At 33.3% G+C, this 576,716-nt stretch overlaps 1 protein-coding gene, 2 long non-coding RNA genes and 1 pseudogene across 11 annotated transcripts; 3 read left to right on the top strand and 1 right to left on the bottom strand.

The window, feature by feature from the left end:
• Window positions 1–97,929: 97,929 nt before the first annotated feature.
• On the bottom strand, window positions 97,930–563,349 carry SEMA3A (semaphorin 3A). 8 transcript variants are annotated; one of them, XM_079151726.1, is made up of 22 exons: window positions 563,070–563,349; window positions 453,004–453,082; window positions 415,714–416,089; window positions 393,291–393,370; window positions 348,140–348,218; window positions 292,642–292,835; window positions 242,337–242,494; window positions 237,859–237,921; window positions 222,743–222,862; window positions 184,511–184,604; window positions 176,112–176,231; window positions 146,033–146,175; window positions 143,660–143,774; window positions 143,499–143,568; window positions 140,093–140,237; window positions 136,224–136,443; window positions 133,216–133,307; window positions 125,008–125,049; window positions 119,619–119,776; window positions 116,154–116,221; window positions 104,352–104,494; window positions 97,933–103,000 (listed from the first exon to the last, which is right to left on the bottom strand). In XM_079151726.1, exons 6-22 carry the CDS (start codon window positions 292,751–292,753, stop codon window positions 102,545–102,547), a joined length of 2,319 nt encoding a protein of 772 aa, XP_079007852.1. In that variant the 5' UTR covers window positions 292,754–292,835; window positions 348,140–348,218; window positions 393,291–393,370; window positions 415,714–416,089; window positions 453,004–453,082; window positions 563,070–563,349; the 3' UTR covers window positions 97,933–102,544. The 8 variants fall into 8 exon arrangements, with proteins under 8 accessions (XP_079007858.1, XP_079007852.1, XP_079007851.1 ...); XM_079151725.1 differs by lacking the exon at window positions 415,714–416,089; XM_079151728.1 differs by lacking the exons at window positions 348,140–348,218; window positions 415,714–416,089 and adding an exon at window positions 338,234–338,332 and having other exon boundaries at window positions 97,935–103,000.
• LOC306668406 lies at window positions 151,498–202,413 on the top strand. The gene is made up of 4 exons (XR_013765862.1): window positions 151,498–155,303; window positions 158,695–158,734; window positions 194,401–194,731; window positions 200,578–202,413. It is a non-coding gene; the product is annotated as an uncharacterized lncRNA (long non-coding RNA).
• Window positions 345,448–351,899, top strand: LOC306668408. The gene is made up of 3 exons (XR_013765863.1): window positions 345,448–345,552; window positions 348,769–349,009; window positions 351,755–351,899. It is a non-coding gene; the product is annotated as an uncharacterized lncRNA (long non-coding RNA).
• On the top strand, window positions 505,501–512,318 carry LOC306667439 (protein FAM204A-like; annotated as a pseudogene). Its single transcript has 2 exons — window positions 505,501–505,648; window positions 511,735–512,318. The product of its transcript is annotated as a protein FAM204A-like (transcript).
• Window positions 563,350–576,716: the final 13,367 nt, after the last annotated feature.

The raw sequence follows: 576,716 nt of genomic DNA, 5'->3' as shown, positions 1-576,716 counted from the left end.
GGAATTTGTGCCCACAAGGCTCTGTGGGTTCAGAGCAATTGGAGATGATCCCTATTCTCACCACTCAAACCATCTAGCAATGTCTGTAGACAGCTTTCGTTTTCCAAACTGGAGAGTGTTACTAGCTGTAATGGTTAGAGGCCAGGTATACTGCTAAACATCCTTCACAGATCAATAATCTCTACCACAAAGAATTACCTGGCTCCATGTTTCAATAGTGCCGAAGTGATAAAGACTGATCTAGAGGTCCTGGTTAAAGGAAAAAAATGAGTCAGTTTGATAAGGATATAGTAACCAGGAGCTCAGGTCTGGGTCACCACAATAGGTTCTGTCCAAAGGGATGGGAAGCTAAAGGAAGGAGATGTTGAGTTTTTAGATAAGTTGCATCAACAGAGTTTGTAATCTGTTCTATTAACTTTCAACTTTTAAGGGTTTTTTTGTTTCGTTTTGTTTTGTTTTTTAAAAAAGAGGCAAATCATAATCCTGGAAGTCATTTCCAAATGTGTTGAAATTATAACAAGCAAATGTACCTGAGCATTGAGATTGTCTAAATTGTCTAAACAGGACTAAAATACTTGTTCTTTCAACTGACAGAACTTTGTTCAGAGCTTCATCCCTCACCAGGAATTGCCTTCACCTATTAATTCGGGGGTGGGAGCACATGGTTGGGCACCCATTTCTCTACTTCAGACTATTCTCAAGGCAAACTGTGGATTGTTGAGGTCTCTTTTGTAATTGCATTGAAATTCAGTGTTTCCTCTGGCTATCCTGCTTTCTTCATACGTTCGAAAATATTGCTCCCACTTGCTCTCTTTAGCAAACCTCTGTATGAATGTTTCCATTTGAGTTCATTTTCAGGAACCTCTACTGAGTAAGAATCAAAGACTCTAGCATATTAAGGAAAGGAAATAATTGCCCCAGAAACACACAGAACACTCACATGAAAATATCATTTTCTAGATAAAATAGGAAAAAAAAAACATTTAGAATCTTTTTTCATTACAAATAAAATGAGAAAACAGACTAGATATAAAATTTCACAAAAAGCTGACAATAAGCATTCAGAATAAAAATAGAATGCAAACAAACTAAAAAGAAACAATAGCAGAATCTGTAATACCATTAATAACACAGAGCAAAATTCAACTACTCTACACTTATTTGGTTATATCAGTAACTAAAAGCAGAAGCTTTGGAAGAAAATGAAGGCAAAAAGGAAAAGATAAGGTTAAATGATTAAAGATACATGCACAGAAAGTGAACACTAACCTACAAACACCTAGTGATCACAGGGAGAAAACGAGTTAAGGAAAAAATTATGAGAAACTGGATTAGAGATTAGAAAAGGGAGTATCAAACGGAAAAGAAAAATGTGAGTCACAAGAGATGAAGAGAACATTCCATGGTATAGGCAAATAAAATAGCCTAAAGAAGCTTAGAGAATGAAGTGGAACGTGCCATAAGAGAAAGTTGAAGAATTTCAAAAGGGTTAGAATCAACAGGGCCAGAATATCATGCTAAGTGAAATAAGCCAATCCCAAAAAATCAGAGGCCAAATGTTTTCCCTGGTAAGTGGATGATGATATATAATGGAGGTGGAGGGGTGGGGAGTGAGAGAAGAATGGAGGAACTTTAGATTATGTAGAAGGAAATGAGAGGGAGTGGGGGTATGAAAAATGGTGAAATGAGACAGACATCATTACCTTATGTACATGTATGATTACATGAATGGTATGAATTTATATCGTGCACAACCATAGAAATGAAAATTTGTACCCCATTTGTGTACTATGAATCAAAATGCAGTCTGTAAAAATTAAAAAAAAAATAAAAAAGAATTAACAGGTCCACATAAGCCTAATTAAGTGGTTTAAAGATTATGAACAAGGGAGTTTCCATTATCTATAAGGAGGAGACAATTCTGAGTAGACTTATTAGAAATATTTTCAGAAAGATTTATGTATCTGTAGCAGGGCAACTATGGGTGCAGTGTTATCTTACATTTTTAGAAAAAAATTTTAAGCATATAAAAACTATGTTAGAATAATATAATGAAACTTTTTTTATCCTTCACCCAACTTCAGTAATTATCAATGCATAGCCAATTTTGTTTCATCTCTATTCCTAATCCTCAACACCACATATTATTATTTATTATTATTAGATAGTTTCCGATATTATTTCATCACTACTACTTCAGTATGTATTTCTAAAATAAAAGGACTTCATGAAAAAAAATCCTATTATTGACATCTAAAATTTAATAGTAATTATTTAAAGTATGATCACAATTTTATTTAAAAATATGCACATAAAATACTAGAAGACAATACACATAAATTATGAATCAAGTGGAGGGATTATACCTTTATTTGTTTTTCATTTTTAATACCGTTGCTTGATAAGATGATATGGAGTAATAGTGAACCTAAAATATTAGTTTTTTTCAAATTCAAATAGTACTTTGTATATAAGTAGATTAACAATATGAAGAAAAACAGTCTTGTATCACATGTTTTAATGAAATTAGCAAAACTCTAAGTAGAAAGGAAAAATGGAGAGATCTAATTAATACTGACTGGTGTAAAATATAGAAAGGAAATGATGGGTTCTTTCTACAATTTTGACACTTGTTAGCATTTTATGTTGACATATACTTGGAAGATAACTAGCTAGTAGTTCAGTTTTCATTCAGAAGCTGAACAGGTAACCCAGAACACAAAACAACTCTTCAAATTAGGAGGTAAGTACACAAGCAGGTAAGTATGTCCATTCTCTTACAGTGGGGATGGAAGCTTCAGCACTGTGGATCCACCCACCCAGGGAGGAGATGCCCCCAGTGCAGGATGGAGAAATCTACACACACAGTGAGTTGGCACAAGATAGGAACCAGTGGCAGGCTTGATTTTAGACATGCCTTTATCCTTGCCATTGCTCCAGATAGCTACATTTCTTAAAGGGAAATGAAAGTATCAATTTTAATGAACTACTCTTAAGAACTGGCAAAAAGATTTATGAAGAAAAAGTAACAGTGACAAAAGCATGATAGTGCAGGAAATTGCAAAGCATTTTCTTCATGCAAATTAGAAGTTAATATTGGTCCAAGGGATAGAGTGAACTAGAAAAGACTTTTGCATTAAATCTAACAGAATATGGTGAGTACCACCTATCTTAAAAGTTCTAACTTTGCTTTAACTGATAGTGAGACTTGGAGAAGTTGTTATGGTTTAGATATTAGGTGTCCTCCAAGAGCTCCTGTGTGAGACAATGCAGGAAAGTTTGGAGATGAAATGATTGGGTTATAAGGGTTTTAACCTAATCAGTGCATTAATCCACCAATGGGGATTAACTGATGGTAACTGTAGGTAGATAGGGTATGGCTAGAGGAGCTGGGTGGATGAGGATGTGCCCTTGGGGTTTATATTTTGTCATACATAGAGAACTCTCTCTTTCTCTGCTTACTGGTAGCTTTCCTCCATCTTACTTTTCTACCATGATGCCCTGCCTTAATTAGGCCCTGAGGAATAGGCTATCAATGGACTGAAACCTCTGAAATCATGAGTCCCAAATAAACTTTTCCTCCTCTAAAATTGTTCTTGTCAAGTCATTGGTCAGAGCAGTGAAAAAGCTAAAACAGCAGATATATTAGTTTGTCCAGTCTCTGTGCCCTTGTTTGTAGTACAGAGACAATAATAATATTTGAAGAGCAAATGAAATGAAAACTGTCAAGCTCTTGGCACAACCCCAGCTCATTTTTATTATTACTACTATTATTAAAGTGAATTAAACACAAAAATTTTAGTATATGAATACATTAAAGTATTAAAATAATTTTAAATGTGGAAATTTTCATAATTAATATACTCAAGTGTTGAATTTTGATGGAATAACAGAAATACAGTTTAAAACTCCATGTTTTTCCTGCCAACTAATGTATAGCAAGTTCAAAAACTGATGTCACAATTTAAATTGAGGACTCAATGTTGAAATGATGAAGGAAAAGAGACACTTGTAGTGTGTGTTTCTGCTAGAATTATAAGTTGGTGCAAGCTTCGTGTAATTCTATTTGAATATATGGTGACAAACTTGAAATAATTACATTGACTACTTCCTCTATTAAAACATACTGTAAGAAAAATAAGAAAAAGATGTATCTATAGAGGTATTTATTGCAGTCTGAATATCATATGTGGAAAATGGCACAAGTCAATACCCAGCATGAACTTTAGTGTTAATCAACTGGAAAGTCCCCTAGATGATGGACTACTAAAATTTTCATTTACATTAGAAATTGTGCATGATGAAATTGGCTGCCCCAGAAACAGTGACTCCATCCCAAGCTTGCTCTTCTTGCTAGGAGAACACAGTCACCATTAAGGGTATGAAAGAGTGTCTTCAGCCAGTTTTCTCACATCATAATGTTCTTGGGTTCTGGAGTCGAGCTCAGAGAAATAGCAGACTATAGGCTGGGATGAGGCTGAGGGAAAAGGTATTTCTTGATTGAAAACTGCATTCTCAAGCTGGCTCCTATTTTAAGAGCCTAACTCTGAGGAATGTTTAATTTGATGTGCTTCCCCAAGGTTTAGGAGGAAATAAGAAAATTGAACAGTTCATTAGTAATTGCGCCTTGTCTGTGACTGAACCTGTTGAGCTCCTTATACTGTGTTGCATGGTTCAAGGTTCCTCACTTTGCTCCTCATCAGAATTAATACATGAATTAAAGAATAATTAGATTTCTGTGGAGATTCTGACTTAGCAAATGAAGTGTGAAGCTCATGAATCTGGATTATAAGCCAGTTCACCTGTTCCTTTTTATTGTATAGCATGGTCTTTTGAAAAGCCACGTTGGTATCAGTGGGGAAACAGAATCACAGGTAAGACCCTCGATCATCTAATTAGAGTCTCCTTTACATTAAAATCATTAAGTATTTTGTACTAACATCAAAGCTGTGTAACATTGGTCTATTGAGTCTAATAAACACCCAGGTCTGCTAATCTGATGATAGAACATCAGGAAAGATTATTGTTTTCACAATTTGATTGTTTTTAATGTCAAACATATATGCTCAGTTAACTCTTTGTCAGGATGACCCATGCAGAATTAGGCTCAAAGAAATTTTTACTAATTAAAAAAATCTTAGCTGTAGAATAAATGTATGTCATAACCACAGAACCACACACAACAAAAATCAACTCGAAGTGGATCAAAGACCTTACATTAGTAAGACCTGAAAGTTTGAAGACACTGGAAGAAAGCATAGGGGAAACAATCTAAGATATAGGCACAAGCAATGATTTCCTAGTAAGGCCCAATAGCTGAGGGAAAAAAAGTAAGAATTGACAAGTGGGATAACATCAAATGAAAAAACTTCTTCACAGCAAAAGGAACTGTGGCGGGCAAAACCCGGGGCCCAGGGTTACGCCACGTGCATCTAAAGATGGCGACTGGCAGAGAGCAAACGGCATCCTGATTATGCCTGGAGAATGGCAGGAAGCATTTACAGTTGGCTGTATGATAATCAGTTCAGCCGCCTAGCACGTGGACAGATATACTTTACATGTATGCTCGAGTGAGTGATCACTTGACCTTTAACAGGATTGGATGGACATATCTGGTTACAATTGCTTATGCATGAGACGGCTTATATATTGAGGGTGTTATTTGAATAAAGGGGAAGCTGCTTCATGAACCTCTGAAGTGTACGTGTCTTCTGTCCCGCTGGTCGGGCCTTAAGCGCGAGAAGCAGGGCCGAGCTGCTTGGAGCAAGCCAGGCAAAGAAGCCGCGGTTTTCCATAAGCGGAGCCGCTTGGAGCAGCCCCGGTGGCAAGCAGCGGTTTTCCATAAGGAACAATGAGCAGAATGAAGAGAATCTACTAAATAGGAGAAAATCTTTGCCAACTATTCATCTGACAAAGGATTAATATTCAGAATATATAAAGAACACAAAAAACAAATAACCCAATAGAAATAGTAAAATGATATGAATAGACCCTTCTGAAAGAAATACAAATGGCCAATAGTTCTGTGAAAAGTACTCAATGTCTTTAGACATCAGAGAAATGCAAATCAAAACTACATTGAGGTTCCATCTCACCCCAGTTAGAATGGCTATTATCAAAAACAAAACAAAACAACAACAAAAGTGTTGGTGAGGGTATATAGAAAAAAGAACCCTTATACCCTGTTGATGGGAATGAAAACAATATGAAGACTCGACTCCTGGAGTTGGGTCCCAGCGCGCTGGAATAAACACCTCTTGCGGTTTGCATCAAGTGACGCCTCCTGCGGTTGATTGGGGTTGCCGTCCATCCATGGGACACAGTTGGGGTTTCCTTTTTGGGGGCCTTACATTTGGGGCTCGTCTGGGATAAGACGGCCCCCCCCCCCTCATCCGCAGAGTCGACCTGGGAGGTAAGAAGGGGTACCCCGAAGTTGTCTGTCTTTGTCTTGTGTTTTGTTAGTTGGTCTGGTTCTGTGAGCGCGCTTTCGGTTTCGGTTGCAGCCGTTCGGTGACTCGTGAGAGTGGCCGAACAGTGGCCGGTAGACGTGCCTGGGGGGCCACAGGTTGCAGCCCTGGGGGACACCCTAAGGGTGGAAGGAGAGCCAGGGACGCCTGGTAGTCTCTGTCGGTAAGGGCGCTGATGGGGTTCAATTGGTGAATCAGAGATTGGCGCCCGTCTGTATCTGGTTCTGTTGTGTGTTTGTGGCGGAGGTGGAGGAAGGGTTGGAACAATTGGGGGGTTCTCGGCCCGGGCTACTCTCGGGTGGACCCCAAAGGTTCCTTCTCTGGACTCCCCCTCCCGACAGCCCTGAAGGGTAACTTAGCAAAGTAGCTTCAGTCTCAAAAGTAATGAAAAATAAGGTCTCATAATTTTAACATCCAACCTGTCCGGATGAGATGGCTAAAATGCCTTAGACACAGAGTTTCTGTTAAAACCTGTTAGATCCTTCCAGATCTCAGTCAAGACTTACATTGAAATATAAATAAAAGAAGCCTAAAGGCTCAGTAGGAGACCAGTCTCAAACCCAGGGAAAGAAAAGGTAAAAAGAGTCTTTAAAACTCCAGCAAAGTAAATGCTATATTTTTAATTATATGTTTTTTTGAGCTCATGATTTTTTGATAAGTTCTATTTTTTATTCAACTAGAGTTTTTGAACATCTGTTACATTGCAATGGAGATTCACCTATAAAGTTACAAGGGCTTGATTTTGTGTTATTTGTATGTTGTGCTGTCTAATGTCATGTTTTGTCTGTATCAAAACTGAACGCTCCTAAAATTAAAATTTAAAAATGGATCCAGATACTTTTAATTCACGTGATTTAAAAAGGTTCAAATTGGGTAAACTAATAAAAGCAAAATGTCTTTGAAAATAACTTGCAAGTCTCTAGGTGGTCAAGCTAATAAAATATTGATGTTAATAAAATGTCTAATATCAATTATTTCTAGGACTTTTCTTCAACAGGTAAGAGACAGCAAATACTGTTCAGGACACTTGTCTGATATCTTGGTTTTTTACAGAATAAGTGAATTAGAGTTAACATGTATGGGATTACTCTAATGTGTTTGTAGAGATATCTGATTAATTTACAAAGTTAAAATGCTAATTGTTAAATAACATCAAGTACTTTTAACTCCTTAAATTCCATGGGGTATCATACTTAAACATTATTGGTGTTTTCATAGGTTGGTAAATAAAAGGGTTTAAACTTGCTTTGTGTCATCACTAAACTAAAAACAAGGTTACTAAGAGTTATGTCCTAACAAGTGCAATTCTATATACAAAGGGTCCCAAAAGTTTCAACTGTGTTTCAATTAGAGTACTATAAACAACAGACTATTTAATCTTATTAAAATAGAGTAATTTATCTGAATTCAGAAATTTCATAAGAGTTTCAGAATGTGAACAAAAAGGGGTCAACAAATAGGAAAGAGAAAATAAAAGATTCTGGATATGGAAATATATTTACTAAAAGGAAAAAGGAAATGTTTCTGGGTAAGAAAGTGCTTGTGTGATGAAATACATGAGGGTCTAAGTAAGTGCTAGGAAAGTCTGTGTAAGTAAAGGGCAAGTTTCAACAAGTTTGTATGTAACTAAGTTGGTTATATGTATGTGAGACAGCTAAAAATATTTAAGGTTTTTCCTAAGGTGAAATATTAATGTTCTGATATAAACCAAAGTTTAATCTATATGGTAGTATGACATGGTAAAATGACAAGGATTTGAAACACTAATTTACTCTTAACTTTGTGTCTATTAAGTTTTATTCTTTAGAACAATTAGTCTTAAAAATTGGGGTATATACAATTATGGTTAAACAACTATTATAGAGTATTGTACTTTGTTACAGAGTCTACATTTTTTCTTTAAAAACTAAATTTGGTAAGATAAAAGTGTCAAGGTAATTGTGAAATGGTCACTAGTTGTATATTAAATGTGTTCATATTTTTCAGGACCACAAGTTTTTAAAGCAAGGAATTTATTAAGCTCTGCTATCCTCCAGATTAAACTTGTCTGTAATGGTAATCTTAAACTTATAAAGAGTAAATTTTATTGGGGATTTATTTCTATCATTTAATGTTCTATTATAGGACCTGCTATCAATAGGGTATGTGTAAAATTTGTTACTTTTTACACTGGGATAAAGAATTTCAAATGTAAATGTATTTCTAAACATTAGAGTCTGATTTGTTTAAAGGTTAATATTGTGAAACATGAAAGAAACATGAAAACATTTTGCCATTTAATCAGAAAAGGAAAGTTAAAAGCTCTCTCAGCCTTTCTTTGATTCATGTTTTAGATACTATGTTAAATTGTGTTAATTATAAAGTTTATATAGACTCAGGAAACAGTATATGTAAACTACTTAATGGTATTTAAGGAAGAAGCAAAGATCAACATCAGAATTAGAACACTTAAGATCTGTAAAGAGCCCTGCCTTACCTGAGATAAGGCTCTGCCTCCCACCTTACTGCATGTTAGAGTGACTTCAAAATAAGTCAAACTTCAGCTTATTTAAAGTTATAGTCAAAAGATTGGTTCTTGTTGTAAAAGTACTGTGATCTCAAATAGGGGATAGAATGTAGTTCTCAATCAAAATTCAAGATAGCTATTATACAAACTGAATATATTTTTACTCTTGCTAATTTCATTTTGTAAAACTATTACCTGTTAATGTTTTGCAGAAGTAGCTGCTCCAAGAACACACAACCTAGGTAACTTATGATACTAAGCCATCACCTATAGAATAGATAGTGGTAACTTCCAGTACTAATGCAGACTCCAGTTAGGCTTTATGACTGGTGAGACTGGCTTGCAGGATAATTAAGATCAAACTTAGAAATCGGAGTTAAATACAGAGGTCAAGAAAAGTCCATATTTGGGTCTTGCCCTCAACGTCAGCCTGAACCCAGGGAATAAGAGAACTTCTCTAAGGAGCGTTACAACTCTGGGTCACACAACCTCCTGATCAAGGAGACTGTTGAGACTAGAGGATGAAAAATCACCCAGTGCATCTGCTGCAGAGGAGGGTCATGGAAAAAGGGAAACATCCCTTGCTAAAGGAAGTCACCTCATCAAGAGACTCTGCCTAATCAAAGTCACTGGTGGAGCTAAGGAGCCGCTCTTAAGTTCTGTATGAGTGACCCCTGTGGGAACTCAGCTGACTCTTTAACAAGACAGGAACCAGGTCAATTTGACCAGCTTGATCTTAGACACCCAGCAAAACAGTTAAAACCAAAGTATAGCCATTCTTGGGCATTTAAAGGAAATAATAGTTAAATGTAACTTAAGATGTACAGCTGTACTAGCCCACTAGAATAGACTGGAAGCTACAAATGAAAGAAAGATTCTTCAGCAAATGTGCCTGATAACTATCAAGAGAAACTGCCAGAGTCAGAAGTTTTTAGTCAGTTTAAGGCCTGCAGACCTTCCTAAGCTACACAGGTAGACTTAATCTATGTTTGCTAGTATGCTTATCTATTCCTAAGTAACAGAAGTATAGAGATCTCTACTAAACACAAGTGATACCAATAAAGGGATATTTTACAAAATCAGATGACAATAAGTAGCTTAAATATATTTTCTGAGGACATCCATGACATTAAGAGTTAAATGTTGTGTTTACATTCCTGATAACCTGGACAATGTTAAAGTCCCCAAATAAAGGCCTTGTCCTCTCCAGCCTTTGCTAGGCCTAGTTATGGGAACAATTTCTCAGTTCTTCCACGTCCTGGTGAGAGATTAACTTCTGTCATTTTCATGATACTCAGTGGCATGTTTCAGATGCTGTAACATTTACTTTGTACTAATCTCATTTCAGTACTCATGTCTTTTTGTTCTTCTATCATAGAAGCAGCCACCCCCAGATGACTTTACAACCTGCTCTTCCCCAACCAGGCTTCTTCCTGGGACCCCTCGATTGACCCGATTTTTTATAAAGAAGGAACTCCAAACTGCTTGCCCCTCGCTGCCCCCATTCAGCTTCGAAGCAGCCAGAACAACTGACGCCCCTTTTCATTTCCTTAACAAGCAGTTATGGGTTCCTAAAGCTAAAGGGGGGAATGAAGCCAGAATTGGGTCAGGTAGTTAGTGTAGAAATAGGGGATCGGGTCAATTCGAGCAAATGAAGCCATGAAGTCATCTGTCTCTGCAAGTTGGAGACTGCCCCTGGAAGAATGGAATGTCAAGGATCTCCAGAGGCCATTGATTACCAAATTTACCTGCCTTTATCAAGGATTGTTTATCAAGGACTGCAAACAAGGGGCTGCTAATTGGTGGCCCGCCCCCTCGGCTTTTGCCTGCCTGAAATCGCCTAGTCACATTCATCAGGGAAAGAATAAGTGCTGTACAGGTACTAATGCTCAGGCAACAATACCAGTCCCTCTGCCAAGGAAATAGCTTTGGAGAAGAGTATATAGAGACAGAAGTTCCATGATTAGAACTTACCAGAAAAGAAAATGGGGAAATGAAAGAATGGACATTTTTTTAAGCTGTCTGAGGTCACCCTCCCAGTTATCTCAACTCCCTAAGGTCTCCCTCCCATTGTCTCAACTCCCTAAGGTCACCCTCCCAGTAATGGGAACAAAGCCCTTAAAGCTTTCCAAGAAACAGCCCCAAACAGAGAATAAAAGGGTAAATTGAGCCAGATAGCCAGATAGTGCTCAAACAGTAGGATTACCAGAAACTATTGACCAGAATCTACACCCTGTTGTAAAACATTGTGAAACATGTTGTATGTTATCAGCAAACCCAGACCCCCTTTGAAATTTCCCGGCAGCTTTGTCCCCCTTTTCCCTTTCATGTGCGACCCCTCCCAATGTGTGGTCTCTGCCTTTGTAAACCTACAAGATTTTTTGCTCGGGACTCGACTCCTGGAGTTGGGTCCCAGCGCACTGGAATAAACACCTCTTGCGGCTTGCATCAAAAAAAAAAAAAAAAAAAACCAATATGAAGATTTCTCAAAAATCTAAAACTATAACTACCATATGATCCAGAGCTATGGTTTAGATATGTGGTATCCTCCAAAAGCTCATGTGTAAGAAAATATTAGAATGTTCCAAAGTGAAATGATTAGATTATGAGAGTTGTAACCTAATGGGTGGATTAATCTACTGATATAGATTAACTGTATGGTAACTATAGGTAGGTAAAGCATGCCTGAAAGAGATAGGTCACAAGGGGGTGTGCCTCTGGGGTTTAAACTTTGTCCCTGGTGAATGTAGCTCTTTCTTGCCTCTTGGTGCCATGTCCTGAGCTGCTTTCCTCTGTTATTCCTTTCTGCCATGATTTTCTGCCCCATCTTGGGCCAAAGCTTTGGAGTTGCCATTTATGGACTAAGACCTCTGAAACTGTGAGCCAAAAAAAAAAACAACAACAACAACAACAACAACAAAACCCTCTATTAGGTCTTTTGTTCACAGTGGTGAAAAACCTTACTTTATTTTTTAAATTTTTTTACCTCTTTTTTATTGATGTGATGAATTATGTTTATTGATTTCAGTATGTTGAACCAACCTTGCATGCCAGGGATGAAACACACTTGATCGTGGTGCACTATCTTTTTAATGTTTTTGTGTGTGATTTTTCCAGAAGTTTATTGAGGATTTTTACATCTGTGTTCATCTGGGATTTTGGTCTGAAGTTTTCTTTCCTTGGTGTGTCTTTGGTTTTGGTGTCGGAATGATACTAGTTTCATAGAATGAGCTTAAAAAGTTTCCCTTCTTTTCTATTTCATGGTATAATTTGAAAAGTATTAGTGTTAATTCTTCCTTGAAGGTCTTGTAAAACCTGGCTGAGAATCTGTCTGGTCCTGGGCTTTTCTTTGTCAATAGACTTTTGACGGCATCTTGTATTTCATTGCTTGAGATTGATCTGTTCAAATTGGGTATGTCCTCCTGGTTCAGTTTGGGTAGGTCATATGTCTCTAGAAATTTGTTGTGTCTTCAAGATATTCTATTTTACTGGAGTGCTCATTTTCAAAATAGATTCTTCTAATTTCAGTAGTGTCTGCTGTGATATTTTCTTTTTCATTATGAATTTTAGTAATTTGAACTTTCTCTCTTCATTAGTGTGTCTAAGGGTTTATCAATTTTATTTATTGTTTTCAAAGAACTAACGTTTGTCAATTTTTTGAATGTTGCTATTGTTTCAATTTTATTGATTTCAGCTCTTATTTTAATTATTTCCTGTCTTCCACTGCTTTTGGAGTTGATTTGTTCTTTTTCTAGGGCTTCAAGAGGTAATTTTAGGTCTCTTATTCATCGATTTTCTATTCTTTTAATGAATGAGTTCAAGGCAATGAACTTTTTTCTTAGCACTGCCTTCATTGTTGTCCCAGAGATTTTGATATTTTGTATTGCTATTCCTATTTATCTATACTTTTAATTTCATCCCTGATTTCTTCTGTTATCCATTCATCATTCAATAGTGTATTATTTAGTCTCCAGGTGTTAGAGTAGCTTCTATATTTTATTCTTTCATAGATTTTTAATTTTATTCTATTATGATCTGATAAGATGCAGGGTATTATCTCTTTTTTATATTTGCTAACAGGTGCTTTATGGCATAAGATATGGTCTATATAGAGAAGAATCCTTGTACTGCTGAGAAGAAAGGGCATTCACTCATTGATGAATGAAATATGTCTGTTAACTCTGAATTATTGATTGTATTATTTAGTTCTGTAATTTCTTTGTTTAATTTTTGTTTGGAAGATCTGCCCAGTAGTGAGAGAGGTGTGTTAAAATCTTCCTGTATTATTGTGTTGTGATCTCTTTGATTCTTCAAGTTGAGAAGGATTTGTTTGATGTATATAGATGCTCCATTGTTTGAGGCATAGATAGTTATGATTGCTGTCTTGTTGATGTATAATTCCCTTACGCAGTATGAAATGTCCTTATTTTTCCCTTCTGATTAACTTTGTTTTGAAGTCTACTTTATCTGATATGAGCATAGAAACCCCTCCTTGTGTACATGACCTTTTGAGTGATGTGTTTGTCCCATACTTTCATCTTCAGTCTGTGGGTGCCTATGAGGCAAGTCCCTTGGAGATAGCATATTGTTGAGTCTTGTTTTTTTAATCCAATCCGCCAGTCTATGTCTTTTTTTTTTTTTTTTTTAATATCACAGTTTTTCTTTATTAAACCAGGACAATATGCAATGAAAAGTCCCCTCCAGCTTCTCTTTTCTGCAATAGGAGTGAGTGCATTTGAGAATGTTTGTCTGCTAACTTCAGCTTTCCAGGGCCTAATGAACAGTTAATACTGATACAGGCTTCAGTTAATGTTATTCTTCTTTTTTTTTTTTTTTTTTTCTTTTTTATTTTCAGTCTATGTCTTTTGATTGATGAGTTTAGGTCATTAATATTTAAGGTTATTATTGAGATATGATTCCTGTTCTCAGTCAGTTTGGTTTATATCTACTTTTTAATTTGAGTGGAAATAGTCCTTTGGTTGACTATTCCTTTAGTTCCTCCCTTTGCTGGTTTTCACTTTTTTTTTTTTTTTTTTCATTTCATCTTCATGTAATATTTTGTTGAGAATATTCTGAAGTGCAGACTTTCTGCTTGTGAATTCTTTTAATTTTTGTTTATAATGGAAGGCTTTTAATTTCCTCTTCAACTCTGAAGTTTAATTTTGCTGGATATAGGATTCTTGGTTTCATTTTCTTTCAGAGCTTGGTATATGTTATCCCAGGACCTAGTTTTGAGGGTCTGGGTTGAGAAATCAGCTGAGATATGTATTGGTTTCCCCCATATGTAATCTGATATGTTTCTCTTGCAGTCTACAACATTCTATCTTTATTCTGTATGCTATGCGTTTTCATTATAATGTACCTTATGGGTCTATTGTAATTTTGCATATTTGGGGTCCTGTAAGCCTATTATATTTGATTTTTTATTTCATTCTTTAGATTTAGGAAATTTTCTGATAATATTTTGTTGAAGAGATTGTGCATTCCTTTGGTTTGTATCTCTGTGCCTTCATCTATTCCAATATATTTTAAATTTGGTCTTTTCATGTTATCCCATAGTTTTTGGAAGTTCTGTTCATGGCTTCTTAACATCTCTCCATGGTCAAATCTATTTTCAAGATTATATATTTTGTCTTCATCGTCTGAGGTTCTGCCTTCCAAGTGGGCTATATATTGATGATACTTTCTATTGATTTTTAAATTTGGTTTATTGTTTCCGTCTTTTCAAGGATTTCTGTTTGTTTTGTTTTGTTTTGTTTTGTTTTGTTTTCAGAATCTCTATATGTTGAAGTGATCTTTTGCTACCGGTATTTGCCCTGACATCATTCTTTACTTCACAGATCAGTTTAACTATGTACATTCTAAAAACTCTTTCCTAAAATTTCTTCCACTGTTGTTTTGATTGTTTTTGTTATTGGGGGTATCTTGATTTGCTTGGAGCAATTTGTTCCCTTGTATTTTCATGTTGTCTGTGTGTCTACCCATCTAACAGTATTGATCTGAGGTAGTAGAGTTTATACCCATGGACTTATAGTGCCCCTGAAGGTTTTCATACCTCACTCTTTAGGTGAAGAAAAACAATAACAACAACCAAAGAAAACAATTTATAGCATTAAACCAAATAGTTCTGATTATGATGTCTATGATGCTAATTATCACAATAAACAGAAATGATATGATCAGATATTGTCTATAATAAAAACAACAAGTTTGCAAAATGGTTTACATTTTCAAATGGTGGACAGGAAGAGAACAGAAGTGATATAGGATGTGATGATTATAAGGGAAGGGAAGAGACACAGAAGTAAAAGATTAAAAGAAGAGTAAAAGAGAGAACAAAAGAGATTGACCATTAGCAGAAGAAAAGAGAGAATCAAGAGAAACAGATAAGTAGGAGAAAAAGATATATACATAGCAAATTTAAAAAAAAAAATCAAAAACAAAAATAAAAGAAAACAAACTAAAATATACTAATCAAACATCCTAGTTTATAAAAAACTAATCCATGTAAAATAACTGACTTCAAAAATGCTGGAGATTAGGGGGGAAAAAAAAGAACCTGTATAAATGTCCATATTCCATTAAGGTCACAATTATTTAAAAAGAAAGAAAAGAAAAAAAATTGATGAAAAGTTAAAGAATTCTTTCCATTGGAGATAAAATATTTTCAGCTTCTCTTCTCAGCAGTTTCTCTTCTCAGCAGTGGGGCCTTCTGGAACGTGATGCTCCACCCTCTGGACTGCTGGAGTGAGAGAGGTGAAGGTGGATTTCCTGGAAGCAGGGTTTAGGTTTAGGTGGTCTTTAGGCTCTTCTCTGAATGCAAATTGATCTGGAGATTTTTAATCAACACACCTCCAGTGCCCAGTACTTGCTGGTCCCTGCTGGAAGACTTACCCTAGGGATCTCCCCTGGGTTCCACTCGTGTGGTGGGGGAGCCAATTTTTAGTCCCTTATGTTAGCTGCACATTCCAAGTTTCCTGGTCTCAGGTTCAGTCTCCAAACAACTTCTCTCATCCCTGACCTTCTGAGGTCCTGGCCAGAAGTGTCTCTCCCCACTGGTCCTGCAGACAGTTGGATTGGAGAGGGAGGGGTAGAGCCCGGTGGGTTTCCATGACCAGTTGTCCCCTGTGTAAATCTCTTTCCATGTTTGATTTTCTTCTGATCACTTAAGTACACTCTATGTCATGCAGAATATGTTTACTGGGCCTGTATTTCAGGCCAAAATTGGTTTTCCAGGAATTCTTCCTTAGTTGTTGACCCCCACACTGCAGCTACAAAATGGTTCCATCCTTTGTCCTCTGAACACTATCTGATGAGATGGCAGCTTCTTTCCCCACACAAGGATTTCATGCAGTGCATCCTTCAGGTTTATTGGGCAATGTCCTTGGTTTCTAGATGTTTTGTAGTCAGACACACCTTGGGCCTCCCAAAAATGCAGGTTCAGTGCAGGTTCACTTAATTCCCTTCTCCCTCTATTATGCTCCTGGCTTCTGTCTGGTCTGTGGCAGAGTTGTGCTGCTGGAGATTTTTATTTTATTATATCCAAACTCCTGTGTTCCTGGTCTGCTTTGAATGTTCAGTTTTAGGTTCCAGTAAAGTACTCCCCACAACTTTTTTTGTTCACCCACCTGGTGGAGAAGCTGCCTGTCTGCTTTCTTGGTTTAAACCATGAAGCAACCAGGAATACAACCTCCTCTATTCCATCATCTTGGATCTCCCCTAATCAAGGTTTTAATTACTGTTGTCATGTAATTTATTTACACTGAGGTACTTTAATATTTATTGAGTCTCCACTTCACATTGAAGAGTGGAACTACCATATGATCCACTTATATTATTCTGAAGGGTGACTCAAAGAACTAAAGTTAGCATACAATACAGATACAAGTATCCCTATGTTTGTGGTAGCACAAATCTTAATAGTCAAGTCATGGATCCAGCCTATGTATCCATCAACAGGTAAATGGATAAAGAAAATGTGGTGTATATACACAATGGAGTTTTATTTATCCACAGGGAAGAATAAAATTTTGTCATTTCCAGGAAAATTTATGGAACTGGAGACCTTCATGCTAAGTGAAATAAGCCAGACTCAGAAAGTCAAGGACTGTATGTTTTCTCTCATGTGTGGAAGCTAGAGAGAGAGAGAGAGAGAGAGAGAGAGAGAGAGAGAGAGGACCTCATGAAAACAGAATGAAGACTGGTAGGGTAGAAGAAGGGGATCAGAGGAAGGGAGGAAAGGAGAGAAAGGGGATATAGTGGGGAATAAAATTGATCAAATTGTGTTCTGTGCATACATGAATAGGCCACAATGAAACTCAATTTTCTGTATAATTACTACACACCAATAAAAAACTTTTTAAAAAGAACATATATTTCCCTAAGGGCAAAACCAAACCAAATCAAAACCAAACCAAACAAACAAACTAATAAGTGAGTTATGTGGTCCATTCTCTTACTGTTTTATGAGACCAAATTTATTTTAAGCTCTCAAAGAAGCTGCTTTCCTGTTTGGTTGATTTTGCAACCATCACTGCAAGAATTGGGAGAGTTTAGGGAGTCATTTTGCCAAAAACATGGAAGAAGAGGAGGAACAAAGAATCATAGAAAGTATTTTTTGAGAAATTGCTTCATAACCTAAAAGAAAAACTAAAAACAAATGCAACATGGTCAATTAAGGTATAGTGTCTAAATACTACTGGTATATATCACCCATTTTTGCATATCTCTTAACCATGTAAAATATAAGTCTAGTAAACAACATATTTGTTAAGAAATAGCAGCACTGATGTCTATTAGATAGTGAGGAAACAATAATAGAAATGATAGTAAAAGTAAAGCCTAACTCTTGAGAAGTTGGGCTGTTTCTTAATAGGAAACACTAGGGTAAAATACATAATCATAATTTTTTTTCTTTTTTGCAAAGCTGGGGATTGAACCCAGGGCCTTGTGCTTGCAAGCAAAGCACTCTACCCATTGAGCTATATCCCCAACCCTCATAATCATAATTTTAATGCAGAGACAATAACTTCTACTCAGATATTGCTATTGGATTTTAAGATTTTAACCATTGTAGAATTTAGCTATCTTTAAAGTGGATTCCTTTCTGTAGCAACACTAAACATAATTCTTATACTTAATTGCCACAGGTCACTGGTCCCAAATATATTTCCAGTCCCATAATCCCTACTGCCTTCAAATAATAACTCCATCATATATATGTATACATTTGTGTATGTACATAAACATAACATATTCTCAAGTAGATACTTGGCCCAGGAAAATGTCTAAGAGAATATAAAAAATATGCTGCTACAGGAGTTTCAATCTGGGATGCTCGAGCTGCATCAGTTGGGGAGCTTTAAAAATATCAATGATGATGCCCACTCACCTCAAACACGCTGACTTCACTGGTCTGGGACACAGTAGGAACTTCGGGATTTAAAAAATGCTTTCCAGGCAATTCAGCTATAGACTGAAAAAAAATTAACTATGATTAAGCTAAAATGATCACAATGGTATCTTGATTTTCCTTTCTTTGGACCAACACATCAACACCCTTTTCTGATTCCCAGTTCATTCCTTCTTGGTCTGAATTTTTGGAATTCTTTGATTGCAAACAAGAACTGAAAATACAGACAGATTATGCCATGCAAATTGTTCAATTAGAGCTCCTGAATTGCTGGTTGAGGACCATTCTTTCCTTACAGTCACTGCTTATGCCACCTCCTTAGCCCCTGGGTCCCATCCCTTCTGAAGTTCTAAGTGCTCAGCCCCAGAATCATCATCAACCAGAAGAAGGCAACAACAATGAACACTAACAAATGAACGAAGTGTTTGTATTTTTGAGATAATGCCTAAGGTTTCAAGTGTCAGATATGACTTAATTATATATATGAGTTTTTTTTAAAGAGTATATACATTTAATGTTTTATAAATCTGCTAAGTTGAATTTAGCAGTATATACCACGTTTTTTCAGTGAAGTTTTTGGCATTCTATTTTAACCATTATATACATTGATAAATTACAAAGTGTCTTAACTATAACCAAATTTTCAACAGTTGGTTATACTTAGAATGTAATCTGAAATTCTTTATGTGTCATGCAAAATTCTACCTTGTCACACACCGTGTTGCCTTCACAACTATCTTTTCTGTCTTATTTCTCTTTGCTCAGACTGTGTCAATAGTATAAGGTCACTTACTACTTTTTTTTTTATTGGTTCCTTTTACTTATATATGCCAGTAGAATCCATTTTTGCATAATTATACAAGCATGGGATATATCTCATTCTAATTCAGAACCCAATACCTTACCCTTCCCTTTCCACACTCCTTGCTCCCTTCCTTCTATTGATCTTTCCACCATTTACACATAGTTATTATTTTTTAATTAATTTCTTGTGGATGTACACAAAGGCAAGATTCACTGTGGTGTACTCCTATACGTACATAGGAAAGTTATGTCAGATTCATTCCACTGTCTTTCCTTTTCCTAACCCTCCTCCCCTTCCTTCATTCTCTTTATCTAATCCACTGAACTTCTTTTATTTATTTATTTTTTTAGGTGGTAGGTACCAGGGATTGAACTCAGGGACACTCAACCGCTGAACCCTATTTTGTATTTTAAAGACAGGTCTTACCAAGCTGCTTAGCTCCTTGCTTTTGCTGAGGCTGGATTTGAACTTGCAATCCTCCTGCCTCAGCCTCCCAAGCCATTGGTGTTACAGCTTATGCCCCCACACCCAACCTGAACTTCTTAATTATACCAAGCAGTGGTTGTTCTCAGGGCCTCTGCACTTGCTATTTACTCTTCCTGGAAATTTACTCTTAAATAACCAAAGAACTTATTTCATTCAAGTCTATTTTTCAAATAAAACCCCATCATGGAGACCTTTTCAAACCATTTTGTCTATATTAGCATCCCATCTTTATCACTCTGTACTTACTCCCTTACTTCTTTTATTACTTTCAACAATTTGACATCTTACATATCCACTTATTGACCCCTGCCACAACACACACACACACACACACACACACACACACACACACACACACAGGAATGCATTGTAAATCTTAACCTAAGGATTTTCTAAAATTTTGATATCCCATGCATTTATAATGTATAGTATGTACTAAAAAAATACTGGTTGCATGAACAAGCAATATAGCAATAGAAGATCACTACTGATGATTTTTTAACACTCTGGAGTTTTAGGTATCCATGTCTCTTGACATTCTAAATTCTTTTATAGTTGAAGAACTTTATGATAAGATTAATGAATATTGTGCAGCTGGCAGACTGAATACCTTGATTCCATTTTGTGTTTCCAGGTGGGTTTTTATCTAGATGATCAATTGTTTTTAATGCACATATAATGCATAGTTTTGTAAAAATTACATATATAAGTAACTGATTCTCATTTCTTGAGTTTTTGGTATTTGATTTATAAATTATAGTGTAAAATTATCAAACATGAGAAACATTTTAATTGTATAGTATCTTATTTGCATTATATATAATGTATATATTCCAATAGAGCAAGATATTTGCACAGAACTGAGTAATGTAAAGAGACTTAGTTAAATGCCTGACCTTTAGATATCTTAAAATAAATTTGCAGGGATCATATGTCTATAGGCCAAATAATTTAGCACATGATAGAGTGCTACAAACTAATGGTAGAGGAAGCAAATTCAACTCTGACCTGAAAAGACCCTGCAGTCAGATAAGATGTCATAGTAGACGGACAATAATGTGATAGTGTCTGTTGGCAATGAAGTATAAACATTTTCCTAAATTACTCAAATGAAAGCCAATTTAAGAAATTAATAGCTCATTAACTACCAAAACTTAAATTATTAGAAAAAGAATGAATGACAAGAATAAAACTCTAACCCAACCAGGAATGTATATAAAACTCTAGATAATTAATCAACTAACACAAAAGACGTGATAATTTCTATTTACTCTAGACCTATAAAGTTATGATTGCAAAGCTTCTCTTTTGAGGAGGAATATATTATCTTAATGTCTTAAATTCCTGGTGAGTTGACTATAACTAACAGGTATAACCCATGTTTGTCATTCTAATGAACCCAGAAAAGCAATGATATATCAGTATTAAGTGAACAAACAGCCCTTTTAATGCTTACAATAGTGAATAGGTATGAGCAATTCCCATTCTTGATTAAACTGAAAATAAACTAATCAAACACTGCCAGGACATCAGTATAATTTCAAATTTGATCCATATTTTTCAAAGATTCTGAAAGTCTGTTAGCACCAAGCCAGAGCACATTGTCTGTTACAGTAAAATCCCTAATGATAACAATAAGGCAGTTTTCTTTAGGAATCTTTTAAAAATAAAGTTATATCCACCTTAATCTATTTGCTGCATCATTTCTAGACATTTTTTTTAAACCTGTCATAAGTTAAAAGTATTTCTTTTCTCTCTTTCCACTTTCCTGCTCCAACCTTCCCTTGGTCCCAATCACATGCACATTCAAACACAAGTGCACATACATACAAACACTTAGCACAGCAAGAGATGAGCAAATGACTTTGTATTCCTTATCATTGATCTACCATAAGCCCCAATTTAACCCATGAGAATCAAATGTACTCAAAGTTTTACACTAAAATATGAACAAGCAAGAATGAAATTGTCAGGTGAAATACCTTTCTGTTCAATGCCCTTCAAGAAATATTTGTTTGCAACAGACTTCAAATGAATGATTTTTATACTTACATAGTGTTTTTCCCCACTTCTCCTTTTACTGTCTCTCATGTAATTCTTTACAAATCTGCCTGATAACACAGACCACAGAAAATTATAAACAATAAACAGGTTGGGTTTGGAGAGAGTAAAATGATAACAAGGAAATAGGAGATTAAATAAACAAAATTCTAAATAAAAGGAGAAAGGGAGAAATGTTTATTAGGTTTGTCACTCAAAATAGTAAATATCATGTATATGGGAAATTCAGTTTAATTAAATATGTTATTCCCTCCATAAATGATCCATTATTATATAGAAATTTTTATATTTCTTTGATAAAACTTTTCTGAATCTTATTATTATCCCTCAGACATAGCCTTACAAGCTGATTAAGAGTTTTATAACAGGTTATGAAACAAAAATTTGAAGGAAGGGTACATAAAATACTTTAATGAGGGAATTTTTTAAAAATAATAGATCTTTGTATTATTAACATAATACCAAACATTTTTTATTTGTTCTTATTATCTTATCATTATAATTAATCTTCATAAAAGAAAATGAAAATCCTGGGTGTTTTCCATACTTACTATAAAATTAGAGAACAGATGCACTGATAGAAGAACAATTTAAAAATTCATAATCATGAAAGTCTACTGCCTATATCTTTGTGATACGAGTTTCCTACTTTATCAAAGAAAGAGACTTAAAGTTAATTGATCTCATGCTGGGTGTGATGGTGCACACCTGTAATCCCAGTGGCTCTGGAGGCTGAAGCAGCAGGACCTGGAGTTCAAAACCAGCCTCAGCAAATTAGCAAGGCCCTTAGTAACTCAGAGAGACCCTGTCTATACATAAAACATAATGTAAGGTGCTGGGGATGCAGCTCAGTGGTTAAGCTCCCCTGGGTTCAATCTCTGATGTCATAATAATAATAATTATTATTATTATAATATCAATTACAATTATAACTATAATATAATCATAATTATAATATAATAATATGTAAACATAATATATAAATATATAATATAAAATAATGTATAAATACAAAAATATTTATAAATATAATAATATTATTATTAACTGATTTCATAGTTGGTTCTTTATAGTATGTACAAGTACTTAGACTTCCACATTAGAAAGCTTTAAGGTTATTCCAATGCATTTTTCACCAACAGTGAATGAATATTTATTTCTGATTTCTTGAGAAGACTTTGTTGAGATGCATAGGAAAAAGAAGTCTATTTCTATAGACACAGACGGAATTTGAAACTTTGGAGAAACAAAATTAATTTCCTTCAAATAGATACCACTGTGGTAATTCAGAAAGGATCTTTATTTCCTGCAAGGGGCAAGACACGTTGAGGCAAAATTTTAAATATAGAGTTAAAGATTAATTAAAGCTAAAATTTTTACAGTTAAAGATTTTATATGAACTCAAGACATTAAGATGTTATAATACTTATAGCACATGGTGTGTTAAGAACAACTTGCTCAAGCATTTTGATGCCCTGTTCCCCATGCTTTAAGACATTTCTCGGAACTCGGACAACTGGGAGCGCCGTAGAGGAGGCCGCTCGGCACAGCGCTGGGACTTGGAGCAACCACTGGGGCTCCGGAGGCTGCCTAGAGGAGGAGCGGTGAGGAGAGCTGTGTGGACTCAGGACACAGGGGCCTGCCCTGAGGAGGAGGAGGAGGAGGAGCGCGGCGGGGCATTTGGACTCCCAGTGACTACATTAGAGCTCCAGGCGGCTGCTCAGAGGACGAGGAGATTGGTGAGTTGTTTGGACTTAAAGCAACCGCTCCTGAACACAGGGGGGCTGCCTGGAGGAGAAGCGCGGTGGGTCGCTTGGTCTCCAGTGGCCGCACCAGAGCTCCGGGCGGTTGCCCAGAGGACGCGTGCAGCAGGTCACGTGGATTCAGAGCCATTCAGAGTGACCACTCCTGAACACCCGGGGGGTTACCTGGAGGAGGAGGAGGAACAGGGAGGGTCATTTCGACTTCAAGTGATTGATTGCCCCAGGGCTACGGGTGGTCGGTGGGAGGAGGAGGCACGCAGTGAGTTGCTTGGACTCCTAGTGACCGCACCGGAATACTGGGCGGCTGTCTGGAGGAAGAGGCATGTGGCGGGTCTCTGGGACTCAGAGCGATTGTACGGGGCCCCAGGTGGCTGCTCAGAGGAGGGGCCGCATAGCCAGGTGATTAGGTGCAGAGCAGGGTCCCAGGATCTAGGAGGTTTCTTGGTGGAAGAGCCGCACAGAGACAGGCTTAGGGGCAGAGCAAAGGTTCCAGGCCGGCAGGCAGATTCTCTGAGGAGGGGCAGCCTAAGGAGATTCATCTGCGAAGGGTGAGGCTCCCAGGGCCAGGAGGCAGGGCCGGGCCTCTGGGAACTTTGCAGAGGAAGGCAGCCCAGCCCAGGTGGTAGCTGTAAATTGAAGGGAACCTCTAGGAGGGAACTGGCCAGCAAGACCTCCCCACCGGGTGAGTCTTCCCTGCTAGGTGAGGTTTCCCCACAAGGACGGTAAAACCAGAGACACAGGCCCAAACAGGCCTTGCCTCAGCCCGCAGCCTAGTTCCAGTTTGGATGACCATTGGTCAACAAGTGGAGGCACCTCTGCCCACTAGCAGGGAATATACCCCACCTGAAGGCCACCACTCCTAGAGAGACAGATTCCTCGTGGAGCACCACATTATCAACTTCCTCCAAGACTTCAGCCTACTGAAGGCTAAGAGGGGATATATATAGAAATCTTCAGGGACATTGTAAGTCAATAAAGGAAATCTGCAATATCTCAGTGGTCCACTGATACCTGAACAATATGAGAAAACAAGGAAAGAAAATGCTGCAAACAAATCTAGATGTTACATCAATAAAACCCAATGACAGCATGGCAGAAGAAATGACAGAAAAGGAGTTCAGATTGTACATAATTAAAATGATCAGGGAAGCAAACGATGAGATGAAAGAGCAAAAGCAGGCATTGAATGATCACACCAATCGACAGTTAAAAGAGCAAATACAGGAAGCAAAAGATCATTTCAATAAAGAGTTAGAGATATTGAAAAAAAACCAAACAGAAATCCTTGACATGAAGGAAGCAATAAACCAAATTAAGAACTCCATAGAAAGCATATCCAGTAGGATAGAACACCTAGAAGACAGAACCTCAGACATTGAAGACAAAATATTTAACCTTGAAAACAAAGTTGAACAAACAGAGAAGATGGTAAGAAATCATGAACAGAATCTACAAGAACTATGGGATATCATGAAAAGGCCAAATTTAAGAATTATTGGGATTGAGGAAGGCTTAGAGAAACAAACCAAAGGAATGAACAATCTATTCAATGAAATAATATCAGAAAATTTCCCAAATCTGAAGAATGAAATGGAAAATCAAGTTCAAGAGGCTTATAGGACTCCAAATATACAAAATTACAACAGACCCACACCAAGGCACATTATAATGAAAATGCCTAACATACAAAATGAAGACAGAATTTTAAAGGCTGTGAGAGAAAAGAACCAAATTACATTCAGGGGGAAACCAATACGGATATCAGCAGATTTTTCAATCCAGACCCTAAAAGCTAGAAGGTCCTGGAACAACATTTTTCAAGCCCTGAAAGAAAATGGATGCCAACCAAGAATCTTATACCCAGCAAAACTTACCTTCAAATTTGACGATGAAATAAAATCCTTCCATGATAAGCAAAAGCTAAAAGAATTTACAAAAAGAAAGCCAGCATTACAGAACATTCTCAGCAAAATATTGCATGAGGAAGAGATGAAAACAAACAGGCAAATCAGCAAAGGGAGGAATTATCCTAAAGGAATTGTCAAATAAAGGAGGAGCCAAGTTGTGTCAAACAAATAAATAAATAAAATTTAAAAAATGAACCAAATGACCGGGAAACCAAATCATATCTCAATAATAACCCTGAATGTTAATGGCCTGAATTCATCAGTCAAAAGACATATAGACTGGCAGATTGGATTAAAAAGAAAGAATCAACAATATGTTGCCTGCAAGAGATTCACCTCATAGAAAAAGATACCCATAGACTAAAGGTGAAAGGATGGGGAAAAACATACCATGCACATGGACTCAGCAAAAAAGCTGGAGTATCCATCCTCATTTCCGATAATGTGGACTTCAAGCCAAAGTTAGTCAGAAGGGATAAAGAAGGTCATTTCATACTGCTTAAGGGAAGCATAAATCAGCAAGATATAACAATCATAAACATCTATGCCCCAAACAGTGGCTCATCCGTGTATGTCAAACAAATCCTTCTCAATTTCAGAAACCAAATAGACCATAACACGATAATACGAGGTGATTTTAACACGCCTCTCTCACCACTGGACAGATCTTCCAGTCAAAAATTGAATAAAGAAACCATAGATCTCAATAACACAATCAATAATTTAGACTTAACGGACATTTATAGAATATACCATCCAACCAAGAGTGAATACACTTTCTTCTCAGCAGCACATGGATCCTTCTCTAAAATAGACCATATATTATGCCACAAAGCTAATGTTAGCAAATACAAGAAGATAGAGACACTAGCATGTATTCTATCAGATCATAATGGATTGAAGTTAGAAATAAATGAAAGAGTAAAACACAGAAACTATTCCAACATCTGGAGATTAAACAATATGCTATTATATGATGAATGGATAACAGAAGATATTAGGAAGGAAATTAAAAAATTCTTAGAGGTAAATGAGAACAAAGAAACATCATATCAAAATCTCTGGGACACTATGAAAGCAGTACTTAGAGGGAAATTTATTTCATGGAGCGCATTTAATAAAAGAAGTAAAACTCAACAAATAAACGACCTAACACTACAGCTCAAAGCCCTAGAAAAAGAACAACAGACCAGCACCAAAAGTAGTAGAAGACAGGAAATAGTTAAACTCAGAGCTGAAATCAATGAAATTGAAACAAAAGAAACAATACAAAAAATTGACAAAATAAATAGTTGGTTCTTTGAAAAAATAAACAAAATTGACAAACCTTTAGCCACACTAACAAAGAGAAGACGAGAGAAAACCCAAATCACTAAAATTCAGAATGAACAAGGAAATATCACAAGAGACAGGATTGAAATACAAAATATAATTAGAAACTATTTTGAAAATCTATACTCCAACAAATCAGAAAACCTTGAAGACATCAACAGATTTCTAGAGACATATGAATTGCCTAAACTGAATGAGGAAGACATACACAATTTAAATAGACCAATTTCAAGTACTGAAATAGAAGAAGTCATCAAAAACCTACCAACAAAGAAAAGTCCGGGACCGGATGGGTTCTCAGCCGAGTTCTACAAAACCTTTAAAGAAGAGCTCATTCCAATACTTCTCAAAGTATTCCATAAAATAGAAGAGGAGGGAACCCTCCCAAACTCATTCTATGAAGCCAATATCACACTGATACCTAAACCAGACAGAGGCTCATCAAGGAAAGAAAATTTCAGACCAATATCCTTAATGAACATCGACGCAAAAATTCTCAACAAAATTTTAGCAAATCTCATACAAAAACATATTAAAAAGATAGTGCACCATGATCAAGTGGTTTCATTCCCAGGAACGCAAGGTTGGTTCAACATCCGGAAATCAATAAATGTCATTCACCATATCAATAGACTTAAAGTCAAGAATCACATGATTATTTCAATAGATGCAGAAAAAGCATTTGATAAAAAACAGCACCCCTTCATGCTCAAAACACTAGAAAAAATAGGGATAGTGGGAACATTCCTTAACATTGTAAAGGCCATTTATGCTAAGCCCATGGCTAATATCATTCTAAATGGTGAAAAACTGAAAGCATTCCCCCTAAAAACGGGAACAAGGCAGGGATGCCCTCTTTCACCACTTCTATTCAACATCGTTCTTGAGACTCTGGCCAGAGCAATTAGACAAACCAAAGAAATTAAAGAGATACGAATTGGAAAAGAAGAACTCAAACTATCCCTGTTCGCTGATGACATGATTATATATTTAGAGGAACCTGGAAATTCCACCAGAAAACTCTTAGAACTCATAAGTGAATTCAGTAAAGTAGCAGGTTACAAGATCAATGCTCATAAATCCAATGCATTTTTATACATAAGTGATGAATTTTCAGAAAGAGAAATTAGGAAAACTACCCCATTCACAATAGCCTCGAAAGAAATAAAATACTTGGGAATCAATCTCACAAAAGAGGTGAAAGACCTCTACAATGAGAACTATACAACACTAAAGAAAGAAATTAAAGAACACCTTAGAAGATGGAAAGATCTTCCATGTTCTTGGATAGGCAGAATTAATATTGTCAAAATGGCCATACTACCTAAAGTGCTATACAAATTCAATGCAATTCCAATTAAAATCCCAATGATGTACCTTACAGAAATAGAGCAAGCAATTATGAAATTCATCTGGAAGAATAAGAAACCAAGAATAGCTAAAGCAATCCTTAGCAGGAAGATTGAAATAGGGGGTATTGCAATACCAGATCTTCAACTCTACTACAAAGCAATAGTAACAAAAACAGCATGGTATTGGTACCAAAATAGAAAGGTAGATCAATGGTACAGAATAGAGGACATGGACACAAACCCAAATAAATAGAATTTTCTCATACTAGACAAAGGGGCCAAAAATATGCAATGGAGAAAAGATAGCCTCTTCAACAAATGGTGCTGGAAGAATTGGAAATCCATATGCAACAGAATGAAACTAAACCCATATCTCTCACCATGCATGAAACTAAACTCAAAATGGATTAAGGACCTCGGAATCAGACCAGAGACCCTGCAGATTATAGAAGAAAAAGTAGGTCCAGATCTTCAACATGTCGGCTTAGGACCAGACTTCCTTAACCAGACTCCCATCGCACAAGATATAAAAGCAAGAATCAATAACTGGAATAGATTCAAACTAAAAAGCTTTCTCTCAGCAAAGGAAACTATCAGTAATGTGAAGAGAGAGCCTACAGAGTGGGAGAATATCTTTGCCAATCATACTTCAGATACAGCACTAATCTCCAGAATCTATAAAGAACTCAAAGAACTCTACTCCAAGAATTCAAATAATCCAGCGGACAAATGTGCTAAGGAAATGAATAGACACTTCACAGAAGAAGATCTACAAGCAATCAACAAACATATGGAAAAATGTTCAACATCTCTAGTAATAAGAGAAATGCAAATCAAAACCACCCTAAGATTCCATCTCACCCCAATTAGAATGGCGATTATCAAGAATACGAGCAACAACAAGTGTTGGCGAGGATGTGGGGAGAAAGGTACACTCATACATTGCTGGTGGGACTGCAAATTAGTGCAGCCCCTCTGGAAAGCAGTGTGGAGATTCCTTAGAAAACTTGGAATGGACCCTCCATTTGACCCAGCTATCCCACTCCTTGGTCTATACCCAAAGTACTTAAAATCAGCATACTACAGAGATACAGCTACATCAATGTTCATAGCTGCTCATTTCACAATAGCCAGATTGTGGAACCAACCTAGATGCCCTTCAATTGATGAGTGGATAAAGAAGCTGTGGTATATATGTACAATGGAATATTACTCAGCCATAAAGAATGATAAAATTATGGCATTTGCAGGCAAATGGATGAAATTGGAGAATATCATGCTAAGTGAGATAAGCCAATCTCAAAAAGCCAAAGGAAGAATGATATCGCTAATAAGTGGATGATGACACATAATGGGGGGAGGGAAGGGTTAGTGTTAGGGTTAGGGAGGGGGGCAAGTATGGAGGAAGGAAGGACTTTATAGAGGGAAAAGAGGGGTGGGAGGGGTGGGGGAAAGGGAAAAAATAACAGAATGAATCAAACAACATTACTCTATGTAAATTTATGATTACACAAATGGTATGCCTTTACGCCATGTACAAACAGAGAAACAACATGTATCCCATTTGTTTACAATAAAATTTAAAAAAAATAAAAAAAAAATAAAGATCTTATATGAAGCTTTAAAAAAAAAAAAAAAAAAGAAGAGGTCACAGACTTTGGGTTGTCGATTTTGGTTTTTGCAATAATAGGACTCAACCCAAGGGCACTTTACACTGAAGCAAATTCCCACTCCTTTCTAATGTTTTAGACAGGGTCTCATGAATTTGCTTAGGCTGGCTTCAGTATCAGAGGCACACACCACCACACCTGGCTTTAGTTTTTATGTTTCACTTGCTGTGATTGAACCCAGAGCTTCAACTTCAGCGACTTTAAGGCAGGGTTTTCTTGCAGTAGTGGAAATTTGTATTTATCTTTGTATATGTGGTCATAATGACTTATGAATTATATATGTACATGTGTTTCATGAATGGAAATGATATAATGGAAATTAGTTTAAATTCCAAATAATGTCTCTGATTTCTGGTCTTATGGGAATGCTGCGGTTGTTTATTTGGGGGGCCGGGTGCGGCACCCAGGGAGTGGTCAGAGGGATGCTAAACCACTAAGCCACATCCCCAATTCATTTTATATTTTATTTCGAGACAAGCTGTCAGCTAAGTTGCCTAGGACCTTGCTCAGTTGCTGAGACTGACTTTGAACTTGCAATTCTCCTACCTCAGTAACCAAGTGACTGGAATTACAGGAGTGCATCACCAGAGAGGTCTCCTGTGTCAATCTTTCCAGTCACTGAGAGAGCAGGCACACCCCACCACACCTGGCTATTATTTCTTTGTGTGTTTCAGTTTTGAGTTGCTAAGAATTGAACCCAGAGCTTCAGACTGCAGCTATTTTAATGTTGGGTTTCCTTGCAGTAGTAGGATTTAGACTACCCAGGATGGTAATTGCATTTAATTTTGATTATAAGGCCATATTAATTTATTGTGTGTTATTCATGAATAAAATTTTCTGAAATTACTTTAAAAAAAAAAAAAAGACATTTCTCAAAGATGTTTCTGGAACTCCCACTGGAACTGGTGGTGGGTGGAAGTAGCAGTAAGAAGGACTTTGCTTCAGTCAGGAGAGACCCATTCTGTGAATTCATATTGGATTTTCCTGCTGAGTTTCATTCAAAGAAAAAAATATGTGTCTCTTTTGGACCTTTACAATGTAGATATTTCTCTGTAATTTGTGGAATAAAATATTGACCGTGGGAAATACCTGGAAAAGATAAGGGTAAGAAGGAGAGGGAATAAGTGGATGGTCATAATCTGAGCTCTCAGAGAAACAGATGCCCAATAAGCTATACATATGAAGATTTTATACTAGAAGTACCTGGTGAAAGGAAATAGGAGGCTGGAGTTGACTGGGATAGTCATCAAACCATGATGGAAGTCCTTTTTCAAGGAAAAGAGGGTTGAATGGCAGCATCTCTGATAGCTGTCCAATCTAATAGAGGGCCATCAAGATCTTTTGGGGAGTTCTTAAGCTAAAATGAAACTTCAGAGAAATTCCATATCTGCCAAGAATGATGCTGTCTTGTGTCCCTGCTAGACTCAGGCATAGGCGTAAAGCATCCTGTGGAAAGCATAGTCTCAGTACAAACCAGACAGTGGATGTCAGAGCAGGGCAAATGCCCTACTGGTCACTTCTCCCTGAATTTGGAGGTCTGAAAGGTGCATTTTCTTGGCTTCCACACAGGTATGCTCCATGCCACAATGTTGATCTGATACCTGTTAAGAAAGAGAGGAAAGAAACAATGATCAAATGGGAGAAAACTCAAACTCTCACCCGGCTCTGAGGAAGAACCACCAGGCTGACAGTGAGTCTCAGAGGAATGATTGCTCAATAGAGGAAATACACTATATCAGGCCAAAATGGCACAGTTTAATAGTTAAGTGAAACTTCTTTCCAAAATCACATCATTAGTTATTTGTCACACAACCTAGACTAAAAACAAATATCTTTACCCCAAACCAAAAGTATTTCTACCACACTTCTGTGCTTTTCCAGTACTCAGTTACACAATATGACAAATTTGGTTTCTGTCTTGTATGTCCCACCAGCAAAGTCGTCAAATAATTACAGGATGAACAAAAATTGCATACAAATGTATCATTTCTTTTCTTTTTCTTTTTCTTTCTTTCTTTCTTTTTTTTTATTTCAAATTTTGAAATTTTTACTGAAATTCTCACTCAGAGAGACTTATGGTCAAAAGTTAAAAATGACATGGTTGATTGCTGGATTGATTTCAAAACAGTTTGAATACTTAGAAATACTTATGGTAGGATGTGACTTCTTGGAGCAATAATGGACTAAAAAGAACACTCACCTGGACTAATAGGATAGTCTCATTAACTCTGTGAGAGTGAGACCAGGTCACTCTCACAGCTAAAACAGTCCTTAGATGTATTCCCCAGACTTCTGTGTCTACTACTTTAAAAAATATTCTTCATAAAATATAAGTTGCCTACCATAAAATTTACCTACTTAAAGTGCGTAATTCAATGGTTCTAGTATATTCATGCAATTGTGAAACCATTACCAAAGTCTGTTCAGAATATTCATCACCCCAAATAGAACTCTTGTACAGATTCCAGCCTGTTTGATTTATTTTTATTTATTTATTTTTTTTGCACAAACTTCTGTTGATTTGCACATGAACAAAACCATGATCAGAATTATACTGCCTGGCCTGCCTGAACAGTGAGAGTCTATGCAGGATTGTCTAACTCATCTCAGTCAGACAGCATCAAAGGAAGCTTCTCCTTTCTTGGGATATGGTTATCTTCATCTATTTGAAGATGCTTCTGTTGACAAGATTCTATTGTTAGCAAGAAGAAAGTCATAAAAATCACTCATCTACATTCCATTATCTGGTATGTACTCTACAAGCTTTGCTTCTGGAATTTGAAGTTATGACTTTGTGGGAATACTTTACAGTATTTTCTTTTACACACTTGAGAAAAAATAATGCAATTTGTGTCAGACTTTGCATAAGTTAATTCGAGAAATAAAATTTCATTTAAAAGGTGAACATTAATGCTGTTATTATTTTGATACTGGGTCTCTCCAAGAAGCTATAGAATTAGTCTTTGTCTATATTTTAATTTTTCCTCTTTTTTTTTAGCTTGTTGAATAATATACTTGTTATTTATTTCTTAAGATGATTTTATTTTTGTGCATTGCAGGATCATGTTCACAATTTATTGCCCCAAAATGAAAATATTCTCCCTTCTCTATGAGGACTTCTCTGATTGTAGGCACAGTGTTGCCTTTTTTCCTTATTGTTTTCAGAAAAAAAATAGAATAAAACAAGCCAACAATATTATATTGATTTCACATTAGATGAATCAAAAATCTAATTGTATAGAAGGATGTATGTATAATATATTTTTGTATGTCACTTTTGACTTAAAAATCAGATCATAAAAAGTAAATTATTGGAAGTTGTGCTGTACATTATTGTTTTAAAAAAGAAATTTAGGCTCTTCTTTTGCTTTCATAAAGAATTACTAGCATCTCAGATCTAATGTGAACTTAGAGTTCATCTAATCCATATTTCCCCTGTGCACCCTTGTGAAAATATCTAGTGGATTAGCAACCAATTGAATCAGGAGTAACTTATTGTTAGAGAATATCTTCATTGTGTAGGGTATGCCCATATCACCTACTGGTTTTACTTATTCTTTGGGAAGCAACTCGAAATTAGTTTAATCCCTTTCCCTCATGGCATACCACTTTAAAATCAAACACAACTCTCATGTCTCTACATAGACATGCAACTTCAGCTAAATACATGCTAATATAACTTGCTCTTAAAATTAAATATTTCACAACTGTGGATTTCAATACAGCCTGGATACACTAAGAGTCTTGCTTGAAGAAAGCACATTTATTATAGAGTGAGTTGGAGTTTTTATTTCCTTGACTGCTTTACCAACCAAGATTCTGATGAGAAGCAAAGGGAGGGAATTTCTTCTAATCCTTTAGACATCAAGGTGCAACCTCTGGGGAAATTGCAGTAGAAAAGACAGAGAAGGTTGAGTTTTAAAAATAACAGAATCTGATAATTAGATTTAATTGGGTCACCTCCTTACTATCATCACAGTCTACTCTCTCCTTTAGTGTTATTACACACCCCAGGTGAAATTAAGAACAATTTTGTAGTGAACAAACTGAAAATCTGTTAAAAAGTGAGAAATTTAAGCAAATAGAAAAGGTGTTTATAGCTTTTTCAAAAATTAATTTATATCTTTGCATGAATGCATCTTAGTTCTCATTATGTAAAGATTAGAATGAATTACGTACATAAAACTAAAAATGGTAAATGAAATTTTATAATTCTAAATGGTAGTTATAACCAGAACTGGGGTTTATTCTCTTCAAATTTTTGTATAAGCTTTTAATAAGAGTCAGATCTAAATCCTGCAGAAATTAAATTTATACTAGCATATATGAAATCTTCTAAAATCTAAGGTTCACTTTTGGCTAGGTTCTCAATATCCCTTTACTAATTGATTGTTGAAAATCAACTTCTAGGGAAGAGAATGTTAGTTTCAGTGCACAGAAATTAGCAGTGAAATTAGATACATCATTTGCAAATGTCTTCATGCTCAAAGGAATTAATGTGATATTTTGTCAAAGTGTATACTGTACAAACTGCTTCTGGTGTTTTAAAATTATATATTATTTCTTGATGATTTTTTTTGAATCTGCTTTGGTGACAGTATAGCAATTTAGTACTTCATTCTACTTAATTCTTAGAGTTACAATAAGAGTGAAAGATTTGCTGTTATTCTAGAGGTAGTATGGATAAATATAAATCTTACAAATATCTCAGAACAGCAAAAAGAAATAAATGGTTAGGTAAAGCAAAAATATTTACAATGCTCTATCTTCTTGTTTATATGTGCAAAATTATCCTATTCAAATAATGAAGTTGGTGTAAAATGGATAAAATAAAAAGTTTACAAAGTGGGGATTGAAAATTCCTAATTATTTTTATTCACTAAAAATAAAAGTTCATTTTTATAGCTTCTGCTTTTGTTTTGCTCTATTCCCTCTCCATTTCTTCTGGACACAGCACTCAGACTTACATAGAAAGGACCATTCCCTGTGCATGTGCTTTAATGGGGTTCCCAATCATTGAATTGTATCCACAGTTTTAAAAGGATGAACTTAACTCAGGTTTGACCAATAAAAAAGTACCTTATCCTTCAAGCTACTGGCATAAGCATCAGATAAAATCTTGAAATCTGTACCAAAACATTGAAGAGTAGAAAACATCTGTACTTCAGAATGAGAATCTGGGCTGATTGAAACTCGGATCAATCAGAAGCCATGTGCTACCTGGACATGAAGTAAGTCTTTCTGCAGAAGCAAGAATGAGGTCAATTTATAAGAAGTCTACCAGAGAGATAGATGGATGAGAATCTGAAGGCACCAAACTTTAAACTTCAGGATCCTAGATAAAAGTACCAGCGAATCCCTTTTTTCTCGCTTAAGCTAGATTGACTTGATTTTTCATTTCACAACTGACAGAAACCCTAACTAACACAATGGAAAAATAGCCTGAAAAAGAAAAGCAATGTATAGTAACTTATCATACTAGAAATGAAAGGGAAAAATTACAATGAATAAAGTGGTAAAGCATGACATGCTCATTAAAAAATTCACGAGGTGAACCACTGAAACAGAAGATACTGTATTGAAAGGGCCTATGTGTGTGTTAACTCTGTACTATTTATAGTTAACTTGTTGTGTGTGTGTGCGTGTGTGTGTGTGCATGCCTGGTGGGGCTTGGGAAATAATAATAGGGAATCATTTTAATGTTAACCAAATAGTGCTAAGTTATGTACTTATAAAGAAACCAAGTCATACTCTTATAACATACCACCCATGTGTATGTTTATATAATAAATGTGTATTTTCATGCTAAATTTACAAGCTGAAAGTTACAATAAAAAAGGAAAAAATGGATACAATATAGGTTAATGTTACTGCCTCCAGAGATAGCGGACATATTATCCTGAAAAATAATGAAAATAACCAAAATACCATGCATTTCACATACTAATGTTAAAATATTCTCTAAATCTGAAAACTAAAAAAAAAAATGCAAAGCAAAAATAATAAACTTTACTAAACCAGGGAAAAGACAAAGAAACTCGAGTAATAACTGTACAGTGTTCAGTGTTAAATAAATGTTAAATAAATGTTCAGTGTTACCAGTAATCAGAAAATGTGAATCAAATTTAAAAAAACAAGAGAAATATGTACTGTGATTGTTATAAGATGGCAAAGCAAGCACACCACCACACTTACAGTAAAAGCTTGACCTTACATTCGTTCTTCAAGAAATTTTGCCAGTTGCAATGAAACTTCTTACATTTATGATCTTTTTAATTGCACTTCTAGGAGTCCTCCCAAAGCAAATACTCCCATAATTGTTTTTTACATATTAATTAAAATAATAAAACACATGAATAATTTTTACTTTAATGTAGTCAATCCAATTATTCTGCTTTCACACAAAGATTTGAAAGTCGATTAGTTTTTTTAAAACAGTGATGAATGCGATATACTAAAAGAGAAGGAAACAAAACTTTGGGATATTGTTCTTTTGTAAAAGAAAGAAGGAAAATAAGAAAGGAAAAGAAAGGAAGGCAGTGGAGGTAGGGGAGGGTTGTCCAGAAGTAAAATTGAAAGACCAGTTTTAGGTTTGAGAGATTATTATTATACATTTACAATAAAATTATAATACTTTGGGGAAATTCCCTTAGAAGACTTTTAATAATAAATAATTTTAAATAATTAATAAATAATTTCATAACATTTCTTTTTAAATTTTTAAGACAGAATTATAGTATCTTGTTTGTCTAAGGGCCTGCAGCATTCTCAAATATTCTTAGCTATTATTGAAAAGGTAGGATTTAAACTTTTTATAGGACTATTTTAATTTCAACTTCGATTTACCTACATAAGAAATAAACCTGGGTGGGCAGGAACTGTATACAATCTGTGACCATTTGTTTGTTTTGGTTTAAACATTTGGAATAAAACAACCTAACTCCCACCCCCCCCACACACACAAAGAAGCCTAACATTTTATTAAAATTAGAATTTAAAAATAATAAGCGATAGTGGTTGTGAATTAACAAATTACATTACTATTTATAAAAGAGAAAAGAAACTCTCCAACTCCCAAATCACCAAAACAGCAAATTTTCAAAACTTTAAAGAAATAGTGGCAAAGAGAAAACATGTCTAAATAATTTAGTCATATTCTTAACAAACTTAACATAAATTCAATGTCTATTAAAGTTCCAGATAATATGGTTTGGGAAAAATAATTGATAAAATCTAAAATCACAAGTTATCTGCTAAAAATTTTAGAATCTTTGTCCTCAGCATAAAACAATACCTGGAAAATTATAGACAAACACAAGTTATGCTATACGAGGTCACCTCAAAAAGGCCCCTAAATGATTCACATTTTCTGTAATACATGCCCTTTAGGTAACTGCTTCTAACCAATAGAATATGGCCATGATGAGGTGGTGGTCCTTCTGTGATTAGGTTTCAAAAGATTGTGACTTCCTTCTTGCTGGCTGACTCTATTTTCATGGTTTGTACACTTGATAATGTAACTTGCCATACTGAAGACACCCACATTGCAAAGAATGGAGTGGCTTCCAGCCAATACCCCGGAAGGACTAAGGCCCTCAGTCCTATTACCTGAAAGGAACTAAATGTTGCCTGCAACCAGAAAGAACACAAAAATTGAGCCTTCAGATAAGACTCCTGGCTCTGAGTTTGCATTTCAATTTTAACTTCTTTTTTACCTATAAGAGAAATAGGAAACAGAGGACCCAGTTAGGCTCTGCTCTATTCGCCAACCCCAAAAACTATGAGATAATAAATATGTTGTCTTAGGCTACTAAATTTTGGGGTAATTTATTTTGTAACAGTAAATAACACATAAATTTAGTTTGTTCAAATACACAAATAGTGGAGTTATTACATTTATAGCACAAAGGTACCAGGTTTCCAATAATATTGAATTTCAGTTGCTTCTAAATAATTCACCTGGAAGAAATTCTCTAATGTAGTTCATAAAAGTATCTTTTACAGTTTTGCATTACTAGTGAACTTGAAGAGGAAGAGGAAGGAAATTAGAGAGCAATACCATCTAGGGAATATATTCATTATTTCATTTTCCTTAAACAGTTATTGAATATACTTTATTTATGAGAAACTTTCATGTAAACACAGAGGCAGGCAATGTGTTCAATACTACTTAGATTCAGCCACAGTTTCAAGGTTATACACCAATGCCAAACTTAGATACTGCTTCCCTAAATCCACATCTATCTCCATGACACTGACTATGTAGCCAGTGAGATTTGAAGCTTAATGCCTTAGGGTTGAATTTCTTACTAAAACGGAGTTAGATATACTTACATGATCCTCTTTTCATTCTATTTATCCATAATATTTGTCATAAGTAAGATCTGTTTATAATAAATATTTCTGCAATTGAAAGAGAGATATATGCACACTTTATTTCACAGTTGATAATATAAAAAGGGTCTGATTTTTCTGAAGCACAAAATTCAGATATATTATTTATTATATATGTTTAAAGGAGGATTATACAGTTGTTGTTTGAATGAAATCTAGGCTGTGAGTTTTGAATGAGTTCTGGAATTAATTCTGCAGACGGAGCACAAGTTTTTGTCATTTTTCACACATATAAAGTTTCCTCATTACAAGTGTGCTATCTACTGTCATTGCAAATAACATCGTTTTTCCTTTTTCCTTTTATTATGTGAAGTAAGTGTAAGCATGCAGAAAAGATCTTGCATTAGGCATCACTTTTGGCATATGAAGGCTACTGTTAATAATAGAGGTTGAATAAATCCCCATTTCTTCAACTTCGTGATACACACAGTCAACATAAAATCCTGATATAATTATATTGAAGAGAGATGGGTTGATGAGAGAGTGTAGAAGTTAAGCATAAAAACAATTCTGGATGGTAACTTTTTTTCTTTTTTTCTTTTTTTTGAAGAGAGGCAGAGAAAATGGGCCTGTGGGAAATGAATTTTTAAGATGTCCTATCTTTTGATATATTTATATTTTATGGGAAAGATATTGTAGGAATAAAATAATGATTTTTGTATGAGAGGGTTCATGATTCCAAGAACTCAGTTTTAGTATGCTAGAGGAGATGGGATACAGTGCACAGGTAGAGTGAATGCCTTTCACAACTGCAGAGAGAAAACATCCTTTGAAGGAAGAGAGAAGGTAGAGTTCCTTCTAGCATCAAGTCTAGAGCTCCTTCTAGTGTCAAGTCTAGAATCCTGAAGACAAGGAGAAGGCATCAGTCAACACATCTGAGTTATTCAACCCCTACATGGGAACTGTTATCTGAAAAAAAAAAAAATGTTTGAATCTATTTTTATTTTCTTGGTTTCAACATGCAATTATTGATATGACTATGGCAGTCCCTTACCAACTATTGAGATTTATGCAGGCAATTCAATATGCAGAAGACAAATTCCCTCTCTCTCTCTCTCTCTCTCTCTCTGGTCATACATAATCTTATTTTTTCAAAACTAGAAATTTCCAAAGCAATGAACTCTCCAACCAAATACAGACAAAATGTTTAGTTGTCTAGGATTTTAGTTTTAGGTCTCTACTTCCTACCTTAAAATAAGGTTGAGATTGTTATATCAAGAAAAAGGCTTTCTAGAATCTCCAAATAATCTGTCAAACAATCTCAGTGACACTGAAAAACACTGTCCTGAGTAACCATTGAGAAAATGGTACATGAAAGTGATTCATTACTGAAACAATATTAATTCAGAAAAACCTTGAAACTGATAAGTATAATGTAGCAACAGCACCACCATAGTTACATTTACAAATAAGATTATGTATGACCATTTCTAAGACTACAAAGCCAAATATTTGGATATGGTTGCCTTATACCTAAAATATATAACCTCCCTTTCCTAAAATTTACTGTTAAAATTTTCCTGTTGCTTCTCCTTTTCAAATAATTCTTTAGAATTTGTATTATTGCTGCTCTATTACTGTCATTCTTATTCTACTAATAGATAACATTTATTGATTTTTTTCTGTTTTAAATCTTGTACACACAGAGCATTGATTTCTTATAGTTTTATCAAAGTAGTAAAATGAAGATCTCCCTTTTTGCAGACAGTAAAATTGACAGACAAAAAAATTGATTTGATATGACACATATCTCCTAAGTGGTGAAGCCAAGATTTGGATGAAGCCATTCTTGTCCTTCGAAAATAACCAATACTTCATCCAAGTATTAAAAGCACCAAAACTTTCTGGTGAAACCAGGGGAAGCAATATACTGTGACTGATGTCAAATATCATTTTCAGAGACACCACTTATCTCTTAGTATCATGTAAGTCCATTATATATCGATTCTCCTGGTAAAATGTCTACAACTTCCTTAATATCAGTTCTCAACAGTGCTGGCTTTGATGATCATAAAAAATATTCAGTGAAGTAAGGAATTCCAGTGCTAAGTGTTTTACAGTACTCGTAAAACTAAAATATATTTGTAAATATAAATGTCAATTTGATATTAGCAGACACATATATATTCTACTAAATAAATGTGTTTATAGAAAGAGAAAATTTTAAATATGTGGTTACTTTCCATGTAAATAATGTCTATCACATGTGAGAAAGTCAATTTTGTCCTTGTAAGTTTTATACTTGGTGATTTATGCTGCTCTGGCTAGAGTTGATCATGCCATCTGGTGTACACAGTGAGTGCAACTATGAACAGTGGGAAAAAAACTCATGAAACAAGACAACCACAACCTCAGAATTCAGTAAATTTCATGCATTACATTTTCTGAGATTAAAAGTCATGAAATATTATTAAGTTTTTTTTCAGACCAGAAGTTTGCATCTCTCTCTAATAATGAAGGCATAGGTAATTATGGCCATAATATTAGGCATTAATCCTTTCCTCCTTCCTTCTACCCCATTTCACCCCAGCATTATCATCTCAAAACCTTATCCACTGATAAGAGTCTCCAGTTATTTATTCAAATGACCAGTGAGAAATATATGAAATAAAATTCTAGACACTGTAAGAATAAATTAAACAAAAAACACTTGATCTGTTTAAGAGAAAAGTCATAAAAACAACTAAACATAAAAGAAAGCAGATTAACATTGAAAACTTCTTATAAGCTAGGGGAGAAAGCAGAAATATAAATACCTGATGACAATTTCATTAATATGTGTAATAAATAAAACATAAAGTGATATTACAAAGCATAATGGACATAATTACATTAACCTCAGTCTGAATTCAAATCTATGTTTCACCTTTTGTTATATCCTTAAAACTCATTTTCACCTCATTAAATGAAGGTAACTGTAGCACTCATCTCTGGGGATCATTTGAGGATTTCATTATGTCACAGTCACAAAAGAGGAAGGATAGTTTTAAACACCCACTAAGGATGCCAATGTCTAATACTGAAAAATTATAAGAAACTGATACACTTGCGGAGAATGACAACTCCATCCAGTTTTCTGTGATTCAGTCTTTCACCAGCTGTAGAGTCTAATTTGTTGCCTGCTAATTTCTGTAGTCACAATAAGCTTCAAGGAAGAATGGGAAAGGTAACCACAGTTTTGTTGCAAAAAGTAAAAGAAGAATTGCACAGCTAGGTGACTGTCAATCTCTGATGCAAAAGTGTTGCTATTAAAGTCCGAATTTGAACTAAACATTTTGACCATTAATAATAATATACTAATTATTCAGCTACATTTGGACTCTTGATAAATAATGACCAACTGCAGCACCCTGAAACATTCTCCTAAAAGTATTCTGCCTGGATCATTACTTAATACAAACAATGTCAATATCCATTAGTTTTTAACCACAACACACACATGTAGTCTGCCCTATCCTCTGAAAAACAGCTGGGAGACACCCATTAATTAAACAAGATTTAACATATAGAAAGTCAATAAATTCACTTCCCAAGTACAGAAAATCTATAAATTTCTTTCAGCACTCTATAAATGTATCAAGCATCATTCTATAAGACTAATCTTTGTCCTTGGGTTGCAGCAAGTGTGTCTTTCTCTATAAATACTTCTGCTTAGGGAGACTTTAAAAGCCTAACAAAATACTTAAGATCTTTAGTTAGGATGAAAGAAATTGAAAAAGAGGGCATGAAATAAAAGTCACGGTGAGGGACAGGGAGAGAATATAGAGAAGAAAGGAGCTGGAGTGTAGATGAAGGAGCACATTTTCCTGTTTCTTAGGTCTGCCTTGGAGTAGCTGAGCAGTTTAAGAAGGCATCACAGGCTTTTTAAGCCCTGTGTGACAAAGTAGAGCCACATCTTGAATACTGGCTCTGAGCAGCTCCTTTGCTTTTAGAGCTTCCAAAGCTTTATCTGTGTCCTTTTATGTCCTGCAAAATTGAATTTCTCCACATTCTCTATGTGGTAAAATTATTAATTCTTTGAATCATTGTTCAAATTTTGCAGTTGTCCACTCCTCTTTCTATATCATAAAGCACACACATATATCCTTGTGACCCAGTGTGGTTGCAGTCTATCAGTTGCTTGCAGCATTGCCTGGAAGCTTCTTAGAAATGCACATGACTCAGATATACCAAGTCAGAATCACATTTTACAAGATCAGCAGACAATTTTTATCTGTAAGTGTTTAAGAATTATTAGCAGATGTCACTATATTTTAAAGATCTACATACATAGAATCCCCTCAATTATACTGTGTGCAACTTAGGTAAAATATTGTGATCTATTTATATTTGAATCAGTACTTCCCAACATTATATTTGTTCAATAAATATTTTTATACTTAAATAAAAATAACTTGCAAAAAATAAAAAAGAGAAGCAGAAATTAGTACAAAAATGAATATGATCCCAAAATATAAATAAGCTCATGTTATAAGTATTTTCTTCTCAAATGCAAATTTGATTACTAAATAAACTTGTGAAAAACTACCGGAAAAAACAGAATACAATTTAGTGATAATCAAACTGGAAATCCCAAAGCTTTCCCTTCTTTAGCCTCGTAGATATCAAGAAGAAATTGTCTTCTCAAGAATGGAAAAGGAAATGAATTAAATTCTGAAAAATCACTAACTTTGTTGGGAGAGAGGACTTTTAAGTTTTGAGATGGAAAATTTTTTTTTTTCTTTTCAGCATGTACTAAATTATATTGTCTTTAACAATTAGTATTTTTTTCCTTTCGGAAAGCATGTGTGTACATTTGTGCGTGCACATGTGTATCTGTGTGTGTTTTGTTCAAAAACTACACTCAAGATGGTTGCAGTAATAAAGAAATGTGCCTGCATTTCCTATTGGAGGAGGAAGTTGGAGAGCCCAAGCATTCAATGGACTTTACGAAAAGGCCAAACGCAGCCATTTACCGAATATTTTGACATTGCACTTTTTGAAGATTATTGCTCACATCTTCCAGCTCTGGTGTTTCATTGAATTCATATTCATTCATATTTCCCTGCCCCTTTCTGTCTTAATGGTACTGGGAATTGAACTCAAGACCTCACACATGCTAGGCAAACTACCACAGTGCTATTTCCCCAATCCTGATATTAGTCAAAGGAATGTCTCAGATTTGGGGAAATGACTATTCATGAAAAAAAAAAGGACTAAGGGATGCAGGGAGTAAGGTTAATTCCTCTGGGTAGGAGCTTCTAAAAAAAATAGATGACAACGAGAACACCAGAGGGTAGGAATATGAGGCCTGTGGGATTGTGTCTGCAGTGAGACTGCTCATTAAAGAGTTTAACTTGCTCATAAAACAGGCACTGCCAAGTTAACTGCTTCCAAAGTGATGCAGGCAACAAACTGAATAAAGCTGCCCTAGGCAAGTTTGTCTGAATGTTCATTGTGAGTGGCAGCAAAATGGAAAAGCACATTCTTGGTTTAAGGAGGTGTTGTGGTCTATTTAAGGTACTACAGCAAAATGCCAAGACTGTGGCTTAAACAACAGAAGTTTATTTCTCATAGTTCTGAAATCTGAGAAGTTCAAGATCAAGGTGCTGACAGATGAGGACCTGGTGAGGGCCGCTCCTTGGCTTGTAGCTGGCAGTCTTCTTGCAGTGTCCTCACTGGAGAAGGGAAGAGAGAGAGAAGTCTGTCTTCCTGTTCTTCTAAGGTCACTAATTCCACCATGCAGCTCCCACCTTCATGATCTCATCTAAACCTAATTAGCTCCCAAGGTCTTCACCTCCAAATACCATTGCTTGAGAAGCTAGAGTTTTGAAATATGAGTTTTGGGGCATAAGTGTTCAGCCCATAGCAGGAGGCATCTGTCATTTAGTTCTGGTCAAATGTTGCAACTCAGATGCATTTATGCTCAGGACTCCCTAAGAGTCTGATCTTAGAAATGAATTTAGAAATCTGGATTTTAAAGTGAACCCTATCAATTTGCTTTTACACACTTTATGGCTTTTAAAGTGAACCCTATCAATTTGCTTTTAAACACTTTATAAGTCAATCCTTCAAACAACAACACAACTTCTTTGGAGTATGCAAAACATCAAGTATTTTTATGTGTCAGTTTCAAGTGTTCTCACTTTATGGTAATTTTCTTTGAACAAAAAAAGCAAAATTGAGAAAAGTGAGCATGAGGGAAATAGAGTGGTTCACTATTGCTTGGCCTCCCATTCTCTGCAGAAGAGCCAACATTTTATTAGATTGGTTGCACCCAGGAGCTTCAGGACCTGGCACCACCATGGCTGGAGGAATATCAAAAAACCTGTGACTTAATAGCTAAACTACCGAGCCAAACTGGGTGCCCTTCAACAGATGAATGGAAAGAAAATGTGATACATGTACACAATGATATATTACTCGGTTATAAAGAAGAATAAAATTATGGCATTTGCCAGTAAATGGATGGAACTGGAGGCTATCATGCTAAGTGAAATAAGCCAATTCCAAAAAACCAAAGGCCAGATGTTCTCTCTGATATGCAGGTGCTAACACATAATAAGGGGAGGGAGTGATAGAAGTTTATTGGTTTAGACAAAGGGGAATGAAGGGAAGGGAGGGGTGATAGGAATAGGAAAGAGAGTAGAATGAATCAGACATTACTTTCCTATGTTCATATGTGAATACACAACCAGTGTAACTCCACATCATGTGAAACCACAAGAATGGTTAGAATCCTTTATAATTAGAATAAGTTATACTCCATGTATATTTAATATATCAAAATACCTTCTACTGTCATGTGTATCGAAAAAGAACAAATCAAAAATGACAAAAAAGTGTAAATAATCCAAATGTCCATCAATCGATGAATTAAAAATTTGTAGTATATCTACAGAGTGTTGTTCAAACACTCTGATTTGTTCAAACAGTACTGATTGTTCAAACAGTACTGATTCATGCTACATTGGGTGAACCTTGCAAACATTATGTGCTGATACTGGAAGATTCTCAGGATATGTGGAGATGTTATGTTGAAAAATACCAGTGTATGCAGCACTCTGATCTCATTTGTGTTAAATACAAAGGTCAATGGAAAAAATTAAAAGCTGGTTGTTAGGTTGCCAGCTTAGCCTGCATACAAGGACTTTACCCCTTATTTAGGGAGTAGTTGCACAGCACTGATCCTGGAAACAGACTTGGATTAGAATTCCAGTCCTGTGTGAATTTGGGCAAGTTGCCTAGCTCCTTTGAGCAATTTTTTTTTTCAGATATAAATGGGGCTAAAATTTTTCTGTAAAGTCATAAAGAAAATTATACAATCAATATACATATGCATTTTAGAAGTCTTTAAAAAATTGTCATGCATAACATTATTCTTTGAATGTAAATAAAATAGTTCTCAGAGAATAATAAAAAAAGGTCTGTGTCTTGACAAATGATGTTAAAGAGGTTTCTCAAAGAGAAGTAAAAAGTTCTCTTTCCCCTTCAGTAAGAACTAGAGGAAAGTAGGCTTATGGCAGGGGTGGAATATGGAGGAGATAGAGGGCAGCATGATATATCTAAGCTGTGAAGATCTGCATTATGAAAGGGATTTGCAGCAGCCAAATGTTAAATTACTACTCTAAGAAGATTTTATTTGCTTCCTGTTGTTAACATTTTTTAAAAATTCTTCCAGGAAATATGAATGGGGCTTTAATGTTAGGGTGGGGGGAATATCTCAAACTAGTAGTTATAAAAGTGGAGACAATTTATTTTCATTCACAAATCACTGACCCTTAGAATTGTCCCCTGTTAGATCAATGGTACAGAATAGAGGACACGGACACAAACCCAAATAAATACAACTTTCTAATACTAGACAAAGGCGCCAAAAATATGCAATGGAGAAAAGATAGCCTCTTCAACAAATGATGCTGGGAGAATTGGAAATCCATATGCAACAGAATGAAACTAAACCCATATCTCTCACCCTGCACAAAACTCAACTCAAAATGGATTAAGGACCTTGGAATCAGACCAGAGACTCTGCAGATTATAGAAGAAAAAGTAGGTCCCAATCTTCAACATGTCGGCCTAGGATCAGACTTCCTCAACAGGACTCCCATAGCACAAGAAATAAAAGCAAGAATCAATAACTGGGATAGATTCAAACTAAAAAGCTTTCTCTCAGCAAAGGAAACTATCAGTAATGTGAAGAAAGAGCCTACAGAGTGGGAGAATATCTTTGCCAATCATACTTCAGATAGAGCACTAATCTCCAGAATCTATAAAGAACTCAAAAAACTCTACACCAACAATACAAATAATCCAGTCGACAAATGGGCTAAGGAAATGAACAGACACTTCACAGAAGAAGATGTACAAGCAATCAACAAACATATGAAAAAATGTTCAAGATCTCTAGTAATAAGAGAAATGCAAATCAAAACCACCCTAAGATTCCATCTCACCACAATTAGAATGGCGATTATCAAAAATACAAGCAACAAGTGTTGGCGAGGATGTGGGGAGAAAGGTACACTCATACATTGCTGGTGGGGCTGCAAATTAGTGCAGCCACTCTGGAAAGCAGTGTGGAGATTCCTTAGAAAACTTGGAATGGAACCACCATTTGACCCAGCTATCCCACTCCTTGGTCTATACCCAAAGGACCTAAAATCAGCATACTACAGAGATACAGCCACATCAATGTTCATAGCTGCTCAATTCACAGTAGCCAGATTGTGGAACCAACCTAGATGTCCTTCAATTGATGAGTGGATAAAGAAACTGTGGTATATATATACAATGGAACATTACTCTGCCATAAAGAACGACAAAATTATGGCAGTTACAGGCAAATGGATGAAATTGGAGACCATCATGCTAAGTGAGATAAGCCAATATCAAAAAATTAAAGGACGAATGATCTCGCTGATAAGTGGATGATGACACATAAGGGGGTGGGTGGGGGAAGTTAGTGTTAGGGTTAGGGTTAGGGTTAGAGTTAGGGAGGGGGACAAGAATGGAGGAAGAAAGGACTGTTTAGAGGGAAAAGAAGGGTGGGGGGGGAAGGGAAAAAATAATAGAATGAATCAAACAACATTATCATATGTAAATTTATGACTATACAAATGGTATGCCTTTAACCCATGTACAAACAGACAAACAACATGTATCCCATTTGTTTACAATAAATAAAAAAAGAAAAAAAAAAAAAAGAATTGTCCCCTGTATTTGGTAATTTCAGTTAAAAAATCCTTTCAAGCCTATGGAAATTTTCCAAATGGAAATTTTCCTAAAGGTGTATGGAAATAATTTATTTCTCAAAAATTTTTAGAAGGAACATTTAATTTTGGTTAGTAATTTCTGTGTTAATGGTTTTTAAGTTATTTTCTTATTAAAAGTTAGTTACTTCAGGGCTGGGGATATAGCTCGGTTGGTAGAGTACTTGCCTTGCAAGCACAAGACACTGGGTTAAAATACCCAGCACCGCAAAAAAAAAAAAAAAAAAAAAAAAAAAAAAGGTAGTTACTTCAATAACATAAAATGTCCAAGAAATAAAAAATCTTAAATATCTGTTTTTGCTATTTATAATTTCAGAAAATATATCATTTTACTGAATTGATTTTTTCTGAGAATTCATTTTACTATAAGGTTTCAAATAAAATAACAGAAGTTTGAAGAAAACTAATAGAAGTTTATAATTGAATAATAATTTATTCAAATGCAATTTAGATGTTGGATCATAAACAAAACATTTTCAGGGACTGAAGTTGTAGCTCAGTAGTAGAGTGCTGCCTAGCACGTGTGAGGCACTGGGTTCAAGCCTCAGCACCACATAAAAATAAATAAATAAAATAAAGGATACAAATAAATACAATTAAAAAAATTAAAATCATTGTGTCCATCTACAACTAAAAATAAAAAATAAAAATTTTCAGATTGATTTTAGGAAGATTAGGAAATATTAGGTTAAAAGGAAGCTTATTTATCTCAGCAGAATTTCTTTACATACCATAATTTGATTTTTTTAAATGTATCTGTGAGTGTATGTGTGTGTGTGTTTGTGTATAAAAGTGATACAAGCAACAACAGGTGTTGGCGAGGATGTGGGGAGAAAGGTACACTCTTACATTGCTGGTGGGGCTGCAAATTAGTGCAGCCACTCTGGAAAGCAGTGTGGAGATTCCTTAGAAAACTCGGAATGGACCCTCCATTTGACCCAGCTATCCCACTCCTTGGCCTATACCCAAAGGACTTAAAATCAGCATACTACAGAGTTACAGCCACATCAATGTTCATAGCTGCTCAATTCACAATAGCCAGACTGTGGAACCAACCTAGATGCCCTTCAATTGATGAGTGGATAAAGAAACTGTGGTATATATATACAATGGAATATTACTCAGCCATAAAGAATGATAAAATTATGGCATTTGCAGGCAAATGGATGAAATTGGAGAATATCATGCTAAGTGAGATAAGCCAATCTCAAAAAGCCAAGGGACGAATGATATCGCTAATAAGTGGAGGATGACACATAATGGGGGGGAGGGAAGGGTTAGTGTTAGGGTTAGAGTTAGGGTTAGGGAGGGGGGGCAAGTATGGAGGAAGGAAGGACTGTATAGAGGTTAAAGAGGGGTGGGAGGGGTGGGGGGAAGGGAAAAAAATAACAGAATGAATCAAACAACATTACTCTATGTAAATTTATGATTACACAAATGGTATGCCTTTGTGCCATGTACAAACAGAGAAACAACATGTATCCCATTTGTTTACAATAAAAAAATAAAATAAAATTAAAAAAAAAAAAAGTGATAGCTTAAACCACTTATCAAAACATAAACTTGAGATAAAAAGAGGAAATTTTTTGTTCTACTCTTTTACATCATAAGTTAATCACACTTAAACACAGATCTAAATATAGACATTGAAAGATCAACGAATTTTTCATTTTAAGCCTCAGCAGCCGCAACCATGATTTTGTGATTTGATTTACTTATCTTGAAAATAACCATTTATAATTTTTAAATGTGTTCAATATAACTGAAACATGTGGGTCTTATACATATAAGTGAAACCAACTACTGGCAAGATTAAAACAAAATTTGATTTAAAGCAGGAATAGCATGGTCTGATTCTATTTACCCACATGGTGTGTGTGCGTTGTACGCCTGTGAGTGCACGTGCCTATTCACGTGTGCATGTGTGGACCTGCTTGGGTCTCACTATAGACCATTTATTTCCTCTGGGATTCTGACCATCCCAGGCTTCTCTGTGTTTTTGACACATGTTTACATACAAAGGTAATGTGTAGAAATTGCTGGGGATGTCTCTGTTTACTCTGAAAAGAAAATAAGCTCAAAACTGAGCCAACAATTAAAAGAGTAAGTCTGGTAAGTACTGAAAATTCTTTTAATGTCACTATTAAAAAGAAATTCCCAAACCTTTAGTCACCAAATATTTCAAAATTATTATCAGTTTTTATTTCATTTAATTTAATGTATTGCTTGCTTACTTGTTGTAAGTTCGAAATTTACTAAAAAATTAGAGTGATTAGAAATTTTAGAATTTTAGTTATTAATAGTCACATCACACATAAATATTTTTGTGGCCAAAAAATAGATGTGGAAAGATTTTGATTTACTTTTAAAATGTGCTTCCAAAAGGAGGGAGTAAACTTTTGGAAATAAAATTAATTGATACATTAAAATTGCTTCTAACTTTTGGTTTCATATCTCTCATTATAATGATTATCAAATTCCCAGAAATGTGTCAAGCTCAGTAATTCACTGAGTTAATCATTATAATGTAATGGAATAAATTATATATATTTTATAGATAATAGTTTATTGTGCTTATGTGAACTTTGCCCTGATATCTAGCATCTCCACCATGATCTCACAATTTGAAAAATTTCAGTCCTTTATCATACTTGTCAGATCCACTGCTGAGCATGACAGCATCAATGCATTCGCTTTACACTCCTTTATTCTCTACTTTTACTCCCTTCAACTTGCAGGGATCAAGTTTACAGGTGTAGAAACAGATCCACAAAAGTTCTAATAACTGTTGTTAATAATTTATAGTCCAAATGTTAATGCCTGAGACTTCTGCAAAGTCCCGGCTTTGTTTTCCATGGAAAAGAAATGTGAACTATGTAACATTCTGAGATGGAGCAAAAAATAGGAAAATACTTTAAAATATCTAAAATATCTTATCAAAATAACATGAAGATTTTATTTTTACTAGTAGCAAAACATTGATCAAATAATCTGAGATTTTAAGTGATGTGTAGATTTCAATTAAAATTCTTACATTTTTATTCAATTTTTAATGTATTCCTCTATATAAATTATTTAAATATCATGATTCAAGTTTTACTGTCATATAGCAGTACGGTGTATGTGTGTGGGAGTGTGTGCATAGGAAGGATATATATGTAATGTTATATAGTGTTTATTATAGGATTTTAGGATGTTTATGGGCTACTATTAAGTTTCCTGTGTTTTTCATATTGTGGTATTAAAATAAAAAACACTTCAAAAATGGTGGCAGTTTCTACAATCCAAATAAAAGTTAAAGTTTGTTCCTCGTGAAGTGTGGTGCTTATTTTACCATCCAAATTTGTGAAAAATACCTATCATTTTTGATGACTAATCCAAATGTGTATGCTTATGCTTAAATTGAAAGGTCATTTGATTAATAGGAATAATGGAGATTTTTATATTGTTTGTTTTACATGTTGTTGTATGTACCCTTTTCCAAAGGGCACTTTTAGTATCTTACGTAAGTGATCATTTGTCTACCACAAAGCCTTAGCCTCTGTTTTCTTCAAGAATGTTTTAATTTTCACATTTTAAATATGGCTTGAATTATAGGTCACATTTCATTTTCTATTTTTCATGACTAACCCATTGTTTTAGTGCTATTTCTTGAAAAAAAATTAATCTTTTTCTACAAATTACAATGGTGACTTTGTCATATACAAAGTGCCCAACCTTGCATAAATACTCATTTATTTGAATTATTGCAGCTTTACTATGTATTAAAATCTGGCCAAGTTCTCCAACTTTTTCTTTTTTCTTCTTTTTAAAGTTTGCTTTGCCTGATTTAGGTCCTTTATATTCCTACATGGTTTTAGAGAAAACAATCTCTTCATTTTCATGAGAATAAAGCTCACTGGGATTTGAATTGCTATTGCATTTAAGCTTCAGATCAATTTGGGAGATCAATTTAGGAGAACAATTTGAGTTTTTCAATTCATGAGCACAAAAATATCTCTGTCTTTAAAAAATTCCCTCAGCAACAACCTAGTATGTTTCTCTAGGAAAAACATCTAATGCTGGTCACACTGATGCACACCTGAGATCCTCTGGAGGCTAAGACAGGACTGCAAGTTCAAGGCCAGCCTCAGTAACTTAGAGAGCCCCTCAGCAACTTAGTGAAACCCTGTCTCAAAATAAAAAAAGTAAGAAGGGCTGGGCATATGGCTCAGTGGTAAAGTACCCCTGAGTTAGAGCCCCAGGACCAAAAACAAACAAACAGAAAAAAATCTAACACACTTGTCTTTTTGATGATATTGTAAATAGCATTTTAAAAACTTCTAATTGTTGATCAGTGCTTTAAAAAAAAAAAAACTCATTAATTATAATGTTTTTGTAGATTGTTTTAGTCTTCTAAATATATTTATGTTATTAATAGTAAAAATAATTTCACTTCTTCCTACAAATTTCTATAGGCTTAATTACTTCTTCTTTCATTGTATTGGCAAAAAATCGAGAAGTGGTTAGAGTATATATCCTTGTTTTGTAACCTTAAAGAAGAGGCTTTCATATTTTGCCTTTGATTGTGATGTTAGCCATATGTTTTTTTGGAAATGCCCTTTAGGAGATTAAGAAAAATCCCTGCTAATCCTCCTTTTTTGAGGATGGTTAATGAATCGTTAATTTATCAAGTGTTTTTTCTGCTTTTGGAGATGGTCATAGATTTTTCCACCCTTATTGTTAATATGATACATTACACTTGTGTTGTCTTTGGCATGATAACTAATTTCAAATTGATGATAAAACTTCCTCTAGAACTTGGTGAAATATATATATATATATATATATATATATAGTTTTTATTTGTGTAGATATGTAAGAAATGTTATAATTTTCTTATAAAGTTCATATCATGCATTGTTATGATGATGCTGAAGGCAAGAATGAACAGGGAAATATTTCCTTCATTTTTATTATACAGTTTGTATAAAATTGTCATTTATTCCTTAAATATTTAGAGAAAATTATCAGTGAAGATACATGGACTGCACTTTTCTTTGTGTGAAGGTTATAAATTATGATTTTAATATTCTTTAAATTATTTCCTAGATTGTCACTTTTATGTTTTATCCTTAAGTGTTACTCAGGTTTGGAGCAGTGCAGAGTTAGGGCTGACAAGTGAAGCTTGTCCATGTTAGAATGTCATGCACATAGAAAGACTCTTCAGGAAATTTGGGAAGTCTATCACTTCCTATAGATTATCTAGTTACCCATGAGAGAAAATATGGAAGAATGATGTGGGAATATGTATGTTCCACTTAGAACAAACTTGAATTACATTTATAATTTCAAAGCAGTACATATTTGTAAGAAACAGAAAGCATTGTGAAATGTCAATGGATTTTAGTTTAAGGACATTGCTGACTTATTTTGTCTGATTATTTCTATATCTGAATTCACCTGTGCTGAAACCTATCACTGGTATTTATGAATTTCCTCTCCCACCTCTCCTGACCTACATCAACAGCCTGAATATTCAGAAAGTAGAATGAATATTTTTGCATTTGCTTTTTATTATGTCCCCAGATTGGCTCATCTCTGTCTGGAGACTAAGGATTTACCTTTTGAAATAATTTCAACAATTCACTTGATAAAAAGGTATCTACCATACATTGCCTGATTTTTCTTTGAAAGTATTCATGCCTTTCTAATTTAAGTTGGTATGAGAGAGAGAGAAAAGCATATTTATTCTTTACTTATTGAATTCAGAATTTTTACCAGGGTCATGCATGAAATAGTTCCATATGCTACTGCACAAAATGGTATGTTCATATTAGATTACCTGGTTCTTTGTTGGTGATGATACTATATTAAACCATCCATTTCCTAAAGCAGAGGAAAGCAGTAAAAGACAAAAGATAGTGATTATTACATTGGTGTCACTTTCCCAAATATATAATTAGTCCTTAAGAATATAAGAACTTTAATGGGATTAAAAATGATAATAATAAATTTGAAAAGAAAACTTTTCTACTTTATATGTTATCAGTGTAGGGAACAGGTTTCAGAAGGCTTACACTTGAGTTACTTATTCATTTAACAACCTCTGTGAAGCACTTAGTTAAGTGTCACTGAATAAGGATTGATAAATGTCTAATTAGTTGTTTGCATGTGCTAAAGTCATACTAGATGTGATCTTCACACAATATGATCTGTTACTGAGTAAAGAAGCAAAGAAGTAAATTATATTTCACAATGTAATCTGTAAGAAGCTATAGGGAGAATAATGTGTTAAATGTTTTTGTTTGGTGGCAGGATTTTTATGAAAATTGAACTTAATATTTTATTAACCACCTGATTAAATCATCACATTTGTGTTTGATTAAATGTTCACTGGTTAGTATATTTCACAAAGTTTTAATATAGTTTCATCATCCCCGTTTAGAAGATAACATTTTACATCTTGCTTAAAACTCTTAACCTAATTTTGACTACAGCATAATCCTTAGCAAATGTTAACAAGTTATTATTGAGTTATCACTTAAATGTTTAATACAATTTACATTGAGAATGTACCTTATTTTCTTTTGAACTTCAAGGAGAGATTCAATAAATGTTAATTGAGCAAGTCAAAAAGTGTGATGATATAATTTCTTCTCTGGAAATGAATGACAAAAATAACATTTTTTGTAATAGAGGTGTCAATAAGTTAAAATCATCAATCTAAAATCCTATTAAATGTTGGAAAAAATAGTGGGACATACTGCAAATGAACAAAATAACATTATGGATGATTTTTATTTAATTTCAGTGTAAACTTCACTATTGAGAACACTGAAAATCTCTCACTTATCTCATCCTTTATTTTCTATTCATTCTTTTAATTGGAAGTCCTAGGTCATGCTGTGACCCTGCCCAGACATTATGTTCTAAACTGGAAGATCTCATATTAGGGAACTTCTCAGTAGAGTTAGAAATGAAGAGAGCCAGTTTTCCCTAAGTTTGCTCATTCATAAGAAAACACTTTTACCACGAGTAAGACTTTCCATTTCTTACTCTTCCTTACTTCCATCTAAACAAGTTCAATCATCTTTTTTCTTTTCTTTTTGAGGTGATGGGAATGGAACCCAGTGCCCTGTGCATGCCAGGCAAAATTCAATCATCTTATTAGAAAACAGAGATTACCACATTATTCACATTTGTTCTAGCCAAGACAATTTTAATTACAGGGTTTCATGACTCACTTAAGTAAAGACCAAAGGGTTTTTAGTTTAGAAATCCAGAATCAGAGATTTTAGAAATGAATATAATACTGGTCTCACAGAATGGACAGCTGTCAGGAACTGACTTTAATCTACATTGCTCAGAGTTTACACATTGCTTATTTCTCTTTCTGCTTTTTTCTTCCCTACATTTTCCTGTGACTGTCAAAAAGAATGGCTTCTTCTGCTTATTTATCACCCTCAAATAGCTAAAAGTTTGTAGCTTTAACCCCCAAATTTATCACTGCCTGATTATTTTCTGTGTTTCTGAAATCAGTATGTGAAATAAGCAGATTGGTTCAGTTTGGACTGTGGATGCCTTTTCCACTGTGTGTTGTGTGTCTATCCTAAAGTAACCACCAATATTCAGGGCTATGAATTTATGTAATCCCTGGGTACCAAATCCAGAAACTCTAAAAAGGGATAGAAGCTCATTAGATGTTGTGGTTGACTGAGGCAGGCCACTACACAACCATGACTGGTATAGCACTGGATTAATTTAAAGACAGCAGTTGCCTGTGTTCAAGGCTTAATGGATTGTGAACCTGTTTCCTGTGTTTTTCTATCTTCTTTTATTGTTCTATGTTTAGTAGATTTTTAAGATGTTGGCAAATTTAACACAACATTTGAATGATTTGGAAATAGTAAAACTACTTTTGTTCCTGCTGTCTGACTAGACTTCTTTTTCATTATTCATACTTTACTGCACTTTCAAATACCTAACAATCTACATAATATTGATGTGAAAAAACAATTCTTAAAACATATTTTAAATAGTGACACTTCTAAGAATTTAATTTACATCTTATCTATATCTCATCTCCCCTGAGATGGTAGTGATTATACCAATGGAGGTACTATAGCTTCGTGACCAACATGAAGTTAAACCATTTAGTTGCTCATTCTAGCTCTACCTTATACTAGCTTTAATATTTTGGATAATATGCTTAATACATTTAGTTTACTGTATATCAAAAGTATAAATAGTTGCTTATTAAGTGTGAACTTTTCCTATTAATACTACTACTAGTAGTCTTACTAATAACTATTATCATTACTATTGGAACAGCTACTACTATTACCATTAGTCAATTATCTTTAAAGTTTATTATTTCCCTAGAGTTCACATATCAAAGAAACATATTCAATTATACTCCTATAGCTTTTCTGAGAACGATATTTAAAAATTTTAACTAGAACCTCATTAAAGTCACTGTTGACTTTATTGAACATTTGTCCACTGGGAAAACTCTGCCTCCTAAATTGAGATCTATCTAAAAATTTTAGCACTGATTATCATAAGAAATTTTCACTTTCAGGGCTTATCATTGCATGTACTCATCTAAAACTTTCCTTTGTCCTGTTTCATTCTAATCTTGACTGACAGTTTAGAATCTACTAAATATTTTTAAGGTAAGGAATTAAATTATATAGCATTTACATTTATAGCTTTTTAAAATTTAAGTCATATTTCTAAATTATTTTACATAATAACAATGATCAAATATATAACATCACATTTGAATGAAAATTATAAGCTTTTAATGGTTAAATGTTTATTGTTCTTAGGAAAATGAAACGTCATGATGGGCAAGCTTCCACTGTGAATTTTGCTATCACAGGTTCTACATTTCTTAATGTAGAGCAAGACTTTCCATTTCTTATCCTTCCTTACATCTAAACCAACTTCAATCATCTTTTTGTGTATGTGTGTGACTGCTATATTATTGAGGAAAGAATCAGGAGACACTGGACAATTTTTAAAAAGAAAAAGTACACATCAGTTTCTTTACAAACTCTTAGTTGCCTTATTTATAAAAACAGTATACATGAGCAAACTATGACTCAAACATGCACATAAATTATAAAGGCAGAACACCCTTTTCTGTTGAGATAATTCACAATGTGGCAATCCTTGTTATTTCAAATCTTGCTGCTATGTAAATATTTATATCATAAGTGCAAATCAAGAAGAAGGTCTTTTTTAGATTAGTGTTAAGTTTGAGAATAGATGGCAGATCAATTTCTGGAAAAAGAACATTCTCTGGTGCCTCCAATCTGATTTCCGAGAATGGCAATCTTCATGTATGCTCTCTGAACTCTTTCCAGGAAGGGCTCCTTGAGTTGGGCAGCTGGTTAAAAGCTGGCAAGACATTTACATTCTTTGGGCTGGCCATCCTTGGGAGGAGGATTATTAAACAGATGTATAGGAAACCTTATATTTACATTTGCTGATGGTAATTCATATGGGATGGTAGAGATTAGGCTTTTCTTTCACCTTTATAAAAGCCTAATCTTATTTAACTGAAACAATTCTACATTGTTTCAAAGAGATAAAACACAATTATACCATTATAAATAATTGAAACCAAATAGATACTTTCTAAAACCCCAGCTAAATTATCTTGTATGGGTCTCTCTGTGTGTCTTTTTATTTCTTCCACCAATGAGATTTGTACTCTAAGAAGCAAACTTATGGAATGTTTTGTTGAGCTCACTGAATCAAGTGTTTGGACCAAAAATACCCCCAAACAAAAACTCCAAACCTGTGTTTTTCTTTTAATTTCTGCAATAGAAACTATGTTTTTGAATGCAATTGAATGACTTAGAAACAACTAATTCATTATTTTTAAAAATTTTATTTTCTAGTTGTAGATGGACAGCATGCCTTTATTTTATGTGTTTATTTTTGTGTAGTTCTTAGGATTGAAACCAGTGCTTCACAGATGCTAAGCAAGCGCTCTGCCGCTGAGCTACAGCCCCAGCCTCCGCCCCTAATTCATTATCTTGATGCCTCTGGTTCTTTATAAAATATTTTCTTCTGGCAGGAGTATGCTAGTTAATAATTTAAAGAAAAATTATAGTTATGTAAATCTGCTATGTGCTGTAAAAGTACAGTTAAACAGAATGTAATGCAGCTACGTTCCCATGACCTTCAACTTACCTTCTAAGAAAAGGACAACATTGTATTAGTGTTTGCAGTGCCACACCTGATAGCACATTTCAGACACTAATCTGTTGAGTAGTTAAGTGCCAGAGCCTATGTTATTGGATAGGAGCTGACATTTAAGTTGAGACTCACAGGATAAGAAATGTATGGCTAAGAGGTATTTCCAGAAAAGGAACATCAAGTTACATATTCATTAATTAATTTATTCAATGTCTCTTTGCAAAACATCATACTAACGTCCTAATGGGTATTGGGATGTAAAAAAGGGAAGTAAAATGATTTGTTTTCCTTTAAGTCATTTGAAATATAAAGAAGGATGTTACAGTCAGCTTTTTCACTGCTGTGACTAAAAGGATCTGACCAGCACAATTGTAGAGGAGAAAAGGTTTATTTGAGGGCTCAAGGTTTCAGAGATCTTAATCCATAGAAGTCTGACTCCTGGTGAGGCAGAACATCATGGTGAAAGAGTATAGCAGAGGGAAGCAGCTTACATGATGATTAGGAAGCAGAGAGATTCTCCACTCTCCAGATACAAAATATATACCCCAAAGCCATGCCCCAATTTACACCTCCTCCAGCCATAACCTGCCACTTCAATTAATCCCATCAGGGATTAATTCATAGATTGGGTTAAGACTCTTACAACCTAATCATTTCTCCTCAGAACCTTCCTGCATTGTCTCACATGTGAGCTTTTGGGGAACACCTCACATCCAAACCATAACAAAGGGAATGTTTATTTGCATAATTAACATAACACTTATTAATATAATATTAATGCAAAAAAAAGAGAAGTATACAGAGTTGAGGTGTGAGAAACATTTTGAGTAAGGAAATGAGCCAAAAAGTGACAGTCTCACGGTCCCACATTGTTATGGTACGAACATCTTTGAAATCTCATCTCAGGAGCAGGGCTAGAGAGAATGCCAGATGGTGAGGACACTTTTAATACCCCTCTCAGGGTCAAAGTTGATGACCAGATGTAATAGATTCGGGAGAAGAAGGTTAAGCTGGATGGAAAGATCATTTCTAATATACAAACACATTCTCTATTTTAGAATAGCTAGAATTTTGTTGTTTCTTCAATAAATCATGACCATTGTGTCTATTTTCCAAGCATAAAGTTTAAAAATTAAAAGTGTTAATAATGAGAGAACTTATATTGAAAAGAATTATGAAACATGATTTGTATTTAAAGCACTCTAATATACTAACTTGATTAATCAAGTGGTAGTAACAAAAATTCTTGATATGTTAGTATTAATGACCTTGAATCAAAATCTGTTATAAAATAGAAGACTTTTCTTCTAAATCCTCATCTCTTCTGGCCTGTTCTAAGGCAGTCATCCTTGAGTCAGCCTACCTTTCTCAAGTAGACCTTTAGATCTATTCTTATTCAAGTCAAAATCCTCTGTAAAATCTGTTACCCTGCTGCGTGTGTTCTAGATCCTTGAGGATCATAAATCAAGGACAATGCACATACTTTAATTCATTATTGTGCTCATAAGAGAGTTCGAGAATTTTCAAAGATAAAACAAAATGATCAACAAAACAACAAAAATAGTGATATAAAATCAAATGATCAAAGACATAGTCAACTAAGGATTTACATCAATCCATCTGCAATAAGGAATTTTAATCAGCTATACTGAAGGAAGTTAAAAAATGACCTGAGGAGAACTGACACAAGAAGGAATAAGAAGCAAAGAAAAAAATAGACATGTAAGTAAATTGCAATATATATTGTCTGTATAGGTAATAATATAGTATGGTCTAACTTTTAGGTTTAAGAGAAAGGAAAAAATATTAATAATTTAGATAATATTTATATAATTTATAAAATTGAGACAGTAAATTTTTTAAATGATAGTTAATATATAAGTAATAAAATTTCAAAGTATTTTTATTCAAAGGGAAAAGATTAACAAGTTAAAAAGTTATGTCAAAAAAGTAAAATATGAGAAAAATAAAATATAGAAACAGTGACACATTGAGAATGTCAAATAAAAATGGTAGTAATAATTCCAGTGGTAGTAGTAAGGAAGTAGGTCAAACTTGACAGTTAGAGGTTGCAGGTGGAACAATGATATGGAATTAGTAATGTTTATATTATACAGACAATATGGAGATGCACAAACTTTCAATGAAAAAATATGAAGAAATTAGCCAAAATGATATTCTAAAAACTACTGTGCACCAATCCATGGCATGAAAGTGTTGGTGAAGTTAAAGAGGGAGGGATCATTTCAAGATTAAAATCAAGATTAAGTTATGCCTTAAGTTATGTATAAAAATGAATGAAATACTCACACCTTGTTTCAAATTGGATTTAAATAAGTTAACTCTAAGAAAAACCAGACATATCTTAGAAAATAAGGAGAAATTTGAACAGGATAAAAGAAGTGAAATCAGTAAAAGTTAGACAAGCTGCATTTTGAGAACTGCATTACTGAAAGTTTAAGAATTGTTTCAGAAATTGAAAGTATCCATTCAGAGTGCATAGGTGGATGCAAACATGGCAAAGTCATAGACTGAATCTTCAATGATGGATAAAGGAATCATAACCCAAGAGGCCAATAACTTCATGTAAATAGTGTATGCATATGAAACATTTTATTTCTTTCTTTGGCCCATATGTTTATTTGACATACATCAATCAGATTATAAGAAAGTTATGTATTTTTTTCCTAAACTATATTATGAACCTCCCTGTAGAGATAGCTTTAAAGTACTTTAATTAGACTCTGATGATAAATCATTCTTTTAAATACTCACTGTTTAATTCTATATGAACTTTTGAATCAACATAATCTATTCATTTAATGTAAAAATTATAATATTGTTTGCTATTATATATAAATTGGCTATATATATGTATATTGGCTATATATGTTGGCTATATATATATTGGATATATATATATATATGTATATATATATATATAAAATCTTCCAACTTAGAGCTATTTAATGTTATATAATATAAATGGAAAGACTACATTTTGTAAAGTAAAACTCTAACACGGACGTGTTGTATCCTTAAGGGCTTGCTCTCTCTTTATCCACAGAATAAGTCCCCGACATTCATTACAAATTTCCTAACTATTATGGTTTGAATATGAGGAATTCCCCCAAAGCTCCTATGTTAATGCAGGAATAATTAGAATATGAGAGCTGTAACCCAATCAGTCCATACTAGTTTGAATGGAATAAATGGAATGGTAACTGTAGGCAGGTGGGGCATGGATGGAGGAGGTGAGTCTCTGGGGGTGTGCCCTGGAAGGGTTCGTTTTCCCTTTGATCTTCGTTGTCTGCTTCCCGGCCACCGGGAGCTAAGTAGTTTTTCTTCCACCATGGCTTTCCATCATGATGTTCTGCTTCACCTTGGGACCAGAGCATTGAAGCAGGCCAACCACAGACTAAATATCTGAAACCATGAACCAAATAGACTTTCCTCCTCTAAGTTATTCTAATCAGTTTTTGTTTTGCTTTCGTCTTTTTTTTTTTTTTTTTTGTCACAGTAACAAAAACCTAACTGAAAAACAAGCCAACCTGAATTCAGGGTATATTTCCAGGCTAAATTCCAGCATCCAGTTTATTCCTCTGTATCTTTGTCCATGATGCATCCTATGTCTGAAAGCCTTCCATTTTGTCTGGACTATTTCAGGTGACACATACATTTGTGTCCAAGTAGTACTTAATGTTGGGTCTCTCTTACAACACATTGTCATCATTTGCTCTATCTCCCACTGAATTGGAAACCTCTTATGCATCTTAGTTTTCTTAATGTCTGTTATGGACTCAACATTTATTGTGCCCTCAGTAAATATTTATGGAAAGTATGAATGAATAAAAGACAGACTAAATAATAGTGTTTTTGCAGTTTATAACAATCAATATATAGTTTGTTTGTTTTTTAAATTGTGCTGCCCTGACTTAGTTTAGAGGCCCTGACTGGAGGCCATTCAGTTTGTATTTTTTTTTTAATCATATTTTTTTTATTTTATTTTATTGTAAACAAATGGGATACATGTTGTTTCTCTGTACATGGCGTAAAGGCATACCATTTGTGTAAGTTTGTATTTTTGAGCAAGTGAGTAAGATCATGTACTCAACCAATTTCCATGTTATGCTCTCACTCTCTGGGCCAATGTGTACCAGCCATGATCATCCAGGGCCAGATACTAGACCATCGAGGAATCCTGCATGCCACATAACTCACAAGATCTTTTAACTTAGCCAATGTGATGGAGCTGGAGAAAGCTAGTTAAACCCATCCTGCCTTGTACATAAGCTGCCTATTACATCTCCAGTTTACCGTTATCCTGTCCCAGGTGCAACTCCCCATGAGACCCTGCTGGCAGCCTTCTTTGGAACTGCAAATTAGAAAATGCTCTTTCATTTAATGGAGGTTGACTGTGTCATATCCTGCCATCAAAAGAATCTTGAAACCTTACAAAACATATAACAACCCTCCCCTAAAACATATGAGCATCATGCAAAAATAATTAACTTTATATTCAGGACTCCAAAGAAGAAGGGTACTTCAGGAATTTCAAACAAAAGAGATTCATAATAAAAAAAATTTTGAAATGGTTGCCATGGAGTGGACAAAGAAAATGTAGACAGTTACCATGTTTAACTAGCTTTTGAACTTATTAAAAGAAGCAATTATGTCTTAATTCTCACATAATGCCTATCACAGACCTATGATCATAATAGGAACCAAAGAGCAATTAAATTGATTGAGTTCAGGACATATGACAATTCTGCTTTTTTAGATCAGTCTTTCCAAGAAAACAGTTCTTAATGTCTCATTCATTGTGTGTGAACAATTTAATACAATATAATTACATTAACTTAAGGTGGACTTAAAAAACCCTGAAATTAAATAACATAGATTGCAATGGTAATCAAATTAAGGCATAAATAGTATTTCATTGTTTTAAACTAAGCTGACTGCAGCTAGTCTTCTTTTCTGCAATTTCTAGCATCTGCTGAATTTACTCTGTAGGTTGTATTGTCCTTATATTTTGGCAGAAACATAAGAGAGCATATTTTCTTTACTGCCCCTCACACTCTTTGATTGGAAGGTTCCACTACTTTATTTGGACATTTTCCATTATACTTCTTATAGCATCCATATGCTAGCTTTTTATGCCTATTAATGTTTTCTTTACTCTGGGCACCCTTCCAAACACACTACTTTGAAATATGGAACTCCTTATTTAGTTATATAGCCAATATCTAAAAACTTCAACCAAGAAAAGGTTTTCACCAGAATTTTTGAAGGTGCTGTTTAGATCAATCAATGCAGCCATTCAATGACTTCAGAAAAGAGTCTTATATCAGCTCAGGAAACCCACCCCATAAAGCCTCTACCAAGAACATATCAGAAGACAGAAAATACAAACCACCATGAGGGAAAACTATAGCCAAACTCAGCGGCAACAGATGTAGAATAAATGCACTTATTGACTAACTTCCTTGTGAAACTATATTTATGTTTCTACTTACTGGGTGCAGATTCTACTTTCCTGCCAATGTTAAATGCAATTGATTTAATGCATGTGTCAGCTCTATACCACATTGTAGCCCTGTTAAATATAGGGATGGAATAGAAACATTGACTTCTTTTTCTCAGATAGAGAAGGTAACCCATAGAATGCATGAGCCCTTTTGATCAAGAAAGGCTTGTGGCTAAGAGGAAGTTGTATATTATCTTTTGGGAAAAAGTATAGACATGAAGCAAAAATACATTTTGGATGGGGATACACAATACCACTTCTTTTCCAGATGTCTACCTAATTTCCTTGCCAGAAAATTCAAAGATTTATATAAAAAATTTCTCAAAAATATGCTTACCAATGTTCTGTGAAAGAAAAAGCAAGGCACATAATGGCTTCATCATCTCAGAGTGAATCATAATGAACCAGATTCTGCATCATTAGTGAGAAAATGAATTCAGAGAAATCAGAGATCAGGGCTCTGGCCATTGGCAGAGCCATGCTGGCTAACACAAGCAGAAGCCTTTGATCTGATTGTATATTTGTTCCTTTGTGATGATGACATTCCATCTCCAGCATTTAGGATATAAACATTTTAAAGTAACTGGTTATGTCACTTAGAAATCAAATTCCAGAGGTACTGGCTGGAAGCCAAGGAATTACCCTGAGATGCATAAGAAAGTGGCTGCAGCACATAATTAGGTTAATGCTGGACTATACTCTGTTTTTGATGAGTTGGCAGCTCTCAGACCTACTTTGCTTTAAGTGGGCTATGGCTTGGGAGGAAAACATACCTGTGGGACCTAAAAGGAGACAAGCACCAGAAAGCAAACAAAGGTCTGCGGTTTCACAAACTTTTCCAAAAAATGGAATCATCTGACAAAAAGGTCATCTGTTTGAGTTCCTGACACTACCTGGGTTTTAAGACTGAAGGATAAAATGTGGTCTTTTCCTTTATGTCTCTATAAAAAAGACTCCACCTTGTTCTTTGGTGAAGGTTTAAAGCTATATTGAAAGTTCTTCCATACGACACTTTAAACTCTCTTTGTTGTAGTTAGATCCAGTGAACTTTTTTCTCATAATCTCTTTTCATATATGCATCATGATATTTCATATTAACTGCTGCAATATCTGTACATTTTTACTCTTATAGTCACTTTTCAAAGTTTCAAAAATTAATCATAATTCCATTTTTTAAAAAAAGATTTGATCCAATTATGTTTTGTCAAGTGTTATACTCTAATTCATGGATTTTCTACTGAAGTTCTAGTCACTTGTAAAAAATAATGTTCTGTATTCTTTGGTACTTTGTTTAAGGGAAAGAGACACTATAAAGTGCACCTCCTGTACAGTTTGCCCAATGTCAGATGGTTGTTAGTTAAAATCAAATTTGTCTGAAAGTGAGAATGTAAACAAAATCAACAAGTAAAAAGAGTTTCTTACATATAGAGAAATTCTGATTTTTAGATAAGATAAAATAAAATTTTTATTTAATTTTATTATTAAATATAAAATTTTGCATCATGTTTTTACATTTTAGTGTTGGAATATAAAATTTTCAAAAACTTTAATCACAGTAAAATGCTTGAGTTGCATGTTAATACTGAAAAATTAAAAAGATAATAATTTTTAAAAATTTAATAAGCACATTGAAAATTTTTGTGCACTGTGAAATGTCAGGAAAATGCTTTCCAGTAGCATGTTTTCCAGAAGGAATTTCAGATGAAAGACACTTACTTAAGAAAAATCTCAAGAATATATTGACCTGAAAATTTGAAAATGATTGACAAACTATAGCAATCATTTTGACCAGTTTTCTGTAAAAAGTATTAGTCTCCATAGACAGGAGATTATGAGAAATTCCTCTCTTCAGTAATTTTTGTGATTACATTATTTTGAGTTTTGTTGAGAAAGAGCAAAAATGTTGTAGGTAAATTTTTTCTTATGCTTTCTTTGTTACTTTAAACATTAGATTCTTTATCCTGTTTGGATCCAAGTTGCTTTATCAAAGATTTTTAGATACATGACTTTAGAGTTTTCCTCCTATTGAATTTTTATGGCTATGGTGACATTCTACTTTTAAATTATTAGGAAACTTACTAAGTAGGTTAATTTTTTTTCTTAAAATAGTTATGGCCTAAATGAAGTGATATAACAAAATATTAAGAACTTACTAAAATTAAATACTGTTTGATTAATGCCATAAATTTTAAAATACAAGGCAATTTTATAAAGACTAAAACTAATCTATATAGTCAGCCCTTAGTTCATAGGGGATTGGTTCCAAGACACTAATCTGCCTTGGATACCCAAATCTAGATGATCAAGTCCCTTATATAAGATGCTATAATACTTGCATATAACCTAAGCATCCTCCCATGTACTTTAAGTCATCTCTACATGATGATATTAAATACAATGTAAATGCTATGTAAATGATAAGGAAAAGGTCCACACATGTTCAGTATGAATGAAAGACCCAATCATCAAAGACCCAATTACACAGGTGAATGGCATGTTCTAAAATTGATTGTGAAATCGATCTGGGGTTTATTGAATTCCTCTATGTGGAACCCATAGATACAGAAAGTCAACTATAATTACTTTCTACAGTTTTTTAATAAAAATGTATATTTAATAAATATGTTTTTGTAATAACAAATTATCACCTTAAAAAAGGGTATATTTTTCCTAAAATGGCCAAGCTGATGCATTCCACCTTTTAAATTTTCATGGTATATTTCAATTTGAAGCCTGACTTTTGTTTATGCATGTTAATATCTTTCATGGTCATAATAAATTATGGCAGCATTTCATTATTATAAATTTGTGCCCATGTGTGTGTATATGTCCAAAGAAACATTTATTTCTTTAAAAAAGTTCTTCTCCAATTCTAGCTATCATTTTGGTTTGTTTGTTTTTGTGGTACTGGAGATAGAATCCAGGGCCTCACTCGTGCTAGGCAAGCTTGAGTTACATCCCCAAGCCTCTAGCCCTGTTTTAATGGACCTCCCAAGGACTATACTAGATTTCACTCATTTTCTGGAGTAGTCTAGGCACACCAACTGCAGCATCTATGTCTTTATGATTTCCCCCCCTTTGGTTCCTTCCTTCATTTCTTTCTTTCAACTTCTTTAAGATACTTTTCATCCATTTAAATAATCCAATTAATTCATTTAATCTCTATAATGCAATGGAGTTTAGTGTATTTAGGGTTATATATCTATTTCACAATCAATTTTAGAACATGCCATCCACTCAAACTATCCTTCATATACCTTGGCAGTTTCCCTATTTCCTCCCAACCATCCCAGCCCTGGGCTAATCTACTATTTCTTTCTACAGATTTGCCTATTCTAGATATTTCATATAAATGTAATTACACAATATGTGGTGTTTTGTGACTGACTTCTTTCACTAAGTACAATGTTTTCAGGGCTTATCCATAATGTGGCATGTTTTAATACTTTACCTGTGTTTTGCTAAATGACATTTCATTGTAAGGATATAACATTATTTACTCGGTCATCGGTTGGTGGTTATTTGTGTTGTTTCCACTCTTCAGCTGTTATGAATAACACTGCTATGAGATTTCATGTAAAAGTTTTCATGTGGACACGTGGACACATTTCTCTTAGGTTTATACCTAGAAGAGGCATTGCTGGGCTATATGGAAACTCTATGCTTAACATTTTGAATAACTGCTAGACTATTTTACAAAGCACTGTACCACTTCACACTCCCAGTAGCAGTGTATGAGGTCCAGTTTTTCCACTTCTTAACCAACACTAATTATTGATCATTTTGTTGTAGCCATCACAGTGTGTTAAGTGGTATCTCACTCTGGTTTTATTTGGTATTTTCTAGTTAATCAATGAACAATAATTTGAGGTATATTATATGCTTGGTAGTCATTGATGTATCTTCTTTGAAGAAATGTCTAAATATATCCTTTGTTCTTTTTTTTTATTGCTACTGAATTATAAGAATTCTTTTGATACATGCTATATGAAGGTCCTTACCAAATATATGCTTCGTAAGCATTTTCTGCTATTCTTTGGCTTATCTTTTCACTTTCTTGGTAATGTTCTTTGTTGCACAAAAATAAATTTATTACTTTTTTTCACTTGGTTTATGTCTTATGTAAGGTTTTGCCTAACCCAAAGTCACAAAATATATGCATATATTTTCGCCTCAGAGCTTTATAGTTTTAGCTCTTATATTTAGGTCTGTGTACCATATTAATTTAATTTTTGTGTATGGTATAAAGAAAATGTTCCACTGATTATTTAATGTCCAAGCACCATTTTTTGAAAGGACTTTTCTCTCCCTGTTGAATTGTCTTCACGCCCTTGTCATAGATTAATTGACCACAAATGGAATGGTTTACTTCTGGGTTCTGTATTATATGCCATAGTTCTATATTTAGCTTTATGCCAGTATCATACTAATTACTACCAACTACTTAGTAAGTAAGCTTTGGGATTGGAAAGTGTGACTCAATACTTTGTCCTCTTTTCCATAATGTTTTGGCTTCTGGCTCCCTTGCAATTTTATATGAATTTTAGGATAGACATCAATTTGTATGAAGAAAGAAGCTGGGATTCTGAATATGCATTGCTTACTCAGGAGGTTCAAGAGAACACAGCTTTCGTCACAACTTTGAGGAATAAACTTGGTAGGGGAGCCCAGCATCCTTGAAGAGCTCAGCGGTCACTTTTCTTTGTAAGTCAGAAATTACAGCAGGACATGCTGCCTCTAACGTGAGATTTTTTAAGTGAAAAGTGTATAACTGGATTCAGGATGGCAGGGGCTAGGTGGTGTCACCTAATTGCCAAGGATAAAGTGGTTGTTGTTTCTATAATGGACAGCTGAGTCCCCTCCTTTAAGTGAAATAGATGAGCATGTTTTTTTTAAATTCTTACTTGATCTGTAGAAGTAGAATTCTAAGTCAAGAATAAGTGTTTAATTGCAATCATAAAAACAAACACAGCACCTCAATCAATTCTGAGACTGGGTAGTTTAGGGTTCATTTCTCCTCAAATGAATGGGAAGCCAGTTCCCCTTGAAGAAAGAAATACTACATTATATAAAAAATATGTAAAGAAATATTTATACCATCAATCTTTTCCTATCTTTCTCCATTGGACCTATGGATTTTAAACATGATGTCCTACATATGGGGAAAAAGAAATAATCAAAAAAAAAAAAAAAAAAAAGAAATAATCAGATTTTTGAGGGATTATTAGAGAATGACTCAGAATTCATACTTATTCCAAATGACCCAAAATGTAACTAGGGTCCCTAGTATTAGTATGAGCTTATGAAAGTTAGGAGATCAATAGAATTTTAGCACAGATGTGTCTCACAGTGGATCCAGTAAGTCTGTGAACCCCTCTTCAGCTCATTTCTCTAGTAGAAGGCATACTGGGAATAAACATATTCAAAAATTGACAGATTCAACACATTTGTTTTCTGACTTGTGGAGTAAGAGTTATTATGGTAGGAAAGGCGGAGTGGAAGCCACTAGAACTGTCCATATCTAGGAAAATAGCAAACCAAAAGCAATATTACATTTCTGGAGGAATTGCAGAAACTAGCGTCATTATCAGGTATTTGATAAGTGCAGGGGTGGTGATTCTCAACACTTCGCTTTCAACTCAACTATGTAGCCTGTACACAGAAGACAGGTGAATCATGAAGAATGACAGTGGATTAATTTTAACAAAGTAGTGACTCCAACTGCAACTTTTGTACCAGATATGATTTCATTGCTTGAGAAAACTATCTTCGAGTATCTGGCATGCAGCTCTTGATCTGGCAATGGCTTTGTTTAAAATATCTGCTAAAAAAGAATAACAGAGCAGCTTGAATTCCATTGGCAAGGCTAGCAATACACCTTTACTGTCCTACATGAAGGGTTGATTAATTATCTAGCCCTAAATCATGGGGATCCTCATCACCTTTTACTCCCACAAAGTATTACACTTTGATAACATTATGCTGATTGAACCTGGTGAACGAGAAGTAGTATCTAACTCTAGACTTATTGATAAGACATGTGCATATCAGAGGGTGGGAAGTAATTCCAACAAAAATTGAGAGGTTTCCTCCCTCAGTGAAATTTCTTGGAATCCACTGGTGTGGGCCATATTAATATTCCTACTAAGGCTATTGCATTAGCCCCTCTTACAATTAAAAAAAAATGAGGTGCAATGTCTAGATGATCTCAATGGATTTTAGAGGCAAGATATTCCTCATTCAGATGTGATACTGTAGTCCACTTATGAACAGCATAAAAGTTGGTAGTTTCAAGGGAAACAGAATAAGAGAAGGATCTACAACAGATCCAGGCTGCTATGCAAACTGTTCTACTACTTGGGCCACATAATCCAGCAGATCCAGTGGTGACTGAGGCATGAATGGGAGCTAGGGATGTTGTTTGGAAACTGTAACAGTACTTTTGTGTGTGTGTATGAATCACAACATAGACTCATAGGATTTTGGATCAATGCCTGCCATTCCTTATAGATGACTCTTCTCCTTTTGACAAACTTTTTGACCTGCTATTTTTCTTTAGAAGAAACCAGTACCACAAGAAAACTCTGGGTGTGTTTCTGTGGGGATGTGTTTGCACATGAACATGGGCACATACCAAGGAACTTCAGCCCTAGAGGCTCCAGGGACCTCAAGGAGACTACATTTTCTTAACTGCAAAGTAGCTCAAATAAGAAGTCACTGGACCAACTTGTTAAAGAATACAAATGAAAGACCATTTGGTTCTATTTTGAAACAATGAAAAACATTTCATTTATATATTTTTAGGCAAAATACGTTTATTTGCTTTCCGTGGGCAAGATGAAAGTGATGCTCTTCAAGTAATAGAAATTTCATGAGTTATTGAATGAATTGCTGAACATGATTCATTCATTTTTTTCCACAAATACTTGGAAAACATCAAAATGAGAAAATTTATATCTGAAAATTTCTTAAGTTTAATTGAAGTGGTGAATAATGTAAAGGATAATGATAAATAATTCAGAAATCAGTTATATCTTAGATGTTGATTTTACTTCATGCAATAAATGCCAGTTATTGCCTATAACTCTGTCTTACTGTTACAATGGAAAGCCCTCTGCGTAATGTTTTCAAAATATTTTATCAATAGGAAATCAGTTATATATGACTTTATCTAACACACTATGACTGTAACCTACTTTCAAATCATCTTCACAGTCTTCACAAATGCATGATAACGCTACATTTAAAGCTGGAAACATGTCCTAAAAACAACAATAAATACCCAACCTCTGTGCCACCAGCAGGTCTTAACCTTAATGTCATTAAGGAAAAGCTACTGCAATGGTTCCAAAAATACTGCTTTGCTATTTTGTCACAAATACCAGTTTTCTTTTTAGGTAATCTTAAAAATTTTTATTGATGCATTATAATTATACATGATAGTGGACTTCATTGTTACATATTCATACATGCAACCAATAGAACAACATAATTTAGTCAATTTCATTCCTCAGGATGTCCCTTCTCCTCACCACCTCCCCCTCTCCCCAGTTCTCTTCTTCTATCTAAATCTCCATTCTACATCCATGAGATCCCTCCCTTTCTTTTTCATTTTTCTTTCTAGTTTCCACATATGAGAAAATAATCATATGACCCTTGACTTTGAGAATTTGGCTTATTTTGCTTAACATAATGCACTCAAGTTCCATCCATATTCCTGCATATATCTTAAACACACTTGACAATTTGGACTTTTCTCTAAAAAGCAAGTTTACTGTCTTTTTTAGAGCTGTAAAATATTTTCAAAAGTTTGACAGTCAATTCAGAACATAAACAAAATGTAAAAATGCATTTAAAATTGATAAAGCTTACGTGTGCTATTTTAACTGCACATAAGGAAGATGACTAGGAATGTTTACTAAAATAAGGGAGAAACCATGACTGGGGAATGTTGGAAAGATATCTTCTTTTGTTATTTCGAAATTTATTTATTAAAAAACTAATTTCAGATAAAGAATGGAATATTAAAAGATCACAAACAATAATATTAGTAGGAAGTATTCTAAAATTCAGATGTGAATTTTAATGAATAATTTAGATCAATAACAAAAGCAGTACTTTAAGGGGAAGAGATAATTTTTAAGCATAAATAATGAATGGACTTTTTGAGGTGTGTTGATCAGGTTATTTGAAAATCTGTTGCTATAAATAACACAAAGCCCAGGAAACACTGCTACAATGAAAATATGGAATATTTAAAAAGCTCTGATAGTCCCTGAAATACTGTGGCTTACCTAGAGAGGAAACTTGAAAGATTCTTCCCCAATTTGGCAGCAATCCTGACAACTTACATAATATTAACTGATAGTTATAAAGGTGAAATGTGATCTAAGCTGTTAATAAAGGGAAGGTATTTTTCTATTATCTCTATAGTAAATGCTATTAAGAATTTTTGCTAAACTAAGAGGCAATCAAAAGTATTTAGTTGAATATGTAAGAAAAAAGTGTTACTGAAGTGTGCCAGTTGATTAATAAAACTTAATATTTGTTTACTAGTTCATCAGGTTCTGTACTTCCCAACGTTTTTTACCCTGATCTATTACAAAGAACTCTGTGTATTATTTATTTACCTGTCTGAACACCAGATTACTCTACTTTCCTAATTATTTTGTAAACTAAACAATTCCGAGTTACCTAACATCATTTGTGAACCATTAAAAAATTGATGCCCTCATTCATAGCATATGGGAAAAGAGAATACTTAATAAGAAATGTGCACAAATACACAACGTTGGACAAAATATGCCCCAAAAAGTAAAGATAATCAATTGCTCTTTTGTTGTAATAATAAATCTTTCCACATTCATTTTCATGATTCATCAGTTATGTGTTATTTACTAACTTCTCAGTCTGGATTCTGGGTCATTCACTGGGCTAGGCACTGAGAATATATTTTTGAGAAATATACAATCAGGGTTTATGAAGTATACCTTGATCAGAGGCATCCCAAGCCGTTCATATGCAGTCTGAATACAGCACAGGCTACAGACATTTCAAAATGATATGCTTTTTTTTAAACGTATCTGTGGGTGGACGTGTCTTCTTTCTTTTTACTAACAGTATAGTCTCTGACCAATAGCATAGGCATCAGTTGGAAGTCTGATAGAAATTCAGAATCCCAGATTCCATACTGGACCTTTCTAATCAGGATATACATTCTAAAAAATCCACAAATGATTTTCACGTACATTAAAATGGAGAAGCACTGAACTGATTCTCTATGATGTTCTATCTCTTCAGAGAATCTTATTTGTCTAGTCCATGTGTATCTGATGTATCTGACTTCCCAGTCAGACAGTAATGGATTTGGTGAAGCCATCACTTCACAGAGAAGCTAGATTCCTTGAGATGTTTTCATTGAACTGAGGAAAGATGGGAAACATAAAGAAAGACACTCCAATATTGTGAGAGCATTTAGAAGGGAATATTCATTCTTTGGTGGCAGAAAGAGTTGGAGATGCTTTCAGGAAATGTTATTTGAGCTAGAATTGTAAGAATAAAGAGAGCCATAGAAGCATTTCCTGGACAAGATCTGAGAAACACTTCAAATCATGATGTATTTGGGAGATCAGCAGTTATTACAACAAGAGTGGATCTTAACCTGCACAAAAGGCTGAGTGGGATGGAGTAGCCAGAGATAAAACTGAAGGGAACATATAGAATCATATCAATGTACACCAACCTATGGAGAAGGTGATAGGAAAAAATTGCAAATCTAGCACTTTTGGTTTTGACTTTAACTTAAATGCATGGAAGAAGAAATACTATTTCTGTGACTGATTAATGTTGTGCAAGGTATAACCAACATCCTGAATACTCAAATGGCATTGAAAACTCTTCTTCTTAGAAAAGATACACATAAACAAAGTACAAAGTCTGGTTTATTCTGAAAGGTGTGTTGTTAGTCCACAGTTCCAGTATCCAGGACAGTCTCCCCCATTGTTGAATATTCAGCATGAGTGAGGACCCAGGATTCCTTGTGTCCAGTTTTAATATTTTAACATGTCTTATTTCTCTATGAGCAAGGCATCCACCTATTTAGATGCAGCAGATTTCAACTAGTATCCTATTTGCCTAACCTCAAGTGTGGAACCCCCAAATTCAATCAGTATTTTGCATTAAAGGTATATATACAAAATCTCGTCCTAAAAACATAACTGTGGTAAAACAGAGAGATAACACAGTAGTCTTAGTTAATAATCCCAGAATCTAATTATTTATCAAGCTATTTTTTATTCACTAAGAATTTTGGAGAGAAAGTTTTATCAAATTCATTTCTATGTTTCAGGAAAATGAGAATTGTTGGTCCACAGGTGTGGCATGGAATGACTTCTGACTACAGGATGGGAGTGTAAATGATACAAGTGACTTCTGCAGGCAGTACATAACTTCTTACTGATTTCCATTTGTATTTCCCATTTGCCAGCTGAACTTTGAGGCCCAGATTCATCTGAGAGAGCAGGAACCGAAGGTGGTAGAACTTACATCAGCCAGGACCCCATCCCACTTTTATGCAACACTTCTGTACTCTCCCACTGCTCATGGGAAGTACCTGAATGGACTTTGTGTGGACAAATAGCAAACCAGCACCCTTCTGTTATATCATGCCACTGAAATACCAGGAGTTATCTCCTACAGCTACCATCAGTACCCTGACTTGAACTACTTACAAAAAGACTAGAGGTGACAAAGTGTTGGAAAGATTAAATATGGAGATTAAATATGTCATGGAACTATTTAAAAGCAAGAGGTCGAATCTCTTCTTGGAGCTAAAATTAAAAAAATTTGAAAGAGGCCAAAGAACGCTGATGATGGAGGCAATGGGATCTTGTAGGCTCTTTAAGAAGTTTGTTTTTCTTTTGCCTGATGCTGAGAGGATTGTCTGAGAGGATTATGGGGATTTCCCTGAGCTATTTGTTTCCTTATAGTAATGAGAGATTATGTTCTTGTGGTGAGAGGAAAGCTCTGAATTATTATGTACTTGTGAATCGCTCCTACTTGCAATACAATGAGTTTCTTCTTTGTCATTTTGCAAAATCTCAAAAATTGTTGTAGACAATTTTCCATCGATTGTGTGTATGAATTAGTTTTCCAACATACCTGTGGGCAAGCGATTGAATTTTGATCTTCTTTTGGACTTGGGATTCTAGTTTCATACACTTTCATACTTCAAATGTTGAAAACAAAATTACAGTGGCAACCACCCTTAGTCCAAAAAATAAAAGGTAAAAGATAGACATTTCCTAGAAATACAGGAATAATGAAAGCAATAATTAAAGCAAGTTTCTCCTCACTGATCTCTATCTCAGAATCCTGTTTTCTTCACCTTATCCACTAACGATGACATTATATTCTTTATTGAACTTCTCTCTCAGTATAATGCACATTAGAAGAAGTCTTGCACCCTTTTTTATTCTATTCAATTGTATTTTGGGTCTAGCACAGCATCCAGACCATAGTAGGCACTGAAGTATTTCTTAAACAAGTTAATGAGTTTAATGGTTCTGAGATAATGAAAATTGATTTTATTAAAATATTTACCACTAGAGGGCATTTTCCTTCCACCTTAAAATCCTAGTTGTCTTTTTTTTTTTTTTTTTTTCCTTTTTAAACTGGAAGTATTGAGTAACAGTACATTAACATGAAAAGAAAAATATATCAGATTAGTAAATCATCTAAAATTATTAAGAGCATATATTCTGTATGACACATATGACCCTAAAATACACATTTGAGGCATCCGAATTCTATAGTTATACCAGCTACCAGCTAGAACTTAAAACACTGATTTCAATAAAACATTCAGGCTTCTGAAAGTACATTTTTCATTTTATAAGAGATAAAAACATTTGATGAAGTTTAAAAATATCTAATATCATAGAGGAAGACAAAGGAAAATGAAGTGGTCAGGACAATGCTGACCTACAGTTTGATTTGCTGATTGGGTTCTTCTGGAACCAGCCCCTGAGGTGGAGTTGTGCAAGATGTTCCTCAGAGAGAGACCATGTCACCAGCATCAACAGGTAGGAGGGAATGTTTTATTGAAATCAGTGTTTTAAATTCTAGGTAGGAGGGAAAGGAAGGAAGCAGACTTGGACAAGACAAAGACTAAATGAAAGCTGTCGAAGTTGACAGAAGTTGGTCTTCATGGTTCTGCTTCCACCAGTTTTGGATGTGGGTCTCTGGGGAGCTGAGCAGCCTTGGGAGAGCCAGCATGCTGCAGTGGAGGACTCCCTGAGGACCATGGCAGCAGAAGGATGGGGCAAGACAGCCTTGGAGGGAGGTCTGAGAAGTGCCTAGCTCCTGTCTATCACAGCTTAATTTTATGGAAAATTCATGTAAACCACTAGTTAAGTGGAGGTTCTAGAATTAGTAGGTGTGCTTAGGAACACAGTGCATATTGTAGATTAAGTAGACTTGTTTCAACTTAATGATTTTTTTAAAAAATTAATGCATAAATGATTAAAGTATGTTATTTATATTACAGATCAGAATTGAGAAAAAAGTGTTATTACTTTGAATAAGTGAGTGGCTGTTTAAATGGAACAAAGAAGTTATAAAAATAATGTAACATTATAATCTGTTAAACTTTGTTATATTTTTGATATATACTTCCTCTAATTTAAATGTTGATATTAATGTCTTTGAGTAGAGAATGTTGTTTTAACCAGCGATAATTGCCACACTGTTTAACAGCTGATTAACCTGAAAAAAACTTAAAAGGAAATATAAATAACTAGGTAGAAAAGGGGAAAATATCTCTCTAACTTGTAAAATGAGAACTTCATTCTTTGTCAAAATGTCTTCCTTGTTCTCCTTTGTTCCACTCCATTCCATTCCACTTCTTAGAGTGAATTTTACTTAATTTTGTGCAATCGTGGAGTAAGATCCACTTAGATACTTTGAACAATTCTGTAATTCAGCTTCAAAGGAAGGAAAACCCTCTAGGTAATAATTTCCTTCCCTACAAAGTTCAAGGAAAACCCTCTACATGTTCTTCACCTCACTGACCAGCAGATGGCACTCTTGCTCCTCAGCAATGAACCTAGCAAATGAGAAACTTGTCAAGATTATCAGTCAAATATCTCTGTTTGAAAGAAGAATAATAAAGAAGGTGCCTTTAGCCCATGTATGGAAACCAGTTGAAATTCTTTATGTGCAGGTGCAACTAATCCTTTCAAGATGTAATGAAGCTCAATAAATCCTCCTCCTGCAATATCTTCACTGGTCTTTGAGGCCGATTTCGTTTTTTTTTTTTTTTTTTTTTTGAGAGACAGAAAGTTCAAAATGGCTCAGCACAAAGGTATATGTTTAAGCAATAAGGAGAATGACTGCCCCATTGTCTCGTTTTGAGGTGGTTGGGATGCAATTTCCTTTTTCCCGTTCCCAAAATTAGCTGATGAGAACAAGTTTCCCAGGTGAGCATAAGTTCTCCAGATTTTTTTCCCCTTATGGTAGATGACCAAAAGACCATGCCTTCACTAGCTGTTTCTCCTCACTTTATGTGCTGGGAAATTCACTTCAGCATGACATACTGTCCTTTATGTCTTCATCATTGCTTCTGATTTGTAGACCAAAGTACTTACCACCTGCTATCAATTTCCTTTCAATGATGACATAAATACTAATGCTCTCCATTTTAAATTTTCAAAATTATTATAATTAGGATTGATAGTATGCAAGTTTTTTATGCAGCTATCTATTTATTTATTTGTAAAACAGAAAGTAGCTCACCCATAGGGCAAGCTGTCTAATCCCAATCATTTCAAGATTGCATTTTTCAGTCGTTTGTTAGGAAATCTCAAATTCTCAGATATAGTTAAGAATATTACTGCTAATTATGTTTTTCTGAGAAATAATGTAAATAGAAAAGTCCCATAAGTTTTCTAAATTATTCTTTAAAAAAAGTCACAGTAATGTCAATTGATGAACCATCTTAGCTCTTCAGCACACTTTCAGTCTAGAAAACCAGTAGGTGCTGGGAAGAGAAGATAAAGCAAATGCAGTAGAGGTCTGCCACCCCTAACAGTTACTTGGAGATGACTCTTCCTCCTTTTATAGCCTTCCATTTTCCTTTTGCCATTTCATTAATTAAAAGACCTGCTAGGACTAAGAATTAGGTCCAGAAATGGCAATGTGGTACCTACCCCAAGTCATTCCTCTACGACCATATACTAGTTGTTTAAGGACCAACCACACAAAATACATTCTCCCCACAGCAACCGAAGGCAACATCTAAAATCCTAAACGGCATCGAGTCTATTTTCTGCTTATTTTAAAATTTTTCCTATGTTTTCAAATTGCACTGAAAATTGAAGTCTATATCAATTCCTATGTTACATGCACCTTATATTCCTCTTTAATGTATCATCTACCTTTCTGCCCTCAGTCCATTGAGCTCTAACCTGATTTTCATTCCTAAAATAAACCACACTTGTTACAGTCTTAGAATCTTTGCTGTTGCCATTTCTTCTATTTTTTGACATTCATTCTGCTTATCTTTTTGTGGCTGACTCTTTCAATTAAAATGCCAAGGTGGACATCATTCATTACTCTCCATCATACCAATTCTCTTAATTCTTTGCTACGATCAGTTTCTGCTGCATTAGTTCCTAGGGCGGCTGTGACAAATCACCACAAACTAGGTGGCTTACAACAACAGAAATTGATTCTCTAGTAGTTCTAGAAGGCAGAAGTGTGAAACTAAGTTGCTGATAGGCAAGGCTCAGGAGTAAGGCTCTAGGGAAGTCCTTTCTTGCCTCTTCCAGCTTCTGGTGGCTCCTGGCATTCCTTGCTTTGTGGAAGCATAGCTCCAAAGTATGCTTCTTTCCATCCTCACATAGACTCTGTGTCTGTCTCTCTGTCTTATAACAAGCGCTAGATTTAGGGGGCATCCCAATCCAACACGTCCTCTACAAAATCCCTATTTTCAATTCTGAGGTTCTGGGTAAACATGGACTTTAGAAGGACACTCTTCAACATGCGTATTCACTTTTTGATATTTTTCTTAATTTATGAATCGATTGATTTATTGTCTTCCTCTCTCTGTGCCCACCATGACTATGTTGGCTCCTTGAGACAAGAAACATTACCTACATGCTTATGTGCTATGCAAACACATAATAAAAACTCAATAAATCCTTTTTACTTGGAATAAATGAATGAAGAGCTGGTGCTTCAAATAATCATAGTCGAGACCCTTCAAACATTTCAGTCATATGACATATTGCTTTTGTTCTGATTCCATGTTAAAGGCCTCCCCTATAGGTTTTTCTATCTCATTCAAAGTAGTATTTTTTTCCTAAATTAATAAATTGCTCTTCTGCTTTTTATATTGTATTTTGTAAGCTGGAGTCAGCACATTCCTGAGTACTCAGCTTTAGAAATCTGGAATATCAACTTTCTAATATTGGGCCTTGTTGAGTACAAAAAGGTAATTCCACTTTGTGTGGCCTTTGTTCGATTAATCTTTAGGATATCCCCTGGAGATACCCTAAACTCACCAGATCTCTCTTTATTAAAACCTCTCTTTTCCTCCAACAGGGGAAAACCAGCAGAGGATAAGATAATAACACAAATTCTAGAGGGCTCTTTGAATATATTCTAGGCATCACCAACTCAATCTCATCCTTAACTCCATGAGGGTGTGTATGTGTTTTGAATTCTTGTTATTCACACCCTATCACAGAGGATTTCATACTTGGCTACACATTAATATCACTTCAGGAACTTGAAAATATTCTTATCCCAGGCAGCACTCTGGACAAATTATATCATAATATCTAAGGTGGGACTAAGGCCCCAACATGTTTTTTTTTTTTTTTTCCCTTCTTAAAATACTTCATAAATGCAACTTATATGTATTAAGGGTGTACAACTTGCTGATTGGATATGTGTAGCCATTGTGCACTGATTACCACAATCAAATTGATTAAAACATCCATCCTCACATATGGTTTCCTTTGTAAAAAGATCCCAGTACACTAGTGGTTGATGATTACCATTCTTTCTTACTTTCAGTTCTTCTCATTATTATTTGTGTGTGTGTGTGTGTGTGTGTGTGTGTGTGTGTGTGTGTGGTACTGGTCTTCTAAGGTATGATGAGATTCTTTCGAAAGGTCCTTATTTGTAGTTCAACTTCTCATTCAGGCATTAGGAGGGTATTTACCTTATTAAGTCTGGGACAGAACAGAAACTACACATATTTTAAGTTCTTTTACTACCCACCTTTTCAGTGATTCGGGTAGAAGAGTAAGGTTGCTTTAGATAGAGGTGTGAGCTCTTTTCTTTTGTGTCTCTTTCTTTTTCCATCTTTGTCTAGCATTTACCAGATGTCTAGAGCATTGTCATTTGTCTCCATACTCTGGAGGTCTGCCGGAAGCACACACAAAAGCTTCAGATTGAATTGGTAGAGAGGGATGTGTGGTGTGTGATGGCAGAGGAACAGGAAATGGGCTTGGGCCAACACACATTTATTCCTTTTGTGGTCTCTCAATTAATCCTATGTGGTTGGACCAGCTCCCCCCACTCTAGGCATCTGTCCTAAAATTTCTGTGACTTTGCTCCTGTGAAGTTTTAAAAATCATACTCCAGCAGTGTGTTCAGGTGATATTTTTGTCTTCTTTCTGTCTCTCAGGCATAACTCAATTTTGATCTTCTGAATTTTTTTTCCTATTTCTAACATGGCTCTACATTTATGCAATTTCTAAAAAATATATATCGCCTTAGTGAATGCAATATATATATCATGTGGGGGAAGAAGAAGTGTATGCTCAGTATGTCTCTTTGTCCAATGCTGCAGCATAATATCAAATTGTATACACATGATTACACATAAGCACACGCAAGCACACTGTGTCATTATCTCAAATATGAATAAAAATTGACATGTTTATTATAGCACTTTCACTACAAATCAATAAACTAACAACTCCTTGAGTGCTTACTCTATGTGTTTAGAACTATGCTAGTAGTTTCAGATTTAATGATAAATAAATATGCTTTTGTTCTCTTTGAAAGCTACCCTCTGGTTAAGGTGCAAGTCAAATTAAAATATACAGAATGTATTATATAGATATTTAGTATATGATGATATATACTCTATAAAAGTGCTAGAAGAGAGATTCATAGAAAGTTTTCTTGAAGGAGTAAGAGACAAAGGAGTATGCCTTTGATGGATCAAGATTTAACATTTTCAATCACTTTTTTGGCTTATGGTCATTGTGGATTTCTTGTCTTCATCAGCTGAACTTAGGGAAACTCTACTGGGAGGAGAGCAGTGCTTTGGTTAAATTCTCAGCGTTTGAGTCACATGACTTCATGTGGACACAGTTATCTGAGTGCACAGAAGGCCTTCTCTGCTTTCCACTCTTTATACACTTTGACTTTGCCTTTGTCTTGTGAACTATTTGAAATCTTGGCTTAAAATGTGTCACTCCATCTTAGCTCATCCTAGTGTCAGCCTGACCTGCCTGCTGCCCTTGGTCCACTGGAGATGGATCTGTGTGTCAAATTCATTTCCTCAGTGATATTATTGTGTTCCTTTCTGCCAGGGGGTCACTGCATTTGATTTTAGAAATTATCCTATGACTGCTATTCTTTATATACACTTGACCCAAAGTAGCTTGAGTAAACTTTCCAACTTGATAGAATTAAAGTGACTTTTTCTCAGAGATATTTGACTATAGAAACTTGTTTGTGTTTTCCCATGTGTTTGCTTGAAGAAGAAAAATACCTTTTAAAGTGTTGTTACCACTTTATTATGTGATGGTATTAAAATACAGTTTTAATATATTAGTTAACTTGGGATAGTGCATCAAACTGGTAATAAATAAAAATGAAAATTATTCTACATAACATCCTTGTTGATTGATGCTTTGATAACATTTTGCATGTATTTCCAAAAATTTTAGGTGATAAACAGAAATCCTTCTGAAATTGCTTTGTGCATATGTTTGTATACATGGTCAATATTCCTATTTTCCTGTTATTTAATTTTACTTAATGTGCTATAAATAAGAATCAAGATAATAAAACCTACTGAATTTAATTAAAAAGTACTGATAAAATTGAGAGACAATCGAGAAATTGTGAGTTAAAATATTTACATATCTAGTTTGTAGGATCAGCTTTTGCCTAAGTATTTCAGTAGTGAATATCTTTATTAGGTAGCTATCTGCAGATACATAATCAACCAACTTTAGGAACTGAGTTACCATTGAGAAAGAAGCTTGCTCTACTTTAATGCAACAAGGTTTAAATACTTTGGAGAAAATTTCAGCACACTTATAAAACAGTTTTATTTTATCCAATGAGTAAGTTTCTCTTTTTTGATTTTATTCTTTTTAAAATTACTTCTCTGTTTTAAAGTATTAGGTGCTATCATAATATGTAACTAAGATTAATAATCTCATTTAAAAAGTAGAAGAATTGAAATTATTTTTTAAATATACCTCATTTGAAACCACAGTGATTTGGAGAATGTATAGAGTATCAGTTTTCTCAATTAACAAGGAATTTGGGGAAATCAATCTAAATAAGAAAACATAATATCACTCCTCTGAGATTTCAGAGTTAAGAGATAGTGGCAGAAAAGAACAGTTGTTAAGATAATGTTCCTGAATAAGTAGATTGCATTTCTCCACATTAATCTTTCCAACTTATTCATTTGATTTTATATTATTTCCGTTTCCCTATCCAACTAGATTTTACTCTATAGCTTGTGAGCTAGTTAGGAAAGTAAAGTATACTTTCTCATAGTATTGTTTCTAATAAGCAAGGCCTTAGAACGCTGCTGAAATACTATTTGAGTGAAGGTTTATTTCTCAGTATTTGCAGGTATACTCATTCATCTGCTTATTTTGGTTCTCCAACAGTAAAGATTTATAATTTTGTGATTTATAGCACCTACTTTCCTTTTAATAAAAATAGGTGAATTTAGAAAATGCACTCAATTTGTGGATGGAATCTGCACATGTCAAACACTTTGACTCTATTCATGTAATTACAACCTCAAATAGTTCAGTTCTGTCAACTGACACTGATGGAAACTATCATAGATTTACAATGTGTCAATTTTTTTTATCCTGGAGGTTTTTCATTTGAAGACGGGCAGATGTTGAGATTCAAACTGAATGGGCCCAGTTCTTCATTAAGTGGTTTCCACTTGATCCTATGTTCACGACATAAAATTTGCACGTGAACAACAGGAAGCAATTTTAATGGAAAGGTTTTAAGGGTTAGTTAACTCAGAATGTGTAGTATGATAACATACGGAGGTGTTTGTCTCATATTAAAGAATTTCTAGTATGCCAGTTTAAGACATTCACACATTTTTCTGGATAATTAGAGGTACTCCATATTTGTTGGATTAATGAATCAAGGTAAATATTATAATAAAATATTTATCAATCATGATACAAGGGAAGAGTTATAACACAAATAGTAAAACTATCAAATAATATAATCATCAGTTTCAGTAACTCTAACACATTTTATACTCCTATTTGGTATACCAGTCATCGTGAGTATTTTTGCCACTTTCATTTATATATGGAAGCCACATGGAAAAGACTTAATTTTCAGCCACAGCTGCAGAACTGTTTGGCTAACTATTTTAGCCTTCACAACCATACTAACCTATTACCCATTTTATAGAGCTATTACTATCACTTGTCAGACTGATTCTGATAATTAGCTGAAATCTCTCTTACTCTTTGATACTTTCTGATTCCAATTGCAAATTGTCAGACACCATCCTCGAAAGTGAAGAAAGAATAACATGCATTTATTTCATCCTTCATGATTCCTTCAAGTGCAGCCACCCTATTAGCTGTCTCTAACCAACCAGAGCATGACCAACTCCTTGCTTTCATTTTACAGAACATTTACAATGTGCTGTTCATAATTTTGTGCTGAAGTGAACTGACAAGTTCCACCATTTTCTACATGCTAAGTACTGTGATTTACAAATTAATTGTATGATATTTTTAAACCTTTGCAGAAACCTTGGAGATAACAATTTTTATTCTTATTTGTCAAGAATGGTAAGTAGCTTGTAAGCAAATAGCAAATCCATACTAAAACTTTCATTCAACTAATAGTTATTAAGCACTTACTATGTACAGATCTCTTCCCTTTGTGTTAAGGAAAATTGTGGGCAAAACAAATATAATAGATATTGACTTGCTTAATATTTTCCTCTGTGTATTACACTTTGATATATGAGACTTCAGTGCAGAAATTTTGTCCTTTTTTTTCACCACCAATTCCTTAGTACTTAGACTCATTCTTGGCATAGACAGTAGTGTTCATAAAATATTTACTAATGAATGAATGAATGAATGGTCCTTTTGAAATGATGATGTATGGGCCAGAGATCTAGAGGGGGATCATATACAGAAACAGTTCCTTACCCAAGATTGTAAGTGCAATCTAAAAAGAAGAGCTAATAATGTCAAAGTAGTAATTTCTATGTGCAGTTATTTAAGCTTACCAATTGGAATTTGTTGAAAATATTATATTAATTTAAAATTCTTTCACATTTTTGCCCAAATCTATAAAAACTTTTGCTTTGTGCAAGGAAATAATGTAAGAATAGGTCTCCAGGGAAGATGGCAGGTGCAGGTTGGCTAAAATCAGGGAGACTCTGCTAAGTGTCTACACTCATCTGGACTCATGTAATGGTACATTCTTCAAGATAATGATATGTTAACAAGTTTTGAATTGAAAAATAAAATGTCAAAAACAAAAATTGCCAAATAATTCAGACAGGCATTTTATGATGTGAAAATAGCTTTCACAAAATCCCTAGGTACTTATATCCTGAGAGGTTTTCACTTGAAAAGTTGACAGCCTGTTGATGTTTTCCCCAGTGCAAATTCATTCTCAAGAGTGACCTCTTCCTGGGGTACATGTTAGAAACTAATGTATTTAGCTAAATATAATTGTGCATAATGTCAGTTATGTGAGAGAAATGAGTAATTTGAACTAGTAGAAAATTTCTACACAAAATAATTATCAAGAAAGGATCAATAGGTATGAAGCCATAGAAGCTACTACTAAGGAAATGGAAAAAGCAAGAAAGTTAACATTATGAAATATTTGTTCTTGAAATAAAAAAATATTTACACAAAATCATCTTGTAAGAGTGAATTTGTGTAAATATCTCAATTATGATGGACAAATATTTATTTTAGCTTCTTTTTTATTAAAGAAGCTATTTTTCATTCTTTTTTAGAGATAACAACACACATACAAGTGAATTTTATCAAAATACAGCACATTTCTTCTACTATATCCATAAAAATCAATTCCTATGTAAAGAGTACTGAAAATCAACTAAAATGAGTTAAAATTTACAAAGAGTTGTAAAGGGTTTCAATCAAAATTATTAAAGCTTCACAGGTACAATAATCAATTGATAACATCTTAAAGAAGTGCAATGTTTGAGTCACATATTTTTAAAAGTGCTGCCTACTTGACTAGAAAGAATGGAAGGTGAGTCCAACTCATTTTCAATGTAGGTTGGTATTTAATTAGTTCTATAAGTCTTCATTAAATCAAGGTTGAAGAAAAAAGCATAATACATTAAAAATTCCCAAATTACATTTCTTAAACATAAAAAATGAATGCAAGAAACCGAATGAATATTGCTCTAATAAAGGTTACAGAGTAGCCTCAACTAAAAACAGTTATTGGTCTTCTATGGCACTTTTTTCTGGTCCAAATAACCATGCATTGTTACCATTGCATGTTATTCAAATTTTATTTGATTACATAGAACAAAACAAAAAATTAATGGTTTGGATAAACAAAAATTAATAAACCTCTATGATCAAATATGTATTACAGTAACTAGGAATGAAGGCAGTTGGTGGCAAAACACTATTACACTGATGCACTTCGAAACCCTTTAAAGACTCTGAAGCATTGAGTTCACATTTAATTTCACCTGTATGAACAGCCCTTTATTGAACACCTCTATACACTGGCAGGTCTCAAGGACCCCTTTGCTCAACAACTCTCCACAGCAATTCTCTATCACTGTGCCAGTTTCACAAACTTGCTTTGGTTTCCTAGCTCCATGCATACTCCATGTTTCCTTTTACTTTACCAAGGCAATGCAAGGCCAAACAAATATCAAGAGACTTTTCCAAACCGTCTTACATTTTGTAGTGTTACAGGCAACTCGATTTTAAAACTTAGCTTCTTATATCATAGAGACAGTGATATTTGCTATGAAAAGCACTCTATGAGGAGCTGTGAATCCTGTATTAGAACCTTCCACCAAGGGTCCATTTCTTTGGATAAGGTGCCTACAAAGACAGGATCTATCTGAGAGAGGGAACAGTTCCTGAATTACTTCCGAGGCTCTTTTCTAACCACATAAAATGTGACTCATCATATCCTGTAAACCTCTTCTTAAGATGCTTACAACTTTCTATTATATAATTCAATGGCCATCATTTTATCTCAACTAATAGCTTGTGACTTCATGGAAGTCAAGATTATATTTCCTGTTCCAAGTGTATTGTAAGGAGTTGATAATTTTTATTTAGTGAATAAATGAGATATGTAGATCTCTTTAGTCTTCCTAATCTTACTGGAGGTAATTCTGTAATGCATATATTATTTTTACATATTCTAAACATGTGACAGATGATTATCTGCAATATTCATCTGTTTCTGATTAATACAGCTCAAAATTAACAGTCATAGTACAGTGATGCTATGGTTGTATTATAAGGGATAGGATGGTATTGTTTTAAAAAGTGGACTCAGATTATCATCATAGTACAAACCCATATCGACAATCTGAGCAGACATGAATCTGCTCATAGGAGAGACTAAAGGTGTGGTGAGATTTGCTGGCAGGTAGATGAGGTAGTAATCCGGATGATAAGATTTAGGAAAGATCCTTCCTGATCCCAAATTACTTCACTCTTAATACTTTATATTGTCCTTAAGATTTTCTGAAATTCCCTTACAGCAATTATTCAATGTATATTAATGTAAAAATTCTGGAAGTTCGGTAGAATGACATTTTAAATCTGTTTGGAACACTCCTGTGATATTTATAGCATTTCTTAAGAGTTTGCTTGGTTTGTCTTCTTTCCTTTGGAATCTGTGGAAGAGTTTGCAGAAAGACTTGGGGGTGTGTTTTTAGTTTCTCCCCGCATTTTGGGAGAGAATTAGAGTAATTGCACTTAGGTAGTCTTGCCAGAGGCAGAAACGTCTTTAACACACACCTTTATCTTGCCTAAGGCCTCTTTAGGTCAGGTTTCATATGAATACTTTAAAAAGATTGTTAACAAAAAACACTCAAATTGTGAGTAGACTTATTGCTACTATCATCCAATTCCATGGAACAAAGCAGGAACTAGAACAAGTCCGGAGTAGTGAAGTTGGGATAGGAGAAGAATTAGGATGGCACCAAGTTGTTGATTTCCTGGAATAGGTGTTTGGTGCCCATGTGTGAGTACCCGTGGAGATGGATACTAAGGAGTCCAGGTAATAGTGCCAGAGTCAGCTGCGAATGAATGCAGATATACAGCCACAGGTGTCAGGCGATGGTTGGATCTAGAAATGCTACAGGGCCTGATGGTGGGCTGCAGGGGTCAACAGGCAGAATTTGAAGGTCACAATTTGGAGAAGGATTCTACAACTGTGAGGTTTCATATGGCATTTTATTGTTCTAAGTGAATTACCCCCGAATTTGGTGGGAAAGATAGGACTTGTGGCTTTTTCCCCATTGAAGTGTACATTCCTAGACCAAGGAGTTATGATCCATCCTATAAGCCAGCATTCTATAAGCTAGTACAGGTTGATAGGTACTTGACCCATAAAGACTGTGATTCCCACAGGCAATTGTAGCTTTGAAATTAAGTATGCTACAATTACCTGTTGTAAGCAATGAACAGAGAAAGGGTTATCAGGGCCAAACATGTTTGAATTAGTTCACACACACACACACACACACACACACACACGTACATACATTCACACTCATACACAAACTCATATAACTTTCTTAATACTTAGAAAAAACTATCCAAAATTTGAGAATCTGTGTTTCCTGCTAAATAGCTACTCCCAAACCAAACCCTTAAACATTGTCCTTTTTCAGATTCTCCCAAGTTCTAAGATTATCTTTCTTCTAGCATCACTGTAACACTTATTTTGAAATTCTGATTTCAATAGAAAGCAAAGTCAGCTCCTCTTCTTCGTCTCCTGACTACTTTCCCAATGTCACTTTTTGGTCATTCCTCTGACCCCTGACCATTTGCAGCTTTTGTGCCTTAATTTGGGGATATTTCTTCCTCTCTAGAAGTGACCAGAGTTCTCTGCCCCTGTCTTCTGACCTTTTTGTATACTGTGAGGTCCTCTCTTCAGCCCTGAAGTGGAAAGATGAGAAGTCTCCTGGAAAGTGTAGTTCTTCTGCTTCGTTGAACAATTATCTAGCATATCTGACTAGTTAAAGCCCAGCCCACTTTAAAGGACTTTTTTTTTTGGTACTGGAATTTGAACCCAGGGGCACTTAACCACTGAGCCACACCACCAGTCCTTTTATTTTATATTTTATTTTGAGCAACCTGCTAAGTTACTGAGGCTGGCTTTGAACTTGGGATTCTCCTGCCTCAGCCTCCCAAGCCACAGGGATTACAGGCATGCACCACTGTATCAGGCTACTTTACATAACTTTTATAAGTCATCAGGTAATGTCCACAACTTTAAAGTGGTCAGCAAGGATTTGAACAGTAAGGGAATGTGGATACTTCACTACACCGGGGCAAGGGAACCTTAAGGTCCTTCAAACCTCAAAGAAACTGTCAAAAATGTGCTTCAGGATGACACATTTACAAAGGCAGAATGTGCTTTCGTTGGAAATTTGGATTTAAAAATTCTGTATCATTGAATTTATGTCTAATGATAGAACTGTTGATGTTATATAAGACTTTTATCTAAGGTTTACCTTTTTATGTTAAAATAAAGAAGTAACTTATGAAATCATATTTAAACAGGACTCTTTAGTGATATAAATGAAATGCTTATATTTCATGATCCAAAGATAGTAAACTAGCACCTCTATGTTACGGACTTCCCTCTAACAACTGCGCAATCAGTGTATCTGCTTAGTAAACATTCCTGTACCTCTATTTGCCCCCCGGATCCCCATTCCCATTGCTCCCAATTTATTCTTTCCCCCAACAAAAATTTAAGAGTCTGTGTTACACATTACCTAATCAGCAGTATTTTAAGATGATTTACAGAGGGCTTAAGATAAAACTGCATTTTTCAAACTGCATGACTGGAAACTCCCTTGAGCTTTAATTTAAAGTCCCCGTTTCCTGAAATCTCATTGACATAAAACATCCAGTACTTCATTTCTTTTTTTTTTTTTTTGAAGTGATATTTAATAGGCACATGAGGTTGCTGCTAGTCAATAAACTATTTTCATACAAACAATAGTGTATGGTGTATGGACCCCCCTCCATATTTAGGACAGATATTCTGTTTGATGAGGGTATTCAGATCTGTTGACAATTGGTAATCCAACAAGAAGTGCACAGGCTACTTTAAACAGATAGTGTCTGTTGCTTTGACATGCAACAGTGAGTGCAGCATAAATAAATAATTTTATTCTTCACAGTCATACTTGAATTTGCCAAGAAAGATTATTGGGGCGAATTCAACATTATGAAAACACTTGTGATTGTACAACTAATGGTAGACATGGGTGCTTTTTGCTGCCAGTGAACTGGCAATCTTGCTGAAACCTTTGTAAATATTGTCTGGTACTTGAACAATGCACACATGGATTTTATTTATGATGCTTTTCAAGAACCCTGAACTTGGGATCAGCTGGTTATAGCAGTAGTAGACCACCCAGAATGACTCAAGAAATAAATGAAGTCTTAGAAATATATGACATGTGCACATCATACATTGCTAATGTTGGTTGCATGCTGAACTGTACATACATTATTAGGTGTTAATGGCACCAAGATATTCTAAGGAAATAGCCTTGATGAATGTTGCATATTTAAATGTAAAACATCTTTCCGATGGTAATCCAAGTATTTCTATTTAGAGGAAGTATTTAAATTACTGTATTTATTTCACAGAAAAAATATAATAAAATTGTCGAAAAAATTGTTGAGAAATTTAAAAAGCAATTCTCATGCTTATGCCAAACTTCAGGAAACCTAATACTGGAATGATCCAGAGAACTGTACTTTTATTATCCTAGGAAATATAAAGAAAATAAGAAGACAGTGTTAGATAAAAACTATACCCTTCCATTTCATTGCATCACCTAAGAATGTTGCTTGTAAACTAGATAAAATCATTCCTATAGGTGAGTTTTTCATATTCTGAATTTTAATGCAAAATAAACAAAAAGAAAATATCACTCCTAATTGCCAGATTAGAAATATCTTCTAAGGGAAATTATACCTCTAATCTAACTTGTATTATTGCTGGGTAAATATTATTAAAATCAAATAATTTTCTATAGATTTCTGTCATAATATTTCTCAAAAATAAGTAACAGCTTCTCTTTACCAATAGACCAAGTAACTAGCCTAACGCCCTGGGGCCTTACTTCTTGGTGTTTTATTATCTGATCTCCACCATTAGGGCCAGTAGACCTAGGAGGTAGGAGAGACTTCTTAGGTCTCAGACAGGAGAAAGCCTGTGTGGTGCCATTGGAACTTAAACAATCAATCATCAGATACAGTAAGAATGATCCAAATCTGTGCACTTTAGTAAGAATTGGATCCAAGCCTATACAAATGAGTCATTTAGAGCACTGCTATTCAAACATGATTGTGTACACAAATCACCTGGGAACTGACGTTCTGATTCAGGACGTCTAGGGTGGTTATTGTGTACGTGCATACTCATAAGCTCCCAGGTGATGCCTCATCTGCAGTCCACACATTGGGCACATGTTTTTTAGTAGCCAGGACTTTAGTGGATATCTCAAGGTAGGCAAGACAGAGAGATCAATGGCACATAAGAGTGGGTTCTCTAGAAGAGTAAAAAGAGGAATGAGACGGAAGCCAACCATTTGCACTGCTAATGAAAAAAAAAAAAAAAAACAGTATCTCTTCATTTTATGCTTCACTTCCTTTGAAGATCAATGCACATTCTTTCCTTTCCTTTCTTGATCGGCCTTCACCTTTTCTTCCTGCTCTCACAAAATTTGGTATTTTTCTCCTCACTATGCTCTTAACATTTCCAATTTTGAGGAATCTCTAATCCCTTAATGCTCTGTTAAATACTTTATGTCATCATGTTGCTAATAAGTGAAAGTTGGGTATACAAAGTGAACTGTGTTACATTCTGTGCAAGAAATTTAAGCACAGGACTGATCACGCTGAGAAAGGGAGCCGAGAACTAGATAACCAGAGGACACATCCATACTTAAGAAAGCCCCCTTCAAATATTCCATGAAAAATATTTTCAATGTTACCTACTATGAATATGTAGACTGCCTATTGAGTTTTAAACTGAATACTCCTTTCAGTTATGGATAGTATGTTTGTGTTTTGTCTTTACTCTTTCCCACTCTCCCAGATTATCTAATACACACAATAGTTCTTCCTGGGGACCAGCCCAAATGGTCTCTTAAAGTTCCTACGACCAGAATGATTGCACTTCAAAGCCTACATTGTTGTTTCATCTCTTTATGCTGCTTTTTATCAATTTCCAAGATAGTTAAAGCTGAAAGACGAAAATACTTCAAACAAAAAGCAATTATTTAAAAAGAATTACCAAATAATTGAAGCCGATCAGTGTTCACACTGTTGGAACTTTTATCCTTTCCTACCAGACCTTGAAGTCTGTCAGATTTTGCTGAGACATTCATATTAGTGAACATCTGGATCATGTCATAGTTGGGTCTGATTTTTGCCTAACAGTTTCTTTGTGGATTTGCCTCCCACAACACATATGGTTTATTTCTTGTGTTTATCCTTAGCTTGGCAGGGTTTTGAGGTGTCATGCCTCTTTTCATCTTTACTTTTTAAAGGGAATGATTTTGCATAAATTATTGTCTTTCTACGTGTGAATTATAATAGTGCTCTTTTTCATGAGTTCTTTAGAGACTATGAATAAATGCCTGTTCTTACATTTTCTTCTTGTGAATTAACATATTACAAGATATATAATTTCTTATATATTATATATTTTTTCAAGTTTGAGTCTACTTTTGAAAGCTCTTCATCAGCATTTGCAATTGCTTAGACTATATCCCAAGCTTTTTCACTAAAGTACACTTAATACAATACAGTTTTTATTGAACTTATATATAATTATTTTGAATTTTGCAAGGTAGTTTATAAAATAAGGTTAGAAAAATGCCTTCATATCATGCTTGAAAACACTAACTTCAAAAATTGAAAATTAAAAATACACAAATTATTTCTTAGCACAAACCAATTGACTAATTTACTTTTTACAATATATCCCTGGGGGTGATAATGGCAGATATAGCCCCAAAATTAGGAATTAAAAGATAGTATGGTTGGAAATGAACATATAACTGTTGGTATCTTGATTAAGTGGAATTTTGACAGGAAGGGTACAAACATATTATTTTTAAATTTTTAATTGGAATTCTTGTAGAATTTCTTTTTAAAAGTTTAAAAGGCAAAAAATAGACAAATGTTCAACAGAATGGCAAGGGGAAGGGAAATTATTGCTATTGTTATAATTATTAATCTAGAATGGGAAGAGGAAGGAATTATAGGCATAAGAGACTGAGCAAGCAGTCTAGGAAGTGTGGCAGTAGATGTAATCAAGAGCATTTTCTTTGGAAAAAAGGAGTAGCATCTTTTTATCAGGAGTGAGTACAGATTAGCATTATTTGTAAGCAACTTTATGGATTAGTTCTTTGTCATTTCTTTTTTACATGTGAAGAACTGAAAATACTATATACGTGGGAGAACTTAGGCCAAGGAGTATTAAAAACAAAACGCCCAAAAATATTACCAACTAACGGGGTAGAGCTGCCATCACACCTGGTTCGCTGGCCTCTAGAGCCCCTCTCTCAACTGCTCTGTGGATTTGCACTTGGTATTTCCCCAGTCTGGGTGAGGGAGGCACTCCCCTTGTTTTAGTCAGCTTTTTCCCTGTTGTGACTAAAAGACTTGACCACAGCAATTGCAGAAGGGGAAGAGTTTATTTGGGGGGCTCGTGGTTTCAGAGGTCTCAGTCCATACACGGCAGGCTCCATTCCTTGGGGCTCCAGGTGAGGCAGAACATCATGGTTGGAAAAGTGTGACCTAGTGAATAGGCTCATGTGAGATTAGGAAGCAGAACCAGACTCCACTTGCCAGATATCAAATATATATACACGAAAGGCATGCCCCCAATGACCCACTTCTTCTAGCCACACCCTACCCACCTTCAGTTACCACTCAGTTAATCCCATGAGGCTCTCACAACACAATCATTTCTCCTCTAAACCATCTTGCATTGTCTCACACATGAGCTTTTGAGGACATCTCACATCTAAACCATAACACCCCTCTTCCTAAGTTCAACTAAAAGCATGCCCTCTCTCATCTTTCAAAATTTTTCAACATTCCTTACCACTTTTTCCATACAGCATAGTTCTCTAAATTACATTAATGATAACCATTTACCTCTTTAGGAACACAGATAATCAAGAATCACACTAGGGCTAGTGTGATTTCTACCACTTTTGTTTGTGTGAATTCAGTATTTATTTATTTAACCAGTCTCTACCTAATCTTTTTTTAACTGCTAAAACTGGGAGTTTGGGAGCTTCTGTAATGATAAAGTAATAAAAGTGAATAGCTTGGTAAGGAAAATGGTATGCTGTGCCCACTTCATATTACCACTACTCTTCATAGCACCACTATTACTACCACAACTATTTATTATTATATTTTATTATGACTTAATGCTAAAGTTTGTGTTTTTCTCTCTCTTCAGAAGATTGTGAGTTTCTTGGAGACTAATTCTAACTCCTCTTCAATGTTATTCTGAGGACTTAGGATATGCTCAATACATGTAACATCAATGGTCTGAGGACTGGAGGTCTACTTCTAGACACTAAGTTCTACCCCTATGACTCTGATGATACTTATACTTTTTATTTCTATGTGGGAATAAAACTTTCTTGATCTCTGAAATTGCTTCTGTGGATCCTAGTCATAGCGACTCTTGTCCATTTTACTCCACCATAAAATAGTGTTGGACTAGGGATGGGAAAATTAGGGGGAGGGTTCCACAATAGGAAATAGGAAAGGGGAAATGGAAGATAAAGAATTTATGGGTAGGAAATTCAGGATATTGATTTCCCTGGAGGATAAAAATAAAAAATATGATTAAGAAGAAATACTATGTGCAGTTTTATGGGCATTTCAAAGAACAGAATGGCCACATTTTCAAACGAAGTAGAGAATAAAGAATACATGGTGCCTATTTCATTTATCAATACATGGCTTTATATCATGGTTTTATTTATGATAAGTTTCACAATACATCTTAGAGCTTGAAATCATCATTTGAACTAGAATAGTTGAAAATGAGTCCAAATCATTGCCATTCTGTCTGATAACAACAGGTAGATTGGAGAAATAGGTCAACTGAAACTGTAGAATCAAGATGTTACTTAGGTCATTGGTGAGGCAGTTGAATTTTAGGAGATAGTTTGCTCCCTGGAATGAAATAGGTGCTAAAACTTCCAAAATAGAAATGAATTAGGGGAACTAGCCTTATCATTTTAGTAACAATAAGAAAGGAAAGTAATAGAATGGCCAGATCTTCAAAAAACACAATTTTTTTTCCTTTCAAGTTATGATTTTAGTACAAAGTTTCTGAAATGACAGTCTTGGGGGGCAATGAGGCAACTTTTTCTCACTGAAGAATATTTCTCCAGAGAAATGTTCTGTTTGTAACAACGTGGAAGCATCTTTCAGGGCTTTACCATGTTAAAGCAATTTTTAAAAGACACTAATTTAATAATATTCAGTTGAATGCTATCTAGTAAGGTAAAGTGATACCATAGTGCATTAGGAAGTGAAAGAGACATCCACATGAAATTGACAACCCTAATCTATGTTTAATACTAAATTTTGGATTTCAAGATAATCTTAGAAATATTTCATATGTCCTAATAAATAAGAACAACTGCCCTCTGAGGTGTCATTTTTGATTGGGAGTGGACTAAAACTTGGTGTTTAACTCCAGGGAAGTTATCACTCCTGATTTCACTTCTACTGGGCTAGTCTGTTGACCAAGGACCACTCTGCTAGAAGGTGGGACTGAGGAACTTCACAATCCAGTGGCAGACTGGAGAACTTGGAATTTCAACAAAATGTTCTCAGTATCTTTTATAATTTCTAAAACTTTCTGTTATAACCCATCAATTAGAAATTTATAAACTTAATCATGCACTAAGTAAAAAAAATTATTTCACAAGTTACACATATTGGGACCGAATAAATACACATGGGAAGATTCTAATTACTGGTGCTGAAGAATGAGAACTTACATGGGATTGCCTTCTGAAATCTGTGGATGTAGATATTGACATTTGTAATATCCTAGGAAGCAACAATTTAATGACAAGCCTTTTTATAGTTGCTGTAGCCACATATTTAGTATTGAATGCAAACAATTTTTAAACTTTGTGAAATGTCTTTGATATGTTGAACTTTTATGCAAGATTATATTTCTCACAAAAGTAGTATTTTGAATTATTTTTAAATAGATATATTTTAACAAAATTATTTACAAAAGTAGATGGCAAATATGCATTTAAATGACAGCTTTTTCTTAGGTTTATACCTATTGTTTTGTCTATTTTGTATCAATTCAAAAACATTCTCTTGTTACATTTAAACAATTTCCCCCAAGAAAGATTCAGAAAGAAACCATTATCTTTCTTTGACTTTCTAGCACAAATAAATTATAGACACCAGTTAAGCATTTTATAACTGGACATGACCAACTTTTCATTGATTTATTCATTTTTTGTATTGTTGCAAAGTACCTACACCAATAAATTATTTTCTTAAATGTGCTTTGTGTTTGGGTGATCTAAACTAAAATGATTTTTATTGTAGTAGTCATTTATTAAAACCCTGTGATACAATATGGTGATAAAAAGTTCTGTTCCAATTGGATCAAGTGAGACCAAATAACAAGATTGTAATTTCAGTTTTTAAAACTTGCTAACTGTAGCCAGACTCAATGAGTCAAGCCTGAAATCTCTGTGACTTGGGAGGCTGAGGCAAGAGGATTACAAATTCAAAGCCAGTGGCAGCAATTTAGGGAGGCCCTAAGCAAATTAGTGAAAGCCTATCTCAAAACAAAAAATAAAAAAGGCTTGGGATGCGGCTCAGTGGTTAAGCACCCCTGGGCTCAATCTCCAGTACAAAAATAAAAACAAAAACCAAACAACAACAATGGTAACAAAACAAAACTAAAACTAAAACAAAACCAAGAACTTGCTAAATGTTGAATCTAAGTAAGACATGTATTAATTTTTGTCATGTAAAGTTGGGTTAATAAAATTGTCCTGGGTCTAGGGATGTAGTTCATTGATTTAGCACTTGCTTAGCATGCATGAGGTCCTGGGTTTGATCCCCAATACTGCAAAAAACAAAGAACAAAAAATGAAAGATAATTAGAACAAAAAGATCCATAGAAATTTGTCCTACTCTGTATGAGAAGCCTTAAAGGATATAATGAAAATATCTTGAGCATAATAAAGAGATATAAAAAGTACAAAGTTACCATCACCAGGCAGTAACTTTAGTACAGGATGTATTAAAGCTTCTCTGCCTCTGATTATGTTGTTTATTTCATATTATAATATTAAATAATAAAAAATACAATCTCCTATAATTTCTGCTCTAAACTTCAATATATATTGTTAATCAGATAATTTTGTATTAGATATTTCATTTTAAAAACATATAGATACTTCTCAGTAATGAATAAGAGCTACCCAATATGACATAATTTCAATAAACATGAAGACACAAAGAAGCTTAGAAAGAAATCAGTTTAGAAACAAGTGCAAATTACATTCGTGTCTCCACAGAAGGCAAGCAGATAGGCTACTTTTAAAGATAAGGATTTTGAAATCTTCAGTGTGTATTGTTTGGTTTTTGAATTCTGGAGGAGTTAGGTAAAGGAGAAAATAAATTGCAGGTTTCTAAATTTGATTAGTAGACAATTGCTTTATGCAAAATAAATAACCCTAGGATAATAATGTGCCTATGCTCTAGAGTGAATAAATTTCATACTTGTAAGAATTCAATTCAATATACTCATTGACGGTATATTTCTGCATATAAATAAATGGACTTTTTTTCTGTTGCTATTTAATAGTCATTAGATAATAAATTATCCCATTTTTCAAACCACATAAATTATAGGTAGTTTCAACTGACATGCAACTCAGGTCAATAATAATGCAAAGAAGAAAATGAGCAATGTTTCTGAAACTGGTATAGGGTAGCAATACCAATGTGCATAAATGCACCCTGATAAGTCAGTGGAATTTATTAAAAGGTGTAGACACCTAGATTTAAACTCATCTGTTCATATTTACCAGCAATTAAAAACACTGTATGAATAAAATTAAAGTATTTGAGACCTAGTAAAACTGTTATTCTTATTTGAGATGCAAGGAAGTAAACCCCCAGAAAATTGAAGTGCTTTAAAAAAAATATGCAATCTAAAGTGGAAAGAAAAAGTGTTTGATTTTAGACACAAACTTTGCATAAAGAGCTTAAACCTCTCTGGATTTAGCTATCAACAAAATAAACAAAACATTAAGAACTGGGTTACACAAATGGAATGGATTTAAAAAATGTATTTACTTGAGGTCTAATGCTCCAGTGAGATATACAAAGAGAAGATGGAAGTTGAGACTTCAAAATTACCCAAGTTGTGATGACTTGAACACATTTATGAGAACTTTTGCTTAGGTACTATATAAATAAACATTGTATCTACAAGTATATTGTTTAGATTAAGAGAAATAAAATACATTCCTTTGTTATATGAGAAAATACTTGACAGTTTAATGTAATGGTGGTGTGCAGTTGATGGATTCAAGACAAAGTTAGGTTCATCTCTTTTGTTTTCACTTAAAAAAATAGGAAACTTCACCAGTCAATTGTGTGTGCTAATGTCACCTATAACATTGTTTAGCCACGAGTTACTCCATCTATGGTATCCTTTGAATAAATATATGCTTCATGTGTTAATACTTTTTTCAGAAGCTTCCTTGCTAATTGGCAAGGCAACGTTGGAACAGCAGGATGAGTACTCTAACACTAGATGAAGGAGGTAAGTGAAATGTATCAGAAGCTTCTGTTTAAACTGTGTTTAAGCACCGAGGGGTCAACAGGTAAGCCAGCATCTTGAAGCCATTCATCTGTTATTCCAAACTCCAGCTAAGTATGGTGGGTTGAACTAGAGGAAAAATTGTGGCAGAAAGACTAGATGGAAGATGACTGTAGGAACACCACCCAGTGTTATGGCTCCAGCTGAGTAAAGGTAAGTGAGGTCAACATGAAGAGGGAGGATAAGGAGAGTGTGGGTGGGATAGGAGGTAGAATGTATGACACATGATATACCTGCCTGGGATGAGAATATGGACTACAAGTAAAAGGTAATAAACCACAATCCAGGAAAAAACAAATGAGTGCATCATTTTGGCTCAAAGTAGTGGGTTGTTTTCTTTTTGAATGCTGGGCTCTATTTATTTAGAATACTAATTTCCATATTTTTTTAAAGCACTTTTCACACCTCTCCTCCATTCTCCCATTTCCTCTACCTAGACTGCCCTTCTTTCTTTTTCTTCATCTAGGCAAATCTGACTCATGTCTCAATTCACAGTTTAGATATCACCTTTTGTCTGAAGTGCTCCATGATCTCTCCTCCCACGCTAATTTCTCCCTCTTTGAACTCACAGCATGCTTATTGTGAACTTCAAGTTGTCACCTACCACCTTGTAACACGTTTCTTTCCAACAGAGGCACACTAATCTCCTTCCTGTATTTGCATCATGCGAGGCTCTGGGGCAGAACTGAACTGGAAACAAACCCTGTTCTCAAGGATCTCACAGTCTGGAAAGGGATTCCAGAATGTGAACAAGAAAACCACACTTATGTGATAAGTGAGTCAATAGAAGGTACATACAAGGCACAGATTTAGCACAGAGAAGGTGGTTGGTGTGATCTAGGGACAGGCAGATCAGAAAAGGCTTGCCGAATATGATGGTGGTAACTCACCTCACTGCTTCCCTCATCTCACAGTGAGCTCTTAGAGGATAGGGTTCCTGACTTATGCAGCACCCTCATCTCTTAGCAAGCCACCAGCTCAGAATTGGTAGTCAATCTCTCAGAGGCACTTGAGCAGGTAGGAATCTGGTTTTAAAGGGCAAAGTGTCTAGAAATTCATTTTCTTTACACTCAAATTCATCTTTTTTTGGTACCATTTGATCAAATTTGGTACCTTTCCCTCTGACTGTGCTGTGCCTGCATGTTTGAAATGATGTTGTCTTTGGTTGGGTTGATTATGAAAATGGTCTTACTATCTGAATCCCATTTTTACAGCTTCCTTCTCTATTTCACTTGGGGGTCGTCTTAACCTACTAACTTAAAAATATATATTTATTTAATTAACTAGTATAAGAATATTGTTAGAAATCAAACAAACTAATAGGATTTTGCAAGTGTTTTGAAACATAATGTTTTCTTCTTTATGGAAACATGTATTTTGTAAACATTGACATTAATTTTAAATAATTATTACAGACAAATTTAAAATAAAAAGCACAGTGTCTTTGGCATTAGGCCAGTTTATATCTAATATGTTATTATACAAAAAAGTGATGCTGAATCCTACTTATTAGTGAGTGTGTCTTTGAAGTCATGAAACCTGATAGATGTCAACTAAATGGAAATTGTGTTTCAACATGAATTTGTAAGAAAGATATTCAAATGTTATACTGATTCCTTCCATACTAATAAAATGCTTGCCCATGACTTTCAGAATAGGCAATATCAATAATAATTACCTGCCATCTTTATAGAGCTGGAATGAAACCAAACTGATGATGGTAATGACACATTATAGAATTTCATTCCATTTTTTTTAAGCATGACATCAAAAAGAACAATATTTAATTTAAAGGTCATAAAAGTTCACATCTTCATCATAAATATAGAATCTAGTTTACAGATGACTACAATGAAGAAATCTGTTAGCTAATTATGTAGCAACCTGATTCTGGTTTTCAAAATTTCCTAAGCTTATGTTCCTTAACACCATATGTTACAGGGAACAGTAAAGACATCTGAATTCAAATATTTTGAAGAAATGTGTATTTAGCAACTGAATACATGCTAAAAGGAATAATTTACAGCAGCAATTTCATTACATTTTTTTTCTCTCCAGTTTTCTAGTTCCCATCTGAAATGCAATGATAAATACAGATATGGAACATATTTACTACCTGGCAAAAAAGCATGCTTGTTGAATGGGCACACACCTTCTGCCCTTAAATAGTACATAAATCACCTTGTCACCTGTGTGGGAAAATTTTGCATTTTAGGGTGATGTTCAACACGTTGAAATGGAGTACCTATAGAAAGTTGTATCTTACACTGCTCTTCCTCATTGAAATTATTTACATCTCTTTTGCCTAATGTGTAGGTAGCAAAAATATTAAACACATACCATTAAAATCACTAAATAATACATAAAAAGAAGCAATATGTGTGCATTTACATGCATTTACACTTTACATTTGATTTCAATGGGGCCTTAATTTCTCTGCTGTGATGCATCTTTTTTATACTGTAAGATTGCTGTTATAATTTCCCTAAGGTCACATAAGTCTCTTAACCAAGTTTCATCTCTGATGATACATGCATATGCCAAAGTCTATTAAAACTGAATTATTAAATGGGACATTAATTCTATTTCGTGCAAACTGCCCCCTCTCAATACACATGGCAGAAAATGATGACTGTAATAAGAGTTAATTATCTGCAAGTTATATCTATAATTTTATTCAAAAATTTAGACCTGATGGTTTATAAAGTCATGCCAGTAGATTTATTTTTGATGCTTTTAATTGAGGTCTAGACTTTTTTCTATTGATATTTCATAATGCTAACCAGAATGCATTCAGATTTTGGAAGGCATCCATGAAGTTACCATACAACATCCATCCCTTCAAATCCTTTATTTTTAAACACTAAGAAGAAATAAGATACTTTTGTTATTGTGAATAAATTTGTTTCAGCTGCAAATTTAGAACAAAATGCTACAACTGAATTTTAGTACCATTAAGCTACTCTACCAAAAAATGACCTATTTTTGGAGCACTCTTTGTTCCTTGACTTATATTTCATACACTATTTTCTGTACAGGAGTCTGTTCTTCAAACAGTTTAACAATCCAGCTTCCAATTGAGGAGGCACATCCAAAAGCAACACCATATTAGTCAATGGAGCCTGAAATTGGATGTAGAATACTTTTAGGCTTTTATTTGAACAAGTGTCAACAAATTATTTATTCAAATAATCATTAAAACTGAAACATGAGCTTCCATCTGGGAAATATTTCAGCTGACGGGAGTAACAATGCGCTGCAGACTGAGGTGAGAAATTAGTGCTGTTAATTAGAATCCCAAGACAACTGGAGTTAAAACTTCAATGTCACTTCATTAATTAGCAATACAATGTTTTCTTTGCATTTTTGTGCATGACAAGGACCTAGGGAGAAATTCCTGCAAAGGGGAGTGAGGTGCTAAAGAACAGTATTATAATGCTGAAAATATCGGGCATCTTGAAGTCCACGATTCTCAAGAAATCATCTTGGGACAAAGTAGGCAAATCCTTAATTAAAAATTGTTTACCTTATTTTGTGAGTTGTTACAGGAAACAAAGAGTTTCACATTTTGTAAGTGTGGTTTGTGTTCTGGAAAATAGTTTTTAAGTCATTCCCATTGACCTGAGAAGAATGATGTGTTCTTTATACAGATAACTGTATTAAACAAGGTAAGGTAAGAGACAGCTGATTTCGACCAAAACAGATGGGAATTTGTCGTTAGAAGGTTATTCTGGATAGTATTGACCTCTTTTTTCACAAATCATTAAGTGGTGATATAATTCCGAGTGGAATCATGAGAGAAATTTTATGCCTAAAATATGTTGAGATTCCAGCATAGAATTAAGAGCATTTTCTATTAACACTATATTAAGAAAAAGCTTGTTTTCATGAACTGTACAGCTCATTTTCTCCTCATTGATCCTTTGGATATAATAAAATGCATTTAACAAATCAAGTTGTTTTTGCCCTTTGTTTTGGCTGGTTAAATGCTCTGTTTTGCGTAGAACATTATGCAAATTAGAGTTAATTTAAATAATACTTTAAAAAGGGGAGGTGTTAACAACTTCCATTTGTTTGATTTCCTCTGAGAAATAAGGCATAATTTACATCCTGTTTTGGAGATTACCAGTTAATGATGTATATATGTTTCTAGAGTAACATCAGCTATCCCTCCTACAGAACTCAAAACAAAATGTTGGGAAAAAAAGCAGCACACAATTGGAATTTTAAAAAGAAACTATATAGCATAATAATTGTAAGACAAAAACCTACTCTAGCTTAGAAAACAGCTAATTTTTACTGCATATTTGTCATGGTACATTTAAATTATAGTTTTAATAAAATACATCTTTAGATCAAAGCTGAAAGAAGACATCAGTAGTAGATCAGTGTATTCCATTTTTCTTCTGGATGATGGATGGCTTATGTTTCTTATATTTCCACAGAACATTTCATTCAGTATCATTTTACTTATTTCACTCCTCCAGTACATACAAACACGAGTGCTGGTAGACAAAAAGTATCCTTGAATCCAACCACATTTTGGAATATTCATCAGCTTAGTAAATCCATGCAGTTTATTTTATACTTTTAGTTCAATAAAATGGCTTTGCTGATGCAGTTTTTCTCCGTTAGATGGCAATATGGCAAATGACATTTTTATTTTTCAGGCAAGGAAGAAAGCGAAACCTGTACAATGAAATCTCATAGGAAACATAAAGTCTGCTAAAGTGAACATCTGTGCTCACCTGTGATCTCTATTAGGTGTTGGTATTAGGAAGAAAGCCTGTTAGGAAAGTTATTCATGGACTTAATTTATAATTGGTGGAACTCAGTTGAATTTTCCACCATTGTAAACATCCACATAATGCCATGAAAAAAGTTCATGTATATTGCATTTTTTTCCAGTTATTGTCTAGGCAAGTTTCTACTTGAGGTTTCTAGAGGTAATGCAGCTCAGACACTCCTGGGTGCCCTCTCAAATTCGTGGGTCCTCCTGTTTCTACCTTTCTTATTTTCTTGTAAGTGCTTCCATTTGTTATTGTTCCCTTGAGTATGTCCTGGCCTTTGCCGACGTTGTTTTCGGTCCCTTTTCCAAACTTGTTCACAGAATTCATCCATTGTGTTCAGGTTGGGGTGGTTGATGAGCTGCATGAAGTCTCTGTACCAGACCTTCTGGCTAGGTGTCATGCTGTGAGATATTTCTTTGGTCTTAGAGCCATCTCCATCATCATCTTTATGAAGAAGTTCTTCCAGATGCTCTGTGTCAATGACTTCCAGGGTCACTTTAAGGAGGGTTTGAATGAATCCATGTTCCACAGCATGACACAGGTAATTTCCAGAATCCTTCCTCTGCAGACTACGTAGCAGAAGTCCTTGTTCTGTCCTGATGATGTGATCATCCACTCTGATCTAGGAGAGAAAAAGGGTATAATGAAATAATTATATATGTATATGAAATATAAGATATAAAACTATGCCAGTAAAAATTTATATTGTTTGTTGAGACACAATTTCGCATTTAGGAAAATTTCAAATTTAAGGAAAATGATAGAATTCTCCCATTAGGGAAAAGAGTTATATCCATCAATTGTTTTTAACCTGCTTTGTGTCACTGTTTAAATAGAATTTCTCATCATAGCAATTTAATATTTTAAAAAGACTACAGGAAAGAAGAAAAATACATCTTATTCTATAAAGTTGAAAGTAAGTGTATACATATAACTCAAACTTTAGATTGAATACTGAAATTGGAACTACACAACCATGAAACTAATACACAATAGGGTGTTATATGATTTGAAAAAATGAAATAAAAAAATCAGCAGTTTTGTAAGCAGAAGAAATAAATTTGAGATTTCAAGTTTAGTAATTATTTATTCAACTCAATAGATCTTGGTTATGAAATAAAATTTGAGGATATGCTGTTGAATATAATCTAACTTCACTTATATTTTGAACACAGTTTACAATAGATATATCAAAAAGCCTAATGTGGCAAGGAATAAGCTCAACTGACATTTGCACAATGTAATTCTATAGTTTGAAGTCTGCTTAAAGTGTCAATAAGAAAAGGGAGTAATCTTACCTATATATATTCATATTATGTTTGTAAATTTATTTAGATATAAGGTTTACAAATCAACTGAAGAGTCTGGTTTCCCCTTTTTAATGCTTTTAAAGAATTTTAAAGGTCCAGAGTATTCACTGAGATTTTTGGTATTATTCTTTCTTTTCATAAAGGAAAAAAAAAACTGATCTATTGAGGAAGATCTGCTTGAGACTACCTCAATAGTTTGTCAGGAGACCTCGGACCCCTTGTCATAAATCTACTATTCCCTTCTCTCAACTTTCCCCATTTGAAAAGAAAGTTGTGGAGAAAGGAAAACACGTTTGGATAGCAGAATTAATTGAAGAAAAGTTAAAATTTACAGGAAGACTTGAATTTTGTTTTGATGAACAAATATAAATAACAATTGCTTTGTAGATAACCATGGTAAGAAATAAGGAGACTTGCAAATATATTCCAAAACTGCTTCTGGGGCAGAAACTCTTACCAGGTCACATTTGTTTCACCAACTTCTAGCACAAAGCCTGTCATATAATCAGCCTACAATAATACTTAGTGAATGAGCTCTCGGTCAGTTAAGAAAAGGATAAAGTGTGCAGAGGTGTACTTTTTTGTCCTTTATTAAAAAAAAATCTGGGGTCACTTAACACTATGTATGAGATAGAAATAATCATGCCAATTGTGGCCCTGTACCTCTTCTTTTCGTTCTTCATTTCGTCTTTGGAATTGCCAATATACCAGTGCTCGCTGTGACTTTGGACTGCATTCCAGAAATGTGCTACTATTTTCTACTCCATAAATGATTCTCTCTTCAAGGCTGTGGACATGATGATTATCTGGCCAGTGACAAGAAAATGAAATGAGACAATATTAGAAAAGTAATCTCAACTTTCCAAGATATTTATCTGGAAATTCACAAGATAAGTTGTTGCCATGTTGGAAGCTGTTTTCAGATTGATTCAAGATGGCAGAAATGTAAAGGCTGTAAGGGTTTAAGAATCCAAATGCCTACCTAATAGACTAATCATATGGTTATGGGTTGTACAAAGCATATGCAGAGATTTGTCTACCTGCAAATAACATTAGCAAAATCAGTCATATGTGTAGTATAACTAAACATTTTTATATGACATGACAATACTCTATAAGAAATTATTTTCACTATAAAACTCTTCTATGACAAAATGGAGTCAGTTTGTATTATACTATTATCTAGCAGAAAAATTACTGAACTGGGCTTTTGGAAAGAAAAATCTGTGACTTAGAAATTATTTTTGCCTCTTTGTGTTTTCATCTGTAAAATTAAATTCACCAACCAATAATATTTATCTAGTATTTTACTAAAGATAGAGATCAGGAAGTTTATACTCCCTACCAATAACTCTTAAATAATCCACAAGGTTGTCCTGGAGATCAATTGGTGTGAAATGTTTGGGATGGCTCAGAAGAAAGATGCATAATTATAATGCAATGTGGTTTCAATTGTCCTTGTTTTAAAATGACACATCTTTTATTATTTTCAAGAATTAGGCTGTGGAATATGGCAAGAGCATGTAATAAAATGCAGCAATATGGAAACTTGTTTCCTGATTAAGTTTCTATTATTTTACCCTTAATGTAACCTCTTTCAATGTGGTAACTGAAACATAGCTCAGATCAAAAGTACGACACAGAGAATCTAGGTAAAACTCATTTAGAGAACAAAACTCCATATTATCTTATATAATCCTGTTTCCATTATGACATCCTGTACAATCTGGAACTCATTAAATTAATTTAGAAAATAATAAATGTATTTTCACATTCTAGAAGGTTGACAGTGTAGACAGATGAAACACTTTTGCTCTCTACTTCAAACTCAGCTAGGTTTTTAATTTAAAAATTATTTCCTCCCTGCTTTTTGGCATCACTTTGACAGTTTTACTCTTGTCATAACCAGTTGAGTATTTTTGTCTGTCATAATTGATATGGCTTGCTTTCACTAGATTTCAGAATTTCCCGAACGCTTCTTCTATTCACTCCCTGTGTATGGCCTATATTCCTCGTCTCCTATCTCACCCTGATGCAGTTGACCTTGTACCTCTACTTGCTATCTCCAGGGACATCAGTCTCAGTGCCTGTTTCTCAATTGCCCTGGGTGTGAAACAAAACTCTCCTCATACTGGGGAGTATCTGTCCCTTCTTATTGAAAAGATCCATCCACTGGAAACAAAATAGAATGAGAAATGACTCAAATGTAAAGAAACAATATTTAACTGATTCCAAGTCACGCATTTTTCCACATTGAAGTTGTATATCCTTGCATGTAATTTCTACAATGAATATGGCATGCTTTTTTTCCCTCTGAAATTATTAGTGCATCTCAAATTAAAGAAATATGGTACATGTTACTATGCTAGTTTATAAGACATCTGTTCCCTGGATAGAGGTGAATTGAATTGCTACATCCAACAGGGGCTGGGATATCTGTGGTTCAGGAACTATCACCAATACTGATAATGCCTTGTCACTGAGAATAGTTTTTTTCTACTATTTTTTTTTTGCAGTGTAAACATATTTAATCCAGAAATCTTTTTACTCTTAGAAGGAACCTTTCATTTAATCTCTGTCTGTGAATGAGTCATAATATATTTGGCTTGATAATACATAAAACAAACCACTGATTTAGGTTTTAGGAAAAATTTTAGGAAAAATCATGTGAAAAGCCATTGTCTTCTCTCTTAAAAGAATGCAGGTGGGGATGGGAAGGATGGTAGATTGAGATAGACATTGTTACCCTATATACATGTTTGAAAAGCATTTTAAAAAATATTTATCACTGCCAAAAAAAAGTTCATGAAAATAAATAATAAATAAAAGTTAAAAAATAAGGACCACCCCCTAGGAATAACTTATTTATTTCTTGCCCATTCTGTTTAATTACTATCAAAATCTATCAAAGACTAAGGCATAAGTTATTGCTCTTAAACATAGAATTCTGTTTCAATCCCTCAATATATTAGTTGACACAGAGAAGAGCAATGTGACCCTTGTAATGGTGCAATTAATTAATTTTTTTGTTTTTGCTGTGCTGTTGATGGACCCAGGCCCTCAAGCATGCTGGGCAAGTGCTCTAAAATGGTGCTATACCCTCAGTCCTATAACTTACACAATATGAAAGAAAGTGCTTTGCTATAAATACATGCAATATCTTCAAAATACTGAACTGTCTTCTTTTCAGTTAATCTATTTATTCTAGTTTGTTAACTTTTCTGGTAGCCCTAGGAAGCCTGTTTGGCTTTTATTTTCTTTTCAAGATCTTTTCCAATGGCAGCAAACTGCTCTCAATGTACCAGGAAAAAAAAAAAAAAAAAAGCTAAAAATAAATCATCTTAATAGTAAATGCTTTCTTACATTTAAAATAATTCATCTTATCTGCTACTTCCCTATAGTTAAATCTGGTAGAAGATGATTTGTGGTTTAACAAAAGATTTATAGCAAGTTGTTTTTAGTTTAATGTAGTAATATTTTATGACTTTTGCAAAATCATGACATTCAGGTTCTTTCTCACCTTGATAAGATAACTACAATTGGTTATTTTGGTCCATTGGCTTGGTGCCTTCTGTTAGTCTGCTTTGATAACTGCTCTTGCCAATAACTTAAAGTCTCACTCTTCCTTAAGTCAACCCCTCTTTCTCCCCTTTCTGCAAGCAAAAATAAAGAGAAGCATCTTCTAGCTAATAACCAATGAAGCTGAATGTCCTGTCGTAATAACTATGAGTCATAGACAGTACGCAGACCTTATATTTTGTTAGGTTCTGCTGCCATCAGCCATAATTTAAAAAGTAAATTTCCATTGCATACCATTGTTATGTTAATTTTATCTAATAGAATGTTTCAATCATCAGCAACTTCTAATTTAAGATGAGAACTTTCATTTATTGTGGTCTCAGCTCAGCACCCCAGTACTTGGGTGCACAGATATAACCATTAGTAAATTATAATCTATTAATTTCCCTTCATTTGGTAAGTTATAAACAGAAATGTAAGAAATATTTAAAAATTAATTATTATAAGGCACTCAAAAATATCCATTCTGTTTTTTAACTCTTCTAATGTAACAACTTGCACAAGTTTGTACAAGGTAGGAAACATTAAAGACCCAATGACAAAGTGTTCTCTCTCATTTCTTTCTCTGTCTGTCCCCTCCCTCCCTCTTTCCCTCTCTCTAGGAAGACTTATAAGCAAGAGAAATATTGTAATTCTTGTCTTCTATCCTTATTAGATTTTTAACTTTTTCTTGGGACATCTTACTGTCCAGCTTGATTGTTTGTTAAGGCAAACAGCTCCATATATTAATGGCAGCATAGTGAAGCTGTACTCTCTGTACTTTTCAGAGAAGATATTGACTTCATAGTTAACCAATACAAATCAAAAGCTCAATAGTGTTGAGTAAAGATTTCCTGAGGATATGGAATCTTGCATATTCAGGTTAAATGTAAGTTAATCTCTCTCTGGATTAAATTAGTTGACCTGTGAGCAGTTGACATATAACACACTGTGTTAATGGATCATGGACTTTATTGAGTTGTTTGGTGGTGTGTCCCCTGGCTTCTGTCAGGGGAGCCCAAGGTCAGCACTTTGAGGTTACTTACTGTCTTTCTGTCACAGTATTGTTAAATATGGTGTTTGTTGCATTTTGGTGCTTTGGGAGATTTTTTTCTGATCTAGTTTTTTAGGAATCATTAAGATTTTCTTGATCAATCGATTTTTAAAAGATGAATTTTGTGATCATATTCCCACTCTACATTGACTGAAAATAAGACTTTAGACAAGTTGATGTCATATCCTTCTAACTTTTGGTAAATATGTTCTTGCTGCATGACTGTTTTTGTTCTCTGTCAGCGTACCTGCTTTGCCTGTGAGATAGTCATTATTGCTATCTTTTTTTTGAATCAAACAATTACAAACCATTAGGTTATTTAGCAATGATAGATGGTGTAAAGTTTTAAATATATTTTTTGTTATGATCAAAATATGCCTATGTAAAATATTAGAACAATGTCTGGGCACCTAAAGTGGTACTTATATTAAGTGACATTATCGTTATTGCTCTTGTAATAGCTTAAACTGCCAATACAAAACTTAAAATCCTTTTCTGAGAACCTTCACTAAGCCAAATTATGGATTCTTTTCCCACATCAATCCTATTCCCACACAAGTATCAAAGAAAATATTCCTCTTCAATAGTTCCCCAAAATTTCTTTTCACATCTCTTTAGTGCCCATGTAGTCTTGTTACAATTATACTGAAAATACTGTGTGCTCCATGCCTGGCAGAATGGCAATCTAGAATGCTTAGAGGATATTTGCTGAACAGCAAATCTAGGCAACTACACTGAACTTAAAAGCTAAAATTTCAGGTAACTTTGACATCCTCATGACAAAAAGTTACCATGATTTTGTAAAAGAAATGATTAAAAATTTCATCAATCAAAAAGGCATAGGGATTGTAACTCTGATTATGATAGAATACTTCATTAAACTGCTGGTGGATATAAGCCTAGCAAATTTTTTAAGTTTAATAAGTTATAAAGGTTGATTTGAGATATGCTGGAAGCAGTGATGCCTAATCAGGTGTATCCCAATATCAACAATTCTAAATAACAAGAAGACAATGTGATTTAAGAACTCCTATGAACACATTTTCACGTCTCCAAGGAGACCTATACCACTGAAAACCCATGGGTAATTTTGTAGACTTCCAGAAAGAAAGCAATCTCACTGAAAACTGTTTTTAAATACATCTCACACTTAGAAGCAACTGTTTTAAATACAAACTTTTGTCATGAAAATTACAGTAGACAAGAAGAGCAGAGTTTTAAATTGGCATAATAGATTCTCATGGGTTCAATAATCTGAATAGTAGAACAAAATAATTGAAAACAACAAAACATTAAAATTACTTTAAAAGCACCATAGTGTGTTTGGATAACACAATGTTACAATATGTTGCAGCTGTTAATGACAAGAAATAATGTTTTTAAGGAAGCAATCTTCAATTAATCATTTCCTCTTTTAGTGGGATAATTTATGGAAATGAAATGAGGCTAATAAACCAGAAAGAATGGGGGGAAAGAAAGAAGTTAAATAAATTGCTTCCTTTTGTAACAACAAAAAGTCATGATATCCATCATTTGGCCAGAAATATCATGTTGCTAAAATCCTTATTTAGCATTTGATTCTTTTCCAATATAGCAGAAACAGAAGGCATCACGTTTCAGCTTTCCATTTATTTCACTCTCCATTTTAACCCCATAAATGTCTCCCAAGATTGAAATGTGAATAATGTAACAATCTTAGGAAATTTGATGTCATGTAGAAGAGACAGAGATGAATGAGGTGGGGAACCATATATTAATTCACTCTTTGATTTCTGACATTAATTTTGATGTTCTCCCTTTTTATTAAAAGTTGAATTTCATAAATAATAAATATAAAATAAAACTTTGGAGAGAGGCAAATGGATGCAAATTATTTTATGTGTTTAGGTTATTTAGCAAATAAAGTTCATTACTAGACTACATAAAAATCAAATTCCAGTTATTTTCATCACAGTGTATTTTTCATATTTTTCTCACTAGTATTCACTAAGGTCAAGCAAAGGAGGAAAGGAAATGTTGCCCATGTACCCTTGCGACAATGTACTAATTAGGTGCAAATTATCATTACTTAAGTTTTCTTTGCTGGATTCTAGACAATTTTCTCTAGAAAAGATTTGTTTGACTTCAATGACTGAAAAACATCTCTTTAACTAGCAGTACCACAAAAGTCATTTGAAGGATGAAATAGGTCTTAATAGATCTCTTGGGAATATATAAAATATTTAAAATTTGTAAAAATGAAGAAAATCATTTCATTCATCTTTAATATTCTTGCATATTTCAGATCTGCACAACTGATTCAAAAATTTCATACATTATAGCACACTTTAAAAACTCTAACATATATATTATTAAAAACTCTAATATATATACATATATTAAAGTATATAATAGGGATCATGCTTGTTTATTAATCAAGATAATGCACAGTACTGTTTGTGCAGTGTTTAGTATGGCAATTATACCAACCAGATTATCTACAAATGTTTGTTGGATATGTTTTTCATGCATCCCTACACCAATAAATGTATGCTTGATTCTGCATTAAAGTATATTCATGTGTGTTTAATCTAGCTACTAAATTATGATTGATATTTATAAAGTTAGAGAATGAAACTTGTCAAAAACAAGTATGAGTTATTTTGGAACAAGTATAAAAAGGCTCAACTAATTAAACCGTATAGAAAATTTAAACTTGTAATTTATCAACTTGTTAAAATCAATTTAAATTAAACTACATTGTCTTATGCACCAAATTAATATCTTTCTTGATTTTCTTGGTGCTGGGAAGTAATTTTCAACCAGGATCTATCATTTAGAATGTTAAAAGTCAGATAGTTTCCAATCTACCTAGATTCCTTGGATTGCTGTGGATTTGTTCTTAAAATGCGCTAGTATGAATACAGATTGGCAGATGGATAGGCAGATAGGAAATTTTAACTTTTGTACATAGGTGATTATTTTAATGGGGAGAATCACTAGTATGTTATTTTTAGAGATTATTATTTTTAAAATATGATAATGAAATTGATGTAGTATGAAGTAAAATATGAATCCATTTTAATAGTTTCACACTGTACCTGATAACTTATGATGACATAGGCTGCAATGCTTCTTAGTATAGAGCAAGTTGAAACTCCATTACTCAAAAAGCAATACCAATATGAAGATACCTACTATAATATTTGTTTAGTCTACACGGAACATCTGGTATGTTTTATTTTCATGATTTTATAGCAAATTCATTCCCAGAGAAAGCACAAATAATCTACATGCCAGAGCAAAATTACCATAGAAACATTTACTTTAAAAAATCAGGAAACATGAAATTTAATGTTTCACTTACTTTTCCCAAGAGATACGATGGGAGATAGAAAACGCCCTTTTCCTGAAGCAGAAATCTTCCATAAACAATAATGAAAATACCATATCATATTTAATGATATACCAACCTTATAACTTTTGGAATTAAAGAAAAATACATCAAGCTTTAAACCCCTTGTTTATAACAGTTAAACTTTAGTTGTATTACAGGTAATCTTTCCTGACATGCTCAAAGACTTTAATAAGAAACAAAGATAACAGGTAATATTTCAAACTTCTTCTTGTCTTGTTTCATGTACTGTGCCTCACATACATCTAATGTGCATAATTGAATTGCTTGCCCAAGGTAACATTAGAAGACAACTATTACTACTTATCAGCAGTGACATAGTTTCCAAAGGGTTTATAAAAAGCTTAGAACACTATAATGATTTGATTTTGGGATGCATACTCATTTACATTTTAACATCTCTGATAACATACTGTGTTTCATAGTTGCTCTTCATCTGGGTTAAAGTAACTTTCCTCCAGGAAGAATTCTTTCTTATGTCTGCCAGACATATGGGACGCCACTAACCTGATACTTTTTAAAATTAAAGCTTCTACCTGAGGAGTTGGGTCTACCTGCCAATGCGAATTCAGAGAATAAACCTTCATTAGTACCACCTTGAGGTTCAAGGAGTGCTTTTGCTCCTTTTCCCACAGCCATGATTATGATCAAAACAGTCCATTTCCTTGCTATCTTCATTCGCATAGAGTTTATTTCTCATTTAGATTACTTCTGAGTCACTCTGTGTCCCTGTTCCACGCTGGAATTCTTTATTAGATTACCCACTTTGGGCAGTTTTTCTTTCTTAGCAGCACATAAATAGTGCTGTATTTTATATTCAGTGTCATCTTAGACTTGATGAAATTTAGTTATTTATTAAAGTTGGGAATTTCTTAATGCTGACATCAGCTCATCTATCAAATCTTAAGGCTCTTCTTTGGGCTAAATGCTCAGATTCACAGTTGGAAGAGGCTAAGGAACAGACCATAATAGCACTGCTGCAAACTTCTAAATTTATGGCTCTGTAGACCATAAAGATGGCATTGCCAAAGATACTTTATGAAATTTGGGAATGATTTTGATGCCAACCAAGACATAAATTGAGATGGGCTAGCTGTGGAGATAATTTAGAAGATTAAATTCTGTGGATGTTTTACTGCAAGATGCTAAAAAGGAAATGTATATATGCAGAACAGCCAAGAAAACTATTAGGGAGTGAAATTCAATGATGGCATTAAAATACAAGATACAGCATAAAATATTTCAAAGATCCAGAAATCTAAGATGATGTTATGATTTTTAAAAAAGTACTGGTACTTATGGTGTATCTTTTTCCATTCTGGACACATAAATCATAATAAGGCTCATTTTGGTTTCTAAGGAAGGAGGAATGGGAGCTGGTTTAGAGGTAAATTGACTTGGCCAGTCATTTTCTTGACAGTCAAGTTGGACAAGTTCCAACTCTTTGCATAGCAATTATTTTAGGGAAGAAAACAGACTGGAAACAACCTGAGACTTCTCTCAAGCATCCTGTTCAAGGTGTGACTGGGAAGACAAGATCTGCCAGCACAAATGTATTTTTAGGGTTTGATATTGAGAGCTTTCTAGGTTAACAGCCAGAAGTGATGGAGAAGAGTGTGTTGGGATTAGGGGAAGTGGAGCTGGATTTTTCCATTTCACAGGGCCTTTTCACCACTACTGCTACTTTGTGTGAAAGGGAACAGACTGCCAAATGAGTGTTAAAGATTTCATCTAAAGTGAAATTTCTTTCACCTTAATTCTGAGTTATTTCATATATAGTTTTTCTATTAAGAACCTCAGGATATGTAAAATATAGAGTGTTACAGAATGTTTACCATTACAGCTGGAAATGATCACACTGAAGTGTATAATTTGGCTTCATGTTGCTTAGCAGCTTTCTGTGAAAACATCTCATATCTTTATATGTTTCCACATGAGCACATATATTTTATTGAATGTGAGAAGTGACATTAGCAAGACAACATGCATGATTTAACAGGGTTGGGTTCTGGAATTTTGCCCATTTTACTCTCAAATATTGACATTAACTCTTCCAAGGTAATTCACTGATTCCTAATGGTAAGACAGCCTGGCCAAGTAGGAAGGCCTGACTTAATTGCCAAACATTTGAAATTCACTGCAATCTATTGTTTATGTTTTATTTTTGCTCAATTAGTAACATAAGCTGATAAGAAATAAAAAGAATAAAGAGGCCTTCATAAAAGGAATAGTTTATGGCTGCAAAGCTTCTTGGGCTATTTTATCCTTTCCTCCCACATATCATGAATATCCAAGTAGAGTTATTTACCACAAAAAAGAAAAGAAAAACATCCTGTAACGTAAACTACAGAAATTCCTTTTTTCTCATATAGAATGTATTCTGATTGAAGAGCTAGGAGATAAATTCATTTATATTTTCTTTACTTGCTATATATGCACTTTTCACAAACTCTACCCACTCTAATTTCACAAAACACATCTTTAAAATCTGAAGTACCGTCCAAAGCCCATTCAATGATTAACAATATTTATTTATCCACAGTCTCATTTTTTTAAAACAAAATCTCTTTGGTTGATTTTTCCTTTTATACATAACAGAAACTCATAACTCCAGCATAAATATTATTTTCAAACACTAATTGGTCCAATAAAGATATTGGACTGCTAAACACAAGAATGTATCTGTAAAACTATGTATACATATAATTTCTATACATGTACATGTATACATATAATTTCACAATGCTCTGAACATGATGGTGTATAATCATTAATTGGATCATATGGTGTTTCTTAAAAGATTTTATTTATGAATATGGTGGCATAAATGATAACAATGCATGACTTAGAACATGTTTCAATATAAATAGTAGATGCTGTTTAATTCAAATCTCTTACTGGAAAAAAAATGATAAGTACCTTTATTATAACTTGAAGACTTAAAAAAATTCATTCATCCAAAAATTACTTACAGAATACCTACAATAACCATGATACTCTCTCTGTGGTAGCACTAGAGATATATGTTCAAGAGCATAATAACAAAATTTGTATTGATATGAAGATTAAAGTCTGATTGGAAATGAGTTCTAATTATATCCTTTTCCTTTAGTTCCAATTACTATAACTAACTCTCTGAATTTAAGCAAATAGATTATTTATTTAATAAATTAATATTTTATAATTCCTCCTCAATTGAATGATGCTGATCATAATTCAATATTCTCCTATGGGAAATTAGTGAATATTATGTTGTCTGGTGGATCTATGACATTTGAAAAATCTCAGGAAGGTATGTCAATAAGCCATTATACTCATGCAGGGACATTCATGACATCTACTTCAATTTAGTGGTCTCTTTTTGTTTATAATGAGGACAATAATAGACAGGAAAGTCCTTGGCAAGAAAAGTTTGTAAGCAAAGTGGGTTCAAAATATTGGCTCCATTAGTGGTCACTCTGCCCAAGTATTTTCATCTCCCAAACAACCCTGCATGGACTCATACATCCAGACTGTGCAAGACAGGCACCTGCATTTCAGGAAAGGAACTAGATTTCGGCAGGCTAGGTGCAATTTGTGTGTGTGTGTGTGTGTGTGTGTGTGTGTGTGTGTGTGTATGTGTGTGTGTTTTAACATTCATTAAACAAGAATACTCTATACACCATTAGAAAGTCAATTCAAAGTTAATGGGAGTAATGCAAAAGGCACCAAAACAGTTTATTATGTTCAGTTAGGGTCATATTTTGCATGTTAGCTATTTTTTACTATGAATTGCTCATTAGTGAGGTCATTGATAGGTTTCCCCAGCAGAGGGAAGCATAACTTCATTATTATTTTCATAAATGGTTGAGTTGCGGGGAGTGAGTTAGATGTTTATAAGAAGAATGGTTGATGTTTCAACATTAAATAGGAAACTTTGACATTAAATAGGTCTTGACATCTTTTAGGAAGTCTAAAAAGAATTTGGTCCAAAATGCCCAGTTCAAGGGAATATTCAGCTATTAATTCAGTGTTGGAGACAGCCATATCATTACTTATTTAAGTAGAACACTCAAGAATGCATTGGTTCTATATCACCAATATATAAATGAATAATTTGCACTACTTATTTTAAGACTATATTTCCTTCTTCAATATATTTTAATGAAATTTTTTGTCCTGTTCAGGTAGCTTCTATATATCAACGTATAAACTTAAAATCACTTCTTTTTGTTAATATAAGAAAGCTAAGCTTTAAATCTCATAAGGGTCTAAAATATTGATTTTATCATACCTGCGATCATAAAATATAGTTCAATGTTTGTGTTATTCAATATTTTCTTTCTGCTAGATTTTCTTGCCCTTCAGTTGCAGTTTTAAAAAAAATATATTTTGGAAGACGAGTACACTGCATGGGTGTGTGTGAATATGCATTTTTAGCCTGGTATTTGCAGGTTTAACGTTGAAATATATGACTTACCATGGTGTTGTAAGTCTGAACAGTGAGTCAGTGGGTCTCCATTTCTTATATCTTGTCGTCTTGTGCGTCTAGAACAATTACATTTAAAATGCATTATTGCATTTCTACTTTCCCACTTAAGGTATTTGTCACAAGAATGAAGAAGAATCGAAACTTGTATCAAAGACTCCAGGAACTTATAGGAAGAGATGTATTTACATCCAAACAAAATTTTTAAAAAGCAGTTCAGTATACCTATAAAGAACAGTCTCCAAGGCAAGAGACTTCAAAATGGGAACAAGTATACAAATGTACTAATGTGGTATTAGATATCTTTTGAACTATCTACAACAGAGAATTTATGGCTCTTTGCTACCAGGTGTTAATAACAGTTAAATATCTAGAAAATCTAAGGGGAAAAAGAACTCCACAAAATTTGGAATTGCAATCTACTATTTCAGGAAACAGAATGAAACTTTTCTGATCATTAATGTAGGAGTGAGGTTGAAAATTAAAATTCACCTGAATGCTATCTTTTTCTTAAGGCTTATTAAAAATTCCTTAAGTAGACATTTGTTGAAATTTTAAAATATTAAGTCTAGGAATTATTTTTGAAGTTAGTTTTTCTTCTTTGTTAACATTTAAAAAACTATTTCTTTATATTATGGTTATGATTACAAACCTATTTACCAGTGACATGAATAAAAGGAGAAAAGCAACATTAAATGTTGAACTTAAGGCAATACCTCCCTTTGCAGAGGAAGTGAGAGAGATGAACTGATTTCTAAGGGGGGAAAAAAAAAAAACAAAATTGTTTATAAACTTCAAAATTAATTTCTTACATGTTCTATGGCTCGAATTGCATTTTAGGTTCTGTGCAGTCTGGGCCTCCTTTCTGGAAAGAAGGAAGGGCCTCTAGCTATTATGATAGAAAAAAGATGGGGAGCTTGAGGAAGAGGCTAAGTATGGAGAACAGCAGTGGGGAAAAGACTGGAAAGATTGGGCACACTTGACTGTTTTCTGCAGCTATTTTAATGGGTTTTGTCTTGCTGCAAATTAGTTATTATCCCTGAAAAGAGCTTTCACAAAGGCCATTGAGAATTGCAAATATGGAATTTGTTACTGTATTCATAAATTTAGAAGTCTAAAGTATTTATAGATTTCTATTTGTAGAATTAGTGAGACTATCAAACAGATGTTGAACATTTCAAAATTGAGCCAAGAGAACTTGTGAAACATGAACCACAAAGCATTTGGGAAGGCATTTTTCACTGCCATTTAACCTTTTGAAAAATGCCATCATAAGGAATATATATAAGTTGTAAGGTCTCTAAACATCCTTTTCAAAGACATGTAGTGTCAGACACATGAAATTGGATTAAGTAAAATCTGTAAGGCATAACAAAATCATGTTAATGAGAATTCCTTCGATCCTGAAGTATAAGTATAAAATAAACACTTCAAAATATATAATGCAGAGGTTTTAACTTATTCTAGAGATGCTTATGATTTTCTTTTTATCCCCTTCCTTAAGAAAAGCTTAAACTTCAAATGGATTATTACTAATTAAGCAATGTTATTCATTTTCACCTGGAAAAGAAACAATATTCATTTTTAGTTCAAACATGAATTCCACATTTTTTAACATAAAGTCCCCTAGAGCTTAATGTTTTTAAGGGAAAAAAATCATTTTAATTTTAAATAATTTAATCTTATTACTGTAAAGACAGCATGTTGCTATTTATTTTAATTATCTCTGGTATGTTCTATCAACATATATTATCTTTACCCTGAGCTTTCTTTTTATTTAAAATCCCAACAAAATCAATACATATATTAATGTAATACAAATATATCATCATTTCAATTTTGAATATCGAGGGTTTAAGAAATTTGTATTTTTTATCTGGTCTGAATTTTACCATATTTGCTTATAGTGTTAACATGATACTGTGTTCTAATCCATACAAGATAGACTAAGGTTGTAGATGATTTAACATCAGTCAGTGTGATCTAAAATTTGTAATTAAAAAATTTAAGCAGCATGAGGGCCTTTTCTTTCCCCTAACATTTTTTTCCACACATTTAAAATGAGTCAAAGGTTGCAAAACATATCTCACTAGCTAGGAAAAACTCTATGTTCATAGCTTATTTGAAAACTATAGGTATAATTTAAAAATAAAACAAATTATATTGCTCCTAAAATGCAGCAGCTTGGTGACAATGGTTGCTGTTTTATGTTTCAATAGTTCAATGTGCCATTAATCATTAGGGCCATATTAACAAGCTGCTGTATATTACTTTCATCTATCATTGTTTGTTTCATAAGCACTAGATATCAATAGAGAAAGGTAGCCATCAGTGAATTGCAGAGGATGAATCGAGATGGCTATTTTATCAAATGAAGCAAGTGTTTTATTTTTTAAAATATAAGTAAACCAATTTGTCAACAACTTCTAGGATTTGTCTATGAGTTCTCTGTGGTAAAATTGCATTTCCTGGAAATAAAATGTTATTTAAAGATCAAGTGTCTGTTCCTAATACATTCAATCTTATATACAGTAACTCACAGTTATGGATCATCTCATTGCGGTATAACTCTTTAGGTATACCTTAATAATGTTAGTTCAAGCACACCCCCCTCAAATACTTCCAAGTATCATTAAGAAAATATTTACAATATATGTGTACTGCACATATACAGACAGATAGATGATTATTTTATTACAGTTATATTTCAAGTTTAAACTCTGTAAACACAACATGGTATAGTAATAATACAGAGGTATTTAAATTTTCTTGAGTTAAATAGAGTTAAATACATTCTGGGTGCTAGTAAATTCAACACTCATTAACCACATACAAAAATGAGATATTTTTAAAACTAGAAAAAAATTATTCTTGATTTTTTTTTTTTTTTAATGGTTGAGTCCTTATGTACTCCCTAGGACTTCAAAGGTAAATAAATTACTTTCTGTAAGAATTTTGTCCATCCAAGAACATAAATTACCTTATTAAAATGTAAAAACGGAATAGAATGTTTGTTTCTAGGGAAAAAAAAGAAATATTGTTGAACAAAAAAGCATCTTGGTCAAAGACACAAGGCCTGATCTAGCTTTTGTTCACAACTGTCTGTGAATCTGACCCTAAATTTCCTACTACATAAAATGAAATGACAAAACTATAATTTCCAACTGTAAAAATTCAGGGATAGAATTGTACTGTTCTAAACTTCCCTCAGGCATTTAAAAAAAAGTCATTTGTTCCATTGCATTTAGTACCCAACTTTCCTAGCACACATTTTTCTGGATATTTTTACTATTTTGAGGAAAGGGGAAAAAAATCAAAAACAAAAAGAACCAACCCTCACTTCCAGTCCAAACCTCTTTATTCATCAGAAGAGGATGGTATAATTATTTCAAGAAAGTTCTTCTAGAAATGGGATCAAACAAGGATACCAGGAAACATTTTATTTTTAATTCCTACCTCTTTGCAGTAGGAAAATAGCGAGAGCATGAGGAGCCATCCCAGGCACAGTACGGGTCTCGGGCCAGACAGCACTCCGCACAAGCTTTCCCATAAATATCACATCGGTGCAGAGGGAGTTGGGCCACCCCAGCAGTGGAACCAACGTATAGCTGTTGCTGTGGAAAGAGTTTATCATTATGACAAAAACTACTTTGATTTTCAAATATCCTTTCTCTTAATAAAAAGTTTATTTATTGACATTTACATCGACACTTAACAACAGTAAATGATATTTGTGGGTTTGAAAACAAACCACATTGTTAAAGAGTTTCTTTAAAGGCCTGGCAGATAACAGGAGAGTTTTAAATGGAGCAAGAGCAAATTCTAAGTATTTAATTGAAACAGGTGTTTTTAGAAGTATAAAATAAAAGGAAGATAAATTTATCTCTAGACTAAGCAACCTAATGTTTAATCCTTCAACTTTTATCCTTAACAAGTTTTTTTTTTTTTTTTTTTTTTCTCCTACAGTTTATAGTTTTGTTTGACCAAAGTATCTCCACAGCTCTGTGCTCCAGATGAGCTGGAGGCAGACATATCTGATTCTGGCTCCTGGGTGCCCTATTACATCCTCTGAGATGGACCACACCCTCCTATGAGAAGGGAAAGGGAGATGTCTGGGTACTTACATTTGAAAGAACTTTTAACCTCAACTGTCTTGCTTTTGCACTGTCTCCAGGGAGATTATTTTAAACAACACTACTATTTCACTTTCCACTCAAAAGATCATCAAAGGGGAAGAGAGTACACCTACAAAACTAATAGCTGTACTGTTATAGAAAAAGCACTGAACTGGGCATTGAAGAGTCTGGGTGTTTTGTCCAACCCTGTTAACTTGCTGTGTGATCATGGGACATTCACATAATTTTTGTTGGAATTAACTTCCTTAACTATAAAATGAGCATGCTTCAAAGATCTTTAAAGTGAGCATCCAGATGACATTCCACAACACCATCATCCTCAACAAAAATGGATTTACTGAATGAGGCTGAATAGGGATGAGTAAAACAAAAACCAAAAAACAAAACCCAAAGTTCTAGCAGTTACTATTTCAAGATTTCAATACGACTTAAACATGCATTGAAAAAAATTGTGAATGTAACATATCAGCTGCAAACTTATATAAACACAAAATGAAATAAAAATAAAATTATTTTGTTATCTATCCAATATGTACTGTAATTGGTACCATAGCTCCTTTTTCCTTGAACTAGAGGATTGATTGATTGTAGGAAACCTTGAATAAAAGTTACCTAATTACTGAAACATGTAGAAATACACAGGTGAAAGACTTCAAAATTTTATCTTAATTTCTCCATTATGGAGATAAACAAAATATTTCAGAAAATCCACACTCTGAACAATAATGTTCTCTTTTAACATTACAAAGTATCTAATAGTCAGAAATGGACATAATTAAAACTGCATTTCCAAGGATTTTCATTTATGAACTGTATATATACATAAACAAATAAGTTGAATATAAAATGAATACTAGTAGAATTTGAGAAATCAGTAAAATTACAAAGAATGTTTATGTAGAAAGCAGGTGCTAAAATCCAACCAACATACTTGTATCTTGAGATAAGAAAGGAAAATGAGAGAGGAAAAGTAATACAACACAATGTCTCCCATTGGAGACATTGGATCCAATGCTAGATCCAGATTGGATCCAGGCTAGATCCAGACATGGATCTGGAATGTCTCCCAAAGCCTCATGTGTTGGAAGGTTTAGTCCCCAATGTAGCATGTTCAGAGTTCGGGCTTTAGGAAGGTGATTAGGGCCATGATGGCTCTGACCTCATAAGCAGCTTAATCCTCTGACAGATTCATAAGTTGATGGCATTAGTGGAGGTGGTAGAAACTGAAGGAGGTGGGTCTTGTTGGAGGAAGTAGGTTATTTGGGGTCATGCTTAGGAAGGGTATATCTTGGTCTCGGTTCCTTCTCCCCACCACCCCCACACTGTGTGTGTGTGTGTGTGTGTGTGTGTGTGTGTGTGTGTGTGTGTCTGACACTCTCTCTGCCATTATGTTCTGCCTCACCACAAGACCTCAGTGATGAGAACCAGGTATTGTGGACCGAAACCTCTGAAACTGAGGAAATAAATATCTCCTCTTGTAAGCATTTTTCTCAGGTATTTTGTCCCAGTGATGAAATGCTGACTAACACACAACTGTGGAAGCACTTATTCTGATAAATATTGCTATTTGATTCCACTAAATAGAAAAAATAAAGATATCATATATATCACTCGATGCTCAACTTTGTACTATAATTCAGCTTTATTCTTACATTCAATTTTAGTATTATATTGAATGATGCTGGAACCCAGGACAAATTAAATGATGATTAAATCCCTGGGAGGAAAAGACAAATAGTGTCTTTACCCTCCTACCCTTGTTTTGTTTTTCCAGTAGCCTCCTTTTCTTTTTAAAATGAATTTAGACTTAATAGAATGGAATGAATTTAAATGTGACTTAAAAATAAAACAAATGAATATTTAAGAAACAATGGAATTATTTAGAATGTTGTAGCAAAGTCCAGCAGAATCATGGTTAGCAATAGTCTATACAGCCAAGCTAATTCATATATTGTGATTATAACTATTTTAAAAAGCTACTAACCAAACCGATCATACAATCAAAAGATCTCTATATTTGTTCAATAACTTTTAAAAAACATATGCAAAATAAACACATATAGATGTACAACATTTGAGTAGGAAAAGAATTATCTAAACAAAACATCTAAATGTTATATCCCGTTAGGAGAAAAACAGAAAAAATGGATGGGAAGAATACATTGTAGTATAGTCCCATGTAATAAATGTGACTACTGAAATTATTGTGATGAAAATCTAAAGTGTGATAAAAAGCAAAAAATTAAATGCAACTGTCATTTTAATTTTGTCATAATGCTTCAAGATTATTAATGATGTACTAAAATAATTACGATATCCAAATGAAATATAGGGGATGCCTGCAGGCATCACTGAGCACAATCCAGTCACTAGCAAGGAACCTGATATGCTTTTTCTGCCCAATTTAACATCTCCACAGGAGTTTCACTATCCTCCTTAACAAGTTGTGGGCCACGAGCAGGATGTGAGCCCATTTATCCAGAAAATTAGTGATAACACTCTTTGTCCCTCTTGAAACAACTGCCTTATTTTAAGAATGCCGGTAAGAATATATGAAATCAAATCAGAGCTAAATGAAATTAAACTTCCTTCTAGAAATGAAAAATGTAGGTTAGGGACACTTTCTTCTCTCATGATATTTTATTTTTTTTAATTTTTTTTTAATTTTTAATTTTAATTAAAAATCATAAATTTACATAGGGCAATGTTGTTTGATTCATTTTGTTATTTTTTCCCCTTCCCCCCTCCCCTCTCACCCTCTTTTCCCTCTATACATTCCTTTCTTCCTCATTCTTACCACCCTCCTTATCCCTAACCCTAAACCTAACCCTAACCCTAACACTAACCCCTCCTACCCCCCACCCCCGTATGTCCTCATCCGCTTATCAGCCAGATCATGCGTCCTTTAGTTTTTTGAATTGGCTTATCTCACTTAGCATGATACCCTCCAATTTCATCCATTTGCCTGCGAATGCCATAATTTTGTCATTCCTCATGGCGGAGTAATATTCCATTGTATATATATGCCACCGTTTCTTTATCCGTTCATCAAATTGATAGTTTTTGTTTGTTGGTGAAATATTGCATTGGCAGGCAATGTTTTAGGTAGTGTTAACAAATTTAAAACAAAAAGGAGTGTTTTACAAAACAAGATGTTGAGGTAATGAAGTTAGGTTGGTCGCAATAAAGAAATAATTAAAAAAAATCATTACAGGAAAGAGGATCCCAGTCTAGCTTCCATCCTGGAAATCCCCAGATTTCCTTGCCAACATGTGACAATTTTTAGATTATAAGAACAGGTGAACACATATTTATGAAGTGTAAGATAACAGTATCAGGTCAATAATATCTGTACTCTGGGTTGTTCTAAATACCTTGGAGATTATCAATCTGTTTTGATACATCTATGTGGAAAGGATGTACACTGAATTTCATTGGCTCAATAATTTAGTGTTTTATTCAAGGGATGAAGCATGGTCATAGACAAGGTATGTAAAAGACTTAGGAGTAAGATTAGGCAAGGAAGGGAAGAGGGACAGGATAAGAGAGAAACAATGGAATGAATCTGATCTAACTTTTCTTTGTAGATATATGAATATAGTACAATGAATCTCACCATTTTGTATATCCACAAGACACTGATTAAAAAAAAAAGTAAGTAAATAGAAGAAAGATTTGCAGAGTAGAGAAAAGGGAACAGGGGGAGGGAACAGGGAATGAATAAGGGTTAGTACTGGGGGCTGAAGTGGAGCAAATCATATTCCATGTATTTATATTATATTAACCAAGTGGTCTTTTAAAATTTTTTTTTTTTCTGAGTGATTCTTATATTTTACATTTTCATGCATGTTTTTACTACAGTAAGGGGATTCCTATTTCACTCTGGCTTTTTCTGCTTAGTTATTTAATAATTAATTTCAACTCAGTATCTCAGCCTTCCTTATTTTAAATTCATCATTAATATACTGGTACCATTTATGGAGAGAAAATAATTAGAAGTTCAAACTATACTTGTGTGGCACATATCATTTAGTATTTAGAAGTCATTTGCTTTTCTTAAGTGTCTTGCCGGAGCATTGATTTGATATGAGTGGAAACACTATTAACATGCTGCCCTTAACCTTTTACTTCATGAAGTTTTAGAACTTATCATTTGGTAGTGACAATTTTCTGTTATGCTTAGCTAAATTTAAAGTCACATTTTGTTTTCTTGAGCACATAATACTACTAAAAAGGTGAAAGATCCACCAAACATATATAGTCAGTGCTTAATTTTGTTAGCCTATAAAGTGCATTTTGTTTGTATTTTCAAAATAAAATTAAGTTGTAAACTTAGTTTTGTCCTGAACTAATCTACTCATGTTAAAGTACATATATATTTATAAAAATGAAAATAATTATTCAATGTTATATAAATTATATCAAAATGATAAAGAAGAATTGGTATAAGTAAATATTTACAGCAAATAATGATCCAGAAAATACATTTTAAGACCCAGAGGAGGTGGGTTCAAAACATAAGGATAATGAAAACAACCTTTAATTTTCATTCTACTGACTTATTTTAGGGATGGTATTTCTTTTATTTTGGCTCCTTTTCTTGTAAAATTGTTAATCTATAAAATTTGATGGACAATAGAGAGATCTAATAACTTTGAAATACAAACTTAACAAAATACAATGTTGATCATAGTACATAATGACAATACCTGCTTAGTGGAAAGTTCCATTGCTGAAATAGTAGTTGGTTCCTAAAGAAGAGAAAATTTGAAATGGTCAATTAGAAAAGTCAGTCATTAATTAATTAACACAAGGCACCAATATAAGGTTTCAGAGAGATAACTTCAGTTCTCACAAGCAGCAATGGAAGTGGGAAATAAGACCCATGAAAGAAACTGCATAGATAAATGTCAAATATATGGAGTAGACAATAAAATTACATTAATATCATACAGTCCAGTCAAAGGCCATGAGCAATGTACCTGCAGTTGACCAAGTTGGATTTACTGTTCCTTGTAGCAAAAGAGAAAATTACAGCCCAGCAAGAGGGTGTTGGAAGGGACTTCCTATACCAGTTTGTGCTAGGTGATTGGGGAAGGGCTTTAAAAATAGGGCTTTGCTTGGTGTCAGACACTGTCAAAAGTGGTGGTAATTCTATGATTAGGTATATTCATAAGTCATTTAGAAGAAGGGAAGAACAGAACAAGGCTAAAGTTATTACTGGTTTACTCATATTAGGCAAGATGAGAGATATTTTGGTCATTTTTGTGGTTTGGACGATGTTCATGTCTGTCTGCAGACATGAGTAAAGAAAGGCCTTACTTTTATCTTAATTCATCACCTCAGAATGGCCCTTTCTGACAATAGTCTTCTGTGAAAATTTTATGTTCAACTGGAGAACAGTACGGCATGGCTGAACGTGCTAGATTGACTTCTAATAGCATCAATGAGAGCTGACAATATTAGGCAGGGTTCCAACTGTCAAGGACTATAAGAGCTCAGTTCAAGTGCAATGACATTATTATTCTTAAAATGACTGTTTTATGTGCAAAGACCTATACTTCAGGTCTTTGCCACAGAATATAATCTCCTTAATGTCTATCAACAGGCTAACATTGAGCAACATAAGTAATAACTAGGGAACTAATAATTATCAATGCACTTTTTTAAGTGTTCTAAGTGGAGTTTATTGTGAATGTGTATAGACATGTACAAACAAGGCCTGTTTCTTGATGCACGTAGACCACCAAAATGTTGCACACCTGAACACATAGGCTTATGTCTTTCTAGATTCACTCTAGTTAAACACACTTTCTATCACATTCTATTCAAAGACCAACACAATGAGAAGAGGAACATTGCTTCTGGGTTTCAGAGGGGACTGATGAGAAAGAGACTTAGGTGGGAAGAATGATCTTTAAAGTCCTCATTGTGTTAGGTAACTGAAGTTAATCCCAGAAGAAAATATATATAGTTGGACACTGAAACAAAACAGCATGGACTCAAGTTGTGACTCATGCCTGACTAGAAGTGTGATGTTAGACCAGAAATGTAAATTCTTTGTAATTTTCTGTTTTCTCCTCTGAAAAATGAGAATGGTGGTATCTTCCTCATAGGGTTCTTGAAGAGATTAATAAGTGACCACATGTAAAGGACTTCATAAATGCATTTGGTGCACAATGTTTTGCCAATTCTATTCTCTTCTCTGTCTGTCTCTCTCTGTCTTTCTCTCTGTGTCTCTGTCTCTGTCTCTCTCTCTCTCTCTCTCACACACATACACTCACCACCACCACCACTTCCTTATCTTGTTTTCTCCCTAGTGCTTATCACTGTCTGTACATATGTGTATACACATGTGTGTGTGTATCTTCCTGTGGATTCTCAATTCCTCCTTCTTGATCTTACCTCATACTCTGCTTTGGAGTGTGGTAGAGAAACTCACAATTTCATTCCACCCTAAAGCCAAGTCTGTGTAAGAGTAAGAGCGTGGGGCTGAGGATTGACGGGAAGATGTAAAAGTCAATGAAGTGTTGTGTTATAGAAATTACCATTGAGAGAAAATCTGAGGATTATAGATGAAGATTCACAATATTGTCCATTGACATTTGTTCCAAGAAAGGTACTTTTCATTCCATTACTTATTGGAGGTTTCCAGAGGTGTAAAATCTCCTATGCCCCCAGGTGTAAATCTTGCTTACATTTTTGTCATTCTGTCAGAGAATTCCTGCAGCAGGAAGTGAAAGACTCACAGCAGGAATTAGAGTCAAGGCTGACAGGATATGAGGAGGGCAGTAGAGCCATCCTCTATGACTTGTTAATTGTCCTCCTCAACCTGAGACAGGGATTTTGGCTCCTTTCCTCACTGTCATACCCCTAGAACTGAAAATTGCACCTGATATTTATAGTTTTAAATAAATATTTGTTGAATGAATGAATGAATGAATGAATGATTCTCTATTTCCCCTTTCTCTTCTATTTCTTCAACTTACTCCTCTATATTCTTTCCATTCTGATTGCGTGTAAGATAAAGGTAGCCATCTTATAAAATGTCTTTGATCCTTCTACCTTAGCTTGAGTTTCTCTGAAAATAATCTAAGTAGTGTATACTTGCTGTCTTTACTAGTTCTTCGGTCATGCACCTATCAGCCTTCTGAATCTATTCTTCCTCTAGAGAAGCAATCTCCTGTCCCCAGAAGCAGAAATCACCAATGAACCCTGCATTGCTGAAGGGATACTCTTCTGACTGCATTGTTATTATTGGAATTTTTTATTTGATAAGTACTATTGATAATTTTTATCAACTACTTCTTCTTAATTCCATTATGCCTTGGGATTCTTCATTGGCTATTTCTATTAGCCTTTGTCTTTATCCTGTCCCACAACTATCTCCACCATGATTGCCCTCTGTTGTCCACTCCTTTCTTTTCTACCTTTTTCCTTCTTTCTTCTATTACCTTCTTTTCCTTAAGGTCATCCAACCTAATGGTGCTGATTCAAACCTGATGACTAAGCTGAGAACAAGATTTTCTTAACAAATTTAGGACAAATTGCCTAAGATGCAAATGAGAAAAATGAGTTAGAATGTTCATTAATTTAATAGGATAATTTAGAGATTTCCACTAGATTTCTATTTCTATGGCTTAAATGAATAATATTAAATATGATAATTTTCTTTAGAAATTATCAATCATTCCTACCAATTTTATCAATGTGGAGATATGATTTTAGCAATCAGTAACATCATATCACAAAATATGAGAAAATTTTATCATCAATTCTCTGATTTAAAAGATGAAGTTGAAGATATTATTTAGGTTTGTACCAATTGGAATAAATTAACCAAAATAGAAAACTTAGAAGAAGGAAAACTTTCCATAGCAATTCCTTCCATTCCAACAGTTTCACATGGAAAACAGTTTTGTGGATATATAAATAGTTGACTTCATCCAAGTTTTCATGAAAGAAATTTTACAGTCAAGGTGCAAAGAAAATGCTGCTTAGGCAGAGAAAAATTAATGGTAGTGTAACTAAAGTGAAAGTTAGCCATGTCTACATTCTTTTTTAAAATGAATCTGATTAATATTCATGTTTCATGTTCATTGGCAAATATCTATAAGGCAGATGAAAATGAATTATTTCAAGTATAAATTGTGAAACATGAAACAAATCCTAACCCACCAGACACTATCATGCCATATTATTATTTCAGCATTCTTAAAATAAGATCCTAGAATCCCTTAATTAATAGAACCTTATTTATTATTTAGACCAGGAAACAAATTATAGTTTGGAACAATATGTGTTATATATTGCTTGTGGTTGAATTTTAATAGACAATATATTAAGAAGATATCCATTTAAATAAGCTATTTTTTTCTGAGAAATAGCTGTTGGTGAATATTACTTCCATTTAAAACAGATGTAGCTTCATAAGCATTTTTTCATGAAACTGGTTTCAATTGCAAATTTAATTGGTGTTCAAGTAAAAATGAAATTAAAAACTTAGCATCATTTCAAGATTTTCTATGCCTCCAATTTACCATATTTTTTCCAGATATTTTAATCTAGTTCCTATTAAACTTTTGCACTTGCAAAGCTTTTCAACCTGCTGATCCCAGGAGATTCTGACATAGCTCACTGGATGCTAAGCACGTGGATGGTCTTTTAGAATGAGTTAATAGACTAGGTTTTGGAAAGCATCAATTATGTTTTACATTTGAATGAAAATTAAACTCTTTCATTTGTTTGCTCAGCTGTTCACGGAATATTGCATAAATTCGGCTTAAAATGCATGTGTTATTGGTGTAACCGCCTTGCAATCCTTTGCAGTCAATAAGACTATAAATAAAGTCCATTGTCCTATGTGCTCTGCAACTCCATGTGACACTTCACTGTCTCAAAAATAAGACCCTCTTGGTCTGGATTAGAAAGAAAATCCACACTGAAAAATAAATAAAATTCATCATATGTCTGGCTTTTGTATCTACTGAACATTTTTTTTTAAAAATAAGGTATAGATAAGAAAATTTCAAGAATTTTACAACAGATGTATACCTAGTTCACAATAGCTAAAATTTACTACTAAGCTTAATTTAAAATATTGTTTTGTAATCACAGTATTCATTATGAGAGGAAATTGAGACTCTATTCAATTTAACTAGCTTTTTCAGAATGAGTAGTAAATATCATTCAAATTCAGATTTATCATGGCAAATTATATTTAGAATAAGGTGGTGTCTTACTACATTAATACTATTTTGAATATTTGTGAATCAGTAATTTCTTGACTCATGTACCAATGCCAATTTAATTTCACCTCTTATTACCTATTAAAGTTTTTACTCTAAAATGGAAACTTTTATTACCAAGGATTATTTTTCTTTCTAGAGTCCGATTGGGATTTGATTCCACCCAGAATTTTGGATGTAATATAAACCACTGGAATGTTCTGTGATTAATTGGGGTGTTTTCCTAAAACCAGTCTCAAGATGTCAATGGGCATGGTACTGGTTTTAATCCAAGAATTTATATGAGGTTTGGTTGTTCAGTCTAGTAAGCATACATAATGAACATGTTCTCATGGAAAGGATAATATGGTAAAATTAACTGGTTGGTTAACATTAAATGTGTGTAGGTTCAAGTCCAAGTATATCAGGCACAAACATGACCCTGACTCTGTACCTTGTCTATTTATCTTATCATTCTATCATAATGCTCACATTGACCTTCTTTCACTGCATTTTATTTTAAATGGAATGACACAAGACTCAAATGAAACATAAAATCTGTGACATTTCTCTGCTTGTTTCACTGTACATGCCTATCCCTTTAATGTGTTGTGTTTTTTTTTTCTGCACTGCAAAATTAAACAAAGTTTGACAGTGAAATATTCCAATTGCTAGACCACAATATATGTATGAACTTTGCCTGATAGAATAGAATGTTGAAAGTAAATATTTCTCTAAACTCTGCCCAAATATGTTTTGTCTACTTGCGTGCCAAAGAAATAATAATGACAATATGCATAGCAGAGAATATGGAAGAAAATTAGAATATTTTCTGTGGAAGGAGATGTGTTCCTGGTTGCAAACAAACTTTAAAAAATTGTGGATAGCTAAACAACCATTTCTATAGCAGTATGTATATATGTTCAATTAATAGAACATAGTTCAAATATAGAACTGTTCTCAAGATATCTGCTAAACAAATAACATGCCATTATCACAGATATAAGGTGATTGTGGATTTCTCTGGAAACAAGAAAATTCTAACAATTGGTTATTTAATACTTGTATTTGCAAGAACATTGGCTTCTAACATCTCATGATTTTGTTTAAAATCATTTTAACAGTTAGGTTTAAATGAAAATATTTTTAAATTGAAAATTTTATTAATATAGAAAATAATGTAGGTAATATAGGAAATAGAAACTTAAAATCCCAGAGATATGAAGAACAAAAATTAGCCTGAATACAGTATTAGTGTAAAAGTATGCATGTTTTGATTCATATAATCCCAGAAAATAATAAATGATAGGAATAAAGAATAGTATTTTTAAATAAATAGTATTTTTAAAGTCATGATATCACTTGAGACAATGCTCCAAAATAAAATCTAGATTAAAAAATCAGTCACTGAAACTAAGAGGTATAAAATTTAAGAGCCGGTGAACTGCATGAGCTCAGGGACCATGTTATGCTAGGATCAGGGTGGCTAACAATAAATATTTATTTGCTGTTGAATTAATTTAAAAAACCTTACTTTAAGGATGTAAGACTACTAAAGGGGAATGTGAAAAGAAACTATGACTGACTAATACAAGTAAAGGATTCTGGAAATAATTAAGAAATTTTTAATATATTTTAGTGCCTCCTATAACTTTATTTGCAACTGTGGTATCAATATAAATCTCTAAATACATAAAATTGGTTAAGTTTCCTTTATCAGATAATAATATGGGACCAGATAACCAGGATGATTTTTTTCTGTTTTTAATTTAACTTTCTTTGACTCTGGAACCTCACTTTAAGGATGGTCTCCTTTAGGAAGGCCCTTAAAATCTTTCATTTTTCATATATCATTTTTGCATCAATACAGCTTCATTCATTCATTTAGAAACATTGATTGAAAATATGTTTCAGGCTCTGGAGACATAACAATGAATACAACATAGCAGTTTATAATTCCACCCCTTAATATGCATAATTTATTTGCTAAATCTCAATGAACTCTGCAGTGGAAACACAGTCCATTTGGATAATTGTATATTTTAAATTTATGGGCTAAAGTATCAATGTGTTTGTTCACTGAGGTAACTTATCTGACATGGTAAATGATAAGTCAACACTTTATATCTAACATATAAAAGTTAGTCCAAAGTACTTGATTTTAAAAATCAAAATTTTGATGATTTTATTATTTTGAAGATTACATGGATTAGTAGAAAAATCTATTGGAAATGTGGCTTATTTTCAGTTAGCTCAATGAAAACAATAAAACAATATTAACAATCGCATTTTGTCCATAGTGCTGAAACTGTCCTTGGTGCTTTAAGTATGCCGTCTCTAATTCTTCTACTCTCCTGGTGAAGTGAGTGTGGCTCTCATTCTTTTATTGATAGGGAAGCTCAGTGGGATTGTTTTAGTGTTCCCAAAAGAGTCATCATGTAGACATGACTGAGAGGCCTAAACTCTTCCACTACAACGTTGTTAGTCCAGTACTGAAAAATGTTTATGTCACAATTTATAAAGCACATGTTTCGGTGCTAACAATAATTTTAATTGACTTAACTCATAAAATACTTGCCATGTTTTATTTCATTCTCTCTTCGAAATATTACTGAATGATAAGGTAAAGCCTATTGAGTGAGTACACTAGTAAAAAATTACTAGGCTAAAAGAGTGTTGGGGATAATTTGCTTTCCATTGAATATTGAATCAAATGGAAATTTTATCCCAGCACCTTTATTTTATAGATAAACCATCTGTACCATCTGGAGTCTAAATGAGATCACTCAAATTGTCCAATGTTTTGTCATTTTTCTGTCCCCAATTTCTTCCAGTTCAAGCTTATTTTGCATTTATAAATGTCTTGACACATGTGTCTTCTATTCTTATTAAACAACTGAAATACCATCTTGCATAAGAATCTACTTTTCATATATCATAAATAATTCTATTAGAGTATACTGGATTTAAACTGTTCCTATCCTATCAGCTAACTTTCCATAAAGAACTGCACATATAACATACATACTATACTACCTCAGTCTTCCTCTTTCCCTTCACCCCACATCCTGCAGCTTCAACCTCAAGTTTCCCAACCCTATGACAAAATTACCTGGACAACTGTGACTCAGGACAAAGGGACAAATATTTGTACATTCCTTAAGTATGTAGATGAGAAATCTATAATAAATTTGTCACTAGTGATATGAAAATCTCACACTTCCTTTAGTTAACAAATTCCTTTAAGAAAATCTGATAAAACAATTCATGAAAAAGCTAACAGTAATTGATAGATGACTTTATAACTGTCATCCTGAATGTGTTTCTCCTGGTGCATTCATGGAAGTCACATACCACCCCTGTTATAGCACAAAGTGTGAAAGAAGAGACTTTAAGAAGGGGAGGAGTTTGTTCATTGAGGTAACTTATATAAATAATATAAAACGTAAATCATATATTTTATCATTGAGAAAACAAGATATGAGCCAAGAATATATTTCTTTACCTCTTTAGATTTAACTAGCCCTGAAAGTTTCAAGGTTTATTTTGACTAGTGTCTGGCTTTCTAATTGACAAGCTAATTAGAAGGGTATGCTGGACTAGTTGTCCTTACCAAGTTCAGTGTGCAGCTGTCCTGAGGGAAAGACGTACAACTGAACTTGTTGACACTTGAAATTAAGCAGCACTCACCCGAAAAACTGTCATTTCTTCCAGCAGAACTTCTTCTAAATCATGCCAAGTCTCCTTAGGAATCGAGACTACTTTAAGAACAGTCCCAACATCTTTGAAAGAAAAGAAGGGAGTAGACCTCAATTTAAATAGAACTAAGTGGAGTTTAGTACTAATGGAGACAATCAGGATTTTTCCAAAAAGGAACATTTTGACCACAATATCCCTTTTAATATTTTTGAAACCTTAGTAAATTACACATTCAAATGTATATCACAAAATTATAAAGACTATAATCCATAAAGATAGTCTTGGAGTATAAAAAATTGGGTTTTTAGAACTATATTAATCTTTGAAGATTTTTCCCCAAACTGCATAATTTTTAAAAGTCCCTACAGAAATCGGTTAAGTTGGATTAATCAGTTTATTTTTTTAAAACAATTACATTGTCAGGAGTCTCAGAAAAAAATAAAAACAATACCAGTTTGACATGACAGGTTTTCCTACATTTATTATGAAATGTGGGTACTACTATGAAGACTGAAGGTAGATATAAGACATAAGGAATGCTATCAAGCCACAGAGGTAGTGAGAGCCTCAGAGTTCTGGCTTCTCCTGTCACCTGAGATCCATTAGTACTCAGAGGCCCTTGAAAGGGCTCAGTGATCATGAAGTTATGAATGGCAGTAACATGGCTTCTCAAAATAAACACTTAGGTATGTATGATTGTCGAAATGAATCTCAATATTGTGTATAACTATAATGCAATAATAAAAACATTAAAAATAAAAACAGAAATTCTTATTACAGTTTTCCAATAATGCACACATTAGTTAATCCATTTTAGAACTTAAAGAAAATTAAAATTCAGAATTACAAGTAATTATAAGCAGTTAAACCAAATACATTTTGTAGAGATTTCACACCTTATTTTTTAATTTCATTATCAAAAGAGGAAAGTTGTTTTAATGACAAGTGCCATCACTTTTAATTGAAATTGGGTTAAATGATATTAATTTTCCAACATTATGGATATGTTCCTATTCCTTGATAAAATATAGAAACATGTCATCCTAAATTTAAAAAATTGACTCTTGGACATTACAGTTCTGGCTAAAATTGATTGATTCTTTTAGCTTTACTTGGTCTATTTTAATCAAGTTTAAAAGACTATTTTATGAAGAAAACATGACCAGTAAAAATAAGATATACCAGAAAACAATTAAATGTATTCATGCTATTGATAACCATTTTCAGAGGACCAACATGATGCATTATGTATGATCAAGAAAGGCTGCTAGCTATCCCTTACAAAGTTAAAAAAGAAAAAAGATCTCTTTAAAGAGAATCTTTTTATGTTTACAGGACCTTAGATGACTTGTAACACTGAAGATTAAAGGGAAATTAGGTTAATCTACTCACTGCCTCTGATCAGGTCTCCAGTACCCAAACACAACTTTATCTGTGATCCAGATCAAGTTTTACTGAGCAGTATTTCAAACAATTTCACACAAATTGAATCAGATTACTCAACTAGGATCAATACACAATGATGTGCAACTTAGTTAAAAGATACAATTACTGTAATCAATTTACTTTGCTGACAGATGACCCTGGTCTGTACTGACCTATAACCGTCCACGTCATCAGACATTCAACATTCTCATGAAATTGGTGCCTTAAAGACGGTTTGTGTCCAAGAGGAATTAAAAGTCCACAACTGGGTTTCTTTAGTCAAATGCCCAGAAGCTTCCTTGCTTTGACAGTGAGTGAGGGACTTACCAAAAGTTTAAGCCAGAGGTAAAGAAAAAGGCAAGTGTGACATTACTGAGCCAATTTAATTACTTTGTGGAGCGATTCAAATACAATTTGACTTTAAATGATAAACTAATATCTACCGAAAAAAATCCTATTATCTTAGGCTTTCTAAAGACATTTACAATCTGAAATTGGTACCCACAATTTCATTGACTTTTATGGAAATCTGAATTTCATTGGAATTCTTTTTATTTGATAGAGAAATTTTTTCCCATAAAAGTAGACTTTAGCATATTGCTTAGAACCTGACACTCCTACATGTGATAACACAAGTATTTCATAATTTCCATATAAAACTTTAAGTCTTTAAAGCAATTACTGCACAGTTGCCATTCTGCAGGAGTAGTTAATGTGATTTTTTTTTTCTGTTTCTCACCAAGGGAAAATAAATGTTATTATACAAGGTTTCAGTGGAGCACTCACTCTGTTTTCCATTGATTTATGTCCGTTAACAACATTAATGGAAACTACAAATTTATGACCTTGGAATTTGACCCTAAGTAGCAAGTTTCAGATTTGTAACTGGTACTTTCAAAATAGTATTACTAATAAAAAGAAGAGTGGAAAATATAATAATGTCATAATAATAATGGAATTAATTCTGAAAATATTTCTGTGAACTTTTTGTTTCTGATAATAAAATTAGTAAAAAGCTGTTGTTAAATTTCTGTGGTAAGATATTTGCTGATTTACTGGATCAGTTGGGGTTTTCTTATGAAGTTCTCTTTTTCTCTTTTCATTATATAGCAGAAACAATGAATAAAGTTTGATACTAGCATTTTATTTGCTGGAAGCTTTTCACTGTATAGTAGCTTTAAAGTTCAGTTAATTTTGTATTAATATGTTCTGGAACCATTGCTGAATGTCCTGGGAATTTCAGGCATGGTTTGGAAAATATATCTTTGTTATAAAAAGCTACTGACTAGAAAAGAGTTATGATTCAATTAGGAGCATTGATTATTTACCTAATCATTAGCTTTACCTGATTACATTTATCAACTTTTTATTGACAAGGAAATCTCTTTTAAATTAATATGTCTCAACTTGTTAAAAAGATAATATCTTTGTAATGGTAGAACATTCGAGGTTTTATTTATTCACTAGAGGTGAAATATACCTTAAAAGTGATGATAAACCTGCCTTCAGTTCTTCATATTTAATCAGTTAAATGAATTGTTTTGAAAGAAAATGTATGAAGAGAAAAAATTTACCTGTTCCAATAAACATGACATCATACTGGCCGTCTTCTGCATCCACTCGATCTACTACAATTTGTGTAAACTGGTAATTCACATCTGTCTTGATCATTATCGGACGGTTATTAATAGGAAACACTGGATTGTACATGGCTGGATGACTTCTTGCAAAGGTTATAACATCATCAGGAAGGTCCTTTGTAGAGTCAAACCCACCAAATGTTTTACTGGGACACTATTAGGATAAAGAGAAGAAAGTATTTTGATTAAAATCTGATGATAAGATTATAAATTATATAATACACATTGCCTTAATGATCTAGGACTCTAAGACTGTGATAATTGTTTGAAGTCAGTTACTTATTTTTAATTTTTACACTAACAAACTAAATGAGTAATAATTAGTTGTTACCAATTATCATCTACTCAAATGAACAGATATAATACACTAATTTAAATGCAATGTATATTTTCTAAATATAGTCTTAATTCTCAGTAGGAGTTATGCTATCATTTTTTACCAAATACTGCAAATTCATCTGATGTGTACAGGAGGTATCTAATACCTCTATTAGTTGCACTACCACATGCTTTATTTATATGATGGATATTTGATACAACTAATGTAATTAATGATATGATTCTAGAAAGTCAATGATTTTCTTGAATACATTTCATTTCTTTTACTATAGTGTCATTCTAAAACATAATTCTTCTTAAACTAAAAGTTATATAAATAATTATTGCTTTTATTTATTTCATAACCCTGAAAAGCTATCATCTATGACTTTAATAAATACAATTTTCTAGGAATAGGAGAGGTATTAAAGTGCTTAGTAACCTTCATGGCACAGAAACTGCCCACTCAGAAAGACATCATGACCAAGCAAACAGATGTTGACCCAGAAGTCATAAAGAAAGCATCATTGTGTGCTGGCATAGTGCCACCTCCAGCTAGAAATTCTGTAAATAAGGTGATAAAACAAATGAGAGAATGAAGATTTTTCTATGTCTCTTTTCATTGTATTTAATTATGTAGCACAAGTGTTCCTAGAGTACAATATCTCCAGTCTCAAGTGTTCCTAGAGTACAATATCTCCAGTCTCATACTTTTTGTTTTAGCTTCAATAATTTCTGCCTTTAATATAAAAGCTTGGGAGATGTAATATAATTAAGAACAAATCCTGATCTTACAAGAAGCTTACTATGAGAAATCTATTGTCTTTTCTATTACCTTGGAGAAACCATTAATAATTCATGAGAAATGAAATAAATCTACTTTAAAATGAGAAGATACATATATGCATATTTTTGTATGTATATGTATGTATACAGATATAAATAGTATAATAATGACTTTAAGAATTTACTCCTTGTTTTTTAAGTAAATTATAAAAGTATTTAATTAATGTTATAGAAATATCAAATATCTATATTAAAAATCTGGAAGAAACAATAAAAATATTTTTATGATATTGAAAATTATTTGAGTGCTTCTCTACTACCATGTAAAAAGTTTGCAAAAATGCAAAAATGTGGAAATGTGTGATTTAAAATGAATGCAAGGGATTTATTTATTTTAGTCTTTCTTATGATTTGCCTTATTCTTTTGTCTTACTGTTCTTTTATTTAGTATCTGATGCAACTTAGTTTATAAGCTTGTTTAAAAGTGAAAGAAAATATTCTGGTACTGACATATGAAAGTTATTTAATGTTTTGTATCAGTAGTGTTGGTAGAATGATATATTCTCAGCCAGCACCTTTTGGGATGAATACACTCAGTAAGTGAACTTCATTCACAGAGCTAAGTGTCACCTCCAGCTCCTAGATCAGGCAATGCTTCCTGCTTTTGTCTCTAACACTTAGAGCACACTGCTTGCTGATTTATGACCATCCATGAATAGTGGGTAAGAACTTAGCTGCCTAGACTGAGTACTGGCTCCATTACATTTCTTGCTTCATAGTTCTCATCGATGAAATGTGAACAAAAATTTGCTATTAAGATCCATATCTATATACACATATAGGAGTTACGGCTATCTATGCATAAAATCTCCCTTAGAATAGGGTTCAGAGTACATTAATTTCTGTCTTTGTTTTAATTGCTCTTTTTTATTAATCCCAAATATATTGTACACATATTCAGATAGGAAAACCCAGTTCACCTTTGTAGCTCAAAATAATAGCATAGTATCTAACTTATAGTAGTGCCATCATCCCAGTGGCTTGGAAGACTGAGGCAGGAAGATTTCGAGTTCAAAGCCAGCCTCAGCAACTTAGCAAGGTCCTGTCTCTAAATAAATTATTTAAAAAGGGAGGAGAGGATGAGGATATGACTCAGTGGTTAAGTGCTCCTGGGTTCAATACCTGGTATCAAAAAAAAAAAAAATTTAGTTGCAGTGAAGCTGAAAGATTTGATTTGTATTTAAAAGACACATATAAATTAGCCATGAAAACATAAAACTATCACCAACAAGTAAAAACAAATTATCATTAAAATAGACAGTAAACAGCTTGTGTTTTTGATAAAACCCATTTGACCTGCTATAATCAATCGATATTCCATTTTAGTCATTTATTATTCTGAAGTCCTAGTTCAGAATTCTACAAATTCATCAACTAGACTATTTGCAAAATGTAAAGTTTTTTATTTTCTCACAAATAATTTATCGACACAGAGAACACAAGAATATTAAAAGTTTTCTACATTTAATAAAAAAATTTTGAAAGCATAATTTATTTGAATTCAACAGAATATTAAAACATGAAAGTGAAAGTAAAACCTACACTTCAAATACATGTATTTTTCATTACATAAAATTATTTATTTAAAGATACATCAGCATACAGGGTGCAGTGGTGCTTTCCTATAATCACAGTGGCTTGGGAGGCTGAAGCTGGAGGATTTCATGTTCAAAGTCAATCTCAGAAATTTAGTGAGGCCCTAAGCAACTTAGTGAGACCCTGTCTTTAAATAAAATATCAAAAAAGGGCTGGAGATGTGACTGGTGGTTGAGTGCCCCTGGGTTCAATCCCTGGTACAAAAGAAAAAAAATTCACTAGTATTAGAAAAAGTTATACTCATGAATGGTTCTGTCCAGTTATTCTATTACTTCTGACATCATACAGATGTCACATTCACTGTTTTTTACCTTACCAATGTGGTTCTTTACTTGCCTAGCCCCCACTTTCAGTTGAATATTGAAAGCTGATTTTATTTTGGTTTCTATCCAATTTTCCTTTTAGGTCTAAGTGTGCCCAGTGTTATGAAGAGAAAAGGGAGAGGCTGACACTTGGATATTTAGCTGTGCTCTTTTTTGATATATTTTCTTTTGTATCTCTTCTTTACCTACTTTATTCATTCTCATGGAATGATAATATCAGTTTTAATACTTTTTCTCCAATTTACTGTACAAATGGAGTCTTCCCTACAACCTGGCAAAACAAGCCCAAATATATCCAATTAGTTTCAATCTGGCAAGAAGGTCATTTCCATTATATCCTATTCAGAAAAAATATATATATATTATATATATGTACCTATATATATATATATATATATGTTTTTATTTTTTCAAAGGTTCAAATTAAACAGTTGGGGAATGTAGGTCAGTGATAGAGTGCCCCCGGGTTTTTAATATCCAGGACAAAAAACAGAACAAAACAAATTATGGATATTAAATGGTGAGCACTGAACTTAAGATTGACATCTGCAATGATTGTAGAATTCTATTGGAATCACACAAAACCCTGTCCATGCTTTCATTTTTAATCTTTGAATCTTTGTTCTATATTATATGTTCTTAGTGTTTGTAGCTGCATTTGTTTCTTTACTTTTGGGAGAAATAAACTTATTTCACATGTTAAAAATTTAAGCCACTTACAGTTCCTGGCCGAGGATAGGGAACTCTTCCTTGATAGGGCACCCACTGGTAGTTGGGACCATCCCTGTGGGCATATGGACCAAGGAACACCCTTCTCACATCGCTCATACTGTACATACATACAGCTGATCCCTTGAAGATGTTACTGAAAAAAATAAAAGAGAGAATAACAAGTAATGTTCATCTTTATAAAAAGTCAAGTCAACCTGAGAAAGATTACTAAATTTCAGATACTAATTATTTAACCTTGAATATAAATTTTTAGCAACAATAAATATTATGTTTGGGATATTTTAGTCACATGTATGTATTTTAACAATGTGTAAGAGAACAAATTATGATTTCTCAAAAACAGCACAATGAAACCGTTTTTAGTATTCACAGAATATATGCATTCATATCAAACATAGACTATTAATTTAGGAAAAATATACAGAAAATCTGTTCTAATGAGTATTTAACTTTTCTTCATTTAGAAATAAAAATGTAAACCATGTTTAAACCTCAAGCATCGTTACTGAAAGCACAAAACTTTTAAATAATGTTTAAGAATTTATAAGTTGAAACTAGAGCAGAAAATGAATAGTTAATGGAAAATGATGTGTATATATATGGATATATCATGAATACACACACACACACACACACACACACACACACACATGCTATGCATGGTTCTTTTCTTTTTCTTTCTTTCTTTCTTTCTTTATTTTTTATTTATTTTTTTTTTTTTGAGATAGAATCTCACTAAGTTGCCCAGGCTGACCTTGAACTTGTGACCCTCCTATTTCAATCTGTTCAGTAGCTGGGATAACAGCATGCACCACCAGGCCTGGTTTACATTAGGTTGATTTTTACACCCAAAACCCAAAGCTATTAGATCTAGTAACAGAGTTTGATATTTGTAAAAACATTTAAAATCATCTATTTCTAACACAGAAAGTAGTTTTAAGTAGTAGCTATTTTTCCCAAATTAAAGTCAAGAATTAAACAATTATTTCCATCATTTTTCTAAACAAAAATCAGGTAACTGAAGTAAAATGGAGATTTGCCACTGAGCTACCACAATTTTCCTTTTTATTTTGCTTATATAAATATGACTTGCAGAATGTCATTATACAAAGATATAAAACGGTTGTACACTTTTACATTAAAAAAATATTTATCATTTAGTTGGTCTCAACTCACAGAAAATGACATATAAATCAGATCAATGAAAACCTTGTGTTCCTACTGATTTATTTTTGGAGACTGCAAGCTTCATGAGGGAAAGACCCTGCTAGCTTCTTTCCTGCCATTATCAATGACTTACCACATGGTGCTTTACTCAGGGTAAACCTCAATGTGTATTTATGGAATTTAATATCTTTGTGATAGAATAAATAGCAAATTAACATGTGTGATGCATCAGAGTTGGTAATGTAGTTTATGTTGTATACCCTTTTCCATGGCTACATGTTTTCTTACTTATTCATGAAATCAGTCAGCATTGAAAATTTTGATGGATATGATTTTCAGCTGTCAAGACTCACTTCCATACAAATAATCATCTCATTGAAATAGAGGTGAAATTATATTACTCATTAAACTACTGGCAAAGTGAGGTCCCTAGACCAACACTGGCATCACCTGGGAACTTGTCAGAAATGCTCCATCCCATTCCTATTGACTCAGGAACTCTGGGAATGGGGCCCAGCATTCTCAATTTTTATTATTTGTTATTTATTTTTTTTCTAAATTGAAACTCATTTCTTTAACTGGTCATAAAAAACAGTAACCCAAATTTTAGCAGATTCTTTAGTTGATTCTAACACATTACGTCTGAGAACTGCTATACTTAGCAATAAGGAAGCAGAAGAAAGGGATTAATTTTTGGTTGACTTGAGTCTCCTATAATCTTCACTTTAGTTGTCCTGTTTTTATAACAAAGGGGAGAAATATGTTGGTACAGAAGCTTATATACAAATTTAGTAATGTAGGTTTCTTCTTTGTTCATGTAATGTTAAGTAAATGTGTCCAAGCAGTGTGTAATAGTTTTGCTATTTACAGAATAAGCCAGTGTTGGACTTTGCAGTTAAACTTTCTCTTATGCTATCATGATCGCTCACAGAGCTTTTCCTGACTTTTGATTTTAAATTATTTTTCTTTTATTTTACCCATATCCCAATATATATATCCCTATTTGTTTTTAATGTAAATATATATGGATTTCTTGCAACAACACTAGGTGATGTGAACTTTATGCTGAATGTAACAATGGGGAGATAATTGTTGCTAAATTTACAGCAAGAGCCTCAGAAAGGATGAGAAATGGAGAGAAGAGAAGGTTGAGGAAAGAAAAAGAAAGATGGAAGAAAGGAGGACAGAAAGAGGTGAGAGGTGGAGTGGAAGGGAAAAGAGAAGGGGAAAGGAGGAAATGAAGTTTGAATTTTATATTGTATATAAAACAGAACATAGGTTTAAACCCAATATTAATTTAGTGTTCAGATTTTGTTGTTTGATTTTATTAGTTTATTGTATGATTATTTTTAAATAATCTGTATTACAGGGTGGCCAATAGCAAATTAAGTAGAATCTCAGAGAGACAGAGTGGGGGTGGATTTTAAAAATGAGAATCTATTCACTTAAAAGTCTTTAAAATATAAATAACTAAAGTTTTACTAATGCTTTTTAAAACACCCAAGAGCAATTTAGTAATTTCATTTGTGAGTGTTCAGCTTTCCCTAAACCTGTAAATTACTGCTTTAATTCCAGAGGCATATAAAAATATTTAGTGAAGACTCCATAGGTGGAGAAGAGCGTAATGGAAGGACCATGGGTACTCTGGCATTTTTAGATGTGTTTTCCTCTCAGATTTCATGTCAACCATCTGATCAGAGAAATAATTCTCATCTCAGTGGATTTGCTGGTACCAAAGAATATCTGGGCTTTTGTTTTACCTAATTTAATTAGCAATTGATGAAAAAGACAAAGATGGATTTTAAATACATATCATATTTATGAATATGTAAGTACAAAATAAAGTTTATATATGTATAAATTCATAAGTTATTAATTAAGTGTCTTCACCATAAGTTTATATTGCTCCACGTTTTTGCCCAAACTCAGATATCATTTTGATAATATTCTAGACTTCATTCAAATGTTTAAACTCAAAGCTACATCTCGAATATGACACAAACTGTTTTACCATTCTATATACCATGATAATATTCTTTACTAAAACTTGTTTTTAAAAACAACTACTTTGGTCATAACTTATTTAAGCTACTCAAGGATGTACAATAGCTCAAAGATTAAAGCAACATTTTTCTTTTAAAAAGTATATTTTCAATAGTTAAGGACACTCAAAAAATATTAAAGGACAAGAGTTTTCTTGTATAAAATGGAAATAAAAATTATTTACCTGGATGTTGTAAACACTCCATATACAATTGGGTTTTTAGGATCTTTAGAGTTCATTAGGAATACATCCTCTGTTTGAAAACAAAATTGGGGAAAGTTGCATTTTTTATGGTTACGGAAAAGACTGAACAAATGTCCTCTGCATGAATACAAATCACTTACGCAGTTCATCAAAATGGGTGTCAATGCCATTTGGACCTGGCACTGAGCAAATCAGACGAGCTTTGAGGAATGTTGTCCATTTATTCACCAGACTTCTGTGTCCTCCAAAGTCATTCTAAAAGGAGAGCAGGTCAGTTTTATTCGCCATGCATGCAAATCATAATATGAAATATTAATTTTTTATGTTAAGATCGATACAAAAATTCCTCATTTTTCCATTACAAAAACCCAAAATAGTTCTTTATTTGCAACCATGGGAGTTCCCAATTCTTCATTTTCCAAAATTTCCATATGCATTGTAATATGCATTGACCAGACAAAAGTAAATATCACTTTTTATTAAATCTTGGTCAAATCATTGACTCAAATTTTATTCAAAAAACTCACAATAAATGTCCAATGGTGACAGTAAATAATAAAAAGTACTGTATTCTTTAAAAATTAAGTAAGTAGATTTTAAGTATTCCCACTACAAAGAATCTTAAGTATGTGAGGTAATATATATGTTAATTTGCTTGATTTAGCCACAATGTAGGCACAATTTATAGCATCATGTCTTACATGAAAAATACATTCAATTGTTTTTGAGATTATGAAACAATTAATTAATCTTTAAAAAATCACTTCACTTTTCCATCCTGTTACCTCTATGCCATGGATGAACGGTTATTTGCTCTTGTGTTAGTTTTGTTTTACTGAGGTCTCTTGCTCCTAATTACTGTGGGGCATTTTTTTTTTAAATGCTAGATCACAGTCAGTACTTAGTATACAATAGGGGCATAGTGAGTATTTATTGAATTAATGATAAATGTATGCCTTATAATCTATGCTGAAAATAAATTCCCTAATAAAACAAGCTAGCATCAACTATTTTAAAAGCATGAGGTGTTGAAACAATTTATACTTTACAAATAGCAAACTGAGAAAATATTTGCATAAACCTTAATAAAGGAAACTGATTCCAGAGAAAATATTTTGAAAGTGTACCCTCACTACAAGTAAAACTGAGTTGTAATTTAAATGTAGCAATAAATTCTATTACAATATTAAATATTTACTAGTCTTTTAAAATAATATTTATGTTCATACATTGAAGGAACATATAGTTTCCTTCCAAAATGGTGCATTATTTTATATTTTGTTTATATGATTTTTCTATACATGTTTAAACCCTTGTAAGTAATACTTCAAAAATTATCTATATTTTCTGTAGAAATGAGTCTCATTTAATCATATTTTGTTTGTACATTCCCAGATAGTTCTAGTAACTGAGCATCCTAGAGGCAAAGAATTAGACTATTATTGGGGTAGAAAAGAGACCACAAAAAATATTTTTAATGTTTTTAAAGTTTCATTATTCTTTCCCAAAAAGGAAGGATTCAATTTGAAGATTCATTGGATCTGTTTTTGTGATTTTCTTTTTGAAAGATGCTTTGATATGTACTAGCTGCTGACTTTTTTTCACATTGTATATATACTACCCTGTATACTGCAGAGGAAGAGAGCAGTACTGTAATCATGTCTTGTCCTTGCTGGTACTAAGAAACCTGTGAGTATTTGGTGAGCAATTTTATTCTATGCATCTAATATTATAATGTAATCTTAAACCCAATATTATGCCCCACAATAAATGAAACATCAAGGAAAGATAAAGCTCAGAGCTTCCAAGTTACATTTGTGTCTGTTTGTACATGTACATGTACATAGGATGTCATAATCAATTTATAAAAATCAACTTTAATGATTTTCTCTCCTTAATACTTTATATTAAGTATTAAGTGAGTATTTGGTGAGCAATTTTATTCTATGCATCTAATATTATAATGTAATCTTAAACCCAATATTATGCCCCACAATAAATGAAACATCAAGGAAAGATAAAGCTCAGAGCTTCCAAGTTACATTTGTGTCTGTTTGTACATGTACATGTACATAGGATGTCATAATCAATTTATAAAAATCAGCTTTAATGATTTTCTCTCCTTAATACTTTATATACATTCCAACAAAAAAAATTCTTTCAAAATTTACTAGTAGTAGGAAACTGTGATAAATAGGAAAATATCAAAATTCTCCTTGGTAATAATTCCTATCTCTACATTCATGAAAAATTTACATTTCTAGAACTTCAAATCAAGGTCATTTAATGTAATTATGAAATAATGCCAGTTACTCACAATCTCTATTTGCATGTTTGACTGTGAAGAGTTACTCAAAAGCAATTCTAATGTATTTCCAAACACTATCATTTAAATATTTGTTGTGATAAGACACATTTTGTGACATTTTCTATTGAATTTGCAATGAAAATGGAAAATAAAAAGAAATGAAACATGACTGTGACATTATCTTCAGTTTTTTTCTTTACCTCACCTTACATATCTGACCTATTCTAGCATGAGTGGCTTTTCCAGAATGTTCTCCATCTATTGCATTTTCACGGAAGAAAAAATATACTTTGTCATCTTCAGGGTTGTCACTCTCTGGGATGAGGTGAGCACTAATGAACCGTGGATCTGAGAGACAAATTACAGTATATATATTAATTCACAGTTTAATAAAAATATGATTAAGCTCATTTAGCTTACTCTCAACTCCTTTTTTTATATATTTCAAGAAATTAATATTTCTTTAGCTCACTGTTTAGTACCTGTGATCTGTTCTTTATGCATTCCAAAGTATATTACCAATCACATCATATTTCCAGAAAATTTTAATTCATTTTGTTCAAGTTAGGAGTAGGTACAGAAATAATCATTGTGACCATAAGCAATGCAAATCAATTAATGGGTATCCAAATACTTTGCAGATTTTAAAGTGGTATTTCCATTGCTATTCTTCCTTTCAGGCAGAAAATAATGATGAATTGTTATATTCTGTTTCCAGCAAAGAATGGGTGGGAAGAGAAAGGTGAGTTCTATACAGTAAATGTCAATGTCATTGTACTCAATACCAAGGCCAAAAACCTTGGCATCACTCTTGAGTTTTCACTTGCTCTCATGCCCTGCATTCTATCACCATACCCTATTCATAACGATTTCTAACCATCCTTTCCCAAATCATTATTGTCAACTTGTTTGAAATAGATTCCGAACTAGTCTCTGTTTCTACCTTACCAACCTCCATCTCTTTCTCCATACAACAGTCAATGAAGCTCTGACAGATCACTTCCCTCCCCTAACTCTCCAGTATCTTTCCAACTCACTTATAATAAAATGCAAACTTCTCCCAACAACAAGTTTATACTCTTGTCCCTGTTATCTGTCACACTTTTTCCCCCCTACCTACTCCTCCTTCTGTATGTAGTCCTAGAGAGCAATGTCAACTCCCTTCCTGGTCCTTAAACATGTTAAGTTACTTTTATCTTGCCCCAGAGTCAGCCTCCCTGTGTAACCCTTTGCCCCTGTACATCAGGGCTGGATTCTTTCTTTTACTCGTGTCTTTCTTCAAATATTACATTATTAGAGTGACTTTATTGACTACTCTATCAAAAGCAATGAAATCCTTGCTCCTGGTCATTCTCTATTTCTTTTCCTGTATGATGTTTTCCCTTCAACACCATTCACTATCTGATATGATCTCTCTTTCTTTCTCTCTCCTTCCATTCATCTATCAAATCTTCATTTGTTAATTGCCTATCACTTTCCACCTCAATGGAATAAAAATTACTGAGTGCAAAACTTGGTATATTTTGACAATGTGACCATAGAGCTTTAAACACAGTGAAAAGTCAATGAATATCTGTAAGGATGAAAGAGAAGAAGGAGGAAGAGAAGAAGGAGGAAAAGAAGAAGGAGAAGGAGAAGGAGAAGAAGAAGAAGCTAGCAACAAACAACAACAACAAAACCCCACATGTCTGCTTATATTAGGGAGAACATACATCAGCAATGTTCAGAACCCCACTTCAAAAAATACTCTGTAAATAACAGGATTAATATGGTTGTGACTCAGATAAACTATATAAAAATATGAAATGGCTTCAAGACTTTACCATGTAATGTGCTAAAAAGCTGAAAGCACTTAGGACATTTTAGACATTTAAATTCATACAATGATCTACCTTTACTCCATGGTGTATTACATTCTTAGGGTAACAATGAAACATATACACGCACAGGTCAGCATCATTCTTAAGAGACCAGGAAAGAGATCAGAACCCTGAAACTAAATTTATCTGTGTATAGTCAAGATGTTTAATACTGATCTTCACCTGTAAATAATCATCACTATCATGTATTCTATGCTTATAACTTCCTTTTAATGTTTGCTATGGGATGATGAACTGAGTATAATTCATAGGGCTAAATTTCACTCCTTTTCAGGAAAATTATTCAAATTCTCTAAGTAATATAAAACATATGAAAGATTACCTATTCATATTGAAAATTCAGTGTGCCAGTGAATAAGAATAACAGAATAATGATTTTAAAGTAAACTCAGTACCAGAAGTTTTAAAGATGCGTAAAACAAAACCTGGTTCTTAATAATTAATGTGAAGCAAATTTTTTCTTAAATTTATACTAGTTCATATGTATACATATATCTATATACACATATTTGTCTCATCTGGAATGGCAAGAAGAACAATTAAAAGACATAGTTGGGATCCTTGTTAAAAACCAAAGAATTTCTATTGGACTGATAAAGTTAGTTTCCTAGAAATGCATGTGTATGTATACATCTTATGTATTTGTGCACGTGTCTAATGCAAGTATGTGTACACATGTCTAATGCATATGTGTGCGTGTGCACATCTCCAGCACAAATATTTATGTGCAAGAACTCAGCTCAGTCACATCACTTTTGTGAACTTGGGCAAGCCTTTTCCCTCTTAGAAGTCTAATCTTCAAATTCGTTTTATTTCAAATTGAGTTATTTCAAATTGGGTTCTACTCACCCTGTCTGTCATAAATAATTCATATAAAAACAAATATTTTATAAGCCATGTAAAACAACTGTGTAAAATGTTAACAGATGTATTGTTTTCATTGTGATGATACTAAAAGGAAGCCTCCATCATGTGTTAAGCTTAGGAATCTCATTATAATGCAGCTGTAGACTTAAACTAAGAAATCATACATTCTCCTGCTTTACCACTGGAGCAATGGAGAAAGAAGCTGGTCTAATGTGACCTCCCAAATTGGAGCAGTTGTTCATGCAAATACTTAAATAAAAAAGAATTCCAAGTAACTAAATCCAACTACCTTTGATTAGATGGCAAATATATACAAGACACTGTACAGAAACTTATCCAAGGAATTTGGGTTATATCTTAGATTTGGTAAAATATTTATTCCCATTTCAAAATAAAATAACTCTTATTTTAGTGCATCTCCTAAGAATTTTAAGGGAGGTATTCATTTTCTAATATTTCAAACCTAGAAAAATCTGTTCTTTAGTCAAAAACCTCTAGTCACTACACATTTTCCCCTGTTCAATCTCACACATTCAGTCTTTCCTTTCCTTTACAGTTTGTCTTGTCATATGCTATGCTCTCAGTCAGTTTCTTCACTGATCAAGCCCTTCTTCATTCAATCTGAACATTCTATTGGTCATTCCAAATGTCCTCCCTATGATCTTAGACCCTTAGACTCCTGAAGTTGCCCTGTACCTTCCTTATGAAACCCTAGAACTTTTCTTCCCCACTCTATCCCTCTTCCTAAACAAGGACAAGAAAAACGATATAATGATATTAAATGGATCTGCTAAAAAATCAAGCTGTTTTTCCTAAACTAAACAAGAACCCATGTCGCTAAGGAAATTTTTATTTGCTTTTAGTCCCTCAATATAGATTTATTATCAGCAACTATTTAAAAGCAGCCTGATTTTCTTCAAATCTGTTAATGTATCATCTATTATTTTACTCTTCAAAAATGGCCTTGTTCTTTACTGTAGTGATAAAAAGGCCACATAGTATGTACAAACTTTTCTTTTCCTTTCTTTTCTGTGGAAGAATATTCTCCTCCTTTCTAAATCTAAGGCCCCCATCTATATCCTCTCAATCTAATATTCATATAACTTTATTTTTCATGTATTCTCTTACCATTTATATTTTCATTTATCAATGTTTGCTAAGGGCCTACTCTGTATACTGGATTGTGGAAGATTACAGGATAATATAGTGAAATGCTTTCAGTCCTAATAGTGATTAATGTCAGCAAGAAAATTCCAAAAATTAAATGGACCAATTCTTAGTTGGGCTTGTTGTTGTTGTTGTTTAGGGTTTTTTTTTTTTTTTTGTACCAGGGATTGAACACAGGGGCACTTAACCACTAAGCCACAACCCCAGTTCTTTTTCATTTTTAAATGTATTTTTGTTGTTTTCTTTGAGACAGGGTCTCCTCCCTAAGTTGCTTACAGCCTTGCTGAGTTTCTGAGGCTGACTTTGAACTGGGATCCTCCTGCCTCAGCCTCCCCAGTCACTGGGATTACACGCATGCACCATTGTGTCTGGCCCAATTCTTAAACTTTACTCAAAAGAACAAGAGTTTGAAAGAATGCAGTGGGAAATACAAGGGGCAATTGATCTTGTCTTGAAGAAATTAGTGTCATTTCTTAGACGATATGACATACACTTCAAGACCTGAAGAATGACCAGGGTGTCTCAGGTAGAAGGAGCACCATATACAAGTTTCCAGAAATGACAGAGTGGTCCCACAGTGTAGTCAGTGGAGAAGGAGGTGTTCTGTGAACTCAGTTCAGTGTGTCCAACAGTGAGAGCTCTGTGATGCCATCCCACAGATCATGGATAAGAACTCAGGACGAGAGCTGAAGTCATTTGAAATTGAGCTGATAGAGTGATTAGGAAGATATAGAGTAAAAGGAAAAAGAGACCCTAATGACCTGAGAAAAGTGAAGAAACTAGCAAGTGGGGAGTTGTAGTAAGAAAGGAAAATAGGAATTTCCAGAATTTTTAGTCTTTCACTATTTTTTCAGTGTCTTTATTCTGTAAAAGAAAAATACAGAGAAGTTCCCCAGACACCATCCTATAGAACCTCCCAGTTTCTTGTATTCACTAAACCACTGGACCATGGGACAGGTCCCTTGTTCCACATGCTCTTTACTATTTAGCCTTTTGCATCCTTTGCTACTATTTCACAGACAAGCAAGAGAAGCTTTCAAATCATCCTCCTTGGGTTGTCTTCAGCCATTGGCACAATAAGTTATTTAGGTCTTTCTAACTTCACGTGGCTTTCATGACCCTGAATTTGAACTGTCAGCTCTCTAACTTTCGCTATTTCATCTATGACTCCCATTTCCCTTTCTTAAATCCCTAAATCTATAAACTTTCTAAATTTTTCTTAGGGTACTTGTTATTTTCTCCCAATCCTATTAAGGAAGTCACTCAGTTATCATGAAACAATGCACTTCTTCTTCTTGTATCCAATTTTGCATTTCAAAATTATGATTAAAATTCTTTTCCTAGATAATTCACTGCAACTTTAATTCATTTTGCCTTAGTAAGGAACTCATCAACTTTTCTTTCAAACCCACCTCTGCTCCTACCTTTCTCATTTTGGTTAATGCCATCATTAAGGCCTATAAATAAATTGCTATTTTACCTTAAATGTTCTCCTCCTGTAGTCCATTTTGCACTGTAAGTTTATCAAATGTTTTTTCCCATTATTATTTTCATAGCCTTTTTTGACAGTATTATTCATGTTCTTACTATTATACATAACTATTTTTAGAATAATCTAACTTGTCTTCAACATGTATTATCTATTTTCTCTAAGCCATTTATATATTCCTATAGAAATATATGCATTTGTAGCATGCATTTTTCAGAACAAATTTCAGGTATCATAGATATGACAAAGTAGTATAAATTAGCTGAGGCAAGCAAAGAAGACAAGAAGATTGATGTTACTCTGTGCCTGTAATAAGGCTGAAAGTACATATCACATTGATCAATGCATGTACTTGAGCTGGGTCACTATTTTGGCTCCACATATTCTAGCACAAGAGGAAATTGGGAAAGTTTGTCAGTTTCATTATTCACAGTGAGTTCAATACAGAAAATAAACTAAGGGCAATGAGTGTCATCCACAAACTAACCCTGACATATCTTACCAGGGGAACTGACTACAGTTTCCCTTCTTTAATTCTTCAGTGAATCTGCTTGCCGTTCTAGAACATACCTACCATCTTCATCAGAATATTGTTCACATATTGAATAGAAGTTTCTGTTCACTTATTAAACAGAAAATTTCTAGTATTGAAAGAAAACTTCTTTTTTCTTTGATAATATTCAATTCTTTTATATTATCCTCATTTTCATACTTGTCTTATGACAACTACCTATCCTATACCTCTCCCTCTCTCTCCTTCAGTGTCTATCTGTAACAAAGTTTCCCCCTAAGCTTATTTTGCATCTTTTCCACTGCAACAATCCAAATATATAATCTTATCTTTTCTCTCCTGAATATGAAAACATATTCAATGTTTTCCCTGCCCCTAGCCTCACCTTCTCCCAACCATATTGTTCTATCACCTTTCACAAATCATTCACCAGCACCTGTGCATATACTACAATTAGAATCTATTAAACTCTATTTTAATCACTTGTTTTCTTTTTTCTGTATTTTTGTTAGCTAATCTCACTATTTTTTCCTTCTACTCTAAGTATAGTTTCAAAAACAGTATACAGTTCCAAAATAAATGAATGGCTCTGTGAATGAATGAATGAATCTCCAGAAGTAAAATGCATAGTTTTTTGTTTGTTTTTGAAGGAAGGAATCACATTTTCTTGCTTTTTAAAGTGGTTTATTAAAGTTTGTTTGGATGAGTCAAGTTCCTCATAGATTAAAAAATATTTAGGGTCCTGGTTAAAGAAATGCTTAGATGTTGCTTCTTTAAATTAAAAGTATTCCTAAAAGTTACAACACAATAGCAAGTGTTCAAAATGTTTTCTGAAAGTTTATGAATGTCATTTGAAGCTAGAAGAAGCTTTTCTTTTCTTTGATCTTATCCTTTTACATTATATAATTAATGTAGTAAATTAATTTTCTCTTTGCAATTTTTCAAAATTAGATTTCATCAATATGATTAAAATAACAGAAAACATGTCTCTCCATTTTATGTAGCTAAAAACAACGCGTATGTTGGAAGTCAGAGATTACCATTGTTCCGAGAAACTACAAGCAATTCAATAACTTGTCATCAAAAATTCCTCATGGAAAAAGTTTACCAAAATTCATTTATTGACCTACTTTATTAATCCTCCATAGAAAGCTAAGAAAGTTCATGGCATTCACAAAGAAAGCTATTCTATGCCCAGTTATTCCCTCAAATGGGAAGCAGAAATGAAAAATCCAAACACACTAGTTTTTTTTAAAAAATCTGTGTTCTATAAACTACCAAAGGAGAAAATGCCTATTTCCAGGCACCAGATATGAAATTCTTGATTTTTATGTGACCAAGTCCATTGAAAGTAATATACCCAATTAAATAGTCCTTTTAATACTGTACACAGGTACAGTACCCTGAGACCCCTTTCCACATGGAAGTGTTCTCTGTGAAGTTTGCAAAATCCAAGGTGACAATGATTTAACAAAATCTGTGAGCTCACACAATTTGAAAAGATTTCTTGCAATGTGAAGCAGGAAGTTGATGATGTGTATTAAAAGCTAAACATCAAAAGAAAGTGGCCAGATCCATTTAAACAAGATCAAAGTGCATTAATCTCACCAGCATAAAAGTGCAATGTAAACACTATGAAAGGTAAATAGAGTTGGAAAGGAGTCTCTCATCTGGATAACTTAAATGGTATGCCTTTGGGGAAGAGACTTTGTCTTTACAGACACTGGTACTTTTGCAATGCCCTGAGCACATGGTGGAAGCTAAACAAATAATCCCATTTAATAATCTTGGTCCAATGCTATCATGTGAAGCATGGAATCTTTAGTCATGATAATGGCGATAAACGCTGAGTAAATACACCATTCTTTTCTCGTCCCCTTTATCTCCTTTACCGCCCCCTTGACATTCTTCCACACCTCATCCTGCAGATGGCATTTCTTGCAAAATTCATGTTTGGCACCACCTGCCACTTGTAACAGTACCACTCTGTTGAAATATTTTTAGCAGCTGCAAATTAAACTGTCCTTCAGGTGCAATCTCACACTTAATGAAAATGACACCTTGGCACAGGACATGCGGCTGCCTTTATGATTCACTTGGCAGCTTAAGCATATTTAAATAATGAACACATTTTGCTGCTCTCAGCATCAGAATCGATCTGAATCTCTACTATAGCAACAGTATTTGACTGGACCTATCCCTTCTACCAACAAGCTCCTAAAGGACAAGAATTAGAATTATTTTTCTAAAAATGAATTAAATTTATAGGATGATTAATTAAGGCTTTTGGAATATCTGTAAGTTTAAGTTAGGATAGGCATTGGTTTCTTAGGACATAAATTATACATAGGTCATTTGTAAAAGAGAATGGAATTAAGAATTTAATCTCTCTTGCACAAGTGCCACAAGGTGTAGAGGGTTTCATGCACTACTCTTGTAAAATATGTTAGAGGTTCCAGAGCAGAGTAAGAGGAAATTAATTCCACTGCAGAAAAACAACACGAATTACCAATCTCTCTGAACCAAAGGTGACACCATCTCGAAAGGTAAAAAGAAGGCTTGAGGATATAGAGAGTACACAAATAAAAAACACACTCTTATTTTCTTCACACTTAAAATGTGATCCCACTGACATTATGACAGGTGGTGTTAGACAACCCTTGAAAAGACAATAAAGAGGCAAGCTCTTCCTTCATTGAGCATGTGTAAAAATTATTCTGTGATAGAAGTCAGAGGAAATGAGTGGAAACCAGTCTTCTCCCACTCACTAGATTTATAATGTCAAAAAATCAATTAATGTCAACTAACCTCAGTTTCCTTGTCTCTTAGAAAGTGCATATCTCTGAGAGTGTTAGAAGAGTTAGGAAATAATCTACATCTATTTTCAACATAACATAGGCTTTCAAAATTACTAGCATTATGATTTTATAACATTGTTCATAAAACTTGGTGAAATATCCTACAAAAAGTATATATGTTTAAAAGTTAATGGTAATGTAAACTTTTACAGCTAGTGAAACCATGTTGAATCAGATGCCTGCTGATAAAGGAGAACAAAGACTAATTGTAAATTATGAAAATGTCAAAATGCTATTTATAACCCAATATCAGGGCTCAGGCTTCAAAATACTTACAAGGTAAACTGTCTGGGAAATTGATAACAGGAAAAAATCATCACCAGATGAGGGCCATTGCACCAGGATGGCAGCCCCAGGGATGGATTCTTCCCTTTCAGCTTTTCCATAGCATAAGGGAAAACAAAAGCTCCAAAGAATCAATAGACCATGATGAGAACTTCCAGCACATTAAGAATGTAAGGAATGCAGTATAAGGTCATCTCACATTCTTAGCCAACAGCTTAAGCAGAGTAGATGTATCATTTTTGGCTGTGGAATAGAAAAACCTATGGCTGCCAGGGAACGGGCCTGGAAAAACTTCTGATGTTTAACTGGCTGGGAAGCTGCAAACAGTCCTTGGAACAGTTTAACCCCAAGAAAGGTTCAGGAGGAATTGCATCAAGATGGAGAAGAGGACTGATTAGAATAGAAGATAAACACAAAAGGTAAATGAAAATAAGAGCAACTATTTCCTGTGCTGCTTCCTTTTACTTTATATGCGTTATTTAATCCACACTCAGTCTGGAAGAAACCCTGAGATTAAGATGGAGAGACTGCTCAAAGTACAAACTAGTAACTGAGAAAGCCAGGACAAGAGCAAAGGTTGAGTTCTTGCTACTAGAATGAGTTGCGACAAGGGTCTGCAAACCTGTTTTACAGTGTCTCTATGTTGCACGTACTTACACATTATTTGCTTACTTGGTTTATGAGGTTAATGAAGAGATTTGTTCTTGACATTAATAAAACAATAGTGGAAAAGTTTACTGCTTTCTACCCAAGTAAAATAAGGCTATTTGAATTAAATGGTCATATCCAAGCAAATGTCCACAGCATTCCTCAACCGAAGGCATATTACTGAAGAGGAAGTGAAAGCCTTTGGGATATTGGACTTATAAGCATAAACATATGAAGTTATCACAAACATCACTGTGCAGTGTAATGCCTTCAACTCTCTATGTCAAATCAAATTAATCACCTTATTTCTCTGATCAACCCTGTCACTGACAGAAAACAGTTTTCCATTCTCATCATTCCAGTTTCATCCCCTTTATCTGGGAACTGATGGCAATCCTACCAATTCTTTCTTGATATACTTTAGGATTTATTTTTCCCTTAATTCTGTTGTCTTATTTACAAGCTCTTCTTCTCTCTCCTTAAGTATTGATCTGTCCTCTTCAAGACCACAGCTTCAAGTTGTTCTTCTTCCCCATCCACACTTTACAATGTTGTCAGTGTGTATTTCTAACACAGACTTAGCTATTTGATGGTTTTCCATTGACTGGACAATTCGATTCAAACTCCTTCATGAGGTATTCAAGATCTCTGTTTTCTGGACTCTATATATAATTCTAGGGCTTATGTCCTTTGAACTTGTCCCTGAACCCTCGTGTCTCATTACTCAAAATTCCCTAACATTTCATTCTTAAAATATTTATGTAAATCCCTCTAACAAGATCCTTATCAAAAATCTTTCCAAAATACTTCTTTAAATTCTTTAGATAAAAATTCTTCTATATTTCAATAATATTTCACTTCAATTGAGTCACACCTGCATGACTGCCCTAAATTATCCTTTACAATGATTATGCTTCTTAAGTTTTTTGAGGAAGGGTTTACCATTCCTTTTTGAATCTTCTCTAGCATTTAGGATATTTAAAGATACTTGCTAACTTGAATTACAGGGACACTATTTTATACAATTGATTTGCAATTTGTGAAGTGCCTTCACTGGGATAATAGTGTAACCTCATGGCCATAGAGGAACTGTCAGAGTATCCAGCCTAGCTCCATCATTTACTAACTATGGGACCCGGTAAGAGTCATTTGGTATCTTTATCTCAAGGTCTCATTTCTAAAGTGAGTATGTGGAAATGTTTGATCAGATGATGTCACAGAGTTCACACAAATGGACTTAAAATGACATGTTATTATGAAATACGAACCATTCTTGACTTACAGTTACTTCTTTTTCATTATTCAATCATGTGCTTTTTACCAGAAATGATTTTGGAAGAGTATCAGTGAAGTCAACAAATGCAAGCATCCTTTTTGAAAAGAGAAGTGGAAGACTGACCTCAGGTGACCATAATGGAAGAGAATATAAAAAAGACTCAAACCAGGAAGAGCAGCAGCAACATTGTTCTCTGTGCTTAGACAATGACACCAAGATTACAAAAATCAGAAGATTAAGTTTTACTCTAAATGCTGAGTCTTGAATAGCTGTTAGTGAGGCAAAACTAAGTGTGCTATAATAATTATAGGTGTTTCTTCACATTCTTTAATCAACATATTAGTTTATTAAGTCTATTCATCAATCATTATCCTTGCACTATTTAAATTCTTTTTAATTACACTGTGTATAAGCAATATTGTATGGATATGTATGACCACTATGAAGTAATAAAATAATTTTGGGATTAAATAAAAGAATATAAGAAAGTTGAAAAATAAAATATTCATTTGAAAAAATACTATGTAATGATAGAATTGTTGCTTCGTTCTCTTTGCCATAAACACTTTTGGTTATTTTAATTCTAATCCATAATTTCTAAGCTATTTTATGATTAATCGAAAATTTTGACTGACTTTTAACCATGTTCATGATGTAGATTGCATGTTTCCTTGTTCAAAAATGACTCACTATCTCCATCTTCTTCCCATCTACTTCTCTTGGATAACTCATCTTGCTCAATGCCGACAAATGTATTGGAGCTCAGAAGCCTGGGATTAGTCTTGAATTTTCTTGTCATTGACATCTTATCAATCATCAAGCTTAATTTCCATTTCCCTCTTAAACATCTTTCATATCTGCCTTATCCTTAATGTCCTCATTTAAATACTTAAATTTTTCCACTTTTTCAATAACTTTTGACTATGTTTTTCTCCTCAGTCTTACCTTCCCACATTCTTCCATATTGATACCAAGAGGGACTTTATCAATTTTCAAAAATTTTAATGTCAATCCAGTATTCAATATCTTTCTTCATACATTTCTTTGCGGGGGATATACTATTGCCTAGAGATATTTTATGAAAACAAATATATACCTGACCTGTGATCCACTTATTCCATTTTTAGCTGTTTAATCAAGAAACATGAAATGCTATGTCCACAACAAAACTTGGACAAGATGTGTTAGCAAGGTTATTAAACAGGTTACTCTTGATGGATGAACAGGGAACACACTGTAGTATTTCTATACAACTGATCACTACTTGGCAATAAAAAAAGAACTGTTAATACATGTGATGATGTAAATGAATTTCAATAGCATTAGAACAAGAGTACATATTATATAGTTACATTTACATGAACTTCTAGAGTAGGCAAAAAGAACCTATTGTGGAAAAACAGCACAATTGGTTTATTCTAGGGGTCAGGGTTCAGGGATCCACTGATAAGAAGCACACACGAATTTTCTTGAGTGAATCATTCTTTGATATGGGTTTGTATTAGAGAAGCGTATCATTTGTCAAAACTCCTTGTATAGTATACTTAAGGTTTGGACACCTCAGTATATGTAAATTTTAACTCTGAAAAAATACATAAAAATAATTGGAGACATACTATTGTTAATCATTATGAAAAAGATGTTCTAATGTTTTAAAGTACTTTGATTTCATAAAAATGATTGGTAAATGGAGAGAGGAGTGGATGGATAGATGGATGGATGGATATGTGATACATTATAAGTTATTAATTTGTAGAGTTTAGATGAAGGACAAACTCGTATCCCTGTAAAATCATTTTATCTTTCCTTTATTTGAAAAATTTCATTTCAAAGTATTAGAAAAAGAATTCCTACGTATGACAAAAAGTAACATATTTTCTTTTTAGTTTGCAGAATAGGTGAACTCAAGACCATATGTGGATTAAGGTAAAAATAAGAAAATGAAATATGAAAATATAATTATTATTATTAGTGGTGAAATGATGTAATTTGCTTTCTTTTACCAATACTTATATTTATGTTCAGTCTTAAACTACAGCAAAATTAACAAATTTAAACAATATAACTGAGACTAAACTCCAATCATTAGTAGAGATTTTCAGAAATGCGAATTTGGTATGGTAAAATCTACATGTGTAATTTGTTTTCTATGTCTAGATAGCAAAAAATGTTCTTTCTACTTACATATCATGGCCTTTAATATCTTCTATTTAACAGGAACTTTTATTGTTGTTTTTGTTTGGTACTGGGGATTGAATGCAGGGTTTTGTGTATGATAAGAATGTGTTCTACCTCTGAGCTAACAACCCAGCCCTCAAAAAATGAGGAAATTTTTATGGAAATGTTCCATAATGAAATTGTCCATAGGTGATAGAATTGTTTTGGAAAAAAATTAGTAATAAAGTTTTTTTTTTATAACTAACATCTGTTATGTTTTGCTTTTATTGTCTGTTTCATTGATTAATTTGTGTCTATTATCACTTTAAGATGATTTTTCTATCATGGTGAATAAGTCAAATTTCAGGAACATAGTGCTGAGCATGAGATAGGTTTGTAGGAGACTGGTTGGCTATAAAACAAGCAATACTTTTATATTTAAAAATGGAAATGATATAAGTATGCATCTTATTCTCTATATTTTAGAGTGACTTTTTCCATTACAAATTGTGGGAGAGGTATATGGTATCTTGTTATTTACAACTACACTGTGTATAATGATTTAGAAGTCTGTGTCTTGTAATGCTAACTGTGGGTTAGAAATATTTTGATGTCCTTAGATTTAATTCATTTACCTAAACTATAATGTTTGTAGATATTTGTATAATTTTTGTTATTTATTCTATCTTATCTGCAGGAAACTGCCATAATTATAGATGTTTCCTTGTATAAAGATCTTCAGTAAATAAACTCATATTGTGAATATATTCAGCCATAATTTTCAACTGCCTTCCATTATTTATATTATAATGCTTGTGAGTGTGCTAAGTATAAAGTGGTGTGTGATTAAAAAAGATTATTGTTGCCATTTGAGAAAATCAGATAGAATTTCATGCAGTAAATAATCTCCAGGAAGAATATTTTATTTAATTATCTTGCAATGGTTTTATACACACACATGCACATATTCTCTTTTGATATTATTTTGATTTCATATGAAGACATCAAAGACTTAAGCCAATTGCTTTTCGCAAAAAATTTCTATAGAATAGAAAGGGTTTGGAGGAAAAGTGCTCATATTTCTATGTTTTGTCACTATGGTCATTGTCAACCTGAAGGGAAGTCATATGGTAGATGAATTAAAGGAACTGTTCTTAGCAAACAAAATCATGGTGTCAATGGAGTCCGTGTTTACAAAATAATTACAATATTTTTCATAAAATTCAATTAGAAATAACTTTTAAATGAAGAAAACCAAGTCAGTAAGCCTTCCTTTACTATATTTGAAGAAAATAGTATCTTTTATTTAGAAAAACTGTTGCCCTGGGTAACAAATATTTATATAATTTTAATTAATCAATGACCTCACACTGAAACCTTCTCCTAAAAGGGAAAATGGGTAGAGTTTCAAGAAACAAGGCATTTCCTAAACCACCTCATTTTAAATTAGGGCATGTTTTTCTTCCCTTTGCCAGAAAGTTCATCGAATTTTTAGACAATGTGCATACTCTGCTTTATTAAATGAGATGAAACAAATGCATTTAAGTGTGTGTGATTTATTTTTTAAAAGTTTCAGTGCTTAATCAAAGAGCTCAAAAAAAAAGAAAAAAAAATCAACCCTCCAAATAGATACAGTACAGGCATGATTTAAATCTCTCTGAGAAGGAAGAAAAACATAGGAGTACTTCTTTTCAACTTTCTCAAGTCCAGTCATATCTCACTCATTGGCAATGTTTAAATAATAACTGGATAAGTTTAAGATGCATCTCATGTAAATTTATGTCTCTCTAAAATAAATGTGATAGCATATTACTTGAATTGATAATGTCCTTATTTGCATTAATACTTTTATTTGGGATTGAATTATTTCTTTATCATGTTGAGAATATTTTGTTCTACTACTAGCGAAAATGATTTAAATTGGTCAGAAGAAAACGTTCAATTTTATCTTATTTTAACATTGAAAGCATGTATTTTATTTTTTAAATATTAAGATAATGAATTGATTTAATAGAGTTCCTGTTACAGAATCACCCTTGTAATATTGGAATTGATTTCATAATATTATTTAGAATTTAAATATTTATATATTCATTTCTAGTTTCTCTTTTTGTCCAATACTGTTATTGTTGTATTATAGCACCATATAACTTGAATAACTTAAAAATCTTTTCTATCTTTGCCTATGCTCTGAAACATTCCCTAAAGGTAGTGTACAATTTTCTTGCTCACATATTTTATATATAATTCAAAATTAAGTTTATTAACAGAGTAAAATTGGGATACAAAACCACTAAGCAACACAAAAGCAAAACAATTTTGAAATACTTTCTTTTTTCATTAAATTTTTTTATTAAATTCCTTGAAAATATAAGTATATTCCTAATTTCTGCCTTTTTAAAAAACTCAGAATCTATAGGGAACTATATTTATATTCACAAAACTAGTATTTGTGAATTCCAGTAGCAGTTTTATTCAGAAAAAAATAATCATCATATAATCATAAAAACTCCATTGCTAACAAATTTCCTGAATACACAATCACAAAAATACTTTACTCTGTGAAAATGTAAAGTGGATCTTATGAGGAATGGAGAATGTTTATTTTTGATGTCTGTCCATTTCCTCAGGTATAGTAATAGTTCCAGCTCAGTAGTGTGACATGGGCAGGGGAGGTTGTCCTTTGAGTTGAACTGATTAGGCCCTTGGGTTCTAGTAAAAGGGTGGTACTGTAAGAATGTGGCCTGATTCCCAAAATAAAATATTGGGTTTAGGGACCAGGAAAGATTTAGGTCAATTTTTATTGGGCACAGACCTTGGCAACATCTTAATAATGTGAGTATTATTATAGATGGAACTTAATTATCCTGATTACAACACTAGAGACATGTTCAGCAGTTCTATCATTCTCTGGCCAGAAAATGTTCTCAAAAATACAGGAAATTTAGAATCTCTTCAAAGAAGAAAAACATGTTTAACTGCGATATAATTAGCAGTTTCTATGGCTTTTGTTCTTAAGAGACAATAATAGTTTTGATTCTTGACGATGTCTAATTATATGGGGAAGGAAATTCAAGCAAGAAAAGGAGACAATTTATAGCATAATTTTCAAAGTAATTTGATTTTGTTGAAAACAATTCTTATTGCATACCCTGTTTAATCTGCAAGAACTTATTATCCCTCAAGAGATAATAAGTCAAATTTCACATCAAGTTACACTGTTTTTTTGTACTTTCCCAATCTTAATATTGAAATTAAAATATTATTATAATTTTGTTTTTGTAAGGATCATGTCTGTTTAAACTAGGAAGTTGTTATAATTACGAAATTTAGAGAGTGTTTAATATTGGAATAACTGGTGTGTGTGTGTGTGTGTGTGTGTGTGTATAATCATACCACATACCTATAATTTGAAATTTTAAGATTGCAACATAAAATTTAATGTTGCAACATAAGATGTATAACTTGTGATTTGATATTTGGGGTTTATTCTGTTTTATTTTGCACTAAAAATGTACCTTGTTTTTCTTTACAGAGAGTTTGGAAAATAAGATATTTAAATGGAAATTTCTGACAAATACACACATTTTATATACTATGTCACTATTATATCACCCAATTTATCATTTAAAATAAAATATTAGTCCTAGTCTAACTTTATTTACTGTTGCTTGAAAATCCATCTTCCCTGTTCAAAGGATACACTTCTATATTTATATTCCCATTTTAAATGAATAGAAGTTAATAATTTAAGAAGACCAATATTAGAATGCAGAGTTTCAATTAGATCCTAGAATGAGCAAACTGAATCTAAGTAATGACTTCTCTCTCTCTCTCTCTCTCTCTCTCTCTCTCTCTCTCTCTCTCTCTCTCTCTCTCTCTCTTACACACACACACACACACACACACACATTTTGGGTGCTATAAATTCACACATAAGATCATTTACTGAGGCACAATGGCATAAAAGCCATTGTATCTCTATGTCTCTTCTTTAATAAAAATAAGATGTCATGTAGCTGGGTAGTTTAGACCTTCTCAAACTTTAATAGAGAATCTTAATACAGTACAGATTCTGACTTAGTAGATGCGAATGGTTCCTGAAATTCTGCATTTTGAGCAAACTCCCAAGGGAAGGCAAGTTGCTAATTAGTTCAAGGGTCTCACATTTTGTAGTAAGAGTTTATACAAGATCAGTTTTCAGTGATTTAAGCTATGCATGAATAACATAATTCTTTGTTTTGTGAACCACAGTAGGATAGAATCCTTTGAATTCATCAGATCTTTGCTGTTTAATACCTATGTTCCTTTACTTTATCTTTCAATAATCTATGTACAACTTGATAAATGTTTCTTACATGAATGATATTTGTAACTAGCAGAAATAAGCAATTTTTAAAAATTTTAAATAGAATGAATATGCTAGAAAAATAATTCAGTGGATATGGATTTATCTTAGTTTTCACTCCATCACTGGATGCTACTAGTCCTAAATATTAGTACTTGCAGTTTCCCATTTCACAGAGTTAGGAGAGGATGAAGAGATCATATAGGAAGCACCTTGAAGATGACAAAATATTATACTGCCAGTATAGGATTTCTGTTCATCTTTTTCAATTATTTGTAGTGATGCAATTTTTTTCAAATAATTTCACTAAATATTACAGTTTTTGAATAAGCAATGCTATAGCACTAACTGTAATAGTGCCTTCAATTTGGTGGAGGTAATTCACAATTGCTGCTGATAGCTATAATCAGTTTTTGGTCTTTGTTCAGGGCAAACCCTGTATCAACCCTATTTCCTCCTTCTTCCTCTCCTCCTGCTCCTCTTCCTCCTCATTCTCCTCTTTTTCTCCTCCTCCTTTCCCTTTTTCTTCTTCTCCCCCCACTTTCTTCAGTGCTAATATAGAATTGTTTTCATAGATACCTGATCTTCACTAATGAATGTGGTTTGTAAACCAAATTAATACTTCCAACTTGATTTGAATAGAAACTAGTTTCTCTCATTCTGCTTTAATAGCACTAAGACACAGTGTCTAATACCTATAACATAGTTTAAATTTAAGTGTGGTTTACATTCTAGTGAATCTACAATTTCTGTATTCGTTCATGAAATAAGTATTAGAAAATATCTAGAATTATTATCTTTGAGCAATACTCTACTGAGTTTTATATAATTATATATTAAGTAGAATATATTTCTTAGACTATATGACAAGAAATGCAACATATACATTTATTCCAAAGAAAAGTAAATTTTGAAATAATATTCTTCAGCATTTTGAGATCATGAAAAATGCAGATTAAATATTATATGTAAATGAAAAAGCAGTTCAAACTGTAACAACAAATGCAACTTATAAATTTGTATGACAAAACCACAGAGAAACTGATAAATGACTACATTTTTTGTTTTTTTAATGAAAGAAAGTAAAGACAGAATAATTATTGGGATGTAAAAATTTCATAGCAAATAATTGTGCTTAGTCTAGTAAGATGGGAAAAGTTACTTTAAGCAATCTGTTTGGAATAGGTTTTTAAGTTTCTATTCGGCCATTGCTTTAAATAATCAAACTAAAACTTAAAATCTTACAACAAAATAAAACCCTTATACACCTAGAAAAATCTTTGCATTAAGAGCCAAGAACATTGCTAATAATTAATTTGTTATTGTGTGTGAATTTTAAAGCTCAGACTATTTATAATGGTCCAAGTCATCAATTATCAAACTTCTACTGAAGAGAAAATAATGTTGTTTCTAGTTCTTCCCAATTCCTTGACTATTTCTTTCTAACCACCAAACTCCTTTTCATTTTGTTATTTTTGCTGATTTTCCTTTAGAATTTTCTTATAGTTATAAATGTATGTCACTGAAATAACACAATTTTTTAAAAACTATAATCATAATATCTACAAATAACAGTTTTTCTGATTCCAACTGATTCCTACCTTCCATCCTCAAAATTTAAACAGGAAGAAAGTTTCCATTTTCTTGTCTTTCTGAACTCTCTTCTATGTATATTCACTAAGAAAGAACTGCATTTATTTAGACAAAAGATAGTTTGTCTCATAATTGCTATATCTTGCTATTATTTACACAAACTATAAAATTTGCAGTTTGTGTTTAGTATGAAAGCCTGAAACTCCAATGGAACAAAAAATTAGTATTTCATTAAAAGGGAGATGGATAGCAACTTGCTCCCTTACTTTATGAGTTAAATAATGTTTTGAGATATAAAGACATGTTGGAAATATGAGCATATGATCTCATAGATGTGCTAAGGTTTCCAGGGTTTTCCATTTCATAAAAAAGTATTATCTTGGAGGCCTGAGATCTCTCTGTTCAGCTTTGCTCCTTACAACAGTCTTGTTAACTAGTGAGTGCTCATTGCTTATAGAAAATAGAAGTTGCCTGGGATAAGATGATGGTAGCTAGCAAACGTGGCTTATTATCAGTGATGCTGGAAGGACTTAGAGCAACAGGGAGAGGAAGGGAGAATAACAGTTTATATACATAATTGTGTTGCATGATAAACCTCAATTACATACAGATAAATAGAAACACTGGATGAGAGGAAAAGAGACTAGACTTGGGGAAAATTGAAAATACCCATTAAAAATAAAGCAAAAAAAAAAATTAAGCAAATGGATAAACAGCAATTGAAATGGGTTGTTTAATCTTGTCAAAAAATCTACTTTTAACTTCCATTAATAATGTAGCTATTTTACCTCTATAATATCATATTACATACCATCTTAATTGTTATTAATGCCATCCATATGGTCAGATATAAAATGACAATCTGAGTATTCTCAGCAATTATTATTTGTTCCAATAACATTTTGAAATGCTCTAAATCTGTGAAAAAATTCTTAAATATGCATCACATCTAACTTATATTACAAATTTCAGGGTTAAACCTTTAAAGAGAAGACTTTATGGTGTAGTTTGTGAATATTTATGTCAAATCGTGATGTTATAAATTTTACTATGTCAAGGTATATTGTTTATTATAGTTGAGTGATGGCAGCATAAATCTAATCAGGATGTTACTATTATGCATTAGAAATTATTCTATTATTTTTTCCTCTTCTCCTTCCCTCCCTTCATTTCTTTGCAGATTCCTTCTAAATAGCTGGATTACCTATTTCTTAAAAACTATTTTTCCTCTTTATGATTTCTTATGTTTTCCATTCTAGGGAATTTTTAATATTTCCATATCTGTCAATTAGAATGATGATGACTTACTCAGTTTCTTCAGTTACACTAACGAGTTAGAGGAAGTTTTCTTTTGCTCTTACTATCAGAATGTTCTTTAATGGTACACTAGTAGCATCTTTTGCTTGTAAAATATGATCATTTTGAAGAACAAATGACTTGTGAATTCATAAGTAGCTTACAACCAGTATAGATAAATGGAGTTGCAGCACATTCACCAAGGCAAAATGACAAAGTTGACTCACAAATGATAACCTTGATGGAGATTTTGCAAATGTGACATGGCAACTTTACTCTCTGGTGCTTCCTCTTTTGTGTCACCACCAAATGACATCTGTGTCAGGCAGCATCCAAGAGTGGACCTGCTGACTGTCCAAAACCATATATTTCTATTTCCTTTTGCCATGGTCCCAGCTCCAGATAATCTTTCATTTTGCCTTCTGCCTGTTACTCTCATTCAGGAATGAGGAATGAAATAAAGCAGACTCAGTTAAGGGAAAAAGAATGTAAAATTACTTCAGACTGTGTGAGTCATCAACACATGATATCTCAAGTTTTCTCAAATGTAGTTTGATTATAATGTTATTATATGGGTGCTGAGTTTTGATCAAAGTTACCTCTATTTACCTTGATATTATTTGTGAAGAAAGTGAGATTTCTTTCTTTTGATTTTAAAAGGAAATAAGGAGAAATAACACTTCAGGATTGTCAATTATTGATGCCTTCTTATGGCACTCAGAACTATCCCACTATTTTAATAGTTTCTCTTTAGTCAAAATGTTTGATATGGTTACTGTGAGCACTTAATTAATTGATCAAAGATGTTAAGTGACTTTTGATCCACCGTAGGCCTGTAAAATATTCTATTATTTGAATTGTTTTTATGACTAAATTTTCCTTTAATTCATTCAAAATGAGTAAGGTAATTCTCATTGTGATAATCCATGTCTATCAATTTATATCTTCAGAGTTCATTTTTTGATGTATAAGATTTTGTTCCTTCTATAGCATTTGTTTCCATTCATAAATGCATTTTGAAAACATTTGACAAATAAATACTGGTTCTATGAGTATTAAGCAATTAAAGAACAGTCATTAGGTAGATATAAGCCTTGATGTTACTTAACGTTTAGGATCAATGAGATTAAAGTTCACTGAAGTATAAATATAACATTTTATAATGTAAGACTAAAACAGAACTGTGTAATTTAAATCCTATTGTATGGTAAGCTGAAAAGGCTGTGTGGATCCCAAGAGAAAACCAAGTCTGCTGTCACCAATTTCCTGTACATATTCTTATTAGAATTTTATAAATGTATAGATAGAATAGCTCTCTGGTATTGAAGGTCTGGCATCTTTTCCTCATTTTTAAATGAGCAAAGAGATTATTTGGATTCATATGAATTTAGACACATTTATAAGCATATTGAAGAGACACATTTTGATGGGTCCCTTATGCAATCAGCCTACATTAAATCCAAAACAGTTATAATTTAACAAATCATCAAGTAAAATAAAACAAACTATACTTACAGTTTTGTTAAGCTGCATTATTTTATTTACAAAATTACTATCAATAAATAATAATTCAGTTTAAAATAATATATTTATTTTGAAACTAATACATTTTTAAATAATCATGATATCATGTGTATTAGTATACAGTCTAAGATGCACAGTGTATGTATGATTCAAATACCATGGGAAATAGATACATTGCTGAGAGCCAGGGGAAGTAGGCAGGCTCAGAGTAAAGGGGTTTTGATTTTCTCTTGTCTAGTTTCTTAAAGTGACCAAAACATTCTTACCTTGAATACTTTCCTTTTAAGTGCATCTACATATACTTGAATCTGTCTTACTAACATTATGGTTGTATTTTACAATTTGTATCTAGTTGGTATGTGAAGTTAAGAACCTTTTCAATGTTCCTTTTTTATCATATATAATTTAGCTGTAAATATGTCACTAACCTTAGAAAGATTCTTTTTCTTTATAGGAAGGAGAAAGAGTAGTAGATCTGTTTTCATCAAAATGAGCAGACATCATTAAGCAAGAAATCCTGTACACACAGCCAGAGTTCAGGGATAGGGCATGGGTCACTATCACTTCATCTGCTGTTGTTTTCCTCAAGCCACTTTCATTGCTTTCCTAGAAATATGTGGCTGCTCCATTGTGAGATTGTGCAGTTTACTACATTTTAAGTGACTCATATATTTGTTTTCATTGTCCTAATCTGAAATTCTCACATAATATGAAACCAGCTAATATCAACTTGAGGTTATAATTTATTTTTTGTTAATAGTAGTCACTTTTCCAAATGCATTACATGTATTCACTCATCATGATGCTTCTAACAACAAAATGAGGAAGAAACTACTTTTATTTCTGTTTGGGGAAAAGGAGAGCTTGAGCACAGAGAGTTTATGCCAACTGACTACACTTGCCCACCCACACAGTAGGGCTCCAGAAACTCTACACAGTGAACCACCATCCCAAGGGTTACAGATATCTCCTCATGAAAAAAAGCTTAAAGTTAAACTGAATTATGACAGAAGAGATGATTTTTGTAGAATCATAATCACAATTTCTTCCTAACCATTATATCAAAAAAAAATTTTAACAAGTATTAACCTAATGGTTTCTTTACTTAAATGGTAAGTATTATACTTACTAGAGCTAAATTAACACAGAAACACATTTACTTGAATTTTAGCCTTAATTACTGTTCATCATGTTATTGTTTCTTCCACTAATTTTGTTAAACACAATATGATAAGCAATATTTTATGTATTATTTTAATACTAAAGATAAATATTTTATATCTTCCTCAGGTACTACAGATCTCATATAGCGGTAGTTATCAATTGAATAAAACAAAGAAAACAAAATAGTTTGAGAGCAGATTAAAAAAAGGAAGCATGATTGAGATTGGTTCATTGCATTAATTTTCCAAATGTGCATTACGTACTATCATGCAGGTAGTCTACATAGGACAGCACCGACATTGTTGTAACACCTTCAGTATTTCCCATAATGTCAGACACTGTTCTAATTACTCTACGTAGTCTGTCTTATGCATCCCCAGAAAAACCATATGAGCCATTGGTATTAACCTTTTTACACAAAGCATAAATACATGGTGAATACAAATGAAGTAAACGACTTCCTAAGTCACATAAGAAATTGATGGTAGACCTGGTATACACATTGAAGCAGTTTAACCTCAGGGCCTATGAAGCAGAGTCATAAAAGAGTTTCTTATTTCAAACATCCTGAAGCATGAAGCAGGGTGTTAGGCCATACAAACAAGCTTCTATTCTCAGGATTTGAAGAGGGGAATACTCAAAATCCATTGGGAAAATAGTAAGGTTAAATAAAAGATAACACATTTGAGGACCGCTGACTCTACTTGAATTGCTTATGGTATTGTTTAATATTGGAGAGGTCACTAAGAATTAGATGATAAAGGACTTGATAAGCAATGAAATCTGGATTCAATTTACTTTGAAATGGAGACATAATGATTTTTGAATGGAAAATATTGTGATAGCCATTAGTGCAGTATTTAGAGAAACATCTATCAGTTGTATCCAGAAAGGAAGAGACATCTATTTAGTTGCATCTAAAAAGGACAAGTGATATGGCTTAAAGTACTATGTAATCTTACAAAATTAAGCATAATCAATAACTTTTGAATTAAAATCTATTTAAATCATCAAATACTGCCATCTAGAATTCTTTGTCCTAAAGTTGAAGACAATTTTTTTTTTAGGTATAATTGTATTAAATGAATTGTGTAAAAATAAATGGCAGAATATTTTTTCTCATGAGTCAACATTTCTCTTTGACTCAGGATTAATTTTATGGGACATCTGAAGTTTATACCTTATACATTAGTGAGGTAAATATAAAAACATTTTATCAACATGAAAAACAGGTTACTTTATAACTTTTTCATTTCAATATCATCAAGTTACCTTTTGGGAGATTATAATTAATACCTTCCATTTTGAAAGTTTATGAAATTTTCCATTTTAGAAGCATTTATGTCAAGCCTACCTTGAATATTTAATTGAATATTGCAAACCTATCCCCTACACTCAGAATGATTAAAACATAACAAGTGGCATTTTTCCCCCCTTTGGGTCAAAACTATCCATGTCATTAAAATTCAATGGCATTGCTTTCCGTCATTCAGCTTTATCTGGCTAAAATCCTTTAATTCCCCAGCCCCTGCTGTTGGGGATCTCCAGGCTCATCATACTTAACCTCTGCCTAGGCTTCTCAGAATAGAATTTGTTTCACTTCATTCATAGCTTCAATAGTTGAGCAAGCCACACGCAAGTGCACAGTGGTCTTTTACCCTGAGCACACTAATCTGATTGTTTTTCCACTCTACAAACTCTGGGTCAACAATCAAGCTGCCGCCAGAAACTAATTAATTTGCAAACAGGCTTCTGTTTTCACAGAGGGAAAGCTTTTGAGAGCCATGTCAGGGAGGCCAGTCACACCATGGTTACACGCATTGTCATGGTATCCACTTCTCTGGGTAAATCTCTTGCTTGATGTCAGTGCACACAGGAACCCAGATTACCCAGTCAGCAGTAAATCCCTATTGAGGCCCACTGAGCTCTGAATGTAGTGACTCTGGAAGAGGAAATTGGTATAGACAGGCTCTGTATTCATTAAACTGATGGTGAGACAAGAGAGAGAAAAATGTTAAAAACAAGAGGGAAAAGGAGCTGGCTTCACTTTAAAGAATTTCCCAAGCAAGTCTCCCATCTTTATGTTTTGACCAATTTTAATTTAAAAAGTAGGCCTACCTTAAGTAAATATAAGACTTACGTTTTTTTCTCCTCTCACCATTTAATTCTTAAATTAAGTGTTGAGACCGATATGCCACATCTGAGAATGATACTTTTTAGTTCATCAATCAAAAATATTAAATGGCATATCATAACAATTTTATTCAGAGACATTTTTGTAGAGGCATGAAAAGATCAGCTTTCAAGCATATTTCTACTAACAAGTTTATTTTTACTCCAAGGCTTTATTCACTATTCCTCATTTATGCAATGTAATTTCAAATAAAACAAGTTAAAAGTGATGTTTCCTGGACAAAAGTGAACAGAAAAAGTAGGTCCTTGAAAAGTAGATCAAGTGACAGTATACTTTGGTGACTATTAGCTCTTTATGGAAAATACAGGCATATTTAATGATTTTACTAACCATTTAGAGGATAGAATAATGTCATGGTACATATTTATTTATTGAAAAGATTTTACTCTGATGGGGAGTGCATTCTTTATTAGGATGAAAATTCTACGTAATAGATTTTGTGAGAAAACAGAATGATGACTGCTAAGTTGGTAATATAGATATAAATACTTATTTTAAAGTATTGCCTTTTCAGGTTTTAGCACAATTTCAGGAAAAAGTAACTGTAAATATTTCCTTTTTGTTTTTGGTGGTGGTGGTACTGGGGATTCTAGGCAAACTACTACCTCCACTCCCAGCCCAATATTGTCACTTTTATTTGTGAGATTTTATAAACTGATACTCCAGAATGGACAATAATGAGTACAGCCGGAATTCATAGATGTAATTAAAAGTTAAAAATACTACATCCTTGGTATTTCATTCATAATCTTCAAAGACCAAAAGAGCCCTTGTTGTTTCTCTTTTAACTGAATCATTGCTCAACTTCTGTAAGATTTATCTACTCATATAACCATAAAGCAAGGTTTTCAGGGGGCTTTTTCTCCAAATATCAGAAAAATCTTACTAATTTACTTAAGCTAGAGAAATGACATCATTAAAAAGCCTGACATGAAAAACTGGATGATATATTTCACTTATTAAAGAACAATAAGTACCTTCCAACTTGGTTGAATTAAAATAGCTTATTAAAAGAGTTGTACGAGTGATTTGAGATGGTATCTGATACCACATAATATTAATTTGTACACTCACAGTTTATCTGCAGTCATGTTTTTTGGTTCTATTTTTCTAAAAACAAATTTTGTTGAGAAATTTGAATCTTAAGAGAACATGCAATATCCTAGTACGTGACCACAGAGGAAATGGTGCTGATTCCTGTGAGGGCAGACCATCATGTATGAATGTTACAAGGGAGAGGAAGTAGAACCCTGGCTCACATACCATTCCAATTACAGAAAAAAACAAGTGGGTTGGTCTATCCACAGGCATGATCCTTTTAGGAAATTCCATTAAAAGAAAACAGGTCTTCCTGAAACAAGTGGGAAGGCCTCACACTCCGGGCACTGTAATTAGTTCTGTTTGTGTTCACCAGTCCTTAGCTCTCTCAGGCATCCATGTGGTTTCATATATTAGGCCCAACTCTGTCTGCCCTTTCACCCTGACTCAACTATAATCACTCACAGAATGAGTCTGACAAAGCTTCCCAAGCATGCTTCACCCAGTGGAAGAGGAATAAAGGATATAGAGATAATTAACATTTATGAAGTGCTTACTAAATGCCAAGCAGTTGCTCAGTCCTTTTTTTATGTTGTTATGTGGTCATGTTTTTTTAAAAAATGATCATGGAATGTAGGTAGTATTATCTTTTCCTTACATATAAGGGCCAAAGTCAAGAGGAAACTTTCTCACCTTAAAGACATAGTCATTCTTTCAAATTATATGGCATCCCAACATTATTCCAAGATAAACAATATTGGAAAACAGTCTTCATCAAGTCAAAAAATAAATGAGGACTAGTCCTTCATCTCCTCTAATGAATGGGCAATGAGCTCAGTAATTACAGTAGTATTTGCAGACTTAATGTTAAGCAATTCTATCAGCAACATAAATTTATTTGTTTATATTGCTTATTTTACTATGACATACACAAAAAATTACTTTATTCCAAATTAATAGTAAGGTGAAATTGTAACTGAAGTTAAAAATCATATTATATTAAATGCATGCATTTATATAGCACAAGAAAAACAAAGTGAATTTTGGTATATCATGTCAAACTAACACACTAGTACATTTTGTGAAATCAAAAGTTGTTCTAACCACTTGTGAACCTAAAACAGGGTTTAGTGTACATGATGAGGATTTTAAAAATGCTATTATATATTAATATGTAAGAAATAGATTATTCATCTCTTTTAAATGCCTTTAATTCCTTCCCATTTCTTCTTGTTAAAACTGAACTGAAACTTTATTGGTATTGTTATAAAAATGCTAAATAAATAGTAATTATGAAAGTGGTAAAATTCCACTATTAAAAAATTAAGATATGCCAGGCTTCAATTCTAGATAATTTGGGGGGGGGTTGTTTGTTTAGTTTAGTTTAGTTTTTTTCTCTCTTGAGCAGGAAAAAAAAAAATTAAGAGCCATCTAAAATAGGTGAACTAATTCTTCCAAAAGAGTTGAACCTATTTCAGAAAAGTTTAAAGTAAAGCATATGCCAAAATTAATTTAATAGCTCCAAAGACCCCTGGAAAAAATATCTTACAAGGCAATTTATTCCTTCTGGCAACACAGATGATTGTGTAGTCTGTGCTGATTCCTCAAAGCTCATTTATTTTATGCATGAGTGTGTAAACACCGTGTTTCCAATTTCATTCTGAGATGGTATTCGATTTCTCAAGGCCCTCGGTTCCATCTCACAGCAGCCTGGTTTCTGCACCCTGTCACATGGAACCTCTGTGCTAATTTGGAGAAATCAGTTCTCACGTTTAGTGCTGAGAGACTGATAACTGAATTCTCAAATGAACTACACATTTTCAGAGATGAAGTACAGAGCTGCGGACAATGACTGTGTTTTCCCACAGTGTAAATTCTTCAGACTCAGCTGTCAACATGCAAGCGTGCAGCATAAAAGCAGCTTTAACTTGATGACTTTTTTTCCTCCAAGGCCATAAAAATGAAATGGATACTACACTCTGCTTTATGCTATTCCATCTTCTAATGAGATTTTGTTTCTCACGGACAGCGAAAGCCTGTACACCCCTTAGAGTCCTTAGTAGATCAAAGTCACCTTCTTGTGAATAAAAAACAAACATTCTTCCTTTCATACAAATATTTCCGTTTGAGAATAGACCAGATAGGTTTTTTTTTTTATTTTTTTATTTTTTTATTTTTTCCTGACTCATTTTGTCTCCACACACATTCCAAGTTTAATAATTGATGGTAGATATTCCACAATTGTCCTCTGGCTCTTGGAGTTTTTACAAATACCCTTGTTTTCAACTTGGGTTTTTTTTTTTTTTTTTTTTTTTTTTTTGGTGAGACTTTCAGTTCCTCAGCACTTCACCTCCTCTACTCCAAGGAGGAGAAATTTGGCTACATACCCAATGGCTACCACAGTGTTGGTACTCAGTCAGGAATGGTCTTAGGCACCATCTGCATTTAAAACAACAAAACAACAGTGTGGAACCGAAGCCATGTTTAGAGGAAACAGGAGCAATAAGGGAATCTATTATAAGAGACTGTGGAGAATGGGCTAGTTAGCAGTGCTGTAGGAAAGGTTGTCTAAATGGAGATTGATAAAAAGTTAGACAAAGTCATAGTGACCTTTGGAAGAAGAGTGGCTCAGGGATAGACTATTAGATGAAATTCATATTGAAAGTGACTGAAGGAAGTGAAAATATTGAGGAAATAAATTCTAACTAGGCTGTATGAACATAAACACGTAGGGACATTGTGGCATACCCTGATTAAAAGAAGGGTTTTCCCATAAGATAGGGGTGTAAGATTTCAGATCATTGGAAGAATATAGTACAAAAAAGAGATGAGAACAAAAGAAATTTATTGGGTTAATTTATGAAGAATACCAATACAATTATGAGCAAAGGCAGAAGAGACAGATGAGGCATATAAGAGTCATATCTTTGTCCCTAATGCATGAAAAATAACAGGACAATCAGAAACATTGCCATAGGAGGAAAGAGATGCTGACTGAGGTAACTTGAGGTCTGATTTATGTTTTGAATAGTCACTTTGAAGCACAGGATAAATCAGAACAAAGATTGTCACACACAACTCATGGTCCTCTGAAGTATCGCTGAGGTGTAGAGGCCAACTTGTGGTTTTTCTATAACAGATCAATGAAGGACAAAAGTGACAAAATAAATTTGGGGGTTCCCAGAAGTAAGGGCAGGGAAAACAAGTGTGGCTGACATTCCCGCTACATAGAAGCATATATAAGGATCATTTAGTTAAAAACCTGAATGAAAACATTTATTTATTTCAAGCATATGCATTTTATACATTTTGCTATGTTAAACTAAGGTAAAAAAATTAAAGAGTAATTAACAACAACAAAAAATCTACATGTTCAAGTAATTAAGACTGTGTCTAAAGTTCAGATTCCTGTTACAAATCTTTGACTATTGGGTTAGATACCATATTGATCTAAATTTTCTCACCTATAAATGTGAGAGGGAATTTTTGGGAGGATTAGAGGTGAAATCATGTGAAATAATGATATGAAACTCCTTCGAAATTTTGAAAACAGTGTCAGTATAATGTTATTAGCACTGAAAAAACGTTTTTGATGTTCAGTATCTTATATTATGTTCTCAAGGCAATAAAGGGAGATGTGGAAGGGGAAAAAATGCTATGTTGTGAGATTCATTGTGGTGTCCCTGTACGACAGAATTGGTAAACCATCTTATCTTTTTCCATTGCCTCCCTTCCGTAGCTCTATCCCAGATCTCTTTCCACAGCTAACTACTGAGAAACTTCACATTTGGCACAAAACATGTACTTCCTGAAATTTTAATCTCTCTTTTCTCTTTTTGCCCAACTTTCTCACACCCAGTCATGAGGTCACTACCATTAGCATTAACAACACACTAAATCTTAAGTCAAGTTATATATACTATAAAGGGAAAGTTCTTCAATGACCTAATGTACAGGTTACATGCCTGAGTTCTTGCACGTACACCTACCATTGAGCCACCTGGAATCATGCTGCTCTGTCCTGATTGGGTGGTGGTGCCCCAGAGTACGGAATATAGCAAAGTCTCGCCCCATGAAGTCAGCTGCAGTGCCAGAGTATAATTCTCCATCTGTGGAATGGCAAAATGAAATCACATAGGTATTATTTAATTCAATTAAGGCAAGACAAACAAAAGATAATACAAGTTTCATGTTATCACACTGGAGACAGAAATGCTACAATTATCATTATGCAAATCTACTTAGGTTTCATCCTGTGTTTTTTGAAAGAGCGCTTTACCAAATGATCATTCACATATTAAGTTACTGACTATTCAGTTAATACTCAGAAAATTTGAGTAAAAACTGATTCTGTGAACATTGCTAATATATAAAATTTTACTATTTTCCCACTAAAACCAGTGACTAAATTTACAAAAGGCAAAAATACAAACTGTACTCATCACGTTGTTTTTTTGTAAATGTGTGTAAAACTACTATGTCTCTAATAACCTTATTTAGTGGGGTAAGAGATCATTGTAAAATCTTGCTTATTGCTTATTTTAATGGCAATTAAAATGTTTATGTACCTTTTTCTAGTAGGATCTGAATTAGTGAAGTTTTATTGTAATTCTGAAAGGACCCATATTTTCTTTGCCAGTTTTTTTCCTGCTTTTTATTTTTTTAATATATCTGGTGGGACAAATGTTCTAAGTTGGTGCAAGCTATTATATAGGCCCAAAATAAGTGCACCATAAGTCCTCAGATTTAACAAAAATATATTTGAAGAGGAGGAAATTTTGGCAAACTCAGATCATAATCTTACTGTTAAATATTTCACTGCTTTTTGACTTTCTACTACTAAATTGAATTAAATCTCAGTAGGAGTTTAATAACGGAGAGATCATAACCAGAAGGTAAAGAACAAAAGGGAAAGGAAGAAAAGCAGGAGAAAGAGCAGTTCGATTCGTTGAATACTGCTCTGTGCTTGGCAGGCAGTCAGGCTTTGGTTTGACACTTTCAAATTATCTCACTTTAGTTCTGTCAACATCCCCATGACGTAAATAATGTTGTCCCTATTTTATAGTTCAAGAAATCCAGGACTGCTCAGCTAATGCCTAGGCAAGTCGAGCTGAAGGTTCAAACGCAGGCCTGTTTAATTCCAAGCCTTTTACATTAAACCATATCACCTTTGGAAACTCAAGTTTGTAAAAATTGGGTTTTCTGTGTCTGAATCAGAAAGTGTCTCTATTATTTCTTCCACTTAACACATAATCACCTACCTACTTACACTGAATTAATGTTTTTGCAAAATGAAACAACAAAAATGATAAAAATTTCTTCAAACAATCCACAATAATTACAGTAAATCAATATTATTTTGTTGATAACTACTATGCTAATTGTTTTTGCTTTATTGAGTTAGAAAATATTCAGAAAGTAAATAGGGCATAGATAAATTATAACTTAAACATTTGTTTAGTGTTATTATTTTCCAGGTAGTCTCATGGTAGATAAAAGGAAAACAATCAGTGAATCTTTATATATAAATGAATTTGGGTAAATCTTATTAGTCTGATTCCTTATATAATGTTCTTTGTTTACATCTTCCTTTTTCACTCCTAAACAAGAGCTTTGTAATGTAAAATAGATACTCTCAGTGGTCCCACCCGAAGCAACTTCTTATTATATCATTTAGCTCACTGATATGTGTTTAATGGGCTTGATTTTGAAGAATCTGCAGAATAATGGAAAATATCTACAAGAGAAAAATCACTGAACAAGAAGTTACTGCTTTAAACTTGCATGTAAGTAAATACCTTATCCTGAAAACTGTGCAAAAAATTGTTCTCTTATTTTGGATTGTTGTGACTGAAGATAAACACACATTGTTTAGATAATATATTAAGTTCAGATTATTAGGTAAATAAAGAGTATTCATATATCATCCTAAATTGTCAGAGCAAGGTGTCCTTGAGTTTCAAAAGCACATTGCGTTCTCTTCACTTAATTAAATTTCAAGTGCAAATGTGACTTGCCCACATTGAAATATGATGATAACGTTTTACCTGACTACAGGTAAAGAAATACCCTTTTCTAAAGATCAAAAATGCTATGAATCAGGTACCTATAAATTTCAAAGGCCCTTTGAAACATTTAAAGGCCTATTGTCTCTTTATTGTTAACCCCTATTTAGTCACTGTAACGTTTTTATAAAAGTTAATGTTTTATCTTTTTACAAAGAATTGATACATAAATGCAATGTAATTTTAAACATCAGGTGAATGATTTTTTGTGTGTGTGCAAATAAGAGGATGTTAGGTAAAAATGTCTTGTGAAACACCTACCAACTTTAAACATTTTCAGGTTGGAACATGTGTGGGAGGAAGCATTGGCTCTTCTTAACCTTGAAAAATCAAAAGCTGTTGAGCCTCATTGCCCATGAACCACACTAGGTGGTGAAAATCAGGGTGAGTGAAAGCAAAATGACAAAAAGGTGAAGACAGCAATTTAACATCAGACAGGCCTTGCTCAACAGGGGATTTACCCGGAAATGGTGGAGTCAAAAATGCCACTGATTAATCATTCTGTCAGTTAAAAAAATGAAATTCATAACTACGGTTGTTATTACACACAAACTCTATTCAAGAGGTAGTTGAAATAGCAACAGCAAAACTGTTATTTGGATGTAAAACACCATCCTGATGCATTTTTTTTGAGATATTCTATTATCACAAAAAATGTGATATATTATATTGCTTGCTTTCATATGAGGATGGCAAAAATCAATAGAAACGAAGGCAAAGGTAGTGAGACTGATTTTATTATTCTTTTCAGAGCAGATAGAAAACTTGTTCAAATTAGAAAAGGTGTTCAGTAGAAAAGCTATTAACTCAATATTCCTAAAAGAGAGTTAAATTAAGATATTGTCTTATAAAGGAAAGGAAGGTTGCAGGTTAGGCACCAGTTGTCTCCAGTCATAGGAAATTACCTCCCACCCACATATTGTTTTTAACAAGAGCCAGGTTTTCTTGAGCTGGAGGAGACCAGATGATTAGGTGGCCATGAGGGCACCTTCTCTTACTGTCCATACTCAATGTCAGTTACTGTTTCTTTGTACCAGGCCTTAGATTAGATTTCCTGTTGAGATTGCTGGTGAGATTTCTATAGGGGTTCTCACCAGGGCTGATTGTTCCAAATAAATATGATGTCTTTATTGCTTTTGCCCAAAAATATAGGTGGTAAAATATCCTCCTCTTTCTTACTTATGAAACAGAAATACAATATCAATTAGTGGACTTGAACATTTTCACTGTGCAGTAAAGAAATGTTCTTATCTGTGGCTATTTGAAATGATCTAAAGATGCTTGACTATAAAAAATTTAGAAGGGCTGGAGTTGGAGCTCAGGGGTGGAGGGCTTGCCTGGCATGTGCCAGGCCCTGGGTTTGTTACTTAGCACCACATATAAATAAATAAATTAAAAGATCCATTGATAACTAAAAATATGTATTTAAAATAATTTAGTAGACTTCAATTTTGACTTACTTTAGGATAACAGATATGTCTAAAATGAAAACCTACTAGCCAAACATCTTTTGTAGATTCTAGGTCATTTATAAAATTATCAAATTATATGTTGATTCTGGAGCATAGTGTTGACAATTTTCTGACCCTAAATATAAGTTTTCTTGAAAATATGAAGTAGGTAAATGTTTTTCTGCAGTGATTCAAATGGCATTACATTTGTGATACACTTTTTGAGTTTTCCACATATACTGAGTCACTAGTGAAAGGAAATATGATAGTTGTCCAATTTTATTAAATTGATGATAAGGAATTGCTTTATTTATCTATACATAATGCAATTATATATAACACAAATACAAACACATATATGGTTTTGTATACTCTGTCTTTAAATGTCTACAAAAAACTACCACCTGGGTATTTTGATGTCTCAACAATATTAGATTAAGGTTAAATTAGTGTTGATAGATGTAACCAACCATCTAAAAACTGTCAAAGATGAAAATGGCTATTTGAGTATACCACCATTCTTTCCTAAATTTTTAAAATTGTCTTTAAGGAAAGTATTTTCTAATGAGAAGAAAAGAAACTTTTGTGATCTATGTTTCCATCATGGTTGAGTTACCTGAGAAGCATGTATTTTAAAAACAAATGTTTATACGTACTCTAGACTTTCTATTCATAGCCAAAATGAAGACGAAAATGTGGCTTAGATCAGTTAATGTATCAGATTACCATTCCTAAGAAGGGTGTGGTGAAGAGAAACAGAAAGAAAAAACAAAAACAAAAACAAAAACTATTTCCTGATGGAATTGCAGCATTACTAACACAGGTGAAAAGCGTAACATGGATGTGAGCAAAAATCAAACAGACCTAAAGACCAAGACTTTAGGTTGTTAACACCTTAAGTAAACTCCACTCACAGGCTAGGCTAGTAGAGTAATTAGAAACAGAAGGGAAAAAAGAAAGTTTCTCTCTCTCTCTCTCTCTCTCTCTCTCTCTCTCTCTCTCTCTCACACACACACACACACACACACACACACACACAACACACACACAGAGAGCACAGTTAAAATTAATTCCTTGGAATGGAAAGATGTGGGGACAATGTTACATTTTTTACATTTATTAAGCACCTTCCTTCTCTATGCCAATAAATACCATATGCTGGTTTTGTTACTTCTGTTCTTTTAAAACTAACATTTTCTGAGTAGTAAAATGTGCATATGGTACAGAATTAAAAACATAAAATTTATAATGCACCTAATCTGCTTTCCAGCTACCCACAGGGTGCTACTGCTACTAGGTTTGTTGTTGTTGTTATTGTTTGCTTTTACTTCACATATATTCCAGAAATATGCAAATACACAAAATGGTAGCATGCCATTACACTGTCTTATTTCTCACAACAAGCTAGTAGAATTGGTATGGCACATCATTTTACATGCAAAGAAATTAAGGTTCAGAGAGGTTCAAACAATTTTCTCAATTTCATTTAATTAATTTAGGGAGGAGCTTACTTATCCTAACACCCACTGAGACCATTTTCTGATGTTAAATTAGATTCTTTCCTGAATCAAGGCAAAATTCTAGCTTAAAGATATAAACCTTAAATGAAAGTCCCAGACCTTTGAAATAGACTTCAATAATATCTCTTAGTGATGAAATATTTCTAAATTATTAGTGCCGCATTGCCTGGAAAATATTTCAATAAGGAAATAAAATTGCTCTTAAGTTGACTATTCCTTTCACATCATGAAAATGTGAGATGGTACTTAATTAGTGTGGAAAATACTAGGTTTTATTCTTGTGATGTGTTCACACCTGGCATTTATTCTGAGCAAGGGAGCAACTGCTATCTTTAATAAAGCAATTTCAAACAAAGACATAAAAAATATTTGCAGGTGGAAGGAATCAGAAATATTTTAAAAATAAATTCTGGAGCAATTTCATATTGACAAGATCATTATTAAAGAAGATTGGCAAAATTACCTTTAATAAGGTGATTGGAAAAACTTAGGACATGTTATAGGATTTGTGGACTTAATTCAGTTACTATGCATCACTTAGATGAGAAATCACATTTTCTATGGTTATCAGTTTAAAAATCCATGACTTTTTGGAAAGAGGTTATACCAAATCTTGATAGTTTTTATAAACTAAATCTTTCAGCTGTCATCTGGTTTTAAAGTACACTACTAGTTGAAACTGTTGTATACTGGGATTGGTGGTTTAAAAAATATCTGCTACAAAAATCCATCTGGTCAGCTTATAGATGGTTTGAGCCAAACCTGGAGTTTTATTTCCCAGTATTGGGGGAAGGAAGCAGCCTGGAACCATCTAAAAATGTCTATCTTATGTGCTGAAATGGGGGAAACTTCTCTGGATTATGTGGGCAGATAGACTTTCCTAATGACCATTTTCTAATATACAAAGTGTAACCTGTGTATTTCAGAGGCAGCTGTTACCCCATTTGTAAAAGAATTTGGGAAGTGTTGTATAAAATATTTATGCTAAAAACCTCTATTAAACTAGAAAGCATTCTTTATAAAGCAGCATAAGAAAATGCCAAGAAAATCTCAACAAGGGGAATTAAATATACTGTAAGAAGAATTAATAACATAGTTATGAAGGAAATAAACAAGCCCCATAAAGAGAGTTACAGGTCTTGAATTCAAATGGTTTTGTGGATATTTTGAGTGATTTTTATCAGATCTAGGAGGACTTGCTCCTTTTTCTGCATCTTTCTGTTTACCTGGTTCAGAAATGAATTGTTCTGACCTTGTCAATAAGCATTTTCTACCTCTGAAAGTTACTTGGTCATTTTTCCATATTGGGTATGCGAGGACTGGAATTCTGTGTCAAGGTTGTTCTTCTGAAAGGTCTATTGTTCTTTCTCAACCACACATCCTCTCTTTGACTTGCTGACCTTCCATCATTCTCTTCCTTTTCATAAAATCTATGCATCTTTTTCAAAGAAATTCTAATATAAAATCAAAATTGTGAAGTCTTATATTCTTTGTGAATATTGCATGGTTGCATACCATAGGAGCTATGTAATATCTACCTGTCATCATCCTTTCGCAATGGAATATTAAAATAATCAAGCAAAACCCTACTGAGAAGCATACCATAAACTAAGGCTGCTCCATGCTGCAGCCTTAGGAAGGCTTCTGCATGCTGCTTTTTGAGGAAATACATATTTTCTCAGTGTGCAAATTTGAATAAGTATTGGCTTGCAAGTCAGAACAAGGTACAGCTCCTCCTATTTTTTAATATGTATTTTTTTAAAAAAATTATTCTTTTTAGTTATACATGACAGTTGGATCCTCCTATTTTTTGAGATGGGTTTCAGATTTCAGCACATACTCTTGAGGAGGGCATTCACATATAATCACTAAGCTACCTGAGAATAGGAAAATTATAAGTGTGCTACATTCCTCCATGTCTGAAACTGTTGTTAAAGTACTGCATAAATGGATCAAATGGAATAAAATTGTCTAGATCTGAAAAGCAATGAGATGATTTATGCTGAAGAGGTTTTATTCTTCATAGAATAGGGATTAGTGATAAAGTAAACACCATGCAATAGTGGAAAAATTTATCTTCATAGTTAATGCAGTAGGCTACATGACTAGCATTTTATTTTCTCAAGTATAAAAGGAGTTATTTGTAAAAGGAAAATGATGAAAAGGTTTATGAATTTATGACATATCAGGTAATAAGTTATTTTTTAAATTTAGATTTATTATTCAAAATTCAACTAGCAATTTTATATTAGAAACTTTTCACTATTATTTTGGTTGTTATCAAATAATTATGTTCTATATTTTATAGAAAAAGGGCAAAAGTACATCATTTCTACATCACTATGCAGAATCACAACAGAATATTTCATGTGTTATGTTGTTGGTAGCCTCAAAAAATAAAGAAATACAAAGCAAAATAAAAAGAAGGAAGGAAATACTACTTTATAATTAACCACTGTTTGTGTAATTATCTAACCCCAGCATGGAGAGGGTTAAAAGGATATGCAAAATATTCTCTCTTTCAGTACACACTATTGTTTTCTCCTACTTCTACCTCCTGCTTCTGCCCTTCTGAAGTACAGCTGAACACCCCACCCCCCAGCTGCAACCTTGAAGTAAAAGAGGAAAAAGGAAAGCTTGAATAAAACATGGTGAGAAGAAAGATAGAGGAAATCACAAAATGCCTTGGCCTATTTTTAAAAAGGCCTAAGGTCACAAAAGCAGACAAGCAACAGCTTCCTTAGAATGTCCTAGTATACAAGATAAAGGTTGAGAAAACTTGAGCAACACTGGAGGGCTTTGCCAACAGTGCTGCCATTTACACTGATTTTGTGGGACAAGGTGTCCAAATGTTGAGGCAGTTATGGATCTTGACTATATTTAGCAGGATAGAATGAATGGCATTGTTTCTTAAGAATTTCTTGATATTCTTTAAGCAACTTTTTCATGAGATGAAAATCAAAAAACATTTCTTATCAAATTAATACTGAAGTTCAAGTGGGGAGGTACATTGATTAAACAGGCCTTTTTCATTTCTTCTTTTTTAATTTTCTTCACTACTGGGGATTGAACCCAGGGCCTCACACATCTAGGCTAGCACTAAGTCACACTTTTTTTAAAAGATGGTACTAAATCATTACAACCAAGAACCAGATTTGATAGTGCAAGTACCAAAAGAGCATTTAGTGTTTTTCTTCATTTTCAAAATACTGAACCATATCACAACTGATGTTCTCCTGCTAATTTTTTTTTTTTATGACTAATAGTGAAATACTTGGTAGGTAAAAAGTAAACAAGCAACATGGTTATTTTTATGAGAGATTTGCTGTTTAATTGATCCTTTACTACATACCTATTAAAAGAGATGCCGTCAGCAGCTTAGGATCATAAGGACTCTTCCCACGGCCATTTTCAAAATGGGAGTCCTCCAGTTTAAAAATGTTGTCCTGTAGGTTAAAACAAGAGAAGGGCTTCATTCAGAAGGGTTTCATTTCATTTATAAGACAAAGTGTTTTGAACATGTCCGTTAATCATACAGGTTGAAGATTCACGTCCAAAAACAAGGAATGTTTTTATTTGGGTAAACTTCAGAGATGAGAAAACAAATTAAGTGGATTAAAAGAGCTATTATTAGCTAAATATCTATTTAGTTTGATTTTTAATAGCAGTTAGCATGTCCCAAGTAACAACGTGTAAACAAACTCTAAAGAACAGAATGTGGCATGACAGGAAAAGAAAGATCATTTCCTCACATAGGTACATTAAGATCTATCCTAATGGCTCTTGAAGAAAGACTTTTAAATATAAATAAAGTTTAAGTTTCTTCCTGGATAGAGAATAAAAGTAACAATCCACTACATTAGCTGTCTAGAATAAATTTGTAGAGCTTGGATGACAAAGTGCTAAATAACCAGAGCCATCATTTCCTCACTCTGTTCTTTGTAAACTTTGGTGCATACATTCTCCTGTATTTTAAACTTATATATGCAGCAGGGAAGGTACCTGAAACTATTGCTATCTACCTCTGAGAGGGAAACATCAAATTGAATATTAGGCACAGTGAGACTGGAAATGATGTCTTTAAAACAATAAGGACATTTTTATCGCAAGGAAGTCTGCTCAAGTGGGGCCCAGGTACCCAGAGACAGGAATGAACTTTTGACTACATAAAATATGCTCATGTCCTGAGGTAGAATGTGTGTGGGAAAGCATGATGACAAAAACCTTGATACAGAGGTGACTAATGTATGCCTGAGACCTGCTGTCAGATGTGTCTAGCTACTGCAACCTATATGTGACAGTGGAGGAAATTTGGAAACATTTCTGAGCACTCTTTCAGACCCAGGTGCCCTGGGAATTAATTAGGTCAGAATATGTATGCTTTTTCCAGTAGAACATTAACTTGTCCATAGACCGAAATAAAATAGCTTTTTTGGCAATTTCTCTACTATTCACATAAAAGTATTTTCTATCTCAGAATAGTAAATGGTGTTCATTTTATGATCAGTAAGGATCACTTTATTTAATGTTTAATATTTCTGATGGAGCTAATGGCAAGAATTCAAATTATGACTCTTAAAACTCATTTGAATTAAAGAGGAAAATAAGAGGAAGCAAACCAAAAGTGTTCTTTGGTGTTATTACTGAGTGAGAATTATCTATTCTTTCCTTGCATCAATTCTGTATTTGAAAATTAGCTGTCCCTTTGCAATGATATTTCTTCAGCTTAGTTCTATAATTTATATTGTGCAGTAATTTATAGGTTTTATCAGAATTGTGCCAAGTTGTAGTGAGAAGGGTAGTGAGCCAGGCACCAGGCCCAGATAGTCAATAACTGGGTTTGGATCTTGGGTCACCATTCCATATCTCCGAGTTTCTCGTCCCCAAAAATCAATTTGGATAAAGATACTTAGCCTCACAAACTTTTTAGATAAATGTAAAAATTTATATAAAACATTTTAAACCATAAAGATAAAAATGCCATTTAATTTCACTATTACTACTGCTCATATTGCCACTTTAACAAAATAATATGAAAGTTTAACATAAGTTGTTACCCTTATTGTCAAAATCCTAAAGTAATGTAACAGAGTTATTAAAGATAGTTCCTTAAGTCACCAAATACTAAACTTGTTCACAAATATAATTTGTCATGGGCACTTAAATATTAGTATTACAACCTGGAATTAATTGATATATTTTAATGAAAACATTAAAGAACCTTTAAAAATATTTAGATGCACACATATTTTGATTATAAATTAGGAAATAATAAAATAGACACTCCAGGAAAAGATCTAAATTCTATTGCCACAGATCATAGAAAATGTTATTAAAATTTATGCATAAGATTATTAATTATATAAGATTATTAATTATAGGTTAAAGGAAGTAGCAGGGAGAAGTGGTATGGTGGGCAATATTACAAATACTGTGATAGTTTCTTTTACTCATGGTGTTTTACAATAGTGACAAACACAGGGGAGATATCCTCTCAAAGTATGAGGCGTTTAATGTTTGGGATCATATGTCCAAATAGATCAGACAATGCCAAGGTAGATGAGAAATACTTCCAATCTCATGTAATACTTGATTTATAAGGTGGAGGATTAAACTTCACAGGAAGAGAGGTTAAGCACATCAGTTATGGTTCAAGAGAAGATGAAATTCTCTCCTTCGTCATGGTGTCAGGTAATCTGCACAAACCTTTTCTCCTTTTTATTCAACTCCATAAATAAATACTAAGTTGATCACCTCCTTTACTAATACACAATATCTTTCTTGTAGATGTAATTTTTACCCACATTTCTGAGTGTCTACCATGTAAATCTCCTATATTCTTATATGGTACTATAAAGGGGCAGAATAAATTGAATTTCCTTTCCAGTTCAGTGAGATGGGGGCTTGGAATAAATGTAATTTGATTTCTGGATAAGGGAGCAAAATGACATTTCTTGCATATAAATGTTTGTAGTATAAAATTCATGCCCATTACATGTAGTAATGTTGAAATGGGACAGAGCTGGGTGTTATCCCTGGCTCTGCCATTTATTAGCTCTGGGCCTCAGGCGAGTCCCTAAACCCTCCTAAAACTCAGATTCCTCATCCGTAATAGGATAAGAAAATCTCATAGTTGATGTGAAGATGCATTGTAATGTCCTATAAAATATACTTACTATGCCTTCAAAAATAGTTTTCTTTTCCATTATTTACAGTTGCTACAGTAAAATCATTCTGTCTCATGCTGATCAGTCTCTTATACTACAATAGAAATGCCTGCCTATGTTTTCATCAGTAAAACTTAAGACAGCCTCAAGAACTGTTATTTCCTATAGCTGAACAAAGAATCATTCAAATTAGAAAAGAGTAGTAATTTTTTAAATATGTAATTGTATTTCAAAATGAACATAACTGCCAATCTTTAAAATAATTTATTGGAAATTTCTAAGATTATGTTATTTAATGGAATTTGCACAAAATATTTAATTAAAAAGGACAACCCTATTTATCATGTCTGATAAATTTAATATCATTGATATGAACAGACACCAATATTGCTGTTCTATTTTCTAATGAGCAAGACCTATTAGATGTCTAAAGATATTGACTCAGTGTGAAGGAACACTGTTTAATATAATTTTATGTTAACATCCTATGTTGTTATGTATAATATACCACATAGTTCATTGTCTGGCTGTACCTGTAAAACCTTTTGAAATCTGAGTACTATCTAGTGATTTTCTATTCTTGAAGAATATGAAGTAAATCCCACATCAAATAATAAGACTAAATATCCCAAGACCCATGTACACAATTTAACTGTACAGCCTATATGACTTACTTGGGTTGAAACAGTTTTTATGTTTGGTAATACATGAACAAGGAACTAGCTGCATGGACTCTAATTGCTTTAGCAGATACTATGAGCAAATCATGTAAGTTATTGTGCCATATTTTATTACATGATTGCATCAGTTTTCAACGACTATTTTTAGCTTTCAAGACTACTCTTTCCCCTTTGTCTTTTGGATTTCCTGAATGTTATTAGACTGTGGTGAGGTAAGGCATTAGAGGAAATAATAACTGTGCTAATGTCTAATCCAAAGTCTTATAAATTATAAACCATTGGTGACATCATGGTAATAAATTTCTTAAATCTCAATCTTGTCCAAGTAATAAATTTTGGCAATAATGTTGCAATTTTAGTTATTTTATTTAATGATTAAAACATAAATGATGTTTTAAGATGGAAAGAAAATAAAACTCTACATATATGTGATAGAATGAACATTTTTGTGGAAAATTACATAAAATAATGTAAAAAACAGTTCTTGGGACACTTTAAAAAATGTATATTTTTTATATTTTTCTAAAATTCTATTTTTCCTCCTGCTTCTCACAAAAACGTCTTGTGGGCAAATTATTATGAATTATCCAGAATTCCCTAAAGACATCTTGTTGCAAGTTATTCTGAACTATCCAGTATTTCCTGATCATGTCATACTTTTCTCATCTTTGCCTGAAACATCTTCCTTAGCCTTCAAGCCCAGGATAACCTTTCTTTCTTGTAAAATTAAGTTGAAAAGTCACTTTCTAGGAGAAGTCTTCAGATTCCTGCAGATAAAATTTATTAGTTTTCTTTTGTGTATATCTGAATTAACAATATTATATGGGCAATGATTATACAGGGCAAAACTACTGGTTTCAGCAAAGAAAGAATGTAATAAGATCTCACAGGAATTATTGTGCATACTGCACTTTGACCATAGCAGATCCTTTTGTGGATCAAATTCACCGGAATTTACTTTTCCCAAAAGGGTGACTCAGGTTTGCACTGTGCAATACTGTATAATCGTGAGTCACATCTCTTTATTTAATTAAACTTAATTAAAATGGAAAAATCCCATTCCTCAGTTGCATTAGTCACATTTCAAATGGTCAATAGTAAGTCACATGTGGCTTGGGGCGACAATACTGCATAGAGGCAAATACAGAGCACCTCAAATGTCACAGAAGTTCCTTCCCTTGGACAGCATGGTTCTAAATCCTGAATCCTTTCTGCTCAGCAGCACAGAGCAGAGAGTTGGCAATCAATGGATCTCTAAGACATAAAATTGGACACCAGACCATAATCACAGAGGAAAAATCTTCCTGACATCTATAAGGAGAGACCATACTAAAAATATTAGTTAAGCTCATTTTATTTTTTGTTTTATGGCAGGAGTTATACTAGGTAATATTTAATGGCAGTACAAACAATGAACAATCTATGTTTTCTTGTAAGTCATTCTACTTAGAATCACTTTTTCCTTAATCTATTTAGGAACATATTTTATTTAAAATTTAAGCCATGATACATTTTCCATTGTATATTTATTGATTTTCCCCAACAAAGGAGAGTGTTTTTTTTCCTGAAAATTGCATACCAATCTATTTGCAACTCTCTTTTGTCATTTTTTACCTTCAACCTTGGTAGTCAATGGTATGTGAATTATTTTTTCTTATTAAATTCTTTGGAGCTGATGGACAAATATTACTGTAGTTGTTTCAAATAATAAGATAAATTTTACACTGGGCTAAAGCTCAATAAAATAATGAATAAATGAGTGAATAAATCAATGACAGTGACTGAATTGGAAAGACTCTATGGGAAAATTGCATCCAAATAATTACAACCCAAGGAAATATCCCTGATCTGAAGGGCATAATAATTTAAGAATATGACACAGACATGAGAATAAGGTGTAATAGATGCTAACCTACAAAATTCAAATATTAAACCAATTTATAAGGTAAGTAATTTTCATTGGGCCTTATAATTGTTCACTTACTTATATTAAGCTTATCAATAAATATTACCTTTCTCTAAAGAGTCAGCTTATGAAGGGCTAAAATCATCAGATTACTCTTTTGCTGAATTTACAAGTCTTTCTGTCCAACATAACATTTCTTCTGTATCCCATATTTCAATAAAGGTATTTTACCTGATTATTTTCACTCAGTAGAATGATTCCAGCACATATCTGGGATATAGGTAAGTAGTACAACACACTGAAGAAGCTGTTTGAATTTGCCAAATTTAATTTTATGTTTATGGTAAATACAAAGTGTTTTACTAGATTTTCATATATATATTTATCTTAGAGACTGTATTAATTTAGATACATTTTTGAAACATTAATATAATTATTAATTAATGAAGTAAACACATATTGAACTGTTACTATGCAAGATTTGTATTTGGTATGTGTAAACAATAGGTCTATTTGTTAAAGGTGAGTACACAAGACATACAGCAAAGCTATGCAACCATAGTAAATGACTCGCACCATTTCATTTTCATTTAATGCATATCTAATGAAACAGTGTCTTAAGATTTCATGTATATTTTTCACTTAATTTCAAAACTACCCTACTATTATTATACCTATTAAAAATATGATAAAATTTGAGAGCATTATAAATAATACTCAATTCACAAAGCTAATAAATCATGCAGAATTTGATGAGATGTTTCCAAATACGTGTTTTAACACAGAAAGTCAAAATGGGGAAAGAATTTTTTCAGTTTTAAAAGGTGAAGAAAGGCTTTATTAGATTTACTCCTTGAAAAGTCTATTTTGGAGGAGCTATAAGGGTGTGGGTGTGTGTATGTCTGGGTGTGTGTAAGTCTGTGTACATGCGCTGGGCATGGATGCCGAGGTTCGGAGAAGTCCATAGACAGAAGAGAGGGTTGGGGCAAATGGAAGGCAGATTATCCTATCTAGAGGAAACAGCATGAGAACAATCCTCAAAGGAAATAAATATAATTCATATTTGAGTGAAGACACAAAGCCAAGTTTAGATAATGAAGCATATATACATATACTAAGAGATAAAAACTGAAAACTAAATTTGGGGGCCACATTGTGGAAAGATTTTTGTGCCAGAATAAGCAATTTTGTTTCTAGAGAGAAGGTGTCAGTGGTCATTTTAGCTGTAGAACAATAGCATCAAAGAGGCACAATACTATGATGAACCTGGCAGCGATGTGTGGGAGGACTCAGAGACATCTGAGCCTGGTGGCAGGTAAAGAATGACTGCTATTATTTTTTTTTAATAACAGAATAAATCAAAAAGTATTATCCTAGGTAAATGTATGATCACAAAAACAGTATGCCTCTACTTCATGTACAAACAGAGAAACAAGATGTATCCCATTTGTTTACAATAAAAATGAATAAAAAAAAAAAAAAAAAGAATGACTGTTAGATCCTGGAGAGGGAAGATTCAGGTCTTGTCACACATTATGACAGCTTAAAGGAATTCTGTATGTACATGGTGACTTGGTCAAGTCACTGAGCCTCTTTGTAGTGGTGTTTCTTAACCTTTGTTGCTTCAGAATTCTCTGTTTTCCAGTGAAGCTATAGAAGTAAAGCATACATACATTTTGTAAGTAATCTTAACTACATTTTTTGTAAGTAATCTTAAACTACATTTTTTCTCTCTGTTGTTCTTTGTCCTAGTTCTTTCACATAAATACAGGGATTGTGTAGATTTAAAGAAAATCGATTTTCCTCTTCATTCTTCACTGACTATTATTTGGAATTCACTTATTTTTATAAATTCATCTATTGAACTTCAGCCCCCATCCCTCTTACTAATCAGGTAGTTCAAACTTGGTTTCCTGGCCTCTATGAAATCTCCTTATTTTCCATAGTTATTTCAAAATTGAGAGCTATTAAGAGTCCTTGGCTCTTCAAAAGCACATAAGAGCAATTACTAATAATAAGCTTCATAAAAATTAGTCTGTCAGAAATAGTTATTTAACAGTATACATTGTAGGAAGATAAAAAGAAATGTAACCCTGGTCTCTGTAATCAAGTGCTGAGAAATTTAAATAGTAATGCTATGTGAATAAAGCAGGTATAATTTTCTGCCCTGATTATAATGTATTAATCTTATGTTAGATTTAACTGATTTACAGCCATATCACATTTGAATTTCTGTTTTCTCCATAATAAAGCAAGTAAAAAAATATTTCCAATAAATGACTTGTTAATTGAAAAAAGAACCTCAGTGAAAGATAAGTTCAAGAAAAGGTATACCTATTAGGATTTCTAGGTATGAGCATTCTAACTACTTTTCATATTAATTAATAGTTTTGAGTAGTTTTAGATGTATAATAATTATAACATTGTTTTAAATCACAAATGTATTTTTGAAGCTAAAATATGTTAAATCAATAATTATAATTATTATATAAGATTAATAATTGCCACTATTGTTTCAGAAAGTACACACCTTATTTTTTGCTAAGGAAAATACCTTTTGTATAGCTTCAAAGCCTGCTATGACAATTGTTTGGACAAAATGCATTCTAACTATTAAATAATAAGAATAGTCATGCTATATAAACAAAGATATTATCCAACTAAATATTCATGGATATATGATCAATCTCTAATTTATTTAAACATTATTGAGTACAACTTTTGCTTTGGAGAATTCCTACTAGGATCTAAAATGGAAGGATAATTTTTATTATAGGGTAGACAACATTTCTGAACCTAATAGGGATGGTTTGCCCCTGACCTCCTTAACTTCAGTTCCTACTGTGTCTGTTCAACTGCTGCTTTGCTATAACAGAAATCATAACCCTGACATTGGATTCCAGACATTAGACTTTCTTGTTATTTGGATTTTAAGGTATATGTAGTAAAAATGTCATTGTTTATAGATTGCAAAATCTAGGTTCTATGTTTCATTGGGTTGATTATTAATTGTAAGATCCAGAACAAGATTTTAAAATCTCTTTGAGGTACCAATATTCTTATCTATGAAATGGAAATAATCTGCAGAATTGCTTTAAAGGTTATATAACGTGTATTAACAAGGAAGTATATTTAAATCATACATAAATTTAGCAAATTATGATTTTATTTGTCATAGATACATTACTAGTGGTTTATATTTGCTATGATAGCAAGAAAACTCATTGTGGTACTAATAACTATATATGTTAAGCAACTATTAGCCAAGCATACTTTCCTAAGTGCTTTATAGGTATTTACTTTTTATCCTCACAATAACCTTTGAAATATGTAGTATGATTATTATTCTTTTTATAGATGGAATTAGAGACAGAAAAAAAGTAACTTGCCTAAAGGCACACAGTTAGTATGTAGCAAAGCCAAGTAACCTGTATCCAGAATTAGTTATAAATGGAGTGACTATAAAAACCTGATGCTTTTTACTTGATTTGCTCTATTATGATTTTATTAATATACATTATAAAGTACTGTTACATATATCTCTTATAACTTTGTAGTTCCTGTAGTTCATACATGTTCTTAACTAAATTGAACATGATATATATCAGTTTTTAATACAGTCTTCATATTATGCTAGTACGATAATAAAAGCAAGTAAAAGGAATTAACATATTTTCTACTTCATTTGCAGAGAATGTATGAAGTCACCGTTTCCAAGGTTGTGAAAAGTTAACATCACTCTATTCATTCCCCTCCTAATAACAATACCTACATGCATACAGTCTTATAGCTGGATTAAATAGGATTTGCCCTCTTAAATTTAAGGGACCTGAATTTATCTGGGTTCCCCACACAAACATCAGGGTCCTAATTCATCTGCTTTTTGTCATCATTAAAATTAATGATATAAACCAAAGAAAACAAAAAACATATGTGTTCATACTTCATGCAGATTATGCTTTTAATAGGAGCTTAATTTGAGTTTATGCAGATATTGCATGCTTGTCATGGTATAATTATTCAACTATGAATGCCTGTTAATTCCCAAGGTATATAACAATGAAAAGGAAAATTCTATCTTGGCTAGAATGAGAAATTCCAGAACATGAACAATTTACTCTACACTATTTTGCTCCATCGAGACCTGGTAAAGTAAGCTCAGTCAAAAAGCAAATCAATGGTCCACAAAAGTGAAAGAGGGAAACACATATCTTTCCACATGTGCATTTTAAGTCTTCCATCTTCAAAACATGGTTACTTTTTCTTTGTGATCTTAGCATTCCATAAAGCATCGGTGTTTTATTATAAATATGAAAGCACTGCTATTAGTTTTTACAACTTCATTTTATAAATGTATTCATGCTTTAGACACCACAGGGAAATTTTATCAACTTAAATGTAAATATGTTAATGGAAAAGAGCCATATGTACTAGAAGAAGAATTGGAATCTACTCTTATGATTTCATTAAGTTTCCTTTATTTTCATAGTTGCCATCTGGGAAGGGGAAGTGATGAGGCTAAAAGGATGAAGATTTTATTTATACCAAGCTTGGTTTCAGTAAAGACTTGTCATTCAAGTGTTGTCATAATGATATGATGTAACTATGACTTGCTTTTCATCAAATTAGCAAAGACTTCAAGAATAATTATTATTTTGGCAAAGTTACTGTAGGAAATAGACAATTCTGTCAATTTGTGGTGAAAATACAAATTTTGGAGGAAAGTTTGGGAGCTAAAAATATCCCTAAAATATTCAAACACTTGATCATTTCACGTCTGGAAATAAATTCTAATAAAAAGAAAAAAGAAACCATGGTGAGTATTTCAGTATTCACAAAAATACTGAAAAAAAAATTAATACCAATAAGATAGAAAGAATAAGTATGGTATAGCTATACACTTGATAATGATACAGGTGTTAAAATAGATGTTTATATTAAATGTTCTAACGTCTAGATTTCATACTTCCATTATTTTATTTTTTAAGTATTATGGAATAATGCAGAAATACATAAGATGCATGAGAATTTCCTTGAAAGAAATGTGTTAAATTATTGGGTCGCTATCTTATGAGATTTGAGTATTTTTTTTTATTTATACTATTTTATTCTATTTTTAATATTTTGTACAATGATAATGCAAGATTTATATTTTAAAAATCTGGGTTTCTAGGGGCTGGGTTGTGGCTTAGTGGTAGAGTGCTCACCTAGCACATGTAAGACTCTGGGTTCAATCCTCAGCACCACATAAAAATAAAATAAAGGTATTGTGTCCACCTATAACTAAATATATATATATATATATATATATATATATATAAAATCTGGGTTTCTATATCCTATATCTAAATAAAATATCAAACTAGCATTGCATGGATTGAATCCAGCCCAGAGACATGCTTTATTCACCAGACATAGGATTTAAAAATCTTGAATTTGAATGATTTTTATTGGGACTTAGGACTTTTCATGGGCACTTGGATGTTCCAATTATTCTCTATTTCCTTCTTTCCCATTTTTATGTCACCTGCACAGTCTTTGTGGGTATTTGAGCTTGCAAACCCTATAAAGCATTGTGACTCACTTGATCACCAAAACTACACTGTATTTATCATCTAAATTGTCCCCATTCTTCCGGTTTACTTTAAATAACAAAGTCCATAGAAGGACTGTGGTCATGCTCTCATATCTCATCATTTAGGTACTACATGGTTTAGTAATTAATTGTGGTTGAACACTGAAGTTAATGAGAACTTTAAAGGGATTCAAAACTCTAATTGTCACAATGTCATAAATCTCCATAGCTTTTCTATCATTCCTCTTTATAAAAATCAGTCTTCATGTACACTGCTATTTAACATGTCTCTGTTTTACCTAGAAAAAAACTTGACTTTCAAAATATCTATGAATATTTTGACTGCTCAAAATATATTAATTTATGTCTAAATTAATCATCCAGAATTTTTAAGCTTTGAACTGGGTTGTGTGATTGACCATGGCAAAATACAGGCAGAATAGTACTTATATAAGTATTCAGATATTATTGGGTGATTGCTTTTGCTATGAAATTAGTAACTGGAGCATAAATAACATCATACTTAGTGTATTCATGGCAATTTATAATTCTTTTTTTTTTTTTTTTTTTTTGCGGTGCTGGGGATTTGAACCCAGGGCCTTGTGCTTGCAAGGTAAGCACTCTACCAACTGAGCTATATCCCCAACCCCAATTTATAATTCTTTAAAAAAGTAAATTAATTGTTTTTATTAAGAACTTTAAATTTTCATATGTGAAGATAATATTAACATAGATACAGATTTAGAAGAAGGGCCTAATCTGAATAATAGACTGAGGTTCAGAAAACAAAAATATAGCAAAAAATATAGCAAAATCTGTTTCTTGACTGTCTAGACATTGTTGAATTAAAAATGTTAATATTTTCCTGGTTGTGTATTTCAGCGATGACCTAATTATAGTCAGAAAAACCTTAAGCAAATATGTATGCAATTATATAAACTGGAAGGGAAAGTGTAGATATAAAAAAAGTTAAGTTAGACTACTGATTATGTGTATATGTGTGTATGTGTATATATATGTACATATGCCCTCCAAAATGTGTATACACACACACACACACACACACACACATACACACACACACACACACATATATATAGACACACACACACGTATTCACATACACTCTGCACATTTGATGTCAGGTATATTACATATGACATTAAAATGTGAGTTCTTAATATATATTTTAAAGTATTTTTAAGTATGCTATTTTATTGATAGTTATTTAAGTATACATATATACATACAGAAATATGTGTATATATACACAAATTATAATTCATATCTTAAAAGTTAAGTAAAAAGAAATATAAAACATAATTATCAGGTTTACTAAAGATTTTCTACTTTAATTACTACCTCTTTCCCACTTTGATTTTTCTTTGTGACACCACTGGTTATAAGACTAAGGTGGCTTGCCCTGTGGCATTAGGTTAAAAAAAAAAAAAAAAAAAAAAGACTTAAACACAGCTTCTACCTGTTGTGTTCTGTCTGCCTCATAGTTTTGCCTTAATGCTGTTTCCTTCAATATTGTTTTACCTTTGTCTTGGTGATACTTTTATACTGCTATGTGTCTGTACACAGAGAGATGAGGTATATAATTCTGAAAGAGCACAATATTATATATGTTTGCTTCATTTTCAAATTGTGAATTATTTAGATGAGCTATGTTCTAGCTACAAAGCTCCATAATAAGGATGAACAGTAAGAGGTGAAAAGTGGAAAATGTTCAATTTGCTATTATTAACAGATCATAACCAAGGAGTATAAAATATAACAAAAAGGTATAAGTATCTGTTATATTACAGATTAGTAAATCCTAGAGAATTTAGATAACTTCTAATATTATTGTTGCAGACATGCTTTATTACTAAATAAAGCAATGACCAATTTGAAAAATAAATGCATGATCTTTACGTCATCTTTATTTGTAATCTTACATAAATATGGTGATCCGTAAATCAAAAAGAAAAGTTATACTTTGAAAAACTAGTAAAAATGTATGTCCTCATAAAGTCGTGATTAAGAAAATATAGGTGTACCTTGCACATATAAAAAATCTACAGGTGAAGTCAATAATTTTATTAGTTTTCAAGACCAAGAAATTTCTACAAATTACTATTCTACTACTTCAAGCTCAAAGAAATTCAAGTCATCATATATCATAATCTCAGAGGCATTATCTTCACCTTAAAAAAGTATATATTCAAATTGTGTCTGGTTTTCTTGGGATCATTTAAATGAGACAAAATGCTGATTGCTAATAATATCCATACCATACCATTTTAATTAAAAAAGAAGTTTCATCATCACAATTTTATGTTAGAATTTGAGCATGTAAATGTTTCTCTTCACAGAAATATTTATGAATGTAAACATATTGTAAAATACAAATCATTAAAATTTGATTGAGAACTGATTACTTACAATTATATTGGTAAATAAATCATAAAAGATAATATTTTTATCTTTAAACTTATCTTAAAAGATTTTAAATTATGGGAACTTAGCTTCATATGTACATATAAGTATGTTCATATATATTTACTGTTACTAAATTAAATAATAATTTGAAGTCATATTTCTTTTACAACGTGCAGTGCAGTTGTATAAAACTATAAATAAAACCAAAATGATGACTGAATCAAGTAATAACCATAACTTCTGGGTAGTTTAGACTTATTAATTTTACTATTATATGTAATCCATCAACATATATAAAAATGCTGAGGTTCAGATATATTGACTGCTCAGTATCTCAGCTTTAGAATCTTTTCCATTAATAATCCTGACTCCTTGCTAACTTGTATTGCTGTTATATTTAATATACAGGCTTAGCTAATTATATTAAAGGCATTATTCTATATAAAATACAAGCTATATTCCAAGTATCTTTACTAATTATAATTATCTCATGTCTATTTTTGCTGACCACTTTCAATTCCAGGTTTCTGCTTGGCTGAGCACCATGATCATACACGTGGTGGGTGTGTAGTAAGCTCAGAAACACCAACCATTTTAACACCATTTCAGCTGATCTGATGTGTTTAGGGCCTTTTGATTTTTGGATTTGCTTGAATTTTATGGAATCACAATTTTGCTATGATTTTCTCTTTCTTTGTTTAAATCTCTAAAAATTATTCATTTATGTTATTTATATAATAATGGTCATAAAAATTACATAATGACTACCTGGCTATTATTTCTACAGTCTTTGAAAGTATTGTACACGTTTTGAATAGATGATCAAATAACGATTAGACAAAATGGTATTTATACTTTATTTTAAATTATAAAATTAGCCTAGGTAATGAAAATTTCCCCATAACAAAACTATGTTCAACTAATAAATTATAACTTGGTAGATATCGCTTTATAAACTTTCACTTAGAAACATTTGAAAACATGAAGGAGTACAGTGAACTGAGAATAAACAAAAATTTAGGTGAAGTCACTTACAGCATGATCTGATTTCCATTTCTCCACAACATAAAATAATTCCCTAGGCCAATTTCGTTTAAAATTCCTTGGAGCTTTTTTGGAATAGCAAGTATTTGGGAGAAAAATCCATTTAGTATGTTAAAAGACTACTAATATAAATGCTGATGCTCTATGTGGTTCTCACAGTCTTCTTCAAAGAGGCAAAACACTTTAGAGCTGCTTGTTTTGTGGTTTTCAAAAATCAAAAGAACATTTTTGGAATTTGAGCCTAGTCTCCCGACATTTAAATTTATGCTTCTGGATATGGAGGTATTAGAAAGCTAGTTCCTCTTTACTTAAAAGACAAATTTTGCTAAGCTAGTCCATGTAAGGGAAAAAATGGAAAATTTAGACCATTTTACAGTTATTGAATAAATAGGGCATAACAACACCTATTTGCTCTGATACTCTGGTACTCAAGTCAAAATTCCTGACCTTGAGTCAAATGGGGGGATGTGGTCACTACAGTAGGTGTATCATTTTTGTCTTTATAGATATGGTTAGAAAGGGATTCCTCTCAGACCATCCAGTATTCTGAAAAATTATGTGTAATGTGCTATACGCTGTTATACACTGTCAAAGCTAAAGGCATTGGGGGGGGGAAAGTTACAGAGAGTTGAAACCTGAAAATGCCTATGTAATGGATACTGTACCTACTTATGTGGGTTTCTCAAGGGATGTTAATAATAAAGGATAAGGATGTGTCAATATTAGTGAGGGAGGATGCTACATTTGGAATGAGATATTTTTTGGCTAACTGCATCAATGGGTTGCATTGAAGTTTAGGAGAAGCAAAGGGAGGATAAGAGGGGGTGTCATAGGAAATGAGAACATAGATGTAGGAGGATATCATGTTACCCAGAGCTTTGAAACTGACCATAAAATCTTAGACACTGCTCTGGGAGAAAAAAAGTAACTGGTGGGCTGAGATGAGGGCAGTGAGTGAACACAGATGGAAATGAAAAACTGCCACAAGACCAGGAATGGAGAAAATATGATAGAAAGTAAGTTGAGGAATATCCTGAATTGTGTGTCAAACTTTAACTGTGGCACCAATGTGAATTCTGAAATTTAGAATATTAATTGCAGGCAAAATGTTCATTAGCCTTGAATGGGGAATAAACAATTAGAAAATATGGAATAAATTTGTTGAACTATTTATATGATAAAATTCATTTTAAGCACCTCTCACTTTCCTCTAATTTTTTGTATCCTCCTTAACCTTTCGTAGTACATGAAGGTGTCATTCTCTGTTAATGCTTTGTATCCTCTTGCCCTTTTTAAAAATGAAGGAGGCAAAGTGGAAAAGATGCACATGGATGGATTGTCAGGGAGAAAAGACTCGTTGTTAGAAGCTTAGACAAGTCTACTCTTTAGAAAGAGGAATGTACAACTGAGCCATAAATGTGTGGTCAACCCTAACTGCTTACCTTCCATATAGATTTTGTTTTTGCTGTTGTTGGCATATTACCATTATTTTAGCTCGCAAAGATATGCAACCACAAGGGCTTAGGGAAGGGGCCAGACTGTTTTTTTTTTTTTTTTTCTGCTTTCCCTACCCCTCCAGCTATTATGAACTCTCTGTGGTTGTATGTGATAATTTTGCAGAAGCAGAAAATGCACATGGAAGGCATGACGGCTGCTGCTGTTGACGTGGCCACCACAATCACTACTCCTGCTATCAACCTTTGCCAGCATGTTCCCCAGTGCTCACATTAAATCAAGGCAATGTCAACAGAACAGGGGAAAGTGCCAGGTCTGTGCTGAACAAGATTATAGTCTGTGAATCAGCTCACCTCTGCTGGAGTCCAGGATCTGTTGCTTTGGAGGTTTGAGGTGGATGACTTTAACCTCCCTAGCACCAAAGGGTGTTTTCTTCTACGTGATAACAATATGCTTACTCTTTTATTTTATTTTATTTTATCTTATTTTATTTTATTCTTGTTCTTTTTCCTATTGCATCTATTAGCCTCACAAAATGATCTAGGAGGCAGATATGATTTTCTTCATTTTACAGTGAAGGTATCTGCTTATGCCTCAGGAGGTACAACTGGTAATTAACAGATCTGGAATTCACAATAATTATATACATAGCCAAGGTATTATAATAGAAGACAGTGGGCTTAACTATTCAAGTTGCTTCTACATGAAACGTGTGATTTTTTAAATTCATGGCAAAAATAAAGATGTGGTTTGTGTTCTCAGGAAATATTCTGGGAACAAGGACCTATTATTTCTAATCTTACCGTGCCACAAATTGTCTTAACTTGTTTCTTCATATGCTCAAAATGATAACCAGGGGCCTATGTAACAAATGATAGACTTGAGAAGCAAAGATAAGTCTTGGTGTCTTAGAGGGATTAATTGAGAAAGATATTTCAGACATGTAAAGATAAATTTAGAAGGTTGCACACTTTGTTTTTCCTGCTGAACTACATTCCCTAGAATTTGGTTCCTTTCACAGCCAGATTTCACATGTAAATTGTTCTGTGTTTGCCCCTTTACCTCAATTATGCCTTCCACAGGAACATTTTATTTTGAATTCCATTTCCACTTTTCGACTTAAAGGGTGGTACAGGAAAACACCAATGGTTTTCTTCCTTCAACCTCCCTGGAGTTTTTCCAAGGCTTTTTTTGGTTGTTATTTTCATTGAATATGGAAATTCTGAATGCCTATTGCTAGGTATTGTGTTCTGTTTTCACTTATTTGTTCTTCCCATCTCTATTTTATTTTCTCCATTTCCTTTAATACCCCTTCCTTTTCCTCCATTGGTCCTCCCCTTGCTTCAATAAAAGTACCTTTACTAATGTTAAGTCTGGCTCTCTATCATTTTATTTCCTTTTAAGTGTTGAAATTCTTACTCAGAAGTGAAGTCACAACTCTCATTCACACCACTACTCCTCCTTTTTCCCTTTTTAGCTAAAGTTTTACCTAACTCCCACCTTGCCTGCAGGTCCCTTCTCCATCTTGACCTCAACAGAGTAGAATCCAAGCACCAACCTCTTGCTTTGCAAGGCAGGGATCCTATTACCAAGATAGTTCTGGCAAGGATGCTCCAAATCCTATCATAAAATCACATTATTTGGCACCATCATGTCTAAAACATGCCTTTAGCTTTTCTGCTTCATTTATTCTTTACTATCAATTATCAAATAAATCTTTGTAGTCCTTCTGCAAAGCAATTCTGCTGTTTGTTTGTTTTTCATCTACCTTTACCATTCAGGTATATGCTGTGATTATATAGACTAGATTTTTGCTTAACTTCCTAACCAATCTCTTTCATTCTTTATTCCTTTTCACCCAGTCACTTTATCACATACTCCAGCCCCCCCCCCCCCGCCCTTTTTTTTTCCGTACTGGGGAATGAGTTCAAAGGTTTGGGCATGTGAGGCAAGAGTGCTACCACTGAACTACATCCTTTAATTGTTATTATTTTGAGGCAGGGTCTTGTTAAGTTGCCAAGACTGGCCTTGAACTTGCAATCCTCTGCTTCAGCCTTCAGCATAGCTGGGATTATAGGTGTATACCATCATGCCTGGTATCTCTTTTTCCATATACAAAAATTTCTTTTCAGATTCTTCATAATTCAAATTCTTTTCTTCCATTTACAGTAGACAAAATGTATAATTTAGAAGAATTTCTTTACTAAGCAAAAAGCGAGTAGATTTACTGTTAATTTCATGTCTTTGTTTTTCTAAGTTTTTAAAGAAAAATATTTATTTTATTCTAACCATTCGGCCAAACACTTCCCAGTCATTATCCAAGTTTATTTTCAGTAGCTTAACATAGTTATTGTAATAAGAGGTTAGTAATTAAAAAGACCTGAGTTTAAATCATGACTTTATGATTTTGTAGATGTGATTTTGTGTTATTTAACATTTCAATTCCCAGTTTTCTCATCTATAAACTGCCAAACTCTTATCTGCCCATTTAGAATGTTTTAAAAATTCATGATGTAGGAAATAAGATAACTTAGTTGGCATAGTATTTGGATATGTATTCATTCATTTCTGTAGTAGTTTTTGTGATTCTACCTCACACCAGGGAGCAGAGTCATGCAGTTGAATCACAAAGTTAGAGTATTAGTTCTCTGCCACTTACAGCATGGTAGGAGAGACACATTAAACAAATGCTTTTGACACATTCATATAGTTTTAATGTATATTTCTTAAGCAACAATGTCATATGATGACTTAACTTAGCTTGGGATTGGGAATAAGGGAGTCAGGAAGAGCGTCCCTAAGAGAATATAAGGGAAAGGTAAATGGAAGTTATGTAGAAAAGTGTTCAGGAGTAACATCATAGTAGTATTTTGTTGTTTTATTGGTGTTTTTGTTACCTGAACACCATTCCGTGAACCTCTGTTCTCTGAAAATCTATTGTACAGTACTACGTTATTTTATTCTGATTGGTCTTCATGTTTGTTTTTGCATTTTGATTTACTCCCATTCCTCTGTGCCTTGAAGTGTTCTTTTTTTCCATTTTCTGGATTGACTCTACTCTTGTGTTAACCTTCTTTAAAACTAGCGCAAATACTCCTAGGCAAAATTGAACATCATCATTTTGGGGTTTCCATGGCATTTTGTATAGAACTATATTATACTAATGCCTTTTATATTATGTATATGTTTAAATCTAAGCACTCATGCAATTTTAAAGGCAAAAAACATTTCAAGTTTATTATTCTTCTATAAATCCATATTGTTGGTTTCATCCCAAAATCACTATAAAAAAGTTGTCAATAAGGTTTTTATTGCCAGTTTTGTCTTTAAGAAACTCTAAGGATTTCTGTCTCATACAATCCAATTTTATTACCACTATTTTAATGTGGCACAAATGGTATTCTTTGTGTATGTATGCTGATAGATTGTGAATACCTTTTTGACACATATTTAAAGACCATAAGAAATTGTCATTTGATTATAAAATTGGACATACGTAGAAAAATGATGTGAAATGTACAATCCTATTCTTTTTATTTTTCTACATTCCAGGCTAACAAGATAAAAACCATTAAAATATGAAATATTCATTTGGGAATTCAAAAATATAGGGTGCAATTTGATCTAGTTGACACTGAAGTCACTCAGCATAGTTAATACATGAAATTATCCTTCACTAGAGGACACGTTTTTACTCTGAATCTTCTTTCATGTTAACATTTTTTTCCTCAGAATTTTAAATAGGGGAGGGCATTTATTTTTTTCCAAAAAGTAAAGTTATTTTTTCAACTTTTTAGAGCTTAGGTTTGGATAAGAGCAAAAAACACATTGAAGTATTAAGCCTCCTAAGACTCAGGGATGAGACAATTTAGAGCTGTTAGGAAAAAGAATTCCATTCAGTAAAAAGAAAAGTATATGTTAAGCATTCATCTCAAGCACCGCTTTGCAGACCGTTTTCAGAGAATCAGTATAAAATACTTCTCTTTAGTTATGAAGGAAATCTCAAGATGTCAGTTCAGCATCATGTTCTGTTTGGCATTCCACTTACAGGGGAAAATATGCTTTAACATATATTATGCATGTTGATATTAATTATAAGTAGTACACAATTTGCCATTTTTAAAAATTAAATGCAGTTTTTCAATAGGAGTAAGTTTTTCAGCTTCGTGGGTACAAATCTATAAAATTTGTCAATTTTTCATATTTTGACAAATACCATATTGCAAATATTACTTCACAGATTTAAAAAGACAATGTTGAAAGTATGGATTATAATGCAATTTTAGGTTTGAATATACTATTTAACAGTCTGTAGACTTTAATTACTTGACTAAAATGATATATATCTAAACCACATATAGTTATAATCTGATTTTTAAATTGCATAAACAACTAATAAAAATGTACTCCCCTTAAAGTGGTTGTTGTCATTTCTTTTGGAAAATTCATTTTAGGGTTCTTTTTGCAAATTGAGTTTTTTCATAATTATACAATTCAAAGGGATGTGTGCACATATATACATATTTGAATACATTTGGCTTATATATGCATGTATTTATACACACATACACAAATAATTCATAGATTTTATGTAGTGTATTTTTAGACACCTTGATTTGTTAACTGTAAATGAAAACTGTGTAATCAAACTAAATTTTAAAGGCTGTGAAATGTGTTGATGATATAATATTCATTTTTGAACTTGAAATATTAAATATATATGTAGAGAATAAAGTAAGACATTATGAAAATTCATTCTTAGGAAAATATATTTGAAAACAGCATTATTAAACCATGAAAGAATCAAAGTTAGTCTGTCCTTTTATCAAACAAAAACTAGAAATTATATTTGAGAACATTTGAAAGTCTGAAGTTCAATGCCATGGATTCTCTGAATAACAAAATATTATGCAAGATTATTTTCATATTTTATACTGCAGTAGAGGAAGAAGTGCATGTGGCTCCTGGATTTGAAGTTAGTTTGGAAAAATGTTGATAAGAACTTTAAAAGGAAAACCATGCAATTCAGGGACTAGGTTAAGTCAGTTTGAATATTTCATAGGATAGATCAAGATGTGTTTTTAATAAAAATATAAGAATTTAAGAATCAGAGAACTAATACTGTTTGAATGATGAAATACCCTCCTTTCCATTTCTAAAATGATATCCTTCATCATTTTTCTTTAAAGAATAGAGAGGGAAAACAATGTTTGCAGTTGATTTGCCTAAATATCTGTGGCAACAACCTGTAACCTGGCAGTAGCATGTTCTGCAAGGAGGAAAGATTCAGCTCAAATGCAAAGAAAAAAAAAAGCCCATGACACAAAGCTGAATCAACAATGCAAGATGGAATCAAAGCTCATACCTAGAAACAAGGAAAACAAGTTCAAGTGGGATGAAATGAATGCTTTTAACTATTTTTTTCTCTTAAAAACAAAATTAGTTTCTTAAAACTGATATTTTTAAAGTTGTAATAACTATACTGATATGGGTGATTACATTAATTTACTTAAGTTAAAAATATTTTCAAGAGTCTAAACTGTATAAGACACCATTCTGAAGAAAATGGTTTGGATTGGTAGAATATACCTTTACACGGAATATTTTATATTTCATCTATCTAGCCTAAAAAGAAAACTCCAGACTAAAATAGCATATGCCTTATCAGTAAGAGAGCTGGGGTGGGAATGTGAGGGAGAAATTAGAATAATAAATCTCAGTGTCACAATTCAGAATCTATTCAGCAGAGTGCTTTACTGGATTATACGCATTTGATTACAATATCCCTTTGAGGTAAAATGATATAATTAAATCTCAATCTAATACTGTGGTTAATCCAAAGTGGTTTCTTGAAACTCAGTCAGGCTTAGATAAAACTGCTTTACTTTCCCTCCATTTGTTTAGGCAATGACTTCTTACTCTTCTAAATATGAACATTCAGAAAGGTAATGACTTATTAAGAAGTAGTGAGTGATGAGCTTAAACAGAGACATTTTGATTGTTTGTTTTTCCAACTGGCTAAGCACTATAGAATGCTAAGATGCTTTATTTAGAATCTAAAGCAATAAGTCATGAACAAATAGAGTTCTTCAATATTAGAGCATCTTACTTTTTCTAATGGACATACAGGTTGCATTTTTTCATTACTCTGTACACTCTGCTCAGTTTTAAACTCTAGTTAGCTCACAATCTGCTCTCTAAGAGTATTAGTGAATTGATGTTTTCTACATGCCAAATACATGTTGTTCATATACAGACCAAAAAAAAAAGGGGGTGGGGTGGCAGTGGCATTTAAAGAGAGTCAAGGGAAACTTGCTTCCTCTCAAATTGAAATACCTGATTGTTAAATGGATTGTGTCATCTCATGCCAGTTGGATTGCTGATGGGGGAAGATAAAAGGCAATTCTTTGACCAAAATAAAAATTTCCTTTATCCTCAGAGAGCTTTAATTTGAAACTCAAACAATGGAGCACAGTTTTCTTGTACCGCTGCCTTCGGTTATTACCTGTTGAATATTGGTTTGTACATGTCAACCCCTTTGCCTTCTGCTTGCCTCCTTTGCCCTCTCACCTTAAAACTCCCACTTTTCCAAGCTTCAAAAAATTTACTGCTAAACATCACATCACCTTTGTAATGTAGTGCTTCCTATGTGTCAGTTTTCAGGAATAAAATGTACATTTTACTCAAAACATTCTGCATTTTCTTTATTGCAGTAAATGAGTGAGAAGATCCCCCAAATCTTTATGTCCTACCTTATTCAGAATACTGAAGTCTAAGAAGAAAGAGCCTTCCTATTGGAACAAAGAACCCAGAATAAGAATCAAGAGATACAATTATGATGTGATAAAGTCCATTGTTAGCCATGTCAGTTACCAAAATGGATTCTGACATATGTTCCTTCTTCCTTTTCTTCTTTCCCTTTTTTCTTCTTTCTTTTTTAAAATTATAAGTGTGTATATATTCTCCACTTCTTTTCTGTCTTGCTACATAAGGACAGCAAGATAATTTTTAATTGCACATCCGTGTAAATGTTGCTTCCAAAAGAATTATTTAAATCTGTTCTCTCTTTAGGTTATATGCATATGAGAGATAATGCAATTATGCTAACCCAAAAAAATTAGCATTTTAGCATTTTTATTTGTTAATAATCATAAATTATTCCTGACATAAAAGTCACGATATACGTCAAATATAGAAAATCACTTGTATTGCAATATAGAGGTCTCATGATTTTTTTTGAGAAAGATTTGCTAGTATTTACCTAGGAGTTCAAACTAAACAGGACTTTTATTTCATGTCTCATTTTAATTTTCACCTTGTAGCTTTTTGCACAAGAAAAAAAAAAATCCAAGAGGAATAAACTCTTGAGAAACAAAGAAATGATTCTCAATAGTTCAGGGAGTTTATGTGATGTGAATCCTACCCACAAATATACAACCTATTTCAGACATTCTCTCTAAATTTTATTATAGCACTTAGCAGAATATATGTGTCTATTGTTGACCTCCACATTTGTGTTGCTAATAGAGTATGTATAATAATGGCATTATCTACAATATAAAAAGAAGTCAAAGAAACTTTCTCTGAGGAAGTAATGCATGAGTCAAGATCAGAAGGATAAGATGGATTTATTAAAGAAAACATGTGAGGAAAGATATTCCTAGGTAACAGAAATAATAAGTTCAAGGACCTACAAGAAGAGAGGCTGAGAATTCGAGGGAACCTAAAGAAGAGAAAGAGCTCCCAGATGTCAGGAGAGGGAAGGGAGTGGTCCATACAAAGATGCAGAGGTAGGAGGAACCAAGACAAAAAGGAAGATTTCTTTAATTGCTAGAATAAAAAGGAGGCAAAGGAATGGCCTTAGACAAGGTAATAGTCTGCCCTTTGTTTTTTGAGATGATAGCTCTGGCTTGGGTGTGGAGACCTGACTGCATAGAGCCAGTGGAAGCAGGGAGGGATGAAGGAGTGGAGGGAGTGAGATGTGATTTAGAAGTATTTTTTCATCAAGTTAAACCATATGTTTTTGTAACCTTTAAACCTCTGGTCTGGTACCTAGTAGAAGAGTCCAGTTAGTCAATTGCAGGCAGGCACCATCTCAGAGGCAAAGGTCCTTCTTTTCACATTTCCCAAGTATTTTCCCACTACATCTGAGATCACAGATTCTTGCCATTTCTTGCCTATGTTGCACTGTCTCTGACCTTAAACATGGCCTGCTTTTCTGAACTTAAGTAGCTTTCTTTTTATCTTACTATTATTTTTAAAGAAATTATGGCCAATTCAAGGTTAAGTCTTTAATGTCATTAATTTTCCCATTTGCATTCCAGAACACCTTACATATAATGGTGGTCTTGTGCCCATTAAAAATGCCACATGCACACACACATCATCCACCAGACAGAAGACTGGGAATTGCTGCTCTCACATTCAGTATCCTAGAAATATTAAATTACATGATAGTGGAATCTATACTTTAACAGTATAACATGACATCAATTCTAAAAATAAAAAACACCATCAGCAACAACACACTTTAGGATACCAAAACTTGCAAACTTGAAATTACTATGAAATTTATAAAGTATCCACGAAATATTTTTGCTTTGAGTATTGCAATAGTTGAAAAATATATCTGTATATATACACACATAATGCACTATATAATACATAGATATATAATATAATCACAATGAAAACATTTGTAGAAAACCTTCTATAGGTTTTTAAGTACATTAAATATAAATCAAACTGCATTTATTTTAATTTCTTCTTCCTAAGTCAAACATTTTCTCTTTGGACTATTATGATATGTGACAATAAATAATTTTGTATCTGCATTTTATCTTTCTTTTCTTTTCTCTTGCTCTATGTCAACACTCAACTAGTCTCCGCCCTGTTCATTAAATCTTTTTACTAACAGATGTTACTTTCTTTTTTCCCCCCTTTTCCTCTTTCATGTTATCCACAGAAGATCGAAGCATTTAGTCATTCCTGTCCATTGTATGCAGAGGTGTGGGGGTTAAATTTTGTATGATTCTTGTGTTCCGGTTGCTTCCCTAATGTTTTCAGTTATTTTCTTTGATAATATTTGATATATGCTGACTGCTTCACCAAATAGAAATCATCTTAAATCCAGCTACTTTTGTGAGAATAAAAATAAATAGTAAGTACTGAAACAGATCTTATCGATTTTGTAGGGGCAGTCAACTCATTTCCAATAAGTAAACATTATTTTTGTGAAATAATCATGAAAACGTTCCCCTGAAATTACATGATATGACTTGTAATCACAAAATATGTGCCTGGAGAAACAAAGGTAAAAAAACAATTATACAATTATAAAATAATTATCTAATGTTACTCACAGAAATTTATTTTATTTAAAAAAATCATAAGTAGCTTGAGGCATACAGATAATTGTGACTTTCCTTTTATATATTTGGCAGTGAAAGCAAAGCAATGAACTATAATGATAAGGATGCTGAGTTAGCTGTTGAGAGAAATGAGCTTAAATTCAGCTTTACCACTAAGCACCCATGGATTTCAGAACTTTAATCAAACTGAGTTTAAAATTTCTTTATTCTGAAGTGAAGAGTGGGAAAAACAGTGAATTAGAGGAACTTTATGGTAGCTATTAGCTATAGTATCTTTTAAAAATATTTTTAAGCAAGAATTTCTTGGCAGTTATAGTCACAGTTTATCATATAATTTTTTGAAAGGAAGATATCAGACATATAGTTTTTTAAAAGGAAAATATCAGATATTGCTGAGCTTTATTTTCAATATAGTAATGGACTTAAAAAGTGGCAGTATATAAAATTTCCCACTTAATTTTCATATTAAAATATTCAAGATTAAAATATATTTTTAACAGTATAGTTAAAAGTGCTTTTCTTTTTTGTCTTAGGAGATTATTAAAATTTCAGACTTTGATAGAAGGTAGAACAGTAAATGGGAAGAAATTTGTTATAATTTTTGTGGCAAATATATCATGTAATGTTGTCTTTTTACCTCCTATGAAATTTTTTTGTAATCATGAGGTTGAAAAACCAGAGATTGTGCCTGATAAACTTTATAAACAGGGTTTTTCATCTCACTTCTAGTTCGCCAGGTGTTTGTATGTTAGAAATGACAATATCTTTCTTACTACCCACATAATCTTTTCCTATTCCTCTGTCCGATAGTTTTTATATCTTTCTAGAAAAGAGCTTTACATATGTCTAAGATCCTATGAAATTTTAGCATTAATTTAAAAATGTTTCCACATTACTGATAGTGTAACTATGACTGCTGACAAGGTGGTAACATCACTGTCTAGCATAACATTATACCAAGAGTGAGTATTCCTTCTTCAAATCTTACATTTGTCCCCAAGATTTAGGCCAACAGAGGGCAAGTAAATGTGGGACACTAAATATTTATCCTTTTCAGGTTAAGCAATTTAAATATGAGGTAAGCTAACTACTAAATGCCAACAAAGTATAAATCAAAAGAAGAAGAAAATGTCAGGGAGTTTGAACCCTGGCACATGTACAAAACCCCATCTGCAACACTACAGAGATTCAGACTTTTAGCCTTTGTATAATGCTCTGTGAGAATCTCAAGTGAGGTAACTGACTGGAATAGAAAAAAGGTAAACTGTACTTCTTCATCAGTAACCTATCTTCTTAAGTATACAAGCTTAGTGTGCATCAGATAAGTGTTTTTTAGCAAGAGACAAATACTAAGGGATGAAAATGTTGAGGAGACCAATTTAACGTCATTTTAGTGGCAGTAAAAGTCACACAATGAATCAATGGCAGACCTGTGAATTGATTTTAGATCCCATTAGACTTCCATTTTAGCCACTCAGCAATTCCTAAGATTGCTTTCAGTGACCAGAGATGCACAATTGAATTAGAATGGCAGAATGGAAAATAAAAATAAAATAAAAATGGAAAGTAGTCATTATATATGGTTTGATTTCTGACAATTTGAAATGGTGTTATTTGCTGCCCGTAAATGTACAGATTTCAAAGCTATGCTCAGGTAGTAGTACCAACTTTTCTATCACTTATTTTGAAAGGATGTTAAATGACCACATATAACAGCAAAATATGTAAAGATAAAAAATATTTGTGTTAAATGAAAGATAAAGATGTATGGCACTCAATTTTGTAGACAATAATTAAAGGATCATCTCACCCTTTACATAAATATATTTCTCAAAATACATTTGTTCTACCTGGAATTTTTAAAGATTCATGAATAGAAATTTGAAATTGAATGAAATGTAGCTTTGTTTTCCAAACATGGTAATATTTCAACATCTTTTTTGGTAGAAATAGCTAGATAAGTTCATTTACATTGAGGACAATGGAATAATGAATATGCCTATTATTATGTAATAATACAGATGCCATATGAAATTCAGTATTTTCTGTTTTTAAAACAATCTAGAATTTATTAATTTATAGCAATATTCCTAGCATCTACTGTTGCAAAGATTTTTCTGTCATTGAAAAATGACATGATCAAAATATTAGGAGAAAAACAAGTGCATTATTGTTAAACTTAATTGAACAAGTGTTGGAAAATCTTTTTCGTTTTGGTAATTTAAGGACTCTATATGTTAAGTATACTTTTATTAATACTGCAAATTCTAGATTTTCCCTCTTTGGTAAAATAATAATTATAATTCATTTTATAAAGACTATTACCATTCACCAAGTATCTGAATGGAAGTTAAGAGTAGGTTAACTGGGTTTTGGTGATTTTTGGTTATCTTTTTATGGAAAGAATTAGTAGTAACAGATGGAGCTGTTTCTGTGGGCTATCCTAGCAGTTATTTTATTGAAACAATATTTACTCATTATATTATTATCACAACATTTTAAAGGACACTGTTGTCAATGCCATCGAATTTCACCAAGTTGACAAGTACTGTCACATTTTCAACACAAAAAATTAAATTCTACTTTCAGGAAGGTTCTTTATTATGCAAGTTGTGAACATTTAATTTAAAATTCAATGTTTTGAGATTGTTTAGACTTGAATATTGATAAACACATGGTACAACATAATCCCAGTGGAGTATAATATTGTTGTTATTAGAAAGGCCATATGTTATCATGATGAGACAGATTTACTAGCTTTGTAATGATAGGTAACTTCTTGAACCTCTCAGAAACTGTCATTTCTGCAAATGAAAAGTTAAGATAATGTTTAGATCACAGAGCTATCAGAAAAAAAATGATAAAATGTTGAGAAAGTCATCAAATATGCCAATAGCCACTATTACTAATAAACATAATAACCACTATGATAAGAAGTAGTCACAGCAAAACTATGATAAAAAGTAGTCACAGTGAAGGAGCAATTGGAAAGAATAAGGATAAATTATGAATATAATTTTCATAATATATAACATAATTAATAGAAGTTTAAATGCATTACAAATAGCATAGCTTAGTGTTTTTTTTTTTTTTTCCCCAGGGGACGGACATACTAGGGGTTGAATTAAGGGGTACCGGACTACTGAACCACATCTGCAGCCCTATTTTGTATTTTATTTAGAGATAGGGTCTCCCTGAGTTGCTTAGCACCATGCTTTCGCTGAGGCTGGCTTTGAACTTGGAATCCTCCTGCCTCAGCTTCCTAAGCTGCTATGATTACAGGTGTATGTACCACTGTGCCCAGCTAGCTTAGTGGTTTTTGACAGTAAAATCACTGTAAACAGTGTATATTAAACTTCATTATTTTCTGTTTAGTGTTTCTTGTTTGGGAAAATGTTTTTTTAAACAAAGTGCATTTGAATTGCTTTCTCATTTGATTTATACAAAATATCTTTCTCTGGATTTACAATTTTGGAGAAACTATCTTTTGTTCCATAGTATGGGTGAGAAATTCACATAACTTTACACATAATAACTTTGTGTTTTATGTACAAAATAAATACTGCTTGTTTGTAGGCTCAGGAGTGCAAATTGAATGTGTTTGAACCACAACCCACTACAAAACATGTTGGCCTAATTATCACAAAAGAATTGGAAGCCCATATTTTCCACTGGAAAGTTCAAACTGTTTCATTTGTTATAGTTCATTTAATAGTTATGAAATCTGAATGTAACTTTGATTTCTAGTTGGTTTCCTTTTTTAAAAATTAGCATTTTACTCTAATCTTTCACTCAATCTAGAATATCATGGTGCCACTACCAAATTCAGCCACAGTCTCAAGTAGACTGTACCTATATACTTATTTGTTTCTTCCCATAGTTACACCAGAAATCTGTTTCAAAACTAATCATGGTAATAGTGGTAGTCTCTTGCTAAAAATTTACATAGCTCTTGACTAACTTCCTAAACTCAGCTTGTTCTCAAACTTTGAGGCCTCAGCTCTTTGCAAACCATCATACTGAATGCACACTGGATTATCTTCATTTGCTCATTGGATTATGGTCTTTGTCCTATTTGTTGCTCCCACAGCCTTATGTGTCTTCTACATCCATCAATTCCTCATTAATTTTTTTAAATCCAATTGAATGGGACAGCTTTTATTTCCTCCAAGAGATTCTTTACTTCCTCTCATCACCTCATTCACTCTAGGTATGTAACTGGGCACAGTGGCACACACCTGTAATCCCATTGGCTCTGGAGGCTGAAGCATGAGGTTCAAGGCCAGTCTTAGCAATTTAGTGAGACTCTAAGCAACTTAGTGAGAGCCTGTTTCAAAATGAAAGATGAAAGAGGTAGGGATGTGGTTCAGTGGCAAAAGCATCCCTGGGTTCAATTCTTAGTACCAAATAAATAAATAAATAAAACTAGGTATGTGTTAAGTATATTTGAGATACAATACAGGAAAAATCCTTGACTGAATCTCTTAAATCAGAATTCATCATTTTATTTTTTCTTTCCTACTGTAGGCTGTTAGTGCTGCCTTTGAAGTTGTAGGTTCTGGACTTCAATGTTAACTTTTGAATAAAATGATCACCGCAGGTCCATTTCAGATGACCCTGGAAACATTAGTCTTCTTATTAGTAAAATGAAATGCTTCATCATATTTTATGACAATTCAGTGAAATAATGCATTCAAAGCAGATACTATAGGACATACATTAATTGCTCAATAAATATTACTTGTTGGAACCACAATTCTTATGATTGTTGATGCTTGAACTTAGATTTTTATGTGCTATGTGAACTCTTTGAGGGCAGACATTTGCATTTGTTTTCCTCGCCATTAATCTTAGGATATTGCTTAGAAAAAAAAAGCCTCTGTTTTTATTAAAGGCAATTTTATTGTTTTTGAATCATTTATTTGAATACAAATTACTTTCAAGGTCACTTGGATATTGATTATAGCACTTGAGCATAATTGTAGCTTCAAATTTGAAGAAACCTAGATATAAATGTTATTTCCCAGTACTCTGTCAAATCTATTTAATAAATAAAACATCTATTCCAGTAGGTCTGCTTTGCTCATTATGTCCTTCCTTTTACCTCACTGCTATTCTCATTTCTACATGCTGATTTTCCTCCCCAGACTCTGCTATTTCTTCTTCCTCAGCTCTCCTGCTGTCCAAGCTGACTCACAGTGCAATGCTGAGATTTAGTCTCACCTCTTCTTCAAGGTTACACTGATTAATCTTACTGTTATTCCAAGGCATTCCATGATCTCTTTTTTGTCCCTATATTCCTGTTGCATCTATAGTCAATGCAGTCAAATGCACCTTATTTACTTAGACAATGCTATATCTTTATGACCTGCTACAAGTACATGCATTTGCTTTCATGACAAGGTTATTAGATCCACAAGGTTATGTCCTTTCTATAAGAAGCATGAGGGCTTTCATGAGCTCTCATGAAGAAAAAGCAGGGGAGCAGAGCTATTTCATGCAAAGTTATGACACCATACAATATTCTAGACAAATAGTGATTTCTTCCCTTTTCCCCTGGAAATAAGGGCCCTTTCCACATATTTGTATACTGGGGAATAGCAACTGAAAGCCTACAGTTTGGAACTTTTACCATAAAATTCTCTGAAAAATTATTACCATTTCAAAATCATTGCAACCATAGATATGGTTTTCTCTCCTCACCCTCTTGAAGTTCAAGTGTGCAATATGTTGGACTACACTTCAGTTATTTCTAACTGCTAAAGCTCATTAAGTTTTTGAGACAATGATGTTTAATATAGGGTAAATGCAAAATAGTTAAAATTAGTTAATAATAGTTAAAATGACAAGCAAAAATATTGGATTTAAACTTTAAGATATTACATTTCTTACACAAATGCTAAGGTAGACATGATGACCACCAATCATTCTGCACTGTAGCCTACCTTTACCTTCTTAGACCACGTTTTTTTCTATACAGCAGCCACTAGACACATGAGGCTATTGAGCTCCTGCAATTACTAGTCCTGTAGAACTAAATTGAACTACAAGTAAATTATATATTCTGAATTTCAAAAACAGTACAAAGTAAAGGGTAGTAACAGCACACTGAAAAGATAATTCAAATATATTAAATCAAGTGAAATATATTACTAAAATTAATTTAATCTGCTTACTTATTAGAAAAATAAAAATTATCTCTTGCATTATATTACTATTAGATAGAAGTGTTCCAGAAAACCCTAATTTACAGTATAGAGGAAGCAACATGAAGTGAAAATCCTTCAAACAAAGGTGTTAGTCCAAGCCCTAGCACTAATAAAATATGTGACTTTGTGTTAGTGAAGTCAACTCATATGACTTAAAGATGCTGGCATAGGGTAAGAGTATCTTTGTGTGACTATTAGGGTTAGCTTCTCTATTTGTCTACCCTGAAAGAGTTTATTAACCTATTTCTATAAATTGGGGTAGGATAATGCTTCCATCACTAAATATATGTCTATTTATTTTTACAAACCCCCTGGCTAACTGGCTCTAGCTTTGGAAGACAATGATTGATGTATTGTAAGCGGATGAGACATTTCCAGAGAAAGAGCAGTGTTAAAATCATGCAAACCACATGTGCCCAGTCTGAAGCAGCTGACAGCCATGAGGACCCATGGACCAGAGGCTATTAAACTAGGACAAGGGCAGTGTCCTCCATTAGGAACATAAGGAAGGAGTTTACACTATCTTAAAAACCACAGCAAAGTGACTTCCTGGTGTGTTGTCAGGGTAACCTTACTTTGTGTATTTTCTAACAGAAAATTTGTAGAACTACAAAGCTAAGTTATGCTCTTCATGCTTAAAATTAAGCACCAACAAAATTAGAAAACAATGCAATTAAAATTAGCAATACTAACGGCATGTGACGATATTGCTATGTATCCTGAAAAGTAAACGTATATTTGCAATGTCAACATGGTCCTTGTGCAAAAAAACTAGTCAGAGGGACTGTCACCTCTACCCTAATCTGTGACCTGGGATAATTGAATTCTCTCACTTTTTTCTCTCTTTCAACTACAGCAAAATCTCCTTCATAAGTTACACTCTGACCTTATTTTGTCCTTTTCATGGTGGAAGATATTATTTGCATATTAAGTCACCCTTTGTTTTTCATTAGCCCAAGAAAATTAAAGGCGTATTGCTGGTATTCACATGACCAGAAGTCTCAAGCAAATGAAGGCACTAAAATTTTAAGATTTATCATGATTATAAGGTAGTCTTTCTTTTAATAAGTGATTGATAATGTCATTGTTGCATCAGTATAAATTTAAGAAAACTTTAATTTTCTCCAGACATTTTTTCTGGCAATTGGTGAACCATAGAGCTAAAACATAAAACAAAATATTCTACAAGTTAAGAATTGAATGCTAACATTTCTATTTTTAACTGCCACTGTTCTTAGACATAAAAACTTGTGAAATACTGGGAGAAAAGTTCTCTACAATTAAACCAAATAAGTGATGGAGGGCAAAAGAATGTTAATCTCGTAACTATTATGCTTAGGTAACAAATGTTCCAATTAGTCAAGGTAAATGCTAAATAATTTGAAATTTTTTAAATAACAGGGTGAGGGATACTGGTTTGGAATTTAAAATCTTCCACTTTTTGACTTTATTAATGAATTTATTTTTACCACATTTGAATTCCTTTTTAAAATCTAGCCTTATTTCTAATCATAATTTAAGCCCCCTTACTTCTTGACAACTTGTTTTATTAATTTTAATAAATATTCTTACTGATAATATCCAGAGGTCAGCATTCTAATAGTTCATGGGAAGAAAATTGTTGAGCTACATTCTCTTAGAATTTATGAACTGTGGAGCTTTGTCTCAAATACAAACTGCAGGTCATTTAAAAATATAATTTGAAATACGAATGATAGCATTGTTTACTATGCATTGAAACTTATGCAGGTCAATCTCCGAACATTATTCAAGTATTTAAAAGATTAGAAAAGAAAACCTAGACACCACAGCAAAATTAACTTTCATTGTATTTGGCCACTAGTGCAAATGAGATATGCCTTGCCTCTGGTGGAGATGATGAGTAGCTGAGAAGGAATTTCCCAGGAGTCCTGACATTTCTCATCCAAGTTAGCTTTCTATTTTTGGTAAAAAAAGAAATATATAGCCCGACACATTGGCACATGCCTGTAAACCCAGAGGCTTGCAAGGCTGAGGCAGGAGGATCTCGAGTTCAAAGTGAGCCTCAGGAAAAGTGAGGTACTAAGCAACTCAATAAGACCCTTTCTCTAAATCAAATACAAAATAGAGTTGGGGACGTGACTCAGAGATCCAGTGTCCCTGAGATCAATCCCTAGTATCCCCCCACAACAACAACAACAACCAAAGTAAATAGAGACACCAATGTATGACCTAAGACAGTTATAAATGTTCCCAAAGCAATTTGTCAATATTTTATGAATGAATCTGAATTTTTCAATGTTAGTATCTCTTCTTGAAATAAATTTCTCCTCTACTCAACTGACTAACATAATAAATTGAGAAAGGCAATTTATGCAGAAGGGGTTAGACTATGTGCATCAATTAGTTGACAGAGCACTCCCTACTATTTAAACAGCATGATGGCCTAAGGGATTGTTGCTAAGAGCATTTGATTCAAAGTTTTGCATAAGAACAAATACCTATTTTTGGTAAAAAAAGAAACCAGACATACTATTTCAGTTTATATATAGATATATTGGTTGTCATTGTAGAAATGACCTTAGAGATAGCCATTAAGCCTCATTGCATTTCTTAATGTCCCTTTGGTTCTATCATAAATTGAGATCATGACATTATGAGAGTATTTATAGAGTTAATACTTTCCAGCTCTCATCTGGGTCCATCTTTCTTTAGATTTCCTGCCAGTATATAGAAGAGGCCCATTTGGAATTTGAGAAAACATCCAGAGACTTCTTCGGAAAGCTATACTCTTCTTAAATTCATGCTTTTTTTATTAACAGATGTAAATTTGAAGGGAAATACCATATACTATAAGCCTTTTGGGAATAGTCTGCCTCTTAAGGATGACTTACAATTTTCATTTGAATGGCATAGATGCTGAGAGCTTCAACTCAAAACTCATCTGTGCTCTAGTTCTGAATTATTCCTTCCGTGAACTCTGTATGCATTTTATGATAAACACACACATGTGTACGAAGTATGTGACCTCATTGACAGTTATCTGCAATGTCAAGTGCTATTGGCAGATACCCAAGAATTGATTGACACATATCTTACAGAACTGGAGTTAATTAATATGTCTACCAACTCCCAAATGTACCACAGGAAACAGAAAATCTGTTTAATACAGCAATCAATGACATACTGCGTGTGGTCAAAAGGCATTCACTATACAAGGCAAATTTTGGAATACACTTTAAGAGTGTACCTATTGCTCTTAAACTGCTAGAAAGAGTAAAAGAGAACTATTTTCATAACTAGAAGACTAAACTTGGAGGTATTTTGTAATTGTTTATCATTATTAAAACACAAATATTAATTTTCTCCTATAAGACCCAAACCTATTCAATGATATCTGAAATCTTGATTTGTTTCAAAATGATATCTTCCCTTATGTAGCATTCTGCCATTCAGAATGTTAAGTCCATAGTGTTATTTTCTAACAAAGAGGTTTCAAGTAGCTCGGTTGCTCAGTGTAAGACAGTGTTATTTTAAAGGAAGAATATTGCAAAGAAAAAAGTTGAATGTTAAAATGTTAATGAAAGTCTTGATAAGAGCAAAACCAAAATGTCTTTTTCTCCTAAGATACAATTGTTTGAATTATATAAAGAATGGACCAAAATTTTAAAAGGAAATCATATTTCATTATTTCATATGGCATGGGGCAGATATCAGCAGAGTACACATACCATTTTAAAATTAGAATGTAGAAGAAAGGCAAGTTCTTTTTTCTGAGAAATCCCTTTTGTAAATAAAAGTTCAGATATTCAGACTTCATGAGCATTGATGAACTCTCTTCCAACAATCCCAGCTTTGCTCCTGATGGCTATTTTATATCTTACTTTTGCAAGCCTTCCATTACTGTCATTCTTTTTCTAAGTGTAATATATACATTGTATCTTTTTCTCAACTTCAAAAACAGCATAACTGTTTAAAGTCAAGGGTAGTATTTTAAGTACTTGTATAGATCAATTTAAAGCAGATTGTCTCATAAGGCAGCTTAAGCAATGAAAATTGAATTTGATGTAGTCTAGACAAGCTATCTTGATAATATCTTTTCCAGAATTTCCTAGATTGCCTGTCTAGACTGCTCCAAATTCCCCAGGTAATTGCATAATCATCTTCCTACTGACCTCCTAAGCAGTCTGGAACAGTATTTCCCATTTTATAGGTTTCATGCAAATCAAAATCACTGTGCTTCTGAAGCGGGATCTTTCTCAAAAGCTCTGGTTTTTAAAGTTTTGGGAAAATACTTGAACTCCAATCTCCCACCTCAGAGGAACTCAGATGTAGGCTTTATTTACTCATTGTTTTCAGTGAAGGAGAGGTCAGGCAAATGGTCTGTACCTCTTCATTTACCCACTAGCCCACCCATAAGGCATCAATGGGCAGTCAAGGAATTGAAAAGGAAATATGCTGTTAATGCCATTAAATAGCAACTTAAGAAAAACAAACATTATGGGAAAAATGATAAAAATGCTGGGACACTGTATGAGATTTTATTGTAAATAATCATTGAGACTGTGTAAGCCTCAAATTTTAAAGAGGGGGAAATTAAAACAAGTGCAGAATCACCCAGCAATAAGAAGAGCATGGTGCCATAAATTACAACCCAAGAATGTGAGGGACATTTAAGAGGTAAGATGACAATTATTAGCAAGAAAAACAGCAATAGCTTTCAGCCTGAGATGCAGATTTATATTTTCTGATATTCACGGCCCCTTTTCCACAGCCACTAACTACTGAACAATGTTTAACTTTCACAACTGTGGAGGCCATTTTGAATGATGGCTTTAGATGAAAAACATAAATGCAAAGAAAGGAAACATCTTGCAGCAGATCAAGCAGTTAGTACTGAATTCAGGATGCACAAAAGCCCTGCAGTCTGAGGCCAGAGGACATGCTTTCAACAATGAGGGGATTAGAACCCTTGAGTTTTCTCTAACAGAAAAAGTCAATGAGTCACACTCTGCTAGGAGGGTCAGAAGGCAGTTAGTGGCCATAAGTCCACTTCTCATTTAAAATACAAGGACACTAAGGATCAAAAAAGGTTTTCTTTAATTTAATCTTGTATGTCGTGAGCCAGAGTTTTGAAGAAATTAAATGATATCTTCAGTGCTTCATAGCTAGTAAGTCAGAAAGCAAGAGCTGAAGCCTGATGTGACCCCAGAATCCAAGTCTTTTCCAATACTCTGTGCAAGAAACTTAGAATTCCTGATTCCATTGCCAATTAGGCACTTCACAATTCCTGACAGGTGTTCAAAAAAAAAGAAAGAAAAGAAAAAAAGAAAATGTAATTTAATGTGAAGGGAGTTCTATAGAGCTATCGCCACAATACAGAAAAGTGGGACAATCACCTTGGGCCCAAATTTTAGGACACCTGAATGATTACTATAGGAAATAGCTTAGAAGGTAGCAAAGAGAGAGCGATTTAATCAGAAGGTGTAAAAAAAATTAAGTGTATAAAGTCTCCAGGGCCATGTTCCTGAACCTATTGCTAATTTCATCAACATGAAACAAGCAAGTTAAATAGAACTTCCTTTCATTAAAAATTACTTTTTATTTAAAATTCTTAGATCTGTCAGCAAAGGCATGAAGAAGTGGGGAAAGATGCAGTGGAAAATAGGCTGATTGAGGGCCATGGCCTACACTGGTGAATACCTGGGAAAGTGTCTTATTCTTCCCAGACTCACTGGGAAAATACAAATACTCAATTGTGGTTAGCCCAGAAAACACAGTCTGAAGTCTTATACATTAAAAAAATAATAATAACAATAAAAACTAACAATTTCTAATTTTTTTGGAAGAGAAGAGCACATTCATATTCACTTGTGAAGACACCTTAAGATAATTTAGAAAGGAGGACCAGTGTTTAAGTTAAAATGAAATATAAACTAGATCTCAGGTTTGGGATTCTGGAAATATTCTCTGAACAATCCTTTATTGGTTGAGTTTTTCTGAATTCCAGTTTGGAAGAAAATTCTTTCAAAAACGATTATCTCACCACATGAACACTTTTGTTCTTCTTAAGAATTAGTGCCAAAAATTATTACAAGGTTTATAATTGAGGGTCATTAACAGGTTCAAGTCATAAAACTGCTTTCCACTTTAGGGATGTTTTGTCAATTTTGACTTTTACTTATGCTTTTACCTATGCTTTCCTCAATACATTTTTCCAAACATCTTTTAGAAGCAGTGGACAGAGAAACTTTCTTTTCTTTTTCATACCAAAATAATAACCAAAAATATAAAAACAAAATTTAGTTGAGCAAGAAAGAATACTAGTGTGAATAATTGGGGCCAAATATGAAATCAGACCATTGTGCACATGTATGGCATCCTTTCTTAATCCCTGAACAGAAGAAAACAACTGGGTGGCAGACACTTCTGGCTGATAATGGAAATGGAGGGGAAAGTTGGCATATACAAAGGAAGGAGAAAGCAGTGCATATTCAACCTGCTGACATCTGCAGCACATGCAAGATGGATTGAACTCTGTAATCCAGGGCAAAAACAAATGCTTTCTTTCTTCCTTCCTCTCGAGTTATTGTTGAGTGATGGTCTCATTCTTTTTGTATTCACAGATTAAAATTAGTAACAGCATCTTAATTTGAAATAGGTACCACTAAATAGTGAACCAGAAGCTAATTAAGCTGAAGAAATTTGTGATGAACCTTTTAAATAGGAAAGGGTCACAGACTAACACCATTTTGTAAAAGCCAGTTTTACCTCAGGATGATGTCCAATTTCAATATAGGTGCAAATTGGATGAAAAGCCCCTGTTCCACAGGCATACAAGTGAGTCTGATTATAAGCCTTAAGGACCTTGATGAAATTAGCACATTCTTTCTGCAAGACAAAAGGAAAACCAGTGAGTTCTAGCAGTCGGCATGCCTGAGGTATTCTCCAGAGTGCTAGGCATGCTAGAACAAAATTTTTTCTGCATTCATTTCACAAACCTTTTTATGGATTACTTATTATTCAGTTGTTTTGCTCATATTATTACATGCATTGAAAATATAGAATTTCTTTCTTTTTGTGGGGATGATTATGGTCTTCCATAACTCTTTCATTAAAACTATTTATAATTTATTTATACTAAAGTAGAATGGTAACCAGTAATCACAGGTAACTTTTCCATAAGCAAGAATAGCAAATTATTTAAATAATAGATTACATAAATACAGTGATGGTAAAAATTTCCTTGCAAAAATTAACTTTGATTTTAGAAAAAAAAAAAGGAAGATAAAATGTCCTATTAAATATGGAGTATAAACATCACTACTAACACCATTTAAAAATTTCCAAAAGAGTATTCATATGTTAAATAATAAAAGCTACATTGAAAAAAGTTTCTTTTCATTGATCATTTATCATTTCCTAGGTTTGGATATGAGGTATACCCCCAAACCCCAAAGTAAATATTCAGAGATGAATGATTAGAATATGAGTGCTGTAATCTGATCAGTCCATCCTAGTTTGAATGAACTAACTGGGTGGTAACTGCAGCAGATGGAGTGTGGCTGGGGGAGGTGGGTCACTGAAGCATGCCTGACAGGTGCATCTACCTTGCAGCTCCCCCACCTCCATCCTACTTCCTGGCCACATGAACTGAGCAGCTTCCCTCTGCTGCACACTTCAGCCAGAATGCTCCACCTCACCTCTGGTCCAGAACAGTAGAACTGGAGAGGATGGACTGAACCTTGGAAATTGTGAGCCAAAATAAATATTTCTTGCTCTAAGTTGTTCTTGTCAGATATTTTTGTCACAGTAATGAAAAGTTGACTAATGCAATTGGAAACTTTCTTAGTTTTGCCTATAAACATTTGAAATTAAGAAGCAAATATGTGACTATAAATGCAGATAATGATTCCAAGCAGATGACGGTATAAACAAGGCTGGTGAGCATAATAAAGCACTGGATTTGTCCTTTCATTTCTAAATATATCTTACTTCCAAAGTCATTCTATGTGACCCATGACTTTTCAAGTACAAGCTCAGAGGGCTTTTGAACTTAGTTGAGATTTATAAGAGAGGTGTTATAATAATTTGAGTACATTTTCATGTGCTATTTGTATTCTATATTTGCAGGTGATGATTGGTCTTAATTCCTTTGGCCCCACAAAATAAGGAGCAGACAGCCAAACTTGAGCACAATAATGAACGTATAAATTTAGGGAATTGTAGTCCATTGCTGACTTTTCAATCATGAGATGATGGCCTTTGAATAGATTCCTAGATATGAATTGTGGATTTAAAGTAAAATATCAGAAGTCCAAGCTATGACTCCTTGTATTTTCTTAACATTGATGACAAGTTTGGGGTTAACTAAAATAAACATACAGCTTCTTCCACTGTTTTTTAAATAGATTGCTGAATCTTCCTTTTGTTTGGTAATGCATTATAACATACAACATTATGTTCTGAAATCAGCTGATTTTGCAAGTTGTTCTGTAACAGGAAAAATTCCCTAGCTTAAAGGATTTCAGTATCTCCTTTATTCACTTTGAACAGGGTACTTCCTAGGTAAAACTGTGAAACAAATAAAACCTAACTTCTGCTACTCTTGGCAACAAACTCTTCATTCTGTAATGTTTTTTCCTCCTTCCCCAAAAAGGACAGGGCATGAATGCTTGGGCAGAGGAAGGAGCTTTTGGAAGGGAAAAATCTGATAAACTCATTTACAAATGAGGCTTTCATGAGTCTTACCCAAAGGATGTATTTGTACTCTAAAATATTCAGTCATTTGCAAAGAAGCCATTTTCAGGCAGATTTTAATTTGGAATGTGTAGGTGGCCACACATTCTGCTCTTACATATAGACAATCATCCTTTCCTGTGGGCTCAATATTACAGTATTTAAGATGATAAATAATGAGTTCCAGCACCATATGTTGAAACCAAGATATTGACTGTGTAGATGTTGGTAAGCAAATGGAACTTCTAATAAATAATAGTGGCAGGTCCAGATGGATGTCTTGTTCTTTTTAGAAAAAACAAAAACAAACAAACAAAAAACCCCCAGGACTTCAGTTTTACTACTATACCTGTAAACATATGGATGCAATTTTATTCACAAACCCAAAGAATCAGTTTTCATCAGTAACCCCTAAGTGCCTCCTACAAATTTAAAAATAAATCTTAAGTTCTTTATAATAAAAAGGGGGAAAGTTCTTTGCACAAATGCTAGTGAACACAAGGGAAGACTTGTGCCACCTTTGCTACTGTTAAAAATGGGAATGTCATAGATTTTGTGGGCTTTTTATTTCTTATAGATGAAATAGCTAATTAGCAATTTATTAGTGACTAAGATTGTCTTTCCAAGGAAACTAGCAGATTATAATTAAAGCAAAAAAACCCTCCCAGTTCTTGAAAGCCACAGAATTGGACCACACTGACTATCAAAATTCCAGTTTGTTCTCTATTAACTGTTAAAAAAGAACCACTACACTATGACAACTCTTCTTCTATAGAGTTTCTGGAATGAAATCAGTCATGGGACTATAGCTGTGAAACCTGGCAAAGCATTCTACTGAGAATGCTGATAACCACAGTCTATCCGTGTTACAAAGCAACTAGACCCACCCTGTTGGCCTAAGGCCTGGAGTGATTTCCTTCATTTCCCCACTGACCTCTCCCATTGGCAGCAAGTTGTAAGGTTGCCATGCCTGGGGGCAAGCTCGGTATTAATTTGAAAGTGAAGGTTGATGCAAATAGAATGGGGTGAAATATTTTTGGGCTTGGGGGGAAAAGATGATTGAAAGGAAACAAAGGAATGGAAGGAAATACTTTCAAAATTGGTTAAATATAGCCAAGAAAAGAACCATCAGCAACAACAGAGGAGAAAAGTGAATTACAAGAACTGAACAGAGAAAAACGGAAAAACTTGAAAGAGACATGTTAGTAAGGATCTGTTCTTAACAGAAAGTCTATATAAAAGAGTATCAATCCTGTCATTCATTTGCTTTCATTCTCTAGTTTGTTGCTGCCAAGGTTTTTGAGTGTTCCAAAACAGGATATTCATTTTATTTGGAAGTGGCTTGGACATTCCGCTAAAAAAGAAGGAAGCGTGGCAGAAAAAGGAAACACACTTCACACATTTCTGCTCTGGGGAGACAGAAGAAGAGTGTTTTTGACCTTTTCTTGAACCATGACGTTTCTTAAAACGCAGAATGTAATGTACTTTTTGGCATTAAACTACTCCACTGCTTTGCTCAGCACCAGCGGATTTACAGCGTAATAAAGACAGTGTAATCAGTTCAAAATGAATCCATTTTTCAATTCTTGATACTTTTTGGAATTTATTTTGATACACACAGAAAAGTTTAGCAACAAGTTGGCTTCAAGGGTCAGGCAACCAGATTGACCTCTTATTTTACTGAAATTTACTCCAGATCAACAGTATTATAAAGTATTAGTTTAGAAATAAAAGCAAAGGCAGTTAAAACCAGTAAAATCCAAGGCCACACCTGAGGAGCAATGATTTATCATCCTTAGTGACAAGCCATTTACTCTTATTTTTAGAAGGTTTCTAGACTTTTCAGATCAAATGCATACAGGAATTATGCATGTAAATATTAGCTTCAAAAATACATTTAAAGAAAATATCTATTGCCAGAAAAAGATATAGGAGCCAAATGCACAGTGATTCAAAAACAAACATTGTAGATATGTAGCACTGATTAGACTGTGTTACACAGACTTTTCCTGGACGGTTACAAAAATAAAGTCCATCCATCTGTCAAAACAACTGCTCCATGCATGAAAATTGAAACAGAATTGAGGTGTTTTTAACTAACTTCTGATAATTATGCTTTCTACAAAAGAATATAATTTACCTCCAATTCCAATTACCTCCTTGCATTTTCTTAAATTATGGATGGAACAGTGAAATTTTATTCTAAATAAGGAAGGGGGAAAAAAGGAAAGAATACTGTGAACATGAGCAGTCTCTCTTCAAATATATTCAGTTCATAATTAAATCAAACAACTTGTTCTGGTTCAAATATAAATCTGTTCAAAACGAATGGGTATAGAATAGTATGGCCCCAGGGTCAGTGTGAATTCATCTAAAAAGAAAAAAACGAAGTCTCTATCTTACTAGTATTTTATGTAGAAATAGTTTAATGTTAAATCTAGCAGCTGGGAAAGCAAAGGAAACCTTTTCTATCATGATGGGTGGAGACATTTCTGCATGAAAATCCATTAATAAGCTTAATTCCTGAAGTTAATCTGTTGACTCTCTTTTTCTCTGGTCAATTTATTTGGCAAGCTAGCTGAATACTCCAATCTTCGTGCCAAAGCAGTAATCCATGAGATTGTTCCTGTCACTCACTTTATCCTTCCCTCTATTTAAGTTGTTCCATCCTTATCTGACAATAATGTTTTTTCCTTTTCTCTCTTTACATTGTGCTGTTACAGCTGTGATCCGATTATCCATAATCATGTCTTCTTAATACTTCAGCATTCACTAAAAATATTAGAGCTTTCTGCTTCTAAGAGGCAGATCCAATAAAACCAACATAAAAACATGTTCTAATAATCATATTACCCATCATATTTTAAGTTTGTGACCTGGAATTTTTTTAATATCCAGCTTTTAAAACAATGAATAGTTTTTGTTCTGTCTATTTTGGAGACATTTTTGCCTTCATTATTTAAAAGGATAAAAGAATGATGGCATAATCAAATGAATTGACCTTTCTGCCTTAATGCTCTTTTTATGAATTTCAGATTTTAAGAAATGCTCATTCAACTAAGATTACCAAGTTAGTGTTATTTCATAGCTAATTATTTAAGTATGTAAGCATATTCACATCGACTTAACTATAGCAACATTAAATCTATGGCAATTAAAAAATAAATTTGAAAGTGGCTTTAATGATGTGATAAATAAAGACTCTGTACAAGGTTCTCAAGTTACAGGTATACTCATTTCAGTTAGGTGCTCAAATTTGATTTATTTTTCCCTCTGGATTGAGTATTTATTTTGAAGTTCTAGAAATGTTACTTAAGATTCTATAAACATTTTTCTTTCAAATTACTTGAAACTTTCAAATTTGGTCAAAAGACCTATAGTCATTGGCACTATAGACATGATATTAGCAAAAGCTGACCAAAATCATTTTCTTCTAATATGTGAAGGAACTCTGAACAATTTTGCTTTGAAATTTCATATGGACCAGAGTAGTTTATAATATTTATACGCAGATTGTGACTTTTTTGTTGTACCATTAGTCATCACATGAGTATCTTTCATTGCTATGTGATTGTCATACATTATGCATACCTAGTGTAAGCTTTCTTTATCTTATATTCCAATGAATGCAGACAAGTATAAAAACATTATGTGGAATCTACCTAAATATGTGTTCTGTGATGCCAGCAAGCTTTCGAGTCATCATAATTCTTATTCTGATTCAAAGTGATATTCTTGTGGTTTCCAATTTTACACAAGGTACTGAGTACTTAGTGTTCATACCTTAAAGCCAGAAAGTCATTGATACAAGTGGGAAGTTACAGGGAAAACATTAATTGTGGACAGGATGGTTTTGAATATTTAGTTCAAACATACAGGCCTTTATCATAACAGCATTCATCACCCAAAGAAGGGAGATGAATTGCATCTTTAATCACATAAGGGAAGGGAGGGTAAGAAACAAAGCTCAGATTTGAGAGGAAGGTTTGATGTCACTTGTGAACACCTCCCTTCTTACTATCTGCATTGTTTAATACCAAAATTAAAAATGTATTTTGGTTGGTATCCTTAATGTCCAAAATACTAAAGGACATTATATAGTAAATACTAAAAAGTATTCTCATCACATATTTTCTCATAAATGAAAATCTAGCCAGGTTTAGCACTTGTGCCATAGATATGGATATATCAGACTTACTGAAATATAAGTGCCTACAGCATATTTCACACATTTACTCTTTTTTTCACTGTTATGAGCTGAATTACTTCCTCTCATAATTCATATGGGGAAGCCCTAATGTCTAGTACCCCAAAATGTGACTGTATTTGGAGATGGGACCTTGAAGAAGTGACTAAGTTAAAATTAGGCCCTTAGGGTGGACCTTACTCCAATATGCCTGGAACTCTTAGAGGAAGAAATTTGCACACACAAGGAGACCGACAGGAAAGCATAGAGGGATGGCCACATGAAGAGGCAGAAGAGCCTCTCCAAGCCAAGGAGAGGAGCCTCAGAGGACACCAACCTTGTTGATACAGCGATCTCTTACTTCTAGCTTCCATAACTGAGAAAAAATAAGTTTTTGTTGTTTAAATTGCTGAGTCTGGATCTTCGCTATGGCAACCCAAGAAAAATAATCTGAACATCAACGAAAGGGCACATGCTACTTTGCTAATTGTTGCTTAAAACATCGTTTTGTCCAAACAGAACATATATGGTATCATAATTTTATTGCCAGTTTGCCAAGTTGTAGCCTTCTGCTTTGTATAGAATTAGACACTAAAGAGGAAATTTCACACATTTAATTTGTTCTGGCATATTTTACCAAATATTCCTTCAAATGCTATCTTTATATTAATTTTCCCAAATATAGGCATACACACACACACATACACATATATGCATATGTGTATGCATATATGTGTTTGTATATGCAAATATATGCATATAAATATATTAACTTATAGAAATATTTTCTGAATACAATTAAAATATAGAACCTTGGAGATTTAAGTTTTACAAAATTTATTAATATTGGGTAAAAATGTTAGTCTTAAGTATTTACATGTGAAGTATATTCTCATTCTCATTCAGTGTAAGGAAGGGTTATAGTTTCTTCTTTAGACCACCCAAACTGAAGCAAAGGAGGTTGGAGGCTAGAGGTAGTAGACGACACATACTGGTTCTAGTTTGTCCTTGTATTCCCACTCCATGTCCAGCTTTTCTTCCCTAATGCCAATTCTTGTTACTATCGCAGCTTCAGGTCCACTACCTGTGTCAGAAGAAATAGCCTTCCATAGACTTCTTCATCATCGTCCACAACTATACAAAGTCTAATCTTTATAATGAACAATTTCTGGTCTTTGATCCAACCTTAACTGATGGGTATATCTTACTACAATAGAATTACTCATTATAATACGTGGTATAGGGGAATATGGACTTAGCCTATTTTAAACACACAGACACACACACACATACATATACACAGATATATGCTATACTTAATATCATGTGTAGCATATAGTATAGTAGAAGTGTTATTTAGTATTTTTAGCACAGATTTTTAACACAGTAATGAGAAAATTTAAGAATATTCTGCTCTTAGCGAGGTGTGGTGGCCCACACCTATAATCCCATCCACTAGAGAGACTGGAGCAGGAGGATTGCAAGTTCAAGATCAGCTTCAGAAAATTACTGAGGCCCTAAGGACTTGTCTCAAAATAAAACATTAAAAAAGAGCTGGGGATGTGGCTCAGTAGTTAAGTGACCCTGGGTTTAATCCCCAGTACAAAACAAAACAAAAACAAAAACAAAGAATATTCTTCTCTTAAAACACAAAAATTAAAATGAACTTAATATTCTTAGTCTCTGGAAACATTGTCAAGTTTTTAGAGACACCATAATGTTTGCACTCTATTTTCCTTACTACCTCTAAAAAAGCAGTAAGTAGATATATATTAAGACTAAAGGATTAAAAACAGGACTGTTTCATGATGATTTGGGAACATAAGGGTGATGATAGTAGCTGTAAAGGCTACTCTTTTGAATCAAATTAAAGAAGAACAGTGAAAAGTTGACCACAGTCATAGTCATCTTGAGACCAGGGTATCAACTCTAAGGTGAATATTCCCAGAGTTCAGGTTATATCTATGATCGAATGTTCAGTGTACCCTCAGAAATAGGTAGAAATCCATGCATGAAGATTATCAAGCACGTAAAGAAGAATAAGAATGGTGGTTTTAGAAGCTACACATCAGCAGAACTTAGAAGCACTTGTTTTCTATGAAGTTGGAGACATTAGCCAAAATCCTTTTCCCAGAGGAACTGTCCAAATCATACTAGAGAGCCTCACAGATATAAAATGCTTACTATACTCTGAAAGTATGTACCCTGATGATGGGTGAATTATGGTATCCAATCAAGTCCAAATAACTTGCTAACCAATGCCAAATATTTGACCTTCATTTCAGCCATTTAAGAGGGCAATTGAAATTTCTAATAAAAAGGAAACACAACTCAAAATCTTCAAGCCCTCTTGAAATCTTTGTAAAACATCTCTATTTCAAATGCTAGCCTTATTTTTCAAGTAAAGAATTAAAGTATTTTTAAATTGTCATTGTGAACAAAAAATAATTTAAAATGTTAAGTTCATGTAACTGAGATAATAATTACATCTATTTTGCATTAGTAAAACATTGTTTCAAAATAGGACTAAAATATAGTTTTTAAAATAAGTTCAATGGCAAAGTTTCTTTTGCCATGCATCTTCTGCCTAACACTCAAAACTGGTTCAATTACTTATTTTGAAAAAAAGTATGTATCTATAATCAAATATTAGTCATCTAAACCAGGTTATAGAGGAAAATGCATTTAGATCAATATCAGGTATGTAATAAACTCTCAGTGTTAGCCATTATAATTATTACCTCTGAATACTGAATTTAAACTGTAAACACCTGATATTTACCCCCAAGGAGAAATGCACATACACAGGCATAGGAATATAAAAATTATTTTTTTTTTATTATTCACAGAATATTATTTCTGTGACAAATAAGACAAAGTTTCGCTGGCTATCATCAAAAGTCAGTTGTCTGTATAATTTAAGTAGCATCGAATTTCATTAAGGAATCACTTAAAAATGAATAAACTGACCATAACCTTTCATTTGTGATATCACGTAGAATGCCCACAAAAATTATAAAATCAATACTGTCAAGAACTGTAAAGGGTCTGTAATTTTAAATTATTTGAAAGATAACAGGGTTAGTCTGCCATGGTTTCACAGATACTGGCAAAAGATAGGTGACTCCTGAGCCAAAGAGAAAGGACTTCATTACTCACAGAAATAGCAGTAGCCAGGATATCAGCATTTGTTGTGCAATTCCCAATGGGCACTGAGGAGAGGGCCAGATGACATCTGCATATGCAGTGAGCTGCATTATAGAAGAGGAACCATGGTTGAGCAAACCTGATTATTTAAAAATGGGAATGGCATGCTGGCTTTTAGATGTTCTCTGTACTGGACAGTAAGCATACCGGCCCTTTGCTCCTGAGGAAGACACTATCTTTACTTCCCAAGATGGTTTGCAGAGGAGCCTTTTGCTTCAGAGGGATACACTGTTTTCCAATATTCTTAATAGTATAATCCTCCTTAAAAAACAGTCTGTCACAAAGGCAGTCAATGACACGTCTCATAAGATGTGAGGAAGTGTGAGACAACTATACATAAGGATTTAGAGATTTAAGGAAACTTTAGGATTTTTGCAGACTCCCAGATTAGAAGGCAGTTCTACTAGCCATTTTACCTAAATTTTGATTATGACTTAAGTTGCCTAAAATATAGTAAAAACTAAAAGTTGATGTTAACTTTGACCTTTAAAAAAGTAATTGAAATTCAAGGGTTGGCATGTGCAGTTTGGAATGTACTGCAATTTAAGATGCATGTGCGGCTTCAAATTCTCAATTGCATTACTTGGCAAATATTAGGGCTGCTGAGGTCCTGTAATTTGATCCGTGATAAACTTGATAGACATATTACAATATATCATAGCATCAAAAAATGAATAACGGCTAAGGAAAAAATATAAATCCCTTGGAATTTCCAAAAAAGTCCTAAGTTCAGGTGCATGATACTACACTTTGAAATGTATCCAGGAATAGGAATGTTATGAGAATCTGCTTTTTTTTTGTTCCTCTCAGATGGTTGAAATTTTGATTTCCAATGATGTTCAAAATATTTCTAGCAGTCATACGGTTGCCATTTGGTTTTATTGAAACTTAGTGCAAAGAGAGATGGTTTAGTAGGATAAACAAAGAGGATTTAGAGAGCTATTGATTCAAAACAGATTCTTTTACTAGCTTAGCACGAATTCAGTTTTCATTTGCAAAACAGGGTCAAGGAAGTTAATCCATCAATAGAAATGTTATTGTGAATAACAAAGTGGATTTTATGCCCTAGGAACATATCAAACATGAGAGTAAAGGTGGAAAGCAGCAGTCAGAATTAAATATCTGGGTTGCATTTATCTCATTATTCTGGATTTCTTTCTAAGAGTATTACATATTATATATTTTTAAAAACTCTTAAGAAACAGCAATGGAAAAGTTCATGAGTATTTTATTCTTCTAATAATAGAAATGTTACAGTAATATTAATGCTTAGAACATACAACACCAAGAAAATAAAGGCATATTAATAGTATGTTTTCTATCCTGTATATTTACTTTACAAGAGAAAAATGTATTTAGATTAATGTTGTAAAATATGTCATTACCAGCACACACACACACATACACACACACACACACACCCAGGCACACCTCTGAATATATATGTGAATATATGTATACACACATATATAAATACATGTATTCACACACATACATTTACATATATAATAAGAATCAATGAATGTCATTTGCTATTTACTTTGTGCATTCCTCTGTGTGTGCACCATATATACATGTCTCAGGACGCAGATTCCTTTGTCACCACAAAGTTCATTCTCTGTGAATAGTTGCTCCCTTTCCAACTGGGACTTAAAGCAAAACTGAGCAAAGTGAGGATGGGTTGGTTGGACCTTCCCAGCTGGACTGAGGAATGGGGAGAGGGCACACTTTTACATATGATACTGTGTGCAGTGACACAGGGACTGTGTAATTTCAGTCCAGTGACTTGTCCCCACTTCTCCATGACTGTGCAATCCTAGTATGCGAATGAAGCTTTCCCTCAACCAAATGTAAGAAAAAACTCATTATTCCCATGGTGTATAAAATTAGCTGGTGTCTTTGCCCAACTTCTCCTTTTTTACCCTTGATCTGAATTGAATGCTGAGAAGATAGCACTTTCCCCAGGATGATTTATTTAAAGACATTATATTCCCAAAGGAGTTTTTGAAGAAAACAGCAGGGAAGTGATAAACCCATATTCTAGAAACCGGAGAGAGCACACAAGGAGGTTGTTAGTTTACTTTTCTATGAATGTTCAGGTCGGTTCTTATTTTGATTACAATTCTATTTTGGAGTCTCACTGGCTGAAAAACCCACTCAAGCCTCATTCTTGTGGTTTCCAGCATCACAAGGGCTATTTGAAAGGAATTATTATCCATAAATCCCAGCTGACTACTATTTATTCAAGATACATTGCAGAATTCCCATCAAACTACTCATCTGTCACTTCACAAATCAGGTGTTGAATGAAAAATTCTTTCCCCATAATCTTTATTTCAAATTGTTTATATAAATTATTGTTAAAAAATTAGTGATATTTTACTTCTATGTTTATCAAAGACAAATTCTGTAAATCCCAGGAAGTCATCTAATGGTAAAATCATTTGTAAAGAAAGAAAATGTGTCTGTAAATAAAAGTCCAAGAGCAACCAAAGAATGCCATGCATCTTATTTTTAATGCAATGACTATGTAAATTGAGATAATACTTAAAAGAGGTTGCCTGGTAAGTAAAATGAACTTCCATCAAATGTGTTTTAATGCAGAAAATATATATTCAATAATATGGCTATGGAAAGCAATATTAAAGGAACAAAGTGAGTTAAGAAAAAAATAGTATGAAATATACTTAAATGTTAAGTAGATCTAGATGAAAATATATTTTTTTCTTGAAAGGAAATACATCAAAACTATTTTGTTTTTATTTCATTAAATAAACATTATGAAGAGAGTTCAAAATCCACAATTGAATTTATTTAATATAGAATGTATAAGAATAACAAAGCACACATATTTTATAATGCTACATTAGTTTACACTTGAAAAGACTAGTTAGGCTAATTATATCATTGAATATTTAAAAAATTATATCTCTCAAAGCACTTATCTCTACTATAATGTATGCCATATGATCTGTACATTTTCAGAATCTTTGTTACAAGATGCTATGACATGATCAAGTGCCATTTATATAATATATCAGATTTACCAAATTCTACATGTCTTAGTTCCTTTTGATTTAGTTCCCTAAAATCCATAGGCATTTTCAATAAGCCTAGAAAATACAGTAAAGTATTGCCCTTCTTAAAGAAGATACCTCTGACCTCAGAATTATGTTAACTGTGAGATTAAGACATAGTTGCAGCTGCTGAAATTTTATCAACAATGTTTTTACTTCAACTTTGTCCACATTACTCTATATCAATGATAATTGTTAGTAATTTATCATTGATATTATTAATAGCTAATATTATAATCTTGAAATAATTTCACTTGTCTTTCTTTGGACTTTACAAGAATTCTGAGAGCTGGTTATTATTAATCTCATACTCTTGATGATCCAGAAAGGACAAGATATCTGTTCAGTTCTGTATTATATATCATGTAATGGACACACTCAAATTTAAATATTCCAGTTGACAATAAAAACAACACAGTGACACAGGAATTTTTATCCTAACTTCTACCATAATACTGAAAATGTTACAAAATTTTTGATAAAAATAATTTGAATGATGATTTTGAATTATTTCTCAATCAAGAATATGGGGGTAAGTATACGCACCTCAAAAACTGTTGTCAAAATGACATTTACAAAATCTTTTGTAGTGCTTGGTACCAGAAAGCTTCTTAATTTTCTCAGTAAGTTTCTTTTCATCTTTTATACATTAATAAAAATCTGTAAGTTTGCATTTTTTAAAGTAACAACTATATACAGATAAGATAATCATTTATATTCATCCTCAGTTATTGCAATGAAAAATTTCAATGTAATTTATTAATGGTAAGTGTGGCATTTTAATGCTAGTAAATTTTTATTTATGGAGCTATGCTTTTTGACCTTACATTTGTGAAGTGTTTTTGTTTCCAATAATTTGTACATCTATTAAACTTGTTTCTCATAGTCATATAATATATCTTGTTAAATTTAATGGATGGGAAATTAAAGCCCAAAGAAAGTTAAAATGCTTTCTTAGGACATTTACTGCGTCAGTAAGGGTATTACAATAAAATTCTCAGCATTTCTGGACTCCTACTTCTTTTTTTTTTTTTTTTTTTTTTTTACTTATTTCTTTCCAAAAGTCTCAACATCTGTATCAGTTTTGGAGAATATATAATTTGAAAGAATTTTTTTTTGTCTGCATATTTATAGTACGATCAAGGTATAGAGTGACTTACATTGACTCTCTTCTGACCTTACTCTAGTCAGGCGCCCCTGAACTGTCTTCACAGGGTTTCTGAATTCATCTCTGCTTAGTTTGATTTTGATTTTAGCAAGAATTCTGCTGGTCTATTTAGAAAAAATCCCCCTCCCTTGATATCTGATCACATTTACCCTTGTCATTGTCCAACCCAGTCTGCATTCAGCAATAATCTTGTCAGATCAGTTTAGCCAGAATTCCCCTTACTCCTGATGTTTCAGTGATTTTCCACCCACTGACCCCATCCTGCTCCATGACTATATATCTCTGCCTATCTTTGTATTCAGATTGGAGCTCAATTTCTCTGCCAACCTACAAAATTCCATTATAGAAGTCTTGAAAAAAGTCTGCTTCACCATTTTTAATTAATATCATGAATCATTTAACATAATACCTATATTATATAATTTTCAAGGGTGAATTTCCCATATTTGTTCATATTTAGGTGGATCAAGGATGGGGACTACCTATGCTTTGTGCTCTTTAATCTACCTTCTGTCACCAATGGCCAACATTGCTAATAATTGAGGCCTTCTTTTCCCATAAACTCAGATCCTCCCTCTACATCCTCCTAAATCTAAATATGATTTTAGGCAGTTGCTATAAATCAGTCAAGTTGTCTCTTGGTAATAATAGTGTATCTATACAAAACAAAGGTCGGCATGTCTTTAGGCAACTCAAAGGGAAAGTTCCTTCCAAATGTCAATACTTTAAAACAGAGAAAACTTTTAAATTTATTTCTCTGTGTTTTAGACATTCCAAAAGATTGATAAAAATAAAATAATAAAATTATATGTTTCCAATCCTGTAATTCATTTTAATCCATTGAAGTGATTATAACTACTTTCCATGAATTGTGCAGACACTTGGCTAATAGCTCAGGTCAGTGCCCATTTAATTTTACTAACCAAGCTTATCTTAGGAAAAATGACCCCTATCTTTTCATAATGGTAAAACCAGTGTAGAGGTTGCATGTTATTCACCTTTGGCTCCAGGGTGCCCAGGACAAGGCCAATTATATAGTTATATCTCAATCAATATTTATTTATAAATCAATATTTATTGTAAAAATGAGAGGAAGGAAGGAAATGAATGGAACACAAAGAAAGAAAAAGGGGTAACTAAAACATGATAATTTAGAAGTGGAAACAATATAATGTAAGAGAAATTAAAGAATAATTAACATATGTAAATTAACCTGCAGAAAGAAGTTAACTTATTTAATACAAGTGTATCTACTAAAATTGCATTTTTCTAGTTATCCTTTGCATATATAAATCACCAAAGAGATAGTAGTTTGCTTTACTGAGGAATGTTATTATTGTGACTCATTTTCTTTCATAAAAATATCAGTGCTTCCAAAATTAAATAGTATTATTTTATTCCTTGAGAGTGATTAGGTCCAAAAGTACAGTATGATGTTTAATAGAACACAGAACAAAACTAGAGTAATACATTACTTTAAAAATTAATAATTTAGTAGATTAATGCTTACCAGGATGTCTTTCCCAGCCCACTTGCATTCATCTCTTCGGGTATAAGATACTGGCCACACAATCTAAGGACAGAGAAGAAACAATAATTTGTGCCAATTAAGTTCTCTGAGAGATCCAACATTATATAATATTTTGGATGAGGTTGGGGGAGTTAAGGTAAAGAAATTTCCATAAAGCATTATGTGACAGGAACTTTTAAGTTTAGACTTTTTAATAACATAAGTTAATTGGTGTGGACTAAATCATTCTCCATCTACCCATTATCTTTTGCTATTCATGAAGTTGAATAAGACAAATTAATGTAGTCAATAGATTTGAATAGTACAAGGTGGAAAGAACAAGCTCCCAGATTGGGAGAGAAAGAACATCCCGGGGATATGAGAATCTAAAGAAGAGGTGAAAAATCAACACAGAATATGGCACATACTCTTCTAAATTAGTATTTATGAGGAAGTAGTGATTTTTGAAATATTAACACAGTGGTGCTGTGATTCATTTCTTTGGTTCAAATCTCAGGATGACAGGCTGGAATGAGAATTCAAAGTGTGTGAAATTTCAGTTTACAAAGGAATCTTTTTTTTTTTTTTTCTTTTTTGGAGAGAGAAAATGTTTAAGAGTAGCACTGTATATTTTTGGATTATGAAGTTGGAAATGAAGAAGCAAAAAAAAAAAAAAAAATCACCCTCCCACTATGGGCTAAACTTAGACTAGATGAGGAATAATTGTGTTTTCATCTGTAATATTTGCTCTTTATCCTTTCAAAGGGTTACATATTTTGTGAATATGGTCACAGTGGTAGATGAGCCAAGATGTTACTGGTGACCTCTTGGACAGTTGAATATATTTTTCTCCATAATAATAATCCACATACACTCATTTAAATTTTAATACAGAATTTTCCAGATCCTCTGAGCAATTTCAATGAATCTATCTGTATTGGGCAGAACAACTCATTGTTCTTTTTTCCCAGTAATTTTAGTGAATTTCAAAAGAAAAAAAAATGTTATATGTAAAAGAAAAATTCGGAGACAGTGGCAGTTAATCATTCATGTCTGCTGGAAAGGCTTTTAGCCTCAAAATGAAAGATTACCATTCATTTGGAAACCTCCAGATAATTCAATATATATGGTCACACATTGGGCAAAGGTTGTGATAGTCAATCTGGGGAATTAAAAACCAAAATACAACACATTTATAAGCAAGAATTTGGGGCATGTTGAAACAGCACATGAAGACTTAATAAATGCATTTCAAGTTCATGTCATAACTACAAAAGACCCAGAAATTATTGAGTATGCATTCATTTTTATCATTAAGCTCTTAATTTGCATATTCTTTTTATGTACTTTTCACATATGTCTGCATGTCTAAATTAAAACTGTCATCTGACTTGTTCTACAAGCTTTTACAAAGTAGTCATAATAAGAATATTCAGGAACAGTAAATGTATCATCCTTACAATTAGCATTTTTCTGACTCCTGAAATTCTTAAGTGTTGGCTGTACAGTCCCATTCCACAGTTCTAATATTCACATTGGCTCTACAGAGGTCAGATGATCTCTTCTTAAAGTTTACATGGAGGAGATAAAATATAAATTTCTCTAGGGTACAAAAGTAATAATATATAGCAGAGCTGTCTTTTGACAGTCAGATTTACTTCCCAGAAAAATTATGCTAAAATCACAGATTATTAAACATGTATATGTTTATATATGCAAATATATGTATTTATTTCAAAAGACAATCTGTGTTCTCATAGTTCTTAGCTCTTGATTGTTGGTTATTGAGATAATATGGGCATTCTTTTGTGATTTCACTGTTATGTCAAATATTAATAAAAATAATTTTCATATTCGTGCTATGTTCTTTTTGTTCCTTTGTCCCCAAACTTTTCATTTAACTAAAATTGTCTAAATTTCTTACCCTCCTATTCAAAATATTTTATGACATATTTTGCAGTTGTTCTTTTTTTATGATTCCATGCTTCTATTCATGTCAATTTTTACTCATTTTTTTTTTTTTTCAGTGTTTGGGATTGATTCCAGGGTCTCATGCATGCCAAGCAAGTGTTCTGCCACCAAGCCCCACCCTCTGCCCCCTTACTTATGATCTTTAATAAATATGTATGCCTTAAAGAGACTGTACTTTTCACTAAGGTAAATAACTTTCATGGCTCCTCTAAACTTAAGAATGTGTTTTTGCCTCTAAGAAGAGGAATTGGCCCAACATTTATCTTTATGCTCACACATTTTATCTTTACTATTACCTTGTGAAATTATCAAGAAGAATTATTTATGACATGAAATAGCACCTCTTATAAAGATTATCATGAGAGTGATATATACATATAGGTTTTAAAAAGTATTAAAACATACCAAATATAAATAAACAGATATAAATCCTTAAGTAAATTGGGTTCATCCTTTTAAACAAAATATTATATAATTAAAATTAATATTCTGTTTTTAATGAACGTTTCAAAACTGGAAAAATGTCTTCTATTATTAGAATGATAATTTTAAACTCAAAGGTAAAAACTATAACAAGAATACTGTAACAATGGGCAAGTCATTTAACTTTGAATTAATTCATTAACACACATATATTTATTACAATTCCAGGTGGTATATGATACTATAATAATATGACATTATATATAATATTTGTATAAGCATGCTAGGTATACAAGTGATTCTAGGATTTGTTTCAGTTATAAAATTATACATTTTTATAAGATAACTTGGTCCCTTTCAGTTTAGAAACAATTTAACATAGCCAAATTCAGAATATTTATCCAAATAAAAATGTTAAATACATTAAATACATAGTGTGAGGTGATCTGTGCTTATATACCATCCATCCATGTATACATTTACGTATATATGCGTTTTACAAAATGGTAGAAAGAATACTGACAAGTTTAACTGTTATAATTTCCTAAAATTAAAATGTCAGATTTTTGTTAATCATCTTAGGTTTTGATTTCATTTTATGAAGAGCAATTTCCTGTTGATAAAACAATAAAAAAATCTCTTTTGTGAGCTTTTTGAAAGACTAATACAAATATTTTTATCATTTTAGAAAAACAAATGAACAGCAATTTTCTTAGTTTGAAATATGTATTGTTATCATATAAGGAGGTTTAGAAATCAATCAACTGGAAAAATCAGAAAAATTAATACCCTGAGTGATTTTTAAATGCCATATTATATACCACACACACATGTATGTGTGTGTGTGTGTGTGTGTGTGTGTGTGTGTGTGTGTGTTGCCTTTTATATGACTATATATAATGAATCTAATCTCTTTAGGAAGAAAATGGAACAGTCACGTTTAAGGCTATTTATTAATGATAGTCATCTAACTTCTAATGAATTTCAAACTAAATTCAGATTTGAATATAAGCCTTTGCTTTGTCCCTAAAACAACATTCTCCAATGAGAACATAAAGTTTTTACAATTTAGGAACTTTTTGGAAGCTACCATCCAATCTGTTATAGTTTCTGAGTAATCAAGGGACACAACTTTAAAGCCCTCAGTGTTAAGAAACAAAAGCAGCACACATTGATGCTGCCATGTATATATTCCAAAAAGCATGTTGTATTATGATTCTCTGAAAAGTATTTCATAAAGACCTATATTCCTAAGGGAAATAAGATTGGAAGGATTGACTACCTAAAAATGGTTAATTTAGGGTGGCACATGGAAATTTAATAGCCTAATTTCTACTAGATTGTCAATCCATGTTTATTTTTCAAACTATAAGCTTATTAATAAGACAAAACACTATAAGGAATAAGGATAAACTGGCATCTTACTTATGTCTAAATGTCCACATTGGCAAAAATCTGACGTCCTGAAGATTGATCTTTTATTTATTCATTTTTTGAAGACCGATCTAAATCAGGGTTAGCAAATTTTTTGTTTAAAATGCCAGATAGTTAATATCTTAGACTTTGTGGATCAGATTATCTCTGTCTCTGTCTCTTACTCAACTCTGCTATTGTAGCATGAAAGCAAACATAGAACATATGAAAATTAATGAGAATCCCTGTCTTCTAATAAAACTTTATTTACAAACATGGGTGGCACATAAGATTAGGCATGTGAGTAATTCCTTGATGAATCTTACATTTGCTGGCAATATAGAAAGATGTATAAACACACATACATATACTTAATGAATGAAATTCGTGATGATGTATTTCTAATCAGTTCAGCTATTTAATCTATTGCAGAAAAATTATATAATTATTGTAGGATAAGCTAAAGTTAGTATTTCTTATAATGATCTATGTTTTCTTCCTTGATGTTACTACATCATTGATTTGTTATTGTCATTATTTTTTTGCATTTAAAAAGATAAAATATTCATTTAAAACAGTTTTCTATAAGCTATCACTTTAATAGCTAGAAAATCCTATATATCTTATTATGTTTCACAAGAACTATAGTGCATATATTAAAATGAAGATACCTTTTGAAAATCCTTGATATTAACCAGGTTGAATGAAAATATGTGATCCTTTGCTCCAACATACAGCCTACTCCGTTCCTCATCCAAAAGAAAGGTATGATAACTGGAGCTGTTGGCCAAGCCATTGAAAGTGATCACATTGTTGGATTCCAACATTTCTGCAAGGTAACAAAGCAAAACATTGGGTGTTAATGTGAGATCCTACAGGAGCAGAGGCTATTGGTACATGGTAATCTGACTACTCACTGCTGTCATGATCAATCAGTGGTTATTCTTCAGGGTACTAAGAAATACACAGGAATTAAACTTTTTACATTTCATTGAAATGGGATTATCTCATTTAGTTTGCTGATTTTGTATTCAATATGACGCACTGTTAGTACAAAGGGAGTCTTTGTACTAACAGTGCAAAGACAAATCAATTCACAGGTAGTAATGGAGTAGAATGGCCAATACTGTATATAAACTTCCACAATTTTATGAAGATTTGCTTAAGCAGTTTTATTTGTCCCAAACCAATAGATTGAAGGGTATGTATAGGAGCCAACAGGACAGAGGGAATGTGTGGAAAACATAAAACTTAATCTCCTAGGTTGTTTGAAGTCTCTTTTTATTGAGATATTTTAATATATCTTTTGGATCAGTATGTCTTTTGGATCATTATGTCATTAACTTCACCATCTATATTTTTCAAAACTGTTTCCTGAATTAATGCTTCAGGTTTTTCCAGTACATAGTAGGAATATTTATCAGAATTCACAAACTGCAGAATTGCTTTCAGGGAGAAAGCAGCAATATAGACCCTTCCACTGTCCTAGTCCTACTCCCAGAAAACATGTGATACATGAATGTACATGTGGTACATTGCCTTGCTTTATCCATCTCTCTTAATGCCTTTCATCTTGTTATCAAAAATATGATTTCAATAGAGGTTAAAGTTCAATAGAGGTTAAAGTTCCTTAGCTTAGACCTTATCCCAGTGCTTCTTAGCTCATGTCCTTTGTCATGCAGGAAAGCATGCTGTGTAGTTGTCCAAGTTTTGGCCTTTGTGCCATTACTCTTGACTTCTACAATTACATGACACCTTGACAAGATAGCCTCCACTCTTAAAAGCCAGTTCAAATGTTACCTACAAGAAATTTTTATAGGACTTCTTGGTACAGCATGCTTGATTTACTCTTATAACTTCACACATCATCAGTTACTGGAACTATTCATATAAATGACCTATCTACCAGAATTAACATTCCTCATGTCAGGAAATATTTCATCATTTACAACTTATTTGCTTCTCTTTTCATATTATCAGATCAAAGAACATTAAATTGAATGTATGTCTTTCTATCTATCTAACTTACAGGCAAAATTGCAAAAACTGTAAACAAATTGTTTAAAGGTTCATTTCTGATTTCTTCATGAGATTTCTTTAATTGAGATAATTGTTGAGCTGGCCTCACTGTCCTGTACCCTTCTCCCCACAATAAAAGAATAAAAAAAGAAGGAAAGAAAGAAAGAAAGAAAGAAAGAAAGAAAGAAAGAAAGAAAGAAAGAAAGAAAGAAAGAAGGAAAGAAAGAGAGTTTTATTTGTGTGAGTCATGGCTAAAATGAATGAGAGCTATTAGTCTCCAGAGAGAGAGAGAGAGAGAGAGAGAGAGAGAGAGAGAGAGAGAATGAATATACTACTTGATATTTGAATTTAAATGATATTCTTTTCACTAGCATCCAAATAATTTGCAAAAGATCAATACTACTCAGAGTCAATATGACTGAAATTTCAAGACGGTGTACAGATGGAAAGGTACTGTGCTAGAGGCAGGAGCTACATAATATATTCAGGCATTGACTGACCACTTAAGATGATATATTTATCAAACAGATGCCCTTCACTCTTCTTCAAATTCTAAAACCTATAATCAATTCTTGTACTGGGGAAGCAAAACAATAGGTAGCTAGGTAAACATAAAAAAAAAAAAAGTCAGTCACAGCTAAATCAAAATATTTTCATAAAGATATTAAGAAATGGAAGGGGCAACCAAAAGACACACAAGTGGATTTTAACAGGAATCACAACGAAACCACATGTGAGAGCTGTAATCATCAAGCAGAAGTTAAATATGAATAACTAGTATTGAGACAGATTTGGGAGTCATCTTTCTATAAGCCAGAACAGGAGCATCACCACAGTACTTGTGCCCTTGATGTGCACACCTTAAATGCTAGAGTCTCTGTTTCTAGAAAATGAGATTAATAATATATTCTTAATACATCTTCCATGAGATAATGTGAAGGTGACATGTGAAAGCACATTGGATAGTTTGCACAGTATGCACTCAAAGGCTACCAGTTTAAACAGTAGAAGGTAAACATGAATATGTTTGATCTTCTTGACCAGATAGGAAGTTGGGGTCTAAGTGGAGTAGACTCAATACAATATCTTTTACCTACTTTATCAAAGGTTTATCATGCTAAAATGATAACAACAGTAATGTATAGTAAAAGGATAAATAAAAATGGAGAGAGCTGGGGTTGTAGCTCAGTAGTAGAGTACTTGCCTTGCATGTTTGAGACACTGGGTTTGATCCTCAGCACCACATAAAAATAAATAAATAAAATAAAGGTCTATCAACAACTCAAAAACAATGGAGATGTATTGTTTGATTTACATCAATTCTGTAATGACATATATTAATACTAAATATAAATGTAATATGCTGACTGTAATGAAGTATTCTTTTTGTTTGTTACTTTGTACAACTTCAATTCTAAACAAAAAGAATCATTTTCTATAGTATAATTTCAAACACTGAAAATACCTTTCCAATTGAAAACTATGTTACAGGCTGAATTTTGTAAGATTGGCAGAATTATTGGTTTCTGTATATAGACAAATTAAAGTTTGGATGGTTTAGGTATGAAATCACTGTGAAAACAAACTACACATTTTAAAATGTTACTGCTGAACTATTCCATTAAAAAAAAACCAGACGATACTTTCTGGTTAACAGCTATTTTCCATTGCTTTCAAAATGTACTTCTTTTTGTCTCTTCATTCCTTTCATTCTAATTTCAATCTAATCACAGGGACTTTCTGCAAAGCTTTATAACTGAGACAGGAGTCTTTCTGAGACCCTCATGGCAATGAGCAAGGTAAATTCTGGATCACCTCAATTATCCTACCACTTTCTTAGGCAAAAATGCTTGAGTTGAACTCAGACACTTTCTCTCTAAATCTAGTTCTCAGATTACTCATTATTCTCTTTTCCTTATTTAAATTTGTGATTTTGTTTTTCCTACGTGTTGACACATGCAGCTGCAACTGATATTAAATGACTTCAAGTTTGAAATGATTCCTTCAGAATTTTAGGTGTTTATTTTTTAGGTTATTTTATTTAAACCTCTTATAATGACATAAATTTGTGTTGAAACTAAAATAAATATTCAGTAATGTGAGATGCTGGTTAACATTTCTATACCTTCTCACAATTGCCTGTGCTCATATTCAGTCGCAGAACAACAAAATGCTATTTTGAAGAACAATACAAATTTCCATGGAGTTCTTTCATCTATGGTGAATCTGAAAAGACCAAAGCTTTTGTAAAAGTATGAAATTCTCTATATAATACAACTTTTTTCCTTTTTTTCTGGTTGAGACATTACATCAATTTCTATCTGCTGTGTCAATTGTAAAGAGAAGTAAATGTAGAATTATAATCAAATGCCATTTTAGAATAAGGACTCTTTAATGAATAATATGTTCTTAAATTTAAAAAAGTAATTCAAGAAGTATTCTCTTTATTCTAGATTTACCAAATAATGTAGTAGCATTATACTTTGTTCAAAAACAAAATGGAAGATAATCTGATTGTAAACCCAGGCAAGCAATTGGTACTCAATAAGTATCAACTATTACCACTATATGGTTTTGGTATAATATAAAACAATATAGATAATAAGAACAAGTTATGGTTGGTTTGGCAGAAAAAAAACCAATTCATATAATCCCAAATAAAAGTGTCATCAAAAAAACAAAGTGTCATCAATTCCATGTAGGGCACCCTCTCTTGTGATAGAGTTAAAAAAAAGTCTCCTGAAATTTGTAACTTTTTAAATTATATTGGTTTCTATTTAATCTAATAACAAAAAGAAAAATAAATTATAACTGATGTGTCCTATAATGAAAATGTTACCAAATTATCATGGGAGAAAAGTCATAATTTTTATAATGAGTCAATTCTAATTTTATTCTATTTATTTATTTATAAATGTGCAGGTTTGCCCTTTTTCCCTGAATTCGTCATGATCTTTAATGTATATTAATTTTGGGGTAAAAAAAGGCAAAGAAGGTTATTAGCAGCAATTTCTTCAGTATTCAGATATTGAAAATTATTTTATAAACTAATGTCCTTAGACATTTATTCTAATACATGGAAAAAAGGTAGGGAAATGTACATCAAAACCACACATGATGATTTACCTCTACATAATAAAATTTTATAGTTCCTGTGGTGTTCTGATTGTGTTTAGGATAAACAGAGATTTTCACAAATGATTACAATGACAGGCTCATATTCTAGAAAAGACAGTGAAATGAATATTGATTTCTAAAATAGTCAAGACTGCCCAGATCTAGACTTTTTATAGTAGGATGGAGAACTCCTGTATTCTTGACCTTCAAATCCAAAAAATGGTCACCCTGTTCCTTATTTTTCTGATTTCTGATACCTCTCTCTCTCTCTCATCTCTATCTCTATCTCTATCTCTTTTCTTCCTCCAAGTTTTATAGCCAGAACAGTAATAGGACCTCACCAGTTGCTGGATTCAAATGAATTGTGTGTATTCATTGGTGTGTGTCAGCTTATGTTCTTTTTCCATGACTTGAACTTTGTCCTTTTCATAGAACAGTCAAACATTCCATTTAAAATTTTCAAAGCTAGGTCTATAAGATGCCAAAACATTTTGGCTAAATGATAACCACATCTAGATATTTGTAAATATTGGAAAGTTCAGTAAAGTCCAAAAATCTTGGATCCTGTATTTTAGTGCTTCCTTGACCTTTTTAAAATTTTCCCAAACCAAAAAAAATTCCAAAAATATAACACAGGCAGAATCACAACTTTTTTTTGCATTGTAAGAACAAGACAACAAAATCAAGGGCTACCTACTCTTGTTACCAGTTTATACAAAAAAGAGAAGGTATTTTATTTTACTAGCAAAATGAACAGAGAGGACAAAAAGCAAAAGATAATCTTCACAGATGAATGAGTTAAACAAGGGGAAAAGTCACAATATCTTCATTTTATTTTTCTTACTTCACCAAGTACTAATTATAAAAACTTTACTGTGCCATTAGAAACTTTCCACTACTGATGTTTGGCAAGTACTACCCTAATATAAACTGTGCAAATGACAAATTACACTCTTACCAATTTTGGCCAATGGATCTTGTCATAGCATTGATGGAACCAATACCAGTGTTTGTCTATATGCTTTTACTTATTTAGTGATGCTGAGAATATTCTCTCAATTTACAAATTTTGGTAAGTATTGCTTGAATGTATTTAGAAAAATTTATCTTTTGATTCCAGTAAAATTAAGCCCTCAAAATATGCATAAAGTTTACTTATTCTTGACTGATGCTAACTAACTTATCTCATTGCATTTGCTGGTTGTCGTATGTTTAATGTCTCTATTCAATCAATTTTATGCCAGGATTCTCATCCACCAAATTATTTTTATTTATAGTTGATGTAAATAATCAACTTTTTGACTTAGACTCTCTAATGAAGGCACAAGGTGCCCACTCTTGAGCTTTGACTGAATACAGGTCTATTCCCAGCCAAAGCACAGTTTTTCCACTTCTAGACTCCATACAATACTCAAGTGTCCTAAAACACTTTGTCAGGGAGAGAAATTCACTCTCCCTCAGATATTCTCATAAAGCATTAAGAGCAAGACTACCAGTGATATGAATCTATTCTCCATTCTTTATAATGAGAAAAATACATACAGAAAATAATTTGTTCACCAGTTAATCTGATGAAATTGATTTTTATCATTTAATGGTCATTCCACAAACACATATTAATTCCTTATTATGTGTAACACGTATACTTTGGATAAGAAGTATGTGGAGTATGAAGAAGAATAGAACCTTGATAGAAAGATAGACCAATGTTCTTGGAGAAACAAAAATGAAATCAACAACAATAAAAAGAAGATAACTAGAGCTATGGAAACCAATAGAAGGAAAAAAATAATGCCATACTGAGAAGCAAATAATACTTGGAGAAGGAGCTAGGGAATTAAACCTGGCCTTAAAAAAATGAACAGGATTTTTATCAGAAGAAAGAGGTATGGCAGAGCTTCCCATTCACAAGAATGAGTAAAGACCAGATGATTCAAATAAGGAAGAACACAAGAGAAGCACATTGTAAGTGCCTATTTTGTGACAGAAACTGGAGTGATATACATGAATATTCATTTATGTTTCACAACTCTGTGAGGTAGGAATTCTCCTTCCCCATTATTTTTCTCATAAGGAAATTGATTGCGATAGGCTATTGGAAATACCCTAGGTCATAGAGCAAATATGCTGGAAAGTCAAGATAGCCATTTCTATCTGAAATCTGAGGTCAGACTCTTCTTACTTTTCTTCACAGTATCTTTAAAAAGAGTACAATTTGGATAATATTAAGTTCTTATTGTCAAGAACTTTGGTTATCTCTTACTCTCGTGTTACCTAAATTAACAATGTCTTAAATATTTATATTATTTTATTTACTTCCCACTTGGTCTTTTTACACAATAATAACTCTGTGGGCAATCTTATCTACAATTGGAGCTTTCACCACTAACAGTATTTTGACATGTCTCAAATATATGTCTTCTAAGACATATTTCCCTCTAAAGGCCAAACAAAGGCTTACTAGAAACCTCTATTTAGATGTTGCACAAACATCTCAGCGTCCACATGACTTACATAGAGTTCACTCCGTTTTTTTCTTTCCATTACTGACATCACCAGCTTTCTGCATGTTTTAAGTTGCTTACAAGTATCACTCATCCAAAGATTCATGCAAGCCAGAGCCTTTCATCATCCACAGAGCCAATCTATCCCTCCAGTTTTGCTCACCACAACAATTTGTCTTATGTTTTCTTTTGCTTACATACTCACTGCCAATAGTTTAACTCCCCATATCTTTCCTGAATTATTGTAACTATCTTCTAACTGAACTTCCTCTCTAGGTTTATACTAACAAGCCACATGAGGCCCTGCCTCCAGATGAACCTTTGTACAAAAGAAACACACTTTCTACTGGTGAAAGATGATGGAGGAAAGGCATTTTTCTTCCATCTACTTCCTTTGAATCTCAGGGGGGAAAAAAGAGAACAAGAACAAAGAGGAAAATATACATGTTAACTGAAAAAAGCAAAAACACTAATGGAATGTCAAGTATTAAAATAATATATCAGAGCGGAGCTTGAAACATTTTGATATAGGATGCTGTAATCTGGAACATTTCTCCATATATTCTAGGTATGACAGAATTAGTAAACAATCAAAGCTGATAACACTATAATATTGTTGGAAAATATCCATAAAGAGTGCATCTGGAGCTAAAGTGTAAAACCATTATCATCATCCTTAACACATGCACATCAGGGACTGTTCTGATCACACGTATACACACACACACACACACACACACACACACACCCCACATTCATTGTGTGTGTTATTTGCCTACTAAAGGATAGCACACAGGTAAAGTGGAGTGAAGGCAGGAGTGAACCCAGATGACATCAGAGGGTAACTCTAACACAGCTTAATGAGAAACATACCAATCATCAAAATATGGGGAAAATGGAGTGTGTTTCCACAAGAAAATACATTAAAGACTTTGGAGTGTATTTTCACATGGAAACACTCACAGGCTTTGAAGTCTTCCATCTCACTCCCTCACTGTGATAAAGAAGAAAATAGTTCACCAAAATGTGAATAGGAAAGAGGAGGATTGATTCTGGTTAGCAAAATTTCAAACTAAGTACTAATAAAATCAAATTTTATTTGAAAGTGATATTGAGATAAAATGAAGAATAGCTTATAGACATTAAGCTTAAAATACACTTGAATCTACAGATTAAAGCATGGTAACATCTTCTAGTAAAATCAAATCTTACAAAAGGAATTATTATGGAATTGACTAAATCAAGATAGAATACATTTGGAATCCAAGCAGAAAATTTGAGTCATATAGAGAAGGGAAGAAATCGGGTAGAACTCCTATTTCTTTAAAACAAAATTGCTTCAATCCTAAAATTATGCCGAGAGATTTATCTATGTAATTTCAGTTCTGTATGTTTTCCACACTTGTTTTGTTCTCATTTACCAACAAAGTAGGTATAAGTGTTTGTGTGAATGTCTGTTTGCCTATATGTACAACAATATACAAATATATTTACACACAAATGTATTATATTTACACATTGGATTATTACCAATTCACTCAATAATATATCACTTATAGTCCACAGATTAGAGAGTTCTTTGACCCTCTGAACTCTGATTCTTCCATCCTCACTTGCTTGGTAAGAAGATTCATTGTTAGTGTTCAGGGTTCACCTCTATTGGGCACTTTGTGACCTTCCAAGAGACAGTGCATCCTGTTTTCTTTGTGAAACAGTGCCCTATATATATGTAGATTGTTCACTGCATTATCTCCTAAGCTTTCCTTCTGAAGTTAAAATATGTTCGTTTTAGTTATTTTTGTAGGTCTAGCCTACAAATGGTTGGTTCCCGGCATATACATAGTCCTGGCACATAAAAGCATGAATCTCAATAAATATTATTTGAAACACATTGTTCTTCTTAAAAATGCAACAAAAAACCTCAGAGAAATATATGCAATATTAAACACTGAAGAAAAACAGAGAATATACATATATTCATACAATATACATTATATATCAGGCAATGTACTAGCTTTTCCAATTAGCTATACATTAAGTTCAATTGACCCATTAGATTATTTCAAAATTCTAAAATTTTTATAAACTAATTATAGAAATTACAATAATATGGCTAATTTTAATTTCACATGTGAAGCACTGTTATGTTGTTTTACATATAGCAATCACATTAGCAGACTTTTTTGAGTTCTGTTTTGCCAGCAGGGTTGAACACGGACACTATTTTGACAGCAACTCATCTGGTCCTCTATCCGTATTTTCTTTCAACTTTAGTATACTCTTCATCACCATATACATTAACCAGAATATATATTAAAACAAAACACAGCATATGTACCCACTACCTTTACCTTAGCACTATCTGAAAAAAGCTGCCATCCTTAATCTTTCCTAGCTACCTTATTTTATCCTGGTTTCTATAAATTTCCACAATCCAAACAGCCAGTTAGCTCTTTTGTAACCCTTGTCTGCCCCTCCTGCTTCCGGTTTATTTTCCTTATTCTTTCTTGTGCTTCAAAGTTCAGTTAGAAGCCACCTCTCATGGAAGGCTTGAGAGTTAGCAGGTATTACTCTCCCCTTTGATGCCCCACTGTGATTTAATAAAGACACACAGAAGTGAATAAATTGCATGCCAGTCTATCAGGGTACATACCCTCAGATTCAAAGGTTAACACAGGGCCATATCAAATTATGCAGAAGAAATAGTTAACTTGATAATTAATCATTGAACTGGAGATCGAGAAGGATCTTTAAACTGACCAAAAGTCTGACCACTTACATATAAGACAGCATAAGTAACTCTACCACTAACAGTTGCAGAAGTCAGATTTAAATACAATGCTCTTTCTAAATAAAATTTTGAAAAATTTTGGCTTTATTTTTCTCCTTGGTTTTTGCTGCCTGATCACTGTTATTGGTAGTGGTTTGTGGAACGGGTACATAAACAAAAAATGATAGTTGTGAAGAACTTACAAAATAAATTAGGCACCATATTAATTTTTACTTCTCCTTGGAAGAATAAAAATAGCTTAAATGGAATTACATAAGGCAAATAAGTATTTTAGTGTGGATTAAAATTGCTAATTCAATATGAATTGCTATTGATCACTCATTTCTGTGTAAGATGGTTAGTCTGTAAAAAATTAATATCAAAGCATTAGGTACTTCTTTAAAATTTGTGTTTTTAGTGTTTTGCATTATGGCTAGTAATCCAGAGATCAAAACTTTGTTTTTGATTCTATGTCTTCATTTTATTTATGACACTCCTTAATAGGAAAGTCTCTACTATCAGTCCACCATCAAGTGTTTATTAAATAACAATGAATGGTGATCATTAGCAAGAGAAAAAGAGGAGGCTGTCTGTTTCATACAGTAAAAAAAATCTAACATATAGCACAGCATATGGTTTAGTGTGGTCTCTATATAACTACATTTCCTATAGCTGAAAGCAGATTTTCTGACATTTACTAATTGTATAATAATATTTTTCAATAGTAAAACTGTAGAAAATAATTAACATATAGAGAATTAAATAGGGAGAAACCATCATCACCCATTATCTGTTGCATATGTCTACTAAGAATTTTCTTAAAAAACTGCTTAAGAATAATGTATTTGAATTGTTCTAAAACTGAGAAAAATGAGTTTTTATTGAAGAAAAAGATTGAATACTTCATCCAGGATATTTCCATTATTTCCATTTCAGCACATGTTTGTGTTAAGAAGGAAGGTTTCCTTATTCACTGATAAAAACTGTTCTCCAGTATGTTTAAATGCAAATATACTGGAGAACATGTTCATTTCAGTGTTCATGGATGTCTTTTTTTGATTTGATATAAACTCCCAGTTAATTCCTAGGGTGAGAAGGGAGACTTGGTCACAGGAAAACCCAGGAGAGCACATGGACCATATTTCAGGATCAATCAAGTAACCAAATCAGAAGGGCACAGTTGTGTGGTTGTTTCCTTCCTTCCTTTATTTGGTGGTGGTGGTGGACCAGGGCGAGTGTGGTTTAAGGGATTGTAGAGAATGGTCATGTGGCATTCCTAGCTTGTCCTACTTCTTTAACTAGAATAGACAATTTCATCATGAAGGCTTCTGGCTTATTGATAAAAGCATTTTGTTAGGGTTAGAATTCTCTGCAGAAGGATGAGAAGAAGATGGGAGATGAGTATGTTGAAAACCAATGAATTCAAGAATTCCTAGAAGATATATGCAATGTATTCTGGGGACACTAATCTTACTGACAGTGACATTCTATATAAGATGGCATATTATACATTTTTCTTTAATAATAGCATGTTTTAATTTGGAATGGAGACACTTCACAATTTTTTTTAACAACTCTGAATCAGATTCCCTAATAAAATTTGTTCACAGCAATCTATTGACATTTTATAATTTGTCCCTATCTACAAATAACAGGAGGAAACAGGAAATTGTCACATAGATAATTTGGTAGGAGAAAGCTTTCCTATAATTTTTGACAAAATTTTGACAAAATTTATCTGATAGGATTTATTCTAGATTTATTTTGATGGTACAGGAAAAAATTAAAAGAGAAATTTAAGCATTTTTCTCTTATGTAGCAAATGAGACATGTTTAGTTTGTTCCATTTATTTTCCAAGTATTTTCTGCCATAAATACAATATTCTAAAATTAGATCACAGTTAGAAATGTTCTGGGATTGAAGTTAAATATAATGTGAGCCAGGTTTGGTTTAAGACCCCTAAGGACAACTCATGATTCCCCAGAATAAAGCAAAAAATCCAGCTAGTTTACTGAAAATCCCTGCTCTCCCAGGGCCCATTAAATCAAGCACACCTCTGGGCTAGACAGGACAATAGACAGTAAAGATTCACTAGACCCTTGCAGGACACACAGACATTTATTTCCACAAGACAAAAGCCTAATTCAGAACCAGATTTACTACTTCTTCAAAATTGGGGGCATAAGCTAATTTCTCATCAAACTTCCTCCTATACTTCATAAAAATGTGATTGTGTCCCTTTTATAAAAACAAAACATTAATAACAATGTTAGAATTATAAGTAATAAACATTGTTTAGCATGAAATATGATCTGCTTTAAATCCCTGCTCGTCACTACACTCATTCAAAATGAGACTCCCATTAGTCTGAAAGTGGAGAATAACGGGGATGATTTTCCCTCACATGTGAGGAAGAGCAAATGTGTTCATGCTAGTAAGTTCTAATAAACCCTCCAAGTGTTTGAATGTGAGAAACTGAAAGAATCATATAACTTTATCTAATGTCACAGATGTCTTAATTATTTCATTTCCTTAGTACTTATTAATTTTGCATGTAAAAAATGAAAATAAGTGTATCTCTGAAAATTCACTTCTTTATATTATAGTTTATTAATAAACTTTGGGTTAAATTATTGAAAATAATTTTAGATATTTAAAATTGAAACATTTCTTTGAGGACACCTGGTAGATATTATTTTTAACTTCTCCATCAAATTATAAATTGTTATGAAAATAACAATCTATGTACCTCTCTCTCAAAACCTGCTTTAAAAGCTGTTGTGTGTTTAGTGCGTCCCTAAATGGCAATATATTTTTATAACATTTCCAAGATTTAAAAATTTTGTTTTATTATGTTTTCCTATAAAATTATTTAAAACAGGCATTTGGTTCTTATTAGGCTAAATGTCACTACTGATAAAAGTCAAAAAGTTGTAGAAACTAGTAGAATTGGAGAACTGAGGGGGTAAAAAAAAGTCTATCGTTCCCAATTATAATTTCGTCGTTTTATCATTTCCAAGTATTCAAGGTAGAGAAGTCACTTCAACTTAAAAATCTAGAAATTAGTTTAAAAGTTCACAGTTGAGTTTGTTAGATGAAGGTAATGACTTCCACCTCATTTAGTAATTCAGAATCTTCAAAAAATGCCGCACCCACCCTTTCGGTATGCTCTGGAGTTTATCAGTCTTGCTTTGCCACTTCATTAGCTGTCAAGAAGCAGTAAGTGATATTGCTATGAAAGTCTTGATTCAGGTAGTTGAAAATGCTCTTGTTGGGAAAGTACCAATTATCAACAGAGTCCAGCAAAGTGAGCTTGTCAGGGAAGGCACACCATCCACATGCACACAGTCACTAATCATTTTTGTAGACATCAAAGAAAGAGGGAGCATCTGAGCTATGTGTAGTTGTAACCTTCAGAGAAAAACACATGTCAGTTCTATATACCCTGCAGAGAGGTTATCATTCACCATAGTATTCTTATAATTGTGTGATACAAACAAAATAAGAATAGAAAATAGGTATTTTCTTCCCAAAGGAAGAAAAATTTTAAAATATTACATTATTCTCTATATTTAAATGGATACTTAAACTTAACTTTAAACTACTTTTGTGGTCATTTTTCCCCCTAAATGTTTGTTGTTATCATTAAAACAATTCTACCATTAATTTCCCCTTAGGTAAAGGCATATTAATTGAGGTTCAAAATGTTACTTTATTGAATTTGAATTATACAGCCTTTTGTTTCCTCTCTACCTTCTACCTTACTTCTAAGTTTATTAAACAGACAACTAAACAGGCAAAGCATTTTGACAAAAATCTGACATATCCCAAGTACAAGTTAGAAACTATTTTCTGGGTAACTTATATGACAGTTTACATATATATGTAAATACATAATTTTAAAAAAAGTTGACCCTGTTTCTTTGCTTGCTGAAAACAAGCATGCATATTAATGAATAAACAATTCTTTACTGGTATGTTCCATCAAACATCAGTTTCCTTGGATGCTGCATAAATGGTATAAAACTGAATTTATGGAAGTAATAGATATTTCATGATAGCATATTAGCATAATATTAGCAGACTAATAATATTATTATTAATTATAATCATTAATATTATTAGCATAAAATTAAAGACTTTGGAAGGTCTAGCCATACACATTTTGTTAAAAAATCCTACTTAAATCCAGTGTGTTCCAACTATGTAGGACATAAAAGCCCCCCTTTTTCTCCTATAAGAGAACTCATATTTTCAAGGAATGTTTCGGGAGATAGCATTGTATTAATGTCAAACTTTGATTGTTAAAAACATGATGGAATTTATGAAAAAGTATTTAGATGTTAAATGTTTGGGGGAAAACACTTCGGTGTAAATTATTTTAGAAATGTGGATATTGCCTAATATAATTATCTTGAGAAATGAAGACAAACCAATTTCTTTCTTTGAACTCTAGTGTCTGCTATTATTGTTTTTTTGGAGGGTAACAGTACTATAAGAACAAGGCCCTACATTTTCAATATGTTCCTTGGTATGAATTTAGTTTTTTTAATTATAAATTTATAAATTAAAGACTAAGTAATAAATAGAAGACTGAGAAAGGTGATGAAACAAATGCAATAAATATTTAATCTCTAATTTAGTCAAAACTGGTTAATTCACAATGTCTGAATTTAAATTTTGGATGGTTTCCTAGAATTTCAGTCCTATGACTACAACTGAAAATAAAATATAAACCACTATGAGACAATATTTTTTAAAAATTCCATATCAATATATTTCTGGTCAAGTCTTTCTGTTACTGATTTATTTCAAGGAAAATTATATTTTTGTGCTGAAGCAGCATGTCTGAAATGCTTGAGTCCAAACGTCCTCTCTTTGAGAGTTGTGGAATCCTTAAAATGACAGTAGCTAGTTTAATTCCATTTGTGTGCAAGACATTACATTTTACAAAAGCAGCTGTTTTTCATGGAATAAGTCCAGGTTTTCTCCTCAGGATATAAACCAGTGACCTCATCCTTCCAATTCAAGACCTATCTATCAACACTCTTTCCCATGCAAGATTTTCATTATGCAGGATTCTTCATATGGTTGGATCAGCATATCCAGGATCACATAAAATAGAGTCTCTTTTAATTAGATTCAAATGTGTTTAACTCCCATTAGATTTTTATGGCTATTTTTTATTTACTCCATACATTCTGGGAGAATGGGGATGAATTTTAGCTTTCATCGAACTCTATACCTTACTATTCCACAGCTTCCACATTTTAAGAAGTTGCTGGGCTTTGGGCAGGTGTGTTTTGTTCTTCCCAAACAACTCAACAAAAACATTTGACCTCAAATAGGTCATCTTTTGCACTTTGGGGATTTCTGTTGGTTGGATACTAAATTGTGTCAGATTACATCAAGCATTATCTCAGGGGTTACAGAATGTAGACTCCTCAGCCTGCATTATTTGTTTCCTCATTTACATCACTACCTTATTTTAATCTCATGAGGAAGGATAAGGAAGGTCAAAGTCAGATATTTTAATATATTTCTATTCTAAATTTTCTAATAAAATACTTTTTAAAGTATGCATTCTATTATTTGCTAATGAAATCTGCTTAGATGTTAAAATTATGTTAATAAACTTTTTTCTTGTGGTTAAATCAATGTGTTAAGCATTTTGCTTTCAAATACATTTAGTTTAGCTACAGGGATAAGAAAGATTCAGGAAACTCCATTTTTGCTCTGAACATTGTATTTAACTCTACAACTGATTTATGATGGCTACTGGCAAGATCCTTACCTCTTTCTCTCCTCTATCAAACCACATACCTGCCCCTAAATATTTCTCAGGCAAACTTAAAAAGAAAAAGAATGATGTAATGTCTGAACTTTTTAAGACCTTTTTTCCCTTGAAGATGTTATAATGATTCCAATTTTTCAGATTAAAACAACTTTCTAATTTGGAGTTTGCAAATTATAACAAGACATTATTTTTTCTTTCTTTCATATCATCCTCTAGAAGAAAAGCTGAGTTGTTTTTATAATGATGCATTGGGAAAAAACAGAGAACAAAAGTAAGAAATATTAGAACCTACATGTTATGACTTGTGGGGGTATATATCTGACCAAATTACGGCATTTTTTGGTCTTGCTTTGATAACTACTTGCTTATTTTTGACTCAGTTTGAAATCTTCCCTGAGAAGCCTTATATCACAACATTCGTTTTTCAAAAGTTTACCCATGGCAGGTAACCATGAATCTCTGAAAGTGTGACACTTAATAAAATGCTATTGTTCAAGCTATGATAGCATCTTTGACTATCGTATGACTTGAGTACATCTTCATAGTATCCCATAAGAAAAAAAAATAGATTATTGTTGCATAATCAAGTAGTTCACAAAAAAGAAAGTTTTCTTACTTAGTATTTAACTGGATGGTGTATGAAGGAATTATTTATAAAATGTACAGTCCTACGTACGTACGTGGCATGCTTCTGTGGGAAAGTTTGTATGTATGTAAGTCTGTATACATTGAAGATACACATGTCAAAAAGACATGAAATACATGTGGGAAGATTATGTTTTTTAGCAGCTGTGTGTTCTAGAAGTAGGATTTTTTTTCCTCCATATGTTTATTTGAATAGAAGTCATAGTCCTTCAACCTGCCCCATCAAATGTTAATCCTTTCAAGAGCATTTCAATTTCTTTTATTAAAGGAACTCTATATAACATTATCACAAAGCTGGCTTAACAATACATTATTATCAGATTCTCACTAGTAACTAACCTTTTCACCTACAGTATTATGGCCAGACTTGAAATGTCTATTATTCACACCAGCACTTACTTAAACTACATGTATATGATCTTTTATTTTTGTTTGAATTCCTGAAAAATCAGCAATCATCATTATGATTTTGAAGCTTGGTATATTTGGATCAAGTGTTTGAATGCTTTCAATTACAATTTTAACATTACCCCGAATGTATTCATCGGTAAAAACTATTCTTTTGAATGGCAATAGAAACAAAGTAGATCACTAAAATTCCTTCAATTGTTAAAATTTACTAATTTTCTACTTGTCCAAAATTCTTGTAATACTTTACAATGTTTATATTTTAAATGCAAGGATAACTGCTAGCTATGAAACATTTTCCATGTTATAAAATGTCACCATTTGAAATACCATTTTTCATTGTTCAGATAAATAATATCTGCAAAGATCTCAAACACTTTGAGTTCAGAGTGCTGTTGAATACTAACTTGAGAATTCCCATGCAAGGATTTGTTGATATTGTTGATGACTACACACTAATAACTATAAAGATTAAGGGAAATCTGGAGAGCAGATGTTATGGAAAAATTAAAAGGTTAATTCTGCATTCTTCCTTTTTAATTGATTTTATGTGTGTATGAAAATAGCACTAGCAGTCTTTTCTGAAGACCTAGAGCATATAGTTAGTTCAAAAAATTTTAATATTTCAAGATATGCTTGAGATTTTAACTATTAGGGAAATTGATAGAAAAGTGCATAGTTCTTGCAATTATCTAAATTTGGAAATGATAGTTATTTCTACACTCACATCACAAACCTACACACATCTTTCAATTGCTAACCACTACCATGTTAGTTCAAGACATTCTTCTCTCTTACCTATACTAATGCAACAGAATTCTAAAGAGGTCTGCTGTTCTGACTCCACCATTCAATGCATTCAACACAGAAGATTCAGGGGTCCACTTAAACTGCGGGTCACATAATGAAACTGCTTTGCTCAAAGTTCATAAGTGTTTCCCATTTAACACAGGAGAAAAGAAATCTAACATTTTACCTGTCCTCAAGTCCCTGTGACAATATGGCTAATATCATATTAATTACTCCCTGAACACAGAGATATAGTACTTCTCTGTCTCAGGTTTTTGGCAGGTACAATAACATTGGTCTGGAAACTTCTAGTCTTCCCCCCCTTTCACTTTGTTAACTTGAACTTTATGCTTATTTAAATGGCACTTTTTCAATAACATCTTTTCTGATGTTACAACTTTAAAAAGTTCCACTGCTAGACTTTCTTATGAAGTCCATTTGCTTCAGAAGATTTCTGATATGTTAAATCTAGATGTTTATTCCTGCTGTGTTTTGCTTACTATGCCTCTCCCCAGCTATATCATAAGTGTTATTTTAGTAATACCATATATGTTTCTGCCTCCTTGTACCTCCTGTAGCTAATGTAGTACCTAGCACACTTGAAGAGGCTCAAAAAATGATTGAATGAACTATGAATTTTAAAAAACTGAAAAACTTTTAATTGGTAATTGTTCTTTCCTTGATTATTACACATGGTCATTATGCCCTGAATTCTATTTTTCTCCTAGAATTTTTTACATTACATTTTCTATAGAATATAAATAATTCTACACAATGATAGCAAAGAAGAACAATGTACATATTAGATCTGTCAATAAATTTGTCCCAAATTTGTATAATTAAACCTAAGTTTTTTAACTAAGTTTTAAAGTTATCCTCTGTGAAAGTAAGTGATAAAAAGAAAGGTCTCTTTTGAGTTGGGGGACATAGTAATTAATGACTATCATAAATCCATAATGTTACTTTTTTCAATTATTTTTTGAAGAAATGGATTTTATTTTTTGCCCAGTTTCATATCTTTACAGATGCACATCAGAACAATCAGTAACCAAAAATAGTGAACAACCACTTCAAATTGTTTACCAAGGTGCTAAATATGCAATATTTGTAAAATTCTAAATATTTTAGTGTTTGATACAGTTATGATAATACTAAAGTATTATTTCAACACCTATACAAATAGTTCATCCCAAACTACTACATTTTACAAGAACAGTATTTTTTGAAAGTTCTTTTTCAGTGCCATTTTTTTTTATTTTAAAATAATTTGAAAGAAGTGTGGTGAGATTTTTGTAAGCACAGATATTTACAAATGTATTTCTCCACAGGAAATATTACACATAAATCCTGTTAAATAGTAAAACACTTTAGATGCATAACTCCTACATAAAGCTCTGTCAGTCTACTCTTGCCTTATTTCCAAGGAAGCTGACATAGTAATTGTGGCGGAAATAAAATTAGAATACCACCTCTTCACACCAGTTAGAGAAAAGCATTCCAACATTAAGGCAATTTGCAGTTGGAAAAGTGCGTTACTTAATGATACTATAATTCAATCACAGAATAAAGTGTCAAAAAATATGGTTAGGATCTTTTACCTCTTGATGCAATCTAAGCATTAATGCTTCCAATAATTTGAGGACTAGAAAGACCCAATTTTGCCATTAGCTTTAGATAATGACTTACTTGCTAGCTGGGTATGAACAATGGTGTTCTAATGGGCCTAATAATGTAAGTTTCATAATTTGGATATTTTTCTGTTAGATAGCTGGAGGGGGTCCCTGAAACCAGTGTGTAGAAGTTCCACATGGGAAAGCATCAATTTTTGCACTAGAAAGAATAAAAGAGGCATAAAGATCATAAGTTGATCCTTAAAATCTGATCGATTTGTGGTTCAATTTTATTTCAGAAACAATGTGACTTTTTTAAGCCTTAGGAGGTAACTATGAGGTTTTGAAATCTGAGGTACTGCACACTTAGAGAGTGAATATATACTCTTAAAGATTACAGTGATTCCATGTTTATTCTCTTTGCCAAAATTGAACAAATATTTGTATTTACATGTTTAACTGTAGACCATTTCACAGGATAAATTAAAAGTTAGTATTTATTTAGTTCTTCCCTATTCTCTTTATACATTATTCTTAAGATAACTTCATGAGATAGTATATAGTATTAGTATATTATATAATAGTATACTATACCTATGTAGTAAATAGTAGATGGTATAGTAGATAATATTATCCTGATTTTACTACTGGCAACACTGATGTTCAAAGATGTAAAGAGCATGGCAAAGACCTCAGATATCCAGTGTCAAGGCTATCTGAATTCAAAGTCCCCAACTGTTTTTCCTGCTTGCTCCAACAGAATTAGTTACCAGATTTAGGACAGAACATTGTTCTTTTGCATGAGTAAAAGTGGGGAATGCTTTTTCTATTGAAGTATTTTAAAATTTAGTCCAGAAATTGAAATGTGAAAACACAATTTTAAGACTACAAACACTGTCTACAGCACAAATCATCCCAAGCACACTCATGGGACATCAGGAGTCCTGGCTCCTCCACCTTAGGAAAACCAGTGTGAGAAGGTTTGTACTCTACCACACTTTAAAAGTAGTTGGCAAGCCAATGAAATATGTGTCTTGAAGTGATGTGTGAAATGATTTCATTGTACAGTGTATATACTGCTCTGCTTTGGAGATTATAGAAATACTTTGATTTATGAAGGGAATTGCTGCTAGATCTCCATGGCCTAATTTTGGAGCTGGTACAGAGCACACACAGGACAGATATACTCATTCAGGTGTGCAATACTTCAGCCATCTAGACTGTACTAAAGATCAAAACAGATGGATGTTTAAAATGTTTATAAACCAACTATCAAGAGAGAAAATACAAATATATTCTATTTTTAAATACTCTAGAAGAACTAATATTTGAATTCATGTAATGATATTATTGTTTCCTTTTTCTAGAACATTGATAAGAGTTTATCAGTAAAAACAACAACAATACATCAGAAAACTGTTTGGCTCAGTGGTAATTTTAATCCAGACCCTAATTCCCAGTCCTGAAGTTTAACCAGCTTAAATATACAGTATGTAACATAGGGTCTTATTGGATTTAGTAGGAATAAAATATTTACATTTTGATGTTAATGTTACTGAGCAAGAATATGCAGTTTCACGTAATAAGCTGTTGAATACTATTAAGTATAGGGTTTTAATAATTTATAAATGTATTGGTGTGCAGAAACTCTTGCACGTTTGGAATTTGTTCCAAAATGTCATTTTCTTTCTATTTTTCTCTAATAAAAGGGAGTCACTATAGAAACAATTGGAGTCTGTTATGATTTGTTCATAACTAGCAGAGCCGATGCCACATGTAGACTATAGTAGGATTTTACTACTGTAGATACCAAGAAAGGGAGAGAAGCAGACACACAACTGGAGCCAAACCTGTGTCTAGACTTGGCTAAATTCCAGGAATTAGAGCTGGGGAACACTCACTTGCTTTGGGGCCTGGGAAGAGGAAGACAACAGAGAGAAATTTCATAACAATTCTTAGGAATAATAATTTAGGGATGATTTTAAGAACAGCAAATTTGTCATTTGATATGTTTTGGGGGATTTTATTTGTTTGGGCTCACGACATTTTGAATTGGCATTTTTTGTAGAAAAAATAAAAATTGGGAAACATTCATTCTAAAACACTTTTCAAACATCAGACTTATTCCAACTGTACAATGTTGGACAGAAGACTATTTCTACCTATCAACAGCCAAGGAGCCTGGGCACTTCAAGGTTTTAGAGGTGATGCCTCACTGAGAGTTTCCAGAAAAGGTGTCAGTACCTAATGGTGCAACATATATATACCCTACGCTGCAAGCCCAAGGAAGGAGAGATGCACAGTAAGCAGCAGCAATACCTGGCCAGTAGCTCAAGCTCCTGGATTAGATTTGTCATTGAAAATTCACATGGCAGGTACTAGGGACTCCTAAAAACTTAAGAAGGGTTGTTTGAAGGAGGATGGGATATAGCATTAGGAGCTAAGGATATATAAGTTGTTAATCAGATCAATTGCTAATAAGCCCCTTAGAAACCTAGGTTCTGAGTACTCTGCAAGATAATGACCACTAAAATTTAATTTGTAGGTTAGCATAAAAAGGGTTAAAGGTGGTTAAAGTAACTTCTCAAAATCCATACGAGTTATTTATTCCAAAATTTAAGCTCTTTCCAGTATTTGTATGCTTGAAGGAATATTATCCTAGTTTCTACAATTTGTGCTTAGAGGTATAAATGTGTAATTTCAAGTGATATGTTTCACTGACATGTATATCAAGGGTAAATATATACCAAGAGATCAACCTAGATGGTCTTCAACAGTTGAATGTATAAAGAAACTGGTATATATACACAATGGAATAGTGTTCAGTCATAAAGAAGAATAATGTTATGGTATTTGCAAATAAATGAATGGAATTGAAGAATATCATGCTAAGTAAAATAAGCCAATCCCCCAAAACCAAAGGCCAAATGTTTACCCTGATAAGTGGAGGATGATATATAATGGGGGTGGGGGTATGGAGAGTGAGAGAAGAATGGAAGAACTTTAGATTATGTAGAAGGAAATGAAAGGGAGAGGGGGTATGTAAATCGTGGAATGAAACAGACATCATTACCCTACGTACATGTATGATTACACTAATGGTATGAATCTACATCGTGTACAACCATAGAAATGAAATGATGTATCCCATTTGTGTACAACGAATCAAAATGCAGTCTGTAAAAAAATAAATAAATAAAATAAATTTTAAAAAATTACAGTAAAAAAATCAACAGTCCTTATGTGAATGAGTATTGTTTTTGTGTGAATGAGCATAATTTTCAGGTATAGCAAAATTAAAAAGATGAGCTCTGATAACTCAAAATTCAGCTTAAATAATATGGACATTTTGATATCAAAATGCATGGAAATATTTTGAACAAAATGCTTTCATAAAATATGATAGTGGAAGAAGCAATACTGTTCAGTTACTATATTATTTTACATATACATTTCATGAATAATCCAATTAATAAAACTAATAGTACAAAGGCATTTTTCAATATACCTAAATTTTATACATTCAGGTTGACCAGTATTTGGAAGAAACCTTACTTATAAATAAATAATCCTCTTTTAATCAAACAATTTTTTCTTAATGTCCTATATTTATACTTTTGAAGGAAATAATTTTTATGTGGGGAAATGAAACTAATTTCACATAATACTATTTTTAATAGAGATGTCTAATTATAAAGCCAAAGGTGAACATTTTTAAAAGAAAGTGATCAACGAGTACTAAGTTATAAAGGACCAAGATTTGGTGTGTTGTTGCATAGTAGGGTAACTTTAGCTAGCAATTATGTATCATGTATTTCAAAAAGTTAAAATAAAGGAATTTGATACTTTCAACATAAATAAATGATAAATGTTTGAGGAGATAAATATGTTCAACCTAATTTAAATATTATTTGTATATATATTACACATTCAATATGCATATATATATACAATCACATGGTACCCCACTAATAAGTATAATTTTATGTTTTTATATTTTAGTTAAAAATGAACTATACAAGATGTTTCTGTAGCTGCAAACAATACCAAATGATCAACATAAATGTTCAAAAACTAACATGTCAATGTAAACCAGGATAAAAATGTCTTAAACATACAGATTTTTCTTGTTGGGCAAAGACTTGTGATGTGACTTTTTTTTATGTTAGACTATAAGTTTTTAAACAAAATTAAATTATATTTTATTTAACAAAAAAACAAGAAAAGCATTATATAATGTACATATATATTGAAATGTCCCATGGTACCTTACAAATATGTATAATTTACATATTTTTATGTATTATTAAAAAGAAATTTAAATTAAAAGAATAAAACATACAAGTTAAGAAAAAAATAAAAAATAATACTTGAATGAAGCTTGGGAAACATTTTTTTAAATTCTCCTTATAATTTAATACATCAATAAATGTATTGCCTTTTTGTAGTCTGAATCACAATTAAATAGAGAATTTTCCAATAAAATACTTTTAGTAAATTTGAATTTTCATCCCCCAAAGAATTACATAACCATAAAAATTTGATTGAATTGAAATAATACACGGTGGCCAAGAAAACATTTGTCTTCTGTGCTTTAGGTTTCTATCTATACCCAAGAACTGATAATCTTATATACCTGCTGATAACAACAACTGCTTCAACTTACATTCTGTTTATGTAGGCCACGTACACCTTCATTAGCACATGTAGTCCTACTAATAATTCTATGAGGTAGATACTACTAGTAATCCCAACTTACAGTGAGAAAATTTACATGATAGTTAACTAGTACATAGTAAATAACTTGTAAACAGAACATGGACTACTTGAATTGACAGTACTTTTATTAATCATACAATTACTACCTTTTTGCCCTGAAACAATAGAACCAGAAAATGATTATTAATTCTTAACATATTTCTTATTACCAGGGTATTAGTCCAACGAGGCAGTAAATCTGCATTTTAATATACTTTTAACACACATTCATCCTGAAAGTCCACCAGGGAAAATTATTAAAATATGTAACATACTCCTGCGAAAGCCTGTGCTATGACAAAACACAAGAACATCTCATCTAGAAATGCTCCCCCCTCATTCTCTCTTAAAATTCAACATTCTATTTTCAGACAGAAAGCTAGGTAAAAGTTAAAAGAAAAATAATAATTTGTGCTCATATGGGCAGTTAGGTAACGACCGATACCAATGAGTTCAACAAACCTAAAGATTGATTGAGTTATTAATACATTGGAGAGAAAACCTTTCCTGTTTTAGTGTAAAAAGAAGTATTAAATATGGCAGGCAGTTGAGTTCACTTGTGGCATAATTGGTTACATAACAATAACTTCTTAATGAGTTACTTTTGCACTTACAATTTATACAAAGAAAGAAGGTTATAAGAAGAATTCATGATAGTAAACATCATGAAAAGCAGAAATTATGACGTAGAATATAATACAGAAGGATTTTTAGTAGCGTTAGAATAAGAGAGAAAGGACAATTATCTGCTGTAGATTTTTCTGTCATCCAGATACACAGTTTGAGAATTTTTAGTGTCCTCATTTCCTATTCAAAATTTAATATCATTCCAAGAGAATATGATAAAAATTACTATAATGATCCTTCTCAAACACAAATGGAAGAACCAACCAATGACCATAAATATTGACACTATTTATTGAAATGGCTTAATTTTGAAATGCATTGTAGTTATTATGTCAATGTTCTGAAACTGAAAATAAATGAAATATAGATGTATACTTTAGGCTAAAACAAAGTTCAGTCATTTGTTTGGCTATATTTACTATGTGCATTCCCATAGATTATATGACCATATCTCACTCTGTAAGTGAGTATTGCCTAAGAATATATAAAGATGGCATCATTTTAGGTCTAAGATAAGTGGAACAAAATTCTGAATTTCCATATTCCAGGCTGATATTCAATTAGAAAATACTATTTCTGGAAAAGAACAATGAAAAATAAACGAAGATGTAGCAAGACAAAACAATGTGTCTCTTAGGCTATTGTTATGTCCTTTTTAGTTTTTTTACAAAAATCAAACTAAACCTATGGGTGTATTCTGTTCCTTTTTACTCATATAGATTATGATGTGTTTACAAACTTTTTGGGTTTGTTTATAGCCTACAAGCTGATATGTTTTCAATTGTTTTCACTTTTAACACTTTAATATTTTAGATATGCCAAAAGGTAAATGTACCCAGGTTTTTTAATAATAAAATAGCTAAAGTTCCTCCATTCTTCTCTCACCCTGCACCCCCCCATTATTTATCATCATCCACTTGAAATGATGTACCCCATTTGTGTACAATGAATTTAAATGCTGTCTGTAAGAATAAAAAATAATAAATTTAAAAAATAAAAACTATAACTGGAAAAAAATAGCTAAACTTCTGTAATGTTGTTTGCTTACCTAAATAAAAATAACAGCAATATTACATATCTATATAGAAGTATCAAAAAAAGAAGAAAATTTCTAACATTTTAACTTGTAAAAGAAATGTGTGCTTCTAATAAAAATATTGCATTTTTTCAATCTAGAGTGAAATGAATGATGACTAATTATGAAAATTATTAACTTTATTTTAATCAATTTATGTAATATTATAAGTAAATTAGATGATTAATAGATGGAATTATATTTCAGCATCTGATGAGAACAAGTTGGGATACCTAATAAAATACCTAGTAGTTCAGAATATAAATGAGCTTCTCTGTCATTTGTGTTAATATTTTAATCTGAAGATTATCTTAATTATGAGATTAATGGCTTACATTTTATTTTCTTGAGGATTAAGTTGATATTGCCTCATATACTACAAGAATAGCTATTGCAACCATGAATGCCACCTGACAAGCTTCAAAGATGTTGAGGCTAATATAGCAGATTCTGCAGTAAGATCAGATTTTTAAAACCTGAGATTCATAATGTTAAGACAGAAGGATTTTCCCAGCAGCTATTTCTTAGCTTTAAAAAAAAAATCATGTCCCTGGAATACACTACAATTAATCAATCACAAAATAATGACACTTTCTTTGAAAGTATGATTAAATAATGCAATCAGGAAGCACAATGACATTAATTTTAATTCACATAATAAAGATGAGATCGATTTTTAAAAATAAGATACTATTTATTACAAATGACCATAACTGGTAACAATTCCTTTGTATAAATATTTTAAGGTTCTCAGTATAGAAAACACCACTCTTCTTAGCAAAGAGTTTCATATTTAACAAATTTTAAGATCTAAAGCTCTGAGTTTTTTTCCGGTCCTACCTTGATATAAAAATAAAGTGCCCTTGATAAATGAGAGTTCCAGAAAGAAAAGAAAAAATGAAAAGAAAGAAAATGATAAATATAAGTGTCACAAGCACACTGCAATTTCAGTTTTCAGGCTGAAAAGATGAATGAGGCTTCAGGTGAAAACAGCTTGGTTAGCACAGCCCTGATCTAACTTACGGAAGATGAACACTGCTTGGCTCTCAGTTACAATGACTCACTCTCTTGTAATGATAAAGCATTTTTAGATATGCATTGATTTACATTGTGCCCATCTTCTTTCTATTTATAAGGGCCTTGACATTACATTTAAGAAATCAAAGTGATTTTTATACTTTATAAAACACACAGAATTAAAATGCTTATACAGTGCAGCTACTCAATTTTTTAAGGTGCTTAAGGACACATTTCAGTGACTTTCAAAATGAATTTGGGGAATATTTTCTTGTCATTTTTTTTATGCTAATAAGCTGCACAATGGTAAATATGCTGACTGTGGATTATTTAGAAAAGGTCATTGTACATTTTTTCTGCTATTTGCTGAATTGGATATATGTGCAAAAATCTTGTTTTTGAATGTAATAAAACAATTAAAAATATTAGAGGATATTTTCAATAATGTAATTAACTTGATTTCATATACATGCTTATCTGCATATTAAAATCTCAGAATATTATCAGACTTTCCATGTATTTAAAATTAAATTATTGGATCTCCTGACTGTGCACAATTGATCCTCATGAATTGCTCTTGCTGCATAAAGGGATTTCCAAGCTGGAAACAGACAGTGTGTGGCTTTATGTTTGCCAAGTGTTGCCATCTTAAAATCTTGACTGTTGAAACAATAACATTTTGGCTGCTTTTATAACACTCATTTAATGTTTACAGTTTAGTAAATGTGCATTTTTATAAACAGAGGGCTTACCTAATTAAACTGGACCAGTGTAAGAACTAGGTCAATGTATTGTGAACAAAATAATCCCAATATGGTTGGGTTATGGAACAGCTCAATTTTGCTCATTGAGTTCTATCGATTTTTGGCAGAGAGAAAAGAAAGAAAGAACAGATGGTGAAAGAAAGAAATTGAGCTGCCGGTGATGGAATACACTATCACACTGAATTATAAAGAATGGTGCTCCAATCCCCTGAATAGTTATTTCAATTAGAGTACAAAATCAACATACTGCTAATTTTTGAAGTAACAAAATGTTTTCAACAAAATGAATAAGATTCAACTTCAAGTCATGACATCACAGGAAGGAGAAAGACTGCTTTCTGCAGTTGGCTTAATAACTCAGATAATGTATTTATTTCCGTGTTTGGTGGAGAATAGAGAGAGATTTGTACTTCATCATTGGCATTTCATGTGTTCAAATCTGATGGATTTATGATACTTAGAAATGGGTGTTTTATGAATAAATTAATCTCTCTGCTCTGACAGATATTACAGAGGATTCTATCTTCAAGTAAACAAAATCATTAGAAAATAATCATTCTTTAAAAAATAATAATATAAAGATCTCCATTTAGAATAATACAGCAAAATAATTTTATGCAAATATTGGTATCTATTCTATGATTTTTTTCATACAATGCCTGATAAAATCTTGAATAGCTAAACAATAGTTGTATGTGAGATTTATAAATATATGAAACCAAATTATAAATAAAGGCAATACAAGTTTTACACTTTGTTTCTATAAGAAAAAAGTATCAAACTAATAGAACAAAAATTTTAATGCTAAATATTTTAAAGATTTTTTTAGCCAAGCATTATATTTTACTCAGCAAAAGTAATAGCATAATCCGTTATTGGGATTTTTTCTTTATTTGCCAAATCATGAGAATAACAATTCAAGCCACATCAAATTGCTTCACATAAGAGTTATAACAACAACAATAAACAAACAAAACCCCAAAACTACAGTCACTAATTTTGTGCTCATTGGGAAAGAAAGAGAACTAAATGATCAAAGGCAAGAGTTTATTATACTTTTCAAATCTAACACCCACTCTTTTCAAATTTTAAACCAGAATTTGTTTTGTGAGTTCACCAAACAATATATTAATCTTTATATATAATTTTTATATATTGTTAATCATTGGGCTTAAAATGATCTTCAGTGTTTAAAGATTAAAATGAGTAGCTCTAACATTTCTGAGTTTCATTTAGTCCAGCCATCTGCAAAATTTCCAAATAATTTTGACAATACAAGCCAAGAAGCATCATTGTTTATATTGTGTAGGCATGTATATAATAAGAGAGAATGCATTTCTACTTCATCAGCCAACAAAATTCAAAATTGTATCTAAGGAACTAAAGTTTGAATTTCATATAATGATTATGATTATTCCTCTTTTGATTTTGCTTTTAATCATTTAAATAAGTGAAAATTATTCTTAGCTGGCAGGTCATGCAAAAACAGGCAGTAGACTGGATTCAGTGCACAGAATGATTTGCTAACCTCTGACTTGATCTATTATTTTATTTTGTTTTGGAAAGTATCAAAAGAAACATCAATTTCTTCAACAAAGAAAATAAAAGCCTCCTAAATTGAGATTTTCATTTCTGACCCTGGAAAAGTTTTGGGGAACTATTAATCATTTCAATGACTGGGTTTTGAATCTAGTCTGTCCTCATCTAAAAAGAGTAAGTTTGTACTTCTCCCAGTACTTTATGGCTATGTTGTCAAAGGAAGAGCCCAGTGAGAGCAATTACATCTTTGAACAAAATAATAGTTATTATTTAATATTTTAACTACCTGGTGCACCCTGAGTTGCCCTTTTTGACCTATTTTCATCATATTGTCTTTGAAAGTATCAAACCCCATAATCAAAAGGAGGAAAATAAAGTGAGAATCTTCCATTGAACCCTCTGAACTACCTTTAAAAGCTCTTTGGAAAGATGTAATCAAATACATTTCCACCTAATGGAGAAACCCAGCGTGACCAGTTCCTCTACTAAACCACACAGATGATGGCCCTACACTAAGTATCAAAGGGCAAGAGAAGGGGTCTGAGAGACAAAAGGACCTAATGAACTCAAGTCAGCATGAATTCAAGTTTGTATATCCAGAAAGAAAGACCTAAGGTACAGTTAGTATTTCTGAAATTCACTGGCCAAAACCAAATCCCAAAGTTCAGCAACATTGGGATCACGCATAACTTCTCCTCTAATAGTTCCTTGCTAATATTCTAGGCTCGTTCTTATCAAGGTGAAAGCTTTAACATTTACAATTAAGTATTCCAATTGCTCATTTTGTCAACATGAAAATGTAATCTTTAAGTGAAAGAGTAAAAAAAAAAAAAAAAAAAACCAGAAATTTAATCTGTAGTTTTCAGAGTTGTCAGATGTCTTATCTTGAAAGAGAACCCATCACTTACTGTAAAACTAGAGCATCAACGTTATCTGAACAGTTTTTCTCTTTCTTCTTAAAACACTGATGAACTTCACATTTCAAAACGACTGCCCATTTCATTTATGCTGAGTATTAATTCCTCCAATAAAATATCTGAAATAGAATGCCTCAATTGTCTTTCATCTCTGATTCCCTTAATTTGTCAAAGAGTTTTCCAAACTTAGAAACATTTACATGAACCAGGTCCAAGTTGCCAGCAATACTGGAGTAGTATTTGGATGTTAGGAAGGAATTTATGGTTTAGAGAGTAAATTGTGTGGAACATAAAGGTTTTTGCATTATTTCAGCCTTAACCAGCCATAATATAGAAGTTCCCTTGACTTTTACATAAAATGTTCTTGAAGTCTCTAATAATGACAAGATGTCAAAATAATTTAAGCATCAACAAAAAAAGGGCTAGAACTATTTGCTTTTATAAAAACTACTTTGTATATTACCTTTGCTGTTTTAGTAAGTTTTGTTATGTAATAATATGATCAGCTGTGCAGTACTGGTAAACTACACACTATAATTTATTTCAAAAAACATAGTTTTTGTGGAAATTCTTATCATATTTTAAATAGAATGAATGAAGCTCTAGATTATATTAGTCTTATTACATAATCATAATTGTTCATTTTAATATGTAGTCCATGTGTTTAGAAAAGATTTCATTTTTACAAAAAATTTTAGGTATTTGTATTATAGGTGAGCAAAAGATAATCTCTAGATAACTTTTAGGAAAGGTATTATATAAAATATTTATTATATTAAATATAAAGAGCAGTAATTTAGACAAAGAAATTTTAAGACTCATTTAATAATTTTTTGAAAAGCAATTTTTCTACTGTACTGTTTATGCATAATTACACATTTGCAGTCTCTGAACTATGATCTCTCCTGATCATGTGAAATTAGATCTTCAATCAGAGCAGTGTCCAAAAGTACTCAACAGACATGAAAACTCTAACTTTTTTGCCCACTATTTATTCATATTTGGACTTGTTTCCTTATCAGCAACATCATGGAAAATAATGCCCACTGTCTGGTGTTGCTGCAACAATTACATGGGGTAATCTAGTCAATATAAAACTCTTAGAACTGCTTCTGGAAAATAGTAACTACTCATTAAATGATGATTACTGATATTATTTTTAACATCACCAGTATTTACTATAATAGAAGCATATAAGTTATTTATTTTTTAAGTATCATTTTTAAAGACAATTATTTTAGAACTTTATTTTAAGCTTCAGAATGGATCAATAGTAGGGAATTCCAATCTTCCTCAGTAAAAAAGAATAATAAGTAACATTGGTCTTTAGTGGATACTTCACTTTTTACCCAGTCCAGTTGGGCATCCCAACTGCCAGCTTTCCCTTGCTTTGAGGGCAGAAATGTCCATCACTAGAAAGTGAACAGGCAGCGTTAGTAAGCTGTAGACTGTGTTACTTGGTACACTGGTTCTACAGGTAAAAACTGGACTTTTCTTGTGAACACATTCCATTGCCTTTTTGGAGAATCACCTGGATATATTAAGGCAAACAGATAAATCATTTTGGTTATCTAAATGATAACTGACTTTCAGCTGGAAGTTTACAGAAACATTTTCTTTTCTCTTTATATCATTACACCCATTCGGTTGAACAAAACAATCTGAAAAACACTGCATCAGGTGGATATGTACTATTAAAAGCTTAATATGTGAAATCTAAATGTCTGGAAGTAGGCACAGGAGCAAACTCTAGTTGAACCTTGCCTACCCCATGAAAGAATGCTCTGAAGTTTTATAGTAGTTTTTATTTATGGTCACAGTGATTCACCAACACTAACAAGCATTAAATTTTCACAGCACTCCTATCACTTTATTTGGCATGGTACATGGTAAATATACTATAGCTTAAATGCGATTCTGAAACTCCCAATATTTTTGTTCTCTAAAAACATTTTTTGTGTGTACCTCTTCCATTTTTAAATAATACAATATATTGTTTCTTGGATTTTAGAAATTACTCAGTATGCTGTCCTTATATTTCAGTAGATACAAATCCTGGTACAAAATGCACATTAAGAGGTTGTTCTGTGGTATGTTGTAAATTGTTGGGATAATTTAAATAAAGGTCCCAATTAGTGCAAATAGTAGGATCTTTGAAGAAAAGGACCAGCCAAGTCAAAAAAATATTATCCAGACTGAAATAAAGATCAGAGGGGTGTAAATATGTTTTCTATTGGGATTTCTACCACAAATGGTTCTCTCTTCCTGTACTTAATGGAAAACATATTATAAGTTTGATGTATACCTATCAAAAAGAAAAAAAAAGTCATTTATTATCTACCAAGATATATGAGTACAGAATATTTTTTTTTTTTTTATGAAAGATGGCATGGGAAACCATTAGGATCCCAGAGTAATGCCTGTAAGAGTTGAATAGTGGCATAAAAGTGGCTTTAAGATTCCCCCAAAATCAATGGTAAAAAAATCAGTACTTGTAGACTAAGTAAACATCTTAAAATCTAAGACGTAAGAGTAATTTGTAAGCAGTTTAAAATATTCCTCTAAATATTTAACAAAACTTTCAGACCTGATGGGGAGCAATTCCAGCACCCTCAGTTCGCTCACATTTCCAAACCACTCTGACGATGTCAGTTTATGAATTGGGAGCAAGGACTTTTATTAAAAAAAAAAAAATCAGAAAGTTCAGTCTGGAGTTATTTATCCTACTAGCTTGCATGGAGTTTAGTGTGGGCAACATTCAATTTTAGTAGTAAAAGTAAGTGACTCTGGAAATTAAGAGAATGGTGTAATCTAAGCCTTCTTTCATTGTTGCATAATAATGTCTAGCCTTAGACATTAAAATTGGAGTACTTTATTGGTACTCTCAAGTTTCTTGGAAATATTTTTAGAATCATCTTCTATTATTAGGAACACCTAGGGAAAAAGTTGAGAAAAAAGTAAAAAGGACACGATAAAGCATGTTCATTCAAATGAAGTTCATTTTGCTGCATGAGTCACTTAAGTGAAAGTAGTTGAACAATCAGACCTATAATCCAAGGGAATACCTTTAGAACTGTGATATCTGAAAACAAAATGAAGGGAGCACCACTGTAGAACTTCATGAAGCATACTTTGATTCATTGCATATCAGAAGATACATGATAATAAATCAATGTAGACATGAACTAGCTGTGTTTGGTTTCCATAAATTGGCCATGTATTTTATTCTCCTAAATGATTGTGATATAAAGTTACCATCTCAGTCCTTTAGCTATAGCATCTGCCTTTTGTTGTCACCTAAACACTCTTTCCATTCTTTTTCTGAACTAAAAGAAACCACATATTGTTAAGCACAATTTTAATAAAACATGGAATTTAATGAGATAATGTAAACAGGTTATCATTCAGTATTGATGATAATTTTATAATAAAAGTTTTGATCTATGCATGATATATACACTATAGTAGCTTTTATGAAGTACATTCAGAAAAGATCCCATTTAGTTATCGTTATTCAACAATTTTATATTCTCTACAAAAGCTTAAATAATTTTGCAGTTTAGATTTTTTCCAACCTCAAATGAATAAGAGACATAAGAAAAGATAATTTATTTTCTATTTGCATTGAGGATTAATGTTAAAGTTGAGTTTAGATCTCCCTGCTTAATAAAACCATGTTCCTGACTACAAGACTCTACTGTTTTCAATTAGATCGTGATTCCAAACTTGGTGCCTTGCACCTAAAATGTACTCAAACATGTATGTTAAAGTAACTATGAGGACAATTTTTTTGAATCATTTAATCATTTCCATCAGGAGTGACCGGTGAAAGAGGAGACAGTTATGAAGTGCCTCTTCTGTGTCATACATTATAAGTTCCAAGAAGTCAAGTTGCTTGCCCATGGTTGTTCAATTAACACTTAAACTAATCTGACACAATTTTGTTCAATATGCCTACACAAAGAAAAATATTAAATATTTCATGAAATGTTCTTGACACTTTCTCTCCTGCTTTTTATTGATTCCTTCACCTATAATGTTCTCCATCTTCGAATCCCCTCCATGCCTGCCAAAATATTCTTTGATGCCCGACCTCAAATGCTTCATCTCACATAGCACTTTCTTGATCCCTTTTTCTACTATGATGTCTCAGTGTTTTGAATTCTCACAGTTCTTTTTTGGGATACATCACTCTTGGCACATTTCCCCAATAATGTATGTTTCTACATACTTTCCTTCTTCCTCACTGAATGTTAAGCTCTTTTGAAGATACGCCTTACTTATCTGTGCATGGTCCATAACTTATACTGCACTGTGCTGCAACTGTATTAGTACTTATTAGAGGAATGTTCAACTATGATACAGTTATTGATCATTAACATACTCAGATTTCCATAATGGTCTTCCATTGCTTTATGGTCTGCTGCTCTTTTCTATATAGAGTAAAAATAATTTTCTGTTTCTCAGATATGCTATACACATTAATGCCTCATGGCTTTAGACAGTGAGATTCTACTAGAAAGCCCTTCTCAATTCCATTTTCAAGGAATTTTGAAAATGTTTCATGTCTTTATAGGCCCAGGGCAATTTTCACTCCTGGTAAAACCTGTTTTCCTCATGCTCAACAGCATACCACAGCATGGTTAAGAAATCAGCGTAACCTCTGATCATAACCTTTTGTTTTATATTTACCTGATGGACCAATTTGCTCTACCATATTCCCATGACACGTTGTGGAGTTCTTAAGAACAAGGACCAATTCCATGTGCTTTTTGATTCCTGGTAATCATTAGCATGATTGATGCATAATCATACTTAGTAAATCTTTGTTAACTTAAAATAGATTTTAAAGTGTTTATAAAAAATTCCTAGATGATCAAAAGAATAACATGAAGCAAGAGTGCAGTGATAGGGAGATATATAGCAAGAGTAAGCAAAGGAACACTAAGACCCTAGCATAACTGCTAAATAACACACTCACCTGAGCTGAATGACTTTTTCCTCTTCTTCTTCTTTTTTTAAGAGTAATTTCATTTTGTGGTAGTGAAGATCAAGTCCAGGGTCTCCCACATACTAGACAAGTGCTCTACCACTGAGCTACCTCCCCAACCCTCTAGCACTTCACACATGTATAGTTTTCTCATTCTCACCTACTCCTTTCTTCCTGACCATTCTTTGCCATCACTGTAGGAAATAAGCTCCAAACCAAAGCTGGCATCTGTCTAATAGACTATGAAATTTAATTCTATTTTTAAAAATATTATATCTTTTTTGAAAAATTAGCCTAATGACACTTGAAACCCTAAATTGTCTAGACTGACACTGAAGATTAAGACCCTTCTACACAGGGACTACATCTTTTGTCTCTGTGCCAGTTTCTCACAGATCCTGGACCAGAATCTGAGAAAAAAGGCATGTCCAACCAAAATTTGGATGCTATTTATTTTATTTATATACTGGCAAATTTTATTTAGATACTTATAATGACTCACTTCTTTATTTCCTTAAGCAAATATGTTGGAATGAGTGAGTCTATGTTTTATACCCACAGATTTTTGATAAGCAAATTGGCAATACAACGGATTCTAGTTCAATTTAACAAAACATGACCTTGTGCCTTTTCTTCATAGAAAAAAATGGTGCTATACAGCTTAAAAATTCACCTTTTATTTTGACTATTTTATTTCCCTCCTCAAATGTGTGTGTGCCTGCGTTTGTGTGGGTATGTCCAGTAACACCACTCTGAATTTGTGTCATTTTAATATCCGGCTTTACATATGGCAGCTGATAAAAGGTATTTTAAAAGAGGCATGGCACCATCATATTGAGACCAAAAGTTTCATTATTATGAATTTAAAGAAAGGAAAACATTTATTTTTATTATATCTATTTCCTTTTCAAGGAGAATTGATTCAGGGTAATATGTTCAAAATTTATGAAATGTTATGAAACATATATTTAGAGACATTCACATATATATATGTAGAAAAGGTGTATTATAGGCAAAACCCCTAATTTATATCATGCTAAAAAAAAAAGGAGGGAATCATTTATTTCAATAAATGATAAGTACAACCACTCTAAAACACCACCCTTGGTGAAAGCAGTTTTTCAGAGATAGACTGACGTAATTATGTCTAACTTCAGCTACTTACATTTTAGCAATTACTTAAAGAAAAAAATATTTGCTTTTGAATATTGTGTCCTAAAAATGTAACAGCACAAAGTAGCACTATATTTTACATTTATTGGACTTTACTAAGAAAACACTAGTAGTTTTATGAATTCATCGCTGATTATTTTTACATTTAAGTTACTATTAAAAGGAAAGTTGCTCTTTGTGATGTGGTTATAATTTATAACCACAGACAGTCTAAGTTTTTAAGCTAAAACTGTACCTCACCTTCACATATCATTTACATACACTGATTGCTTCCACATGTCTGGCATAAGGTGAAATAGTTTATGAGCATTGTAATACAGCTAAAGCCACAATGAAATAAAATTCATCTTTGTCTAAAGTACTTCAGAAACTTATTCATGCTGGTGCATAAGTGTTTTTAAAAAGAATTCTGTCTTCCAGAAAAATCCTTTAAAAGCCGCCTGTAGTTAGTGTCACCTCTTTTCCTAACGACGTCTAGATTTCCCAGTCTGGTTTCCAAGTGTCTTCTGTTAGACAAAAGCCCCTTTAAGTTACCCTCAACATGTTCTTCATTCTATTTACTAGCTTCAGACTGCAAGTTTATTTTCTTGAGTGACTGAATATCCTCTTTCCTGCAAATGGGTTATTTGCAATCACAGGTGGTTCATAGAATTGGTCAGAAAAACTCAGACTTTGTATCTACAATGTTTCATTCAGACTCAGGGACATATTAAAAGGAATATTGTGTTAATACCTATGTGGATTCAATACTCCTTAAGTTGTCATGAAGGCTGTTGGGTCTTCATGGACCAAGTCATAACAAAATAATATTCAAGCAACCATTACACCATTGGAGAGGATATGTTGTAAGTACAGGAGCAAATAAAACTAGTCATTTCCTGGTTATTTTTACTAAATATTAAATGACTGACTTTAGTTCATGTTGAAAACATAAATTGGAACTTACAGTCTGTGAGATGCAACCAATGCTTTCCTTAAAAAACAGGTGCTTCCTTGCTCCACCTGGTTCCAAAAGTATTCCCAGCCAGAAGACCTAAAAATTAGGTCTCCTTTCATCCAATCTTTAGCTTTAAAGTACACAAATTCTATTGAAGTTACACTTACAAGTGTCTAAAGCAAGAGGCCTGTAATCAGGACACTTAGCTTCACCTAAGTGTAGATGAGGGACTAAAAGCCTAATGCTAGACTCAACTATTTTTTTTCACCAGTTACCTACTTGAAACACTATCTTTTTACAAAGTTTTCTCATATCTTCACTTACTAGCTAATGTTGACGAACTTCATGTTTTTAAACATTTGTGCTGCTATGCCACATCTTTGAAAGTAGCAAATATATGTTCTGATATTCTCTGTATTATCTCTATTAATCTAATTCACAAAAGAAGTAGCTAGAGGATACATACATGCAAATATACCCAGAAGAACAAAACACTGAAATCCATAACTTTTGCAATTTAATTTATGCATAATGTATTAATCTGCCTCACAGAATTGATAATTATTAATTATTTTCTATGCATCATCACTGATTGGGTACCTTACCCATGCCTCATTATTATAGCTATAACAGCTTCCAGTAGGTAGCTATTCTGTAGTATAGAATAAGGACCAAAGGTTGAATAAAATGGTATCAATCCAAAGTCCTCACACCTAGGAAGTGCCAGAGACAGTTCAGTGCTTTTAGCCCTATGCTAAGACTGCTCTTATCCTTGTAAAATTTTTGTTTCAATTGTTGAATTTTAAAACTGTCTTAATTTTCAAAAGGCTAACAATTCAATAATGATAAATAACAATAGTGTACTTTATCAAATAATGTATATTGAAGTTGAATACAGGCACTATCAAAGAATGTGCAATTTTATTATCTTGGAAATATGAAAAGGTAATGAATCTGGTCCACTAGAAAAATCCAGCTAGTACCTCCATCTATATAGAAAAAAGTAAATTATATTTAAAAATACACTGGGTTTTGAACAATGAAGTCTTCATCCATAGTGTATATTCTATATGTACACTCAATATTTAGGCTGAGATCTGCCCTAAAGGAACAAATTACTCTAGCATCACTAATTTCATTTCCTTATATGGAATCTACTTAAAATAGACTACACAGACTCTTTTGAAGTTAATGTCCTGATGTTTATACAGTTGTGAACAGAACTGTCATAGAGTAGATAGTTTGCTCCAATTTGACAGCTAAAGAGAAAAGCCAATAAGATAAGTGTTAATCTTGGTAAGATGAATCGAGAATGGACAAAACAGACATTGTCTCTCACTTGCTAAGTACTTCATGGGTGCCAGAAAAAAAGAAAATCTTTTCTTTTAATTATTTGCTCTCATTTTGTTATATTGAAATGTTTCTCAAGTAGTTGAATGAGGAGGTTAAAGGACAGAGAGAGAGGATGCCTCTGTGTTAGAGTGTGCAAGGAAAATCTTAATTCTGTGCTGAATAGGCACCTTGGGAAACAAAAGTCAGAGATTCTATTGAACATGAAGATCACACAGGGAAAGTAAGAGATTCCATGGCTCTGGGCCAGTGTGTGAAAGCCTAATAGGGAATTGGAATGTAGGAGTATTTGCTTTGTTTAAGCACAGCTTCCAATTACCTCTAGTTAGAATCCAGCACTAAGGAGCAAATCTCTGCATACCAGCCCAGGAGAAGAAAAATATCCATCAAAAGAATTATGAACCCAAACTGTATAGTTAGTCAACATGAAAAAAATAGTCACTCACAGTGCCTTGTTTTCCTAAAATAGAAATATCTTGATAAATGACAGTATGTGTAGGATTCCTGAACAAAAACTCCAAATGTATGCTCTGCCATGAACTTAAGAAAATTTGAAGGAATTAATGTGATATAGAATATTTTTAGATAGGCAGCTATATACTAAATGTCAATCTTTTGTTGAAGTTTAAAATTTTTAGCTAAAGCATAAAACTCTTGGGTTTTTAAACTATTATTTGCTTTTCTCTAAACTCATGATAATATAAGTTTTATGTACATAAAAACAAGCTACATGTCCACATATGAAGTCACTATATTCCTGAAGAACAGGTCATTATCTGAGGCCTCCATCCGATCTGTGGTCATTTGTTTCCGAATCTTACTTCAGCGTCTCAGATGACTCAATAACTCATATAACTCAATGCCTGAAGGCAGACTCCCAGGTCTCTGAATTCCAAAAGCCTTGTTTTGCTCATTCAATTTAAAAAGTTACTATCATCTATTTGCTTAAGTTTAAATATCATAATCTCTACTTAAAAATTCTCTACCATTTATCCATATCTATACTGATTTTTCAGTCTTAAATGATATTTATCCTAATTAAATATTTGATTAATCTATTTTATAAACCTTCAAGTGAATCTGGGTTGTGCCATGTACTTAATTAAGTTCATCATATATATGATCTCACCTGCACTTCTCAGTCCTCTGACCTGGAATGATTATCCACCACCTTTACTCACTTATTACCTAAGCTGCTACATTCAAGAAATATTTAATGAGGGCCTATCATACACAAGACTCTCTAGTTAACTTGACTAGAAATATAAAATGGATACAGAATAATTGAAATGTTCAAAATCTGTGTCTTTTTCTCTCCTAGATGCGAAGTTTCTTCAGGAGAGTTGCCAGACCATGTCTCCTACCCACTGCTTCTTGGAAAGCCTAACCAGAGGAGATACTCAAGTAATGCTTATTGGAGCTGGGGACATTGGTAAACCACCAAAAGGTTGGTAAATGTGTCATTTCATGGAAGTGTTCCCAGGAAGGAAAGGCTGTGGAGAAGAAAGTGCTGTTGTGGGCAGGATTGGGGCTACAAGGTGAAGAAATCCTCATTTTTTCAGTTATTGTCAATCATTGTCTCATACTCCTGGTTGCAGAAATTTCAAACCTGATTGTTCTTTAATTCTCTGAGTCCTCATCTGTGTTTAATCTGTTATCTACCCAAACTAATGTGTCTATATTTTCAACGTGTCTCATCTTCAGCCTTTCTTCCCCATTTCTATTGTCCTTATCCTTATTCAGACCTTTCCTTCCTTATATATGAACAACTTCATGGCCTCCAACAATGCCCTATACCACCTAGACTCAGGTTAATCACTTTAATAGGTCACACAAAGGAGTTTGGGCTTTAATCAGTAGGAATTTTAAATAAGAGAACAGCATAATTAAATTTTGAATTTCAGAAAAAAATTGTAGCTAGAAATAATAGAAAGAAGAAGTAATGATTATAGGTTGCTATTGCAGTAAAGGTCAAGGGCCTGTTCTCACTTGAAAGAACAGGGAAAATTTGAGTGATAAACTCAAGAGGTAGAATCTGTAGGACATTGAGACTAGTTAAATATGGGGTGGACTAGTCAGGAATAAAGGGACAAATAAATGAAATTAAAGTGCCAGGATAACCTCATTAAGAAATTGTCTTATTTTGCTCTACTATAGATTGATCTGTCAAAAATGAAATGAAAAGTTCCTAACTTTCTCTCAAGAGGCACATAAAGGTTTGTTTGTTTGTTTGCTTGTTTGTTTAATTTGGGGGCCTAAAACCTTTTCTCATTCCTCCAGGGAAGAATTAAAAGGATTGTTTTTTCTGAAAGGGTAGCATTAAATGGGAGTTATTTTCAATAGACCAAGAAAATATAGATTGAAGATTAGTAGAGAAGGAAGGGTAGCAGACTCTTTTTTTTTTTTTTTTTTTTAAGGTAATATATTTGAAACCTTGAAAGTAATTGAATTGGGAAATAGGTTCTGATCACACCTTGCACCCTGGAGGAGGAAGAGCCTGAGAGTGGAAACCTACATGTATGCCTGTGGAGGCAAGACCCTAAGTGCTAGGACCTGAAGCCAAGTGATGAGGATTCTCAGTGGAAGGAGCTTGAAAGGTACTCTGGCAACCTCCCAATGTAGCCATACCTGAGAAAGAGCAAGAGAACGAGCTGACAGCAGCAGTAGGCACAGAAGGTGCTCTGGGAAGGTCCACCATAAAGGACAGAACATAATAGTCCTTCTGAACAGCTGGAGACCTGACATCAAGCAAAGGGAGAACCCCTCCCAAGACCTTTGTCACAATCCTGTGATCTGATGGGTGGTATTCCATGTTCCATAATTCAAAATTAAATGTAATATGATTTAGAAAATAGTAATGGTTTTTCTTGTATTTGAGTATTATGGATACACATAATCATACATATATACTAAATATAAACCCACCAAATATGTGTTTCATCATCTAAACACAATTCTGTAAGTACGAGGAATTCTGGAAGTGACTTTTTTTTTTTTTTTCATTTTGTGTTGCAAGATACAATGAATCTACAACTTTGTCTAATATAAATAAGAGATGTTCTAAGATTATATCTGCCTGTTTGTTCTGAAACTAATGTTTTTGTAAGTGAGCCAGAGAAACATACTGAATGATGAAGTACTAAGTAGGTTAAAATATATGCAGTATATAATTTTATATTTAAAGATAGGAAGCATATAACAGGAACACACAATTAAAGGGGCTTTTTATTTCCAGATGCCCATTGTATGAATGTTATAGGTATATTCAAATTAAAAGCAAACATTTTTGTAAAATCAGAACTTCTCTTTTCACAACTTACTAGTGAATTAACAAATTAATGAAATAAAGCAGAATAAATACGAATTAACTAGGAAAACAAGACACCAGCATTCTAAATCACTGTATTTTATAATCTCAAAGAATTACAGTAGTGACACTTTCTACATTGAATAACCAAAATACTTTTCTTTTTTCATTTGATTAGAAATAAGTCCTATTCCTGTATTTTGTAGATATCCAAAGAAGAGGCAGATAAACCCAAATATGACTTTGTGACCTATGTGGAAAAATCCTTAAAAGTATGTGTCACCTGTACCTCTTAACTTCATTTTTAGGCAAATTTAGACAACCACATATTAATTATGAAGTTGTTAGTCTTCTGTGCTGCAGTTTTAAGCCATATTAATTATATAAACTATATTTTTCTGTGAAAATCAAATCACAAAGAAAGTTTTTGGTCATGGCAATCCCCACTTTGCTCTACTTTTGCCTCCTTGCCTCTTTCTTTTCATTCAAGGCCCACCTTCTCTGTCCCCTATTTTAAATTTGTCATAAACTCTTGGTAAATATGATACCATCTTCCTCTGAAGTCCTTCTTATTTATATTATTTATCCAAAAATCTATTCATTTATGAAGAAATGTGATAAATAACTTATGTGACTTGTCTTATACATAGCATATACATAGGAAATACATAATAACTGATTTTTGTAAATAATGTCTGCAGAGTTGGTAAAATGTAGTTTCATTTAATCTACGTCTTGAAGGATATAGTTTATTCTCTTGAGATTTCAAATTTGAAGGGAAAACAAAGCTTCTGACACATATCAGAAAGGTCCTAAATATATACAGCTTGGACTTTACCTAAGGTATAAACAACTTTATTTTTATTTTTCTTGAATATATTGCTTAAGGATTAGGACTTGGCCTACATAATTTTTATAATCATTTAATAGCTATGATCAGTATATAACAGTGAAATTGATAGCTGTTCTATGGTTCTTTCCTGATATTTCTACCTTGTGACCAGAATAACAAATATTTGTAAGAACTTTCTATTCAAATTTGTAAATTTCCTTATTATACAAATGTCAGTCTACAGCCCTATAAGTAGCTTACGGGAATTAGCCTATTATCCTCTCCCACCCTCTCAATTATTTGAGATCAGACTCTTAAACATAGAGTTCAACCTGTATTTTGTATATTCACACTTCAGTCAAATATTCCCTTGGCTATTTCCCATCACATTTACTTTTCTAAGAAAGATATCTGAGGACCAAAAGGCTAAGGAGGGAAATGGGAGATGCTACCAGGCTGTGGGGCAGGAAGACAAGGGAAGAAAGAAACTGAGTTGGAGATGAGGCAGCAGGCGCAGTGAGCAACTGTTGCCCTGGGTAAATGTGAGAGAGGTGGCAAGGGAGGCTCTGAAATGCTGCATCTTAGCAAGCTGTCAGAGAGCAAAGCCAGGATTCTCCCAGAAGTGGGGAAAATGAAAAATAATCACCTGAGCTCCTTCAACAATTATATGTTTAACTTCATTTTGGAGGACTGATTTTTCTATACAAACGTTCAAGTGTTAAGTGTAGGGTTAAGCCAATTTTCTTTGTCTTTCGCCACTATCTGGTTTTAGAATAGTTCTCTCTTTTCGGTATTTGTGTACTGCAACGTAGGAGAAAAGGAAAATCAAATGTGTCCAAAGATAGGAAGTAATTGCTCACCTTGTACCTAGAATCTTCCTGCATATATGTATTATATATTTCACATTTCTGAGGTGTAGGCAAGAAAAGACCCAGATATTTTCTGATTCAGTCTTGGAATAACCTTAGTTCAAAATGAGATGTTGCATGGGGGAGATTCCACTGTTCTCACATTCCTTGTGCATCCTGAGTATCATTGACATATAGCCCCTACCCTTGCAACTAGCAACACTTCACTTTTTATACAGTGCTATAATGTACAATTCACTTAGAATGAATTGATTTATTATAAATTTGCATTCTTCTTGTATCCAAAAGGAATTACGTTCTTTAAAAGGCATATTTTAGATTCAAAAAATTAGATGCATCAACTAAATCACAAAATCAGTTAACAAATAAGTGACTGTGCTAGCCTTTGAGATTATAAAGGTAAAAAATAATACATATCCAGCTTCATGAACCTCACAATCTGGCACCACAAAGATGATTCACAAAGTAGTTTCAGAGACTTAAAGAAGTCATTTGATGTAGTCAATAGAATGGTTTCATTTACTCTTCTGATCAAAAGCCAAGTGGGCGATGTTTTGTTTTACCTAAAGACACATTTATGATTGTGGCAACACATTAATTTCTATAAGTTTTGGTCAACATGGTTTCCTATGCCACATCTTTCCAAGCAAGGGAAGCCTAGAAATGCAGGTTTAATGGCTTATTCAAAAGATGACAAGACCTCCTAAATTTGTGGTCCTTCTAAGTTTTAGCCTAAGCTTGCAGAAAATACTAAGACCAAATCATTCTTATTTTATCAACAGAATTTTATTTTTGCTTATCTTCATTCCCTAGTTCAAGTATAAATTGTATATTTTCTTATCCTGGGTTTGACAGAGTCCAGCTTTGTTACTGTTTGGAAATAGTGTGAGAATTCTCTATTTATACTGATGTTTATGTCTTGGCAATAGAAGGAGATAGTAGCTGGAGACATTCAGACTTATTTATGTCAGATGGGATTTATTGATTCTTCCATATGTTTAATTATGATGATAATTTTAAACAAGTTAAAAATTTAAAAAGTCATTGTTTGAAAATACAACTTCCTAAACATTTTGTCTTATCTTCTCAGCTAGGTACTCTCTAATTACAAATGATAGTAATAATGTGCCACAGGCAGGCTCACTCCTTCCTATAAGCACATGTTATGATTCAGAAAATAAAAATACATGCAACTTATTACACACCTGTATTTGTAATTAGTTTATATACATGCAAAACTGTTCTTCCATCATTCTAATTGTTGGGTACCACTATTTCACTAATTAATTTATTTTCTATTGTTTCTTATTTGTAATGATTTACTTCTTTGGAGTCAAAATGTACCAATAAGTACATGCAAGGAACACATCAAATTCTTTAGCAAATTTCACTTAAGTAATGCATCAGTTTTGTGCATGTCACATCTCATGACTCTTATGCCAGTTTTTCCAAGCACAGATTCTACACATTAATCCATGGGTACGTATCCTAGCAGTCTCTCCATTTCCAAACCAATGAAAAAGCTGTCACAAACGGCTAGTGCCACCTATTAGTGGAAACATAGAACTGCAAATCATGATAATTCCTTTAGATAGCACCTTAGAAATCACAAAAATGTAGAGCCATCCCAATCCTAATTTATGTTTACAACTGCTGGTCTTTATAAAAAAGTTCTAACTCTAACTTTGTTTGGAGGTTGTATGTACAACTTTACTGCAATGGATCATTTTATTATAAACTAATTCATAGTGTTTTGATAGGAGTAATGTTTTATTAGTTTAATATGCAACTTGCCAAATTATAGTATGAGGACTTTGTAAATAAAAATGGTTACATGAAAAAATGAAATGTACTTCAAGTGAAATAGGTGTCTGGAAAAGTCATTCATTTATCCTCTCAATTATCCCATTGAACACTGGTTACATAATTATTGATCCAAACTTTATTTTAATATTGGTAATTTTGGAAGATTTTAGAAAAATTCAAGTATAAATTCTATTTAAGATTTTAGACTTAAAATTTGTTCAAAAGGTATGAGGCTGGGACATTTTGACCTTTTGACCCCAAAGATGTGCAGATGAAGTTTAAATGAGAAAATTTGAGATTATAATTTAAACCACAAAATTTCTTACAGACACTTAAAAGTTGATGATGAATTTAAAATACAAGTTTCTTAAAGCACACATCTGAAAATGTGATGCAAAATTTAATCCAGAATGCAATTGTGTATTCACACTAAGGATAATATCATTTGTAATCAATAGCTTTGTATTTATTTTTGTCAATATGGAGATATATAATCATATTAATTAATCTAATTAAATTTCTTTCTGAAAGATTCTTAAATCAATTCTTTGAAAAAAATTTTTTAGCTGTCAATGGATCTTTTATTTTATTTATTTATATGTGGTGCTGAGTATCAAACCCAGGCCCGCACTCATGCCAGGCAAGTGTATACCACTGAGCCACAACTCCAGCCCTTTAAATTAATTCTTGAGTACAGAATTTAAATATAATTGACCCCAAATTATAATACATTTGTTAATTATGTTTATGTGTGATAATTAAAAATCAAAAACCAAAGCGAGATTAGATATCACAATGTATACATCTATTTATTGGGCTAAATATCTAGGTATTTCACATCATTTATAGTAGTAGACTGCTAATTAACATGAACAGAAAATAAAACATAAAAATTAGAATTAGGGAAATTGTCTATTTAATATTCAGATTTATTTAAAGTAATAAAGACGAATGTCATTATTAAAAGTTAATAGTTTAGAGGCTAATTTTGTGGTCTCAATTAGTTTCCTAGATGCTAAAGTTGACACTGTATAAATTATTATTTCAAAGTCCAATCTGTTTGGCAGCTTTACCAGAACAGCTACAAATTGAGACTTCACTAGCCATCATTTTATCTGACCAAAATTGAATTGAATCATGTTATTTTATGTTCATTTTTCATTATTTTGCCAGAATATACTCATTGATTAGACAAATAAAAAGTTCTAGTGTTCTCTGTGTTTACATTGAAGATTTTAGAATCAAAATCTGATTTTAAAGTTAATAAAATTTGAAAAGGAAAGATCAAGTTAATAAAAATAAGCTAGTTAAATACCAGGTGCCAAATGAATAGTGACTATTTGAGAGAAGAAATTGCAAAGAATTTATGACTTTGTTGCTCTGTGCACACATGTGTGTATGCATGTGTGTGTGTGGTGGTGATCTTGTGTGTGTCATTCCCTCCCCCTACCTTTCCTAGAAAGGTCAATTTAAATGTGAATATCTAAATTTTTAGTGTAAGACACATTCCATTTTTTACTATTATGTGAATAGTTAAGATTTTATCAAAAATTTTCATAGGACTTAAAAGGTCACCCCCAGCTTATTATATATATTTTATATATATATAAGATAAAATATAATTGTCATTTTAAACTAATACATTCATTTGTGAAGACTTTTTACCATAATTCACATCCCGCAGATGCTGAAATTCCTTTTCTCAATTATAAATATAAACATGACAATCTGTATTTTAAATATAATAAAATATATGTAGGTATACATAACTGTACACATATTCATATCTTTATATATGTAGTATATATGAATAAACACTATTTATATAGAAAATACTATACATATAGTGTATATAATTAAACAATGTTTTGATAAAGGTTAAAAAATTTCAGAATAGAAGTCAAGTTTAGTAAATCATTATTCATATTAATCAGCTTTTTTATAAACAATCATAATTTGTTAAGGAATAGATAAAGAAGAAAAAAACTTTTGAAAATTTTACTTTAGAGTTTTTAATTATATAAAATTGTCTTCTAATATCAGAAAACTATACATGAGAATTCTGATTTAATTGGTAATTTCATTCTCACAAGAATTAAACAAGACTCGGTGGGGGGAAATGTCATCAAATGTGAAAAGAAAGCCTGTAAAATGTCTACCCTTTATTTCAGTGTTATTTACCAAATCCTCCCTATGAAGGTAAGGTTAAAATCATTGGTTTAACCTTTGGATTCACAGGATCACCATCACATTGAGACCTGCATTTGTCTTTGATTTCTACTAAAACTGAAGCACACAATGTCATGGGAAAACCCATTATATTGAATGATGGAATATCTGTCATTTGTTTAAAACCCAAAACATATTCATTCTTGTGATTTACATAGATTTTACTGAAACTTCATTGTACCACATATCCCAAATGAAAAATTAAATGATTCTCTACTATTTCATAAGAAAAGTGAAATTGGCTCAGTTTTGTAGAGGAATAAACAGTTATGGGCCAGTTTTTAAAAGAAACAGCTTAACTTTTAGCTTCATTGCATACATTTAAGGAAGGCAAAAGTATCTCTGAGTGAGTGTTTCTTGAGGATAATTTCTATGTGACTGCTGAGATTTATGGAGTTCTCACATTTTCTTCCCCCACAAGGATTCTAAATCAGATTGGTTCAGAGGAAAAGCCAGCATACCCCATTTTTCTAATATTATCACTTCTCCAGATGGTCCTGAGCACATCTATTCAAGTCCTTTTTCCTAGAAAGTAAAGAGGTATCTTATTAGATATGGGTGTACATTCCCTACAAAGGCTGCCTTCTTGTTTTTACTTCTTTTTCTTTCTCATTTAATGTATCAAATCTCTTTCATCTCCTACCAGATAAGATGACCAGGCGAGTAGAAAGTAAGTTCAGTGATTGCCTGAAACTTCATCTTGGCCACCTGAGCAATGAGAGGGTTAATGGTGAATCTTTGAAAACAAGTGACCATGGGAAATGAAGGTTGGCAGGGATTTAACTCTTCATGAGTCCTGCTGGAATATTTTTAAGGGCAATGCAGTTGATGTTTTAACTATGTTTGACATCTCATTAAGGAGGAAAAATAAGTAGCTAAAAAAAAAAAAAAAAAAAAAAAAACCTCTATTATAGTTTAGAAGCAAAGTACTGACAATTGGCTACCAGGTGTTTGCTTTGGCAAAACAAGCTACATGCAGAGACAAAAAGGTAATGACAGACCAATAAAACGACACAAGAAAAACTGCTTGGACCATTCTTTTTATTTTTCTTGTTGTCCATTTCACAGTTTATTTTACCAAACTGCCAAGCTTTTGGTGTATCAGTAGAATTGTTATATAGCTGTGGGACTGTTTTGATTTTTAAAAAAGCACACTAATTCTGATGAATGCCACTGATTTAAAAAAAAAAAAAAAGGCTTATCATGAAAGTGTCCAATATATACATCTTGTCAATGTATGGGCCTGCTTCATCAGACAAGGTTAAAGCCTATGTGCACAAGAAAGGAATAGTTTCATTAAATGCTATCTACCTGACTTGAATGTATAGACAAAACAGGTACTGCTTCTATCATGGAGAATAAAAATCTATTACTATGGAAATAAGATTATTTCAAAATAAGAAAGTGTGATAATTGAATTTTATTTGATTTTAAAATTGATTTTGCAGTTGGACAACTATCTCTTAATTTTATATTTAGAATGTATTTCATTTTTTCAAATTTATTGGTCTAAAATTATAGCATGTAGCCATTCACATCTTTGAGAACTAAAGTTGCATGTAAACTTATACTGAATATAAACTTGAATAAAGTCAACTATTGACTTAAGACTTATTTGATGGCATCTTCTCAAGGAGAGAAAAGATGCCATAACATTATAGGCTATTGAAACAATTTAAAGACAGTTATTAAATAGAAACATAATATATAGATTGAGTTAAGTATTTAATGGATGGTATGCTTTACTTGTATAATAAAAAAATTGCAATTTTTGTTGATGCTTAAAATCTATTCTTCATTGGACACCCAAAACTTATTATACCAAAAATATTTTCCAATTCTCACAGTAAGTATTAAATCCAAATAAACACATTTAATACGTGTTTAATTTCTAATCCAGAGTGTGAAAATTACATCTCTCTTTCCTACTTGAGATCCTCATTCACACTAGAGCATTCAGAAGGAGATGTTACCCATCATGTGAAAATTAAAGATTATATATTCTGGCATAGAGCAGTGTACAGTAGATAGACATCACCACAGATATCCAATAGTTTTCTTTTACCCTATAGGCTAAAATTTTAGCATAATTGAAGCTTCTCACTGCCCCACCCCCAATTCTAGAAATCTAAGAATCATAAGAAATCAGCACCTTAGGGAGCAGAATTACTTGACTGAAAACAGTTTAATCTTCAACTTCATTTCATAATACCAGATTTATATAAATATTTTCTGATATTAAAAAGTATTATCTTGGAAGCATTTTACCATTACTTTGTACCTCAATCTATACAATCTGTCTAAACAAATTTTCTAATGAATATTTTCTTCTAAAGCCTCAATTAAAAACAAGCACATGCATGAAACTGTAACCAAATAAACCTGGGTGTTTGTCTTTCTTCAATTTACACTTTTTTGAAAAGAAGTTCACATAAGTAGCTATGCAACTGCAGAGTAATAGCTCTTCAATTTTCACTGAAGTACATATGGAATTAAATAACATTATATTTGAAAGGCTAGCTTTGCACCAATTAGTCAAATACAGTCTTTTGTACAATCATAACACACTGTGGAAAAACTAGTCTGTTCTCCAGTTTATATTCTCTTGGCAAACCGTGATCTACTGCTTATGTTAAGCATCTGATTGTCAGATTTGAACAAACTGAATATTCATGATGATGATTAACCATTTAATGTCTAAAACTAAGAAAATATAATTCATCATAACATTTATTGTAGGTGAGACATGCACATCTATAAAGAGACATTTTTACATTAGTATTTTTAAAAAATTTTAAGAGAAGTAAAGTCAGAAAAATTAACAGAAGATATGATCATAAGATATACAGATCAGCATGTACCAGGCATGCAGCTCTTCTCTGCAAATGTGATTAAATGTTCTTTGTTTGCATTTAAATTGTCACATATCAAACAGAAGACTTGCTTTTAAAAAAAAGTGTTCAAATCATCTCAGAAAGATACACATAATCACATAGGTTTCCCAGGTTAAACTAAAGGTTTGATGGTTTGGGTTGGGAGGGAGTTCAAGGAACAAAGTGTGTGTGTGTTGATGTGGGGGGGGTATTGAGACAAAGCTAGCCAAATAAAAGAAAAATAAAGATTTACCTTTGTAGGATAATTTCAGCCTTGGCACATTGTTCTTCCCATTTTGATAGTTTGCTCTTGCTGTAAGTAATACTCCCCAGAAAAGACAGACAATCCCAGTGAACCAGCCCATGCTGCAGACGCTGTAGGTCCCTGTGCTGCTTCAGTCTTCCTTCCTGTATTGTGCGGCCAGAGAAGTTCAAACAATCTGGAAACTGGAGGTAACAGGTGATTTAGGTCAGTTTCATTCATAAATGCAGACAATCAAGACCTCATGGCAACACTAACACCTCTTCTTCTGTAGCAGTCACTGAAGCACAGAAACTTCAAACCCTCAAAAAAAAAAAAAAAAAAAAAAAAAAAAAAAAAAATTCGAGCCAGGCACCGGATAATGAGGCACAACTGTTGTGTGGAAAGAGAGAGAGAGAAAAAAAAAATTAACAAGGGCTGCGGCAGTGGTGCTTAAGAAGCAGTTCCTTTTATCTACGTTCCTCTGATAGCCGGTGGCCGACTCTAATCCTGCTCCCTGCTTCATTCGGCTCCGGGGGAAGCAGAATGAAAGGGAAACAGAGAAAGAGAGAGAGAGAGAGAATGAGAGAGAGAGAGAGAGAGAGAGAGAGGAGAGGGGGGAACCGTGAGCAGGAGCAGCGCGGACTTTTCCTGTACACATGTAGGGAGAGATGACACAAGATCCCACAGACAGGTTTTCCCAACACTCACTAGACTGGCTGACAATGGGAGAACAGGCGAGCTCAACCCACTCCCCTTCCCTCCTGTCACACAACACATGCAAAAAACATCTCACAGAGATTAGAGCCGGGAGCAGAACCCTCCAGCGTGCCTGTGAAAGGCATGTAGCTATAAATTTACTTCCCAAGGCAAGCGTTGTTTTATAGCCATTTTTGGGTGCAATTTTGATTAAAAAAATCTGAATTCTGTTACCTACATAATTTACAATTCATGCTCATTATACAATCCTGCTGAACTTGTATATTTTGTGTGTGTGTGTGTGTGTGTGTGTGTGTGTGTGTGTGTGTGTGTGTTGGAGAGAGAAACCTTCTCATCAATATAACTTTAACCACTGAAGGTTTTAAAGCCTTGTTAGAGATCATTCCCTCCTCCCAACAAACCCCTTAGGCTCAACCACCCCCTTCTTCTGCCCCACTGCAATTTCAGTGAAGAAATTCCTAGTAAAGCCCATTTCAACAATCAGTTCAAGACAAATATAGGTCCACTGAGAATTATAAATTACAACAGGGGATTCTCAAAAGGATACTCAAAATTTAAAAACATCCATGGCTTTCCAGCTTCTGGAATGCTCTGGCTAACATTTTTAATGCATCACATCTCATTAATTAAAGCTACATCCCTAGTTTTAGTTTAAAGGGCAGAGGAGGATGACAAAGTTCAAGAAAGTCCCTGCTGAGTGTCAAGGACCAAAATAAAACGAATATTTCTATCTCTTCATGAGCTGGTGAAGGGTCACTAAATTTTCTGGGGGGCACATGTACATGTATTCAGGAAATCATCCAAACACCATAAGTTCTTTACAAAGCAGGCATGTGGTCTGTGGTGTCTCAATTTCCTCTATTTTCTTTCAGTCCTCCTCAAAGCTGATATCCTTACAGGATTTGGGGTTTGCACAAAAGTTAAGAGGAGAGAACTTTTCTTTCGTTAGTACCCAACTTTCTCTACTCTTTCTTTCCTGCCACTGACACCCCCACTCCCAACACTTGATAAACAGGAGAACTGAACTTCAATATTATGGAAATTTCTTGGCCAGAAAGAGAGGGTGAGTCTCACAATTAAAAACACAAACACTTAGCTGCAAGCAGTTTAGAATCCTTACAAAAAATGATCTAAGCATTGTCACGACAGCTTTCATTACTGAACGACTACAGACCAATAGAGAAAAAGCAGTCGGTGTGTGCTCACCCATCCACCTCCCTCTCCTTCCCTCCCTCCCTCCCTCCCTCCCTCTCTTTCCCTCTCTCTTCCATCTCTCTCTCTCTCTCTTTCTCTCTCTCTCTCACACACACACACACACAAAGTCTCTTTCAAAATGTGTTTGTGAGTGTAGGTGGAAGAGGATAGAAAGGGGGAGGGGTGAGGAGAGGCGGGATTCTTCTTTCACTTCACTGAATTGATTTGTCAACCAGATCCTATTGTATTTGTCAGTTTCCACAAGCCTATTGATCAGTTAGTATTGTTAAGAAAATAAAATCCAAAAATAATGTTGATTTTACTGATTCTCACACTTGTTATCCTTAGCACTTTTCACGCTCTGGGCAATGGATTAGGGCTGCAGATGACAAGAGGCCTGTCTGTCTTCCATGGATTACCCTCTACAGACACTCATTCTGCACAGGAATTCATGTCACTTTGGGATTATTTAGAGGAACAGACCAATGAATTATTCTATTGAAATCTCACACATGAATACTTCAGATATTTTAGTTTCCCTGTTTTCATCAAACAGGGAATATGTATATTTTAAATGTCTTAAAGCATTTTTTTTTAAACTATAGTCTTTGTTACTAAAGGAGCATTAGGGTTTTTTGTTTTTGTTTTTGTTTTGTTTTTTGTCAAAACTAAACTGGATAAAGAAAATTTAAAAGTGTATACATTTCACTCATGTAATGTCTAATCTTGGAATATTTTGATGTGTTCCAGGAAAAAGGAAAATTGCAGGTAAATTCAGATAAAAGAGGGTGAGAACTGACTCCCCAAGGGAAAAAGACATTCAATCTGGGTTCTGAACCACAAAATCAGGACAGAGTGATTTCATTTTTGTAAAACAAATCTATAAACTAATGTCAATGCCTGGGATTTGATAGCTCACACATCCCCATATTTACAAACACCTTTTTAAAAATTTGATTTATTTGCATGTGGTATTTTCCAGATCCTTTACATTTTTATCAGCTTTGTATTTTTTCAAGATGCTTGAAAGTCAAATAAATTAATGTTTACGTTTTCTTTTTGTGCAAATTTGTTTTAATTTTAAAATGTAAAAATGGTAAATCCTTCAGGAAAAAGTAAGTGTTCTCACCTGAATAAATTATAAAGTAGTAGAAAAGTTCAGCTACAAAAATAGGTATTTACCTATGATTATAAAAAATGAAGAAAGAAAAAAACTATATACCTGAAAAATACTTACAAAAACATTTGGAATTTTATAGTATTATTGCTTTCTCATTTGACTGATAAGGTTAGCTAAAGTTGTTCTCTAACCTTAAAATAGGAATATTTTTAAATATTCCTCCAAGCACTGGAGAAGTAATTAATCTTAAAATTTTTTTCTCAACTCAGGTAGAAACAAAGTAGGGGTGGATCCAGATGAATGTTTTTCAGAACATACCAGAACATGGCTGCAGCTGTGAAACATGGATTTGATTTGCTCCTCTAGTTTTTTTCTTCTTATTTTGAGAATCTGTGACCTATGTTTAGAAATGATAAGCCCTGCTATATATGCCACCATAACCACTGATTTTCCTGCATCATTTGCTATTTAAAATTCAGAATATTTTACTGATCTTTTAACATTGACTTTTACTTAAAGCATGAGTGAAGCATTCATTCTTCTTCCTAAAAGTATTCTATTTTGAATTATTTTTCTAAGCCACAATCTACATCATGTAATATAATTTATTCTATCTGTAACTGAGTTCCTAATGTCTTCTAACATTTCACATTTTTAAATGTGATTAACTTCTGCCACAGTGTCAAATTTGAGCAGGTGTTTAATATGATGATCAGGCTGTTGTATATATTTCTGTCAAATAAATCAGTAGTTTTCAGCATCACCACACTCCATATTGAGATGGATTACTAAGAGTGGCATTTTCTGGGTGCTGTGTTTGAATATCCAAAGCACTTCCAACTTCACAACAGGTTAGCTAACCTGTTGGTTTTTTCAATAAAGACCCGTATAGTCATAGGAGATCTGTATTTCTCCATTGGAATAGTGTTTCTGAACTTTTTTTAATATTGGATAAAACCAATGTGTATATTTTTAAAATGCCTACCCTATGTCTTACTGTTATAAAAGAATTTGGAATGGCAATAAATATTGTAACTTAAGAGCAGAAATAGTTCTAATTTGTGAAATGATATTCCAGGTACTTCTCTAGGTTAGAAATACCCTGAATCATCTTGTGAGTAGAAGGTAAAAACACTTGGCTATAATTGAGCATAGAAGAATATAAGGAGAAGTTATGTTTTAGATGTATTTAAAAAGATTTTATGGATAAAATATACTTCAAGCTATGGTGCTCTTGATTAAACCGAATTATCTCTTCCTGTATCCCCATTTTATTGTGACTAGAGAACTTCCCAAGAGTGTGTGCAGCTCACAGAACTATGTGACTTGTATAGAGGAAATGACTAAGTCATGAGTGTTAAAATAAGTTGGTTAATCGGTTCTCCTAAGAAATAACACCAAGAAGGAAATCAATACTAGAAACAAATTTCAGTGATCTTCCCAAGGTGTTTTGTGATTGAGTCATGTAAAAAACCATGTATTAGTTTCTATCCAACATCCGTTATTTCCTGCTAGTTCTTTCTTCAAGGGAATCCTTCCTTAGTATTTGAGAGAGGCCTATGATCAACAGAACTTTAGCAAAGATCATAGTCGAACATTGCCCTTGCTCTGATTCTCATGTTGAAGTTCATTTTTAATGAGGGTTTTTTCTGGTACAGGGAATTTGAACTCTTTTTTTTTTTTTTTTTTTTTTGGTCACAAAAAAGAATTGTGTGGGTGAAAAAATTCTTTAGAAGATCAAAAGACAACCTAGTAATTGGAAAAGCTAAATACTTGATGTAGTATTTGTTCTAGCCAAAAATGATAGTTATTTAAGAACTACTGGAGTCATGGATGGGAACTGGGAATGGCAGATTAAAAGCAAGGTTTCAGAAATTAAGTTACACTTTTCATATCTGACCCTTATGAATGCTTTTAGTAGAAGCAACATGTGAAAGCATGACTTTAGAAAAGCAATTGGTAAAATGCAAAGGGAATTCAATCTCTGCAGAAGCATTAACTCCTCCTTAGATCCACACCCCTCCCCAACCCCATGAATAGAGATTTCAGTAAAACAAGCTCATCTTTTCTCTGGACTAAATTTGTAACATTTTGCAGTTTTGTGTTTTCCTTGCAACACCGAGACTTCTTGTTTTTCAAACAAATCAAAGTGATAAATATTAAATCAATGTGGAAAGAGACAAGAAGCTGGACAAAGAATTACATTATTTGTGGCTGTGCATTTTATGACAAACCTAGATAATTAAGGATCTCAGAAACTACAAGGAACGTTATACCTTTTCTTAAGATTTTGATTAGTGAAGTGAGTAGATGCATATTATTTGGTTAGTACATCTGAGTGGGGGATGGAAGAAGGAGACTGGAGAAGTGATGCATAAGTTACAGTTAGTATCCAAGTTGTCAACAGTGGCTAAAATCCAGTTCTTAGGAACATGATTTATAACTTCTGCAGTCTCTTTTTTATTTTGTCTTCTTCAATCCATCTCATATATCAACATTTCAAAAATGTTTAAAAATGTCATTTTCTTTTGGTCATTGCTATGTGTTTAACAAACTTGTCACTCCTACAGCTTCTTTATTAGATTACCTGATAAATGAATGCAGGTTCCTGAATATTGATATATTAAAAAACAACAGAACACCGAAAATACCTGTTGCCGTTTTCAAGTGAATGTCTCCACCTCCACTCAATTGGAACAAGAAAGTTTTCAAGGGAGACAAAAATCCCATTGTTAACACTGATCAGTACAGGCCAGGCAGTGAGGAGGAAAAGTGAGGCATCCATGGAATACAAATGAATTGAGCAGGTTGGCTGCTCAGTGTTTCAGGATATGAAGTTATTAGTCATCTGCTTTCAGTGAAGACATATCACATACCTTCTCACCAAATAAATAAATAAGCAGATCTATACTAAATAAACAAAGTGAACAAACTAGCAATATTGTGTAAGGATTGTTTTACATCTGACTCAGGCAAACAGATGCATAGAGTTACCCTTTGTTATCCACTGAAAAAAGTATTGCACCTCAGATGGAAGTTTATTACAGTCTCTATGCTCTAAGCAAAACACTCCCTTTTTCTTCTGTTTTTGAAATGTTTTAAGGACTTTGATAATGGTAGGGGACAAAAATACTGAACCCTAGAATTAAATCTTCTTACATGAGTATACCATAATGGCAAAACCAACAGAGTGGCAGAGGAATTCAAAACTCCAGTGCAGTACCAATTTCTCCAAATAGCAAGAGTTGTAAAGAATGAAACTTCAATTATTCTGTTCTAATCTATATTGCCTCAAATTTAAAACATCATTGGATCTAGTCAATGCCCCTCCCCATTTTTTCTTCTGTGGTGTTGGGGTAGATTATGTTCTGGGTTTCATTTCACTGCCTGGGCTACAAAAGCATCTGTCACCTTATAGGGGAGATTAGGAATTGCCTTGTTTATTAGTTAACTTTTTTTTTTTATCATTAACAATGATTTCTGAAGAAAATTCAATTTACCATTTTTCCTTAGAGTATATCCATAGAATTAATCTCTTTGAAAAATCAATCAACATAAATTCATTTTCTTTTCCCTGCTGTATCAAAGAGAAGAGAAATAGTATGCAATGTGTCTAGCTCTGCATCTTCTTAAATTACAGATCTGAGTTGAAAAGGTTTGAGTTGAAGACTTAAATGACAATGCGATTACTCCATTTTTTTTTTAAGGTGATGCATGACTTTGGTGAATTCAAACACTTTAAAAATCTCCAACATGTAATTGAATTTTATAATCCTCCTGGAGACAAAAATAACATCCACTATATCCATTGTGCTCTCACACAGTTTTTAACTGTATTATCTCAATTAAGCTTTAACAATGAATTAACACAATATGTTAATCAATATGAGGAAAAAATTAGTTCATCTTTGAATGGGAGATTTCAAAAAATGAGCATAGTTCATATGGTATAATTTTTAGAAGTGGTATTTGATATTTTTGATAGAATTGTGCAACTTGATGACTATGATTACTAATATGCAGTACTTTGAAAAATGCTAAGTGAATGGATATAAAGTACTCTCACCCCCCAAGTGATAACTATATGAGATAACGTTCATGCTAACTAGTTTGATTTTATCATTTCACATTGTATGCATTCTTCAGAACATAATATTGTACACAGTAAACACATATAATTTTACCTGATAATTAAAAAAAATAATTAGTCACTTCGGAGGTCTCTTTTTGACTTATAAAATAATCACTGTAGATTTTATGATGCTATGGTACCTATTTCAACTCTATTAAGCCAAAATGATAAAAACTTAGAGAAATAAGAAAACTAACACTGAATGAATGAAGCTAAATATAGTGGTACATTTCTCAGGCTGTCAATAAATACTTGCCACAGTGTTCCATCCAGAACATCAAATTTGATTTCCAAGACACAATTTTAAATACTTTCTTTACTCTCAAACCCAAAAACCTTTGACAATATTTTACTTGTCAAATTCCTTCCATTGTTTCCTTTATATGTATTCATTCATTCAACAATATTTTGAGATTTTTCCTTCACGCCAGTCATTTTGACTTGTAAAACAAACTATATGTTGTTTGAGAATAGTGATATATATTCCCAATAATGAGTGCCCTAATGTCAATTTTCTTCTACTACAAGTCACATGAACCATTTATAAATCTTTCCATATCTATTCTGGCTAGTTTCTTGAAAATTTTTGTACTCCCTACTGTTATACTCTTTAAACCAATTCTTGTATCTGCTTTCATCCCTTTTAGTAATGTCTTTTCTATTATTGTGGAAGAATCTAGTGGATGACAGATTGCCCATATATTTTGTAGGACTTCTCATGATTACATGTTACTCTATTTCCCTAAAGCAAATATGCCCTATATTGGGATTTTGCATTAGGAATTCAGGATATAAGTGTACATATGTGTGTGTGTGTGTGTGTGTGTGTGTGTGTGTGTGTGTGTGTAAACGAGTATATCTATCTATCCTTGTGCAATTTCTCACAATTCTTTGTAAGTATTCTGGGAGTTTCCCTTTTCCTGTATTTCTATGGTGCACTATATATCTATGATATAAGCCTATTATAACTATTATATTAGTAAAATATCCTATCATAACTCTTATTACTTTATATTATATTAAATTTTCTTGATAGACTGTAATTTCAAAGAGAACAGGAACTCTTTGTTCTCATTATTTTGTTTGCAGTGTTCAGGACAGCATCTGGCACAGAGTAAAGCTTAACCTATTAATTAATGGGTTAATAAATTAATTAAAGAATCTGGGGAAGACTATGATAATTAATGAATGTATTGTGCCCTAGAAATCTCCCAATTTTAATAAATAATTTTATTCTTTGGAGCTATAATTACATTAGCTTTTTATGCTCTTATATAAGAGCATGTATTAGAATGTAGAACAGAATGTTAGAGTTCTAATTTGTTCCTTTAAAATGCTGCTAAAGTAACAATTATAGTGTCCATAAAACAAAATATGCTTGGTCTCTCCTTCCAAGGATAGAAACTTTCGTTGTTGCTATTATTACTTTTGATCAATGCTATATTTCTCTAGAAATGAAAGACGGCTCCATCTACTACAGATTGTAAAGAGATATTAGATTGTTACTATAGATTGTAAAGTGTCATAGTATGTTGCTAATAAAGATATTATATGGGAGATAGGACAGCTGAATTTAAATCACAAGAACATGATTCATAACAGTACACATTTAATTTCTTTGTCTAGAAATGGTGTTGATCATCTCCCTCCTCCATCATGGTTGTCAAATTGCTTATATTTGTCATTGCCAAATGCGAGAACATTCAGAGCGCTAGTGTCACTAGGCAGTTTCTGCCTTCACATGTTGTGGAGTTGGACTCTGCAGTCCCAGGGCGTGGCCAAGCCTCTGGGCATCAGAATGGAACATAGGGATGAGGCTACCATGTAGATCTTGGGGAGAAAAAACAAACAAACAAACAAACAAACAAACAAACAAAACATGGCTCTGAAATGCTCTTCTGGAGAAAAAGGAGACCCATTCTTAGAATCCCTGTAGAAGGCACCACAAATGCTTAATGAAAAAGAATAAAGGAGAATCTTGATGTGAATGTTATGTTTTGAAAAGTTGTTCTTTAATTATTGCTTGTTAGATTTTAAGTACACTAAATTTACATACTGAGTCCTGTAGATTTGACCGTAAAGTATAAGATTATCTAAATTAAAATTTGAGGAGTCAAGAGTGTAGTGGTGAGCAAATAAACCATGACTTAGCCTAACAAGCATGAGGTTGCCTTTGCTAATCAGCCCTGCAACTGCAGGCAGCTGCAAATTGAAGGAGAGCAGTATTTTACCACTTTACAAATTGCTGGTGACTCACTTGGCCAGATGTGTTTTTGAGATCCTCCACCTTTACAGTCTGCACAGTCTAGAAAGAATAGTATCTTATATGGTAAATCAAGCCTTAAATTATTCGAAGACCCATTACTAGTACTAAATCCTCAACATGTGAGTGGGTTTTAATAACCTAAGTTGCAAGCTTTGTGAGTTAGTGAGTATTTATGTTTCAGAGCAAATTATTTTCCCAGATAAGTGTCATACTTAACTTTAGGAAGCAGAGAAGTTAAGGTCAACAGGTGAAACACCTGTACAGTTATTATGGGAATATCTCCTACTACTATTTATATTTTAAGTCATTACGTCTCATAGGTCAATGGCACTCTTTAGTATTTTAACTGTTCAACAAGTTTTGTTTCATGCTGTTTTTCAGAACACTAGGGAATCTTGATTGGCTGGTAAATAAGTTAATTTTCCATCCTGGTGATATTTGTACTATAATAGTTTCAACAGGAACATTTCCTTTTACCTTTAGGATCACTGTTTAAACACACTGGCAAGAACGTGACAATAATTAATATTGCACAACTGTCAGCTTCTCATGTTTACAAATGGATACCCACACATATCGTTTAGACTCATGATACAAATTGTTATAGACACTTAATTTACACAATAATTCATGTTTGTATTTTTCATAATTTCCCAAAGTCCTAAAACAGTATGAAATTATGAAGATATGATTGCTTTAATCTGAATAGAAGAATAATTTCTATGCCTAAGAGTCATAGCAAAACTTTCTAACTGTATTGGCCAAAAGTAGTGGGATTAAGTAGATTTTTAAAGAAGGAATCATGTGTTATAACCTTATAGAGAATTTTTAAGAGTTCATCCTGTTACACTTCCTTAAAAATGCTGGGTTTCAAATACTTTCAACAGCATTTTCAAATGTGAATTCAATAAATGTGGAAAGCCACTTAGTCTGTATCTAAATTGACTTTATCAGAAAGTAGTTCAAATGTCACTAATTATTTTATAGGAATAATTATGTTGTAGCTTTAAACAAACGTAAGCTTTAGCCTACTTTAAGACTGGAGTGCAAGGATGAAAATCAAGACCCTTCTGCTGAAATAGAGATGATTGAGTTACATTTAACAAGATGCAGGATGTGGCACTTCAGCTATCTAACAGTGGTGGGCTGTTTGCCACCCCAGAAGCAAGATCATGTTTCCTCTGTCTCATGCAATTTCAGAAAACTTCTTAAAAATTACATGATTGACACTGTGGCATTCTTCCCATTATCTTTTACTTAAATGTTAATATCTCTACAATAAGTGTATACTTTTACAGTATTAGAAAAGCAAAAATAAACCAACCTCTTACTTTTATGAGTTTGTAAAAGCTCAGTTTATTGTACAAAATAGGATCATCTTTAATTTTCTCTAAAGGTGTTTCCCTAACTGTTGTGTTTTCTCTAACTTCTGTGTTTCCAGCCTATAGACCTTTCTTTCAACTATAAAAAATGAGTCTCTGGATACAGTAAAGAGATCTTAGCTTGTATTTTTCTATGTGTAACATAGTAAATGTAATATTATAGTAAACAGATCCTTCTATCTTTAATTTGATTATCTATTTATTTAGTTCTTTGTGGTTTTGCAAAATCTTTTATCCTAACTGCTGGCACCCCAATACTCACTAGGTGCTATGAGTTAAATTTCTATACACATACACTCTGTTTGGGGTATATTTATATGTGTTGACTCCATTACTAAAGTGTTTATTTCATGACTATATTTGTCCTGTGGCACCACTTTAATGACAGAACCCCTTCAGTGTTGAGGATTATACAGACTAATTCCTGTGAGGTTCCTAGCACAATTCCTTTCACACAATGGTCCTCAATAAATGCAACTGAATAACTTCCTGACTGTTATCAGGAACTTCCTGGGAGATGTAGGATGGGTTTGCATCAAGACACAAAGCTGGCTATCAAAACTGTTATAGTCAGATGAACAGAAAAAAACAGGGCTTGAAAGAAATTCTGGAGATTTCCAGAAAATTTCTATCCATTCTGTTAACACCTGGTTCAAAGTAGTCTATGTATTCCTGAAATTACTAAGACCAACTTAAAAAACAAATCACAGAATTCCAAAATCTGGTCAATGATCATTTGCTTACTTAAAAAAAAGAAAAAGGCTATGTTTCAAAACTATGTTCAACTGAAGAAATTACTATGTTCTATTTTGGCATGAATAGAAAAGTGGTTTTTAGTAGGGTGATGAAATGTCCTTAAATAACAGAATTTCATTAGGAATAGTTTGACATAAATGACTTTCATCTTGCCCAGTGCTCTGAACCATAAGCTAAAAATCAGGTGTTATAAACTTTAAGAGGTAAGTCCCTTCCTGTCTAAGTAGGTGTGGGGAAAATGTGCCTCCCATTTCCCAGGAGGTCAGTGGGGCTATTGGTATAGGAAGCAGGTTCCTTCTGTTTTCTTTACCAAAAAGAACACTGCTAGGCAAGAATAGGCTATGTATGTAACATGGACCTTAAAACACTGCAATAGTAAGGAGATTGTAGTTACCTGAATATTTTTACTCCTGGGATTATAAAAAATTTTACTCTTACATATTTTATATGTGTATGTATGCTAATATACATATATGTACATATACATGTAAGCCTGCATATTTATATATGCATATATGCTCTTGTGTATATATATATTGTAAACATACTTGCAAACATTATATACCCACAAATGTATACACAAAATCCAATCCAAAAAGTTATTGTTGAGCTTTCATCAAGTACAAAATAGATAACAGACAATTACTGTGCTAAAACTGTAAGAATTCAAAGACAAATGAATACATTCCCTGCCATTAAGGATTTTCAATTGAATTGGAGAAGCAAAGTAAGATTAGACTTTTAGAAGTACACAGCAACAATCTTTTAATACCATTCAACTATAAACTTTAAAACATAGACGATAGATAATTACTCTTGTCTTTTTGAAGTATTTAGGTAAGCTGAGGTAGTTTCCAATACCACAATATTTCTCTCCTCCCACAAATGATACGAATCCACACATGATTTTTGGCATCTTAAATACAAGTAGAACAGTTGGCTTTGACCCGTTTCCTTATTCTGAAGAATTACTCTCAGATTTCAGACTTGAAAAAGTGATAAAGGCTATTTCCAGAAATTGGACTCTCAGGATATAGAAAACTGCAGGTTTCTGATTACTGCACTGTAAATGTACGTAGAAGTGAACACCATCATCTGAGTCATTACGAGAAATAGATATTGTATATTTTAATGTTCTAAAAATAATATAAATATCTAAAGAGTATGTAATATTACAGCTAATGGGCTAGTAGCCTATTTATGAATTTGTTCACTTTTAAGTGTCAAGAAAATCTGTGACTAACATTTGCATTTAAAATTTTTGTTTTCCTTCATCTGTTTTATTTCATTTCTACTGGAGATCACACCACTTTTCAGACCCCATTTTGTTACATATGACTCAATAGAATCTGGAATGAAATTGCAAAATGGAGAAGAACATTCTGTAGCAACTTTTTAATGATTTACTAATTTTTGAGATGAGCCTTCAACACTCAGTGGTCCACATAAGAGCATCAACATCAAAAGGATTATACTATTTAACTAGTCCATGTTGTGGGATGTGTTTGTTTGTGTGTGTGTGTTCAGGTTCATGTTTAACCCAAGTGTATGGACTACATTATTAAATAACCAATAAAGAACCATACAATGAGAGAAACCCAACCTGACTGCTATTTGCAGCTTGTCTGTTAATCAGTTATATGCTATTAAATATTGAATTTCTTGGAGTCTCAATATTCTTCTCTGTAGATAATTGAACCATATGAACTTTAACCTTGATTCCTTCTAGTGCTGAAAACACTATATATTCTAATACATATTTCCAAGCCATGCTATAAACTTATCACTTAAAATATTAGCAATATATTTAATATCTTTTGTTAGGAGTAATATTCACACCATTCCATTAAAACTAATTTCAGTTGTAGAACAAAATATATCTCTTTTATAATACTATGCACTCAATATATTTAATACTATCTATGACAGCTCTAACATCAAAATATCAATTTGTTAAATAAAAATATTTATAATATGCATTCTATACTAGACTCTGAAGTAGGAACCTGGGATAAAAGTGAATTACATGGTTCTGACATTGAAAGTAACTGGTATTACACAGAGGAATTTGGGTGAAGTTGAGATTTCTAATTGTGTTTACCATCCCTGTCATTTTGGGAAGAGTTAAGTTTCTTCTTCTGAGACAGTTAATAGATAATGCATATTTTCAGTTTACAATTTTCATTTGATTACATTAAAATATGCATTTGGTGGCAAGAGAAACAAATATTGATAATAATTCAGCTTACTACAGTGACTATTATTTTCAGATACTGGAGTTATATTGAAATACTGAGCTAATTACTGTGGGAAGGAAATAAATGAATAAAATGGATTATTGCCCTTGAGAGGAAGAGTTAAATAAGAAGAAAATAAAGCACTCCAGTTGTTTAGATAACATAGATGATAGGCATTCAGCCCAACTGGGGTTTTACAGGAGGCTTCCTGTGGGAGATGGTGCCTAAGCTGGGTCTTAAATGATGAGTAGGAGCAGGTGAAGAAAGATGAGCAGGTCATACCAAGGCTTCAACCAAAGTACAAAGCCAGAAAATAAGAGAGTGTGTGTGAGTGCAGGAAATGGGAGCAATCTTGTCAATAAAAGGGTGTAAATTGCAAAGAGAAGAAAGAAAGGAGAGATCAGCAGGGGCCAAATCATAAAGCATCTATGTGGTCATGCTTGTAATTCTAATACAGGTGATGAAACACCACGGAAGGATTTTAAAGACGTGAATGGAACAGGAAGATCTGCTTTTTCAATAAATGAGTCCTGTTACAGTGTGGAGGGATGCATTTACTAGGAAAAAGCATGGAGCTTAGGGAGGCCAGTCAGGGTTTATTTTAGTGATGTGGAACAGAGATAAGTAAAGCCCCAATCATAGTAATGAAATAAGAAAAGACATATTTGAGAAGTATAAAAGAGGCAAAATCTACCAGTTTGGTGGAAAGGTTGGATAAAGAGAAGAATGGAAAAGTAGGATTTTGTAGCATTTCTCCCATGATCATGGCACAGATGAATAGATTTATTAACTGATGCCAGTAAGAGAAGATGAGTAGCAGACATGCCTGAGGAGAGAGGAAGGAGTTCAATTTTGAACATGTTTATTTTAAAAGATTACCAAGTAGTATTTTGGGTACACGTAAGCAGTTAGGTAAATGGGTTTAAAGCTCAAATGCCAGAGGCAGAAATAGGAATGTATGTGGGAGTTAAGATTAATAGAGAAAAGTAGGCTGAGGAGAGAACTCTGGATTGCAGTGAGGAACAGGGAGAAGAAAAGAAACCAAAGAGGAAGATGAGGCAAGCCAGGTAAGGACTGGAGGAAATAACATCATGGACAAAGGGGTAGAAACTGTCTGTCAAATTGGAAGAAACTGGCACTGCATGTACAATTTGAAATAGGAGGAAAAAAATCATCTGTGCTCTGTGTAAGACAGAACGTTTTGTGAGAAGAGAAGCCAAATTGCCGTGGGTTAGGGAGATCACATACATGATAAAAAATTAACTAATAATTAGCTGATCTTGGTTAATCAGTTCTATTTTATTCTCAAATATGAAATGAGAATGGTAATTAAAATTATTTTTCATCTTAGACATTTGAATTACAGGAAAAATTGAGGCATTTACTCTAAAAATGGTAACCATCTACAACATATAACAGTTTATATTTATCATTACCACATTAGAGAAATTATCTTTTCCAAATGATTGGATTTAATTTATTTCTGTTTTTCTCCAAGTGTTTCTAAGACTCCTTGCAAAAATTGATTCACTGATCACAATGCAATGTAGTATTATGCCCTTAGCTTTTATAGTAGGTTGATGTAATAAATGACCTTGTGAAAAATATTCAAAACATCTGCAAAACTACTATTCGTTATACTACTCAACATCTCAAATAATGATACACATGGTGAATTCCTCACCGAATTTAGTGCCAGGAAAGGTTTTCTGTAATATTGAACTGATAAACTATATTTTATCAGTTAATGGAAGTGCATTTCCTTTTTAACCTTGGCAGAGGAGAAATTTAAAGTGAAATTTAATGCTCATGTGTGGAAAACACCTTTATAAATTTTCTAGTTTGTGCCTACCAATTATATTTCCCTTTCTTGTATGAGTTTTCTCATTCTACAATATTTTCCTTGTGGGTGTATGCTCAGGTGCATGTATGTTTACCAAAGTAATCATCAAATTCCATTAAGAATATGAAGTTCAATTAACAGTAGCAATAAAAAAAATAGTAATAAAGTGCTTGATCAGTATTGTATTTCACTTTCTCCCCATTACTTTTGAAGCTCTCTTTTCCCTCCCACGCAAACCTAATCATGTACTGTTTGGGGGGAAAAAAGTGATAATCTCTGTGGAATAACTTTAAAGATATTTTTTTTCTATATTTGAATTTTCTTACCAGCTATTTTCTTCTTTTTCTACACCTTTATTTCCAAGGAAAGAAATTCAGAATTTAATTTAACTTGAAAAACCTTGTGTATCAACTTATTATGTTAATCTTAATATTTAATTATAATTCTGAGTCTAGTACCAATTAATGTATACATTGGTGATATTTTTTAATAGAACATTTAGCTGACTTGAGTACCACTTAAGATTGTATCCTAATTCAACAGATTCTATGATATGATATTCTCTTTTAATAACATGCTTTTTGTGTGTGTTGCCTTTAATGCCTCATATTCCCTAAACAGAAATTCTGAAGAGCAATGTGAAAAGTGGCAGGTGCAAATAAAGGATTACAAATTACATCCAAAGTAACGGAAAGTTTACAGTTGAGTACAGATATAACAATTATAGAAGTGATTTGATTTGGGGAACTAACAAAACCTGCTTCTTCTCACAAGAATCCCAAGATATTCTTCTGAAATAAATTCCTTCCCATCTTTCTTGACTCATCTCAAATATCACCTTTTCTTTGAATCCTTCCCCCAAACTCTAGGCAGTTTTCTATGTCCCTTTCTGGATTCCTGATCACCAGTGTTTAGCAATTATAATGCAATCTCAAAATATATTGCAATGAGTGTTTGAAGATCAGCTTCTTTCCTCTTTACACCAGGAGAAATTGTGCCTTCTTTGCCTTTTTTAATGTAAGGAATAAGCAGAACACTACATTCAATATAGTCTTTTTTTTTTGAAAGCTGAAATATGAATAAATGAATAAATGAAAGAAACATGTTTGGGGAAAGCTGCAGGATAATAGTGATAATGGGGCATTGCTCTGGATTTTAGATATTTCACTTTCTAAATATTCAAGATGATTATAAAATTGGCAGTGACATTTCTAATGATGGCTTGAGGTAGCAAGAAAGATTCCTAGCAAAAATCTAAAAAATTGAGAAGTTAAACTGGTACAAACTTGACATTAAATCAACTGCTCTGGAGTAGTAATATCAAATCCCTCCAGTAGATCAAATTTATCCCAGAAGAAAAAGTCTTGAACTGAATTTGCCTGACTGTATTAACACAGGGAACATAAATATGTGTAAATCATAAGGAGATAGTGCAGATAGTGCAGCCATGGTGGCACCAAGAGAAGAGACCTAGAGTCAGCTCTTGGCAAGACATAGCCCCTAGACCTCTCCCTGATTTTCATTTCTCAAATGGGGAGGAGTTCCAATGCCATGAAAGAAATAGGGGCATTAGGCTGTATGCTTCAACATGATGCTATTCAACATCCAATGATATTACTAACTTACACTGTTTCGGCTCCAAGTGGTTTGCTTAGAATGTATTGTCATGAAAATAGGCACATTATGGGATCTCTGACATTTAAGTTTTACATTGCACCTTAATAATAAACATTCCAATTCATTATAGAATAATAATAGTTTCAGTGCCCACTGTAAACCAGACACTAGACCAGGTACTCTTTCATACAATTACTTTGATCCTCACAGTACTTTACAAACAAGAATGTTTCCCTCAATTTTACCAATAGAGAAACTAAGACCTGAGCAACTTAAGTAATTTTATATTTGCTGATAAAGCTCATATTGCATTTCTAACCTTTCCTCTATATTTTTACAGCTTGATTGGACTTACCTTGGTACATACAGTCAGATAACATGGTGTGAATATTAGAGAGATACATAGGATATGTTTTAAAAAATTCAATCTCATTGTGAAACTGGGTCAAATATGCCACCAGCACTGTCATTCTTCCAAACACATTTACTAAATAAAACTATAGTTACTTACAAAACTCAAATGGTGAGAGAACATTTTGTTCAAATGGAATAGCTGAACATATTTCCTCTTCACACCTTGGAATTATTCCTGGATAGAAATTCTAAGCCCCATATACTCGGACTTTAATAATCAAAGGCCAAGAGTTGATGTTCCTCCTGTGTGACCTGTTTTGCCCCAGAGAGCTCCTATTGCTCATTGTCTTAGCTCCTTTATGAATCTACCCAAAGGTTGAATGAGGTTACATTCCTACTACTTGCCCAATTTAAAACTGTATCCCTTATTTTTGTTCTTTAACTGTATTTTTCCTCACAGTCTTTGTTACCACAGGCCATATCATACATCTTATTTATGTGGGATCTCTTTTCCCCCATTAGAAAGTATTCCCTATATGTACTCTGCTTTATTTTGTATCACCAGTACTTGGAATTGTGCCAAGTGCATAGGAGGCATCACTAAATATTTATCAAATGAATGAATTAATAACGTAAGAGAGGTACAACTGGAAAATTAATGGACTCTGAAACAAATAGTATTTTTATAATGTCATGTAGGACACATGCAATCTTTTTAATAGGGCCAAGACCAGACTGTAGTACCCACAGATACACAGCTGAACAATTAAATATCAAATATAAATTCATTAAAAGAATATTTATTAGTGATGATCCTTTTTGACCTTTATTTACAAGTAACTCATCTGGTAGTGAAACAAAAATAAATTCAACCTTGAGATTTTTTTTCTAGATATTAGAACAGTTGGAAAAATAGTTCTTTGCTTTAAGTGTCAAGAATCTGTAGGAAATATATTTTTAGAGTATTGTTTCAAAGCCTGATATTTCCCAACTGGAATTATACTGACATGTTTTTGTTGTTGTTGCTGTTGTTGTTTAGACAAAGCAGCACAACAGGAGACTAACTGCAAGTTATGCCACTGAGAATGAGAAAGAAACTGTGCAGCAATCAGGCCCCTGAGTCACGCTAGGCAGAATGACAAATGGACGATGATGTACGTAATGACATGGGAGTCTCTGGCTTTGCACAGAGGTCCATAAATATTTTGCACATGCTTGGAATACATGGACATCCAGTTGACAGACTCTCCAAGAAAATTCTAAAATTAGATGCCGGATCTAAATTGGTATGAGGAATTTAATGAAAAGGGATGTCCTCTGAGGCTTTTAGGTCATCACACAAAGTGGTCTTCATTGCGTTTTATTTAGCAGTGACTAGAAAGCCATTTTGGAAAAATAATGTACGAAGAACTAAACATTAAGACATTGATTCACTTTCCCCCATATTGCAATCAGTTTGAATAACAGCGGATATGCGATTCATGCTAATTGTGCCAAAACAGCAGCAGCATGAATGCTAAATTATTCATCATGTTCACAAACTGTCAAATGGGGCAAATAGCCAACTATTCAAAATAATTGCAAAAAGATTGGCACAGCTGTAATGTGTTTTCAGAGTGTATTCCATATCCTTCTGAAACCAATGTTCAATGCAAAAAGGAAAGCCTCTCTTAGATAGACTCAGAGGGGGAATTTAGAATTCATTCATAAGTATTTCAAGCAAAAACTAATTAATTCATTTGTACTATAATTTCCCTCTCCAATAAATTAAAAATATCAAAATATTTCCAGATTAGGAGAAATTACTAATACAAATGAATGCTCAAATGTATGTTGATGATGTGTTGAGATGTGCTTTGCAAAGTCATTTCTAAATTGCAGTCCTGCCTATTTTTAAACTAATGAACATACTTGACCTTATATAAAACACCCAGTTTCCATACTAAATTTTGTTATAGTATGGCTTGCTAAATCTACCATGTGCTAGGGTTTAAATGGGCTACATTTTAGAAGATGAGGGAGAGAGGAGAGTGATAAAAGGAGGGAAACACAGAAGAGAAGGAGGGAGGAAATAAAGAAGTCAACTGAAGGTTGAAAATCTTTTTAAAAATATCTTTCCCTGGGAGATTACATGTATCTTTTAACCTTTTAAAGCACCCGTTCTTCTTTAGTAAGAATAGAATTATGAATAAATTTGTACCTAGTTTTATAATTTAAAACAAACTTTTAAAAGCTGTAATTCTTTCATAGAAATAACTTCAAAATATTTCTCATTCATTTGTGCTATGCAAATAGTTTTCATTACAAATACTCAATATATTTTTTTAAAATTAGCCATATAAATATCTTTTGAAAATTTTTGAAGATTTCATAGATGAATAAAGGAGTATTTAAATAATGATAACAAAAACCAAGAAAATATAATGTATAAAATGTTATATAGTATGTTGATACATCACAAAAAGAAATTTAAGTTTAAAATTAGAAATATGTTAATGATGAAGTATGATAATTTTGTATAAACAGAACAGAGAGTTTGTTTACAGGCAAATTTTGCCCTCAGCCAAACTTGAGGTACTTGGGTGTTTTTAATGAAGGTTGTGCTTCCAATCATTATTATTAAAGAAACTTTTTCAATGCTCTGATAATAATTGTACATTTTCCAGTAGCAATATATCAGGTTGCTATTTTATCTTGGTGTTAATATACTAAGATAAGGACAGTTCATAATTAAAATAAGTTTAGATAGTTGTACATATGCTCATGAAGTGGGGAAATAGGCAATGTTTTTACTATATCAAGTTAGGCAAAACATTTTTCTGATAGAATATTGTCTTTTATTTGTATTTCAAGATGTCCAGGTGTTTTGTTTTATTTGTTCTAATTAGTTATACATGGCAGTAGAATGCATTTTGACACATCATACATAAATGGAGTATAAGTTCTTATTTTTCTGGTTGTATTTGACAAAAATTTTACTTGAGAGTAAAAACTTCTGAAATGTTGAACTTCTGTGCTAGAATTTCGGATGAAATGGATATTATATCATTTCTAAAATCCTTACATTTAAAATTCTTATAATTTGAAAAATATCTGATACAATTCCATGATCTGCAAGTAACATCTTTAGTCTGTATTGAGGAGTTTTTAATAAAAAAAGATGAATACTAAATTTAATATGTTTATCCCAACAACTAAATTATATCTATTACTTCAATCTAGAAAGTTATGTGAAGAGAATTAGAATTCTTATGGGAAAATTCATGTAAGATTATATAATCAAACTTCATACAGAATTATATGATCATAACTTCTGTATTCAGATAAGCTAAGAATTATTATTAAGAAATTGCTAGTTTCCCTTCTCTAATACAAAATTATGTAGACAAGAGATAACATCAGGAAAATTGCACAACTTTTAAGGTGAGAAAGTCATTTAACACTTTATAAATTTGAGACTATATAATTTCTAGATATTTTTAGAAGCATCAAATGAATACTGAAAACTCCAAATCTGTTAATTATTTTGTGGTCGTAATGATATTAAATTTAAATGTATGCTATTCAGTTGAACTTCATTTAATAATAAGTGTATTTTTTAATAGAGAAATAGGGCATTGATGATGTGTATGGGAAACTCAACAGTATATGGAATAGAAATGCCACATTTAGCTGGGCTTTCCTTCCTATGACTTGGACCTCTAATTTTTCATTAGAGCACCCAATTGTATTCTTAAGTGGTCAAGACAAATTTCATATTTCACCTCAATATAACATTGCTTTGTGACCATATATCTTCAGTTATATTAAGGTCATACTTATCTGCCTTAGTCAGGATCCCCATAGGAAATTGAACTTAATCTTAACCAAAATAGACTAATTTAAATAGGATTTACTTACATAGTAAATATTTACAAAAAATATTGATATGGAGGACCTAAAAAACACTCATTTTCCCTCTCAAGGAGACTAAATCTAAAGAATTTCTTCCCTTTAAGATTCTAATAATGATTCCACATCACTAATAGAAGACTAATCATGAAGTGAGAGTAATATCTGATTAAAATCATCTTCAATAGAAATGTAAAGCACCTTTTCTAAAAACATTTAAATCATTATTTGTTGCCTCTAAGAATTCTATATTCTTACTTCACTTCCAAATAAAATGACTGTGTGAAGGCTATCAGAGGTGGAATATTTTTAGGGGTGTCTGACACAGGTGCCCAAAGCTACTTCTCAGTATAGTATATGGAGGGGGAACTTATTTAAATGAATAAGAGTTATATAGATACTCTTAAAACTCTAAGCATTATAATCATAGCACCCACAATAGCCCTTGTGGAACCAACCTTGAATTTCCTGTAGAAATTATATGTATCAATATTTATCAGTGCCATAAAGCTCTACCTTCATGTTATAATTCTCTGTAGTATTACTCACTAATGCAATCCAGTCATTGCTATCAAAATTCACTTTTATACCTCCGAGAAACTATCAAGATACCAAGACTTACAGAAAAATGAACTTTATGTTATCATTGATTTTTATGCTATGCAGTGATAATTGATGATAAAGTAATCAAACAATAATTAAAGTTTATAAATGGAGATCATTCTCAAGTTTTATACTTGTGACACTAACCTATAAATATCACATCTTATCTTCAGATTTTCTTACCCCTATGGAAAATAAGGGCATAGACATCAACAATAAATACCTAGATGGATATCAGGTTACCAAGACATTTCTTTTATACACCAAAGTAAAGGTGTGGAGAATAGGACAAAGAACAGATCAAAGTATGTCAATACATAGTAGTAAGACAATGAGCAAATAAGATCAGAACTTAAAAAAAAACTACAAACGGGGTTTTTCAAGATGGCGGCCTAGAGGGTGGCTGCATTACGTGTTGCTCCAGAACTCAGGATTCAAGAGAGGAGATATTGAGATGCTTGGGACCAACTCAAAGTAGCCGGGTGACTCTCACCCCCTGGGGGGGCATCCCGGATGGGACGGGGATCCCGGAACGCAGGAAACTTTGTGAAGTAGAACTGCCGGCGAGACGCCCCTCCCCCCGCTGGAGCGCCGTAGAGGAGGCCGCTCGGCACAGCGCTGGGACTCGGAGCAGCCACTGGGGCTCCGGCGGCTGCCCGGGGGAGGAGTGGCGGGGAGAACTGTATGGACTCAGGACACCGGGGCCTGCCCTGAGGAGGAGGAGAGGAGCGTGGCCACTTGGATTCGGAGAGACTGCGCCAGAGCTGCAGGCGGTTGCCAGAGGAGAAGCCGCGCGGCGAGCTGTTTGGAATCAGAACGACGCTTCTGAACCCCGGGGCCTGCCCTGAGGACAAGGAGGAAGAGGAGCGGCCGCTTGGATTCGGGTGACTATACGTGAACTACAGGCGGTTGCCAGAGAAGGGGCTGCGTGGCGAGCTGTTTGGACTCTGACCACTTCTGAACCCCGGGGCCTGCCCGGAGGAGTAGGAGAAGGAGGAGAAGGAGCGCGGCGGGTCCTTTGGACTCGCAGTGACTGCATTAGCGCTCCAGGCGGCTGCTCAGAGGAGAAGGCGAGTGGTGAGTTGTTTGGTCTTAAAGTGACTGCTCCTGAACACAGGGGGGCTGCCTGGAGGAGAAGCGTGGTGGGACGCTTGGTCTTGAGGGGCCACACCAGAGCTCCGGGCGGTTGCCCAGAGGACCCGTGCAGCGGGTCACGTGGATTCAGAGCCACTCAGAGGGACTGCTCCTGAACACCCGGGGGGTTATCTGGAGAAGGAGGAGGAAAGGGCAGGGTCACTTCGACTCGGAGTGATTGATTGCCCCGGGCTACAGGTGGTTGGTGGGAGGAGGAGGCACGAAGTGAGTTTCTTGGACTCCTAGTGACCGCACCGGCATACTGGGCGGCTGTCTGGAGGAAGAGGCCTGTGGCGGGTCTCTGGGACTCAGAGCGATTGTTCGGGGCCACAGGTGGCTGCTCAGAGGAGGGGCCACGCAGCCAGGCGATTAGGTGCAGAACAGGGTCCCAGGATCTAGGAGGCTTCTGGGTGGAAGAGCCGCACAGAGACAGGCTTAGGGCGGAGCGAAGGTTCCAGGCCTATGGGCAAATTCTCTGAGGAGGGGCAGCCTAAGGAGATTCATCTGCGAAGGGTGAGGCTCCCAGGCCCAGGAGGTAGGGCTGGGCCCCTGGAAACTTTGCAGAGGAAGGCAGCCCAGCCCAGGCAGTAGCTGTAAATTGAGGGGAACCTCTAGGAGGAAACTGACCAGCGAGACCTCCCCACCGGGTGAGTCTTCCCTGCTGGGTGAGGTTTCCCACAAGGACGGTAAAACCAGAGACTCAGGCCCAAACAGGCCTTGCCTCAGCCCACAGCCTAGGTCCCCTTTGGATGACCATTGGTTAACAAGTGGAGGCACCTCTGCCCACTAGCAGGGAATATACCCCACCTGAAGGCCACCACTCCTAGAGAGGCAGCTTCCTTGTGGAGCACCGCATTATCAACCTCCTCCAAGACTTCAGCCTACTGAAGGCTAAGAGGGGATATATATAGAAATCTTCAGGGTCATTGTAAATCAACAGAGGAAATCTGCAATATCTCAGCAGTCCACTGATATCTGAACAACATGAGAAAACAAGGAAAGAAAATGCTGCAAACAAATCTAGATGTTACATCAATAAAACCCAATGACAGCATGGCAGAAGAAATGACAGAAAAGGAGTTCAGAATGTACATAATTAAAATGATCAGAGAAGCAAACGATGAGATGAAAGAGCAAATGCAAGCATTGAATGATGAGATGAAAGAGCAAATGCAAGCATTGATTGATCGCACCAATCGACAGTTAAAAGAGCAAATACAGGAAGCAAAAGATCATTTCAGTAAAGAGTTAGAGATATTGAAAAAAAACCAAACAGAAATCCTTGACATGAAGGAAACAATACACCAAATTAAGAACTCCATAGAAAGCATATCCAATAGGATAGAACACCTGGAAGACAGAACCTCAGACATTGAAGACAAAATATTTAACCTTGAAAACAAAGCTGAACAAATAGAGAAGATGGTAAGAAATCATGAACAGAATCTACAAGAACTATGGGATATCATGAAAAGGCCAAATTTAAGAATTATTGGGATTGAGGAAGGCCTAGAGAAACAAGCCAAAGGAATGAACAATTTATTCAATGAAATAATATCAGAAAATTTCCCAAATCTGAAGAATGAAATGGAAAATCAAGTTCAAGAGGCTTACAGGACTCCAAATACACAAAATTACAACAGACCCACACCAAGGCACATTATAATGAAAATACCTAACATACAAAATAAAGACAGAATTTTAAAGGCTGTGAGAGAAAAGAACCAAATTACATTCAGGGGGAAACCAATACGCATATCAGCAGATTTTTCAATCCAGACCCTAAAAGCTAGAAGGTCCTGGAACAACATTTTTCAAGCCCTGAAAGAAAATGGATGCCAACCCAGAATCTTATACCCAGCAAAACTGACCTTCAAATTTGACGATGAAATAAAATCCTTCCATGATAAACAAAAGCTAAAAGAATTTACAAAAAGAAAGCCAGCATTACAGAACATTCTCAACAAAATATTCCATGAGGAAGAGATGAAAAACAAAGAAGCAAATCAGCAAAGGGAGGAATTATCCTAAAGGAATTGTCAAATAAAGGAGGAAACAAGTTGTGTCAAACAAATAAATAAACAAAATTTTAAAAATGAACCAAATGACCGGGAAACCAAATCATTTCTCTATAATAACCCTGAATGTTAATGGCCTGAATTCATCAATCAAAAGACATAGACTGGCAGACTGGATTAAAAAGAAAGATCCAACAATATGTTGCCTGCAAGAGACTCACCTCATAGAAAAAGATACCCATAGATTAAAGGTGAAAGGATGGGGAAAAACATACCATGCACATGGACTCAGCAAAAAAGCTGGAGTATCCATCCTCATTTCCGATAATGTGGACTTCAAGCCAAAGTTAGTCAGAAGGGATAAAGAAGGTCATTTCATACTGCTTAAGGGAAGCATAAATCAGCAAGATATAACAATCATAAACATCTATGCCCCAAACAGTGGCTCATCTATGTATGTCAAACAAATCCTTCTCAATTTCAGAAACCAAATAGACCACAACACAATAATACTAGGTGATTTTAACACGCCGCTCTCACCACTGGACAGATCTTCCAGACAAAAATTGAGCAAAGAAACCATAGATCTCAACAACACAATCAATAATTTAGACTTAACGGACATTTATAGAATATTCCATCCAACCAAGAGTGAATACACTTTCTTCTCAGCAGCACATGGATCCTTCTCTAAAATAGACCATATATTATGCCACAAAGCTAATGTTAGCAAATACAAGAAGATAGAGACACTAGCATGTATTCTATCAGATCATAATGGATTGAAGTTAGAAATAAATGAAAGAGTAAAACACAGAAACTATTCCAACATCTGGAGATTAAACAATATGCTATTATATGATGAATGGATAACAGAAGATATTAGGAAGGAAATTAAAAAATTCTTAGAGGTAAATGAGAACAAAGAAACATCATATCAAAATCTCTGGGACACTATGAAAGCAGTACTTAGTTGGAAATTTATTTCATGGAGCGCATTTAATAAAAGAAGTAAAACTCAACAAATAAACAACCTAACACTACAGCTCAAAGCCTTAGAAAAAGAAGAACAGAACAGCACCAAAAGTAGTAGAAGACAGGAAATTGTTAAACTCAGAGCTGAAATCAATGAAATTGAAACAAAAGAAACAATACAAAAAATTGACAAAATAAATAGTTGGTTCTTCGAAAAAATAAACAAAATTGATAAACCTTTAGCCACACTAACAAAGAGAAGACGAGAGAAAACCCAAATCACTAAAATTCGGAATGAACAAGGAAATATCACAACAGACAGGATGGAAATACAAAACATAATTAGAAGCTATTTTGAAAATCTATACTCCAACAAAATAGAAAATTTCGAAGACATCAACAGGTTTCTAGAGACATATGAATTGCCTAAACTGAATGAGGAGGACATAAACAATTTAAATAGACCAATTTCAAGTACTGAAATAGAAGAAGTCATCAAAAGCCTACCAACAAAGAAAAGTCCGGGACCAGATGGGTTCTCAGCCGAGTTCTACAAAACCTTTAAGGAAGAGCTCATTCCAATACTTCTCAAAGTATTCCATAAAATAGAAGAGGAGGGAACCCTCCCAAACTCATTCTATGAAGCCAATATCACACTGATACCTAAACCAGACAGAGACTCATCAAGGAAAGAAAATTTCAGACCAATATCCTTAATGAACATCGACGCAAAAATTCTCAACAAAATTTTAGCAAATCTCATACAAAAACATATTAAAAAGATAGTGCACCATGATCAAGTGGGTTTCATCCCAGGGATGCAAGGTTGGTTCAACATCAGGAAATCAATAAACGTAATTCACCATATTAATAGACTTAAAGTCAAGAATCACATGATTATTTCAATAGATGCAGAAAAAGCATTTGATAAAATACAGCACCCCTTCATGCTCAAAACACTAGAAAAAATAGGGATAGTGGGAACATTCCTTAATATTGTAAAGGCCATTTATGCTAAGCCCATGGCTAATATCATTCTAAATGGTGAAAAACTGAAAGCATTCCCCCTAAAAACTGGAACAAGGCAGGGATGCCCTCTTTCACCACTTCTATTCAACATCATTCTTGAGACTCTGGCCAGAGCAATTAGACAAACCAAAGAAATTAAAGGGATACGAATTGGAAAAGAAGAACTCAAACTATCCCTGTTCGCTGATGACATGATTATATATTTAGAGGAACCTGGAAATTCCACCAGAAAACTCTTAGAACTCATAAGTGATTTCAGTAAAGTAGCAGGTTACAAGATCAATGCCCATAAATCCAACGCATTTTTATACATAAGTGATGAATCTTCAGAAAGAGAAATTAGGAAAACTACCCCATTCCCAATAGCCTCGAAAAAAATAAAATACTTGGGAATCAATCTCACAAAAGAGGTGAAAGACCTCTACAATGAGAACTATACAACACTAAAGAAAGAAATTAAAGAACACCTTAGAAGATGGAAAGATCTTCCATGTTCTTGGATAGGAAGAATTAATATTGTCAAAATGGCCATACTACCTAAAGTGCTATACAAATTCAATGCAATTCCAATTAAAATCCCAATGACGTACCTTACAGAAATAGAGCAGGCAATTATGAAATTCATCTGGAAGAATAAGAAACCCAGAATAGCTAAAGCAATCCTTAGCAGGAAGAGTGAAACAGGGGGTATTGCAATACCAGATCTTCAACTCTACTACAAAGCAATAGTAACAAAAACGGCATGGTATTGGTACCAAAATAGAAAGGTAGATCAATGGTACAGAATAGAGGACACGGACACAAACCCAAATAAATACAATTTTCTCATACTAGACAAAGGGGCCAAAAATATGCAATGGAGAAAAGATAGCCTCTTCAACAAATGGTGCTGGGAGAATTGGAAATCCATATGCAACAGAATGAAACTAAACCCATATCTCTCACCATGCACGAAAATAAACTCAAAATGGATTAAGGACCTCGGAATCAGACCAGAGACCCTGCAGATTATAGAAGAAAAAGTAGGTCCAAATCTTCACCTTGTTGGTCTAGGACCAGACTTCCTTAACAGGACTCCCATAGCACAAGAAATAAAAGCTAGAATCAACCACTGGGATAGATTCAAACTAAAAAGCTTTCTCTCAGCAAAGGAAACTATCAGCAATGCGAAGAAAGAGCCTACAGAGTGGGAGAATATCTTTGCCAATCATACTTCAGATAGAGCACTAATCTCCAGAATCTATAAAGAACTCAAAAAACTCTACTCCAAGAATTCAAACAGTCCAGTCAACAAATGGGCTAAGGAAATGAATAGACACTTCACAGAAGAAGATCTACAAGCAATCAACAAACATATGGAAAAATGTTCAACATCTCTAGTAATAAGAGAAATGCAAATCAAAACCACCCTAAGATTCCATCTCACCCCAATTAGAATGGCGATTATCAAGAATACGAGCAACAACAGGTGTTGGCGAGGATGTGGGGAGAAAGGTACACTCATACACTGCTGGTGGGGCTGCAAATTAGTGCAGCCACTATGGAAAGCAGTGTGGAGATTCCTTAGAAAACTTGGAATGGAACCACCATTTGACCCAGCTATCCCACTCCTTGGCCTATACCCAAAGGACTTAAAATCTGCATACTACAGAAATACAGCCACATCAATGTTCATAGCTGCTCAATTCACAATAGCCAGACTGTGGAACCAACCTAGATGCCCTTCAATTGATGAGTGGATAAAGAAACTGTGGTATATATATATACTATGGAATATTACTCAGCCATAAAGAATGATAAAATTATGACATTTGCAGGCAAATGGATGAAATTGGAGAATATCATGCTAAGTGAGATAAGCCAATCTCAAAAAGCCAAAGGACGAATGATATCGCTAATAAGTGGAGGTTGACACATAATGGGGGGGAGGGAAGGGTTAGAGTTAGGGTTAGGGAGGGGGGCAAGTATGGAGGAAGGAACTACTGTATAGAGGGTAAAGAGGGGTGGGAGGGGTGGGGGGAAGGGAAAAAAATAACAGAATGAATCAAACAACATTGCTCTATGTAAATTTATGATTACACAAATGGTATGCCTTTACGCCATGTACAAACAGAGAAACAACATGTATCCCATTTGTTTACAATAAAAAAAAAAAAAAAAAAAGGCAAAAAAAAAAAAAAAAAAAAAAAAAAAAAAAAAAACTACAAACAACATTTATAGTTCTATATTGACTTGGGTAAATTTGGCATAATGGGGAGGGATATGGAAATCACAGTTGCTGACAAAGAATCTTAAGGAATTAGTTATATACTTTGCTTTAAAACTTAATATTAACTATGAGTGTAGTATAGATTTTCCAAAATAATAATGTATAAGTTTCATATAAGCAATAGTGAATTTTAAGTGTGTTATATTTTGTTTCAGAATAAGCAGATTTGTTGATCCTAAATAAAAATTGTGATTTATTCATTTGCCCACGTCTGCCACATGCGACACCTGTGGTAGAGCGATAGTTCTCAAAATTGGTGGTGTTAGTGTCACTGGGGAAGCTTATTCAAAATACAAATATATAGAAATTACTCCAAATTTTCTGATTCAGGATTCAAAGATGTGGGACACAATATCATTGTCTGCAGTAAGTTCCTCAGATAATTTTTATGCAAGAGACACACATTAAGTCAATTAAGAATACTTCTGACTGTATCTCCTTATTATAACAAAATGACTTCTAAACACATTATAAAACAAGTTTTTATACAAGAGCATGTTGTGTGCCTGTATATATGTTAGTTGATTGCTTTTTGTTCTACTTGCCCATATAACACAGGCTTTTTGAAGGCTAATACTTTATAAGTATGTAAAAAACGAAGGCTTCAACATATGAAACCAATAATAGGGCTAAAGGTAATAAAATTAACATGCCATCTAGGGAATTTCAGCTATCACGAACTTTAGGAAAGATAAGATGATATGAGAGTCTAGAAATAAAATATAAATCTTATCTTAACTGAACCCAGTTGCAGTCTCACCAGCAAAAAACGGCGAGAGTTTTATTACATACTCCAAATTGAAATAAAAATCCAGGTATACATAAGGCTAATTACAAAAGTGAAATTTTGCCAAAAGCAAGGACCAATATATGTGTATAAAAGTATATGATAAAAAATCTTTAAAAAGTGTTGGCATGAATATATTAAAAATGAAATGAGATATAGAATAATCTCAAAATATACATTGTTCAGATGTTAAGGAGAAACAAAATGAATTACCATTTTCTCCACATATTTCTCCCCATCTTTACTTCAATCATTAACTCGGCATTTATTTTTCATTCTTTATATTCTGTTTGACAATTTTAAAGAGACAAATTTATACTAAATATACTTTTACAATTATTATTAAATTTATATTAAAATAGGGGATTATAAACTTGATCTATGTATTAGGTCCCTAAATCAGATATTTCTATCTTTTTAAAAATTCTGATGGCTTAACTCAAAAGACATGGATTATATATAAAATTAATTTATAGAAAAAAATAAGAAAAATTTAAATGTTGCAGTACTCATTTTGTCCTATGACAGAAAGGAATTTCACAACTCTTCAAGTTCTCTGGATTTAGTTATTTGTAAAACATCATATGGTAAATATACCAAAGTGTAAGAAGTCAGTTAATCTTTGCTCTATTGAGGTTTTAAAAAATAAACAACACCATGATGAATGAGCATTGACACAGAGCTAAAACATTTCCATGAAAATATACATTATGAACTATACACAGTCTCTTAAAAAAGACCAAGTCCTTTCCCCCCAGATATTGAGGGCACCTTGAGTACACTTTCAAATACCACTAATGAAATAAATAATGCTATTGTCACCTTACCCACTGAGAGTTGGGTGTAACTTCAGGCATCTTCATTTGTCACTCTCCAATTGAATAACGCTCCTTTAGTACACAGACCATTTCCCCACAGCTGGTAGCTAGGCTTCTAGAACTTAATTGAGACACTGATTTCCCCTTGAACCTATGAGTGTTTGGGATTGTGTACCATCAACACTGTACATAAGGTGACAGACCAACTTCATTATGAAAATAAGTTGAACCTGCTTTCTAATCTACTTACCCATTTGTAATGGAACTCTAATTTTTTAAAAGGAACAAGATTGGGGGAAAAAATGAATCACATAAAATAGAGTGAGAACAAATTTCTTGTAGGCTGAATAGGAAACACTTTAAAACAGTACACATTGTGCTTCAAAGAGAAGTTTAAGTTAAATTTTCTGATTTATAATCACTGATTTACAGTCAAGGACTTCTAACTCTATCTTATGATTCTCAGTTTCAGATTTAATATAATTCTAGAAACTCTTTGTACATATTTTGAGGAGAGATTGACAGTGATCAAGAGATCTGAGTTTGGGGTCATAGTCCCGCACAATAGAAACAGTATGTGATTAAGTGGTTGAACATCTTACCATTTCACACGTCTTGTGTCACCTTGGGATGCCCCAGGTTTTTCTTAGGATAATGCATTCAGAGTTGTGGAAGGAAACTAAACATCCCCAAACAACCTGTATCTATTTGGAGACAGCAAGGTTATTCCTTCTGAGTGACCCATAAGAAAGCAACGAAGATGGTCTTGAAGGTTTGTTGTTCAATGATTAGTAGATGATTCCCTTCACAATCAAAAAAGAATGAAGGCAGAAGAGATACCAGAGCTTCCACAAAAAGTCAGGAGGGCTCTGTTTATCAACAAAGTGGTTGCTTTTAATGTGCTAGAGCTCTTGCATTGTACCCAGTGTGCTTAACTGCTTCAAACACACACCTCACCATCTAAACAGAACCCTGAGTGCTGGGGTAAACTCCCTGGATGCAGAGTGACACTTGGGCAGTGTGTAGGCTCCACTGTGTGAAGAGCTGAGACACTTCTTGTAGTACACAGACATAATAGTGTAGACAACTTCTAGGCAGCTGGAGTGGGATGATAGAAAAAAGTGGGAAGAATAAGATAACCTGCTGTCTACTTTACAAGCAGTTGCATGAAGATTAATGGGCTAATTTCTGAGAAGCACTTAAATAGTCATGGATGCCAAGTTTAAACATTATTATTTATTAGTTAGCTATATGGTAAATTTCCCCTGAGAGCATGACTGAAAGTCATATAAAAATGTATCTTCTTATTCAATTTCAATATGCATATTGTACATAAGGTAGATTTTAATTGTGTGAGAATATTTGAAAAGATAGTAAATCATCTCGAAGTTAACCTAACGGAAAAAATATGTATCTCCAAATATTGAAGAGTGTTCAGCATTCAAAGGATAAAGAACCAGAAATTAACCAATAAATGAGACATTCTGACAGAGTTGTCTCTGTCCCTAGAGTACAAGATTCAGGAGAGGGAACATAAATTCAGAATGGTGCTGTTGGGAACAGAAAAGGTGTCAGAAATCACACATTTTTCCATGGACTCCCCTATAAGAAAGTCTTTAAAGAAAATGACTTTAAATGTACAAGCAGAGACCATAAAAGTTTTACAAAAAACAGAGGTTAGAAGAACCCAGACTTGCAAACTTCTATAGAAATTTTGAAGCACTTTAAAAATTTGTCTACAATAAAGTTACAAGGCATAGCACATGCAGATATGTGTTTATATAGTAAAAATCACATCTATAACTTTTTGCAATGGAGTCTTTTGTGTGCTAAAGGCCAAGACTTTTTAATATTTTTATTATTTAAAATAAATGCAATTTTTGAAATGTCATACAGTAGTTGGGCAAAGATTTACAGCCAATACTGTGGGGGTAATACCATGTTCAAAAAAAAAAAAAAAAAAAAAAAACCAAAAAACAGAAAATCAAGAGCCAAACATTTAAAATCATCCTGCATAATGTATACATAGGTATGTTCTATGATGAACAGCTAATGCCTGCTCTTTAATAACCAATATTTGAAGCTAAAAGAAAGCAAGATGGTATGGGCATAGGTTTTTAAAAACATCCACTACAAATTAATTATCATTCTATTCCTAATGGCTGTGTCATTTAGGAAATGAAAATTTATAGTCAGATACCATTGTCTATAATTGTAGAGATGCCATTAAAATCCCTCTTTGCATTAAGCATGTCTCACCGATTCAACCCTTGTTATTTGTTTAATGCTTGAGGTTTATTCTTTGTCAGATAGAGGGACAATGGAAATGAGAGCAGCTATCCTGTACAAGGTTAATTTGAGAATGATAAATGAGTGCTTTAGAATGATCTGCACAGGCTACAATTTAAACAAGTTTTGGCTGAAGATCAGTTTTCTCTGTTCAGTTGGGATTTTATATAAAAAGGAAAGGAGAAGATGCAACAGCACAGGAGAAAGTATCAGTGATTACAAAGTCTTTTTCACAAGAACCTGCAGAGTTTTTCAGGATTATATTCAGTTGTAGAGCACTCAGGATTTGTGATACTAACTTGGACCCAATAAGCATTTATTTGCTCCCTCATTTCTTGAAACAACAGCAGAACCCCAAATACATTTTTTTTTTTTTTTTGCTTTAAGTAAGTCTTGTATGATGGTTGAAAAAATGAAATGCGCTTCAGTGAAATAGATGCCTGGAAAAGTCATTCATTCATCCTCTCAATTTATCCCACTGAATTCTGGTAAATCAAGGCTACTTCACTATTAAATTATTTTAATCCTTAAAAGCAGGACTTCTAAAGTCACAATTGTTTTTCCAATAACTCTAAGAAAACATCCTCATGCGCATTCTATTTAAAGGCAGTAGTCCTGATGCCTGGTGGATGGTGGTGAGGCATCTTTTTTTACTGCATAGGACCACCTGTGTGATGTGATTTGAATGGAATCCAAAGACCCCGCTTATGCAAATAATTCTACCACCAGACTGCCATAGAAATTTGCCCTCTTTTTCAGCTTGATGTTCTTGTCACTGCAATTTTTATCTTTTTGCTAGTGTGGGCTGGTGTTTGTGTGTGTTGGGGGTTCTCTTTGCATATGGGGGGTAGTTGAAAGCTTCAATGGGGTTGGCAAAAAAAAAAAAAAAAAGAAACAGATATTGAGAGGTAAGAAAAACTCAGATAAAATATAAAAGTTGTCTTTATTGCTTTGATAAGATTTTCTACTTATAGGGCAAGATACGGTATGTCTGGATGCAGAGATAACCTGTGTGTGCTCTGAAATAGGGCAGAGAATGGTGGTCTAGTATGAATTTGATGAACCTGGAATAAATGGAAGCTCAAATTATGGGCAGATTGGGAAATGTAAAGTGATAAGAAAATGGAAATAATTCTAACCATCATTGGACCAAAAGTTGGAGACCTTAAGGAGACTCAACTACCACATACCATTTGATTTATATTGTTTATTATTTATTGGTTATAACTACTAAGAAACTGAATTCGTTTTCTGAAAATGCTACACCACTGCTTACATTAAAATAAACTATGTGCTGGGGATTTTCTGTTTGCCCCTCCAAATCTTCTCTCCATCTTGTCTACACTTCTTTGTACCCATATCCAGACTCTTGTGTCCCCTGGCTTCTATTTGGGATGTGTTAATGGGGATTAACAGCAGGAAATCAGAGCAGGTGAAAAAAGGAGGATTTCATGGGCTGACTGCATTCTTTTTGTCTCATTTTCTAAGTTCCGTAAACAATTCCTCTCTTTCACCCATTTATGTCCTATGGTTAGTAATGGTATCTTTTAGTAAAGACCTAAAATTCAGTACTGTCTCTTGTAGTTTCCCTACTGTGTGCCCCACTTTTGTAAAGAGTCTCTCTAGTGAATCTTCATCAAGGTACTCATTGTAAGTGTGCCAGCTGTTTACCTCCCAGACCTTAACTCTTAGGATATAATGTATGTACTGTAGGTATACTTTTGTACTCACAGGATATATTCCCTTTCGTATCAATTTTTTAAATGTCATTTTTAACTAGCAGCATAGGCACTCATACTAAGTGGTGGATCAAATGTGGATTTAGTTACCAAAGTTGCTTTAAGATTCTGGATTAAATTTGGCCAAAAAACAAAAAGTTTTATATTTTTCTCAAGTTTCCTTTTGAGCAGTCTTATTTTCACTAGATGATAAAGGCCAAAAAAATTAAGCCATTTATTAGCCACAAATAATTGTAAATCATTTTAAAAGTTTAATATTACTAAAATCACAAAGGAAGAAATTCATACATAGGATTTCCTCTTGGTAATTTTTTTTTTCATTCATGGAGTTAGTAAAACAGTAGTTAATAACATCTCATAGATTAATGCATTCTTTTTTCCAGTTTATTTATCAATCCAATTTAATCTTGGATTATTGATAAATAATAAAATGTCATATACCATAATATGATTTCTCAGATGAACTCTCCTTAAAACATTTTACTCTCTGAGACTACCATAATGGAATCTGTGTCTTTAATAATTTTTCAGTGTCTTCTAGTCTTATATTTCTGTGTCAATGTTAGTTCTTAGATGAAGGTTTCCTGCGGAATGGAAATAACTACAAAATTTTGCCTTGAGTTTTAGAATATAAAATTATCAGTTTCTGGCCCCTATAATATATATACATAAAAACCCTCCTTAATTTTTTTTCTCTATCTCTGGTATATCTCTTGGTTCTTTTCTTTTGAATCAAACACCTGTCCAATTTCCCAATTTTAAGGAAAGATAAAGAAAGACAAACTCAGTGAAAAAACATTTTCCTTGCCCTCATGAATCCCCCTTTTTTTTTATGAAGCAGTCTGTTTCCCTTAAAGAAGGAATTCACTGGAATTCTCTCCAATCTCATCCTAACTTACTGTTTTACTCAGTCTAGGCAATCAACAGAATAATCCAAGTAGATCATTAAGTTCTCCTCATTTTTTTCATTTGTCATCTTATTTAAAATCCCTGGCATTTGACATTCATGGCCAATAGAAATTTCTACTTGGAGTTTCCCCTTTGTGTTACAGCCTGCAACTCCAAGGATACTCTCTACTTCACAGGTTGATACCTTACAGCTTGGTTAACTGTCATTTTTTTCTTAAATAGTCTTTCTTTATCAAGGGCTTATCCCTTGTTCTCTTCTCCTTTTAGCTTACCATTAAAGAAAATTCACCTCATTTTCATAGCTTTGACTATTAAATATATTCTGATATTTTTCATATCAATATCTCTGGCCTGTAATTATCCTTCAACCTCCCACCTTTTTTGCAGTCATATCTTTATAAACACCCTCTGTGGAACTCAAATCTAACAGGGGCAAAGTTAGTCATTATTATTCCAAATGAAGTATTCCTCTTTCATTTGTACTTGTTACCAATGACATAATAATCCTGAAATCTCAATCATTTTCTTTCATTTATTTTCCTTCATGCATCTCCTAGTTTTACTTGCTTATTTGTTGTTGATTTTGTTTTTTGCCTAATCAATTACCATATTTTTCTGATTCCACTGTCTACCCATGAATTATCTAGTCCTGTTCCTATTCCTGCTGGCATGAACTTGGTTTGGTGTCTTCATTTTTCTAGATTACATTTTTGCAATAATCTCTCAAAACTTATAACCTTGATTACACAGTGACCTAATTAAAATGAAAACTACCCATGTCATTCTATTACTCAGCCCTTCAATGTCTTCCTTGACGTTGCAAAACGACTTTCAATAATATAGTTCCTGTGTTTTGGAATTTATCATCTAGCACCTCCCAGTTAGCAGTATCTTTCAGTTATTCCAACATTTCCAATTTATCCAAAATCTTACAACATTTGTAAGCAATCAAATCATTTTGCTGAAATGTTGTGCCATTCTGTTTCTGAGAAGCCCTAATCATCATGCGTCAAAAGTCTCTTTAGCTGACCCTGCTTCCCTGAAGTCATTCCTGAGTCTCACAAACATAGTGAATAACACCAACTTTGGTGCATCACATACAGTTTTTTCCAAATACCTCATTATAGCAAAATGGTTCATTTGCACATCTGTGTTTTAAATTATCCTATGGCCTTCTTAACCACAGGGAATGTGCCTTAGTTGCCCTAATTCCTTGGTTCCTAGCACAGTGTCTGAATCATACGGAGCGGTCAATAAATATATGTGTCCACCCACAGGGAATGAGCCTTGGAGAGAGAAAGTGCTAGATGACAGTCTCATAATAGCACACCATGTAGGCCAGGAATAAGAATCCATGAGGCTAAACAGACAGAGAAGAGACTGAGTCACCACTGAAAGGAAAAAGATCAGAAGGAAAGGAAGGAGCTCTTTGAAGATAAATATTCTGCAAATAGAAGCTATAAACAAGATGGTAACCATATCTTGAAACTCCAAAGTAAAGTGAGACTGCACTGCCCCATTTAATTTTTTAAAAGAGACCTATCACACCATTAAAGAGACAATTAACATGGTACACCAGATATTCTGGGGAAGGCTCTGAGGTGGAACAGCTATAGGTTTTTCTGTCTTGGGAAGTCCTTAAAGATGACTGGAAAGCATGAATCCTGTGCAATAGGTTAGCGCACCTTGAGGACATCCATCCATTGATGCTTGCTCAGTAGGAACATATTTTAATAATGGGATATAAGTGGATAGGAGACAAAGTCAAGAACTATGTCAGGTCACGTAGAAAACCACCTCAAAGCTTGGAAAGTGACTCTTTCACTTAGAGAAATGGAAAAAAAAATACCCTCTCCTCACAGGGTACAATGGAATTCTTGGCGTTAGTTCTTTGGTTCTTAAACTTAGTTCTTAGTAGAGTAGAGAGAGAGAGAGAAAGACAGAATAACTGAAAGAATGTAAACAAAGGACATAAATAACTATACATATAAATAAATAAACATATCAATATACAGACAAGATAATCACTAAATAATAACTCAAGAAAACTCCACAGAGCTTTATGACAAAATTGTCTTTAAGTTAAAATGTACTGCTTAAGAGGCTCATCAAATATGACAAATATTTAGTTCAGTAGACATATTTTAAAACTTGCCTGTAACTACAAACATCTTTTGAAATATACAAAACAAACATGTACAGTTTTCCAAACATAAATTGAAAAATCTATGAGATTTTAAACCATTTCTCAGTGATAAATTATTCAATCACATACACCCCAGTGAAGCTATAGGATATTTGCTCAACAAAAGTAACAAGCTAGTACTCAACAACCAAAGAACTCAACTATCCTTTTGTAAATAAAAGCGATGCTATCCTTTTGTTCTTAACTGTGTTTCTTTTGATATGATCTTTTCTTCATTCTAAACCAGCACCTAAATAAACACTGTATTCAACCTCAAAGAACTTTGACTTGTTCCTACTAATTTTCTTACAGAACTAACTTGGCATGTCTATTTTCATCAATTTCTTTGAAATGCCTCCAAGTTTTATTTAAATGCAAAAGAATGCTTTACACAAACAGATTCCTATTACACTGATATTCAGGCATCTTCACTCTTCTAGGTGCTTTCCCTTCTTAGCATTTTGGGCAGCTTTTTCATTGTGGCAACCAAAAGACCCCATGAGAACGACTTAAGAGAAAAAGGATATTTGTGGGCTCATGGTTTCAGAGATTTCAATCCATAGACAGTGAAGTCCATTCCTCAGGTTCTGAGATGAGGTAGAACATCGGGGAAAAAAAGTGTGTGGTGGAGGAAAGCAGCTCAGGACGCCACACCAGGAAGCAAAGAGAGTGCTTCACTCTCCAGGATCAAAATATAAACCCCAAAGACACACCCCCAATGACCTACCTCCTCTAGCTACACCCTACCTGCCTAAAGTTACCACTCAGTTAATCCCTATCAGAAGGTTAAGGAACTGACTGGGTTAAGCTTCTCATAACCCAATTATTTCACCTCCACCTCTCTTACATTGCCTCACATGTGAGTGTGGGAGGACACTTAATATCTAAACAATAATAGAGCACCACCTCATGGATTCTTTCTACCAGTCCAGCCAAGTGTCAGTTCTTTTGTAGTGAACAGACTATGTGGCATTTGGTGTTATCAAGGCCATTCTTCATTGGTACTGAGAAACAAATGATTAATTTAATAAAGAACTTCATTTTAACCTTGGGAAAAGGACAAGTGATTAAAGTGGAATTGGTCTTTGGAGCTGCTCTATTTTTTTTTCAGCTCTTTCAGTGACCTTGTAGGTTTTCCATATCCCATTTTCGGAGAGGAATATTATAACCAAAGATAATAGTCAGTGTGACTTGGAATTTCTCAATCATGCTGTATTTCTTTCTATTATTTTTTTTTTGTCATACTAATATATTCATTGGCCAAAACCAAATATCTTCTTGAATATTTAATTATCTTGGGTAGAATGTACATTCTGATAAATATTCTTACAAGAAGAAACACTTAACCCCAAGTCCACAACCTGGCTAGTTTTGATCTGACTACTTTTTTAACCTCTCCATTCTTCACTTTTTCATCCCCCAAACAAAGACCAAACCAAACAAAGAAAATGGTATTTACTTCATAGTGTTGTTGAGGAGATTAAAAGCATGTAGACTATGTACCAAAAATATTCTGTGTGAAAAAATTTCATGACAAATTCATAAAAATGCTGTTTTTTGCACATAAAGATAAATAAAACTATTTTTATCAATGAATATAAATGAATAGAGTTTTTTTATTTAAAAGTTCTAAAAAAGTTAACCAAAAACATCTAAAAAAAAAAAAAAGCCTTGAGAAAGATATCAATAAGAGAACAATGTATTCAGTAACACATAATACTGTCTCACTCCCTGAACACTAAGAGCAAACTCAGTATTTTCTTTGTATTTTTCTCTGAGAGTCACTTATATTATACTAAATCAAAAGACAAAGTACTTTAAAAATAAAATTTTTGCTGTATTTACTATGTGTCCAGACAGTATTTCTACCAAATTCTGCCAATGCAAAGATGACTGTGTATTTAATGAAGCCCAGATCCCTGGTTGGAACTAAACATTAAGTGGTTATTCATATGCACGAGATATATTGAATTAATCTTGAGTTTAAAATATTGTAACTATTGTGCTTTAGATATGAGGTGTCCCCAAAAAGCTCATGTGTGAGACAACGAAAGAAAGTTCAGAGGTGAAACTATCAGGTAATAACAACCTTAACCTAATCAATGCATTGATTCACTTTAAAATGTGTATTCTTTGAAACAGGAATCATAATATTAGGCAATTTATTCAAAGATAATTAGTACACAAGTGTACGAGCATACATATTTTTAGTAAATAATATTAATAAGTAAATAATAATAATAAATAAATTTTTGTAAATAATGAATTTTTTACATAAATTATATAAATATAGAGGACTAGCATGCAGGAACAAATTGTATATATTGATTAATATTGTAAGACTATATTACTGGGTGAAATGAAAGATAATAAACTGTCATAATACATTCAATTATATAAATATGAGTATATATATGATATTATATGCAGCATTTATATGTATTCTGTGTTGTAGGTAAGTAACTGCATGTATTTTGTAATCTGGAAAATGTTCACTAAATTATTATTTAGTGATTTCTGATATTGAATTTTTGAATAATTTTTAAAATTTTCTATCTTTTTCAGTTTTTTATGTTTTTATTAGTGCATATAGTTACACTAATGTAATACACTAATAGTGGGGGTCATGTTCATAAATTTATACATGCATAGAATATAATTTACTCCAATCAATTCCTAGTATTTCCACCTTCTCTCCCATCTACTCTCCCCCAATCCCCTTCCTCTACTCTATTGATTTTTCTTCTATTAATTTATTGTTTTTTTTTTTAAATCAGTGTATTATTGATATACATAAAGAGTTCATTGTGATATCTTAATACACATACATAGCATAGTTGGACAACACTATTCTGCAGTTCCCTTCCTTTCCCAACCCACCTCCCTGTCCTTACTTTCCTTCCTACTCTTCTATTCTCCCTTCTATTTACATGGAATTCCCCTTAAAAAAAAAAAAAAAAATCCTTTCTCTCTAGCTTCCACATATGAAAGTAAATATTCAACTCTTGATTTTCTGAGTGACTTATTTAACTTAGCATGATGTTCTTCAGATCCATCCATTTAGCAGCAAATGACATAAATTCATTCTTCCTTATGGCTAAATAAAACTCCATTGTGTGTATATACTAAATATATACCACATTTTCCTTACCCATTCATCTGTTGATGTGCATCTGAATTGGTTCCATAAAACTTTGCTATTATGAATTGCTCTGCTATAAACATTGATATTCCTGTATCACTATAGTATGCTGAGTTTACCTATTTCAGATAAATACTGAGGAGTGGAATAGCTGGGTTTTATGGTGGTTCCATTTCTAAACTTTTGAGAAATCTCCATACTGCCTTCCATTGTGGTTGTACTAACTTTCATTCTCACCAAAAATATACGAGTGTACCTTTTCCCCTACATCCTCACCAGCATTTATTATTGTTTGTATTCTTGGTGACTGCCCTTCTAACTAGAGTGAGATGAGATCTCAGTGCAGTTTTGACTTGCATTTCCCTGATTCCCAAAGGTATTGGACATTTTTCCATGTATATTTTTGCCACTTAAATATTGAGAAGCATCTGTTTAGTTCATTTGACCATTTATTTATTGGATCGGGTGGTGATTGTTGTTATTTTGGTATTACATTTTTTAAGTTCTTTAAATATTCTGCATGTTAATCCCCTGTCAAAGATTTCCTCCTATTCAGTAGGCTGTATATTCATGTGCTTCACTGTTTTCTTTGCTGTGTGTAAGCTTTTTAATTTGAAATCACATCATTTATTGATTCTTGTTTTTATTTCTTGAGCTTTGGAAGTCATATTAAGGAAGTCAGTGTCTGTACTGATATTTTGAAGTGTTGACACCATGCTTTCTTCTAGACATTTTAGTGTTTTTGGTCTAAGTCTTTGATCTACTCTGAGTTGATTTTTGTGCAGGCTGAGAGATCTAGTTTCATTCTTCTACATTTCCCAGCACCATTTGTTAGAAAGGTTATTTTTTTCCCTAACGTGTATTTTTAGCACTTTGTCAAGGATCAAACAACTGTCTACGTGGATTTGTCCCTGTGTCTGACATTCTATTCCATTGGTCTTCATGTCTTTTTTTTTTTTTTACGTCAATACCATGCTGTTTTTGTTACCATAGCTCTGTAGTATAATTTGAGATCAAGAATTGTGATGATTCCAGCAACACTCTTATTGTTCTATAATTTTCAATATAAATTGAAGTATCTGCATGAACATATATTATTGCAATAAGAAAAATAATAGAATTAAATTATATTAATTTTGAGGAAAATAACAATTTAGATATTATTGTTTTACTTTCTATTTTCCATTTTGTATCTAAATAAATTGAACTCTTATTCTACTTATCAGAAAGATCCATTATCAATAGCTTTTTATCAAATCCAAGGACAGGATAGCTCTGAGGAATGGATGTGGCCAAATATACTTTCAGTATTAAAACAAGACTACTTTCAACTATATTTTATACTACTGCATGTGAAGCTCCATCACTAGTTTATTTTCCTTATTCGTCCTCCAAGTACTACCATTTTCTAAGGTCTCACGTTCAGCATATATTCTATCTCACTCTACACATTCTTCAATAATCTACTTCCCTCCCACAACTTCAAATATCACCCTTTCTGGATGATTCCCAAACTATTAACTCAACATCAAAGGTACACACCAAACATACTGCACAAAGAATCCTGAAGTCCACTCGAACTTTGTTGGTGCAAATAAGAGTTCATTAGATTCTCCTGCAGACATTCTTTCTCCTATGCCTTCAATTTTAAGTGTGCCACTATCCTGTCCTTTACTTGGATTTAAAACACAGACTTCTTGAACTTCCTCCCTAGCGCCTGATAACTAGTCACCACATCTCTATTGATGATGTGCCTATCACATATCTGTCAGTGACCAAACTAACTGAAGCCTGGATGAGGTGTTATTTCCTTTCTGTTCCCAGTTGTACTGACCTAATTTGGACATTAATCACCTATATCCTAGATATCCAAAATAGTTTCCTAGTACAGCTTTGTAACCCTCTTTGCTTTTAGTACCAGAGTCATAAGCATTAAATTGCTAAGGTCTTGATTATGGATAGTCTATATTTGCAAGAGAAAAAACTTATTACTAAGACATTAGCATTATGTTTCACATCTGTATTCAACTTGTTATTTCAAGCTTTCTTTGAAACTGCATACACAATTTATCTTCATCTCCAAAATACCCTATTGGTTGCAAATAACTAAGCTCATTCTCCGAAAATTTCCATCCATACAGTTCATTTGACCTAAAGAAATAGATTGCAATTCACTTGGCATATAGGTAATTATTGATTTTGCCCTATTCTCTTGATTGTCTTACTCAGCCTATCAAAACAGAACTATGCTCTTTTTCCTCTACCTGCAAAGAATTTCTTTACTTTTACCTCTCTCTCTCTTCTCTTCTCTCTCTCTCTCTCTCTCTCTCTCTCTCTCTCTCTCTCTTTATAATGGAGTACATGCCAGAGTTGCTGTGTATTTCAATTCATTCCATAAGTCAATCATACTCACATGACTTTGAACTTCTTTGAAGCAGAGACCTCTTAAAAAGGATAGAGTTTATTAATTACCTTCAAGAAATGCATTAACATATGCTTAAAGCTATATATATATAATATATATTTAGAATTATACATTATATATAGTTTAAAATTAATGTTACAGTGTTAGAAGGACAGACAAGGAAAATGAATTTAGGTACTTAAATTTATAGAAGCAAGATAAATAAATTAGGTAAAGCAATAACCAGTAATGAGATCAAAGTTTTAAAGTAATTAACACCTGAATGACAGTAGCTAAATGTATGAAGAAACCGATTAGGCTAAAGACAAAAGTGCCCACTTTATTTCAGATTTAAGAAAAAGACAAACGTGCAAAGATAGGGACAACTGAATTTCTGAGCAACTGATGCCAAATTAAGGGATTCATGACCAAGATTTGAGGTAGACTATAACAACTGGTGAAGTTCCTTGACACTCAAATTAACCATTCATTCTCTCACTGAAATTTATTGCTTTAATATACATGGCATTTTATTAGGGGAAAAATATCTTCAAGAAGTTCATAATCATGAAACACGGAGGATGAGCAGAAGAAGGAGAGAAGATGGCAGGAAAAGAAGAAGAAAAAGAAGAGGTAGAGAGGAGGGAATAAAGGGAGGAAGAGGAGAAATGAAAGAAGAGGGAGAGGAGGAGAGGCAAATGAAAGAAGAAGAGAGGAAGTTTACTTCATACATAAGCTCCAATGCCTACAACCTACCATTTATTTTTCTAAGTGGTTTATATTTAACAACTCTTACAATCCTGGCAAGGAAGCCATTCTAATTATCTATATTATATAGGTAAGAGAACTGAAACAGAACATGGTCAGACAACTTCTTATCAAGATCACTGAACAAGAAAGACTCTGAACTGGGCTTCAGTCCAAGAAGATGCACCATGTATCCAAAGTCGATACCTTTAGTCACTATAGTATACTCTTGTTAACATGCTGCACTGATACTCAAGTACAACCATTCAATAGAGACATATTTCAGGAATGTTTTAAAAATGTCTATGAGAATACATGTGAGAGTGGGAATCACTGCTGACTGACAGGTCATTCCAAAATTCAACCTCACGAAGAAGACAGAAACATTACAGGTCACCATCTAGATAAAGAAAGGGACAGGTCATATGGAAAGTACTCAGGAATCCATAGGAGGGCATGGTAAATTCTGGACAAGAGCTCCTGACAGGACCATTGATTCCATTATGAACTGAACTTGATTCTAGCACAGTAGATAATCTGTAACAGGAATAGTGAAGATCTATATCATTTAATTTTTACTTCTGTGTTTAAATCAATTGCCTTCAATCTTTTGGTATGGCAAAAGGAATAAATTACTGGAAATCACTCATTGATAATATTAAATAACTTAATTTTATAGAAATAAATATAGAGATGCAAAGCCTTTGTGCACTAGTTCTGTTTCCAAAATCAATTTTGATTAGTTCCCTTCATGTATAAAACCTTTTTGGAAAAATGCTTAATCTTTTATCTATAAAAATTAATCTAAAGCCAACTGTCTAATCCAAGAGCTTTAAGAATATAGACCAAGTGGATTATAATGGTAATACCAAAATAATTTTTTTTTCTCAATTTCAATGATAGTTTAAGATATCTCAGAGTAATCTGCAAGATTCCATGATTGTACAACTTTGCATATTTAGGATAAAGAATTTTTAAAACTAATAGTTTATTAAGTATCTATTTCATTAAAAGCTTAATTTTGCTGGGCATGGTGGTACATACCTGTAATCCCAGCTGCTCAGCAGGCTGAGGCAGGAGGATCCTAAGTTCAAAGTCAGCTTCAGCAATGGCAAGGTGCTAAGCAACTCAGTGAGACCCTGTCTATAAATAAAATACAAAATAGGGCTGGGGATGTGGCTCAGTGATTGAGTGCCCCTGAGTTCAAATCCCAATATCAAAAAAAAGTTTAATTATGAAAACATTTCTCTTCAGAAAATTATTGGACATTTTATCTAAAAAACTGAAGCCATTTTTTTTTTTTGAAAATAAATCAAATTCATTGCTTATAGGCAATTGGACCCAACATATACTTTGTAAGTAATCAATTTTATGTAACTTGTGATATATTCATTTTGCATCCAAATATCAAAGAGAATTTTAAGACATGGGTAATAAATTATACTTCTAAAATATTGGAACTCTTATAAAAATGAATGATTACAGAATAATTTTTGAGAATCTTAACATAATACATTCATTTTAAAAAGGCATCTGCTTATTTTTTGACTGAAAATACAGTACCAATTCTATTTTATCGGTAGTCATTTTACTTTATAGCTTTAAAATTGGGTCATAAAAACAACTGGACTTAGAAGTTGTTTTTACATATTTTAAATAATATAATAAGATCGGAAGCTAAATCAGAGAACTTTGTATTAAAGATATAACCATATTATTGACTTTTGTTATCATTAGAGGCTATCGTTGGATGCTTTTATGAATGATGTATGTATTCACAACCATTAATTCCATTATTGTGAGTATAGTTAGTGAACATTATAAAAAAGAGCAATTGCAAAAATTTACCTTCTCCTAATAAATAGCAAATTTTGATACAGTGCCTTAGATGAATTTTTCCTATAATTTCATAGGCAAAAAACTTGCATTTTTTCTACTCTTCTTAGTCTGAATGATTTTAGCTGGGTGTTTTAGCTAAGCTAATAGTAAGCAATATATGTAGTTATAATAGAACAATATCACACAGATTCTCAGGTGCTTCAAATCACTTCTTTATACCCAAAATGATTAAGTCAATCTCCAGGATCCCAAAGTAAGTAGTAATACTTCCTATAAACATTACAAAATAAACACCAAAACTAGCCTAGATATAGCAGATTCATATGGTGAGATAGAATAAGAGGTGTTAAAATATAGAAATGAATATTTAAATTATAAATGGGTTTTAAAAGAAAATTTCATAAATTGAATAATAGTTCCCAATGCCCGAAGTATGTGAACGTAACTTCAAGAGCTCTAGTTTTTGCAGGTGTGATTAAGTTAAGGCTCCTAAGGAGACTCCTTGAGTTATCCCAGGGGAACCCTAAATGACATTAAAAGTATCTTTAGAAGAGGGAGGTAGAGGGGGGATGAGACACATTCCCACAAGAATCGGAAAAGTGGTAAAGATATTACACTACTGACCGAAGATGGAAAAGTGTGCCATGAGCTAGAGAATATAACGAGAAGAACCTCAGAAAGGAATGTATTCCTGCCATTTATTTTGAACCGGTGATACTAATGTTAGACTTCTGGCTTCCAAAACAGTGAGAAAATAATGTTTCGTTGTTTTAAATCACCATGCTTGTGGTAATGTGTTACCACAGACTTAGGAAATTAATAACAAGAATTTCCAAGCACAAAGGCAGTGGATAAATGATTGAAAAAACAAAAAAAGAATTTAATAACATAAAATCTTAAACTCATATATGCTAAAAATAAAATTCAAGAAAATATAAACTACTAAATCATTTAGCTACAAGTATAAAAAAGCACTAATACTTTTCATGCATAAACAAATTACTAATACTAAGACACAACTCATTGAAAGACAACGTCTGGAATAAGAAAATCAAGAAGCAATAATATATACATTATCTCTTTTACATAAAAACTGAAAAGCAGTCAAATAAATGCAAATAAAATAAACTAATTTTTTTTTGACTCCTAAATTGGTATAACATCAAACTCTAATTCTTCTGTTTGGTTTAGGATATGATGAATTAAGCTCTAGCATCTTCTTCTCACAGGAGGACAAATCGAAACCTCTTAGAGAAGAATTTGATACCAATATATGCAAAAAGGATGACAACTTGGTATGTATTTAACTCTAAGATTGAACTTCTAAAAATTAGTCTTAACAAAGTTATCAGTATGCTTTCTACAAGGTTATTTTTCCAAGTGCCATTTATTGTACTAAGTACTTAAAAACAACAAAAGATTAAAATAAATGATAATAGAATTTATAATTATTGTAAAAGATGTAATAAAAAAGATATGACTATAAATCATGTTTTTAATTTTAAGTTATAACATCAGAAGTACTTTTGATGGTAAAATTTAGTGAAATATAAAGGTTACAAAAAAGTAAAACATCAAATTTTTGGCTTGTGAAAAATTAGTGAAAAGTAAAACCATCCATTTAAAATTTATGAGACTGAACATTAAAAATTAAGCATATGAAGACTTACTCTCAAATTTTGATAGTAGTTAATTCTCAGTGGTAACTATATAGGTGAGTTTTCATTTTTAATATCTAAGGTTCTGTTAGAGATTTATTAGGTCTTATTAGCTGACAAATTAAAATATAAGTATCTAAACCTTACAAATAATACTGTAGCTTTCCCCATATATTATTCAGCATCAAGATTAACATATTGTCATATTTGCTTCTGATCTATCAGATTTTCTAGATTTTATACAATGGAAAAAGTAAAAATATAAAAAAGTAGCCCCACTTCATTTTCCTATTTCTGTAGTTAACAGATCAAAAAATTGGCATGGATAACATTTGTAATTAGAAAACAAGACATTATATATTCGAAGCACAATAAAATAAAACCTTTGGTTAAATAATGAGGTAAGTCAATAAATAGTGGTCAATATTTCTGATATTTACAACAAAATATTTCGACTGACCAATCAACAGAGGAAGAAGGAAAGAACATTATCTGCAAGATGGATAACAAATAGCTGTTTCTGCTTCTGAAACTCTTTGAATAAACTCAATGAGCCACCAAGAATCTGTGAATCACACAACTCAGGATTACCTCCCCATTACCCCATTCCCACAGGTAGACTGTCCAGAGAGAGTACTGCTGTGCAGGAACAGTTTTAGAAGAACTTAGGAACTGCAGATGTGATGGCTCAGTGTTCACAAGGTAACATGTGTTACTTTTAAATTCCATCTTGAAGATCCTTTAGACATGATTTACTTTGGGCATTGCATGGAATGAACTGACTGCCTAAGCTCTTTTATAGTGTCAGGGAGAGGGTACTTAGGCACCAAACTATTTTCTGCTTTGTGTTGGACAGTATGAAGTAATAATTTTCTTGTTACCATCAAATAAGTAAATAAATAAGTAAATACCAACTATTCGTATTATCTACCTATTTCACTTTATTACTTCAAGAAGAAAACATGGCATTTGTGATCTATTTTCTGGTACATGACTTACATAGTGAATACTTAATAAATACAGATAATCTAATTTTTCCATGTTCATGTTTTCCCTTCAATTCTCTGTTTTCTCTTCAAATAACTTCTAGTCTTTCCTTTAAAATAACTGTTATTATTTCCTCTGAGGAAAAAATTATTAAAATGGAATTTAAAAGTACTTCAAATGCTTGACCACACCATTCTGACAAACAAAAAACCACAAGTACTGTCTGCGCCCCTTGTATGTCATGTCAAATGCCCCAGCAAGCAAATACTTCAGAGCAAAAGGCAACCATGGGAAGAGTAGCTTTTTCCTTGGAGGTTGTGGCATGTGGTCAAGCAAATAAGTTCACATGAACTACCCACTTGTCTTTTGTGAGAGTCAGCAGATGTACGTTTAGCTTCCACTAGAATATTTCTCTACTTATTCTGCGCAACAATAAATAGCTGCATTCTTTAGCCCAGTTATCTGTAAGTGTTAAAATATTTTTTCAGACATGTGTTTCAATAAACAGCATGCCAATGATTGTTTATAGTGCTAAAAGGTTTTCTCTAAGCATTCCACCTAGGAAAAAATCTCCACTCTTTGATGTCTCTCTTTTAATTACACACTGTGTTTTGGGAAGGTCTCCACCTAGAATAGACTACAAAAAGTTCCTTAAGACCTTTAATAGCCCAGTGTTCCCACTAGAAGAGAATGTAAGACTTTAAGGGGGAAAAAAAAAGAAAACCTGTTTCTCAGAGTGACTGGTTCTTCCCTTGTGGCATGATCTGGGTCAGTGAAAGGCCATATTTGGCTGGACATCTGTGATACAAGCTCTAACCTCATATGGAATAGGAGACGTGCTTGTGTCCTTGACAAACCACGTGCAATATTTTATGGGGTTCAGTTTGAAATGCAGTGATTCTCTGCACCTTGTGAATGCCAGTCCTCTGACCCCTCATGGGGACCATGTTCCTACCACAGCTACCGTATCTGAACATGGCATAGAATATAAAGCGTCTCTGAAGGGGCCAGTCTTCAACTCCGCCCTTCCTCTTTTATTGACCTGCTTGTACAAAAATCTTAGATTAACTTCAGGCTGGGATTGTTTATTCTTTGAATAGTTACTAAGACCAAAATAGAAAAGAAGGATCTTGAGTTGGTCATAGTCCAATATATGTAACTTCTTTTCACCAGTACATGTAGGTGCAATACACTTCCAGGTATCCTATTGTCCATGGTGATGAGTTATTTTATTTTTAGATGCACAAGATTCAGTTAACAGTACTTTTGCTTATATATGTGCTAAAAAGTTATTCTTTAAAGACTACCACTTAATATATTGATTAGAGATAAACTAAAAATCCGATGACATTGGAAAAAAGATAATTCCAGATCTTTATTCATATAATGTGGTAGAATTGGCACAGAAATCAAGTCTGGCTCCAGCTCTTATTAAGTATGTCCTCTTGGGCAAGTAAAATAATCTCTTGATTTCTCCTTATCCCCAAACTTGTTTCCCTCTCCTTTATGTAATTATTTTAGGAAATAAGTGAGATAATATGTGATATTTATTTGTATAAAATATATTATGCTTGCACATTGCTATAAGGAAGGAAGAATAGTGATCTCTAGGTCTTCTGATTCTGTGATTGGTTTTCTTTGTAATTGACTTTAATCAAACAGAAGTAATGTTGTTATACCATTTCAACAAGCCTAATTCCTTTTCTACTTAATAAAAAATATATAGACTTCAGAAGTCCTCAGACATCCTATTACAAAGAGATAAATTTTATAGTTAGTTACTGGTTGGAGACATACACACTATTCTTGTGTGATTGTTATTGAAAAAATAGGATACTGTAACATATAATTAAGCATAAAAGTTAATTTCCTATGAATCACTTTGTTACTTAGAGGTATAAAAAATTTAAATTTTGGTTATGTTAATACTTTATTCTTTTTTGGTCTCTGGATTAAAACAAGAAAAGCAACATCATTTAACTGTTTAATTGCTTCCATTTTGTTTGGGAAACTTAACCTCAATTTAACCTCTGTGGCTACTGTGTAAGTCAAAATCAAATGACTTTGACGATCTCAGTCTCAGAATAATAAACTCTTTGGGGGCTTTAAGGCTCTTTACCTTTAACAGGGGGAACTGAGCAGTCTTCAACTTGTTTGTGTTCGTTGATTGATAATGAGCAGTTTCTCTGTCTGCATCTGTGTGGGACTATGTGAGGTCTGCTTTAGCCTGCTGGGAGTTGAGAGGAGGGAGAGGCAATCACAGTGGGTTTAAAAAATTGTTCTAAAGATGACATTTGGGAGGAAAATATTTTGGCCATAGGCCAACTTTTTTTTTTTTTCTTTTTTTTTTTTTTTTTTTTTTAATGCTAAAACAAGCTTGGCACTTTACATTTTCATTTTAATCTGTTTTCAAAATTCAATGTAAGTTGACAGTTCAGTATGTCTAAGGTAATAGAAAGTGTCTCCAAATGGTTACTTCTATCAATAAGAAATTTTTAAAAAATACATAATGCTGGAAAAATTTCAGAGTTAAAAAATTTTATTTTGATTTCGTCATTTCCTACAAAATCTAGTAGGAATCAACTCTTACTTTTTCATTATAGAATATCAGATCCCTACATTTGTTGTCAATTTAGTTTGAAAAAACAAGGCCCATTTCCAAGATGCTAATAATTTCCTGAGGAATGAAATAATTCTTAATAAATGTAGAACACATAGTAGTGATAAAATTCATGGAGTTTACTCTTTTTTCTAAAAGTGTAAGTAAGTTCACAGTGTGAATAAGTTCAAATATAACCTGTATCCTAGTCGCTTATGTAGCAAAAGAAATGTGTGTTAGATTTCAACTTGTCTAGGCTTTAATAACATTATTGACTTCTTCATTCTGTGCTACTGGTTATCTTTAATTCTACCAATATTGTGTGGGTTCTCGGGAGAAATGTCATTTGCTGATCCAAGGTGCTGTGCTTTGGAAATGATTAGAAGAGCAGCTGGGCTGGACTTTCTGACTGAGAAACAGCAGGTTAGAAGCCAGGAGAGGCTGGTTTACATGACTGGAGCCAAGAGCCTGCTTCCAAGTGGACAGGAGGACTTAAAGCTAGTACACATGGTCAGAAGAACCGACTCCAGCATGAGCAGTGTGCTCTCATTTATCCTTAAGTAAAGACATCTATGCTAAGTGAAGACAGGGATACTGTCATTGAGCCAGAAAGCTGACTCAAGAAAACTGTATTTCTTTATTACTTGAAAGTCTACCCATGGAGAGGATGTCCCACAGAAACCATGCTGACATTCTGTGACCGCCCAGCACTCTTTACGCAAAACTTATTATTATGTGACTCATCCAACTTCACCACATACTGGTCTTCCCCTGAGCAGCAAAAGTGGTTTGTTTTGTCTTCAGAGTAACTTATAGGATTTCCTAGGTCATTGAACCTATAGGATTCTCTCAAGAATTAGGAGCTCCTTCCTATTAAGCCAAGAACAACAGGCAAATCCAGACCTTCTTTTCCCAGTCTTGTGAGCTGCTGATTAGACAAGGAGAATTAATACAATCAAGAATGGGATTCAGAGTCCATAAAATAAAAATAAATCAATTGCAAAGAATGTATTTTTATTCAGACTGGATAAGTTTTTAATTAGGGTCCTGAGAACTTTGATGCCAGGTAACCATGATAAATGCATAACATAATAAGGTAACTTTTAAACTAATTTTCTATAATTCAAAAAGTACTTCTATTAAAAGTCAAAATGATATGCAACTCTGAATATTCAGCTGAATACAGCAAGAGACTTGTGAGGATCTGCTAGCATGAATGAAAAGGAAACGCTCCAAGTAATCCTCTGCACTCAATGTTACTGTTCCCTGGGGAGATATTGGTAAGTATTGAGTAGGAGGAGTAAGATCCACATTAGACCACTTGACTGATCCTTGATGGGCAGTCATTTTCTGGTGTTGCTGAAGAGTAGCTTCATATACTTTGTCCAGCCATGGGAGAAAAGATTGATAATCACTTATCAAAGTCATCACTTATCATTTATCAAAGAAAAATAATTCATATCTAGAATTCATATCTTCTATCTAGGGGAGTACTAATCTCCATATAAAGGTAAACCACAACATAACAAGGAGGAATGAGACTTATTTCCAGATGTGATATTGGTTCTGCAATAACACATATACTGCAATGGGCTATACAGATAAGATACATTATTGAAAGTGAAGTTTAGTTACAAATCTGCCAGAAAAATTACTGCTTACTCAAGATATTTTTCTAGTGTTTGAAGGACATTTTTTGTTCATTGAGAACCAAAGCTTCCCATTTATATAAATTATGAAAACAAGTTCTCACCTAAAGAGTAATTTAGAATGACACACAAATATGAAGAGCATCTAATAAACAGTAAAGAATCAAAATATATTGTATGATATAACATAAAATACATAACTTACTCTCCCATCCATTTACAAAATTGCATTACATAATATCACAAGTTAAATAGTTAGAAGTGTGACTTTAAATTAAATTGAGAGAATTGGACTCGAAAAGTTTTAGAGTTTTTTCTTTGTGCTTCAGTAACTCAGAGTTATACTTTATACAAAAGCAAATGCTCTTATAAATTTAAATTCTAATAAAATGTTATATGAATTTTTAGAACATTAAGTCACAGAAAATATTGACTGAGTACCTACTAAAATGGCATTAGAAATACAAGAGTAATGAGACAGATCTAGTTCTAGCCCTTACAGAGTCTCTATTGTGGCAGAAAGAGAGTTGAAATGAACAAAAAGTATGACAAGGGTCACAATATGCCTATTAGATTAAGTGACCTAGTTATTGGTTACATGCAACTTTAGTGGTCGGTTTTGTAGAGATAATGTGTGTGTGAGATATACATGTATATATGTAGATATATAAGACTTATGTAATGTATATATAAATACATATACAATAAATAAAACATCACCTATATATGTTTATACAGGACACATTTAATTAGATATAGATGTACAATATATGTATGTTTATATTATATATGCATTATAGAAGATACATGTATGTATATATCTGTACATAATATATAAATATTTCACTGTTTATGAAAGAAAGCAAAAGGTGAGTAGTGGTTAAAGGGAGAGGTAGGTTAGAAGCTTTAGATAAAAATTGTCATAAGATGACAATAAGGATTACCTACTATAGAAAAAAGAGTTAAAGAAACAGGAGGGAAGAAACATAAGATTGTATAAAATCTCCAAGAAAGGATGAGAGAAGGAAGTTCAGAACACAAATTGAACAGGAGGACTAAAACATCCTCTGTTGTACAGAGAAGGAATTTTAACAACAAGTAATGAAACTGTTATATTTATCCATCTGCTGGCAGAATATTGGGACAGTTTTCATTTAAGTGTTATTATTTTCTTCATTGCCATAGGAAGCTAAAAAATCTTTGAGAGGGAGGGATGGAGGTAGCTGTATGTGCAAATGATAAAGACATTTCAAATGAGTGCTGTGGATAACTACAGAGAGAATTGGAAAACACTAAGAACCACCAGGCAGGATCAAGACTGGTCAATGCTGGTCATCATAAATGGGCGTGTTACCAACTTTCATTGTTTTGTAATTCTCTCTAGCAGCTCTAGTGGGAGAATGGAGATGATTGGTTAGTTTAAATGATCCAAGATTGGGGTTTGGCAAACATATGCAAAGGAAGTCCAGCTGAGGTGGAGAAATGAGAAAGTAACAGGATAGTAATTTGTAAGCTAAATAAGGAACATGATAAAGAAATGAGAAAAAAGCTAACAGTTGAGAAAATACATCAAGTTCCTAAAGTATGTGAATGAGACAAAGAACTGAACTACTCTATTCATAATGGAATTAAAGAGCTGGAAGGAAGGAGACTGCCATAGATTTGAACATCTCAATCTTGGATGCAAAACCCTTCACAGCAATGACAAGGCCCAGGTGTAACTATGGGATATGAGGTTGAGGCGTAGGGAGACCAGACCAAGAACTGAAAGGGCAAGATGTCATTTGTGCAAGAACAAAGATGCTACATTTTCCCAAAAGAGCAATAGGAATTCCGCCCCCCATAGGACTTTGATGAGGAAAAAAAAAGAAAGAAAGAAACATAAGACTTGAGTTGGGTGCTAAAGTCTTCAGTAAAATATGGAAAATTATTTGAATATGAGCAAAATTAAGCAGGAAGAATAATAAAGGGTGATAGAGCTGAGTGTCACAGCCTAAAAGTATATAAATATGTAATTAAGAAGAGGTACAGAGGTTTAGAGGCTTCCCTGAAATTTGAAATCAAAGGGCAAATGACCCATAATATTCCAATGTGAATTCTAAAAAATATACACTTCATGAAATCCTTAATTCTAGGTAACTACTTAATTATCATATGGTAATTATAAAGTACAAACACTGTAAGTGCCAGTTGACAAATCCTTACAAAATATACATACCATGTAACTGCCACCCAGTCAAGATGGCAAAGATCACCAGGACCCCAGAAGCTTGCTTCCTCCTTCTCCCAGTCATTACCTGCCCATGTAAACAGGTAATTACTAATCTGACTTCTTAATCAGGGATTAGTTCTGTCTATTTTTGCATGCTTCCATAAATAGTTTGACCCCATTGTCGGCCTATGCGTACGTACCAAAAGACACTTAGGAAAGGTTCATGACAGCATTATTTTTAATAGCCACTTTCAAATTTTAACCAAGTCAAGCTTGGCAGGCATTTCATCTAGAAATCATGTGTGTTCTGTCAAGTTCAATGTTTGAATGAAGTCCCAATGAAAGGTAGAAAGAATTAAGATGAGGCTCTGAAGCTTTAACCCTAAACACAGATCATCAACATGGAGCAAAATACTTGGGAACATTTAGTATCTGGTTATATCTCTGAGTCCTTGTCCATGGGTGGGCCTTGACTCAAAGATGAATTAATCAACAATAACACAACAAATAGAAATAAAGTTAATTTTAGGCACCCATCACAATAAAGGCATTCTTTTAATGACTGCATAAATATTATCTCCATTATCTTTGCACTCATTCTGTAAGTTTGCTATTATTCTACCACCATTTTATAGGTGCCCAAACTGAGTCATAAAGAAGTACCATTGTGGAAAACAGACTCCTATCTCCACCTAGGATTCGAGCCAGAATCTCTGCCCCAATGGCAAAGTTTCTGATAGACTCCTTCCACACCAAACCTTAACCTCCTTGCAAAGATTGTAGGATTCCAACTACAAATGCACAGGAACACATCTGCCACTCTAAAGCAATGCAGAAGAAATTTGAAACCTGAACTATTCAAATTTATAGTCTTTGGTGAGTATCTCTGAGGTCCACATTTTCCCTTCTCCTTGGTTAATCTAGAAAATTTCAGAGGTTCATCTTCACTATGTCCTTGTCTTATTTCCAGTGACTGCACAACTGATACGATTTTTATCCTAAACTTACATTCATCACCAGTTTTATTACAAGAGTTGATGCTGCTAATGAGTGAAGGAAAGATGGTGTATAGATTAGTAGCCATACCAAAACCACTTCCAAAAATAAAAACAGAAACCCTGTAACATTGCATTGATGTTTTCTATCCTTTAAACAATTGCCAGCTGGTAAAATAGGCAAGACTTTTAAAATTTTAATGTCCCCTTTATGGTGATGGCAGATGAAACAATCTTGCTTGTATCACTTCTTAATTCAGATTTATTGGGTATCTAGAGATTTATATTCCTTTCCCATAGTACAAGAATAAAATGTAATATGCAATTAGCATTTGAAATCTTTTGAAGATGATGTGGTTGGTGGGGATGACAAAGATGTTATGATAGCAATAACCCTCAAGTTTCTGTATGCTTATGCACACTTGAAGCTTCTATATTTGCTTAAATGAATACAAAATGTGGAGAAAAATATGAACGTGGTATTCTTTTATACGAAATGACATGTTACAGTAGGTGGAAGAATATGACATTACTGTTTAATACTCAATAAGTAGCATGTGAATTTGTGAAGAGAAGGTAGATGCATTGTGTCTTATAACCAGTAAAAGATACATCATTATCCAAAAGTAATGATTTTTCTCTAATTCATTTATCTTCGAGTGATGAAATAAATGCATCTTTCAAACTTTGTGAAAATTCAGTACAACTGATTATTACTCTAAGATTCAGAAGTATTTTGTTTGTTTTTAAGTCATGATTTCCCATCATTATTTGATGTAAAAAATATTGTTTTAAAAAGGCAATTAAGGAAAACAAAAGCTAATGAACTTAAGCAACTTAAGCCTACAACTTAAGCATGTAGTTCAAATCTGTTTGAAAGTATTCTCATTAACTACAGTAATAAAAATGATACGATGTACTATGTTTGCTGAACAGAGGGAGCCACAGCACAAGCCAGCACAGAAACGAAGGGGTTACTGTTTATCAGTGTACAATAGATGGAAAATGCACACTGGCTCTCAAGTTCAAAGGGCTTGAGGGAACTTTGGTAACTTTATCCCCTTTAGTTGCAAACTGCCAGGCGGCATATGGTTAACATCCCTTTTTGGTGTTATTTTTAAACTTGTTTATAAGACATAAATGAAAAGTATTCCAAACCCTATAATGACTTTTTTCTATGAATGGAAACTTGATGGTGATGGCAGTAAACTCTTGAAGTTTCCCTATCTGGTCACTTTTCTCTGAGGAAGCAGGAATGTGTACTGGAGAAACCAAAATCTAAAAGCATAAAATAGTACATTGTTACTCTTCTTTTTTCCCCTTCTGAGTTTTACCAAGCATAGGTATTCCAGACTTAGACAGCTAAGACAGTTGAAAAGGGGATTTAGAGAACTGTCAAAAATCATTTGGAAATAGAAAGTGTCTCCACATTTTCCATGAATCAAATGGTAACGAGGGAATATCATTTTCTGACTAACTTAATTTCTGACTCTATAGCAGCTAGAAGCTTGGTTCTCCTAAATCACACAAGATATTTATTAAGGGGGGGGGGGAAGCCAAAGGAAGTAATAAATGTCAAACACTCATCAAAAACAGGCTGGGCACTTTATTTATTTATTTATTTTATTTTCGTCTCTACTGGAGTTCTTTGAACTTACAATAAGTAACCCATCTGTAGTTCAAATCTACTGTAAAGCTGGTTTACCATGCTACTTGTTTTAAAACTTACATCTTTCCCCAGGAAATTAGGAAACTGGGGCCATAATGCATTGTTAAATACAGCCCTCTATTCCAGTTAATTTTCTTTGGGATATATTTAGAACTCTACATAATGCAAACAGTTACATTTAAAGTAGGAAGAAACTGTAACACACAAGTCATTTGTTTTAAGACAAGAATGTGTACCTGCTCTGAAACATGGCTCCTCTTGGGGGCTCACCAGGGTCTCCCACTAGAAATTAAATGGTGCCTGCTGTGGTTTTCCCTGCCCCGTCTCATCTACTATGTGTGCATTGGCTCTCCCTAAATGAAACTGAAAAGCAGTGCAGACAAAGAGCACAGGTTTTGTGTGTGCTTATTTGTGGCAAAAGTTGGTATAAAGTTGCTAAAATATAAAGAAAATGGTCTCAGTGGAATGAATGGTGTGACTCAAACAATTTAATAAACCAATTGAAGAAAAAAGCATGGGCAGAAATATGATAAAGTTTATCTTCCTATTTTAGACAAATTAAGTAGAATGACATTTCATTTCTTGCATTTCATACCTTTCTGTGATAACACAAATGCAATTGCAAACACTCCTGTGATTTATCTGATGTGAGAGAAGACAATCACCTCAAGCTTTGAGATGCAGGCCACTGTCCTTGTGTTCAAAGGTTTGATCTCTACCTTTCTTCTGACAACACTTCCCTACACAGGGTCAGCACATGGCTCGTTCCCCTCCCTTCAGCATACAGATCCATATCCAGCACCTCATTTACTTGGGGTGATCCTTTGTGCAGTCAGGGAGTAGATGAGAACCCTGGCTCTCAAACCAGTCTCCTCATTATAGGCTCCTGTTTCCAGAGGTCAGATGCTGCCCTTGCTTAACATGACTGTTATTAAATTCACCTCACTTCCTGTGCAGGATGGGTATTCATAGACGGATGTTTGGTAATGTGATGTTTCCATTGAACTCTTGAGGAATTCTTTTCCACCATGTGAAAGTTCAAGGGAAAGAGAAGATGTGACATGGTAATCCAAAGAAAGATTTATATGCTGTATTTTGAGAAGATAATTCTATACTTTTAAATATTACTCTCTGAACCTCATGAAGAAAAAAACACTGGAATGATCACTTTGGGTTTTGCAAGATTTTACAGATTTTCAGGCAAGTAAAAATAATCTTTCTTAAGATTCAGCTTTTGGCCATCTGATAGTTGAATAATAATATTTAAATGCGTCTGGTGACAATGAATATTTGCTTTGTGTGCTTTCACAGAGCCCTGAAAACAGTCTGTCAATATTTATTTATTAATCAGTGCTACTTTACTGCTCCAGAGACAATGAGTAAATGCCACAACCAAAATTATAACCCAGGATTCCTCATTTCCAGTCATAAATTTCAACCACAAAACTGAACTCTTCTTTCTAAGGTATTGGTGTAGGAAACTAGTCTTATTCTAAAGCTAAAACTCTAGGGATTATCTAAACCAGAAGGGGTGATTATTTTTTTCTTTTCTGAGCTGTGGCTTTGCCATCTGTTAAATTTCCCTTATTGCACAAAACTGGTTTCTATGACCAAGAAACTAAAGTTCTGGCAAAGAAATAGGGTTATCTTTTAACTATTTTTTATTATTGAAATCAATGTGTTTGTACAACCTCAAATATTGAGATGCCCGTATTTTACATATTCTCATATGAATTAATTTTATCCAAGATTCAAATAAAACATTTGAGCATTCAAAAACTCATATTATAATTTTAATTAGTCAATGATGATTGCCAGTGCTTCACTTTGGTTATACTTCAAAGGGTAGGTTATATGGGATGCTATATTTTAAAAAAACATTTCTATTGTATATAGCTTATACAATCTTTAAAGGAGATTTATTTCATATGTCCTTTATGTGAATATTACACTATTACCAGGGTAAATTAGAACCAAGGAGACAAGTACATTTTGTTTCTCCTCTACACCTTCTACCATCCATTCTGAGAATGTAAATGGGTTCCCTAACCCTATGCCAGACTGACTTCTCAGGTGAAACATATGTAAGATGTACATATTCATGTGTGATTGTGTGGATTGCAGAGGACGAAAGGAGAGGTTTGGGGAAGTGTGATCTGAATATGCTATTGAGGAAAAAACAAAAGAGAGCATGAAAATGAATAATATTTAACTTTCTCACAATAAATCCCAGGTACTTGTTTTAGAAAATAAAACAGAAATATTTATGGTGTTGGTAAAGAAAAGGAATCTTTGCTTCCTAAGATTAAATGTTGCCTAGGAGAAGATGTAGATGTCATCAATGAGATATGAGAAGAAATTAAACAAGCTATAAATGAACTGAGCAATTAGTTCAGTGGAAAAAGAAAGAAGCATACTTGGAAGTACAATATGTCCTAACGTGAGGGCAGCTGTTCTCTAGTGAAACAGTGACCTAGAGCAGGGCTCCTTGTGAGGGCCAGCACCACCAAGACTTGCTAAAGCTGTTTCCTTGTGTGCTTAATTCTTTCAAAGATATTCTCTTACACTTCTTTGCATCTGCAACAAATAGAATGGTAGGCAATAAGATATAGCATATAGATGTAGGCAGTAAGTACTTGTTAAGTGAACAAGTAAATGAATGAATCAAAGAATAAAACATGAGAATGACTGAAACATTTAATAATAGAATATCCATAGTCTCTTAGGAGAAAAAGATAATTAAAATAAATGCTCTCCATAATAATGTCACAACATGTTTAATAAACACTCTGTACTAAGCATTATATGGGGTACACTACTAATTTTATTTATAATTCTCACAGTCATTCATGACAATGAATATTATTATTCTCTTTTTCAGATAAGATCCTCTTTTAACAGGTCTACAGGACCCTTTGGAGCAAAAGGATTTTTATATGTGGTTGACATTACCAGAGAAGACCTTGAATACTTATATTGAAGATCATCTCTAAGTTTAATTCAACCTTTATCAAATTACTGTTTTTTTTTTTTTTAATCAAAGGAGAAACCATAGAAGTATATCTTTTGCCTAATGGCCATAACACTTTAGTATTGTTATATTTCTTGCTTTATTTTTTTCTTTTTTGGTACTGGGGATTGAACCCAGGGGCACTTAACTGCTGAGCTACATCCCCAGCCCATTTTTCATGTTTTATTTAGAGACAGGGTCTCACTGATATGTTTAGGGCTTCACCAAGTTGCTGAGGCTGGCTTTGAACTCTCCATTTTCCTGCCTCAACCTCCCAAGCTGCTGGGATTACAGGCAGGTACCACAACACTAGGCTGCTATATTTCAATATATAATCATACTAATGTATTATTCAATGAAACATTCAACATTTAAAGATGGTAACTCTTTTATATTAACTTACTTCCCATGGGACGAACAATTAAATAAATCTAAATGCATATACATTCATAAGTGTATGTGTATCTGTACATTTACTTATAGTAACATGGGTAATAAAACAACTTGCTAACAAATACAGTCAGTAGAATCATTTAAACTTAAACTAATTTTCATTTACCAATCCTAAATAGAGTATCTTATGGTTTGGTAGACATATAGATTTTTTTTTTCCTATTTAAATTTCAACATTCTTACAGGTCAATGAGTATTTTGTAAAGCATTGACTAAGAATTTGTGATTCTTCTGCCAAGTTTTATTCACTATGTCAGGATCAAGCTCATAAAGACAGTAGATACTTCATGAATGATCCATGGGGACAGGAAAACGATGTAGAAGGAGAAGAGGCTGTCTTTCAAAAGGTATAATTTTGAATATAAAATTATAAATTTGTAAGTCTTCTTAAATGCAGCATAATTTTAACAATAAAATGTGGCAATTATATATTTTAGCAAATGGAATTTTAATTTTTTTATCTTAACCTTTGTGGTAAATATTTTCCCACTACTTCAATTTTTTTAAAGATATCCTTAAATTTTATAATACATTGCCTTGTGTGGATAAGTGCTTGACTTTATGCTCTTATTTAATCTTATGAACCAAGATCAGATATGTGCAGGCAGGAATGCTTGATGTCTGAGAGTCTAAGTTACTCCCACTTGGATAATCTTATAAGTAGTGCAGAGCACGAGGTTGGAGTCCTTGTCTCAGAGCTAGAGATTCCTGGTCTTCTAGAGTCTATAATTTTATTGTTGGCAATAGAAGATGTGGCATTTTTTCTTAGCCTGTCTTTGCACTACTTTTAGTTTCCTCTATGGAGATACTTTATACTTTATGCCCCTCTGTGTCTATGAAATGAGTTTCATAAAAGTATCTAACACACAGCATTGTTGTGAGGATTAAATTAGTTTACATATATAAAGCATTTCTAACATGTTTGGCACATAATCAATGCCATGTGTTTGCCATTTCCTCTCTCTATATATCTATCTCTGTCTCTCTGTCATTCATTCTCTGTCTCTCTCTCTCTCTCTCTCTCTCTCTCTCTCTCTCTCTCTCTCTCTCTCTCTCTCTCTCTCTCTCTTTCTCTTATACACACACACACACACACACACACACACACACACACACACACAATTACCTTAAAAAGTTATCTGGAAGCAATGTTCCATGCTCATTATTACCTGCTTTGGATTTTATAGTATTTCAAAGCAGTGAATCTATTCTACATCTTTCTAGTGCTTATTAAACAGAAAGCACATTACATTAGACCAATGTGATAATTCCATCATGATCATAATCATGACTCTTGGTCCTAAAACGAAATAATCCATCCCAATCTCAACTGTACTACAATTAACAAATCTTTCCTTTACAGTGTTAGAACAATGAGTTGAATAATGGAAACAATAATCAATTCTGGCAGATTTCAAACTGTTCAATGTAAAACAGCATAAGCTAATTTCTTTCTAAATATAAATTGTAAATAAATTATAACAGAATTATCACTGCTGTCTTAAGGAATGGATGATTGATCCTTCACTACTGATTATGACATTATTTTACCTTTTCTATTTCTTGTATTTATTCAGCCTTTATTTTTGTCTTAATCAGATGAAGAATATTTTAAATATTCATAAGTCTGCCTTCTTGCTAATACAAGTTTACAAATTCTTTTCAGCTATTCACATAGAAGGAATACTTAAGACATTTCAACATGAAGATTCCAGAATGGGTTAGGAAAGAATGTAAATATTTGAGGAAAATAAATAGTAACCTGAAGCAAACTACTTGGGGGGTCTACAACAATGGGGATAATTCTTTCCCCTGTTCCTTTTAATTTTCTTGAATATTTATGCATTGTGCTTCTGGCTAAAGATGGCTGTAGAAGAGCCAAAATTCTATATGAAAAACTACTCCTGTGGTTTTCTCTGGCTCCTGTGACAGCAATAAATTCAGGGATACTAGATATATTAAGATAACATATTTTCATTAGATTTCTAACCCAACTGTGAATCCATGTGGTTCAGATAAAATGCATTGTGTACCCAGATCTAAGATGCTTGTCATAACCAGATCTGAGATGCTTATCAAAACCAATCTCAACTTCAGTGCCTTGGAGCATTATTCCTCATGAGAAGGAGTCACATTCATGCCTAGAAAATATAAAATCCACTGTTTGGAGGGGTGGATGAGGGAAGGTTTGTAAAATCTTTTGTAGACTGCAAAGGGCTAACTTGCACTGGGACAAACTCCCTCATCTTCTACCTTTGCTTTGCTCCAAAATGGAAATGTAGGTACCAAGTCACAATTTCCTGTTAAATCATCCAGGGTCAGAGTATCTCAATATTGGTTAGTTTCCAGATTCTCACAAGAGTTGGGTTGTCCAAATTCTCAGCTATTGTTCTGAACCAGGTTTCTCGTGTAGCCTGTTTTGAGTTCCTATCCCATTATCAGCCTACTTACCTGTTTCCCTAGCAACCTAACTAATAACACCATTTCCTGCTCTGAGTACCTCATTTCAGAGATCAAGGCATCTACTACTTAAGTTTTTTTTTTTTTTTTTTTTTAGTTTTCAAAACTTTAGCTGGAGCAGAGAAAGTAAAAATCCCTGCCCCATATACACCCAGGAATAAAGGCTAATATACAGCAAATTTTGAGTTTATAATCACATCCAATTATCTATCTGATTCCAAAGCTCAAGTATGTATTCTTTAAGTTACTATTTTTCCTTTAACTTGTATCATTTTTCTGTGAATAAAAGAAATAATGGTCTAAACTTAATCCCAGAATGGAGTCCCGTAATCAATGGAATGGTCCCTTACATATGTCAGATGCCTGAAACCACTAACAGTTTTCTGCTCTTTGAGTATTTTGAGATCCATTAACAGATTTTTTTGAATGAACTATACTATTCTTATTTGACCATGTCCACCATGGCTGCCTCTATTTAAGAGGTCTCATCCCTGAAACCCCCTCTCTATCCCCTACAGTGCAGACCACTTTGCCTCATGTAAGTAGTCTTGCTGAGATGAAGCCCACAATATGCCTCAAGCACAGGAGATTTGTAGGCAATCTAAAATAAATATGGAAAAACAATATAGAAAATTATTAGGATGGATGATTTTCCTTGAATGCCAGATTAAAGAACTTAAATAAAATTTAGCAAGATATTAGTGCCAACTCTCTTTAAATAGCTCAAAGTGGTAATTTAGAGAATTTTTTCAAGCAGTATCATGGAAAACAATAGGCCGTTTCAGCAATGTAGAGTGCAGGTGAGAAGGATAGGAGAGGGCAACTGAAAATTTGGTGGCTTTGGAATGAGCATATAACCATGCAATAAGAAATCATTATCCTTTGCCAAATTTTGGGAATTCACATTTCCTGAGTTAAGAAGAATGTATAAAGGGGACAGGGAGCTTATGAGTCATCTAGCCAGAAAATGGTACTACCTAAAATTGTAATAAAATAAAAAATTTAAAACATAATTGAAAAGAAACTGGAGGTGCCAACTGGCACACACATGGAAGGAAATTGCTTTAGCTGGTGAGTGAGAAAATAGGAATGATGAATTTGCTGAGGTCTGGTCACCACAGGACTCGCTAGAATGTTTTAGGAACTTTGTGACTCTTACACACAGAGCTTATTGAGAATATTTACATTCTTAAATATAAACATTACCTAATCATTGATGTCTATCAAAACATAGTTATATATTATTTATCATAATTATAGAAAAATAAAGATTATGAGTGAAATATAGTCAAATTTATGAATGTCATTTTATATTCCCTAATTTTGTTTCATTGTTTTGGATAAACACACCTGTTAAATCAATTTCACCTATTTTAGTAAAGGTATATACATGATGCCATCTTTTGAAATACTTACATAATATTAAGAATATTATCAAAACTGTGTTTTCATGACTCTCTTACTTTTGTCCATCTTTCCTATAAATGCATGTGCATCAATACATAATTACCATCTTCTTGATGGTAGGATGGTAGGAATTGCTATTTTTTTTTTTTAAATTCCCATAACCTAATAATTTTGCCTGACACTGAGTAATTTTTTCAGTAAATAGTATTAAGCTAAGTTCCTTACTTTACCCAACAAATAAACTTCCTTGGCATTTAAAAATGGATTTCTTTCTATATGTATCTGCATATTTATTCCTGTACCTGAAAATACATATGCTTTTGTCTGGAAGTTCTTAATATATATTTAAATGTATATAATGTCACAAGATAATCTTTAACTTTGTGACCAGGTCTATATAAAGTCAGAAACACAGCTGAAATGATTCAGTATTGACATAAATTTCTAAACTATTTAATAAAATCACCAAATATTCTTTAACATACACTTTAAACATGTGGACTAATGAAACAAAATCTAAAGTGCTTTTTAGATATAGCTATGAAATTCAAGTTGTAATTTTAAAAAAGCACATCTTTTTCCTTTACAAAATAATTTTAAATGCTTGTTTCTATTTCTCCTGTTAAAGCTCACTTGGTATATTTATTTCTTTTAAATTACTTTTATTTGTAACTTACCTGAATTTTTAGAGAAGTAAATATGCAAAGCTTTTTGAATTGTATTATCACATCTATGAAAATGGAATTGATGGCTATGAAGCTATGATACTTTATTTCTATTCTTTAAATGTTATGGAAGGGAATAATTTAATTAAGTAGACAAACAGCTTCTATGCATTCAACTCTGTTGTGAACCACTGCCCCTGAACCCTCCTTCTTGTTAGCATCCCATTTAATGCTGGGGAACTGTTGTCTTTGTAGTTTATAATAGATACCGTGCCTTGTCCCTATGGCCATGACAATTTGTAAGGTGGAAGAGACACCAAACATTGTGACGTGGGCTCCTTCCTTGGAGAGAGAGAGAGAAAGAGAGAGAGAGAGAGAGAGAGAGAGAGAGAGAGAGAGAGAGAGAGAGAGAGAGAGAGAGAGAGAGAGAGAGAGAGAGCATATGCTGAGCAAGAGAGAGCTTGCTTTTCCCTTCATCCTCCAGCTTGGTCTGCAGTTAAGAGTGAAGTCTACATGGGTCCAGGTAAAAATGAGAGATAAAGGCTCAATGGAACATTTCAGAGTCTACTTTAGCTGCACCTGAGGCAACTCTTTCCCTGTCCTTTCCAGTTATTTTACCTTTTTCCTTAGGATAAATTGGGTTGGGTTTGTGTAATTTCCCCCCAAAGAGTTTCCTTGACTTCCTCAGTTAAACAAGCACTCATTCTCAAGGTTATGAACAATTTACAACCCTCTATTACTCCGTCCATTTTTTTCCTTCTCTAGATAGAATGTCAGAATGGAAGCAAAAAGGGTTATTATTATAGGCTTAACCTAAATGTGTTCTGATTTACTTTAAAGAAAATCATTTGCAAAGTTTGCTCTTTTAACAAATATCAAATTTCTTGAGACTCACCTCCCAACTAATCATGACCCTCCAGTGTACCCACACCACTCTTGAGAATTGCAACTACAGTGCAAAGAAAATGAATGGTTCTCATTAGCTTCCCATGCATGTGGCTGATCAATGAGCAATCTCATTACTCCTCTTGCTAGCAAAATGGACTTTGCTGTATAATTAGAAATATACTTGTCTTCCTTCCTTTCTTCTTTCCTCTCTTCCTCCTTCCTTTGTTCTTTTATTCTTTGGTTCTCTCTCTCCCCCTCAGAATTCTTTATCCTTTCTTCTGTCAAACTAGATTAATAAAGGGCCTGAATCTGTTAATTGACAAAACATTCTGTTCATATCTCATACATATATTCTGCATAATTTAGCAATCTTCATCATCCTACAGCACTAAAATACTGTGTTCCTAGTATGCTGTTTTTTTTAAATTGTAGGACTTAAGATGCTACTTACTTGATAAATTTTAAAATACATTTTAACAAAATCTAAGAAGTGATGTGTGGCTTCAAAGTAGTTTATCCTTGGCCATAATACTGATATCATTAATCCAAATGAATCCTGATAAAAACTGGGACATATGAATTTATGGAGATGAGAATTGTATGAGGTTAGTCTTTTAGCATTATAGGGATTTTAGAGCTTACAGGGACCTAGGAGATATTACAGTCCAACTCTCTAATTTTAAGGATAATTAAATTTAAATCAAGAAAGGATAGGGGAATTACATAAGATAAAACAGCTAATTGATAGCAGAGCACAGATTAAAATAGGGGTCACCTATCTCACAAGTGAAACATCTTGTTTTTGCATCATATTCTGTTTTAGTCTAATGTTAAGGAGTAAAACATTACTGCATCATCATCATCATCATCACCATCCTTATTTACTTTTACACAATCAACTTTCCACACAGAACTTCATTTTCTTTAAAAATATTGATTGTTTCATATTTCATTGTCATTTTTCTCTGTGGCACAAGTTACTCTTGGCTACAATATTTAGTGTCTTTGGCATACACATATTTTTCCTTAAAACCTTTCATAGAATATATAAATATGTTACAGCAATCAAAGTTATAATAAAATAAATTTTTAAAAGAGAAAAATAATTTAGAAAAATTAGAAAAATAATTTAGCTTCTGAAAATGAAAATCAAGCATTTTCTTTGTTATGAAATCATATTATTTCAAAACAAAGAATATTTTTTCCTTAAAAAACTTATTGAGCCAGTGTGGTTGAAAGCAGGAATATTCAGATGGAGAATATGATTTGGTATTCCCCTGAGGTAAGATCAGTTTTCAAAGGATTAAGCTTGGAAATCTTCTCAAATGATTTACCTGCTTGTCTGGTTGGATATGGGAGCTGGAGTGCACGTAGTCTTGCTTTATTTTTCAGCCTGGGTGGGCTTAATTTTGTGGACCAGGTAGAGGAATTTGTGTAAATTATTTTCCTCTAAAAATTTGCTCTTGGCATGATGGAAAATAAAAACTGAAACACCTGTGAGCCAAGTGCAAACATCTGTATGCCTTACAGAAGATCTGCAGCATATTCCACACCACAGACCTTTATTTGACCTGCTCTGCAAGAGGATACAAGTGAAGGGGTGGAATCAATAGAAGATGACAAAATTGAGAATAAATCCTACTTCCCCAGTTACTTCCAGCAAATTTAAATTGCTCTGCATGTTTTTTAGGTTTGCTGTTTATTGGCCTTGGGCCATGTATCTCTATTCTTATACGTACATCTATTATTTGTTTGGTTTGCTTTTTTGTTTAGTAAATCTCAGAGATCCATTAGGATTAAGAGGTCTTTATGAAGGGAATAAGAAAGAAGTGGCAAATATTAAATTTCAAAATAATATACTAATAAAAAATGTTTATAAATATATAAAAATAATAATTTGTCAAAGCTGGAACTTTCAGGTAGATTAATCTACCTGATTAAATTACCTGGTTCACCTACTGACTAGGTTGGGAATTTTTTCAGTTGAATGGTACCCAGTTTAATTTTTTTCATTGTCAGTTCATATTTCTGATGCACTTTACTCTTGTGGGACAAATTTAAAAATCATCAAATTCCATAAGAATTATATAGGGACTGCATATTGTGGACAGCATCATCTTTCTTCCCAATCTTAGCCTGATTTCCATTTTCCACTCTCTATTTTTCAGTGACCTCCTCTGAAATATGCCAATTTCAAAGACACATGTATACATACTTAAAGCTTTATTAAAACAACAGGCCCACAAAGCAGAAGAACTTAGCAGTTTTCAACTTCAATCAAAACAGCCTTCCAGAAATCACAATTCTGATTTCTTAACAATTATATCCACTGAATTTTTAATAGAACCGTAAGTATAAATAAGAAAAAAACTGGGGTGTCAGCCTCATAGAGCCATTTTACCTGGTTCCTCACTAATTAAGTTCAGCGACCAGGTAATTTTGGTACTTGAGGAGGTCCAAACAAACACAAGTATCACAAACTGAAATTCAAGTCACTTGAGGTCCTTTATTCTGCAACCATGATTCCCCTCTTTAACCTTAACCATTGAAGATGCAGGAGAGATTAGCAGAGTGGGCATAAATCTGTCAGCACTCTTCAAAGGTCATGCCCTACTGATATACAGGCAGAAAAATCACCCTCAGAAATTTAGGAATACACACTACCAAAAATGTAAAAAAATAATGATTATCATAATATGTTTTTTTCCTAATTCAACCTTTGTTTTTGTTGTGAGATAATAGTATGTTATACTTCATAGCACTCCTTTCAAATAGTATATGCAATTATGTTGTCTATTAACTCATCATTGTCTTTCTTACCAGATTCAAGGCAGAAACCATGTCTGCTATATTGATAGACATGTTCAAAGTATCTAGCACTCTTTCTGGCATATCTTGGGTAACTGATGTCATGAATGATTGAAATAACAGAAACAATTTGATGAAAACAATACCATAGATTATAACAACAGGGACATTGCAATTAATCACAGAAAAAGACTAAAAAGCAATAAAATTTGGAATCTAAAATGAAAGCAAGACATATTTGCAACTGTGGAAATTTCAAATGCACCTGTTGCAGATTTGATGGAACTGGGACTCCTTTTTGTTTTGGTGACCATTATGGACACTACTTCCAGATGCTTGCCTCTGCCATTTTATTGACCCAATTATTGTTTAATTGTTTATTATTATATAATGGGCCATTCACATCCATTGCTGTTAATAATATATATGATTCAATTGACTAATAACAATAATAAAGTAATAGAAAAATGTTTATTATTATGTTCAAATATGTTAAGAGATCTTACACAAAAGAACTTGGTTCTGAACAACTAGGCAACAAGATAACATTGTATTAATAATAATATCTTAGGACATCTTTAATTATCACTTTATTTCACCCATCCTTTGGTTTTATTTTATTCTTTAAGTTGCAGCATACATATCAATTGTAAATGAGACTAGATTATTAAGGCCAGGACTAAAAGATATTTTCCCACACTTCCACTAAGTTAGCCTTCATACAGGCAGGTCAGATTACACCATTATCTTTGAGCATCTGGAAAACTATACTATTTGATCCCTAGGCACCAACAAGCAATTCTTTAGGGAATTTTCTGTTTTTCCAACTCAGCTTCTTTTTTTTTCCAGCATAAGAAATAAATAATAATCATGAGTTAAAATGTAAACACAATTATTTTCCAATGGTATATTATTCAAATAGCAACAAGAGTTATTTTCTACTTTATACTTCTCAAAGTGTATCTATCTTCTTTCAAAGATATACAGCTTATTATACATCCTAATTTTACAGAATCACACATTTTATATGCAAGGATATTTTTAAATTATTGGTCAGGTTCCTTGTCAGCCAGGTCTTTTGCTGATATATAATATAAACATAAAAATAACATTGCCTTTTCAGACAAATGAAAGCTTGAAGAATCAAGCATGAAAATCTAAAGTCACCTAAAATATTTTGAAATATTTGTCCAAAACTACCTATGATTTTCTTTAAACTAAGGTATTCATGTCGAGTGCAACAGCATGTTAGGAACAGTAGTAGACTGACAACATTCCTTAGCCCAGCAATTCCCAGAATGTTTTCTGTGGGACCTGAGTATCCTGCAATAACAATATATTTCACTCAATCTAAAGACTCTGTAATTTAACAAGTTTAAGTAATAGCAGAATAATCAAAGCTAAATAACTACTTTAATCACTGCAAGTAACTCTAAGATTATTAAATATTTGTGCAAAGTGAATTTTAGGACAATAATCTAGTAGACAAGTTTTCCCACACTTTCTTAAATGTGAACATTTCCCGAAGGCATATTGGAAGAGCTAGCTTTCCAAGGAACACATTTTGAGAAAGGTTGTCCCCCTTGAAACCATCATTATGTGAAATACTAAAATACTTGTAGGTATTGCTGGAAATGCTGAATGAGCAATTGCATGTGATTGGACACTCTATATTACAATGTACATATGTGCAGTTTCAGTTTTTTACATTCCCTGACAAATGGCTGCTTAATTTTTCTAGAATCTCTGTTTTGTTCCATTTTTTCTTCACTGTGACAGTCATGTTTAACAGATAATCTTATGTTTCTGTTATGATCACATTTCAAGGTCATTAATTGCTGGTTCACCAGGTCCCTTCCCTAAATGCCTGGCCCGTGTCATTCTATGGGTCACTTCAATTTCATAGTGAATTCTCCAAAGTTTGTTATCCTATTCTCTTCAGTTTAAATTTAAAATATTACTATATTGACATGGACTGGAAAAATACATCTATGTAAGTTTTTTTTCTTAATATAGACTTTTAGAGCTCCAAAAAGATTTTCGGAGATAATATAAATATCCAACTATTTGCAGGAGGGCACATTTTTAACCATTTAAATCTTGTCTTTTGCTTTTTCTGTTTAAACATAAAAATATCTTTCCAGAATACATTTAGCTTATCCCAAGAAACTCACAGGTGGATGATCCACCGTGTAGTTTGCAAACTTGCCTTTAAAGTGTTGCAGGCCACTCTTGACTTGGTTAAGTTACTGCCTCCTGTTGATTCTGCTTTTCCTTCTGTCAGTAAACAATCTGCTATGCAGGAAAGGCCTCCGAAATTCCTAACAATTACTTCCCCCTCTTCCCACAATTAAGGGAGTAAAGAGAGGAAAGAGAATAGAGAAAAGTACACAGTTCTGCTTAGACTGTCACTTTGCATCAGTCTGAGAGGGAACACGTATTCCCAGCCTGAAAGGGGTTTCGGGAACAATTAAGCATGGCCAAGAGTGAAGCTGGGAAACATTCCAGCTTCTAGCAAGTCAAGTCCTCACTGTGTAATCTCCCAAACAAAACAATGACAGATTAAACTACCAGAATAGATGTGCCTCCACTTAGAAGTATGTATATGGTCTGTTTACTGTACTTGTACATTATATGTAAAACATCTGAAACAAGCTTTAAGGGCATGTGATAAGCACAGAGATCAAATGATTTAACTTCCAAACAAGGCCTCTTTTTGAGAGCAAAAGTCAATGCTATTAACAATTATATTGAGACAAATTATGTAAATCAAAACTCCCCTTACAAACCTGAATAGAAGAAATGCCTAGCAAAGATTAAATTAAAAATATTTAAAATGTCATATTAGTTATAACAACCTTATATTATTCTTATTCTTAGATAATATCTTAAAATACTAAATATACTTGAGGTAAACCTCCCATTCAAGTAGATGCTTTGGTTATTTTACAGGTTTCAACCCTACCCTAGTATATCTGGTATCATCATTTTACCTATAATTCAGACTGAGAGAGACTTTCTATAATGGATTAAAAGGGTGATTTCTGTCACTTTTTTGTTTTCTTATGCTTGCAAAAATGTATTTGCAATAATTTTAATAGACTTGATTTTGTGAGAATTAATTAGTACTGGGAAATATAAAGATATAAAATTACATAAATTCACTACAGGCATAGATAATATATATTTTCTTCCGTTTGTATAACTTCAGTTCTTACTCCATATTACCAATATTAATGACATAAAACAATCTGACATTAGGAGAAAACAAAGGTACCAGTGTGAACATAATATTTGCTAAGTTTAATTTACTTTATAAATCATTTAATTACTATGATAAGTCAAGGATCATTTTAAAAGCAAAATGCACAGGTTTTGAAGACACTACCAAAAAGAATGCACAATATTTCATGAATAATTTGAATATTGATTACATGTTGAAATAATTTCTAACATAAATTACATTTAGCATAGAATATGGATGTGTTAATAATTTTAATGTAAGTTCTGAAAATTTAAAATTACTTGTATGGTTCACATTATATTTTCATTGGATGGTGCTGCTCAAGACCAAAGAAAAAATATCCTGACTATGTAAAATAGCAGAGAAAGCATTCACTACATGCCTCATTTAATCTTCCCACACTGGCCTTCTATCTTTCCTCATTCCATGCCCTAAATCTCAGCTATATAATGCCATTTGATATTTACCCTACATTTATCTTTCATTTATTTGATTATTCAATAATTACTAAGTGTCCATACTAAACTAGATAAGGCTAGTAGGTACTAGGGTATAGCAGAGAAAAAGAAACACACAGTACTTATCTTCATTGAACATGTCATCTATAACTCTTCTCATTAGATAGAGGGAAAGTCCCTTTATCCCTTTCATGTTCCTTTTTTGTGAAATCACTTGCTGTCTCCTCAATCTGTACTTCTACAGTGTTTCATATATATTTATTTAAAAAAAACATTTTCTTATATTTCTTATATTTCTTATAGTTATTGTGTTAATTACAAATTTTTCTTTAAATAGGCTATTAATTAACTCTTGGTGTATTGATTCAATCTTATTTATGTAAAATTAAAAACCATAGCACAGTAGTACTTAATAAATCAATTTTGGAATGGATTAATTATTTTGCAAATAACATGGTAAAATTTTAAAATATTAGCTACTTCCACAACTGAATTAAATTTATTTATTTATTCACTGTGGTGCTGGGATTGAACCTAGGGCCTCATGCATGTTAGGCAAGCACTCTACCACTGAGCTACAACCCAAGCTTAATTTAATTTTTAAAAGCTGTGCTTATTTTAATTTGATTACAATCTGGCACTGTTCATTCCAACCCTCCTTCTGTTATTACAAATATTTTATGTTCTAATGTACTATCAAGTCAGCAAATTTAGAACAAATTCAGCAAAATTTGATCCATGACTGGTGCCCTTATTACACTTTAAGCAATTCATTTAGTCTCCCTAAACACTGATCTCATTAGTAAAATGGATTTTAAATTACTACTGCATGTTTCTATTGAAAAGACTGTAAGAATCTATTGATGAAATAGTGTATATTTTATAACAGTACCTCAATAAATATGAAATCAGAATAGTTAATTCTCAGTATATTTCCTTCAAAGTAACTAGATGTAAAATTTTGTTTGGTGGGTAAAGCCTTAGCTAACTTCTGAAATCCAAGTAAAATTTATGGTTTCACATTTATATAAATGTGCTGCTTTGGCAAGTACTCTTGTTTCCCTGTCTCTCAATTACTTAAGGTATAGAATGAGAAGACTAGATAAAATTACATCTCTCACAGGTCTAAAATTCAATCAGTCTTCGTAGGTGTTCATGAAGTCTTTTAAAAAGTCAGCAGGGACCAAGATCTTTTCCTTCTTCCTTCTCCAATTCCAGTTGAAGATTCATTGGGCAGGCATGAGTGATAATCAATTAAAATTGGATCTACTGGTATGAAGTCATGGGCTTAATATATAATATATATGTAGTTACAGATAGATATGTGAAGTTGTGTATGTGTCTGTTGGGTTTTATCAATATATCTCCTTGCTCTGTCCACTGAAGGAACCTATGGGTACAAAGTCTCCAACAACAATGAGCACATCTAATACTCAATCTTCATTCCGCATACATTTTTCCCTGGAAGGAATCAGAACTTCTTACAGAAATGGCTGATCCACTGTCTGTGACAATAAAGTTCAAAATGAGCCTGAAATATTGTATAGGATACATAATGAGTCCCTTGAAGAATGTCTTTGAACATGTCAGAATGATAAAGGATCTAACTTGAAGGACTCCCATTGTCCAAATATGGAATATTTATAAGATGTTTATAATATGCTGAGTAAAATAAATTTCATTAGGTTATACTGAAAAAAATAAATAACTGAATCAGAGAACATAAATCTCTTTTTTTCCAAGTTTCTTAGAAAAATATATCCAGAATAGTTTAATTAAGTAGATTTTAAATTGAACAACAGAATAAATTAACATTAAAAGATGAACAATCTATACTTTGCTCTAATGTAACCATGGAATTCACTCAAGAAATCTCATTATTACAGCAGTGTACCAACTAGATGCCTTCAGACAAATGAAATTAGAAAATCATCATTACACAATCTTAGTAATAACATAGGCAAGAAGTGGTAACAGTTTCCATAACTAATGGATGAAGTAAGATGAGAACCAGGATATTTATTTAGTCTCACAATATCTCCTGTCAAAAATATTTATTGACTATAAAAAAATAGTCATTTTCTAATGGAGAAATCTAACTTGATAAATTCAGTTATCCACATTAACACCATCAGTAATGGCATACATCAATATCCTATGCTAACCATTAGGATGTGATAAGAAAGCTTTGTGCCTGTGCATTCCTGCCTTAAATGCATAATCTACCAGTAAGTTTAAAGAAAAACTGGACAATCCACATTGATGGGTATTTTACAAAATGAATATCCTATAATCTTCAAAAATGTTAGAATTATAGAAGTCAAGGAGAGACTGAAGAACTGCTCTTACTTAGGAGATGAAAGAGACATAACCACCAAGTGCAAATGGCCACCCATTCATTTGTGATCACTGCCTGAAAGAACAGTGAATGAAGCACAAAGGTTATGTGGGGATTCTTTATACTATTCTTATAATATTTCTATATTTTTTCAAATAAAATCGATTTTCATAATAATATGATAATGAAGCAAAGCAAACAAAAGTTGGTTTTTTTTTAAATATGTGAAATAACAGAAGAAAACTATACCCAATTTTCAGTGAGTCAAGGAAAATTCAGTGTAATTGCAAAGAATGTGCAATATTGGCCAGTTCCACACTCTTAAGGTGATATGTATCTTTTTTGTCTCTTGACAAGTGATGTTATATTTGTGTAGCTTGTTATAACAAAAATCTTAGTGTTTGGCTTCCCAGTCCATTCTTCCTATATTTCTATAGCTTTCTGTGTGTACTTAAATCTCACTGTGTCTTGATCTTGAATATAACTGCTGATGCCTTGATGGTGGGAATCCATTTTACCATTACCAGTGGCAATACATTTCAGAGTTAAAGATACACTAATTCCTTATTTGAATTATGTATCTTTTGATAATAAAAAAGTAACTTTTGATCCATTAAATTATTCTTTGAGAAATGTCAATGTCTATTAAAATATTAGTATTAATAATAAGATATTTTTCTTTGAATTTTAAATAACCTGGTAAAGTTTCACCTATTATTTGGTTCTTAATTTTTGGTGAGAATTTAACAAATTTTCACAATATCAAATTTTGGGCATTTTATTTTTCAAATAATATATCATTGGATGTAATTTTCTTGCCCTAAATGAGAAAATGTATCTTCTAATATAGAATTTTCTCACTTTACTATTATAAATTATATACCTTTTCATTGTAATTTTCCTTGATTCCATGCTTCCTGGACATTTTTAAACATTTTAAAAAGGTCATTTTCAACTTGATTTAGAATTCACCATTATATAGGAAAACGTGTGTTATACTTAAAATTTTCTAGTCATTCCTCTTCAGTTTTTAAAAAGCATTTCTTAAACCCTTAGCATTTCCTCTAATAGTTCAGAGTAAAGTTTTATCTCTTGAATAATTCAAGTTATGGCACAGGGATTAATTTCTCTCCCTCCTTCTCAATTACTATCAAGTTGAAGCTTTGGCTTGAGGGGGATGATAGTGATACAGAAATACTCCACAGAGGAGGTCTACAGAGAAAGGCCAGCATGAGATAGACCACTTGAACCAAAAAGGAAGCAGCCTGGGGGGCTGCTGACATGAGTCATTGGTGGTCCCAGGGAGTCACGTGGCAGCTGAGAGGAAGTTAGTCACAATTAAGTTAGGGTGCTGACAATCCAGTAAACATCACTCATGAGCTATACATGTATGGGGTCAGAGAGAGATGACTCACCATTTTTTCAAGAAAAAAGGGAAAAAGAGTTAAATTTTATCAATGAAAACCTGGGTTTTTCTCATTCGAACTGTTTCAACAGTTTGTACCAAACTGAAATCATTATAAATTTCTCATAAGTTTTGAAATTAAATAATATACTGTGACAACTAAAAGACTTTGTAGCTACATTTACCAGGTTCAAATCTCAGCTCTGTGGCTGACTAGCTGTATAGTATTGAGTGTTTTACTTCCATACCTTAATTTTTTCAGCTATAAAATGGAGGAAATGGTGGATAACGATAAAATATTTACAAAGATAAACTAAGTCAATGAAATTTCATCAAACGGGGGTCACACTGAGGGTGAGGACAATTTTACCCAAAGAACACAGACATTGGAGGCCAGGCTCAGAAGGCACAGATCTGATTTTACTTTTGTTCATACAAGACATATATAGGCATATTATCCAATCAGGTTAAGACATTTGTTAAAGCATGTAGAATCAACCTATTAATGAGCTATACGTCCTACTAATATAAACAAACCAAATATCCCTAAGTGACTCTGTCCAGCAACAAGTCTTAGACAAAGAACAGGGGGAAGGGCAGGCTCCAGCACACAGCATGAGGCGAGGCAGCACAGCTAACACACATCACAGCTTGCAATGATGCCTGTTGTGTGAGGCTTTCCTTCAGCTCTTGGCTCAGCCTCAGTAACTGCAAAGGCCTACAATCCATGGTGAGTCTTTACCATTTCCTCAGTTTCCCCATCCAGACTGTTTAAAATTTATTTAAAGCATTGTATCATCAACTGCTGTCAAATAAGCTTGAGGAATGTTCCCTGTGAAACAACATGTCAATACATTGCTAATAAGAACTCAATAAATGGTCATTGTTATTAAGATATGTTGTTGATAGTGTTGAGCTTTTTATTCTTCTGTTATCTGCTATGAGAAGTAAAGAGCACAAGAGTTGCATTTGACTGCTACCCAGAATCCATAATGAAGTGTAATTACTTAACCATCCTTTTAAAATGATCTTTTCCATAATATTCAAAATCACCCAGGCTCTTGACTGCACCTACCTTGCAGTGACAAAGTTGACACATATAGAAACCCTACCATCTGTGCCATCTGTGCCCATGTCAGATCATCATCTCTTCCTGGAATAAATCTATCATTTTCAAGGTACACAGTAGATTCATGTCTTTATAACCACTGCTGGATCTTCAAAGTTGGTTTTCAATATTTAAATCTATTACTATTTTCTTAGTTGATTTCCTGTTGCAGTTCCTTTTTTGGCTATTATAAAATTATTCTATTCTTAACTATTGTGAATCGAGCTGCTATGAACATAGATGTAGCTGTGTCACTGTAGTATGATGATTTTAAGTCCTTTGGGTATAGGGCAAGGAGTGGGATAACTGGGTCAAATGGTGGTTCCATTCCAAGTTCTCTAAGGAATCTCCATACTGCTTTCCAGAGTGGTTGCACCAATTTCTAGTCCCATCAGCAATGTATGAGTGTATCTTTTTCCCCACATCCTCACCAACATTTATTGTTACTTGTATTCTTGATAACTGCCATTCTGATTGGAGTGAGATGAAATCCCAGTGTAGTTTTCATTTGAATTTCTCTAATTGCTAGCCCTTCAACACATGAATGGATAAAGAAAATGTGGTATATATATACACAATATGGAATAATATTACTCAACCATAAAGAAGAATGAAATTATGGCATTTGCCTGTAAATGAATGGAAGTGGAGATAATCATGCTAAGTGAAATAAGCCAATCCCAAAAAACCAAAGGCAAAATGTTCTCTCTGATATGCAGATGCTGACTCACAATAGGTGGGAATGTGGGGGTTGAGGGGTAGTGGAGTTTCACCAGATTGGACGGTAGGAATGGGGGAAAAGCAAGGGCTGGGAATGGGAAAGACAGACTGAATCAGACATAACTTTCCTATGTTCATATGTGAATACATGTCAAGTATGATTCTACATCATGTACAACCACAAGAATGGGAAGTATACTCCATGTTTGTATCATATGTCAAAGTATATCCTGTCATATATAACTAAAAATAAAAAAGAGTTTATGTAAATTAGAGCATGACTTCAACAATAAATATTTTAATAGACTAAATAATAAACAATAATTCTATTCTTGAACTAACTACATTATTTCACCAACCTCCAGAAGGGATAACCTCCAAAGTTTTTTTTTTTTTTTTTTTTTTTTAATAAATTTGTTTCTTTGACTTTCCCCTTTATTAACAAACAAAATTATCTTTCTTAACCTAAAACAACATCTGTCATTTTTCCATCCGTATAGTTTGCAAAATTGTCTCACTCATTTTTACAACCTTCTTTAACTCACTAATCATAAACCAGTGTTTAAGAGAAAAATGTTTGTATTTGTATTTGTCCATAGTAACAGCTGTACTGTACCTCACTGTCTCTCATAAACAAAATAAAAATTTTCATGATAAAGTAAAATTTGGAAATAGTACATAAAATTATGCAAACAATTTTTTTTTTACAGCTAAATATCTCAGAGTTTCAACTGGTTAATACAGAGTGTTAATTTGTTAATCTTCAAAATGTATATGTACACAGGCATGTTTGCATGCTTTGGGGGTTGAAGTTTATGAATGGTGAAAAATTTCTTTGGCCTTCAAACCTGCTTGGACACTTAAATCTTTGTTCTCAGAACAACAAAGATAAGGCCATTATAGACTCAGCAGATCAATGAACAAATGCTGACCATTTCAATGATCTATGTAAATTCAGATACATTAGATACATGCATGTATTAAAGTATGCATTGGTACTTTTAAATGAATGTTATCAAATCAGATCTGATACAAACTAAGGTTATCTTTATTGTTTTCTGTCTAACTATTACTATTAATGTCATTCACAATCTTCTCAGTCTTAAAATCCCCTCAAAATGCTCAAAATAATCTTTAATTCCTTTCTCATGCTTTAATTTACTAAGGGAAAGGTAAAGAGAGCATAAAGAAAGGTGATATTAATAGAAATGGAATTATAGAAAAAGATATATTTTACAAAAGAATACACAAAAGTTGGTAATTGACTGAATAGAGCAGATTAAAACATTAAAAGAAGATATCAGTCAAAAGTTTTGATAAAAACAAAGTACCAAACTAGTTGTTTGATGAATAGATATGAAAATTTTTTCATATGTTTCACATAGTATCAGTACTCTAAATTTACAGGTAATACAATAATGAAAGCCTTGAGATTTAGTTTTCTAAAAGGAATTACTGTGCATACCATTGGTGCTCTGGTGTTAGTAAAGGTTTAATTTTACAAATGGCAACACAACTTCAAGTTCCAGTCAAAGCCACTGTGAGAAATTTTTTAAATGTCACTTTAATTGTGCAAACACACCATGATTTTCTTTAATGATAAAAATTAAGTTCATTTCCTACTTTTTGTTTTCCTAGAGAGTGCACAGTTAAGATGTACATTGTTTTTAAATGTTTTGGCTGTAACATCACAAACTGTAATAGATTGGGGAGGCAACAAATGCAAAAATTCATACAAAAAAATGAGAATATTAAGGTTAATATCAGCTCTGAAAATGGGCCTCAATTTTTCCTTTCTAAATTCAGATAGTTACATGATACAAGGAAATAAGAAGGGTTATTTATAGCTAAATATAAATTTAGTGAAATTTGAGCATCTACATTCTCTTCTAAAGTAAACACTGTGTGTATCTGTCTCTGAGCAGGCATCTGCTTTAGCATTCTGGATGATACTGGTTAGTAGGAACAGCAAAAGAACCATCTACTCAGAAAAATCCAGTTTCTCTTTTAATTTTCCAAGAATCACATTTTTCTTTAATTTAAACTTTTGTGACTCAAGACTGATCTTAAAAATAGACTGTAAGATAATAAAACATAAAGAAAACAGAAAATAGCCCTATTATGATTTGGATATGAGGTGTCCCCCCAAAAGTTAATGAATTAGGCAATGAAGGATTGTTCAGAGGTGAATTGATTAGATTATGAGCACTAAAACTTATCAATAGATTTATCCACAGGAACTAATGATTTGAATGAACTAGTGGATGGTAACTATAGGAAGGTGGGGTGTCATTGGAGGAAGTAAGTCACTGGGGGCATACCTAGACTTTATCTGTCCATGGCCCCTTCCTCTCTCTCTTGGTTTCCCAGCTGCCATGATCTGAGCTACTTTCCTTTGTCACACCCTTCCACCATGATGTTCTGCCTCACCTCAGGCCCAGAGCTATGGAGTTGACCAACCATGGACTGAACCTCTGAAATTGTGAATCCAAAATAAACTTTCTTCTCTAAGTTGTTCTTGTCAGGTATTTTGATCACAACAACTAAGAATGAATATACTCTCTCTACAATTTTTTTTTTTTTTTAGTAAGAGTAGATGAAACTAGGTAGATGGACACAAACAGGGGTATAAAATGCTTCATTTCCTTCCATTTATCAAAAACTAAAAGGAAGCTTGCCTTTTAACTTGAGGGTCCCAATCTATAAAGAGTATTTAGCAATTTAAATAAAATACTGGATCCCAGTTAGACATTGTATCCTCTGAACTAAATTATTTTTTCAAAGTTATTGATAAAAGAGTCATGAAGAAGGAGAATGTGCTTATTTTTATTTTTTTAATCTCACTATCAAAACTCTTTTCCAATTTTCTAGGTACTGTTTCTTTTTTGACAGGCCTATTAAGTTTCTGGAAATAAAAGCCAAACAAACACTTCATCCAGAGGTTTTCTTTAGGCGCACAAATTCAAGTCCTGTTGAACACAATGGGGTCACCAAACATCCAGTAAAGCCTTTGCCAATGTTTGTGTTTTCTTGCAATTAGATGGAAATCAAAGCCATGTGGACACCAACAGGGAAAACAGTAGGTCTCAATGTGTGCTTGGCAGGGCACATTCTGTTATTCTCTTGTACTCTTCTATTTTTTTTTTTTTTCTTTTTTGACAATATAACAAAAGCTTATTTTATTATTTGTGTTGTTATGGTGGTGGTCTGAAAAATTTTTCCCCTACTTTACTTATATTGTTTATCTACAATTCCCAGATGGTTTCAGAGAAGAAAATCAAACTTCCCTCTGGAATGAGTCTACTTTCTTTACTGTTTAAGTACTGAAGACAATATAGCAGGTGCCTGAAAACCTGTGGGAAGACATTAAACAAAAGGCAAGAGTAAGGAATTTTGATTTTATGCTCCACCAAAGGCTTTTCCAGGAAATGAAAGCAATACAGGTGTACCAAAGTACCTAGGGAAAAAAAAATGTGTGTGTATATATATATATATACACGCACACATTCATACACACAACTGGGTTCGTAAAGCCCATAATAATAGCAATAGAAATTAATAATTTCCAATGTATTTAATTGATGGCAACAATTTTAAGTGACTAATATAAATGCATTACTTTTTAATTTTCTGAAAGTTTCTTTGAATGATTTAATTATTCCCTTTGACAAGAGTGTGGGAATTTTTTTTTTGTATATAATAGGATTTTTTATAACAAATTATTTGTTGGGAAAGAAGTAAAAATGATTGTTTACATTAGCAAAAGCATAAGGCCCCAAATGCTATAGATACATTTTGTTTAAAAAATTTAATTTCTTTCTCTCTCTCCACCTCAGCTAAAAAAAAAATTGCAGACTGACGAATTTTTTACTTTAAGAAAAAGGAAATAAATATGAGGCAGCTTGATATAGCAGTAGTGACTTTGGTTTGACATTCATCCAAATCAAACTCTTTCATTCACATTGTGAGTTCTCATTGAATTCAGTGCCAGACAGTGAAGGAATGTAGGACAGACAGAGAGTAACGCAGATAAAGAAAGGCAGGGCTTCAAATTTCATTTTGACATGTAATATCTTTTATTTAAAAAAGTGATTTCAAGAATTGCCAAAAGAGTTTTATCTAAAACAAAGACTCTGACAAACAATAAATAGCAAACATGAGTGTCTAGGAAGGAAAAAAGAAAGCAGTGTTCATAGCAGTCCAAATCACTATCTTCACTTTGATAGAATTCTTAGTAGATAATGATAGCTAACATTTCTTGAACAAAAACTATGTTAATACTTTATCTGAATTATTCTCAGAATAGCTCTGTGATACAGGAACTATTGTTTCTTCCCATTTTATACAAGACTTAGAGAATTTAAGTGAAAGTTTATAGAAATAGTACAGAAAGTAGCTGGAATTTAAAAGTAGGAAACTCTCCCCCAAATTTCCTACAACACTCCCCATCCAGAGCTCCAATTCTTTATTACAATGCTCCACTGTTTTAGGTCCTGGCTATGTTTTATATATTTCAACTTTTTTTTTTCTTTTTTTCATTTCAAGGAACTATATTTATACCAGATGAAAATGCAATAAAAATGTATACTCAAAGATATTAATACTAGATGCTTTCATACCACCAATAATCTATATTTATATTTAAAAAACAGTTATAAGTATGGTATCCTACATATATATATATATATATAATATTAGAAATGTTTACTTTCTATAACATACATACACAGAGTAAGGATGTTCATAAGTGTTTAAGTCAACACCTAGAGAAATTAGTAGAATAATTTCACTTACAAAGATGACTGATGCTAACTATATGTCAAGTTTTGTTGTAGGTTCTGCTCCATCTCAGTTGTTACCATAATCAGGTTGTTTTTATCTCTCAATAAAAATAAAAACAATATTTGCATTCCCTTACTTTATTGTGAATAACTGAACTTGTATGGTCTCTTGATTTTTCATTCCAAATTATCTAAACACAGAATCATAGTATTTTTGTTCTTGTTTCAATGTGAATTTTTTCCAGTTTTATTGCTGGATAATAGACATAAATAAATTTAAGATGTACACCCTAAAGAGTTGACATACATTATGAAACAATTTCTACAATCAAGCTAATTATCACACCTATTTTTGTTTTTTATTTTGAGACACTAAGTCGCCCAGGCTCACCTTGATCATGCAATTTTCCTGTGTTAGTCTCCCAGCACTGGGGTTACAGATGTGCAACACCATGCCCAGATAATAGCATTTTTGAAGCTGAAAACTGCCGTTCATTTTGGTTTCTCAATATACTACCTTCCTGTTTTCCTTTCTTCCATTCTCCTTCTCTTCCTCCCTTCCTTCCTTTCTTTTCATATTCTCTTAATCACAGTTCCAATCACAGAATATGTTCTGAAATCCACTCTAATAAGTATATTATCCCAAACTGTCTCTTACTCCAGGGTTCACCTTACTTTCCTTTCCTTCCTGTATATTCCCAGCCTACTTGGTTCTGAAAATCCATGATATCTATAAAACTTTTGTTGATTTAAGGTTGCTTTTTAGTAAATTTCATTTTTTTTGAATGTGAAGTACTTGCATTCCTTTTGCAATCATTCCAAATGAAGATGTATTTTAGAATTCTTTCTAACTAGAAGACTATCTGGCAAGGAATCGCCATCTCCAGTTACCATTCTTTTATGTTCTAATTGATACATATAAATTGTACATATTTAAGGGGAAGCAGCGTTATTGGGACATGTAAACATCTTGTAATATTTAAACCATCTAGAAAATGGGAAAGGCTTTTTAGGCATTGCTAATAAGTGACATCACAGATTAGTGCTACCATTCTGACAGAAGCTCTTCATCCTCAAAGCAAAATTTTATGTTATTTAATAAATTTCTACTATTTCAAAATTTTTACCCCTGACTATGTATTTCTTTACCTTAAAAAGTAAGTCCATATCAAATTTTATTTCCAGATTTATGGTTATGTAGAAGCAAATTTGGAAAACTATTACCACCATTTTTCTGTCCAACATGCCATTATGTAAACCAACTACATCAAGCACTTCAAATGCTGTTCATTCACATAAGATTTCCCTTAATATCTGCAAAGTCAGCTTATACCTTCATGGTTTGCCTTGGATATAAAATTCCTTTAGGATGATGAGAATGAATATGTAACTTGATTAGCTAATTTGATTAAGCTTATGAGATATACATATATATATAATATGTATCTAAATATATATATATACACTAAGTAAATAAAAAGTAAAAGTCAGGTGAAGTAAATGTAAGAATATTGAATTTTTAAATGAATAAAAAATTATATCACACAATACACCCAAATAAAAGGCAGGTATTAAGTAATTTCTATCATTTAAAAATGGTCCAGAAGAGATTTAGTGGAATCAATCCACTTAATGAATTAATACAATGAAGTCATAGAAGGTCAAAGAGCAGGTCTATGTCCATGGCTAATCTAGATCTAGAAATGTTCCCTGAAAAGCTCATGTTGTGACAGCATGATCCTGAATGTAGAAAGGTTCAGAGGTGGGACTTTTAGGCAATGAGAGATAGAATCTCATCAGCAGTTTAATCCATGTGATGGATTAATAATTTGAATACACTGCTGGATACTAACTATAGGCAGATGGGACATGGCTGGAGGAAGCAGGTCACTGGGGACATGCCCCTGGGAATTAAATCTTGTCCATAACTCCTTTCTCTTCTTCCTGGCTGCCATGAGGTGAGCAGTTTCTTTACCACACCCTTCTACCATGATGTTCTGTCTCACTTAGTCCCAGAGCAATGGAGTCAGCAGACCATGAACTAAACCTCTGAAACTGTGAGCCCCAAATTAAACCTTTCCACCTCTAAGTATTTTTGGTATTTTGGTCATGGTGACAACAGCTTTACTAACACAGCCTCCAAATCTCATTGGTATTATGTCTAGTTATTTTAATATATTTATTTCACCTGGAATAGGTCACATATCTCAGTGACATCTGATGTGGCTTGTAAGTTTGGTTATTAATTATAAACACAGCACTTAGTTTACAAAAAGAAAAAAAAGGACTTCAGATAGTTAAATCATAAACTATATATTATTCAGGTTAGTGCCAAGGAATCAATGATAAATTATTCTCAATAAATTTCTTTCTGTGTATTGCATTACCTCAGATTATTGCTTATAGTATATCCCATTATATATCATATTTAGTGAGCTCTAAGAAATTTTCAGATAAATATCTGAAAGTACAACTTTCTCTAAAGTAGAAATTATTATTTACACCATACTTGTTTGCATTCCACATTCTTTCCAGCCCTTAATATTTTACTTATTGTTTCTGCAAGAAACCAGTGCAGAAATCTAGGAATAAGGTGTCTCAAGTGCTAAAGAACATAAGGATTATTAGTAGTGTGTCTCATTCAAATTTTATTCTAATATTCATTTGACTAAATTCCTTTTTATTATCCATTGCTGGCTAATTTCCATGGCCTACAAAAGACACTAAACACTTAATGGTTTCTCTTAAATTTTAAGATGAAACACTAATCTTTGAAACATTGCTCATTTCCAATTTTAAATTTGTGCCACCATGCTGTTTCAAGCTACAAAAGCAAATGGCCTTAGGCCATAAAACTTAAAAAAAAAAAAAAAAAAAAGAAAGAAAGTACCACCCAGACATATAAGAAAAGGTGATTTCCTTTGCCTAAGTTGCTTGGTCTTTATTTGTTACTGGACTTTACTGACATCTGACACTGGTCATTCCACAGTTCAAAAGTGAAAAGCTTAGGAAGAAAAGCCCCTTGTCCATTTAATTCTCTAAGGAGTTTACTCCTTTGGGCCAAATAATCATGTGGAGCACCTGTGGTGCAAGTGCTAAAGAAATATCAAGCAAAACCCAGTCACAGCTGTGCTGTAATCACTGAAGTGTGCCCAGGGCATAATGGCACATTAGGTAGGCATTGATCTCTGCCAGTTTATGAGGTCTCTTACAGAATTAGGCAGACTTTTTCACTGAAACCCATGGAGCAGAAATTGCTACTTCTAAGCTAATCCATTTTCAAATTACCATCCAATTGTGACTGATGACCTCACTACAAATCCGCTTATCTACCTCAACCCACTCAACAAGCAAGGGAGAATCAATTGCTGTTTCCTTTTATTTTCAATTTTTAAATAAAAAAAATAATCACAAAACTCTTCCTGCCATTCTTAGTCACCTTCAATGCTACTGCAGCTGTGAAGATAAGCATGATAAATGTTAAATGCTGTGTAATTGTCAGTGTTTATTTGGAAGGTAAAATGGGAAAGTAGAATATATAATTGGTATACTTTTGATTCCAACTAGGCTTCTATACATTTTGGCTAAATTCATGAATTTAAAAAAAATAATGTATTCAGAATTGGTTTATATTGAATGCCTAACTTTTAAAAAAAAGTAAAGATAAAAAGAAGTGAAGGCATTTCCCAGTTGTTTATTTCACTGGAAGGCAGAAAAATTCTAATTAATCAAAATCCATTTCTAATTACTCCTCAGCCAAATTTCTCGCAGATGTTAATGTGTCTTTATGATCCCCCAAATTCTGTAGTTGTAAGAATGTACAAAAATTGTTCAAAAGTGAAGCTGACTTGATTTCTTCCTATCAAAATACAGTAATTTGTTGTAATTATACAAGGCCTTTGGTCATTTTTTAAAAGTCAACAGTTTAGCACTTATTTTCTAAGTTAGTCACTTTGTGAAAAACACCAGCTCTATGAAAGTTTTTCAGGTTGACTAATGGGATAAGGCCTAGTTTTAATATATATGATAATATTCATTTATGTATTTCTTGGGCAAATTATATACAAGTAGTAATTTTGTTCTAGCAAAATTATAGAATGTCTGTTTACAACTGCATCAGACAAGGCACTGGTTACAAAAATCTCAGGCTTGGCAGGGTGATGGATGAGGCAAAGAAATAATTATTTCCATGTCTATAATTAAAGTACATATTTTTATGTTTCTAACTCAAGCATAATCAAAATTCAAACATCTGGGCCAATCTTTGCTGCAAAGCATCATCCTAGCTGTTTTATCCATAGTGCCCTGTGCAATGGACAGGCATAATTACCTATTGAGAGCCAGTTAGCAGCACTCCAGGTTTTTAAAAACATATCTTTTCAAAGAAGCTGGGATAGTTTTCTCATAGTTGCCCTTTGAATGATGCAGGTATCTCAGGGTTTCCTTCTGAACATTAATCAGTGATATTTCTTATATTTGGTGTATAAATTATGGTAAGTCATTTCATTTATAAATTGATAAAATACTACCTACTCCACCTACCAGGATGAAAGACATCAAATTAGTAAGTAGATGTAATAGAACATTAAAAATATTATATTTTGTTAAAAATCTTAATTTTAATCAACTTTTTAAAACTCTGTATGAGTGGATGGGAGAAAGCCACAAGTCTATAAATTATACAGTTAATATTAAAACATTTCAATTGCATTTATCTCATTATTTTGTAGTATTTCTTCATGTTTTCTTATGCCTAATATTTTCAAAGAAAAACAACATGTATTTTCCTTTATTCAGTGTATAAGAAACTATGCAATGGGAAAATTTAGTGACCATCTCTATATTAACTCCATTTCTCATGCCTCAGCTTTCCAAAGCCAACAAAAACCTCTTCCATATCCTTCCATATCACACTGATGAAAACATATACAATGTTATATCAAACAAAGTGAGTTTTATGAATATTGTTTAGGAAAAATCAATATTTCACAAAACATAGTCTTTTGCACAGATATGACTGGTGCTTTTAAACAATATATAATACTCAATAATATGTTTTAAAATCACGTTACTTAATTCTTTCCCAATGATGAACACTTTGGAATCCACGGAGGAGTTTTTACTTTTGTCCCTGTGTATTTTGTTAGTTACTTGTTCTTTCATTAAAATATGTGCGTTTTTAGTAGATACTGCTTGATTACTTTTCACAAATTAATAACCATTTGGATTCTCTCAATCTGTGAGTGTGTCTGCTTCCTGGCACCCAAGAAACACTAAGTTCCCTCTCTTTAATTTTTACCAACCTGATGAAAGAAAGATGTCTCATTCCTTCTGTAGATGGAATTTCCCTACTTGTAAGCTTTAGCATCCTTCCATATTATTGTTGCATATTTTAGCTTAGTTTGCAGTAACTCCCTATTTATATGTTTTGGCCAGTTTTATATTAGGTTATTTGTCTATATTTATCATCACAATTAAATAAGTCAAATCCCTATATCCTTCTCCTGGGAGTTCTAGCAAGGTTGAGTAAAAACTAAGAAGTGGGCTCTCCGCCATCTTAGCACTTACCATATTTTATTAAAACTTTTACTATATTGCTCCCATGATGGCATCCTTTTGATTGTAGGGCAATTATTTTTATTTCTCTTTTACTCCAATTACTTATCATAATACATGGAAGATTCTGAAAATTCAGGTAATCAGATTTGAACTGGTAACATGGTGAGAAGAATACATCTTCAGTTAAGCTGTCAGATACTTAAAACTGCCAGGGAATGAATCACATCTCAAGTGTATGTGTCCCCCACAGAAAACTATTTGAAAAATATTTCTGAATTAATTGTAATCAGTTGCTCCATCTTGAAAATCTTTCCTCCAACTTCTCAGTTCCTCCCTGGAGTTAATAACAGATCAGCTTCAAGTTTAAATCTATGAGTGGAGAATGCTAGGGGCCTCCCTACTGGCTCTCTGAAGGACCTTTCTTGTAGTATGCAGCTTTTAATGTTAATTTTTCTTATATTTCCCTTGCTTTTAGTAACTATGATCATTCCATCCAAACTTGGCAATTGAGGATTGTGTGGAATTTCAACTAACACATCTCAGATGTGCATGATCTCAGCCTGTGGGATATGAAAGGACTTAATTTAGAAGGCACCTCTGCCTAACAATCAGAGTCTAGACTAGCAATTGGTCTAGAATATTTCTATAACACAATGCTCTCTTGATTCAAAATATACATTAATCAAAATGCTGACAGTATCATTTTGTTGTTAAATGAGTGACATTAGGCTCATATTTTTGTTGGATATCTTTGCTAAACAGGATGTAGAGGTAAAGATTTACTTCATTCATAGATGTAAATGCCATAATTTATTTTTTGCTTAGGGCTAAATTTTTCAAAAGAATACATTTTTGAATTTGGAAAATATCTGAAATGAATACCACATGCTTGCAGTAGAAAAACTGTCTTACTAGGATTCAAAAATTGATTTCTACACCTAGGTTTTCTATTAGCTATGTGACTTGGGACAAAACATTTGTCCTCTCCACATTTTTTTTTTATCCTTATGTCTAAATGAATTGTGCAGAATGATCTCTAAAATCTCTTCTAACCCTTGTTTTATTTTCTTTTGTTTGCTTTGGTGAAACAAACCAATTAGTGTGTAAACAAGGTTGTAATTATTTCCTCTGATACGCCAATGTTTTAGCACCACTTTTTCTTTTTTTAGTCCACTACTTTTTGGTTGTACTTTACGCTCAGTTATAGTTAAGGATTTTCATTATGATTTTAAAAACAAATCAACCACCATATTGGCAGCAATCATTGCTGAAGATTTTGATATTATAGGTATTATCATACTTGGGATTGACAACTCAAAATCTATGTGAAGAAGACAAAGCCACTTTAGAGCATATTAATCTAATATTTTACTGTAAGCTGCAAGAAATTGTGAAAATAAGCAAAATATGTCATATTTATATGGAAGCATAACTAATCAAACCATAAGCATGCTAACTGAGCAAATACTAGTGAAAAAAACTGTAAGTAGAAAGATAATCTCAATTTTTAACTTAATAGAGAATATAATTTATAAAAGTCAGGAATGAAAAAAAATAGATTAAGTGTGATGAGTACTGTAAAATATGAAAGTTTTTTTGTGGAAGTGCTGTTTAGCTGGGGCATGAAAGTTTAAACAGAGTGAGTCAGATCAGGAATAGAGATGAAAGTCAGGCATTTGGGCAGACCATATAACATAGTTTCATCAAAATGGATACTTCAACATATGTACCCTCCTTTTAATCATAAATTCAAGCAACTAGTCATGTGTTAGTTTGGAAATAAGATAAGATTTATGTAAGGATAGATAGATGTTTATTTTATGTATTATATTGTAATAAAAGTATAAATTTGTCAATCATTTAAGTATCTTTGTTTCTTTCCCATAAAAATCTATGGCAGAGTGGAAGCCTTCTAGTAGGTGTTGCTACAATGGGGCTTCTTCACTGCTTAACAGAGAAAATTGGGTGTTAGATAAATAATTATAAAACTGCAACTGATTTTTTTTATTGGTATGAGCAACCGAATCCTAGATGTCCTATGACTCTTAACTTTATACATGCTTTTAGTTTATTCATCTTTGTATTTCCACACTTTTCTTATGATAGCTTTTTAATCAATATCCAAGGATAATTTAACATTGTGAAGAGCAAACTTTGGAAGATATTAAACAATCATTCAGATGTTACTGTTGTTATTTTACATATTTATACTGAAACATTTCTAATGAAATAATCAAAATCTGGCAACAGGACAATTATATTTATAGCTTGGAAGTTACTTCAAATCATGTCAGTTTTGTCATCTTATCCAATAAAGTGGTTTTCTTAATACTTTCATATTCTTTATCCTGGAGTTTTTAATCATGTCTGCAAAAGTGTCACTTAAAATGTGAAATTTTAGAAAATTTCATCTGAGCTCCTATGCTCTTCTGACTGAAAATAGTTTTATGGTTTGGTCTCATTTTTTTTAACTTTAAAATTTTAGAAACTAAACAAATTGACTTTAACAAAGAAAACTCGAGGGAACTAGTGATCACATATTTAAAGTAAAGTAAATTAAAAGTTTTTAAAAACTTGAGGATTTGATTCTCAAGTTTTGTAGTGTAGACTAAAATAAATTTTCATAGAAATTCCATTTAAAATAAATAATATATATTGATATATGTACAAGACACTACAAATCCAACTATTTTCAACATCCTACTTCTTCATAATTATTTCTTCATTGTTATTTTCAGTTCTGGCTAAATGTTTTCTGTTGAGTTTTCAATAAAGAAGAAAGGAGTAGGACCATTTCTATAGCAACCATATCAGACCTCAGGCAAATCCCCGATGACTCTGGGTAGTATTTGTAGACATAAATTGTTTCAAAGGCCAGTTGTGGCCCAACAGGGATATGATTTTGATGAAACCCAGATGAGCTGCAACTGCATTTCAGTCTATACTCCCACTTAAAGTAGAGTCAATCACCTACAGTAAGAGTAGGACAGAAATAACAGGACTAATGAAATCTGCAGATAATCCCAAAACATTATTTCAGCCAATAATTTCTAATCCCTCCTCCATCAAACTTCTTACTAAAACTTCTTAGCATGTATTAAAATGGACATATGTGAGTTTTCTTCTCTTCCTGTGGTATAGGTGCTAATAAGTTTCAAAATGTAGTTACAAAGGATGGAAGGCTGATTGCTCACTGGTACTGTGGATGTTTCTGAGAAACCCAGGAAATTCTTTTTGTTCTCCATCAAACCTATGAAACACATCATCATCATCCATAATAAAATTTGAATTAAATAAACCTTCATAAAATGTCTCTGATTATTTGTTAGGAATGTCATGTAAATTTCAATTAGTCAAGGCAGATGTCTTCCCCTTCCCTTAACCCCAGAAAATGTATAAAGGGGAATTAAAACCAACCAACCAATAAACAAAAATCCATAACGATCGAGAGAATGATAAAAGTAACCATAGCAATATAAGATTTCATGGGATTTGGTGGATAAAGAATTCACATAAAATTCACTGACAGCATAAGTGAGTAGAGACCTCATAGGATAAGCAAGCTCATTTACCCTAAGGAAACAAAGAGAGTTAGCACCAGAAAGCATACAACACCAGAAGAGATGGAGAGACCAAATTTTTCCCCACCTTGCTTTGATAATATTGACAATCTGCAGATATTTCCATCTACCAACTACTGGAGAAATCGAAAGGCACTAGAGAAAGACCTTCATATATATTGTTGTTGGTTCACAGTGAGAACAATTTGCTCATTGGTCAACATAATTAAGTTCAGTGAACTAATCTACAAAATACCCTCTAACCCCTTCTACTCCCACTCCCATCACCACCTCATATAGTACTTTCAAAATGGTTTGAAATACAAGTGGGTAGCCTAGAATCCTCGGATCCATGAGGAAAGCTCCCAAGAAGAATAAAAAACAACAAAAAGAGCAAAACCCATTCAGGCAAGGTGACACACACCTATAATCCCAGTGACTCAGGAGCCTGAGGCAGGAGGATCCTAAATTTGAGACCAGTCTAAGCAATTTAGCAAACCTTCAGCAACTTAGCAAGATCCTGTCTCAAAATGAAAAGAGCTTGGGATGTAGCTTAATGGTAAAGCACCCCTGGGTTCAATCCCCAGTATCCAACACAAAACAAAACAATACCCAAACCAACAGAAAGAATTTGGAGGAAACAAAGCCAATAAAAAAAAATGAAGATATATCAAAACTACGATTGATGTTCTTTAGAAATAAAAAATTAGAATATTAAAAATAGGAAAGTCTTACTTACTTTGTAAGATTATATAGAAAAAGAAACAGAAAAGGAGTTCCTGGGGATTAAATCTATGGAAAATGGAATAATAACCGGAACAGAAGGATTAGAAAATAAAGTCAAGAAAATTTCCATAAAATAAGGCAGCAAGAACATAAAATAGAAAAATAGAAGTAAAATAAATAATGAATAAATTAAAGAAATCAAACATTTTATTTTTAAGAATAACAGAATGCAAAGAGAAAAATCAGGGAAGATACACATGTATGTGTGAATGCAAGAATGTAATTTGCTATAAATTAAATGCATGGGTCTTTAGATGGAAAGGGTCTGTTTAGTGCTTAGCTCAATGCAAAAGAAAGGAAAATATCATATTTCATAATATCAGGGATAAAAATAAGGTCCTAAACACATATCTGGTTTTGGCAAAGGGTATATGTCACAAAGAAACAGAAATTAGAATGCCTTAAATGCTCAACTCCAGCTTTAAATGGAAAATGAATAGATACGAATAGTAATCATAAGTATGCAAGAGTGACTACATATTAATACCAAAGCAAAAACATTAGTACATAAAATAAAACACTGCATATTGATAAAAGGATCACTTCAGCAGGAAGATATACAAAAAACAGATGCATAAGTCTATAAAAGAACCACAATATACAGGAAGCAATAACTAGTGGAAGTAAATGAATAAAATAACAATTATATAATCATAGTTTGAAATTTTATTGGAACAACTAGACCAAAAAAAGTCAGTAAGCAGTGAAAGTAAAGAACACTGTAATGCACCTTGACCTAATTGATACTATTAGAGCATTATCTGTTAACTGAAAAATATACACCATTTTCAAGTGTACATAAACTGTATATAGATTGAAATGTTCAGGGCACAAAAACAAGTATAAACAAATTTTAAGTGATTGTGGTCAGAGTAGTCAGAGTATGCTCTCTAACCATCACAATGGAATTAAATTAGAAATTGATAATAATGCAACATACAGAAAAATATAAACCGATCTATAGATTCAATAAAATCTGAAGCAAAAATTTAAGGAGACTTTTTTTTTGGTAGGGGAGGAGAGTTTTATGGAAAAGCAAGCAAACTAGAGAAATCAAAGTGATTTTTAAAATAGATCATTTAGCTATCTAACACAATTTTGTTTAATGTGTATGGTATTGAGGATTGAACCCAGGGGAACTCTATGACTGAGTTACACCCCTGTCTTTTTTAATTTTTATTTTGAGACAGGGTCTCACTAAGTCGCTGAGACTGGCTAATTACTCAATTCAGCCTTTGTAGCATGAAAGCAGCCTGTTCCTAAACAAGTGAGTATGGCTGTGTTCCAATATAATTTTATTTCCAAATAAAAAAGCTGAATTGGGCTCAAGTATGAGAGTTTGCAGACCCCTGATACAACACAACAGTAACTCTTATACATAGCTCAGACAAATAACAAATGGTATTCTTTTGTAAAACTCTCATTTCTTGCAAGGGAAAATACACATCTAATAAATGATCCTGATGTTTTAATTCTATTTCTCCAAGAGAAATGAAAACACATGTCCACATACAGAGTTGTATGCAAATGTTCATAAAAAAATTTACAAATGTCAAAAGATGAAACCAACCAAATATCCACTGACAAGTGAATGAATAAAAATATTGCAGTACATCCTTTCAAAGGAATACCATTCAGCAATAAAAAGAAATAAAGTTCTCATACACATAAACCATAGATAACTCTTTAAAGCATTAGACTAATTGAAAAAATACACATTTATATTTACAAGAAATTCACACTAACGTGTAGTATTAAAACGAGAAAGAGATATAAGAAATCTTGTCTTGGGGATGAATATATTCTATATCTTGGTTGTGGTAGTGGTTTCATGGATATATACCTCTATCAAAACTCACAGATGTACTTTATTTTATCTCAGCTTTTCCTCAATAAAGTTAACAAGAAATAAAAACATAGAGAAGCTTCATCCAAAGAAAGAAAGAAAAAGAAATGAAAAAACAAACAAACAAAACTTGTACACACTTCAAGAAGTTCCACGCAGTTTCTTGCCTTTCATACCTATATCAGCAAATGTTTAGCCAGCCATAAAATCCCACTCCCCAAACAAGTTAGTTCTTTCTGCAGTTCACTATTTATGTGTTTCTCTTATTATTCTAACTTTCTTGCTCCATTATTTTTACTTCTTGACAGACTTCTCTTTGTAGAGAGTTACACATTTATTTTGTCCTCACAAATACAAATTTTTCTGTTGGCAATAATGCTGATAAATAACAGAAACAATGGAAATAAATTAAATGAGGAAGAATGTTCCGTAAAAGGAATATCTTGGCAGCAAGATTTTATGATGTAAGGGAAACAACTCTCAAATTAGAATAACTTGTTTTAAATTCCTCTTGGCCTCAATTTTCTTATGTAAACAATGAGACGATCTCCCAAGGCTCTTCTGGTTTAGAAATTCTATGGACCTAGAAACATTTAGCCCAGGTTCTTGAAGACAGAGAAAAATAAAAGAATGATTTGAGAAAAAAGAAGATGTTATCATTCAGAAAAATAGATGATTCAGCTGAATCTGAACTTGGACTTGCGCAAACACGTAGGGTACACAGAAGGACGGCATGTTCGTTAGATTTTTCTCAGGAGCAAGGCCACACCTGTAAGCCCTCTTTTAAACCTGTGGGCACTAAGATCTGATTCAGGGCTTAAAGGTGAGAGCCTGCTAGTTAAACCTGTTGTCAAGGTTTCTTGTTGCTAAAGCTGAATGTCTGCTCTTAGCTCACCTGGACAACATATCCTTCTTTATTCTCTTAAGAACTTTGTAGGAAATCTCTAATGAAGAAAAGTATTCTAGTTCCTTAACAATATTTAGAAATGCTTACACTATAGATCAAAATGTTAAATATACTATAAGCCAAAAGATCATAAACATCAAAATGAAGTAATAGCTAAATTAATGTTGAGTCTAAGGATTCTTCACTAAAAAAAGGCTTTAGACTCTTAAATACTAACATCCTTCAGAAAATTTAAAAGTTTTATATGATTTTTTATCTCAATTTACCAGCAACATTTCTACATAATGATTATCCTTCCCTTCACTCACTGAATTAATATCATACATCCTTTTCAATTGGCAGGTAGGAACAGGTATGAAGAATAAAAAGTATTTTTCCTTTCAAACCACTTGCAAGCTACAATTCAAAAATAAGACTTAAACAACTATGAAAAAAAAAAAGTAGAATTTTCTTGAAAAGTAAGGTAAATGTAAAGTTAAAAAAAAAAGTAACCAAAGAAAGGGAAATTTTAAAATTCAATTTTGCCAAAAAAATTCATAAAATATTTAAAAATATGGGGCTGGGGATATAACTCAGTTCATAGAGTGCCTGCTGTCAAGTACAAGGCCCTGGGTTTAATCCCCAGCACTGCAAATAAATAAATAAATAAATAAATAAATAAATAAATAAATAAAAAGATGTTAAAATAAGTATAAGCAAATAAAATTTTGTATTGTCTGTCCCAACATATAAATGAGAAAATAAGGCATAGCAATTTCCTCAAGGCCCATAATAATTCAGCTTGTGAATCCTGAACTATTTGAGTCTAGAGTATAATTTCATGCTACCATATGAGACCAACTCCTATAAAACCAGAAAAAAAGTTATTTAACAGTCACATAAAAACAAAGGCATTTAACCTTGAATGAAACAGCAAATTATATACTACTGTTGATCTTCTTAACATTTTGATTTTTATGTTCTTTCCTTCTCATCCACACATTTTTAATTTTACTTTTTAGTTAATTTGGACTTTTATTTTCCTCTCTTTCTAATTCAGTACATCCTTTTCTTAACTACAGGCTCTTTTGATTACCTTCTACTCTTTTAAACAAATGCTTAAAATCTTTGTCAAGTGTTTACAATTAAGGCATTTGCATGTATTTAATCTGGAATTTGTTTAGAATCAAATATGTAGAGGAAATAATGTTATCATGGATATTGCTTTGTTGGCATTCTTTAAACAAATAAGCAATTGATAATAAAATTAGGATGAGCAAAATATATTTTAAAATATTAAATAATTATGTATATGAATATCTCATAATTCATTTGCCATGACAACAATTTTCCAAGTTACTTTTGTTAAATTGAGATTAACAACTCCTCACACCCACCCTGCATCCCCTTTCCCAGCTTCTGGTAACCATTAGTCTACTCTCAACATCTATGAGATCAATATTTTTAGATTCCACATATGAGTGAGGTCATTCAGTATATATCTTTCTTTGCCCATCTTATTTGGTTTAACATAAGGTGCCCCAGGTTTATACTTGTTGCTGTAAATGACAGGATTATTCTTTTTTTGTGGATGAATAGTATTCTGTTGTGTGTAGGATAAATAAATTCAAGAAATCTATTATGAGAATGGTGACTATAGCTAATAGCAGAATCTTGTATTCTTCAGAAATATTGAGACTAAATTTAAGTGTTCTCATCATAAAAATGATAACTGTGAGGTAATGCATATTTTTAACCATTCCAAAATGTGTGCTTGTGAATAGCTGAAAACATTGTGTTGTACATGATAAATATACAACAACTTTATCTATCAACTAAGAAAGTGGGGAGGACTAGATAAAATAAAGGCCTCAATGGTCCCAATTTGAGATGACCAGATCACATTTTCTGATCTATAGTTATCTATCCCAGCTTGTCTTTGTATTTCCCAACTACAAATTGAATCACAAATTCAATTCTGCAAGTATTTCTACTAGATGTAATATCTAACAGCAAATTTTATCACTTTTTAGTTGAATTTTGATATTCCAAATTTTGTAAATATTCATTAGTTGATATCTAGTCACTGTTCCATTTCAATCCAATAATGTAAATTACTAGTAAGATTCATGGTTTAAGATTCATCAACAAGAACTGCTGACGTTCTTAAAAATTAATTTTTGAAAACTAGCTTAATATTGAAATAAATATTAAAAGACCATAGTGGCAATGACATTGAAACCACATCTAATGCAACTTGTCCTTCATAAATGTGGAATAGATTTTAATTAGTGTCCAGGAAATTCACCTCGTGAATTTTGCCTCCTTTATTTGTGACCTTGGAAGCAATTGTGATTGGAAAATCAGAAGGTTATAATTTCTGAAAATGTTCAGTCATTGTGTGCATGATGTGCTAAAGAAAAATAGCATCCAGGAAATTAGTACTGTGGAAGTCTGAAAATTAGTCTGGCCAAATAATGAATATATCATACACACACATTCACACACACAAATGCATAAATATGCATGCGTGCACACACAGATTGTATATGTATGTATTGGAGAACTGGTACCATGTTTTTTGAAGTCTTCATTGTCTTATTAATACTAAAGATAGGAGATGTAAAAAAAACTACTACTCCATACTGATTTGGAATCAACTTTAAAATTTCAACAAACATCTTAAATCAGTGTATTTTCACATTATGTGATAAACGTTTTTCACATATAAATGAGGCTCCCACACAGCAATTTTAATAGACTTCATTGAAAATATTATTTTTATTGACAGTAATATAAAAACTTGAGCAGAAAAAGCACGAATTCACATTAAATAGGAGAAATCAGCCAATTAAATCCAAACGAATCCAGTAAAGTTGGGAATTAATTAGTTAAAACTAAAATAAAATTTAAAATAAAATGGACAAATGAATTTTATTCTACTTAATGATCCAAATGGGGAAAAAACATACTTAAACTCAGGCTATTTTTCTTACCAACACTATTCGTAGATATCCAAGTTATTCATTCCTTCTAGTAGCATCAGTATATAACCAGAAGAATTTTAAGTTTAATGTTGCTACTTTTTTCCTACTTAATATAATGAAATTAATGTTGAGAAACAATTATGTTGAAAAGGATAAAAATAAATAATATGGATACATTCAGTTTTTCTAACTGTATTTCAATTTAAGGGTAATAGTTTATTTAGTCTCACATCTTCAGTCAAAATTAAGATAGTGTATGTTATAATTTGGATCTGGAATGTCCCCCAAAGGCTCATGTATTCAAGGGTTGGTCCTACAGTTGGTGGGACTACTAAAGTGGTGGAAACTAGGATTTGGAAGCTAGTTGGAAAGTGGTGGGGCCTAGTTGGAAGAGGTGGGTCACTGGAACCTTGCCTTTGAATGACAAATTTTGTTCCCTGGATCTTTTCTCTCTCTGTTATCCAGCCACCATGAGGTGAGCAGCTCTGCTCTGCTTTGTGCTCCCAGCCATGATGTTCTGCCTCACCTCAAGCTCATAGCCATGAACTGAAACCTCTGAAACTATGAGCCAAAATAAACCTTTCCTCCCTGAAGTTGGTTTTCTCAGGTATTTTGTGGAAGCAACAAAAAGCTCCCTAACACAGAATAACACTTTAAAAACTGACTCCTTCCCTTGATTTGGCACTGGAACTATTGCATGGATTCTGGCTGATAGCAAGCAACTGTGGTCAAAGTAATATAGAAGGGGCAGGTTAGTCAAAGGATCTTTGTAGGTAAGAATTTGCCGGAATACCAGCTATCTTTACTCTGTGGTCTGGGAAACATGGCCAACCCAAATAAATTCCTAAGTATGAAGATTTTTTAAAGAAGCAAAATAGCAGAAATCCACCTCTTGATATTTTGAAGTAGCAATATGGCCTCCCTACAAAGTATTTTCTTAAAGAGTAAGAAACCTCTTATATATCTAAATCATTCCACAGAAGACTGAGTGAAAACAGAAAATGCTCTTATTTTTTAAAAATAACATATCTTCTAAATTATATATTAAATAAATACATGAGTATATTTAAATTTCCTTTAAAACTTATTAACATGCAAAGGTACATATTTTTTAAATGTCTTACCTCCTTCTAGGAAAAATTACTTCCTGAGGCACATTTGTTCATTCTTCTGATTAGTTTAAGGACCTGGACACTTCAAGTACCTTACAAAAATAAACAAGTTCATTCTTAGAATTCAGTATACATCACACATTTAACAGTGTATAATAAAAATTAAAAGTCAATGTAAAATTCTTTATACCACCTCAACATTTTGAACAGGAAGATAAAATGTGGAAAGGGAAAAGATATTATGGGAGGCAGGCACTAATTTATCTAATTTTTCACTTTAGCTCCCCCCAAATGCATTTGTATTCACTGATTGAGGTACATGAAATAATTAATTGTTAAGGTTCTGACTGGTAAAAAAATTAACTGGCTTATTGAGAATTAATTGAAACACTGATGTGTTCTGTTGAAGGTCCTGCGATCGTCAGTGGGGGCAGAGGAATGTCTGTGATGCTATGATGTCATTAACATTTTTCACCACTGAGGATGAAAGGCTAACCCTGACAAACCCACTAAGCAGTGATTTCATAGCATTGTTAGCAAGTAACTGATTTCACTTTACAAAGGTTTTCCTGAATAAAGATAATAAACTACAAAGGTAAAATAAAAAGAAGTTTAAAATAACAGAATTTTTCAAATACGACATTTAAAACATGCTTTGAACAATTTTATTTTACTAAAATACATGCTTTAAAGCACTTATTATAATTGAATATATATTGAAAACAATTTAGAAAATAAAGATTATACAAATCTGGGGTAAAGATGTAAAAGCTTTTACATTTGGGAAGATACGTATTTTGTTTCAAAATAAAGTATGCAGTTGAGATTCAGCAGCTAATACTAGGATTATCAAACATCATTAATCCTATCAAAGTCAAAAAAACAATAGCGTGATACAAGTTCTGAAGTAGCAGTTATTTCTGTTATTTCAAATTCTGAATTATTCTTAACTTTACAATATTTATTTCTATTGTGTTATATTGTTGAGAAATATAGATATATTATTCTACATCCATTGATTCAACAGATATTCATTGGACTCCTTCCTATGTGATAGGATTTGAGGAAAAAAATTGATTCAAGAAAACAGATAATCTGTTATTCCAAACATGTATACAAATATTGATAATTCAAATGTCAATATCATATCAAATATCTCTTAGATATATGCATCATAAGATGGTGAAATTGTTTCAAGGTAGCTATTAGGTAGAAAACAAGACCCTCAGGGAGAAGCATCAATTTATGGAGGGACTACATTTTTGGAGACTCATTTTGAATATTGAAATTATCATAATACATAGTAAGAAAAGACTTTGAAAAAGTCAGTAGAAAACAAAATCTCAACAGAAGAGGGAAAGTTCAATCATGGAATGCTTGCCTAGCATGTTCCAGGCCCTGGTTTCAACTCCCAACACTAGATAAAAAAAAAAAAAAAAAAAAAAAAAAAAAATTTGAAAAGAGGACTAGTATCAGGGGGTATCTACTAATGTCATGAGAACTTAACTATGGGATTTTAGACAGGAGGAAGGAGAGAGCTCAGGAAGTAACACTAAGGAGCAAAGAGAACATTGCCTCCACTCTAATCTCAGTGACTTAAGTGGTGTGGGAGGGTAATAGCCACTTCTTGAAAGGTGGTGTGAAAAGCAGTAGTCATTGGGCTTCATTGGAGAACAGATAAAGAGAAATACACAAAAGAGGTTGAAGATAAAGGGGATCTGTTGGGGTGTGGAGAGCAGTGACTTGAGCCATGGTTTCTGATTCCTGTATAGTAGCATTTGCCTGGGAACTGTCTGCAGGAAGGTGCAGGTCAAGATGGCCCAGTTGCTATGGTGATGCTCTGCCAGAACAGGCTACTAAGAAGGCTCCCAGCTGACCTCAGACACCAACTCCCCGGTGGTAGAGAATTCTGGGCATGACAAGATGACTTTGATGTCTTGTAAGTTTCACTGGGTCCTTCAGACTGCCTGCTTTGTTAAATCTTTCTTACAAATTATCTTCTGATGACAAAACCTATAAAATAAATGTACTGAGCTATCTCTGATGTCCATCAAGCCTCATCAGGGCATGGCTTTCCTACCTGCCCCAGCTTTTTCTCTATGTGCACCTGTTTGTCTTTTCTTCATTGCTTCATTGCTCCTCTGGTTTCTGAATTAATAGCTTTGCTGCATTTGGAAGTTCCAACAAGAACAGTGAAAGGGCATCAGGAGAAAGAGAATGGAGGATTAGAATTAGAATCTCGGGGATCAGGGATGACTTGGTAGTTGTAAGATGTTTTTGGTGACAATAATGGAAAGGAAGACTCTGAGAGCCACTGGGGGCAGAAGGATTGGCGTGAGACTTAGCAGCAGAGGTAAGAAAGTTAGGCTGTCCACTTGGATGATGCTCTCTGACCCAGCAAAGGATTATGAATTCCTCTTGACTTCTAAGATGAGTCTTTCTAGGTTAGCAGAAGGGCAGTCTTTCTCAAAATGGCTTTACTGGACACTGGGACATATACCACATGGGAGAGTGCTGCTGCTTTACATAGTGTTATAAGAGGATAAAAGATGACTGAATATTCATGCTTGGGATCAGGGAAGTCCTGTTTGAGTTGATGGCATTTTATCTGAGATCTGAAGGAAGAAACCACATGGATATCTTGAAAAAGAGTATTCTAAATCAAAGGGCAATAAATACAAAGGTTCTGAGGCAAGATCATGAACAAAGTATTCTAGACACAGCAATAAAGTCAACAAGTAATGAATGAGAACAGTGATGGGAAGAAGCTGAAAATGCAAAAATAATGTGGTTGTAACCATAAACCAAATTTCAGCTGATAAGAAAATAAACTTAAACATTGGCAAGATCTATTCCATAAACAACATTTTCTAGTTTATAACAATGCATTGCTTATATTGAAATATTTTAGAAAAAAAAATACCTTTTTTCCTAAGATGGATAATGTAGTTTAAAAAGCTTAATCACACAGTGGAGGTTTTGCTCTTTCAGATATTTCTATATCAAATTGATCACAATACAACCATCATGTTGGACAAAAAATATTACTCTAACATGCCCAGTATTGTTCAATAGTTACATCTATGTTAAATATAGTAGTAGGATAGAATTTAAAAAAATTTGTCTTCTCTGATGATATCAAGAATGTGCTGACATAGATGAGGTCTTCCCCCTATCTTTGGGAAGATTATATGAGCCAAGCAGGCACCTGCAGTTACAAAATAACTGATCCAAACTGACAGTTCTTTTTTTTTTTTTCTTTCCAATTCACACCATATAATTTTTCTACAAAAATTCTGTCAAAAGAGGTTCCATTAGTGTCAGGTAAATATTACTAACAAGCATACTTTCAGCTTGTTCTAAATTGATAGTAACAAGTGAAACTTAAATGGGTAACTCCTATTGCAAATAGATAATAATTCTTTATCTTATCTATTTCTCTTCTTTGATCCTGGTGTTCTCCTGGAAACTCTAAATGAACAGTGACTTTGACAAATATGATGTCTGCTAGCTCCTACAGAGATGTACTAAGAACAAATAAAACATTGTGCTTTCTGCTGTACCTGTTTTCATTAAGCAATGATTTACTAGCAGTTAGCAGAATAGAAACTTACCCTGGCCATTCTCTTTAAAACTAACACTGAATTTATTGGAAAGGCTTAAAACAGTGATTAATATTGCTGGAAAAGTTCATTTTAATTTTCAAGCATCATCCTTTCTCTTTTCCCTCCCTCACTATTCTGTCTTTCTCTCATGGGAGGATGGAAAGATGAGGTAATCTGGGCAATGAATATGAATAAATTAAAAACTAATCAATTGAAGTTCAATTTCATTTATCATGAAGAATTCCAAATGACTTTCATTAGAATTAGATATATGATAGTCATAATAACTTGAAGATATGTGTTGTTCCGGATATTTAGTGTATTAATTTTTTTTAATTTAAATAATTTCAAGCAATTTTATCTTTAAACATAAACAATTTACATGTTTATTTATTTGTGCACTTACAGTACCTGTTAAACATGTCCAATGTACCTGGAAATGATTTCACTGAAAAATTGAATTAGATATGCAACTAAAATATAATCTTCTGGGGTGCTGGAACTTGTTCATTAAGGTTATCCTGTGCCTGGCAGGGATTAGATACAAAAATATATAATAAATATATGTTTCAAGTGAATGTCTATGTTGAAATAAATGTGTTTCAGTAAACAAACAAATATGCTTCTATCTCTTATTTTACTGAAGGAGTCAGATAAGAAATTAATGATTATAGAACAACTTGATGAGCATAAAGCTGGTCATATGTACTAAATGCTTAGGAAACAGAGAGGTGAGTCTCCAAATCAAGCTTCTGGGGTATTCTTGATTCCAAGTTTATGAACTGAAGATTAAAGATGCTTGGTAAAGATTTAGACTACATTACACATATCAGAGGATGATATAGCCTTCAGGCACCATAGTACATTGCTCAGAAAATGTAAATACACTTTTCTGAACTGGAAAAATAAGTCATGAAAATTTTGGTGGTTTCTATAATGTGATTAAAAAGATATTTAAATAGAAATTAGTAACTCTCTGTCTAAAGGTATATTACATTTACCCTTTCAACCATATTAAATTGCTAAATTGAAAACTTTATAGTTAAGATTTTCTTCCTTTTTAAGTATCCTCAGGTATATTTGATGATTGTTGAAAAAATCACAGAAAATACAATTAAATAAAAGGGAAAATTTATAAATCCTCTTCCAACTTTTAAAATTATGCTTGCATGAAACAAAGATAGATTTTTAATATATCTTAAATGGCATGACATGAGGTCACTAAAACAAAGAAATCACACCTAGGACTTCAGAGGACCCATAAGAGGCCTTTATCAGCAAGGCTTAGAATGGTTTTAGGAGAGGCTGAAAATAAGTACAATTTAATTAAAATATTTCTGTGGAATATATCCTCAAAGCAACTTTAAAAACCCAATTTATTTGACTGTCCATAGTTAAGATTAGAGCCCTGAAACAAAAAGTTTCATCTTTTTATTTTTCTGTGAGATTAAAAAGGCTATATGAGAAGAAAATGAATATATTCTCCTCAGTTTAAGACCCTTTAATTGTTGCCTTATATAAACTTCCTGGTGTTTTTTTCCTGCAAATTTCAAATCAGTCTGGACAAATTTCTTGAGTCACTTTTGGGTCATTAAAAGGTCATGAAGGAAGCCCCAATGATAACACATAATTTCTAAAGGCTTTTTAAAAAATTGCACTGAAACAATTTTCCCCTTAGAAAATAAACACACATTTTATAAACTATTATAGAACTAATCATCTACAACTTAAGTCCTTAAGTTTACTCATATGCTAAAACTATCATATAAACTTTCATTTGTAGCTTATCATATATAAAAATGAACACTTTAGCCATACATTACCATATATACACATATATATAACAAATACACAACACACATGCATATGCACACACCTGTATACAAACACTCACACACTGCTTGGAGAATTCTTAGCTGAGTTGTACAAGTTTGTTATGATTTAAATTAGATAAACTTTCAACTAAATAGCTCAAGTGTTTAGTACAACCATTTCTGGAATCCCTATTTCCTTCTGAATACATGAGACTTTTCCAAATGTACATAATTCCTTCATTTTGAATATATATGACCCTTCAAAAGATTTTGAGTTTTTATATTAATTCTTAATTGTACTTATAAACATTATTGGTATGAACATCTTTGATACTTCTTGGTATTTGCAACACCTCCTATTCTGCAGTTACTTACAATACAGATAAATTATTTTTTTGGAAACATTATATATAAAATGTCAGTTCTCTTCACACTAGTCATTTGATTCTATGACATCAAGCATTATCTATTATTATTTTGAGACTATGAGCTATGATGGATACTTAAATACTTATTTTCTCTGAAGTTATATTGCTATTTAAATAGAAGAATTTAAAGAATTTTCAGTTTTGAAAACAAAACAGAAAAAATCATAGGAAGAATAAAACTATGAGTCTATAAGTCCATACACTCAGGCAATTTCTTTGGAATTTTGTAAAAGCAAAGATATCAATTCATAGTTCCTTGGGAATAAATTAATTACTTATTGTTTTCCTCTATGGTCTTACACATTTCATCAAAAGGTTTTCAACTTTTAAACTGTGAGTTAAGAAACTAGTATTTTATTTCCTTTTAAATTAGATGGCAACATAGTTTTACTCTTAATGGGTAAAATTGTGTAGAGTCAGTTTGTGACAGATCTAGAAGTGCATACTCTATTCTTGAATGTGTGTTTATGATAAGTGAAGACAGGTAAGTGTTTTTTACAAATATGGGACTCAAATTTTCTACTCTTCAAGTGTGTGGCCCATAGCTTTCCAAGCTCACCCTGGACCTGCCCCTTAAGTACCATGAGATCTCACTCATGTATGGAACATAAAAATGTTGATCTCATAGGAATCGAGTATAGGACAGTGGTTACCAGAGGCCAGGGAGAGGGGCAAAGGAGGTTGGAGAAATATTGATCAATGGATACTAAGTTACAGATAGATAGGAGCAAGAAGTTCTGGAGTGCTATTGTATAGTAGTGTGACTATGGATAATGATAAGATACTGTACCTTGCAAAAAGCCAGAAGAAAGGATTTTCAAAGTTTTCACAATAAAGAAATGATGAATGTTCTTTTAGTCAGCTTTTTTGCTGTTGTGAATTAAAGACCCAACCAGGACAAATGTAAAGGATAAAAGGTTTATTTAGGGGCTCCCACTTTCAGGGGTCTTAGTCCATTGACATCAGACTCCATTCCTCAGGGCTCAAGGTGAGGCAGGACATGGTGGAAGAATATGGTACAGGGAACCGGCTCACAGGGTGATCAGGAAGCAGAAGAGAGACTCCACTCTCCAAATACAAAATATATACCCCATAGCCATGTTCCCAATGAACCACTTCCTCCAGCCACACCCCACTTGCCTCCAGTTACCTCTGAATTAATCCCATCAAGGAGCAATTCACTGATTAGGTTAAGGCTATGACCAATCATTTCTCCTCCAAACCTTCTTGCATTGTCTCACATGTGAGCTTTTAGGGGGCAACACATCCAAATCATAACAACTGTTAATGGAGATAGATATGTTTAACCTGATTTCAACATTATACATTTATATGCATGTGTTAAAACACAATAAGAATAATTTTATGTCAGTTAAAAACAAATTTAATTTAAACTAATATTGATACCTACAAGTAAATACTTTGATGGTTTTATGTCTATAAAAAAACCCTCAAATTTCACCCAGTAACTTTATAGAGTTTTGAAATTAGATGAAGAGATAAAGTTTAAGGTGGAGATCATAGTAATCTATGATTTAACTCCTGGGACCTACAGGTTACAGACAGACAACCATGCATGAGGATTAGACTTCCCACACTATCAACTTCATACTCATGCATTTGACTTGCATTAGACAATGAATAACACATGACTGAAAGTAACCTGTACCACATCTGAGCAGAAGTTTTAAGAACCAGCTCGCGGTTCTGCCCTTGCTCTTTACCCTCTACCATGAGATTAGTATGTCTCAAACAGAAATATATTAATACATGCTTCATACATACTAATATGTATATTAGTATGAATTACATACTAATACATGATGGTGGCACAGAGCTCATATGGTCTTGTGATGGATATAGAACATGTGCAATGTGTAAACTTTGCTATTATAAGCCACACAGATGTTGAGGTCGTTTGTTACCATAGTGCAACTTAGTCTAGCCTCACTGATGGAACAATACAATAGAAAGTGCACAAAAGAAAAGATGTAGAGAAAACAGCATGTCAGAGATGATAGGTAGCCTTTGCTCAACCAAGCAATGCCCGCTGAGACAGGACATGCTTTGTGCCCTGCCTGCCTTACTACAGCAGGAATTCCAGGGAACTGGCAGCTAAGACTCAGATATTTCTCTAAGTAAAAGCTTGTTTTCTCTGAATATAAAAGAGAAGGAGATATGCAAAACTAATGCAGGAAGTATTATTGTTTGTTTTATTCTCATAATGAATCCAACAGAGGACTACAGAATTATGAAGACTAAATAAATATCAAATTAACTGAAGAGAATATTATCTGCAGAAGTTTATTGTTTGCTATGAATAATTTTCTCCTGCCTATTCTATCTAGTGGTACTGGATTAGGAGGTCAATCATTTCCAAATAGGTAAGTTTACCTGACCAAAATTAAATTCCAAAGACTCTAAAATGTTATATCAAGTTGAAATTTAAAGATCTATAAATGTAAATTGTGAATTTGCCGGCTCACTGAACAGGTATAACATGCAAATGTAGATGATGAAGTTGGAGAAGACATGAAGTATTCTACTCCAATATTTTTAACTTTTGAAAACTTTGATTTTATAAATGATACCACCACTATGGGCACAAATCCCATGAATGAAAGACCACAAAATATGAAAGTGTATACACTGTCTGTCTCTTTGGATGAGTGGCATGATATCATGAGGTATAATTTTGAGTTATATTTTTAAATGGCTGCTATGATTATTAAGAAATAATCTCATAGGATAGAAACAAAAAACAAAAACAAATCTAAATTATCTTATTAAAACCAATCTTTTAATAGTTGGTGTCCTGCTTAAATAATTGTTTAAGGTATCTGGTGACTTAAATCTTTCTCATATTTTATTCCTTCCTAATAATAACAAGAATAATAATAATCCTAGATGAGACTGATAAATACAATCAACTATATATTCCTGTTCTTAATAACCAAATTTAGCAAAAGTTTTAGAGCTTTATGGTTAAGAATTTTCACAGAATTTTGTACAAGAACTTATATGAATTGCATTCAAATAGCTTACTGTGATACTTATATTTTACATTAAGACATTTTTGATGCTATGCAATTCTTAATTACAAATTCACCCAATAATCTAACTATTTAGTTAAATTATCTATATTGAATAAAGTCATGGAGATGATTTCCTTTCACAATTTATTTTGGGTATGTTTGTATTAACATGTATTTTTTTTTTCACTTTGTAATTTGCTCTCTTCTAATTTCATTTTCCTACTTCTTTTATCTATAAAGTGAAGTGCTTCTCATTTTCAAATTAAACTTTTAATCATATTTTAATTATTTTAGTTTAGTTTGAGGAAAGTTAACTGAGATAAAATTGTTCAAATTAAAGATCACTGCCTTAATTCATATTAACTTTCAGCATCATTGTAATCAAATTAAAACCAAATTAAGCACTGATATAAGGAACTATCTAGAGGTGCATCAGTTGAAACTTTTAAATAATAATAATTTAAAATCTTTAATCTAGAAAAGGACTAATTTTACCTCAAACAGAATAAAGGTACAAAAGTAAAAATCCATTAACTTAACCAACACACGAAACACTCCTTTAGATTTTGGATCACACAAAGTGCATTACTACCAATCAAGTCATTACAATATTCAAAGAGATGCTCTAAGTATATGTATTAAAAATAAGCTTGGAAACATTGAGAGAGATAGAGAGAGAGAGAGAGAGAGAGAGAGAGAGAGAGAGAGAGTGTTACCATTTAGGAGCTCCTGCGAGTCTTCTTTTCTATTACTTGCTGATGATTTTATATAAAGCACATTTTTAATCTTCTAGAATCACATTCTTTTACTTTATTTTAAAAGTATATTCCAGAAGCAGAAAAAAATTCCTCAACTGTTAGTGGTCACAAAACAAAGGACAAGGAGTAGTGGTAGTATGCCCACAATTAAGCTGATTAAACTCTGCAGGATCTGCAGTTTGTCAAAAACCTTTTTGCTGCCTCACATTTTCTAAAAATGGAAAAGGTGAAGCTTTCACAAGTAGCAGGCTCCAAATAAACCAGTACACCCAGCATAAGGCTCGTGATACTAGCAAAAACATTTTTTTCACACATTAGGAAATGCTACGATTAGCTGGTACCCATCACCCTAATAGGACACTTCTCCATATTAATGTGAGATTCAGCTTGCAGACCCTAAAACTCTTTCCATCCCTCAGGCTACATTTGTCCCAAAGAAGCATTAGTCACATGTAGCCTTAAGGGACTTTCATACAAAACTTGTGGGAGTAATATATAGATTCTTTCCTTGGAAGAGAAAAGGACAAGACAAAACAAAACTGGGTCAGGGTTGGTGACTACTAATACAGTAAATCTGTGAATGCCCTTTTGCTTCTCCCTTCTCGTTCATTTCCTCAGTTTTACCTTCTGACCTTCTAGACATAGAAGTGTTGTGTATAGAATATTAAATATGAACTATATGATAGTTACTCATGAAGTTCTGCTTGGGGACAGCATCTTCTCCCACAATTCATTCATTTTTGCCTCTTGCCCCATTTCAATGTTGAAAGTAACCAACTGCTGTTTCTCTCTCTCCCTTTCTCTCTCTCTCTCTCTTTTCTTTTTCAGGAGTAGATGTTTACCATAGGATAATTTTATTCTTTTAATTTTGTTATACTTTGGCTTTCCTAAATATCACTATTTTCAGCTTAAAAATATTAAAAACAAATGTAATCTTACTGTTTAGTGTTTTTTTTTTTTTTTTTTTTTTCCTGGCACCTGCTCTTCCTATTCTGAAATTCACAGTACATTTCACATTCACTATACTTGACTACTCCTTGTCTCAACATATTTCATCAGTTATTATGGTTGCTGAGTTGCCAATAAATTATTTAACTGAAATAACTGTTTTCTGGTGGACAGCATTTCTTACGACAAACTCCATGAAAATGCAACTACTGCAGGGAAGTCTGAAACTGCAAAAATGTATTCAAAATGTCAGGTTTCTAAATAAACTTTGAAATAAATGTGATTTAAGAAGCTATGTTTGTTGCTTAAAATTCCATAGATCCAGAGATACTTACTACATTTTTATATCATCAAAGAAGCACACTATAAATGATGAAATAAGATAAACTTAAAAAAAAAACAGGAGTTGTCCATCAAATATTTTTTTAGGTCATTTCGAAGCCTCCCTTTCCTCATTCATTCAAATGAATAAGCAATAACTAATTCTTCTGTCTTTAGTATAATATTTTCAGCTTTAAAACATTTATAATAAAATATGTATTTAAAAATAAAAATATGAATATTTCTTATTTAGCTCCTTGATTTCTTTAGCTTCTAAAGGTTAATATCAAACTGATCATCACAAACTAGTTGTTAATTATGATTTTGAAATAAATAGGAAACCATTACAAACTGCGTATATATTTATAACTTACTGTCTAAACTCTACTAATTCTTTAGACTTTTTGCTTTGCGGTTACCACGAGATTTACAGAAAAACATATTTTGATCATAGGAAGCTATTTGGGAATGATAACATTTTAACACAATTGTGAATATAAGAAAACAAAACAGGAGAACCAGAAAATATGTTCATAAAACTACACTTGTTCACCATTCCTTTACATATTATGAATTTCATTGTCCCATTTGCATCTTTCTATATTGCCTATCTCTTAACTTATTAACGTAGCTATTATTTTAATTGGTTTGGGTTCTAACCTTCAAACTAAAGGTATAAATGCTTTTCACACCAGGTTTACAATGCTAGAACATTCTGAGTTCATCAGCATGGTTACTCTTACCAGTGAGTTTTATACCCTCTGATGTTTTCTTCTTACTCATTAATATCTCCTTTTTTCAGTTTGAAGAACTCCCTTTAGAACTTCTTTGAGAACCAGTCTGGTAGAGAACCATTCTCTCTGCTTTTACTTATCTGGGATGTCTTTATTACTTCTTCATTTCTAAAGAATAGCTCTGAAGAGTACAATCTTTTTGGCTGGAAGGGTTTTTGCATAAGTACTGTGAAAATTCCTCTCTTGACCTTGGAGTTTCCTTCTGAGAAGTCTGCTGCGAAGCTAATTGGAATACTCCTATGTGTATTTGTTTATTCATTTCTCTCTTGCTCATTTGAGATCTTCATTTCATCTTTCACTTTTGATAGATTGATTACAATGTGTCTTGGGGTAGACTTGATTGGCAACCCTCAGACTTCTTATACCTGGATATTTGTATCCTTCTATAGGTTTGGGATATTTTTGTTATGACCTCTTTGAATAAGCTTCCTAGCCCTCTGGCATTCTCAATTCCCCTTGAACTCCAATAATCTGGATATTTGCTCTTTTACTATTGTTCCAAAGTTTCCACAGAGTTTCTTCATTCCTTGTTGTATTTTCTTTTTTCTTTCTTCTCTACCAACTATGTATTTTCAAGTATCCTGTTTTAAGCTTACTGATTTACTTTTCTGTTTGACCTATTCTGTTATCTATGTCCTCTATTACATTTTTAACTTTGCTTAGTATATTGCTCTCCTCAAGGATTTCCATTTGACTTTTTAATTACTTCCATGCCTGTATTAAGTTTTTCTCTTGGAGATTGAATCTTTTCTGTGTTTTCTTGAAGCATATTAAATTTTCTTAAAATAACTCTTTTAAATTTTCTATCTGAAAAGTTACTTTCTGGTTACCTTTGGCACCTTTTCTTGACTGTATGTGAGGTAATGATTCCTGAAAATTCAGAACAGTACGAGTTTTGTTGTTGTTTTGTTTGTTTGTTTGTTTGCAGTGCTGGGGATCACACCCAGGATCTCACACATTCCAGGCAAGTTCTGTACCACTGAGCCTCATCCTCAGCTCCATAGTTTCCTGAAATTCCTGTTGCTTGGTATATGATGTTGACTGGGATTTGAAGGATTTGGTATTTATTCCAGTCTACAGAATCAGAAATTTCAAGAAAGCTTTGAACATAGTCCATTCTGCTATTTCAGCACAAGATGCTACTGTTAAGTGGAGGTTCATCACAAGTCTATTTTTGTTGTGTTGTCCTTGGTTCAGCACAAGAAGGTAATCCAAGCTCAAACTTTCCCCAAATCCACAGACGGTGTGTTTTTCAGTATGAATCAAGTAAGAACCCAAAAAAGGGCAGTCTATCTCCTTAAGTCTTTCCCTTGGGTTGGGGTAGGCCCTGACCCTGGTCATAGTCATTGACCTGTATATGCAGACAAACTCAAAATGCTCTACTACTATAAACATGGAGTGTAAAGCATTTATATCTTTAGTATAAAGACTAAAATCCAAAATGATTTTCAAAACAATAATAACTGCATTAACATGTTAAGAGAGAGCAATATAGAAAGATGGGGCATCAAAAATCCATAATGTGCCAGGCATGATGGATCATGCCTGTAATCCAAGCGGCTCAGGAGACTGAGGCAGGAGGATTGCGAGTTCAAAGCCAGCCTCAGCAAAAGTGAGGTGTTGAGCAACTCAGTGAGACCCTGTTTCTAAATAAAATACAAAATAGGGCTGGGGATGTGGCTCAGTGGTTAAGTGCCCCTGAGTTCAATCCCTGGCACACACACACACACACAAAAATTCATAATGTGAATATGGCTGGAGTGCAAGTGTAGATTTTTCAAACACATTTTCTGTTTTTTTTTCTTATCTTTATGATCATCTTTAATTATTATAGTGTCAAAGTAGCTTGTTATAATAAAAAAAAAGTTTTGTAAGTCATATAGTTAACCTCAAAGGAAAAATCTCTAATTGAAAACCCCAAATAAGCAAGGAATCAAAACATACTACTATATTAAATTACTTAATCACAAAGGAAAACTATAAGAGTGAGAAAAAAGAGAGGACCTACAATGAAACTAGAAAATAAGTTAGAAAATGAGTGTAGTAAGACCTTATCTATTAACAATTCTCTTAAATATCTGTAGATTAAATTCTACTATTAAAAGATAAAGAATAAATAGATGGATAAATAAGAAGACCCAACTCTATGCTGTGTGCAAGAAATTCATTTTGCCTCTAAAAACATGCTCTATAACTAATTGTATCACCTTAGTTTAAACATATGGAAAAATGAGAATAGTAGCACTATCTACCTAATAGTCTTGTTAGGACTAATGATTTAATATATGTAGAACTAATGCCTGTCTCAATAGAAGACTATGATTATCTTGCTCTTATTGTCGTCATGACCACTATCATCTTCATTTATATTTTAATTATATTCAAGGAAAATGCATATTTTCAAGAAAGATACAAAAATTGAGGATTTAATAAAATGGGAAATCACATTTAAACTCAATATAAGATTTTTGAAGGAGTTTTCATTTCTAGAAGAGGAGCTTTCATGCTTAACACTAGGGCAGAATTACAATAAGTATGAGCATGTCCCATAAGGTCACATTGCCTAGTGGAGGCACCATTCCACCATTCCAAATGCATTGGAGAATATTTGGCAAATGATTACAACTCTGGCTTCTATATCCTAATCTGCAAACTGAGGGGACAACAGTATACCACTTGTCAATTTGTAATAAAGATTTAAGTAATCATAAATGGCCATCATCAAAAAATGAATATGTTTAAATGTACAATAAATGCTCAATAGGCATTGGCAATTGGGAGACTCTATCTCTAAATAGATAGATATCTAATAGATTGACAATATCCAATGGTGTATTTTGCTGTGTGCTATAATATTAATGTCAATCAAGGGCATCAATACTCAAAAGTGCTTGATTACTTCTTCAAAAGATTCAATTCACTGCAGTCTGGTTGCTAAAGTTTGCTAATATTCATTTTAGCAAAGCTCTTAATCTTCATGTTCTTTTGGCACTAATCAGTATATAATCAAACATGCCATGTATGACAGACAGACCACCTTCAGTTAAAGCAGAACATAAGAACCATTCTCTTCTGAAAAAGAAAACATTTGTCTGATGAGGAGATATTATGTCATTTCCTGAGTGGGAGTTCACAAGGGGGTACTTGCAGCATGCAATAAGTAAAAAAGAATAAATTTGGGGAAATAAAGTTGAAGAATCTTGTAGAAATCATATAAATAAAAAAATATGCCCATGCTTCCAGGTTAAACATGACCTCTTCTTACAATGAACTATAGTTCTTTCAAAAATGGAGAGCTTATTCTCTGATTATATTCTGTCATAAATCATATGGACAGATGTGCGCCTTAGTCACGCATCATGGTTGATTACCATCATTCAAGGTTTATGCAACACAGGCCAAGGATTTTATTTTTTAATTTAACATTTAATTTCTTTGGTATTATAGTAGACAAAAAGTAATATCCCATGAATTTTTCTTGGTTATAGCACATCTGCACAATAAAAATATTTATGTCAAATATTTTTATTTGACTTTAAAATCATGTATATTTGCTTATTATCTTCCATAAAGTAGCATATTTTTGTTGTAATATGGTTTAAAATAAAACATTTTAAAGTTTTTAACCATGTATTACCTTCCCAAGTTATTTTAATGAATGGTAAGTTACTACAATATCAAAATGTATAAATAAATGAAATTATCTGGAGAACTTCTGTTTACCACTCTGAAGGCTGAACCAACTTACATTCTTGGCACCATGAGTCAAGGAGTTTTCAAATTACAGGGTGTGTGAGGAACATTGCAGCAGGCTGCCTTAGGTGGGTGGAATGAATCCATAGGGTGGTTTCTTACAGAAGCAAACTCTATAGAATGAATGACAGTAATCTAATGGGGTTTCCAATCAAACTTCATTCATTAGTTCAAGTCAGACCTGGTGTAGAGAGATTAACATGAGATTACTCAATATTTCTATTAGATAGAGTTCAGATTTGACATTGGTCATGGATATAAAGTTAATGCTGAATTGGCTTTGGAATTCAAACCCTTATAGTTATCTGCCAGCTCCAATGAAGGAACAAAAACAAGATTGTTACAGAGAAAAAAGAAAAGAACATATGGTTGAAACAAAGCAAATGCTGTTTTTGGCTGAAAAATGGCAAACTGATGATTATGTATACTTTGGAAATCACTTTATCAAATTAGAATTCTAGATTACAAAATTTAAATTTTTTATCTTTACAAGAAAAGTCAAAATAATTTCTGAATTATTTTTTCATAGATTGAGGCTTATTATGAAATGTGATCTTAAAAATCACTATTTTTTGTGAAAAGTGATATACATATCAAAATGTATTTAGCTAAATAGACTATACAATATAGGTAAAAATGATGAGGAAAATTCACAATTGACCTGGTTTTATAATTGTCAGAAAATAATTCCATTGCTTTAACAATCAGCAATCAGCAGATATTTACTGATTGATAAAATGTCTAAGGCATGGGAGATGTGGTAGAGAACACTACAATTCAGTAGACAAGAGTAAGCTCTTCCCTTAAAGAATTTTTATTTGAGGAGAAAGAAAAAACACATAATAAATAATAAATGCTATGAAAACAAGTGTGATAATTAATATGATACATGGTATAAATGCAGTAGTTTATATTTGCCTTTGTTTTTGTAATAGTCCTACAGACCTATAACAGAGGACAATGTCTATGTATGTATGCATGTACACATTCACTAGTCTGATTTACTGTCTCTATCCTTTATCATCTATCCATCTATCATCTATCTATTTTAAATAATTTGTGCCAACTATGGAACAGACATTGATCTAAACAATTACGAAATTATTTTATAAAGCAAGTACCAAAGTGGGGGAGAAAAAAGAATGAGGGGAGTTATTATTTTGGATTGGAAGCTCAGGGAGGACTTCGCTAATAAGGTCACTTTTGCTAAAAGACCTGAATGAAGGGAGACTGAGACTGAGAAAGAAGAGACTCACCATGTACAGGTGGAAGTATGGCTGAAATAGCAAGAAGACCCTGAGACTGCAGAGGCCTAAGTGAGGGGCATGTTTGTGAATGACATCACAGAGGTATGAGGAGGCTAACAACGGAAAGCCTTGTGGAGAATTATAATTGGAAGGTTTGAACAGAATAGTGATATCATCTACCATTTTATTTAACTATTTTAGTTTTAGAATATTTAATTTATTGTCCATAAAAATTACATAAATTATAGTGATATGATTATATATATGTATTACCATAATCAAATCAACACTTTCATCCCCATTCACGCTGTGATTTAGATCTCAGAACTTGTTGAACTTATCAACAAGGCTTTGTTTTGTTTTTAGTTTTTTTATGATGCTATCAATGGAACCCATGGCTTCATGCATTCCACAGGTGCTGTTCCACAGAGTTATGTTGCTCACTTGTTCATCTTATAGCTGAACACTTGTACCCTTTCACCAATATCTCCCCATTTCCTCTACACACCAGTGCCTAGTGAACATTCTGCTCTCTGCTTCTATGAATTTGACATTTTTTAGATTCTATGTGCTAGTGAGATCATGTGGGTATTTGTCTTTCTCTATCTGGTATATATTATTTAGCATAATGTCCTCCAGATTCATCCATGGTGTCACAAATGGCAGAATGCCCTTCAGTTTTATGACTGAATACTGTTGCATTATGATCTGACCTATTTTAAAAGGATCATCTGGAACTTGATGGAGTATAGACTATTGCAGCTGTTTGTGCAAGCCAGGAGATAAATTGTAGAATTTTACAATAGTTCAGAGAAAAGTTGGTTGCCTATGTAAGAGCATTCATGGGAGCACTGGTTAAATAAAAGGTTCTGGCCAAATTATAATTAGGCAATTTCTATAATTGAAGGATAAAAATGTTAAAAACCAAAGCTAAGTGTTTTATGGATCATAAGCAATAAATATTTTCTGAAAATTATTTTTCTTTGACTTGTTTTAGTTTTGGGACATATAAATAATACCAATTATTAGATTTTGCTCATTTCAAACTACCTATCATTTAAAAAATAGGTCTACAGTATTGTACCAGTAACAGCCTCTGAAACTATTTTTCATACAAGGGTAAAAATGAAATGTGCAAATTCTAGTAATGAGTTGATCTCTACCCTTAACAAGCTCTACAATATTTCCAGGGAGGAAAACGTTTACATATCAGAGAATGTCAATAGATCTTTGAAAATAAAATATCTAAAATATAACTAAATTTTATGCCAATTTGTATAATCAATAACAGTCAGTAAAGAAATAATCTATTATATTGCCATCATCAGGAAACACTTCATATAAAGTGATAAGAAGAAACGACTAAAAGGAAGATGCAGAGAAAAAGAGAAATGGAGAAAGAAAAGCAAACAGGCAAAGTAGAAAAATGCTGAACCTTTGATGTATGTTCAGAATTGTGATTTTTTTGTCTGCTGTGATGACCTGCAGTCTGCCAGCATATCGATGCCTTTTTTGAAAGCAGATTGCTCACTGTCAGCGTTTATCATCCGCCATTTGCCTGCCTCTCACCTGTCCACCGCCTGCCTTACACCTATCCATCACCCAACACTCAAGGTTCACCTCCTGATCGGCCAACAACAGTCAGCAAACTGATCGCCAACTGCCAGTGGAGCACCGGCTGCCTGCTGTTGCCTGGAAGTTCACTGTTACAGTACCTGCAGGTTTGAGTACACATGGCTGCCGCCATTTTGAGTCAACAGCCAGGCCCCATGGGACCCCTGGCCAGACTGTCTGAGCCCTGTCTCCAGGATCCCTCAGCCCAACCGATCACTCCCTGCCTCTGGGGCCCTCACATCGACTGACTGCTCCCTGCCACCAGGACCCCCAGACCAACTGACTGCTCCCTATCACTGGGACCCCAGACCAACTGATTGCACCCGGCCTCCAGGATCCCACAACCACAAACACACTGGACCTCCAGGACCCCTGCCTGACCAACTGCATCCCGTCTCCAGGACCTCCAGCAGACCACGTCCACCCCTGAGCTGCAGCTCCCCATTTGCCAACACATTTCGAAGCCAGAGTGGCCATCTTGGATAATCCTGGAAGCAGTAACTCCGATCTTTGGGTGGGGCAAATCCCATCCTGAGACACCTGCTGGAGGCTTGAAGCTCATTGTCAGGTACCTCTCATGCATCAGGCTACTGAACTCTGGGAGGTTTCATTAGTATATGACTGTTATACAGAATTGTACTAGAATCTTCACACAGAATCAAGGTAGTAGCAAAGGGCATACATAATTCCTAACAGAGAAAGCAAAAAGGCATATAAAATATTCTTGATTTTCATAAGATCTATTTGAATAATTCTGTATGTGATCCTATTTAAAATCTATGAAATTACTGTTTACATATTATAATTACCTTATTTCATAGATATGAGTTTAATTTTTGAAATTATCTTTTATTTTGAACTAATTCCAGGTTTATAACTTTCAACACTGCTAGCTCATTCAAAGAATGTGGCATTTAATCACATTACAAGCCTAAAAGCATGCAAATGGAGCAAATGTTATTATAAAAAACAGCTATGGAACATTTTTATTTTGTTTTGTCTTGTTTTGATGAATGGACAACTCTCCAGGTTATTTGCCTTTTATCTAGGGCTTTTAGCTTGAAATAAATTTAAACTAGGATTAATGGTAACAATGTAATATTTGCATACATTGATCACAAAATAAATGAAGCACAAAGATTGTAACATCTTCTAATTTATTGTGATGAGAGTTGATAGATTACAGTTTTGAGTTTATGGATTAAATATTTATTTTAGAGGCAGCTCCATTTATCTTTAGATAGTTTACCTTTACTGGAGTGCATAAAATTCCTTTTGTGCATAAATGTATTTATAAATTATAAAGATATAAAAGAGCAGGTATAATCTTTAGAAATCTTACTCAGAACCAGCAATGCATCAAGAGACTAAGGACTGAAACTATAGAGATAAGTTATTTTTTTATGGCTGTATATGTGGAAAAAATGTTTTAGTGTTCTCATCTTCATAGTTCAAAAATCTCATTTGCATCCTCACAAGAGAGTTTGGTAACCATGAATAAACATTAGTGGCCTCTTTAACACCATGTTCTTAGAGAACTTTCTGGCATAAAATAAATGTTTATCTCTTTGTGGAGGGAAAGAAAGAGAAACAGAAAGGAGAAATGGTAGGGGAAAGAGAGGAAGAGAGAAGAAATAGATAATTTTCAGGACAAGAAGCTTTATACAGGGGAAAGAATGTATCTGAATCAAAGATACAGAGGTAGTGTGAAGAGTGGAATCAATAATTCCATCATAGTTTCACAGGCGATTTCCTGGAGGTCATTTTCAACATGGAACCTTAAGAAAAAAATTTGATTGCGCTAAGTAAATAGGGATGTAGTGAAGTGACCTTAGAGAAAACAGAACATTCTAGGCAAATGTAACATAAATGAATGGAGGCAGTGAAACATTGAATTGCATGTGGCTTTATGTATCAAAATGTATATTTTAATAAAATGAGAGGTAAAATATGGGTTTTTCAAAAGGGTTGTTATGGTAAAGATTTGAAGAAGATTCTAATGAGAGAAGAAATATGAACACAGCAGAAATTTAAGAAGAACACTCTCAGGAACCTAGATGCGGACTGAGAACACATGATGTGACAATTATAATAGTCCAAGTGAACAACATAGGAGTCCAAATAAGATGGAGGCCATGGCTTTGCAACTCAAACTTAAAAAGTATATTATTACTTTGTCTTATTTAATCAACAATCATTAAAATCAACAGTATATAACATGTCTCAGTGAAAAATAATTGTGAATATAGTATATAATTTCAAAGTTATGTTATTTTATGTTACTTATTTTATATTACTCTTTGTGCCTTCACATGGTATTTCATGGCCTTGAAATAAATACTGTCTGACACTATAATGGTTTTGTGGTATTATTTTTCTGGCAAATTTAGGGCTTATTTCTGCTGGCTTAATAAATGAGACCCATCATATGATTAATTCATAAATGGACAATATCATATGCCTCACATTCTTACCTAATGGTCAAAGATAAAGGCATATATATATATATATATATATATATATATATGTTTGTTTTACTTGAGTTACTTCTTAAGAAATTCTTGTTTTATATATATAAATATATAAAACATATATATAAAATATATATATAAATATATATATAAACTTATATATATATAAAATATATAAAAAATATATATACATATATAAGTTTATATATATATTTATATATATAAATATATAAAACATATATATATATAAAACAAGAATTTCTTAAGAAGTAACTCGAGTAAAACAAAAGCAAGGACAATAAAATTGAATTTATTCCAAAGCATCACTGGTTCCTGTGAAATTAATAAATTGAATACATACTTTAAGCCCTGGATATATGTATCCTTATTCATTATTCTGATTGTTCTATTAAAAATATAGTTAACTGGGAATTCAAAATGAATCTGAAAGAATCTTATATGGCAGTAATATGATTTAGGTTGCATTCATAAATATTTTTATGTCAGTTCAAAAATAAGACTGACAATCTCATACTTATTTTGAAGCTAGACTATGACTAATTAAAATAACTTTTTAAATGTTCATACTGAACAAGTAGAAAGTCTAATACTAAAATTTTGAAATGATTTTTTAAAAATAATAAAAGGAATATTTAACCAAGTATGATATATATTTAAATAATAAGATCTACCAATTTTCAAATGTTTTCAATGAAGTTTATCTGCTTAGATGGATATAGAAAAGGGTATTTTTCCTCTGCCACCTAAAACAATCATCTGCCATTGTTTGCCCTATTTATTTTCCATTACTTTCCCTCATCCCATGGTATACTGAGGGTGGTACAACAATCTGACTTGTTTTTTGCATGTTAAATGAATAGGGATTTTTAAATTTTATACATGTATCTAACTCCTCCATGAAGCTCATGCTAATGATTCCTACATTCATTTTATAATCTAAGAATAGTTTCAATTTTATCAAGTCAATGAGGATGAAAAATACAGCAATGGATTATGCCCTTCCTCTCTGTTTGGTATTCATATATGAAGGGGGCAGGTCAAGACATCCAAGACAAGAGACAGGCCCCCTGCCAGGCTGCAGAGAGAAAGGGCAGAATCACACACAGTTAGATTTTATAGATTAAAGTTGATATTGCAGGTTTTATATTTGAATCCCATGAACTCTATAAAAATGTATAAAATAGAATTTCAACTAGCCAATATCTGTGACAGGTATGGTTTTTTGTTGTTGTTGTTGTTGTTTCTTAGTTTGTTTTGTTTTGTTTTGTGATGGATTGCTTTTCTGAGTAACCTTCAAATTCTACTTTGCAGTTATTCTACTTGGAACTCAGGAAGACATCAGAAACTTCAGGATATGAAAAAGAATGGAAGTACCCAAGATGATTAAGAAACTTACCAGGGGGATATGGAAGGATTTTTTTATTTTTTATTTTTTTATTTTTTTGGCTTCCCTCCAAAGTTCTTTTAGTTTGAAATCAAGGCATAATGTTTTATGGCAGGAGCCTTCTACCTTAGATAAATTCTGTTGAGTTTCAGCTTCTAATCTCATCCCACAGTTTTATAATAAAGTTTGAAAATGAAAGATTCAAGTGACTCTAGTTACACTACTGTTTTATATTCACTTACATTTTAAGTCAAATTTTCATGGGCTGTCATCCACAGTGCATTGAACTTGATCTTCATTACTAGCAGTTTTTGTTTTATTTACTTCTAAATAATCATTGCTCATTATAACAACAGAATTGGTTATGGTTTGATTTCCAACTGTGGTTTGATGTCAGTGTGTATGTACAGGACATCCACAGGTGCCTGAAAGACCATGAAGAAAAAGAAGAAAACCAGTCCAGAGTAAAGTTTCACCGATCCAGATGTTGCTGCTGCTGCTGGAGCTTGGCATTACAGCATTACAGCTGGCAAGTAATAAGCGAATGAAATCTGTGTGCATGTGTGCGTGCTCCTTCAGTGGTAGGAAAAGGAGAAATGGAAGAAAGGAAAGTTCAACCTGTTAAATAAAACAGGAATGTGGTTGAGAACATGATCAACCTCACTGGAAATGAGGTATTCCCCTAATGTTTATGAAACGTTCTGGTACAATGAGGAAAATACAATTCGTGTAAATGAACATGTAGAACTAAAAGTATAAAAGTCCTGACTCCAACTGTTTTTTTAAATTTATTCACAATGTTATCATGAACTGGATTCAGTTATTTCCCTTTTTCATTAACTTACTTTTACCATTAATTAGCCATAAATACCCATTTAAAGAGAACTCCCACAAAGAATCCAGAGACTACAGAAGTCATTGAAACATGCAATATGTTAATATCCAATAGCAGATAACAGATGTCCATATCAAGATATTACAAATAAACCTCAAAATCTAAGCCCCAAAAACACTTCCAGAAAAAAAAAAATGACATCATATCTGCCGTGCATTAAAATAAGAGCAATGTGAGTGTAAATACTTCTCAATTTTTATTCATGGTAATGCAATCTATCTCTTATTTTTATACACTGTCAATGAAAAGAAATGTTCTTAATTCTAGGATGGTCTAGACAGTGGTCCGTAGAAATCTAAACATCTAGACAAGTTAGTCTATTAATTCCTAACAGGAACACGGGGATTAGATGTCAGGCCAAATTATAAGTCTTCATTCAAAGTCAAAGTTAAAATTAAGAAGAGAGAAATTAAAACTGACTTAATGTGAAGAAACTAATTATTCTGGTTTTGATTTTTAGTTGCAATTCAGTGTTGTACTTTAAAAGGACTTTGCCTTATGTAATCGAACATGACCCTGATGTAATCAAACTAAGGCACCAACAAATTCAGATAAGTATGTATTTGTATGTATACTCACATACATACATAAATATATATATGAAGTTGTGCTTCATAGAAAGGAGAAAAATACTTGATGACTGTTTATTAGATTTTAGCACTGAGTAAATATTTTTGGTTCTGGAGAATATTAGATAGAATACTGAGTAACTTTACTATTAGGTCTGCTATACTCAGACTACTTTAAGTGTCTCTACCCACTATGGATATGTTATCAAAGTAATGACTCAATAGTTTAGGGTTACAAATCATTATATTATTTAGGATAAGAGAAATGACACAATTTCATTTTTTAAAAAGTCATGATTCAATCTAAGATTGGTGTCTTAGATGACATTTCAGGCCTTCAATTGGGGAATTAATTAATCCATCCTGTAGTTATCTCCATTAGCTATTTTCTCTATAAAAAGCTGGACTTAATGGAGTGTTTCTTATGAAAAATTGGAAAATCAATAATACTAACTTTATATATCATTCAGCAATTTAGAAATAGTTTGTAAAAACATAATCTCCACAAATTCTCATTTGAACCTTTAATCAAGATCCTCATTACAAAAACATGAAAAATCTTCCTTATCTAAACACCATAATCTGGCATTTTTGCACTTCCACCTGATTGTAAGAACCCTTGAGTAGTTAATAGTCAGTCCAACAACATCCTAACTTTACATTGAGAATGCTTAAAGTTTGGTACAACCTGACTACATTCTTTAAGTTCTTCATTTTCCTTTCTCATAATTCTCAGCATTCAAAGAAGCAATTAAAACTGACAGCACTACCAGGTGACAGGAGTTGCCTCTAATTAACATAAATTTATAAAAGTACTAATTTTCCAAAATTTCAAACTTTTGTGGTTTACCATGATATACTCAACCTCCAAAGAAAGGCTTAAATGAATAAAAAATAGCCATAAATCAGAGAGTCAAAGATCATCCATTAAGTGTGCTAATTTTGAATTATTTTGAAGAATGGAAATTTTCAAAGGCATAATGCTTATGAACAATGACATTTTCTTTTTATTGCTTTCAGTTTGGGACTTTTATCCAAAACATATGCTATACTTACAGAGTGACTAACTATCTGCTATCATTTAAATGAATTCTAAGCAATGGGGCATCCAGGAAGTTATTTTTAAAATATAAAGGAAAATGGTTTTCAAACTTCACATAGTGCATTGTGTTCCATGTTCCCAAATTTGAATGCCCTGAAAAGAGGTGCAAATTGTCAGATTCTGGATTGTGCTCTCCCGTGTATTTAATAGATGTTGGTATATACCTACCATCTACCAATTACACTGAAAAATAATAAATATTCAAGAATTAATTTTCCTCCAATTGACTAAATGCCAAAAGCAACAGTTTCAAAGACTAAACCTATATCCCTGCTACTTTAAGTTATACCTACATAATTCCAAATCCTAGATTGATCTTTTTTAAGAGAAAATATTTTGTAATGAAAATCTATTTTCATTTATATATTTGCTATACTTTTAATTTAATCTTAAGAAATTTATTAATATATTTTAGGGGATAAAATTTTCAATGTGACATTGGAAGTATTTCATAATTAATGCTAGATAAACTTAATCTACTTTTGACCTAAGTTGAAGTTTTATGGATATAAGCATTTTCCAGAAAAGTTGTCTGTTTAAAATTTATAATAAAAATGAAACAAACAAAATAAAGTTAATAAGATAGACAAGTAAACCATAATGACATATTGAAATATTTTATGTTTATGCTTTCTAAAACCTTTTGAAAATAATTATTGATTTCAAATATTTGATACATATTTCTTATTATAAATAATGTTTCCTTGCTGACAGAAGCTCACTTTTCAAAATTTCAATATTTTAAATAATTTGAATCTATTCTATAGATACTTTAGATGAGGAGGAGAAATTGTCTAAGTTACTAGGATTTCCTAGCCTTAGAAAAGAGATAAACTTACATTTATACATAACAAACTGATCATGATAAAACAGGCCAACCCATTTTCATAACAAAAAGCTTGTGTTTCATATCTTTATTCCTCAGATCTTTTGCATGTTTATTTTGGGTCTTAAATGTAGTTCCTACTAAAATATATTTTTACATTGGGAAATACAGGTTATAGTTACAGAATATAATTTTTATAATTATAAGAAACTGTTGATTGATATATGTGTGTGTGTGTGAAAGAAAAAGAGAAATCCATCTTTCACCTATCTATCCAATCATACATGCACAACACATTTAGTCCTTCTTAGAAAGTCAAGATAAACCAATTCACATTCTTCTTGGGACTTAAGTCATGACACCTTTAAATGACACATATTTGAGCTATAGAGACACACATTTAAGCAACGAAATTATAGTTGAAAATAACACACACATTAGCCCAATTAATAAATATATTAATAGTGTTTTTTTATTTATTGTTTTATTTGTTTTCATTAGATATCATCTCAAATTTCAGAAATGGTCTGAGGCAAAACTAATCGATATAAGTAGGCCACATATATTTTAAGTTTCCCAGCAGTCACTTTAGAAAAATTAAAAATTTAAAAGATGAAACTAATTTTAATAATGTATTTTATTTAGCCTAATATAACAAAATATTTTAATTTCAACATGTATTAATAGAAGAATGATTGTGATATTTTACATTCTTTCTTTCATAAAGTTCTTAAAATCTACACATCACAACACAGTCTAGCACAATTCAAGAACTCAATTGCCACATATGACTGATTGGTGATTGCTCATATTAGACAGCATAGGTCCATAGTTAGTTAAAATCTACCAACAGTATGATCTTCATCTTGAAATATCAAGCATCTTCTTCCTAGATACCATATTTAGAGGAGTATAAGCAGGCAACTGTCACATTTAAATATCACAATGACTATAGAAACAAATCCTATATGAGTGCAATTAAGGGGAAACTTTTCAAAACAGAGAGGGTAATTAAGTAGAAAATGTGTGGTTAAATCCACACAAAAAAATGTTGGATGGAAAGACCCTTTTCCAAACAGAAGAACACCAAACATAAAAGGAAAGGGGACGGGTGGAAACTCAGCACAGGCAAAAATTACCATATTTACTGAATAGAAGGCCAGTTTGGCTCTGGAAAACTTCTTCTTTTTTCCCCCAAGAGAGAATGGCCACACGCCAATAGATACAGGCCTAAAATAGAGCATATACCATGGTAACCATAGTAATGAGTAGATGGAACTAAAAAAGCTGGTCTTGGGTGAGCAGATGTTCAGTCAAAGCAAGAATGAAAACATGAACTGCAATTCACAATCTTCGTTTTCTCTACATACAGTAGGACAGTGTTCTGTGAGCCTGTGGGAGAAATGTGCCTGAGAAGGAGGAACCAGAATGCCAGAGATGCCTCATTATCGGCACAGGCACACACATCTAGGGTTCCATTAGAGAGGAATGTCCTGGAGAAGGTTTATGAAAGAATGATAAACATTTCCATTGTGGATGAATATACATACTTTCCTTAGCAAAAAGTGTATCTTGTAGTTTTTTAAACTAGTATCCAGGTTAAAGTATGAAAAAATATAAACTACCTTAATTGCCTTTGGGAAACATAGCCTAAATATAATTTTTCTAAGAATAGTACAGTTGTTATCTATATAATACCAACACCTTCCTCAGACTTCAATTTATCTCTGCTTCAGTAGCGAGTCAGAGCTGTGTTTAGGAACAAGGAGTGTTATACTCATGGCCTGAGTTTGAATCCTGGCTCATCAGGTGACTTTGGACAAGAATTTTAACTTCTTAAGACCTTCAGTAAACTAATGTGAAAAATGGGATTTGATCATGCAACATCATTGCATTGTATATTGATACATAAAGAAACTGGAACATAAAGAAACTGGAAGTGCCTGGTGTATAATTAGCAATAATACATTTTAGTTATTTTATTGTTATCCAATTCAATAAATTAGTTTTATACCAAATGCCAGTAAGTTTCAAATACCAGGAAAGGAAAATACTAGAACTATGTTTTATTGGGCCTAGCATACTTTTTGTTGATACATGTGTAATGTATACAAAAACACAAAAATCACAGACCCAGGTCCACATATATCTGTATTTTCCATCCCTTAAGACAGGCGTCTTAAGAGAAAACAAAGACACTGCACTCAAAGAAGGCAGGTAGCTCTCATCTTGTCTTCTGAAAAGCTACTTGCCAATAATCCATTGTGTGTTGAATACAGCTGGCAGTATTTCAAAACACATCCCAAGTCCTAGAAGACTATGGAGCTCAGGAAGCATTGCGTCATTATTAGCTCAAGATTAAAGTTCACCGAGGAATGGCTTCAAATTCAATTTAACATAAAAAGGCTTTAAAGGGAGGGATCATTGTGTTGAGATCTCAAAGAAACAAGCTTGCATTCTTGATGATCGGAAACTCCTTGATAAAGAATCTCCCTAGATCCTTAAATGCCTTATGCAGCTGGGGTTTGAGGTCACACTTTTCACCGTTTGGTGTGGGAAAGAGGTTTGGCACATATTCTTGACATACATTTAGCTCCAGGCATTCTTGTGCAAAGTACAAAAGTGTACCAAATTGCCTAACAGGTAATGTTTATCATCCACAAGTTTCAGGAAGCAGGGACATCTCTGGGAGGAGAGCATTTCAAGAAGAAATTGAACGGTGAAGGCCAGTACTTACGGAGAGTGAATATTATTAAAGATTGAACAAAATTTTTATATTCACCAAAGTTTAACCAAAGCATTCTTCACACAGGTGATCCTTACAGTGTTACACACACACACACACACACACACACACACACACACACACACACACACACGTGCACACACACACCTACACATACCCACTACATATGGTATATAATGAAGAATAGGGGTGTATGTGTGTATAATTTTAAAATAGTGGAAAATTTTATGCATATCCAAATGTCTGGCAAGTAAAAAAGTTAATATGATCTCAATAAGAATTATGTGCTAGAAGAACATAAAAGAGAAAAAGACATTCATGAATATAGCTACTGTAACACGAATTCAGTTGAAATATGAAGTTTAGGTAAAGGAGAAACTTATACCAAAAGTAAAATAATTATTTGAAATTACACATCCCCCCATTTTCACATCATGCCTCTCTTTCAAGAGAACAAGCAATCAACATTAATTATTGAAGTAGTCACATTCTTTATATTTTATAAATTGAAACTCATGATGCCCAAGAGATTAAACATTTTATTATTTCCTCACATTTCAGTTGCTCTAGACTTTACTTATTTCTAACACCAGGATTATTCTTCTGCATCTAAGGTTGAAGGTTTATAAAACTGGGAAGCTAGGCACAGAGATCTGGAACAAATAAAGAGTAATGATGGAAAAATGGCAGGTAGGGATTTAAGAAGGCCCACATCCATGACAACGACAACAAAAAAATCTTTAAATGCCAATACTATCTTCACATGATCCTGCCCAATAATGTCATTCAACTGTAAAAAGTTAGAAGAACTGAAAGGCAATTTGGAGAAGTCCAGTTTCCTAACATTTTTAAAGGGAGAGGGATAAAAAGAAGTTTCAAAGTATTAACTGAAATTGTTTTGATCTTTGATGGGAACAAGAACTGCATGACCAAATCTAGTTTTTAAAATTTGGAAGAAAAACATGTTTTCACTTATTTTCATCAGATGTGGAGTTTTACTTGAATTTGTTCTTTGTTTTCATATGGTATAGCTCAGATGTCTGTGGTAGGTTCTATTCTCCAATTTGGTGTACATATATAAATATATATATATATATCACATATATTGGATTCCTAGTAATAATTTGGTGCCAGGAATTGCTTCAGACTTTTCAGGAATTAACTGTTCAAATGGTGCTCTTTTGGAAAATTACAAATCAGAAAGTAGGCACTAACTGAACCAATGTAATTGCCCTCTATTTGGTGTGGGTTTGTGTGTTGAAAGAATATGTAATCCTAACAAAAGTAGATGATTTGGAGACTAATGGAGGCACAATAAAAGAGATCAGACTCCCCCTGCAAGGTCAATTAGAGACTGCTTGTGCAATTTCCCTCCTGTCTAATGGCCTTAATATAACCACATATTCTTATTATTGCTCTAAAGTTATTGAACATATGTAATCTGTGTATCTGTCTTTGTGGGTCCTTTCAATAGTACTACTCAAGGCAGCTGCACTTGAAGCTTAAGGGCTTGCAGCTGTTGGAAGCTATATCAGGAACGTGAGGGTTTGGCACTCATTTTCATAGTTCCTACTGTGTAGAAGTTTGGCAAGAACTGTGGAAAGGGTATGGTGACTTAAATAATGCTTGTAAAACTTTTCTCCATAGTTGTGGTTCTGAGCACATGAAGTATGGAGTTGAAGGATAGAAGGGTGGTTATTTTGATTTGAGGTATTTGGACCACATTCATACAATTATCATGAGGGCAAAATATTCTGAGACTCTTTTTAAATTTTGGTTTGTCTTTGATAAGTACAGCAGAGAGAAGAATTTTGTGAAGCAGCTATTAAAGAGGTTCTGTTTTCTCAGTTTCAACAGTAATTGAAACCTTAATATGGCCATTTATACTTATAATACCTTTAAAGACATATTAATGGAAGTATTCCTGAAGAGTTTCAAATTCATAGAACCATGTCACTATTAATTTTGGGAAAACATTCTAAACCTTAAATCAGCACTTATATAGGATATTTGAAGACATATTAGAGAGAAATTAATCATGAAGGATTAAAGAAATAACTTTAGGAAAAAATTCAAGAAATTTTAACTGCCCAGAAAGCATATTTTCAAACACTACCATGATGTGTTGTAACGATTATTATCAGATCATTTAAATCTTATAAAGAAAAGTAAATATTTAGTTAATATACTTTATGACACCTAAACATGAAAAGAATATTAAAGTGAATCATTTAAATAGCTATTTGATTGAATATTTATATGAATATAATTGTAAGCCATGAATTCTCAGAGATCCTAAGAGGAAATTTTAGAAAGTGGTAGTTTCCTAAGCAATTTTTTAAACAACATATTAGAATAAATTAATAATCCAAAGAGATTTTTATTCCTTGACCAAGAATAACATTTATGATTGAAGAATATTTTTGAGCTTTAGCAATTTGATGTTCTCTCTAGATCATTCAGTATGCAACTGACAGAATTATACTAAAGATTTAGAAATTATACTAAAGATTTAGAAATTATACTAAAGATTTAGAAAGATACAAACACACTAGGAATACTTGGGGAAAGTTAACTATAATATTAACAACTTTATAATTGCTTTAGCATTTCTAGCAAAATTACATCAGACCCATACATACATTTTTGAAGAAAATATGTTTCTTTCTGATAATTGAATGGTGTACAAAAACAAAACAGTAATTTAAAAATCTTCTATAAATATTTGGAGTATAAATGAGAAATCAGAATTATTCTGATAGTCAAGTTTTTTTAATCTTTATGATGTTATATATTCATTGTTTTAGTCAGCTTTTTGCTGCTGTGACTAAAAGACCCAACCAGAACAATTGTAAAGGAGGAAAAGTTTATTTGAGGGCTCACAGCTTCAGAGGTCTCAGTTCACAGATAGCCAGCAAGTGAGGCAGCACATCATGGCAGAAGAGTGTGGTAGAGGGAAGCAGCTCACATGATGATGGAGAAACAGAGACTCCACTGCCAGACATACACCCCACTAGCACACCCCCAACGACCCACCTCCTTCAACCACACTCTACCTGCCTTCAGTTACCACTCAGTTAATGCAATTTTGGGGGCACTTCACATCTAAGTCATAACATTCATGTACAAAGCAAAGTAGAGAAGACAAAAGAATCTCTTGAAAAAAATAATCCTTTGCAGTGGATTATTGGAATAATTTGTTAAGAAAAATTTCCATTTTATTTCATATGGACATAAATTACCCAAACATCATCCATATGGGTAGCACATACTCTCCATGCTTCTGCTTATCAGGCACTTAACATGATCAAGGAAGACTACCATAAATGTGTTCTTAAAGGTGCAACACCATGAATTGCCACTTTAAGGCTTTGATCAAGTGTCTGAATCTAATAAAGTCACCCAGCACTCACTTATCAAACACCTCCTACATATGAAATATTGAGGCTTTAATATTTTTTTCAAAGAGTGGTATGCATGTTTGTTTTATGAGTCTTCAAAGAATATTTCAGGGCAAGATTAGACTTTCTATTTTTAGGAAACACCACTGAACTCAAAGTCTAGAGATAAATTATTCTAAATTCAAACATAAATCATGGGAAAGTTGCCAACACCGTTGCCAACACCCTGATACTTTTTATACCAGGTCATGAATCTAGGTACTGAAATGAAGGAGTCATTTTTTCCTTTGTGCTCTTCCCTACCACATATTCATCCTTCAACAGGTTTACAGAGAACCTTCTGAGTAGTTATTGGTTCTCTCTACCTGCAATGACAGTTTAGCCCAAGCCTTCCTCACATCAACCTGAATGAATGAAATAGCCTATTCATTGTCCCGTTCAATCTATTTGTCCTTCAATGTTGACTCCACACTATTTCCCACTAAATGACTTTAAACTGCAAATTTGGTCATGTTAGCTACACACCTTGATCTATCCCCCCTTTAAGAATTTAAAATGGGCAATATAATTCTAGAGACTACCCTTTCAATTAAAAAAAATTTGGAGAATAAATGAGAAATCGGAATTATTCTGATAGCCAAGGTTTCTTAGATTGATCTTTATTAATCTAGATTAATCTTTATTGCTGCTGCTTTTAAGAGTTTATGCTGGTCACACCTTAGAATCTTTGTCCACATTGCATTTTCTGCCTTCTCACCCCAATCGCAGTAATTTCTACACATTCTACACAGGTCATCTTATGAGTCACCATATCAAGGAAGCCTTTCCTAAATTTTCAGATTGATTTGTTCCTTTCCACCGCAGGAAATTTTAACTTTAATCTGAGCATTTTCAATTATAATTTTGTAATTCCTTAGTTAATTTCTACATTGAGAATGCCACAGAACAAGAAACTTGTCTTTTTAAATAAATTAAATGGAAATTAAATGTATTAAAAATAATTTTGGAGAAGTACTGCTTCAAAATCTATTTTCAGCTAAATGAAACTTTCAAGGAAAAATATCCTTCTAATATAGGAAGATGTGTGTGTGTGTGTGTGTGTGTGTGTGTGTATTTGTGTGTACATGTATTTGTCAATAGACTCAGTTCAATTGTAAGTTTTCCACTTCTCTTGAATGAACACATTATGTAGTGAAGTTTGCAATTATGTGTGTAAATAGTTATTAATATTTGTACAGTTGAGGAGTAACATTGAGTTATTTGGACACAAAGGTGAGGAATAATTCTACCTGTAGACAGTGAGTAAGGATTAACAGGGATGGTGGTTTTTGAAAGAGTCTTTGAATGAGTATCAGAATTCTAGCAGGCATAAGAATGACAGAAGACTTTATAGGCAATGGGAATTGTATGAGCAAATTTATGGCCTCTTGATTGTGCTTAGTATGTTTTTAAAACACTGACCAATTATGAATAAAATACAAATAACAAGTCCTTAGTGAGCAATTTTCAAGTGGCAGACTTAGTGTTATATCCTTTTAAATGTACACTGTTATTTAAATCTCAAAAACACATAGCATAGGCACTGCATTATCACCTAAATTTATTTAGCTAAGTGCTCCAAACTCAAGGTCACAGTGTTTTGGTAAATTTTGCATGAACCTATCACTAAAAAATAAAAACATCTAACTTTAGAGCCCACAAACTTAACAACTAGATCATACGATTTTTATGAAGTAAAATTACAGAGATGAAACTGGGATTGTAAATTATAGTCAACTTGTGAAGGGTACTGAATTCCATGTCTAGAAGTTTCAACTTTGTGCTCTACATAATTGAAAACACTAAAAGTTCTGTGATCAGAGTGATTCTAATGCAATGTAATTTCTAGAAAGATTTCTATAGTGAACCATATGAGAATTAAGGAAGGAATTTTGATTAAATTGACAATGACTTCATTAAAATGTCTGTAACTGAGGTAGGCAACTAGAAAACTAAAGGTAATTTAATATAGTCAGTTACTCAAATCAAATATTCTCAAGGGATTATTGAATTCTACCTCATCGTTTGCCAAATTGTGATTTCACAAGTAAAAACATGTCTGGTGAGTATATTTGGCATTGAATGGTAGCTGACAGGCCTATGGGACAGTCAAATGGAGAGACCAATAAAAAGTTCACAAGGTAAATCAAGGAAGAGGAGTCCATAGATACAAAGAATTTTTTTAAAAGGAGGAAGTAATATGGCTTTATGATAATGTACTAATATTTAGGCAAAGAATAGGAAACCCAGCTGAACCTTCTCAAACTAGGAGGTAAATGTTAAATTGGGACTCTCAGAATGTTAACAGGTTCCCTCTCTGGGGCAAGGTCCTGGTGCTCAGAGGAAAATCACTAAAATCCAACAAGCCAATAACTCCCACACTAGTCTCCCTATTGGAAAACTTATCAGGCATATCAGAATATGAATATTCCTAGCATTAAAATTTGCTCAAATAAAAATGGTTATAAATACATTCAATATGGACCTTTAATAATACTTTCCATATTGTGGATGATAAAGAGTAATACTTTTGGTCAATGTGGTATAAAGAACCAGATTTATCATTCTACCTTAACTCAAAAAAGAAAAACCAAAAACACATTAAAAATGTTCAAAGACATTGGACAACAGGTGATACAGAACTATGATTCCTCAGAGAAAGGAAATTAACAAGTGAGTCTTACAACAGCACCAACTTATTGCTTAGGACCAATATCCAGATGGACAGACAGGAAGAGAGGGCCCAAGCACAATTAAAAAAAAAAAAAAAAACATTTTTAACTGAGGTAGGAATTCAGAGGACAAACCGTGAAATTCCAAAGCAGACTAGACTTAGCTGTTTGGAGGCCTTGGGAAGATAGAGATGCACAAAATGAAAGACAGACCTCTGGATATCTGCAGAAGGATCTCTGCAAGTCTTTGACTGGCTACTTATCTTCTTATGTGAATATAGACTACACTAGGGAGGGGAAAGAATCACTTTAAAAAAGAGTAGGCAGAAAAACTTCTGGAACTCAATGATCAGTTGATGTTTCCAGCATTAGGAATGCAAAGTTCTCCTAGCATATGAGAACTGACATAGAATTTCAGATTGACTAAAAACTCAAATTTAAAATGTCTGCTCTTTTAGATACACTCTTAAGAAAACAAAAAGGCAAGGCACACACTGGGAGAAAGTACTTTCAAAACATATCTGAAGAAGAACTTGCATCCAGAATACATAAATGACTTGTACAACTCAACAATAAGACAAGCATTGTGAAAAACATTTCCATAGACATTTTACCAAAGAGCTCATGTGTCAAATAAACACATCAAAGAGGCTCAACATGAGTAGATATTAGGGAAATGCAAACTATCATCACAAGAAGCTATCAGTACACACTTTATGGCTAACACTAGAAATACTGATAATCCCAAGTGTCAATAAGGATGTAGAATTCACTTATCTTACTTGTAAAAATGAAAAATTAGATAAAAACTTTGGAAAACAATTTGCAGTTTCTGATAAAGCAGATATGTGGTTGTCAGCAGCCAAAGGAGAAGTGAGGGAAATGACTGCAAAGGGCATAAGGAAGCTTGGAGGGTGACCAGAGTGTTCCCAATTGTGATTGTGCTGGTGGCTAGATGATCATACAAACCTGTCCAAACACATCAAATTGCACACTCACAACTGGCAAATTTTATCAAATGCATATTATACCTAATAAGGTTGATTAAAAATTTAATGAGGAGGTCAATCATAGGGAATCTGGGGGGGGGGATTAAAGAATTCATGGGAACACTGCACTTTTGTGCTCAATTTTGCTGTGAACCTAAAAGTGCTCTAAAAAAATAGTCTATTAAAAAATAAGAAATAATGCTGAAAAGCAAATTACACCATCAAATGAAAGCTAATATGGTTTTGCTAAACCATTGTTATATGGTTTATAACAATATTATAAAGAAAGTAGAAAATAACATTAATAGGAGTTTTAATTAGAATTATTTCAGTAAAAATTATGAGAAAATACTAAAAATTTCTTAATATGTATCCAAAGTCAAGATGCACTTTCTCACCAGAGATTACAAAATGTAAATTCCATTAGTTAGGCCTTCCATTTTTGTTTTTGGCTAAGGAAATAATTCCTAGAAAATTGATCATTTAAAATTTCTGAAGGTATGTTTTGAAATTTACATTTGGTTACTTTCTTTAGAAGAAAAGTAATCATCAAAACATCAGAAAGAATCTCAAAGTTATAATTTTAGGGAAAAGCCAGACCCCAGAAGTGCATATGTATGTTTTCATTTATGAATTTCAAGAATAGGAAAAACTAATCTACAGTGATAAAAGTCAGAAGGTGGGTTTTATTGGGGGCTGAGCTATTGTCTGGAGACTGGAAAGAAGGAATATTTGATGTTTCTGTAAATTTCTGTATTTTAAGCTTGGTGATTGGACTGGAGTGTGTGTGTGTGTGTGTGTGTGTGTGTGTGTGTGTGTGTGTGCATGTGTGTGTTGTATGTGTTGTATGTTGTGTGTACTGACCTTATGAGACCAAGTTGTATAATTCATCAAATTTTATAAATAAGAGTTCTTCAATCAGTCCCTTTATTTTGTACTACATGATCTTTTTCATATTTTTTTCCTTAAAATCTATTGATTTGCTTTGGCTTCTTGTTCTTCCTTTATTCCCTTAGTGATTTCCATTCATTCTATAGGTTCAACTCTGTGGTCTTTTTTAACTTCTTCCATTCCTTTAAACTTTCTTTCCCTTTCTCACTCTTTTCCTAAACAAATGTTATGTGAACCCTTACATTGTCTCAAACTAGGCTAGGTACTGGGATAAAAATGGATTGTAGAACTAGATGTCCTGCTTTTACACAAAGTAAATTCTAGGAAAGGATAATAATATTAATAAAGAAGGAGGAAAAGGAGGAGGAGGAAAAAGAAGAAAAAAAAACCTGAAATGGAGGAATGAAAATTCCTCCTGTTAGCCTAAAGTACCCGATGTGAACAAGTCGGTAAGGTCAGACAGAAAAGGTTGTCCTGAGTAAGCGAACATAGGTGGAAGAATCAAGGAGGAAGACATGAACTGCATGAACTTGTGGGCAGACTGTGACTGAGGGAAAATGCCAATACAGGGAATAATATTCCCTCCTACATATTAATAATTTGACAGTATATATTTCAAACCTGCTCTTACCTGTATCTTAACAGCATTAGAACTTATTGATACATTTTTTCTTAGAATGAGTTCCAGGCTTTCTTTCCTTTCTGTTATAAATTCTAGACATTTCCATATGTATCTATGACTTCAATGAATAAGTAGTCAAATATTTTCCTGATGCTATCTATGGCTCAGATTTTCCCTCTGAACTCCAGATTTATATATCTATCCACTTTCTTGACATTTCCAGGGTATATCAATATATACAAATTGGGAATAACATTTTCTCCGCCATGAATCCCTGCAAACTGACCTAAGTATTCCTTATTCAGTGTTACATCTACCTGTCACAGAACCAGGAGCCTGGAATTAAACTGACTCCACTTATTTATGTACTGCATCTGTATATTTCCTTGACTTTTCTGCTACTTTATATCAAACTGCTGTTCACTAAAATGTTCCTAATATCAAGATGTACCTACCATTTTTTACTTCTATCATCCTTGCTCATACTACATCACCTGTTTCTTTGTGTCCAAACATACACCACAATAACTTCTCAAACTGCCTTAAACAGATGACCAAGTTTTTTAAAGGGGGTAGAGAATAGGGTAGTTGCCTTTTAATCAAGTGTAAAGCAGTAAATTTTCACTATAAAAATAATACAATTATATATATATATACATTTATATATATACATATGTGTGTGTGTGTGTATATAATCCAACAAAAGTTTTTTATGCCTAGTAACATCATCATTATTAAAACTAGGAGACATATTTTTTTTGCAATTACATGTGCACCCAGTGAAATCATAGGTCAATGACCCAAATTATATTTGCTTAGACCCTGTCTGGGATCATTGAATTCTGTATTCCCATGTATTTGAAAATGTGTTTACTAACAATAACGGATATAATTCAAATTTTTATTTAAATCTTTTTAAAAAACAGTGTCTGCTATACCACATTAAACTCTAAAATTATAATTCTCAGAAAATATTATTATTAATGCTGCTCAGTAACCAAAGAAAGACCAGAGCACAGTTTTGTCAACAAAAATCTAAATTCTTAACTACCATGGTTGTTAATTTATTCCTAAAACTTGCACTACCTACTTGCCTTTATTACTCACGAAAATGGGAAAATGTGGGTAACTTTTGAAATTTATTCAATTTGATCTACCCTGACACTTAATGCCCTGGAAGAGTTGTCAGTGATTGAAAAGAAGATGAAAGTAAGATTTTCTTTTGTGATCCTACTTGGAAACCAGATTATTTTCAAGACAGAATATTAATAGTATAAATACAAAGTTATATGAATTCAGGGAAACTCGTGTATGCACATGTTTGCACACATGTGCACATGTGTACATATACACTGCCTGAAGTCATGCATTAGGATATATTTGGGGCATAGTCAGATATTGGAAACTTGTAGAGGACAGACATATTCACAGTGCCTGCATGGTGTTCATGCCAATGTGTCTGAAGGTGGAGAAGACCCTCACATTCCTCATTCTTTCCACCATGGTAACTATTTGCTCATTTACAGTTAGACTTGGAGGTTTGCTTCATCTCCCACAAGGGTCTCACTATCTTGAATAGACCTTTCAAAGATGACTTCCCAAATGGACTGCAATTCATTTTTCAAAGTACTTCATTAGAAATCAGGGGACTTTTGATCCTTACCATAACCCAACACAACTTCTACCTTCCTATTATAGATGATGAAACAGCACTTCAAAAATTATACCAGACTTATGCCAGGCATGGTGGTGTATGCCTGTAATCCCAGTGGCTCAGGAGGCTGAGGCAGGAGGTTCACAAGCTCAAAGCCACCCTCAGCAACTTAGCAAGTCAATTAGCAACTCAGCGAGACTGTGTCTCTAAATCAAATATAAAGGGCGATGGATGCGGCTCAGTGGTGAAGCACCCCTGGGTTTAATCCTCAGAACCAAAAAAATTAAAACTAAAATTAAATTAAAAATTAAATTAAATTAAACCAGACTCTTACAGTGGAACTCTTTATAGAGTGAGCCTGCTGTCTCATGGAGGCAATACATGAGGACCAAGGCTAAGCATAAGATGTGGATGCCTTAGAGATGTGGTTATGTAACATGGCTACAGTGTGAAGGAAAAGGGTGGTACACTAATGTAATAATATTCTGTTGCATTCTGAAAAACACCTGAGACTATCAGAAAGTAAGCAGGTTGGAGCTAGACTGCCATGTCATTCACTGATTTTCATTACATTCATTCATATATATATATATATATGTATATATATGATATATATGTGTGTGTGTATGTATATACATACATGATAAAAGAAGACATATCATTTATGAAAAGCAATGGGTGAGAATATTTGTATCAGCAGAGACGGATATCAAATGAATGTGCCATAACTGTATACTATGTATATGTAAAATTATTTACATGTACACACACACACACATCTTTCTTTCTCTTTAACATAATAGAGGTGTTTTGGATCATCAGTTGCACCAGTGTTCAGAATATATTGAAATTTTTTATAAAAGAAATGTGATCCTGAAATAAGAAGTTTGAACACAAGAAACTGTGCTCTATGAGATAAATTATTCCTTTGTATATCTTCCAGATGCCTAATGCATTTTTATAATCCTATATACCATATATTATATAGTGAATATAAAGATTCATACAGGTAAAGCATAGTTCAATATAGATGAATAAACTAATATGGAATATGGAGAAAAAGTGTTTCATTTTCCTTGTCATATTAGAATAGAAACTGACATGTTACGGTATTCACAGTCTGAAATCAAATTCAGAAGTGTTGCTTTTTTCCATAGTCTATTTTTGGGAGAGGATAAGAAAGCCTTGATAATCACAACATCAAAATGTCATAAAACATGGAGTTAAACTTAGGCAGTAGTTCTATCCATGAGCTTTTAGGTCCACATTGATTGCTGATTTTATCTTATTCTCAAACCATATGTTAAATTACAAATACTGAAATTGCATCATTAAATCACATTTTTCTTCTTTTATGTGTCAGTTACCTATTGAGAACATATGCTATCTCTACACTAATGCTCACTCTCAAGTCATATACCATAAATTTAATGCACTAAAAAAATAGTGAAATAAAAATGTCACCATATTCTAGCAAAAAGTAAAATGTTATCAAAATCATATTGTAAACATTTAAAAATTAAAGTAAAATTTATAATGACATACTAACAAATCCACAGTTTCCTTAGACATATTGGGATATACTAAAGAACACTGGTAATGTGGTTCCATCAGTAGGTAATCATTGCTTATTCTGTTCTCTAATTGATCCACACTAACCAAACTTAAAAAAAAGTTGTGCTCACCTAATGCAAATTCCTTAAGTAGTTAAATGACTTCAAAATAATTCTTGTTAATAAACCATATCTTATTTATATTATATTTATACATATATTTGTATTGTTTTTATATTATTTATATTTATATATTTATATTATTTATATTTTTACAAAAGAGAAACAAAATAGATTTTACTATTAATTGTAAAAAAGGTATAAAGCTGGACTGTTCTGCTACCCATTTGATTTCCATTTCCCTTTCTATTTCTTCTCCTACATTTCTTTTCTCTTTAATTGACCACATTTTGGATAACTTCTTTTAAGAGGTCTTTCTAAAGCAAACAATGGTAAATGAATGTCCTGCCTTACAAGCGTTGTTAAAGACAAAATAATACTGCAGCAATTTTTTTTTTTTTCTTTTAGGGAGGGAAGAAAAATCTCTTCTGTCCATTATATCATATTTTTCATGATGGTTTATGAAAAGAATTTGATTCTGACCTTTTCACATGTGATCCTGTATTTGTATGTGTGTACATATCGTGTAAGTAACAAACAGATGTATAGCTGGTATTTTGTAGGGAACTGGAAATTATACAAATTCCCCAGAATCATCAAATGCAAGTCATTCCTCCAAAAATGATATGAAAATATGGCTTTATTATTCTTTTCATGATAAATTTTACTCTCCCAACCAAGTCACGAAACAAGTTTTCTCCCACTGTAACTTCTGTAGAACGGAAGACCGTACAACATCTGCATACCAGACCTTCGTGGCTAGAAAAGAACAACACAGATCATTTCCAGTTAAGATTCTCAGGGAAATTAAGTACACAGAATGGAATTCTCTAAATCAGGATGTCCATAATATGAGAGCAGAAACTGCTTCGACTGGAAGCCAAGCCTTCAGTATTTCACAACTTTATTATTACAAAGACTAGGCTGCTTTTGAAGTCCTGTCCTCTGCTCAATTTCTCAGCTATAGTAGGATCTATGATTTCATTCATTCAATAGCTTGGAAATGCAGCCTATATTCAAATGTAGTTATACCTTTCCTCCAGCCAAAGCACATATGTCCTCTTCTTTTTCTTGTGTTTTAAGTGGGAAATATTGGTTTATGCCTGGATTGTTTACTATCACCATAATTTTGTATTCAGTTATCACTAACTGATAACACATAACAGACACACTAAGAGTCTTCAGTACATTTTTAACATGGAAAGTTCATCACCCATATAGGAAAGAAGCACACAAAAATGCTAACTTATTAATAAATCAACTGTACACAGAAGGAATAGTGCATTATTTAAGTGCTTAATTCCTGTAGCTCACATTGATAGAAGAAAGGGGTCAATTCCATGATATTTGAATAATGTACATAAATATGTTTTTAAAAGTTTTAATTTACCAACAGACTTTTATGTTCCTCTTACCAGAAATTTCTCAATATCATCTATCTGATAAAGGGTCCATAACATAATTTTCCACTTGGAAAAAAATTCTTCCTGCTGAATTTAGATGATCAAAATTAAGGAGAAATTTGAAGAAAGCCGAAAACCACAGGTAACCAAGTTAAAATGTTTCAACAAAAGACCAATTTGTAAGTGCTTGAGAATGTGATTTCTTAATGCATATTACCTAGCCAATTAAATGTGAATGAGAAACCTGGTTGATGTGATGTGCTCATGGCTTGCGTATTGTTATACATGAAAATATCCTAGACTGAAATAAAATATCATGGAAAATGTCTCCCAAAATTGAATTAATAACAAATGACAGTGTTATACTCATCTTTGCTACATTTGTAATTTATACATTGCATCCTACAGACCTCAGTTACTCATTGTGCAAAATAAATGATGTATGTATTTGAATCTTAAAAGAATTATGTACCTACTTTGGAAAATTTTAGTGATTTATTTTGAAAATCTTCTAGAATTTTCTTAGTGGGTAGGGGTTTACTCATATTGACATAGTAAATGCAATAATTGACTTTAATTTTCCTTTCTTACAAGATAATTTATAAGATTGATATTTATTTATTGTATCTAAATGCCAATTAATTTTATACCTTTGAAAAAAGATATAAAAATCAAACCCAAAGGCAAATTTTATTTATTTAATTTCAAGAAAATACCTAGCATTCTACTTCTTTTTTTAAAAAATTAATTTTCATTGTAAACAAATTGGATACATCTTGTTTCTCTGTTTGAGCATTCTACTTCTTAATCTAAAGTGTATTATAAGAAAATGGACAGAACCTTAGGAGTTAAGCTTAAATATAACTGTAAATATAAATATTTCTGAAAATTTATTTTTTATTATAACCAGTGATTTAGTAGAAGCCTATTAAATTAATGTAAACTAAGTTCCATAAAGTAAGGCCAGGTCATTATGAAATCAAGAACTTTACAACATATACTTTAATGAGAAAAATATGCAGTTTGAAAAGTTAGTGATTTTTTCATAAGTAAGCTTTGCACCACCAGAAAGTGTAATTAGGAAAGGATTTCAACTGAGTGATTCAGTTTTAAATACTTTAATTTTGAACTGTCCTAAATTTAAATAAATTTAAAAAGAAAAGAAGTATTTTATTACAAATAATGGTTGTTAAAGATTAAACTTTCATTCTGAAAAGTCTACACAATTTAATTAAGCTTTTTTATACTTTATAAATATGACAAGCTCTGAAATTTCAGTTTGAATAATATTCTATGGGTTATAAAACAAAGAAACATTGCTTGGCAAACTTTAATAATCACATAAAACTGTTATAGACTCAATTTTTAGTAACCATATTTGAAAAATACATGGAAAATTATATGGCACCTTTCTTCTATTTCATGTTGACAAATTAAATCCCAAACACATTAACAAGTGCAGAATTCTTATTTTGCTACATTTGGAAGGTGTTACATTGAAAGAGATTATAATTGCAGAAGAATTAATATATTTCTCCTTTACCCAGATGGCCTGCAGGATGTCACAATATGTCTAGAGTATGTAGCTTATAGTACAGGTTGCTGAAAATGCACAAAGGCTTCTTAAGTTAGCTCAGCTTCAAAGAGAAATAGAGTAAACTACACATTTTAGTAAAGAAACTTAATCCACATATATTTTACTAAAAGACAAGAAGTTCAAAACTTCTATTATAAAAAATTAGAACAATGCAAATTTTCTCTAAGGTAGTTCCTCCCTTTGCTGACCTACATTGTTGTTTTTCATTTCCTCCTTATGGAATATTTTGTTGAAAACATTCTGTAGTGCAGGCTTTCTATTTGTAAGCTCTTTTAACTTTTGTTTATTATGGAAGGATTTTATTTCATCTTCAAATCTGAAGGTTAGTTTTGCTGGGTATAGGATTCTTGGTTGGCAACCATGTTCTTTCAGAGCTTGAAATACATTGTTCCAGGCCCTTCTAGCTTTTAGAGTCTGGGTTGAGAAGTCGGCTGCTATCCATATTGGTCTCCCCCTATATGTAATCTGATGCTTTTCTCTCGTGGCCTTCAAAATCCTATCTTTATTTTGAATATTAGGCATTTTCATGCCTTGGTGTGGATCTGTTGTGATTTTGTGCATTTGGTGTTCTGTAAGCCTCTTGTATTTGATTTTCCATTTCATTCTTCAGGTTTGGGAAATTTTCTGATATTATTTCATTGAAAAGGTTGTTCATTCCTTTGGTTTGTATCTCTGTGCCTTCCTCAGACCCAATAATTCTTAAATTTGGTCTTTTCATGATGTCCCAGAGTTCTTGGAGATTCGTTCATGATTTCTTACCATCTTCTCTGTTTGGGCAACTTTATTATCAAGATTTAAATATTTTGTCTTCATTGTCTGAGGTTCTGTCTTCCAAGTGGTCTAGTTTTGGTGATGCTTTCCATTGAGTTTTTTATTTGATTTATTGGTTCCTTCATTTCAAGGATTTCCATTTGGTTTTTTTTTTTTTGAGAATCTCTATCTCTTTGTTGAAATGATCTTTTGATTCCTGCACTTGCTCTTTCAGCTTATTGGTATTATCATTCATTGCCTGCATTTGTTCTCGTAACTCATCCTTTGCTTCACGAATCATCTTAATCATGTATAATCTGAAGTCCTTTTCTGACATTTCTTCTAACATACTGTCATTGGATTCTATTAATATAGAATCTAGATTTGTTTGAATCATTTTCTTCCCTTGTTTTTTCATGTTGTTCATGTATCTTCCCCTCTAGCAATGCAGATCTGGGGTATTGCAGATTTCCCCCTATAGGCTTATAATGGCCCTGTAGGTTCCCAAAACCCCTTCTTTAAGGGGACACCAATATTAGCAGTGCCCAATTCAGACAGTATGCAATCCTTGACCAAATAGCTCCTATGAGGACAATAACAAAATTGTCATAATAAACAGAATGAGTTTAAATATTATCTTCAGTAAAACAAACAGATTTGCAATAAGGTCTGCAGTTTCAAACGGAGGACAAAGAGGATGCAGAGGGATGTAGAATGTGGCTGTTAATGGGATAAGAAAAGAATATACAGAAGTTCTAGATAATAGAAAGGGTGAGAGTGTAATCAAAGAAATTGGATGTTAGCATGCAAAAAAGGGAGAAAGAGACTCTGAGGGAACAAGTAAACAAAAGGAAAAGAGAGCAAGAAAAGTAAAGAAATAAAAACTTAAATTTTTTCAATAAGGAGAAAAAAGAAAATCTACAGTATAACAGTCATAGAGTTCAGTAGCCTGATGCATGACGGGTACCTGATAATGAGCTTCAAGCCTCCAGCAGGCGTCTCAGGATGGGTTTTGCCCCACCCAAAGATTGGAGCTACGGCTTCCAGGCTTATCCAAGATGGCTGCTCTGGCTTTGAAATGTGTTGGCAAATGGGGAGCTGCAGCTCAGAGTGTGGCCATGGTCAGCAGGAGGTCCTGGAGGAGGATGTGGTTAGTCAGGCAGGGGTCCTGGATGTTGGGTGTGTTTGGTGTGGTTGCGAGATCCTGGAGGCCGATTGCAGTCAGTCGGTCTGGGGTCCTGGTGTTAGGGAGCAGTCAGTCAATGTGAGGGCCCCAGGGGCAGGGAGTGATTGGTCAGGCTGAGGGATCCTGGAGACAGGGCTCAGTCAGTCCGGCCAGGGGTCCTAATAGGGCCTAGCTGTTGTCTCAAAATGGCGGCAGCCATGTGTAATCAAACCTGCAGGTACTGTAACAGTGAACTTCCAGACAACAGCAGGCAGAAGGTGCTCCACTGGTGGTCGGCTATCAGTTTGCTGACTGTTGTCGGACGATCGGGAGGTGAACTTGGAGCGTTGGGTGATGGATAGGAGTAAGGCAGGCGATGGACAGGTGAGAGGCAGGCAAATGGTGGATGATAGGCGCCTGACAGTGAGCAATCTGCACTCAAAAAACATGTTGATATGCTGGCAGACTGCAGGTGATCACAGCAGAAAAATGGGGTAAACAGCAGGGGATTGATAAGCAGCAAAAACTGCCTCACCAAGAAACAGATATCCTCTGCTTGAAACCGGAGTTACGGAGCAACAAGGAATGCAGCCTCCCTCCAGTCTGCCATTGAACAATGCAAATTTTAGCAATGCAATTTTATAAAGTGTCTGGGAAATTAAAATTCAGTTTAATATTTAATTTTCTATATTTTGCCTTTTTACTTGAATACTAAAAAATATTCAAAACTTCATGTTTTTATTAAAAATTCTATCATGGGAAATGTTTTTAACTGATTTTATTAACCCACATAGACATGCTTGACATTTGCTATGAAACTACTTGAAGTCAGTAGGAAAACAGGTAGGAATGAGGTTAAACAGGTTGTCATCTCTCAACAGTAATGGAATGAAACTAAATTATTCAAAACAAAACTGAAACTTGGTAGTCTTTAATCCTTCTCTCATCGAAATTAACTAACAATTTTTGAGACATGAGGTCAACAAATCAGCACTCAACAAAAGTACATAAGGAAAGAAGCACAAGAGGGAAAAGAAATGACAAGAGGTATCACTATTTATACAAATATCAGGAAGGGCAAAACAGATTACTTGCAATAATATCATTTCAGTTTATACACTATTTAACCAGATAATAAGGATGGTAGAAAAGACACATGACTAATAAGTAGAAAACTATTCTACAACAAATATAAGGATTTATATTTGTTAGTATAAATTAACAGAAAGTTAATTCAGAAAAAATTCAACTAATTATCACAGATAATAAGGAATATTTACAGAGAGAAAATCAACATGATTTCTTTTCTTGGCCCCATTGTAAAGTTACAGAGAGAAAGAAAATCTAAGACCTCTCATATCCTTCAGAAAACTTACGAGATTTGCCTGAACCAAGAATTCATTGTTTCCCTAGAAGATGAATTCAATTCATTTTGAATAATTCTTAGAGATCTTGAACTATGATTTTGGGTAGTTGACAATTAATTGACTTTCAAAGGCTATTATTAATTAGTATTAATTGGGTACTGGAAGATATCAGGAATTAGCAAAAAAGCAAGGAAAGGGATAAGCAGAAAGAGTTATGAGCTTGGAATGACTATCTCTTAGGAAGAATTAAGGTATTCTACAATTTACTGCTGTAGTCATCAAGAGGAACCAGAATGACTGAGTACTACAGAGGACTCTGATCCAAACAAGAGATAAATAAACCTGGAGCATGTTCCTATGAAATGGTTAGAGAGTCCCTTTCTGAAAACTTGAGAAACTTGTAAGACTTGGAAGATTTATAGTGAATGGAAGAAATGATACAACATAGAAACAATGATTATAATATTCCTAAAAAAGGAACAAATAAAACAAACAATATAAAAATAAAGTGGAAAACTATGATACAGTAAAAAAATTCTACTACTACAGTTATGATGCTATGCACTTAGGCAGATCAATGTAAATAACTGAACATTGGAGTTAGGTCTTTTCAATATGAAGCAACATTGTGTTCAAAGAGAATGCTGAAAATTGGTACAACCACTCTGGAAAGCAGAATGGAGATTCCTCAGACAACTTGGAATGCAACCACCATTTGACCTAGCTATCCCACTCCTCGGTCTATACCCAAAGTACTTAAAATCAGCATACTACAGTGACACAGCCACATCAATATTTATAGTAGTTCAACTCACAATAGCTAAACTATGGAACCAACCTAGATGCCCTTCAACAGATGAGTGGATAAAGAAAATGTGTATGCTTATGGAATATTACTCAGCCTTAAAGAATAATAATATTATGGCATTTGCAAGTAAATGAATGGAGAATATCATGCCAAGTTAAATAAACCAAACCCAAAAAACCAAAGACCAAATATTTTCTCCGATAGTGGATGCTGATCCATAATGGGGTGGGGTAGGGAAGAATGGAGGAACTTTGAATTGTGCAGAGGGGAGTGAGGGAAGGGGAGGGGTTTTGGGGTAGGAAGGATGGTGGAATGAGATGGACATTATTACCCTATATACATGTATGATTACATGACATGTGTGACTGCACCATGTACAGCCACAGGAATGTGAAGTTATGTTCCATTTGTGTACATTGAGTTAGAAAGCATTTTGCTGTCATTTATAATTAGAACAAATTTTAAAAATTGGTCAAAAAAAAAAAAAAGAAAATGTATAAATAGGCATCAATGAGTAGAAGGAATAATATAAAATAAGAACCAAGGCAGAACTCTTCTACTATGAATGCCCCATAACAATGAATCTCATAATGTGGAGAAGAAAGTTAAACCTTCTGGTGAAATGCACTGATCAGCAAGGAGAATCCCAAGAAAACTCCCTACTGGCAATTCATGTGAACACAAATGACTGTCAAGAGTCAAAGTATCCATGGGTAGGCCTGGGAAGTTAACTTATAAGAGGAGGTTCTGTTCTTCATCACCATTGCTTTATTTGAAGAGGATTTTGGTACTAGGTTCTGTTTTCTCCCATTTCTATGATAATTTTATGATTTATTAAAAATAGCTCAACTTTTACTTTTACTTGTTTTTGCTTTTTTTTTTTTTTTTTTTTTTTTAAGTGTTAAGGTTGAACCTGGGGCCTTGTGCATGCTAGCCAGTGCTTTCCCACACCCAAAAAACCTTGTTTGTTTTTTAATTCTACTTAGTATAGCTTTTAATGTTGTTCATACAATTTTGTATTGTATACTTAGTAAAGAAGAATGAAATACCTAAAAACAATCACTTAAGGTAAAATTCTTATCATGATTAAATAATGGAATGATCTTAAGTAATTTCATCTCTCTAAAACTCAGATGTCAAATAATGACAATAAAAATAGTACCTTCCTCACAGTGGTACTGAAAGAATTGAAAGAAAAATTCTCAATGCCAAACGCATAATAAACATTCAACCAATGTTAATTCAATATCATTATTTCAGACTTTGATAATAAAAAATTTGTTAGATATTTTTAAGGACTTGTTCTCTTATTATCAGTGAGATTCAATATTTATATGAGGATGCCACATAACAATGACTGATGGCCACCAAGGACAAACACGTCCCTACAAGATGATCCTTTTATTTTCTAAGTTACCTTTCAGTTATGTCTTCTTGTAAAACTTTACACCCTTATAGTTTCACCTGGCCCTGAACATGGAATCCTATTTTATATTTACAATAGAATTGTTAACTCTTGGTATTAACATGAGACTGTGTATTTTTATTGATAATTTTATGTTGCTACCAACTAACTTTGACTTGTTTATTTTTTGATGTTAGGAATGCCTAACAGTATGACACATTAAAGATGCAACTGCAACTCAAACAACCTTCACACAGAAGCTGCAGTATGTGAACTGGACTCAGGGTTACTTGAGGGCAAAACTCAGTAGGCTGTCCAGAGCCTTGCACTGTGCCTGATGGAGTGGTGTTCATTCACTAATCCAGCTATGAAAACAGGTTAGAGCTCTAATGGATGGGGAGAATATGGGACTGTTACAAAGTAAACCACTGACCAAACAGCTGGAGGAAGGAAATAGATGATGTGTTCTGACACAGATCACCAAGCTGCCTCAGGAGCCAAACAAAGTAGCAAAGAGAGAGTCAGTCTACAGACATCTGCTGAAAATCTCTTTCGGCAAAGTCACATCATCTGACAAATTTCTGACACATGTTATTGAAAATTCCATTCATCAAAGATAAAGGAAATGAATTATTTGGGAAACAACATTTTTGGACCTAATTCTACCCAACAAAGAATTGATTCATTAAGTGAGAGAAATAGGAATTCTGGAAGAAAATAGTTTAGTGGCCTAGAATTCCATAATAGGCCGAGATACTGGATAGTCACTGTTTTCATTATTACACATTCGACTGATGAATCTTTGGTACATTTTCTTCCAGTCCTTACAAAACAAATAATCAAACGAAAACCTTAACAGCTTTATTTAGATAAAATTCTCAGTCATTTAAAAATGTATCTGTAAATATTTTGACTACATGAACCATCTAATTTTATATTTTTTATATTCAAATTTACAACATAAACATGATTCTATTTAATTATATGTGATGAACCTAAAATGAATGGATGCATAACAATAAGCCTTATAGTTTAGAGAAAACTGTGGCTGTCACTCCACACCCATTTCCATTCCTTCTTACATACACTACAGCAGTGCTGTTCTGGTGACATTGGTATCAATCTCAGCTACTGGTATGACCCTGAATGGTTTAGGATAATGTTTCTCAGAATGTGATCTAGGAGGCCTCAGCTTCCTCAAAAACTTTTCTAGGCCTGCACAAGGTCAAAACTACTTCAAAATAATATTAGGAAACAGTCTGTCTCTTTCACTCTCATTCTCTGGTGAGTGTGCAAAGCAGCTCTCCAGAGGCTGCAGATGGTGCTGACACCACACCTTGAATGCAGAGCCAGGTCTGAGAACACATCCACTAAGCCAGATGTTAAGGACATGCTCCAAAATACAAAATAATGCTATTTCCTCACTTACTTGTTTTGTTTTAAAAATGTATTTTCTTCTTTCTTATATTTTGTTTTCTTTTCTTTTTTCCAATACTGGAGAGTGAACCAGCACTTCACCACTGTCTTACAACCCCAGTCCTTTATAATTTTATTTTGAGTCAGAATCTTGCTAAGTTGCTGAGGCTGGCCTTGAACTATGATTCTCCTGACTCAGCCTCCCAAATTGCTGGGAATACAGGTGTGAGTCACCGTGCCTGCCTTGAAAGAATATTTCCACTTTAATGTGCATTAATGTTAACATATGATTGATTTATTATAGGTTCTAAATAAAATAACAAATATTTTAATATACTTGGTTTAATTTCTATTGGAGCACAACTGATAGATACATATGAAACTTTTAGGAATCCCAAGAATTAAGAATCAAAGGACATCCTAAAACAAATGTCCTATATGTTAATATAACAATTTATCATATTCCCTGAAAATACTTTCTCTTACCTTGTAGTAAGACATTGATTTAAAAGTATAGACATAAACATATAAATATTTGTTTCAAATGAAAACTTAATGTTTTGTGTTATCTGATATTTATATTTTTCTTCACAATAACTTGTCGTTCAAGCTTTGAAATTCATCACCCTTTTGGGTTAGAGCTTTTTTTTTATAATGTCTTAATCATTTCAAGTTTTATACTTAATTATTTTAGGCACAAATATTATTGTATGGCATAACAAAATAAGTACTATTACCCAAAATGTATTTTGTTGTGTGAACATAAAAAAAAAATCAAAGAATTTATACTCTTTCCAAATAACAAAATTCTATTTGTATTACTGTGCTATTATTATTACTATTTTTGAGTAATAATTATGAATCAAGGCAAAATTCATTATATAAAAAAGGGATGGCCACAAGCCTGTGGGCCCATTGACTCAGGGGAGGCTAAGGCAAGAGGATTCCAAGTTTGAGGCCAACCTAGGTAACTTTGCAAGAGCCATTTTATATTAAAAAAAAATATATTAAAAGGGCTAGAAAGATAGCATAGAGGTCCAATGCCCCTGGGTCTAATTCCCAGTACAAAAAAGAAGAAAAATTAAAAAAAAAAAAAAAGAAAAAGAAAAAAGAATGGAAACAAAAAGAATCAAGAGTGACTTTTAGAACCGAAAGAAGTTTGTAAATTCAGACTAAACTCTATAGGTCAGGCAAGCCCTGAGAACACAAAGAGATTGAGGAGTGAAAGATAAGGGAGGATAAGAGGGAAAAAGTGGAACTGTAGAGTTGTTTGCATTCTTTTAACCACAAGAATGAGGGTAGCAAAAAAACAGAATTCATTTGACCAAATAGAGTTACAACTCTTGATCAAAGCTCTTACTCCCAGCAGCCCAGCAAAGCGAACCCTGTCCTACAATTACCTTGTGGTTATAGCACTATAAAGGGAATAAGAAGCACATGAGAAATCATAATAATTAGAAGTAACAACAAAAGTGATAGAGTCAATTCAACTCTGCATGGAGAACTGAGAAGTGTTTGGGTGGAATTTGCTCCACAGGAAAACAAATGACATCATGCCAAGTACAAATACTTAAGAAAGCCTATATTTACTCAAGCACTCATGTTAGGAAAGAAACCCCACATACATCAAGAGTTTGAAATCAGAAAAGACGCTCTTTCCCTCTAGTTCAGAATAGTCTAGGTATGACACTATTTGGTTTGTACTGTCTGCATTTATTATCATCATGCTCCATTTTATACTTGAAATAGATACTGAAAGAATTTAAGTAATTTTCTCAATGTCACAGAGCTTAACTCCATGATTCAAACATGCTTTGGACTCCAAAAGTTATTCCCTAAGTCAGTGCCTCACATTTATAAAGACTTTTCTTTCCCAAACTGAATTTTACTGTACCTCACACCCTATTACTTTTATTCATTCCATTGACATGCTTATTGTTTTAACAATCACACTTTTATATGGTGACTTCTGGTCATCCCTTAATACTTTCTCAGACTTTGATATGGTTTGTTCCCCAAATGTCCATGTGTGGAGGCTTGGTGCTCAGTCTGGTGGTATTGAAAAAGTAAGAACCTTCAAGTGTGGGGCCCAGTGAGTGGACCTTGTGTCATTAGGCGTGCTGCCCTTGGAAGGAAATACTTGTCTCCCATAGTGAATTTTCATGAGGCAATTTATTATAAAAGCCCAAACCTGACCCTTGAGTGTTTTCTGTTTCTTACCTTAGGATATTATTACTTCCTCCCCCAGTTTCTCTCCCCCTCATCACTATCTGCCAAAATGTGATTCAGTCAACAGGACCCCACTAGAATTGAGCAAATGCTAGTACCATGCCCTTCAACTTCCAAACTGGGCTACATAACCTATATACTTTTCTTTAGAAAGTTAGTCTTTCTCAGATATTTTGTCATAGTAATACAAAACTGAGTAATACATAATTCATTTTATTACTTTTTAAAATAGGCTCACCTTATTTTTCTGCAACAACTTTAGAACACTTTGACCTTATTCTTAAGTAAATTTATATATTTAGCATGTTTTGATTACAACCAAATCCAAACACTATTTTAACACTGAAAACTATGCAGACATCATGAAATATTTCTCTAAGAGTCTAGTAACTTTTTAAGAGGTTGAATAGATAACACATCTGTAATCAGTGACACTAATTCGGCTCATATTTGAAAGATTTTATGTTGGATAAGAAAATCATAACATTAACATTCTCATTTACTTTTGAGTAATTAAACATGGTTACAAAAATTTGAACTAAAAAAATTAGAGACACCACTGCTCAAGTAAATGATTTGAATATTATACTGTGCAACCAGAAAAAAAAAAAATAGCTTGCCCATGATCTTGGAAATGCTTGCATTGAAGTATCATAGACAGATAAACAATTGTTTTTTTTTTTTTTTTAAAGTAAAACCTCAGAGATTCTTTCCCTTATATGTTATAAGGAAGATAGGTCTCCCTTAATTTTTGAATTCAGTGTACCCTGTGATCTAATTTTATGAGTGAGCCAAAGAAGTACACTGTAGTGCTTCAAATGTAAAAATCTACTGTGAACCTAATAGCTCCCCCTGATGTGAAGTAGGCCATGGAATATACTTTCAACTAATACAGAAATATATCATCTCATTATAAAGCTGACAATCCAGTGTAGAAACTTAAAAGCACTAAAAAAATAATTTTATAGGCAATAAATAGTTCGAGTATAATCTAAAATGGTAAGTAATAATGGCATGATCGATATTCTTTTACAAATACAATAAATTCCCTCCTTTTGTAATCTGTTACAGTCAATTATGTTTCTGAGCAAACTGCCACAGTGGAAAATGAATCCTTGCTGTTCAGTTCTCACTTAACCTTGGTGACAAACAAAAATGCGGACCACATACTCTCAGCGTCAGTGGGTGAGCTTTCTAAGGCTCCTCTGGGCTCCCCCAAGAGATTCATTCAGTTTATCCAGGAACACCAACTGAGTAAAGGCCTGGCTCTGCAATAGAAATCCACTTGTCATTTTCTGAGGCAATTTAAGGTAACAGTCATACTAGTAAGTAAATTGCTATTTCCAAACTAACCATAAGAAAGGATAGTTCAACTATAGGTACTTAATTATGCACAATTTTTCATTGTGCTTTCACTTGACTTTGTAGGCAAGAAACTTGAGAACTTGTTCTAAACAGTTCAAAGTTCTAATAATTTACATATAACTCATTTAATCTTAAGAATCCAAGTTTAGTTTTTGAACAATTTGAGGTTCTGGGAATTTTGTGAATTGTTCAGGGTGTTGATAATGCCTCTGTGAAATGTATCTATGAATCTTCTAATATATTATGATCTTTCCTATTTCTCCCCATTTGACCATGGGTTCACAGGATTTAAGTAATAAGTAATAACCCTCTAGAAACTTGGGATGAAGTGGAATTAAGAGAGATTTTCTAGTAACAAATGAATCTATGTTTTAGATGTAACTATCAATTATGGATATGTTTCCATAATATATTCTCTCTCTTTAATTTTCCATCTTAAAGAAGAAGGCCAATTAATGCTACTTGGTTCATTTCAGGTTATATAAAATTGCCTTTAAAGGAAATAGTCTTACACTATACCTGTGAACCTTCTAAATTATTCTATATAATTTGTGTCTAAGGTTTTAAGAATCCTAAAAGGTATTTAAAGAGCTGGAAGTATGGGAATAATTGAAATAAATGTTTAAAAAAATAACTGTCAAATAATAGCATAATAATAACTGTCTAAAATTTCTCTGGAGATTTGAAGGGTAGATTTGCTACAGATGCTCAGATGACATAGTGATCTAGTCTAGTTATATTTAGTTCTATTTATTTCAGAGAAGAAGATTGGGCATGAGTTGAAGGCTTAGTAAGAATCTATGACATACGTAGGACCTGTGGAAAGGAAATATTCTGGGTAAGAAAAGTGCAGTGGAGAAAAGTATGTAAGTAAGAGAGAAAAAGGCACATTTGGAATAACGAGTGGACCATTCATATGCAGGTAGAGAGCAGTCAGGTTGGAAATGAGGGCTGAAATCAAAGTGTGAAAAATCTTAAAGAGTAAGCTAAATAAATTGTACTTAATTCTTTAGGAGTCACAGTCAAAGTATCTTAGCCATATCTACAATTTTGTTTCTTAAAAGGATCACAAATAAAATCTTAGATTTATAAAATGGTGGGCTTTCTGGGCAATACATTCATTAAATTTTCAGTAATTTTACACATACCCTATTCTAAGCACCAAAAGTAAACCATAACTAAGGTACAGTTAATGCTCCCAAGGAAGTTGTGGTTTGGATACATAGGAAGTATAATGTAATATTATAAGAACTATGAAAAATTAAACTCATGGCATAAAATATCTAAGCTTACTTTATATATTATAACCCACAAAACTCTTAAAAGTAGTTTATAAAGTCAAAATATCTATATTTCTTCACGACTGTAAGAATGGTGTACAAATTAATTCACCGTATATGTGGATTTTACTCACCAGAACAGTGACCTTCTAACCAGGACCCAGTAATTTTTCATGATAAGGAATCCCTTTTCTGTGTCAACCCAACAGAAAGTGACCTGCATGTCAAAACCACTTACGGATATAAATCATTATCATCTGTAGGTGAGTTGCAATTAAAAGCATGTAATTTATCTTTGTAATGAGAGTTACAAGGATAAACTTCACTTTAAAATCAAGACAGCTATTTTATTCCTCTCTTAAAAATAGTAGGTCAGAACTATTGTTTAGGTTAATTAGTTTTTTTAAAAATTTTATGTACTATATGTTGTATATGGAGAATATATATAGAATACATACATACATACTGGTAATATATAATCAAGGTAAGATAAATAAAAACCAAAATAGAATGAGAACAATGAAAATAACTTAGCTAAATAATAAATAGTTTCTAAAAATATTATCATTAACACATATTTATGTTAATTATATGAAATATTTATGTATAGAATTATATATGAATAACATACATTAATCCTACCTAAGTTTTTATATAACCAGTGTATATAAGCATACATGCACAAATATATCCATTACATACACATGTGGGTATATCCAGTATACACATGTATATAATACTAACTAAATAGTATATATACATATATAATACTAACTATATAGTAACTAAACTGAGATCAATTTATATAATTTCTGACACAAATATTCTTTTAAAAGTATGTATACATAGATGTTTTAGTCTACAAACACCTATGTATATATCTTTGTATGTATCTAACACATGTATTCCTGTATCATATATGTGATAGGATTTTATATTTTTAATGTATGTCTCTTTAATATAGATTTTTTCAAATAGTACAGATTTTCTTTCAAACATTTTCAAATATTTTTTATTTACAGGTTTTTAAAATAGCTTTTATTTTTTAAAAGTTAACATATGTCTTTCAAATATTAAACAAGTTTTAAAACTGCAGATATAAACTAGAAATACAAAGTTAATTTATCACATTGAGAATATTATTACTGTTTTTACTAAAAACAGTAATCCCACTTTGTCATAATTGAATTTCAATAGAAAGCAATAATACAGAGATGGACATATGAAATACACAAACCTGTATTTGGAGTCCAGGCAAAAACACAAACCAACTCAAAGCCAAACATTTTACTAGTTTAGTATGCTAGAAACATTTTTTAGAAAAAATGTATTTAATATCCTGTATGCTATATAGACTTATTTTAAGGGGATTTTTACCAAATGTGCATTATTATCTTTCTTTGGAACCAAGTAGAAAAATTATTTTTATTCATTCCAGAAGTGAATAGTGTGCTGTTGAAAGTGACCTTTGGTGTTTAGTGTACTTTGTTCATCAGTTTCATGACCCCATGAGACAAAAATGAAGACAATAGTACTCATCATTATTTCATGAAGAGAAACTGAAATGCTGAAAATCTGCATAGCTAGGAAAGACGGGTCTTGTCTTTCAATGCTTAGATTAGGCAGTCTTTTAAAGAAATATCCTATTTAACACCTTCATTATGCAGACTAGAAACATGAACTTGTTTCTAATCTAGTATACGAAAATGTCCACTCATTCATTCAAAACATATGGATTGAGCATCTAGTATGTGCCAGGTAGTCATCTAATTGCTGTAGATAAAATGGTGAGCAACAACAGAAAAGACGCTTTGTTCACAGATTTGTCATTCTTTTTAAGTGATGACCGAGACTAAACAAATGACCAAAGAACTTTCAAATATAATGCTAAGTACCAATTGGCATTGTGATGATAATGTAGAGTGAATAGACTGGTTGGTGGGGATATATTTCCTGTAGACTGGTCAGGGAAGACTTCTCTAAGGACATGGTGAGGTGTGATGGAACGTGAGACATGAGCAAAGCTGACACGTGGCAGAATATTTCCTGTCATGTTCAAGAAGCAACAAAGAGGCAGGCAGTTGTGGTGGAGAGTCAGCAAGAAGAATGGTCAGTGGTAATCTGGGGTCAAAATAGTGGGATTACAAAAAGGATTTGTCTAGATTTTATTTCACACCATGAAAGTTGACCATCAGAGTATTTAGAAAAGGGAATTAAATTGTCACATTAAAATTATAAAATCAACCTGCGGCTGCTATGGGTGGACTAAATAATAGACACAAAAGGAAAGCAAAATCAAGTGTAGGTAAGAGATGATGGCTACTTGATGAAGAATGAGAGGTGGAGGTATCAAGAAATGAGGTTTTGGATGTGTATGGAAATGCTCTACAGTTACATATTAATCTCAACATTTAGTATTTCACAAAATACTTTTTCTAGAGTTCTTACAATTCAGAGAAGATAGCACTTACGGATGTAAGAAATTATAATATTTCATTCCCTCAAACAGAAAGATAGCATTTTATTAGTCATGACAGTCTTTATTATTCACAATTAGGGAATATATGTGAAAAAAGAATATAACTTGAGAATAACTTATAGAAATCTGTAATTTACAAACTTAGCCCCTTTTATATCTCATTATTTTAGTTCATTAATTCTGTCTTCACTAACAGAAAATAATAAGTTCTAGCACTGTTCAATAAATTGGTAATTTTATAATAAGTAAATAGGTAATATAGTATTTTACTGAGCTTTTCCAACACTATGACCAAAATACCTGGTAAGAACAACTTAGAGGAAGAAAAATTTATTTGCAATTCACAGTTTCAGAGGTCTTAACTCTGTAGATGGCCAGTCTGTTGCTCTAGGCCCAAGGTGAGGCAGCACATTGTGAGGGAAGGGTATAGTAGAGAAAAGCTGCTCATCTCATAATAGGGTCAGGGAAGATGCCCCCAGTGACCCACCTCCTCCACCCATGACCCATCTCCTACAGTTACCACATAGTCAAGTCCATTCAAACTAGGAATCCACACACAGTCCAACCACATGACCTCTTAACATTCCTGCATTAATACAGGAACTCTTGGGGGACATTTCTCATCCAAACCATAACATAGTATTACTTCTTCAGATGTTGATAATATTATCACACTGAGTTGATTTGGAAATGCTGCTAGGTTAAGGTTGTACCTGATACTTAAAGGACTCCTAAACTTCAGTCAAGTTGGAAAGTCATCCCAGGTGGGAAAGGTAGCTATAAGAACACAGGTAAGGATGGAGACTGCCCACGGAAGTGTGGGTGTCATAAATAGGCTAGTCTGATTGAAGCATTGAATCTTTGGGGCTTAAGTAGAAGATAATCTTAGACAAGTAGTTTGTAGTCTGATTTTTGAAAACCAGGACTGGCAAGCTAAGGAAGTAGTAACTTATTTTTAGGCAAAGGAAGACACTGCCAATTTTGAGTTTAAACATGACCAGATGAGAGGTGTGTTTAGGAATGTGTAAGGATTACATGAACAATATATGTGAACAACATTTCACAAACTTTGTCTCCACATAGTAGTTTGCATGTTTCGTAATTCCTTATATTCTAATGAGTACATTTCTACCAGATTTACATGTTTTAAGAGATCTCCTAAATAAAATATGGAATATTTATGGGAACAATAAATAAACTATAATTTTTAGTATAAGATAAAGAATGTGTGTTATATTATTTTTAAAAAATAAACATCTTTATGCTGTTGAATTTTTTAGCCAAGTGTCAATCCTACTTTGCCTTATCTTCTCAGTTCTCCTATTCCTCTGTAGATACTTTCCATTTCAAGGTATTAAATAACACACCATTTTATTTAGACATCTAAAATATTATGTATCAGGTCACAGAAGCAGTACTTGGTAGAACCTCTTTCCACTAATATTTTCTTCCCTTTATCCATTCAGAAACTTGTTACGAAAACATGTATACCACCCATGCCAGCATATTAATATTATTGTTGGACAATGTGTAACATGTTCCCGAGAATTTTAACCATGCCATGGAATATGGGAGACATAGACAGATGAAATATTTAGGGCAAATAGAATTTGAACTAGTTATCTTTAAAATTTTTAAGTGTTATTTCATTTTTGATTAAAATGTACTAATTGTACTTATTAATGGGGCAACAATGTGATATTTTTAACACATAATATCAAGATATATCTTATTAACGTCCAGAAGTGATCATTGTCTTTGACTTTTACCCTGATGCAGAATACTTGGATATTTTTTTAAAAAGTGATTCTTGACCACAAAATTTGGAATTTTCACGTGAAATTCAACAAGTATTTAGGTCTTAATTGTTAAGATTACAGCATCAATTTTAATTAATTAATATGTATAAGATTAAAATAAGAAACCATGCAACTATTATAGATATTTCATTATTTATACTAAGACATGCCATATAATCAGAAAACAATTATCATTTGAAATTGGAAAAAAGTAAGGTGGATACTTGACTGGATTTTTCACCTTGCTATTAAGTTGTTATTTCGAAGACTTTGGCTAAAACAATATAAAAGTGTTAATAATCTCCTTAGAACTATTTAGATTCCTACTTAATGTCAAATACTCAGCAAAGAGTCACCTGCTGTCAGAGATGAGTATTTTCTCCCCCTTACCTGCTGAAGGGCCTCTTGTTGAAGAATACTTCCTCTTGTTACTTTACAGCTTGTCCCATGGATTATGCTTTAAAATATCCTGAAAAGCAAAGCAAACAAAAACCTTCTTTTATATCTGACCTTTACAAAACCTGAATTTTCTTAGTAAACTGGCTTAAAAAAAGATCATTCCATCCCACAGCCTGTGAGCTCTTCTATGGCACCTTGAAAACAGTGGTCTCTTTCTCACGCATTGCTAACTCCAATGTTCTCTCATCACTAGCCACTCAGAGAACTCTTATCTCCCTCACTTCTTCCCAAATTGGATTCTTGGAGATTATTCCCATTATTTGTGTGTACAAATTTGGCTCATGTCATCTCACTCTCTATTTAGCTGCCTTATCTTTCTAGACAAAATCTGTTCACCCCCTCAGCTGCTTTAGACGTTTCCGGCTTTCTATCTTCAGTTATCCTCTTGGGTTGAGTTCCTCCTCCAATTTCTGCTTAACTCACCATGAGTGAGTAATAGTTACCTTAGTATCTGGTTCCCCAGCAAACAAGCTATTTTTCTTACAGACAATTATTCTCAAATGTTCCCCTTATACTATAAGGTTAAGGCTTGGTTTTTTGGCACAAGTTAAATAGGAATTCTCGATTCTACAGTTTTCGTGCTAATGTGACACAGCAGCCTCAGATTCAGTGGCTGCAGCATGAGATTGAGTGGGTGGATATAGTGGTGACTAGTTCAGTGAGTCACTCCCTGAGAGGTTTTAGTACTGAAAACTGAACCTAGAGAGACACACGAGAGGCTCTTAAAGAACATGAGCAATATCATTTCAAAGGAAGAAATTACCTTACCAGAAAGCAAAGTCTGTAACAACCCACCCTCCCTCAGGAAATCAAGTCTCACTGAATCCCATGATCAAATAATTGAGAGTATAAGTTGATATCTTAAATGGAGAAAAAAGAATATATCCTCAAATAGAAATGCAGTTTCTTTGGTGGCAGGCTACATCTAAGGCTCCAGTTCTGTCCCCCAGCTTATCTTCATGTTCTTTATCTTTTTAGTTCTTCCCACAAAGGAGGAGGATCATATTTCCCACTCTTTGGTTATGAATTTGGTACAACTGAATGAGGCAAAAGTTACAGTGTGCCCACTCCAAGCCAAGGCCTCAAGGAATGTTGTGTTGCCATTTGTTTTCTTGAGTTTCACCAGAAGATGGACATGCTTAGACTAACCATCTAGTCCTCGAAAAGTCATAATAGATATGTGTAATGCAGAAGCCCTGGCTAAACTTCCCAGCTCACCCCAGACCAGTTCAGTGACCCCCAGTCAACCTGCAGAAGCTAGAATGAACTTGCATCAGATGAACCCAGCTGTCTGAGCTGAGGGTTGTTTTTAAAGACACCAGATTTACAATGGCTTGTTATGGCATGCCAGCTGATTAATATACATTGAGTACAACAATTTTTCAAATAACAAGAAATTTTTTAACTACAAGTTTACCTAAATTATTACTTCATTATAATTATGTGAACATACTTTTGACTAGTCGTCTCTTAGACAGTGACTAAGTTACTAAAAACTGTCTGGTATACAGGCATTTCACTTATTTTACCATTTTTATATTTACTTGCATTTATAATTATACTAAAATAATTCTCTAGAATTGTCCTGTCAGAAAAAAAATCACAATAATCTAATGAAAATGTATCTAAGGATATTATGTTAAGACAGAAGAGTTAGGCTAAACTGCAAAAATTTTAAAAGCAAACTTCTAATAACATAATTGGCCTAATGAACTGACAACTTCATATGGGTGATACTAGGTAAACATGGTAGGAGTAATTGTTTTTAAAGTATACTGCCAGTTATATGTAAGGAAGCAGAAAGAAAAGTATGAGGTCAATAGACTGGATTAGCCACTCCATCACAGAATCTGCAAGTGGCAGAACTATGTGTACTACGGCTTTTTGTCTGTTATCCTGGGGAGATATGCAAATGTTTGCAACATGAACTAGTTCTTTAAATGGGACATTTTAAGGGGAAAATTAACATCATTGAGGTTATTATGTGTGGTAAGTACCAAGCTACATTGTTTAAATATGCCATCATGTTCATCTTACTAGTTACCATGTCTTATAGCATTTTCCATTTACTGAAAATTTGCTCAGTATCAGAACTGCACAGAGAGCTTTTGGGGACTACTTCATTAATCTACACCCAGTGTGGTAGGTATTCTTATCCTTGTATTTTGAATAAGGAATAGGGGACCCTCTGAGAAAAGAAGTACTTGCCTGAGTTTGCCTAATAGGTGGCACTGCTGAGATCTGAACCTTTATATTTTGATAGACAGCAAGTCTAAACTTTTATTTGCTAGTCTCTTCCACTCATCCCCAGAGACAGAACTTTCTGTCATATGAAGATGTCTCAGGACCCTAAAGAGATATTCCCATCATTGATTTAAATAGGGAACTAATTAAACTCCAACTGTGACTCACCAGATGGTCTGGTTCAGTTTGTAGGAGCCTCATGATTTTAGTGTTGAATCACTTCCAGGTACCACTGATGAAAAAGCATTTATCTCAATACAGCCATGTTACCAGCAATAGGCGGTACTTCCTTCAGGACTATAATTCATGCAAATTTTATTGGCCTCATCTAATCACTTATTCCAAAGCCTTTCCCTAAGCCTCCCAAATCTCCCCCAAACCTTCCCAAACCTTTCCAAAGCCAGAAGAGGGTTCCTCTCCTTGAGAAGTTTCCACTGATGGTAATTTCCATCTCAAGCAGTGGTGAGAGCAGATCATGATAGGCAATATGGAATAAAATCTCACTTGCTAATATTTCTGTGTGGAGTTATCCATAATGCCATGCTATAATCAATTTAATTTCAATAATATTCAAAAGCAATCTAAAGTTTCTTCGGTTTATAAAGAATCTAAGTTTATAATGTACAATGAATTTAGAATATCTTTTTAAAATATCTTTTTAGGATTTATAGTACACTCATTTAGAAAGTCAGATGCAAATTGGAAAAGATTGCATGTGAACATATAGTTCAACTGTTTTTGTCCTGATGAATAAAAAATTAAAATCTAAGATCATATTTTCAAGCATTTGTTCTAACTTTTAATAAATTGATGGGAAATACAATTTTTTAACAGTTAAGAGTTAGTTTATAACTAATGGTGTTAATTTACATTTCTATTTGTTAACATTGCCAAAACTTGCCTAATGTACTTAAGTACATACATACAAGATGAAGTGTATGTTTATGGGAAAAATGTGTTGTCATCAAGAAAAAATATTTTTCAGAATGAATTGTTTCCATTGATTAAATTCAAGAGTGAAATTTCAAAGAATTGAGTAAACTCCTCATGAGAGATTCTGTTCATCATGCACTCTATTGGATTCATCTACCAAACATATGAACATAATTTTATCTATTTATAAGAACAAAGCTTTGATTTGAGGAAGTGGTCTGATCTTGAAAAATATTCCCTAAATCACCAGCTATTCCAAAACAAGAATGAAGTGATGAAACTAAAGCTAAGGGAAAAAAAACTAAGCTCTATGCTCATCAAAAATAATATGGGAAACCCCATCGAATTTTGTAACCAATAAACTTCAAAGTACTGGTGGCTTTTTGCTTCATATTTTACTGCTCACGGTATTTTCCAATTAGGGACAATTTGTTAGAAGGAAGGCAAAAACATTGGCAGCATGACTCACACACAATTGCTAAAAACATAAATTAGATTTGTTTGGCAACTAATTTGGGGCTATTTGGATTTAAATGTTAAAAATGTAAATGGAAGTTATGGTTTTGGAATGAAACTGAGTTTAGCACTTTAGACTTCAAAAATCTTATTTCTTGTACATAGCACTGAGAAATTCCATGGCAGGCTTTATGTGCAATCAGAATATTTAGTCCAACATATGTTACCAAATAAATGAGGCTGATCTTCTGAAATATGTTTCCATTATTTACATTATGATAAAATGTCATAAAGATAACACAGCAAATGAAAATGAAGGGATGTTTCCTTAGAATGAAAATATTTAAATGGTTATTATTTGGTTGGTTCAGAGGATTTTAGTACTATAAAAATGTACATTGTTCCAGGTGCACTGGAAGACATAAAAGGATAAATGTGAATCACTCCCATGATATGTTCACAATCTAGTTTGGCAGCAATTGGGCAAGTTCTTCATGAATAGCCCTTCAAGTTACCTTGTATGGTATGGACCACGGGAAAACTTTGAGAGTACTCTTCAGAGCAGACCAGAGTTTTCTCAAGCTCTGAATTTACAAAGCACTTTAGACAGGCATAAAAGGGTAAGGCCATTTTGATAGATAACATCAACAAATTCAGAAAAATAAAATGGATTTGGGATGAGTTTTAGGTTTCTATTACTATTGTGTGAAAAACTAATGAGGAGTTATTGGTTAACAACAACACCAATTTATTATATTGCTATTCCACAGGTAAGAAATTAAGGTAGTAGCAGGACTGAATTCCTCAGTGAAGGCCCTTGGGGAGAGCCAGTTCCCAAAGATCTCTCTCTGGTCCTCACCTGATGCTTACATTTCAGGACCAGAACCAAGAAATTGAATCCTTCACACATGCCAATCTTTGTTTGAACACTGCTAGAAAATGTTCTCTGCTTTTAGGAACTCAAGTGAATAGACAGGATTTACTTAGATAACCCAAAATGACCTACCCATGTCTAAGAACTTATGTTTAAGTACAAAGAAACATCCAAAGTTCAATGTCATGATCCACGTGACCAAACTCTTGGGTCTGGCGAGGGGCAAAGGGAGATTGGGAAATAAAGATTCATAGATACAGATCTTGAAGATTAATCTGGGATCAGGTGGAGCTCTGCTTTCTGATGGAGATGCAGATCCAAAGAGTTACACCAGCAACCTTTATTAATATATGTCTCATTATCAGGTTAAAGACTATGCAACCACTGTTCTTTGTATTCAGAAAAGTTACAGAAACTAGGACATCTGTGTAGCTTTTCCGTAGTTGCAATCCACAATTACAAAGTGTAATGTTAGGAGCTCTGTGTAGCTCTGAAGAAAGTCCATTGTTTAAAGTTACTCTAAGGTGGGCAGGAACTGGAGAAGCAGAGCTGGTGAAACACTGTGGTTGTCTAGCATAAGAATTCCTTCCTTCTGAGGAGCTGTGTGCCTGAGATCAAGGTCAAAGCTGATAGGACTCTTCACAGAGCCTCCTCATGCAGGGCAGTGTGACAGCAGCTAAGCATCCTGTGTCCTTGCACAGAAACATTCCCAGGCACTGGGCATGCCACAGCCATGAGGTCATCAGAGACCCCCAATCTCAGTCATTGCTCCCTCATCCTCTATCACCACTCTCCACAGTTCAGTAATTTTTTTTAAAGTTCAGTAAATTTGAAAAATCATTTACAGGATACAGCAATGTTAACATTTTCTCAAATTCATTTTTAACTTTTTACTTCTAAGTTATAACTGTAGCAAATTTACACTAGAAATAGTGAGAATTTAATCACTGATCGTTTTAGTCCTTAGGTAACAGAAGAAGAGGTCTAATTACAATTTATTCAAATGAGCCATAAACTGTGATCAAAAAGAACAGATTGTCATTTAACCTTTGATGGTATAGAAGGGATCTGAACTAACTCATAGAATAAAAGTAGAAAAATATCTCATAAATTAATTCTTTTGTACTATTTAATGTATTTGTGGAAAGTCCACTACCATCATAAGAAAATATTTCTGTATCAAAATCTGCTCTTTGAACAACTTAAAGAGAAATTTTTCATAAATTTCCCTCCTTACTGACTTTGTATGTTCAGCTCTTTAAGCTTTAGGAAAAATAATTACATTTTTAAAGTCTTAGTATTAGATATCATTATTAATTATTTAAGATGTCTCTTTTTCCTGGGCCTCGCAGGTTTGGCTAAAGCTCAGGTTTACTCCCTTCCTTGTCAGTCAATTTAGGATATTTGGAAACCTCATTAATCATTTCTTGTAGGGTACTTCTAGGACACAACTGTCTCAATTACAAATAGGGTCATATGAAAGTTAATGAGTCCTTTAAATAACTCATTGGTTCCTTGTTCCATTTATTTTTGTGAAGATGTTGGGGCAGGGATCACTTTTCTATGACACTAGAAAGTTTAAAAATAATCATCTGTAGTTTTCATATAATTTTGACTTTACTTAACACGTTAAATTTTATTTTAGGTCTATGTATCAAAGAGCTTTAAGACTGAAAAAGAACAGTTCTAGCATTGTACCATGTAAACAGTAGAAGAGAAATTATCATAATATGTAAAAATAAAACTCAACAAATTTATATTTGTTAAGAATACTAGTCAAACATGCTATTCAGTCTAAAAACAGAAAGCAGTATTATTTTCTACAATTTACATTAAAGATGGTAACAATGGTGTGAGTCAAGAAAGGCAAGGTTATGTGGTGACAAGAGCAAAATCTCAGAGGCCTAACACAACAAAAGTTTATTTCTCATTCAACCAAATGCACCGTGCCCTGCAGAGCCCCATGAAATCCCCAGGCCATTATGTTCTGTGCAGTAACTCAGTGATGCAGACTGCTTCATCATGAGACTGTATCATCTCAACACAAGCCTTCATTGCCAAGTTAAGGAAAGAGAGAGATTACAGAGTCAAATATGAGCCAATCTTTCCTGACCTAAAAGTTCCACACATCACTTCTGCTCACTTTTCTTGGCAGGGTAGTTTTTGGTCTTCTAAATCAAATCCAATCAAATATAGAGAAGTAATGGAGTAGTGGGGAAATATTATTTGAGTGCTGTCTCTTGTCACCAAATATTCTTCCTTTCCACTAATCTACACACACACACACACACACACACACAAAAAAAAAAAAAAAAAAAAAAAAAAAAAAAAAAAACTCAACTACTCTTTAAATTCAGACAACTTAAAATAAAAGATGAATCCAGCCCATGCTTCAGTTTCATTCAGAACTCTGGCCAGCATTTGACACAGACGTCACTTCTCTTTATTGAGACATATAAACTGAAAATACTGCCTGCTTCTCAACACGCACACACTCTCACTCACACACATACACACACACACACTGCACATGCATAATGTAAACATTCCACAAAAGTAAACAGAAACAGGACACCATTTGGAGAGGAGAAGAATGAGAAGCACACCAAAGTCCTTAGTCTGTAGACATTTTGGTTCTGATGAGCAGGCAATCTGGCAGGTCCTCAAGTAGGATTGAAGAATGTTCCTCCATGGAGTTTAGATCCTGCCCTTTGAGAGGTGAGAGTCTATTGTTCTCTTTGCCTCCCATTTCCATTTTTAAGAATTTTTTTTCTTTATTGTTATATTTGTTGTACCTATGAGAAGTGGGTGCGTGGTGTGGACTATCCTCTACTTGGAATCTCAAGGCCTTTGCCAGTTAGCTTACCACTCACAGAATCTTAGGGAATTTAGAGTCACTTTAAGTTTACAACAATCTTTTTTTTGAGGATGCCAAACTCATAGCTTTGTGGCCAATACAAGTGTCAAATACCCAGTAAACTTCAATTCCAATTTCCCCCATGTACATTGAACATTCCCAGATCATTCTCTCTTCTTTGGCTTTTCTCTTTCATTCCATCAGTCATTATCTCAGTGTAACCGGATTACAAAGAAATTGTTTGAATTCCCAGGAAAACCACATTTAATGTGATCTCTTTTAAGTCATTATACCAAATTCTTGAGAGCCACATTCTTAACCTATTCTTTGCTTTAAGTCAATTTACTCTATTGGGAAAATATTGCCAAATATTAATCTATAAAGATTTTTTCACATTTATTGTTTGTTAGGTCATGCAGCAATTTTGTTTCAACACTAGAAGTCTCAGTATTGGGATCTCTCTACCTCTTCTACTTTCAAACTAGTATGTTCTATTCTAAGCCAATTTTTCATATGATACCTTGCCAAATATTTATAACAAAGCATACACATTAACATTCTGCTTTCCAATCAGAATTAAAAATTTGTTAGTTGCATGACCTGTTACATTATTTTAAGGTTTTGTACTAAATGAGGTGAATCTCCATATTTTCAAAGCCTGTAATATCAGTTCTCTCTGTACTAACCTATCACTGGTTCACTTAGCCAATGCCAAATACACGAGGTTTTCTAAACAACATGGTACATCTGGATCCAAATTCTACATGGACCAAGATAGGCTGCAAAAGGGAGAAACAAAAATTGCTCACAACTCAGTGCTCAGTGTAATTAAGGCTTATTTCTGATTCATTCCAAATCCATGATATTTTGGATAACTCTGAGAGCACTGTTCCCCCTGAAACAACTCAGCAAATCATAATCCACATAATTTTGAGGAACATTAGAGGAAATAAAAAAATAGGTAGAAGGGAAACTTAAAGGAAGAACAAAGAAATAAGGTTTTAATTCAGAAGTTCTGCTGAGTTTTCTAGACCTGTCACTCCCAAGTTCCCAGAAAATCCGAAAATCTACCTATGCAGTATTAATTAACACACCTTCCAAAAATAGATCAAGTAAAAAGAGATATTATATTAGAAAACCTATAATTTGGCGAACTTTCTGATGCTATACACTGATCAGATAATGAAGACCGTATCAGCCTAAGGATCCAGAGATTAAATGACCACCAGAAGGGGCTGGGGAGATAGCTCAGTTGGTAGAGTGCTTGCCTTGTAAGCACAAGGCCCTGAGTTCGATCCCCAGCACCCAAAAAAAAAAAAAAAAAAAAGACCACCAGAAAATGTCTTTAGATCATTAGATTACTATCAATTCTATATACCTTCCCATACTCACCCCTTGACAAATTACCTTTAAAATAAGATCCAGGAACCATCACCCATCCCAAACCCCACATATACATTTCTCATTCTGGAAATGGCCCACATTTTCTCTTGAATGTGTACTTTTTGCTTGCTTTACCCTCAAAGACATCTCTCTCTTGAAAAGCAGGCATTCTCCCCTGAATGTGTATCTACTTTCTTAAATACACGCCTCTTCAGGCATCTGGCTGGCACATGCTGGAATTCATTCCCTTTATGTAAGCCAAAAATTCTACTCTTCCTGAGTTGAGTTCCCACTTCTCTCCAGGGACTGTGTGGACCACTCTCTGGAGATCCCTCTGGTACCTTGACACTTTGAGGTTTGTGGTATCTATGGCTTAGTTATTTATTAAGTGTCCCCCAAAAGCTCACGTGTGAGACAATGGAAGACATTTTAGAGGTGAACCAATTGGATTATGAGAGCATTAACCTAATCGGTATATGAATCCACTTGAATAGTTTAACTGCTAGTAGCTATAGGCAGGTAGGGGTGGCTGGAAGACTTGGGTCATTGGGGGCTGCCTTTGGGATATTTATTTTGTTCCTGGAGAATGGAGCAAGTTCTCTCTGTATTGCTCCCTGGTGCATATCGTGAGCTACCTTTCTCCACTATACTCTTCTGCCTCAACTCTAGTCCAGAGCAATGGAGTCTACTATCCATGGAATGAAAACTCTGAGACTGTGAGACCCAAAATAAACCCAAAACCTCTTCTAATTGTTCTCTTCAGGTCTTTTGGTCACAGTGGTGAAAAACTGATTAAAACCATGGTCTTCAACAGAGGTTCACCTAGTCACTACAATAGGAAAAGAAGGAGGCTAAAGAAAGGTCAAAGATTTTCTCCATTTTCAGCCAGAAAAGGAACACATGATATGTCTTTCCTCAATTTAAAATAGTGGATAAGTTTCAAACTAATTGCAATGGAATCCAGGAATGTAGGTGTAACAATAGAATATTCTGTGAGTTTTACTGTGATGAAAGAGGATTACACCCAATACACCATTTTCCTAAATCTTTATATAAATAATACTATAAAAGTATTTATCTATTTTAAAGTAGAACATTATGAATAATGAAATCTCAAATGGAAAAAAAAAAAACAATAGAGAACATATCTGAATAGTTAAGAGTGCAGTCAATCCTGACTTATTAGAGATGTGATTTGGGACCCAGAGAGGTTAAATAGAATATTTTAAACAAAATACCAGATATCCATCAAATATTTGATATATATTAACTTTAATTTTGAAACACATTTTCTACTTCCATACAAATCATGTCTATAGTAAAGTCACAATTTTCTATTAAGAACATATATTAGTAGAATTTTGTCATAATATTCTCCTTCTTTTTCCATTGGAAAAAAAATAAAAACAAATTTTGCTTGAAAAACTTTAAATTTAACTGGTTAACCAGAATTAATTTTAAATGGTCTGAAAATTACAATACATGGTATGACCCCCATTACAAGTGAACTGTTAAATAAGGGAAAGAGAGATGGTGATGGAGAGGGGACAAGATTAGAAGAAAGGTAGAATAAATTTAATTGCCCATAATATTTAATTTCATTTGAATAAAATGTAACAGTGATTTTGGTTAATTAATAGATAACATGGTTTCCCAACATTTTATTTTAAAATCTGTTCTGTTATTTCTTGCTTGATCTATTTTTATTGGAAACATTTGATAAATGATACAGATACAGAGAATTCTGCTCTAATCAGACAAAATGAGTTTCAACTTTGAATCTGATCTGTAGTCTGGCTCTTTTATAGCTGTCCTGACTTCTAAAGAAACAGAGTTCTTTAAAAACAGAAACTGTTAAGAATGTGGACATGTTTGACATTTTAAAACTCTACATTTGTTTGATCTTACCAAACAATTTGAATATATATCAACAGAAAGAAAGCTCACATCTGCCACAAAAGGCATGTTTACAATCATTTTAATGATACCATTAGATGTTACTCTTCAGGGCTTCCCATTCCAGGCTGGTATATAAAAACCCTGGAAGATAAGTTTACCACCTGTGCACAAAGGTAATAACCTATTTAAAGGAATTATGCTAAATACAGATACAAGACAGAACTCACTTCATTTCTGAGGCTACAATATCACAGTAAAAACAAAGAATGTTTGTGATAGAGAAATACCTGTACTCTGGGGAAAATAAATAAATAAATAAATAAATAAAAACAAGAAAGAAAAGAAAAAAGGGAGAAACTATGAACAGACTCTTCCTGATCTCAAAACATTTGGACCTCAGTGTCTATGGAAAAGTCTGTTAGTTGGCAGGTGGGATCTTAGCTCAAGTAAGAAATCTGAGCTTAAAAAGCTTTCCCAAAATATTTACCTGGTTCTTAAGCTGTCCTGGATTTAGATGTTTTCAAGGAAGTTGGTAGTTAAGTAACCATAACCTCATTGCTTCTATACTTCTCTTTCAAGAGGAATGGAAATTTTTGTATGCTTTTTGAAGACTAAAGGTATTATGGGATAATTCCTCTTGAATCCGTACTGTTTTAAAGCACATTTGCTTTAGCTCAGGGACTGCATGAGAATTCTTTTCACTTTACTGAAAACCATTATTGAATGACTCTGGAATTGTTTTTAATTTGCAATATCTTAATTTTATACACTTCCTGTATTTCCAGACAACTAGGCTATTACTATCATCAGAATCTGAAGTAATCCTTTATTCAACTTTACATAAAAATATGGAATACAAAAGAAAACTGACTTCACTTTCATGTATCCAATATTTTCTGTCATTATGAAACTGTACAGGTCCTAGGAATGAAAATATAAATAACAGAAACATAAATAAGTTTCTAGTAGCTTGTAGGGTATTAGAGGAGTTGTGATATCTGAGGAGCCTTTAGTTTCTGATAATAAATGCAGGAGCACTTCCCCTGAAGTGTTGTATGATTCTAGGAAAACTTTCATTTTCCTTACCTGTTCCCAAGGGCCAGGCAGAAACAAAGCTTCATTAGTATGATTAGGAAAATGAAAGTGTGAAAGCTAATTGGGATGCTTCCTTACTGGAACGATCACACATAGCAATTTGGAGCATCAAAGCGAAAATCTGCCCTTTATAATTACAAAGGAACAAATTACAAAAAGGAGACATTATGAGGGGAAGACATAAGAGTAAGGGCCCCATTTCTTCTCTGTAGTCAAGATTTAAAATATTGGTGGTGGAGTTCTGCAAAGAGAACTTCTCTCTATGCTTGTCTGACACAAAATCAATCAAAGGAAAATACATTGAAGGCGTTTTCCTGATTAGATAAAATATACCCAAAGTTTATTTTGACTTTGACCTTCCAGATATATTGGAGTTGTTCCACTCTTGTAGAAAATTGTTAGAGTGAATCTAATCTCCCTGTACCTCTCCCAAAGTGTCTATGTTATATACTCTCTGATTTTTCTACCCAATGTTTACAGGAAGGAAGCCTATTTTGTGAGTCTGAAGTATGTAATGATGCACCCTGAGAGTGCATTTGGCTTTCTCGTCTATGTAGCTTTTATGGTGTCATTTCCCCCTTTTGATTTTCAAGTATGTAATTGTGTAACTCAATGGTACACACCTGGCTTCTGAGTAGTCTAGCCCAGGCTGGTAGGGGAAAAAATTCATAAATCTCTGAAGCTTTGGCAACATTAATATGTCAAATTTAATAAAACTGTACAAAGATCCTAAACATACATGCTGAATGATGATTGGAGACCCCCTCCTATGTATAGCATAAGGTTATGCATATTCTTCATGCATTACACATTGTTTAGTTAATGAAAATGAATTTCCCCTACTTTCTTGCTGCATATAAGAATAACCATGTTAAGAATAATCTTAACTTATACATGATCAGGATGAAGGAATGTTTATGCTTTAAACAGAACCTGAAATGTAAGTATGTAAAAGCTTTTAAAATTGAGAGAGAGAGAGAGAGAGAGAGAGAATGTATACCCTGCAAAATATTCAAAATACATTCAGTGGCACTCAAAACTTATATAATTGGACTTTGCCTATGCAAACTGAGATTTAAAGAAAACTACAACTAATTTCTTAAATTTTCTATCAACCTTATTTCTATATTTTGACTTGTTAAATTCAGTTTGTCATGATTATTTTTACATACAGTCACAACTATCCTCTGCATAAATTAAAAAGAAAATAAATGAAAAATAAAAAGGATTATGTTTCTGAGATAGTTTATATTCATAAGACAAGCATAACCACCAGTGATCTTGAATGCTCTATTGAGAATTTTAAAGTACTTTCCAAAGCCATTGCCGTCGTGGTAGGAATCCTCTTGTGTCTCTGGCATTACAAGATATTTTTTATTGGTACTTTTTAATATATTGGGCTAAATGAAAACAAAACTGGCGGAACTTAAGAATTATTATCATTAAAAGAGCTGGAAAACAATTGCTTGGAACAATTCCAATGATTTTAGAATATTAACTCGTTTGTTAAGAGAAATACATAATAGTCCTGTTTGTAAATTTAATTTGTGAGAATACTAACTTTTCTGTTGTTTCCTGATTGTTTTCTTTCTGAAGGGCTACTATTTACTTGACTCAGCATATGTATTGATTAAGATCACTTAATCACATTTAACTTGACATTCTAATGCAGAGACATCAAGTCATCAGATCCCCATGTCCTCTGTAAATGCCACTGTGTATTTTGAACAGAGCAACAGATTTGGATTGATACAAGCACTTCTAAATGTAGTACTGCTTGACAACAGTACTAACAGGATGAAGGGAAGGAACAATTATTCCTGCCTTTTGGAGATTCCTGTTAAGATTTGGTGAGAGCACTTTGAGATGTAAACAATGTGCTAATAGAGATTTGAGGCTGGTGAATGAAGAGTTAAAAGTCAGCATGTTGGCCTGAGTTTAGTTATATTTGAGGCTTCCCGGGAGGAAACAGTTAAGAGACATTAATGAAGTTAGACTCAAAAAAGCTAGGTAGAAAACAAAGAGAAAAGAAAATATGGCTCTGCCTGTGGCTTACAATCCTGGCTAACGGAGAGTCCACCTTCTTAATTTGGAAATTGGCTAGGTTAGAAAAGTCAGCTTCGGTTTGCTTTGTTTTGTTCGTCTCCAATCAGAGACCTAATTAAATTATATTTCTTCTCTTTCCTTGTTTCACTTTACTAGCTATACTTCTACACATCTAATTTCCCCAAGTTTCAATAACAATGAAAACATTTACAATGTGTCTGCCAATTTGAAGCTCCAAGAGCAAGCAAGGCTTCATCAGCCTTATTGGGAGACAACGGGGACCTCAGACCTTCCTCAATACCTTTCATCAGAACAAACAGCAAAGGCACAGTAGAAGGAGACTAGGTCTAAGCAACTTATTTTGGCTATAGATACAGGAGTATGAAATTGACCAAAAGCAAATAAACTCCAGAGTACTAAAACCTGAGAGGAAAATAATAGCAACAAAATACACATCTTGGCTAGAAAATACCTGTGGAAATTCCTGCACCTCCAAGCCTACAGCTATGGGAAGAAGTACACTAAAATGGTGAATCTTTCAGAAGAAGCATCTGCCCCACTATACTTAGGTAAAATTTGGGTGCTATCTATATCTAAGTGTTTATGGGAAGGAAAAGAAGAGGAAGTTCCTCTCTCAGTGACAGAAGTAAAGGTGTATGGTTAGAAGCAAGAATAGAAAGACTGACTCTCTGGAAACTTACTTCAAGACCAAGATTTCCTCTCATTACCATCTGGCAGGTAAGATATGTACTGTCAGTATCTTTGAAAATAAACAACTAAGTTACACTAAAAATTTTCTTCTAGCATTTCTTCTCTACAAATGTATATTGTGTGTATTAAAGGCAAATATTTTGTCTTTTTTTATTAAAAATCATAAATTTACATAGGGCAATGTTGTTTGCTTCATTCTGTTATTTTTTTTCCCTTTCCCCCCACCCCTCCCACCCTTCTTTTTCCTCTATACAGTCCTTCCTTCCTCCATTCTTACCACCCTCCTTATCCCTAACCCTAAACCTAACCCTAACCCTAACACTAACCCCTCCTACCCCCCATTATATGTCCTCATGTGCTTATCAGCGAGATCATTCATCCTTCAGTTTTTTGAGATTGGCTTATCTCACTTAGCATGATATCCTCCAATTTCATCCATTTGCCTGGAAATGCCATAATTTTATCATTATTCATGGCAGAGTAATATTCCATTGTGTATATATGCCACAGTTTCTTTATCCATTCATCAACTGAAGGGCATCTAGGTTGGTTCCACAATCTGGCTATGGTGAATTGAGCAGCTATGAATATTGATGTGGCTGTATCTCTGTAGTATGCTGATTTTAAGTCCTTTGGGTATAGGCCAAGGAGTGGGATAGCTGGGTCAAATGGTGGTTCCATTCCAAGCTTTCTGAGGAATCTCCATACTGCTTTCTAGAGTGGCTGCACTAATTTGCAACCCCACCAGCAATGTATGAGTGTACCTTTTTCCCCACATCCTTGCCAACACCTATTGTTGCTTGTGTTCTTGATAATCGCCAATCTAATTGGGGTGAGATGAAATCTTAGGGTAGTTTTGATTTGCATTTCTCTTATTACTAGAGATGTTGAACATTTTTTCATATATCTGTTGATTGCTTGTACATCTTCTTCTGTGTAGTGTCTGTTCATTTCCTTAGCTCATTTGTTGATTGAATTATTTGTATTCTTGGTGTAGAGTTTTTTGAGTTCTTTATAGATTCTGGAAATTAGTGCTCTATCTGCAGTATGAGTGGCAAAGATATTCTCCCACTCTGTAGGCTCTCTCTTCACATTACTGAGAGTTTCCTTTGCTGAGAGAAAGCTTTTTAGTTTGAATCTATCCCAGTTGTTGATTCTTGCTTTTATTTCTTGCGCTATGGGAGTCCTGTTAAGGAAGTCTGATCCTTAGCCAACAAGTTGAAGGTTTGGACCTACTTTATCTTCTATAAGATACAGGGTCTCTGGTCTGATTCTGAGGTCCTTGATCCATTTTGAGTTGAGTTTTGTGCAGGGTGAGAGAAAGGGGTTAAATTTCATTCTGTTGCATATGGTTTTCCAGTTTTCCCAGCACCATTTGTTGAAGAGGCTATCTTTTATCTATTGCATATTTTACAATTATGAGAAAATTGTATTTATTTGGGTTTGTGTCCATGTCCTCTATTCTGTACCAATGATCTACCTGTCTATTTTGGTACCAATACCATGCCGTTTTTGTTACTATTGCTTTGTAGTAGAGTTGAAGATCTGGTATTGCAATACCCCCTGCTTCACTCTTTCTACTGAGGATTGCTTTAGCTATTCTGGGTTTTTTATTCTTCCAGATGAATCTCATAATTGCTTGCTCGATTTCTGTAAGGTACATTATTGGGATTTTAATTGGAATTGCATTGAATTTGTATAGCACTTTTGGTAGTATGGCCATTTTGAAAATATTAATTCTGCCTATCCAAGAACATGGAAGATCTTTCCATCTTCTAAGGTTTTCTTTAATTTCTTTCTTTAGTGTTCTGTAGTTCTAATTGTAGAGATCTTTCACCTCTTTTGTGACATTGATTCCCAAGTTTTTTTTTTTTTTTTTTGATGCTATTGTGAATGGGGTAGTTTTCCTAATTTCTCTTTCTGAAGATTCATCACTTATGTATAAAAATGCATTGGATTTATGAGCATTGATCTTGTAACCTGCTACTTTACTGAATTCACTTATGAGTTCTAAGAGTTCCCTGGTGGAATTTCCAGGTTCCTCTAAATATATAATCATGTCATCAGCGAACAGGGATAGTTTGAGTTCTTCTTTTCCAATTTGTATCCTTTTAATTTCTTTGGTTTGTCTAATTGCTCTGGCAAGAGTCTCAAGAACGATGTTGAATAGAAGTGGTGAAAGAGGGCATCCCTGCCTTGTTCCAGTTTTTAGGGGGAATGCTTTCAGTTTTTCACCATTTAGAATGATATTGGCCATGGGCTTAGCATAAATGGCCTTTACAATGTTAAGGAATGTTCCCACTACCCCAATTTTTTCTAGTGTTTTGAGCCTGAAGGGATGCTGTATTTTATCGAATACTTTTTCTGCATCTATTGAAATAATCATGTGATTCTTAACTTTTAGTCTGTTGATATGGTGAATGACATTTATTGATTTCTGGATATTGAACCAACCTTGCATCCCTGGGATAAAACCCACTTGATCGTGGTGCACTATCTTTTTAATATATATTTGTATGCGATTTGCTAAAATTTTGTTGAGAATTTTTGCGTTGATGTTCATTAAGGATATTGGTCTGAAATTTTCTTTCCCCGATGTATCTCTGTCTGGTTTAGGTATCAGGGTGATATTGGCTTTATAGAATGAGTTTGGGAGGGTTCCCTCCTCTTCTATTTCATGGAATACTTTGAGAAGTATTGGAATGAGCTCTTCTTTAAAGGTTTTGTAGAACTCGGCTGAGAACCCATCTGGTCCTGGACTTTTCTTTGTTGGTAGGCTTTTGATGACCTCTTCTATTTCATTGCTTGGAATTGATTTATTTAAGTTGTGTATGTCTTCCTCGTTCAGTTTAGGTAATTCATATGTCTCTAGAAACTTGCTGATGTCTTGGAGGTTTTCTGTTTTGTTGGAATATAGATTTTCAAAATAGTTTCTAATTATGTTTTATATTTCATTCATGTCTGTTGTGATATTTCCTTGTTCATTCCAAATTTTAGTAATTTGAGTTTTCTCCCTCTTTCTCTTTGTTAGTGTGGCTATGGGTTTATCAATTTTGTTTATTTTTTCCAAAACCAACTACTTATTTTGTTAATTTTTCCGATTGTTTCAATTTTGTTGATTTCGGCTCTGATTTTAACTATTTCCTGTATTCTACTACTTTTGGTGTTGGTCTGCTCTTCTTTTTCTAGGGCTTTGAGCTGTAGTGTTATGTCATTTATTTGTTGATTTCTACTTCTTTTGTTGAATGCGCCCCATGAAATAACTCTTCCTCTAAGTACTGCTTTCATAGTGTCCCAGAGGTTTTGATATGATATGTCTTTTTTCTCGTTTACTTCTAAGAATTTTTTAATTTCCCTTCTGATTCTTCTGTTATCCATTCATCATATAATAGTGTATTATTTAATCTCTAAGTATTGGAGAAGTTTCTGTTTTTTATTCTGTCATTTATTTCTAATTTCAATCCATTATGATCTAATAGAGTACAAGGTAGAATCTCTATCTTCTTGTATTTGCTAACAGTAGCTTTGTGGCATAAAACATGGTCTATTTTAGAGAAGGATCCATGTGCTGCTGAGAAGAAAGTGTATTCATTCTTTGTTGGATGGTATATTCTATATAAGTCAGTGAAGTCTAAATTGTTGATTGTGTTATTGAGATCTATGATTTCTTTATTCAATTTTTGTTTGGAAGATCTTTCCAGTGGTGAGAGAGGTGTGTTAAAATCACCTAGTATTATTGTGTTGTGGTCTATTTGATTTTTGGAATTGAAAAGGATTTGTTTGATGTACATGGATGAGCCACTGTTTGGGGCATAGATATTTATGATTGTTATGTCTTGCTGATTTATGCTTCCCTTAAGCAGTATATAATGTCCTTCTTTATCCCTTCTGACTAGTTTTGGCTTGAAGTCCACATTATCTGAAATGAGGATGGATACTCCAGCTTTTTTGCTGTGTCCATGTGCATGGTATGTTTTTTTCCCATCCTTTCACCTTTAGTCTATGGGTATCTCTTTGTATGAGATGAGTCTCTTGCAGGCAGCATATTGTTGGATTTTTCTTTTTAATCCAATCTGCCAGTCTATGTCTTTTGATTGATAAGTTCAGGCCATTAACATTCAGGGTTATTATTGTGATATGATTTGTATTCCCAGTCATTTGACTCATTTTTGTTTTTTCACATGATTTGGTTTCTCCTTTATTTGGCTATTCCTTTAGGCTAGTTCCTCCCATTGCTGATTTGCATCATTGTTTTTCATCTCTTCCTCATGGAATATTTTGCTGAGAATGTTCTGTAATGCCAGCTTTCTTTTTGTAAATTCCTTTAGTTTTTGTTTATCATGGAAGGATCTTATTTCATCGTCAAATCTGAAAGTAAGTTTTGCTGGGTATAAGATTCTTGGTTGGCATCCGTTTTCTTTCAGGGCTTGGTAAATGTTGTTCCAGGCCCTTCTAGCTTTTAGGGTCTGGATTGAAAAATCTGCTGATATCCGTATTGGTTTCCCCCTGAATGTAATTTGATTCTTTTCTCTCGTGGCCTTTAAAATTCTGTCTTTATTTTGTATGTTAGGTATTTTCATAATAATGTGCCTTGGTGTGGGTCTGTTATAATTTTGTATATTTGGAGTCCTATAAGCCTCTTGTACTTGGTTTTCCATTTCATTCTTCAGATTTGGGAAATTTTCTGATATTATTTCATTGAATATATTGTTCATTCCTTTGGTTTGTTTCTCTAAGCCTTCCTCAATCCCAATAATTGTTAAATTTGGCCTTTTCATGATATCCCATAATTCTTGTAGATTCTGTTCATGATTTCTTACCATCTTTTCTGTTTGGTCAACTTTGTTTTCAAGATTAAATATTTTGTCTTCAATATCTGAGGTTCTGTCTTCCAGGTGTTCTATCCTATTGGTTATGCTTTCTGTGGAGTTTTTAACTTGGTTTATTGTTTCCTTCATTTCAAGGATTTCTGTTTGGTTTTTTTTTCAGTATCTCTAACTCTTTATTGAAATGATCTCTTGCTTCCTGTATTTGCTCTTTTAACTGTTCATTGGTGCAATCATTTAATGCCTTCATTTGCTCTTTCATCTCCTTCAATGCCTGCATTTGCTCTTTCATCTCCTCGTTTGCTTCCCTGATTGTTTTAATTATGTACATTCTGAACTCCCTTCGGACATATCTTCTTCTGTGCTGTCATTGAGTTCTATTGATATAGTATCTAGGTTTGTTTGGGACATTTTCTTCCCTTCTTTTCTCATATTGGTCAGATGTCAGTGGGACTCTGTGATATTGCAGATTTCCTCTATTGGCTTATAGTGTCCCTGTAGATTACCAGTGTATCACCTCCCAGCCTTCCATAGCCTGAAGTCTTGGAGTAACTTGATAATGCAGTACTTCTGAAGAAAGCTGTCCCTAGCCCGCTACTGGTTCCAGGGCTTGGAGCTGGCTCTGTGTGGAAAGGCTCTCACTAGGGGGCCTGCTTCGAGAAGCCTGCCGTGTGGGAGGAGCCCACCGCTGGAGTGCCTAGGGCTGCCTGGAGAAGACTCTAGCTGCCCTGCCCTACTCCAATAAGCTGCCCAAATCCGCCTGCCGCTCGGGGCCAAGCTTCACCGTGTGGGGGAGACTCACCCCATGGTTCTATTTTAGTCCAAGTTTCTCAATGCCTCCCCTTCTTGAATCCTGGGTTCTGGAGCTACTGGAGATGCAGTCACCCTCTAGTCCACCATCTTGGATCACACCGTTGAAAAAGCCTGGGGGCCAGAGGGGGGCAAGGCTGCCTGGAGAGGTCTCTGGCTGCAATGCCCTGGTCCCAGAGGCCGTTTGTGTGTTGGAGGTCTCCACTGGCTTGGGGACTTGTGGCTGGCTCTGTGTAGAAAGGCTCTCACTGGGCAGTCTGCTCCGAGAAGCTAGCCTAAAAAGGCATTTCCCGCCAGAGGGAGCCGGGCTGCTTGGGGAAGTCCCTGGCTGCCCTGTCCTGGTCTCTGAAGCAGCACGTGGGCATGCAGGAGCTCACTGTGCACTGGATCAGGGACTTGGAGCTGGTTGTGTGCAGAAAGGCTCTCACTGGGGTCCTGCTCCTAGAAGCTGGAGTATCTGGCCCTGTGGACAAGCCCATCGCCGGAGTGCTCAGGGCTCCCTGGGGGAGACTCTAGCTGCCCTGCCCTACTCTAATTAGCCGCTCGAATCCAGGCCTGCCGCCCAGGTCGAGCTTCATCAGGTGGGGGAGACTCACCCCGTGGTTCTATTTTAGTCCGAGTCTCTCAATGCCTCCCCTTCTTGAATCCTGGGTTCTGGAGCAACTGGAGATGCAGTCACCCTCTAGTCCGCCATCTTGGATCGCCCCAGTATTTTCTGTCTTAACTCTGTATTTCTAGATCACAGCTAACCTGTCAGGGCATAATGCACATTATCCAAATATGTTAGGAAGGAGTCATATAGGAAACATGGATGAGCCCTTGGAGTTCTCCTTTGTAGAAGAGGTTGTATCTTCTATGTAAAACAAGTATGTCTGTTGAATAGCTGTTAGCAGAGCTAGTATAGATACCATTCCTTTGTTTCCCACAGTCCAATCTCAACTACCTTCTCCTTTGTCTATTCCCAGATCTCATCCTTCTTCTCTCTCTTAAACCAGAAACAGTCATGTAGCCCAGTGCTAGCCAAAGTAACCCAAGACCCAATTTCAACAGGGTTTTGTTCAAAAGATAATTTGCCCAGAAGAAATAAGCATAAAGAAATTGCTGGCTAATGTCACTCCTTTCCCATTTTTTTTTTTTTTTTCTGCCTTGCAAAAGAGATTTCTAGAGCTATGGAATAAATTGTCCCAAGATGCAGAAAGGATTAGGACAAATATTATACTAATAGTCAATAAGTATCCTAGTACTATTCTTTAATTGCTGGGTCATTCATGAAATAGTCTCTCTCTAGATATATTTTTAAATAAATAATAAACTACATCATATGTGCAACTACTGTTGGTCAGGAATTTTATTACTTGACAGTTATGGCATTTTTAATTGCTAATGCTGATAGACTGTTAATTCAACTTTATCCTACATGATTAGACCAGATGATTTGGAAAAATTAGGAATTTATAGATTGTCACATCAAGAAATATTTTCATGTCAGTCAATAGGTCACAGCATTTTGCACACTCAAAGAATAGTTAAGATAAAATTAAGGTGCTACCTGTAAGATGTAATTCATAGGAGACCAATTTTCTATAGTATGACAGAGGCTGATTTCATAAATGAACTATATTTAAAAATTCATTTGCCTTTTGCATCAGTTCTGACAAAACACACAGTATCAGTATTAGAGTCATAGTTGATGGCTGATTGAAACAACAAATGAACTTTTTACCTAAACATTGGATCTTTAAATATAAAAAAAGCAATGTTCATGTATTGGAACATAAGGAGGCATATGTAATTGGAGTTTTATGAACAGTATGAACAAATTTTCATTGTCAGCAATTAGACAAAACTACAAATGGGCCTCTCAATGACAGTATCGATATGGCTACATAACATTTAACAAATAGGTTTTCAAATGCCCTTCTGAAGTGAATAAATTAAAGAATCCATAGAGGCTAAAAATAGTTAAGGTGAGACCCTAGGAATTAGGTATGCTCAACAGTCAGTTTTTACCCTCTGTTGAGGGATCAAACCCAAGGGATTTAAATTTCCCATTTTGATGGCTATTTGAAGGTATAGAAGATGTGAGAGAAAGCCTTGGGATATGATAGGAGATTGCCCTATAAACCTGGATTCCCAAAGGATTACACCTACAATAAAACCATAGCATACAGGATAGTAAATAAGCTTCTTTATGTCACTGGTATTGTGTGAACAGGAACAATTGTCTTTTGAGAATTTATAACCATAATATGGTCCTCATGTGCATTTTATCCTCAACTTTATACGACTTAGATGGGTCCCCAAACAACCAATAGATATGTGAAAAATCTACACTACAAAATTTTAACTCCAAATTCAAAATACTCATGCACAGATACAAATAAAAATAATATTAAGGAAAAAGTACCATAGCAAAAACTAGCAGAAATATACTTGCAGAGACATCCTATATTGTACACAAAATAAAATAATTTGAGTAAGCATGCCTTAAATATTTCAGGAAGTAAGATTGAAAATTTGAGTGAGGATCAAATATGTAAAATGTCTGTCAAGACTTTAAAAGGAATCTAATGGAAGTTTTATAAATGTAAAAAAGTAAGTGAAGTGAAAAACTCAGTGAAGTGAAGTGAAATTAAGATTAAAAGACAAACTAATGACAACATTCATGAGACAATTTACAGAAAGAGTTACAATATCAAATACCATTCTGTTTATGTGATACAGAAGGTGCATTGAAGAAGGCTGAAATAAGTCTAATGAAATTCCAAAATAAAAAGATTTGCAGCATAATTAAAGGCAATATTTGGAAATAAAATTGAATATAATCATGAATTTTGATAAATAATTATGAATTATGAAATTATGAATATGATTTTACAGAATAAATGAAAGATGATCAGCTTTTTATCCTGAATAAAGATCAAGAACTCACTAAAATGGTTAATGAAAACAAATGCTGAGCAAAATATATTATAGTACTACATAATAGTACTAGGAGAGTAATTATAGTGTTTTAGTAGTAGAAAGTGTAATGAAACCTCAGGGACAAAGAAGTGGCAAGAAAAATCAAGTAATAGCATAAGAAAAGGTTGATATGTCAGCATCAAAATCAGAAACCACAAGCAGAAGAGGTGACACACACCTGTAATCCCAGTGACTCAGGAGGCTGAGGTAGGAGGATAGTGAGTTCAAACCCAGCTTCAGCAATTTAGTGAGACCCTGAGCAACTCAGCAAGACCCTGTCTCTAAAATAGTATATAAAAGAGCTAGGGATGTGACTCAGTGGTCAAGAGTCCCTGGGTTCAATCCCTGGTACCAAAAAAAAAAAAAAAAAAAAAAAAAGCAGAGTCAGAGGTGCTATGATATATTCGATATGTTGAAAATAAAATAAATTATTCTACCCAGAACTACTATCATTCAAGAACAAAGGTGAAATAAAATGTTTCAAACAAGTGAAACAATTTGCAACCAACTGATTCTCACTAAACTAACTTGCAAGGATCAAAATATTTGTAGCCAAAAAACAACTTCTAATTGACAGTTGGATATATAAAGAGAAATGAAGAGAAAAATAGTTTTTTCTTTTCTATCTGTGTTAATCTTTTTCCCCATAGTTTTACTGAGGTAAAAATTGAAGTACAATAAAATGCACATATTTGAAGTATGCAGTTTGACCAGTTTTGACATGCATGTAACCAATAAAATCAATATAAAAAGTATTTCCATTACTTTTTTAAAATTTGAAATCATGCAGATTGTTTCCTGCATGATTTATTACATTAGAAATCAATCACCTTAAGATCTGTAGAACCCCATCCCCACATGTCAAAATTTTATAATTAAATGGCACACTTATAAAATCTCAGAGGTCAAGGAAGAAAGCACAAGAAAAGTAAATAAAAAGTGCTTTGAAGTAAGTGATAATAAAAGCTTAAAATATCAGAATCTCTGGGATGAACCAGTAACTTCTTCATTTAGTTTTTGTTTGGAGACTCTATCCAGTGGTGTCAGAGGCATGTTAAAGTTACCCAGTATTATTTGTTGTGGCCTATTTGATTCTTAAAATTGAGAAGGTTTGTTCGATGTACTTAGATGCTCCATTGTTTGGGGCATACATATTTATGACTGTTGTCTTCCTGATGTGTAAGTCTCTTAAGCAGTGTAAAATGGCCTTCTTTATCCCTTCTAATCAACTTTGGTTTAAAGTACTCTTCGTCTGATAAGAGAATAGAAACCCCTGCTTGTGGAGACAATCCATGTGAGTGATATATTTTTTCCCATCCTTTCACCTTCAGTCTGTGGATGTCTTTGCCTATGAGGTCTCTTGGAAACAGCATACTTTGAGTCTTCTTTTTAAATCCAATCTTCCAGTCTTTGTCTTTTGATTGATAAGTTTAGGCCATTAGTGTTCAAGGTTATTATTGAGATAAGATTTGTATTCCCATCATGTGAGTTTAATTCTAATTTTTAATTTGAATTAGTTTCTCCTTTGATTCATTATTCCTTTAGTGTAGTTCTCCCTTTGCTGGTTTTCACTTTTTTCTTTTTTTCATTTCATCTTCATGGTATATTTTGTTGAGAATGGTCTATAGTGAAGTTTTTTTAGTTGTAAATTCTTTTAACCTTTGTTTATTATGGAAGTCTTTTATTTCATCATCAAATCTGAAGCTTAATTTTGCTGGATATAAGATTCTTGGTTCCATTTTCTTTTAGAGCTTGGTATATGTTGTTCCAGGACCTCCTGGCTATGAGGGTCTGGGTTGAAAATTCTGCTGAGATCCAAACTAGTTTCCCCCTAAACGTTATCTGATACTTTTCTCTTGCAGTCTTTAAAATTCTATCCTTATTTTGTATAACAGGCATTTTCATTATAATGTGCCCTGGTGTGGGTCTGTTGTAATTTTGTAACTTTGGGGTCCTGTAGGCCTCTTGTACTTGATTTTCCATTTCATTCTTTAAGTTTGGGAAATTTCTGATATTATTTCAATGAAAAGATTGTACATTACTTTGGTTTGTATCTCCACACCTTCATCTATCCTGATGAATCTTAAATTTGGTCTTTTCATCTATTAATCTTTATTTTACTTTCTTGACTTAAAAGTCTTATCTAGGACCCACAATGTAATACTCAGTTTTCTTATTCAAGACAATATTTACCTCATCAACTTTGCATAAATTCTTGGAAGATAATTAGTAGATGATAAACAATTAGCATATGGCATACATAATTCTGATGATGCCTTTGTATCATTGTCCAACATTAGTTAACAAAGGTCTATGTCTTTTGTTCTATTCTAAACAGTTGTATAAATGAAAATACAATATGTAATATATATAATATATATAATTTTTTTGCAAAGAAGGTTTGAAATTGTGATAAATTATGGTTTGAGATTTTTCAAAATTTTGAACATTTACATTTCAGGTCAGGTTTGTAATGAAAGTTTTTAAAAGCATATGAAAACAACAGATGAGAAATTCCAAAGTTTACAATATTATTTCTATGTACTTATAATATAAAATACTAATAATCTTTTTCATTGTGTTTGTTACATATGTGTCATATTCTAATTAAAATTGTTATGTGTAGACAAAGGTAAATATGTGGAAAGGATCAGTCAAATGCTGAGTAAACACGTACTGAGAATATCTTTTCCTTTAAAATGCTGAGTATTTCTCTGAAAATACTTTGGAAACTTTGCCAACAGTAATATCCACGAATTTCTTCCCTTTAGAATTTTTTATATGTATAGGCCGAGGTAGTTTCTAACATTTAATGTGGCCATGGTAGAGAGGATTCAGACAAACTCTCTAGGCAAGTACTTTGGAAAAATCCAAACTGCCGTGGATTTTAGTTTCCTTATATGTGAATTAACATATTAGAATGAATGCCATACCTTGGAAAGGGGCATTATGCCATGGGGTTTTTTTGATAATTAAATAAGATAAATCATACAAAGTTTATAAAACTCGTCATGGCACGTGGTGAACAAAAATATTATTTTATACTCTTCCATGCCAGGTATTGTGCTATATGATTTATGCTTTATTTAATTTGCTTTTTCTAAAGACCAGAGAACTCTGATTTTAAACAGTGAAATTAAACAAACTACTCAGTCAAAAGATACTTCAACCAGTATTCCTTTTTTAGTTCTTTTCTCCTGATTTTCAAACATCTATAATCCTGCTACTTATTCCCTTTCCTATCAAATAGGTCTTTTAAAATTCTGAAACTGACATTCACCCCAATCTTCATAATTCAGAGTAATAATAGACCTCATTTACTGTGTGCATACAATTTCCCAGAACCTATAGAAACATCTTTATGCTACTTTACTTAACATAAATGAATCTGGTACTTTCTTCTCACCTCTTTACCCTGACTAATAATGCCTATGACATCGACACTTTTGACAACTTTTTAGAAAATATTTTTCTCTTGATTCAGAGACATCACACATTTCAAACTTTTTCAGTTCCTCACTAATGTCTTTAAAATCACAGTTACATAGTAGCCAATCTTCTATTTGGTCAGTGTCCCTCTAAAATCTGTCATACGAGGCCTCCCACACTATATAAAACCTCACTGGTATTTTTTACATCAAAATTATTGTGTTACTTTCTTGGCATCTTACAACTGCCCAAATCAAAACTTGAGAGCAAAAAACTTTTGACATTATTAACATTTAATTTAATATTCACCTAGGATTTGATGCTTGGAGATTTTTCTCTTCCCTGAAACTCAATTAATCATCCATGGAAAGGAGATACCTATTATTTTAATTCCTCTTGAATTAAGAAAAAGACACCTAATTTATTTGTGTTTGATTTAATAATCCCCAAATCAGACAATCAGACAAATAAAACAAATATTTTTTCTCACTCACAAACTTGGAAGCACCAGATAAGGTGGGTCAGAAAAAACTAAGTTATAGCACATGATTAGTAGAAATCAATAGTCTAGAAACAAATTAATTTAGAAAAAACCTGTGTAAACTATGCAAAAATTTCATTTTCCAGCATTGTACTGTAGCATTCAAGGTTCATCTTCTGTGAAGTAAAAAGTCCAGGAGTACTAATTTCACTAAAAGGAATGTAAATATAAATTTTACTTAATCTTTTCCCAAAAGTCCTGATTTTTTTCTGTTTGGAAAAAATTATTATATGGATCATATATGGAGTATTAATTATACCATAATTGATTTTAAAGGCAGGTTTTCCACTGATAAAGCCAAAGTTATATGAAAAGTACAAGACTATTAAATATTTTATGGCTATATAAGAATCAAGTATACTAATTTTATCTTCTTGTATTATATGACCAATTGTTTGCTATTAAAGAAAACAAAGTCACATGACACTTTATGCCTTTTGTACATTAATATGCATGCATATAACTGACACATATAAAAACATACACAACATAGTTTTTCATTTACAAGAAGTGATTGTGGTTGTTCATCAGAGTGTACTTCTATAATTTTCAAGATAAAAGGCATTCTTCTAATGTCAGCCCCATGACCACATGGCTATATATTATACTATTAAGCAAGCAACCTGGGTTTAATTCCCAGCCCAGAATTGCACACTCCCCAGGCTACTTAGTTCAACACTTGTAAAGAACAAAATTACTTATGCTACATGAAAGCACCTATTTTCATTTGAAAGAGAGGTACTGCCTTCCAATAAGGAAATAAAGTGTTATTTTTCTTTGTCTCCTATTGGAAATGTAGTAGTTGTGGCCTTTCAGCAGGGAATGTAAAGTCACCCCACCAAGTTTCCCTTCCCAGTGTATTCTTTGTTCTGTGCACCACCACATGTTTTTCTCATAAAGAAAAGAAAAATGCAGGTATTAGAGATTCTAATTATATGTTTCTACAAACTGAATTAACACGGAAATGTTGAATTGCTTGGGGGAGTAGTTAACCCTGAGCCTTTAGAGCATTCAAAAGTATTTGTGTTTCTCCACACTTGGCCTCTTAAAAGACATTTGACTATTTTCCCAGGATGTTTGCACCTGTGAAGCTAGCTTTATACTGACACAGTAGCAACCATGAGAGAGAACTTCTCCCAGTTTTTCTTGAGGGGGTATAACTTTTCATTGACCCCAAATCTGAAGGTTTAAAATAGATTAATAAAACCTTGTGGTAGGTCAGTGTACTCACAAATGTTTCCATGGTGTGTGTTTGTGTGCCTCTGTGTGGGTGTGTGTTTAGGAGATAGAGCAGGAGAGCTAAACATTTCTCAGAAACATCAACAGAGGGACAACAGCGTTCTCCTCTCAACCTGAGATATTCAATTTCTGGAATAGAAAAAAGTTTGTTATAGTCTATTTGGTACTTTTTCACAATGCTGCAAAATGATTTTGATTATGAATTTCTATTTTAACAACTATGTTCAAGGGATAAAGTAGAAAACACAGTCATTGGACCATAAACTTGAGTGGGATGTAATAAGACATTTTATTGTCAGAATAATTTATCTCTTAGGGATGTCAGAATGCTGAGTCTATTTTACTTCCTCATTACTATGTATTATTGATCCATGTCCTGTTACTTCCATTACTGTGTTTCCAAATGTCAACCAAATCAGTTTTTTATATTAAACATATTTGAAAAATAAAGACTACTAATATAACTTAATTCATTTCTTAAAATATAGACATTTAGATATGATGATATATTCTTGTATTTTACAATTAAAACAAAGCAATTGGGATAAAGTAGAGTTATCTCAAATCTATTAAACTTCCAAAATTCAAAAGATACATACAAATTTCATTGAAAACTCATAAGTTTACCCTTATAGACATTGAGAATTTTCTGATATTTTTTTCTCATGTCAACATGAAACAGCTGGATAGTATTTTAGAAATAGTATTTTAGATTCTTGTTTGTTTTCTTCTTTCAACAAGAGGTCATGGTCCATGTGTAAACTTGCTCTTGATGGATTAAATAAAACTCGTGAAATTGTATCCTTGTAACATAATAGATTCTATAAGAGACCTTGTATTTCTCTCCCTGTTATTCCTTTCTTTTGTGATCTCTCCTAATTCAACTATCCATTTATTTTAAATACCTGATTTCTACAGAGTTCTACAACAGGTCTTGCCTTCTTTCCTAAGATAACTGAAGTGATTTTTCTACTCTGCTGGGCAAACTTTGAACTCACTGATGCTATTTGTAATAGCTCAGAATGAATGCCTTGATAAGGCCACAAAGCAAAGTAAGGTCTGAAAAAGCCTCTGATGTAAAAGTTGGTGGGAGGCAGTGCTAGCCACAGACTCAATTGCACCAGTGGCTACAGGAGGCCACAGGTTTTTAAGGAGTGAGGATCAAGCAAGGTCAGATTGGTTACAGTCAATTGCACAGTGCATTCTTCTCCATTCATCTCCAGCTGAATCTCTAATTGTGACCTACACGATCAGCATTGAAGCACTAAAAAAGTGGAACTGTATTGTTCCATGGTGAGTGCTTAGCAAAAAAAATAGCTGGAATTTGATATTAGTCACAGTTTGCAAACAATGTGGTTGAACTACCTGCAGGGTCACATTTTTACATTCTGAGATAATTTATTAGTAATGCTACCTGTCACTCAGAAATCCCCCAAAAGCTCTTTCATTACTAGACATGACTTTGATATAGAAATAGTTCAAAGTAAATAGCAAGTAAAACAAGAACTAGATCATTTACAAAGAAACATCACCACATTCCCTTTGTCCTTTCCCAATGAACAATCTTTGTAGTTCTGCTCTAAGTGGTGCAAAGATTATACTGGATGGGTTGTTTTCAAAGCAAGTCTTTGTATGTGTCAATGAGGGATTGTTAAAGTTCCTAAACTATTTCCATGACTTCTTCCATTTTAATTCAACATTTAAACAAAAGTAAACATACAGTTGAGGAATTTTAGGCAATGATACTTTCCCCAGCTATAGTGCTCTAGATAGGAATGATTCGAAATTCCAAAGTTTTTTTAAATTTGAAACCACAGTCTTACATAAAGCTGTTGTTCAGTTTTCTCCCAATACACATGTACACACACTATCACACACACACATGTGCATGTATATGTAACCACATTTCCATGTCCAGTACATAAAGAAAACTTCCATTTCTGATTTTACAACACTATTTTAAGACAAATAGAAAAGTCAATTAAAGTAGGTTTCTTACTCTTGGAAGAAAATACACCTTTAACAAACACATGAAATATTTCAGTGGTTGTAATTTTATTATTTTTTTCATATATCATCCTGGTATCATTACTCTGTAAAACATTTCTTTCTACTACTGACTTCCATTTAAGAAATTACCATTTGTAGTAGTTCACCTTAAACAGTGTAGAATGTGTGGTCATATGTGTAGAATAATATCACTGTTGCCAAACTCTCTTTAACCACTTAAGACTTTTAGGAATGAAAGTCACATTTTCTAAAGATTTTATATAGTCCCATTTAGAACAATGAACCAGGGATTAAGGTAGGAAATGGAACATGTGGTAGAAAGCAAGTGCCTCAGTTGAAATTTCATATATGAAGGGGCAATATTTGAAAGTAGCCTAGATTTTGTTTCATCTATTACTTTGTTTCATATTAGTCAGTTAGAAAAAGAATGAGATCATGCCAACTTCCACTATTCCTCTTTCACTCTTCCTATGATTTAATCCTTCCATTTTTCTCCCCACACCTCATAAATATCACATCTTACACCACCCCTGTTCTCTTTTTGTCTACTATTAGAAATTGTAGACTTTTGACAAATCTATTATTTACATTGTAAACAATAATTGAACACATCATTTCTGTTTCTTGTGACAACACTATAAACGTTTTAATAGGAGCTATTTGGTTTAAGGCTGCACATTGTTTGCATTGGGTACTGTTAATATTGATCTCCCCCTTGGGCAAAATATTGGAAATCTGCAAGGGCATATGTCTATAGGGTAGAAACTGTAATGCCTGGGATCCATAGATCTAGAGGGGAAGACACACAAACAACATGAGAAAACAAGAGAATAAAGTGCCCCGAACAAACCAACATGCTGCAATAATAGAATCCATTGACAACACAGAAGAGATATCAGAGAAGGAGTTCAGAATGTACATAGTTAAACTGATCATCAAAGAAAAGGATGATGTAAGAGAACAAATACAAATAGCAAAAGATTAATAAAGAGATAAAAACATCAAACAAATTCTGAAAAATAAAAAAAAAACAGAAATCCTTGAAATGAAGGAAACACTAAACCAAATTAAAAATTCAATTATCATCACCAACAAACTAGATCACTTGGAAGACAGAACCTCAGGCAATGAAGATAAAACATATATTCTTGAAAATAAAGCCCACCACAGTGAAAATGGTAAGAAACCATGAACAGAATTTTCCAAGAAATTCTGGAATAACATGAAAAGACCAAATTTAAGATTTATCAGTATAATAAAGGTGCAGAGATACAAACCAAAGGAATGCACAATATTTTCAATGAAATAATATCAGAAAATTTCCCAAACCCAAAGAATGAAATAGAAAATCAAAAAGAAGAGGTTTACAGGACCCCAAATATACAAAATTACAACAGACCCACGCCAAGGCATATTATAATGAAAATGTCTATTATACAGAATAAGGATACAATTTTAAAGACTGCAAGAGAAAATTATCAGATTACACATAGAGGAAATCAATCAGCAGATTTTTCAACCCAGATCCTCAAAGCTAGGAGGTCCTGGAACAACATATACCAAGCTCTGAAAGAAAATGGATGTCAACCAAGAATCTTATATCCAGCAAAACTAAGCTTCAGATTTGATGATGAAATAAGAACCTCCTATGATAAACAAAAGCTAAAAGACTTAACAACTAAAAAACCTGCATTACAGAACACTCTCAGCAAAATATCCCATGAGGAGGGAAATGAAAAAAAAATAATGAAAATCAGCAAAGGGAGAAGCTACATTAAAGAAAAAGCCAATCAAAGGAGAAATCAAGTCAAGTTAAAAACCAAAAATGAATCCAAATGACTGGGAATACAATCATATCTCAATAATAACCCTGAATGTTAGTGGCCTAAACTCATCAATCAAAAGATGTAGACTGGCAGATTGAATTAAAAAACAATACCCAACAATATGGCTGTCTTTAAGAGACTCATCTCATAGGCAAAGACATCCATAGACTGAAGGTGAAAGGATGAGAAAAAACATATCACTCACATGGACTGCATAAACAAATAGGGGTTTCTATCCTCATACTGGATGAAGTACACTTCAAGCCAAAGTTAGTCAGAATGAATAAAGAAGGTCATTTCATACTGCTTAAGGGAATCAAACATCAATGAGACATAAAAATACCAATATTTATGCCCCAAACAATGGAGCATCTATGTACATCAAACAAACCCTTCTCAATTTCAAGAATCAAATAGACCACAACACCATAATACAGGGTAACTTTAACACACCCACTCTCAGCACTGACTAGATCTTCCAAACAAAAACTTAAAAAAGAAACTATAGAACTAAATGATACAATCAATTTAGACTTAACAAACACATATGGATTATTCATTTATCAACCAGAAATATACCTTATTCTCAGCAGCACATAGGTCATTCTCTAAAATAGACCACATATTATACCACAAAGCAACTATTAGCAAATATAGAAAAATAGAGATACTACCCCGCATTCTATCAGATCAGAATGAAATGAAATTAGACATCAATGATAAAATTAAAAAATAGAAGCTACTCCAACACCTGGAGACTAAATAATATGCTATTGAATTACGAGTAGAGAGTAGAAGAAATCAGGGAGGAAATAAAAAATTATTAGAGGTAAATTAGAACACTGTTACAACATCAAAATCTCTGGGATGCTATGAAGGCAGTGCTAAGAGGAAAGTTCATTGCATTGAGTTCATTCATTAAAAGAATAAAAATCAACAAATAATATCTCAAAGTCCTAGAACAAGAAGAACAAATAAACACCAAAAACAGTAGAAGACAGGAAATAATTAAAATCAAAATCACAGTTGAAGTTGATGAATTTCAAACCAAAGAAACAATTGAAAAAAATTGACAAAATGAAAAGGTGGTTCTTTGAAAAAATCAATAAAATTGGTAAACCCTTAACCACACTAATGAAGATGAAAAAAGAGAAAACAATTAACTAAAATATGTGATGAAAAAGAAAATATCACAATGGACACAACTGAAATACAGAATAATTAGAAACTACTTGAAAATTTATCCTCTACTAAAATAGAAAACATTGATGACATCGACAAATTTGTAGAGAATATGACCTACCTAAACTGAGTTAGGAGGTCATACATGATTTAAACAGAAAAATAGAGAATGCCATCAAAAACCTGCCAATTAAGAAAAGCCCAGGACCAGGAGGATTTTCACCCGAGTTCTATAAGACATTCAAAGAAAAATTAACACCAATATTCCTCAAATTATTCCATGAAATAGAAAAGGAGAGAATCCTTCCAAATTCATTCTATGAGACTAATCTCACCTTGATAACAAAACCAAAGACAAATCAAGGAAAGAAAACTTCAGACCAATAACCCTGATGAAAAAATTCTCAATAAAATTCTAGCAACTGTCATACAAAACATATTTAAAAGATAGTGCACCACAATCAAGTGGGGTTCATCCCAGGGATGCAGGGTTGGTTCAAGATACAGAAATCAATAAACGTAATTCATCATATCAATAGACTTAAAAACAAGAATCATATGGTCATCTCAATAGATGCAGAAACATATGACAACATATAGCACCCCTTCATGTTCAAAACACTAGAAAAATTAGAGATAGTAGGAGCATACTTCAACATCATGAAAGCCTTATATGCTAAACCCAAGGTCAATATAATTCTAAGCAGAGAAAAATTGAACAAATTTCCTCTAAAAACTAGAACAAGACAAAGGTGCCCTCTTTCACCACTTCTATTCGACATTGTCCTTAAAACTCTAACCAGAGAAATTAGAAGAAAGAAAATAAAGATATACAAATAGGTAAAACACAACTGAAACGATCACTATTTGCCAATGACATGATTTTATATTAAAAGATCCAAAAAATTTCACCAGAAACTTCTAGAACTAATAAACAAATTCAGCAGAGTAGCAAGATATAAAATCAACACCCATAAATCAAACACATACCTATATATCAGTAATGAATCCACTGAAAGAGAAATTGAGAAAACTACCCTATTCATAGTAGCCTCAAAAAAAAGGAATCAATCTAACAGAAGAGGTGAAAGACCTTTACAACGAAAACTACAGAACACTAAAGAAAGAAATTGAAGAAGACCTTAGAAGATGGAAAGACCTCTAATGTTTCTGGATAGGTAGAATTAATATTGTCAAAATGACCATACTACCAAAAGCATTATACAAATTTAATGCAATTCCTTTTAAAATCCCAATGAATTCTTCATGGAAATAGAAAAAGCAATCATAAAATTCATTTGGAAAAATAAGAGACCTAGAATAGCCAAAGCAATCCTTAGCAAGAGAACTGAAGCAGGAGGCATTACAATACCAGACCTCAAACTACACTACAGAGTTGTAGTAATAAAAACAGCATGGTATTGGCACCAAAACAGACACATAAACAGAATAGAAGACACAGAGACAAACCCACATAAATACAATTATCTCAAACTAGACAAAGGCTCCAAAAACATTCACTGGAGAAAAGCTAGCCTATGCAACAAATGGTGCTGGGAAAAATGAAAAGCACGTATAACAAAATGAAATGAATCCTTTATCTCTCACCCTGCACAAAACTCAACTCACAGTGGATCATAGACTTAGGCATTAGAACACAGACCCTGCACCTACAAGAAGAAAAAGTAGGCTCAAATCCTCACCATGACAGCCTAGGATCTGACTGCCTTAACAAGACCCCTAAAGCACAAGAAGTTAAATCAATAATAAATAAATTGGATGGATTCAAACTAAAAAGTTTCTTCTCAGCAAAAGAAACAATCAATAATGTGAAGAGAGAGCCTACAGATTCGGAGAAAATCTTTACCACATGCACCTCAGATAAAGTGTTAATCTCTAGGATATATAAAGAACTCAAAAAACTTAAAACTAAAAAAAACCAAATAACCTAATCAATAAATGGGCTAAGGAACTGAACAGACACTTCACAGAGGAAGATATGCAATCGATCAACAAATATACAAAAAAATGTTAAACACTTCTAGCAATTAGAGAAATGCAAATCAAAACTATTCTAAGATTTCATCTCACTGCAATAAGAATGACAATTATCAAGAATAGAAGCAACAATAGTGTTGGCAAGGATACGGGGAAAAAGGGACACTCAAATATTACTGGTAAGAATGAAAATTGGTGCAACTACATGGAATGCAGTATGGAGATTCCTTAGAAAACTTAGAATGAAACCGCCATTTGACAAAGTTATCCCACTCCTCAGTTTATACTCAAAGGACTTAAAAACAGCACACTACAGTGACACAGTCACATCAATGTTTATAGCAGCTCAACTCACAATAGCTAATCTATGGAACCAACCTAGATGCCCTTCAACAGATGAATGGATAAAGAAAATATGGTTATATATATAATATTATAATATTATATAATATATAATTGTTATATAATATTATATAATTACATATATAATTATATAATATTATAGAATAATATTTATATATATATATTATAGAATATTATTCAGCTTTAAAGAATGAGATTTTGGCCTTTTCAGGTAAGTGGATGGAGCTGGAAAATATCATGCTAACTGAAATAAGCCAAACCCAAAAAACCAAAGGCCAAATGTTTTCTCCAATATGCAGATACTGATCCATAATAGGTGGGGGAAGGAGTATGTAGAGAAAAATGGAGGAACTTTGGATTGGGCAGAGGGGAGTGAGGGAAGGGGAGGGAGTGTGGGGGTGGGAAGGGTGGTGAAATGAAATGGACATTATTACCCTATGTATATGTAGGATTGAACAAACAGTACATCCTGCACAGCCAGAGAAAAGAGAAGTTGTGCTCCATTTGTGCACAATGAGTTGAAAAGCATTCTGCTATCATGTATAACTAATTAGAACTAATTTTTAAAAAAGGATGAAAAGAAAATATTCATATGATTGGTAGAACAATGCAATGCATAAAAAAAATACCAAAAAAAAAAAAAAAACCCACCATAAAAACACAGATATTTTGAAATCATTGTTACATGCCAGGAAATAATACCCACATTTTACATGTGGTATCTCTGTTGATCCTCAAAGCAGCTCTGTGCATCATTTGCGTCTCTGAATCTATGAAGTAGGTATTGTTATTCCTAATTTAACATATAGGAAAACTTAGACTCAAGGTGATACATGCCACTCCACTATAAGTTTCTGATACTGATACTTTATTGAAACTTATAAATATACTTATAGCTTAACTTCTGATGAGCTTGAGTAACATATTTAACAGCAGTTTAAAAAGTAAGTTAATTTTGGGCTGGGGTTGTGGCTCAGTGGTAGAGCATTTGCCTAGCACATGTGAGGCATTGGGTTTGAGCCTCAGCGCCACTTGAAAATAAATAAATAAAACAAAGGTATTGTGTTTGTCTACAACTAAAAAAAAAAAAATTAAGTAAGTTAACTTGGGTATCTGTTTACTTGTTTTATGTTTTTAAAGCCAGTTTTCTAATCAAGAAAATACCTTATAGTTTTCTAATCAAGAAAATTCTAATCAAATATATAGAAGCAATGCATCTCTTGATCCCAATCCTAAACTCCCTTAACCATTTCTATTTCCCATATGCATTGACATTTTAAATACTCAGTTTTACAAAGATCAATGTAATAATTAGCTCAAGTAGGATTCCTCATTAAATGCCTAAATCTTAGGAAGTAGAATCTTTACATACTCTCAAAGTAACACCCAACAGATACCTTGATAAATACACACAATAAAATGTGATTTTATAATAGATGAATCCTGCAGAAATCATCTTACTAGTATCTTTAAAATCGAGGCAAATTGTTATTTTGTGACTCTGTTAGACTATCAATGTACAATATCATCAGTAGTAGTATTGTCAAAGTTGTTTAACATTATTTTAATCATGACTAAACACTCTGATACATCCAGACAGTGTAAGATTTTATCAGACAATTAAGTTTTATTCTTTTTTTTTTTTTAAACAAAAGGAAAAAAGGCAATATCATAAAAATAAAAAGGGATGAAATGGAAGGTGTCCATTTCCACATTAAAGGAAACAAAAGAGACATGTATAACGATTACTGTACAGGATGTTTAATTGGATTTAAAGTTGAAATAATAAAGCAAATAAGAAAAGAGGTAAAAAGACTATTCTTGAGACTTGGGGAAATTTGAATAAAGACTGTCTTTGGTAAAATTAGTGTTAAAGCTTAATTTTCAAAGAACTGAAAATCAGTACACAAATATAAAATAAAAACATCAAAAACTTTTATTTATCTCATCAATTAATAAGGCAACCAGTAAGCTATTCAAGTCAATCCAAATATTAAGACTTAGGTTTCTACAGGTAAATTAATTTAAAAATATTGGGATAATATTGCTAGATTAGATAGGAACTAGGGCAATTAATTATTGTATTTGGGCTTATCTTTTGAAACAGACAGAAATCATTTGCATCAGTTATGGTTTGGATCTTTCATGTCTCCCAAAGACCCATATGCTAAAGGCTTGTTTGCTAGCCTGCGGTACTTTGAGGAAGTAGTGGAAACTTTCAGAGGTAGAGCCTAGTGGAAGGAGGTTAGATCATTGTAGGTGTCTCCTTCAAGGTCGTATTGCAATCCTGGCTCCTCCTCTTTATCTCTTTTTACTTCCCAGCTTCCCTGACTTGAGAACCTTCCCCACCCCTTGCTCTCTGCCATGATGGTCTTCCTCTCCACAGGCCCCACAACAACAAAACCAACCATAAAGGGAAACCTCTGAAACCGTGACCCCCATATAAACTTTTCCTCCTAATAAGTTGTCTCTTTTGTCTATTAACAAATATGAGAATTTTTAAATCTTACATTATTGTATCAAAGTTTTGAGTATGGTAACAGAATTGCCATTTTTGAAGAAGGCTATCCTCGTTTTTAGAAAATACTTGCTGAAATATTTAGGAATATTTAGGGATTATTTTCACCATGTTTGCAATGTGCTTTGTAATGAATTAAAGATACATTAGGAAGGTGGATAGCAAGTGTGGCAATACTATTAATACCCAATGAATCTAGGTAATAGATTGTTAATAGTTATTAATTTCTCTAATCTCTAGTTTCTATGTAGGATTGAAATTATTCAAGATAATTGTTTGAGGACATAAATAATGCAATATTTGGCATGTTTGGTCATTTTTTCTTATTTATCTACTTATTTTTTATATATATTTTTTAGTTTTAGGTGGACACAATACCTTTGTATAGTTTTAAAATTTTTATGCGGTGCTAAGGATCAAACCCAGGGCTTCATGCATGCTAGGCGAGCACACTACCACTGAACCACAACCCCAACTCTCGTTTTGTTGTATTTAAATTTTAATGTTATATCAGTTTGCTCTAGAATGTGTCCTGGTTTTCTAGGCAGGAAAATGTCCAGAACTTCAAGTATAGCTTATGAAGTGAGAGGTTATTTTTAGTAGCTTTCACATTCAAATTTGCTACTTACACACCTTGTACCCTTAGGTAATTTAATCACACTGTCTATGCTTACTGTTTCATTTGTAGGAGGTAGAGCGCCCAAATTATCAAGTACATATTTAATGTTTATTACTAATAAATGCTGTTTTGTTTTATTAGTAATTAAACTAGTAGTGTTCATCTAGCTGACTATATTTTTTAAATTTGTTTAAAGAACAATGTGGTTCTAATTCAAAAGTTCTCAGAAAGTATACACTTGTAACATAAATTGCTTTTATTGACTTACTAAAACATTCAACATCTTTTGTTATTGACTGGGTCTTCAGAACTTCAATTTATTGGTACTCATTATTGCTTTCTGATCAACATCTCTTAAAGGCAGTATGTTCAAGTACATTTAGCGAGGACATGCAAAGGTCTGGAGTTTGAAAATTTCTCAAATGTGAAGCTTTGGAATTAATACAGATTTCAGTGAGTAAAGATGATAGCTATCTCAGACTATCAACTTTTAGTTTGAAACTTTTAGTTGGAAAAGTTATAGAAAATTAAGATTCAAAACCCATTTTAAATGCTCTCAAGTTTTCTTCCTTACTTTGAAGTTAGAAAGGTATAATTTAAAACAATATTTGGAGAAAAGGCTTTGGAGTAAAACACAAAGAAAAAGATGACGCAGAGGCTATTCATTTATTTTTAATCCATATGGAGTCACAGCTCCAATATAGCAGGCTAATTAGAAAAACTGATTCTGTTCCAATGAGGAATACTATTTAATTCCTGGCTTGCTCATCAAGGATCCCATGGTACTTGCAATTTTAAAGGAAAAATCCTTTTAAATAAAAAACCTTAATTTGCTTGATTACTGTATCCAGCCATAGTATTTTGAGATTTAGGCTTTATGCTAAACTTCTGTTTCATTTGGCTGCATTATGAATAGATATTTAATTCCAGTTCAGAGAATTCCTGTTCATTCCAATGATGAATAGAGATTACTTTACCCATAACATGATCTAACAATGCTCTACTTTGTTACAAATAAATAGTTCAAAACTCTCTGATATTCTGTGCACCTTACAAGTCCACTACAAAATGTAATCTTATAATAAATACAGGGTGTTACAATGTCGTTTGGTCCAAAAGTGGTAAGGTGATGAAATATTCCTTTAGATTTCTGAATTAATAATGTTGTGTAAAATCTTTACATGATATAAGACAGGGGCATTTACTTTAAGGCTTCTGAAAAAATAAATTGGTACAAATGAATCATAGAAATCAAAATATAACTAATTTATGTTTCTATTACAAAATTTTGTTTTATTTTGATTCTTATTTTGAAATTTTCTGTTCAAATTTTTTAATTTTTTAAGGATTTAATTTAATTACATGGAGAATATATTTATTACTTGTATTTAAATTTATCTTATAATAATAGATTATCAATTTTTAAAATGGCATTTTTTCAATTATTTAACTAGTTATCACTCTTAATAGTCAATTATTTCTAGGTATCAACTTAAATGTGAAGAATAGCAACCTAATTGAAATTATGTTTAAGAACACTACTATTATTTTAAGTGGGTTTAGAGCGAATGGGTGGACAGCAGTCTCTTCACAGATTTAGATTTCAGACAGGATGGTTCATAATTATGGTTGAACACTAAGTGTTTATATTTAACAATATGTACATAACAACTACTACGTGTGCCAAGCACTTATCTAATGATTTAACTAATAGTAATCATTTATTCTTCATGTCTACCCTAGCAGGTACTATGATAGTGATTAGAGTTTTTCATACATGATTTTTTTTTCATTCATCTTATATGGTATTATTTAGTTTCTCTATGGAGTGAATTGAGGTATGGCCACGAGGCATTCTTTGGTCAGTGTAGTGGAAATGATGTGTTTCACCTGAATTCTGAATAGCCAGTATAAGATTTTTTTCTCTAATGTTTGAAGAGACAGATGTCTACTATAGTCTGGATCTTCAAATTACTAGTATAAGTTGGTATGCTCTCTTACAATATTCCACAAATGCGGCAAGAACGTAAAAATAGTTTTAAGCAACCAAGATTTGAAAATTTTCATTTTAGCTGCATAACTTAATATAGCTTAAATGATAATGCCCTATGTTTTATTATCTCTATTATATACTTGAAGAAACAAGCATGGGGAGGTTTAATGACTTTGCCAAGGAACTGAACTCTCAGAAAAAGCAGAACTTTCTAAGGGTGGAGCAACAATTGAGTATAGCTCAAAATATTGTAAGGCAAATACAAATCTAAAGCTGCATGAGACAAAAGAACACAGTTAAGATATAAAATAAACTGCCTAAAGCCTAGGAGGAGAAGCTGGAGAGAGAGTTCTATGGGAAAGTAATGTATAGCACTCAGAAGTGCTCTTGTAGACTGTAGGATTCACAAGGCCACACCCCTGTCCACAATAGAGGACAGGATCAATAAAGACTTGAGAATATCATAAACTTTCACATCTGCTTGATCTCTGTGAGAAAAGTACCTGAACTGTAAGATTCCCCTTTGTGTTCAACAGCAAATTTGAGCACTATAAGCAGAAGAGAAGGCTAAAGCAGAGTTGTAAACAACATTAAAAAAAAATCAAAGCAAAAAATCCAGTAAAGAAGCAATCTTCAAACACTGGGAGAGATATTGTTTGTTTATTGCCTTTAGAAGTCAAAATAGTAGATGAACACAGCTCAAGGCACTGAAAATTCAATGACCATATATGACACCAAATGCTGTTTGAAAAACAGTTTGGAAAAAATCACTGAACAAATTATAATTGAATCTTCCTCAACCAAAAATAGCAAGTTCTGGAAAAAGAAAATTTTGCTTTTCAGAGTTTTCATAGAATATTATTCAAATATTTAGCTTTGGATGAAGCCATACAAAGGAAAAGTAAAATATATTTCATTTATAAGAAAAAATATTGAACAAAAAAAATTTACCTGCAGAATCTTACACATTGGATTTACTACAGATACTTCAAATAAACTGTCTTAAATGTTCAAAAATTTCTAATGGAAAGATGGACAAAGAACTAAAGGAAATCAGGGAAAATATGTATTCTAGAAATGGTGATATTTGAAAGGATAGAGAAATTAAAAGATGGAAAAAAATAGAAATTCTAGAACTAAAAACTATAATAGCCAAAGGAATATTCATTAGAGGCTTGTAAAGAAGTCTTGAGTAAGTAGAAGAAAGAATCAGTGAGCCATAATAGGTCAATTGAAATTATTCAGTTTGAGGAGCAGACTATAAACACTGAAGAAAAGTGAACTAAGTAACCTTTGAAATAGAAATAGTATATGAAGATTAATGGCCAGAGTTATGAAAAACATGAATCTACACCTTCTGTTCAGCAAATTCCAGGTAATATAACCTCAGAAGAAACCCACACTGAGACATATTCTAATCAAACTCTTGAAAACCAAAAAAAAAAGAGAGAGAATTTTGAAAGCAGCAGGAGAGAAGCAACTCATCATGTATGAAGGATCTTTAAGTGCTTTTTTTAAAATCATGGAGGCCATGTTTGGTGGGATAATATTTTTTAAATGTCAATAAGAATTTTGTGTCCAGCAAAACCATCTTTCAAAATTTAAGAAGAAACTAATGCATTTCCCCATAAAAGCTGTGAGAGTATCAATCTACCTGCCCAGAAGGAATGTCAAAGGGAGTCTCTCAGATTGAGCCATAAGGGCATGAGACAACAACTGGAAGAAATACAAGGAAATAATGTCCTCCAATAAAGGTAAACAACATAAGTAAATAAAAAAATAGTATTGCATTTTGGGTAACTCTTTTATTTCATTCATGATTTCAAGAACAAATACATTAAAATAATTATAAAAATCTATGTTATTGGGAACACAATACAAAGAATTATATTTATGACTAGAACCACATCAAGGAAGAAAAGCTGTTTAGAAATAAAATCTTTGTACATTATGGAAACTACTCGATATACTAAAAACTAGATGATTATAAATTTAGGATGTTAGTTGTAATCCCCATGGTAACTACAGAAACAGTTCTAATTCAGGCAGCTTAACCATTCAGTCAGTATTTTTAACCATGTTATGCTACTGCTCATTGTAATAGAGTATTTTAATGCATTCATTCATTCATCGAACAATTAAGTATTTTGACCTGCTAGTGATTAATATTATAATATATTCTGGAATTATGTTGCTGACTAAAGTATAAAACTTGCCTTTTTGTAGATCATAGTTTAATTATAACATTTTAATTTATTACAACTTAGACAAATACATAAAATAACTATTTCTACTTACTAAGTACAATGTAAAAGAAAATACGTTTTTGTACTCTTGGTGATATGAGAATACTATGGAAAAACTGTGGAAAAATTTATAAGTATTAGAACTGAATGTGAATTTTTCACTAGGTGAATATTAATAAGTTTTGAATTATCTCTGTATCTTTCTGGCTTTATTTCCTATCTTTCTTCCTTTGTAACCACATTGGTTTTCTTGCTATTTCTTGAAATCACCTAGCACATTTCTGCCTTGAAGTCTTTATATTTGCTATTCCTTCACCCTAAACATGTATGCGAAACCTTGGTGCTCCATACCTTTTGTATACCACTTCACCAGAGAGGTCTCTGCCTACCTGGTACAACAGAATTAGATATCTTCATAGACACTTTATACTTTAATTTTCTCCCCATATCTTTATTTATTTTTTGTCATAACAAATATCTGTATCTGTAGCTACATCTCTATTTTCATTTGCTCATTTTATTTGTTTTCTCTAGTAAATATAAGGTCTAGGAAGCAAACATTTTACCACTTGCTCATTTATGTATATCTAGTTCCTAGAAAAATATCAGATCCCTGGTTGGCCCTCATTAAATATTTGTTAATTGATGTGGTCAATGAATTGCAGCCAATATTACATAGTTTCATTTCACCTAGGAATTTAGTAGAATGAGTTTAACACTGTACTAGTTATGATGTTGTAAGATTAAGGGGATCTTCAATATTCTCTCAGTCTGCCCTTCTGCATTTAGATAAAGCAATTTGTTTTACAATTAACAAGAATATATTCCTAAGGCCACTCTTCTTCTTTCCCAATATTAACTCATTAACTATAGGATTCTTACAAATCTGTATTAATTATTTGCTAATAATCTTTAACTTTCCCTTCTTCACTATTGGAGAAAAAATTGACATCATATTCATTGTAATAACTTTTGATACTTAAAGAACTTTATAACTTTTAGTAATAATCCTTACCTTTTCAAAATAAATACTTCAGTTTTTATATTAGGGTTAATTTTATACTTTCAAATTCCTCCTTAAACTATTCTGGATTATGATGGTTTCATTGTTGGTACATATGCTGTTCTCCATTATGAAGTACTTTTAACATAATAAAGCAAAATGTTGACTAATCAACAATACCATAGTTACAAATGAGGAGAGTAATCAGGGGGGAAATGTTGGGAAATGCATAATAAAAAGTTAATGCTTTTGTTTTAGACAGTTTTTTTTCACTGCTGCACCGATAGACCAGAGGAGAATAATTAGGGGAGGAAAAGTTTATTTGGGGCTCATCTATGGTCTTAGTCCATAGATGACTGACTCCATTCTTTGGGGCCAGAGGTGAGGCAGATTATCATGGCAGAGGAAAGCAGCTCAGGACATCACACAAGGAAGCACAGAAAGAGACAAAATATATACCCAAAGGCACATTCCCAATGAGACATCCAGCATGCCCTACCTGCCAACTGCTACCAACTATCAGGGGATTAATTCACTGATTGGATTAAGGCTCTCATTACCCAATCATTTCACCTCTAAACCTTCCATTGTCCCACACATAATCTTTTGGAGGACACTACATATCTAAACCATAACACTCTTAGAATGAAAGTTATGCCATCTAGTAAGGAAAACTAAATCCCCTGTTAGTGGGATTCTGGGATGTATAGTTTTTCAGTTATTGCAATAAAAGCTATCTCATTTATGTATGTTTCCTAGAGGCAATTGAATAGAACCTGGGTAAATTCTGTGATCAGTTACACTCACCTGCCTTGACTCTCAAATCACCTTCCAAAATAAGACTGACATTTATAAGTTGATTGTAGCCTACATTATCATTTTTTAATCAAATAATGGCTATCACTAAGGATCCCAATAGCTTAAAATAAAGACTTGATTATTAAAACTTTGTATTATTTTGATCTAATGAATATCTAACATAGTTAAACCACATTTTGTAAATGAAATATCCACCCATAAGTAGAACTGAAATACATCACCTTTTCAGATGCTATGAATGATGTACTAGATGTTCCATTCACTATGATTGGGAAATGATAATACCAATCAAACTGGTCATTTGTGCTGCTACACCACAGATTATCTATGTCTGATAAGAATTACACAAGAAAATACTTATGCAAAAAGTATACTGCAGTGTATTCCTATTTCCTATTGTTGGCAGATCTATATCCATTTATTCAGAGTCTACAAATTCCAAAATAACAAACATTTTGGTGTTTTTAAATATCACTTTAAAAATAATGCTGGTACATATACTCCTCTAAAACTATAGGATTCTCCTGAAAATCATCACAGTCTCATCACTGAGTTGGTAAGATAAGGAAGAAAATACCATCTTCTTACACCTTATGCTGCTCTAAATAATTACAGTTAGACACAACTGCTCATGGCAGCTTCAGAGAGTACAATGACACATGAGAGTAAATTCTATTTGTCCAATGTGGCTGAATAATTAATACAAAAAAAGCAACAACTAGTTAATTTATATTGGATTAATAAACTTCAATAATGAGACTATTATATTCTCCAGAGCAAAATGTAACTGTGCAATTTAAAGAACTTTAATTACAGCATTTGGTTCAATAAATAACTGCTTTGTTATAGAAATCTGTATGGATTTAGATAATCAAGCAAAATATTCTATCAACTTGTTATGTTTGGAGGTCATATTATTACTTCTCTTAAATGAATTATATATTTGTCTTATCTTGTCACAGCTCTGGGAACTTCTTAATATTTATTATAAATATGGGAAAAATAGAGAAATATGCAAAGATGAATTATATGGTTACTGAAACATGATCAAAAGAACAAATACAATGTTTTATATTACTGATGAAATTATTTCTTTCATGTTTACATCAAATTTCATTTTTACATTAATTTCAAACTTAATGACCACTAATCACAGATATTTTACTCCTTAACACATTTATATTATAGTGATTCTACTCTAGTTGTAAAAAAGCAAACTATAATTTTCATATAATTTTAAAATTCATTTAAACATTAATTTCAGGGATTTTATGGTATTATTTCTGTACTATCACTTGTATCCTAAACACTTCCCTATGTGTAATTATCTGCAAATTTCATTTGTATAAAATTTGCAGCCTTATTTTTTAGATTGCTAATGTAATTCTCCATTTAGGTCATTTCACCAAAATTGTGTATAATTTATCAGTAAAAAAACTTTACTAATTAGATACTGCAACTTTAAATAATTTAGTAAATATGACATGACTCTCAAAAATAATTCAGCTAATATTAAAATTTTTTACATAATAGAATATAAATTGCTTAATTTGAGGGAGAAAGGACCAGAGTAAGATTTCCCACCTTTGTTTCAAAGGAATCACAACTCTCTATAAAAAGCTATTTTTCATTTTCTCTGAAGTTTAGGGGTTCAAAACAAGATGGTACTCATTGTGAAGTTCAAAGGTAAGGTATAAAAGAGGAGGCACTCACAATCAGGTTCATGTTCTCCCACAAAAGAAAACAATAAGGAGTTCAGAAGAGAAAGACAGTAGTTTTAAGCAATTGAAGATAATTCTGGTAAGAACTTGAGATTAATAAGCATATTTTAAGTTACTGGATGGGAATCCCTATTAGTCCCTCCATCAGAAAATGTTATAATAATTAACATTTTACATACTACCTGTATCTTTCTGGGTCTAAAAATCATTTCTGTGTTTTTCTACTCTATTTCTTACAGTGATTGTTACTGCAAAATTAAATTAATAGAACATTTTAAAGTTTTATAAATTCAATTTTGTTTTTGTAACAACTGTGTGAATAAGAGATTACTGAATCATTTGAAATTTTAAGCTATTTTACAGGTAAAAGTTGAAAATTAATATAGCTGATTAACAAGAGAAAAAGCTATACTATGTATTACATAACATGATTAATTGGTAAAATTTGAATTAGTAAAAGACAGAATTTATTGAGGAAGAGAGAGAATTAAAGTTTTTAAATAGTGTATTTGATTACATATTATTCAACTTTTTTCTCTCCTACCCATTTTAATCCCTATTCCTCAAAATAGAAAGACAGAACCTAAGCATTTTGGTGGGGCATAGAAAAGGGCATAGGATATTATCCTCCAACCATGGATGTCTGATCAGGTAAAGCACCCAAAAGAAGACATGGAAAGGAGAAAAAAGGTGAGAATATTTGCATCATCTTAGTTTACTTTACCATTGATAATGCTGGTGAGAAGAGAAAAAGTGAGTCAGGGAAGTGACATGGACTGTTTTTTCCTTCTGATCAAATTGTTGACAAAATATCAGTAAGTACATATTAACCGGCATAAAAATACCACCATGATATTTGCCTAGGAGCTATGGCAACTTTACTTGCAAGTAATGAAGACAGAAAGTGAAAGTGTACACATTAATCTTTTTTAAAAATAGCTTTATTCATTTATATTTTATGTGGTGCTGAGGATCAAACCCAGTGCTTCACATGTGCAAGGCAAGGGTTCTACCACTAAGCCACAACCTCAGCCCCCACACATTAATCTTTATACCTATTACCTCACTCAAAATGTTGAGGCATGTGGGATCATCATGTTGTCAATATAAATGGAACTAACGTAAACCTAATTTTAGAAACTGTACCTGTTATAATTCTTTTAATTTCATTACATACAACCCATCTTTTCTTTCAGTTGCCTTTCATTTTTTTAAGTTTCATTCTTCCTGGGCACTGTAATTATGATACAACATAATAAAAAGGCAACATGCATATTTCAATAGCCTTTAACTATTAGAACAATTGAAATGTAATAGAATTTAGATTAAGACAAAGTGATCAACAAAAATTTTAATGTATATATTATCCAAACTATATTTTGCTAAATAACACACATTTTAAGCAGGGATATGTTTTGCATAACAACAATGAAACTCCTACAATAAGAGTTTATGCTTTTTGGTAAATATACATGATAATTAAAGAATAAAAATAGGTAAAATATCACAGAATGGGCAATAATAAAAATTATTATAAGATCTAATTGTTATAAGGAGATTACAAATGATCAATTTTAGCAGTTACTTAGATTATTAGTGTCATTCAATATGAGAAATAACTAATAATTCTAAATTTTCTTTATGTAACAGTAATATGAACCTATGTTTGATGGCTTATTAAAAAATTAGGTTTCCGATGATAGGCACCTGGGAAACAGCTTAACTCTGCTTTTTATTGTGTTTAAGTCAGTAGTTTTGGCAAAATAAAGACAAACAACTTTATAATAGTTCTCAGATTTAATCTTTTACAGCAATTTAGATTCACAGCAAAATCAAAGAATACAGAAATTTATCATATACCTTCCTTTATAGTATCAACTATATAATAATTTTAAGAAATTCATGGGCTGAGATATACAAAATGTCCTACCACAGTATCATTTTCCCACGTGTCAGTTGATATAATGGAGTTTAACATTAATAGCTACTATGCAGTTATTTAGAGAATTAATTTCTCCTAATAATCTGGCTGCCCTAAATATTTTACACATAGGGCAGCTCTAATTAAAAAACATATTAGGGTTTTTTTAAACTTTCATTTAAAGTTTGTGTGTGGAGGAAAACTTAGTGCATTTAAACTTTCTTTTTCTGTACATGAACATTTGAAGGGCAATTTAGTTTTCACCGTTGATTGATCAACACCTAATTCATCAAATGATAGTTCATGAGTACTATTTGATGTTCAAGGAGACTTGCATCTGATACCCTTTTTTAAAATTTATTTTAATTAAAAATCATAAATTTACATAGGGCAATGTTGTTTGATTCATTCTGTTATTTTTTTCCTTTCCCCCCAACCCCCCACCCCTCTTTTCCCTCTATACAGTCCTTCCTTCCTCCATTCTTACCACCCTCCTTTTAAAACCTTTGTTCTTTGAAGCAGGAAGTCATGCTTTTTCAAGCTTAGAATTGAACTAATTTTCAGGAAATTTCTAAAAATTTAGAATTCACTATATATAAAATATTCTTAATGAAAATAGCATTTCATTGATATTTCCTTAGGCTACAATGAGAAGGAAGTAAAATATAATACAAAGTACAGGGAAAAAGTAGAAATCATGTATTTATAGCAAAGCTACCTAAAATTGGTGACAAGATTGGACTTATTAGATATTTTATTAAGAATTTAAGCATTACAGAATAATGGATGAAGCCAGCTTCAATAATTAGTAACCAAAGGGAGTGCGGTAAGATTTAATTAATGTAAAAAGTATTCATTGATATTTACAGTATAAAGATTAAAAGCTGTAAGAACAACCTGTCTTCAAAGAACTTACAGTTGAGTAGAAGAGGAACACATGTAGACAAATAACATTATGATAAATAAATGAATAGAACTATTTATGAAAACAAAGGCAAAAGTTCTCTCCAGAAAATTTAGGGCATGTTATATAGAGGATGTATAGTTTGCAGTTGAGTACCAAATGGTGACCAGAATTTTTTCACATACGCAGAGGAAGACTATGGATTATTAACATAAAAATACCATCAGCAGATGGTATCAGTGTGGCAGAGTGATTTCATTATTGTAAAGCTGGATTAGAAAAGCAACTCCATATATGTTAGTAGATTATAGTGGAGAGAAAACAGGTGCCATATCCCTAGACACCATGTAAAAGTACTTAGACAAAGCCTAGTAATAATGGGAGCCATTGAATATTTTAATGAAGAAGTGACATGACAAGATATGTGTTGCAGAAAGAAAATTAGAATGGAGACATAGTTAATCAATATTCTGTTTCTGAGAGTGGTATCCCTAATGTAAATTATTTTCTCTCCTGCTTCATTAGTCTAATTTTTCTGTTTATTATTTATAATATTCTAACATTAAAATTATTTTCTAGTCCTCTGCAATATGCATGACATTTTAGTATGCTAGGTACTTCAGTTTATTCTTTGAAAAATGCTAAAACTTTTTAAGACTGATTTCTAAAATTGTTTTTGAATTCTAAAATATGAGTTCAAATTAGTATGTTATAAATTTTCATAATATTTAGGCTTATTTGATACTTTCAGTTGGTTTATGTTTATGATTTTAGCATAAGAAATAATAAAATCATGTTGATTTGAATATAAATTGCTTTCAGAATGCTTTTCTTAATGCAAATATGGCAAAAATAAGTGTATTTACAATTTATTGAGATTAAGTTTAAGCCACATTTTCCTTCATAAGGTTACTTATGTTCTTCGAGGGTATAAATATTAACTTTTGTGTACATGTGGAATCTATGAAAAAAAAATGATTGATTCAGAAAAATGTTGCTTATTTATCCAAAAGTCCTTTCATTCATCTGTCCCACATATTTTTAAGCTGCCATTTAATGTTAATTTTCAGTGATTCAATTCCATGACAGGAATAGAATCCCAATGACTATCATCTAAAATAGCTTTTCAGCTCTTTAAAATTCTGTAGATGATCCCTCTGAACAAAAGATCACAAGGGGTTTTTACAATAGGCTCTCTGGATGTTTGAAGTGATTCCCAAAGAGGTCAAACTAAGATGATAAATAGTAAATCAAAGGAAATAAGCGCTAGTAGTTAATCTTTCTTGGAAGACCAGCTATAATACAAAAGGAATAATAAGATAATCTAAATTAGTCAGAAATAGTAGGTGGGATTTGGTTCCATTTGAGCCAGTTCTTAGTTTTTATTCCTAGTATTGAAGGTTATTCCCATCTTTGATCATTCTCCTTTGAATGTTTCTTAACAGTCTGATGTACATCATTTATTTAAACTGGTATTGTTACTAGTCCTTTTGTAATAAACTCATAAAATTGGATATAATTTCCCCCTTATAGTACAGGATATTGCATTTTAAAAGCATTTGAAATTTAAAAGAAAACCATTTAAGAAAGATTTTTAATAACTGGCTATTATATTATGATACACAAAAATAGAATATTCCAAAGAGATGGAAATTTCTAACTGGGAATGCCTAAAGAAAATACTTTGAAATGTATAGTAGTTCAATTGACAGAATAAAAGCCAATAGAACATCAAAAGACTATAACATGTAAATTTATGTTACATGTTAATTTATTTAAATGTAAATTTATTTTCCACAATGAGAGTGCTTATATAAAATTGAGAAATAATTGCTTTTAATAGTTTTGCAGTCCAGTCTTGTTTCCCTGGCTAATGTGGCATTAATTGCTCTTCTACTAAGTTCTGTTAATTTTTTTAGAAAGCTTTAAAAATGCTTTATTTTATATCAGAAAATGAAAGTTGATGGTTTAATTGATGAATGATGGATGAAAGAATTTCTAAAGGCTGCAGACTGAAGTGTAAGCTTTGTTAATCTAAAGGAAGTTAGTACAATTCTCCCAGCAGCCAACAAATATGTATCAACTGTCTGTGTCCTAGAGGTATTAAATAGGAAGATTAAAAAAATATTTGGAAACACAACACTCAAGAAATTTGCAGAGTTAAAATGGTTTGGATATGAAGTGTTCTCCCAAAATTCCTGTGTTAATACAGGAATATTCAGTGGTGAAATGACTAGATTATAAGAGTTGTAACCTAATTGGCCCATCCTAATTTGAATGGATTAATAGAGTGGTAACTGTAGGCAAGTGGGGGACAGGGTCTAGAGGAGGTAGGACACAGGTAGTATGCCCTGAAAGGGTCCGACTTCTCTGTAACTCTTCCCACTGCCTTTCCTACATAATATTCTGCCTCATCTTGGGCCCAGAAGAGTGAAAACAGGTGACTATGTTCTGAATCTCTGAAACCATTAGCCAACATACATTATTCCTCCTCTAAGCTATTCTCATCAGATATTTTGGTAGTAATGAAAAAAAACTAACACAAACATGTTCAAAATGATATTATGGGTGTGTATGTGTTTAGAGGTGTATATTTCAAAATAAAAATAGCAGAACATGGTCCTTTGACATTGTATTTTAGGCTCACTAAATTCAAATAACTTTCCAAAAACTTTAAGATATCAAAATAATGTGCTAAAATGAAATCCACAGACAACTAAGTCTATAAATATACTATATGTACAATGGTAAATCTGGTTATCATATAGTTAAAATTTCTCTACTCAATGAAGCTATTTGGACCAAATGACTTTTCTGTACGCATGAGTTTGGGTCTAACTTAATGTGTGAACTGCTTTATTAAGTGAATCAACAGAGATTTCCAGACAACCATTGGAATACCATGACTTTCAAAACAAAAACTGAGTGGCAAGAATATGTACCCCATGGCCTGAATAAGAAAGATGACTAGAGGCACAATGTTGGAGGGATCTTAAGATGGATGCCGGGCAGCCACCTCCTGACTGAAGAAAAGATGTGGTGTGGACTGCTGGCTCCTGGCCTAAATAAAAGTGATATTGAATCAAATTCTGAAGACAAAGCCACACTGGAGAAGTCTAAACTTGACTTGTTGGGACTAATGACACGTTAACTAACTCAGGCTGACTCCTTACTTCCTGGCAGGTGAGCAAGATCAAGGCCTCAAAGGTGGTTTCAAAAGTTAATGACGATAAATCGGACCACCTTCAGGGATTGGTTAACAACAGTTCCGTGAATGTGATCATCTCGTGCTTGCCATATAGTCCTATGGGACTCTCACCTGCGTGAACTCCCTGTGCCTTGCTGACCTTTAAGCTGATTGGTTCCCGCCTAGCCCCCACCCTACATAAAAGCTGTGTGACTTCCTCAATAAACGAGTTCCTGCTGTGACTGGTCTCCCTGACGCGTCTGATTGTCCTTCACCTGGAGAGCTGGGTGCAGATGGTCAGTCAGCCCTACCTTTCCCAGTCTGGCTTTATTGGGGAGTGCTCCTTTCCCTTGTCACTGGTCGAGAAGAGCAAGGGAGCTAAAGAGTCCAACATTTGGCGCCCAACGTGGGGCACCTTGAGGCTTATTCAAAGAAGCCTCGGGCAAAGTGAAGGAGCAGCTATGAAACTGAAAGTACCAGCAGATTGGGCTAAGTGAGTTCCGAGGTAAGGGCATCCCTGAAAGGATGGGGCAAACGCACACCACATATGATGACCCTGCACTCAAGGCTCTTAAGCTTATGCTAAAAAGTAGGGGCCTTGAGTTTTCTGATACACAGGCGGAAGAAGCCTGGGATACCTTTACTCGGGTGGCCCCTTGGCTTCCTGCCGCTAATCTTTTTGACTGGTCCACATGGGATCGTGTAGAACAACTTGTTAGGAAGAGGGAAATCAATTTAGTGGAGGGTCCCCCATTGGGAGTCTACCTTACATTATCTGCCCTTAAGACCTGCTTCTCTCCAGGACCTCCCAAAGGGGGCTCCAAGGTTCCCCCTAAAGAGCCGCCACCTAAAGAACCACTGGCTCCTCCCATTGCATCTCCTTCCAGAAACTTGCCACATAGTAAACAACGTTGGGAGACCTTTAATGAGGAGCCCAATCCATCTCCATCCGCTCCTCCCAAGGTTGAGGATCTTAAAGGAGAGCCCTTCAACCCATTGGATATCATTTTTGGTGCTTCTAACATGCCCATGGCTGCATCTGATTCTAGGGCCACATCAGACTCCAATGAAAGCCCTCGCCCTCCTCCTTATTGCCCATCCTCACCTGGGGAATGGTTACTACCGCCTCATCCAAAGGAACCACGAGGGCAGCCAGCCTCTACACATAGCGAGAGCCCACTTCTTCCCCTGGGAGGATCATTGCCACCATCTTGTCTGGATGGCGGGAAATCTTCCTGGCGGCTATTTTATGATACTGGGACAGAACTCACTGACTCTAACCTCCCCCCTCCCTGTATGGCCTTCCCGGTAAATGCTAACCCAGGGGGTAACTGGCCTGCTATATGGTACCCATGGGAGGCACAAGATTCAAAGGAACTAAAGAAAGCTGTTTCAGAGGATGGACCCAATTCCCCTTGGGCTGAAACCATCCTCTAGGGCCTTGCCCACCAGCAGTGCACCACTCAGGATTGGAAGAACCTAACTAAAGCTGTCCTTCCTGGTCCTTTAAATCTAAAGTGGTGTGCCTTTTTTAATGAAGAATGTCATGCTCAGGCTGAACAGAACGAGGCCACTAACCCTCCCGTCCCAGTTACTTATGGGATGCTCTCGGGGTTCAGTGACCAATTCTCTACTGGTCTCTTACAGGCTGTCATCCTGGTCCCATATCAAGAACAAGTAAGAGCCCTAGGATTAGCGGCATGGAAAAAGCTAGAAGAGGGCCCCTCAGAACCCCCCATTGCAGGGATTACCCAGAAGGCAACTGAGGACCTAGCAACCTTCATTGAAAGGGTAGAAAGAAGCCTTCAGAGAAAATTTCCTCCAGGGCTCCTAAGAGATCAATTTGTTAAAATGTTAGTTTGGGAAGGAATGACTACTGATCACAAATTGGCCTGTGCAGGGATGAAAGATTGCTCCACAGGAAGGTAGATTGTGGCTACCAAAGATATTGGCACACAAGCACATCAGTCTCAATCCTTGGTCGCAGCTCTACAGGCCCAAACTGCCTCACTTACTGAGGCTCTCACAGCAGCCTTGTCACCAGTTGCAACTAAAGGCAAAGGAGTATGCTATGGCCACGGGCAACCAGGCCACTTCAAGAGGGATTGCCCCACTGGTCGGATGCATTCTGAGGCTCCGCCCGGACGCTCTACGGGTTCAGCTCAAAGGCCACACCCCCAATCCTAAAGGCCACTGTTCCAATGACACCAGCCATCCAATGACTCCCAGGCCCCCCAGTATAGGTGGAACAGTGGCCATTACCCCGAAATAAGTTTGAACATTTAAGAGATATTATACAAGAACAACTGACCTTAGGTCATTTCAGACCATCTCTAAACCCCTGGAATAGTCCAGTTTTGTCATTCAAAAAACATCAGGAAAATGGAGGATGCTTCAGGATCTCAGGAAAATTAATAGTCGTATGGTTCTGGTAGCATCCCCTTTAAGGGGTCTTCCCTGGATCCACTCTATCTCAAGTGATCTCTTGCTTCTTGTTATTGATATCAAAGATTGTTTCTTCTCAATACCACTCCATTCAGACGATTGTGAGAAGTTTGCTTTCTCAGTGCCCTCTACCAATTACCAAGGGCCAGATGAACATTATGAATGGGTGGTTCTACCCCAAGGCATGGCTAATAGTCCTGCCTTTTGTCAACATTTTGTTTCTGAGCTCCTTCAACCCCTACAAAAAAGACCACAAATTACCTTGTATATTTATATGGATGATATTATTGTAGGAGCCACTAATGCCTTACAACTAAGCTCTGCATACAAGGAACTCCAAGGCCTTTTGGACAAAGGAGGACTACATATATCTAATGATAAAGGCCAAACTCTATCCGGTTGATTCAATACCAGCCTGAAGACCCCCTTAGCCTCTGGATTCTCCCCGGTTCTCAGCTGTCCACTGCATCCCTAACTCAGTGGGGAGAGCTCCTTCAATGGATACATGCAGTAATGGGGGGGGGGGGCCCCTAGGGTCTACGCTCACCTTGACCAATTGGCCACCCTTAGACACTATGGAAAATAGCCTGATGTTTTGACAGTGCCCTAATGCCTGTCAGATTTTGAGTGGGTTCAAAGGAATAACAATAGAGTATCCTGAGCATTGGAGGGCTTCTTAGGGAAGGTTGACTGCCATTATGGGTCAACCAAATTGGTGTCCTCATTTTCAAAACTGAAATGGGTACCCCCTATACTTTTTACACTAAACCCCTCCCTAAAGCTGTAAATGTATTCACAGATGGAAGAAAAAAGGGATCTGCTGTTGTAATTTACACCCCCCCCCCCAGATTAGTGAAAGAGGAAGTGATTACCCATTTTGAACCAGTTATTGGGTCAGCACAATTTAAGGAGTTATATGCAATTGCTATGGCCCTAACTCAAGTACAAAAAGCCATGAATCTTTTCTCAGACAGCCTATATGTGGTAAACCTACTACCTACATTGGTCTCCTCATATATCAAGTTAGATAAAAATCCTATTACCCCCTTGATGACCATCAACCAGAACAATACTCTCTGCCTCATGATTATTGGACTTCTCATCATCTCTCTTCTGACATTCATCCTAGGCATCACATTTTGGGATGTTTACTGCAAGTATTCTAATCACACTGAGAGCCTCTAATTCACTATGAGATCCCTACTCCAATTCACAGTCTTTATGATTATTCAAGGGAGCCCCCTAAGAGCTTTCCGCTTCTACTCCTTTAGTAATCCATGTCAAAATTGTGCCACTGTTTCTCACCTTGCAACCAGGTGCGTTATACCTCAAGACTCTCTTGCTCACTGTCTCAGTGGGCCCCCCCACGGTAAGTGAGTGGCCATAGTGGTTGCTACCTCTGACTGTGGGGTCAAAATAGGGGATAGTACCTGCTGAAAAAATCTGCACCCCCTACCTAGCAAACCTTCAGGCCCCTGCCCTGTCTTAAGGCATGTACAATGGCCTATAATTCCATGCCGGCCTACTGCTATGGAGTTGCCTCTCAATGTAAAAACAACGGGGGGCAAATTCTGTGGACCATCCAGTCCAAAGGGTCTCAAAGGGGCATTGAATTTTCATGCCCTGTGGAACAGCTTAAGGACATGTGCTGGTACCTCCTGCCTCCCCAGGGCAAAATGATGGAGGCAGGGTACAAGATTGGGCACGAGATAAGCAAATTGATAGGACTATACAAAAACTAGCAGAATCAAGCCCTAGGTTCCCTGTTTATCACCCCTTAGCCTTACCAGAGCTAAGGGGAGAGCTCAACCTTGATCCTGAAACTCAGGCCATCTTGCAGGCTATGTTTCAGCTTTTAAATCTCACTACCCCCCACCCCCCTTGCAGAAGACTGCTGGCTTTGCTTTCGCAATGGACCCCTTAGGGTCATGGGTCTTCTGCTAACCCCTAATGAAACCATAACCTTCTCCAGTTGCCCTATACTGCCCCCCTGGGCGAAATATACATACCCCCCTTTGGCTCCCCCAAGGTGACCTGTTTTCTTCCTAGCTCAACCTCTAATCAAACTGAGGACATGGGGTCTTTGAACCCTAATATATGCAGGAAAAATGTCACTATTCCTGCTGCAAATACACCCCTATGCACCCCAAATGGTACGGTCTTTTGTTGTGGAGGACCAGCATCCAATGTGCTCCCTGGTAACTGGACAGGAATATGTGCTCTTGCCCTCTTATTCCCAGAGGTCACAATCCTCCCAAATAATCGGTCCCTACCCATACCATCTGCGGAGCATCCAACCCACAAGCAAAAAGGGCAATAAATGCTATATCCCTCCTACTAGGAATAGGAGTGGCCACAGGAGTAGGGACATGAATTTCAGGCATAAGCACGTCTCTCGCTCTCTATAACAAGTTTTCTCAACAGATAATTGACGATATACAATATGTTGCCAGTACCATCTGAGATCTACAGGCTCAACTTGATTCCTTGGCCACTGTCATCCTGCAAGATCATCGTGGTTTGGATCTGCTAACTGCGAAGGAAGGAGGGCTTTGCTGTTCCTTGGTGAAGAGTGCTGCTTCTACTCCAACTGCTCTGGCATTGTACAAGATAAAATAAAAAACCTACAAGATCTGGAACGTCATAGGAGTGTGCTCCACTCTAATTTCCTCTGGACTGGGTTACACGGGTGGCTCCCCTACCTCCTCCCACTTAGGCACCGCTAATCACCATTATCCTTGTGTTCACCTCTGGGCCTTGCATAATCAATAAGCTTATCCATTTCCTGAAAAGCCAGGCTAAGTCTGTGCAGCCCATGGTGGTCTGACAGCATTATACCGCCCTTCCTAATGATGATTGGGAGCCCTATAGGGTCATGAATCACTCGTATCAGGACACTGGGGTCTAAGTGTCTCTCCCTTAAGTCCTGCTCCTCATGAGGGGCCTGCCTGAAGTGCTAAGGTGGTAGTCAATGACAGGTAAGATCCTCAGAGGAGGACAACCTAAGACAGACACACCTTCAAGTAAGGCAGACCCCAAAACTGCTATGATGATATTCCATGACAGGTAAGACCCTCCCAGGGGCAACCTAAGACAGACACACCTTTAATATAAAACAAAAAAGGGGGATATGTTGGGACTAATGACACGTTAACTAACTCAGGCTGACTCCTTACTTCCTGGCAGGTGAGCAAGATCAAGGTCTCAAAGGCGGTTTCAAAAGTTTAATGACGATAAATCGGACCACCATCAGGGATTGGTTAACAACAGTTCCAAGAACATGATCATCTCGTGCTTGCCATATAGTCCTATGGGACTCTCGCCTGCGTGAACTCCCTGTGCCTTGCTTACCTTTAAGCTGATTGGTTCTCGCCTAGACTCCACCCTACATAAAAGCTGTGACTTCCTCAATAAACGAGTTCCTGCTGTGACTGGTCTCCCTGACGCATCTGATTGTCCTCTGCCCGGAGGGGCTGGGTGCAGGTGGTCAGTCGTCCCTACCTTTTCTGGTCTGGCCTTGTTGGGGAGTGTTCCCTTTCCCTTGTCGCTGGTCGAGAAGAGCATGGGGCTAAAGACCCCAACATTGACTTACAGGATAAGAAGGATGGAACACAGAATTCTCAAGTTTCCCAGCAGATGGACCAGAAACAGAAACAGAGGCCAATGCAGATGCACATAAAGAATGTCCTTCTGGAATTTCCTTAAATTTGTGGAATAAATTTCAGGAATTGCATAAAAAATATTCTGAACAGAAAACCACAACTTCAAGATTTAGAGGGAAAAAGAGAAATACTCCAGAAAAGATAAATTGAAGAATGAAAAAGAATCTCATAGTGAACAGACTTTAAACAAAACCCAATGGAAAGAGCTCACTCAGTACTTTGGAGACAATGATAGATTTAAACCCCATGTTAAAAAGAAAAGGGTTGAGGAGTCAGGTCTTGAAAAGTGGATAGACCAGGCTATGGAGGAGTGGGATGTTGAGAAGGCTGAAGAACTAAGCAACCAGCCTGCTATTTGAGAGCTTGGTGCAAAAATAGCCAAAGCAATCACCTGTCACAAGTTTGTAAAAGCCAAAACGGAGGCTGAACATGCTCAGGCAGCTTGAAAAAAAGAAGAAACTTATATGGGGATTTGAAGTAAAGAAGAGATGGGTAACCAAAAGCAACATGGGATATATGTAATTTGTCAGTGTTCTTCAAGACACTTGAAGACTACTGTGCTCAATTTACTGAAAAGATTTCCTACTTAGGTTAAATATGTCAGGAAATGATAGAAGTAGAAAAAAGTAAGCATAAAACTTTGGAGTTGATTATCAATTCTTTTCAGTCGTTTTCTGAGGAGTTCATTCAATAGTGAAGCATTTTGTTATTTGTGTGAGAAACCTAATCATACATACAAGAAATGAAATAGGATTTTATTTATTTACTTGTATAGACATACAGTATAAATCAATTTTGCTTTACATGTGTTTGGTATAGCATAGCCTGTAAGGTCCTTGTACTTTCTTATCTGTTCTTAGAATAACTATACTTTTTCTGGAATCAATCATGTTTTTAAGGCTGGCTTTTGTTTATAATGGATTAGTCATACGTGCAAGTAAGTCTCAATTAATGCTGCCTTTACAAATGATTTTAATTATCCTGATGCCATCAAAATAACTTTTTATTGTTATTGGAGGCACTAGAGTTGATTTTCATAGTCACATATTAAAAGCAATTGATTAATTTTTGCATACCTTCAGATTGGTTACAATGCAAAGGGAGAGGGAGGTAATATTTGGAGGATGATTTAAATTCAGCTCAGCCTAGAAATGTTTTTCTAAATGTCTCTTGGCCTTGTCATTCTTCAAAATTGGGAGATGATTCTTGGAAGAGAAAGTTGTAAAATTACATTAAGCAGACAATTATAACTCAAGATAACATAACTTTGAATTGTCTAAGAATGGTTTGTTTTTATTCTCTTCCCCATTTTCTCCTTAAAAGATGGAATGAATGAATGAATGAATGAATGAGGCTGAAGAGAGGAACAGTCCCACAAGAAATAGTTTTCATTAGATGAGTGTTTCATAGTCCTAATGGAAGGGGCTTTGAGAAATCAGATGATAACTGGTAAGGAGTCACAGTTGATGCTACATTATAAACAGTAATAACACTTTATGCATTAAAAAAAACAGAAAGACAACTGGCTATCTGAAGCTTGCTTCTGTAGTAATAAGATGGCATCCACCATACAAATAGGAGTTTGAGAGATCATAACAACCACTTTGATGTTTCACAGTCCTTGAAGCTCATAGTCTATATCTTGTACGAAAATATTTTGATAAATGCCTGGTGTGTCATTTGGAGATTAAACCCAGGGCCTTGCACATGCGAGGCAAATGTTCCATCACTGAGCTATACTGCCAGTCCCAAGTTCTCTGTGTTACAGTTCACTTTTTTGAATATATAATAAGACTACAATCTGAGAATATTTATGTATCTCAATGATATAAAAGTTACTAAAGGAGAGGGATTTCCTGCAGGAATCCTCCAGTGTTAGAGGGACCTCATCACGTGACAAAATGAAAGACCACCAATGACAGTGTGAACACTAGGAAGGCAGAACTGGAAACAAAATGGTAAGAAAAATCCTTGTTTTTTAATAAGAAGGCAGAACCTTATTCCTTATTGCCTGAATGTTGAGTTTCTATATTCAATGACTTCTCTGTTGGATCTCTTATGGACTTACAATAATGAGCATTAACCATCTGCACATCTTGGGCTGTTGTGATTTAAAGAACTGGAAATAAAACAATGGCAAATGGTCTTTCTTCTTCCTGTTTGCAACACTAGAACATATGTCAAAATTTAGAGAAAGAAAATATACATATAACCTCCCACTCTATTTTTCCCTTTTTTTTCTGAACCCAGGAACAATTCACTGTGTTAGGATATAGAGAGTACTAGGGGACATCAAAGACTTAGAACAAGTGAAATTCCATGTACCTACATGGGCAAATTTCACCTTACTTTTATTCCTGTCTTAGCTCTAGGTTATATTTCAAAAAGTGAAACTATTTTGTATTTTAGATTACTGACTGCAATACTGGTTTTATTTACAGTGTTTCTACTGGGCATAAGCTAGGCAGCAGTTCTGACTATTTTATTTTGACAGATCAAATATGTCTACTATGAAAATTTCTGGATAATGTTTGCTATTAAGACAGAGCCATGAAAATAGATATTTCTGATGAGACTTTTCAAACAGTGACTTTCAAAGGTTAGCCACCCACCAAGAAGATTTAGATTAAGGCTATAAAAAGCTTGCTTGTGGAATTACTCACTGTTAGAGAGTGGAAAGGGAATTAAGTCTGTAATACAAAAGAAACTGGGGCAAGATGATGGTGTGTGTGAAGATTTCTGACAATGTTAACACTGCTCTATGATCATAAAATACAAGGCAAATGGAATTCATATTGGATTATCGAATCAATAATATATCTACCTTCAATTAATGAAAAATTTAAATAAACCTTTTGAGATTAGAAAAATGTAATTAGTAAATACATGACTTGAAATAGAGCCAATGAATTTCATTCATATATTTGCATATTTATAAGCACCCACCCTGTACATACTAAACGCCAATATTGGAAAGGGATACAAAAGTAAGCAAATGTAGAGAAAAGAAGGGCAACAGGTAAGGAATTATGTTGTTAAAAAGCAATACACAGGTGGAAGATTCTGGGGAAATGGCAGAATATGAAGCAGCAAGAATCTGTCTTCTTGCCTAGACAACAGATTAAACATGGGCATGTTGTGTTCTGATGTAAGTATTTGGGGAACTCTGGAGTCAACTAAAGTCTATTCAAGGTGTGGTGGCATATGAAGATTTCTGACAATGTTAATTAAATGCTCTAAGATCATAAATCTTTCTGGGTAAGTTTTATGGTAAACTGTGATCAATTTTGGTCATTTTGAGCTCTTTTCACAGTAGGATCCCTTTCCCTCATCACCATATCAAGCACTTGTAACTTATTTCTGGAGAAGTTTGAACAACTTTTGGGAAAACAGAGTATGTCCAAAAGACATTGGCTTCCAGATGTCATCATTCTGTTCTGATTCCTGATTATTCCTTCTGATCACAAAGGCACAGAAATTGTTGCAATTCCCCACCCACCTCTGGCGGATGATACTTCCTGGATATCTAATGGGCTGGTGTCTCACCCCTTCATTTTCCCTTCTTTCCTTTTAAACAGAAAGACATTGAAGACTTGAGCATTAAAAGCAACTACACATACAAGGGGAAAATGACTCTCACTGCATGCACAAGAAGGCAAAGGATCGGAAAAGGTTTGAGACGCATTTAAGTTTGTATCTGAGGTCAGTTCTCAGTATGGAGATTACTTAGCTACTTAAACAAAGAAATCAGTAATCCCTGTATGTTGCCGCCTGCAGCAACAATCTCGCGATAATTTATCGGAGGTGGACTGGAACTGAACTACTTCTATTACCTTTATCCAGGCTACTTCCTTGCTTATTTGCTTGTTTTACTAATTTATAGAGTAAGAGAGGCTTTGCTTATTTTAGTTTTAGAGGAAGAGAGGCTTTGAGAGGAAGAAAGACTTTGCTTAGAGGAAGAGAGAGTTTGCTTAGAGGAACAGAGACTTTGCTTAATTTTAGAGGTGCTATTCTTTCAGAGGTCTACGCTTATCAAAGGTCTACTGCCTCTTAAAGTAGGTTGCTTCTTGGAGGTGCGGAGTGGGAGCAGCATGCAGCCTGCGTCCTACAACCTGCGTCCCCCCCCCCCCCCCCATCTAGAGGTGTGTTAGTTCCGTGCTCTGCGATTTTCACTCTGCGATCTGCGACCTAGAGTTGTCTGCCTAATCCTGCGTCTGCGACCTAGAGGTGCTTGCTCAGTTCTCAGTCCTGTGATCTATCAGAGGTGCTGCTTATCAGAGGTGCTTCCTATAGGTGGGTGTCTTATATACCGAAGGCAGCCAATCAGCTTAGGATTAAGTAGCATGGTTGGAGCATGCGCTACGGTACCAATCAAGAAAGAATGAGGAACATCTGTTGACCACTAGCGTGGAGACATTAACTAATCAGGCAAAAGTAGATCATGCCCTGTTAACACTAATTATGCACCACCTCATGGCTCAACGCCAGCTACCATCCTAGGGCTCTCTGCACCTGTAGAGAATTTGTTTTCCAGAGGTATTGCATTATTAGATTTCAAATGTCCAGTTTTCAACAAAACATACAAAACACCAGAGAGCATGGTCCATTTAAGGGGAAAAAAAATCAACAGAAATTGACACAGAAAAAGATCTTTGATAAACATACTAGACAAAGACTTTTAAATATCTGTCTTAAGGACATTCAGATGGCTAAGGAAGACATGAATAAAGTAAAAGAAATTATATATACACAAAATAGGAATATCAATAAAGAGAAACCAAAAATGAAATCAAAAGAAATCCTGTAGTCAAAAAGGACAATAACTGGAATGAAAAAATTCACTAGAGGGCTTCAAATTCAGATATGAACAGGCAAAATAAAGAATCAATGAATCTTAATATAAGACAAACTTTGAATTACCTAGATTAAGGTATTAAAGATATTTACACATCCAACAATAGACCATCAAATATATGAATAAATAATATAAATAAATGACTAATAGAAAATTTTCACTCTAGAGAATAAATGAAGAAACATAAATAATTCTAAAAGATTTGCAGGACACCTAAAGGACATTCAGCCACAACACATTGTGGAACTCCAGAAAGAGAAAAGAGAAGCAGAAAGGATTTTGAAGAAATAATGGTGTGAATTTTCCAAATCTGATGAAAGACATGAATATAAACACCCAAGAAATTTCATTATTCCAAGTGAAATTAAATCAAAGTGAATTAGATGAAGACATCTTATAATAAAAATGTTGATAAACCAAATATAAAAAGAAATTTAGGGTTAACAAGGAAGAAGTGACTGGTCAGATAAGGAATATTCTTAGTAACATCATACACAGATTTCTTGAAAACTTACGACACCAGAAGGTAATGGGCCCATATAGTCAATATGCTTAAAGCAATAAAACAAACAAAAACTGAGGGAACCAGTAAGAAATATCCAGGTAAACAAAAGCTGAGAGAGTTGTATCACTAGACTTGCTCTGCAAAAAATGCTGAAGAGAGTCATATAGGTTGAAATGAAAGGACACAGATAACTCAAAGCTGTGAAGATAAATACCTCAGCAATCATAAAAGCTATTATTATAACAATCATATATAACTCGACTTTTAAATTTTTCTACTCATTTTAAGAGATATAGAATTTATAAACTCAATTATTGTCTAAAAGAGTCTCATAAAATTCTGTTATTAATATTACATTTTGTGTTCTATATGATTTAAGAGAACAGTACATTAGAAATTATTAGTTTATGTTTTGAACACACACACACACATATATATATGTATATATAAAATGGTGCAATTTTGGCATCAACAATTGAAAGGAATGAAGCAGAATCCTTAAGTAAGCACAGACTGATAGAAATTAAGCTGGCATAATTTCAAATGAGAATGCCGTAATTTTAGAATGTTAAAGGTAATCTCAATGGTAACAACATAAAAATTAACTAAAGAATGTACACAAAAAGAAATGAGAGTGTCATTAAATGTCTCACTAAAAAAAAAAAAAAAAACAGCCAACAAGAAATAAGACAGCAAAGCAAGAAATGAGGTAGAAAAATAGTTTTAAGGCATATAACAGAACAAATAGTAAATTTTTAAAAGTTCCTTATTAGTACAGTTACTTTAAATATAAATGGATCAAACAGTATCAAAGCACAGGGATGGCAGAATGAATATTTTAAACTCCAATATCTATTTTCTACAAAAGACTCATTTTAGATCCAAAGACACAAATGGGTCAAAAACGAAAGAATATAAAAATATATTTCTTGAGAATAGTAACCAAAAGAGAGCAGGGATAGCTATGCTAATATTAGACCAAATGCACTTAAAGACAAAAAAGTTTATAAGAGACAAAGAAAATATTATGTTAATATTTCAATACAATAAGGATATATATAGTGGTTAGCACTTATATGTCCAATAACAGAACATTAAATATATGAACCAAAAGTTGACAGAAATGAAGGGATAGACAATGCTGTAATCACCGTTGAGAAATTTAGTACCCCACTCTCATAATAGATACCACAACTATACAGAAGTAAGAAAAAAGAGAACTTGAAAAACACAGTAAAAAAATTAGACATACTCAGACATGCACAGAACAGTCTACCTAACAGCCACAGTTCACATTGGACATTTTCAAGATAGAACACAAGGATAGACTAATTAAGTCTCTATAGATTTAGAAAGATATTTACAAAGTTTCTTCCCTGACCACAATGGGTTGAAGCTAGAAATCAATAACAGAAGGAAAACAGGTAAATTCAGAATTTATGGAAATTAAATAACATATTCTTAAATAACCCATAGTCATAGGAGAAATCACAAGGAAATTAGAAAATACTTCCAGAAGAATAAAAACAGAAACACTGCATACTAAAACTCATGGGACATAGGAAAAGCAGTAGTAAAGAGGAAATTTATAACTGTACATGCTTACATTAAAATGCAAGAAATATCTCAAGTCAACAACCTAACTCTGCAATATAAGGAACTGGATGGTGAGGCAGGAACTAAACCCAAAGATAGCAGAAGGAAGAAAATAAAAGATTATAAACTTAGAAAAATAGGGAGAATAGAAAAATAGCAGAGTAAATCAATGAAACCAAATATTAGTTCCTTTGAAAAAAATGAGCAAAATTAATAAACTTAGCTATGTAGACTATGAGAAAAGAGAAGACTCAAAATACTAAAATCAGAAAAGGAAGTGGAGACATTATTAATGATTTTAGAAATAATAATTAGAAGAGAGAATAAGAAATTGTACACCAATTGGTATATAAGAAATTGTATACCAACAAACTGGATAACCTAGATGAAATGAAAACCTTTTTAGAAATACAAAATCTGCCAATATTAAAGCATGAAGAAATACAAAGACAAATAGATTATAAAGATTACAAATAGATTACAAATAGATTAGAAATACAAAGACAAGTAGATTAAATAAGTATTCAAAAATCTATTGACAAAGAATAGACCCGAATCTGATGGCTTCATTGGTAATTTCTAACAAATATTTAAAGAACTAACACCAATATTTCACAATATATAATGGGGGATGGGGGGTGGGGGTGAGAGAATAATGGAGGAACTTCAGATTACATAGAGGGAAATGAGAGGAAGGTGGGGTATGAAAAATGGTGGAATAAGACAGACATAATTACCCTATGTACATGTATGATTACACAAATGGTATGAATCTACATTGTGCACAACCACTGAAATGAAAAGATGTACCCCATTTGTGTACAATGAATCAAAATGCAGTCTGTAAAAATAAAAAAAAATTTAATTAAAAACTTTTTGTGAAAAAAAGAAGAGGAATATTACCTAATTCATTCCATGAAGTCAGTGCTATCCTAATACTAAAGTCATAAAGACACCATACGGAAAGAAAATTAAATATCAATATTCCTTGTGAATATAGATGAAAAGCCTCAATAATATAATATTCAGCAACATATTAAGAGGATGATGTACTATGACCAACTAGGATTTATCCAAGGAATTCAAAGATAGTTCAACATGGAAAAATCATCGTTTGATGTAATATATCACATTGACAGAATAAAGGAAAACAAAAACAAAAATTGGAATCCCAATTGATGAAGAAAATGCATTTGACCAAGTTCAATAACCTATCAGGATACAAAATATGCTCAACTAATTGGGAATAGAAGAAAATTACTTCAACATAATAAAATCCACAGTGAATAGCATCCTCACTAGTGAAAGATTAAAAGATTTTTCACTAAGATCAGAAATAAGGCAATCACTTTCACTATTTCTGTGTAACATATTACTGGAAGTTCTATTTAGATAAAGTAGGCAAACAAAATAAATACAAAACATCTAAATGGAAAAAGAAGGGTAAAATAATCTCTGTTCACAGATTATATGATTTTACATGTAGAAAGCTCTATAAATTTCACAAAATTGCTAGAATAAATAATTTCAGCAAAATACAGTAAGATATAAAGTCAATGTGCAAAAATTAGTCCCATTTCTATATTCAAACAATGAAGAATCTGAAAAGATTAAGAAAACAATTCAATTTGCAATTGCATCAAAAAGAAAAAAAATTAAGAATCAATTTTGCCAAGGAGGTGAAAGATTTATATAAAGAAACTACAAAAATATTTCTAAAAGGAATTAAAGAAAGCATAAATAAATGCAAAGGCTTACTATGTTCATGATTGGAGGACTTAATATTGCTAATATGTGAGTACTATGCAAAGTGCTCTACAGATTTAAAGCAATTTCTATCAAAATCCCAGTCAGTTTTTTGCAGAAATAGAAAAATCTGTCTTATAATTCATGTGAACTCTGAATGACCAAAACAATCCTGAAAAAATAGAACGGTACTGGAGGACAAACGTTTCCCAATTTCAAATTTTAGGACAAGGCTACAATTAATAAATGACATGGTTCTGTCATAAAGAAAGGTATATAAAACAGTGGAACAGAGTTCGGAAATAAACTCTCAACTCTACATTTAAATGTTTTTCAACAGAGTGCCATGATTGTTGAAAGGAAAAAAGACAAAACTTAAAACTTTCTGGGCTAAATAGCTACATGGAAAAAAAAATAAAGTTTGACCTTTACCAATATCATATATAAAAACTAACTCAAAATGCAGCTGTGACCAAATGTAAAGCTCAAAACTCTAAAACTCTTAGAGAAAACATAAGGCAAAAAGTACAATGGTAGTGGATTTGGCAATGATTTATCAGATATGATGCCAAAAACATGGGCAATCAAAGAAAAAATGGATTAGATGGACTTTTTGAAAATAAATTGCTAACTGGGCACCAAAGACACTATCAGCAGAGTAAAAGGTAATTACAGAGTAAAGAAATAATTGTAAATCAGATATCTGATAAGGAATTAATAATCTAAGAAAAATATATTGAGAACTCATAAAACTCAATAACAAAGGAGCAACTGACCTGATCCATCATGGTCAAAGACTTGATTAGGCATTTCTCCAAAGAAAATATACAAATGGCCAATAAGCATATGAAACGAAGCTCAACATTACTAATCATTAGGGAGATGCAAATCAAAACTACAATGAGAGATTACCACATGCCTATCCTCAAAAAAAAATTTTTTTTTTTACCAGAAAATTGTTAAGTTTAAGTGGGTGTGATGGTGCACATTGGAAGTCCCAGTTAATATGGTGGCTGAGGTGGGAGGATCACTTGATCCCAGGAGTTTGAGGCCAGTCTAGGTAATGTAACAAGACCCCATATATGATAATAACAGTAAGTGCTTATAGTATGTGCAAAAACTGAATCTCTTGTGTTCTGGGTAGGAATCTAAAATGGTATAGTCACATTAGAAAATATAGTAGAATGGTTCTTCAAAAATTAAAAATAGGGACTGGAGATATAGCTCATTTGGTAGAGTGCTTGCCTTGCATGCACAAGGCCCTGGGTTCAATCCCCAGCACCACACACACACACACACACACACACACACACACACACACACACAAATAATACATTCTACTGTCATGTATAACTAAAAAGAACAAATAAAAAAATAAAAATAGAATTACCATTCTATTTTGCCTGATTTACTGTGTGAATGTTCTGCACATCTGGATCCCTATACTCAAAATTTTATTTATCTATTTCTATAGTCAAAATAATTGAAAGTAGATGTCAAAGAGATATTTGCATACATGTGCTCCTAGCAGCAGTCTCCACAGGGGGATAGATATGGAAAAAAAAAAAAAAAGTGTCTTTTGACAAAGGAATGGATAAGCGAAATATAACATATACAAAAAGAGGAATATTCTTTCCATTTACTACTCTTTAATTTCTTTAGAAATATTTTGCAGTTTTCCTTGTACAACTCCTTCACCTCCTTGGTTAAATTAGTTCTTACTCTTTTTTATGCAATTGCAAAACTAATTGTGTTTTAAATTTCTTTTTCACATTCTTCATTATTAGCATACAGAAACGTGACTAATTTTTATTTGCTAACTTTACACCCTCTGATTTTGCTAAAATCACTTATTAGTTTAATCTCTAGTATTTCTATACATATAAAATCATATAAATTATATCATGAGTAAGCTAAGATTATTTTATTTCAATTAAGATAAATTTTATTTATTTTTCTTGTCTAATCACTTGAACTAGAATTTCCAAAAATATGTTAAATGAAAGCAGTAAAAGCATTGTTCCTAATCTTAGAGGGACATTTTCAGTCTTTCACCAGCGAGTGTGATGTTCACTCTGTAAAACTTTATTATCTTTTTAACTCTTAAAAAGGAAGTAAATCCTGCCATAGGCAACAGCATAAGTAACCAAGGACAATTTTCTAAATGTAGTAAGGAAATACAAATACTGAATGATTCTACCTATATGAAGTATTTAGAACAGTAGAATACAAAAATAGAAACAAGAATGGTGGTCTTCATGAGCAGAAGGAAGGTGGGAATGGGGAGGTATTGTTGATCCAGTATATTTTCAGTTTTGTAAAATGAAGAGTTCTGGAAATGGTGCTAGTTATATCGTGATATGAACGTGCTTTGTACCACTGAACTGACTACTTAAAAATGGTTAAGAGATAACTTTTCTTTCATGTATTTTACTATAATAAAAATAAATTGGGTGAAAAGAAGAAATACACAACTATAGATCAAAGGTGATATGGCAGATTGTATAATTCAAAGAGCTACTATAATATCTCCCATCTGATATTCTCTTCATACAATGCAATTTAGCAACTTCTAATGCTCCTTGAATCTTGGTAGGCTGTAATAAAGCTGAAGTAGCATTATGTGATGTTGAAGGCTAAGTCACTAAGAGTGATATAATTTCTTCCTGGTATTCTTGGGATATGTGCCTTCAGAATTCTGAGTCACCATGTAAGCTGATTGACTATCTTCAGGTCTATTTTATATGAAATTCTAAAAAATCTCATTTGGAGAGTACACAGGAAAAGGCTCTGAGATTACTGAGAGAGGGGGGTGCCTGCCTTGTACTCCAGTGTTCTAGCTTCAGCTACCATCTAACTGCAATTGCATGAAAGACCTGATTCAGAATCACCCTGCCAAGCACTTAACAAATTCTTATTCCAGAGAATTAAGGTGGGAATATATCCTGATGTGGGAAATGTAGCTAAAGTGGGGATTTGGATGAAATTCATAGACAAAAATAAAAGCATGAAATCATACATCTAAATTATCATCTTAGGAAGCTATAAAAAAGGGTCTATAATATCTAAATTAAGTAGCAGTAAGAAAATAATAATGAGAAGAAAAGAAAAATCAATGAAGTGAATACAATAAACTCTGAAGTAAAAATCCAGTCTAGCATTAATAAATTTTTCTATCTAGACTAATCAAGGAAAAGGGAGTAAAAATACAAATTATAAATAACAGGACAGAAAGAGGGACATCATTATAGATGACAAACACATAAAAAAGATAACAAGACTATACAGTAAACATTGTCATGCTGATACACGTACAATTTAGATGAAATAGGAGAATTTCTTGTAAAGCATAACTTACCAAAACTGACAATAGAAGAAATGGAAAAATGGAATAGTTCTATTTAATTAAAGTATACTAGTTCATTATAAACCATTTTCACAGAGAAAACTCTATTCCTACATGACCATACCAGTCAATTTTCACACAATGAAGAAAAAAAAAATCTATCTTACACAAACTGTTATATTAAATAGCAACTTGGCATTTCATCTCCTCAAAACTAACATCCTGCTCTATGTTTTTGCAAGTTTGACTATTTTCAATTCCTTCAGATAAATAGAACCATTCAATATTTGTTCTTCTGTGGCTGGGTTACTTTCCTTAGCCTAATGTCCTCAAAAGTTCATTTGTTTTGTTGAAATGGTGGACATTCTTCATTTTGAAGACAGAAAAGTAGTTCATTTATGTATATAAATACATATACATATTTATACATTTACATATATATACAAACATATATACATATATATAAATATATTATCCATTCATGAACTTTGTATATCTTGGCTAAGATTCATCTTATGAATAATGGTGCAATGAATGTGAGAGTGCAAATGCTCTTTGAGATCCTGAGTATAATTCTTTTGGATAAATACCCAAAAATATGATTATTCCATCATATTATAGTTCTACATTGATTTTTTTGAGAACATGACATGCTGTATTCCACAGCAGCTGCAAGATTTTATATTTCCAACAACAGTGTTGAAGAGTTCAAATTTCTCTACCTCCTTGCCAGCTTTTGTGTTCTCTTCCTACCTGATAACAGATATCTTCAGGAGGACAGGCTCCCAGATAGCCTTGAATAACCTAGTTTTCTCCCTCTTGCTTGCAATTTTGGGGCAAACTGCTTACAAAAAAAAGCAACATCCTGAGATAAGGAATGTCTGTAATAAACCAGATTGTGTCCTCACGTTCTATAATTCTTGACCTCAGCAAACTAAGTATACCCAGATTATAAAAACCAGAATGATTTGTTTAAAGGAACCCTCAGCTGTGGTGTGATGTGGGACAAGCCTCTGACAGTTTTCCTAAGCATTGGGGTACTGGCTCACCTTGTACTATATCTCTTTGTTCATCCTTCCTGCCTATCCATCAGTAGCAATTTTGCTTTGCCCAATTTACTGTGAGAGTGTTCTGCCTCGCTAGTCTAGACCTAGGCATGAGTGATAGCTCCTGGTACTTTTGACTTGCACTTTCCTGATGATTAGTGATGTTGAGCATATTTTCATATACTTGTTGACCATTTGTATGTCTTCTTTGGGGAAATTTAAGATTTTGCCAATATTTTAAATTGGGTTAGTAGTTCTACTAATGAGTTGTGTTATGGTTTAGATATGAGGTATCCCCCGAAAGCTCATGTGTGACACAATGCAAGAATTTTCAGAAGAAATGATTAGATTATGAGAGGTGTAACATAATCCTCTCGTTAATCCACTGATATGGATTAACTGGGTGATTACCATAAGCAGGTAAGATGTAACTGGAAGAAGTAGATCACTGAAGGGTGTGCCTTTGGGGTTTACGTTTTCTCCTTGTTGAGCAGGGTTCTCTCTTCTTCTTTGCTTCCTGATTACCACATTTGAGCTGTTTTCCTCTGCCGCATTCTTCTATCATGATGATCTTCCCAAAACTGTGGACTCAACCCACAATGGGCTGACCCTCTGAAACTGTGAACCAAAATGAACTTTTCATCCTTTATGTTGTTCTTGTCATATCTTTTGGTCATAGCAACACAAATCCTGCCCAAACATGATGTAAAATTCCTTATATATTTTGGATATTAACACTTTATCAGAGATATGGTGTGTAAATATTTTCTCCCATTCTGAAGGTTGCATTTTCATTTTGCTGTTTCCTTTGCTGTGAAGAAACTTTTAGTTTAATATAAAAATTGTTGTGTCTAATTTTTGCTTTTGTTGTCTGCGCTTTAGGTATCATAGTCAAGAAATCATTGTCTACATCAATGTAATAAAACTCTTACCTACATTTTCTTCTGAGTTTTAGAGTATTATAAGTCTTATGTTTAAGTCTTTAATCCATTTGGAGTTAAATTTTAAATGTTTTGAATAAGCAAAAGGACCACATGTAGATATCCAGTGACCCCAGCACCATTTGTTGAAGAGATCAACCTTTCCCTAATTGTGTATTCTTGGTATAGCTGTTGAAGATCAGTGGACCACACATCACAGATTTATTAATGAGTTCTTTATTCTGTCCCATTCATCTATGTCTGTCTGTATGCTGATACCATACTGTTTTAATTACTGTAGTTTTGTAATTTATTTGGAATCAGAAAGTGTGATAATATCTTTAGCTTTGTTCTTCATATTCAAGATTATTTTAGCTATTTGAGAGCCTTTGTGATTCCACATAATTTTTATATTTCTGTAAAAATATTGGAATTGTTAGAGATTGCACTGAATCTATAGATCACTTTCAGTAGTACTGATGTATTAACAACATTAAGTGTTTCCAATCTACAAACACAAAACATCTTTTCATTTATTTATGTGTTCTTCAATTCTATTTAGAAATATTTTGTAGTATTCATTGCACAAAACTTTCATTTCTTTAATTAATTCCTGAGATTTTTTCTTTTAATGCTCTATAAATTGGGTGGTCTTAATTTTTTGATGGTTCATTGTTATTGTGTAGAAACACATCTGAAGTTTGTTTCATTGATTGTATCCTGCAACTTTACTAAATTTATCAATTCTAACAATATTTTTGTGGCCTCCTTAGGTTCTACAAATAAGATCACATCACCTGGAAACAGAGACAATTTTACCTTTTTCTCAATTTCCAAGCCTTTTATTTCTTTTTCTGGACTAATTGTGCTGGGTAGGACTTCCAGTTCTCAAGAGAAGTGTCCAAGAGAAGTGATAGGACTGGGCATCTTCTAAAAACTTTCAGTATTTTTACCTGGCACATATATTTTTGCTTAGTTTATTAGGGTCTATACTTAACATAAATCCTCAGAAGCAAAATGATGGGATGAAAAATAAAGTACATGCAATTTTCCCTAGTTCTATGTAAAAACTTCCCCCCACTGCTTGGGTGAAATGTGAAGTATTTCCATGGATAATCAAAGTCATAGAAAAGCCCCTGTTTGTCAATTTGGAATTATTCTGGAACAAATTTTGCTCAGATATCACAAATAACTCCTAAATTGATTACAGATGGTCATAGCCCTAAAATATTGTTGAATAAGCAAACTAAATGGTTAACCTGAGATTCAGATTACTTTTACTGGTGATATTAGTCGTTTTATAGAGCATGAGCATGACAACAGACTCAGTGGCCTTGTAGTGGGATGAATAGTTGATGCAGAAGGAGCTAAGTTCCCCTATTTATAGTGTCTACAATTCCTGATATCTAGCACTCCTTTATAAAGTGATATGGTTTGAAAGGTTACTGAATATTTATCACAGAATATTTGCCTTGGCAAAACTTCTGTCAGAAAATCATCAATGACCCATTTTTATGCTGAGTTCATATTTCACAGAACATTTTATTGCAAATAGGAACATAGTTTCAAGTTTTTTTTTTGGTTTTTTTTTTTTTTTTTTTTTTTTTTTTTGTATTGAGGATTGAATCCAAGGGTGCTTTGCCACTGAGCTACATCCACAGTCCTGTTTTTGTTTTTGTTTTTTGTTTTGAAACAGGGTCTCATAAAGCTGCTTAGGGAGGCCTTGAACTTGGGGTCCTTCTATCTTATCCTCCTGAGCTACTGGGATTACAGGCATGTGCCATGATGCCTGGGTCAATTTTATAATGTGCATTTTTCCCTCTAACTTTCCTTCTTCTAAGATAGTTTGATGAAGAAGTTGAAAGTCAACTTTTTTTTAAATTCTATAGTGTCATTATATTTTCTTCAATAAAGATAAAATTACCAGGGTTAAATTTACATTCTGTGTTCTCCTCCCTAGTCTTAATTCATAAACGAATTCAGTAGTATTTCTTTAATTTGCCATTTTCAAATATTTGTTTGTTAAGATTATTCCTTTTCTATCTTTATTTGTATGCTTATTTAAGCCTGCCTTTACATTTGCTTTTCTACTAACCTGACATGAATCTGGATGAAAATGAATGAATGAGGTTTCCACTTTTGTTCATTTACTTTTAAAACATAAAACTTCAATACTTGGCAAAATAGAATAATCACATTCCAAACAGACTCAAGGTAATTATTTAAGGAAAGATTTAAAGTAACCAGTATCTAAAATAATTAAGTTTCTAACACAACCCCACTTGGATATTACTCGGGATGAGTGATGTGTCGTAAGGCTTGCTTTAAGGACAGTAAGGTCTTGGGCACCATAGTGGTGATCTCAACCTGTAGTTGGAGAAGTGAACATTTCCAGCTAACTGGATAGGTAATCGATATACTTTGTGAGTATGATGAGGGCTTTCACAGCATTGGTATGTTATTCTTGGGAACATTTATGAAGGTAATATGTAGTGACACATATAAATATAAATCTTTTATTCTCATAGCCCAGACAAGTTATATGATGATTTCCATCCCATTCTTCTGCTTCCTTCCAAACTAGTGATCACATTTTTTTTTATTGAGTGTCAGCATGAAACATGTTATATTCCTTATTTATTAAGAATTAGTTTTTAACAACTTTAAAGCCAGACTAGGTAGGAAGGCATTCATAGGAAAACTCTGTATTTTGCCATAGGCACAGCTCCATGGGGTGCTACTGATGAAAGACTCGCAGACAGCAGCAACAGTTTACCTAGCTGTTTTCCTTGTAGCACAATGATGGATGCAAGGTTCATCTGTCATTGACCAGAAGTGTCATTTTTCTTTTTCTTTTGCAACTTGTCTGAACTTGGTGTACTGGGTCACTTGTCACTCTGTGTGACCATTTGTGCAAGCAAACAAGGACCTTTTTTTTCGGAAGTAAATCTTTGTAAACTGTCAGGTCTTTTCCCTTCTTTTCAACATTGGAAGATTGCATGGGAACATATTATAGATTTTCAACAGGTTATTTTACCAGTGAATGGCTTAAATTTTTTCTCTGTTAACTTAATCCAAAACTCACTATTTTTGTCTTATGATTAGTTTTAAAAAAAAAGGGAATCTGGGGAGAGAAAAATAGTTGTACTCTATACATATTGACTGCTGACTACAATGCAAATTAAGCAATGAGAACAAGCAAAGAGCTCTGAGACTAGTGCCAGAGGAAATCATGGTTGATGAAATTTAGTTTCAGTTGAATGACAGATCTCATCCTAATTCACACAATGAATGTTACATTTTTGTGTGTAGTCAGGAAATGACCTATAATACACTTACCTGAAGGATACACTTCATGTCTTTACCTACGGACCACAGGGTCATACTAAATAATTTTGCACTATTTACATTATTTCACTAAGGAATAGTCTGTAATCTCCTGGGGGAAAAATGTCTAGAATTGTTTGCTAGTGTGCCAGTGAAAGTTGGTATGGAAAGATCACATCAATGAATTAAATCTGATCTATTAGGTGATTTAATTTTAATTACTCTTTTTCTTTCAGTAAAGGGAGAAAGTAATACCTGCCTGATCTGATACAACAATGATACTTCAGATCAAAATTAAGAAACTGCTGTGTCAAAAAAAAAAAAAAAAAAAAAAAAAAACCGGAGGAAATGGATTGAAGCAATTTTTATTATTACTACAGCAATGAAAAATATTTCCATAGTGTACTTGATTCAATTATCTAATTAAAGCACATTAAATTTTAATTTTTTAAATTATTTGTCTCATTTTCATACTTTAAAAATTATTCCTTGTCTATCTTTATTTATATGCTTATTTAAGCCTATAAATTCAAAGTGTTAATGGACTGAACTTTTCCTGAAAAAAAGGAAAGCCAGAAAACATACATGAAAAAATATAAAATAACAATTGGATCATTCTGCCATTTGGCAAATATTTTCTTATCTACTTTTATTCAGTTTTGTAATTAAGTTGCTTTTTATTACAGATGGTGTCAAGTGATACTGCACTAAGATGTTAAAGTGTTTATTCTGTTAAGTAATAAGGCATACATCAGCTACAGACAAGTGTCCCACCTGGCCTTGATCAAAAAGAACTAATTTTAAAGTAACTGATTAGCTTCCTTTTTCTATCATTTCTGTTAAGTTTTCATAGATAATACAATTCATTGATATTATCAATCAATACAATTAATACATAATTAAATTATTGTATTCATAATTTATGAATTACATTATTGTATTCATAAATGAATACAACTGATATATAATTGATACACAGAGACATATATTAATGAGCTCAGAAACCCATTATTCAACCTGGAAAGTCTAGGGACTGTAGTACCCATCATTATAGAAATCTAAATGTTAGTAAAATAATAATTTTAATTATGATTTTCAAACTCATGATATCAGTGATAACATGAATACAATAAACAATGTTCATAGTATGATTATAATGAAAAATAGAAAATGTTTACAGTGAGGTATTAGTACATATTCATACTATGTTGTTAATGTCTTCAATTTGTGAAAAAAAATCAACAATAGAAAAATACAAAAATTACTGAAACACACATGTACATCAATACACATACACACACACACACTACAAAAAAAAAAAAAAAAAAAAAAATCCTAAAATCTTGTTCATGTTGCTCATCGAAAACTATTTGACTCTGATTTTTCCTGCCATCTGGTGGCAAGATCAAAATCCAGGCAATGCATATTCAACCATATAAAAAAGCATTTTCACTTTAAGACTTTAAAGTGCACTAAAATTAGGTTTTATAGAATTCCATTAAAGGATATAATAAGTATAATTATTTCATGTATAATCCTCAAGAATTAACATAATCTTTAAAATTATAATACTAAAATACACTGAAAATAAGACAAAACTGACAAGGAGACTGGTATCTGTACACAAATACTTCTCATTTAACCACATTAAATATTTATTTAAAATTTAGTATACAGTATTATGCAATAGGAACTACTTATATTCAACACTTTGAATTGACTGAAATTTGGAAGTTTTTAAATGAAATCATGACAGAAATATGAAAATTCTCATTTGTAATTATTTATGAAGTTCAGGGATTGGGATGAAAACTTTCTGAACATTTAAAAATTTAAACAGACAATTCAAGATAAAAATAAATATAATTTTACATGAACATGTATAAGCTATACACTTCCAATGTGTTCTTTATAAACAAGAGTATAATGTTGGCTTTGCTTTTTTTATTCTTTACAGACCAAAAAATTTAAAAGACTGTGTGATAATTTAATAATTCTAAATGTTCATTCAATATGTGTTCAGCTAATCAAAATATTTTATCTCTTTACAATAACTTAAAAAGCATAAGATATTATCACATATTACATATTAATTTTGTTGTGGTTATCTGAGTTAGTGACATCATTAGTTTAGCAAATTTTGTTCTTCATTTGAAGATTTTTCCTCTCTCAGAAGGGATAGTCTTTAAGATTTATTTGTGAATAATCTTGGTCTGAAGCTTCTTATCAATACGTTTGTATAAAATTAGGAAAGTTGTAAATTTCTTCATGTTTGCAACTAATTTATAAAAATTTTCTTAAATTTGTAAGTTATAAACTAAGAAACTATAATTTGTGGTTTTCTAAATTTCAAGAAGAAAATATTTGTTCCTTTTTTGTATGTAGGAGGGGAAAGAGTTAGGAAAAGATTTAACCAGTGCCATAACCCAAAAAAGATCTTAAATTTTATGCTAATGAATATTCCTACTTACCTAGTTGGCAATAGGCAATTGCTGAAATAGCTCATGAGACAGCTGAATGGCTGATTCATGCAGGTCATATGGGATACGTATTCTGTCTACACAGCATAAACTGAAGTGGAAATTTGGCAGCAGCCCAATTTATGTGATCCTTGACAATTCAGTCCTTAAAGTAGATTTAACACTTGTGAATAGATGCCTAATGTAATGGATGTTTGAGATGATATTCTTAAATTATTTCATGCACTTCACAACTTGTTAAGTTCTCCTGTGAGGCGGAGGGGTATTTAAAAAGCAGAAAATAGCCTCCTTTCTTTTCTCTAATCCTCTATGCTTATAAAGATATGTCTATAAAAATAAGTTAGAGACTAGGATGTCATAGATTTTTAAATCAAGTCAGTCTGGGGACTGGGAGATTATATAAGGTTTTCATATGATAGAATCTATTACTCCAATTTGAATACCAAAGGAAAAATATAGTTTGCAGTAGTTTTGAGGTTCAAAATTAATACAAAAGTCATTCATCATATTTTTCTAGCATTCATATGTCATATGTTATATTCTGTGTCAATAAGTAAAAAGACACTCGTGTCTATTAACTTTAACTTTGAATGGGGCAGATACCAAATGATAAGAATTCTACCATGCAAAACCAAGAGTCAAACATTATCCAAATAGAAAGATGTAAACTTTTTCCAGTATTTGGTATTTCATAAGTATTAATATATTGATTTAATTGACTGCACAGTTATATATCCTATAGCAAAACATTTAGAACATAACCTCTTTGAGTAAATTGTTCAATTAAGAAGCAAAGGGCTGTCGGCCATGGTGGTGCACACCTGTAAATTCAGCAAATCAGGAGGCTGAGACAAGAGGATCATAAGTTCAAAGTCAGCCTCTGCAACTTAGGGAGACTGTTTTACAAAAGCTTAAGGAAATAGCTTAGTGGTAAAGTACCCCTGGGTTCAATCTCCAGAACTGAAAAAATATTTTTTTTTTAAATGGCTGAGGTTTTTTGTTCATTCAATCTATACAAATAATCATGTATACTTGGCTTTATTTATATTTAATACCTGTAATCCCATTTCAAGCCTGGGGACATGAACAAACACACAAATAAATCTCCATTTATAGAATGTTTCAAAGATTCCTTTAATCCTTGGGCAATTTCTTAATCTTTATGAGAATAGAAAGGGAAGGAAAAAGAAAAGAAACAAAACTGAGGCTAATGGATAACAAGTGATTGTTAATGACATAATAACTTATAAAGCCAGGGCATTCCTATTCAGGTCTTCAAGTAGCAAGCATACTGCTTTTGGGGTCTTACCTATCTCCCTCTATAGTTGTTGATGTAGATATAGATGTAGATAGGTATGTAATTTGATAGCAAAGATAAATAGCCCCTAATCTCAGATTCACTACTGGCACACTTGACCATGAAAAGACTCTGATAATGACATTGCTAGTGTGGAATGAAGTCTCAGGAAGGGTGGAGAATCACTAGAAAAGTGGCAATTTTCTAGCTGCTTCTGAGTCCACTATTCTCAAGTACAAAGTATACTCACTCATACATACAAATGTATTCCATTGGTTTTGTAGATATGCATGACAGTTTCAAAATTTCAGTTGTTCTAGCATGAATAATCAAGATTAAATGCATGAAGAATGATAAAATTATGGCATTTGCAGGCAAATGGATGAAATTGGAGAATATCATGCTAAGTGAGATAAGCCAATCTCAAAAAACTAAAGGACGAATGATCTCGCTGATAAGCAGATGAGGACATATAATGGGGGGTAGGAGGGGTTAGGGTTAGGGTTAGGTTTAGGTTAGGGATAAGGAGGGTGGTAAGAATGGAGGAAGGAAGGACTGTATAGAGGGAAAAGAGGGGTGGGAGGGGTGGGGGGGAAGGGAAAAAAATAACAGAATGAATCAAGCAATATTGCCCTATGTTAATTTATGATTTTTAATTAAAAATTTAATAAAAAAATACTGAATGCAGAGAAAATTCAATGGAAGTTGCTCATACTATCTAGTGGACTAAGGTGTGAAACATTTGATATTTACGGGAGAAAAATTTGACTTTTCTTTTTTATTAACTGTGAAAAACAAATATTTGTCCTATTTTGCAAAGTTCCAAGTAATTTAAATATATAACTTTGGATTGAATATTGGAACCAAGAACTAAACCTTTAACGAATAAAACCAGAAAATGTATCCTTTGGATGAAAAATTTTTACTAGATTTGAAAATAATCTCAAATGTTCTTATTTTATCAACTGATATATTGTAACTTTAGGTTGAGGTAATTAACTTCTGAGTATCCATCATAGAAGTATCACATGCACAGGAAGATCTTGAGTTTGTGATCAGAGAAAACTGCCTCACGTTTATAGCAAGGAATCCAGTTTCCTATGGTCTTGATAAAAGGAATACATTATAACTGCTCATTTAGCCTGTGCATCACCTTTTATTTGTGCCCCTCTTTAAGAGAAGAAATTCATATTTAAAAATAACTCTATTGTTGATGTATCAATGCCATTAGTTCACAAGAAAAAAGGTTTATTTCAACTATTATTGCTATGTAAACTGTAGGAACAAGTAAATGGAAAATATGTTTTGCTTTTTAATTTGTATTGCATTTTCCAAGGTATTCTAACAAAATCATTCATTTTCCAACATACTTTGCCCACCTGGAAGCTTAGAATCCTAGTTTTTTGCCCTCCCTTTCTTTGAGGAAAGAGCCTCCTTGAGGCTTTCAGTTTTGTTATGGGAATCCTCCCCCTCCTCTGCCCCATCTTCCTTGGAAATCACATCTCCCCACATTTACTACAATTCTTCCAAGTCTCTAGCACTAATATCATGTCTCATCCAGCACCTGCTTTTTTATTTTACATATGTATAATTTTGTTCTTCCTCTCTATAAAAATCCTCTAAGGACCCATTACATTTCCAACATGTGACCCATTTTCATGTTGCAGAAATTGTTTGGGTATTAGAGCAAAAAGTCATGTCAGATGATAAATGAGTTGCAGTTAAAAACACATACTCATATTTCTAAATGCTTGTCCAAATGATTGAAAAAGAGAGTGTAGCTACTGAAATATTAAGAGCAAGAAGGATTCACACCAGATCTCTTGATACAGAGGGAATTCTCCAAAGAATGCTGACAAATACACTTTGTGCATTGTTTAAAATAAAACAAAAATGCTAATGATGAGTTGTAACTATTTAAAATTCTCCCTAAATACTCAATTTTTCAAACAAACTAATAAACAATACTTCAGTAAACTTTGTAGCCACTGAATAATAAGTATTATCAGCACTAACAGAGATGAAGGAAAATTGAATATGACTCAATCAATGGTGTGAGGAAAATCAATACTAACAGAGGAACAGAAAAAGAGATACAGGGTCATGATCATGAATCTCCTGAAGGTTTTTCTGATATCCTGGAAAGCATTCTTTGCATTCAATAGGGATTTTGTAATTTCATCAGACAACTTTAACAATCTTAAGAAGATTAAATTTTCTCCAAATTATTTTTTCTTATAAATTTTCAAAGGTATCATGAAAATTCATTAGTTTCATCAGCTCAATTCCACAATGCTGTTTATTATTGATTAATTTTCAAAATGTTAAAAAGAACTTGATTTAGAATTTTAAAATCAATTTAAAGAAATTGTTATAATCCCATACACATCCTTCAGCTGGACTTTCTAATTCTGATAAAAAAGTAAATTAAAAAAACAATGACAGCAAAATTGTTTGGCTTTTTTTTTTTTTTTTTTTTTTTGCATATTCAGGAACTAATAGTATGATGCTCTTCCTTGTGTCAGACATTATGGTTTGGGGGATTTTCCAAAAATATAATAAAGCACTGGGAACTGTAATTTGCTAATCATTTCTCAGTTCTAAAAAGATGAGGAGGGATAATAATAGTAATAATCATTTTGGAAGAGTTTTATGCATCTTGCAGGCTAATAAGCATCTGCTTTTCTATCTTCCAGTCACAAAGAAAAAAAGATGAACTCATTTTATTTCCTCAAAACTTGTCATTCAATAAAATTGAGGTAAACAATTATTTACAATGGAGAGTATTAAAGTTTTTGCACTGTTCCCAGCCTGCTGAATGGCCATAACTTGGAAACCAGCATTTGAATTATAATATGCTTTCATATGCTTTCACACTGTTTGCTCAAAGCTTAATTATACACTAACTAGTATAAGACACACAAAACTCTGTGGATAGACAAGGATTATTTTTCTCCATTCAAGAATAAGAGATGAGGCTCAAAAAGGAAATGCATGTAGGAAGCAGAGGAGCCAGGTTTTAAGCCCCCTGGATTCAGGTGTTATTTTTCTGACTCCTTGCACTGGCACCCAAGAATATCAAAGTACAAAATCAAGTCACATAGCTTCATTGAAATGCCTGTACTCACACCCACAGATTGCTGTAATTACATTTCAAAACAAGAGAAATCCCAAGACAAGCAGTTGAAAGACAGGCTTATTTATTCCAATCTTTTAAAACACTTTTATTTCTTTAAAAAGTATTTCAGCATCTCAAATAGAAACTTAAAATTCATGGATATATGCCATTTGGTTGCTTATTTAAAGAAATGTTATGGTGCTTCAAAGGAATCTTCATTCTAAATACCATGTAAGTAGACAAGATGCTCTAGTAAGATGGGAGTGAAAATGAATTGCAGATTAAATATGTTGATAAATGTTCTTAGTGACAGGTCTGCAGCTGCCTTATTCCTCAGTCAATTTACAATCCGTAAATTTGGTTCTTACATTCAATATGTTTAAACATTCAACAAAGCGAAAATGTTAAGGATCTCCACTGAATATCTGCTGAATCCTACCAGGAGTGATACCTACCACAATATGAAGACAGTTTTTAAACTGTCTCAAAATAAAATGTTGCCCCTGGCAAACAGCACATTTTTTGTAGGTAATTTTCTATTATGAATATGTATTTCTGATCAGAACTACTTGGAAATTTTTAACAGCTGTCTTCACTTCTTTTAAATAAGAAAAACTTTGGATGCATAATTAGGATACTTGTGCCTAAAGAGAAACTATTTTTGCGTTATGATTAAGTTAGCCGATGAACAAATAATGGAGATATCTGGCCAGTCATCCCTTTCTATAAATGTATACAGATCTTTTGGGACCAAAATAAACTGTGGCTTTCAGAGAAGGATGAAATTTGCTCTAAACACCATTATCTCTTAACTTTCAACTAATTATGATAATGCTAGGATGGAGTCATTTCAAATGAAGAAACTAAACCACATGGAGAAAGTGAATTTATTTCATGTTTAAATAAGATGTTTGTGATCTATTCTGTGTTGTTTGATTCTCATTTCTTATTAGTGGCAAGTTATTCAGCTCTTCACATTTATGTTTTCCATCGTGACCACAAAGACCAATGTTCCCATTTAGAATTTGTAGACTTAAATGAAGATTACATTGCCTTTGAAATGCGGTGCTGTTCAGTCTTTTGGACATTTAGTTTGATGATAATCTTTAAAGTTTCCTTTTGTTTTTTTTTTCCCTAAATATTGTTGGTGCTATCCAATTTGTCTTAATTATTTCCTCTGTCTGTAAATATGTATAACTAGTACTTTATACTATATAAAGCATTTCCCATGTGGCGTTAAGAATTGACATGTTTATATATTGAAAGATGTTTTTCTCACAAAATATGCCTTAATACTGGAGAATTCTGAGGAATTAACAAAAGATGTATGGCATGCTTTTCAGCTTATATTACATTTTCAAGAGACCACTGCTATAATATTTATAGTGCCAGCATATATTCAGGGGGCGCATATTAATCAAGCAACAAGAAATGACAAAATTTTACATATAGCAACTGTGACTTCTGGAATCTTCCCAAGGAATTTATATAAAGAAGCCAAAGTATCCTTAAAGGAATGTGAGGAACTAATTTTCCATGATCACTGATACTGACCCTAGTTTCAGAAGATCATTAAAGATACTTATTTTGAAATCAGAATAGCTATGGTCTGTGCTTTTGTCTGGCTGGTTTCCTTTAAGCCACATTTTGCTTCCTCACAGTCCAGCATTCTTAATTAGTCATGTTCCTCAAACCTTTATTTTGAGTAGTTTGGTAATAATAGAGGCTGTGTCTAAGGAAGCAACCAAGAACCATGTGTGGATGCCTATGCTACTCTAGAAGGAGAGTTCATGTTTTAACAGTGATCAGGTTGGACTCACAGGAAAAAGGACAGAAGAGGTCCAGCAAATGTATCTTTAAATATGTCTATATTGAAATTCTCATCTTTTCCCAGAGAGAGTCTCCAACTCCTCCTCCTGGGCAATTGACCTTGCCTCTTTATGTTTTCAAATGTCCTCTCTATACTAGTCCTTTCTCTTCTTTCATAAGTAGAAATTTACTCTATCAACCAATTTTTTCCTTCAGAACTCTAGTGTTCTATTTCTAGTGTATATTTCTAGTGTTCTATTTCTAGTGTATATTTCTCTTGTTGATAACCACCAAACCTTGAAATAGTAGCTGAAATGTTTTTCAGGTTTTAACTCCATTCGTTCCTTAATAGTCTGGATCTGGGTTCTGCCTCCACCCCTCAAAGGGCTAATTCTTGAAAATATTACCAGTGACCTCCTTATAGCAAATGGTATAACCACTTTAATTTTTTAACATATTTAACCTTAAAAGTCTATACTTCACTGACAAACATTTTATAAAACTGTACTTTCTGAACTTTCTCATTGCATGCTCAATGTTAGAATTGCTGAGATTTTAGTCAACGTTTTTCTGTTTGAAATGACTTTTCCTTTGCTTGTTAAACACTCATTCAACACCTGAAAGTCAACTCACACTGAACCTGTATAAAGGCCCCTTTCCCTTCCTTCCCTTCTTTTCCCTTTCCTTCTTTCCACACGAAAAAAAAAAAAAAAAAAAAATTCACATTAAGATATATGTATTAATGATATATAATTAAATATTTACTTCCTCTGCAGATTATATGTACCACCGTTATTCTTCCAGGGGTTCAGGTCAGTACCCAAAATACAATAAGAACTTAGTGATAATGAAGAATGATGGATTATTAATGAACTAATTAATGGGAGGTCCTGGACATAGCTAGTTATCTAGAAACTTTTACCTACCTTAATATAATTTTCCAATCAGCTATCCACATTCTTAGTATGTCTAATCTTTAAACTCTAACAAAAAATGCAAATCAAATTCCTTTTGATTTGAGGTAGAAATTAATCCAAATACCAGTTTTACTTATTGAGCTCTTAATTTCACAACTCTGACAATAAAGCATCATTGTTCCTAGTTTTCAGTAAAAAACAAAAAACAAAAAATAAAAAAATAAATGTCCCCTGCGGGATGTTACAATGCCTGTGTCAGGACACAAAGCTGAATTCAAGTCTTTGTCTATAGTGACATGTACATGCAAATGGGGATTGTGTGAAACTTCAAGCAACTGACCTTGATTTTCTTATTATCAGTTCTTTGTGTATGAAATGGAAAGATTAAAAAGATCAGCAGTTTTCAAATTGTTCCTGGGAATCCCAAGTGTTCTTCAGGTACTGGAGAATATTTAAAAAATAATATTGACTATACAGACAAGTTCCCCCTCTTAATCCCTAAAGAGTTTTTTGTTGTTTCATGTTAGACATATACCTCTAATGAAGTTAAAATATTGAAACCATTTCTAAATAATCTCTGAGGTCACTTCCAAGTATATTATATAGCTCCTATCATTGATTTTCTTCACTCCTTCACATAAATATTATTCATAGGTGTTCTCATGCAAGCCATTACCACATAAAGAAATTTTCAATTTATTTCTAATATAGCCTTGCCTTCATGGATGACTATTTTCAACTGCCTGTATTTATCTGGAATTCTCAGAAAGAAACAAAATAAAACACACTGCAAATAAAATCCTTAATTCTCATTGTTTATTTTTTCATTGCCCAAGCTTTAAAACCAAAAAGTCATCCCATGTTCATTATGTGGCCTTGGGTCCCATAATCCTACCTCCTGCATATGCACAAAATCTACTCCATCCACTTGGCTACTGTTTCATTTAAGCAACAGCCTTCTTCTTGGAAGATATTAAATAACTTCTACGGTGACTTCCTGCCTCTAATTCCTTCCACAAACATTTGCCCAAACCTCAGCTTAAAACCATCTTCTGCTATATTAAGCTAATCATTTTTCTTTCCTTATATTGCCTTCCCTATTTATCTAGGTCATACTTCAGAGCCACTAACACCTCAAATATTAATCATTTGTTATATGCCAATCACTCTTAATGTCTTAATGTGCAGTTGTTATGTAGAACAAGTTTGTGACCTAACCAAAATACAACTTCATTTTTGTTTCCCAACGTTTCTCAAAAACATTTTTATTAAGGCTATGTTTCCCTGCCCATGGAAGAAAATTCTGGCAGGCCCATGAATTCTCTGTTCTTTCTCTAAGTAAAAGACAGTTCTATAATTACTAAAGCCACAAAACAGTGTCTGAATTTATTATTAGAATATAAATCTCCGTCCAAGATGAATTTAACATCAGAACTCAGAACTTCTCCCACCTGCCTGCTTAGGCAAACCTCAGGGTAAAGAGCCAGATGGTACCTTGGCCCTGGAAGATGGGAGAAGCTGATTGTTTTTATGGAAATTCTTTTGTGAGGAATTCAGAAGTCCCCAGCCAGGACCCACTCATCTGCAGTTCCACTCTCTGGGCTTGAGGTGACAGAGGTAGTACCACTTTACCTATAAGAATAGTGCCTACAGATTGGCATTTTTTTTTTTTTTCAAATAAAGCTCTTCATAAACCCTCTTCCTCTTAGTTTACTTTTAGTCTGTAAACTGTTTAAAAATGGGTAAGGATTGTCAGTATTTGGAAATATCACTCAGAAGTCTGCATGTGGTAGTTCGGTACTTTAATTTAGAACTTCATTGGGCTTTTTAATTGATTAATTTATTTATTTTAGATTTGGTGTCTAGCTGAAGTTTCAACATCAGTGTGCATTATCCAATTTACTCTTTTGCACAATGTTTTAAAGGTGAAATCTAATCAGCTTTAGACACATGTAGAAACAGATTTAGAGGAGTTAATTTTTCTGAGCTGCAGATCTCATAAATGACTACATTAGAAATTAATTTCAGTTATAGGTGCAATTCCAACCATGGTTTTGAGAATGGAACCAACTATGTGATGGGTACAGGGTTTTCTTTTGGGGTGAGGAACATGTTTTGGAACTAGGTATTGGTGTTGGTCACACAATATTGTGAAAGTACTAAATGTCAGTACACTAACAGAGAATTAGGTGTTATATCTATTTTCCACAATAAAAATTATATTGTATTGCAACAAAAAAAAAAAGAAGAAAAGAAGAAAAAAAAAAAGAAAAGAAAGAAAGAAAAAGAAAGAAAGAAAGAAAAAGAAAGAAAGAAAGGAGGGAGGGAGGGAGGGAAAGAAGGAAGGAAGGAAGGAAGGAAGGAAGGAAGGAAGGAAGGAAGGAAGAAGGAAGGAAGGAAGGAAGGAAGGAAGAGAGAAAGAAAGAAAGAAAAAAGAAAAAGAAAAAAGAAATCAATTTCAGGCACTGGACTCTGAGGCCATTATCCCGAGCACTGAAGTACATAAACTTCAGTGTAATTCCTTTCATGTTCTGGCCTCTATTTGCTTTTTTTTCACTGAATTTTTAATTGTATTAATTAATTATACATGACAGTAGAAAGTACTTTGATATGTCATATATAATGGAGTGGAATTTCTCATTCTTCTGATTATACGTGAAAGCTACTTTCCCATTTCAATGCATCCCCACATTATTGACCTCCTAAGAATTCTTTTCACCTACCATCCTTCCCTCACCTTCTGCCTGCACTCAGGGCATTTCCTCTACCAGGAATATCTCCTGCCTTCTTTTCTTATGGAAATACCTAGTGAATTCTTCAGACAGCTGCTTGCTTGATCCTACCAAAGAGTGACATATTTCCTACAATATGCCACTACATAGTAGTAGAGTTTTTAAAAATTTCTTTTCTAATAATCTATTTACCTTTCTGCCTTGATAAAACTCTGAGAACAAGGCAGAAAGAGACTATATTCATCAAAACCTTGAGAAAATGTTTGTTGAATGAGTGAATGATAGACTCCCTGTATGCTACCACTGGAGAGATCAAATGCTTGCTAAGTCTGAAATGAGGCTCACTAGTGGGTAATTATCTACTCTAACAAACTTATTTAAGAATCAGGACAATTAAGGCCCGGAGAGAAAAAGTTTACTTTCGAGGCACCCGATAGAGCTCTCTTCCATCACATCTTGGGAGATTTAAAAAAAATCCCTTACTTGTGCAAAGCTTTGAGGTAAGATCATGTGGCACAATGCCAGCATGCAGAGCCCTCGCCCCCATCTTCCTAAGATCTAGCAGATGTGACCAGGCTGTGCCAGGACCACCTGGGAGTCATTCCTAAGTGGTAAGACTGTCTTATTTATGTAAAGGTTATAACTACAATCCACAGCAGGTGTTTAGTTTACTGCATTTAAGGTCATTACAAAGGCACTTTGCTAGATGCTTAGATGCCATGCAGTTTAGATCTTACTTTAATACTTACATCATAGTAACCAAGTTAACTTAAATCACTCACTGTTTTTATCAGCTAAGTCAGTGGTTTTCTGTTATCTAAAACTTTACTGTAAGTCCTTTTTAGAGATAAAATATAAATAATGAATGAGGGAATGAACAAATACATGCTACTATCAGTTAAGAAGAAGGATTTTTTAAAAATTGGTGAGAGGCAAAGATTATTTATCTTTGTGCTCAGCAAAGGCTTGTTTAAGCAATTGAATTCTAAGATAATTGAATCATTTTTTTAATAATGATTTATGAGTATTGGATTCATATCAAGAGTTTTGTCTTTAATTGCTTCTCTGCAGTAAAACAGTCTTATTTTTGAAACAGGTAAATATTAGTATCAAATTTCATTTTCAATTGTAGCTTATGATCATACTAATAGGTAATAAAAGCATAGGGGATTTTCTTATTTTTTTTCACTTTATTTCAGGAAACAATGAAATAGCAAGAAATTTAAGAAAAATTTTGGCTTGATTAGGATAGAGAAGTTTTTATCTAAAAACAAAAATATCTGAACTGAGAAGCATACAACATATGTTCTTAAAGTAATATCCATGTTTTCTGGTTTGATATTTTTGAATAATAAACATTTTCCCCTTTTCTAGGAAAGGGAACCTGTGCTTGTTATGCATATGAATGCTAAATGATTGCTTGCTGTCTTTTGGAGACCTTCCTCTTGTTAGTGCTGCTATCCATTTGACTGTAACCCTGTATAATCTGTAAAGAATGTTCTTAGTCATGGGCCTTCACCTTCCAGTGATTTCATCCAGATACGGTTTCCATAGGCTTTACTGATTTAAACAGAAGAAAAGAGCAGACCATCTGAACAAAATAAAATGTCACCATTAAATTGGTTTTTGTAGCTTAAGGTATAGTGTAATGATATTTTTCCAGCAGCTGCTTTCAGTTGGACTTAAAGTTTAGAAAGAGCTTTGCACTGATACAAAATAATAAAGTGCAGGTTGTGTTACTTCCTCCTTTTGTGTCTTAAAACATAAGGAAAGTTTTTGTGCTTTTACATGGTCACTGATAATCATTAAGAATTTTTTGTTAACCTAAATCATTGTCCACATGTCCATATGTGAAAAGTGCTTTTGAAAAAAAAGTAAAAGCATTCTAATAATTATGACTGTAACTCGGATCACTTTCCATTATTTCTCACTTAAAATTGATTCCTTTTAATAAATGGTTCAATTACTTATATAAAATGAGATGTCTTAGTGATAAATTTGTTGTTATTATCAAGAGCTAAGGAGTTCTTACATATAATCACAGTAATTAATTTTATTTTCCAACCATGCTGATAGTTGGTTTTATTTATGAAGAAAATAAACAAGAAAAATACAATCTAAATAATAACTAACTGTGCCAGTAGTTTTCTTTTTAAATTACTTCTGAAATAAAAAGGATAAAATGGAACAAAGTCATATTGAATATTCCAATCAGAAAATAGAGTGGAAGAGTTTTTCATGGCTTCTCAGTAGAGTGAATAAATTTTTACCAATTACTAAATTCACTTTTAGACAATCTAACCAATACTGGGAAAGATAAAAAATAGGAGATTCATTAAGTGCTTGAGATTTCAGTATATTTAAAATTTATGAAGAGTTCATAAATCCTCTATTGTTTCTATTGTCAGAAGTTTCAAGGTCAAAATTAAGTATAGACGTTCAAGGTCAAAATTAAGTATAGACGTTCAAGGTCAAAATTAAGTGTGTTTTCCATGTACACAATGTCCTTATCAAAGCTTGTTTTTATTTTTCATTAATTTGGACAAATTTATGTTCTTAATCACAAATATATTTTATTCTAGATTAAAACTAGGCTGCATGACAGAGTATTTCTGGAGATACATATGATCCTGTGAACAGAGGAGACAGTAACATTTGTCAAACATTCTTACAGAAACGGCAGGAGTGTGGCTCAGTGGTAGAGTGTTTGCCTAGCATGAGTGAGGCCCTGGTTTGACCCTTAGCTCTGAAAAGTAAAGAAAAGATAGGAAATGAAGATATATAAGTAAACTTTGGGGAGGTGAGAAGATGGGAGGTACTGACTGGTCTTGGTAGGTGGGTCTTAGGTTGCTGTAACAAAGTGACTTAACAATGAAGCTTTTGATGAATTTGAGAAGACTACCAGTTGATACTAAAAATATAAGGCTCATAGAAGGACAATAGCTAACATTTACTCATAGTACATAACAAAGTTCATACACACAAATTCTAGAACGCTTCCCCAATTATCTTTTTTTTTTTTTTTTAACATTTCTTATTTAGCAATATTTCTTAGCAAAAGCTCCACAAAGAGCATCACAGGAATAAAAGTAGGCCCATTCCAGCCTGCTCCCTGTTCACCCATTCAATTGGTTAAGATTTTAATTCTTTTTCCTTATAGACTGCACTTTTCATAATTGGATTTTACATATAAAATTATTTGGGTCAGAGGGAAAAATAGATTATGATTCTCTATGGCTTGCAACCAGTAAAGATGGGAAAACTGAGGCTAGACAAAGGAAAAGAAAAAAGGCAGGCCTATTTTAATTGGCCTTCCAATGAGCACGTAACAAGATTGAAATGGGGAATTAACGTGTTTTAATTGTGTATTCCAGCAAAAACTCTTGAGGTTCACAACCAGCAATACACAAAAGAGAAACTGTTTTCTCAAGTCAGAATGACACAGGAATTAAATCATTTCACACTATCTTTTGTGATGCGTCTTTTCTGTCCAGGGTCACAAAAGTATTAATGCTTATGAGTGGACTTGAAGGCAAACTAATATTAAACTATTTATGTTTTTCCCCCAGTGGTATTTCTTCTTTAGCATTCAGTGACTGCTTGACACAGTATCACTTTAAAAGGCTAACAGTTTTTCTGACTCATCACATTTATTTTTCCCTTATTAAAGAGGCACATAAAGCTTTAAAAAGATGCAAGGAAATCCCTAAAGGATGATATTTAGGTATCTTTTTTCAGTGCAAGATTTTGAGTAAAAGTTTGGAAGTGTTGCTTAACATAATGTATCTCATTTTTCCATTTCACAAATGAAAAAATCTATGCAGGAAGAATAAAAAGACCTTATCGTAATGTTTAAAAAGAGTAAAGCTGAGAGTTTTAGAACAATAATTCCTGTCTTTTGAAGGATAAAAATAGGAATTGTTAGCAACCTATCCCAATGGTTTTATATCCTCACGAGAGAAAGAGGGAATGGAAGCGTTATGAAATCTACACTCGCAATTGGTAGATTGCAACAAAGTCCCCAACTCCCCCAGCCAAGAAGAGACAGCAAAACCATCCATATTTCTATGCACACTTTTTTTTCCCCTTCTGGTTTCTAGGGAAACATGCTTTTATACATAAGGCTGACTTGGGAAATCTTTTTTTAGATCCCTTGCTCCGATAAAAATTGCTGCTTGTAATTGTGAAGAGCACACTAGGATTAGTGGACCTCCAAATCACCTGACTCTCAGAGTTTTTCCCCTTAATAACTTAGGTTAATGCCCATGATCATTATTAATTGCAAACTAAATTTAATTTAATAGAGTTTTAAGAGACTAACTCAATGAACAGTAGTAAGTAGCTCTGGGGATTACTTAACCTCAAATTGAGTGCCCAACGTATAATAAAATATTAATATATATAGCCACAACAGAAAAAGAGTGTGCCGATGAACATGTGTGATTATATGTCCATATAATTAAAAAAGATAAAACTGGTAAAACTGTTCATGAATTGAGAAATGGCTAGCCTGGAGTCAAGAGCTACAATAAAAAAAAAAAACATGAGCTATATTACCCCATTCTGCAGTCCAACATAGGCCTCAGGAATATGCAGAAATTTTGAGAAGGACTTTGGACCTTCATAAGATATAGATTTAGGACAAGGAGGAGCTGAGATAAAGACATAGATATTAAACACATTTTAATTATTCACAAAATTAGTGTTTTGCATTTTTATTTGTTCATGAAGCAGTCAAGGCTGGTTCCATTTTTCAATCTGTATGGGGCTTGTCTTCCTTTCTCATCATACTTGCCTGCCTTTTTCAATTAAACTTGTTCCCCTATCTATATCAGATTCAATGTATAGTAGTTATCAGATTTCATAATACCTTTAAGTGTTAAGTAAAAATTTTCTGTTCAAAACAAACTTTCATGATGCAAAAGATGATACAAGAGATGAACTCAATCAGCAATCAGTTTCTACACTTGAACTTTTAACACGACCCACTCCATCTTGTTAATTCAGAGGAACATAAGTCTACTAAGCCAAAGCTATAAAAAAAAAAAAAAAAATTCATGTCAGTATGTTATGGTGGAGAAAGATAAATTTCAAACCTAATGAAATATTGACATTCAGGAAATATCTCTCCAAAGTGGCAGATGATAAAACTAACAACAGCTCTTAATACTGTTATCAGTTTAGAGTAGTAGGGATAGTGATTACAGCGATAGAAAGGGCATTGTACATGGTGCTATAAACCTGGACTTTGGAATTAAACAAGTCTGCATCTAATCCTAGATCTGTCACTAGCTCTGGATGTGAACCTGTATAATTTACTTAATTTATTTGAGCTATCATATATACTTTCTTCATAGAGGTGTTTAATGAAAAAAATTGAGGTATTTGATTTTTTTTTTTAAAAAGAGGTATTTAATGAAAAATTGATTTAATGAAAAATGTGTGTGTGTGTGTGTGTGGGAGAGAGAGAGAGAGAGAGAGAGAGAGAGCGAGAGAGAGAGAGAGAGAAAGAAAACTTAGGTGGAAATTCAAGTATTAATTTCCTTCTTTTCACTCCCTTTGAAGGTTATGCTATGAATCTGTGTTTAGCCACTTCATTATTTTGTTATAATTATAATTTTAAAATGAATGAAGTCATCTAGAGAAACAAAGGAATTGGGAAATATTAATATTCCATGTTATTAGTCAAATATACTGAAGTGTTAATTTTTATGGGAATGTTTGGGTATAAATATCGGGCTGTGAAGAAGCTAAGAACTCCCAAACTATGGAAATCACATTAAATACTGGTCCTAAGAGTAAAACTTCAAGTGAAGAAAAAACTTTAAAAGGCAATTACATTACCAATAGCATTCTGTTCTAACTCTTTATTTTTCATACCTTCGTTGCAGGATGTACTGGATACCCGAGATGCACGTAGGGGAGGATCAGCTGGAGGTCTGGGTCTGAATCAATTCAAAACCTTGCATGACTGTGGCAGCAATGGTCCTCAGCCTCATCTGCTAGGATGTGGAAGAATCCCAACTCTTTCACTTTCCTTATCTCTCGGCCTTGGAAAAGACAGTTTCTTTCTGATTTCTCTGAGTATAATACAATATTACAAAAGGGTATGACTAGAAAAAATGAAAGAATGAATCCTGAACTTTCCTTACTTCCAGAAGAGGAAACAGTCTTCCTATTAAGTCGAAAAATGAATGGAAAGATGCAAACTCTGTGTATATCAAAGTGACCTTACTTAGTTACTTAGAAACTTCACCTAGGATGGACCTTCCTGTGTGGTGGAGACAGTCTTTGGGATAAGTTCCTTGAAGTTTGGCCTTCTCAGTGTGGCCTGTAGCTTCCTGGATGGTGAGAGGCTTACAGGAAGCAACGGTGAGAATCTCTGCTTCCCTGCTAGGATTGTAGGGTTCTGGAAGGCAGTTTTCCTCCACAGATAGCTCTGTCAAAGACTGCTCTTTTTCTTTTTCTTTTCTTTCAGAAAAACACTTGAAATCCTTCTGAAATGAGTATAACCATTCCTCCTTGAAGCAGCTTTTACACTTGACATTTTATCCTCTAGGTAGGTATAAGAAGAAAGATGGCTCTTTTTTCCCCCTCAGGAGGTTGAGATCTGGTGGATCCAGAACCCAAAGGAGAGCAGAGAGCTGAATTATTACTGTTTGGCGTTTATATGGTGTGTTCCCTCTGAAGAGTGTGAGGCATATCGTAAAATGTTAATTAATAGCCAGTATTCTTCAGTAGGTCCCTAGAGATAGCAATGCATGTGATGATCCCACACCCCTGTTTCTACCCTGGGATCAAGGAAACCCTGTCCACGGTAAAAATGGAGAGCAGGTACAAAAGACCCTGGGGAATGAATGTTTATATTGGGTTAGAATTGCCCCTCTGTCTTAGGGGATCAGACAAATTTGACAAATTTGGAGGTTAAATCAAGTGAAGAGAAACTCTAGCAGAGGGGAAAAAAAAAAAAAAATCAATCATTACAGGTAGGAAAAAAGAGAATGAAGTGGGAAGAATAAGGGAAAAAAGTGAGACATTGGTGACATCATTTTTCTTACAAAGGCCTCAGATGTGCTTCAGGCGCCAGAGTTCTTGGCCCCCCTTTCCCTCAGGAGTGCTGAGTCTCAGGAGGGCTGAGGTTGGGGTTGGGGGTACAGCCCCTCAGTCCCTGGTGAGATTGTGTGTGTATGTGTGTGTGTGTGTGTGTGTGTGTGTGTGTGTGTGTGAGTTATTATTTTTTCTTTCTTGTTTTCTTTCCTTTTCTTTGTTTTTAAACTATAAGCAGTCAACCTAAAATTTCCTTGCATTTGTGAGTTGTTAGAGAGAGACAGAATCTGCTTCTGTAGTTGATTTGTCTTTTTTTTTTTTTTCTGTTTATATGTTTGTTTGTCCATTTGGCGTGACCGTGTGTGAATGTGATGAGTGGTTATGCTGTTTCTTGTCATTGGTTTTTGAGTGGTGGCAGTTTGTTGGCTTGCTATTTTAAGGTTTAAAAACCTCATAGGAAACATATCATTTCCTTAAATTCTTTTCTACTTAGCATTTGAGAAAATCTCAAGTGACAAAAGCAGTCATACAGATGTTAAAGCAGACTTTATTGGGTTGAGAGACAGACTCAGACCTATTTTACACATAAAATTAAGACCAAAATGAATTTCAAAAAGCAGTCTTTAATAAAAAATAAAAATAAAAAAATAATAAACTTCACATAACACATAACCTGGTGGTTTAGTTTGAAAAGTGGAATGCATCCTTATTTTCTTTTTGTTTTCTATGGCTTGATAATTTTTGTTATTAGAACTGAGCAGCTACTTTGATGACAGAAGAGATGCAGGGGTATTTGGGTTTAATCAGGAGTGACTCTTGTTTCTGCTTCCATACGGAAATAGCTGGGTCAAAGCAAAAAAACCCTTCAACCCCACTTCTCCCTATAGGATAGTCTCAATCTTTGGAGTCCTTGTTTTAACAAATGTTTTAACATTAATTTGATGAGCTCTTTTCTCTTCTGGTAGGCTGTATCTCTAGTTTTCATATGAATCTAAATTAAAATGCATGTTGGTAAACATAAAATTAAAGTCAGATTTTCTGGAAAGACTATATAAAATTTCCTGAAGTTTTTCTTTTGGACCCAGGGATAAAGTGAAGAAAGTTAGTGTAAGAATATTTTCAGTACATCTTAGTTGTCCAAATGTAGACCCAATAACCATGTTAAGATATACAAAATAATGCTGTACAGTTCTAAAACTTGAAGTTAGTTTTATTATGTAAGACTGGCAATGCTTAATTGAAATAACTTTTTAAATTCTTTAATAAATAACACAGATGCCTAATATAAGCTAGGCATTCAGGTGCTCAAGTAAAATATATGAATAAATGAATATAAATTTCTACATCAATATAAGGAGTGATCCTTAAGTGCAATAAATAAAATTGATAAATACTCAAAATGTAGAAGTAGAAGAAACATAGGGATAGAAGAACACACATTTTATTTAGTTCAAATTTTAAACTGCAGTTGAGAACTCAAAGCAATGAACACTAACTTGCACAATATCAATATGCTTTACTTGCCTCTTAATTGTGCTTTTAGTATGCTGAATATTTCCTGTAACTTAGAGACATGACTATAATTACTATTGTTTCTATCCAAGTTCTGAAGAAAAAAAGGATAACATTTCATCAGTTTTCCAGTACAGAAACTCTATAATTCTTAACTACTTGTACTAAAGGAAACTCATTCCTAGTTGTTCCTATGCCAGTAATAAGTATTATAGAAGAGTACCTGCCATGAATTTGTAAAAAGAAAATAATAACTCAAAGATACACCCTTAGTATGTTTACATCACTGTCTCAACAACAGAAGTGACCTGAACCTGAAATATTGTTGAGGCAGTACCTTTCCTGAAGCAATGGCACTTAACCAAATCAAAGCATGTGGTAAAGACACTCTGCAAAGACAGAAATTTACTTCCTCGAAGTTTCTCAGATTTCAAGCTTCATTTTCATATATTTTTCATCACTTTGTGTGAAAAGAATGTACAGTGACATGTCTTGGCTATTTTTCCATATATAGAGAGGTGTAGGAGCATGGAACCTACTTAATAAAAAGTGAAATGGTGACTTAATGTGATGGTAGAATCTGCATATCTGCAAAAGGATCTTCAGGGCCTTGAAAGTCCAAATGTTAAAAATGTTTAGAGAGCAAAATAAACACATGGACAGCAATTTCTATAGGAGTTATTGATTTACTGATTTATTCTCAAAACACCTGGTCAATACTGACACTTGATTCACCTTTGAGGAACATATTTTGCCTGGACTTTCTTTTGCCAAGTCACCCTCATTATCAACCTTCCTCCTTAGTTAGGTAACCAGAAAATTCCAAGTGAACAGCTAAACAGCCCTGTGTTGAAGTAACATCTTTCTAGAGTTGAAGTCATCATGTTACACTGATCTGTTTTTCCAAGTGAGATTTCACATTTGTTAAAATATACCTTGAAATCAGCAGTAAGAGACCCTCCCTGGCCCTCAGTTGCTCACACTTTCTAGTGTCAGTTCCCTCTGGGACTCAGAGTGAAACTGAGCACTTTGGCAAATCTAAAAATAATCAGTCCATTAGTATCAAGTTGCTTTCCTGAATGTGTAGCAAGGTGTTCTTTCTCTCTTCCCCACCCCAGGCGCACTCCCAACCTCACCCTAAGATCTATTATGTTCAAAATACAATAGAAACTTCATGGACTTACTATTTTCACCCCAAGGATTAAGGTTATAAAATATAATTGCATATAATGTTACACACAAAGCTTTTTGCAACTTTGTAATGTTATTTTTCTAAATTGATAGGTAAGTAAACATGTAGATCTTGGTGAAACAAAACCATGATATAAAATAAATACATGATACATTTGAATGTGTTAATTAACATGACATTTTATTATTAATACCATATAATTATTTTATATAGTTTTTATGAAACACAGATTTTGTAGACTACAAAGGATTGTGATAAAATGAGCTATTTTTATATTAAGAAAATTGGTTATATCTACTGGCAAGAATACTTGCAAGAAAAAAATAAAAGTTTTGTTTAAAAATAATTTTATTTATCATTTATAATTTAACCTTAGATCTAAATTATTTCAAGTACTGTCTATTTTGAAATAACTGGTTGTTTAAGGTACCTGAAATTAATGTTAAATTTATTTTGGCAATAACTGCAGGACAAGGTTTGTTTTTCACAAATTTTCAGGGTTATATAGAAAGTAACATGACACTGTTGTGATTATCAACCTTACATAAGATAGCAATCTAAAACAGCATTGTCTAGCCTTTCTCTTATCAAATAAATCCTAACATGCTCATCAAAATAATATTTCAGTTTCATATACCTCTATGGACACCTGGAAAATTAATTAGCAACTACAGAAAGTAATGGAGTCAAGTGTTTGCTTTCCAAATACCTTTTTTACAGCCACTCACAGAACAATAAAAACATTCTACTAAGATTCTTTTTCATGCCAAAGAATGCACTGAGTGGGGTCTGTTTTGGGGGACTGTAAGAGGAGAAACCTGGGGTGCTTTAAGGTTAATGGACAGTGATTAAGGTTAATGGCTGAGTGCTTAAGGTTAAGTGTTGTATTTACATAGCTGCCAATTCTCCTAAAAAAATTAAAAAAAAAAAGTCCTTATGTCTATCAATCAGTTTCAGCTAATAGCCAATTAAACAGCAAATGGAGGATACAGACCAAAGGTAAAGACCCTTGGACCTGCATTTATAGGGTAGAATTGTCGGTTTTCCACCAAGAACATTTATTGAACACCTACTTTGTCATGGCTGTATTGCACACAACAAAGTAGAAGTCAAGGCCTCTGTGTTCAAAAGACTTAGCATCTAGCTGGAAATGGACCAAGATGAGAAAATATCTCAATACAGAATGCTATCAAATACATCACATAGGTAAGACACATTACATAATCCAGAGCAGGGAAAGATACCATCTAGCTCAAGATTTCATAGAATGGGAAAGGATATTTAAAATAAACCTTAAAATTAATTGTTTTCAAAGAGCTATATTTCATTCTATTTTTTTTAAATATACAATCCCAAGCAATGTGAACATATATCAATGACAACCTTTGACAAACATATTGCTCTGTGCTAAAATGACTTGTGTAATTTAACAATAATACTAATAAACAAGAAGCTTGATAGGAATATGGATATGCTCTTTTCACACACAAAATCTCAAGATTAATTTAAAGTAATGATGACATCAATGCAAACAGCCAAATCAAAACTAAATTAGTCCATTCATTTGAATCCAATGTAGACTTTTCTTACACTAGGCAAACCAGAATGGTATAGCGGGTGTGGGGGCTTGGAATATCTGGCAGTTAGCCAAGGCAAACTGTATCATTGACCCCCCAAATGACCACATGATTAATTACATGGATGGAGTTTACTAAAACAAGATTGATGTTCATCTCTGCAGAAGCCATTGGGAAGAGTGCCTCATACATGGAACAGCCTCACTTTCCTTCCATGAGCAAAATTCAGTCAGGGCTCTTTGTTTTTCTCTTACTTTCTTCACTCTCCCTGAATTTCCAACTGATTTCAGAAGGAAAGCATGCTAAGGTTGGAGAATATGGAAGTAAAGGACTGAAGAGGAACAGGCAGAATGGAAGAGAAGGTAAAAAATTGACAGGTAACACATAATCATGAAAAGTAAAATTTAAAGCATCTCTTAACAAATATTTTTTACTCTATAAGCTTCTTCTACTGCTGAGTTTCAAAATGTTCAGAGCTTGTGCATAAACTAGGGAAAGGTGAATTGGCATCCCAAGTTAGCAGTGATCCTATTCTTCTAACAGCGAAAGTACTGGGTCAAGCAAGGGAGAGATCAGGATCAGGCCTGGCCTTGGGCAGGATCCCAGACTGGAGGTGCCAGGAAAGAGCATTCAGTGCTTGGCCTGCAACTTACCTCTTCTAGATTTTGGGTTTTTTTCTGCAACCAAACTATGTAATTAAAGAATCTTCTTTTTCAATCAGAAGTCTCTTACTAAAATATAAAAACATCCTTAAAAGGTTAGGACTGCATCCATTAAAAGATGCATCTTTTAACTTGCTGCATCTATCTTTAATGAGTTTCCTTTCAGACCTGGTAGTGAGCATTACCCCAATAGATTGCTTTGGTTTAGGAAGTAATGAGAGCAAGGGTGACAATGCAAAGAATGCAAACTATTCAGGTGCATGGGACTTTGTGAACAGAAAACCCTACTGTTAGCAAAATTTCTTACTGGGAAAATGAGAAGTCAGCAAGAAGCCTGTGACAATGGGGGTGACTCTACTGTTAAGAAAAGAGAGGAAGAGAGTTTACCACTGAATCAGGAAAGGTGTAAGGAAGGTGTCAAAGAACAGTTCATGACCCTCAAATTTGCTAAGGATGAGTTCTGTTCTTGATATTACCTGGCTCTCCATACTTCTAAGTAGAGAAGAACCACCTAAGGGTGAGTTTGATCAAGGAAGAGATACTAGGGCAAATCTAAATCTCTTGGGATCCATCAGTCTTTCAAATAGTCACTTAGCTTCACTGCTTCTGTATCTGTCTCAATTTTTATTAATGTCTGTGCTGCACAGATTGGGATCAAACCTAATTAAAACTAAACAATATTTCAAACTCTTGGAGTAACTTTGTGATATCCTACTTAAATAAATAAAACTAAATATGCTTAAAGTATATTATTCATCCAAATGAAGAGTCAGCCACAGTTGATATTGAAACCCAATATCCATTAAATAAGAAATGTAGTTTATAACAGAAAAAAGATCTAACAGAAACTTCATAAATCTCTGAAAAAAATTCCAAAGATTTATAGTTCTGATTTTAAAAAGGAATATGAGATAATTGTAATATACTTTTCTATTTCTTTAAGTAATGCTTAATATGGTTTTATACGTTTTTCCCTATTCCACATAATTCAAGATAAATTAAGTTCACTCTTTTCAGCTAATTACATTGCAGTGTCTCCATTTTATTATGGTGTCTATAGTTTGACAGAATAAAAAATTGCCTTTAATATAAAAAAGGCAAATTATTATCTATTTAAAGTGCAAGAAATGCATTTTAATTCTTAATTCATAATAAGCATTTAACAGAAGCCAGCAAAATTAACTGAATCAATGCCCTCATTTTTTGATATTCAAGTAACTTGAGGATATTTAATTATTCTCAAGAGCAGTTTATTAATTCTGTCATGACTGACTTTAAGTCATTGAAATACATGCAAAAAAAAGTTTGTTTAAAAATTAATACACATCCTTATGAGTAATATCTTTTCTACCTTATGTTTGTTTTAAAATTGTTTTATGTCCTATTGTTGATCAATGTTGTTTTAATTGTAGATGAAATTATTATATAGTGCACGTTTTAAAAATTAGACACAGGAGAAATTTTTTATACTGTCCATTTCAAACTTAATTTATAGATTAAAATATAAAGGTAGTACTATTAATATTAGTAGTTACAAGTGTTCAAGTACTATCAGTTACCTGTCCAAGCTCTTGCTACTTATTTGGACTTTACTGCAAATAAAATCTCTGAATTCTTGGTTTATTCTCTATTCATTATAAAACAATATACATACATAAATGCATACTCATTGTGCAATTATATAACTAATATCTATTTCTAAATAGTAAGTTAGTAGATTGAATTTGAATCAACAGACTAGTATGCATTTGTTTAAATTCTGTTATTTCAAATTTTAATTGGTGTTTTTAAAATCTAATAATTAGCATCAGCAACAACTCCTTTATAAATAGCCAGTCTTTATAAATAGTGATGATTGTAATTATAGGAACTCACCAGGTATCATCTGTCCTCGACATTGCTTCCCTCCAAAAAGCCTGAGTTCCTGCTACTTCATTTCCTTCTCCTAAGTCATGCCGATCTCAGGAGAGTCCATATATGATCACAACCAAGAGACTACACCTGATTCCTTTTACTGCCTCTTCCCATTTCAAAGGTAGTGCTCAAGAACCAGCATCCTGAGTTTTGGAAGTAAATCCAGGTTTATCCTACGTGAAGCCTCAGTTATTTTCAGAAGTTACATAAAACATTCTAAGTTTTAGTCTTTAGATGCAGTATCAACCTGTCATAGTCCAGTATCATAAAAACAAGACAAAAAAATCTTGAAATTTTTAATTAACAAAACTAGACCTTTTTCAGCCCTTTGTCATGTTGGTGTATAGGTGCATGTAGTTTTAAGTGTTTGTAGAAGGGGAAGAAAAGCTTAAAATATCCTTATACAAAAAAAAAAAAACTATAAATGATGGCAGGTTTATATGCAATAAGTATAACCATAAACTAAAGCACAGTCTGTATTTGTAGACAGAAAAGAATAAGGCCATGCTAGTTCCTAAAATTAATCTTAAACTTCATGTTATTCCCCTGTGGATAAAGAGCTAACAATATATTTTCCCCTTCTTTGTGAAAATTTGATCTTTTGTTAACTGTCTAGACTTACTCCTCCTGAAAATCAGTAAAAATCAGAATGTCAACTGTATTCTTGGAAAATTTACCTATGGTAGAAATGAGTTGACTGCTACAATGAATCAGGACTTGAAAAGCCATAAACCTGATAGTAAGCTTGAGTTTCCCGGAATATGATGCCTATTTGCACTGAAAAGTCCCCTTTCAAGAATCCTAGGAGCTATATCTCTGTTGTTGGAAAAGATAATCTATATCTACAGGGAAGGAAGCTTTAAAACTAGGGCGCTTCCACACCTTGTCTGCTTGCACTGAGTTATTGGACTGCTGTAAAGAAGGCCTAAAGTGGAAACCCTGATACTCTCCCGCTGGTAGTCTGTGCTTCTTCCCTGTACCATCACCCTTGTAGTAAGCACAACAAATGTGGCCAGTAGCTTTGTGAGTCTGTTTAGGAGAGTTCAAAAGACTTTGAAGAAATACACTATCCAAGCCATAGTAATAAAAAAATTGAACTTAAGAATTTCTAAAACAGTTTTGAAAAGTGTTAATACTATTGTGGTTCTAAACACTTTGTAATTAAGGTAGAAGACCTCTGTGTAATGCTCTTGGTAGTCAGTCATTGTTTAAAGTTACATAGTTACATATTACATAATGTAAACTCTAATAGGTCAAAGTAAACCAGGAAGCAATGTTTAAAATGCATAGATTTTTCTTCTTGGTGCAACAAAACCTTGTGATGTGAGTGTTTAAAAAATTAAATTAAATTAAAAGTTCATCAAGCAAAATTTTAAAAATTCTTCTTTATGTGACAGTCTTTACTATGAAAATATAATCTTGACAAATGAAGAATTTTAGAAATACATGCACATAGTTATTTATTCACTTTCATACACATATTCAGAGGAAGTATTTATTACATTATTATAACATGGAAATTAATGGATATACTTTCAGTATATGATGTAAATAAAATATTTGATATAAAAATTTATCATTTCCCACTGATAAAACCATTTTTAGCCTCTGCATTCACACAAAAGTGCCAAAAAAAGAAGCATTCCAAAAGAAATGGCATTACCTGATTTTTCTAGAATCAACGTGTATGGCAACACCAATACTTTTAAGTTAACCTAAGGAACCAGAACTATAATAAAAATAGTTTCTACCACAATCTGTGTAGTATGTGGACATCTTGATGTTTGAACACATCTGTCGCTTTCAATATTAGATTAATCACTTGAATGATTTTTACAAATTTAATATTATTCATTAAGTCAAGAAAATAAAACACATTGCTCATCAATAAAATGGAAGTGACAACTTTACTTTTGCTTATCAATATGTTTAAGCTTATGTGAGCCTGCAAACATCCAGTAGTTATAGAATTAATACTTCTTCTCTATTTTCATCCACATAGATTTATATTTATGCCCTAAAGGAAATGGAACTGTTTGCACATAAATTCCTATCACCCACATTTTCATGTTGGGTAAGTTAAATATTTGGTTAAAAAATAAAGTTGTGATAGACATACTTCTATCATTATTTCATAAGTGAAAAAGATCAATGTTTTACTCTACAGTCTATTTTATGGGGTACTTGAGAACAAGAATGACAATATAAGTCAATATTTTATATGATTTTTAAGAAGTTCTTGCCAGAAGCAGTAATTTTCATTGTCTTAACCATGTGTCAAAACAATGTTGGATATGACTGGTTTTAAACCAAGCCTAATTCAAGGGTTTAGGATTGTAGAGTCACTTTCAGATTGTAAAGATTTATATCTTCTGTTAACTTTGTTTCCTTTCTTAAATTGTTCAAAATGGGGGCAGGGAAGAGACTCATCAAGAAACAGTATTAATCAAATATGAGTTCTGCCTCAAGTTTACAAGTAGGGAAATGTTTTGGGAAGTGATTCTTTGATCCAAGAAAGAGTTATTTATCTAAATTTTATTTTGTAAATTCTCAAATTTATAACAGAGGCAGAACACAAATCATCCCTTTCTTTTCTCTTTCATCCAAATCTGAAATGTATAATACTAAGGAATAAAACAAAAGTGAGGATGACTGCTGATGAGAAGCTCTTTGAGTTCTGATTTATACACACCTAGAAACTATGAACATAGAACAATAATAATGTGTACTTCATAATAAAATTAAAGATTCATAGCAGTGCTACAAAATAGGGTGCCTATTTCAATGGGCCTAGAATGAAGATAAATATTTAATATTAGGCAGTAATAGAAACCAACACTTTTGAATTTGGTTGCAGAAAAGACCAGGAGTTGACTTGTACAGGGGAACTAGGACTAAGAGGCCTCCACATGAAGGAAAGACCAAGAGCTGAGTTGATTGTTATGACTGCTGACTGGGAATCTGGAATGCAGGAAGACACAGAAGTGAGCAGAGATACCGCCTCCCCAGATCTGAGTGGAACTGTCCACCACAGTGTCTAAGTCTGAAAGGTTCCCAATTATTTCTTAGGAGCACCAGCCACAAGTGACCAGTGTAAGAATTTCTCCTAGACAGGTGCTCTGTGGAAGGCTTGGAATGTGAGGTTAGGGGGAAAGACAGAGGTGGGGCAGGGGAGAGAAGGAAAGAGAGACACACAAATAAACATGCGGTCGTTACTGGATAATTCAAAAAGGATTTATGAGGAAAAGATTAACTTCATGGAGTTAGCCTGTTGATCTTTTTGACTAACGATAGTGATAGAGGAAGTCTTTGACCACTGTTTTTTAAGTAATCATCAATCCTCAAGGTATTTAGAGCTTTCAGATCCTGTCACCATAGATTCATTCTTCCAAGACCTGGAGATTAGTTTGTTACAAATCACTTGTTTTCCTATCTTCTTTTTTTCATAAGACTAGTCTATGGTTTTATAAATGCCAATCACATTTAAATATCTTCATCAAATACCTTTCAAAACCAAAGGAAATATGAGAATTAAAGGAACATTTATTTCTACTTACTTTTTTGAGAAAATAGGTTAATGTTGCTTAAATTTTGAAGTAATTTCCTCATGTTCATTTCATTTGCCTTATATAAACCTTCTTACATTTATAAAAGTAAATGATACCTTGGTTTAAAATTGTTGGTAATACAGACTATTAAAAATAAGATTAAAATCTCTTGAAAGTGAATATTTTGTTTTTATTTGAAAAAGAATACACAAACCCATTACATTAAAGTTATATTATAAAATACAAGGGATTTTTTTGTCATAAATATTTTGTTTTCAATCTCTCCACAAAGAATCTCTACCATTTTAATAAATGTCCGACTTGAGGATAAAGTGTTTCAGCAGATAGACATACCACAGATGCAGGTCCTAGGAAATTCTGTATTTCAAATGAAATCTTGTGAAGATTTTTTTCCAGATTAAATATATATAAATATACATATTTCCACAGATAAACGAAAATTTTAATTAGCATTCTATCTTAGAAAAAAAATGTCCGGGTGTTCCTATTGAAGCCTGAAAATCCTTGAGGGTGTCTGAGGGCTTACTTCCCTCCCTTGCAGGTGGGAAAGTGATTAGATAACTCTCATTGAGAGGTTGTTCTAATTAGTCAGTTCTCTTAGCAGGAGTTTAGCCTAGATGGAAATAACCCTGAAGAGAGCAATTCTTGTCAGACCTGGTACTAACAGGAATGGAAACTTAGCAATTGAGGGAGAACAGATGGACTAGCTCTTCTTCCCATTTCTGAGATTTAACTGCAACTCCTTTTTTAACTTTTGGAGACTTCTGGAAAATAGTAGGGTCTACAGGTGCTGCAGGATGATGTAACTGGAAGTAAGATCCAACTCACTCCTGCCTGTCATTCAACTACTTAAGCTTTGTTCTAGTGGGCATTCCATCATTTTCATTTATGAAACCTTTTTAGAATTTACCTCGTCTTGATAAAGTGGCCAGAGATAAAATCGGCTTTGTACTGAGAATTAAATCATCTGTTAGACCAGAGCCAGTGCAGACCTCATGGTCAGATGAAGTATCTGCCTTCAGGCAAAGTTAATTTGAACCTAAGTAACATACTTATGAGCAGAGCTGTGCAACAGGGGCAAGCCCCTTAACCACTTTATATTTTTATTTTATCAATGGGAGTAGAAACAATGCATACTTTATTGGACTACAGGATCTAAGTACATCATGGATATAATGCACTGAGGGTAGTGTCCCCTGTTATTTTGTAGGTACCCAACCAGTGTTTTTCATTAGAATTCTTTCTGGAAGTAGTCAGCTTCCAATGCAGAGCAAAAATGATGCATCAAATAGAAGAGCACCTGATGTCACAGCTGTGGGCATCGGTAAGGTGTGAGGACATTGAGGAGGCATTGTGCCCATTATGCAGAGTTGACTATATTGTCTTCGCATTGGAAGCTCCACTTGTGATCTGTTAACATTCAAAACTGGGCTTTCTATCCTAACATGTAATATTATTCCTTTATCATAAGTGAACATGGACTTACTACATTTTGTGTTGTTTTAGGGTTTAAATTTATTTGAAAGAGAATATTACTTAGGATAAATTGATATAACCTATGATTCCTAAAAAAAATTTCCTCTTGGCATATGGAAATTTTCATGTGTAACAAATACAGTATATTATGTGGTTTGTATTACTTGATTACTCATATTGCAATCTTATTTGAAAACATGGGTGGATAAAGCCCTGGATCATGGACACACACAAAAATGAAAATATTAAAGATCTTATTTAAGGACCATCTAACTTATGAATTGCCTTAATTTTAGCATACTTATTTGCAAAATATAATAGCAGTAAAAAATCATCAAAAAAATTTAAGGTGAACTTAGGCTTAAGTTCTCCCAGCACGAGTCCTGATTGGAAAGATTATAACAAAATTACCTTTCTACCTTTATTATAAGCACAGATTATAACAAAAACTCCATTATAGTTTCTTGAGCTTTTCAAAAGGCTTTTAATTATTTTGTTCATCTCTACCATGATATTTCTTCAAAGAATTCTGCCATTAGTGAAAAATCATCTTCCTCAGTTACCTGTGTATATTGCTAGCATATAGCCAGCACTTAATCATAATAAACTTAGATGAAACACCAAAACTTTCCTGTCATATCACGTTTACCCTCACAGGGCCCTTAAAAGTTTATTAAATTAACTGAAACTTGAGAAAGGGTTATATAGACTATTTAGATAAAAAGTGAAATTTCCATTTATCATTCTATGCCTTTAATTATTGACTTGACCGATTTTTTCACGTTATTTTTCTTTACTCAACTTCATGTACTAATTGATGTTGTTGCTATTGTATGAAAATGATCACAATGTATTAGAAATATGCAGTATGGACTGCTTGATTTTTATTAGACTTTGAAAGGCAGATGAATAAATCAAGAAGAAAGAAATTTAAATGCAGTGCTGAAGTGAGGTCCAGCCTTTGAAACTGGCTTCCTATTAATCACCGGACTGACCTTTCCATTAAGGGGCACTTGTTGGAGTCATTGACACGGTTACAGCATTCATATGTGTGAACTGTACTCTGTGGTATTCATGTACTGAGGAAAGCATAGTGAAATTAGAATCTCTCCCTGTAGGGGGTAGACATTGACCGCTATTCAATGCCAACAATCATCGGTTAAAGTATTTCATGAAGAATGACTTTTAAAGTGCATTTACTCCACCATCAGTAACGTCAAATGCAATTCTTAAAGAAATATATTTAACTGGCAGTAATTAATTAAACCTCTCATAGCAGCAACTTTATCCAGGCTAAATCATTTCTGAATATACACAAAGGAGTCATCAGGATTCTACCGTCATGGATTTTAAATCATCATTTTCAATGATGTCCATCTATAATAGTTAGAAAACAAAAACAAAACAGCAGCCAGGGGGGAATTACTTTAACAATGCAATAGTGTTTTGTCTAAGTTTGCCTGTCTCTATACTCTATACATGTGCATTGTCTTTTGAGATGACAACGCCATTCAGACTCATTTTTCAAATATATAATACCTACATTTTAAAAATCAATGCAAGAGATTACAGATATAATGATGTAGTAAGTTTTATTGCATCCTCTTTCTAAAGGATTAATTTAAGTATCATAACTGGAGTCTTTGTAAGGTCATGTGTTCTATGTGTTTATTTCATACACGGAGCATCATACATTTGAACAGCAAACACATTCTTCTACACTGCCTGACATTCCACCTGAAAGTCCACCGCAGTTAGCTTGTTAACACAATTCAAGATATATGGTGTAGTAGTAAAAAGATTCCCCACAGCCAAGTAAAATTCAGAGTTGAGGGCTCCAGGAACACAGCTCTACTTAGATCAAATCTGAACTTCAAGTTCAAACATAGTTTAATGGTGAATCCAAAGTTGTAAATGCAAAGTAAACGCAATGTGAAGGCTGCTTTAAACCAAGCATGAAAGACCAAAAAGTCAAAGTTGAGATTTCCCACATCTGGTTTTAATAGCTCTTCCTAGGCTATTAGACAAATGACCTTTTGTTTTGTTTTGTTTGTTTTAAAAATGCATTATCATTGTCATTGCTGCTACAATCTAATGCTGCCTTTAGAGTTTTCAGGATCACTTCTTTGGCAAAAGTCAAAGCTGTAGAATGAATTGGTTAAGCCAAAATTATAAGAAAATTCCTCACATTAATGTATCAACAATGATGTAACAATATAGTCATGCATAAAAGCTGAAATCCATTTTCAAAAAGGGTTTGAGCTTTGTAAAGATTTTTTTTCTATTCTCAGAACTGTGACAAAGCACTTGTCACCATCATTCTTGACAGTAATAAAGGATATTTCACCCAGAAATAGCAGTTAATATGCCAGGCTCCAGGCTCGAATTAGCATTATTATTAGCACCACATTTCAGTTTCAAGACCTTCTGAATGAGGAGTCACTCGTGGAGTATTTAAGCTGCAGTGACAGTGCCAGGGCACTGTGCAAAACGAAACTGGAGGAAATCCACAGGGTTATGAACACAGGCTTTTTGCTGGTTCACTTTTGCAGTCTTTAGAGGATTCCCTGAGAGTAAACACCCTTAATTAATTCCCAAGTAAAAGAAGAGAAGGTAAATATTCTACTTACTGCATTTGCTGTCCTTTGTCCACGCGCTGAAGTTAGAGGGCTGTTCTGTGGTTCCTACCTAGCTCCAGGTTGCCCTCCGGATTAGGCATAAACGTGAGCGGCAAGAAGCATGTTGACTTTGCAACTGTACAAGGAGCAGCCCATCGCACTGCTGCTAGTGAGCCCGGCAGGACAAAGTGCTAAACTTCAGCAGGAAAGCACAGCATCTATTACCCCTGAGGCTCTACCATTTCACCTACACCTGGGCGGATCTATCAAGCTTCATCTCTATTAGAGCTATTTGACTCTGTGGTTTAGGAGGGAGGAGGAGAAAAAAAAAAAAAGAGGCTTGCCGTTGTCACACTTGTTTCCTATTAAAGAGCCTTACGGTGGATTGAGTAATTGTGTACGAAGGTAGTCTGGCTGGCAGATGTGTGTAGCCCCAGCGGAGCACTAGATTCAAGGCAGATGGGTTGTACCAGGGCGCAAACAACATTGAGAGAGAGAGAGGCGTGATTAAAACAGCAGGCCTCTGTTTTATAGTGCTGGAAGTGGGGTAGCATTAAAGCTCCTGGGAACCAGAGCTCCCCAAATGGTATTGCTCTGTATGAAGGAAAATAATAAATTCAATAAAAAGAAAGATGTTCCAACTACAAAAGTTATAGAGATATTTGTAATATCTAATCTAACTCTTAATGAAAGATTAAATGGCACAGTCTTCCCCAATACCCTAACTAAACTTAATTAAAACTACTCAATCATGGGTCATAGTAGGTTATTGATAGTGTTAATGTGATGGATTTGAAACAGATCCCTCATTCTGCTCCATAAGCCAAGGTTATCTTTTTAATCTGAATTAAATTGCTTTAAGGAGATTTACACTGTCGGGCAGATTGACATCCTGCAATCAGGCTTTTTTTTTTTTTTTACTGTGGTTGAAGTCAATTGTTTGAAAAAATGTCCTTCTCGTTAGTTATTTCTGCATTCTCCTAATAGCTCAGGTAACTTAATCCAAGGAAATTTTAGGGCTTTCTATGTCACTATTCTTTCTGACAATAAAATTGCATAAATAATTAGAATGAGTATAGTTTAATTTCAAAGTCCGAACTGTTTGGTCTATTTCCCTATGTTGTTGAGAACTATCCTCCGATGTTCAGCAGTGAGCAACTACTAGTATTAATGATAATGATGATGATGATAATTGAACTGTTGCTCTGTGCCAGAAACCATGCAAAGAGCTTTGAAGACATCATCTCCTTTGATTCCTACAAGGACACTGTGAGGTCAATACTACTATTATCACCTTTTCACCTCTTTTTTTTTTTTTTTCCTTAAACACATGAGGGAAAGAGTCCCGGTGAGAGGTTCCTCCACCCAAGGTCACACATTTGTTACGGGTTGGAAGCAGGCTTCAATTCAATCTGTCTGTAGAATCCTCATTCTTCCTGAGGTCAGACACTCTATGCAGAATAATTTTTATCCTGCACCAGTAAAATGATTACCACAAATTCTTTACTGAAAAATATGAAGTAAACTACTATTTCTTTGGGCAGTTATAAATTAGAATTAGATACTCCAGCTTTGTGTGTTCAAACAAGTCATTGAAAGACAATTCAGTCCACTCACTGATAGAAGAGATAGGACCCCTGAAGTTAAGAGTTGCCTAAGAATGCGTACATTTAAAATAATTTATTGGAACATTTTCTTACAATTAAAATCCTTTGAGCAAATGCTCCTTTACTAGCTCTAATTGATTTGTAGAAAATGAGTAAAAAGAATAATAGAATGGGAAATTAAGATTTTTCCATGTTTTCCATGTTTCTGAAGTTGTTCAAAATTCTGTTTGATTTATGATTTCTTATTCTCCTTTTTATGTTTTCCTGTGAATAGAGTCATTATTTCTTCCTATAGAAGCATACTTTACTCCGCAGTAAAATTATATTTCAAAGAAAAATTTATTTTGAGTGATCAGAGTAACATTTAATAAACACTTTTGCCAAAGATAAATGAAATAAAAGTCGGGTTCATGAATAATTGCAGTCTTGTAGTTTGGCAGATTATGCTAGCATACAGGTTTTTAGTCCTTTGAATTTAGACATTTATAATGTCATATTAAACAATTAATAAGCTGTCCTCTGTCATTACATCTAAAAAAATATGTTTCAAAATGAAAGAATAATTTTAAGGAAAGTGTTCAAAGGTGGTAAGTAGAAAGATAAGGTGTAATGAAATGGGGATAGAGTATCAAGTAAAAGATAGCAACAAAGAATGGAAATAACAGAACCCAAGGAAAAACGGTGGGATTTCAATGTAATCCAAGGGGCCATCGCAATTTGAAGAAACCGTAAATGGTTCACAAACACAGTTTGAGTAAAGCTATGATATGAGAACAGGGGCTTTAAAGAAGTGTCAGGTTATTTTAGAGACCATTTTTTTTGTGTGTGTGTGTGTATGCATGTATGTGTGAGCATGTGTGAATTTTTATATCCCAAAGATATTACAGGTACATATTGATATTCAAGATCGAGAAAAAACACTACTAGAAGAATACAAAACTGCCTGTAGAAATGCTGTATAGGAGACCAATTAATTCAATTTACTTTAGTTATAAGTAAATTAGGTTAAAATTTGTTGTTAATAAGTCTGGTATTGGTTTCTGCCAAATGTCAGCATTTTCAAATTTTAAAATTTTTCACTGGAAAAGCAAACAAAGCTTCTGCATTTTCATAGTTTCACATAAAATACCATGAAGATTTTCATAGAATTTTTTTCTATCCTGGCTGAAAATGGAACATACTGGAAATAACCCAAGAAACAATATCCTGGGGACTTTCCAGTCTAACTTTTATATCAAAGTTTGGATAAGATTTGGAGAAGCATACAGATTGTATTTTGATTTATTTCTAGTTTTATTCATGACCAATCTTACAAACCTTTACTCAAGAGAGTTCTTTTTAACAAATGTTACCTAATTTATGAAGTAATGATCCAATGCTGGCTGGTTTTGCTTTTGGTTGAAAAAGTCAGACTTTCCCCAACAAATGTTTACTTGGCTCCTCACCCCTGATATCTACCCACTTCTGTTGTGTTAATTCTTATTCCATTCATATACAATTTTCCCTCTATTTTTATTGATGATGACTATGGTATTGGTAGCAGTGACTATGAAAATTTTATTAATATGATGACTTTAATAAACTTCAAATGTGAGTTAGCATTTGTTAAAATGTACAAATATTTTTGTTTAATGCAAACATTTAAGATATTATGCCATTGAAAGCAAAATTCAACTTATTTTTACCTATATGATTTAAGACCCGATTCTTTGTTAAACAGATGTCTCACCTTGATCAAGAATTTGAAGCCCTCATAGTAAATAACTGGAGTCCCAAACTGCTTATTTCTGAGTTTAAGAAAATGAAAGAACCTTATGCTGAACCGTAAGGCCAAGTTGGTAGTTCTGAAAACAACACTTTAGTTCTTAAATATAAATTTATTTTATATATATGAATTTCTTCAAGAAACATTGCACATTCTTCTCTTTTATACTCTTTGATTTCAACATTGTGTATCATTACCTTAAGGATATAAAGCACATAGAGCTCATTAAAGTGTGGGGTTCATCATTTCCTTTGCATAGATGCATCTTCTTTCCAGTGTTTATGTGGGTGCAATGATACAGAAGATGAGGACAGAGCAGAAAATTTTGTTTTTGATGATTCCACCAGCCCTACAAAAATGAGACAGAAGTGTTATTTTTTGTTACTATTGATTTACCACTCTAAAATTTATCATTCAATGGGTGTTAAACATAAAATTTAATGTCCAAACCCATTAATATCAAATTGGCTTTATTATTGCATAGATAGTATGGATAAACTAGCAATAGTATAGGATTGGGTAGAAGTGTAGTGGAGAAAACATTTCTATGAGCAGATTTGAAAAAAAAAAATATTCAGAGTGGCCAAATGGTGAATACTTGTGGGCAAATCTTTTATGAGACCAGGTATAATATATAGAATTCTATGATACAAAAATATTCCCAACTTTTCCAAAATATTTCTCCCTCCATTAGATTTTATATATCCTCCTAAAAAATACCCTTCTGGCCAAAGTAAAGAACAATCTTTTCCAAACTTTTATTGTGGTAAAAATACTTGTGATCTAAAAAGAGAATAAATGTACAGCCTGGAATACTTACTTATTTATTTTTTATCCTCCAGATTGGTGTAGGATATTAGCTGGTGGTCCCTGGAAATTTTTCTGCTACAGTATATTAATCAAAGGACAAGTCGTATTGCAGAATTTCCTTAGAGAGTGGAATAGTTTGGGGTGTCAAAAGTGACACAGATATGATCAAAAAACCTGCAGGTAGGTCGAGGGCCTAAAACCATAAATCCCCCTGAGGAGACCAAGCCAAGGTCAATTATTCTTAAGAAAAGGTAAGTTCACATTAGCACAATGGTAAGTAAATATTGTGGTTGGGTAAACTCAAATTAAATGAAAGGGATCTAAAAAAATATTCTGCCAATATTTCCAATTTATCTAGGCCAATTTAGAAAACCTACAGATTAATTGGAGTGTACTTATGGCCCACCAAAAGCATTAAAATTTTTGAGTGAAAAAAATAGTATTTTTATCATCTTTCAAGATTTATCAGATAGTTTTTAATTCAACTCAACAAATAGAAAACATTTCTTAAAAACTATCACTGATCTAGATTTCATGGCATGACCTAGTATCTGACCTCAACATTTATAAACTACTTGGAATGAAAATAAATGTGCACAATAAATTAAATGAGAGTTCATAGTCAGAAAGAATGATACAGACAGTAAATTTAATAACAAGTCAAAAAATTGAGAATTCAGTGAGGGTTACATGAATTCAGAGGTAGGCAAGGACATTGTGTGATTCGGAAATGATGACAAAAACAGTCTTTGTCAAAGAGAAGGTTTGAATTGGGGAATCATGAAAGTTTGGAGGGGTTAAGTTGTGTAGAACAAAGACACTGTTATATTTTCTGTTAAGTGCCTGGCAAGATAAATAAGTTTGGGAAAGATTAATTGTAAGGGATTAGAAAAAGGCAAGACTGCCTTTGAGTCTGCTGCAATAACTCAGGAACTGACCTACATTTCTCATGTGATCATCTCTTTTCCCTCAGTGCAGAACTATCCCTGCAGACTGATACATTTTAGCATACCTCGAAGTCTCATTTCTGGCCCCATGTTCATGCCATGTGCTTGTGGTTCTTTGGAAAGACTACGATTTAAAAACAGTCTTTGACCTAATTCCTGATTCCATCCCTTAATAGTAATTTAACTTCCCTGAACCTCAACAATAAATTGAATCCCTACGCCTACTTGTGAAGTTTAAGTGTGATGAAATCACTAAACTGAAACTTAATAAAGTGGAATGAATATAAAATTGAAGTTGGGTAATTAATATCCTCCATATCTACAGTTTATAACATCATGAATATATCCTAATACAGATGTCAAAAATTTTTCAAATCTTTATATAGATTCATATTTTAGACAGTATTTATCAAAAAGACAGAAAACTTGCCAAATTTATTTTGTAAGGTGACCCAATGTATTTAGTTAATGTAATGGCATAAGAAAACCAAAACAAAATTTTACATTCAGAAGAAATTTCAAAACTAGAAACCACAAAACTTGGTAATCAATTAGAGATAAGGGAGGAGATTAAGTCAAAATTGACCCTACAAATAAGAGGTGTATTAGCCAAAGTGAATCTTTATTCAATGCTTGTTCCTTGCTCAAATCAGAGAAATCTAGAAATAGCATTCCAAGTCTGGCATGGTATCATTTCATAAACTATCAGAGATCTGCCATGATCTTCCTTCTTTCTGCTCTGTCCACCTGGCTAATGGATGTCACTTTCAAGGAAAAAAAAAAAAAAAAAAAAAAACTATTGAAATTCTGGTCATTGTTTCTGTGAAAATCAAAAGAATATGGAGGAAGATAAAAACAGATCCATCCCAGTTGTTGAAGGGCCAATTCAGAAGAATCCACTGAGACATTTTGCTTATACAATACTGTTTCAGTAGCTATATGGAAGATGGAAATGCAGACATTTTATTACCTGAAGTATAAATCAACTGTTGTTAATGAAAAAGATGACTGAGTACTTTAGGCAGAAAACTAAAAGACTTCTTATTAATTGAATTGAATAATAATATTTGTGAGAAGTAGAAATGTTTGTGAAGAAGAAAACATTTTAACTTGCCATTCACAGAAGTATTGATGTAAATTTTGAATGAATTGTGGGTTAGAATTAAGACATAATGTCTATGATGTGGCTGAAAAAGAAATGATGCAGATATACATATCAAACAAGGAACAAGATAAGGACATTTAATTAATGAACCCAGGTCAATCAATTCAATGAACCTCCAAACTCAAATTAGACATGAATCATTTTAATAACACTATGCAGAAATCATATAACTATATACTTAATCATACATATTTTAAATATATATACATGTTTTTATTTTTCTTGTCATTAAGCCAAATGTTGACTAATTTTTTAAAATTTTAGAGTTTTTGTCAAAAATTACATGACACTAATTTGACCAAATTGATCAATTTTATAGAAGATTATATAACCTACTGCTTATTTTGAAGAAAACAATTTTGAAAATACCAAGATATTCTAGTAAAATGCTCCATTCAAATGTTTTTGCAATACAGTAGAGAGCTGAACATTTGTATTAAATAGATCTGCAACTATTTTCTCCCATTCTGAGTACGATCTTTTCAGTGTTGTGTTCTTTTGTGCCCAAACATTTTTAAGTTTGATATCATACATTTTATGTTTGTTTTTGTTGTTGTTGCCTATGCTTTTGGTGTCATGACCAAGAAATCATTGCTAAAACTAATGTCATGAAGCCTCCCCCATGTTTTCTCCTAAGAGTTTTAGCTCATACATTTGGGTATTTGACTCCTTTGGGGGTTATTTTAATATATAGTATACGATAAGAGTTCAATTTCATTTTTAGGATGTGGATGAGCAAATTTCCAACACCATTTCTTGAGAAGTATGTCTTTTCCAGAGTGAGATTCCCCAGATTTTTTTGTTTGTTTGTTTGTTTCAAGATTATTTTGACTTTTCAGGGTTCTTTGAGATTTTATATGAATTTTAGGATAGATTTTTCTGTGTTTGCAAAAAGCGTAATTGGAATTTGGATGGAGATTGTGTTGATTCTATTAGGTCACTTTGGGTGATATTGACATTTTAATATTATTAAATTTTCCAATCCCTAAACATGGGATTTTTTTCCATCCTAGTATATTTACTATCTCTAGCAACTTTTTGTTGTTTTTAGTTTATAAATATTTTGCTTCTTCTACTGCTTATTTCTAAGTATTTTATTCTTCATACTAATGTAAATTAAATTTAACAAAGCAGAGTATATTAAGAGTTATGGCAGAAGTTGCTGAAATCCTTGAATCCTTGGTATTCGCTTCTCTCCAGCCCTAGGACCATCCTCTCTCACCCGAATCTATACTTTTTATCAATTTGATGTTCATATATTTAAAATATAATACTATTAAGTGGCAGTAATTACATACATTGCATTTCAAAGTTTATTTTTTAAAGCTTGACAGTATACTTTCATGATTTATTCATGGTAATACAAAGAGAGTTCATTATTTTAATAATGGTAAGGAAATTTATCATGTGATCGATGTTGAGTCACTAAACAGATTTAATGTATCCTAAATTTTTTACAAGTGTTTGTTTATTCTTTTAATTGAGAAAAGAATATGTATCATATACAAAATGATGTTTTGAAATATGGATTCATCATGAAAAAAATTTATCAAGCTAATTAGCGTATGCATTTCCTCACATGTGATTTTTTTTGTAATAAGGACACTTAAAATCAATATTTAGCAATTTTCAAGATGATGACACAATATTATTAACTATAGTGAACAGGTTGTACAAATGGATCTCCTGACTATTCTTCCTAAAATTTCCTATCCCTTCCTAAAATTTCCTATCCCTTGCCTAACCCAACCCCAGTCCCTGGTAAGTAACCACTGTTCTACTCTTTAGTTCAAAGAATTCAGCTTATTTAGGTTCCACATACAAATGAGATTATACTTTCTGTGGCTGACTTATTTCACTTAACACAATAGCCTCTGGGTTCATTCATGATAATTCAAAGACAGAATTTCCTTCTTTAAGGTTGAGTAGCATTCCACTGTGTATATATACCACATTTTCTTTATTCAGTCATCCATTGATGGACGTAGATTGATTTAATATTTTTTTATTTTTATTAAAAAAATTTTTTTAGTTGTAGATGTACATAATACCTTATTCTGTTCATTGATTTCCATGTGGTGCTGAGGATCAAACCCAGTCCTCCATGAGTGCCAGGCAAGTGGTCTACCATTGAGCCACAAATCCTGATTTCATATTTTAACTAAATATGGGGGTGCAGGGATTTCTTTGGTATTCCAATTTTATTTTCTTTGTATGTATACCTAGTATTATTATCGCAGAATCATATGGCAATAATATTTTGAAATTTTAAAGAAATTTTCATAATTTTTTTCCATAATTAATAACTCACATTTCTACCAACAGGGTGCAAGAGTTCTCTTCTCTCTACATCCTTGCAAGCACTTTCTTTATCTTTTGTAGTCTTAATAATAGTCTTTACAACAGATGTGAGATGATATCTCATTATGGTTTTAATTAGTATTTCTCTGATTATTGATGTTGAGCATTTTATTTATATACCTGTTGGCTATATGTGTCTTCTGAGAAAAATTTATTCCTGTCCTTCATTCAGTTTCTAACTGGGTTATTTTTTCCTTACTATCAAATTGTTTGAGTTTCTTAAATATTTTGGATATTAATCCCTTTTCAGATTATGGTTGTTATGGTTTGGATATGAGATGTCCCCCCAAAACTCACATGTGAGACACTGTAGGAAGATTCAGAGGAGGAATGATTGGGTTGTCAGAATCTTGCCTTATCAGTGAATTAATCCCTAATGGGGTTAATTGAAGTGGTAGGGTGTGGCTGGAGGAGGTGGGAATTGGGGTGTGGCTACGGGGTATATATTTTGTATCTGGAGAGTGAAGTCTCTCTCTCTCTGCTTCCTGATGATGGGAGCTGTTTTCCTCTGCCATGTTCTTCCACCATGATGTTCTGCCTCACCTCGAGAACCCTGAGGAACGGAGCCAGCCTTCTATGGACTAAGACCTTTGAAACCATGAGCCCCCGAATAAACTTTTCCTCCTTTAACATTGTTCTGGTCAGATCTTTTAGTCACAGCCGTGAAAAAGTTAAAACAAATGGTTTGCAAATATTTTCTCCCATTCTGTGAATTGGCTCTTCACTTTGTTAATTATTTACTTTGCTGTGTAGAAGCTTTCTAGTTTAATGCAATTCCATTTGTCTGTTTTTGCTTTTGTTGCCTGTACTTTTGGGGTCATTAAAACATATACATGCAACACTGTCAGACCAATATCCTAGAGTTTTCCTCATATGTTTTCTTCAGTAGACTCACAGTTTCAGGTCTAAATTTATTCCATTTTGAGTTGATTTTGCACATGTTGTTAAGTAAGGGTTTGAGTTAATTCTGGTGGATATAGATATCCAATTTTCCAAACATCATTAATGACTGTCCTTTCCTCATTGTGAATTACAATTTATATTTTGCTTATTGTCCAAATATTTAAACTGATTCTATTTTCACCCTTACAAACAGAAGTACTTCCATGTGTCAAGGTGTGTGCTAAATAATTATAAAGGTTTGAATAGTGTCCTCCCCAAAATTCATGTTCACCAAAACCCTCAAAATCTGAATTTAAAGCTAGATACCATTTCACACACCTGTAATCCCAAAGACTTGGGGAGAATGAGGTAGGAGGATCACAAGTTCAAGGTCAGCCTGGTCAACTTAGTGAGACCCTATCTCAAAATAAATTTTTAAAACAAAGTTGGGTGGGGCTGGAGATATAGTTCATTGGTAGAGTGTTCCTGTTTTCAATCCCCAGTATGAAGAAAAAGAGAAAGAGAGAGAGAGAAAGAAAGAAAAATAGACAAACCAAAAATCCATGAATTTATATGGGAATAGTGCCTCTGAAGATAACTAAGTCAAGAATTGTGAGGTGAAAATATTCTGAATTTGGGGATAATCCTAGATACAATGACTGTTATTATTTTAAGAAAAGAAAAAGATACAGAGAGACACAGAAGAAAATGGTATGTGAAGAACAGAGGCAAGGATTGGTCCGTTGCATCTACATGTCAAGAAGGGTCTGGTGTTTCTGGAGGCTATCAGAAATGGAAAGGTATGGTACAGATTCTTCTCTAAAAGCTCAACAACAAACTAATCCTGCTGATGCCTTAATTTGGGGTTTCTGTTCTTTAGAGTTATGAGAATAAATTTTGTTTTAATTTATTAGCAGTCCTAGGAAACTAATATATCATTTTACAAGTATTATTTCTTTTATCCTTCACAACATACAAATTAATTCTAATTCTTATCTAGTTTATAGATAAGGAACTAAGGCTACAGGTTACTAATTTACTAAAAGTCACACAACTCAACAGTAATAGAGACAGGTAACAGCCTTACAAGTTATTAATTGCCAGCTAATCTGGGCTAATGTTGGCAATTATAAGCATTCAGATGCATAGAACTAGCCTTTTTTGCTAGCATTGAGTGTCAAAATGTTTGCTAAAACTTTACTTTCCACCTTATACATGTTAAATTGCTAACTTTATTTCTATACATCAGAATACTTCCTTAAGGTTGTATGAGAGAAACTGTTTTTCTACCACCAAGATTTAGAACTTGTCACCATGATTTAGTGAAAGTTTACTACAGCACATTTGGATCATACATATTTAGACATTGCTTTTTAAAGAGAACTGAAGGAATATGAAAAACTAAAGCAAATGCTAAAAATCCTTTAGGCAGGAAATATCAAAGGAGTGAAAGCTGGTTTTCATTGTTCAAATAATCATTCTACAATACTTCAACATTTCACAGTGGCATGTTACATGTGTTGTTTTATTTATGTGTTGGGAAAGTACAAGGCAGAACAACGTATTTAGTAAATCCAGATTTTGCTACAGCAATAATCAAGAACAAAATCTTTATTTACAGTATATACTTCTGTCCAATCACATATTAATAAACACTCATCAAACTCATCTAACTCTTCTAAACTTACTGTTTCCTCAAATCCTTATTTTAACAATAGAATGTTTACATAAAAAATGAATCAATTAACACCTTAGATTACCCATTAACGTATGATATTGTGAGTGTGTGTGTGTGTGCATGTGTGCATTTGTGTGTTAAACTTCTTCACTTTTGCAAAAATTCTTTCATAATTCCAATTCTTATGAACTTCAGGACTTAAAAACATTATTGAATACTTAGTATAAGCTAAATATTTTAGCACATAATGTCATTTATATCTTGTACTCTTTTTCTCTTCATGAATAAACAACATTTTTCAACAAAATGGTTCTTTGAATTTAGAAGTCACTGCATATATTTTTAGGTGTCCTTTCACTTTCCCTCATTAATTATTCTTAAACACTCTCAAAATCTTATGCTCCAAAGCACAGTGTAGGTGCTGTGTAAATATTGCATTTGTTTTCCTTTTTCTCTCAGTTCCCTGCATGCATTTTTTTATTTTATTATTTTTTTAGAAATAGATTCTTTTTTAATATGTAAGCTTTTTAGTTGTTAATGGACCTTTATTTCTATTTACTTATATGGAGTGCTGAGAATCAAACCCAGTGCTTCACACATGCTAGGTGAGTGCTCAACTGCTGAACCACAACCCCAGCCCCCCGCACACATTTATAAGAAAATGGCATTAGAAATGTGTTCATTTAAATGCTCACCCTGTCACCTAGAAAATTGTGCAGTAATTTTTTATTGAGTGCCTACTATACACGAATTACCCTGCTAAATGTGGTGGGGTGAATTTAAGTTGAAACATTTTCAATACTATTCATAAAAGAAAAGTGTGGTTAAATGATTAGCAAATGGATTTTTTAAATTCTCCTTTGTTTTAGTTTATAAGCACATTTGATAGTTTTAAATGTCCCTTTGTATTCCTTTTGGTGTTACTATCATTAATAGTGCTAATAGTTTTTTTTTTTTGAGTCAGTAAGTTCCAGTTTTTATACATTATGTTCAAAATCTGTTTTGAATCCATGTGCTGTACTGAAGAATTTAAAGAGGACAATAAGAAGTCAGACAAATACATAACTCGTCACTAATAAAAATACATACATGATTTTAATATTGAAGACAATGTACATAGCAAATTGCAAATTCCAAGAAGACTACTCTTCATGGGACTGCTTCAAAATACTAGGAAGTGTGACTATTGGTAAAGATGAACAGCATGGCATAATAATAGTAATAACAATACTAATAGTAAAAGCATATTCTAAGTTTTCAGCAAATGTTATCCTAAATGATGCTATTTATATGAAGACTTAGCTTTAGCTATCGTGCTTGCTTTAGGACACTAAGCATGAACTGCTTTAAGGACTGCAAAGTAGAAAGGTAAAGTTAACAAGAGGAAGGCCCTGAATACCACCTTAGGAGCTTTGTTTTATTTTGAGGGTCAGTTGGAAGCCACTTGTAGATCTTCAGAATGGGAGTCAGGAAATAACATATTTGACAATACACTTCTGTGGGAGAGTCATGAGAGTTTAGGGCAAGAATATCATCATTTGTAAACAATGATTTCCAGTAGTTTGGCCACTTTGATATTGATGGGCAGCCATGGCTTGAACTGAAGCTCTAACTGTAACAACAGAGCAAAAGAAAATCCCCCCAAAATAGTATGCTGAGCAGGATTTGGTAATTATTCAACACAGAGGACAGAAAATACAGATACAAGGAGACCTGAAAATAAATACAGACTGTTCTGTGACAAAATAAGGATGACAGACTATTGTTCTAATCACAATGTTTATGAAAGCTTATGCTGCAAAGTTGACTGTACAAGCCAAAGATATTATTTTCCACATACAAAAGAGATTTAATTTCTAAACAGCATCATGTGCTGTTTTCCATTATTTTAGTAAAGTGGGAGAAAAAAACTTTTCCTGAAAATTTTAAGTAAACTCTCTACTGTTCTGTTACTTTGTGCCAACAATAGTCAGTGGGCTGAATGGCCGTCTGGACCCAGAGAAGGTTGCTGATGAATGAGCATCAGCCTGGGGAGATGTAACACACGATGTTCTGAAAGGGTCACCTTTGGTTGCAGAGCTGCTTAAGTGTTTCTTCAATGACCTGGAAAATGAAATAGAGAATAGGCTCATCAAATTTGTAGATTAATTCAATCTTCTGCAGAGAATAAGGACAAGACTACTTATGAAAGATAGATTCAATATTCAAAATGAACTTGGCAAATTGGAAAAGCAGTGAGAAATGAACTGAGCAAAGTTCAAATAGGTTAAATTCAAGCTATACAACAAAGACAAAGACCCAAACTCAAAGGACAAATAATCCATCTATGCTAAGGGGGAAAGGTGATTTGGAAGAGCATTTGAAATATTCTACTTTCAACACCATGTCAAAAAGTGTGGAGAAAGCTACCTGTCTGCAAGCAGGACACAAGAGAAGTAATTCTA

Source organism: Sciurus vulgaris, assembly GCF_902686455.1.
Source record: "Sciurus vulgaris genome assembly, chromosome: 8".
Lineage (NCBI taxonomy): Eukaryota > Metazoa > Chordata > Mammalia > Rodentia > Sciuridae > Sciurus > Sciurus vulgaris.
This window is presented reverse-complemented; position numbering and strand designations above follow the sequence as displayed.

What these genes read in the sequence shown, in the direction of transcription:
- SEMA3A (XM_079151726.1), bottom strand. Translation starts at nt 292,753, where the DNA reads ATGGGCTGGTTCACTGGGATTGTCTGTCTTTTCTGGGGAGTATTACTT. An exon ending in GGGCTGGGAAAGACATCCTG is followed by an intron (nt 222,863 to 237,858) that starts GTAAGCATTAAT and finishes TTTGTCTTGCAG; the next exon opens with AAAGAATGTGCTAATTTCAT. An exon ending in CACCCATTTTGATGAACTGC is followed by an intron (nt 143,569 to 143,659) that starts GTAAGTGATTTG and finishes GTTTTCAAACAG; the next exon opens with AGGATGTATTCCTAATGAAC.